At 38.6% G+C, this 575,172-nt stretch overlaps 17 protein-coding genes, 2 long non-coding RNA genes and 5 other non-coding genes across 26 annotated transcripts; 14 read left to right on the forward strand and 10 right to left on the reverse strand.

Moving 5' to 3' along the window:
- The first annotated feature begins 1,069 nt into the window (after window positions 1-1,069).
- Usp7 (Ubiquitin-specific protease 7) lies at window positions 1,070-55,344 on the forward strand. The gene is made up of 34 exons (XM_089248727.1): window positions 1,070-1,791; window positions 12,431-12,535; window positions 13,558-13,660; window positions 14,550-14,648; window positions 16,609-16,682; window positions 20,328-20,392; window positions 20,506-20,594; window positions 22,563-22,671; window positions 23,164-23,294; window positions 23,418-23,472; window positions 26,481-26,561; window positions 27,559-27,649; window positions 29,298-29,490; window positions 30,766-30,919; window positions 31,336-31,480; window positions 32,719-32,788; window positions 33,476-33,607; window positions 34,919-34,982; window positions 35,775-35,876; window positions 36,008-36,107; window positions 37,332-37,424; window positions 37,553-37,620; window positions 37,993-38,147; window positions 38,570-38,669; window positions 40,631-40,698; window positions 40,802-40,910; window positions 42,844-42,921; window positions 43,147-43,250; window positions 43,798-43,966; window positions 44,446-44,493; window positions 48,103-48,174; window positions 50,142-50,241; window positions 52,878-53,052; window positions 53,855-55,344. Exons 1-33 carry the CDS (start codon window positions 1,713-1,715, stop codon window positions 52,994-52,996), a joined length of 3,324 nt encoding a protein of 1,107 aa, XP_089104853.1. The 5' UTR covers window positions 1,070-1,712; the 3' UTR covers window positions 52,997-53,052; window positions 53,855-55,344.
- A 4,184-nt stretch (window positions 55,345-59,528) lies between these two features.
- Window positions 59,529-79,284, forward strand: LOC149070834 (HUWE1-associated protein modifying stress responses). The gene is made up of 4 exons (XM_089248514.1): window positions 59,529-59,911; window positions 68,852-68,923; window positions 71,796-72,119; window positions 76,691-79,284. The coding sequence occupies exons 1-4, from the start codon at window positions 59,713-59,715 to the stop codon at window positions 76,909-76,911; spliced, it is 816 nt and encodes a 271-aa protein (XP_089104640.1). The 5' UTR covers window positions 59,529-59,712; the 3' UTR covers window positions 76,912-79,284.
- Window positions 79,285-84,208: 4,924 nt separating this feature from the next.
- Window positions 84,209-122,351, forward strand: LOC149070835 (BAR/IMD domain-containing adapter protein 2-like). Its single transcript, XM_089248420.1, has 14 exons — window positions 84,209-84,454; window positions 100,594-100,669; window positions 108,830-108,922; window positions 113,863-113,924; window positions 114,237-114,308; window positions 115,985-116,104; window positions 116,364-116,429; window positions 116,524-116,610; window positions 117,178-117,294; window positions 117,398-117,632; window positions 118,089-118,284; window positions 118,856-118,924; window positions 119,052-119,175; window positions 120,326-122,351. The coding sequence occupies exons 1-14, from the start codon at window positions 84,407-84,409 to the stop codon at window positions 120,551-120,553; spliced, it is 1,593 nt and encodes a 530-aa protein (XP_089104546.1). The 5' UTR covers window positions 84,209-84,406; the 3' UTR covers window positions 120,554-122,351.
- Window positions 108,272-108,403, reverse strand: LOC149070836 (U11 spliceosomal RNA). The gene has a single exon (XR_016195015.1). It is a non-coding gene; the product is annotated as a U11 spliceosomal RNA (small nuclear RNA).
- LOC149070837 (U1 spliceosomal RNA) lies at window positions 110,537-110,697 on the reverse strand. Its single transcript, XR_016195003.1, has one exon. It is a non-coding gene; the product is annotated as a U1 spliceosomal RNA (small nuclear RNA).
- A 4,365-nt stretch (window positions 122,352-126,716) lies between the features above and the next one.
- LOC149070838 (U4 spliceosomal RNA) lies at window positions 126,717-126,857 on the forward strand. Its single transcript, XR_016195010.1, has one exon. It is a non-coding gene; the product is annotated as a U4 spliceosomal RNA (small nuclear RNA).
- Window positions 126,858-135,030: 8,173 nt separating this feature from the next.
- On the reverse strand, window positions 135,031-200,944 carry LOC149070839 (pre-mRNA splicing regulator USH1G-like). The gene is made up of 2 exons (XM_089248561.1): window positions 200,578-200,944; window positions 135,031-138,997 (listed from the first exon to the last, which is right to left on the reverse strand). The coding sequence occupies exons 1-2, from the start codon at window positions 200,751-200,753 to the stop codon at window positions 137,665-137,667; spliced, it is 1,509 nt and encodes a 502-aa protein (XP_089104687.1). The 5' UTR covers window positions 200,754-200,944; the 3' UTR covers window positions 135,031-137,664.
- A 4,375-nt stretch (window positions 200,945-205,319) lies between these two features.
- Window positions 205,320-228,643, reverse strand: LOC149070840 (uncharacterized). Its single transcript, XR_016194994.1, has 4 exons — window positions 228,500-228,643; window positions 215,859-216,007; window positions 208,661-210,141; window positions 205,320-205,718 (listed from the first exon to the last, which is right to left on the reverse strand). It is a non-coding gene; the product is annotated as an uncharacterized LOC149070840 (long non-coding RNA).
- Window positions 228,644-230,548: 1,905 nt separating this feature from the next.
- Window positions 230,549-230,622, reverse strand: TRNAS-GGA (transfer RNA serine (anticodon GGA)). The gene has a single exon. It is a non-coding gene; the product is annotated as a tRNA-Ser (tRNA).
- Window positions 230,623-235,452: 4,830 nt separating this feature from the next.
- LOC149070842 (uncharacterized) lies at window positions 235,453-255,787 on the forward strand. Its single transcript, XM_089248445.1, has 7 exons — window positions 235,453-235,591; window positions 243,842-244,326; window positions 247,342-247,571; window positions 247,722-247,813; window positions 249,057-249,328; window positions 254,596-254,823; window positions 254,908-255,787. The coding sequence occupies exons 2-7, from the start codon at window positions 243,880-243,882 to the stop codon at window positions 255,655-255,657; spliced, it is 2,019 nt and encodes a 672-aa protein (XP_089104571.1). The 5' UTR covers window positions 235,453-235,591; window positions 243,842-243,879; the 3' UTR covers window positions 255,658-255,787.
- A 12,625-nt stretch (window positions 255,788-268,412) lies between these two features.
- Window positions 268,413-289,038, reverse strand: ecd (ecdysoneless cell cycle regulator). Its single transcript, XM_089248446.1, has 13 exons — window positions 288,783-289,038; window positions 287,440-287,554; window positions 285,743-285,830; window positions 284,586-284,764; window positions 282,975-283,116; window positions 282,750-282,800; window positions 279,886-280,014; window positions 277,733-277,882; window positions 274,497-274,683; window positions 274,118-274,363; window positions 272,427-272,543; window positions 270,001-270,161; window positions 268,413-269,737 (listed from the first exon to the last, which is right to left on the reverse strand). The coding sequence occupies exons 1-13, from the start codon at window positions 288,982-288,984 to the stop codon at window positions 269,546-269,548; spliced, it is 1,959 nt and encodes a 652-aa protein (XP_089104572.1). The 5' UTR covers window positions 288,985-289,038; the 3' UTR covers window positions 268,413-269,545.
- A 4,173-nt stretch (window positions 289,039-293,211) lies between these two features.
- Window positions 293,212-301,900, reverse strand: vito (nucleolar protein viriato). The gene is made up of 5 exons (XM_089248719.1): window positions 301,556-301,900; window positions 299,052-299,157; window positions 298,052-298,100; window positions 294,069-294,228; window positions 293,212-293,572 (listed from the first exon to the last, which is right to left on the reverse strand). Exons 1-5 carry the CDS (start codon window positions 301,621-301,623, stop codon window positions 293,380-293,382), a joined length of 576 nt encoding a protein of 191 aa, XP_089104845.1. The 5' UTR covers window positions 301,624-301,900; the 3' UTR covers window positions 293,212-293,379.
- Window positions 301,901-306,267: 4,367 nt separating this feature from the next.
- Window positions 306,268-327,908, forward strand: LOC149070845 (growth factor receptor-bound protein 2-like). The gene is made up of 6 exons (XM_089248337.1): window positions 306,268-306,395; window positions 308,454-308,557; window positions 311,365-311,459; window positions 315,478-315,597; window positions 315,772-315,937; window positions 318,386-327,908. Exons 2-6 carry the CDS (start codon window positions 308,480-308,482, stop codon window positions 318,557-318,559), a joined length of 633 nt encoding a protein of 210 aa, XP_089104463.1. The 5' UTR covers window positions 306,268-306,395; window positions 308,454-308,479; the 3' UTR covers window positions 318,560-327,908.
- Window positions 327,909-335,540: 7,632 nt separating this feature from the next.
- On the reverse strand, window positions 335,541-361,530 carry Nprl3 (GATOR complex protein Nprl3). 2 transcript variants are annotated; one of them, XM_089248779.1, is made up of 15 exons: window positions 361,408-361,530; window positions 359,264-359,396; window positions 355,661-355,718; window positions 353,076-353,117; window positions 352,497-352,674; window positions 349,523-349,676; window positions 347,984-348,059; window positions 347,662-347,770; window positions 347,457-347,491; window positions 344,513-344,669; window positions 344,140-344,246; window positions 342,526-342,655; window positions 340,907-341,024; window positions 339,336-339,522; window positions 335,541-336,826 (listed from the first exon to the last, which is right to left on the reverse strand). In XM_089248779.1, the coding sequence occupies exons 2-15, from the start codon at window positions 359,376-359,378 to the stop codon at window positions 336,664-336,666; spliced, it is 1,629 nt and encodes a 542-aa protein (XP_089104905.1). In that variant the 5' UTR covers window positions 359,379-359,396; window positions 361,408-361,530; the 3' UTR covers window positions 335,541-336,663. The 2 variants fall into 2 exon arrangements, with proteins under 2 accessions (XP_089104905.1, XP_089104904.1); XM_089248778.1 differs by lacking the exon at window positions 361,408-361,530 and adding an exon at window positions 360,063-360,157 and having other exon boundaries at window positions 336,011-336,826.
- A 5,254-nt stretch (window positions 361,531-366,784) lies between these two features.
- On the forward strand, window positions 366,785-368,606 carry LOC149070847 (uncharacterized). The gene is made up of 2 exons (XR_016195001.1): window positions 366,785-367,908; window positions 368,225-368,606. It is a non-coding gene; the product is annotated as an uncharacterized LOC149070847 (long non-coding RNA).
- A 4,028-nt stretch (window positions 368,607-372,634) lies between these two features.
- ND-B14 (NADH dehydrogenase (ubiquinone) B14 subunit) lies at window positions 372,635-377,159 on the forward strand. Its single transcript, XM_089248603.1, has 3 exons — window positions 372,635-372,865; window positions 374,115-374,230; window positions 376,913-377,159. Exons 1-3 carry the CDS (start codon window positions 372,739-372,741, stop codon window positions 377,039-377,041), a joined length of 372 nt encoding a protein of 123 aa, XP_089104729.1. The 5' UTR covers window positions 372,635-372,738; the 3' UTR covers window positions 377,042-377,159.
- Window positions 377,160-383,350: 6,191 nt separating this feature from the next.
- LOC149070849 (uncharacterized) lies at window positions 383,351-407,078 on the forward strand. Its single transcript, XM_089248604.1, has 2 exons — window positions 383,351-383,569; window positions 405,676-407,078. The coding sequence occupies exon 2, from the start codon at window positions 405,686-405,688 to the stop codon at window positions 406,229-406,231; it is 546 nt and encodes a 181-aa protein (XP_089104730.1). The 5' UTR covers window positions 383,351-383,569; window positions 405,676-405,685; the 3' UTR covers window positions 406,232-407,078.
- A 3,030-nt stretch (window positions 407,079-410,108) lies between these two features.
- On the forward strand, window positions 410,109-414,580 carry LOC149070850 (mitochondrial import inner membrane translocase subunit Tim29). The gene is made up of 3 exons (XM_089248721.1): window positions 410,109-410,279; window positions 412,317-412,418; window positions 414,063-414,580. Exons 1-3 carry the CDS (start codon window positions 410,162-410,164, stop codon window positions 414,452-414,454), a joined length of 612 nt encoding a protein of 203 aa, XP_089104847.1. The 5' UTR covers window positions 410,109-410,161; the 3' UTR covers window positions 414,455-414,580.
- A 2,508-nt stretch (window positions 414,581-417,088) lies between these two features.
- On the reverse strand, window positions 417,089-420,268 carry LOC149070851 (uncharacterized). The gene is made up of 4 exons (XM_089248674.1): window positions 420,144-420,268; window positions 417,985-418,042; window positions 417,613-417,890; window positions 417,089-417,525 (listed from the first exon to the last, which is right to left on the reverse strand). The coding sequence occupies exons 2-4, from the start codon at window positions 418,037-418,039 to the stop codon at window positions 417,208-417,210; spliced, it is 651 nt and encodes a 216-aa protein (XP_089104800.1). The 5' UTR covers window positions 418,040-418,042; window positions 420,144-420,268; the 3' UTR covers window positions 417,089-417,207.
- Window positions 420,269-426,557: 6,289 nt separating this feature from the next.
- On the forward strand, window positions 426,558-432,213 carry Mettl3 (methyltransferase like 3). The gene is made up of 2 exons (XM_089248475.1): window positions 426,558-426,694; window positions 430,381-432,213. Exon 2 carries the CDS (start codon window positions 430,390-430,392, stop codon window positions 432,055-432,057), a length of 1,668 nt encoding a protein of 555 aa, XP_089104601.1. The 5' UTR covers window positions 426,558-426,694; window positions 430,381-430,389; the 3' UTR covers window positions 432,058-432,213.
- A 7,625-nt stretch (window positions 432,214-439,838) lies between these two features.
- Window positions 439,839-441,159, forward strand: LOC149070853 (uncharacterized). The gene has a single exon (XM_089248815.1). The coding sequence runs from the start codon at window positions 439,839-439,841 to the stop codon at window positions 441,150-441,152; it is 1,314 nt and encodes a 437-aa protein (XP_089104941.1). The 3' UTR covers window positions 441,153-441,159.
- Window positions 441,160-451,141: 9,982 nt separating this feature from the next.
- On the forward strand, window positions 451,142-452,384 carry LOC149070854 (uncharacterized). The gene has a single exon (XM_089248476.1). It carries the CDS (start codon window positions 451,227-451,229, stop codon window positions 452,292-452,294), a length of 1,068 nt encoding a protein of 355 aa, XP_089104602.1. The 5' UTR covers window positions 451,142-451,226; the 3' UTR covers window positions 452,295-452,384.
- Window positions 452,385-458,980: 6,596 nt separating this feature from the next.
- On the reverse strand, window positions 458,981-562,870 carry nonC (serine/threonine-protein kinase Smg1). 2 transcript variants are annotated; one of them, XM_089248745.1, is made up of 75 exons: window positions 562,258-562,855; window positions 559,522-559,664; window positions 558,298-558,356; window positions 556,130-556,207; window positions 553,544-553,625; window positions 552,126-552,173; window positions 550,934-551,059; window positions 550,561-550,731; window positions 548,225-548,275; window positions 544,636-544,730; window positions 541,797-541,881; window positions 539,143-539,215; window positions 538,650-538,906; window positions 537,368-537,607; window positions 532,092-532,222; window positions 531,697-531,888; window positions 529,132-529,244; window positions 528,483-528,585; window positions 527,093-527,194; window positions 524,128-524,328; window positions 523,771-523,988; window positions 522,754-522,798; window positions 522,528-522,646; window positions 521,570-521,734; window positions 520,901-521,055; window positions 519,379-519,628; window positions 518,930-519,060; window positions 516,340-516,549; window positions 515,344-515,500; window positions 514,978-515,119; window positions 513,287-513,542; window positions 510,378-510,509; window positions 508,864-509,045; window positions 508,249-508,408; window positions 507,704-507,764; window positions 507,250-507,333; window positions 506,958-507,152; window positions 505,606-505,744; window positions 502,340-502,513; window positions 500,469-500,793; window positions 497,451-497,562; window positions 495,086-495,256; window positions 494,742-494,968; window positions 492,511-492,609; window positions 491,354-491,510; window positions 489,285-489,374; window positions 488,146-488,246; window positions 487,897-488,050; window positions 485,325-485,444; window positions 483,807-484,075; window positions 483,413-483,586; window positions 481,712-481,811; window positions 480,597-480,737; window positions 480,336-480,440; window positions 479,030-479,115; window positions 478,770-478,905; window positions 478,354-478,450; window positions 476,583-476,684; window positions 476,296-476,414; window positions 475,223-475,294; window positions 474,903-475,082; window positions 472,198-472,285; window positions 471,796-471,950; window positions 471,426-471,647; window positions 470,713-470,960; window positions 468,799-468,961; window positions 467,210-467,386; window positions 466,001-466,125; window positions 465,695-465,773; window positions 465,237-465,359; window positions 463,907-464,005; window positions 461,879-462,146; window positions 461,323-461,493; window positions 461,096-461,202; window positions 458,981-460,764 (listed from the first exon to the last, which is right to left on the reverse strand). In XM_089248745.1, exons 1-75 carry the CDS (start codon window positions 562,736-562,738, stop codon window positions 460,687-460,689), a joined length of 11,046 nt encoding a protein of 3,681 aa, XP_089104871.1. In that variant the 5' UTR covers window positions 562,739-562,855; the 3' UTR covers window positions 458,981-460,686. The 2 variants fall into 2 exon arrangements, with proteins under 2 accessions (XP_089104871.1, XP_089104872.1); XM_089248746.1 differs by lacking the exon at window positions 548,225-548,275 and having other exon boundaries at window positions 562,258-562,870.
- TRNAA-GGC (transfer RNA alanine (anticodon GGC)) lies at window positions 512,241-512,312 on the forward strand. Its single transcript has one exon. It is a non-coding gene; the product is annotated as a tRNA-Ala (tRNA).
- Window positions 562,871-575,172: the final 12,302 nt, after the last annotated feature.

Consider the following 575,172-nt stretch of genomic DNA (forward strand, 5'->3'; position numbering starts at 1 on the left):
ATCTCTCTACTTTGACTTGAAAAGCTGGAAAAAAGCATTTATCGAATACATTCGGATGAATTTTTATTTGTGCGCATTGTTTTGTCCGGTTAACTGTGAGCCTTAATTTTTATCAAGCGAAGGAGGAAGAAATAGTATTCTAGGAACATTTTAAAATACCAATTCTTCATACGCTTTTGATATTCTGCTCTCTTTTCATCTGCAAAGTTTTTATTTATTTGTACAATTGCTCATGATACTGTTAATAAAAAAACATTTTTAACTGGTAATGTGCATCAGAATTCCTTACAATGTTTATAAATATAACACACATCATTCAGTCTGCACCTCAAACTTTTTTTTCGTACGGTATTTTTTGCGAGGGTAGCCGGCACATACGTTCAAATTTATTATCAAAAACAGCTTATTCATTAATTGTAACACCAGTTGCTGCAAGCAAGTTTTTAAATAAGTATGCTGCATATTGAAAAAATATAATTTTTATAAATATAAATTTTAATTTAGATTTAATTTTTAACTGCCTTCAATTTTTAATTAATTTTTATTTTCAATTAAAATGTAATCGTAATTAATTTTAATGTTAATTAATTTTTTAAATGAAAATTAATTGAAAGTTTTAAATAATTTTAATTCTTAATTAATTTTTTATTAGTTTTTTTATTTTAAGTACGTTTGGCACCTGCGGACACTAGTTTGGGTCTCACCGATCGACATCTTCATTGTGAAAAATCGCCCCCCCCAACACATCACCCTGGATCCGCGCCTGGTTCTGAAATACTTTCTTTCTGACCTGTCTTGAAAAATTGTCTTGATCCATAATTGCAGTAAAACATTACGCGAATTTAAAAAAAAAAAACGGAGTTTTTTTGAAATCAGAAACCAATGTCCCGCAAAGCAGGAGGAGATCATATGGTCAGTTGCTACAATCATAATCCGAAGTGCCATCACACCACTGTCGTCTTCACGCGCATCCAACCGATCCCTCCACCAAAGATGTCCAGTCAAGTCACGCGCCCTCTAATCATCACTGCACACAACTAAAAGAGAAAAAAAAAAGGGGGGCACCGGAGAGAAAGAGAGGGGGATATGAATGTCCGCCATCTTGTTTATTTTATTGCGCGCCGCCATTATCATCATCCGAACTTTTATATTTGCAATGTGAACAGTCGGCGGCGGTAATTTTCTTTTTCCACCCCCCCTGCGTCGGTTGGTGCGAACGGTTCACCATCAGCCTCTTAATTTTCCGAATTAATTAATTAATTCTTTTTTTTTCGTCCGGTGGATTTGTTTTTATTATTTAATAATAATAATATATATATATTTTTCCATTTGGATTGTAATGTTGCCGGAATCGAGTCGTCGTCGGTGGAAGTAATTAAGAGGCCTGCCTGCGAGGGCCAGAGAGCAGACGAGAGGGGTCCGATATATCGGTATTAATTATATTATCATCACCACAATTAAATGCCTCTTCTTCTTCCCCTTTCGAGAAAGAAGGGGGGTTCGACACAATAGCAGACATTGGGCGAATAGCGAGCAAGTATTTTAAAGTGAGCGTGTCTGGAAGCAACAAGAATAGCAGCAGTTCGAATAATCCGGCAGTGAAAGCTGTTGCCGCGACTGCAACTGCGAATCCTCCTCCTCCAAGGTCGTCAACAAAAAAGTCCGCCACCACCGTGAAAGACATCATCCCGACTTCTTGTCCGGTTGTTAACATGAACCAATTAAACCAGGGACTACATGATAGTAACAAGGATCACCTCTCCGAGTCCGAAGAGATGGATACCCGAGAAGGTGATGTTACGCACACACACACACCCCACCTCTCTTTTATTATTTGTATTATAACATTATTTCATGTTTTTACTCTCTTTGCACCTTTGATTTCCTATTCATGTCTTAGAGATTTAAACTACTCATTGAATATCTAGTGGTGGTGATACTTGGCGAGTTTACACTTTGCCATAATGTTTGATTGGTGTATTTGGCTGTTAATTTTATGTATAACACAGAGTATTAATAACACAATGTGGGGTTTGGTTATAGGTAGGCCTATGCTTTTGAGTATTCACTTTCACGTAGTTAAATGTGTTTTCATTTATTCCTGTAAAAAGTGCATCGTAAGATTGGTCAGGTGCCAAAATTATACGGGCAGGATTGCCATGGCGACCAAAAAAAGTATTGGCGCCTAAAATTCTGTTTGTAATTTGAGTGATATCCCGGCTACGATGATTCGGTTGATCCAGAATAATGTTTGATAACCGAAATGGCATTTTCCAGGCATTTCTATGTGAAAATTGTTTAATTCGTTCTAGTGACTGCCTATAATTTGAAGATTTTTTTTTTTGAAGCACCAAGCTAACTGAAGACTAAAAGGAATAGATTCAAAATTGGATGAATAAGAATCTACAGGAACAGTCTCACTAATGTTATAATTCTTATACTAATGTACACGAATAACATCAGCTTTGGTCTACTGAAGCTGTTGCCATAACCCACTTGAGTTTGTAGGTGTCGCCCATCCATTTGTGATTTGGACAGCGTGTTAAGGTCAACCAATTGAACCAAAGACTACATGATAGTAACAAGGATCACCTCTCTGAGTTGGAAGAGATGGATACCAGAGAAGGTGATATCACACACCCCTCCCTTCTATATTCGTATTATAACATTGATTTACATATTCTTAGAAAGATATGAAACAATTTAGTAGTGGTGAGTACTTGGTGAGTTTATACTTTACAATATGTTAATCTGTGCATTTGGCTGTTAATTTCATATTAGCACTTGTCATTAATGAGTTTCCACTAATGTAGACAAGCCTATGGTTTTGTTAAAGATGAGTATTCGTTTTCACATGTCTAAATGTGGTTTTATATATGAGTATCTCTAAGAAATGTATCGTATATCGAGAGTTCCAAATCTCAAAATAAAGTCTTCCTCATTTAGGAACAATAGAGGTGAATCTGAGACTAAAAGTGAAGTGTCAAAAAATTGTCACCATGACAAAATGAAGGTGGGAAGGTGGGTGATAGTTTTAGCCCTTTAAATATCTTTAATTTCGTATTCATGTCTAACTAAACAGATTTGAACTATTCATTGAATATCTCTTTAGTCGTGGTGATGTTCAGCGAGTTTACACTTTACAATATGTTGATCTGTGTATTTGGTTGGTAATTTTATATACAATCGAATCCTGTTATAATGAACTCCAAGAGACCGGAGAAATCACGTCATAATAATGAAATTTTATTATAAAGGAATTCCAGATTTTTACATTGTTTCTATGTAAACTTATTTGAGAAATTATAAAAGTTTTCGTTAAAATAAGATTTTTTTTTGCTGTAACTGTATTTGTTAAAACAGGAACTGACTGTATAACATATTGAGGAGTTTGTTTTCACAAGATGTGGTTTTGATTATAAGGTAGGCCTATGCTTTTGTAAAGGGTATTCACTTTCCATGTTTAAATGCATTTTCTTTTTTTTTTTATAAGAAGTGTATCGTGTAATTTCAGCACTTGGTGGTGCCAGATTGTCATGGCGACTAAAAAAGTAATTGGTATTGGCACCTAAGGTTTTCTGTTTGTAATTTGTGACACCTCAGCTAACTACGATGATTCATTTCGGAGTCACGTTCATTACTTAACCGAAATATTTTCCATTGGTTTGTATGTGAAAATCGTTTAGTTTATTCCAGTAACGGTCAAAAATTTGAGGATAATATTTTTTTAAAACACCAAGTGGTGCTTAAAAGAACGAAAAAAGCTAACTTAAAGCTAAAATCAAAAGATTCATAATTGAAGGGGAATCTGCAAGAAGATTCTGTACCCAAGCAACACCAGAAGCTGTTGTTGGAATAATCCAGTAGAGTTTGTAGGTGTGCCCCATTCATATGTGATTTGGTCAGCATGTTAACATGAACCATGAACCATTATAGTCACAAGGATCATATCTGAGTCCCAAGGGATTGATACCTATGGTGATTACACATCCTCCCCTTTTATATTATAACATTGATTTACATGTTCTTGGAGTTGTTTTTACTTTATATATAGTGAAACCTGTATAAAACGGAATTTCAGACAGCTTGCTGTTTTATAAAGGTGCACACAAGAATATATGTAGTGATTTATTTCTATCTAAGGTGACCATATGTCCCGTTTGTTTTTTTCGCTGTCCCGACTTTTTTGCAAATATGCCCCGGTTTTTCACGCATCTCCAATGAAGCCAACTTGAATTTTTATTCTTCAAATCAATGATTTAAATTATCTTTCTCATTAAACAAGAATATTCATCACGCACATTTGTCATATTTGTTTTTTTTAAAAATTCACTCCAATATGAAGTGGAGCTTTATTTCCCCGCGATTGGCCACTTTTCTGTGATTTAAGGTTTAATTTTGGTGACTTTGCTTATGTTCAGTATAATTTTTGGTGATAATTAGCAATGTCCCATATTTTTAAAAAAATATTTAGGTTTGAATTTTGAGAATATCACCTAAATACTACAAACCAAACAAGTATTAAACAAAGACATGCATATTATTGTGAATTTTTTCATGTTTCAAATTGCTGTACGTTTGAAATTTTACATTGCTAGTTTGCTTCTCTTTAGTCTGTATGACCTGCATTTGTATGCTTAAATCCGACACGCGTTTCTTGCAGCAGGTGGCTCTCTCTACACCGAATGAAAAGCTAAAACGTGGTATTGTTAGAATTGCGAATCAGAATTCAGTCTCCCTCCCCTATTCCTCTCCTGAACTAGTTAAAATGGAAATCATCAACGTTTTGTTAAGAAACGGGAGTGTTTTCTGACCAATATCATAATTTTCGTCATAAATGAAATGCTGAATGCGCTTTTACTAAATTTTGGTTAATAAATCTTTCATTCAAACGTAATTTCTTACTTCCAGAAACAATTAAGATACATCCATTGTTTTTCCACGTAAAAGTATTTTCCCCTAACAAAAAGTGGGATCGGTACAACAATTTTTTTCCATTGAAAGGACAAAAAAACTTTCCATTTTAATAGGTCTATTTTTTAAAATCTAAAAATACACTAAATATTCCTTCCGTTTTCCGCATTAGACAGTTTCTGTCCTAAAGATGTTTCCCATGATTGGGAAAAAAAACCCCATTGATTACCTATACAAGATTATTTCTGTGTTCCGTTAAAGACAGGTTTCCGTCTCATATAGTGTTTGTCTTGGACAGGTTTCACTGTCGTTAATTTCCAATTCATGTCTAATTGGACAGATATGAAACAATTCATAATGTTGTTCTTTAAATATCTCTTTAGTAGTAAGATTCAATAAAAAAAAGTTTGCTTTTTTTATCACCAGGTGAAAAGTAACACTTTTTTATCTCGTTTCTTTTTCCTATTAACGTATATACTAAGTTTCAGTGAAATGTGTCCACTACACAATGGCATTGCATAGGTCGGAGGAGTGTCAGTATAATTATACAGACACTACTCCGATGTATGTAGCGCCCATTCTGGTGGATGCATTCCATTGAAACTTGGTATATACATTAATGGGGAAAAAGTGATAAAGTGCCACTTTTTCACCTGGTGGTAAAAATTAAATTTTTTTTATCGAATCTTTTCCCTATGGTCCACATATATCCTATATACCAAGTTTCATCGAAAAATCAGAATAGGCGATATATATATCTGAGTAGTATAAGTTTATTTATAACCACCCTGTATCATAATGAGTATTATAGATCTCAAGTCTCCCCTAGGAACGATAACGGTGAATTTGAAACTAAAACGATGCAAGTACCAAAAATGTCAGAAATCTTGTTGCCATGGCAAAATGGGGAGGGTGGACGATAGCTTCAGCACTGGTCCAAGATGAATCGTTAATTTTTTGTTTTTAAGCTATAAATTTACTTTTTCCATCCCATCTAGTTCTGACCATTGTGGCTATTCAGAGCTGCCACAAAATAGTCATCTTCTAGGTAACTTTTGATACCAAATCGCTACTATGGTTCCAGAAATAGCCACTATTGTACACTTTGTGTCAAAAAAGTTATTTTTTAGGTTACATTTACAACAATATAAGTGCTTTTAGGTTACTTTTGATACCAAATCACTACGATGGTCCCAGATGTGGTCACTGTTTGGCCACTTGTGACACTAAATGGCCTCTCGTGACACTAAATGGCCACTCTTTGGTTACTCTTGACATTAAATGGCCACTCTTTGGTTACTCTTGACATTAAATGGCCACTCTTTGGTTACTCTTGACATTAAATGTCACTCTTTGACTACTTTTAAACCACTTTAAACCTTTTTTGGCCACTTTCAATGCAAAAGTGATTTTTATATAAATGCCACAAAATGGTGACGAATCAGTCCGAATTATTATTTCTTCATTAGAAATTCAAATGATTGATGGAAATTTTTATTATATTTTGAAGCAATTTCCATGCACAATCGCTTAATGTTGATACAGATCATAGTTTCTCAATCTTTTTTGCCTCATTGTCCCCTTCAGAAATTCTCCCCCCCCCCCTATCTAACCCATAGAATCCTATGTTATAGCCATAGCTTCTACCGTTCCTCCCGGAACATTCCAACATCTTCTGGGGGGGGGGGCGTTAATGCCCACATTGGGAATCACTGATACAGATGGGGGTAAAATAACATGATAATGACTTAACAAAGTGGAGACAGTCTGGTACCAAAGACGTAACATGAAAGTATAAAAATATATTTCCCACAAACGACCCTGATAGAGAGGACATTTTAATGTGGGCGAAAAATGTTGGACGCTGAAAACAAATTTTTTTGTCATAAATTTTTTTTTTTGAAAATTGTACTGTCAATTTTATTCATCTCTGGCACATATGTAAGATGCAATGTAAGTAAGTTTTAGTGTAAATTTGAATCGTAGGTGGAGATTGACTTGGTGGGGGCACAATGATGTTCTCGATTCATGTACGCACATATACCTTAGATCAGTCCACTCCAACTTTGAAGCTAGTGTGGGGGGGGGGGGGGAAACAGTGCTCCTTTCCTTTTAGTCTTCAGTTAGTTTTTGTCTTTTTTTCAATAGCGCTGTTTGGTGTTTTAAAAAAAATTATCTTCAAATTATGGGCCGTCACTGGAACGAATTAAATGATTTTCACACATAGAATCTCATAGAAACTGCTGTTTTGGGTAACAGACATGATTCCGGCCTGACTGAATCATTGTAGCCTGGATGTCACTCAAATTCTAAACAGAAAATTTTAGGTGCCAATACTTTTTTTTTTTTGGGTCGCCATGGCAATCTGGCCCTTATAATTTCTGTACTTGACCAATGCAGATGCTTGAGCGATGCACTTCTTAAAGAGAGGAAAACACATTTAACTACATGAAAGCGAATACTCAAAAGCATAGGCCTACCTATAACCAAACCACACATTATGTTATTAAAACTGTTATACATAAGATTAACAGCCAAACACACCAATCAACATTATAGTAGAGTATAAACTTGCCAAGTATCACCACCACTGAAGAGATAATCAATTCCCTGCTCATCTCCGCCCATGATCTGAAATTTTTTTAGTCTCCTTGTTTAACACTTTTTTTTCAAGCTGAGATGGCAACATTTTAATGTTTTGCTACAAACATTTTTTTTCAAAATTATTACATACCATCTGAAACAAATTAAGAGATACCATAAAAGAGGAAATTAAATGGAAAAACTTGAAAAATTTTATAAAGTCTCGGACGTGTTTTGTTCACTTTTTTTTGGGAATGACTCATAAGTAGAGCCTGGATTATATGCACTGAAAAAGTGATAAAATATGTGCTAAAAATATGCACTTGAAAATGCAAAAATAACCACTGAAAATCCCAAAATATGTATTAAACACCACAGAATATGCACTAGAAATCTTGAAAAAGTCAAATTCCGAAATATGTACAAACAATATCCTCTCATATATGTATATCACATATGCTAATAACTTCTACACATTTTCTTATTCAGGTATTTTTAATGCTCAGTTTGTAGCTGCTCCATAACGAAAATACCAGCAACAAAAGAATTTCGACGCTATTTCTAAAAATTTTTTAGACTAAGCTCCATATGACGCAGACTTGTCGTTGTTCTGCCTACGCGACTCCAACTTGTGACATCTAACGCACGCGGACAGACAACCACCAACAGAATTTTGGTCAGTAACTCCAGACGTGCTAAGGATGCTACAATATTAATTCAGACTGATTCTTGGACCACGATTCATCAACTTTTTTATAGTCCCTGTGTGTGCCACAGAATCCAATTAGAAATTTGCTGTCCTGTCTCTCCCGATGCCAACAAAAAACATTCAGCTCTAAATGTGGAAAAACGGTTTTACCTACATTTATATATAAATGCTATTTCCCCTAAATTTCCTGTTTTTTGAATCCGAAAATTTCTAAATATTGCACTTAGAAACGTGGAATGTTTTTGGTTTTTACAAACATTCATTGTTCTAGGAAAAACCCAGTTAGAAAATTGTTCCACATTTCATAAACATTCATTGTTTGTGAAATGTGGAATAATTTTCTAACTGGGTTTTTTAGCACACTGGGATGTTTTAATAACTATATACAATCCCTTGCAACATGAATGACATATCTTGAGCACTACACATTATTCGGAAACTTTTTCTAATTGGATGTATACCTCTAGGATCAACGGTTCGCCAGTAAAGTGCCATATTCCCCCTGTTTGCTATGTACCCTGTGTATATAGTACATATACACTGATTTAATAAAATTCAGGATACACCCATCTTTTTCGGGAATGCTTTGATATCTCCTTGAGATATGAAACGGGTTGTGTCCGGTTCTTCAATGTTATTATTAGAGATGTGAGGTGAGAATATTCTCCCCTGGTGTAAAAATTGGAGAATAATCGAGAATATTTATTTTTCTTCTAAATAATGAAATTTTTTTACTAATTTTGTTTGTATTATAAAATATAAATCAATTTTTTTTCATTGCCTAAAACATTTAAAACAAAGTAATTTTTAGCATAATTGTCCCCCCCCCCCCCAACATCCCCCAAATGACAACTTTTTAGTTCGAGAATATTCTAGTCATGAATGAGAGGTTTTAAAAGTCTGGTCATGAAGATTTTAAAAACCTTTAGATTAAAACCTTAAAAAGTCAATTAAAATTTGATAAATTTTTAGAAATTAGTTCAAAGCGAAGAGTAAAACCAAAGTTGATTGACAAAGAAAGCTATTCCTACACAATCACCTTCATTCTAATAAGATAACAGAACTGGTTTTTTTTTTTCAATGCACATACACTTAAATTCTGTATTACTCATATTTCTTTAAAAGTTGTGCAATTCAGCCATGTTGGTTTAATTTTCTTGCGTTCAAACTTCAATATTGTGGGCTACAAACTGCAATATTCCCGTCGAGGAGAGAGAGACAGGAGCAAAGAATATTCTCCTCAAAGGACTACTATTATAAATTACTAGAGAATATTCTTATCAAAAATAATAAGAATATTATTCTCAAGTTATTTATAGAGTTAATTTATCATAATACATGTTATTACAAATATTCTTGAATACTCTCTGAAAGGACTACTATTATAAATAACTGAAGAATATTCTCATCAAGGAGAATATTCTCTGGAAGAAGGGAAGGACCATTATTTAAGGATTACTACTTGTGAATAATTCTTATTATTTTTGATAAGAGATATTCCCCAGTAATTTATAAAAATAGTCCCTCCAGAGAATATTCTCAACAATATTATATGTATATACTAGCTATAATACCTGGCGCTGCCCAGGTTTTCTTCAATGAGGCTGTTTGGATCACGTGATATCTCCCTCTTTCTTTGAGGGACATGCAAACCGTGTCTAAGGTAACCAATATGGCGACTTCATGAAATAAACAAATTTAGATTCAAAGAGACATAGAAACAAATATAATTTTTTTTCCTTTTTTTTAAGGGACGCTAGGTATTTTGATTAACCCCCCCTGAACTTCAAGTTATCCATCTGCCTGTTTTAGCTTTCAAAAATGTTTAATTGAAGCTGTGGAATTTCTTCGATGTACTTTACGGGCCCATAATTAATTTTAAAACATCCTAAACTATGAATATCAAAAGGCAATACGGAGACATTAATTTTCATGCTTGAGAAGATATAAATAAAAAGTTGAAATCAATGTTATTGCATGAATGTCCAACTCCAAAGTAGGTCCAGCTAATTACTTCATATTTAATCTCCCGGGCTTCATATATCTCCAATCGAACTCAATATTTCAGAAATCTAGAATTCAATACAATTTTTAAAATTGTTGATGTAACAGAAAACCCTACCAAATTTCCACATTTCTACAGTAAAATCTGCAATTTTAACACTGATTTCTATGAGGATCACCCTTTTCCTGATCCTCAAAGCGATGCTGATGATGATTATGACGTCTATTCAAAAAGCCTCATTACTGAGAGTATTGAAAATGTGGCCAACCATTATAAAGGCATAAACTATTGTAAATATACACATACTAACAGGGTTAAAGAAGTGACAAACCGTTGTAAAGGCATACACACGTCTGAAACGCATTGCTAGGGAACCACGGAAACCAAAGTAAACGTTCGGAAAGTGATTGTTGAGGCCCAAAAACCATTGTTGCCTTACAGTTTTTTGCCCATTTGGGGCATTTGCCCTGCTCTGACGAAATTTTAAAGTAGCCTATCGTTCAAGTCGTGTCCCATCGTGGTATATATGCGAAATTTGGTGACGATCGATCCAAAATTGTGGATTTGTATAGAGAACAGACACACACACACACAGAAAATCAATTTTATATATATGGATATAACTATATTATAAATAACAGTAGAATATTCTCATCAAGAATTTATAAGAATATTCTCAAGTTATTTATAATAGTAGTCCTTCCAGAGAATATTCTTTATTAATTTTCTTTCAAAGAGAAATATGAATCAGTGCTCAAAGAGGCGTTTTACTGCTTTAAATATGAAAACTAGGGGAAATAAACAGAACTGTATCCACATAAATGGGGAAAATTCCCTAATCTGGAATCATCTAGGTACTGATGAGTCTGGATTAGAGAGGTTCTATTGTATTTAACTATCCATAAATGGTAAAAAGTTTTAAAGTATCATAATGAAATTTTCCGTGTGGGCCTACAGACAAATTCATCTCTAAAATATCATGCCCTAATCATGTAGGACTTTTTCCCCTTGAATTTAAATTGCACATCTTATCAATTGGTAGGTTTTTTATGAATTTATATAATATAAGAACATCTTGGTTTCTCTTGTTGGTTTTTCGATCATTAGTATCTATATGGATGTAGATGTTTTTTTTCAAAGAGAAAAACTCTATCAAGAGCAGAATTGTCAACTGCTATGGATTGCCCGTAGTTTCAATGGATGGGTCCGAGTTTCTTGCGGTATGTGACACGGTTTAAGCTACGGAAGAAAATCTTAGAATGCGAAAGAAGTAGTAGCCACTTTTGCAAAGATGTGTACAGGAGGTACGAAACGAGTGGACATTCAACCATAAATCATTAGCATTGTAGCATTTTGCTAAAGATTTTCCCCCATTTTCGCTTTTTTTTGCTAAAGGAATTTTTTATCTAGCTTAAACCCTGGTGTGTGTTTTATTTATTTTAATTTTTTTTAAATTGCATCAATCTTTACCATAACGGCGAATTCGTATGCGCACGTGAGCGAGTTCGAGAGAAGACAAACTTGGAGTCGATCAGTTTGTCTGTGCGCGGAAGGCAATCTGTAAAGCTGTCTAGAACCGCCGCTCTACTCGTTGTTCAAACGGTCAAAAACCTTTTTTCCATCCAAACCCCTTTACGCTGTGGCTAAAAAGAGGTTTTTGAGTGGTTCAAAATGGTGGAGTGGACAGGTTTTTCACGGCAATTCTGGACCTGGCTTCATTTGTATAGGGCATGGGGCGAGCTCACAGAACTTGTGTCAGAAAGAATATTTCATTGTAGGTGCCGCAAGAGCTCTGATACGAAGAAAACGGTGATGGAGGGTCTATGGTTGCAAGACGTCTGTAACTTTGCAGAGTGTATGCAGGTTGGGATTGCATTGAATATCCATGAATTATTAAGGGACTCTGCGATCTCAAAGTTGCTTCGGGAGTGGGATCATGTGGCCTGAGCCTTTTAGGTTCCAGTACCAATGAGGTGTTGTATTTAATGAACTTTCAATTAAAATTAAAAAATTAATTTTTTTTTTGAGTGTTTATTTTTTATTGCAGTATATTGATTATGTTGTCTTGGAGGGGGTATCACCCTTCGTCCTATGGCAAAACTGAACATCCATAATGTTGGCATGTCTGCAAGATTTATTAATGTTAGAAATATACGACTGAAATAAGCATTTTATATTTCTAAAAAAACCCCACTGATTTTAAAATTTTGTCATGGCAGATAACGAAACAGTGCAGGCTGAGGGTGGCAGCGATGACCATTATGTGAATGGAGATATTCAAAATGAACCGCAACAGAATCAGGAAGAAGAGATGGATGAAGAAGGTTGCACCTTTTTTTCTATTTAATATGAAATCCTTAAATTTCTTATTTTAAAAATTATGCATAAGTTGCTTGCTTTAACTATTGTTATTCAAATTTTTAATACTGATTAAATCTTATGAGCCATGAGCTTAACTTTCGCTCAGTCATCAGAATTACTGTCTTTAGATCCTGATTAATTTATGTTCTCCTCAGAATCATTTTCCCATACGTGCCTCTATTTTTCTTCTAGAAAGCTTTTGAACAATTTCATGTAAAATGATTAAGCAAAGTAAAGAATGCATTAAGTAAAGAATGAAATACTTGATGTGTGTTTTCATTGCGTATTCACTCTGTGCGAGACTTTCACCATGAAAGTGAATGATCTGGACATTCTAGGAGGTTATCTTTTCCATCTGTATAAGATGGAGAAATGTATAAGTATGAAACACAGAAAAAGCTGACCACATTACATAAGAGGATGCCTTTCAACCCCATTGGGTGGCTGATATAATGTAAAATAAAAAGGTCTTCAGCTATAGTTTTCCTTTAAATTCCCCTTCACCCAATTATGAAGTTGATAAACGAATTATCTTCATTAGCTATAGTATTACTGTATTTCATTAATTTGAACGAGTAAAATTCCTCTAATAATCTGCAAACAAAATAGCCTACCTCACACACACAAGTATTGCTCTACCAAAACACATGGAATATGACCCCCACCCGAATGTTTCAATGGTACACAGCTGCATTTCCCAAAGCAGAATGTTTTACATTGTTCTGCACCCTTGGCTGATTGGAAATGTCCTGTAGAAAAAATTCCCTTATAATAGTCTTCTCTACATTTCTCTTAAAATTCTTCCAGATTGTTTTGCAACGTATGTTGTAGATTTCGTCATATTCTGCTTTGGGGGCTGCATTCAGGCATCGACTATGGATGGGATAAAATTTTATTTTAATTTGGACATCTATGTTTAGTGACTTTAAGAAAATAGTGGAATAAAAAATCTAATTGTATTCATGATGTAAATTTTTTTCTTCAGACGAATCTCGGTCAGAAGCAACGTTTCGATATGTGGTAGCAGAGTTCAGTAAACTGACAGAAACTGTGCTAAGTCCACCAATTTATGTGAGAAATTTGCCATGGTGAGAAAAATTTATGTTTAATATGATTGTTTTTTTTCAAATATCATTGGGTTTTTTTCACCAATCAAGCAGTTCAGTGGTTTAATTCTGTGATGGTTGAATTCCATTTCTTGAATTGTAGGCTACTATACCATATAAAACATTAATACCATTAATACACCAAGTTTTTTTTTTTTGTTCTGTATTTTCTCAGCATTCATATTCCTAAAACAAATCATTGAAGAGGTCTATTTGCATTAGCGACATACAAAGTGTCGTCTACATCAGTCGAGGCTTGTCTTTGCTTCGAGTGATTTGTCTTAGCTCAGTTGAAAAAGTTCTCTCTACTCTAGTCATTTGTTCACACTCTTTGGGATAGTTCAAAATACTATCCCAATATGTTTCGGAAAGGTGAGATGGATCTCTTTGTATGGAGACAGACAGTGAACTGTTGCTTGGGAATTGACAACATGGTGCAATATTTTTCTATGTAGAATGAGAGTAATTTTTTGCTTCCTAAACGAATACGGTCTAAACTACAGTCTAACATAATGCCATCAGCTTGGAATTGTAAGAGTTCAAGCTTTTGGGTGTCAAAAGAGTTTTTCCTCATGTGTGTTTCAGGTTTGTTGGTGCAAATTTATTCTATCGAATTTTGCCAATGAAATGTCAAATTGTTTCTGAAATTGAATAGTGAAGTCTTGTCTCTCTCGTTGACTCTATTTCATTTTAAGTTAATATGTTTTACATACACATAGTGCATTGTCATTAAGTTAATACTTAAAAATTTATCAATTTGTCCAATTTCATACTCTTTCGACTTCTATTTTTCCTATTCAGGTTGAGGTTTCATATATTTGTCAAAATAGTTCTTATAATTGTGATTTGATCAAATAATATTCTTTAACAGGAAAGTGATGATTATGCCAAGAACAAACCAGGGCTCTGATAGACAGCCTACGAAAAGTTTGGGATTTTTTCTCCAGTGTAATGGTGACTCTGAATCCACGTGAGTACTGGTGTTAATTGCTTAAAGACATGCTTTAAATTTCATATTGTTAATTTTTTAAAATTGCAATGTTTACTGTGTGTCAAGGCAGAAGAAATTTTTCAGTGATAAATAATGTGAATGTCTACCTACATTCATTTCAAAATATTATTCATAATTTTATTTTACACCATCTGAAAGAGCCTATGAGATCAGTGGTTTTTAAACTTTTTTCCATCCCCAGTGCAATTTAATCTTCCTGCGCCCTCTTGAATGAGTTTTTTTTTTTAATTTTCCACTAATTGTTAAAATTTTTAACTTGAAAGATCATTGTTAAATTAATTTATTGAAGAAAACATTCACACAGGTATCAATGCAAAGAAATTTAGATTACTGTGCATATTGATTTATAGTAACCACTTTATCGTTGCTTTTTCATTATATTTTGAAATTGAGGTTCATTCTTTGAAGGGGACTACCCGCATGTTGCCATTCAAGTGATTTCTCATTTTATTTTCATCCTCGAAGTGATGAAGCCACATTTTGCAAAGGGAGATGTTAGCAAATGGTAAAAGTGCTTGCAAAGATGGCTTTTCCAGTTTTGGAAATAGTTCAAACTGAGCAAAAAAAAAAATTGCTTCAAATCAGACTCTGAAATTACATTTGAATCGGTGTGATGCTCACATTTCCAACAAGACAATCTTTTACTAAATCCCTATCTTTCATACAATTGAAATTTTTAAAAAATGAATCGCTAACAGATAAATAAATTTTGCAAAAACAGCTGAAAATTACTTAGTTGCCATGCAACACATTTCTGTGAGCAGAAACTTAAAAAATGACATGCCAAAAATGTTGGTATGGCTCGTATTCAAAGAATTTAGAATTTTTATTTTTCCATCAGTTTGATCTTCTTGAATAATTCAGTTAGCATGTTATAATTTTTTTTTTATTCTGTACCCTCCAAAAAAAGTTTTCCTGCACCCTGGGTTAAGAATGCTCTAGATCAAGGGTTGACAAGGGGTTGCCAATAAGGATTAAAATCATCACTGGGCATCTATGTCTTGAATCGACCACATTGCACAGACTTGAATATTTACTCCAGTTAACAAAAAAAAACGTGAAAAAAAAATTTCATTTAATAGGTCTGGAAATTTTGGTCTTATCTTTTGGTCATCAACTAAAGACTGTGAGGAGCATCTTTCTTTCTCTGGCCATTAGATCACTCTGTTATCTTAGCATTTTTATAATTGTTTTTTCCAACAAATCACATTTCCTTGGTATATTCAAGTATTTAGATGTACCTCAAACATGTCCATTAAACTCACAAAATTTGAATAATTTAATCTGAACTCAAGCATATATCCACGTACTCATTTACATTAATTTTCAGGTATAGTTAGCTAGAAGGACAAAACTCATTTCCATGTTATATACTCACCCCATAACAATGTTTTGTATTGTTCTGCAACGAGCCTTCAGCTAACTGGAAATGTTCTGCAGCTAAAACTCTCATGATAGTAGTTTCTAAACGTGTCTTTAAATTCTTCTCGAGATTGTTCTGTGATGTAAATCACAGTTTTGGTTCATTTTGTTTTGGGGGTTTAGTGCCAAATATTAGTATGAAAACAGAGTCCATGTCCTTCACCTTATTGGTACATTGGCTCTTGAACCCAACGAGTACCACAGACTTTTTTCTAGAATAATAATTTCCCTGTTCACATTACTACAATATGAACTACGGGAAATTTCTAGTCATATCTTAACAGGCTATATTTCAATTTTTGATGACTTAAGAGTAATGGCAGTGTTAAAATTAATGTTATGTTAATTATGCTAATGTTATATTATTGTAATCTTTCCAAGCATGGAACAGATCACAGTGATCTGTTATTTATGTGAAGAATTTTCTTTTGCAAAACTAATAATAGAAAAAGTTCAGTGTAGAAAATTTCTTTGCTCTCATCTTGTGTTTTCACAGAACCTGGTCATGCAATGCTGTAGCTGAGTTGAGGCTCATCACTCAGAGAGAAGGCATAGACAATTTTACAAGAAGTGAGTGAGACTTGTATATATTTTTTTAAACTATTTTTTTATTTTTTTTATTTGAACTGTTTGTGCCAAAAAAAAAAACATTTTCCCTTGTAACCAAATCAGGAAAGGGGGAGGAGAGGTAAAGAATGGAAATTTTCCTTTTTATCTTTTCCTTCAAATGAATATTTAATACCTTATTCATAGTTTTCTGATAGCTAATCCTGAAACTGTTAATTTCAGAGATAACTTCCACTTAAGAAAAATATTATCTGTCAACCACCCAAGTCCGTAATTCATTTTCCTTCATTCACCTACAATGAAAAATGAAGTTGTTAATAAAGTAAAAACTTTGCAGCTCTTATTGGAACTGATGTTGCTAAAAAAAGTTCGAAATACAGCTGTAAAGCAGAGGATGACCATAGGGCCTATTGTGTTCAATTCTGAATGTATATCCCATTATAACTAGTTTTAACAATACTACAGGTTTATGTCAATGTTGTGTCATTGAATGAAATCTCGTGAAAATTGTATTGTTTACCGAGTGTAAATTTTCATAAGCTTTCCTGGAATTTCCAGAATTCAACATTTCGTAACTCTGTCAGTTTTTAGCTTTGAAAGAATATTTTTTTATTTTAAATTTCATATGTTAATGCATGCATTTTTTTTTTCATTCTTAAATATGCATAACTTGGGATCCAGGAACCACATAAAAATGGCAATTTTGTAACTTTTTAAAAATTGTTTGTGAACTTAAAATCAGTTCTCTGATTTTCTCTTTACGATTTATAGTTACACGTTAGACTTTCAGTTTAGGAATTAGCCATTATATAGATAAATTATGAAATGCACTAAAGTTCAAGAGTGGACACCACACTTGCATTGACAGCTACCTTTTCACTTATTTTGAGCATTGATTGCTTAAGAAACAGTCCTGCTTAGTACATCACATTTATGTAGAAAAAACTGAAAGCAATATGTTTCATGAAATATGTGCTTAATCAGTCCTGAGAGAAATTTTCTAAAAAAATCTAACGAAAAGATTCCAGAAATCCAAACAGTTTTGCTGAATTTGTTTCATGTACAGGGTGATTCAGAAACTATCGTTCGAATTTGGTGAGAAGGTAGGGAATAGCTTATAAGAACACTATTTTCACTTAGCAAAGTATGGTTGCAAATGTCATGCAGAGGGGAGGTATGTTCAGGAGGTGAATGAAAGGATGATGTGTAAGCAAGTGGTAAATCAAATAGAATTTATTTCTTCATCATTATTACAGCAGGTGCTCATAGTTATGACCATTTGCTAAAATGCAGGACTGACTGCGCCATTGACTGTCAAACATTCTGAAAAATTACTTGCATTTCACAGACATTGCTGGCAAAAACTGATAGCTATGCTGCAAGATTCCACAGGACTTCTTTTTTTTAGGTTGCCAGGCACGAGAAAATCAAGAATGAAATCAATTTCATAAATATTTCTATGTAACAGATTTTTCAGCACCATCTATTACGTAACGCATACATTTGCGACTATACATTCCTATGTGAAATCATGTTCTCAATCTATTCTGTATTGGATCACAACACAATAACATTACAATAAGTGGATATGTTTAATTCACCCTTGTCAACCTTATCTCCTGTTGTATTTTAACAAATCTATTCTTCCCCCATCCAAATTTTGGATTATTTGAATGATAAAATTGTTATCACAAAAATGAGAAACTTTGCCTGGTTTTAATTTATACAAAAATTGCCACGTTTTCAAGACAAATAAATTCAATTGGTCGAATGGTCGACGCGTTTCGGCTCTTCAATGGAGAGCCGATGGATGGGCAATTTTTGTATAAATTAAAGATAAAATTGTTGGTCCCTCCATGTTTGACTGATTAATTCGAGATTTGACTAACACAATTGATTAAAAAAAATTATATACAATATGGCTAACGTTGTTCCGATATTTAAGAAGGGTAGTAGAGAGGTGGTGTCTAATTATCGTCCAGTGAGTTTGACGAGCTCCCTCTCGAAAATTTTGGAAATTATCATCAAAAGGCAGTTTGTGAAGTGGATAGACGAGAATAATGTATTGTCGGATAATCAGCATGGGTTCAGGAAGGGGAAGTCATGTGTAACTAACCTCCTTTGCTTCTATGATTACGTGACTAAGGCTTTGGGTAAGAGCAAAAATGTCGACGTTGTTTACCTTGATTTCCAGAAGGCATTCGATCGGGTCCAACATGGCAAACTCTTGAAGCGTTTACACGAGATTGGAATAGGGGGCAACTTGCTGAATTGGATAGAATCGTGGTTAAGAGATAGGTCGCAACGAGTTATGGTGAACGGGGAATTCTCTGGTTGGACAGACGTCACAAGTGGAGTTCCTCAGGGAAGTGTCCTTGGCCCCATACTTTTTTCACTTTTTATCGACAAACTCGATCAGGGTATCGATGGAATTACTAGCAAATTCGCAGATGATGTGAAGCTAATGGGGGTAATCGGAAATGAAAGCGATAGGGAGTTGCTCCAGACCAACTTAAACAAGATTGCAGCATGGGCAAAGGAATGGAGCATGACGTTTAGCGTAGATAAGTGCATGGTCGCTCATTTTGGTTCGAACAACCCACGGTTCTCTTACGAGTTGAATGGTGTCACTATCCCGGATGCAACTAGAGTCACCGATTTGGGAATTCTCATTGACGAGCGACTTAAGTTTTCTGAACATTGTTCAGCGGTTGTCAAAAAATCGAATAGAATGCTTGGTCTCATTTTCAAAAAGGTCTCTTCGCGTTCTCCTAAAGTCATTCTTCCGCTTTTTCGAGGCTTAGTTCGTCCTGGACTGGAGTATGCTGTAAGGTTTTGGAGACCATACCTACAGAGGGACATAGACTTGGTTGAAGGGGTGCAGAGAAGAGCTACGCGTGTCCTTATTGGCACACGGGGTATGAAGAGAGACTTCATTTTTTGAATATGTTTACATTGGATGAACGCAGGTGTCGAGGAGATATGATCGAAGTGTTCAAAATTTTCAATGGGATGGATAGGATGGACCATGAACTTTTAGTACACCGCCAATCCACTGCTTTTACAAGGGGACACCAGTATCGATTGGTGAGGGACAATGCAAGGTTATGGTGTCGCAGGGAATTTTTCTCCAATAGGGTTGTTAATAAATGGAATAGCTTACCCCCGGAGGTAGTAAATTGTAACACAATTGACACGTTTAAAAAGAAATACGATAAACATGTTGGGGTAAATCGAGAAGCTATCCATTCTTAGAATAAGACAACCATAAGTATTCGTTATGGGCATTGTATAATATTTTATCATGTGTATATATTGTTTGTAATTTGTGTTAATTGCATTTTTAATTGGGTTGCTGTATTTTTGAAACACATGACAACCATATTTTTATGGGCATCTTTTTATCAGCCACCTCGTTGGGCATTTTGCCTGTTGTGGCGTTGTATTTGTATTTGTATAAACCTTTACCTTTGTATTAAACCTTTGCAAGTTCTTTGAATGCTTCAAATCAATTATAAGCAACAAACAAAAGTTTTGCTGATATTATTATTCAGTCACGAATTGAAAGATTTCATTAAAAAATTCTGTTAAAAATAAGGTTTTTTAAAACTGTATTTTTATCCCCCCCCCCCCCCCCCCCCCACAAAGAAATACAACACCTGTTCTACAGCAAAGAAAATGATTGGGGCTTCAGCCATTTCATGCCATGGAATGTAAGTGATCTCGTTATTGATTGACTCGAAAATATAATGGCATCTGTATTGCTTGTTTCTCATGATGAAGAATGTCAGAATATGATTACTTTTTTTTTTCCTTATGTCTCTAGGAAGTTCTTGATCCTGAAAAAGGATACATTAAAGATGATACAATTACACTGGAAGTATTTGTTCAGGCTGATGCACCACATGGTGTGAGGTGAGATTTTGAATAACTAACATGTTTCTTCCATTTTTTCTTATAGGTGAATAATAGTGAAACTGGGGGGGGGGGACACATGTCTGGCTTAAGTGTAGTCCTTTTTCCCTCCCATTGAAATTTCCTTTGCATTTGTAAATTTCAATTCAGGCTGCAGATGGGGTGGAAATGTGATTTGGAAGAGTAAATGAATGTTCATGTGAACTGTTATGCTGTCTTGGAGGAAGGGATGCTTGTGACACTGGTTTTTAATGTTTGACCCATGCGAATCCTATTGACTAGTGTTTTTTTAAATTTTGTCACCCTTGCCCAATTCATGGTTTATCTGCAGCTACTCGGAATAGTTGAATATTTTCACTTTGAAAGAATCACTTCAGGACATAAATAAGCACTTGCTGTGCGATGCCCCTGACAAAGGTTGGCAAAAACCCCCAGTAGCCTCTGTGCATATTTAGGGAAACACTGCTGTAGACGTTTGTTGATGGAGTGTGTCTTGGGTGTTCTTGGCTGATTGAAGAGGGAGTGCCTAGTGATTGTGAAGACTTTTATCTTTACAAAGGTTTTTAACAGCTGGTTGATGCAAAGATATGTTTAGGAAAGAGAGAAAATTCATCTGTCCTGCAGGGAATCAAACTCACGCCCTTTCACTTTCCGGGTGAACACACTAGACTACAGAGGCAATGAATAGCTAAATCTTTCAGTGGAGCTCGCATGCACTGAATGGAAATCTTTCAGTGGAGCTCGCATGCACTAAATGGGGTCGTACATGGACAGTCAGACCTAACTCAGGCTAAAGCTCACAATTGCTGATAATGCTACCAGATGGCAACTTATCCTCGGATAAGTCACCATCTGGTGGCATTGTCAACAATTGTATCCTCGGATAAGCCATCACCTGGTGAACATTACCAGCAATTGTGAGTTTTAGCCTGATTTAGGTCCAACCGTCCCATTCAGTGCATGCGAGCTCCAAGGGAAGGTTTAGATATTTGTTGCATCTGTGTGTGTGTAGTGTAGTGCGTTCACCTGGAAAGTGAAAGTACAGCGTTCGATTCCCCGCAGGGGCAGTTGAATTCTTTCTTTCTAAAATATGTCTTTGCATCAGCCAGCTGTTAAAAACCTTCGTATTGATAGCTGAGTGACGTCATTCTCGGCTTTGTTTCTTTGTTTTCACAAAATTGATCCTATTCTATCTAGGGTGCATCTTTCACTTACAGGAATTAGACTGTGCTTAGCTATTCTGGCATTCTAAGTTGGCACATACTCGACTCCTTTCAGTGACTGCAGAATAAAAATTGTAATGCACAGAAAAGTTTTCTGCAAAATGCAGATTGACTTATGGTTCGTATAAGCTGCAGCATTTTTTCTGAAGGTCTGATAGAACATTAGAAGTTGAATAAAACTTAATTTCTTACATACACTTACCATTCAAGTTTTCTTAAGAATATTGATTAAACATTAGGCGTTAACGTTTGGTGTGGAAAAAATATTTTTCAACTGAAAATGAGAATATAAGAACAGGCGAGATTGCTTATATAAAAATTAATTAAAATCTCTCCTAGTCATAGAAAAATGTTATTAAATAGCCCCTGGTTTTGCATGAGTCGCAAGAGCTGAAAACTTGAGTCTTGAAACTGTATAAACCTCTAGCTTTATTATGGAAATCCATATGAAGAATTAAAGGATGAGAAATATTTGAACAAAATGTTCATTCAGGAGCTCTAATCCAATAGAATTTATTATTATAGTAATCATATTCACAGAGGTGACTGTTAATAGGGGTTTTACTGTGCATTGTATATTTTGTGTAGAATATAGTAATCAAAATAGGGTTTACATTGAGTACCATCCTGAGTTTATTCTTTGTTATTAAATAGTTTCCTGATGCTTAACTTGAAAAATGAATTGTAAATGTGTTTTGATAATAAGCCAAAGAATGTCTGGTTTCTATTTTTTTCTCTTTCATAGTTGGGATTCTAAGAAGCACACTGGTTATGTTGGCTTGAAGAATCAAGGAGCCACATGTTACATGAATTCGTTATTACAGACATTGTTTTTCACTAACAAACTGCGAAAGGTGAGTTTAGTTTAGTCTTATCAAATTTTACAATAAAAAATAACTTGTTTTTTTAAAAACTCGTTTTATATATATATATACGGTCAAACCTCGTTAATGAGTCATTCTTGGGAGAGCAAAAATATGACTTGATATGCGGAGTGACTCATTAAACGGAGTAAGCCATAGCTGTCTCATTTCCTGCCTGAAGATAATAGGGACTTTCAAAAAGTGATCCAGTAAGCAGAGTGACGTGTTAACCGGGTGACACACTAACGAGGTTTGACTGTATAATCGGGCTGAAGCACAATCGTGTTAGAGAGAGACAGAGTTATCTAAGAAAGAGTTTCTGTATTTTGTTTGATTATTTTTGCCACACTAGTCATTTCATGCAAATTAAACTTGGACCTGCAGTTTATAGCCAATTTTTGGATGACTTCAGAATACCCAGAATATTTTATATTTTTTTAAACTGAATTTTTATTGTCTGCCATTGTGTTTTTATTTTCCTAGGCCGTCTACCAGATACCCACAGAAGGCGATGACTCATCAAGAAGTGTTGCTTTAGCTCTGCAGCGAGTTTTCTATGAACTCCAATTTTCTGACAAGCCTGTTGGTACCAAAAAGCTCACTAAATCCTTCGGGTATGCATACATTCATTGAAATTAATATTGTCAAGTGTGTGTTAGTCAGTAAAACTTGATCAAAAATATATTTATTATAAAACGTCATAAAAAATTTTTCTTCCCCACTTATTTTTAATACAGGTGGGAAACATTAGATTCATTTATGCAGCATGATGTTCAAGAACTTTGTCGAGTGGTAAGCCTCCATTATATGGTATAGGATGTATTTTTTTTCGTCTAAAGTTACAGGATAAGTGACCAGACCATTGATGGTTCTTATGAAACATAGAGTCAGTAGTGTGTGACCTATAGGGTGTCAAAATGCATTAGGAACTTTTAGTATGTCCTGGTATATGCCTTATTTTTTGAATGTTATTTTGGTTTTTTCATGTTCTGTTTTGTACAGGTTCCACTGTATTTGGCATTATTTCTGAACGTGCTTGCATCAAGCCTTTTCTGTAGACATTGTTGTTAAGCCTTATAGATATTCAAAAAAATTCATGGCGGAGGGGGAGAATTTAAATTGTCTGAAACAAAATTTGAGACCTTAAATCCTAGCTGTTTGTCATCGCTAGATAATGTATTCAATCAAACTTGATTATGACAAAGTCAAATGATTTGGAAGCGGTATGGGTCCAACAAAGTTTGTCCATGACAAATATTTTTGCCAATTTATAAAAGATTAGGTTGAAATGGGGTTTTGTACATTGAATATGAACTTAGCAACTTTTTTTCTTCCCTAGTGGGGGGGAAAAGCAAGGATAACAAAAATCGTACCCTCTTTTTTGGTGGATGTTTATGCAGTTGGGACCACTTATAACAACATTGGAAAAATACAGCAAAACTATTCATTGTACATGAACTTTGCTGTATCGGTTTTGTTGAGCAAAAAGCATTTCACATGCATGCATGTTATACATTTTTCAGTAATCTGAGCATTCCTAAAATGAATAGATTAAAATAATATATATTTTTTAATAAAGATTAAAAATTTAAAATCTCTCATATTTGAATACATAAAAAATATGTCAATCGTTGCTTTTTTTCTTGATATTTTTTGTAGAACATTTTTTGTTTAAATGATTTTTGCCGAATAATCATGCGAAGTACAGTATAATGCGCCTTTTCTAATAAGAGCATGGACACTGGAAGAATTTTTCCCTTCATTTAAAAAAATAAGACTTCAAATAATCTTTTTTTTTGATACCTCACTTTTTTTCATTTTTGGCTTTCAACTAACTGTATAGGTATAGTTAAAAATTTTTTTTTTTTTTGCACAAAATAGAATTTTGCACTTAGACATTCTCAAAATTAATTTGCACATGATACTACCACAACCAGTGTCTAAATCTAAGTTGAGAATGAAAAATATGCATTTTTAAGATGGTTTGGAAGGAATTTATTCTTAAAATAAATAACCTCAACTTTTTTTTCTAATGAGGATTTCTGAAAACAAAAGATAACAGAGAAAAGTATGAAAAAAAAAGAAGTAAAATAAGATTTTAATAGTACCCTAAACAGTCCTACTAGAATGTCTTCCAGAGCAAGAAAGGGGACATTATCAGTTGCAGAAAGGTAAATTTAAAGATAAGATTTACATGAGGTTACAAAGAAATTTGTGACGATTCCATGTTTGAAAATTTGTCAAATTTGTTATAGGCATACTTTTGCTGCAATTGGTGTTCATTATGAGCAGTCAAAATAGCATTGATGAACAATACGAAATTCATGGGACACGGGAAAAAAACTTCATTGTATGTAAAAATTTGTAATATCTGTGTTTTGTTCTAAGCGTGCACACACACACAAGTTCGACTGTACCTTCTTTCCCATGCACCTATGCAATTTTTCCTCCTTGCTGGTAAAATACTGGCTTTTTATTTCCCAAGGGCTCGCAAAAGAGGTTTTGCACTCAGTCAAAATTAAACATAATTTTCATGCGTGTTAAGTAATTTTTAGTTAAATGAGCCACGTCTCTAACAAGTATATACAGTCCAATCCTGTTATAACAAACTCCAAGAAACCGGAGAAGTCACTTCGTTACAATGAAATTTCGTTATAAGTCAATTCCAGGTTTTTGCATTATTCCTATATCAACTTATCTGGGGTATTAGAAAAGTGTTCGTTGAAACGAGATTTTCGTTTTAACGGTATTAGATTGTATTTAAAATAATTATATAGGGTACATAGCTAACTTCTCTTGCTGCAAATTATTGGCATACTGTTGATCCTAGAGGCATACTCCCAATTTGGAAAAGTATCCAAGTAACCTGTGGAATTAAGATGCATCATTCATATTGCAACCCCAGGGGTGGGGGGGGGGGTGTATAGTTATTAAAATAAAAAGAACTGTTTATTGTCATCCTGTTGTAAAAATTCTACCGCATTTCCCAGCATCAGCTTGCATGCCGGGAAACAACAAGGGAGACCAGAATGTCAGGGGGAATTTGAATAACAGATTCTGGAAAATTCCTAAATATCTTTATTATAAAAATCCATTGAATTGACTGAATGCCTACTGTGATCGTCATTGAATCTCATTTTTCCCGGCATGCCTGAAATGGACCAGACCCTAGCTTTCATAAATTTTGTGTTCCTCGAGTTTAGCGACACTAATTAAAAAGGCGGTAAATATGGTAATTAGAAAGTGTTTGCCTTTTGTCTCTCCTGAGGCCAACAAAAAAAAAGTTCCACATTTCTAAATTCAATATTCGTCAAAGTATTTGAATTCAAAAATCTGAGGAAAGGGGTGAAAGAACAGCATAAGCTAATGGACACCAGCTCATAATGCTGTTCCTTTCCACTTTTGTTCCGATTTTTGAATTCAGATATCTCAGTGAATATTGCACTTAGAAACTGATTTTTTTTTGTTTATCCTCAGGCAACTTTTCGATTGAGATTTTTAAGACGGTGACCAAATGAAAAGTTAATTTTTTTAAAAAATTTTAATAACTATATGACCCCTTGCAATATGAATGACGTATGTGAAGTCTACATGTTTATTTTAATACTTTTCTAATTGGAACTATGTCTCTAGAATCAATGGTTTACCAGTAATTTGTGGCAAAGGGACTTTATATGCACTCTAGTTTGATTTAGGGTGTATACTTTGTTCCTGGTTGTCTCTTCATATTTCAAAATTCTAATTTTCAAACCATTTAATAATTTCAAATGTTTTACAGTCTTTAATTTTGTAAACCGTAGTTATTGGACAACATGGAAAGCAAAATGAAAGGAACTTGTGTTGCAGGAACCATTCCTCAGTTGTTCGAAGGAAAAATGACGGTATGTGAAATCATATTGCTTTTTTTATTTTTTAATTTATCTTAATTTCTTGCTTTTTTGTTTATATTCAGAAAATATTTTTTACTTCTTGAAAAAACATCAGTTTTGGTATAAATGCTCTATTTAAGTTGGGCTCAAGCCTGTCTACGGTACAGAGTGCACTAATACCTTAACTAGCCCTTTTTCTGAAGTCAAATTAGCCTTCACCCAAATGGTTCGAGTTATGCACCTTTTTTTGCCTCTTTTTTTCTCTCGCACAGCTGTGGAGTCATCACTGCTCTGTTTCAGTAGTTTATTTATAATAGTATACCATTTGTGCGTTCCATTGTTCCCAATCTTTATGAATTCAAAGGCCCTCTGTAAGTTATTCGAAGCAATCAGTTGCATTGTTAACTTGCAGTATGTGGGTTTATATTTGAACTTGAACTCATTACAATTAATATGAATATTAATGGATAAGAACTGAATACCATTAATATGAATATTATTGGTATTCAGTTGCGCACAATTGAATCACTTTCATTTTATTAAAATTTAACTTATGACTCTTAAAGTCAGCCTGCAGACCACTTGTTTTTTTTTTTTTGCTGATCAAAGGTTGAGAAACACTGCTATCTCACTACACTAACATAAGAAATACATAGTTTTCTTGTGTTTTAGTAACCAATTACTACACTGGGTTTATTTTGTGGGCCAAATTTAAAGATTCTTGATGCTAGTCAATTAAAAAAGATTTTCCTGCAAATTTACTCAGGTTTAAATTGTTACCCAATAATTGACCTTGTTTTAAATATTAGTTGAATTAATTTTGAAGTTCCATTTTGAAAAAGCGTTAGTTATGGCAAATATTTTTTTTGTTTATCACTCAAATTCTCTTCAGCAGTTCCAGAATAGAAAGTTTTTAACGAATTTAGATTCTAAATCCTTTTTAAAGTTGGAGGAACATCAATTGTTTGTTGATATACTACTCGTTAAATTTGATTTTTCTTCCCTGCAGTCTTTTATACGGTGCAAAAACGTGGATTACACTTCAAAGCGTGTTGAAGCGTTCTATGATATTCAGTTGAATGTAAAGGGCAAGAAGAACAGTAAGTTTTGTAATAATTACAGCTATTTTGTTTTAATTTGCACTTCATTGATATAATTTTAATTTTTTTAGATTATAATTCTGATCTTTAATGCCAGATGTAATAAAAGTGCAAAAATTGATTGTCTAAATGAGAGGCTGTGTAATAGTCAAATCCCATTCAACAGTTTTTATCTCTTTTGTGTGCAGCATCTGCTCATTGAGTCTGAGTTTGGTTTTCTGGCCATATTGATTGACAAAACAGTATCTGAGCTAAGGTGACAGATTACCTCGGATTTTTTAAAACTGAGTATTCAAAAAAACAATAGTAAATAACTTTAGTTGGGGTGGGGGCGACTTCTAAATTTTTTATGCTAAATATGGCGCATAGTAAAAATTAAGAAAGTACAAGGTCTATCCCTGAGCTACCTAGCTGGTTGGAACTGATTCACATCTGATGAAAATCTTTATATATAAAATTGATTTTTCTGTCTGTGTGTGTATGCTCTATACAAATCTGAAATTTTAGATCGATCATCGCCAAATTTTACATATGTACCAAATGGGACCCAACTTGAAGAATAGGCTACTTTAAAAGTTTGTCAGACTTGGGCAAAAAACTGTTGGGCTACAATGGTTTCTGGGCCTCATTGAATCACTTTCGGAATATTTATTTTAGTTACTGTGGTTCCCAAGCAATGTGTTTCAGACATGTATATGCCTTTATAATGGTTTGCCACTTTTTCAATCCTCCGAGTAATAAGGCTTTTTGAATAGACGTCAGAATCATCATCACTTTGAGGGTCAGGCAAAGGATGATCCCCATAGAAATCAGTGTTAAAATTGCCAATTTTACTGTAGAAATGCAGAAATTTAGTGGGGTTTTCCGCCACATCAATAATTTAAAAAATTCAGTAAGTTCAGGGGGGGGGGAATTTGCATCTAGATTTCTTTCATGAATTGTGCAGGAAGTCGCCATATTGGTTAACTTAGACACGGTTTGAATGTCCCTCAAAGAAAAGAGGAAGATATCACGTGATCCAAAAAGCCTCATTGAAGAATACCTGGGCAGCGCCGGGTATGATAGCTAGTGTTCTATATAACTTGTTTTCTTCTGACCTACATATTTGCACTTACTCTTATTTTTTTAGTTCTTGGTTTATTGGATTAGAGCTGTTATAAGACCTGTCTTTATAACAGAGGTACCAGATATGAAAATGATTTTTTGTTTTGTAAATACCAATACTACTAAACCAGACATGTACCTTGTCCATATTCGTCTGTGGAACTTTGTTTTCTATACCTTGTGAAAAATTCTGCCTGGGGAGGCATTGAAAACCCCCTATAGTCCCTGGCAAGTTTTCTACAAACCAAAATTACTGGCATTATTAGGAAAAATGAAACAGAACTCATATTCTTAGCAAAAAAAAAAAAAAAAAATACAGGAAAGAGGTTTTAAGAAGGAATTTTGAAAATTTTCATCTCTCACACACATTGGATTATCCGGAACTTCTAACTTTCAAGATTCTAATTATTGGAATTTACTGTAGCCTCATTCTACCTTAAAAAAATTTTTTTTTGTATTTGAAATTGTTTGAAAATTTTTAGTTTAATAATTTTCATTATCGGTTTTAATCATCATTTTCACTTATTTTTCATTCGATTATTAGTTGTGGAGTCTTTCAAAGATTATTGTGCCACTGAGACTTTGGAAGGCGAGAACAAATATGATGCTGGGCAGTATGGTCTGCAAGAAGCTGAAAAAGGCATACATTTCTCTTCTTTGCCCCCAGTGCTGCACCTGCATTTGTTGCGTTTTCAGTATGATCCTCTAACTGATCAGAACATCAAAATAAATGATAGGTGAGGAAAAATATTCTTTTCAACTGCTTCTCAGCAACACTTGGTGAAAAATTCATATATCTTGTAACTGACAGTATTTTTAATTTTATGTTATGGGAAAAAATCATTTTCCATTCATCGTGCATCTATTTCTTCTGCGTTTTTCTGACTTATAAACAATTTATTCATTCCAATACCAAGGAACTACTACTCAACCGTACGTATTCCTCCAGGAAATTTCTAATGAATCTGTACATACAGGAATGTGTTGAGATTTTACAATACCAAGAAACTGTAAAATCTTCAGGTTTTGGGATAAGCATTCCGGTAATGATTCACATTATCATTAACAAACTCCTGAGCAATGTAAGGGATTTTTGCCCACATTCGAAAAAAAAAAATTCTGATCTCACCAATATGGCATCTATCTTCAAAAAAAATTTTTTTTTCAATCATTATTTGAATTACATATTGTATCCCACCCTCTGAAAAAAATGCAGTGGTAATCCACACTAAGAAATTATGTTTTTAACTGTAATCTATGAATTATATATAGTCAAAATTATGGCCGTATGTATATATCATAGTTGCCAAGTCTCCCGAATTTCTGCTCTCTCTCCTAGACCCCAAAAAATTGTTATATCATCAGAACTTTCACTGATTGCACAAATGCCTAATATGGGGGAGAGGAATGTTATATATTTCTAAAGAATTTCCTGCAAAAAGACTTGCCTCTGTTTTGCTCCCCTAAGTGACATCACATGTGTAAATCAAATTTTCACCATTTCACTAAATCATGAAGAAATGTTTTGTTTTGCCACGTAAGTACAAAAATTTTCAAATAGCCTGTATTGGTTCAGCCTCTTGACAACTTGTTTTTGGACGACTTGTGTGTCCCGTTTTGAATAAGTCTGTTAAGTTTTTTGTTTCAATGGTGGTTTTTCATGTATGCTATTTTGGTTTCAGTATCGTAATCATATTGACAGGTGATTTAATCTATTGTTGGGCGATAATAGGCAGCTTTGTGCTAATTGGCATTAGCTAGCAAGATGTTACATTTTTTGATAGAGGAAAAAAATCCCTATGTTTTTTGCTTTTTTTTTTTCAAATTAAAAATCCATACCTTTTTCAAGAATTCCTTTTAATTTTGTCTTCATATTAAATTTCGGATCCTTACAAAAATCTCCCCAATTTTAACTCTCCAAAGTTGGCAGCTATGATATACTTGTATAATAGTATGTGTAATTAATGATCACTTATCAACAGTGTTGGTATGTTGTAATCAATATCTTACAGGTTCGAATTTGATGAGAAGCTGAATCTAGATGATTTCCTTCGCAGTAATGATGTTACTCCAGCAGTATATACATTGCATGCAGTACTTGTACATAGTGGCGATAATCATGGTGGACATTACGTTGTATTTATCAACCCTAAAGGTGATGGGAAGGTATGTGTTCATAAAGTAATCATAAACATTGATCCTAAGTGTGATTAAATCAATGTCAACTTTTGCTTGCTTCTAGATTTTGGGTTCCGGTAGTGGTATCTGACGTAAATGGTTGAATAATTGTAGTCCAGCCTCAGTAATGTCTTAACTATCCCTCTTTTAACTATCTTTGACTGAATCACTGTCAAAATAATTGCAAGTTCTACAGCTGCTTCACGATGTGAGAAAATTCTGCATGTTTGGGTTGTAGCCATCTGAGTTCAAGAATGAAAACTTGATATAGACTTGCAAAAAATGTTTTTCATTATTATCTTTGACATTATCTGAATCCTTTTTGTTTTATAAAAGGAAAATATTCTATAATTACAAGTCTTTTAATCTTTATTATTGTGAATTATAAATATTTCTAATTTCAGTGGTGTAAATTTGATGACGATGTAGTTTCCAAGTGTTCAAAACAAGAAGCTATCGACCATAACTTTGGTGGGCATGAAGATGATATTAGTGTAAAACACTGTACAAATGCTTATATGTTGGTGTACATACGGGATAGTGCTTTAGGTAAATTTGTCTTTGATGTTTTATACTTGATCTGATTTTCCTTATGTTTTTAATTAAGTTCTAGAAACTTTTTAATTTATGAATTATTTTAGTTTTTCCTTGGGGTAATGCAAACTGATGATTGCTGTTGATGCAGAAAAAAAAACATTGTTTCAGAAACCATATTGTGCATTGATAATGACCATAAATTTTTAACTTTAGCGCAAAAGTAATGGTTTTGTTGTAAGTCAAAAAGTGACTACCTCCAACTCTTGTCATTATACAAATACAACGCCACAACAGGCAAAATGCCCAACAAGGTGGCTGAGAAAAAGATGCCCATAAAAATATGGATGTCATATATTTCAAAAATATAGCAACCCAATTAAAAATGCAATTAACAAAAATTGTAAACAATATATACACATGATAAAATATTATACCATGCCCATAAAGAATACTTATGGGCACTAAGTATGGATAGCTTCTCGATTTACCCCAACATGTTTATCGTATTTCTTTTTAAATGTGTCAATTGTGTTACAATTTACTACCTCCGGGGGGGGGGGGGGGGGTAAGCTATTCCATTTATTAACAACCCTATTAGAGAAAAATTCCCTGCGACACCATAACCTTGCATTGTCCCTCACCAATCGATACTGGTGTCCTCTTGTAAAAGCAGTCAATTGGCGGTGTACTAAAAGTTCCATCCCATTGAAAATTTTGAACACTTATGGAATGTTTAGGTTTTCACAGATATTTTTTACCCATGCGAGTATACACACTTGACATTTTGACTGTGCTCAATGCACATATGCAACTGCAGCAGGGTGCGTCTGGTTCAGGTAATACAATTAAACATCCAAAATGTTGGGCTTAGCATTAAAGGAATTGCTTAACGTTTCACATGCCACTAAGATGAAACATTTGCTAGTGGTTGCTATATCATGGTTGCAATTGAAACATTTGGAAGTTATTTTTTTATACAACCAGTCTGACAGCCTAGGAATTTTATTTCTTGCATTTTACATTGTTTACAGCAGCCCAAGGTAAAATTTTAAATGGTTTACATTTAAGTAAAAAATTAAAGTGTCAACAAAAATTAAGTGTCAATAAACGGTGCTGTAAGATTTATTCATCACGTAAACTTCACACTTTCCAGATGCGCAGGAAAACTTTTTCTGTATTTTTTAAACTTCAAAAACTAATTTGCGGGAATGAGTTTGAAGATTTATTTACTCACTTATTTATGCTTGCAGCTGATGTGTTGCAGCCAGTAACAGAGCAAGACATACCAGAGCAGCTTGTTGAAAGGTTACAAGAGGAAAAGTAAGCAAAGTGTGAATTCTTATTGTTTTTCTGGATAGATGACATAATTTTTTGAATGTATTGTGTGTGTGTGTGTTTATGAGTTGTATTTCAAATGCAAAAAAATTATCTGTTATAAAGATGAAATTATAGAAACCAAATGGCATAAATATCTTAATTACATACATCCCTGTGTTCTTTCCCACCCTAAACATTTTCAAAACTGTATTTGTGCTGGTGTTGACTTTGCATGTGTAGTGCAAATTGTATCATTTTAATTCTGATAAATAATTTCATACTTTCAATCTTGTATAATTTTCTTTCAACTTATAATATCTTATTCCACTCCAATGCAAAAGGATGCAGGTAGAATTTTTGAGTTGTCACGCTTTGCTGTTCGTTCGGTCATGGGCAGATTTTTGAGGTGGGATTATATTTCTTTTGAAATTGGGTCCGTAGGATAAATAGGTTTGGAAATTTCGGATCCACAGCTATCTCCATTGCCTTTTTATCAGTAAAGCCCTTGAATTTGAAACATAAATTTGGTCAGTAAATTTTTTGTTTGTGAATCAATGAAAATGCTTTGCGACTCATTCATTTCTATTTGCAACCACTTTTTAATGCAATATGCTAGTAGACAACTAATTATTGATGATCAACATTTTTGTTATTTATATACATTTTTTCCCCCATTTTGAAATAAAACAGACGGCAAGAGAATTTAAGGCGAAAGGAACGTAATGAAGCTCACTTGTATATGAATGTTCAGGTTGTCACTTCAGATACATTTTGCGGTCATCAAGGAACAGACTTGTATGATCCCGAGAAGGTTTTATACAGGTAAGCGTTTTTATGGTTTTAGTCATATACAATAAAACCTTAATGGTCATCTCTATTTTACAAAAATATGCATTTCGGACCCCCTTATTAACGGCCACCTATTTTCTGCAGAAGAATTTTTTTTTGTCCTGACAGTGTTTGCGAAAGAGAGGTTTTACTACACTTATGGTTTATGTGTAATGCAATTCGTTTTCATATGTAAAAAATAGTTGTATACATAGAAAAAAAATCTAACTGAATAATTAGAGGCATACATAAAAAGGCTGATGGAAAAAAGAAAAGGTGAGATTATTGGTATGTAGCTAGAATACATCCGGCCACGAGCTTTGCAATAATTAATGGGGTAAATGAAAATAATTGTAAATAAATCCTTCATACTGAATTACAGTAAAATCCAGTAGTCCATAGCTGCCAATGCTTCTGATTTACCAGAAAGCCTTCCAATTTTTTTATCCTCAATAAATTCTTCTGGTCGAAAACTAGATCCGTCCACTTTTTTGTCTGTTTATAGAGAAATCCCCAATTTGTTGCTTTGCTTGAATGGAAACTCCCTAAAGAAAATACTTGTTTAGTCCTTGTAATCCTGGGCTGAACATGCTTTGTCAGGAAAATTGAAATTTCAAGTACAGGAAATCTGCAATTGTCACCAAATACGATGCCGAAAGTCAGCAGTTATTGCTGAAGAATCGCTACTGGAAGTCACAGTGGACTAAAATGAATTTTATGAGAAAAATATGTGAAATATGGTATTCATATTTATAGACATTATATAGTCATAATTTTCTTTTATAAGTTGGCAAAATGGTTTTAATCCTTTATTTAGGTAGGCTTGAAAATACAGGAAAAACAGGACATTTTATAACAAGGACAGTGAAAAAATATTGGAATGTCTACAGAAAATGGGCCATATGGTCATCCCATGCAATCCCTAAAAGTCCCCAATTTTTCCTTTTATTTGTATGACATGCTTTCTTCAGTGCCAAATATTTCATAATGTGATAAACTACAGATCTTTCGATTCTGAGAATTGGCACCTATTGTATTCCAATAACATACTTTGGCTGTAATGTCAATAAAACAGTGTTTTTCTAAGAGCAGGTTTTTTTGTACCATGTGCAGCATGAGAATTTGCTTAAAACAAACATGAGTTTTAAGTTTTTAACCAATCCTCGCACTGCACACAGCGCAAAAAATGCTGGTCTTGGGAAAGCACTACTTAAGGGCTGGTGCTGGTTAATGCCAATGAAAAATAATGTTGATAAACTGTTTCTTTTTTCCAAAAAATTTCATACAAAATTTATTCTATTTCAGAACATTCAAAGTCAAGAAATCGCTGTCCATACAACAACTTACAGAATTGATAGCTGAACAAATGGTAAATTTTTTTTATGTCGAATGCAATGTTTTGATATGCAGACATCTGTCAAGGTACTAAAATGTTGTCCCAAAAGTGTTTGTATCACATGCTCCAGCTGCTATTGTCTTCTCATCATACTAAAAATTTTTTCATTACACTGGGAAGTTGAAAGTTTGATTTCTGATTTGGCTTGTGTCTGTGTGTATTTTGAATATTTTTATTGTATCCACACAATACAGCCAAGAAAAAGTTGAAGTTTTGGCATTTGATAATTAAAAAATAATAATGAATACTGTGAATCAACACAGTTTAACGTTTTCATGAAGTTTCAAATCCATAAATTAGTCTGAAAGATGAGGATTGCAATGGATGATATGGGTGCAGTAGATTGTGTTAAAGGTGGGAAGTGACTACTTTTGCATGATTATAACTACTTTACCACACACCAACTATGGGCATATCGCCATACAACAATTCACTACCGATAGAGTTGGGGCATGAAGGTGCCATCTACTGGCAGTTGCCTAGGGCTCGGTAGGTAAAAAACTTGTTATCTATGTTCTTTCCTCGTATCGAATCTGCAGACCTTTTACATTTACCTCCATGGTGAAAGAAGAGCATCTTACCATTGCACCACTCAGGTGCTGCACGATTGTAAAGTGGGAAAAGGATAGACCACATCCCAGATTGCATTATAACATCTGCACTTTTTGTCAAAAATTCTTAAAAGTTATTTTTCAGATAGTGAGGAAAGAAATATATTGAAAGCTATAACTATTTCAGTTGCAAGTATAATACTTTTTTTTTTAGAAATATCCTCCACGAATGATCAGACTTTGGCCAATTGTATACAGAACGAACCAAACATGTCGTCCAATCGTTTTGGATCCAGACGCTGATTATGCTCGTAATGTAAGTACTACATATGTAACTATTGTTAATTATGTATTAATTATTAATATGTGTAAATTTCAGGGAATTAGCTGTTTTCTTTTTAATTCATAAGTGACATTACATGATACTACTCGTTTGATTATTTTCAGATTTTAGATGTTTCTGAAAGCATCAACCCTTGGACGATATTTGTTGAAACAGCTGATCCTGACTCTGGGGCTGAAAGCCTGCCAGAGTTTGATAAAGAATGTTAGTATTGCTTCACGGATCAAGATCATTCATTTAATATTTGTAATTTTAATGCATCATAATTTTCTAATTGAATTTTTTTGCTATTTTGTGAAATTTGGACTTTTTTCTCATCTGCCTAAAAATATTTCTAAATCTACATGTTATGAAGCATTCTTGTATCAATTTATTTTCTTGACAATCATGTTTACATGTATGGTTTATTTTACACATATTTATAAACACAAAGTTGCAGTTTAGTCATTGAACATTTTTCTCCGGGAAAAATATTTTTGTACTGCGATACCTCAGCTAATAAAGTTAATTCTGGAATCACACTTGTTAGCTGAAATATGATTTGCCATAAGTTTCTATGGGAAACCATTCAATTGTTCTAGTAACTGTGTCCAAAAATGTAACAATAAATAAAAAAATCTGACTCGAGGCCTATTCACAATTGGATGAAAGCGAATTTACAGGAAGATGAGGATAGATAGAACTGCTCACAACCCTGGACTGATTCAAAGTAACTTACTTCAGTTAGAAACTTGGGATATGGTTTTATTTAATCTACTGATATAGTCATGTTCATTGCCATCCTACGTGATGTGGTCAGCTCTCTCATGCATGTAGATTAAAAATATTAGCTCCTAGAATTTCCAGACTTTTCAGTTATGATGCTGTCTTTCCATGTACGTTAAAAATATTCAATTCTAGGTTTTTTTTTTTGTTCAATGCATTATCCTCTTAATCTTTCATTTTACATGAAATGGCTCAGAAGCTTTCTGAAATAGAAAAAATCATATCTTATATGATTATGTAGAAGGAAGTAACTTTCTTCTGGAAGTTATGCAACTTAAGGTGGTTAACTTAATCAGGCTCAAGTTACAGTATTTCTGAAGATAAGGAATAGAAATTCAGCTCACAATATGGCTGTGTTATGGTAGCATGTACATCCATATCCACTGAAACATTTGTTGTGAAAAACTGAGAAAAAATCTTTAGCCGAAAAATTTGTAACCTGAACTGTCTTTGTATTTTTTTTAATGGTAGTCAAAATGTGTGAATTTTTTGATTCTTTAGTGCATAGCATTTCATGTATTCATTTAACATGAGGTACCATCATTTTTTATGTTAAACATTTAGCGGTGGTTTTTTGGTTTTTTTTTGGGTGTGAAGATAAATGCTAAAACTATAGTCTAGGTACTGTTTTTTTCCTAGCTAATACTTTTGGTTCTTTTCCAGCTGATGTTCTGCTCTTTTTCAAGCAATACGACCCTAAGTACAAGAGGATGCACTACTGTGGGCATATGTATATGGGTATCAATGCAAAAGCAAGTGAGTGATATGAGATTCTATCTACTTTTATTTATATCAAGACAGAAATGAGACTATATATTGATATTGACATTGTATGTTCATAAACTTCTTATGTGTGGGATAATTTTTTTTCTTCCTTATTTCAGAGGACTTGATTCCTATATTGAATGAAAGGGCCGGGTTCCCTGAAGAAACGGAGCTGCTGTTGTACGAGGTATGTACTGTGCTATAGATCAGCGAGTCTATAGTCTACGTCTGCGAGGTATGCTATAGATCAGTTTCCCAAAGTGGGCAATGAAATGATCCAGAGGAGGGGGGGGGTGAGGTGATAGTAACTACGGGTATAACGTAGGATACAATGGGTTCACTTGAACTGGTGGGCGATGAAAGAAAAACATTTCTGAAGAAAGGGGACGATGGAACAAAAAGTTTGGGAAACTGTTTTAAATATGCTTGCTCATTGCAGATTTTCAATGGAAAACAATGATGTCCCTTATTGTAATCTCTAACTTTCAATAATCTCATTATGTGGAGTGTCTTTTTTTTAAAGTGGTCATGGTTAATGTATGTATATCTCAATGTTAAGGAGGTCAAGCCTAACATGGTGGAAAAGATCAAGGACTTAGATCTACCACTGGAAAAAGTCCTGGAAGAGTTGATGGATGGGGACATTATCGTCTTCCAGAGAGCAGACCTCAACTTTGCTGAATTTGAGCTCCCGACTGTTGAAGAATATTTCACGTAAGTTGACTATAACTTCTATGAGTTATCCTTCTGGTTTTTAAAAATTTACCAAATTTTTATGAGAATTACTACTTTTATTCTCAAATAAGTTGAAAGTTTCATGTTTCTTTAAAAAGAATGTCTTGTTAGTATAATAATGGCTGTGTTTAGGCATGTGATATACACTGTTGCATATCACTGTAGATTTCTAAAAAATTCTATTGGGTTGCATTGGGCATTACCAGCTATGAGTGATGCCGCTCCATTCTACTTTTCCTTGTTTCTAAGTTGAAGAATCGGGGTCCTGCAGTGCGATTGGTGAATTAAATTTTCACGTCTTTTTGAGAAATTATGGATATTTGGTACACCAAATACCCAAAATTTCTCATATTACTGAGCTTTTTTTTTTTTTAATGTGAACACACATTTTTTCCTTCCAGAGATCTTTTCTTCAGAGCCGAGGTGACCTTCTGTGATAAAACCATTCCTACCGACCCTGGCTTCACCATGGAATTGTCATTGAAAATGACATACGAGCAGGTTAGTTCTTGTAAATCATTTTTTTATTTCCATTGCAGTTTATAAGGTTTCATTTTATAGGTTACTAGCTACAGAGTTGCCAACTACTATGGCTATTTTAGTCTGTGCATGGAAGGCAATCTGTAAAGACATGTCTAAACCCGCTGCTCTACTTGGTGCCCAAATAAGCAAAAACCTTATTTCCCGTTGAAATCGTCCCCTCGCTGTGGTCTAAAAACAGGTTTTTGAGTGATTCAGCATGGCGGGTCAGGACGTGACTTCATTTGCATAGTGCATGGTCGAGCTCGCGGAACTTGTGTCAGTAAGAATGTTTTGTTGTAGGTGCTGTAGGAGCTCTGATACGAAGAAAATGGGGAAGGGGGTCTAGGGTTGCTAGACATCCATACAGACGTCCCACAAAAGCGCGGTAGCTCGGTCGATATGATACTCACCTAAAGTACCAAAGGATGTTTAGAGGTGTCGAGAGTTCGATACCCGGTTCGTCCTTGCCAGAAAACTTTCCTGACACAGGGGTACAACAAAAAACGGTGACCATAGCAAAAAATTGCTAATGCAACGCAGGGAGTCTCCCCCCCCCCCCCCATCGAGGGGTTAGTGCACCAACCTCTCAATGAGTATTAAAAAAAACAAGCATGCCGTTCGGAATCGACAAACTGTAGGTCCCAGTCTTAATTAGCCACCATGTGCAGAAAATGACCGTGGTGCAACAAAAATGATCAAATGATCAGACAGCCCACAAGGGCATATGCACCTGGGGATTGCATTGAATATTCATGAATTATTAAGGGGCTCTGCGACCTCGGAACGTTTTGGGAGGTGGGGGACCTGAGCCTTCTAGGTTCCAGTGCCAATAAGATGCTGTATTTAATGAACTTTCAATTAAAATTTTAAAAAAGTTGTTTTTGAGTGATTATTTTTTATTGTACTATAGTTATGTTGTCCTGGGTATAACCCCCCCCCCCCCATGACAAAGCTGAACACTCATTATTATTACTGACGAGCTTTAAGCCAATTTTGACAAGTCTAGCTATAATACTCAGTGCTGCCCGAGCTTTTTTCAATTACTGGGAGGATTGAAAAAGTGACAAACCGTTGTAAAGGTATATGCATGTCTGAGAACGTGCTACTAAGGAACCACGGTAGCTAAAGTAAACATTCTGAAAGTTATTGTTGAGGCCCAGGAACCATTGTTGCCTGACAGTTTTTCACCCATTTACGGCCTTTGCCTTGCTCTGAGAAAGTTTTAAATTAGTCTATCATTCACACAATCCCCAGGCCCTGTTTGATGTATATGTAAAATTTGGGGACGATCGATTTGAAATTGTAAATTTGTATAGAGAATATGCACACACATGCACACAGAAAATCAATTTTATTTATAGATTTTAAAGATTTTGGAGGTCTGCCACTGTCATAAAAATCAAAGCACAATTACAACTGAGACAGATGTACAGCTTTTTTTCTCTCATCCCAATGTATCCAGGAAACACATATTTTCTGAATATTTCACCAAGGCGAACTTTGTCAGTCACAGTGGAGACTTGATGAATTTTTTTAAAGTTCACCTCGGCATAATATCCAGAAAATGTGTTTCTATAATCACAACTGAGACAGGCGTGTGTGACCATTGATTGATTTTTTTTTTTTGTGCCAAATGAAAGTGAAAGCTATCACACATCACAGATGACATCATAACAATCTTGAGGGCAGCGAGGACTGGAATAGTTTAATATTTTTAAAAGGATTTAAAAGTGAAACATCCAATTTTTTAAGACGGATAACATCTGCATAGTACAAAACTATCAAAAGCCAAACAGTGGAAGATTTTTTTAAATGCATATTAGTGAAATGTCCTGCTTTCCAATTTGGCAAATATTGCTTATAAAACATTTTTGATGTGAATATTTTGGTTTTTTAAATAATAAAATTGCTTGAATTCTCTTTTTTTCTTTGTGTTTCAGATTGCTAATGCAGTTGCTCAGAGGCTAAACTGTGATCCTGACCACCTTCAGTTTTTCAAGGCTCAAAAGTTAGTTTTTTTTGTTTAATTTTGAAATTTCATGGATCTTATAGAAAATAATTATTTTCAGAAAAATGCTTATTGAACTTGAAATTTTATTTCATTTTCAAAGCTATCGAGATGGACCAGGCAGCGCTATCAGGTGTACGTTCGATGGCACGCTCAGAGACATGTTGCAGATAGTGAAAACCAGGCAGCCAAAGAAAGTGTATTACCAACTTGTAAGTAAAACATTAGTTATGCGTAATTAGTTTATAATGCTGAATAAATAATGGATTGTGTTATATACAATAGGGCTCTGAGGCAGAGCTGTGAGAAATTGCTTCAGCAGAAAGGCCGCTGTAGTGAGTCATATACCCGGAACTTCGTAAAAGGGCGCATAAAAATTTGGTTTTCGCGTCCCATGGGTTCTTTCCTAGTTCTAAGAAGAAGGAAAAAGTACAGGGAAAGAACCTCCCCAACTTTTTCCTACCCCCCTTCTACCGTCTATCATGATCGTACGACCCTGTAGTTTTACTACCTACTTTGTACAAATGAAGTCTTGTGCTGTATTAATATAACCTGCGGTGTTGTTACGTTTGTGCCCCTGAATGATGAGCTGTATACTAAGTTTTCCAATTTCTGAGAGTTTTTACCCTTGCGGGTTGCATATCGGAAATCATTTCACCAGGAAATCGTTTCGTAATGATTTATATGAATAGGAAATCAAAAGATAAGTGTCAGAATCATTTGCTTTAAATTTAATCGGAGGATATTATCGAAAGAGCCAAGGTTTTGCAAAATGAAAAATTAAGGTGAAGAGAATTTATAGATTGAATTAAATTTTCATGTGTTAAATCTTGGTTTTGATGAGGTTCGTTGCAAACTTTCTCTACTAGTACATAATGAAAGTAAAAGAACATAGTTATAAGCTGGTAAATTAATCTTTTTTTTAATGAACCTTTGAATTGAACATGTTTTTAGAAGTGAAGTATTTGATTCACAGGGGTATCAGAAAATGGTGGGGGCATAAAATTTTTTTTTCGAGAGGGACTCACTTTCACTCAAAAAGGACCCAGATTCTGCCAATAATCTGGGTCCCTGGACGCAGGTAAATTAGAGTACAGCTATATCTCTACTTCAGCAAAATAAATTTTTCATTTATATTCGTCTGAAATAGGGTCTGTGTTTTGCACAATTAAAATTTCATAGAACATTGCATATATGATGAAATCCTTCACACTCGTTAGATATTACAATTTTTTTTCAAAATATTTATGAGACAAGACTAATTAATCATATTTACATACTGTAGCTCCTCATTGAAATATACATGTAAGTAATTTGCAACTTTCATCAAAAACCCCGGTTGGAAATTTAATTTATTTTAGAAGCTAGATAAAGTGCCATCTGTTTTCTTTGTTACATTTTACCATATTCCCCCTGATTAGCTAGCATGCCAGGAAACAGTGAGGGAGACCAGCATGCTGTGAGTACCTGTATTTCCCAGCTTGCTGGGAAATTGGAGTCACATATATTCTGGAAAATTCTCAAATATTTTTATTCTAAAAATCTACTGAATTTGCTTAAATGCATATTGGGATCCTTATCAAATATTGCTTTTCCCGGCATGCCAGGAATGGACGACATTCAGAAAGTTGATGTCCCTTGAGTTTCGCAGCATGCTAGCTAATGTCAGGGAATACAATATGTAACAAAAGGATCGTTGCATATATAATTCGTTTTGCTGTTCATTAGTTTCTGAATTTTTTAAAAAAGACCACTTCAGAAATCAACTTCAAAGAAATATATATTGCATATACACTAATCAAGTCACATCAGTCTGATCACCAGCTAATATTTAAGATAATGGTTTTGTACGATCTTAGCATCAGGCTAGTTGGTCTGTAAAACGCACAATAAGATGCTGGAAGAACGTTACTAGTATCTGGAGGTAAGCAGGTGCAGTAATAGTGGCTGAAATTGTATTTAAAAAAAAACATGAGATTAAGTTGGTCCCAAATAGGCTTAATCAGATCTGGATATTGGCGATGAGAGGAAACATAAGTATTTGGCAGTCTTGGTTTTCTAATTGGCTATTATTAGTGTATTGTCATTCAAACTTAGAGATTATCTGCTAAAATATTTAGTTTTCCCCCATCATTTATTTCCCAGCTGAACATCAAAGTGAACGAGATAGAAAACAAGAAACAGTTCAAGTGCATTTGGGTGAATTCCAAGTTAAGGGAGGAGGTGAGTTTTCAGTTCATCATTGTATTAACGCATGTATATTTTTAGATGTATTCTTGCGTTTTTTAGCTTTATTTTCCCTTCCCATACATTTTATTTGCATTGTGTAATATTCAATAAATACGGTATACTTCATACCTGTATGATTTAATATCAGTGATTGTTTACTATTGAATTTTGAATTTTTAACAAAAATAATCTTTGTGAAATATATTTTCTAAATTCCAGAAGGAGTTGATTTTGTACCCACCAAAGAATGGAGTCGTTTCTGACTTGTTAGATGAAGCAAAGAAGCAGGTAGAATTATCAGAGAACACATCCGGCAGGCTCAGGTAATGCGCACTTCATATACAGATTTATCGTAATTTTTGGTAAAAAGTTTTTACGGAAACTTACCAGCTATATATTTATTGTGCTTCATCTTTGCATGTCTCACAAGATTTTTATTTCCAAACTAAAAAAAAATTGTTAACTTACCATTCAAGCAGGCCCGTCATTTGGAGGGGGGGGTGTCGGGGGACCGTTGCCCCCCCCCCCCCGGCTTTTGAAAATACACTACAAATGGTATATATATACAAATATATATATGCATACCTTGAGTACATATTCTTCGCCCCCCCCCCCCATCCTCTGGAAAAAGTTGAAATGACAGCCCTGCATTCAAGAACTTTTATAATGACAATGTAATGTAATGATAAGATAATTAAACTTTATCCCAAAGTAAAAAATTAATTTAACTTTATTTTAAAAAATTACATTAAAAAAATGCTAAAAATTTGTTAGTCCTTTTTTTTTACTAGATAGAACATTTCAGCCAAACAAACTTTCGAAACATGAGAGTTTGACTTTGCAAATATGTTTGTTTTTTTCCCCATGTAGGCTCCTCGAAGTAGTCAGTTACAAGATATTAACAGTGCAGGCTGAAGAAGCACATCTAGACACATTAGCAAATAACAACACCAAAAGCTACAGGGTGGAAGAGATACCACCAGAGGATTTGGAAATCGACAGTGAGGAGCTCTTGGTACCCGTAGCACATTTCCATAAGGTTGGGAAATAACAAAGAGTATTTTTTTCTTATTTTTATTACGCTTGAGAAATTGGTCAATATGATAGATGTATAACTTAAAAAGGCTGTTCAATCATATGAGATCTTTTGAATGAGAAATGTTTTCTTATACATGTTCATTTAATCAAATGTATCGCTTAAAAATTATGTGTAGTCTATGCTCATTAAAACAACCTCAACCATTTCGTCAAAAACATGAGTTAAATTAGGTGGTTGTTATATCAAAAAGATTATACTATACGAAATGATATTATATACTAAAAGATATTAGAAAATATTTGGAACTTCGATTTTTTTGTACTATTCTGTTCTTACAGAACGATTGCTATAACACATGGTCTTTATAATGAACGTAGACTTTATTAAATTTAATGTAACTGATTTAGAATAAATAATCTGTTTTTGTAGGGAAAAAATTTGTTTTACCTCTCATCACAGGATAAATTTTCTTTTTCCAGGAGGTGTTTTCAACATTTGGTGTCCCGTTTCTTCTTAAAATTAGACAGGTAAATATTCTGAAATTTTTTTTATCTATTCATTACATGATTTCACAAATGGGGGGGGGGGGAAGAATTACTACTTGCTAAATTTCTTAGGATTAAAGAATATTTTTTCCAAAAAGAAAGACATCTATAGCAATCTTTTTTTTTCCAGTTTTACTGGGACTTAGCAACAACCTTTCTTGTTGGGATAAATTTTCAAAATTTTGTGTTGTCAGAGTCTAATTTAGTTATTCGCAGAAGAAAGTGTTTTTTCATTGCTCTTGTGAACTTGCTTTTTAGCATATTATTGGATTTCAACACCTATATCCTATAATTCTTTCATTCTGTGCATGCTGTTGAATCGTCATAAATGTGCATGGCCCCGCAAAAAAAAAAACAACCCCCCACTGTCATTTTGAACTTTAAAAAGTAAGTAACTCCTATACATTAGGGGGTGCAAAGCCACTGTGGTGCTCGAGTGGTCATAATGACGGACTCGCATCACAAGGACCTGAGTTCGAACCCCCACGCCACCACAGTGATGGCTGGCTGGCTGAAGTTGTTTATCTGTGGTTCCCAACTTTGAGGCGCAAATGCAAACAGATCTCCCCATTGAAATGTCGTGCAACAGAAGTCCTACAATGTACAATTATTCAATCATTACACTTAATTCATAGTTAGGAAAATTGATGGCAGCACATTACACATAGCGAGCATTAGATCGAAACAAAGTTTACGTTAAGTTCACAACACTTACAAGCACCTTCCAACATGTACCAATTCATTAGAAGTTCCGCAGAGGAATGTGTATAAGGTACATGTGTGGTGTAGTTGTAGGGGGGTGCACAGCCTCTGATCTATGGACCAAATACAAATCGCAGGGGGTTCCATCCAGCCCACAGAAGGTGTTCCAGTAGTAAATTATCACTATAAATGCCTAAGCTGATCATATTTCCTTCATAAAAATACTGGAAATCTGTATCCTATATAGGATATCGCCAATTACCTCAAAAAAATGTTAAATACAAGTAAAGTTGCTAACTACAGCCAAAAAAAATTGTCAGTAGGAAGTAAAATTACAAATTACAACCGAAAAGGTGCCAAGGGAAAGTAAAGTTGGTGACATAGAACGAAGCAATAAACCTCTTCGCTAATTGTATACAATACAGATGACCGGATATTATTGATCATTGAATAAATGACAACAATGAAATAATCGGATCATTCTTTATAAAATGAACATTTATTCAGTTAAATATTAAAATTTAGTATAACATATTTGCACAATCGGTTATCATAGTTAGTTCACTTTCTCTCAACACATTATATTACTGAAACGATAATTTAGAACGCTCTCACCCCACTTGTCCAGATGACCGGAAATGCACGCTTTTGTTCACATCATCCGTATCATTAATTCTATGTCAATGAAGCCACAGTCAATTTGAAGAGAGTCCACTCTTTCAGTGGATGGTGATTCAAGTGGTGCCAAAACACACCTTTCCACTATCAGTACATCACTGTTGTTGAGAGATCACCTGGTGCACGTTCCACTCTGGATATTTCGGGTGGTTTCCAGTAGCCAAACGAATCCTGGGGGTCTAAACAAAGATTTAGGAGTTGAAGAAATAAGATTTGTGAAAGATCCCAAGTTGTCATGTTACAATTGGAAAGAAAAGTCACGTTCCTCTGTGAGGAATCGAACCACCAACCTCGCATTTTCCGGGCACGTATTCTACCATTAAACTACAGAGGACAGACATTTTCTTTCCTAAGAGCACTGTGTTCCTTTGGGCTGAACCGACTGCACACTAGACAGCCATCAAACCATAGGCGGAGATAGACTTGGAAGTCTGGGGGGGGGGGGGCCAAGATGATGATGATGTCGATTCAGCTATACAATATGCATTAGATCTGTCGACTTCACCTTTGATGCTGCCCCCCCCCCCCGTATTTCCGCCCATGCACCAAACTCAGCAGCATCTCGTAATGAAATTAGCCTCCAGATGATGACATAGAACGAAATGATGAACCTCTTTGCTAATTGTACAAAATACAGATGACTGGATACCAAGCGAAGATTTTATTTCGTACAATTAGTGAAGAGGTTCATTGTTTCGTTCTATGTCACAATCTGGAGGCTAATTGTGTTAATTTTTTTGTGGAGGCTAATTTTAATTATCTCAATTTGTGATTGCCAAATCTTTCCAAAATTAGCTATAAAAAGATGGAGCTGTCACATAAAACACTGGTCATACGGTCACCTTATATACACAAGTTTCTGGCCCGCAAGTGGCAGAAATAGCCCATATCTGGCCCATGGACTGAAAAGGTTGAGCATCACTGCCGTATAGAATAAATCTGGGATGGTCAACAAATCTTGAATGCAGTATAATGATCTTTAAAAAAACTGGTTTATTTGCTTGTTAACAATAACAATTTTCCTGAATCTCCTTGTACAGGGTGTTTATAATTAAACTGACTCGAGCTCTGAGTGACCTATAGCTCGATGTAACAATTGGAATCACACCAAACTTGGTGTCGCAATGACTACATGGAAAAAAGGATTCTGTGGAAAGTTTTAGTTCCAAAAGTCATGGTATAGGAGAAAATTGGGCACTGTTTTAGTCTACGTTGGTGAGAATGAAGCACAGGTGAGAATTCAAAATGCAAATTCATGGCTGAGTAGACAACACCACCATCAGTAATTGAGGCTCTAAAGACATAAACGTGCAAAGACATTCGACGGAACAGTTAAGTTCAACATGCGTCTTGCATTACTTGGTGAAATTGTTTTATCTCCCACCAGTGCAATGCTGTGGCCACTCTCTGAGAATTTAGAAACTGTTTCAACCTATGGAAACACCCTCTATCGACTAATGATGTGAAAAGTTTGAAGAAACCAGGCTCGCATACAGCTCTGCCGGTCAGTGAATGGGAACTGGTGTCAGAACAGACAGTTACAGATGTTGTGACTACAATTGTCTGTGGCACAAAATGGGGGGAGATTGCATTGATTTTACTAGCAGGGACCGAGAATGTTGTGTCGAGGATGCAAAGTGTGGTTCCACGAGAAAGGCTTTCATATTGAAGGTGGTTGATGTCCTCTCTAAGGTGGTGAATATAATGAATAAAGTGTCGTTTCACTGTGATTTTATCTTTATTATTCATTTATCTGGCCTTTCTAACTCCTTTTCACTCTGCACAGTGCCTCTGTTTCCCATTATGTGATGTTTGGAGCTGCATTTTTTTTCATGGAATCCTTCCCATGTTGCCATTAGTGTCCCTAACAAGTTTGGTGTTAAGGTCTTGTTGCTAAATTGAGCTACGGGTGATTCTGAGATGTCATCCCCTCAGGAATCTTTGTAGAGGTTTTATGGGGGTTCGCATGAGATTGCACGAGGGAAACCTCATTGTTTTAACATTTCGTACTGAATTCTGTGAAGGGGTCTTGGCTTACATTTTAATGGCACTCAGGTGTCTACGGAACGAAACATATCACTAATATAGCTCTGGTAGCAGTGCTGGGTTCCATGGAACCACGCACATCAATGTTTTCAATTATAAATATCCAATAGTTATACATAAATTATTCAGTCTCATTTCTTCCATTTTTTAACTTCTGACTTGCAGAAAGAACCCTTCAGCAATGTGAAGGAGAGGATACAGAAAAAACTAGACGTACCAGAGAAAGAATTTGAGAAGGTAAATTCTGAATTTTATTCGGATGGTTTTTTATTATTTCTTGAATCTATCGTAATTTCCTGTGAAGAGAATTATCCTGCAGAAGAGAAAACGCTCACTGAAATCAATACAATGAAGTCTCAACAATCGAAGGTGAATGGGACTGAGATCACTTCGGGTTTACTGAAAACTCTGACTATCCGAAGAGTATTGGGGAATGGCTTTCTAAATGGTGGGGAGCCCTACTTCTATATATTTTGCCCAATGCAGGGCTCCCACTCATCTTATTTTTTTTTTTACTTTTTGGTAAAATGTCTTACTTTATATATTTTTTTCCTACTTTTCTTTTTTATTAAAATCAACAAAATTTGTATAATTGATTTTAATTGAGGAGGGTTAATCGATATAATTCCAAATAATACAAATGTAGTAGATTTGAATTTAATGATTCTGCCAAAGCAAAAATTGTATCGTTTTTAAAGTAATTGGGGGGGGGGGTGTATGTGAACCATTTCGGGGTTTATTAATTTTTCATTTGCTTAGTTTGAGGGTTCAACAAGTATAGTAGCGATTAAAAACTTCTGCCAGGTTAAAAAAAAAATTGTATTTACTTCATGGTCTTGGACAGTAACGTTCATCGTTCAAAATTATGGTGCACATTTTGTGTATAGGTGATGCAACAGTTTGCACAACAAAGCAGTTAGGTGCATAGACCTAGTCTAGGTTTTGTGACTCGGACATTCAATTGTCTTCTGTATTTCTAGAGCATCCAGAGGCATAAAAAATATTTACAATGCTCAGCAAAGAGCTAGAATTGAAAGTGCTTCATTTGTCAAAAACGACATTGAGCGCTAAATTTTAAAACAAATCCTTTAAAAAAAGGGATGGACTACGCAGTAAAACCATCTGGTCCATCTTGACTTATTTATATCTGACTTTTTGCAATTTACACATTTTGCACTGTGCTTTTAGAAGTGGGTTCAAAAGAGCATTATTTTTAAAAAACTTACATCTTCATAATTTGCTGTGCATTGTCGAAGAGAGTGGACAGACTGGACTGTAAAGACTCCCAAAAAAGAATGTAATATATTATATTATTATTAGGAGAGACAGCCTGTGGTTGCTAATACCTTATTTTATCCAAAAATTGTTTTTGTTGCCAAATCATTTCTGTCATTTGGCTTTGGCTCGAGTCAGTCTTACAGGATACTGAAATAGTGAGTACTATGAAAAAAAAAATTGATTTTTAAATTTTTTTTAGGGATTTTTTTTTTTATTATGCCATGATTATGTTGTCTGGGGGGGGGGGGTTCCTCCCTGTCCTACTCTTTTTAATTTTTGAGTGGGAGCCTACCAACGGCTTAATTTGTTACACAACTGCCAAGTTCTATAGACTGATTTAGAGAGGTTGACATGGGTCATAGGAGCCCTGATATTTTTTATTTCTTTGCACTATAAATTAAATTTACTATAGAGCGGTTTGGTAATCCAACAGTTTAGAGATCAAGAGCTCTTTCCAACTAAAGTTACTCGCATTCCTGAGAAAAATAGAACAAAATGAGACGAAACTCGTGCTTGACAAAGAGAGACTTCAAGTTTTGAGACTACTGTAAATCCATTATATAGTTTGGATTTGTGCTATCTGTTCTTAGAACTCTTCCAAAGGGAAGTGGAAATGGGATGAAATATCGGTAAGGCATGCAGCATTTTACGTGGACCATCTTCCTGGAGTAAGGTTACGATGAAGGAGGAGTGAAAATTTGATTTTTGGACAGAGATTTCTTGTCAGATTTCCGAATAAAAAGAATATTTTTGCATTTCCCTCATCATAACTCCCGTTGAGCATTAAAAAATAATTTTTTTTCCCAAGGATATCCAATGTGTTTTATGCACAGGAAATTACAGTATATTGAACTTTCACTAGCAAATAATATGTTTGAAATTGTGTTTATTACCATATTAATTAATTTTTTCCATCTTGATTTCAGTACAAATTTGCTATCGTCGTAATGGGCAGGCCTAACTACATAGCAGAGGATGGAGAGTACCTTGTTAACCTCACTGACTTTTTGCCTCTGCATCATAACAGTGAGTTAGAAATTATTGAAAATTTTCTCATCGTAGAGCATTGTTTTTAGATTTGCAGTAATATATCTCTTATTAAACATGTGCAAGATTAGGAATTGGCTACATTGTTGTAATCTTTGTTTTGAGTAGAATATAGTATTTTTTGTACATTTAATTTTTTTCTGAACGTTTGTAAATTTTTTTTTGACAGGGAACTATTTCACCAGGCAATAAATATTAGGGGTAATCAGATTAATAGTAGGTTAATTATCGATTGCAGTTAAAAATTTCAGTTTAGTTAGCCAACTCTATTTACAGATCAAATTGATTTGAGCCCTTAGCCCAGTGCTTCCTTACCTTACTCATAGTTCAACCCCGGCTCCCCAGAATAGTCCCGTAGATTTAGAAAAAATATTTAGGTGCCAGCAATATTTCCTAGGAGCCAAGCAAGATTTTCCTTCATGAAACAGTCCTAAATCTTTTTTTTCTGACGTTTCCATCACTTAATTGCCTTCTTATGTTTAAATATTCACTACAATGGAAGCAAAAAAATTTTGTGTCATCCTTAGACTCCAATGTAACAATCAAGTGTAGGAAATTTTAGGCGTCAGTACCGATTTTCTACTCGCCATGGCAACCTGGTGCTTGTCAAAGCCCTGAACTAGTGCTCATCAAGAAGTCTTGTGTACGTACTACACAAATTATGAGACACCTTCATTATCGCATGAAAATCTATTAACAATTTTTTTTGTTCGCTCGTCTTGTCAATCATTCGTAAACCAAAGTTCTACTTTATTTTTTTGCTTCTTCCAAATGAGGCTTAGCTGTGCATTATACATACTCAACCCATGGCCCAAATGTGGATCTTAAGACTATCTGACAAGGCCAAACATAACCCTTTCAAACCCTGCATGCACAAATGTGTGGGTTGCTTTTACTCGCTGTAGTTTTTTTTTTCTGTCATGGAGTTAGGCCTTTGCTTGTAGGATTGTGTACATTTCAAGTGAGAAATATAGTGAATATATGAACTTTGGGGGCTTTCATCAGAGAGCAGCACTTTCAGGGGGGTTTCCGAGATGGCTTCCAGGAGAAAGTGCCTGCGAGAAAAGTGTGATTTGCTGCACAAAATTTAACGATAGAATTCTGGAAAAAATTGTTAGTAAAGATGAATACATCCTGCATCATCTTAGCTTAAAAAATTTGAACAAAATGAATTATTTTTTCACTGAAAAAAAATTGAAAGTTAAAAAATTGGTAATTATGTAAGAATATTATGTTATGAATTTTTTTAAATGTCAAAAATGCAAAAACATCTTGAAAATTCCAAAAAAGAATGCTCAGGGGTCTGAAAGGTATAGTAGCAAACCAATTTAAATACCAGACTTTGATGTATTAACCAGTCATCTAGCTATGATGGCATATGGCAGCGGTTCTCAACCGGTGCTCCGGGCCCAATAAAGTAAATCAATAAATTTGACAAACAAACAAAAAAGTGTCCCAAATGGTACCGTCATATAAATAATATACTAAAAAAGGGCTCGAGTTAAACAGGGCTCTGCCATAGAAATTATACACTGAAAAGGGCTAGTCAGAAAAGGTTGAGAACCGCTGGCATATGGCCATACATAACAGTGGTGCCTACGACGCCATATGCCCTCATGCCAATTTTCTGTCTTTTTCGCATGGATATGACAAAATAATTCGTAATACAGCTGCTGCCACCTGCACAGGCGTCCTTCTACTTTATTATTTCGCCACTAGATAGAGTTGAACAATTTAAAGGTGTGGGATTATTACTACTATAGTGAAACCGTCTAAGAGGAACACTGTATGAGATGGAAATCTGTCTTAAACGGATCAAAATATAGTCTGTTCGATGATTAGTGCTTTTATCTGCACCTTTATGAAAGGGAACTCTATGTAATACAGAATATTATTTCAGTTTTTAATCTATTGATGTTCCCTTTCGTACAGGTTTCACTGTATTATCTTGGCCATGCTTTGCAAGGCGGCATCTCCAAGCGTTTTGTTTTGGGTTTCAGATTCTCTTTGGGGAAAAATGGCGGCTCCTTCTTGCTGAGGACTGACGTTACAGAAGAATGCAAAATATTCTGCTTTGGGGGACTACTGGTAGCACATGGAAATATTAATTGGCCAGATGATTGGTTAATGAAAACATGAATATTCAAACTGGTGACAAATCGATAATCCAGGTTCTCTGTGATGTAAAATGTAATTGGAGGGGGAGAAACAATTCAGTCGAAAAATTCACCTAATCAGGGCCACTTCGACAAGTTCCTGGGGTTCTAGGAATGAATATGTTTGGGGACACTTGATCATCTTTCTGTAGAAACTGGCCTTGGCGATACAAGAATTAGGGTAAAATTCAATGATGAAAATCACAAAAATGTAATTAGAAATTCAGTTTTGGAGGCCTTTTTTGTTCAAGGCCCATGCTTCCATCGAGGCCACTGATCCTTTTAATGTCATTTGAAATTTTCATTATTGCCCGCAGATAGTTGAGAAATGAATTCAAATGGCCCAAAAGGTTGATCACCGTTGCTGTACATGAATATGATTAATACTTATTAGTTACTTTGGAAAGATCAATGTTTTCGTCCTTATTCATCTACATAATGTATTGCTTTATTTTTCAGCTGGAGGAGTTCAATCTTCCACACAACCAAGGCCATGGCTAGGCTTAGAGCATATTAACAAAGCCCCGAAACGATCGAGATATAGTTATTTGGAGAAGCCTATCAAGATTCATAACTAGGTGATTTTTTTTTCTCGAGGAAGCAGGATTTCATCCGGGAGTGAAACAAAATTAAGGTGAACTTTGAATGTCGATTTTTGTAAATTTTGATTGTTTGCTTTGCAATGATTTTAAGTATGAACGTGACTTCACTAGTTATATGGGGTGATTTACTCTATACTTTGGATAAAAACTTCTGGGAGGAGTAGGTGACTCAAAGACAAATCGGAATCACATAGCAATGCAGCATTAGAAATGCATTTGTCAAATGATAGAGGGCATTGTTGGAGCAGCCAATAATACATTTGTGCAGAAAAAGTTTGAGGTTTTCGGTCAATATTTGGGCTGGTGTTGTGGGGGGGGGGGCATTTAATAGGGCTATATGTCTTGCCCAGTCATTTGTTAAATGACAGATACATCAGCCACTGCGCCTTCATATGTGATTCCAGCCTATTTCAACCTAATGTTTGAGCACACCTAAATAACACATTTGGACGGTTGTGGATTGGCCGTGGTGGTGGTCCCATTCAGTGACTGGCACTGTTGCCAGACTCTTCCCTTCCTTGGATTTTTTCCTCTGGATCACTTAGTCTGGTGCATGAGACATCGCTAGACTGTGAGGTGGCTCTTGTTGCACTCATCTCCGTAGCTGCTGTGTCAGTCCGAGAGACTACCGTTATGTTTCAAAACGTCTGTTATTGTGACGAATGTGTTTCCCACCCTGGGTTGCTATGTGATTCCTATTTGTCTTTAAGTCACCCTACTGTACCAAACGTTAGTGCCCGCGATAGGTAATCGCCCTGTGTGTTGAGCATGAGCAACATGTTGCACGCTCTTGAAATATTTCTTATGAATGCAATTTTTACGTGTTTTTTACAGGCTTGTTCCAGCAGCAAATTCATAGCAGCTTCCGTTAAAAGCTAAAAGACTGTGTGTGTGCAAGTGACTCGAGAATTGGAGTTTGAAGGAGAAAAAAAAAAAAAAAAGACTTGTTAAAAAAGAAAAGAGGAAATTGATTTTTCTGCCTTGTTTTTCGCTGCTGCTGCCACCTCCTGGCTTATACATAACATTAAGCATTAACCGTTTCTCTCTCTTTTTTTTAATATTTTGTATTATATTTGTGATCGTTTTTCTTTTTTCTTCTCTCCCTTATCTTTTCCCGCTTCCTCTTTAAATAAATAAAAAAGGTGCTCGTTATATATTTTCCCCCCTTTTTAAAAAAAAATTCGGAGACTCAGTTTGCAATTTGATGTGTATATTCAGGGTGTTTTTTTCCTTTTAATTACAAATATGCGATAAGTTACCATTGTCTTTAGTGGGATTTCTTGTTAATGTGAAATGCTTCAAAAAAAAAAAACGGTACCTGTATGAATCACATCGAATAGTCATATGGTATTATTTTTTTCCTCTATTTTTATTTTGTGTTTGTATGAAAGTGTTGAGTGCAACGTAATACAGTGTAATACTGTCTGGCAGTATTTAAGATAAGCTTCTCTTCCCTAATCGATTATTTCATTATTAGTTTTCAGCCGGTTGTGTAATGTATTATTGATGCAGTTGTGACCAGTGATATAGAGCTGTTGGTTTTGTTTCGGAGGTGTTGCTAATTTTTCTGCTTTGATCGATCGCCAGTGTCTATTCTAATGTTGAATCGTTTTCAAAGACAGACGAAGACTATTAATATTCGTCATCAGCCTGGTTCCAACATTTCTAGTTGCAGAAGTTGTCGATCAGGGAGTGTTAAACTGTAAATTTTATAAAGCTTTTAAATTTTGAATTTGGTAACAATATTACACTCGTGAGATCAGTTATGAATATATCTTCGAGGAGAAAAGTTTCGTTAATTTTTTTTTTTTACTTTGAGACCCAAAATAGAATGTAAATGATAGGGGAGAAGTAACGAGAAAAGGGAAAGTATCATTTGTATATAGTTTTTTCTCTCTCTCTTTCGTGTTCCGAGAGAGTTACTGAGTTACTTTATTTTTATTTTTTTCAGGGTTGCTGTAAGTTATCAGTTATATTGTTTAATTTTTTTTTCTCTTTTCGGCAGTGTTTCTATAAATGTTTTTTTTCCTTCTTTATAGTCATGTATTTGCATTGATTTTTTTTTGTTCTCACATGTTGTGTCCAGGAGGTTCGAGAAATATAACGTGTTCTGGAATAGTACAGTTTTGTGTTTTTCTCTCCCCACTGTTAAATCCTCGCTCACTTTGCTATTATATATATAAATTATATATAATGAAGGAAAAGAAAAAAAAAAAAAACAAGGAGTAGCCCTTCCTTATTCTTCTGTGATGTAATAAAATGTTTGAGACAATGTTGTTTTAATAAAAGCTCATTTTTTATGCAAAAAAAATTCAGAGAATGGATTGATCGGAGCTCCTTTTTTTGTGTCGTTGTTTATGCCGTTTTCATGTTTGTGTGGCTAAGGGGTCTTCAACCTTACAGACACGGCGGCCCAAATTGAAACTTCCCGCAAAGCCTTCGGGCTACCAACTCATTTATTTAGTGACATCCTAATACAGGGGGTCTTCAACTTTCAAGTCGCGAGCACTGCCCTATATTTACCATATCAATTGAATCGTTTATTTCAGAAAGGGCACAAGTCACTTTTTTTTTAAATTTATGTTTTTATAGGAATGGACTCAGTAGGCACATTCAATGTTGAAAAGGCACTTCTTTAACTTGAGGAGTTTCATTGCTATGGAGGTTTGAAAATCACTGTTATTTGAGAAAAGGCACATCTTGTGGGTACTTGCCCTTTCTATAGTAAATTCACTGTACCTGGCATTGACACATCGGTTTGGCAGACCACAGAAAGACGTTTGCAGCATGAGTGAGGAGCTTGATGTGTCAAACTTATGTGTCAGAGTGACTCACTAAATGACAATGCAAAGCGAGTTGCTGCGGCATAAAAAAATTTCCACTTTGGGCTCTCAACAAATTTTTTTTATTCTGCCGTAAAAGACGTTACAAAGAAATGTGTAGATGATCCAGACACATGGTATTTGTGTAGACTACGTGAGGAACCTTCCATTGTGAAACATTCCTGTACAGGAAAGTTTTCATTACTGCCATTTCTCTGGGTCAACTGCTTTTGTGTGTAGGATATGAAGACAAAAAAACTTGACCTTTTTTTTTTTTGCTATCCCCTCGTAATAAAGATAATGAGGTATCTTTTATTTGCCGCTACATAAATAATCATATTCCTCAAACAGTAAAATATATCAATGGCTTTTCAGGTATATTAGGTAAAAATATGTAATAGATCATGTGAAGGAGCAGGGACTCGCCTGTGCAAGACATTTTGGTGCCCTCTGGCATTATAAGCCACGTGAGTAAAATTATCTGGGAGAAACTCGCAAATTTTTTTATATACCATGAGTAATATGGTGAGAGATAACATAGGCAGTTTAGTCATTGGAGCTCTTATATTGGGCTTTATATTCACTTCATAAACTTACACATATTTATTGTGTACTATGCGAGTTGTGTTCCAGCTAGGTGAAATGAATCAAATTACAATGGTTTCTGCAAATTATTCCATCCAATATAGTCAGTTTGAAATTTGCAGAAAAAATTTTCTTCTCATTTATTGATTTGGAAGATGGCAACACTTGAACACATAACAAGCGCAGCACTTACATGAATTCTTTTCGTTCCTTTGAAACCAACCGAGTTTACACTTTTCTTCGAAAAGCCGGGGTTTCTTAGGAATAGGTTTTTGGGCCGCGTGAACCGAACTGGATCATTTCGCGTCGGCAGAAACTTGTTACCAGATCCGGGTGGCTATATAGTACAAAATAAAACACTCGTGTGCATGCTATGGTTTGAAGGGAAGGGAAAGAAAACGACAAAAAAAAAATGAAGGGAAGATCTATGGGATGCGCGGCGCAAGACTCATTTGACTCCTCCAGAAGCAGTCTTAACGCATGGGCCCGGGGGCCTCACAAAAATGAGATCCGATTGAAATTTTCTAGAATTTACAAGGTAGGGCCTCGGAAAAAATCACTTGGCCCATGATGCTCTTAAGACGGCACTGCCCCAATCACGCCCGACGAAAAACGCTGTCGTGAGGCGTATTGCTTTTCTTATTGATGAGTGGACCGTACAGCGAGCACGTTGCGCGCGGCACAGAAAACCTGCTCCTAGGTAAACCCGGCTTTATTACTAGTAGTACTAAACCAGACATGCATCTCGTCCATATTCCTCTGCGGAACTCCTAAAGAATGTGTGAGCACGTAGCATGAATCTTCTGTGTAATGCTTGTTATGCGTAGTGCTGCCATCTGCAATAAATTTCTTAAATTATGAGATTTCTTTTAACTCATAGGGAGTGAAGTGTAATGAATGAATAATTGTACCGTTGTAGGGCTGTTGCTCTCTGGCTTTAAATATTACTGGGAGTGAGGCGACAAAAATGGCCCCGGGTGACAGAGTAAATTGTAAATTTTTGTTCCTCCTAGTTGCGGCCCTGCTTAATCCTGGGCCTGGATATTTTGAAACTCGGGTTTCTGAAACAACGAAAGGGGTGTTCAGTTGTGTATCTGTGGTTTTTTTTAAATAAGTTTTCGGTCCACGTTCCTACGTTGCACTATCAGAAAAATTTGGTAAGGCGGGAGACAGACTAGGGATCTAGGAGGTGGGGGGGGGGGGCAAAATGCATGGCTTCCCAGTGTGAGAGAGAGTACTATACTTTTTTTTTCTAATTGCTCCTTGTGAGACGGATAGATAAACGGCGCCCGAGAGCAGGATCCCTGTTCAAAGAGGGCCTAGAAATTATAACAGACATTATTTTAACGTCAATATTTAAAAGAAGTACATACTGTGATGATGGATTTGAATGTGATGGGTGGGGGGGAACTAGCAGACGTCTCAGCCCTCTCTGGTCATCACTTCAAAAGAAGAAACCCTCTTTTTTTACACCCCGCAACACAGAGGAGAAATTCTTTTTTTCTTTTTAGAAAATGTCTTTTAGAGGTAAAAAAGGGGGTGATAGAGGGAGATGACTTTCTCAATTGTCCTTATTTTTTCCATCGCTACTGGACAATAATAAAGAGGAAAGCAAACTGCCTCTCCTCCACACGAAAAAAAAAGCTAGTGTGTGTGTATTGTTATCTTCACGGAAATCGGTATATACTACAGTATGCATTACTCATCGACCAAAATCTTGAATTTTTTTCCCTCATCACTTATATTTCATGTGCATTTTGCACAGTAATCTTTTTTTAATTACCTTAAGGATTATTTTCTATTCATGTTGTGTATCTAAGTTTTCTAACTCATTTCGACGCCCCTATAATTTGGTGCCCTGCGCAATTGCACCGGTTGCACAGCCCTAAGACAGCCACTGACTTGAATGAATGATGGCACAGTTCCAAAACACTTAAGCTGTCCGTGGCCCATTTAGAGATCCCTTAAGTGACACGTGGCACAGTTTCAGAGCACTTAAGCAGCCCCCAGTGTGGTTCTATGTCACTGAAGTTACCCGCGGCACATGTATGGATCACTCAAACTACCCACGACACATTTCTAGAGCACTTAAGCGGCCCGGACACATTTCCAAATCACTTCAAGGATCCGTGGAACATTCAGAGATTACTGAAGTGTCTCTATAGAGGACTTATTAACAGGGGGAATATTAGTTCGGGTGCCCATAAACTATAGGGAAAGGTTTTCCTTGTTTTTGGCACACGCAGTAAAGATGCCATTAAGAATATTATATATTTTTTACAAAGGTAAGTTGTTGTCGTAAGAATCATCAGTCAGCAAATCCGAATCTTCCCCTTCCCCATCGATTCTGACGTAAGACTTGAATGACCCCTTACTTTTTCTCAAAATACCGTATTTTCCACCATAAAGCCGGGTTTTCCTAGGAATAGGTTTGTTGCGCAGCGTGAACCGAATTAGACTATTTCGCGTCGACAGAAACGTGTTACATAATCACGCTACGCGTTTGTGTTTTCCTAGCGAGGCGCATCAGATCAGGTCGGCTATATAAAGTATATGGCTTCGGCATCAGCTACTCTGTCGTCTGCATGCTCCGGTTTGAAGGGAAGGAAAAGAAAACACGCACAAGAGTGAAGAGAATATCGGCAAAACCGCGGCGCACGACGCATTTGACTCCTCCAGAAGCAGTCGGCCAATCACGCCCGACGTACAGCGCTGTCGTCAGGCGTATTGCGCTCTGTAGGAAAACAGTCATGCTGCTTTTCTTACTGGTGAGTGAACGGCGTGTCGCGCTGGGTGAATCACGTTGCGCGCGGCACAGGAAACCTGCGCCTAGGAAAACCCGGCTTTAAGTATGGTCACGGCTTTTTGTTTGTTTTCACCAGAACTGCCAGTTTGATCTCAGAAAACATTCCTTTCAACAATATTTCAAATTTTACTCATAAAATTTTTTTTTAGATAGTTTCAAAACATTTTTTTCTGATAATGATCCGAATATAACTCATTATTATTAATTATATCATCATTTCGACCGATCATCCTGTGTGAGACAGAAATAAAAAAACAACAACTACAACAACAACAAAGCAAACAACCACATATATATAAAAAAAATGCTTATCCCATAGTTATGGGTTGGGCTAAAGGGCTATTCGAAGCTCGCATCCATTACAAGCATCGTGTAAATTATTAGAGATTTTTTTTTTCTTTTCAAATACTATTATATAGAAGCAGAAAATTAAAATAAATTCACCAAACAACAACAACAACTAATTTATCAATTAAACAATGGATGATGAGCTATCTTCCCGAGCAGACGAGATCGAGCCGTGGTTGAGGTTGTCCAATTGGGAGCAGCAATGCGTAGACGAGGCGGAAAAGACTCCAGACATGGACGTAGGATTTCAAAACGACAAAGATCTATGCGTCCAGAAGTTATGGCATTTATTCCAGAGCGCCGCTACGGGCATTGCGCAGTTGTACAAAGGCAAGTACCAGATTGATTGATTGATTGATTGTCGCGTGAGATCGGCCCCAGTCATCATCGTGTTGTTGTTTTCCCCTCTCTCTCTCTTTCTTGAGACCATGCTTTCTTCACATTTCATAATTTGAAATGTATTGGTATTATAATGATGTATTACACAAAAATATGGGGGGGGGGGGAAAGAGAGTAGGTGATCCATGGCACTCAGTTCGGACAAAGACAGCATGCATATGTTTGAGGCCCCCCCACAAGGGGTGGGCTGACAAGGCTCCAGCCCTGGGGCCCCAGGAGGATTTTAATCATTTTTTTGTTTTTTCACGCTATAAATTCATCATAAAGGGGGCCCCCTGTGAAAGATCCCAGCCTAGGCGCCCTGCTTCAGGATGTGGGGGCCATGCTTGTGGCTGTTGTGGATGTGAGCTCGCAAGATTTTGTATCTGCACGTAGGTGCTGGAACGTAGGTAGGCATCGTCAGCTTAGGATGTAGCGAAGGCAGATTTCTACAGCTGTGAATGGAGTAAAGGCAGGCAATTTCAGCCGCGAATGAAGCTGAGGTAGACATCTTTAGCTGCGGATGAGCTAAGACAGCAGCTCTAAATGAAACCGAGGTAGACATCTTCGGTTTGGAATGGAACAGAGGCAGGCATCTTCAGGGGGCAAGTTGAGTTGAGGCAGCCACATTTTCAGTTACGAATGAAGCTAAGGTAGGCATCTTCAGCTTGGAATGGAGCAGAGGCAGGCACCTAAAGCTGTGAATGAGCTGAGACATACCTGCAGCTCCAACGGAAGCCAAGGCAGGAAACAGCTTTGGTATAATCTGTCACTTGACTACTTTTTTTGGAGATTTTTTTTTTTTTTCAGCCCCCAAACAAGTCCGATGGTGGTTTGACAAAAAGTTGCCAAGGCCATAACTGATGCTACCAATACTGGAAAAACACTTCAACGGAAAAAAAACACCAACATGGAAAACATAACAATTACGAAAACCAACAAGCATAATAATACAGTCGAATCCCGTTGTAGCGAACGCCAAGAGACCGGAGGAATCACTTCGTTAAAACAAAATTTCGTTATAAAGGAATTCCGGGTTACCTAGCATTGTTCATATGTAAACTTATTCGGGGGATTAAAAAAGTGTTCGTTAAAACGAGATTTTCGCTATAACGGTATTCGTTAAAACGGGATTCGACTGTATTACTTTCTAGATGAAACACCATAACGTATATATATATCCAAACTCTTTTAAATAAACAATGGCTTTCCTGATGTCCCCAAAGCAGAATGTGCGACGTACGTCACAGAACAACCAGTGCTGTTGCAGAACAATCTGGAAGAATTTTAAGAATAGTGCAGAAAAACGCTATTATGTATATGCAAATTTTTACCGCAGAACATTTTCAGTAAGTCGAGGGCTTGTTGCAGAACATCGCAAAACATTCTGCTTTTGGGCCTGATGTATAATATTATCTGCGTAAAACAATAGGACTTTCTCTTGAATAATAAACTGATTAAGGCATAAAAAGTCTCTGGATCTGTCAATAAAAACACATGGGATTAAAACTCAAGATATAAAGGCTAATATGCAAAAAAGTAAAAAAACTGGAATATTTTAAAGGTACAACCTGAGAGGCAATGATATCTGAAACTAAATAATCCAACACTGTAACCATATAACCTGACAATGGGAGAGGAAATAATCCATGGCAACTGAAGCGTTGAAAAAAAGTGTCAAAATGTAACAGCTGTTTCAAATTTCAAAAGACACGGTCGAACAAATCTAGGAGGGACCTGTTAGTAAACCCCACAGAACTAGCGACACCTCGTCCCCTAAAGCAGATAATGCAGAAATCTATGAAGCATGTCTTATAAACTTATGTCTACACACGTTACAGAACAATCAGTGCCTCTGCAGAACAATTTTGAAGAATTTTAAGAAAAAGTTTAAAAAACACTATTACGGATATTCTTACTATAGAACATTTCCACTCAGCCGTGGGCTCGTTGCAGAACAACGCAAAACATCCGGCTTTGGGACACCTGGATAGAAAAAACAAGAGATACTGAAATCCAACGACATTATGTCAGCCAACTTATTATCAGGAAAAAGTCACCAAGGAAAGTGCGGATTATACCAAAACTGTTCCTGATGCAGATATCTTCAGCTTCAAATTGAGTCGAGACAGACACCTTCAGCTGCAAATGAGGTGAGACAGATATCTGCAGCCCCAAATGAAGCTGAGGCAGATATGTATAGCTCCAAATGAAGATGAGGCAGATATCTTCAGCTGCAAATTGAATTGGGGCAGGCATCTGCGAATTGAGTCGAGGCAGACACATTCAGCTGCGAATGAGGTGAGACAAATATCTGCAGCTCCAAATGAAGCTGAGGAAGATATCTTCAGCTGTAAATGAGCTGAGACATATCTTCAGCTGCAAATGAGCTGAGACATATCTTCAGCTGCAAATGAGCTGAGACATATCTTCAGCTGCGAATGAAGCCGAGGTAGACACCTTCAGCTGTGAATGGAGCAGATCTAGGGCGATGTGTCGGAGAATCAATTTATTGCATCTTACTCTTACCCTGCTTTATTCTTTACTCATCGCATATCTCTTGTATTTTATAGGGGAGACAAATTTTCCCTCATATTATTTGTCTCTTGGAAGGAGATGATGGCCACCCCCTTCGTTCTGGATTTGAGCTTGGGTACACAAACCAATCAAGATTGTGGTGTACCATGCAGTACAATCCCCAGGTTTTATTTTTGCATCCCAATTGATAAATACCAATGTGAAAAGAAATATAATTTTTCACGAAAGATCGTATGTTTGTATTAAGTTTATAAACTACCGACTAAAAAAATATCTTTTTTTCTTGTTAAAGTCATTTCTGATCAGATTTTCATAAAATAATTCAAACAAATCTTTCACGTTAAGAATTCATTCTAAAGATTCACAAGGAAAATAATACCGCTCGTGACCAAACAAAATTCTCTCACCAATAAATCCAGGTAAGTTCGTCACTGCACTTCTTTATCGGTCTATTGATCACAGAAGTCCATCAATTTTAAGAATTCTACAGTTCTCCAGCTATCGTGGGTTCATTAGGAGACTTAGTGTCAGGACCTTATGAAGCAAGGTAGGCGGGAGGATTACCACTGTTGTTTTCATTGTGAAGAGAGTGGTCTCGGCAAAATGAGGAAGACGACCACATTGATTTCTTCACCGTGAATTTAGTCACTGTGAATCAACCGATCTTGTGGTAAGGGCGAGTCCCATGATCGTTGGCTTAGGCTGGACACTGACTTGTATACTGGCAACGATTATGAACCTACCGCAAAGTTTGTTTCTATGTAATGCTTGTTATGTGTAGTGTTGCCATCTGCCATCAGTTTTCTAACTATGTATGAGTGAGAAGTGTAATGATTGAATAAGTGTACCGTTGAAGACCTGTTGCTCTCTGTGGTGAGAGCTGCAGAAGAACTGGTACTCATCCACTTCAAAAGCTTCAAATGGTTAGTTGGATCATTTTCACATGCCTTATGAATTGCATTTAAGAAATTGTGCGGTGCTGATGATGAAGTGTGTGAAGAATATAGAAAATTGCCAAAAATATAGGGATATTTCAGGATATGATACAAGGGGAGGCCAACGCACCGCATGTGACCAATGTTGTTTGAGAAAGAGTTAGAATACTCCGCAAAAACATCGATTGATCAATTCTCCGAAAGATGTAAATTCTGTATGTAAACTCTGTATAATGTTTCTTTTAATTTTGTATTTGTGCAACAACTATATACTTTCATGAATTTGAGCGAAATTCTGACAATATAACATATGTTTATTCACAAACAAAAAACCATTTCAGTTATTGTTAATAATGTATTTTGCAGTTTCAACAGGAACCCCCCTCCCTGATGCGGTCACCCCGTCTTTTACGGTCAAATGTTTTTTGGTTCCACGAGTGTCCGCAAAAGAGGGGGGTTTTACTGTACCTTAGCTGCTGTTTTAGAGAGCGCCATATCCTGCACTAGGTCATTCAATTCTGTGACTAAACTGCTGAGGGAGTTGATGAATTCTCGCTATCGGAGGATGTAGAGTCTTGAGATGTTGAAACCATTTCTGGAAGTTGGATATCACAAACACAGCACATTTGCTGATGTTGCTCAGTGTCTTAATCTTCAGATGAGCCAAAACCATTAAACACAGGAATTGAGAGTTGCTCAGACTGTGGAATCAGTTGATTAGCGGATGCAATATCAGGGTAGGAGACAGGACCGTCATTTCAACTTTTTCCAGGGGGGGGGGACAAAGAGCATGTACTAAAGGTACGCATATATATATATACCATTTGTAGTGTATTTTCAAAAGCCGGGGGAGGGGGGGCAACGGCCCCCCTAAATGACGGGCATGGTAGGAGATCCTGTGCCGATTTTTCTCGCCTACACCCTTTGTGTTGACCAGGCAAAAATCTGTGGTGTTTGGTCAGAACATGATATCTCCAAAAAATGGCTTTTTGATCTGAAAGTAAGTCTTGCCAATTACAACCAATTAGAAGTGAGATAAATGCACAAATATGTGCGTACGCCTAAAAAACATGCTGATTATTTGTATGTATGTTTTATTTTTGATTTTTAAATGGTAATGAAAATACTTATATCTCGAAAATGTGATTTGGAGTTTTTGGAGTTATTATGTTCTGACCACAAACGCCACTGAAATAGCTGTCAGTTACGTGATCTGTGGGTTCCTGCCAAACCATGGGAATTCCATGGGAGTCTTTAGTTTTTCTTTTGCCCAGAATGGACATGTCAGAAGAATATGACATGTCCTTATCGCATCTGAAACTGAAGTGTACTGTGGCTGTCTTCCTGATGCCACACCCTCGTTATAGAAAAGTGCTACCCTCTAGTCTAGTCACAGGAGTAAATTTATAAAACTGTCGACTACAGACTGATAAATTGACACACACTAGTGAATCGGTATAGTAGTATCACTAGTCTACAACAACTAAGCTAGCGAAAGTCGTTAGTCAAGACATTTGGTCATGTTACAGTATATAATGTGAAACTGCAAAAAAAAATTAGAGCTTGTGGAAAGAAAATCAATTTCAGATTCGAAATCATAAAAAAAATACAATAAAACCTTGGTAAGTCATTCCCCTGATAAGTCGTAATTTTTCTTCGGTCTCGTAAAGCTTTCAGAGATAACAATGTTATCAAATGCTCAGTTACTGATTGCTAATTTCGGTCATACTGTGGGAAAAGTTTGAAAAAGAGGAACAGGTGATTTCTACGGTTTCTTTTGAAGAATAAAGCTTGATAAAACAACACTGTGACATGCTTGAAAGTGACCATAAAAGCCTTATATACCCAAACGGAACAGCTTAAAATACGAAAGTGACACTGAGGAAGTACGTTTTTCGACTAAAAAGACAAGTTCTTGGTTAGGGACTGTTTGAGCTGGACTTAATTTTTCCTCGAGTTGAGAAGACTCTCTAATGTCTGCTTTGCCTGCCCAGAGACCTCAAGTCATAATTTGTCTCTGAGTTCGAGATTACCTCATATTTGTACCATGAACTACATGATACACCCAGTTGCTCCCCCCCCCCGGCTTTGGAAAATACACTAAAAATGGTATATATATACAAATATATATATATATATACACACACATTGAGTACATGTGCTTTGCCCCTTCTCCCCCCCCCCCCGAGGAAAAAAAGTTGTAATGACGGCCCTGCACCCAGACTACCATGAACTACTGATAAAAAAAACTGAAATTACCAAAATTAAATGCGTCGTGTACGTATAAAATTAACTTGCTTTTATTCTAACATACTCTAATTAGTGTGAAATTAAAAAATATGAGTATAAAATCGTAGAACTGTGACATGAGCAGAGATATGGGGGGGGGGGGGAGAGGCAGCATCAAAGGTAAAGCCGACTGATCTAATGTTCTTGCATATATATGAATTGACATCATCATCATATGTCCCCCCCCCCCCCAGTCTTTTCAGTCTATCTCCACCTATAGTTTGTCAGCGTATTTGATCAAAACACAGTAAAGTTGAATACTGCCACTGTGGTAGTCCAGTGGTCATAGTGACGGACTCGCATCATGAGGACCCAGGTTCGAATCCCACCATTGCCACAGTGGTGGTCGGCTGAAGTTGGTTTTCCGTGGTTCTCTCCCAACTTCGAGACACAAATGTGAGCTAATTCCCCCCCTTTAAAAAGTCTCTCGCCGCAGAGAGCAACCGGACCTACAATAGTACATTGTTCAATTGTTACATTTCACGCTTAGTTGAAAAAATTGATGAATAACATAACAAACATCACTCAGAAACAAACTTCACTGAAGGTTCATTACATGCACGGATTCCAACATGTACCAGTTCGTTAGAAGTTTCGCAGAGGAATATGGACGAGGTGCATGTCTGGTTTACTGTTAACAGGGGGGGGGGGGGGGGTTGTTCGCTATTATTGGGAAGGTACGATATACAGCAGAACCTCGTTTATATGACTTTCACATTTATACGATGTTTGGATTCTGCCCCAATCGGTTCCCATAAATGCTACTGTGTGATACACAGTTATGCATAATCATCAATCGTCTCTATGAAGAAAGTTTCATTAAATTTCACTACATTTATCACTTTTACCAGCGATTACGCATAATTCCCAAATAAAGTTGGAAAGTCTAATATACAAAAATTTGTAACCTTTCTCTTCTCTTCATTAAACTAATTAATTATTTTTACCTGTACATGATACGTTCACTACTCATATTTTGCAATAAGAATTTAATTAAAACAAGTGTGAAGAAGAAATGAACGTTCAAAATAGAATTATCAGTTATATTGGCTTTCTTCACATGTATCAACATGTACAAACAATACCAACATTACCATTTGGAATCAGCATCCTGGACAATAGTTATGTTCAGCTAATCAAGTAATTACAGTCTGCCCCTTCTTTTTGCGGTTTCCATATTCGAGGTTTTTTTTCCTTTATTGGAAATTTTCTTTTTCGGCAAAGCTCCGGAATCGATATTCGCATGTTGTGTTTATAAAATTTGAGTTTTGTGCATTTAGGATGGCTCTTTTTTCTAGTGCTACTCAATGCTTCGTAAAGACAAAAAAAAGTGAAAACTTTACAAGAAAAATTAGATATATTGACTATGCTTGGCGAAAGTAAGTCAATTGCTGCCGTGGCCCGCCATTATGAAATCAATGAATCTGCGGTGAGATATATCAAGCAAAAGGAATCTAATATTTGATCAGCTGTGGCTGTAGCTGCACCTGTGACAGCGAAAACTTTGCATCGCCTACGAGATCCATGTGTTTCTCGTACAAAAAAAAAAAAAAAATGCTGTTTTCTTTGTTGGTACAAGACTGCTACAAAAAAAGGTATTCCACTTGATTGTAATATTGTAACGGAAAAAGAGAAAACTTTTAACTCGTCTATAAAGGGCTGGTGATTCATCAGAATTTTATGCAAGTAAAGGTTGGTTCCATAGGTTTTCAGAAATGATTCAGATTACACAATGTAAAAATCACTGGCGATCAAGCCTCTGCCGATCAGGAGGCAGCTGTAAGATTGCCAAAGATTTTCCAAAAATCATTGAAGAGAAAGGTATAAAATTTATAGATTGCAAAAGAAAAAATAACAGCGCTTTTTACCTTTTTTTTAAATCTCTTATTACTTATTGTGGTAAAATGTACTGGTACACTTTGATTTATGCTAGTAATTTTTAATTTAGACTAACGGAGCAACTGTTTGAATAAGTAGCTTTTCTTCATAACAGAACTCTCTATTGCACATTAATATTACATGTACGTCAAATTTAATTTTAGTGTTTGAATTCTTCATCAGTAGTTCATAATACAACTACAGAGTAATCTCGAACACTTTTGACTTGGTCGAGGGGGGCCCTGGGCAGGGAAAAGTAAACAGAAGACCTCAACTTGGGAAAGAATGTCAAATTTTTTTTCAAAAAAAGATATTTTGTTTAAATTTCAAGCCCTAAATTAGTAGAGCCAATGCTTTCTATGATTATTTATTATCCGAGCCCGTTGCACTTTGACTTTAACTTGATTAATTTGATTCTTCGATTTACATAATTTTTGATTTCCTTGCACTGTATGTAATCTTTGACGTATCAATAAATTTTGGTTTTGCTGGAGATGCCCCCCCCCCCCCCCCGGGAGGGCTTACGTTGCTTCTTGCAACAGAGCTTGGGTGTCTGACGGTTTGTCCAGTTTCTCCAATGGAGCCCATGCAGAAATGAGATCTAACGTGAACAGTCCCCAACGTTCCAAAAACCTTAGTCGGCAAATAAACTTGCCCAGCGTAACTTTCGTTACTTAAACTGTTCCGTTTGGGTATATAGGATTTTATGGTGACTTTTAAGCATACGGCAATGCTGTTACCAAGTTCTTTTTTTAATGAGAGCCATAAAAATAGTCTGTTCCACTTTCTCAAACTTTTTCATAGTGACGACTTAACCGAAATTAGCGACGAGTAAACGAGGTTTTAAAAACATTGTGGTCTATGAGAGCTGGAAGGGTCTGAAGAAAAATGACTATTTAACTGGAGTGACGACTTAACGAGTTTTTACTGTGCTTGACTAATAGTGTGTTGCCAGGTACCAAAAACAGAAATAAATAAATCAATTGTTTGTTCATTAACATAATATTCTAACATAATTTTCATTCTATTAATTATCCAGTACGGTCGCATGTCAATGTCTGATGTACGTTTTGAGAGAACCACTGTTTTGACTCTACCCTATCTAATTTTTCGATCAACCTCATACCCTCCAGCTCTTTATTTTCAATGTATGTAATATTTTGTAAATACATGATTACTCTGTATAATCATATAATATTAGATTTTTTGTGCGAGCTTTATTAAAGTTTTTTTTTAAATTTCTTTTAATTAGATCGACAGCTCGGCATATCATTATGGGTGCCTTTTCAAAATGCTGCAGCGAATGTAACCGCATTATATAAAGGTAAGTTTATTTTTTAGTTTCTTAAAATTTTTGTTCCCCTCCCCCTTCTTCATAATATATATTTTTTCTTCTCATCGCCCCGACTAAAAAGCCAACTCAGGATCCTATGCTAAATCCCAAAAAACTTTTACCCCCTCCTCCTCAAACCCTTCCACCCCAATGCAGAATATGCCGAAATGTGCAACGTATATCTCGGAACAATCTGTGCTACTGCAGAACAATCTGGAAAAATTTTAAGGAAAAGTGTAGAAAACACTATTGTGGTGGTTTTTAATGTACAGAACATTTCCATTCAGCAGGGTTTGTTGCAGAACAATGCAAAACATTCTGCTTTGGGGCCCTTCCATTGCCGTGGGGGGATATTATCCACTTTGGGAGACGCTGTGCTAGACCGTAGTTTCTCAAACTTTTTCTGTTCATTGTTCTGCTGCTCTTAACAGAAATACAGTCGGCCCTCTGCCCAAAAGCAGAATGTTTTGGACTGGAAATATTCTGCAGTAAAATTCCCCATAATAATAATGTGTTTTCTAAATTTTTCTTAAAATTCCTTCCATCCCAGATTGTTCTGCAGTAGCACTGATTGTTCTGTGACATACGTCGTAGATTTCGGCATATTCGCCTTGGGGGCCCTTTGTGTTCACGGATTTCATATTCGCGATCTCTTTCTCAGATTTTTTGGAAAACACTGTTGAAGTAATAATTCTTGTATTGGAACAAAGTATAAGTTGCACACGTTTTATAAACATTTAAAAAATCAGTCTCACAAAGGTTTTTCTGGTGCTTCTGAAAATATTTATAGAAGACTGTTGTTTCAATGTTTTTTAAACGTGAACTTGCAAGGAAAATTCAAAATATTGACAAAGGTTAGCTTCATTGCTGGGGTTTCCCCGTTACTACAGCATCAATTAGTCTACAGTCAAATATATTAAGAAATAAAAGCATAAAATTCGATCAGCCATTGCTGTAGCTACACCTGCCACTATATAGCCCCAGATCCTCATGTCTCTCATAGAAAGTACTGTTTTGCTGTGGGTGCAATAAATAAGGTATGCAAGTTACGCATATTGCATAACTTACACACTATAGCTGTCATTATTTAATCTGCAAATCCTGAGAATTAGAAGACAAGTTTATTATGGGCAACATAGCTAAGGCTTGGTAATCATTAATATTTGTTTAAATCGGTTTTGATTGCTTCCTAACAGGCTGATCTGTGGTAGGTTTTTCACTTGTAGAAAAATTTGTAAAGGAAGTCGTGTTACTATACTCTAATAAATTGACTGCTACTTCACCAAACACCAACTCTGGCCATATCGCTATATTGCAATTTACTGCCATTAATGAGATGGGTTGGAAATGAAGGCGCTGTCTATCGGTGATTGCCTCAAGTTTGTTAGGGAAAATATCTTATCTACATCAAAGCAGATATAAAGAGCAGATAATGAGATGCCTAAAGACCAAACTTTATATCTGAAGAAAATGAGGCCACTATGTAGCACCTACACATGACTAACAGAACACAATTTCACAAACACTGATTATGCCTATATGATGATAAGACTTCTAGACCCAAAGTTTTTGTTAAATTTAAATTGCTGTTCTTATGAGGCTAAGAGCTAATATTTTACCAAATAAATTCAAGCTATATTTACAATTCTATCATATGGGGGACAGCAATACAAAAAACACTGGAAGAAGGCTTATCAAAAGAGTGTCTTTAACACATTGTTTTTTTATTTTCATGTCCCCCAAGTTATGCATCAATTGAAAGAATATTTTTAAATTTTGTTATCTTAGAAATCATTTTGGCACAGATAGGGCAGCTAAATTAGTTATGTGTTATCGAATGTTAAAAGGCACAGCTGCGCTTGGTTATTAGTGCTCGATTATTACGCAAGTTTAATTTCATTCTGAAATCATATATCTGTTGCTTTTTTCTAATTTTCATGCAACAAATTTTTATCCCATTCTTGTATCTTTCATGCTTTCATAAATCTAATATCTTACCTCAAGACAGTTCAGTTTCAATTGTTTGATAACCTGATATCAGTCATGCAACCCTTTACATATACTGTTTTGAATTTAAAAATTTTATTATATTTAATGTAATTAATAATATAATATAATATAATTTATGTAATATAAAGTTTAATATTTGATTATAGAAGTTACCTCTTTATCAAATTGCAAAGTTTTCACTTTTAGTTATAAATAGGAGGTTTTGGACAGTATGGTAAAAACCACGGTATTTACCATGGTTTTTACCGTACTGTCCAAAACCTTGCCAACCCTGGTTTGAGTAATTTGTGGATTTTTCATATTCGCTGTCACCCTTTGAATGTACATAGTGATAGACTCGCATCGCGAGGACATGGGTTCGAATCACACCGTCACCACAGTGGTGGACAACTGAAGGGTTTCTGTGGTTCCCAATTTCGAGGTGCAAAGGGGAGCTGATCTCCCTGTTAAAAAGTCTTGCCAATGACTTGTATATGACTTAACCATATGTTGACATCCAAAATTGGCAAGATGACTTGACCATATGTTTCCGGGTTAATGGCGATTTCTTTGTCACCATGATTTGACTTGAGAGTAGTAATTACAGGTAATTTAACCTGCTGGTTGGCAATGATTGGAGACTTGGTGCTAATCAGCTTGCATGATGTCACGTTTTTGCAAAGGGAAAATATCCCTACAGTTTTACTTTTATTGGAAAATCCCTAGATTGTTTTTACAAAAATGCCTTTTATATTTAATTTTTGTGCAAAATTTGGAGCCGTACGAAAATCTCCCTAATTCTCATCCTCCGAAATTGGCAACTATGTTTCATTTTTGTTCATTTACAAATACTTGATTTTTTTTCTCCCCTCAGAGAGTACAGAATCTCATAGAAGATTTTACGACATGGGCTTCCAGAGTGGTGTACAACGTAGGAATAAAGAACTGATTTCCTGGGCCAAAAAGAGAAAGCGGCACATCCAAAGAGAAGACCTCATTGCCTACCTCACGGGTCGCACGCCGCCAGCTCAGAAGAACTGGGCTGGACCACGTCCGAGACTGTCTCTGGATGGTGTGCGGTCGCTGTCTCGCATTGCTCACTCTCACAGATTCCCGGCTGTAGATTCGGATGAGTTTAAGGGTAATACAGTGGAAGAACCAAATTTCGATATTTTCAGGGAAGCGCTAGGATTTTCTGGTGAGTTGGATCTGCCATATTCCACCTCATGTAATTTTCAGATGTCACACCATTTTACTAATTGTATATTTCATCATCAAAATTCCCTACTGACATGATGTTCATTGAACTTTTAACTTACTTTGTTTTTACCCTTATGCAGTCGAAAATTTTCTGTTAAGCGAGTTCACATTCATAGACAAAATCACCCCACTGTCTGTACGTAAATCACAGGTTTTTTTTCATAGGCAGTCTGGAACAAATCGCAAGATTGTCTATCGACTTTGTTATCCCTCCACATCCACTACAAAATGTTGCACAACTTGTCTCAAGCTACCAATCCGAGACGATGGACCTGCAATTCTGGTCTTTGAGAAATTGCAGAACATTGCATAGCTGCCAAGTCTCCCGAATTTTTCGGGAATCTCCTGAATTTTAACTTCATCGCTCGACATCCCGAAAAGTTCTTAAATCTCCCGAATTTTTACGAAAATCACAAAAATCCCTAATTGTCCCTTAAAATTCCCTACTTCATTAAAAAAAAATCCCCGCTTATGAAAACAATCCCTAAGGAATTTCTTTTGGGGCATCTTTTTTTTCCCTTTCGAAATGACGTCACACGTCGTAAATGGGGAAATTCCCTTTTTAAGGAAGTTTTACAAACCCTCTGATGGTAACAAGAAAGTTGTTTGTCTTATCGTGCAGGGAAATGACTTAGCAGCCAATAGTCCTGGATAATAATTGAAGATTATAGTCACGCGCATGTTGTCAAAATTTCTTTTGTTATAACGTGCGATATAACAAAACACGAATACTGATAAGCAAAAATATATTTAATCAATTTTAAAGATACTTATTCCGATGAATTTCCTTTCATCAAACGTTCCAGAAGAGGGCCGACTTTTCCTTTTTGTACAAGTTGTGTTACGGACATAAACATCGGTCATGGAAAGACTGCCATCATCACTCGTGAAATGAAAAAAAAAAACCATCAAGCAAGTGTCACAAAAAGTCAGTGTTCTTCAAAAATTGACGGTGTTTTCTTTCATCTTCCGATGATTTTGGGGTCATTCGCTCAGAATGTTTGTTCGCAGCGTTTCTGATTGAACAGAATATTTATTTTTACATCATTGAAGTTTTGGCCTCCAATTTCACTTGTTTTTTGCGTAGGAATTTTATTCCCAAGGGTTTAACTTCCATGTGTGTAAAATCCCTATTTTAATTTGACTTCAGTTTTTGAGTAGGTATTTTATTCCCTACGCTCTAACTTTTATATTTGGAAAATCCCTATTTTATTTGGAAAAATCCCTATTGTATTTATTAGGGAGTGGTTTTAGCATAAAATACGGGTGTGCGCGAAAATCTCCCGAATTTTCATTTTCAAAAGTTGGCAGCTATGACATTGATTTGTTGTGCGACTGTCTTGTACAATTTTATCTGTGAGTGTGGACGTACCTTTAGATTCCCACACATGCTTCTGACACAACTCAAGCCTGAAAGGTAGTAAAACAGTATTAGATTGCCCACAATTGCGATAGGCTGAGGCTGTGTTTATTTTAAAAGAACTAGAACCATGTTGTAAACAGTGCTGTGATACTCGGCAGAATCAAACACAGCCATTTCCAAAATTGTGATCAGGATCCCGTCCAAGCATTGTCCATAACGCTAACACTAGAAAGACCGATGGGGTCTGCGTGGTCCTGCAGGCTATTTCTGCTCACATATGTTAAATGAGAATGAACCAAAGGCTTTTTAAATCATTGAAGCTTGGGAAGCATGGTTTGGTGCATGTATGTAGACTATTCTAGTGTGTTCATACTTGAATTTTTACCTGCCTGCAAAAGCTGCCAGTTGCAGCAGACCATGTTGAATGAGGAAGTGTAAGTTAGTGCCATCAAATTTTTTTTTTTGACAAAAGAGCAGGTAGAACTTGAACAATGATTCTGCATTAAATTTTGCATGAAGCTTGGTGATTCAACCAAGATGAACCAAGTGAAAAAAATCCTCTCGCCGCAGAGCAACAGGCCTACAACGGTATATTATTCAATCATTATACTTCATGCATAGTTAGAAAAATTGATGGCAGATGGCACTACACATAAAAAACATTACACAAAAGTTCACTACTCGTGCACACACACATTTCAACATGTGCCAGTTCGTTAGAAGTTCTGCAGAGGAATATGGATGAAGTGCATGTCTGGTTTAGTAGTAGTGAAAAAAATCCTCAAGATTCAACAGACCTTTCAAGATGGGGAATTGGGCAACCACACCAATAAAAGAGTGACCACTCTTTTATTGGTGTGGTGGCAATCTTTGAGAGTGAAGCATGTTCTGGTAGGCCCGCAACATCCGAAAATGAGATTGTTGACCAAATGAGGACCCTGGAGAGATGCAGGATCACAGAGAACTTGCAGACAACGGAACATTAACATTGGATCCATCCACTAATTAACACGGATTTTGATCATCTTTATCAGTAACTACCTAATTAGTTATTTTCATACATGATTTATCAAGCAGTATCGACAAAAACGTCCGAACAGATATAATTTTCTTGGATTTCTGTAAAGCTTGTAGCAGGGTGCCCCACAATAAACTTCTACTTAAACTCCAAAACCTTGGCCTACGTGTTCAACGGCTTAAATGGGTGAAAACTTTCCTTTTTTACCAACCGTAGTCAGTTTGTCTCCTTCAAGAGCCAGAACTCCCCCAAGTTAAGTCTGGCATGCCCCAGGGTTCGGCTCTCTCGCCATTATTATTATTTATTTATATAAACGATCTTCCTAATTCCACCAATTGCCATATCAGACTCACTTTGCGGACGATTGCATCATCTACCAAACAGTGCACAATGAATCCGACCAAGCATCTCTCCAAAACAATCTTAGCATTATTTTGGAATGGGGCTCGTCTTGGCAATTACCCCTTAATTCTTCAGAAACAGTTTGTATGAAACTTACTCGCAAAACTTCCATTCGATTCTTCTTACTCTATCAATAATTCTCTAATCAACAAGGTTTCCTGTTATAAATATCTGGGTGCAGTTATTTCTGCCAACCTCCTTTGGAACCTCCATGTTGATTACGTCTTTCATAATTGTCCTTAAAAACTCTCTTTTTTCTTCGTCGAAACCTTAAAAACTCCACCCCTCACACCAGACATCTCTGCTTTCAAACCTATATTTTTCCTGTACTCTCATATGCCTATGAAATCTGGGACCGCCATACTCTCTCCAATACAGACAAATTTGAAACTATTCAAAATAAATCCGCCCGCTTCATTTTAAACTGTTGGTCATCCTCCGTCTCTGTTATTGAACTCAAGCGCCAACTCAATAAATAAAAATTCATTCTATTTTAACTGATGATGTAGCCTTGACGATGAGGTGCAATGTCCAATCCATTCTGACAGCCTTCTTTGACTATAGGGGCATGGCACAACCATCACTAAGGAGTACTACTAAGAGGTTCTCTGCATCACAATTGGCAGCTCCATCAAGATGAATGCAGTAGCATTGTTCAAATTTTTCCTGCCATTTTGTCAAAACTGACTTGAAAATGCACTGACTTGCACTTCCTCAATCATCGACAGTCTGCTGGAGACTGGCAGCTTCTGTAGGGGCAGGTAAAAATTCAAGCATGCACACTAGGATTGCCTACATACATGCACCAAACCATGTCTTCATAGTTTCATTGGCTCGCGCACAAAAAATTATGGTCGATTACTTTTTGAGCAAATCTTGTATTTTAGCACACATTTACTGCACAATGCTACCAACATTGTCACAACTGATTTTTGTATGGTCAAAATTCTTCTGATTGTCTCTTTGCTCGTCTAATATGATGTAATCCCCATTTATTAGACTTTTTTTTTGTTTTTAACATTAATTCTTGTCTGCACATGATGGTCAGTGGGTATCTCAGATTTTGTTGTCAAGTATTTTTGCCATTTTGTCTGGTAAATTGTTTGTTCCGCAAAGTAAAGATATCCACATGCTTACAATTGCTGTAGAAATAGCAAGAAGATGCAGATTCACAGAGGAGGAGATTTTTCAGAAGTTGGCGAATATTGCATGAGGAAAACCCAAAAGCAGTGGTGGTGATTATGGTAATTCATGGGAGAATGAAAGCTACCCCAGGCAAAACATTTGTGAAGCAAGCAACAGTATCGATGATGGATGTATGAAGCAGAATGAAATTATACTTCAACAGCGCTTCAACTGATGAAAAATAAAACACTTCTGCAAACAATAAAGGTAAACCATACTGAAGCCACAAATGCAAACTAGAACCATAAATAAAGATCTCAATGATATCCCGTCTATCAGTTGAGGGGAAACTGCTGCAGAATGAAGTGTATCAAATATCATGGGAACTTCCTCGGTTTGTCACATTTTAATGTATCAATGATATGGGGTGGTAGCCACCCAGAAGAACTGTTTGGTTTCAGGTGCAAACGAATCTAACGCATATGAAACTTATTATGTGTTTATCCAATATTTCTTGTGCACTAGTAGACAGTAGATAATTTTGTTTGTTAAAATGCATTATAGTGTTATATAAAATTATGATGCATATTTTCCTTTCCAGCTGGAATAAGACAGCACAACACGGGTTCTCCAACCAGCTATGCACGTATGCACCGGACCCGTCACTGCATTCCGACGGCAACAAATCACAGCGAACTCGGCTCTTTTATAGCCGAGGAATTCACCAGGCACGGAGACTCTCGCAAACGTTCGCCTCCTACTGATGTCATAATGGACTCGCCGACGCATAAACGTAGTAGACTATCTATGCATTATATTTGAATTGAAACCAATGAAGACGACAAAAAAAAGAAAAAAAAAGAAGAGGAAATTCTCCCCTTTTTCTTGTGTGCACGTCTATCAGTAATGTATACATATAATATAAATATTAATGAATTATATAATTAATTTGAATATGTTAATAAAACAAACGAAAACATTTTTTTTTATGACTGCTTCTAAGAATGAGGCGCTAGTGAAACAGTGCAATGCAATCAATCGTTAAAACTTCCGTTAGGCAAATTATTAAATTGCAAAATAAAAAAATTAAATAAATTGAAAAAAACAAAAAAAAACAACTGTTTCGAACTGCGCAGATATGTGCATGTGCCTAGAAGCTGCATGTCGACATGTACGGTGCTCAGTGCCTCCCCCTAGTAACTGTATTTGCGTGTGTGATTTACTACGTGTATGGGGAAAAAATTTGCACCGCTATTTTGTATGTGTATATACCGATATACTTGAATCTTTGTGCTGATGCAGTTAAAGGATGAATTTCGTAGCAATTTTTTTTTCCAATGCCGTAGTGAGTCCAGTCACTTTGTTGTAATGGTGCATATAAATTTCTGTCATTGTGTTACTTTTTTCCCCCCCGATATTTTTTGGCAAGCTTTATTTATGAAATTCATAATCATCTGCATACAGGATTTCTTATGCTCAAGTAATTTCCATGGCAATCATGAAGATAGAACTCTGATTCCCAGCCATCGGTCAAATTTCGGGTTCAGACAATATAACTCTCAATCCAGTCTTTGCGGTAATTTTTTTAAACATATATATATATCCTATTGTAATTTCTTTGCTGTACCCCACCATAATTTATTTTTGCTGTATCCAATAATCCTTTCCTTTTTTTCTTGTATCCTGCCGTAATTTTTTTAACGTATCCTAATTTCTTTGCTGTACTTTACTGTTACTTCTTTTAGCTGTATCCTGCTGTCATTTTTTCCTCTGTATCATGCAGCAACAACTTTTTTACTGTATCCTGTCACTTTTTTTTTGATATATCTAATGTAATTTCTTTTTTGCACCTTGCCGTAATTTATTTTTTGCCGTTTCCTACTTTAATTTCTGTTTTGCTTGTATCCTACTGTCATTTTTTGTGTGCTATATTCTACGTAATTTTTCTTTTGCTGCATCCTATTTCAATTTTTTTGTGTATCCTGTCATAATTTTATTTTCTGTTGTATCCTATGATAATTTCTTTTTTGCTGTATCCTGCCATAATTTCTTTTCTACTGCATCCTACCATAATTTATTTTTCAAAGCACTGGTTTGTAGCTATATTACATATCTAGAATTGGCAAGTTCTTTTTGGACGGGGGGGGGGGGGGTGCTGCTGCTTGATTAGTCTTCTGAGTCTTTGTTCCAGCTTCTCACATGAATATTGCCCTGTTTGTTGAAACAAAGTTCTCTATATTTTTGGTATGGGCATTGACGTTCTTCCTTTACCCTGGAATTTCTTGTGATTTTGTTAGTTACTGAAAAAAAGCAAAAGCTTTATATTTGTGAATTATTTTGGTTTTCCCCTCCCAAGGCTTGCTTTTAGAAACACTGATTTGGAACTGATAACCCGATAATTTTTCATCAGCTGGTCATTTGTTTTTATGGACAGAGCTTCAGCAGTTAGCATCTGTTGTGGCATACATGGAGATTGCTCGATCGCAGCACACAGTTAGCCGTACAATCTAGAGAAACCATTTGTATAAAAACAGAGTCTTTGATTAAGTCTGTGCATCAATCATATAAAAGATATTCATGACTGAATTTCGTACGAATTTTTTTTAAAATGTCTTTTTGAATTCTCGTTTATTTCTCTTTTTTTCCCCCGAAACCCATGGGATATCACAATTCTACAAAAATTAAAAAAAAAGAAATTAAGTTACGAAAACTATTGTTGATTGATTATTGTTATCGTGTGTAAAAAATTGTTTTGTTACCTTATTTATATTTGTGTATGTGTACAATTATTATTGGTTTTGGTTGAAGTAGTTAAGTTATATTTAAGAAATTGAGTTTTAAAATTCTGTGAAAACATTTTTCCCCAAATCAAGACAAAGGGGAAGAAAAAATTTGACTGAAAATTAATTTTTTTTTTTGTTACGTGCTGACCTCGAAAAACCGAACTGTGATTATAGACATTACTGATATCTGTGTGTTTACAGATTTTTTTTTTGTTTAGTTTTTTTCCCTGTTGCAAGGAAAAACAATTGCGATGACGATAATAACTGTACTTGTATATTTCCAGCAATACTCTATCGATTTTGAACTGGCTCAAGAGACAGTTGTGTAATGTCACGGTTTAAATAAAAAAGATTTTTCTTGTGCTGGAAAAAAAAAGGAAATGATATTAGTAAAGCAATGCATTCATATTTAGATTGATTTCTGTTTATTGTTTTTATTTTTTAAGGAAGTGTCGCATGAAAATCTTGAATAGAGGGTGCAAGGGTATGGACAGAAGCGAAGTTAAATAATATAGTTAATAATATAAGTTAATAATATATAACTAAATGCAGCTGAACCTTGTTAAGACAAACTGTTTTATTGCAAATTTTTTTTTGTATGAAGCGAATCAAATACTTCTGTGTGTGAGAGGTCCCATGAGAGGTACAGTTGAAACCCCCCCCCCCCCCAATCAACACCAGGGTTTGATTGTTTTTCAGAACATGATAGCAGAATCTTGATTATTATAGGTAATAGCAAGGAAGAGAAGATTATAGATAACCGTTAACCTCTTGAACCCCGCCAGGAAGAAAAAGAAAATCAAGTTATAGCAAAATTTTTGTTGTTTCCTAATTTCGTCTCAAGGAGAAATGCAGTATTCATTGGTGCTGGTGGACTGAGTGGGGATTTTCTATTAGCACTAGAAGCGTTGAGTATGAACTTTTGATACTATATACAGTACCCAAATGTGCCTCCAGGGAGGGACAAAGTATTCGCGGTTCGACGAATGATGCGCGTGAGAGAGATGTCGAAGCACGTGAGCGTAGGAATCGTGCTGTTGTATTTTGGTTAATCTGGCCATTGCATATTGTGGTGTATTGCGCTGTTGTGGTGCGTAGCGTGGTCTATTAACTGAAACTACGTTTTCTAAAGGTTTCATTAGAGAAGCAGGGGTTCTCAAACTTTTTCCACACTCGCGGCGCCCCTTTCCTATGCTTATCCGCGAGCTCCGCCGGCTCCCCAGAGCTATTTAACCAAGAATATTTTCGAGAAAACTTTGTTACTGACAGGTTGGACCACTGCGGTGCACAGTTTGAGAACCCTTGTATTAGAGTGTAAACAATTGGATTCATCCTCAGGGCTCGATTTCCTCTCATATATGGAGGCATCATCCTAGTTACACATTAACCCTTAGAGCGGCATGGGCGATATATTTCGGCTCTTTGAAGGCCTGTTATTTTAGTCTTGACAATCCCAGATATTTTGTAAAGTGAACTTCTTGATGGAACACTTTTCTTCCATGCCCCTTAGACACCTGAAAATCGGAGGGGACAGTCAGCCTTCTTCATTAAAAAAAAGATGACATTTTATAGGGAGGGATTTCTGCTGTGTCGCTTAAAGGGTTAACCATGCAGTAATTTAAAAGCTCTGGTTTCCCTAGAAGCAGGGACGTACGCAGGATTGATCTTTGAAGCAGGGCCGTCTTAAGAACATCATGGCGTCCCCGGGCCAAGTGATTTTTCTGAGGCCCTACCTGAAAAATTCAACTATTCATTTTTCTGAGGGGGCGGGTGGGCACATCCGTTAAGACGGCCCTGTTTTGAAAGGGGGGGGGGCATAAAAGTTTTCTTCCCAAGAGATTTTGAGTTGCCAACCTTCAGAAAGCATTTTAATCGATTTCTGTTAATGCCTAGGCATTATATGTTAAAATAACGTATAAAAGACATTTCCTTTCGATATTTGGATTTTCTTACAGAAATATTCCCCCCCCCCCCCCCACACTCTCTGCGTACGCTTCTGGCCGAAGTAACGCCTTTTTATACGCTTTGATACTGAAAGCGGAATAAAATGAAGCGATCAGAATTTTTCATTCAGTTGAGTTCTTTTCTCTCAGGAACCGTCCAAAACGGGGATTCTGAAAAAACAGCAGACGACAGGTAGAAGAAGTAGAATCATTCGTTCTGTCCGGTTCCGTGTAAGCAAAGCCGGCAAACTGAACTGAATGTTGAAATGGCAAGTTCAGTTCTTTTTTTTAAGGAACCATCCAAAACAGAGGATCACTGAAAAAACAGCAGACGACAGGTCGAAGAAGTAGAATCATTCGTTCTGTCCGGTTCCGTGTAAGCAAAACCGGCAAACTGAACTGGATGTAGAAATGGCAAGTTCAGCTCTTTTTATAAGGAACCGTCCAAAACAGAGGATCACTGAAAAAACAGCAGACGACAGGTCGAAGGAGTAGAATCATTAGTTCTGTCCGGTTCCGTGTAAGCAAAGCCGGCAAACTGAACTGGATGTTGAAATGGCAAGTTCAGTTCTTTTTTTAAGGAACCGTCCAAAACAGAGGATCACTGAAAAAACAGCAGACGACAGGTCGAAGGAGTAGAATCATTAGTTCTGTCCGGTTCCGTGTAAGCAAAGCCGGCAAACTGAACTGGATGTTGAAATGGCAAGTTCAGTTCTTTTTTTAAGGAACCGTCCAAAACAGAGGATCACTGAAAAAACAGCAGACGACAGGTCGAAGGAGTAGAATCATTAGTTCTGTCCGGTTCCGTGTAAGCAAAGCCGGCAAACTGAACTGGATGTTGAAATGGCAAGTTCAGTTCTTTTTTTAAGGAACCGTCCAAAACAGAGGATCACTGAAAAAACAGCAGACGACAGGTTAAAGAAGTAGAATCATTCGTTCTGTCTGGTTCCGTGTAAGCAAAACCGGCAAACTGAACTGGATGTAGAAATGGCAAGTTCAGCTCTTTTTATAAGGAACCGTCCAAAACAGAGGATCACTGAAAAAACAGCAGACGACAGGTCGAAGGAGTAGAATCATTAGTTCTGTCCGGTTCCGTGTAAGCAAAGCCGGCAAACTGAACTGGATGTTGAAATGGCAAGTTCAGTTCTTTTTTTAAGGAACCGTCCAAAACAGAGGATCACTGAAAAAACAGCAGACGACAGGTTAAAGAAGTAGAATCATTCGTTCTGTCCGGTTCCGTGTAAGCAAAGCCGACAAACTGAACTGGATGTTGAAATGGCAAGCTCAGTTTCATTTTTGGTACGTAAGGAGGTGCCCAAAACAAAGAAGCTCCGAAAAAAAGCGGCAGACGACAGAGCATGGAGGTTTTTTGGTGACGCGTAAAAAATAAAAAGGTTTTCATGTTTTTTAGCGTGACCATACGTCCCATATTTCACGGAACAGTCATGGTTTTTCTGTTTATTTGGCCATCTCGACTTTTTTAAAAGAAAAAATTCCGATTTTTCCCCCGTTTCTTGAACGGAGTGACTTGAATTCGTTACTTTCATTAAAAATGTTGATACAGGCAATTTGTTGAAATTATTTTTAATGAAAAATATTTGTATATTTTGTTTGAATATCACTTTGAGTATTGAAATTATTTTGAATGAAAAATACACGCGCACACACACTTGTATTTTCTTTGAATATTACACGTATTGGCAACGACGCTGCGAGTATCTACTTGACACATCAGTTCGACTTCTCGAAATTGAGTTTTAGGTCTGCTTTTTCTGCTGGCACGAGAGAGGCCTCCCGTGATCTGGTTTGCATTTCGAGCTTATATTACAGTAATATAAGCTTGATGCTGGGTTAGGTAAAGATTGAGGTACAGTTAATAGAGATAAAGCTCTATTAATTTTACCATTATCTAGATAATACATATGTATATAGAGAAACAGCCTTTATCTTTTAAAATAATTAGTGATTATGATATTGGGAAGCCTCATGTATCGTGACAAAAAAAAAAATAATATATATATATATATATATACGTATATATTAATTGAATTTTTTTTTAACTAAGCGTTGCGCAAAAATGGGTTAAGAGCTGCCTGTCATATTGTCAGCATGGCCTAATATTCCTCCTCAACGTTTTTAGCAACATCCATGCCCAGAAGAATACAGTCGGATCCCGTTATAACGAACTCCAGGTGACCGGAGAAATCACTTCGTTATAGCGAAATTTCGTTATAAAGGAATTCCAGGTTTTTGCATTGTTCTTATGTAAATTTATCTGGGGTATTAGAAAAGTGTTCGTTAAAACGAGATTTTCGCTATAACGGTATTCGTTAAAACGGGATTCGACTGTATTTGCTGTCATCAAAGCTAGAGGTGGTCGGGGGGGGGGGGGGGGTCGTTCCTCATTTTTTGGCCACTGGGCAGCACAAATTCAATTTCTGCATTTAATCATTCTCAATTTTCAATCACTTCTGAATTTCAAGAATAGATCATCAAAGAATCAATTCCAGACTTGAAGAAAATTCAGAATTAATGAGAGAAAAAATCCTAGAATTGAGATAAAAATTCAGAAAGGGAAAGAAATCACAGAATTGCGGTAACTGAAGGGGGAAAAAATCCCAGAATCGGTGAAAATTCATAATTGATGAGCGAAAAATCTCAGAATCAATGGAAATCGAGAAGTAATGAAAGAAAAATCCTAGCATTGATGAAAATTCAGAATTAATGAGGGAAAAAACCAAGATTTTCGATGAAAGAAATAATTCCGGAATTGATGAAACAAATTCCAAAATTCCTGCATCAAATCAGTTGAAGCTTAGATACCTTGTTTGTATAGGCGGAGATAGACTTGGAAGTCTGGGGGGGGGGGCACGATGATGATAATGGTAATTCATATATGCCTAAAAACAATAGATCAGTCGACTTTACCTTTGACGCTGGGGGGGGGGGGGGGTCCGCATCTCCGCCCACGCTTGTTTGCTATAAAAAAAAAAGTGGTTTTGATTACGTATATTTTTCACCGTAAGTGCGGGGGTCCCCGAAACCGCGGGGCCCGGTGCGACCGCATCTTCCGCACACTCCCTAAGAGCGGCGCTGTCTTACAAACAAAATCAAAAATTTGGAAATCGATCAAAAAAAATGATAAAAACGTGAAATTGAATCAGACATGCCTATTTTAAGATCGAAAAACTCATTTAAAAAGTTATACTTAAAAAAAAGACTATATTTTACAACAGAAACTCGCTGAAATCATTGTTTCCACCGCCAACAACTTGGCGAATTAATAACCGTAAACGTAAAGGCGCGGACTTCGGAACGCGAATGTTTATCTAGAAAAAACAACAAAAAAGAGCTTTTTTTACGGAGAAAAGAAAGAGCGTGATGTTTCTATCAGTCAGTCAGTCGTTGCTGATGCTTCTTCCTTCGAACAAGTCGCAGGTGCAGCTGCCACTTGTTGTTAAAACAGTCATCAGTTTTCTCTCTCTTTTTTGTTTTACCATTGTTTTTTATTTTATAGTTGGCATTTCGTAATTTTTTAAGGCGTACATTCTCATAGTGTGTATCAAAGACTTACTCATACAATCGGTAAACATGGATACCGCGGATACAACCTCCAGGATGGTAGAAGAGACTTATAAAGTAAGCGGGCGATTTTGAATTTCTCAATTTTTTCTCTCTCTCATTTTCGTTTTCTCATATTACTCAGCAATTCCATAACGATGACGTAATTACCTACTTCGGTTTGATGAATGTTGTTATAGAGAAGTTCAGTACGTCTCGTAAGTATAAAAGCTGGGCGTGTTTCGTGTGAGCAGAGTTAGAAAAGTATTACATGACATGAATGTCGCTCTCCACTTGTTAATACAAGATATACAGAAGACTGGATGTTGTGAAGATATTTATTATTTTAGATGTTAATTTTTTAAGGAAGGAAAAAACTCATCTCTGCCTCTACCGGGAGTCGAACCCGGGTCCCTCGATTGCCGGACGAGTGCTCCGACCACTAAGCTACAGAGGAGATAGAGATTTTCCTCTGATCGGTTCACCGTCCATTGCACGGTTCCGTTTGGCACATATACGCTCTAGCGAAGGAAAATCTCTATCTCCTCTGTAGCTTAGTGGTCAGAGCACTCGTCCGGCAATCGAGGGACCCGGGTTCGACTCCCGGTAGAGGCAGAGATGAGTTTTTTCCTTCCTTAAAAAATTAACATCTAAAATAATAAATATCTTCACAACATCCAGTCTTCTGTATATCTTGTATAGAAAAGTATTGTTTTGAATATGTATATATAGAAAAGTGTGAAATCGAAACTGAGTACTGAGTGCCATGTCCTATCAGTATAGAGGATGAGTATTTTGTGAATAGCGTTGGAGAAAAGTATAGTACTGAATAGGTATAGGAGCTGAGTATTTTGTTGATAGCGTTGGAAAAATGTGGCAGGTCTCATTAGTACAGAGGCTGAGTATTTTGCAAATAGTGTTAGAGAAGTTTGGTATCATCAGTATAAAACGTGAATGTAGCGCGTCTCATCAGTATAAAACCTGAATATAACACGCCTCATCAGTTGGAACCTGAATGTAGCACGTCTCATCAGTATAGAGCCTAAATGTAGCACGTCTCACCAGTATAGAGCCTAAATGTAAATAAAAGCTGAGTATCCTGTGGAAAGTGCTTGAGAAGTAGGCCTACAGCACTAAATAAGTGTAGAAGTATAGAAGCTGAGTATTTCGTGGATATAGCTCTATAGAGAGGTATAGTATAGAATAAATATGGAAGAACTGAAACATGAGTAGAGAAGGTGAGTATTTTGTGGAATAGCGCTAGAGAAGTATAGTACTGTGTTGAATAAGTATAGAAGTGTGTGAAAAAGAAAACGAGTAGAAGCTCAGTGCTTTGTGGATAGCATTGGAGAAGTGTGGCATGTCTGATAAGTAGAGGCTGAGTATTTTGTTAATAGCGTCTTGGAGAAGTACAATACTAAATAGGTATAGAAGTATAAGCTGAGTATTTTGTGGATAGCGTTAGAGAAGTATAAGCACGTCTCAAGAGCGCAGAAGCTGAATATTTTGTGCGTGGGGGAAATATAGAACGTTTCATCAGTATAGAAACTGCAGCACGTCTCATCAGTATAGAAACTGCAGCACGTCTCATCAGTATAGAAACTGCAGCACATCTCGTCAGTATAAAAGCTGAGTATTGTGGATAGCGTTAGAGAAGTATAATATTGAATGAAGTATAGAAAAAAAAAGTGTGAAATAGCAAATGAGTAGAAGCTGAATACTTTGTGGATTGAAGAAGTGTGGCATATCTGATAAGTATAGAGGCTGAGTATTTTGCGAATAGTGCGTTGGAGAAGTACAGTATTAAATAGGTATAGAAGCTGAGTATTTCGCGTGAATAGCATTAGAGGAAGTATAGCACGTCTCAACGATTATTTTTTGTTGCACCACAGTCATTTTCTACAGTCGAGGGATAATTAGACCGGGACCTACTATTTATTGTCGATTTCGACGGCAGTGTTCGACATTTAACCTTTTTTCATTTCATACTCACCAAATACGCCGACATGAAGAAAACATTGGGAGGGCTGAAAGTTGCTGTTCGTCCCGTATATACGGGATTTGGGCACGTATACAGGAGAGGGGGGGATACATTACATTGCCTTTTCCTGAATTATTGTTGGGGGGGGGGCTGACAAATGGTCTCAGCTCCTATGTTCCGGCACCTATGATGCTGACTGAGAGGTTGGTGCACTAACTTCTCGGTGTGGGACTCTCTGCGGTAGCAATATTTTTTTCTTCTGTAGTCATGGTGTCACCGTTGCTGTTTTGTCCCCCGACGCGGAGACAAAGATGAACCGGCTGTATCGATCTTGCGACAACTCTGAATATCATTTGGTACTTTAAGCCGGTATCTGATCGACCTTACGGGCTACCTCGCCCGTATAGCACATCTCACAAGTAGAGAAGCTGAATATTTTTTGTATAGCGTTGAGAAGTGCAGAACGTTTCATCAGTATAGAACCGGTAGCACGTCTCATCAGTAAGAAAGCTGAGCACTTTGTGCGAAGTGTTAGAGAATTAAAGTACTAAACAGGTATAGAAAAGTATAGAAGCTGATAACACTAGCGAAGTGTAAAGTGGGAAATAGAAACTTTTTTAGTAGAAGATGAGTACTTTGTGGATAGCGTTGGAGAAGGTTATTGCTGAATAAGTATAGAACGTGGTGGGGTAAAAATCATCGGATATGGGTAGAGAAGTAGAGAAGTATGGTATTGAATAAGTATAGAAGAGTGAAACAGAAACTGAGTAAAAGCTGAGTAGCCTACTTTGTTGATAACTTTGGAGAAGTGTGGTGGGGGGCGGCACGTCTTATAAGTATAGTGGCTGCGTCTGCGTAGTTCGTGAATAGCGTGAGAGATGGATAAGTTCTAAACATGTATAGAAGCTGAGTATATTGTGGATAGCGCTAGAGAAGTATACTATTGAAATTGGTGTGGAAGAGTGAAATAGAAACTGAATAAAATCTGAGTTCTTCATGGATAGCGTTGGAGACACGTGGCACGCCTTATAAGTGTAGAGGCTGAGTATATTGTGAATAGTACGTTGGAGATGTATACGTAGTACTAAATAGGTATAGAAGAGCATAGAAGCTGAATATTTCCTGGATATATAGCTTTAGAGAAGTACAGCATCTCCCACAAGTGCAAAAGCTGAATATTTTGTGCATAGCGTTAGAGAAGTATAGGATGTCTCATCAGTATAGAACCTGTAGCACGTCTCATCAAAATAAAAGCTGAGTATTTGGTAAGAGGTGTTAGTTTAGTTATTAGAAGTACAGTAGCCTACTAAATGAGTGTAGAAATATAGAAGCTGAATATTTCGTACATAGCGTTAGAGAGGTTAAGTATTGAATAAGTATGGAAGCTGAAACACATAAATATAGAACCTGAAACATGAATAGCGAAGCCAAGGGCGGCTTAAGCGAGGGTGCAAGGGGTACGGCGCACCCGGGCGGCAGGTTGTAAGGGCGGCAGCGTAGAATTTAGTTAAGACCCCAAAAATTTAACACAGTAAAAATTCACATGACATCACGGTTTTGAGTTACACCTCGGCAACGGAAACGTTGAAAAAAAATAGACCTCTGACCGCAATACCAGAAACTAGCTACCGGAGCGGCTCGAGACAAAATCTGCACCCGTGCGGGACTTATTTTTTTCGCCTATTGCCTCCACCCCCCTCCATAAAATACGGGAAATTGAGCTTCGAAATACGGTAAAATACGGGACATTGCCAATTATCGCCAAAAACGATGCCAAAAGTAAGCAAAGTCGCCAACTCATGCTAAAATAAGATAAGTCGCTAATCGCGGAAAACAAGCGCCACTTCAAATTTCGGTGAATTAAAAAACAAACCAGCAACAAATGTTTGAGATGAATATTCTTGTTTGTAGTCGTAATTATCGCAATGCAATTTCTGAGTTAGAAAGATAATTTTAATCGTTTATTTGAAGAATGTCCCGGGAAATACTGCACGTATGGTCATTCTATGTATGCATATAGTCTCGTAGTGGCCAATGAACGTTCCACAAACCAAGCACGTGACTACTAGCGTGTCTTACAAGCATATTAACAAACTTTACATTGATACAAGTAGGGGAGAGAAATTAAGTGCCCCTTGATTGGCCACAGTGAGTGACGAAAGTGGCAATACGTCATCACGCGATGGTGACGTATTACTGTTAACGTCACTCCTTGCGACCAACCACGAGGATCGAATTTTTTCCTTGTTACTCGTACGCATGTAAGGTTTGTTGATATGCGTCCCGGCAGCCGTTAAGGGAAAAGAGTGAGAGAGAGAGAAAGAGAGAGAGCGGAGGCCCACATATTCTTACGTATTTGTCGGCTTTTTATTACTAACGTCAAAATAACGTCGTTGCAATGTTATCGTCTATTTGCGGAGCAATGATAATTCAAATAGAGGTTTTTCTTCAATGTTATCAGGATAATTTACACCAGAGAGATAAAGAGATAATGATAATGATTCCCTCCCCCTGCTTGTTGCATGTATCTAAAAAACAAAAATGGGTCGTCATCCACGGGAATCTTGGATAATAACAGCTGATATTTCAAAAAGAAAGATTTTTTTATAATATCCTCTACTTGAATGTTATCTCTTCCGACTTGGGAGATAAGTTCTAGAATGAATGTCCACATAAGCAAAAAAGAAAATGGACGGATCTTTATACTTTTTCAACTACAGGTCTCGTGGCCAGAGGCGGATTCTCATGGCTTTGCAGCCCGTGGGCTAGATGAACATATTGCCGCCCTTCCCCTATTATAGGCTAATTTTTTTTCCACCACTCAGTTGCACATGTCGCCACCGGGGGAGGGGGGGGGGGGTCGCACTTTATTAAGAAATGACACATTTAGGCAAACGTTTACAATTTTAACAATTGTTAAACACGTTCTACATGATGGCCATCATTTTCGAATACCGTGTGAAATCGCAAGATGGCATGTTGGCTACAACTGACCAAAATGTGTGTGCGGGGGAAATGTTCAGCACGTGGCGTGAAATGCTGCCTTTAAGGTCAGGTAACGTTCTTGGTTTGTCACGACTTACCAGGCGTTTCAAATGCCCCCCAAAGCCAAAAATCGCATAGATTAAGGCCCGGGAGGGCGCGGTAGCCCCGGTCGATAAGATACTCGCCTAATGTACCAAAGGATGTTTAGAGGTGTCGCGAGTTCGATACCCAGTTCGTCCTTGTCAAAAAAACTTTCCTGACGCAGGGGAACAACAGAAACGGCGACATGACCACAGCAAAAACTTGCTACCGCAGGGAGTCCCGCATCGAGGGGTTAGCGCACCAACCTCTCGATGAGTATAAAAAACAAGCCTGCCGTTTGGAATCGGCAATAAATTGTAGGTCCCGGTCTAATTAACCCTCGCGTGCAGAAAATGACCATGGTGCGATAAAAATGATAAAAACTGATCAATGATCAAAAGTCCGGGAATCGGGGAGGCCATAGATTAGGGAAGTGCCAGCTGATGACACGTTCTTCTATAAAATGTGTTTCTATATAAATGTGTTAAAAGAACATTCTTAACACACACTGCAATGCGTGGAGGAGCTCCATCTTGCATAAAGATTGTGTCTGCAAGCAAGGGGCACTGACGCGCTTGCACAGCCGGAATAATTTCGTTCTGCAACAGCAATGTATATCGCTTCCCGATGATCGAACATGTCACTGGACTTGTAGAACGTAACTCCTCGTAGAAGTAGGAACCGAGAAAAAATGATGTAGTAAATCCATACCATACCGTCACTTTTGGTGAATGCAACGGAACCTCTGAGAGCGGATTTTATGGTTCCCGAATTCGGCAGTTGTGAGTATTGACTGTACCATTCAAGTGAAAATGCGCTTCGTCTGTGCAGAGGATATTCCAAGTCCATTCTGAATCGACATCAGCGCGAGCTGGAAACTGCAGTGGGAACCGGATTCGAGCATCATAATCACGTGAAAGCAACCGCTGCACAAGTGAAAGTTCGTGCGGATAATATCGGAGGATATTCTGCATGATCTTATGGACAGTCGAACGTGGTCTATCCAACGCCTGACACTAGTGCTACCACGAGAATTTGAAGTTTTGTCCTCTTCCAACTGAAGCGAAACCTCCCGTATTATGTCTATAGAAACGGGTTTTCTTCCAGGACGAACAGCCGACGATCCTGTTTTTTCAAATTTGGTTATCATATTCCGAAGGTTTTTAATATTCGTTGGACCTTTCCAAGTCCGATATTTCCGTAGAGCGGAATTGCTGTTTTGGTAAAACAATTTGACCAAGAAACCGCCATCTCGTAAATTATCGTCATAACAGCTGCTGCGTGACATCACCATGGGCGGAGATACGGGGGGCGTGTGCCCCTCCCCCCAGTGTCAAAGTTGGAGTCGACTGGTCTAATGTATATATGAATTGACATCATTAGCATCGTGCCTCCCCCCTCCAACAATAATGACCTTGCCCCCCCCCCCCTCCAGACTTCCAAGTCAATCTCCGCCTATGGACATCACATATGTTTACATGTTTACTACAGGTATTCAAAGTGAAACGGCCTCTGGTGGCGACATGTGCAACTAATTTTTTCCACCTGAAACACAAATTCCCATCATCAGTTCCTTCATGTAGTCCTCCACAAAATTTCATGCTTTACTGATGACTGGTTTCGCCCGTAGGCTACTTTAAAATAGGGTCTTATAATTATGGACGCCATGTATTTAGGAAAGAGACCGCCCTTACGGGGAATGGAATCCACGTCCTTTCACTTTTTTCTCTTTCCAAAAATATATCTTCGCATCAGCCAGCTGTTAAAAACCTTCGTATGGATAGCGGAGAGCGACATCATCCTCGGCATAATAATATGTTTTTCATGAGCAGTGTATTACATATTATTAATTATTAGTTTTTTCAACTTCCGTGGTACATGTTTTTATATTAGGTTGCTCTATTTTGGTTATATTTGGCATCCATATTTGTCATGAGCGTCTTTTTCCAGCCACCTCGTTGGGCATTTTGCCTGTTGTGGCCTTTGTGTTTGTATTTGCATTTGTATAATTCCCGAAACTGATGAAAATTTTAGGCTTGAGGAATTGAAAAAAATTGAAAGAAATAATTTGAGCAACAATTGCTAAAAATTCAGAATTTAAGCAAGAAAAAAATGCCAGAATATATATGAAAATTCAGAATTAATGAATTGAAGTAACTCCAGAATATATGAAAATTCAGAATTAATGAAACTAATGTTTCCAGAATTAATGAAACTAATGTTTCCAGAATTAATGAAACTAATGTTTCCAGAATTAATGGAACTAATGTTTCCAGAATTGATGAAAATTCAGAATTAATGAATTTAAGTAACTCCAGAATATATGAAAATTCAGAATTAATGAATTTAAGTAACTCCAGAATATATGAAAGTTCAGAATTAATGAATTTAAGTAACTCCAGAATATATGAAAATTCAGAATTAATGAAACTAATGTCCCCAGAATTGATGAAAATTCAGAAATAATGAATTGAAGTAACTCCAGAATATATGAAAATTCAGAATTAATGAAACTAATGTTTCCAGAATTAATGAAACTAATGTTTCCAGAATTGATGAAAATTCAGAATTAATGAATTTAAGTAACTCCAGAATATATGAAAATTCAGAATTAATGAATTTAAGTAACTCCAGAATATATGAAAATTCAGAATTAATGAAACTAATGTCCCCAGAATTGATGAAAATTCAGAATTAATGAATTTAAGTAACTCCAGAATTGATAAAAATTCAGAATTTAAGCAAGAAAAAAATGCCAGAATATATATGAAAATTCAGAATTAATGAATTGAAGTAACTCCAGAATATATGAAAATTCAGAATTAATGAAACTAATGTCCCCAGAATTGATGAAAATTCAGAATTAATGAATTTAAGTAACTCCAGAATTGATAAAAATTCAGAATTTAAGCAAGAAAAAAAATGCCAGCATATATGAAAATTCAGAATTAATGAATTGAAGTAACTCCAGAATTGATGAATCGAAGTAGCTCCAGAATTGATGAATTGAAGTAACTCCAGAATTGATGAATTGAAGTAACTCCAGAATTGATGAAAATTCAGAATTAATGAAACTAATGTTTCCAGAATTAATGAAACTAATGTTTCCAGAATTGATGAAAATTCAGAATTAATGAATTTAAGTAACTCCAGAATATATGAAAATTCAGAATTAATGAATTTAAGTAACTCCAGAATATATGAAAATTCAGAATTAATGAAACTAATGTCCCCAGAATTGATGAAAATTCAGAATTAATGAATTTAAGTAACTCCAGAATTGATAAAAATTCAGAATTTAAGCAAGAAAAAAAATGCCAGCATATATGAAAATTCAGAATTAATGAATTGAAGTAACTCCAGAATTGATGAATTGAAGTAAATCCAGAATCGATGAATTGAAGTAACTCCAGAATTGATGAATCGAAGTAGCTCCAGAATTGATGAATTGAAGTAACTCCAGAATTGATGAATTGAAGTAACTCCAGAATTGATGAATTGAAGTAACTCCAGAATTGATGAAAATTCAGAATTAATGAAAAGAAGAAGAAAAAAAAAAGAGTTAAAAATTTGGTGGGAGCCTCCAATAATTCAGTGACAGCGGGGTCCCTCAAAGCGTGGGGCCCGTTGCGACCCCACACCTGTCACTCACCCCTAAGGGCCGCTATGCTCGGCAAGTACTGTACTATATGATATTGAAGAAAGTAAACCTGTTCCGGATATATTTTGAAAAAGTAGAACTTCCCATCACACAAAATAGTTTCAATTTTGAAAAGGAACCCTTTTGATTTTCCCTTCCCGATGGAAAGTTGGAAAAAGTAATCCGAGCGTTAAACCATTGGTGCGCGGGGAATTGACACCGTTAAGCAGGCAACGAACCACAACGCTGTGCTAAATGAACTGTGGCGCCAACGCTTGTCCCTTATTCCCCCAAGGTGAATCAAGACGTTGTTTTTCCATTATTACTATTACTTTTTTTCTCGAAGAACGCATCGATGAGAGGTAAACGCCGCCTAAAAGAGAAGGTCGGCGTTCCCAGAGTTCCATGAGTCATGGTATTAGTTCCCACTACTGACATACCGGAGAGTATTTCTGGTGAAAGATCTATCTTGCTGAACTGTAGATACCAGCGTGAAGTCCTGGTAACCGATGCGCCAAGGATAAATGTTTCGTATCACCAAATTGGCGACATTTTTTTTTTCCTTTTTATGTCTTAATATCGTGATGATAGTTTGGAACGGATCAATTGAAAGCTGAACTGCACAGCCCTGGATACCCCAATCCTGGTTATACCAGGTTCTGGAAACATTAGCTTCACTAATTCCGAATTTTCATCGGTTCTGGAAACATTAGCTTCAATAATGCCGAATTTTCATCGGTTCTGGAAACATTAGCTTCAATAATTCCGAATTTTCATCGGTTCTGGAAACATTAGCTTCAATAATTCCGAATTTTCATCGGTTCTGGAAACATTAGCTTCAATAATTCCGAATTTTCATCGGTTCTGGAAACATTAGCTTCAATAATTCCGAATTTTCATCGGTTCTGGAAACATTAGCTTCACTAATTCCAGGGTCGGACAAATCGCAAAAAAAAAAAATCTTGGCACCAGAAAACTTTTCTGCGTCGCCAAAAAAAAATTTACCCAAAGAAAAAAGATCCATATGTTAAAGTGAAAAGATGCTTCTTTTGACTTTTTCGGGGTATAGTGACTCACTTTCATGTTGGCAGATACACTGCTATGAATTCCAAACATTTTGTGATACTCCCTGCCTGAAAACTACACAAAGAAAATTTTAGGCGCCAATTCCAATTGTTTAGTCGTCATATATTTTGTGAAAAAAAAATCGTCTCTCTGTGCTATAATGGTCAGTGCACTTTCTCGGTGTGCAAGAAGTCCTGGATTCGATTCCCGGTGACGAGCATGACACCCCCCCCCCCTCCTCCTCCACCATAAGTTCACTTCGGTGTAATATCCAGATAGCCTACTGATTTCAGATATCTTTGACCGAGAAAAAGCTGAGTTCTTCGACACTCATCGCCAAGTTAATGTTGTTTTTTTCCCTCTAAAAGGGGCTGCTTGCTTCTGAGCTATCTTTGGAATAAAATATTCCTACAATAGAAGTAACAACAATGATGGAGAAGGTTAGGTCACTGTGTGTGTGTGCTCTGTACTTCCAATAACGAATAACAGTGACGGTAAGGGGTCATTCAAGTATTATATCAGCATCGATAGGGGGGAGGGGTTTCCCGATTTGGTGACTTTTGATGACGGGAAGGGGTTTGGATGATGCTTACGTCATCAACCACCTTTTATGAAAATATGAAATATTCTTAATGGCATCTTACTCGGTGCGCCAAAAACGAGAAAATATCTTTCGCTAGTTTGTGGGAACCTGAACACTAACCGTTCTCCCTAATGATAAATCCCTTTCTCTAGAGCCACTTCAGCGATCACTAAATGTTTCACGGATCTTTCAAGTGCTATGGAAATGTATCCGGGCCGCTTAAGTGCTCTGGAACTGTGCAACGCATCACTCAAGTAATCCGTAATTATGCCACGGATTACTTAAGTAATCAGGGAATGTTGCGTGGTAACTTGAGTGATGTAGAACCGCATTATAGAGGGGGGGGGGGGAGGGCGCTTAAGTGCTCTAAAATTGTGCTACATGTCACTCAAGGGATAACTAAATGTGCCACGGATCATTTAAGTGTTCTAGAACTGTGTCGCGGGTTACTTAAGTGATCTTTGAATGTGCCACGGGCCTACTTCAGTCATCTTAAAAATGTGCCACGGGACACTTAAATGCTCTGGAACTGTGCCACGGGTCATTTAAGCGATCTCTAAAAATGTGCCGCTTAGTTCATTTTTACAAAATTGGGTATGAGGGCGGGCCACATTTGGTCCGCGCGTCAAGGGTTTACCATATATGGCTTTAAGGGTGGGTCGCAATGAATTTCTTAACGAGAAATTTTGAGTTCTTACCCTTCGAATAGCATTTAAAATTAACAGAAATCGATCATAATAACATATAAAGGTATTTTCTTTCGAAAAATTTTAATTTTTTTAAAATGTTTTTTACATAAAAAAATATTTTTTCGTCTGGAGGGGGGGGAGGCGCATTACGCCCCCCTCCCGCGTACGTTTTCGATCCTACCAATATGCGCTAGGAGTTGGGGGGGGGGCAGTGCTGACGAAATTTTGCTGACAAGGGGAGTGAGGGGTCAGAGTTTTGCTGACTTTTGCTGACAAGGAGGGGGGGGGGATCAAAAATTGCTAAAAATTTGCTGACGTAATACTTGAACGGCCCCTAACGGTATCCAACCGAAGATAAAGGGTGTATAAAGAAACCAATCTGCACCATGGGCCTTCATTTTTATTACTTCCTTTCCTTTAGTCCTAAAACGAAATGGCGGAATCCAAAGGAGGAATCATCATCGTTTGTTTTTCTGGATCTATTTTTCTTTTGGTTAAATAATTAATGTATATAATCTCTCTCGCGGGACAGAATAATAATAATAAACAAAAAGGAGTAGTGAGATAGTGTTATCGTGGGGGGGAAATATCTTTGGTTTCAATGGCGTCAGCATGTCGACCATTTTTTTGTTTCATCATTGAAATGATGATGTATCATCACTTTTTTTTTTGCGTTCTTTGATCGAGAGTGTGAAGGAATAAATGAAAATAAAACTCTCAAACCAGACGGAATCAGTTTATGTTTTGGCTGTGCCTATGAGCATCCACCAATGAACATTCGCGTCGATTTTGAGGGGGGGGGGGGCAGATCGGGATTTGGAAGGGGGATTGCAAATGAAGTATTTATTTCTGCAAACGGATGTACGCGTGAATGTCTCTGGAATTTTTCGACTTTCGAAAAAACATCCATCGTTTTTTTCCGCAACCACGTGCTTGCAATATCCTCTCGGCCGGCGCTATTTCTGGAGGGGGGGGGGGGGGTGGGGGAATGGTTGCGATCGCGTCTTCGAAGAGCCGAATAATATGGGAAAATTTGTGTCCCGTAAAATATGGCACGATACAACGAACCTCTTTTTACGAAATTGTCGCCTCTCCTGACACGTCGCCCTGGATCAACACCTCCTAGAGATAGAAGGCCTCTGGACTGTTTGCCATAAACGTCATTCAGACTACCTAGCAAGTTTGCTACATTTTGAAAAACACAGCATCCTATTTCGTTTCTTCTCATTTTGGCGTAGAATCTTCCTGTATGGCTCACAAATACCGCATAGTGATTGGATGTGGGGCATAGAAATCGCCAATTCTAAGCCCGATCATTTCTTTTCCGCACAACGATGATATGCGCGAGTAGGGAATGTTTTTCCCTGAATATTCTGGGGGAAAATGGACTACATACTGACGTCACGAGCAGACTGCGGAGGCCTTCTATCTCTAGGAGGTACTGCCTGGATACGTGCTTGTCTCTGCTATTTTCGAAGCTGAAAATGTCTGCCTCGGCTTCACTAGCAAGTGAAAATTTTGCCTCTGCCCCATTCGAAGTTGCAGATATCTGCCTCCTCTCCATCCGAAGCTGAAGATGTCTGCTTCTACTCCATCTGAAGCTAAAGATGCCTGCCCCTGCTTAATTCACATCTGAAGATGCCTGCCTCTGCTTAATTCGCATCTAAAGATGCCTGGCTCCGCTCCATTCGAAGCTGAAGATGTCTGCGTTTGCTTCATTCAAAGCTGAAGATGTCTGCGTTTGCTTCATTCAAAGCTGAAGATGCCTGCCTCTGCTTAATTCGCATCTAAAGATGCCTGGCTCCGCTCCATTCGAAGCTGAAGATGTCTGCGTTTGCTTCATTCAAAGTTGAAGATGCCTGCCTCTGCTTAATTCGCATCTAAAGATGCCTGGCTCCGCTCCATTCGAAGCTGAAGATGTCTGCGTTTGCTTCATTCAAAGCTGAAGATACCTGCCTCCACTCCACCCGAAGCTAAAGATGACTGTCTCTGCTTAATTCACATCTGAAGACGCTTGGCTCCGCTCCATCCGAAGCTGAAGATGTCTGCGTCCGCTCCATTCAAAGCTGAAGATACCTGCCTCCACTCCACCCGAAGCTAAAGATGACTGTCTCTGCTTAATTCGCATCTGAAGATACCTGGCTCCGCTCCATTCGAAGCTGAAGATGTCTGCGTTTGCTTCATTCAAAGCTGAAGATGCCTGCGTCCACTCCACCCGAAGCTAAAGATGACTGTCTCTGCTTAATTCACATCTGAAGATGCTTGGCTCCGCTCCATCCGAAGCTGAAGATGTCTGCGTCCGCTCCATTCAAAGCTGAAGGTACCTGCCTCCACTCCACCCGAAGCTAAAGATGACTGTCTCCGCTTAATTCGCATCTGAAGATGCTTGGCTCCGCTCCATCCGAAGTCGAAGATGTCTACGTCCGCTCCATTCAAAGCTGAAGATATTTGCCTCCACTCCATCCAAAGCTTAAAAGATGTCTGCCTCCACTCCACCCGAAGCTAAATATGCCTGCCTCCACTCCACCCGAAGCTAAAGATGCGTCCCAAAGCTTCATTCGAAGCTGAAGATGTTTGCCTCCACTCCATTGGAGCTGAAGATATTGCCTTCACTCCACTCAAAGCTGAGGATGTGGGCCAATGCTTCATTAGCAGCTGAGGATGTGGGCCAATGCTTCATTAGCAGCTGAGGATGTCTGCCTCCGCTCCATTCGAAGCTGAAGATGTTTGCCTCTGTTCCACTGGAAGCTGAGGATGTTTGCCTCTGTTCCACTGGAAGCTGAGGATGTCTGCCACTGCTTCGTTTGCGGCTGAAGATATCTGCCTTCATTCCGGTGTGTATAAGAGGAGGGAACTATAGCGTTTTCCAACATGGGCTGAGATACGGGGATGCCCTCCCCCCCACCCCATGGTCAAAGGCGTCATTATCTTATGTAAAAATGGACATTAACGCATCTCATTCTAATTATTTCAGCTAAGACACGCGCGCGGTGCAGGATATATTTTTATTTACATAAAAAAATTTTATTATTAAATTTTATGTAATACTTCCTTCTGATGGAAACCCCCAAAGTTCGTATTCATCATGTTTAAAATTCGAAACATCCGCAATAAGTCAGGGCTTGACCAACGGCCCCTTTTTCCTTGGGAGGGGGGGGGGGAATATTGGCTTAACTCTCTGAGGTGAAAAAAAAAATTTCCAGTGAGGAAAAAGCAACCTTTACGTTTTTGTGCGTACAGGGTCTGAAAGGGTTATTTTCACAGTTTCTGTAGCTACAGAATCCGTTAGCAACATTATTTCAAAGAATGATGTAAAATATGATGTAGCGTTAGGTCATAGTTTTTCTCTTCCTTTTTTCAAGGACTCACTTGATATACAGAGAGGAAAGTTTCGCTAATGAATTCTCTGAGAAGGGATCATTACGGAAGTAAACAATAAGGAAACAAGAATAACAACAATCACGTTTATAAGAAACGAAACCACAAGAACACGCTTGTCGTCTGCTTTTTTACTTTTTTTTTTATGGAATTTCCCTTTTTAACCTCCCGTTTCCCATTCAAAAAATTCCGAATAGCTTTCTTCCTTCCCAAGATGATTAATTCAGTCACGTGGTCGTCTTTCTTACCGTACATCGTCGCCGCCGCCATATTGTTGAGAACCGAACATTAATACGTACGTACGTACTTTATCCAACGTGATGTATGTGCAGCTGTTTGGTTGATCGTCACGTGACGCACAACGCCATTTCAGAAACGACGACGCAGCAATGCTCCGAAACACTTTACGCGTCCCTTTTGACGTCGGTTATTATTATTATTTTCTGTTTTCACGGTGCCTTTGATTTTATTTTCCTTTTCACTTGGGAAGAGTTCATTGAAGTGGAAGTTTGTTATTGTTATTATAAGAAGAGAAATAATTTGCGTGCGTAGGAGTGAGATTGAAATCTTGTCGCCATTTTGCCAAACATATTCGGAGTCATCTGCTTTCGGAAAGGAGTGTATTCAAACAGAGTTTCGTGCATTTTCCAATTCAGTTCAATTACGACCATACGCACTGGAACGGAATCTAGAACTCTAGAACGTGGCCACGTGATCCCCCCTCCCCACACCCTTCCCGACCTACGCCAAAGAAAATCGAATGCAGTGAATAAGGAAAGCTTACACTCCATCAATTTATAGATTATGGGATGACCACATTTCATCGAGAGAAATATAAGGATTGCAAATACGGGACAGCATCAGTTTCCGACGAAATTGGCAGTTATCGCAACTCCCGTGCCTTCCCCCCCTACGTAGCTTTAGAGTCCCACAAAAATGGAACAACCTTTTCTGGAAAGCTGATTTAACCCAAACGATTCATGGCTGTGCGTGATGACCATATTTCATCACACATGAAATCAGGATCTAAAATACGGGACAACCCCGTTTGTTAACGAAAGTGTCAAATATTGCAACTCACGTGTTTCCCCCACGTCTTGACTTCACCACGCCTTGGAGTCCTAGAAGAACGGGATAGCCCTTACGAACACCCCCCCCCCACCACTTCCCAACAACTCACGTTTTCTTCGTGCTCCGAAAGTATCACGCGAATCGTATTTCATTCCGTCCCGACTTTTTTGCCGTATCCATCACTGTGGTTGTGCTGCTGCTGCTAATGGAGACAGCAGTTTTCATGGTTGGAGAATGAAGCTCTTATCGCAGCTCGCGGGTTAATCCCAAATAAATCTTCTCCCGATTTTAAGGCACGTGAAAAAAATACCTTTTTACTTAATATCATTTCTTTCCGTCTCTCAAAGCTCTTGAGCACGTATTTCCTGCCGCTGGATCCATTCTTCTTTCTTCTTGTTACTCTTTTTGGTTTTTTTTGGTTCTCCTCTCTTTGCACAGCTTCTTGAATGGAATGTTCTAGACTTTTAATGCGTAGCCCCGTATTGAAGTTTAGAACCGTCTTCTCGTATCGATTCTCAGTGATATTGTAATTGAGAGCAATTATAATTTTTATGTGCGGATAAATGTGCGCGTGTTCGTTGGCGTACGCAAGTGGGGAGGGACGCGGACGTCTATGCGGGGGGGGGGGGTGGTATATTTACTTTTGATATGTACTGTTATCGTGTCTCTTCGAGATGCTGATTTGTGATACATTGCGGCCTGGTTGTTCGTTTTTAATACATAACTTGTGTTTTTTATTTTCAGAAAATTGTCGAAGAGCTCGGCCCATGTATAAAACAGTTGGTCGTGGTCGGAAGGACTTACCTCAAATCTATGCACAGTAAGTAGGCATTTAGGTATTGTTATCTGAGAGTATTGGACTTACGAGCATTGGAATCGCAGGCGGTTTTTTTTAATGGTTTTTCCCGCGTTTCTCCCATTATAGTCTAATTTTCTTGACTTTTCATTACCCGAATTTGCCGCCCTGGGCTATTAGCCCAGTTGGCCCTGCCCCTGTAAATACGTCTCTGTCTCCAAGTCATTCTTTTGGTCAATCACATGCTCACAAGAATATTCACATGCGTGCACACTGTTTTGGTCACTCACATATTTGCAAACTTGGTCACTCACTGACCCGGTCCCTCGATTTTCAAGGTCACGCTTCTGGTTATTGAGACTAGTTAATAACTCCCTCTAGGTCGCTCTTTTGGTCGCTCAACATACCGTTACTAGTTATTCATAGAAAAAAAAACCCCTTATTCTTTAAAAAAAATGTTGTAGCCATTACTCCATGGGCGGAGATACGGGGAGGGGGCAAATCTAATGTATATGTGTATATATACAAATACAAATACAAATACAACGCCACAACAGGCAAACTGCCCAACGAGGTGGCTGACTTAAGAACATCATGGATCCCCGAGCCATTTTTTGGAGGCCCTACCTACTACTGCTACACCACACATGCACCCCGCCCACACCCCACCCCCGCGGAACCCCCAACTAGAATGTGCGTGTACGTGTAGTGAAACCTGACGTGAAGTTTTTTGTTTCTCTGTAATGCTTGTTATGCGTAGTGCTGCCGTCTGCCACCAGTTTTTCTAACTATGAGTGAAGTGTTATGATTGAATGATTTATCGTTGTAGGACTGTTGCTCTCTGTGGCGAGACTTTTTAACGGGGAGATCGGCTCGCATTTGCGCCTTGAAGTTGGGAACCACAGAAAACCAACTTCAGCCGACCACACCATCCACGTATGAATTGACATCATCACCATCGTGTCTCCCCAGCAATAATGACCTTGCCCCCCGACTTCCAGGTCTATCTCCGCCTATGCATTACTCGGATCCAAAAAACCCCCCAAAAAACCAAAAACAATAGGTTTTGTTTAAGAGGGTGTTTGTAGGTTTGTAAGATCAGGCACGCTGGAGATTTTACGATTCCACGTGTATAGTCCGCCGACCACGAGATGAGTTTTCGCTACGTCATGTCACGTCACATCGGATGATTTTATTCAATTTTTTTTTGGTGAAACGATTGCACATCGAGAAAAGTTCACCAGTGACTGAGCTTTCACGATTGGCATGTCCTTCCAGGATAAAATAGAGTCGTTTGACGTGACATGACGTACCGTAGCCAAATCTCATCTCGCGTTAGGAGGACTATACTCCACATAATATTTGTAGTAGGCTACTACTTCTAAACCACACATGCACCAGACCCATATTCCTTTGCGGAACTTGGTGCATGTTGGAATGTGTGTGTACTGTATTGTGAACCTAACGTGAAGTTTGTTCGTGTGTAATGCTTGTCATACTGCTGCCATCAGTTTTTTTCGAACTATGAGTGAAGTGTGATTATTGAAGATAATCGTTTGATTGAAGATCGTTGTTCCATTTTAGTGTGCATAAATGGAATTGCAACATCATTTTTTTCAAAAGGATTCCTAAAATTTCCTGGGGTTTTTAATTAGGAAAACGAACTTCATCTCCTCCCTCTCTCATTTCTCGATTAACATTGTTATATAAAATTTTCCATGGTCACAATTCAACATACTTCTAGCCAAACCATCCTACATCTCTAGAAGACCCCGACCATGGGCGCGGTAGCCCAGGTCGATAAGATACTCGCCTAAAGTACCAAAGGATGTTTAGAGGTGTCGCGAGTTCGATACCCGGTTCGTTCTTGTCAGAGAACTGTCCCTGAAATGAACAACATCAAACGGCGACATGACCGCAGAAAAAATTGCTACCGCAGGGACTCCCCCCATCGAGGAGTTAGTGCACCAACCTCTCGATGAGTATAAAAAAACAAGCTTGTGCCGTTCGGAATCGGCAATAAATTGCATGTACCGGTCTAATTAGCCCTCGTGTGCAGAAAATGACCGTGGGGCGACAAAAGTGATCAAGTGACTCGACCGCATTCCCTTAAAATAAAACCAATTTTTTGCTTCCTCTGGCTGCTTTAAATACAGCTTCTTTCCCCCATACCATTGGCGAATGGAACAAACTCCCAAGCTCTATTGTCGAACCCCCGACTGTCACTAGCTTTTTGTCCAACATCAAACAATATCTTTGTCATTTTCAACCGTATCCTCTTGTATAGGCCCCAGGGCCAACAATATTGTACAGATAAATAAATAAATAAATTTCGGGATTTGTCCTGGCTTCTCCGGCATCATCGTTGTGAGGAAAAGAAATGATCGGGCTCAGAGTTGGCGATTTCTATGCCTCCACATCCAATCACTATTTGTGAGCCAATCAGGAAGATTCTACGCCAAAATAAGAAGAAACGAAAATAGGGTGCTGTGTTTCAAGAAGTGGCAAACTTGCTAGGTAGTCTGAATGACGTTCATGGCAAACAGTGCAGAGGCCTTTCATCTCTAGGAGGTGCTGTCTGGTCACCCTGCACAAACACAGTTGCCATCATTATTTCCCAGAATTGAAAAAAAAAATGGCCAAACAGTGCAGAGGCCTTTCATCTCTAGGAGGTGCTGTCTGGTCACCCTGCACAAACACAGTTGCCATCATTATTTCCCAGAATTGAAAAAAAAAAATGGCCGAAGTGTCCGGATTTGGGAGCTCTCCTACTGTAGTTAAAAAAGATTATTTTTTAGAAATTTTTGTTTCAGCCATCAAAAATTTGGATACATGTGCGTGGGAATCTACTGTTTTTCCTCCCAACTCTCGACTTTGACGATTAAGTTATGTAATCTCTGCGTTTTTCGAGAACCCCCCCATTACACACGAGTGGAGGAGATTAACGCACGAAGAGGAAGCGTAATCGAGCTTTCCTTCAAGGACGCCAAAGTGCTTGATGGTGATCTTTCTGTTTCTTTGAGACGGAAAGGGATTCTCTAATGACTCTTGACAACAGCAATATGCGGAAAAGAAATAATAATCCAATGAAAGATCAACAGAGAGAGACCGGCACGCGTATTTGGCGTCGTAGAGAGAGGTAACGCGCATCAGCAACATTTAATCCGAATTACAGCATAATATCCACGTTATAAAACTGGAGAAGCTTCTCATGCCTCTTTTTTGGAAAGCCTCAAAAGTTGGAGACTAGCATATAAATAACATAATTTCAATGACAATGTCTCGTATACGTGTTGTACGTTGAAGTGTTGTGGTTGAAGGGGTGCAGAGAAGAGCTACGCGTGTCCTTATTGGCACACGGGGCTTGAGTTATGAAGAGAGACTTCATTTTTTGAATATGTTTACATTGGATGAACGCAGGTGTCGAGGAGATATGATAGAAGTGTTCAAAATTTTCAATGGGGACGGATAGGATGGACCATGAACTTTTAGTACAGCATCAAAGGTGAAGTCGACTTATCTAACGCATATATGTACAGATAGGGTGACTATCAGTCTGCACTATATCTTTGGGGTAAAGAAACCGTGTCTGGTGTCGGGGGAACGATTGTGGAACGAATTACCAGGATTTCCATTGTTTCTTATAGGGAAGTCTGATTTGATATGCGAGTGTTTTGGATTGCGAGCACGTTCAAGGAACGAATTATCCTGGTATAAACCGAAGTTCCTGTTGTATTTTCTATCTACAACGAGAAGGAACTTGGCCTTTTTCAGGCTTTTTCCAGATAAAACAGTCCATTTCCTCGTGAATATAAAACATCTTCCCGCTTAAAGAAAGCGGAAATCCTTCCTTTTCATTGTCTACGAATTCCGAATATATTTGAAAAATAAGAGAAAACGCCATCATATTCTCTAATTTCGGACGCTTAAAACAGCATAATTGCATCATTTTCTCCCGTTTTCGCGACTTCTTGGATGTCAAAAAAAGAGTGTCATTGTTAGGGTGACCATACATCCCGCACTTCCCGGGACAATCACGGTTTTCTTTCTTTTTCTTGCCGTCCCGACTTTTGTGGCAAAAGTGTCCCGGTTTTTTCCCGTTTTTTTTACATGACGCCTACTTGGATTTTTATTCTTTATTGAAATCAAAGATTGAAATTATTTTTCATCCCAAAAATTATATTATGATAATTACAACTATAAATAAGAACATTAGTCTCTCCCACATTTGTCTTGTTGAACGTTTTATTTCGTGGAATTCTCATTTTTAAACCACTGCAATTCGCAGTAACGCTTCGTTTCCCGCCATTGCGATTTTTTCGTAATTTCAGCAATATTTGGCAACTTTGTACACTTTTGGCGTTGTTAGTGGTAATAATTGGCGATGTCCCGTATTTGGAATTCCAATTTCCCGTATTTCTCTCTAGGAAATATGGTCAGCCTATGTATAGATGAATTGAGATCATCATCATCGTGGCACCCCCCCCCCCGAGACTTCCAAGTCTATCTCCGCCTGTGGTACCAATATTACATTGTGATGGTACATGAATCTGCTGTTCTTCCAGGGGCGTCGGAAGTTTTTCGAACCTGTGGGTAGCTCGTCTTGAATTTCATGTAAGAAATCTTTTGACTCAATTCTGGCTGCTCGAGCCCATGCTACAGATTTCCGTTTCTGATCGAGCACCCACAGCACTTCCCAGCTCCTCGCTACGATGATACTCGATATAACGACAAATCCCTCAACAACGATATTTTTTTGAAAAACTTGTTTTGGAATTGCCTGTAGAGACTTCAATGTTAAATTCTTCCCGCGATACAACGATATCCTCTATTATATATATAAGATAAATCCCTCTATAACGATATATTTTTTTGAAAATCAACTTAAAACGATAATTTTTTAAACCTCACCAAAATCGTCTTGAATTTATTTTCAACTTAAAGCCACTTGTTTCCATCCATGTTTTGTACTACATGAAAGCATTGTTGAAGTTTTTGCCATTCACACTTTCCGTGTAAGACACATAAGTGCAATGCAGTAAACTTCGTTACAATGCATCTAAATAAGTTTTATAAATCAACCAATCAATTAACAGTTTTTCTCGGCGAACAAATACTTTGAAGCGAATTTTCTGATGGCAACCACAGAATAAATTCGATAGCTAGTGTTTACAACGTTGCCTCTCGATATAACAGTAATTCCCTCCACAACAGTGGTTCTCAAACTTTTTGTCAACAGCGGCTCCCTTGCCCAATTCACGGCTCTCAAGAATAGTTTGGTAGATATTTTCCCGTGAAAAGGAAGCATTTCAAAGTATAAAATAGGCGCATAAATCAATGTCTCCAACTCACCGCGGCGCCCCTGACAAAGGATGGCGACGTCTCTAGAAGCCACGATGCACACTTTGGGAAACACCGCTCTACAACGATATTTTTTCTTGGCCCACAGAGAATCGGTATATCGAGGTTCCGAACTACTAATTTGATTCGAAGTGAAATAGAAACAAAATAGTTTTAGTCAAATCAAAGTGGTGCGGAAGGGCTCTGGTGAATTCGCAACCAATGCTTGTACGTGTTGAAAGCAACTGCTGTATGGATCATACATGCTCATGCTCAACCCATGACCTACAGGCCAAATGTGGAAATGTGGCCCTCGGAGTCATCTGATGGGGTCCATGACCTCAAACCTAATTTTGCAAAAATGATCTAAGTAGCACATTACCAGATCACTTGAGGGAACCGCTGTGCAGTTCTAGCGCAATTAAGCGGCCCGCGGTCCATTTCCAGAACACAGAAGGGATCCACGGAACAATTTCCAGATCACTTAAGTGACCTGCGACGGTGTTGTTCTAGATCACTTAAGTGAACCACAATGCTTTTTCATACCAATGAAGTGTCCCACGATACTTTTTCAGTGGAGTGGCTCGCACTTTCCAAAAGGTTGAGCACCCTCGGTATTGATTTTAGAAGAAAGCACAGCTATATACATAATATAATTTTGTTTCCCTCTTTTTTCACACACTGGCTTCGAGAGTATAATGCTATGTGTGTGTCTGCTTTCATACAAAATTACTAGAGCTGTTATTCGATTAAAATTACTTCAATTAATTTAATTTAATTAAAAACTGATAAATCAAAAATTTTTAATCGATTGATTAATCAAATTATTTTATTGATCAGTTAATAATTAGTAATATAAATTGATTCAGTTGATGATAAAAACGCATTTTATTAATTTCACGTAACTATTCGATAAATGTAAACAATTATAGGAATATATAAATTTAAGAAATCAAAGGCAACCCGCTGGAAGCGATTTAATGTGTCGAACATGTGTGTGAAATCCTAGAATTTCTTCAATTGGATATATTGTCGTTTTGGTAGAAAATTAGCTATTTTACATTGGTCGAGGGTATTAATTTCGAAACTACTCTCGATCTCTATACTGTTGCTTATTTCACTCAGATATTGTAGGAAATATCTAACACCAAAATCAATCCGAAATCGTCACCAGTTTTTGTTGAATTGACTCTCTATGCCAATGGTTCCCAACCTTAATAAGGCCATGCCCCACCAAAGCGTCTCTGAAATCCTGATATCTCCTGTACTTTAGCCAGGGGTCCCCCAAAAATTCCGGTGTGTGTGTGTGTGTGTGAAACTTCATTTCCATAACGACGTTTCTTTCTTTCAAATGTTTCAAAAAGAACCATTTTGTTTTGCCTCCTTGAATTTTAAAACGAGGGATCTTTGCCCCCTTCCCGTCTACTTTTACTTAGTCGAAAGCAGAGGTCCTCGGAGAGACTTCAGGAGGTTTGTGAGCTTGGAATGGAAAACAATTAACTCATTGTTTTTACACACATTGCTGTGCACCGAATATTACTTTTTAAAGGAGTTCGTGGCCTTAATTTTTCTTCGTTTTATTGATACGGGGGGGGGGGGGAACCGTGGAATTTATCTCACTGGCACAAATCATTAAAAAAAAAAAGAACCCTTAGTCAAACCCCTTCCACTGATAGAAAAAAATAAAATAAAGAAGTGAGATCAAAAATGTAATGTACAAACTTTTAATCGGACTGATCTGCTCAACCACAAAAAACAATTGACAAATTAATCGGGCCTACAGCCGGGTTTTCCTAGGAGCAGGTTTCCTGTGCCGCGCGCAACGGGATTCACCCAGCGCGACACGCCGTCCACTCACCAGTAAGAAAAGCAGCATATATGACTGTTTTCCTACAGAGCGCTACACGCCTCACGACAGCGCTTTACGTCGGGCGTGATTGGCCGACTGCTTTCAGAGGAGTGCCGATATTCTCTTCACATTCTTGTGTGTTTTCTTTTCCTTCCGGAGCGTGCAGACGACAGAGTAGCTGATGCCGAAGCCATATACTTTATATAGCTGCCCTAATCTGATGCGCCACGCCGTAGCGTGACTATGTAACACGTTTCTGTCGACGCGAAATAGTCTAATTCGGTTCACGCTGCGCAACAAACCTATTCCTAGAAAACCCCGGCTTACAATACTGATGAATGTTGCCAACCGAAAATAAGAATGGAACACAATTCCTTGAATAGAATTTACTGCGGAGAAAGGATGGTTATACGCATCTTCAACTTGGTTATAATAACAGGGGCGCCAGAGACAGTGGCTACCGGCAGCCCCCACGGCCTAAAAATTTTGTGCCCAGAATCTCTTGCTGGCGATTCTGCACAGTCCTCATTCGAGAACTGAGTGCCATGTAGCAGGCAGACACCCTTTTTTACCAATTTCAGTAACATAAACTACTCAAAGTAATTTACTTTTTGAATATTCTAACTGTTAAATGAATTGCTGAGAATTATAAAATATTGCTATGTATTATAATAAGTTTAATTGAAACGAATTAAAAGTGCAATAAATTATATTTTTTTCATATTTCTGTATTTCGTATTTCTAAATAGTAATACGACTTTGTTCTATATGGCTAAAATACTGAACAAAAGATGGCGCTACAAATAAAACTTAAATGTATTTGCAGCGCCATCTTTAGACCGAATTAGCATCTACATTAATGTATCAAAAGTGGGAACAACTCAAACATTGATTCTAACGAAGTTGCTCACGTCATTTGTGTGGGTAAATAAATAATTTTTGCCAAATTCGTTGAGTTTACTAATTGATCTGTATAATTTATTCTCCGGATATAGGTATGGTCGCTGCCTGCGGGAACTACAATCATGCCTTGTCACGGATAGCATCCATGGCTGACAACAGCACGCTACGAGGCTCCAGCGATATAGGTATTTTCATCTCTAACATAGTCTAACAATTTTTCCTTCCTCTCACAGAATAGGAGAAAGTTACATGGAAAATAGTAATTCAGAGTCGGACTCACGCATAACGAAATGGAGGAAAAAACAGCGAAACGGTTCGTTGTATGCGAACTTCGTTATATCCGTTCCGGCTTAAAAAATTATGCATTTCAGCAAAATGAATCATAGCTTAAAGCGAATGCGCGACGCACATTTTTCAATAACCCGAGCATTCTTAAAATAAACAGAGATTAAACTAATTAAAAAAGGGTCTAAACTAATTAAAATAAAATTTTAACTAATTTTAGTTACAATTTTTGAATAACATTCACACAATGCAAGGCTAATAATGAAGGTTCAAGGGCTCGGTACACTCTTTGCGTGAACAAAAATCCTCTGTTATCATTGTACCTCATAATAACTTTGCCAACACCTTGTGCGCAAACTGGAAATTCAACTGTTCTGATTCCCATCCTCATTGATGGCTAGTATACATTTTTGGATATTCTCAGGAAAACGGCGCCAGCGGTTTCTCAAAAACTTCTGATCCAGCGAGTAAAAAAAGTATATATGACTCAAGTATTGATGCGACATTTTACAAAGAACGTATTGATGCAGTGACGATGAGGGTGTCAATATGGTTCTGTTAAAAATCGATACGTAAGTGAATGATTTTAATTAACAGGAATTATTGATAATTACTTGTTATTAATTGATAATGAAGTGTAAGATTTAGGAAAATATATATATGCCCTCTCCACCGATGAGATTGGATTTTCCTTCAATTTTCATTCGAATAAAACTAATTTAATACGGTATGCAACAAATCTTTGCAATTAAAAACAATTAGTAGGATTTCATGGTCATTAAACGATGTGATTTCAGTGATAATTATATAAATATAACCCTCCGTGATTTTTTTTGTAATTTTCTGAATATTTATTGTTTTCGTATCTTCAAAGAGACCAGAAGAAAATCGTTTCTCTAATATATTTATTCTTTTTTCTGGGTAACGAGCAGAAAATGACGGTTTTCTGAACCTGGAAGATCAAAGGGTTCATCTACGGTGATTGCATGCACTGCCATCTATTAAGTGAGGGATACAAGTGAAAAACCACAAAAAAAAAAAAAAACGTTCTAAAAGTCATCAAAATAATCAATCAATTTACCATCAGCAAGTTTTGTTGGTCCTTGATTGTACAAAAGGAGAGAAACAGAACGTGTGCGCTAACCTCTCAAGTGAAGTTTAAAAACCTGAATCTAACCAATCCTTGTCGATCTCTTATCAAAAAATTGTGATTACAGTTTAAACCAGGGCCAGTCACCATCGCAAAATTTTGAGTCTGGTCTGATTAAAACCAGCTAAGGGGTCCGTGTGAACCGGGCCGCTCGAGGAAGAAAAAAAATAGTTATTAATATTTTTGCAAATATTGCATTAATATATAAATATTGATCAAGAAGTTTTTCGAAATGCATTTGCAAAATGGGACTTTTAGGAGGGCGTTAACAATGCGGTTGTTAGCGGCCCTTTCGAAGAGCAGCGCTTATTACCACAAGCCGTACGTGATTGGCCGATAATAAACTTCTTCTGATTTATTAAGGGGAGGTCAGCGCGAACGCTAACCCCGCTACCAAAAATTATGCGCCCCAAGCAACCGCAATTTGCGGATGTGGCGGGATTCAGCCAACCGGAGTGCAATGGAAGGCCTCGTCCCGGGAGAGCCGCCTTCTTGATCACGGCATCTCCAGCGCCAGGTAAGTATGCTTAACCGCTGTTTGCACAATTACTCGTACAACATTACCTTAAAAATTTTTTGACAGGTGGATATCATCTCGGATGTATTTCTGTACTAAAAGTTTTGATCTCAAACATTATACGCTGATGATTTATTTATAGGAAATTTTTTTTTGTAGTTTTTTTATGTTTTTCTCATTTTCTCACCATCGCTCATGACCGGCTCACTCAATAGATGGCAGTGCATGCAACCGGCCCCTAGATGAACCCTTCGATGTTCGAAAGAAAGACTGCTTCGTGAAAAAAAGATAAGACACTACGGAATGGGGAAGGAGAGGGCTCAGTGATTTCTAATAGAGCCGCGAATAGGGTTTTATTTAACCCAAGGAGTATGGTTTCATCTCTTCCGATGTCACCGATTGTTTCAGATACATATTTCATTGTCGTGTCTCTGAATTCAAATTGTGTCATTTCTTTTCTGACACACAAATCGCAAGAAAATTTGAATTCATTAACGTGCTGGAATGAAACCTACGAATTCTACTAATGGTAAAAAAGGGAAACACCCGCTTAAACGCATAAATGAATTCTGAATATTCTCAAAACCACAAAGCAGACGACACAAATCGTGCGAAAGAATAATTTAGACGTCATTTTCGTATGGTAATCAGAAACAGAAACTTTTTTTTCTTAGGCCGGGATTACACTATCAAAGTTTTACAAAAGTTCGTTTATAAAACTTGAAAAATGCAACCAACAGGCGGATCAGTCGAGTTCGCTCGAATATAACAGATGTGTTTATTGGTTACATTTTTAAAGTTTTATAAAAGAATTTTTATCAAAGTTTTATTGTGTAATACCAGCCTTATGAGATGACGTAATTTCCTTTCTCTAACGCTTCTGACATCTATGTAAAATGAGGAATGAGTGATTTAATCTGACGTAATTTATTCTATCCGCATTCTCCCCCCCCCCCTGACGAGAAGAAAATTTTAGGAGGTCAAGGCCGACTCGAACACGGTCAATTAATTATGGTCCGTGACGGCGGGGAACCTTCATGATTATCAATATTAACTTGCGAATTATTTCACTCGGGTTCAGTTAGCCTTCTTGAAAATGAAGATGATGTGCATTTGTGGTTGGAGCGAAGTTCTGTCAGGTTGGAAACGAGCACAGGGACGGCCCGGGTGGGGTGGGGGGGGGGGAATCAGTCATTCTTGCGTTTTAATCCTTATTCTGGAGTCGTTTACCTCTTCATTAAGGGCGGTATTCACCCCGACATGGTTTAAACCAGTGATTCCCAACGTGGGCGTTAATGCCCCTCTAGGGGGCGATGGAATGTTCCAGGGGGGCTGTAGAAATTACGGGTATAACATAGAATCCTATGTTATACCCGTATAACATATATGGTACAAGTTGGGAAACTATGGTACCATAGTTTCCCAACCTTTTTTGTCCATCGCCCCCTTCTTCAGAATTTTTTTTCTCCCATCGCCCCCCCCCCAACGCAATCTAACCCATAGGATCCTATGGTTAGATTGACCCGTAACTTCTACCCCTCCCCCCCCCCGGAACATTCCATCGCCCCCACGTTGGGAATCACTGGTTTAAACTATGGTCACAATTTTTTGATAAGAGATCCACACGGATTAGTGGAATGCGGGATTTTTAGCCTATCTATGTTGATTGATCTCTTATCAAAAAAATTGTGACCACAGTTTAAACCAAAGTTTCCCAACCTTTTTTTGTCCCATCGCCCCCTTCTTCAGAAATTTTTTTCTCCCAGCGCCCCCCAACGCAATCTAACCCATAGAATCCAATGCTATACCAGTAGCTTCCACCGCTCCCCCTGGAACATTCCATCGCCCCCAGGGGGCGTTAACGCTCACGTTGGGAATCACTGGTATAAACCATGTCGGTGAATACGGCCCTAAGGGACTCTTACATCGTTTAAGTACTTACATAGTTATTTGATTGATATTGTTGCTATTATTATTATTATTAAGCGAGTAATAAAATTTATACAAATACAAAAATACATCGCCACAACAGGCAAACTGCCCAACGAGGTGGCTGACTTAAGAACATCATCATGGATCCCCGAGCCATTTTTTGGAGGCCCTACCCACTACTGCTACACAACACATGCACCCCGCGCACACCCCCCCAGAACCCCCAACGAATCGGTACATGCGGGAATGTGCGTGTACGTGTAGTGCAACCGGACATAAAGTTTGATTCTGTGTAATGCTTGTTATGTGTAGTGCTGCCATCTGCCACCAGTTTTTCTAACTATGAGTGAAGTGTTATGATTGAATGATTTATCGTTGTAGGACTGTTGCTCTCTGTGGCGAGACTTTTTAACGGGGAGATCGCCTCGCATTTGCGCCTTGAAGTTGGGAACCACAGAAAACCAACTTAAGCCGACCACCACTGTGGGGTTCGAACCCGGATCCGCGCATCGCGAGTGCGTCACTATAACCACTCGACCACCACAGCGGCTATGTGGTGGTCGTGTTATATAATGTACATTATGTGTTATATAATGTATCATTGTTTTATAAAATATATTACATAATATCATTATTATGTATTTAGTAATATCATTTTAATTAAAGTACCATGTATTTGGTGAATGCAGCAACAGAAGTGAAAATGTGTCCGTCTGGGCGAGGATTATAAATCTAAGGCTTATTTTCGGGGTAGGCCTTACATGTTAGGAAAATCCTGGAAAATCATGCCTTTTATGAAAAAATCCTATAGAAGGCTTGTGCCCTTCCCTAAACCAACCAAATTTTTAATTTTTTTTAAAAAATATTCCGTAAAAAAAATTGGCTTGCCGTCTGGCAGTCGAGTGGTTAGAGAACTAGCCGCTGACTGTGCAAAAGGCTATGACTGCGCAGGTCTGGGTTTCAACATTAGGCATCTTAGGCCGGGATTACGCTATAAAATTTTGATTAAAGATCTTCCATAAAACTGGAAAAATTCAACCAATAAGCGCATCGGTTACGTTCGAGCAAATGCAATTGGTCATCTTATTGGTTGAATTTTTCGAGTTTTATCAAAGAGCTTTTACAAAACTTGTATAGTGTAATCGCGGCCTTTGAACAACAGACAAACATTGCTTCAATGTGTGTGTGTGTGTGTGTAATGAGCTTTTTTTTTCTTTACACTTATTTTTTCCCTTTAATAGGCTCAGCCCTACATCATATAGTAGACATAAATAAGGAGATCCTAGCGCAACAGTCAAATATCGTAAGTAAAACACGTAGGTTAATTTTACATACATTTGTGTGCTAGAAAACGTTGTGTATTTACTGGGGCCGTAGCCAGAAATTTCTTTCAGAGGGTGTTTCAAGGAGGGGGGGGGGGGACACAACTTGATAGATCTATGACTTTATCATGTCATTCCATGAAAATACCTGTAATTTTCGCCCCAATTTCGGGAAATCAGTGATCGGTAATTTTAGGTCACTAGTTCTTTTCACCTCTCGCCACGGCCCTCGTATTTACCCATATTGTTACTTATAATAAGATAACACTATACTCATCCCTTTCTTGCTTCAGATGAAGAGTTTGGAGTTCGATTTCTTGGCGCCAATGGAAACAGCAGCGGACAAAGATACGAAACTAGTCGAGGTGAAAAATCTATCTTTCATTTGTTTTTTACGCTATAGCGGAACTTCGCTTTACGAGTGTCACTGACGGGGAAAGGGTCCCAAGGTGATATCTTCAGAAAGTTTTCAAAACGTTACCACTGATTCTACTCATATGAATGTCCGCAAAAATATAAAAAATCCTGCGGAATTATTATGGGTCACAAAAAAAAAAAAAAAGCAAATACGCCAATAAAGGCCAAAAATGAATTTCAAAATCCTGCAACCCTACAGTGACGTCATCCAAACAATTTATTTTCTGTGTTGTACCTGATCCTGGAGAGAGGGAAGAAAGAATAAATACGAAAGACAGGAAAAGATAGTGGGGGAAATAATTTTTTTTTTAATAGATATCGCCAAGAAGAGCGAGAGGCGATGAGTAGCCAACTGTTATCATTTTTAATAATTTTTTGTGGCTTTAATAATTGCATTCCGCCGGAATTATTTGGTTTTTATGTGTTTCTGGGAGAGATGAATTCACTTAATATTTTTCATAATTTTTTTTCACCTTGGTACTCTTTCATTGTAAGACGAGCAAAAATTTCAATTTCCTTTTAGAGGCCTTTATGCGATTTATATGGCTTAGAGGGTGGGTCGCAATGAATTTATTAAAGATAAACTTTGAGTTCATAGCCTTCAAATAACATTGAAATTAACAGAAATTGATTATAATAAAACATATAAAGGTATTTTCTTCCGAAATTTCAGATAAGTTTTGATCATAATTAAAGTTTTGATCGTGGGAGGGGGCACGAGCCCCCCTATGCCCCCTCCCCCTGTTACGTCTCTGATCCCACCAATATGCGTCATGATTCAGAGGGGCAGAGCTGATTACGAAATTTTGCTGACAAGGGGGGGGGGAAAGGGGTCAAAAATGGCTGAACATTTTCTTACGTAATACTTGAACGGCCCCTTTTGTCTAACGAATTGCGAATATATTTCAAAAATTAGAGAAAACGCCATCGTATTCTGTAATTTCGGACGCCTAAAACAGCGTAATTGTATCATTTTCTCCCGTTTTCGCGACGTCTTTTGGATATCAAAAGAGTGTCGTTGTTAATGCAGTTCGGGCGAGTTTTTGGATGCTAAAAAAAGTGTGCCGTCGTTCATCCAGTTTGGCGACTTTTTGAATGCCAAATTCGTGCTGAATTCGCCAAACTGGAAACGTGATATCAATGGAATTTTTTTTTCTCCCAAAGTCTCAAAATAGGCTAACACAGTAGTTCGCAAACCTTTGTCACCCACGGTTCCCTTACCCAATTCAGGGCCGTCTTAAGAGTTGATGATTTTTCTGAGGCCCTACCAGGCAAATTTTCGAAAATCTCAACCAGATCCCATTTTCTCTTGAGGCGTTTTGGGGGCCTGGACGTTTCTATATGCACATAAACCAATGTCTCCTGCTCGCTGCGGCGTCCTTAGGAGTCGCGACGCACACTTTATGGAAACACTGGACTAACGGAATCGACGTTATTGGCTACTTTGGCGTGGCCAAGTTTCTTCTCCTGGTGGTGAGTGGATGCGTTTTTTTTCTCCTTCAAAAGTGCTTTTTCTTCACAAATCGAAACAAACTTTGCGGGCAATAACACTTGAGAAAACGCAATTACGATTTCGCTACTTGTTACATTTTGTCTAATTTTGCTAATGTCTGTGTTTTCATAGAAAGAACAGAAACGGTTCCAACAAATGCATCGCCGTCAGAAAGAAGCTTTCGAAAAATGCATCTCGACGCTCAAGAAATCCAGGCGCAAGAAATCGATCAACACAGAGAAGCAACTGGCGGTGAGTTTACACACGACGACGTGGAATTATCAGTAGCAGGGCTGCAACTGGGGGGGGGGGGGAGCAGGCGGTTCTGGTGCCCCGGGCGCTGAACCAGAAGGGGGCTCTGAATTCACCCTTTAACTGTTTCTTCTGCATTACAAGGGGTGCCAAAATACCGGATGGCAAAGTATGTAGTTTCGGCCCTGATCAGTAGTACCTGTATATACAGTTGTGTCAGCCATGTTTTATAGTTTATTCTTTTTCTTTCATTTTCCAGCAAATGAAACTTCTGGAAAGTTCTAAAACCAGGCTCGAAGAGTTCTGCGATCAAAGTCTTCAGGAGGTGAATACGAGTTACACATTCATGTTTCCTCTTTCTATAAAGGCGTTTGACGACCTGTACATTGCTCTCATGTGTGTTTATATCATTATCCTAGGCCATCGTCCAAGAAAGAGTCCTTTACGGCACGGTGCTCGAGAGGCAATGCGCATTGAATAAGCAATGGCTCATCTACCACAACAAGGTAAGCTCCTCATAATCATCCACCCCCTGTTCAAGGTAAGACGATTCCTGGCTATCCGGAGTGCCGCTGTGGTGACAGTGGTGCCGGAGTGCCAGTGGTCATAGCGAACCTCACCACTGTGGTGGTCGGCTGAAGTTGGTGTCCTGCGGTTCCCAACTTCGAGGCGCAAATGCGAGCCGATCTCCCCATTAAAAGTCGTCACAGAGAGAACAACAGGTCTACACAACGATAAATCATTCAGTCATTACACTTCACTCATAGTTAGAAAAACTGGTGGCAGATGGCAGCACTACACATAGCAAGCATTACACAGAAACAAACTTCACACGCCGGGTTTCACTCTACACGTACTCGCACATTCCACCATGTACCAATTCGTTAGAGGTTCCGCAGAGGAATATGGACGAGGTACATGTCTGGTTTAGTAGTAGTAGGGGTTATCCGGAGTGAGCTCCTCCCCTCATGCCTAGAACGTTCTTGTTCTTCCCATAAGTTTCATAATTATAAAATCGTTGGATACTGTCATTACTGTGTACTGATCTGATTTCTTCTTCTTTGCTTTGGAAGGGCTGTGAACTTCTTCAGGACAACATCCTCCACTGGGAGAACCTCTCGAAGACCAGCAGCGTCTTGCCAGACAACTGTTTCCCACTGTTGCCGAAACCGGCCTCCAATAACAACCAGGTACAGAATTACGAACGTGAACCGGTGTCCGTCATTTTGTCTTAAATCAGTCTCTAGTTTTTGAGATGTTTGTTTTGTATGTGATCGCAGTCTTTGTTTCCAGTTGAGCCTGAGCACCATCGAGAGTTTGTACAGGATCGACTCGCCGGTCGACACGCTGGTTCTCCGGAACACCGGTAGGAGTCACGTGGCAGCCATGAGAGACTCGATGATATCGGCGGCACCAAGGCTCGAATCGTCGGACGCCGAAGAGATCTACGTCAGCTCTTTGCTCAGGGCCAAATCTGAACATAACTTGTCCACCATGATGCCATCTTCCCTGCCGGCAACGGCCCCTGGTGAGTTTGAAAAATTGATAGTTTTTTTTCATTTCGATAAAAGTAAACCATTATTAAAACGAGTATCCCAGAAATAGAGTGACCATACATCCCGTATTCCCCGGGACAGTCCCGGTATTTTCTGTTTTTTTTAGCCGTCCCGACTTTTTGGCAAAAATGTCCCGATTTTTCCGGGACGAAAAATGGCGTAAAATCTGCTTACGTAAGGCATTGTGCAAGTACAGTCACACCTCGTTAGTGCGTCTCCCGGTTAACACGTCACTCCGCTTACCGAGTCACTTTTTGGAAGTCCTAATTGTCATCGGGTAGGAATTGGCACGGCTATGGCTTACTCCGCTTACTAAGTCATATTTTTGCTCTCCAAAGAGTGACTCATTAACGAGGTTTGACTGTACAACACAAAAGCTATTGTTTATTTATTCATTCATTCGTTTTTTTGTGTGTGTGTGTTCGCAGCCACTCCGCCACCTCGTTTCAGCAGGATCTTCGAGTACAACGGCGAGGAAGCGACGAAGAACTACGTGCGGGCCCTTTACCCTTACGTGCCAACCGGCAACTACCAGATGAGCCTGGAAGAGGGCGACGTCATCGAGTTCGTCGGTGAAGAGAACGCCACTGGCTGGCAGTTCGGTGACAACCTGAAGACTAAAAAGCGAGTTTCTCTTTTCCTTTGTCTCTATATCAGTGACTCCCTAGCGTGGGCGTTAACGCCCCGTCGGGGGCGGTGGTAGAAGCTACGGGTATAGCATAGGATTCTATGCATTAGATTGCGTTGGGGGGGGGGGGGCGCTAGGAGAAAAAAAAAATTCTGAAGAAGGAGGCGATGGGACAAAAAAGGTTTTGAAACTATGGTCTATATCAGTGTTTCTCAACCGCCAGGCCGCGGCCCAGTACCGGGCCCTGACCTCATTTCAAACTGGGCCGCGAGTGATCAGCGTTTCATTTTTCCTTATTAATTTTCCGTTTGACTGGGCCTTCGGCTCACAATAATGAATGAAACCGGGCCCCGCGGGCACGAAAAGGTTGAGAACCACTGGTCTATATCATGGCATCTATTTTCAAGAGTTTGCCGGGGGAGGCCCGGGTCCACCCCCGAGGGCCGAAATGCTTACGTTGCTATCCAGCAACAGAGGCTGGCTGGGCGTCACGTGGTTTCCTCTAGTCTTACTGTCAGAGCCTTGCCTTTCGAAAACGATCTTAATTTAGTTCGTTTTTTTTTCCAGGTCAGGTTGGTTCCCGTTGTCTTACACAGAACGATTGACTAATGGCCAAAGTTCACCGGAACCGATAAGGTAGGTATCTCTTATTAAGCACTTCCCAATTAATATACTCGAGTTTCCGATCAATTTCTGTAGTTCGATGATTGCTGACTCAACCGTCACACGTTAACTGTCATTGTCCTCGCGATTCTTCCGACAGGAACGGCGGCACGATGGGCAGGAGCAATAACAATTTGACGTCGAAGAGGAGACCGCTCCCACCTCCGCCAACCAACGAGAGGTCGAGTACATTGTCGAGGGCTAGTCCGATCCAAAAGTATCAGGTGAGTTGGAAAAAATAATGTTGTGTGTGTGTGTGTGTGAAACATTCCAGGGGTCGCATATTAATTAATCTTACATTGAGGAAATTAGGATCTCGTGATTGGTTGCGAGTGACGAAGTATGACACATACGTCGCCATTGGCGGAGTTCTTGTCGAAGTTCAAGACGAAGGCAGCAAATTTTTTTCCCCTTTTGCTATTATTATGAAATATAAAATAGGAAAAACGTAGAAGAAAGTATCTGCCACAACTGGAGACAGTGAAATTAACAGTAAGCAATAAATCGCCATTCTGCTTTCACGAAGTACTCCGTCGAAAGCGACGTAATGCTTCTGTCGTCACTCATTGCGACCAATCACGGGGGGATCTAAACTTCTGCCATACTCGTATTAATGTAAGGATTGTTGATATGATTCTCGGCCCGGTCTGCTTAACAACTCCTACCGGAAACATGACATCTTGTGGACAGTGATGACACCCCCAATGCGAGCCTCTACTTCCTTCTTTAAAAGATAATAATCAAAAAATACATTCATCGACTCTGGCTAGTTTCTAACTTCCAATACGGAAGATAGATGGCTGTGTCCTCCGAATCTATAACATACGATTAATACTACACAGGACTTATAGTTCGGCTGACCATATTTCCTCGAGAGAATTACGGGAAATTGGGATTCCGAATACGGGAAAATGCGAGACAGCCAATTATCGCCAAAAACAACGCCAAAAGTGTACAAAGTTGCCAAATATTGCTGAAATTACGAAAAATCGCAATGGCGGGAAACGAAGCGTTACTGCGAATTGCAGTGGATTAAAAATGAATTCCACGAAATAAAACGTTCAACAAGACAAATGTGGGAGAGATTAATGTTCTTATTTATAGTTGTAATTATCATAATATAATTTATGAGATGAAAAATAATTTCATTCTTTGACTTCAATAAAGAATAAAAATTCAAGTACGCTTCGTGTAAAAAACGTGAAAAACTGGGACACTTTTTGCCAAAAAGTCGGGACGGCCAGAGAAACAAAAAATACCGGGACTGTCCTGGGAAATACGGGTCGTATGGTCACCCTTCTCATAGTACGTGCCAACGACCAACGAAAATTCTCAGACACTTTTTTCACCATCCCTTGCTAATTCCCATTCCAGGCAGACGTCATCGAATACGGAACGTTGAAAAGAGGGACGCAGAGGAAGATGCTTCCAGTACCTTCGCCGGTCACTCTGGTGGACGAGAGGAACGGCAAAGTGCCGCAGCTGACGTCATCCCTGCACCGGAGGCAAACAACTCCGGGTTCCAGTGCCTACGACGTCCTCAGGTCCAGGGCGGACACTGCCCAGTTCTTCTCCGGAAACTTGCAGTCCATGCACCTGTGAGGTTCTTCTTTTCTTCTCACCCGCACAAAATAAAGTCTTCTACAGTATTTCTTTTCCAGTGTTATTCTGTGAGGCCAGTATATCTGGCACGCGGGTGTGTGTGTGCGCGCGTGTACGTGTGCTTGGACCTACGAAGGTTTCTTTTTTATACCGCTTACAATGGCGGGAAATTGGCGCGCCGACCGTATCAGAGAGTTTCGTCGAGAAGTTCAAGTCTTGAAACTAAAAAAAAAAATGGTTTTTCACGGCGGATGTCTTTGTCCAAGGACAATCATTTATCGTATGGCGTAAAATATCTTATGGTTTGCTAGTCATCTTTCCTCCATTGAAATTTCAGTCATGATCGACGATCACCCTTCCAAATACTGGCGAGAAGAGACTTAGTTGACGTTGCAATAATGAAATAGAACCGCCTTATATATTTTGTAACATAACGGAGAAGTATTTTCGGATGTATATGGAATAAAAATTACATTGCTTTGGAATCGATATTCATGTGCCATTTTGTTCGTCATGATGATCCTCCGTTTGGACGAAACCACAGTGTCGTCTGCTTCCCGTCGTCTACTATGAAACCGTATTTCATTTTGAAGGTAACCGATGAACTAGAGGCTGAAACAGTAATTCATTATGAGAAACTCCAGTGTTATTTGCTAAAATAAAGGTACAGCGAAACCTCCCGATAACGGACACCCTTGGGACCACTAACGGGGGTTTACCCGTTAATAGATTTTATATAAAATACATTGAAGCACCTTTTGACGTTATTAAGTTTCCGTTAACGACAGGTATCCGCTAACTGGAAATGTCGGCCATAGGATGTGTCCACTAACGGGGAATATCCGTTGTAGGAGACCCCATTGTAGTTCGTTATAAGAAACCACAGTGTTGTCTGCTATAAAAAAAGTACAGTGAAACCTCTCAATAACGGATACCCTTGGGACCGAAATGTTTTCCCGCTAACCGGGAGTGTTCGTCAATGGATTGTAAAACAAATTGAAGCCCCTTGACTATTCAAAAAGGTGTCCGCTAATTGGAAGCGTCTCTTATAGGAGATGTCCGCTTACGGGGAGCATCTGTTATAGGAGGTTCCATTGTAATTCGTTATAGGAAGCCATTTGTAGTCTGCTGTGAAACCATAATGTTTTTAGGGGAGTAATAGATGTGTTTTTTGTGTGTCTGCTGTGAAACAATAATTCGTTATGGGAAACCACAGTGTTGTCCGCTGTGAAACAATAATTCGTTATGGGAAACCACAGTGTTGTCCGCTGTGAAACAATAATTCGTTATGGGAAACCACAGTGTTGTCTGCAATGAAGCAATAATTCGCTATGGGAAACCACAGTGTCGTCTGCTATAAAACCGGGATTTGTTTTAGGGGGTAACAGATGTGTCGTCTGCTGTGGAACAGTAATCCGTTTTGTACTTGGACGGTAATGAAAGTGTCGTCTGCTGTGGAACAGTAATCCGTTTTGTACTTGGACGGTAATGAAAGTGTCGTCTGCTGTGGAACAGTAATCCGTTTTGTACATGGACGGTAGTGAAAGTGTCGTCTGCTGTGGAACAGTAATCCGTTTTGTACTTGGACGATAATGAAAGTGTTGTCTGCTGTGAAACCGGTACGTGGTCTGCCATCGAAATCAACCGGAAAAAAAGGTTAATGTAGTTTCATAACGAGCACGTGTGCCGTCCTACTATATAGTGTTATATCTCTTGTTATGGATATAAATTCATTGTGTTGTGAGTACATGATTTTTCTAATGTAAACGAGATGTTTTTGAAATAAAAATAACAGAATTATATTTTTTCTGTGGGTTTTTTCCTTCTTCGTTGTTACAATACAGTAAACCCCCCCCCCCTTCTATTGTGAAGACGCCGGTGGGGAAGAAAAAAATAGATTCGTCCTTAAAAAGGGATTTTATTGTGGGGGGGGGGGGGGGCTTTGTTTCATTTCATCGAAACAGAGGAGTGGCTGTTAAGAGGGAGTTCCACTGTATAACACATAAAAAATGATTGCCTTCATAATTCTTCATGATTCTGGTTGGTTGTTCAACAGGTAGCTAGTAATAAACAAGTATAGAAAGTTGTATAAAATCAAATCGCAAAAAGGCCTCAATCAGAAGTTTGATCGATCAAGGGTTGATTGATTGTATGACAGAAGGGAGGAGCACCCCCCCCCCCCCATTCCGCTCAGACAGTTCAAACCACCCAGTTTGAGTTACTCTTGAGCACTGTTGAAGATCTTGACAATTTCTTCGGGATTCACGGAGGCGCAGGCATTGGGAAGGAAGTCTGGTCCCGTATATACGGGACTCGAGCACCCACGCAAGGGAGGGAGGGTGCATTACCTTGTTTTTTTTTCCAGAAATTACTGGGGAGAGGGGAAGCTCAAATGGCCTCAGCTCCTTGGTTCCGGTGCTCGTGGGGCTTCATTAGAATACGGATTCATCCTGATCCTCACTTGCAAACATGGATTTACCGCCACAGCGTTTCTAACAATCAATAAAAAAGGCAATATACGACGTATTTTTGGTTACCCAATGAATTAACACCATCTGTAGCAGAAAAACTCCGCACGGAGCTCGTGACGTCACCGAAGAAAGTCATCTCACTTTCATTGGGTATAGCATTGGGTATAGCAGGCCGATGCCCCATGTGTGCGCCATCTTTACCCTTTTTTTCTAGTGTATCTAATGAGTATAAGTGAGACAACTGAAGGATAAGCGTTTTAACGAATACCGTTTTATAGCGGAAATCTCGTTTTAACGAACACTTTTTTCCAATCCCCCGCAGATAGATTTACATAGGAGCAAAGCAAAAAAAAGCTAGAATTCCTCCTTTATAACGAAATTTCGTTTCAACGAAGTGATTTCTCCGGTTCTTTTGGAGTTCGTTATAACGAGATTCGACTGTATTTCACTCTGTTGTAAACGTGTTGTTTATCGATCTACACTCGAACGAAGAAATTTATCTGCATCTAAATGTTATGTTAAAATGACCGTTTTGAAGAGAAGTGTTTTTGTTTACGGAAAATTCACCGACAACAATTCACCGCCATGTAATTCACTTCCGGAAAATTCACCGCCAGGAAAATTCCCCTCCGGAAAATTCACCACCAGAAAATTCACCGTCAGAAAATTCACCGCCATGCAATTCACCACCAGGAAAATTCACCGCCAGGAAAATTCACCTCCGGAAAATTCACCGCCGGAAAATTCGCCGCTAGGAAAATTCACCGACAACAGTTCGATGCGAGTCAGAAAGCGAGGGAGTGAGCGATTGAGTTACCGAGTCAGTGAGTGACGGATTGAGCGAGTGAGTGATTGAGTGAGGGAGTGAATCAATCATTTGTATGACACTACTAGGTTAAAACTAACTAATTCACTCACTCCCTCACTCACTTATTCACTAGGTCAGTCACTTAATCACTCACTCACTCACTAGGTCACTCTCACATCATAGGCGGAGATAAACTTGGAGGTCTGGGGGGGGGGGGGCACGGTCATTATTTCTGGGGGGGGCCCCCACGATGATGATGATGATGATGATGTCAATTCATATATGCATATATACATTAGATCAGTCAACTTCACCTTTGACGCTGGGGAGGGGGAACAATGCCCCCACGCCCCCCCCCGTATCTCCGCCCATGTCTCACATACTCACTAGGTCAGTCACATACTCACTAAGTCACTTACTCAGTCACTCACATACTCATTAGGTCACTCAGTCACTCCTCTCTCACTGACTCAGTAATTCAAAATCGCTCACTCCCACGCTAACTGACTCGCATTGAATTGTTGTCGGTGAATTGTTAGTCGGTGAATTTACCGGCGATGAATTGTTGTCGGTGAATTACTGGCAGTGACACGAAGTGATTTTACATAAACGGTCATTAACCGGGAAAAGACCCGTCTGGGGCAGACTCGGCGTCGAATCAGCACCTGCTAGAGACAGAAGGCCACAGCACTCTGCTTGTGACGTCAGTAAGTAGTCCATTTTTCCCTCAGAAATATTCAGGGAAAAAAAATAAATAAATTCCCTGCCAGTATCATCGTTGTGAGGAAAAGAAATGATCGGGCGCAGAATTGGCGATCTCTATGCCCCCGCCCCCCATCCGATCACTACGCGGCATTTCTGAGCCAACCAGCAAAATTCTACGCCAAAATAAGAAGAAACGAAAATAGGATGCCGTGTTTCAAAATGCGGCAAACTTGCTCGTTTGTCTGCAGGACGGACCCCGCATGTCATTGCGGGACTTATCAAAGGCACTCGAGCTTGCTATTTAGATACTTCCCCCCCGATCATCGCCGAGGTTTATCGAATTTAAGTCGAATAAATGGCAAAATCTGTCAACTTGTCAGTAAAATGGCGATAAAATAACCGCAATGCCAGCTGGACGACCAGTTGCCGAACAACAAGCAACGATTTCCGTAGCTCAACGGGTATAACTAAGGATAAAACAATCTCCCAACAAGAAATACCAGCAAATGAAGGGCTGTGCCACAAACCCCTGATCCTGAAGAAGTCAACTCTGTCAGCTCAATCCTGTTGGGGGAGGGGCGGGGGTGACATGCCCCCCCCCTAACCGTGACGAATATTTATTTCGTGAAATACATTTTCATCCACAGATTTTCCTCAGTCCTCTGCGTGCCCCCCCCCCCCCCACATTCTGGAGTAGGGCCCATATTCTGGGATCTGTAACGGGCCCTCCGACCAGACTTTATGGTGGATTTATAGCGTGAAAAACAATAAAAATAATGAAAATCATCCCGGGCCGCAGGGCTGGAGCCTTGCCAGCCCGCCCACCCCTTGTGGGGGGGCTATGGTCCTCTGTTTCCCCTCTCTTATGCAATTTTAGCGATAATCAGCAAATTTGTCGTAAATTGCAATTTTAGGCTGCAATTAGCGATATTCCATAATTTAGTAGTATTGCCATTTATCGTACCTTCGTCGATGAGGAATGGTTACCCTAAGTATAAAAGTTTTTTGAACCCGTGAAAAGGGCATTATTACTAATAGACAATTAATTGCAATAATTGCACAATTATAGAAAAGCGGGGCTGGATCTTGAATCCTGCGGACTACGTGGCTGCAGAAGGCTCCACTGAAGGGGGTGGGGGATTTGTTATCCGAGGATGTGACGTCACTCTCCGCAAGGGCCGCAACTAGATGCTTCGTCAGCCGCGGCAAGCACGTATTTTGGCGCCCCCTCATAATGTCGAAGGAGAGGTTAAAGAGTGAAATTTTCGCCCCCCCCTCTAATCCTATGCCCGGGGCACCAGACCCGCCTTCACCCCACTAGTAGCGGCCAGGGCCGTCTTTAGAGGGTCATGGGCCCACGGGCCAAGTAATTTTTCTGAGATCCCACCTGGCTAATTCTCGAAAATTTTAACTGGGTCTCATTTTTGTGAGGCCCGCATTCTCTTGAGGCCCCCGGGCCGTGCCCGGGTGGGCCCATGCGTTAAGACGGCTCTGGTAGCGGGCCTGCTCTCCGCTATCCATACAAAGGTTTTTTAACAGCTGGCTGATGCGAAGAAATATTGAGAGCAAATGTACGGTCCCGTTCAGTGCATATGAACTCCAAGGAAAGATTGAGATATTCGTTGCCTCTGTAGTCTAGGACGTTCGGAAGAGGGTTCGATTCTCCCGCAGGGGAAGTGGGGGGGGGGGGGTCCCTTACATTTGAAAAATAACCAGACCAGACTAATGACGCTTTTGCCGGTTCTTGGCTATGCTATCACTCAGCTTGAGAAGTGGCCCAAGAATAAATGCCCGGTACCAGAACGAGAATTAGAATTTTATTGGTAACGCCTGGAACCCTAAAGCGGGCCATCATGGCATACGAACCAATTCATTAGTTTCTCAAAGGCGGTTTGATCGTCTACTTCTTTATGTAAGAAATAGATGGCGCTTCATGTATTTTGAAGCAGCTGCAGACGTGCCATCTAGTGACATAAATTTCATGCAACATAGAAGTGAATGGAAATTTAACAAAACAAACATGTGGAAAAGTCTATGAATACAAATACCAATATGCAATTGATAAATTGAAAAGTAATAATAAATGTCATTAATTCATTTGTAATGTCATACACTTTTTAATAGTTAATATGATATAAAAGTAAAAGTATTTGTATATTTTGAAAATTCCTTAATCGTCAGCTTTGCGCAGAGGCAGTGTCATAGCCAATGAGGTCCTACCGAGGCGTGACTATTGCTAGTTGAAAACTTTTCCCAATACCCCGCCTTGACGACGTGAAATATCGTCGGCAACGGCAATTTTTGGGAACCCCTTCGGGGGTTTATATTATTCAAGTAGACTCGTATCTCGAAGTGTTGGGGTGGTTTCAGGTGAAGGGAAAACTAGGGTATATTAGCTGCGCGTCGTTCAGAAATTTCACGGAAACTTATCTAAATAATAAATATTACAATGAAACCAATCTTTCATAATTGTCAATACGCAATGGCGATTATGAGCAACAACTGGTAAATGTGATTAAGTAAGGTTTACCAACGATGCTTGGATATTATGCATAATCGCCGGTAAAAGTAATAAATTTAGGGAATTTGTCAAACTTACCAAAATGGTCGGCGATTTTACACAATCCGGTTTTTTGCCACAAATGCTCATCATTTTAAAATCTTTGTGTCTCTAATTTTGAAGATGGCGCTAGTATCGCGTTCTTCCATGTGTAGCCTATCATATATTAGTACTCCAATAGGCAGGAATATTTAAAAAAAATAAATCTTTTTTTATTACCGTAACAGTAAGATATTCGAGTTGGTGCTGCCATCTATTTTTAGATAAAGCATTAATAGCTTGGAATATTTTTATTTTACAGGAATTTTTCTTTCGTCCACAAAAGGGGCGATATCGCTCTCTGGGGGGGCCCTCGACGAAGAGGATCTTAGGCCCCTTTCACACGGAGCGGACGCGGGTCCGCATACCCTTTCGGACGAATCGCCCGCATCTTTAGTTCGAAATTCGTGCATAAAAACTGTTTTTTCGCAATTTTTGTAATTATTTTTCTCCTTCACCCCTCAGTGCCCATAGGCAGCCTAGAGGCATTCTTTGGTGGTTTTTATCATTGAGCCTAAAGATGCCTCCATTCCGATCCTCACAAGTAGTCGATGGGAGAAAATATCTTAAAATATTTTCAAAAAATTTTGAAAAAAAATCTGTCTTTTCGGAAAAATATGAAAGAAAATTCCAAAAACACATCCAATGTTCGAAAAATCCAATCCAAAAACATTCGATGTTCCAAAAAAAAAAAATTCAGCAAATATCAAAGAATTTGCAAGTATAAAAAAAGGGAGGGGTTGGGACTTTCAAAATGTCTGTGCTTAGAAATATTCACATCACAATTCTGTCTCAGGCCAGGATTACACTATAAAAGTTTTGTAAAAGCTCTTTGATAAAACGTGAAAAATTCAACCATTAAGATCACCGGTTGCATTTGCTTGAATGCAACCGATGCGCCTATTGGTTGAATTTTTCAACTTTTATAAAAGATCTTTAACAAAACCTTATAGTATAATCCCGGCCTCAAGTACGGATTACACTATAAAAATTTTATAATAATTCTTTTAAAAAAGCAACTAATATATTTATCGGTTGCACTTGCAATTTATTAGTTGCTTTTTTCAAGTTTTATAAAATAACTTTCATAAACCTTTTAGAGTGAAATCCCATCCTTAGATTAGTCACTTCTGAAATATAAAATTTCATTTTTTTAAGTTTACAGACTAAATATTTAGTAAAATATACTTGTAGGTATCGAGGGAACCACCAAAAATATTCAAGCGCTAGGGTCTTCAAACGTCTTAATCCGGCCCTGAGTGAACACCGTACGTGGATAACGTTGTTTATGAAAAGTATTTTTTTTAAACTTTAAAAAAACTAACAGATTAAAAATTTAAAAAAATGACAAATATTTAAAATAATATTTCAGATATTTTTAAATAATTTTAAAAATTTAAAAAGAAAAAAATTAAAATTTTTAAATTAAGTTTAAAAGTTATTAAAGTATGTAGTCAATTAAATATTCGTAATGGCTTATAGTTTTGGTCCCGTCAGTGGCCGTTGTTGGCAGGTTTTATTATATAAAATTGTGAAATATGGACAAAAGGCAGTTAAAGTTGCTATATCTCCATCTCAGAAGGAAACGAAGGGATAGACGTATGTAGGTACATTATATTAATGAGCAGGGACCATCATATGGTGTTTTTAAGGGTATTTATGGCAAATAATTAAAAAAATTCCGTGAAAAATCACCTTCAAAAAGTAGCCAAAGATGCGGACGAATTCGCTCCGCATCCGCATCGTCTGAATAGCTCCGAATAAACCTATTGTCAAAACTTCTATGTGCGGATGCGGAGCCCGCACTTAGGTTTTGACACATGCGGACGACGTCCGGACCCGCATGAACATTTCCTAGGTGCGGAGATTTTTCGGCTCGTCTGAAAGGCGCAGTATATTCCAATTGTTAAAACTTCTTCCGGACCCGCGTCCGCATCCGCTCAGTGTGAAAGGGCCCTTAGAACATTAAGGTTAAAGAACTCTGGTTTGTTAATTACTGTATTATGAAATGTCTCTCGCAGTCAGGGACGCAACTAGGGAAGAGCAGGCAAGTCAGGTGTCCCAAGTGCGGGACTATCAGGGGGTGCAGGCAGGGCCGTCTTAAGAACATCATGGGCCGCCGGGAAAAGCGATATCTCTGAAGCCCCTACCACACAAATTTTGGAAAATTTCAACCGGTTCTAATTTATGTGAGGCACCGGGTGGGCCTCACATAAGTTAAGACGGCACTGGAAGCGGAGGGGGGGGGGGTGAACTTCACCCTGTAACTTCCCCTTCAACATTACAAGGGGGCATCAAAATTGCTTCTTGCCCCGGCTGATCAACCATATATAGTTGCGGCCCTGCTCGCTGTGTGCAGGGCAATCTGATTCCAAGGGCCCATCCAGGACCACAAAGGTGTATTTACAAGAGGCGAGGTATAGTGGGCCATAGTCCTGGGAGTAAGGTGTGTACCTGGGCTGGACAATACGTCCCGTATTTCCCGGGTATTATTATTATTCTTTTTTTTGGGGGGTTTTTTCTGGATGTCCCGACTGTTTTTGCAAAAATGACCTGGTTTTTGAATCTTTGGGAGGGGGGGGGGGGAGACCACCTCATGTGTTTAATCTAGATTTGTGAGTAAACCGTACGTTTCCGACATCCAGCTTCGCTGATTTTTTCTATCTTTCGTTCTTTTTTAATGTATATTCATCCTTTCTTCTATCAAGCCTAATTTATTCACACTGGTTATCTTTCAGTACCAATGAGAACCATTGGAACCATATGAGTAGGCTGACCATATTTCCTTGAGGAAAAACGCGGGGAATTGAGCTTGGAAATATGGGACATTGCTAATTATTGCCAAAAAGTCGCTAACTCATGCTAAAATAAGATAAGTTGCCAATCGCGGAAAACAAGTGCCATTTCAAATTTCAGTGAATTAAAAAGAAAAACAAATGTTTTTGAGATGAGTATTCTTGTTTGTGGTCGTAATTATATATCCGTATATGTAAGGTCGTAATGCAACTTCTGAGTTGGGAAAATAATTTTAATTGTTGATTTGAAGAATAAAGTCAAGTTGGCTTCGTTGAAAATGTGTGAAAAACCGGGACTGTCCCGGGAAATCCGGGACGTATGGTCACCCTACAAATGAGGATTTTTTTTAAATATTTTTTTTTTTTTATGGAAGGGAGGAAAAAAATGAAAGGTCAGATTTTTCATGCAGCCGAATTAGCACAGTCTTTTGTCTCTCTGTCCTACAAAGCCGCATTTCCAACTCTTCCATAGCACAAATGTAGGTGGCGTCACCGAGCCAAATTGAATAATGAAGCGGATAAGGTTACATTTGGTGCTTCTTCAAAGCAAGGTCTTTTCAAAATAGTTGGGGTACTGTTTTGCAGATAATGGTACGCGGCCGTCTTTCCAATAAAAAAAAATGCGAGAAATTTGAACAATAAGGAGTCATTCAAGTATTACGTCAGCATCGAGGGCGGGGGTTTCGGATTTGCTGACTTTTGATGACAAAGGGAGGGGGGGAAACATGGCTGAAAATCTGCTTAAGTAATACTTGAATGGCCCCTAACGTAGCATACGTATAGGTGCTGGTAGAAATATTGCCGCCGATAATTCCTTCACTTGCCTATATCTAGCTCGTAAATTGAAGCAACGGCAACTCACGTATGTCGGAATCATAAGAATAAAATGTGCAGAACTTCCAATTGTTTTTGTAAAAGTAAAACGCACGCACGCACACAGGGCCGCAACTAGGACCACCGTGGAGTCAGTCGACTGATCTAATGTATATTGTATACAGTCAAACCTCGTTAGTGCGTTACCCCGGTTAGCACGCCACTCCGCTTACCGGGTCACTTTTTGGAAATCCCAATTGTCCTCAGGCATGAATTGGCACAGCTATGGCTTACTCCGTTTAACGAGTCACTCCGCTTAATAAGTCATATTTTTGCTCTCCCAAGAGTGACTCATTAACGAGGTTTGACTGTATATGAATTAACATCATCATCGTGCCCCCCCCCCCCCCCACTCCAGACTTCCAAGTCTATCACCGCCCATGTGCTGGATGGATGCCAGGAAAAAAAGCTTTCTGATTTCAATTGAAAAACAATTGGCAGTTTTCAGAGACGATCCCTCAGTCAGCCAAGACGATGATGAACCACCAAAGAGAAACGTTCTATGTGGAATGTGTCCATGTAAAATAGCGGCAAGACAAGAACCTATTCCAAGAAATGTAATGCCCATATATGTACTGAGCATATTGAAATGTATATTGCTAAAAAAATGGACTTCAGAACTTGTTTCAAACGGTATCAACCTGTTTTTTTGTCATTAAAAAAACCGACGTTTTGGTATAAAGCACGGGGGTCATATAAAGAGTATGTAATATACGTATATTGCAATTTTATTAATGAAAAAAATCCATTGCATTAATTGCAATAAATTTCACCAACTGCTGCCTATTCGATTTGTTATACTTTTTTAAACCATTTTCACATATGCTTTGCTGCAGTAAAAATTTGTAAAAATTGAAGAAAATACATTAACACATTCAGTGTGAGTCCATATTGGACCCCACCGGTACTGAATGGTTTAGGAATTCGCCGATAGTCTAAATTTTAAACAGAATTTATTTGAATTTGTTAAGTGGGCAAACTTCTTTTGCACTCAAAAGGATGCAAAGTCTCCTACGTATTTTTTATACTAAAACAACTACGCCTCCTATACATTTTTGTAGTGTAGCAGCTACGCTTCCTATGCAAATTTGATAGTTAACAACCCTCCCACACATGTTCAAAAGCAGGCAAGCTTGTTAAGAATTCTTATACGAGAGCAATCTACCTATGCATTCGGACTCACTCATATGTATGTTCACCTATTCACCTAAATATAGGTGCTGGAATGAAGCCGGCCCCCCCCCCCGTTCTCCATTGTGTCAATATTTCAAGCAAAAACAATGTGTGAGGTACTTCCAAAAAACCCCACACCCCTTGAATTGGGTTTATATAGGACGTCTGGAAACCCTAGAGCTGTCACTCCCAAAGGTTTTCTCGAGTCGGCGTCTCCAATCGATGATGATCGCAGATGTTTCATAATTACAAAGACAATTGCTGTGACACGGTCACGGGAACTACCATTCAAACACGATTACAAGAATACCATCAGTAATAAACGGTGGCGAAAACCATCGAAAAAACACGGTTACGGAAACCATCAATCAAACGCGGTTACAAAAACTGCAATTAAACACGGTTATAAAAAAAAGCCTACAATTAAACTCGGTTACGAAAACCACAATTAAACACGGTTACGAAAACCGTCATTGAAACACGGTTACGAAAACCACAATTAAACACGGTTACGATTCATAAGAGGCCGTTCAAGTATTACGTAAGCAAATTTTAAGCCATTTTTTACCCCCTCCCCCACTTGTCAGCAAAATCTCGTCATCAGCTCTGCCTCTCTGAATCCTAAAGCATATTGGTGGGATCAGAGACGCAACAGGGGGAGGGGGCATAGGGGGCTCGTGCCCCCTCCCACGATCAAAACTTTCTTCTTTTAATGCAAAAAACATTTTTTAATTGAAATTTCGGAAGAAAATACCTTTATATGTTTTATTATAATCAATTTCTGTTAATTTCAATGTTATTTGAAGGTTATGAACTCAAAATTTATCTTTAATAAATTCATCACGACCCACCGTCTAAGCCATATAATGATAAATCGCATAAACGCCCTTGCCCGAGGACCAAATATGGCCCTGGGGGTTATCTGATGTGGCCTGCCCTCCTCAAACCTAATTTTGTAAAAATGAACTAAGCGGCACATTTACAGATAGCTTACGTGTCCCGTGGTACAATTCCAGAGCATTTAAGCGGACCGTGGTACATTTTCTGAATCACTTAAACGATCTCTTGAGTGACATGTGACGTATAGTTTTAGAGTACTTAAGTTGCCCCCAGTGCGTTTCTACATCACTCAAATTACCCGCGGCACATCCTCAGATTATTTAAGTGATTGATCCACGGCATATAATTACGGATCACTTGAGTGATGCGTGGCACAGTTCCGGATCACTTAAGCGGCACGGACACATTTCCAGACCACTTGGATCCGCGAAACATTTAGAGATCACTAAAGTGGCTCTGTAGGGCACTTATCAATAGGGGGGGGGGGGGGGGTTGTTACTTCAAGTGCCTACAAACTATCGAAAGGTTTTCTCGTTTTTGGCGCACCGAGTAAGAGGTCATTACGAATATTTCATAAAGGGTGGTTGATGACGTAAGCATTATCCAAAAAATAAAACCCCTCCCCCTTTTCATCAAAAGTACACAAATCGGACCCCCCCCCCCATCGACGCTGACGTAATACTTGAATGGCCCCTAATTGAGGTCTTGAAGACGTGCAATATAATGAAACCTCATATAATAGAAAATCATCGTTAGAGAGAGCGGATACTTCCTGTCAACGGACAATTCTTGATAATGGACACCTCTTAACGGACAATCCCCACTAGCGGGCACCCGTTGAGGGAAAAAGACATTTTTTTTTTAAAAATCCGCTCTGATGGGCGCTCTCTCTCTCTCCAATGTATTTTATATTGCCCACGGACGGACACAGCGTTGGTGGATAAAAGCTTCTAGCAGTGTCTGTATTGGAGAGGTTCCGCCATATTTCGCTTTTAGTCAATGGTCAAATATCTCGACAACCATTCATTCGACCGATCAGCATCAAATTTTGCAGCCAAACCAAACTGGACCCAACTTGAAAGATATGCTGTTAAAAAAAAAAAAACTCTGAAGAGTCGACAGTTGTCTGGAATCGTAGTAGAGCAGCACCTCCTAGAGATAGAAGGCCTCTGTTGTTGTTTGCAATACACGTCATTCAGACTACCTAGCAAGTTTGCCACATTTTGAAACACAGCATCCTATTTTCGTTTCTTCTTATTTTGGCGTAGAATCTTCCTGATTGGCTCACAAATACTGCATAGTGATTGGATGTGGGGCATAGAAATCGCCAATTCTGAGCCCGATAATTTCTTTTCCGCACAACGATGATACTGGCACGAGCAGGGGAATTTTTCCCCCTGAATATTCTGAGGGGAAAATTGACTACTTACTGACGTCACAAGCAGAGTGCGGAGGCCTTCTATCTCTAGGAGGTGCTGAGTAGAGTCATTGTTTTATGGTGCTCCAACGGTGACTTTTTGAATGGTTTTTTTTTGTGTTAACTTACCATGGTTTTCGAACAAACTTAAAAGGACTAAACATAGCTATAGCGGAGTTTTTTTTTTTTACATTACAGCTTAACAATAGAAAGAGCTCTTGCGGAAAATCCTGTCCAGTGTAAAATAATTAATAGAACAACTGCTTTTTTTGTTTGTGTATAACCACACAGAGCCATCGTAGCCTCAGTTTCTGTCTAATGCTTGTTATGCTGCCATCAATTTCTCTAGCTATGAGTGAATAATTGTTTCGTTATGGGCCTGTTGCTCTCTGTGGTGAGAGACTTTTCAACGGCTCGCATTTACGCCTGAGTTGGGAACCACAGAAAAACCAACGTCAGCCGACCAACACTGTGACAACGGTAGGGTTTGAACCTCGCGATGCGAGTCCGTCACATGACCACTCAACCACCACAGTGGTCAAAAAAAGGGCTAAAAATCTGCGAAGTAATCATAGGCATACACAGAATTTTCCTTGGGGGAGGGGGGACTTTTGCTTGAGCCAATGGACGCAATACTTGAATGGCCCCTAGAGTTTTCCTACAGGAGCGTAAATAGAGGCAAGATCTGAGCTGGGATGGATCAAAGGGAGTGCGAGGAGCGATTGCTATGTGCAGTATAAATGTAAACATTTCCATTTTGAAAATTCTTTGAAAACAGACTCTCACGAACTTTTTTGCAATATTATTTTATTTCTTCACAGAACACCGAAATACGTATAATCGAGACAAAGTATCTTTTTTCCAGGTTCAGTGTAAAAAACTCGCAATCCTTTAAAAAAATAAAATAAACACGAATAGCCTTAAAATTCACAAACGCACGTCCGGGGATGGGGGAAGGCAACGTATTTCTCATTCATTAGCGAATGCCAATTGTTTTCAACGCTCATCCTCGTGGAGTTTGTTATTTTGTGGGATTTTAATGTTCACACATATATATATATTTTTTCAATTTTTTCCGGGAATTGCATTCTGCAGAAAAGTGCAAAGACATTTTACGTCTTTACTGTCAATATGGACTTTTCTTTCGGATATAATTCTTCAGAGACACGAGACACATCCGCACGCTAACGAGTAAATTTTCCAACTCTACAATCTCAACTCGCAGATGTTTATGTTTACGGTAATCACCTGTTGTAGTTAGAAATTTCATTCGTAAATTCATCACGGAATTTAAACGTAGATGCTTTTTCTTTACGGATCTTTTTATGTGTAAAGTGTCTGCGAACTTTGCAAGACGATTAGTGGTAAACACAGATGTTTACGTGTATGCCTCTACTTTATTTTTCTTGCAGACATGGAGTCTACACTCGTAAACACAGATGTTAATGGAACTACTCCTTTCGCACATAGCCGAAATCTTTATTAGTAAAAGCAGATTTTTTTCTTCTTCTCGTGAATGTGTTTCTTTTACGTATCCTTTTCCACGCAGATGTAAACGTGAATTGACTCTACTGCAGACATTCAAAATGATCGTTCGTGAACGCAGATGTTTATGGAACTACCTTTACGAAGGTACGCGGAATCCTCATTCGAAATCGATCGCAGATTTTTTTTCCGGTGAATGCTTTTTTTTTTTACGGATCCTTTTACACAGATGCCAATGTGATTTGGTGCTGCTGACATTTGGGATCGTCATTCGTAAACACAGATGTTTCTCGCATGAATAATGCAATTTTACGAAGATTTTTCCCGCGAATTCTGTTTTACGGATCCTTTCACGCAGGAAAAAGTCTGTGTGAATGGTTCTTTAAGGATCCTTTATTGAAGATCTTAACACGTGAATGCTCTTCTGCCAATCCTTTCAAACAAATTTTTACTTGCATTCTTGTTTACGGATCCTTTAATGCAGATGTTTATGCGAATTGGCCCTCCTACTGACATTCGAAATCGTCATTCGTAAACACAGATTTTTATGGAACTATTTTTTGCGGAAATCTTCATTCGTAAACTCAGATTTTTCTCGTGTGAATTCGATATTCTTTCACATACAAAAATCTGAGAATGCTTCTTTCACGGATCCGCGCAAGCTTCTCCTATCGGATCCTTTCACGTAGATTTTTCTGTGAATGCTTCTTTTACGGATCCTTTTACACAAACTTTTTCGTGAATTCTCTTTTACGAATCGGTTCACGCAGATGTCTGCGAATTACTCCTGCCGTCATTCGGCCATCAGAAATCTTCATTCGTGAACACAGATTTTTCTCATGTGAATGCTCTATTATACGGATCGATACTCGAGGTCGACATGCTCTATTATACGAATCCTTCCACGCAGATTTTTCTGTTAATGATTTTTTTTTACGGTCCCCTTTTCACGGTCCTCTTTTTAGGTCCTCTGTTACGAATTCTTTTTTAAGGAACCTTTCACGCATATGTTAATGGGAATTGGCTCTCCTGCACGCATTTGGAATCTACATCTGTAAGCACGGTAGTTCTCATGAATGCTCTTCTAAGGATTCTTCCGTAAAAATGTCTACGTGAATCGTTGTTTCTTTTGGTTAAGGCCGGGTTTTCCTAGGAGCCGGTTTTCTGTGCAGCGGGTGCAACGTGAATCGCCCAGAGCGACACGCCGTCCACTCACCAGTAAGAGTAGCGGTACGACTGTTTTCCTACAGAGCGCAACATGCCTCACGCCAGCGCTTTACGTCGGGCGTGATTGTCGGACTGCTTCTGGAGGAGTCGAATGCGCCGCGCGGGGTCACCGATCTTCTCTTCACTTTTGTTGTGCTTCCTTTTCCCTTCCTTTCTCTTATTTCTTCCCCTCTTTTATTGTGCAAAATGGTGAAAATACGTGGACGTGCAGGCAACAGAACAGATGATGCGCCACGTTACACAAACGCCTAGCGTAATAAAGTTATACGTTTCTGCCGAAGAAGAACGGCGCTGTAAATGATCCTATCCGTAGGACACACCTGATGATAGGAAAACCCGGATTAACTTTTACGTGATTCAATTCATTTTACGAAAAACACTTGCACAATCAAAATCATTCGCGTTTCATGATTCACACTTCACTTTTGGGACTTTGTCAAGCACGTTTACAAAGACTTGTCAAGCACGTTTACAAAGACTTGTCAAGCACGTTTACAAAGACTTGTCAAGCACGTTTACAAAGACTTGTCAAGCACGTTTACAAAGACTTGTCAAGCACGTTTACAAAGACTTGTCAAGCACGTTTACAAAGACTTGTCAAGCACATTTACAAAGAGTGTTTGTAAATTCGCCAAACTGAGACAAGAGCAAGTCTTCAGTGAATCAGAACGCAAATCCACAACAATGGTGGAAACTCCCTCCAAGTTATTCATTCCTATCAAAGTTTCGAATCGTGCACTGTGCCGGGCTCTTCGAAGGCCCGACGGCGACGTTCCAGAGCCTTTTCCAGCTTCCTCCTGGGCCCCAGTGGCATTCCTAGAGTCTTTAGGTCCTCTTCTGTCAACAGAGATAGAGATTCGAGGTCGATTTTTTCCGCCTGGAACAGGGGTGCGTATTCGGACAGTCCGAGAGCGGATAGGAACAGAGTGACGGGTTCGACGACGTCTTCCTCTTCGTCGACGACATCGACGCCCTTCGTGTCGGAGACCACCATCGACACTTCTCTGGTGGGCCCCTCATCGTCGGCATCGACGTACTCGTCTTCCCACGTTATGTGTCTCCTGACCAGGCTGCTGGCGCTCCCGATGCTGTCGTTGACGCTGTGGTTCTTGGTGGCGGAGGGCGGCCCTCGGGAAACGGAGCGTCTCCCTTCGATAGCCTCGTCCGCCCTCAGGGTCGAGGTGTCCTCGCTGTCCGACGACCCCTGTCGGTGGCGGTAATCTTCGTCGGACGACCCGTTCGTAAGGGTGGTGGGTGTTCTGAACCTGGCCTTGTCGTAGACCGTGGGCGTCGCCTCTCGTAGAGGGAGCTCGTCCCCGATGCCCGAGTCGGTCGTCTGATGGAAGTCGCTGCCCGTGTCCTCGGCCGAATCATCGGAGGAACCGACGCGATCCGTCGCGGCCGAAGTGTCCGGGATCGAAGGATCGCTGTCCGACTTGTTCGACCCGACGCTCACCGTCGTCGAAGACCCGTTGTCGTCGGAGTTCTCCAAACAGAAGTCGACGCCTTTCTTCCGCTGCTGTTGCTGCGGTTCGGACTTCTTGAGGACCGCTGAGCGTGTCTTCTTGTCGGAATTCCCGTGGACGATGTCGGAGAACTTCGGCGCGCATATGTACTTGGAGTCTCTGCGGAACGTGGCGAGTGCGGATCCGGACAGGGCCACGGATCCGTTGTCCTTGCCGTTCTCGGTCAATTTCCTCCTCTGGCGCTCCAGGATCTTCTCCTCTTTCTCGGCCTTGCGGATAGCCTTCATCTGGAGCTTCCGGTAGTTCTTGACGCGTTTCTCGGCGTCCGCTATGCTCTTCTCCTTGAGGCGCTGGACGAGCTTCTTGTTGACGAGGGAGTGCTTCGCCTGCGATTGGTCCAGCAGCCTCAGGCAGTCGTCCCTGTGGTTGAGGACGGAAACGTCCTTGGCCGTGTGGAAGTCGTTATCCAGGGCCCAGAGGTTGACGCCGAAGTTTATGAGGAACGAGACGCAGTTGGTGTGGCCGTTCCCGGCAGCGCAGTGGAGTGGAGTGTTGCCGTAGAAATCGCATCTGTCGGGATCACCCCTGGGGGGAAAAAGAGAAAAAAAACTCATCAGATTATTTTTGAAATTTTCAGCAACGTGCATGTAATCACGCATTTCTAAATAAGGAATGCCGCCGTCCACACATATCTAGAGGTGCGTACATGTGCCCTAAAATATATCTTGCCCAAAAACGCAAGCCTTCTTCCCATTTCCAGGAACATGTAAACCTACCACGCATTTCGTGAAGAACGCAAACCTCCAACGCATTTCTGGAGGGGGGGGGCCTAAACGCCTCCTACGCCCACATCCAGCAGTATACGCTGTCCTCTCCAAAACCTATCTTGAAAAAAGCACAAAGTCAATGCATTTCTCGTACAAAGAAAGCCTCCTGCTCATTTCTAGGAGCACGAACACCTCCTTCGCATTTCTAAAGGTACGCACACCTATCCTAAAACGTGTATTGAAAGCACAAATTCAACACATTGCTTAAAAAGCCTCCGGCGTATATCAAGTAGCACAAACGCCTCCCACGCATATCAACGGGTATGCACACCTCTTCGAAACAACTACGTAATTTAAGCATTTCTAGGAGAACGTAAGCCTCCTACGCATTTCTTGTAGAACGCAAATCTGCGACGCATATCTATCGGTACGTGCGCACACCTCTGCGAAATAACTACCTAATTCAAGCATTTCTAGGAGAACGTAAGTCTCGTACGCGTTCCTAGGAGTACGAACGGGTCCTAAGCAATTTTAGGTGCTGCTCGAGGTATGAAAGGTTGGAGATCATTGGACTATGAGATTGAAAGTTGAGAGATGTGTATATAATGTGCATATAAATATATAACAACTAAAAATCTTGGCCGGTTACGACGACACCAAATGGAGGCCGCATCGCGTCACGTGACTCGATGCCAAGCGCAGAAACGGACATTCGCGGGGCTGCTGAGGATTGACCACTGACCCCACGTTATAACGGGGCGTGTCCATTTCATTTTCTCGTTCCAGACGGCGATGATGATTAAGTGGTTCGCAAACAATATGCGAATGGTATCAACGAGAGCGTTGTTTGCTTCTTTTTTTTCGATCTTCATCATGGGAATGGGGGGGGGGGGGAAAGAGTATTCATTACCCGTGGCCTGATCTTCATTCAGACATTATACAACCTTATAATTGTTTCTCTTCCTTTCTTTTGAGGTCAGTGTTCTTTTAAGAGAGATAACGCCTTTTCTCTCCCCTTTGTGTTTTCGGGCTTGCCTCGGTCTCTTGAGTAACACCTCCGAACTAACAACGAGGTACCCGTGCGGAGAGAGATGTCCAGTGACCAGATTTCAGTGCCGCGAAACCGCGACTTAAGATCGAATCATACTATTCATATCCTCCTGGGATCCGTTTTTTTAAAACCGGACGTCTGCCCGTCCCATTTATTAATCTGCTGTCACGATAGTGACTCTCTCAGTCAGGGATGAGTTCAAGCTCAGGACTGATCCCATTTTTCTTCACAGGGGATCTCCAAGACACATTACTAGGGGTTCCGCACAGGCGGATGGATAGTTTCAGCACAGGAGTTACGGCTGCACTGCGTTCTGGGAAAATGATTCCCCATCCTTTAAAGTCTTGAGTATAATTAATTATAATAATTCCTTTCGGAAATCTGTAGGGGCTTTTGTTTCCCCTTATCTATATGTGCAGGCATGGGCGGAGATACGGGGTGAAGTTGACTGATCTAATGTATATATGCATATATGAATTGACATCATCATCATCGTGCCCCCCCCCTCCAGATTTCCGAGTCTATCTCCGCCTATGTGTGCAGGTGATGAGCAGAAATGCTTCGGAAGCATGCGCACTCGTAGGAATGGTTCGGAAGCGTACGTACATACGTACTCGGAGAAATGTTCGGGAAGTATGCGTACTCGTAGAAATGCGTGGGTGGCGCATCTATTCCTAGAGATGAGTAAGGGATTTTTGTGCCGCTACAAATGTGTAGGAAGCTTTCTTGCCACAAGAAGTGCAAGAGAATAGTTTGTACTGCGAGAAATGCTCGTACTGGTGGAAATGAACAGGAGGCGCTCGTAACAATAGAAATGAGCGGAAGGCTTTCGTACTGCTAGAAATGCACAAGAGGCGCTCGTAACAATAGAAATGAGGGGAAGGCTTTCGCAGCTAGAAGTGCACAAGAGGCGTTCCTAACAATAGAAATGAGCGGAAGGCTCTCTTTCGTACTGCTAGAAATGCACAAGAGGCGCTCGTAACAAAAGAAATGAGGGGAAGGGTTTCGCAGCTAGAAGTGCACAAGAGGCGTTCCTAACAATAGAAATGAGCGGAAGGCTCTCTTTCGTACTGCTAGAAGTGCACGAGAGGCGCTCGTAACAATAGAAATGAGAGCGGAAAGTTTTCGTACTGCCAGAAATGCACAAGAGGCGCTCGTACCACACAAATGCACGGGAGTCTTTTGTACAATAGAAATGCACGGGAGAAGTCAGTAACAATAAAAACTTCTGGGGTTTGCATACACCTAAAAATGCGTATCACCCTTGAATGCTGCGCACTCTTTTTTTTTTGTTATCACTGATTATTTTCCTCGCATAATTTCGACTTGCTCATCACGTACTTCCAGGGCCAAGCACGTCTAGGCCCCGGGAGTCATATTCTTCTTTTGTTCACGTTCAGCATCATGAGGGAGGCACCTGGACCCTGGGTTATATTAACAGATTAACAGTACCTCCCCTCCCTTCCCCTCTCTGAGCCGATTAATGCGCACACAGGGTTTCCCAATAAGACATTCCTTAATCTAACATTCAATGTTGCGACACATCCGAGGTGGGGGGAGGGGGAAGGAGGGACACGAAACATGCTCGCTCAGGGCAACATTGTACATTTTCAAGTTGCAGTCCGTGCCCGACATCTAGCGTGTCCTAGCTTTACACACATTACCGTCACGATTACGAACCGAGGGAAAAGACGACTCTCGAGTCGTTTTAATGCAGTCACGGCCGTACGAACGAAAAAAAAAAAAAGAGAAACAATACGAATTTGCAGCGACGGATGGTTCCGATCTAATAGGCCTTGGCAAGCAGCGGAAGATGACCGTGGTGCCACAGTCACAGAGGTGACACAAGTCGACGGTTCCGATTCACCGGATGCCCTTCGGTGACCCGTTCCCCTCCACATATGTATAAATAAATGAATGTACGGGTATGAGCCGCGTGCGTGTGAAAATTGCAATTTCTCTTCGTAAATCATAATCCGACACGGAATAAATTGAATATCATCAAAATAAATAACGGTTACTCGAGCACACGCACGTGATTGGTCAGAGTTAAATGGACATCGACGGGTAAGTAAATCGTGCTCAATGTGAAAAAAAACCAAAAAGACCAATCTCTCATTGGCTATTCGAAGCATTTCTGAAGCCAGTGGACCGCGTAATTGCGAAGAAAACGACCACACACACAAAAAAACGCGACATTTTGCTTTTTTTGACATTTTTTTTTTGTTTTATTTCTGATTCGTCTTTACGCGTACCCTGCAGCCAATCAGAGCGTGTCCAAGGTCCCACCTGACACTGACTCCACTACGTGCGACTTTCACCGTATACGAAAGAGATCTTTCGTGCAAAAAAAATCGTATTGTTTTTACGAGAAAAATCTTTGCTTGGGAGAATTTACGGGAAGAGTCTTCGCGTATTTTATTACGCCCTCCAATATGTTCTTTCGTTTCTCAAGTCATCCACACAATCCTGGTCTATCGCCATTGAACGTCTTTTTACCCTTTTAGCTCCCAAGAGGAGGCGAGTCACGTGTTTCAGCTATTTACAACTCCTTCGGGGGAGGGGGGAGGAGCGTTTGTTGCGATTTTTGCCGACCACTTTTTCGGGTTTTCTGCAGACAATATTTTCTGCTAGTGGTGGTTTTCGCAGGATAATGTTTCCCTTTCCTGCGATTTCTGCTCATCAATTTTCCTTTTTCTGCGATTTCTGCTTATCGATTTTCATTTTCCTGCGATTTCTGCTTATCGATTTTCATTTTCCTGTGATTTCTGCTTATCGGTTTTCATTTTCCTGCGATTTCTGCTTATCGGTTTTCATTTTCCTGCGATTTCTGCTTATCGATTTTCATTTTCCTGCGATTTCTGCTTATCGATTTTCATTTTCCTGCGATTTCTGCTTATCGATTTTCCTTTTTCTGCGATTTCTGCTTATCGGTTTTCATTTTCCTGTGATTTCTGCTTATCGATTTTCATTTTCCTGCGATTTCTGCTTATCGGTTTTCATTTTCCTGCGATTTCTGCTTATCGATTTTCCTTTTCTTGCGATTTCTGCTTATCGATTTTCATTTTCCTGCGATTTCAGCTTATCGATTTTCATTTTCCTGTGATTTCTGCTTATCGGTTTTCATTTTCCTGCGATTTCTGCTTATCGGTTTTCATTTTCCTGCGATTTCTGCTTATCGATTTTCATTTTCCTGCGATTTCTGCTTATCGATTTTCATTTTCCTGCGATTTCTGCTTATCGATTTTCATTTTCCTGCGATTTCTGCTTATCGGTTTTCATTTTCCTGTGATTTCTGCTTATCGATTTTCATTTTCCTGTGATTTCTGCTTATCGATTTTCATTTTCCTGTGATTTCTGCTTATCGGTTTTCATTTTCCTGCGATTTCTGCTTATCGATTTTCCTTTTTCTGCGATTTCTGCTTATCGGTTTTCATTTTCCTGTGATTTCTGCTTATCGATTTTCATTTTCCTGCGATTTCTGCTTATCGGTTTTCATTTTCCTGCGATTTCTGCTTATCGATTTTCCTTTTCTTGCGATTTCTGCTTATCGATTTTCATTTTCCTGCGATTTCTGCTTATCGATTTTCATTTTCCTGTGATTTCTGCTTATCGGTTTTCATTTTCCTGCGATTTCTGCTTATCGGTTTTCATTTTCCTGCGATTTCTGCTTATCGATTTTCATTTTCCTGCGATTTCTGCTTATCGATTTTCATTTTCCTGCGATTTCTGCTTATCGATTTTCATTTTCCTGCGATTTCTGCTTATCGGTTTTCATTTTCCTGTGATTTCTGCTTATCGATTTTCATTTTCCTGCGATTTCTGCTTATCGGTTTTCATTTTCCTGCGATTTCTGCTTATCGATTTTCCTTTTCTTGCGATTTCTGCTTATCGATTTTCATTTTCCTGCGATTTCAGCTTATCGATTTTCCCTTTTCTGCGATTTCTGCTTATCGATTTTCCTTTTTCTGCGATTTCTGTTTACAATTTTCATTTTCTTGCAATTTCTGCTTATCAATTATTATCGTCTTTACTGGCTGATTTTTGCAGGCCACTGTTTCTTTTTCTGTGATTGTTTTCTGATCACTGTCTTTGTTGGCTGATTTCGCTGTAGCATGCTAGAGATTCCCCAGACGAATTTTCATAAGATGCACAGATATGAGTAGCACTTTTACGTACAGAGGCGTAAGCGGGTTGTGGGGGGGGGGGCTCCTCCAAAGCCGGCCTAAAGTAATGAAAAAATAATAATATTTCGGTGAAAAAATTAAAATATCGAAAGAAAATACAATTTATATCAACCAATTTCTGTAAATTTAAATGATTTTTGAAGGGCAGTAACTCAAACTTCCTTGTGAAGAAAATTTTTGTGTCTCCTCCCAATCCTTTTGTTTTGAGCACCCTCCAAAAGTCAATTCTGCGCATGCTTCTGCTTACGTACACATACGGTACGTGACGGGTCATTCAAGTGAAACACAGAAAGAATATCAGGTACGAATATCCATAGGCGGAGATAGACTTTAAAGTCTGGGGTGGGGGCATGATGATGATGATGATGATGTCAATTCATATATACGCAAATACATTAGATCAGTCGGCTTTACCTTTGACGACCCCCGTATCTCCACCCATGCGCATATCTAGCGTGTGAAAAAGCCCCTTATGTATTTAAAGGGAGGTGAGAAAGCCCCGTCACCCTGTGCATTTCAAAGTGCATACGCCTTCTACTCATTTATAAGGTTTGCAAGTCTCGTACGGAGAGGGTAAGCAAGCCTCCTACGCATTTCAAAGAGTATGCAAGCTTCGTACGCACATATCCAGGAGTAAGCAAATTTATTTTCCATTGGGGGGGGGGGAGATAAGCCTCTGCAGAGTTCGAAGAAGGCTTCCATGCATTTGAAAAAAGGCGAGAAAGACCGTCCCCCCCACACCTGCGCATTTCAAGGTGCAATTTTCATTCTTCTACGCATTTCTGGGAATCCGAAACTCTCGTATGAATAGAGCAACAAAGCTTCCTATGTGTTTCAGGGGCTTCTTACGCTTCGTACGAATTTCTAGGGGGAAGGTAAGAATCTTTCCCTTACACCTTAATGGGATAAACAAGCCTCCTATGCATTCTAAGCGTTACGCAAGCTTCTATGCATGTACTTGCAGAATGGGGGACGGCGGCAAACCGTTCTAATAGATATGTTACGATAAATGTGATAAATGGGGTTATCATACATAATAGCCGGTTATAATGCGTAATTACAAGCATTTTGGTAAGTTTGATAAATTTCCGTAAATTTATCACTTTTACCGGCGATTATGTGTAGTGCAAAAGCGTTGGTGATAGATTTAACAACTGCAGTGAGGCCTCGCTACAACGTTATTCGATGTAACGATAAATCCCTCTATAATTAAATGTTTTCAAGTCTTGTTTGGAAATGTCTATACGCTAATGTTAAACAGCTGCCTCTCGATAGAACGATAATCCCTCTACAACGATATTTTTTTTGGTCCGCAGAGTATCATTATATTGAGGTTTCGCTGTACTAAAAACTTATCAATTTTACCGGCGATTATGCATAATACCCAAGCGTCACGTAGTTGGTAAGTAAACATGATAAATCATACTATATGATAGTGTTACGAAGATTATGTAAATACAGTCGAATCCCGTTTTAACGAGTACCGTTATAGCAAAAATCTTGTTTTAACGAACACTTTTCTTATCCCCCGAGATAAGTTTACATAGGAATAATACAAAAAACCTAGAATTCCTTTATAGCGAGATTTCGTTTTAACGAAGTGATTTCTCCGGTCTCTTGGAGTTCGTTATAACAGAATTCGACGGTAGTCGTCATTTTTCACCTGTAAAGAATCGACAGCGCATTTTGTTGAGAACCTCTCAAAAGTTACAAACTTAGCACGTTTGGCGACGGCTTTAAGTCCGAAATGTCTTGGTGCCAAAGGAAAAATGTGAAGGTAGGTGCAACGCGAAACATCCCGATTCTTCTGGAAGATTAAATTTCTGTCCGTCGGGTGGCGCCACCAATTTGGTACTATGAAATAGAATTCTCTCGAATCTTCTTTTCTCAAAGTTTCTCCCGTGCCTATAAAAAGTGATGCCATCAAAGGATAGGCGTCAGTGTTGTTGGACTTTATCCTCAGTGCCAGAACCTTATTTGCAGTTCGTTGTCTGGTTAGCGTGTTTTATCAAGATCGCTGCTTGTGAATCACTATAAACAGCTGTTTCTGTGAACAAATCTGTGACGTCTTGCGAATTTTTTCATCCTCTGCTTATTTCAAGGACTTGCGAGGCATTATCCGGAACAATAAACTACACATGATAATTCATACATATATTTTGTCGTTATATCGGGGTATGATCGTAAAATTTGTTATCGTTTTATATCGGGGTCCGATTATATTTATCACACACACACTAGACTCATTTAGAAATTTTTCATAATTATCAAATTCACCAATTATACGAAGATATTACGCATAATCACAGATAAAGGCGATGCATATCAAGTATTTATTAAATTTACCAACAACACTTGGTTATAATGCATAATCACCGGTAAAAGTGATAATTATTTTTAGTATTTATGAAATTTGCCAACGACGCTTGGGTATTATACACAATCCCCGGTAAAAGTGATAATTATTTTTAGCATTTTTCATATTTGCCAACGACGCTTGGGTATTACACACAATCCCCTGTAAAAGTGATAATTATTTTTAGTATTTATAAAATTTGCCAACGACGCTTGGGTATTACACACAATCCCCTGTAAAAGTGATAATTATTTTTAGCATTTTTCATATTTGCCAACGACGCTTGGGTATTACACACAATCCCCTGTAAAAGTGATAATTATTTTTAGTATTTATAAAATTTGCCAACGACGCTTGGGTATTACACACAATCCCCTGTAAAAGTGATAATTATTTTTAGCATTTTTCATATTTGCCAACGACGCTTGGGTATTACACACAATCCCCTGTAAAAGTGATAATTATTTTTAGTATTTATAAAATTTGCCAACGACGCTTGGGTATTACACACAATCCCCTGTAAAAGTGATAATTATTTTTAGTATTTATAAAATTTGCCAACGACGCTTGGGTATTACACACAATCCCCTGTAAAAGTGATAATTATTTTTAGTATTTATAAAATTTGCCAACGACGCTTGGGTATTACACACAATCCCCTGTAAAAGTGATAATTATTTTTAGTATTTATAAAATTTGCCAACGACGCTTGGGTATTACACACAATCCCCTGTAAAAGTGATAATTATTTTTAGTATTTATAAAATTTGCCAACGACGCTTGGGTATTACACACAATCCCCTGTAAAAGTGATAATTATTTTTAGCATTTTTCATATTTGCCAACGACGCTTGGGTATTACACACAATCCCCTGTAAAAGTGATAATTATTTTTAGTATTTATAAAATTTGCCAACGACGCTTGGGTATTACACACAATCCCCTGTAAAAGTGATAATTATTTTTAGTATTTATAAAATTTGCCAACGACGCTTGGGTATTACACACAATCCCCTGTAAAAGTGATAATTATTTTTAGTATTTATAAAATTTGCCAACGACGCTTGGGTATTACACACAATCCCCTGTAAAAGTGATAATTATTTTTAGCATTTTTCATATTTGCCAACGACGCTTGGGTATTACACACAATCCCCTGTAAAAGTGATAATTATTTTTAGTATTTATAAAATTTGCCAACGACGCTTGGGTATTACACACAATCCCCTGTAAAAGTGATAATTATTTTTAGTATTTATAAAATTTGCCAACGACGCTTGGGTATTACACACAATCCCCTGTAAAAGTGATAATTATTTTTAGCATTTTTCATATTTGCCAACGACGCTTGGGTATTACACACAATCCCCTGTAAAAGTGATAATTATTTTTAGTATTTATAAAATTTGCCAACGACGCTTGGGTATTACACACAATCCCCTGTAAAAGTGATAATTATTTTTAGCATTTTTCATATTTGCCAACGACGCTTGGGTATTACACACAATCCCCTGTAAAAGTGATAATTATTTTTAGTATTTATAAAATTTGCCAACGACGCTTGGGTATTACACACAATCCCCTGTAAAAGTGATAATTATTTTTAGTATTTATAAAATTTGCCAACGACGCTTGGGTATTACACACAATCCCCTGTAAAAGTGATAATTATTTTTAGTATTTATAAAATTTGCCAACGACGCTTGGGTATTACACACAATCCCCTGTAAAAGTGATAATTATTTTTAGTATTTATAAAATTTGCCAACGACGCTTGGGTATTACACACAATCCCCTGTAAAAGTGATAATTATTTTTAGTATTTATAAAATTTGCCAACGACGCTTGGGTATTACACACAATCCCCTGTAAAAGTGATAATTATTTTTAGCATTTTTCATATTTGCCAACGACGCTTGGGTATTACACACAATCCCCTGTAAAAGTGATAATTATTTTTAGTATTTATAAAATTTGCCAACGACGCTTGGGTATTACACACAATCCCCTGTAAAAGTGATAATTATTTTTAGTATTTATAAAATTTGCCAACGACGCTTGGGTATTACACACAATCCCCTGTAAAAGTGATAATTATTTTTAGTATTTATAAAATTTGCCAACGACGCTTGGGTATTACACACAATCCCCTGTAAAAGTGATAATTATTTTTAGCATTTTTCATATTTGCCAACGACGCTTGGGTATTACACACAATCCCCTGTAAAAGTGATAATTATTTTTAGTATTTATAAAATTTGCCAACGACGCTTGGGTATTACACACAATCCCCTGTAAAAGTGATAATTATTTTTAGTATTTATAAAATTTGCCAACGACGCTTGGGTATTACACACAATCCCCTGTAAAAGTGATAATTATTTTTAGTATTTATAAAATTTGCCAACGACGCTTGGGTATTACACACAATCCCCTGTAAAAGTGATAATTATTTTTAGTATTTATAAAATTTGCCAACGACGCTTGGGTATTACACACAATCCCCTGTAAATGTGATAATTATTTTTAGTATTTATAAAATTTGCCAACGACGCTTGGGTATTACACACAATCCCCTGTAAAAGTGATAATTATTTTTAGCATTTTTCATATTTGCCAACGACGCTTGGGTATTACACACAATCCCCTGTAAAAGTGATAATTATTTTTAGTATTTATAAAATTTGCCAACGACGCTTGGGTATTACACACAATCCCCTGTAAAAGTGATAATTATTTTTAGTATTTATAAAATTTGCCAACGACGCTTGGGTATTACACACAATCCCCTGTAAAAGTGATAATTATTTTTAGTATTTATAAAATTTGCCAACGACGCTTGGGTATTACACACAATCCCCTGTAAAAGTGATAATTATTTTTAGCATTTTTCATATTTGCCAACGACGCTTGGGTATTACACACAATCCCCTGTAAAAGTGATAATTATTTTTAGTATTTATAAAATTTGCCAACGACGCTTGGGTATTACACACAATCCCCTGTAAAAGTGATAATTATTTTTAGTATTTATAAAATTTGCCAACGACGCTTGGGTATTACACACAATCCCCTGTAAAAGTGATAATTATTTTTAGTATTTATAAAATTTGCCAACGACGCTTGGGTATTACACACAATCCCCTGTAAAAGTGATAATTATTTTTAGCATTTTTCATATTTGCCAACGACGCTTGGGTATTACACACAATCCCCTGTAAAAGTGATAATTATTTTTAGTATTTATAAAATTTGCCAACGACGCTTGGGTATTACACACAATCCCCTGTAAAAGTGATAATTATTTTTAGTATTTATAAAATTTGCCAACGACGCTTGGGTATTACACACAATCCCCTGTAAAAGTGATAATTATTTTTAGTATTTATAAAATTTGCCAACGACGCTTGGGTATTACACACAATCCCCTGTAAAAGTGATAATTATTTTTAGTATTTATAAAATTTGCCAACGACGCTTGGGTATTACACACAATCCCCTGTAAAAGTGATAATTATTTTTAGTATTTATAAAATTTGCCAACGACGCTTGGGTATTACACACAATCCCCTGTAAAAGTGATAATTATTTTTAGCATTTTTCATATTTGCCAACGACGCTTGGGTATTACACACAATCCCCTGTAAAAGTGATAATTATTTTTAGTATTTATAAAATTTGCCAACGACGCTTGGGTATTACACACAATCCCCTGTAAAAGTGATAATTATTTTTAGCATTTTTCATATTTGCCAACGACGCTTGGGTATTACACACAATCCCCTGTAAAAGTGATAATTATTTTTAGCATTTTTCATATTTGCCAACGACGCTTGGGTATTACACACAATCCCCTGTAAAAGTGATAATTATTTTTAGTATTTATAAAATTTGCCAACGACGCTTGGGTATTACACACAATCCCCTGTAAAAGTGATAATTATTTTTAGTATTTATAAAATTTGCCAACGACGCTTGGGTATTACACACAATCCCCTGTAAAAGTGATAATTATTTTTAGCATTTTTCATATTTGCCAACGACGCTTGGGTATTACACACAATCCCCTGTAAAAGTGATAATTATTTTTAGTATTTATAAAATTTGCCAACGACGCTTGGGTATTACACACAATCCCCTGTAAAAGTGATAATTATTTTTAGTATTTATGAAATTTGCCAACGACGCTTGGGTATTATACACAATCCCCGGTAAAAGTGATAATTATTTTTAGCATTTTTCATATTTGCCAACGACGCTTGGGTATTACACACAATCCCCTGTAAAAGTGATAATTATTTTTAGTATTTATAAAATTTGCCAACGACGCTTGGGTGTTATACACAATCCCCGGTAACAGTGATAATTATTTTAGTACTAGCTATAATACCCGGCATTGCCCGGGTTTTCTTCAATGATGCTTTTTTGGATCGCGTGATATCTCCCTCTTTCTTTGAGGGACTTGCAAACCGCGTCTAAGTTAACCAATATGGCTACTTCCTGCGTGACTCATGAAAGAAATAAATCTAGATTTAAAGAAACGTAAAAATAAATAAATATATATAGGGTGCTAGGTATTTCGATTTCCCCCTTTGAACTTCAAGTTCTCTGCCTGTTTCTGCTTCAAAAAATGCTTAATTAAAGCTGTGGAATTTTTTCGATGTACTCTAAGGGGCCAATAATTAATTTTACAACAACCTAAACTATATGAATTTAGGCAGTTGAATATCAAAACACAATACGGAGACATATTAATTTTCATGCTTGAGAAGATAGAAATGAAAAGTTGAAATCAATGTTATTCATGGATATCCAACTCGAAAGTAGGTCCGGGGCTAATTACTTCCTATTTAATCTCCTGGGCTTCGTATATCTCTAAGCCAACTCAATATTTATTTCAGAAATCGAGAATTCAATTCAATTTTCAAAATTATTGATGTGACAGAAAACCCCCACCAAATTTCCGCATTTCTACAGTAAAATCTGCAATTTTAGCACTGATTTCTATGAGGATCACCCTTTAACTGACCCTCAAAGCGATGCTGATGATGATTATGATGTCTATTCAAAAATCCTCATTACTGGGGGGGATTGAAAAAGTGACAAACCATTGTAAAGGCATATACACGTCTTAAACGCATTGCTAGTGAACCACGGTAACCAAAGTAAACGTTACGAAAGTAATTGCCGAGGCCAAAAAACCATTGTTGCCCTACGGTTTTTTGCATATTTGGGGCATTTGCCCTGCTCTGACGAAATTTTAAAGTAGCCTATCGTTTAAGACGTGTCCCATTTGGAATATATATGCAAAATTTGGCGACGATTATTGTAGATTTGTATAGAGAACACACACACACACACACACACATCAATTTTATATAGATTTATGAATTGTATATATATATATATAGATTATGAATATTATACACTTGGTTATAATGCATAATCACCGGTAAAAGTGATGTTTTCAGTATTTATCAAATTTGCCAACGACGCTTGAGTATTATACACAATCGCCGGTAAAAGTGATAATTATTTTAGTATTTGTCAAATTTGGCAACGACGCGCTCGATTCATCACATTTACAGTAACAGGTACATGTCCAATCAAAGATTTCCCAATTACTAAAAATATGACTTTTTTAGCATGAAAACGTCGCACACGTTGTTGGCAATTTGTCTGTGGTAGCCGTCATATTTGTAAAAAGAATATTGTTATATTGCACGAGAGCAGCATATGCACACGATATTGGCGAATTTGTGTGGAAATTAAATCTCGAAGCAGGTTGCGAAGAGCAGCAATAAAGTAACGGGACCGGTTCCGAAATGGAACACACAGGCCACGATTTGATTTCTCTTTTATTTTCTGACCCGCAGAGTATAATTATGGTCATAGTAGGAGTGGGAACGGGGAGGGGGTAGAGATATAGATACACATAATCGTCAAACAAAAGGGAAATTCCCAGCCATTTTATGATGGCGGCGGTGGCCTGGCAACTTCCTTTTTCGGCGTATCTAAAAATATACCTACGCAATGCAAGAGAGGAAAAAATGTACAATTAATAAACCACTGGAACGGAATTCAATTGTTGAACTATCATAAGAGGAGAGAACAAGCAACGCCTTATTCAAGATTGTTATCTCATACGGTGGTGATACATATTGTCTGTAACGAGAGAGAGTCTGAAGTGGGGAAAATTTAGAGAGAGATTTAATTGAATAATGATCCCCCAGTATCTGAGAATTCTGTAACATTTTCGTGTCTTGGCTGTTCGAAAGCGTTACAAATGCCAATTTCTCCGGTGATTTTGCCGGGATGGACAGAGAAATCTCGTTGATTCAAACGAGATGACGGCACACCGGAAACGTCCAGCGATGTTGGCGAGATTACGCGATAATCTCCGTGGTTTTGACGAGATGGCACCTTCGGAATGGTGAATTTGGCGAGATTACACATATTAACCGCGATAATTTTGAAGATGCGAAATCTTAAGAAGCATTGTAGAGCGATTTTGAATTCCGTTGGTTCAGCACGTCCTAGAGATAGAAGGCCTCTGCACTGCTTGCCAATAAACGTCGTTCAGACTACATAGCAAGTTTGCCACATTATGAAACGCAGCATCCTATTTCCGTTTCTTCTTATTATTTTGGTGTAGAATCTTCCTGATTGGCTCACAAATACCGCATAGTGATTGAATGTGGGGCATAGAAATCGCCAATTCTGAGCCCGATCATTTCTTTTCCTCACAACGATGATACTGTCACGAGCAGGGAATTCCCCCCCCCCCTTGACCCCCCTCCCTACTGTCAGCAAAACACTGACCCCCCTCCCCCGTCAGCAAAATTTCGTCAGCAGCTTAGAATATTTCATATCTTCAAAAAGGGTGGTCGATGACGTAAGCAACCTTCGAACCCCCCCCCCTCCCCCTTGTCATCAAAAGTCAGCAAATCCGAAACCCCTTCCCCTCCCCCCTCGATGCTGACGTAATACTTGAATGACTCCTAACTCGTAGGAAATTTCCAATATTCGAGGGAAAAATTGGCCAAAATTTGTCAAAGTGGGAAATTTCTTAGCATTTGTGGGAAATTTTGAGAGTTCATCAAACAATAGAGTTTTTTGAAAAAAAAAATCAATAATTAATACAGTGTAATACTTTTCTATTGTAAAATACTTGATTACGTGTTTTCCCCCAGTAGATGGCAGCACATTTTCCAGAACGCGTGGGAAAGATTTAGTCAAAAGGGAAATTTTGCTGGAAGAGATTACCCATCACTGCGTAGGAAGTTTAGGTATCCCTATATTGCGTAGAAAAGATTAGCTGTTCGAATAAATGCATTGATAGTGTGAGTTCCACTAGAAATGCATAAAAGTATCCCTAAAATGGATGTTACATAGTTGCCAACTTTGGAGAATGAGAATTCAGGATGGATCCAAATTCTGTACAAAAAAATAAATTTTAAAAGGGATCTTTTAAAAACATTTTAGGGATTTTTCATGAGCAAAAGGCAACTTTTAGGTACATTTTCCTCGTTGCAAAAACCGTGACACCGTGCAAGCCATCGCCAAGCATGGCCAACCAGTAGGTTAAAGTCCTTGGGTCAAATTACCTGTCATTATTACTCCCAAAAAACAAATCTCCCAAAAACCAAAAAATCTCCGTCGGGCCCGAAACGGGACACATGGATAAAGCAGATACACGCGATCGTGCCAATTTTAGATTTCGAAAGGCTGGATTGAGGATTGCTGATTGGCGAATTTTGTGTTTTCTCCCCAAAGTGAAATATTTTTTTTGTGATTTGACGAAATGGCGGCAATTTACACAACGCTTATGAAGCGGCAGTTTTTTTGTTTTGGTAAATTCTTTGAGAATAATTTCTTCCCCTAAACGTAGGGATTTTTTTTTTTTTTACAATCACGGGCGAAATTCGGGAGATATAAGAATTTTTCGGGACTCCGGAAAATAGAGTAGAAACTCGGGATCCTCCCGGAAAATCCTGGAGACTTGGAAGCTGATGTTTAGATATCCCTAGAAATTGTTGGTTTTGCTTCTAGTTGATCCTAGAAATTGTTGGTTTTGCTTCTAGTTGATCCTAGAAATTGTTGGTTTTGCTTCTAGTTGATCCTAGAAATTGTTGGTTTTGCTTCCAGTTGATCCTAGAAATTGTTGGTTTTGCTTCCAGTTGATCCTAGAAATTGTTGGTTTTGCTTCCAGTTGATCCTAGAAATTGTTGGTTTTGCTTGTAGTTGATCCTAGAAATTGTTGGTTTTGCTTGTAGTTGATCCTAGAAATTGTTGGTTTTGCTTGTAGTTGATCCTAGAAATTGTTGGTTTTGCTTCTAGTTGATCCTAGAAATTGTTGGTTTTGCTTCCAGTTGATCCTAGAAATTGTTGGTTTTGCTTGTAGTTGATCCTAGAAATTGTTGGTTTTGCTTGTAGTTGATCCTAGAAATTGTTGGTTTTGCTTCTAGTTGATCCTAGAAATTGTTGGTTTTGCTTCCAGTTGATCCTAGAAATTGTTGGTTTTGCTTCCAGTTGATCCTAGAAATTGTTGGTTTTGCTTCTAGTTGATCCTAGAAATTGTTGGTTTTGCTTCTAGTTGATCCTAGAAATTGTTGGTTTTGCTTCCAGTTGATCCTAGAAATTGTTGGTTTTGCTTCCAGTTGATCCTAGAAATTGTTGGTTTTGCTTCCAGTTGATCCTAGAAATTGTTGGTTTTGCTTGTAGTTGATCCTAGAAATTGTTGGTTTTGCTTGTAGTTGATCCTAGAAATTGTTGGTTTTGCTTGTAGTTGATCCTAGAAATTGTTGGTTTTGCTTCTAGTTGATCCTAGAAATTGTTGGTTTTGCTTCCAGTTGATCCTAGAAATTGTTGGTTTTGCTTGTAGTTGATCCTAGAAATTGTTGGTTTTGCTTCCAGTTGATCCTAGAAATTGTTGGTTTTGCTTCCAGTTGATCCTAGAAATTGTTGGTTTTGCTTCCAGTTGATCCTAGAAATTGTTGGTTTTGCTTCTAGTTGATCCTAGAAATTGTTGGTTTTGCTTCTAGTCGATCCTAGAAATTGTTGGTTTTGCTTCTAGTCGATCCTAGAAATTGTTGGTTTTGCTTGTAGTTGATCCTAGAAATACGTTGGGGACTTAACGTTCTGCTGGAAATGTGTAAAAAGTTGAGGTATCAATAGGAATGCACAGAAAGTTAAGTTGTTCCAAAAAATGCGTTGTTGGAAAGCTAGGTATTCCTATACATTTGTAAGAAGATTAGTTTTGTTCGTGCTTGAATACATGCATCGGTGATGCGACTTCCACTAGAAATGCGTATAATAGCAATAGATTTAATTTTCCAGCCTTCTGATTGGGTACTCGCCGTTATAGATGAATGAAAATTCAATACTAATATTACTAAAATTTCCCGAAATTGCTAATCCATGACAAAAGAAAGAAACCGACACTGCACTTAGAGATAGCAAAAAAGCTCTCACACAAAAACGCTGTCGATTTGAAAATTCGGCTTATGTTTCATCTCTTAGGCTAAAAAAAATGACCCTTTTAACTTACTCTGGCACATCAAAATTGCTATTATTTCCATCCCGTAAGCTAAGTACCATATGTTGCCGAAGAAAAATGGCGTCCCGACGACAATAACAACAACAATTCCTATTTATAGCGTTCGTTTTGTTTCGAGAAACAAAACATGGATATCTGTTTTCCCATTTCGATTCCGACGCAACCCTATAGTTAAACCTGTGACATTTGACCCACAATCGGGAATAAAAAAACTAAAATGGTCTTAAGCCTAAGCCTATATCATGAAATAGACTCGAACCGTGACCGATTTCGGGGCGTGTGTTGGTTGTTTCGGTGGAACCTCGTGGAAAAAATGGCAACAGTGCCATCGGAGCGGATAAAGATGGCTCTTTCATTATATATATATTTTAGCCGTTTTCTTTAGTATGACTTTTAGTAAATGGATGGCATTAAATAAAGATGTGTATTCTGTATGTATTTACGCTCACACAAATCCAAAGGAATCCATTATATTGATAGGGAAGGCGTACAAGTAAAAAGATCCATCCTTCCATGACAATAACACGAGAAAGGGATGGGGGCGTTTCGAGACCTTGTGTGGAAGAGAGATATCAGGAATCACAGTCTGGTGACGATTTCGGCACCCGGGGGAAAGATTTACATGAGATTAGAATTTGGTTATATACGGAGTGTTTAGGCTTAGGTGTGTATCCAGCTGACGAGTGTGGAAAAAGAAACCGTGGCAGAAACAGCCGTGTTTCGTAGAGCTTTCGGAAATTCTGAGAACTAGTGGGAATTCAAAGTTAAGGGAAGGAATAATTTAAAATTTAATCGAAATTCGGGATTATTGAAGGAACAGACCAGGGGGAGGGGGGTGGCTTGGAGGTTTCGTCCCCCTCCCCCCGAAATGTGAGAAAATGGCCGAAAAAAGGGAAAAAAGACGGCCAAATACATTATTCTATCACTTCGGTCCCCCGAAAGAAAGTGGTCACCCCCTACGAACGAAATTTCTGGCTACGGACCTGGACCAGACACACCCCACTTTCCATCTCAGAGAGATATAGAGGCCGTCCCTGAAGGATGGGTGTATCCGGAAATTTATGAAAATAACAAACAACGATATTTCGTATATAATCGTACCAATGTCTTTTTTACGTAAATAATCGAAAAATATGCCGACATATCTGAGTACTACACGGTATTTGAAAACTTTTCCCAATTGGAAGTATGACTCTAGAATCAATGGCTCGCCAGTAAAATCTCCTGTTTACTATGCACTCTGTATCGCATAGGAATATAGCACCCTTCGGCACACAGCACAGTGGTTGCAAAACGCTGGCTTAGACTGACGATACTCAATTTCGTTTAGTATCTTCTACCACGGACAAAATAACAATGCTGTTAAATTAATACGGATCCGTCCCATTCTCATGCAAAGCGTGTGTTGTGTGCGTGTGTGTGGATAGGTGTTGTATAGCACCCTGTATAACATAGGTGTATAGCACCCTGTATAACATAGGTGTATAGCACCCTGCGGCACACAGCACAGCAGTTGAAAAACGCTGGCTTAGATTGACGATACTCAATTTCGTTTAGTATCTACCACGAACAAAAAAATAACAATGCTCTTAAGTTAATACGGATCCGTCCCATTCTCATGCAAAGCGTGTGTTGTGTGCGTGTGTGGATAGGTGTATGGCACCCTGTATAGCATAGGTGTATAGCATAGGTGTATAGCACCCTGTATAGCATAGGTGTATAGCACCCTGTATAGCATAGGTGTATAGCACCCTGTATAGCATAGGTGTACAGCACCCTGCGGCACACAGCACAGCGGTTGAAAAACGCCGGCTTAGATTGACGATACTCAATTTCGTTTACTGTTAAATTAATACGGATCCGTCCCATTCTCATGGCAAAGCGTGTTTTGTGTGCGTGTGTGTATAGGTGTTGTATAGCACCCTGTATAACATAGGTGTATAGCACCCTGTATAGCATAGGTGTATAGCACCCTGCGGCACACAGCACAGCAGTTGAAAAACGCTGGCTTAGATTGACGATACTCAATTTCGTTTAGTATCTACCACGAACAAAAAAATAACAATGCTCTTAAGTTAATACGGATCCGTCCCATTCTCATGCAAATTGTGTGTGTTGTGTGTGGCACGCGCGTTCATTCTTGGAGCCGTTTTAGGACCATGATCCCAAAAACAATTTAAGGATTATTGTCACGTGCGATCTGGTTGCAAAGTATAAATACGAGCTCTTTTTTCTTCTCAGTAAAGACAGAGAGAGAGAGGCGATAGAAATCGACAATGGCAATCTATCCCCCCCCCCCCCTCTCTGCGGCCATTTACGTAGAAATGAGAACATCACGTGAGATTAGAAAAGGTTGCTTTCTGTCTTTGTTTGTTGATAATTTTATTTTGTCGTGTCCACATCGCGTGTTGACATTCGCAAACGAACGCTTATTTTTAGAGGCAATTATAGAACGGGGGGGGGGGGGGGAATCTGAACCGGCCATTTGTTATTTCTGCGAAACGCGCCTGTTTTAGGACAATTGGAAGCGACCGACGACAGAAAAAAGGGAAAATGGCAACTGTCGCATCGAATGATGCCAGATTTAGGCGAACAAAAAAACAGATCAACTACGAAATCCTGACGCTTATTAATTAACTGGAAGATTTATTACAGACGCTTGAGAAGCGGTTCGGTTCCTTTTCTGTTTTACCAGATCGATTTACGGCTTACGTGATCGATCTTGTTATTTTGATACCGATTATTCTGTTTTTTTTTTGACGTCTCTGTTACCAGCCTATTGACTGGTGTGTCCTCCATTTCGGTGCTCGTTTTTTTCCCCCCCCCACTGATTGTCACATTTCTGTGACCGATTATATATTTTTTTTACTTAAACACTTTACGATCAAGGACGTAATATTGCGTCAAAGCCCAGAGGAATAAATTCAAACGAGCTCTCTTTGTTTTCTTTCCTCTCTCCTCATCACCGCGAAGCTTTGTTGGGGAATTTTTTTTTTTTTTCTTTTTACCTCCGTATATTTCTATAAGGCCTGAGAAAGGAACTCAAATAAATGGGGAATTTCTCAAACATTTATGTTTTGCAGACGACATTGTTACTATCAGCAGTAATCGAGGCGAACTACAGCCGAATCCTGTTTTAACGAATACCGTTATAGTGAAAATCTCGTTTTAACGAAGAGTTTTCTAACCCCCCCCCCCCCCCCAGATAAGTTTACATAGGAACATTATAAATCTGGAATTTCTTTATAACGAAATTTCGTTATTACGAAGTGATTTCTCCGGTTTCCTGGAGTTCGTTATGACGGGATTCGACTGTAGAAGAAATGATACAAGAACTGGCAAAGGCAAATATTCAGGGAGGTTCGAAAATGAATATGCAAGAGACGAAAGTTATGTTCGCGACTCCTTTGCTTTGAACAAGATCTTGCTCAACATCACAGAGATATAAGAAGTAGAAAGCTATGTATACTTGGGACAAGCAATTACCATGAATAACGGAATCATTAATGAAGTAAACAGAAGGATATCAGGATTGGATGGAGTACTTTGGGCAAAAACTGTGCAATTCTGAAGATCCACATGCTATTATGCCTGAAAAGAAGAGTGTTTAATCAGTGCGTGCTCCCAGCACTCAGCACTGACTTATGGAACTGAAGCATGGACACTCACAAGTAAGACGATACAAAGGCTACAGACAACACGAAGGCGTATGGAAAGATGTACGTTAGGCATCACAAGGGGAGAGACAGAAAAGAAATCGGCCGCTGTGGTGGTCGAGTGGTCATAGTGACGGACTCGCCGGGTTCGAATACCCATTGGCACTACAGTGGTGATCGGTTGAGGTCGGTTTTCCGTGGTTCCCAACTTTGAGGCGCGAATGCGAGCCAACCTCCCAGTTGAAAAGTCTCGCCACAGGGAGCAACAGGCGCAAATGTTCAACCATTACGTTTCACTTCTGAAATATAGATGCCAGCACTGAAAAATCAGACACAACACTGTAGATACGCACTCAGACTGTTAGGTACACACGCACACACACTTACACTTCTGGCACCAAGGTAGCAAATTCCCCATGGCGATCGACCCGAGTTGTGCTCGGTTTGAAAGAAAGAAAGAAAACGAATCACTTCGATAAGGAACCACACAAAGGTATATGATATCATGGAAAGAATTGAACATTTAAAATGAAAATGGGCTGGACATATTGCAAGAAGACAGGACAACAGATGGACCACAAGTATTCTAGATTGGTACCCCCGTGGTGTTAAACGTCCGAGAAGGAGTCCCCACGCAAGATGGATTGACGGGATCAAGAAAGTCGCTGGAGGCAAACCAGACATGCACTTCGTCCATATTCCTCTGCGGAACTTATAACGAACTGGTACATGTTGGAATGTGCGTGCCCGTGTTGTGAACCTAACGTAAAGTTTGTTTCTGTGCAATGCTTGTTATGTGTAGTGCTGCCATCTGCCTTCAACTTGTATAAACGTGAGTGAAGTGTAGATTGAAGATTTTATCGTTGTGGGCCTGTTGCTCTCTCCGTCGAGACTTTTTAACGACGGAGATCGGCTCGCATTAGCGTCTCGAAGTTGGGAACCACAGAAAACCAACTTCAGCCGACCACCACTATGGCGACGGTGCGGTTTGACTCCGTTTACTGTTTCAGTTATAGCTTATAATAACTGCATTAATTTCAAAATTAAATTGATTTCATGCATATATAATAAAGTGATTGTGGTTCATCAGTAGATGATAGCTGGTGCAATTATCTTAAGCTGCGAGTGAAGCTGATGCAGGTATTTCAAGCTTTGAATGAAGCTGGTGCATGTATCTTAAGCTGCGAATGAAGCTGGTGCATGTATCTTAACTTGTGAATGAAGCTGATGCAGTTGCGAATGAAGCTGGTGCAATTATCTTAAGCTGCGAGTGAAGCTGATGCAGGTATTTCAAGCTTCGAATGAAGCTGGTGCATGTATCTTAACTTGTGAATGAAGCTGATGCAGGTATCTTAAACTGCGAGTGAAGCTGATGCAGGTATAAATCCGCTTGGGCCTCCATGCTTATTTGCATATTTGGCCCATGCATATTGGCTTACTGTTTCGGGCTCTCGCATGGCTCTTACAGGAATGGGGCTGACAGGGCTGCAGACCTGAGGCACGGGATAGTTACCATATAATATAATTTTTTTTTCATGCTATAAATCTGTTTAATAAATTCACTCTAGCAGGGCTTATGAATAGTCTGGCTTGGGGACTCGCCAAAGATCCCAGCCTAGAAGCACTGCCCCAGGATATGTAGGCAAAGGGGCGGCTATGGGCATTCACATGCTTGCACACACTGTCACTCTTTTGGTCATTCAAGCGCTCTCATACATTCCAAGTCACTCTTTTGGTCACTCACTGACCTGGTCCCTTGCCCTCTAGGTGCCCACTCTTCTAGGTGATTCACACTCTTGACGACTCTTTTGGTTACTCACGTACTTGCACACTCTTTTCTTGGTCGTTCACATACTTAAACGCGTTATAGGTCACTCTTTTGATCACTCCCATGCTTCCAAACTCTTTACCTAGCTAGGCCACCCGTTTCGTCACTCACTAACCTAGTCCCTCGCTCTCTATAGGCAGAGGCGGATTTGAGATTTTACTGTCTGTGGTCTAAACAAATTTTTCCACACGTCTCCCAACCTCCTAATTTTGTAGATCACTCCTTCCCCAAATTTTCCGCCCGCTAAGCCCCCCCCCCCTCCCCACACCTGTAAATACACCACTGGCGATATCCCGTTTTTTTTCCTGTAGGATTCGGGATCTCACTCCCATAATTCTCACTGAAACATGCTCATCCTAGCGAAAACAAAATTCCAGGAAGCATTTTTTTTTTGTCTGCCGCCACGTAGGCCTATCTTCCGCGATCACACTACACACCCTGGAACCAGTACCGCGACAATAGAGTAGATACATAACAATCCCAGTTAACGAACTCCACAGATAAATCCATAAACTGGAGGTACATACTAATAATGGCCATGTAACAACAATAATAATAAATAGCATCAAATTTTCCTTTCACGTACCAAAAAAAAAAACCCCCATCACATTTTAATACTAGTGAATCCATGTTTTTTCGAATACACCCTCCAACAACAGGAAATACGGTCTACTGGCCAGAAAATGGCGTCCGAAATTAGAAAATAAGGGATTGAAGTGAAGAGAAGAGAGGAAAAAAAAAAAAGTGCTCAAATATGGCGTCCACCGGTCATTCTATTTTCAATGTCAAGCCGGAAATGAAACATTCCTATGTTTTATTTTATTTTTTTGTTGTTGTTTCGTGACTATTTTTGTGTGTTATTTATTTGTTTGTTTCTTCTTCCTCCTCTGGAAATGGCTATTGTTCTAGGCCAACCAACGCCTATTCATTCATTCATCGTGAGCCGCCATTGTCGTTAGGATAGAAGAAGAGTCGTCTGCTTTTTTTTGTTTTGGTCTGATGACGCTTCATTTTGCTTGCGCAGCGTGTCCATTTATTCGTGGTAGTAATAATACTAATAATGGCAACAGCTATACTACTACTACTACTACTACTGCAACAACTGCGTCGTTGTGTTTGTTGACTTTTTTATTTACGATGATGGTGGTCGTCTGATGGGGATGGACGGAGAATTTTACTCAGAAACAATAATAATAATAATAATAATAACAACCACTAAAAGCCTTGTTTTTGTGGTTTTTTTTCATGTCTCGACTGTTGCCAGATTTATATTCTAAGTTGCTGCTCCCACTCGCAGGAAATAAAATCGGGGAAAAAATTCTAGGTGTGGGGGACATAGACTTGGAAGTCTGGGGGGGGGGGGCGCCCCACGATGATGATGATGATGTCAATTCATCTATACATATATGCATTAGATCAGTCGACTTCCCCCTATGATGCTGGAGGGGGGGGGGGAGCAGCCCCCCACGACCTCCCCGCATATCCGCCCATGGTGGGGGGGGGGTTAGAATAGGAATAAATATTTATGTATTATATATATATTTGCATACAGTCGAATCCCGTTATAACGAACTCGAAGAGACCGGTGAAATCACTTTGTTATAACGAAATTTTGTTATAAAGGAATTCCAGGTTTTTGCATTGTTCCTATGTAAAATTATCTGGAGATAAGAAAAGTGTTCGTTAAAGCGAGATTTTCGCTATAACGGTATTCGTTAAAACGGGATTCGACTGTATATATTATATTTATAAAACTAATCTTTTAAGACAGTGGTTTTTAAAGATTTATTGATAGGGAATAGAAAAATTGACATTTTTAATCTAAAAAAAATGAAACAAACAATCTCCATCGTTACTTGCCACTTACAGCGGCAGTGACAGGATATATCGCCTAACTTGATGCCTTGTATTTAGGCAATTACGAGTATCTCGCCTCTTTAAAATCCCCTTATTCCGGCAGTGACGAGCCCAGCTATCTCTTTAAGGTAGGTTTTGTTCACAAACATGTTTTTCACCCCCTACTTGTCAAATCAGCTCCAGTGGGTGGAGTCAGCTTTTGTTCGAAGTTTGATAACAGAAGGAAAGAGAGAGAGTGACTGTGTTTTCCCCTTCCCTTCGTGGCAAAGAAGAGACCGGGGCTATTGGCATTAGGGGCAAGTTGACATACAGCTTCTTTTATTCTACCGTAGTGAGTATTGCCACTGTCAAACCACCCGAGGGTGTTTCAGTGTTATGAAAGCTCCCAGACAGAGAAAGGACACCAAGTTTACTGATTTCCTGCCAGGAAAGTATTTCTTTCCATTCAAAGAAAAATCAACATTTAAAAACTACGCCAACTAGCCCCAGGCTCACCCCCCCCTTTACTATGGGAATATACGTACAGTATGAATAATAGAAAAAGCTAGAGTATTTCTCTTCTTTGGTTTATTTTTCTCAGAATCGAGGGGAGGGGGAGCACTATCACCTGCACAAAATCAGGAGAAAAAAAAATCTTTGGAGCCATTCAAGTATTACGTAAGTAGATTTTTAGCCATTTATGACCCCCCCCCCCTGTCAGCAAAATACTGACCCCCCTCCCTTCCCCCCCTTGTCAGCAAAATTTCGTCAGCAGCTTAGAATATTTCATATCTACAAAAATGGTGGTTGATGACGTAAGCAACCTTCAAACCCCTCCCCCCGGTCATCAAAAGTCAGCAAATCCGAAACCCCCTCCCCCCCCGATGCTGACGTAATACTTAAATGACCCCTTTTCAAAAAAAGGTGCCGCATTTTGCAGAGGGTTTAGTGATTTCCACTGCGGCACCGATAATGCGGATCAGGGGAAGTTTAAGAACCACTCAACCCTCCACCCGCGGGCGGTTCCTGAATTTTTCTGTTGGAAATCGCGAGGTATTTTCAACTGCCCCTCCCCCCAGAGTCAAAGGTGGAGTCGACTGATCTAATGTATATATGAATTGACATCATCATCATCTTGCCCCCCCCCCCAGCAATAATGACCGTGCCCCCCATTCTTCCAAGTCAATCTCCGCCTATGCTGCTACCTATAATAGCGTGGCCGGTATTGTCTACACTATTATCGTAACTACACTATACGGGCAACACTATTATCGGAACGTGAAATTTTACGGAAAACGTTAGTAGCGTTGCCTACGGCTAGAGGATTAAGGTTCCATCATTGATGAATGGAATGTTCCCATATTGAACCAAAACTGGTCCATAAGCGGGTACAGACTCTTCGTACCGGGAAGGGGGGGGGGGGGTGAATCACCGAATACGTGAATAGTGAACGGAGGGGTGGGCCGAATGTCCACTTTCAACCTCACGCCTGTGGCAATAATGTAATATTTTCACTGAACGTCCCCTTAACCATTTTCCCTGTATCTACCTATGTACTGGTGTCTCCCCCTTGTCGAAGCATTGACGAATTTCGATCCATCCTGTCCATATCATTGCAAATCTCAAACACTTTAATCCAGCGGTATTCAAAGTGCGCGTCGCAGCTCATAGCAGCGTCGCGACGTCAAGTCGCTCATTAGGGAGAATCCCTGAATTAGTGAGCATTAATTACTTGCATCCGCAGTGATACCATCAAACTCGAAAGTGAACCTCGAGTTGCTAGAAGCAAAGTGTGCACAACTGTTCGCTTCTTAACCCTAAAAGTCATGTGCAATGCTGCGGTCGTACTCAGTACCACCAACTACCTATTACCAGGGTTCCCGACTACTGCTGTATACTATTTTGCTTCTATCCTGTGGAAAAACGAAAAACAGAATGGGACCAAGTACACTTCCTTGAGCAACTCCCGCTACTGACACCCGTCCAATCCAAAAATTCCATTTCTCGTTCTCCGTAACCCTCCCCGTGACCTATTCCAAAACCACAAATCTGTTTCAACAAGCCGCTTCCTATCCTAATTTCATGCGAACGCTTCAAGTTTCGACCATGTTGGACCTGACGAAATGCTCTCTAAAAATCCAAGCACCAAATGCCAACATCTCTTCGCCCCCACCTAAATCCACATGATCCTACGAGCAAAAGACGTTGGTAACGCGCATGCCCTTCCTAAATCCGTGCCGGTTATTCACACACAACGGCACAATAACCTCCATCTCCTTCAACATTCGATATCACGATAAGTCCAGCAAATAAATTAATGCACAAATTCATCTCGAAATCGGTTACTGAATGATGAACTTGGCCGGAATCAACAGATTATGATCAGGACGCGGACCTTTGGGGATCATGATAAGAATCGATTGACCCAAAATATTATGAATCGAATTAAAAAAAACAACACAGAAATAATCGATGTTATTTCAAAACGGGAAATCCCAGATAGAAAACATCTGAGTTGATCAAGCTGACCCTACGTAAGTCTATATTTAGCATGGGAGGGTCTGTATCAGGGGGTGGTCAACGCTGGGTCTTTTTGTGTGGCCCTCGACTAGGTAAAAATACAGTAGAATCCAGACTATCCGGCCTGGGGGTGACCATACGTCCCGTATTTCCCGAGACAGTCCCGGTTTCCTTTCTTTTTTTGGCCGTCCCGACTTTTTAGCGAAGGTGTCCCGGTTTTTCCCGTTTTTTTACACGAAGCTTACTTGGATTTTTATTCTTTATTGAAGAAATTATTTTCCCACTCATAAATTATCAAAGAATGAAATTATTTTCTCACTCATAAATTATATTATGATAATCGCAACTATAAACAAGAACATTAATCTCCAACATTTGTCTTGTTGAACGTTTTATTTCGAGGAATTCATTTTTGATACACTGCGATTTGAAGTAAAGCTTCGTTTCCCGCCATTGCGATTTTTCTGTAATTCCGGCAATATTTGGCAACTTTGTGCACTTTTGGAGTTAATCTCGGCGATGTCCCGTATTTTGGAATTCCAGTTTCCCGTATTTCTCTCGATGAAATATGGTCAGCCTGATCCGGCCTAATGTGGCTTAAGGGCGGGCCGGATAACCGAAAAGCCGGAGTTCTATAAATGCTCACTTCCTACACCACAAAAAGCACAATTTTAAACACCAAGAACCGCTCCTATTCATATTATGAAATATGACTTCTTGGTACGGGTTAGTACTTAATATACATAAATGTATACATAATTTAAATGTTTGTTACCTACTGTACTTGTACATTTTAGAAATTTATTACAGAAAAAAGGAAGATTAAGAATAAAAATATTGTTACGAAAAATTATGTAAATAGTTCTCGTCGTTTTTCGCCTGCAAATAGCCATTATCCTACGTAAAAATTGAAAATTAACGCATTTCTCTGTAAATACCGCCAAATTGTCAACACTCTTAGCGAAGTTTGGCGACAGCTCCGATGATTTGGCGGCGTCATAGCGCCAAGAGACTAGGCCGGAGATAGTCGAGATTCTACTGTATTGTGCATTAAATCGCTTTTTTTTGTCATTATTTGAGCTATCGGTTCCAGACTTTCTGATTAACATATTATTAACATTCACTATTTCCGGGGACGGAATTGATTTACTATAGTCTTTCCCACCCCAAGCTGTTTTTTACGAACACACACACATTAGGCTTATTCTCAAACTCTCTACTCTTAGGCCTCTCTCTGTGACGAAACTTTTTCGAAGTGGATGCCAACTCACGATGGCACTTTGAAAAACTTGAACGGACTAGGCCAGGGGTAGCCAACTTCTCTCTGTTCGAGGGCCAACATAATCGTCAGCTGCACCGTCGCCGGGGCGCAGCGGCGTATTTATTGCTTAGTGGGCTATATAGCCCAGGGTGACAAATTTGAGGAATGAGTGGCTGAGAAAATTGGTAGAATGGGGGGGGGGGGGGGAGGGGGAAAGGCAACAAAATTTGTGTGGCTCACCATAGATTCGCGTCTGCCCAGAGAGTGAGGCACTAGGTGAGTGCTCAAACGATTGGCCTAGAGAGTTTGAAAGCATGTGAGTGACCAAAAGAATGACCTAGAGCGTGTGCAAACATGTGAATGATCGAAAGAGTGACCTTGAAAGCGGGGGGGGGGGGGATCAGGTCAGTGATCGACAAAAAGAATGACCTAGAGAGTGAGTGTGTGAATATGGGACTAAACAAAATAGTGACTAACAGTGTGTGCAAGCTTGTGGATGATCAAAAGAATGTGCAATCTTTTGGATGATCAAAAGAGTGTGCAATCTTTTGGATGATCAAAAGAGTGTGCAACCTTTTGGATGACCAGAAGAGTGTACAAGCTTGTGTGTGAATATGGGACTAAACAAAATGGTGACTAACAGTGTGTGCAAGCTTGTGGATGACCAAAAGAATGTGCAAGCTTTTGGATGACCAAAAGAGTGTGCAAGCTTGTGTGTGAATATGGGACTAAACAAAATAGTGACTAACAGTGTGTGCAAGCTTGTGGATGACCAAAAGAATGTGCAAGCTTTTTGATGACCAAAAGAGTGTACAAGAAAGTGTGTGTGTGAGCATGTGAGTGACGCAGATGTGATTGCGATGACGCATATCTGATACTATGTAAGAGAAGCGTTTTAGCATAGCACGAGTGTATGATGTACAAAATGAACAAGCTGGAAATAACAGCAAATAATCGTATACCAATTTGCGGAACATCCCTTATTATTCAGTTACTTTCATCCAGTTTCGAAATTACAGCTCACGATATTGCTTTATTACAGCTCACAATGTATTTTTCTGAATTTTCATCACATTCAATTAGAATTTCCTTACAAGTCGCATTGCACAGGGTGTCCCGTAGCTGCTAGCACGGCCTTCATCTCATCAACCGTCCATCGTAGAGGTACGATTGAAGCGTTTAAAATGCGGGTAAAATGGTTTTACCGCATTTAACGCTGTTCTTTCCCAAATTTCCCCCGTTTTTCGAATTCTGATATCTCTGTGAATATTGCACTTACAGGGCTCCCACTCGAAAAAATTAGAAAAAGTAGTACCGGGGGAAGGGTACCCCATCTGTCGGTGGTGTCACCCCAGGATCGGTAAGTAAAGAACGTTGTTTCTGACGTTCTATGCCCGGATTCGAAACCGTGGACCTTGACGAATGCCACTGGGTAGCAGCATCAGAATCACCAAACCTAGAATAGGCCTACATACCCAACTGCTTTGTTATGCAAACTGTTGTTTCACCTATGCACACCAATTGTGCACCATAATTTTGAATGATCAATGTTAGTTGCTGTACAAGACCATGAAGTTGTAAATACAAAATTATTTTTTCCCATCCAGACAGAGGTTTTTCTAACGACTACTCTACATGTTGAACCCTCAAACTAAGCAAACGAAAAACTCTGCGGTGTTTTGGTCAGAACAAGCAGGCTGCCGAGGCCTTCTATCTCTAGGAGGTGCTGACCAGACACACACCCCGCTTCCCATCTCAGAGGGATATCGAGGCGTTCCCGAAGGAGGGGTGCACCGCCCACATTTAATCAGTCCGTAATCGTACCAATGTCCTTTTTATAAACTGTCGCAAAATAGTCTTGCCTTATATATGATAGAATCTAGAAATAAATTCATCGAATCTAGAATATACAAATCTCATTGATTAAATAATTATAATAATTATAAGCAATCACGCGGGAATACACAAGGTGTTTCAAAAAGAATGATCCGATTTAAAAAAAAAAATCATAACTATTCAGCTTTTAATCCGTTTTAATCGGATAATATATAGGTGGGAAGAGGGAAATCTCGAGTTTCACGCAGTTGCCGACAGGTAGCGCTATAACGCCACTTCAGTGTTCGTCAAGATGGTGACTGCACAACAGAAATCGTTTTGTGTCCTAACTTTCGCGAATCCGCAACAATCGTTCACCATGCTTTTCGTCGACAATACCCTGGTGTTGAACTTCCTACCGCTCAGAGTATTAGGCGATGGTATAAACAATTCCAAGACATTGTACGATCAAATACACGACCATTATACGATGGTATAAACAATTCTGTGGTGTTTGGTCAGAACATGTGATAACTCCAAAATCACATTTTTGAGATATAGCATTTTCATTGTCATTTGAAAATCAAAAATAAAGCATACACACAAATACAAACGAAAATACCGTACATCAGCATGTTGTTTAGCCGTAGGCACGTATTTGTGCATTTATCTCACTTCTAATTAGTTATAATTAGCAAGACTTACTTTTAGATCAAAAGTAAGGCCGCTGTGGTGGTCGAGTGGTTATAGTGACGGACTCGCGATGCGAGGATCCGTGTTCGAACCCCACCACTGTCGGCTGAAGTTGGTTTTCTGTGGTTCCCAATTTCAAGGAAGGCGCAAATGCGAGCCGATCTCCCCGTTAAAAAATCTCGCTTAGAAGGCGTTGTTACTCCTGGAAATGCCTACAGGAAGAGGCTTGTGCCTACTTGTTTGCACACCCTTAGAAATGCTTAGAAGGTGTGTGTACCTCCTGAAACGTTCGGGGGAGGCTTGCATACCTATAGAAATGCTCGGAGAGGTGGTTTCTTTTCGAAATGTTCAGGAGGTTATGCATACCCGTGGATTGGCCGCTGTGGTTGTCGAGTGGTTATAGTGACGGACTCGCGATGCGAGGATCCGGGTTCGAACCCCACAGTGGTGGTCGGCTGAAGTTGGTTTTTTGTGGTTCCCAACTTCAAGGCGCAAATGCGAACCGATCTCCCCGTTAAAAAGTCTCGCCACAGAGAGCAACAGTCCTACAACGATAAATCATTCAATCATAACACTTCACTCATAGTTACAAAAACTGGTGGCAGATGGCAGCACTACACATAACAAGCATTACAGAGAAACAAAAACTTCACGTCAGGTTTCACTACACGTACACGCACATTCCCGCATGTACCGATTCGTTGGGGGTTCCGCGGGGGGGGGCCTCCAAAAAAATGGCTCGGGGATCCATGATGTTCTTAAGTCAGCCACCTCGTTGGGCAATTTGCCTGTTGTGGCGTTGTATTTGTATAAGCCATTTTTTTTTTAGATGTCATGTTACGACCAAACACCACAGAATTAATAAACCGGATGGTCCATACACATCCCCCCCCCCCCCATCACAAATAGACTTCGCGCACGATAGAATTTCTGCTTTGGCGGAATCATCGATTGCAATCTACAACATTTGTAATATTTGGCAATATATCGATGATTCCCTCCTCAATTGAAATCAATTTAACAAATTTTGTTGATAGGATTTCATAAAAAAAAGTAGGGAAAGTAGGACAAAACCGAGAAAGTAGGACATTTCACCAAAAAGTAGGAAAAGTAGGACGAGGTGGAAGCCCTACACTTAAAAACATGGGATTTTTTTTTTTTCTTTGTTGGCATCAGGAGAGATTGGGCAACAACTTCCTAATCGGAAGTTAGAGCAGGGGAGGGGGGCGTATAAAAATTTAGATTATTTAGTTTGCTACATACAGTATTTTCACTCTCAAAACTGGTACAGGGTAATTTTTGAATGCCTGTTGAGCACTTTTTAATTCGGAATCGTACCTCTACGATGGACGGCTGATGAGATAAAGCCCGTGCTAGCACTAACAAGACACCCCTGCATGTAAGTTTCTGTCCCGCGAGTGGCAGAAACACCGCGTATCTGGCCTGAAAAGATTGTGCATGCAGCTCTCTGGTGTAAGTGTCACACTTACGTTAACTTCTCCACTTGAAAAGAGGGCACCGTTGTTGTTGTTACATTGCTACGCATTAGATACGCTCGTGCTTCATCTCGGTTGTTCCGATTCTCGTGATGGGAACCGAACAAATTACGAACAATGACTGACGGACACGGCGCTGATGATTCGACAACTGTCATCAGGTAAAAATACTTCACGACCGTGGGTATGTATAAACATTACGATGACGAGCTTGACCTCGAAAAACAGTTTGGCGCGATGGGGGAAGGTTTGAGGCTCTTAATGTTTCTGTTGTTTTTGTTTGGTCAGTCGCGGTCCGTGTACGAAGAAAAATGGCCGTAAAAACAGCGCCGAAACGTAGCCATTATCTAAATTCTTGAATCGGATAAGATACCAATGGACGCACCCGGCTGAATATTGACCAATGCGAGTGCCAGTTTTCCTTTCTCAGGTTTTTTTTACTGTGATTGGTGATTGATGAAGAAGACTGTGTGGTGATTGATGTACCCACCTGAAGACGTTTTTTGTACGTACCCACGAATGATACCGTGGTCTGATTCTCAGAGATCATTTTCTTTCCGCCTCCCCACGCCCCATACTCCAATGGTTCGCCAACTTTTGCCCTTCCCCCCGACGCCCCTGCCTAAGTCATCGTATACCCGGGACTCCCAAGAATAATCTAGAAAAGAACCACTTGAAAGCGCTGGACAGACACACTCCAGCTTAACGCGACACCCTAAGAAACCACGATGCACACTTTGAGAAACACTGCCATACTCGATATGGTCACATAAGATGGAAAAAAATATCACTGTTTCTCAAAATTTTTCTGCCCGTGACCCCGTTGGACTATAAATTGTTTTCGTTCCCACCATGTCCTTATTCTTTATTCAGGGGCCCCATCCATCATTCAAAAGCAGGACCCTTCCAACTATTTAATTTTTGTTTCAATAAATTTATAGTGAAATAAAATTTTATATAGTATATAAGGTTGATCGCCGAACCCCTTGGCTGAGATCTCGGTGAACAAACTTCGTGGAACCCCAAAAAAAAAGTGATGTTCTGGGGACACTCGAGCCCCGCCTGGATGGGGGCCCCATGCGTTAAGATGGCTCAAGTTCTATGGGCAGTTCGGCTAGATTCTGAAAACAGTCACACTTTTTTCCCCCACTTTATATTTTTCTTAAAAGCAATTTCTTCACAAATGATTTTTTTTTCAAAGCTCTCTGTGGCCCCAACCACCTATCATGGTTCCCCTTCAACTTGATGTTCATCCGTGACCCCCCATAGAATATCCGAGCATCACAAGAGGGCCACGTGGTCCCAGGTTGAGACACACTGGCGTATATTGTGGCTCATAATCGGGACGATTTGGCAGCACACGTCGAGTCAACATAAAATGACTCGTATTTAACGGAACTGTCCCGAACTTTTTTACCCCGTTCCGACTTTTTCTTAATAAAATGTCCCGTTTTTTTTCAACGAAAATTAATTTGTCACTGTTTTTGAAATCGCAATTGAAGCTGACGTTTCAAACCTCAGTTTCATAATCATTTGTCACTTCCCGTTTTCATCTTAGAGTCATCAAAGAGTCAACGTGGACAAAGAGTCAAAGTTTGTCGAACGCCGTATGCATCATGAAAACTTTTTGTCACACGTGTCATCTTGTACATAAAAATTTGTCCGATACACAGATACCATCTTAAAAATGTATCCGATACACAGATGTCATCTTGCGCATCAGCTTAATTTGACGGACAAAGATGACATCTTGTAAAACAGAATTTATCTCACGTAGATTTCATCTTGTACAACAAAATTTATCGGAACGCAAATGTCATCTTGTGCATCAACGTAATTTGACGGACGCAGATGTCATGCTGAACGACAAAATTCGCTAGATTCCGATGTCATCTTGTGCATTGGCTGAATTCGACGGATCATCTCGTACAACAAAATATGTCGGACGCAGATGCCATCTTGTGCACCATTTTGTCGCATGCAGTTTCCTGAGTGCGGTTTCTCAACGTGAATGCGAGCCGTTCTCTCTCTCTCCCATTTGAAAAAAAGTACATATTTCCGCAGAGAGACCCCGCGCAGGCACAGACCTTCAACACCGATACTTACATAACATAAAAATTCAAGCAGTTAAAATCTTCATCATCACCATCCCGCGTCGGCCTCACGTCAACCACGGGTTGTGTTCAAGTGAGTAGTCTGCGCCACACCAGACTCTACCACTGAAGAAGGGGCTATATTAGCCTCTAAACAGCTAGCTGTTTGGTCTTATTTTCGTATTTTGAGTTATAATTTCTCTCTTATTTACCATCTACACTTCAAAATATGGAAGACAGACGGTGGCACTAGCAAGAACACAAAACAAGCACAACTCAGACTCCATAAATAAGTTGGCTCCACGCATGTACATACACACACACAACACGTTCCAGAATGTACCGATTCGCTAGAAATTTCGCAAAGAAATGGGTACGAGGTGCGTGTACGGTAAAGTAGTAGACGGTCGAATCCCGTTTCAACGAATACCGTTGTAGCGAAAAAATCTCATTTTAGCGAACGCTTTACTAATCCACCAAATAAGTTCACATAGGAACGGTGCAAAAAAAAACCTGGAATTCCTTTATAACGAAATTTCGTTTTAACCAAGCGATTTCTGCGGTCTCTTGGAGTTCGTTATAACGGGATTCGAAGTGCAGTAGTGTTTCCCTGAATCATGTTGAACATTTTTTTTTTCTTCTTATCCAAGTTTTTATTTGGCAAACACATCTCACAATATCCCATAACAAGCTCGACGAAATGTAGCCCTAGTTCGACACAACCAATACGTGACACACAGACACAAATTCAGTGCCAGTGGGGTACCCTCTGGCTATAAAGGCAAAAATTAGTGTATTACCGGGTAGATATGGAAATTCCTTTGAACATTCACATCGGAAAAAGTCAATGTTAGATATAATTAGCTCCGGGTATTAATGACACGAGGAAAACATCCACTCTCATTTCCTAAAACGCGAACTCTACACGACGCCCTATTCGTTCTGTATAAGAGAGGAAACCCGACTTCAAACTGTTCCCTAAATGCTCGAAATTTCCGCGAGTAATTGGTGCAATTTGCATGAATGCGTGCAGATAGTTCCGAAAGGTAAGCGCCTCGCAGTTATCATCAACCTGTATTAATTTTATACCACAAAAATCTAGTAGGTCGACGAAGCCCTACTGCCGAATGGGTAGAGCAACTTGAATCCCTAGCGCGCAATGCCATTATTTACCATTTCCAAGGCCTTTAAATGAGACTGCCGATTGGAAATTTCGATTCAAAACAACGGTTTTCGTTTTATTGCAGGTTGTTAAAGCGAAAGGGCTCTCTCTCTCTCAGGAAACAATGATTGTTATACATATGCTAATGAAGGGCAATCCCAACATCACGAAATGCTGAATAAGTATAATAAACGGTCGAAGAGCTGTGCTTTCCGGATGTTATCGCAGAAATATATTTTCAAGCCAGACCGAAGAGTTCTATTTCTGGAAACAAATACGAATGGATACACACACATACATAATAAAGGCAACATAGTTATTATCACTTGTCACTTTCATATAATAAGACCAAAGCGAGAGAGAGAGAGAGACGTCGCATCTCAAATAATCCGACGTGTTATTCGCTGCGTGAAAGACAACACGGATAATCACATGTTTGTTTGTACAAACACAAGTGACAACGCTCTAGATTTTCTTTGTCTCTTTCTTTTCCTTACATTCCCGGATGCCAGAGAAGATAACGAACGAACTCATGTTGTCGTCGTGTCGCGAGAACGGATACCATTAACTGATATTTTGTAACAGACGTTACATTGGTGAAGTGACGAAGATTCCCCATTCGTTTTTATACGAACACGAGACGACGGCGATTAGATTGAGACGTATCGTGTTACAAGGTCGATTTCGGATGTTTTAGTCGAACGTTTTCATGTTTCTAGAGTTCGGGCATGTACAATTGAGATTGGTGAGGCGGCCAACGCTACGGCCAAATCGGGCGCTTTAAGACGGGTGTTTTCCTAGGAATAGGTTTTTTTTTTGTGTGCGCCTCGTGAGAGAATCGAACTGGATCGTTTCGCGTCGGCAGAAACGTGTTCAAAAGCCAGAGAAAGGAGACACAAACATCACAAACACTAACATTACAATTACGGTGCTGATTAAGAACCAAAAAAACAAGAACCCTTCTTTCTGGTATAATGAACTTGGCAATACAAAAATGCTTAGGAACAGAATGAAACGTTCCCGAGAGAAACAAATAGATTGAAAAGTATTGGTAATAAACATTTAGAGATCTTTAAAGTGGCTCTGTAAAGGCCAGAGGTTCAGGTGCCCACAAACTAAGGTTTTTCGTCGATTTTGGCACGCAGAGTAAGATGCCATTAAGAATATTTCATACTTTTATAAAGGGTTGGTTGAAGACGTAAGCATTATTCAAACATCCCCCCCCCCCATCCACAATCGATGCTTACCTAACACGTGAATGACTTCAAAGCAATTAAAACGACGAATAGAAGGCAAATCGAACCCGAAGAGTAAGAGTTTCAGTATGCATAATTGACTGTGGAGGGATCCAACCGAGTGGACTGATACAGAAATGGAGGATAGCACTTTTTATATATCCACTGGCGAACTCCACTGATGCCACGATGAAACTATATGTGCTACTTTCTTTAGACGACGTGCAGCATGCGACAAACGGATGCGCAAGGCTGATGGCATTTGCGACGATGAATTTCGATGGCGATCGCACTCGATAAATTTAGCTGATGAAAACACACAACACATGAAAACTGAGTGTGAATTAAGATGAAAAATGAGCTGTTTTCAGCTGATGTGTGAAAGAACATCTACGTTCGACGGCGCACGAAATGGCATCTGAATTTGACGCACCAAGAGGACTACTGACTACTCCAGCTGATGCATAAGATGACATCTGCGTCGGTAAATTTGGTGTACATACATGATGACATCTGTACGCGAAAGAATTTTATGACGCTCTGAAATGGCGTCTTTGTTTGCAGTGTTTGATAGCACACAAGATGACATCTGCATCCGATAAATTTCGATGTTTAAGATGATGTGTGTACGGAAAATTTTCTCATGGCGCATTAAAATGGCATCAGCAATTTTTAATGCCACACGAGATGACATCTGCGTCGACAAATTTTTATGGCACACAAGATGACATCCGACAAAATTTGATCACACACAAGGCTAAAACTGTGTCCGACAAATTCAGCTGATGCATAAGATGACATCTGCGTCGGTAAATTTGGTGTACATACATGACGACATCTGTACGCGAAAATTTTTTATGACGCTCTAAAAATGGCATCTTTGTTTGTAGTGCTTGATAGCACATAAGATGACATCTGCATTCGATAAATTTCGATGTAAAAGATGTTGTGAGTACGGAAAATTTTCATGTGCGCATCAAAACGGCATCTGCAGTGTTTGACGCCACACAAGATGACATCTACGTCGACAAATGTTTATGGCATACAAGATGACATCCGCGTCCGACAAATGTTTATGGCATACAAGATGACATCCGCGTCCGACAAATTTTGATGACACACACAAGGCAAAAACTGTGTCCGGCAAATTCGGCTGATGCGTATAAGATGACATCTGAGTACAAATTGTCACGACGCACTCGGGGTGACATCTTTTGTTTGACATCATCAGGTTTGACAATTTTTGATGTACGAAATGCCAACCGCGTCTGCCAAATTCAGTAGATGAAACCAAAATTCTAACATATTCTCTGCTGTAACCATATCCACCAATGATTTTTATTGATCCTATATAAAACCCAAAATGGCTGCAAATGCGAAATTCAAATAAATATTTCACTAATATTTTAATACTGTTTTATATCTTGCAAGTATCTTTTGAGGTATACAGTTGAATCCCGTTATAACGAAATTTTGTTACAAAGGAATTCCAGGCTTCTGCATTTTTTCGATGTAAAATTCTTTGGAGGATTAGAAACGTGTTCGTGAAAACGAGATTTTCGCTACAACGGTATTCGTTAAAACGGGGCTCGACTGTATATCAAGTATCCAGACAGGGCGTAAATTTCACCCTTTAACCCACTCCTTCAACATTATCAAGAAGGCGCCAAAATGCGTGCTTGCCCCGGCTGACCAAACAAACCAAAAAAACCGAAACTGAAAAATATCACCATTACCGCCTAAATTAATTACCACAGAAAAAAAAATAATCGATTTGTCATGACAAAAAGCATTTCCACGTGATTTGACTGAAGTCCAAGTCGGGGAAACGCATCGCGAATCACGAGCCGATTCCGCCAATACCCGCCAGGAACGGCCCTATGTTTCTCTGGTCATTACACCAATTTCCATACAAATAAATAATGCATTGTAATAATTGATTTTTCTCCGCCATGTGTCAATTTTCGTGCAGGCGTGGATACAGAACGATGTGCCAGTGGAGGACGAATTGTGTTAGTTCATTGAATCGTCCCGTATTTTACTGGACATGAAAATTTTCACAACGCCTCTTCGTTCCTATCGCCCCCCCCCCCCCACTTCTCTGGATTCGTGCCTAAGTGAAGGCAGTCATCTTCAGATTCGAATGGAGCAGAGGCAGGCATCTTCAGCTGCGAATGGGCAGACATTTTCAGCTGTGAATGGAATGGAGCATAGGCAGAGATAGACTTGGAAGTCTGGGGGGGGGGGAAGCTGGGGGCACCCCTTCCCCCCCCCCCGTTCCCCCATGTCTCCGCCTATGGAGTGGAGGCAGGCATCTTCAGCTGTGAATGGAGCGTAGGCAGACATCTTAAGCTGTGAATTGAGTGTAGGCAGGCATCTTAAGCTGTGAATGATGGAGTGGAGGCAGACATGTTTAGCTCTGGGGGGGGGGGCAGTCAGGCATCTTCAGATTCGAACGGAGCGAAGACAGGCATCTTAAGCTGTGAATGGAGTGTAGGCAGACATCTTCAGCTGTGAACGGGGTGGAGGCAGGCATCTTAAGCTACGAATGTAGTGGAGGCAGGTATCTTAAGCCGTGAATGGGGTGGGGGGGGAGGGCAGGCGTCCTCAGATTCGAAAGGAGCGAAGACAGACATCTTCAGCTGTGAATCGAAATGGAGGCAGGTATTTTAAGCTGCGAATGGAGCGACGGAAGATATCTTTAGCTTCGAATGGAGCGAAGGCGGATTTCTCCAGCTGCGAACCGAGTGGAGGCAGGCGAATCCAGGGCGCGATGTGTCGGAGAAGCGACTTATTGTGTAGGTCAGTGTTTCTCAACCTTTGGAAGCCCGCGGCCCGGTTGATTTAATTTTTGTGAGGGGGAAGGCTCACGTCATACACACAACAACTACTGATGGAAAAAGAAACCAGAGCGAGCCATATTCACAGCCAAATACCGGGCCGCGATCTGGTGGCTGAGAAACAACTGGTGTAGGTGCGTTGGATCATCCCGTATTTCACGGGACATAAATAATACGGGAGAGAGAAATTTTCTTCTATCTCTTGGGAGGGGCGATCGCCCCCATCGCTCCCCTTCTGGAAAATGAATATCCGGGTCGATACCATCGCGAAATAAATGTCCATTGCAGTCAGTGGTCGTCGATGTGGCAAAAGAAAGGGAGCAAGCAACACACACACGCAAAAGCACTAATTAAATGCCGAGTTTCTCGGTTGCCGTTAAGTGGGAATCATCCTTGAACTATGGTCCGAGCCATCTTGTTGGAAGTGAAGTCGTATTGTGGAACAAGAACAACGGCAACAACCATTATGTCTTTTGTTGGCTTGAAGTGTAACATATTGCGTGGGAGGTGTGGCCGATATGGAAGGATGGCGGCGGGAGAGCTTTTCTCACACACACAGAGAGAGGTCCTGGGACTGCATTGAAGTCGTAAGACTGGTTCTTTGCTGGTAAATTACCATATTGAGGTCTCCTTTTATTTTTTACAGGAAGATGATGATTTACGAGGATTTTTTTCTTTACCTTTTTGGCGAAACTCGTTTTCTACTTTCTTGTATGTACTGAAAACTCCACAGACTGCGTGTCTCCGAAATCCTTGATGATCGTTGAATATCCAGATCAAAACACGGCGGCCCGATTCGCTTACAACGGCGGTCGTTCGATAAAAGAGTTTTTTCTTTTCTTTTAAAGCCTCGTTAAGACGTCACTCGTTCCGACACGTACAGCTTTCACAGATAGGGATGTTATTAAACGCTCGTTTGCTCGTCATCGGAATTTCGGTTAATGCGTCGCTGCGGGAGGAAAAGTTTGAGATTGAGAGGAACGGATGATTACCATGGCCCAGGGCAGGAACTAGAGGGAGGGAACAACAACTGCCCCGGGCGGAAATTTTAGTTGGAAACAACGAAAACAGTCACGAAATCGTCGAATTTTAAAGTTGTAGGGGGCGACAAAAATCCTAGTTACGGCCCTGCTATGGCTCCTTTTTAAAAAACCGAGTTAGCTTAATAGCGTTGTCACATGTTCAAAAGCAATCGTAAAATCTAATTTGGGGGCTTCAAATTCGAGCAAAATATATTTGTTGACACACCAGACATTTTTCCCCCCAAGTCGAGGAAACCTTCTAAGGGGGTCATTCAAGTATTACGCCAGCATCGAGTTGGGGTGGGGGGGAGGTTTCGGATTTGCTAACTATCGATGACAAGGGGGGGGGTTTGAAGGTTGCTTACGTCATCAACCACCCCTTTTTTGAAGATATGAAATATTCTAAGCTGCTGACGAAATTTTGCTGACGGGAGGAGGGGGTAATACATAGTTGCTCTGATTAATTTAAGGGGTTTTGGTGCATGCAACTTATCCATCCGAAAAACGCATTTTCGAATTTTTCAGCATTCAAATACAGGGTGGGCAAAAAGTCCGTACAAACTGTAAAAATTCATAAAAACCGGAAAAATAACCGAAATAAAAAACGGTTTGCAGGGTTAGCATCGCTAGGTCACGGGAGTTTTTTAAGGCGGAGGGGGGGGGGGGGAAACTAAAAACACCGGACGATAGGTGGCGCTGGTATGAGCGACTTCGGTGGGAAATATGCAAATGAGACGGTTATAAGAACTTGCACTCCTAATCCACAACCAGTTCACCGTCGTAAACCGTGTATGTGGACCCGGTGCACTCTGCCGTTGCTGGATTTGTGACTCGCCTGCAATGTGTTATCTCCCCCCCCCCCGGTGGTATACATACTGCTGTAATAAACGATTTGGATTCATTCTGTTCGTTATTTGCGTATCTTTTCTTTGACTTTTTTCAGTGCCACCTATCGGCTCTTTTTTTAACTTTTTTTTTCCTGTGTTAAAAAAAATTCCCTCACAAAAACGAAACATTGAATATTGGGAGCACGAATAAGTCACGTGGGACCGAATACGTAAAGCGGGGGGGGGGGGCGACCCGCGGCACAGTATAAGGCAACGCTCTGTTCGTCAATCAAAGAAATTCTCTCCAACGTTCCAACAAACCCTTTCTAATTAATGATGGTCTTGTAGGCTGCAAAACCTATGTAAAGGTGTGAACATCCATATTTCCGATTGGTTAAAAACCCGAATTTCAACTTTCTTTTTAGCTTGAAATTCTGGTTTTTAACCAATCGGAGACGACGCGGGTTCCCTGAATCGGAAATACGGACGCACTATGTTCACACCTTTAGTGTGGTGGGCCCTCTTAAAATAACAATTATATGATGACTTTCTATATTCAACTCGTTACTGTCTGGTTGGTTCAGGACCAACCACGTGTGGTGGGGTGGGGGGGGGGGAAAGACATGAATTGTATAATACAATTACATTGTACAGTCGACGCTCGTTATAACGACCATTCCATTACAACGACTGTAAGACCAGCCGTGGCCCAGGCACTGTCCCATGAAGGATATAAGCTTTTTACCACGAGGGGTTGCTGGACCACGCTGGAGCATTACAACGACTGGTAGGATAAGTCCTAAATGTTTCAACACAACAACTATCACACACGTTTTACTTTCGATATAACGACCGTCCCAATATAAAGTCCGTTTTCGACGGAACGACAGGGGCCGTTATATCCAGCGCCGACTGTATATCCATGAATTCTTGAGGGCTCTTACAAAGTTTATTGGGGAGGGAGCCCAAGCATGAATCCTCAGGTTCTGGTGTTCGTTGGCACAGAGCGGGCGGAGGGGGGGGGGAAGAATCATGTTCTGGTTAAGAGGAGGAAGAGGTTCTGGTGTCTATGCCCAACATGGTGTAGGTAAGATAAACTTCTACCGACATACGTGCATACCCAATATGCATTGCGACAATCGAATTTATGGGTCAGAAATAAAAACAATTCAGCACTCAAAAGAGTGACAAACTCAACATTTTTTTTACGAAAATAAGAGGATAGCCGAATGCTGCTATTTTGCAAAAACGGTAAGAATGCTTGTGTCCCGTAAAAACGGGACGTATGTTCGTGTTAAAATTCGCATATAAAGTGGCACACGCAACGGAAAGGGTCTTCATTGTGACACGGAAAAAGTTTGGACACCCTTGCTTCACAACATCATGGGGGGGGGGGTTAAGTAGTTATCATTTAGGGTGAGGGGCGAGGAGACCATACCCGAAGGTGGAGAAAACCCGGTTATATATCATTCCATATTACCCTACTATTCCATAATATCTGTACTTCCTATACCCAAAGACTGTCAAACAGTCTATCTTTACCGGATAATCATCGAAATTCAATTTGAATTTTGGCCAAATGGTGAAAAATCACAGCAGTTTCCTTCTCGTCCCGTTCCTCTCCCCACATCGATGTGAAATCCCGATAAGCAAGTGGCCTTAATGTCCAAGAGAAAAGCTCAGTACAATAATAATACGGCACGGGCATCATCTATTACCGTGACTTTACAGGAGGCAACGTGGCCCCGTTACAATTATGGAATCCAAAATATACACGGCATATGCAATCCATCAACGTGTAAGTGTCTGTCTCGAGACTTCTCGGACATCACGCACCGTTAAACGCGGAATCACAACCAATCAGCATCTCAGATTGTTACACGGGTAGCTCTAGTTGTTCCAATGGCAGTAGTCAACACGTGGTAACGCGTTTCCCGAAGAAGGATGTAGATAATATGGACACTCTGGAATGAGAATGGTGCGCGCGCATCCTTTCTTCACTGATTTTTTCCCTCCTTTTTTTTTCATGACATGACTGATTACAACAATGGGTGATAGATCATACACCGGGTATGGGTTTTTGAAATTTTTGCAACAGATAAAACCATGGGCGGAGATACGGGGGGTGGGGGGGTTCCAGAGTCAAACGTGGAGTCGACTGATCTAATGTATATGTGTATAGATGAATTGGCATCATCATCATCGTGCCCCCCCCCCCCAGACTTCCAAGTCAATCACCGCCTATGGATAAAACCATGGAGTGTGATTGGTTTTCACACATTAGGGGCCATTGAAGTATTACGTATAAGCAGATTTTTAGCCATTTTTGACCCCCCCCCCCACTTTTTTTTCACACTTACATGCACTCACCCACTGACATACAACTTTCTTACACCTCTTTATAGGCCTATGTGGGGCCCGTTTGCACTTCCCACTATCGGTGCTGGGAATGGGGGAAAAATTCTGATGCTGGTCTAGTTCCCCCCACTTGTCAGCAAAACACTACCCCCCCCCCCCCATCAGCAAAATTTCGTCAGCAGCTTAGAATATATCATATCTTCAAAAAGGAATGGTTGATGACGTAAGCAACCTTCAAACCCCCCCCCCCTCGATGCTGCAGTAATTCTTGAATGACCCCTCTTAGGAATGCTTTTTTGTTTTGTTTTTGTGAGAGAAATTAGGAATCGGTCAAAGCCGACTACAGGAGGAATGTGGTCATGGAGACACAGCAGTTGGCTTTCGCACACGCTGGGAGGAGGACTTGCAAGCTACAACTGCGGAAATGGTGTATGTACGGTGCACCTATACGACTTCCAGCGGCGTTCGAAACCAACTGCCGTGTCTCCATGACGACATTCCTCCTGTGATCGGCTTTGACCGATCCCCCCCCCCCCTCGAAACACACACCAGAAGCTGAACAAACTGGATACTCCTCAAACCTTTTTAACAATCCTTCTATATTCCTAATTACACAATTCCGAGCCCTCCGCTACCGGATTACCAGCATTTCATTTGGCACGCAGCATCAGGGTTCAAACCCTGATCCTGTGCCTATGACGGTTGCATCCAAGCAAATGCAACCGGTGATCTTATTGGTTGAATTTTTCACGTTTTATCAAAAAGCTTCTACAAAACTTTTATAGTGTAATCACGGCCTAAGATTTGGAAAATGTTTTTGGAATTTTTCTTTCATATTTTTCCGAAAAGACATGAGATATTTTCTCCCATAGACTGTTTTTGAGGATCGAAATGAAGGCATCTTTATACCCATATATTCTATGGAGCTCTAGATCAAACCACCAAAGAATGGCTCTAGGCTGCCTATGCCTAGGTTGCATTGAATCAGGGATGGAGGAAAGAAATAATTACAAAAATTGCGAAAAAATAGTTTTTACGCACGAATTTCAAACTAAAGACGCCCGCATCTTTAGTGATCGTGTGAAAGGGTATGCGGAACCGCATCCGCTCCGTGTGAAAGGGGTCTAACTCCAGCTTCATACTTTTCAAAAAGAATCAACTATTCACAAAAATTGAAACCCATCTTTGCATCCACAGATTGTTTCAAATTTAGTTTCTCAAGTATTACGTCAGAAGGGGGGGGGGGGTTCGGATTTGCTGACTTTTGATGACGGGGGGGTGGTTGAAGGTTGCTTATGTCATCAACCACTCCTTTTTGAAGATAAGAAATATTCTAAGCATCTGACGAAATTTTGCTGACAGGGGGGGAGGGAGTCAGTGTTTTGCTGACTTTTGTTGACAAGAGGGGGGGGGGTCAAAAATGGCTGAAAATCGGCTTAGGCAATACTTGAATGGCCCCTAACCGACTGCAACAACCTTCCGTCAAACATTATTGATTATACAACAGTTTCTGATTTCCTTTGCAACATAAACCGTCTCTTCTGTCAAACTTCACTTCATTCCCTTGTACAGGCCTCGGAGAAGCAATATTGAATGAATAAATAAATAAAGGCCGCATTAGAGCACTTACAAAAGACACCCTGCACATACTGTAAAGTTTCAACGCTTCAACGGTTATCGGGATCCGAATTAAACTCGCTTGTGGGAAAAAAACGCTTAATGTCTTCTGTAAATTGTCTCGACATTAACGAGTTTTTTTCTTATTTGTTTCATCTTGAACATGCGCTTTTCGACGATCATCCGTTTCACACAACAGAAACAAAAACAAAGCGATAGAAAAATTAGGAGGAGGGGGTGGTGAAAAAGAGTTTGGGACCCTCATTAACATCTTTCTCATTTGTTTGTGTTTGCAATAATCGTCTACGCGGTTAGATTTGTTATATAGGAATGGCAAAAAAAAACGCAACCGTTTTTCAGGTTAATCTTCGACCGAGTTAGGGGTCATTCAAGTATTACGTCAGCATCGATGAGGGGGGGGGGGGTTGGATGATGCTTACATCATCAACCACCCCTTTTTGAAAATATGAAATATTCTTAATGGAATCTTACTCGGTGCGTCAAAAACTAGAAAAGCCTTTCGATAGATTCTGGGCACCTGAACTAACATTTTCCCCTAATGTGACAAATCCCTTACAGAGCCTCTTCAGCGATCTATAAATGTTTCACGGATCCTTCAAGCACTCGGGAAATGTGTCCGGGCTGCTTAAGTGCTCTGGAACTGTGCCCACGCATCACTCAACTGATCCGTAATTATCTGTATTTCCAATGGGAATTTTTGTATTGAAAAGCAATATTTCACCTGCCAACCCTGGCGTAAACCCAAATAATGTCAGTCAAATCAATTCACAGCAAAAATGTATGTATGTTCGGCACATCGTATATATATGCTAATAAATTTTTAGAATCCCTCAGGACGTTATTATCTCAACCAAAAAAAAAAATATCCATTCTATAGATTTGATTACGTGCTGCATAAGCTCCACGACTATCTCAATAATGCACTTTATGCATGCATACAACTGCTATATACAAATACAAATACAACGCCACAACAGGCAAATTGCCCAACGAGGTGGCTGACTTAAGAACATCATGGATCCCCGAGCCATTTTTTGGAGGCCCTACGTACTACTACACCACACATGCACCCCGCCCACACCCCCCCCCCCCGCGGAACCCCCAACGAATCGGTACATGCGGGAATGTGCGTGTACGTGTAGTGAAACCTGACGTGAAGTTTTTGTTGTTTCTCTGTAATGCTTGTTATGTGTAGTGCTGCCATCTGCCACCAGTTTTTCTAACTATGAGTGAAGTGTTATGATTGAATGATTTATCGTTGTAGGACTGTTGCTCTCTGTGGCGAGACTTTTTAACGTGGAGATCGGCTCGCATTTGCGCCTTGAAGTTGGGAACCACAGAAAACCAACTTCAGCCGACCACCACTGTGGGGTTCGAACCCGGATCCTCGCATCGCGAGTCCGTCACTATAACGTAAGAATGTTGTACAAAAATTTCGAAAATTTAGTTGTTTTTTTTTTAATTTTTAAAATTTAAGAAAAACAAAAACAGAACTGGAGATTTTGGGGTGTCCGAAAATCCTCATTTGTGTGAACACAAGCCACTGCATTCGCCTAAAAGTTACTGCATGCGCTGCGGTATGCGCCATGTGTGCTGACACATATGTTCCAAAATTGTAACGTAACGTTCAGTAGTAATCGTTTCTCGCACGAAGAAGGGTCCGGTAATGCCTCTGGCGCATACCGCAGCCCATGCAGTAACTTTAGGCGAATGCAGTGGTTTCTCTTCACACAAATGAGGATTTTCGGACACCCCAAAATCTCCAGTTTTGTTTTAAATTTTAAAAAATTAAAAAAAAACAACTAAATTTTCGAAATTTCCGTACAACATTCTTACAGTTTTGCTAATAAACGTACCGTTTACCGCATAAATTCTATTGATCTTTGTTGTAGAGATATTTAATTTTTTGAAATAAGGGCTTATTCGTTATACAATATACAAATACAAACATACGTTACACGACACAAAACACACACATACACATATAATACATACACTACATACACTACGTAGCCCCAAGGGACTATGAAGTCCTTCCACAGCAGGCCTATAGGATTTTTATTACATGGTATTTTCTCCCTCAGCAACAGCTCTTTCCTTCATTAGATGTATTTTAGTATATAATTAATATGCATTGGTGCAATAATTTATTTCAAAGTACTGCATTTTCGATCGTAATAAAGACATTGTAATCTGTATGTAATTTATATTTGAATAAACCCACGCATAGAAGATATCTTTCAAGAAGTTATTACCAACTATGTATATTTAGGTTTATAAATGACTCCTGAATACACGTTTTGAGTTTTTTCATCATTTTTCCACTATGTATGTTCCATTTTAGGTTATCTTGTATAACTATTCCTAAGTATTCATAATACTGAACACTCTACCTATGTATTTCTTCACAATTACATACTGATATAGTTCGAGGTTGGCAGTGAGTGAGTAATTTTATGTGTGTACTGTCATTTATGTATCTTGTTTTCGTGCGCATAAATTTAGTTTTTTGTGTATTTACTTTTAATTTGTGTTTAATTCGCCAGTGATTAATTTTTGTTAGTCTGGTTAAAAGAACGGAGAAGGACCTACCTATCTGTTTCTGTATCCTCAACATATAGAACTGTATCATTATCCAAAAGATATAATGCTACCATTTAGATTTAGTTCACTCAGTTCATTTATGCAAATTAAAAACAGTATCGGCCCTAAGACCGACCCTTGTGGGACGCCGCCTTTTTTTAACTTCTTGAAAATTGCTAATTTTTTTCCCTCTATTGTGACATCTTGTCGTCTAGTGTAGTAGCAGGGGCGTAGCCAGAAATTTCGTTCGGGGGGGGGGGGACCAAAGTGACAGAACAATGGATTTGGCCATCTTTTTCCCCTTTTTCGGTCATTTTCTCACATTTGGGGGGGGGGAAGACCAGACCCCCAAGTCCCCCCACCCTCGCTACGCCCTTGTTTAGTAGTATGATTTAAACCGTTATAAGATATTTCCTCTTATACCGGCTGAATATAATTTCTCTGTTAGAATGTTTAGATCCACATAATCAAATGCTCGTTTTAGGTCCAAAAAAACTATTATCGAATATTTATTTTTATTTATTCCTCTTATATCATACACTTCTCGAATCACCAAGAGGGGGAGGGGTACGTTATAAGCGAACTCGACTGTATATATGCTGGTTACTTTTCGCTTTTTTTTATTCTAAGAAGCATTGCTGAATGTTTCTTGTGGTTACGCGATTTGCAGCTCTCATCATTAAAAGTTTGAAAATGTCAATCAGTAGTTTAGCCCCTGTAATAGTTTGCTACTTCCTTTTTTTTTGCCAGTTGTGTAATTTTTTCCTCCCTTGATTACTAGCAGGTTCAGTGGTGTGTGTATGGAAAAAAAATGCAAATCCGGAAGTCATGTCTTCGTCCCTTGACGTACCTTCTTCCTCGCTTGATGGATGGTCGGACTCTCGTCAGGTTGCGACCTTTCGAAGAAAACACCCCACAAAAGTCAGTTCGGAATAGAAAAACGGGACGGTTTAATGTTACGGCCTGGTCACCTGACTCTCGTAATTAATCGATCACTGCCTCGTTTTGGAGCGGACGAGAATGTTACGAGAGAGAGAGGTGTCAAAAGATCAAATCCTCTAAGTAACTTTTGACCAATGAGAGACCGAAGACGCCATTCCATTTTCTCTTTTAACGCGTGAAGCCATTTTTCATCCAGCGAGTGTTGGATGGTGGTAATTGTATTCAATTTTCACATCACTGTCAGGGGAATGGCGATGATGCACTTCATCATTATTCGGTTGAAACCAACAACCCTTTCCGTGTTTTGCTTTCAATTAATCGTGGGTTTTCCCAGTCTACCGGAAAGGGGGGAAAAGCTTATTTATCTTTTGCTCGCAACAGATTATTGTCAACGCTCTCGCAAATTTTGGGCACTCAAGTGCGGATCCAGGGGGGCGTCCCAAGAGCCAAATAATATATATTAAATTTCTCTGTCCAATAAAGTACGGGATGATCACCCTACACACAATAAGTCGCTTCTCAGACACATCACCTTCGATCCGCCTGGCTACGTTCCATTCGCAGCTGGAGGCGCCTCTTCATTCACAACTTGGAGATGCCTGCCTCCGCTCCATTCGAAGATATCCGTCTCCACTCCATTCAAATCTGAAGATACCCGTCTCCTCTCCATTTGCAGCTAAAGATATCCGTCTCCTCTCCATTCGCAGCTAAAGATATCTTTCTCGACTTTATTCGCAGCTAAAGATATCCGTCTCCTCTCCATTCGCAGCTAAAGATATCTTTCTCGACTTTATTCGCAGCTAAAGATATCTTTCTCGACTTTATTCGCAGCTGAAGATGCCTGCTTCATTCACAACTTGGAGATGTCTGCCTCCGCTCCATTCGAAGATATCCGTCTCCACTCCATTCAAATCTGAAGATATCCGTCTCCACTCCATTCAAATCTGAAGATATCCGTCTCCACTCCATTCAAATCTGAAGATATCCGTCTCCTCTCCATTCGCAGCTAAAGATATCTTTCTCGACTTTATTCGCAGCTAAAGATATCTTTCTCGACTTTATTCGCAGCTGAAGATGCCTGCTTCATTCACAACTTGGAGATGTCTGCCTCCGCTCCATTCGAAGATATCCGTCTCCACTCCATTCAAATCTGAAGATATCCGTCTCCACTCCATTCAAATCTGAAGATATCCGTCTCCTCTCCATTCGCAGCTAAAGATATCTTTCTCGACTTCATTCGCAGCTGAAGATGCCTGCTTCATTCACAACTTGGAGATGCCTGCCTCCGCTCCATTCGAAGATATCCGTCTCCACTCCATTCAAATCTGAAGATATCCGTCTCCTCTCCATTCGCAGCTAAAGATATCTTTCTCGACTTCATTCGCAGCTGAAGATGTCTGCTGTGATCCCTGATGCAGCAAACTCTATCCGAATCGGAAGATGTTTGCCTTCACTTCATTCAAATCTGAAGATGTCTGCCTTCACTTCATTCAAATCTGAAGATGTCTGCCTCTCAACTTCATTCGTAGCTGAAAAAAAAACTGTCTCGGATCCCTTCAACAGCTGAAGATATCTGTCTCGGATTCATTCGCTGCTGCAGATGCATCCGTCGCTCCATTTGAATCTGAAGATGTCTGCCTTTGTTCGCTTCATTCGCAGCTGAAGACGAATCAGAAGACGTCTGCCTGCGCTCAGGCGTGGATCCTTCTGGGTTAGGGAGAAAGAAACGATCTGCCCTCACAAGAACCGAATAATATCGGAAAATTTGTCTGTCCCGTAAAATACATATAATAATTCAAACAATTTGCCCCTCCTCGTCCTAGATCCGCAGCCGTGGGCGCTTCGCTCGGTAGAAGTGTTGTCGCAAATCTGTTTGCTTATCGATTTTGTCGATCTTTTCGCTAGGTGGGGTTAAATGATTTTTAAGAACGTTTGAAGCTCTCGAGTACGCATGAATTCTGCGCATTTTTTAGGGGTACGCAACTATCGCTTCTATAATCATTTCTCGGGATGGGGTTACCAGGCCCATAACATGGAAGGGGCAGGCGGATCCAATGCCCCGGTGCAGAGATGGCGCAAATTCCACCTTTATAGACTCCTCTTTCTAAACAGTATGGGGAGGGGGGGGGGCGCTTCAATTTGCGTGCTTGAACAAGCATCTAGTTGCGACCCTAATGGGGGGTACGCTGCCTTCCTACCCATTTCTAGGAGTACGCACAAGCACACCTACCACATTTGAAGGGCGACACAAATTCTCCTACGTATGTCCGGTGGTACTCACTCCTCGTACGCACATCCGAGAGCAAACAAGCTATTAGCTACGGATTTCGTGGGAGGTATGCAAGTCTCAAAGATAACATATTTCTTCTCGCATTTCTCTACGGAAACTTCTAGTAGAAAGAGGAGGGGGGGGGGGTGGAATTCACGACTTTTATAACCCATTGTAGTGATCGTTTTTTCACGCAGAGAACGAGAGATTTCAGGATCCCCATTTCTATCAAAACTATTTTCCTCGTTATTTAAGAAATAAGACCCCCCCCCTCCCCAACCTTTTTACTCTCACTTTTTTTTCCCTCGAACATGTTTTTGTTCCAATCTTCAAGGTGCGACACGACGCATCATCGAGATTCTGAACACAGAGTGTGTGTGTGTGTGTGTGCTTTAGTATTACACCTGTAATTACGCTGTAAGATGATACAAAATTGCTTTTTTTATATTCTCGTAGAGCTCTTCCTGTTAGATAACCTGTTGCTCGCGGTGGGGGGGGGGGGGGAACCAGAGTCCAGAATGACCTCTTCTCTCGTGTCTGAAACTGAAGATAAAAAGTTGCATCTCCGGAGAAAGTTGATATTCAAATATAAAGGCCACAACACAGGCAAAATACCCTACGAGGTGGCTGAAAAGATTGTGCCCATAAAACAAATATGGATGTCAGATACAGGGTGTTTCAAAAAGAATCGCGCCTGATTTGAATCCTAACGCATATTAGTGGGATCAGAGACGTACATGGGGAGAGGGGGTGGGGACATAAGGGGCTCACGCCCCCCCTCCCACGACCAAAATTTTTTTCTTTAAATTTCAAATTTTTTGAAAATACGTAATACAGGGCGTCCATAATTAAAAGACCCTATTTTAAAGTAGCCTACAGGCGAAACCAGTCATCAGTAAAGGGCGAAATTGTATGGGGGACTTCATAAAGTGATGGGGAATTCGTTTCAGGGGAAAAAAATTAGTTGCACCTGTATAGTTAACGTGTAAATTTATGTGACGTCACTCAGCAGCTGTTATAAAAACCTAGAAACATTCGCGGAGATCTTGTTTCTCAATGTGTTTGCTGCTAACAATGACGATAAGTTTACCAGATCGCGCTTTCTTGGTCAAATTGTTTTACCAAAACAGCAATTCCGCAGTAACTGCTCTACGGAAATATTGGACTTGGAAAGGTCCAATGAATGTTAAAAACCTTCAGCGCATGATAACGAAATTTGAAACCACAGTATCGTTGGCTGTTCGTCCTGGAAGATGATTAAAACCCGCGTTTCTATAGACGCAGTACAGGAGGTTTCGCTTCAGGTGGAAGAGGACAGAGCTTCGAATTCTAACACTACTGTCAGGCGTATAGCACAGGCCACGTTCAATTGTCCGTAAGATCATGCGGAATATCCTCCGATATTATCCGTACAAACTTTCGCTTGTGCAGCGGTTGCTTCCACATGATTATGACGTTCGACTCCAGTTCTCGCTGCAGTTTCTACCTCGCGTTGAGGTCGATTCAGAATGGCCTTGGAATACCCTCTGGACAGACGAAGCGCATTTTCACTTGGACGGTACAGTCAATACTCACAAATACCAAATTTCGGAACCAGAAAATCCGCTCGCTATCTTGGAGGTTCCGTTGCATTCACCAAAAGTGACGGTATGGTGTGGATTTACTGCATCATTTATTCTCGGTCCCTACTTCTACGAGGAGTTACGTTCTACAGGTCCAGTGGCATGTTCGATCACCGGGAAGCGATATGCGTTGCTGTTACAGAACGAAATTGTTCCGGCTCTGCAAGCACGTCACTGCCTTGTAGACGCAATCTTTATGCAAGACGGAGCTCCTCCACACATTGCATAAGAAAAAAAACGTGACAAAAGTCGTGACAATTAAAGAACTTTATCTGACCTTAAAGGTATCATCTCACGCCCCCCACGTGCTGAATATTTTTCCGCACACACTTGGGTCAGTGGTGGAACATGCCATCTTGCGATTTCACATGGTATCTGAAAATGATTTCCACCATGTGGAACATGCTTTGTTGCAGTAACAATAGTAAGAGTGTTTAACGATTGTTAAACGTGTAAACGTTTGCCTAAATGTGTCATTTCTTAATAAAACGCCCTCTGGCGGAGACATGTGCAACTAATACCCCCCCCCCCCCCCGAAACAAATTCCCATCCACTTTATGAAGTCGTCGTCCACAAAATTTCACAATTTTCTGATGGCTGGTTTCACCTGCAGTCTACTTTAAAATAGGGTCTTTTAATTATGGACGCCCTGTAGATGTCGCACTGACAGAAATACTGTTGGACTTGAAATTTTAATACGAAAATTCGAAAAATGCATCCATCAACTGGGCAAGAAACAATCTCGTCAATAGAATATGTTTTTCATTTAGTTGATGCCGAATGACCCTTTGATTGTGCATCGAGTAACCCTGCACCATGCGTGACACTGAGTCGCCACCAGGAATTTACTTTATATGGCGGGGGGGGGGGGTGCCCTCACGAATAAATGAAAACACTTATCTATTCAAGAACAATGTTAATCCATGAAGTTAACTTGGGCTCAATAACCTTTCATGTTACATAAACACAGATTTTTGGATGTTCGTATTTCTTGCTTGTGCGGTTCGTTTGTTAGTTTATTCATTTACTGCTTAATTAATTTTGAGATTGGGTGGAAAAAACAGGTAGGTGATATGAAAATATGCATTATCAATGGTTTTACAAGCGTCAGGAATTTCAGATCTTATACACTCACTTATCTGGAGGATTCGAAAAGTGTTCGTTATATATAAAACAAGATTTTCGCTACAACTAGGCTGACCATATTTTCTTAAGAGAAATACGGGACATCGCCAAAACCAAACAAAGTTGCCAAATATTATTGCCGCCGCTGTGGTGGTCGAGTGGTTATAGTGCCGGACTCGTGATGCGAGGATCCGGGTTCGAACCCCACAGTGGTGGTCGGCTGAAGTTGGTTTTCTGTGGTTCCCAACTTCAAGGCGCAAATGCGAGCCGATCTCCCCGTTAAAAAGTCTCGCCACAGAGAGCAACAGTCCTACAACGGTAAATCATTCAACCATAACACTTCACTCATAGTTAGTAAAACTGGGGGGCAGATGACAGCACTACACATAACAAGCATTACACAGAAACAAACTTTACGTCAGGTTGCACTACACGTACACGCACATTCCCGCATGTACCGATTCGTTGGGGGGTTCCGCGGGGGGGGGGGGGGTGCATGTGTGGTGTAGCAGTAGTAGGTAGGGGCTCGGGGATCCATGATGTTCTTAAGTCAGCCACCTCGTTGGGCAATTTGCCTGTTGTGGCGTTGTATTTGTATTTGAAATCACGGGAAAATCACAATGGCGGGAAATGATGCATTTCTGCAAATTGCAGTAGATTAAAATGTATTTCACGGAAAAAAAAAAAAACGTTTACCAAGGCAAACGTGGGAGATTAATATTCCCATATATAGTTGTAATTATCATAAAATAATTAGGAGTTGAAAAATAATTTCAATCTTTGACTTCAATAAAGAATAAAAATTCAAGTAGGCTTTGTGTGAAATACGGGAAAAACCAGGACACTTTTGCCAAAAAGTCGGGACGGCCAAAAAAAACAAAATACCGGGACTGTCCCGGGAAATACGGGACGTATGGTCACCCTAGCTATAACTGTATTCGATTGTATAATTAAAAAAATATTTGATTTTTTTAAAATCATGACTTTTCATATCCTTGCCCTCCAGCATGGCCCAGCCATATGGTAGCCTGCTTATATCCAGCAAGGAACAGAGCGGAGGCAGTGTTTGCATACCCTCGCCCCAGGCGCATGTCTCTGGCCCCAATATGCATTAGGAGTAGGGAGACAATACGTCCCGTATTTCCCGGGACAGTCCCGGTATTTTCTGTTTTTTTGGTCGTCCCGACTTTTTGGCGAAAGTGTCCCGGTTTTTCCCGTATTTCACACGAAGCTTACTTGAATTTTTATTCTTTATTGAAGTCGAAGATCGAAATTATTTTTCAACTCAAATTATTTAATGATAGGGGAATTCTCATTGACGAGCGACTTAAGTTTTCTGAACATTGTTCAGCGGTTGTCAAAAAATCGAATAGAATGCTTGGTCTCATTTTCAAAAAGGTCTCTTCGCGTTCTCCTAGAGTCATTCTTCCGCTTTTTCGAGGCTTAGTTCGTCCTGGACTGGAGTATGCTGTAAGGTTTTGGAGACCATACCTACAGAGGGACATAGACTTGGTTGAAGGGGTGCAGAGGAGAGCTACGCGTGTCCTTATTGGCACACAGGGCTTGAGTTATGAAGAAAGACTTCATTTTTTGAATATGTTTACATTGGATGAACGCAGGTGTCGAGGAGATATGATCGAAGTGTTCAAAATTTTCAATGGGATGGATAGGATGGACCATGAACTTTTAGTACACCGCCAATCGACTGCTTTTACAAGGGGACACCAGTATCGATTGGTGAGGGACAATGCAAGGTTATGGTGTCGCAGGGAATTTTTCTCCAATAGGGTTGTTAATAAATGGAATAGCTTACCCCCGGAGGTAGTAAATTGTAACACAATTGACACGTTTAAAAAGAAATACGATAAACATGTTGGGGTAAATCGAGAAGCTATCCATTCTTAGAATAAGACAACCATAAGTATTCTTTATGGGCGTTGTATAATATTTTATCATGTGTATATATTGTTTGTAATTTGTGTTAATTGCATTTTTAATTGGGTTGCTGTATTTTTGAAACATATGACAACCCTATTTTTATGGGCATCTTTTTATCAGCCACCTCGTTGGGCATTTTGCCTGTTGTGGCGTTGTATTTGTATAGTTACAACTATATATGGGATATTAATCTCCCGCATTTGCGTTGGTGAACGTTTTTTTTTCGTGGAATACATTTTAATCCACTGCAATTTGCAGTAATGCATCATTTCCCGCCATTGTGATTTTCCTTAATTTCAACAATATTTGGCAACTTTGTTTGGTTTTGGCGTAGTTTTTGCCAATAATTGGCGATGTCCCGTATTTGGAATTCCGATGTCCCGTATTTCTCTCAAGGAAATATGGTCAGCCTAATTTTTTTTTTTTTTTAAGCCGAGCACAACTCAGGTCTATCGCCAATGGCAATTTACTACCTAGTGAGTTGTGCCGGAAGTGTAAGTGTGTGTACCTAACAGTTTGAGTGCGTATCTTGTGTTGTGTATGATTTTTCAGTGCTGCCATCTATATCTCAGAAGTGAAGTGAGTGATGTGTAGTGACTGAATATTTGTAGGACTGTTGCTCTCTGTGGCGAGACTTTTTAACGGGGAGATCGGCTCGCATTTGCAATCAGCCTAATTAGGAGAGAAGGGTAGAGCCATAGCCCACGTAGAGCTGACGAAATTTTGCTGACAAGGGATGTCGAAAATGTCTAAAAATCTGGTGGCGTAATACTTGAACGGCCCCTTTTTGTCGATTTTGGGAACGATGAGCAAAGTAAACACATTCGTGAACAGCCTATTTGGCGGCCATATTCACACCAGTCATCGCAATCAAATCCAAAAGTAACTGTTTGAGAGGCCGCGTTTACAACAGTCTTCAATAGAATTTTAAATACCCAACGGCGCACAGATCCATGATCCCCCAAAAGCAAACAAATCACTGGAAAAAAAAAAAAAATCACACTTCCAAATAATGTGTTACAAGTAGAAAGAAAGAAGTTATCGTCTGATAACTGGTAAAGTTTTCCCCATGATGGTTATCTCGAAGATAACACAACGTGAAAATTGGATTCTTTCTGTGTAATTCCCGAGGATACAGGAAGAAACCATTTTGGATCCGAGCCTCACGTTTTGTAATTACGAAAGCGTTAGCTTGTTTATTTTACCTCCTTTTTGCACACGTTCATCTCTCTCTATACCTTTTATTACTTCTTTCCCGTATTAAAACCATGTTGTGGTTTTTTTAGAGCCTTATTATTCCAAGAAAAAGTGGGTCTTGGAGTAGGAAGAAAAGATGGAGGAGAGAAGAAAGATGGGGCGGAGATGAGAAGTTAGAATTCTAAGGCGTAAGATAAATGAGATTATTTCATTCTTATGAGTATGCATAATACAAAATGAGACAAGAACTTCATTCACAGTTGTTTGCCGTGTGAATGATTCATATTTTGTGAAACGCCAAAAAAACACAGAAACGATGCCAAAGAGCCGCCCAAGTGTCAGTAGGTCTTCGGTTTTGCACCCGGAATATATATTATTATTCTATCCGAATCTCCGGTGGTTTCTGGTAACCATACGTGGTTTTTACTCCCGTGGCTGCGATTGGGAGCAAAGCGCTTTGATTGGGAGCATCATCGGACCAGGTGGCATCGAGCCTCTACGATCGTGTTTACAGTGATAATTTCCAGAGGTACCATGTTCGTAAGGGGCCGTTCAAGTATTACGTAATGATCGATGGGGGGGTTCCCGATTTGCTGACTGTTGATGATCATTCAAACCGAGCACAACTCCGGTCTATCGCCATAAGCAATTTACTATCGATTGAGTTGTGCCGGAAGTATGAGTGTGTATCCCCCCCCCCAAATACCCCGGGCCACGAAAGCGACTGTATACCAAGTGCACAACACACAGAATGCACTCAACCGCCTGACTGTTGATGACAAGGGGTAGGGGGATATCGATAATGTTTACATCAACCACCCCCTTTATGAAAATATGAAACATTTTTAACATCTTACTCGGCGCGCCAAAAACGAGAAAAGCCTCTCGATATTTTGTGGCACTTGAAGTACCATCCACCCCCCCCCCCATTGATAAGTGCCCTACAGAGCCACTTTAGTGATCTCTAAATGTTCCGCGGATTGGAAATGTGTCCGGGCAGCTTAAATGTTCCGGAATTGTACCACGGGACACTTGAACGATCTGTAAGAAAAATGTGCCGCTTAGTTCATTTTTACAAAAATAGGTTTGAGGAGGGCAGGCCGCATCAGATAACCCCCAGGGACATATTTGGTCCGTGGGCCTTTATGTGATTTATCATTATACGGCTTAGAGGGTGGGTCGCAATGAATTTATTAAAGATAAATCTTTAGTTAATAACCTTCAGATAACATTGAAATTAACAGAAGTTGATTCTAACATATATAAAGGTATTGCCCCTTCCGAAATATCAAATTAAGAAAAATATTTTGATCGTGGGGGGGGGGCACGAGCCCGCCACCCGTACGTCTCTGATCCTAACCATATGCGTTAGGATTCAGAGGGCCAGAGCTGATGACGAAATTTTGCTGACGGGGGGGGGGGGGGGTTCAAAAATGACTAAAAATGTGCTGACGTAATACTTGAACAGCCCCTAAGGACATATTCAGTCACGACACATCACTCACTTCACTTCTGAGATATAGATGGCAGCATTGAAAAATCATACACAACACTAGATACGCACTCAGACTGTTAGGTACACACAATTACACTTCCGGCACAACTCACTAGGTAGAAAATTGCCTATGGCGATAGACCTGAGTTGTGCTCGGTAATAATAATTAAAAAAAAAAAGCCCCTAAGGACAATGGTGGATATCGCTATTATGCAGGAGTCGTCAAACACATGGCCCTCGGAGCTTTGTTGTGGTCCACCATTTCCAGAAAACGATTGAAATTATTTAAAAACGGAATAATTCTAGAATTAATCAAGGATATTATTCTACGATAAATGAAATAGTTCTAGAATAAATGAAAGAATTCTGGAAAAAAAATGGAAGAAATAATTTCAGAATTAAGAATTTTTTAATAAATGAAATTAATAATTCCGGGACAAATTGATGAGAATTAAGAAATAATTTTTCCAATTTTTGAAATGAATAATTACAGAATTAGTGAAAAAAAAAAATAACAAACCAATAAGGAGAGAAATAATTTCGAATTTTTTGATAGAAATTATTTCACAATCAATAAAAAGAATAATTACGACATAATTATTGAAAGAAACGTCAAAATATACTGAAAAGGAAAATAATTTCAGAATTACCGAAATGAGTAACAACAGAATCATTTAATGCGATCTCAGGATTATAACTCATTTAATTAATCAAATACTTTTTCAGAATTAGTGTTAAAAATATTTCCAGAACTAATCAAAATTGAAAAATAATTTCAGAATAATTAAAAGTTTTCAAGTATTTTTTTGTCCCTGTTTAACTCGGGAACACACGCAACCCAATTGGCTCTTACTATCAAGAACTCCCTAAATTACATGAATTGGTGGCCCGCCATGTCTGAAAACCTCTGTGCGCCCCCAGCTCCAACGTACTCATCATTCCCTAATCATCCAACCGTCTAATCCGAAACTGTTTACAGCAGTGTTCATTCACACTACAACCATCATAATCAAGATGGTTGGTCATCATAATTCTAGAATCAACGAGAGAGATCTAGAGTAAATGAAATATTTCTAAAATAACCGTCCACGACCGTGAATTCCGAAAGTAGCGGTTCGCAACAGCGTATTATCACATCACAATCAAATCCGAAACTGTTCGTGGCCGTGTTTACTCTTATTAATTAATCTGAAACTTAGAGAGATATAGATGGCTTTTTTTCTCGGCCAGAGATATCAAGGAAACAGTTATTTTCCGGATATTATGCTGAGGTGAGCTCGGAAAGAAAAGTCATCACGTCTCCGCCGGGACTCGAACCCAGGCCCTCTTGCATGCTACCATACACACCACTGGAGACAAATGAATCCGACACATTTCCTGAAGTTAAGAGAGGCTACTAATGCCTCTACTTCAGCGCCTCACGACACAGTGCGTGAAATTAGGAAGGCGGATTCATGTGTCTCCAGTGGTGTAGATGGTAGCATGCTTGCCCGGTATGCGAGCAAGAGGGCCTGGGTTCGAGTCCCGGCGGAGACGTGATGACTTTTCTTTCCGAGCTCACCTCAGCATAATATCCGGAAAAAACTGTTTCCTTAATCTGAAACTTGTTTGCGACTTTATTTCAATTCCCTCACAGCAAAGTTAACGAGGTGTATGTACACAACTTGTATTATCCGGAGAGAAGTAATTTCACTCCTCTTTAAATTTCAAAAACCATCTAACATCTGAAGCGAAAATAGATTTTGATTGACCGGTGAACACTGTACGGTAATAGTGCCCTTCATTCTCAAATCATGAACCAACAATTAAAAACTTCGCGGCTGTGTCAACAACGCAATCAAAACCAAAACTAACGGTTCGCGGTCATGTTCATACCACAAGCATAGAAAAACTAAATTCTCCATAAAATCCAACGGTTCATAACTACCCAAAGGAGCGAGACTCACCCTAGAGAGAAAGAAGAACAAAAAAAGAGAACAGTATATTGCTAAATTTTTTTCCCTCACATGTGCACCCCCCACCTAGAGAATTGGATTTCTTCACTTAGTTTATAGCGAACAAAAAAAAAAAGTCATCTACGGACCCCTGGGCAAGATTGCAGTCAACCTCTCTTGTGGAGCGAGATTCTTATGCTGGGCCGTCGTCAAAGCAATAGGTGCCCTGGAAGTAACAGCATACTTGAGTTCGATAGTACCAATGGTGTGGTGGTAAGATGCTCGTCTACCACCGTGAAGGTTGTGGTCCCGAATACGAGGGAGGATATAGATATTTTCCGTAGGGAACTTGAGGCGACCACCACAATTTTTTTTTTTCTTAATGGTCTCGGACCACCAATGATTTCGAACGCTGTATGCAGTAAGATCAGCCGGGTTCTAAGGGGGGCGTCAAAGGTCATCGACTGATCTAATATATATAAATTGACATCATCGTGCCCTCCAGACTTCCAAGTCTTTTTCCAATTATATTTCATTTTTCAAAGCTCTCTGTGGCTTCCCCAGAACTACAAGGGGAGGGACCATGTAGCTTCAGAATACATACTCGCCCAAGAATGACAGACAGGGCCGCTTCCAGACACTTGATCACCCTGGTCAAAAACTCATTTGGGTCAGTACAGTGTCTGAAGGAGCAGTTGACGGGTGAATTGAGCGTCCTCCATGAAACGACATCGCAGAACTACACCTATTTCTTGAAGTGCGGTCTTGGTGATTTTTTTTTTTTGTCTCCGTAGGGTCCCTTACACGCCCCTGTGCAGTCAAATATTTTCATTTTGCTTAGATAGGAGATTTGTACATACCCTCTGCCGACAATGAGTCTCAAGGCATCCAGGTGCCCATAGTAGGCGGCCCACATGGCCGGTGTCATGCCATCCTCATCCTGGGCGTTCAATTCTTTCCTGTTGCCCTCGTGCAATAGATCCAAGTGACCATCCCTCGCGGCTCGGTGGAAACGGTCATAATCGTGGTACGACATCACTGTGCGTCTGTGAGTGTGCCGACTCTTCACATAATATCCACAAGAGAGAGATTGCCACTGCGCTAATGTTGGTCTCACATGGAAAAAACACTAGCAAAAGTCAAGTTGGTCTCGCACTATCCAATTCCACACACACACAGGGAAAAATTTCCCGAGCAGACGGCACATCCAAAGTTTACCGAGGCTATTCCACAACTGAAGAAACGTAAACAAACCACCTACAACACGCGTTAGATTCGCTTTACCCGCACGCAGTCGTGCTGCCATCTAACGTATACGAATCGAAGTTTTCTCTCGTATACTGCTACCCCCAAAATTATTGAAATTTTGTCAATCCCGGAATTATTCCTCTCATTAAGTTTGAAATGCCATTAATTCAGAAATTATTTCCATTTTTTTTAATTTACAAATTTCATTTCTTAAATTTTTTTCATTAATTCTGAACAAGGGTGTAGCGGGGTGTCCGGTCCCACCCTAGATGTGAGAAAATGACCGGGAAAAGACAGTCAAATCTATCATTGGTACCCGAACGTTTCTGGACGCCCCCGATTCTGAATTTCATTCTTGTTAGAAACGAAGAAAGTTTTAGAAATGATGAAATTCAAAATTAATGGAAGTTTCAGAAATTAGGCCCATCATTTCAACTTTTTTTTTAGGAGGGCAACTAAAATGACGGGCCTGCTGACGTCACGCATGCGCTCAAAATTTGATTGAGACAGCCTAGGGTTTTTCTAGGAGACCCAGGTGAATGGGTACACACACAAAAAGACAAGAATATGCAATTAGGACCCGTTTTCCTAGGAGTAGGTTTTTTTGCGTGCAACGTAAGACGCCTAAGAGCTGGCCGACCTTATAGCATTTCTGGGCCTTCCTGTTGTGGAGAAGTCAGAGGCGTATGTAGCGCGTCCCGCCGATTTTTTCCACATTGTGTTCTCATACAAATCAAACGCTCTAATGGGGATTTGCAGACATCACAAACGTGTTGCGTGGTGAACTTGAGCGTTTCTGCCGATGCGAAATGGTCTCGTTCGGTTCATATGCTTTTCAATATACGGATGAATCTTTATCAAAGCCGGGTTTTCCTAGGAATAGGTTTTTTGCGCCGCGTGAAATGAATTAGACCATTTTGCGCCGGAAGAAACGTGTTACATAATTACACTACACGTTTGTGTTTTCCTAGCGTGGCGCGTTAGATCACACACAGGACGGCTATATATGTCCTTGGCATCAGCTACTCTGTCGTCTGCATGCTCCGGTTTGAAGGGAAGGGAAAGAAAACAAGAGTGTTAAGAGAACATGGGCAAAACGCGCGGGGCACGACGCATTTGACTCCTCCAGAAGCAGTCGGCCAATCACGCCCGACGTAAAGCGCTGTCATGGGCCGCGTCACGCTCTGTAGGGAAATAGTCATACTGATTTTCTTATTGGCGAGTGGACGGCGTGTCGCGCTGAGTGATTCACGTTGCACAGAAAAACCCGGCTTTAAGGGGTCATTAAAGTATTACGTGAGCATCGATTGGGGGAGTCGGTGTTTACGTCATCAACCGACCTTTATAAAAAAAATATGAAATATTCTTAATGGCATCTTACTCGATGCGCCAAAAACGAGAAAACCTTTCACTAGTTTGTGGCACCTCAACTTGCTCCCTTTTGATAAGTCGTCTACAGAGTTCACTTTAGTGATCGCTAGATGTTCCACGGATCCTTCACGGGCTCTGGAACTGTGCATCACTCAAGTAATCTATGATTATGACGCGGATAACTTGAGCGAAGTAGAACTACAATGTGTGGAGAGGAACTGCCACATATCATTCAAAGGATCTCTAAATGTGAGACGGAACTGTCGTGGTTCACTTAAGTGATCTGTGAATGTGCCACGGGCCGCATACTTTTTGATCTGAAAAATGTGCTGCTTGGTTCATTTTTTACAAAATTAGGTTTTGTAACTGGGCCTCATTTGGCCCGCGGATAATGGCCCTAGGCGCGAAAGAAACGTATGCAAATTTTCGTCGCAGTGAATAAAAGGCGTGGACGCCAGCCCTGTGAAGCTATTCCAGCGTGCAACCGGTCTAACAGTTACAACGTACGGGATAATAGCGCCCTTTTGTAATAATGAAAAACCAGACATGTATTCCTCAGGTTACATTTGCATGCACGGTGTTTTTTCTCTCCCGAAGAATTGAAACAGGAATGGCGTTTTGTTTGCGGAGCAGCCGTTTCATGTTAGACCTATGCATTCTTTGATGAAAATGTATTGGTTTTTCCCATCTTTTCTGAATCACCCTGTATAGCCGCCCTGAACTGATGCCCCATGCTAGGAAAACAATCACGCTACGAGTTTGTAACACGTTTCTGCTAACGTGAAACTGCCCAATTCGGTTCACGCGCCGCAAAAAACCTAATCCTAGGAAACCCCGCTTATTGAATTTTATCGACCCTGAACCAGAAGTGAATCCAAAGGGGGAGTCGGAAAAATATGTCTGTCCTGTAAAAAATATATGAATCTATAGGAACTGGTCCAACCTACCCTGAGCTTCCTTTGTAGGGTTCTATGCGGCACCGTCAGAACATGTCTCCGGTCAGATTGGTGTTCTTAGCGCGATCGTCATACTATGAAGAAATAGTCAATATATTTGCCTACTTACTCGCGAAGATCATTGTTCCAGATCCCATCATGTAACCTGTGCGCGGACGGACACGTGGTGAGAAACTCCAGGGTCTATGGGCAGCTGTTAGATTCTGAGAAGTGTCACTTTTTTCCTATCATACTTCACTTTAAAGCTATATTTCTCTCCCCCCCCCCCTTTAATTACTTTACTTGGCTTCCCTTTTACTCCTAGCTTCCTTAGGACCGCGAGGAGGGGGGGGGGTTGGTTTATAAGCATATGGTGTCAGGTTAATAACTGCCATACACTAAAATACGAAGTAAAGCACAATAGGCGTTTAACAAAATTACGCTTGAATTTCCAATACGCATAACAGTACAGCACATCACGCGATTAACAATAATGACCACTACAGCCCCATGCGAGATACAATACGTAATAAAGCGCGATACGCAATGCACAACGTCCCATATCAGAGTGCATACGACGACACCCAGCAATAAACTTGTATCCGGCTCACGAGCCTGAGCCCCACCTCCTTAATATTTACCAGTCTCCGTAGTACTTGTAGAAATATCGGATTTGAGCCCAAGCAACATTATATCCGAATACGCGATTAATAACAATGCCCAGTTACAACCCAATGCGAGATAAAATACGTAATGAACCATGACACCCAACAATATGTAATAGAGTGCAATATACGCGATGCATAATTTTACCGCCCAATATGAGAGTACATAGGCATAAACTTATCAGGCTCACTAGCACGAGTACCTCCCTAATATTTCCATATTACCTGTAGAAATACTGGATTTAAGCCCCTAAACAACGTTATATCCTTATACGCATTACAATACGCGACTGACCACAAGGCCCAATACCCAACAATACGTAGTAAAGCGCAATACGAAAGTGCATAGGCGTAAACTTGTATCTGGCCCACGAGTCTGGTAAATATTGGGGGGGGGGGGTTTCAAAGTCCCCATAGTACTTATAGAAATATGGGATTTAAGCACCTCCAGTATTTTTAAGCCCACGCAACATTATATACGAATACGCATCGCAATACGTGATTAACAATGCCCAATTACAGCCCAATGCGAGATAAAATACGTAATAAATCACGACACCGGTCAATATATAATAGAGCGCAACATACGCGATGCATAAAATTTTACCGCCCAATATGAGAGTGCATAAGCGTAAACTTATCAGGCTCAATAGCCCTTGCCCCCCTCCCCAATATTTGCTGAAGTCTACACATTAGAAGAATTATTGAAGAATATTGGATATGTAGAAATATTGGATTCGAGCCACTCACAACATTATATCCCAATACGCATTACAATACAGCGCAATACGCGACCGACCGCAAGGCCCAATATACCCATTACAATACACGATTAACAACAATGTCAAATGCGAGATAAAAGTGTTATAAACCACGACACCCAACAATACGTAATACGCGATGCCTAAAAAAATCCGCAATACGCGATTGCATAGGCGTAACTTTAGATCAGCCTCCATGGGCTCGATGTCTTCCCCACCTCCCAAATATACGCCAGTCTCCATAGTACCTGTAGATATATTGGATTTGAGCCCCTTCCCCAAAAACTTTATGCACCATAATATACAATACGACTCCACATTCAACTTGAATCTCTCGCATGCACATCATTTCTCTAAACTGCGGATAACACATTCTACCGAATGGTTAGATACAAAAAAACACAGTTAATGTTCATTATTCAACTCCGGGGACTCTTTTATAGGTAAAGTATAATATTAAAAAAGAAATTATAACCGTCCACAGGAAACACTCGTACAAAATCGTTTCACAGCAATTTTTCAGAGCAGAAGAACCCCCATCGTGTACGTTGGATCCTGTTCGTATAGGATAAGAGTAAATTAAAAACTCAAAACTCATAGCGAGGACACGAGAGACAAAGAGTGATGACCAATGCCACCGATTTTCTTGGCGGCTGGTCAGATCCAGTTTTTATGCCACGAAAAACATAAATATCACAGCTAACTGTTTACAAAATTTTGGGGGGTCACAAAACATACCCAAAAGAACGTAATTTCTCAAATCAGAAATTTGTCAGTGGTGATAACAAAAATACGGTGACCACACAATCTTTAAAACACTGGCGAGGTGGTCTTTGTCACTGGCGTATGTGAGTTCAGTCATTACCAGACAGATAACAAAACAGTTACCAGTTCCAGATTACATTCTAAAAGAGGCGGAAGAGTTATAACAGGTGTGATGCATGTCCCAAAAAAGATATCTTGCAGCCAAATGTAAACCATTTAGTTTTGTCTTGAGGATCTTAAACCACAGGTCCTGCTCCTGATTAAAAAAGAAAATAATAATGGACTAGTTCATAATTAATTACGTCTAAAATTAACACAAAAAGGGGGGATCAAAAACATGTCAGTAACTACAGACCGATTCCTTTACTTTGTCTTCTCCAAGGTCATGGAAAAATTAATTAAATCTGGGATAATTAAATATCTCGATAACATTTATTAATTTATTTTTAGCAAGAATCATTTTGGATCCAGAAAGGCGGAAGGTACAGAAGACGCTCTTGCTAATTTTCCTTCAAATGTGTATATTGCAGATAATATGCAAGAGCTTTCACAGTGCAAAGCTTTTGACACTGTGAATCATAATATGCTTCTAACGAAACTTGAGAATAAGCAGGAATTCGGGGGTTTGTTACTTGAATTTTTAAAATCATATCTTATTAACAGAGTTCGAAGTGTAAAAGTAAATTCCGTTTTGAGTTTTAAAAAAGAATTACATTTAGTGTACTTCAAGAATCGGTAATTTGACCGATTTTATTCATATTTACATAAATGACCTGTGTATACAGGGGCAAGGTAAACTGCTTATATCCCGCAAGGGACAGAGCGGGGGCCATGTTTGGTGTTGGTGTGTATACAGGGTGATTATAAAAAAACTATCCCGACATATGGGCCCCTAACTATCATACCATTCACAGAAACTGAATGAAATTTTGGCATAAGGTATTTTGATGTATGCGCTCAAGAATGATATGGAAAACAACAGTGTCACTCTAACAGTTACGGTTACAGTGAGAAAATTTCGAAAATATCAAATGACAACACCAAGTTTTTTGTATTGGAATGTGATCTCCATTGTGAAAAACCCTAAATAGCGTTCGAACGGCAACTGTAGCATGAAAATCACCGGCGGTAGATAGACTAAAAGTGAGGACAACCAATAAGGACAGAGAAGCAGCATGAAATAAAGCATTTTATTGTGTTTCACAAATTTTTCACATGACCTTGTGGAGGACTAATCAGGCTGGGATCGAAGAAACGGTGTGACGAATGAAACGAACATTAATGCTCTGGTGCACCGCAAAGTCCTTTTTCCTTGCCTAGCTCCGGGGATTTTCGTGCTACAGGTGCCATTCCAACGCTATTTAGTGTTTTTCAGTATGGAGATCGCATTCCAATACAAAAAACTTGGTGTTGCCATTTGATATTTTCGAAATTTTCTCACTGTAACCGTAGCTGTTAGAATGACACTGTTGTTTTCCATATCATTCTTGAGCGCATACATCAAAATACCTTATGCCAAAATTTCATTCAGTTTCTGTGAATGGTATGATAGTTAGGGGCCGATATGTCGGGATAGTTTTTTTTATAATCACCCCGTATTTAATGTGTATAATGACCTGTGACTTTAATATGAAAGAAAATAAATCACTGCTTTTGCTGATGATTCTGATCATCGTTACTCTGAAAGCTCTTCAGTTAATTTGAGGAATAACATGCAGAACGATCTTAATTCAATAAATATTCTGGTTTAAAAATAATAAACTTGAATGTGTGGATAAAACGAAATTCATACTATTTGGTTTTAGGACTTTCAATGATTTTGGTGTCCTAAAATTCCCTAGTGTGACAGACGGTTGTGTCATAGATTGTATAATCACAACTGTCAATAGAGTAAGCACCTTTAAGTATCTGGGTGTTTTTTCAGGTTCGAAACTATCTTGGAAAACTATATTAACTATTTCAGTGTAGAATTAAATGCAACATTAATTCCTGATAAAATAAAATTTCCTAACGTTCCCAATCCATTTTTGAAACTATTTTATTTTACGTTAGTAGAATCTAGATTGAATTGTGGAATTAAATTTTGGGAGGCGGGGCACATTTCAGCAATCTTTCTACACTTTTCCTCACCCTTGAAGTCCCTTGCCCATATCATTGAGTAAAAATACTCACGTGATAGGTGATTACTTAATTTTCCTTGCCCCATTTTGCTGGTAAACCAGAACACCATGTTCTCAAAAACCCAATTAGAAAGTTGTTGCCCTGTCTCTCTTGAGGCAACCAAAAAAAAAAGTCTACGTTTCTAAATGCAATTTTAGCAAAGATATTTGAATTCAAAATCGGAGAAAAGTTGTTTCAAAAACAGAATAAACTAATGGAAAACGCTTTACCCCTTTATTTTTATGCTGCTCTTTCCCCACTTTCCTCCGGTTTTTGAACTTGGAAATTGAATTGTACTTAGAAATATGGACATTTTTTTTAGTTGGCTTCAGGAGAGACAAGGCAACAACTTTGTGATTGAGTTTTTGAGGACAAGGTGCCCATATAAATAGATAAATCTTTTTTATTTTAATAATTGCACAACCCCTTGCAGTCCCAATTTAACACATCGGTCCACCCGGGCACGGCCCGTGGGCCCCAAGAGGAGAGGGCCTCACAAAAATGAGAAGTGGTTGAAATTTTCGAGAATTTTCCAGATAGGGCCTCACAAACATCACTTGGCCCGGGAGCCCATGATGCTTCTTAGACGGCCTGACCCCTTGCAACATGAATGACGTATCAGAGTTCCACACGTTTCTGGGAATACTTTTTTTTAATTGGAAGTATGTCTCTAGGATCAACGGTTCACCAGTAAAATGCGGCAAGGAAAATTAAATAATCGCTCTGTATAACATATTTAATCGGTTTCGATAAACAAATCAAGTTAAATTACAAACTTTATAAGCAAATTTCAATCCGATTGAGTCTATTAACTCAACTAAAATTTTTAAGTGTGATTAACAATTGATCGATTAATCGAAACATTCCCAATTTTGCTGTTTCAAAAAGGACTGAGAAGCAACACCATCTAAACTAAGAAAAAAAAAACACACATCAAATTCAAAAACCATCTGAAACTTATACACAAAAAAAACAAAAACAGATTAAACAAAGTCATTCCAAAAAAAAAAGTGATAATCAGCTTGAACAAATACTTACTTAGACAGTTCAAATACCAAAATCATTGAGAATCACAGTAATGAAAGCAAAATGGCATGCTTTCACTTTCAAATCATTGAATATCTTCAATCCTCAGGATTTCCATACCAAAAAGTTTCCATCAGCAGCTCATTGGTATATGACAAAAGAGGAAAAAGAGACACCATGAGACATGACAAAAAAAACCACACGCACAATACATATCACAAGACCAGAACATCATATGCATCCATCCGTTTCACACATAATCAAACATGACAACATGAAAAAACAAACATACACATCACAAGCATCCATCTCTCACACACACAATTAGACAGGACAACACAAAACACATATCACAAGACAAAGACAACACAAGCATCCATCCCTTTCACACACAATTAGACAGGACAACACAAAACACATATCACAAGACAAAGACAACACAATCATCCATCCCTCTCACACACAATCAGACAGGACAACACAAAAACATGTACCACAAGGCAAAGACAACACAAGCATCCATCCCTCATACACACAATCAGACAGGACAACACAAAACCATGTACCACAAGACAAAGACAACAGAAGCATCCATCCCTTTCACACACAATTAGACAGGACAACACAAAACACATATCACAAGACAAAGACAACACAATCATTCATCCCTCTCACACACAATTAGACAGGACAACACAAAAACACATATCACAAGACAAAGACAACACAAGCATCCATCCCTCATACACACAATCAGACAGGACAACACAAAAACATGTACCACAAGACAAAGACAACAGAAGCATCCATCCCTTTCACACACAATTAGACAGGACAACACAAAACACATATCACAAGACAAAGACAACACAATCATCCATCCCTCTCACACACAATCAGACAGGACAACACAAAAACATGTACCACAAGTCAAAGACAACACAAGCATCCATCCCTCTCACACACAATAGACAGGTCAACACAAAAACACGTACAACAAGGCAAAGACAACACAAGCATCCATCCCTTTCACACAAAATTAGACAGGACAACACAAAACACATATCACAAGACAAAGACAACACAATCATTCATCCCTCTCACACACAATTAGACAGGACAACACAAAAACACATATCACAAGACAAAGACAACACAAGCATCCATCCCTCTCACACACAATTAGACAGGACAACACAAAAACACATATCACAAGACAAAGACAACACAAGCATCCATCCCTCTCACACACAAGACAGGACAACACAAAACACATATCACAAGACAAAGACAACACAATCATCCATCCCTCTCACACACAATTAGACAGGACAACACAAAAACACATATCACAAGACAAAGACAACACAATCATCCATCCCTCTCACACATAATTAGACAGGGCATAAGATCATAAATTCAATATGCAACACTTACACATTTCATCTCATCTTTAGGTGAAAATTTACAGCATATTTATGGATTGGAAACGTCTAAAAATAAAATACAATATGTGTTACAGCAGATACTAAATACACGCAATCACATCTGAGTAAGGCTATGGTCATGTGGGTTAGAACCAAGTTGGTAAAAAAACCGGTTTTTTGGTTTTAATAGCATTAACATTAAAAAACATAACATTTCTGAAAAATGATTCAAACTTCTAATAATTAAAATAAAATGCTTATTAATGTAATTAACTAAAATAAAATGTTTATTAATGTAATTAACACAATTCCCTTATTAATTAATCTATAAATATTTCTGACATTTGAACAAAAACCAACATTTGCAATTTAATTATTTTTTGCCTAATGAATTACTTTGTGTTTAAGAATTTTTGAATGTTATTATTAACCACATAATTTAAAAGTGTTTTCTCCAGTTACTTTCTGTATACTTAATTAGGAAGCTATTTCACAAAAACTGATAAAAATTAAGTGAATATAATGTATTTAATGAAGCATTAATAATGCCGATTAACTAGCAATGGTAAAGACAGGGTTGATTATAACTAAAGTTCTGATTTAAAACACGGTGGAAGAGCCATTGTCAGAGAATGACTTGAAAATTTACATGAATATTCCTGAAGCAACGGAATTTTATATGGCAAAGAGGAAAAAAAATACTTAAAAATGGAAAATTAATGACACTGTACTCCTCCAACTCAAATTTGCTTGCAGAATTGGAACGATGGCCATTCAGGACAAAATGATAACTTAATTAGCATTGCACGATTTCATAATTCATTGAAACATCACAAAAATTAAGTATTTAAACAAATAACTACAACTTACTCAAGAAATGTTATATATATTGTCCAACGTAAAATGGCAATGAGGTGAAAGCAAAAAATGCTTGTTCAACAACAGATCAGACTGTCATGGTCATGATGTAGATATGCTTGCAATTCACCAAAGTTTGCAATCCGACCGCGGTCCATAACATTATGAGGTACTCTCTCCCTCACAGCCAGAAGTTGCAAGTCAGGTGAACTGATGGCCGGCCAGGTGTCGTGCCGTCCTGTTATTGTCAAAATGGTTCTTCAGCAACTGCTTTGCTGATATTGCGATGTGCATCTTGATAAAAGTTGTGCTATCCACACACCGATGCTGCTGAACTGTCGAAATGACATGATTGCACCAAAAAGATTATAGTGCTGGCCAAGTACAGCATCATCTACTTACACATTTTGCACTTTTTTTTTGTTTTGCCAAAGAAATTTCCATTGCTTCAGAAGTACTCGTGCAAATTTTCAATTCATTCTGACCAGTAGCTCTTATCGTATAGTTTTGGAATCAAAACTTTAATTTAAATCTCTTTCTGTATATATAGCTGATTATTTTTCATAAAGTTGTTACCACTATAAAGTAGAACCTTGATTAACTGGGCTTAGTGGTGAAAGTAAAAAAAAAACACTATTGAATATTAAGACTGGGTAGTATACAGTATGAGATGTGCTTATGTGCTATTCTTATTTGAAAGAAAAGATATTTTTTTTGAAAAAAAAAAAACTCTTATATCATCTTACACCATTTAAATACATACCATCAGAATATACCCCAAAAATATAAAATGTGGTGAGAATTAAACATATTGGCTAATAATTAACTAATATGATATTTTTCAAGGGAAAAATTATATTTATGTCACTTTCATGTGATTTTTTGAAAAAGAAAACAAAATGGTTTTTTAAAAACCACTTGGGGTCATTCCATGTCAAATCACCCAGCCATGACACCCATAGTCTCAGATTTCAATGATTTTTTTTATTTGTTGCATTTACCATCCTTATTAACCGTGTGAAATATTATTTGCATATCTCTAAAACTTTTTGAGAAAAAAAATACTGAAATTTATCAAAAACTGATGCAGATGACTTTTCCGAGGCTCAATTTTTAAGCGGCATTGTTTGAGAAAATAAATCATAACTTTTTCAATTTTCAGTATATTCAAGTGAAATTTTCACTTAAGTGTTCACAAAAACATACAAAATATGAATAAAAATAATTCATACACTTACATTTGAAATTTACATGCAAAAAAATGATGTAAACTTTGTTTTTGTGGAATTTTTTGTTAGAAAAAATACAATTTTTCAAACGTATTTTTAGACCAGAGGCACAGCAGTTACCACAACAACTTTTATTTTAAATTTCTCCTAAATATATGAAGTAAAATACTGGCGAAAAAAAATAATGGTTTTTTGACCGCTAATATGTTTATTCTGGCTCGCAACACAAAATTCATCGAAATAAGACTGGATCGTTCCGATTTCAAATCATTCAACTAGATACTGAAATGCAACCCATCATTCCAGATTCCAATCATTATTTTTTGTTTATTGCTTCTACCATGCTTGTTGACCATGCAAAGTTTCATGTACATATCTTAAAAACTTTTTGAGAAAAAAAATGTTTTCTAACCTCACGAATGACGTCTCTTAGGGTAACCCCATTCAAGCAATATTATTTGTGAAAATATATCATAACTTTGCAGATTTTCAATACATTCAAATGAAATTTCCACTAAAATGCTCACAAAAAAAATGTAGTTACATCATTTTTTTTTTCATATTCAAAGTTTACATCATTTTTTTGCATGTAAATTTCAAATGTAAGTGTATGAATTATTTTTATTCATATTTTGTATGTTTTTGTGAACACTTTAGTGAAAATTTCACTTGAATATACTGAAAATTGAAAAAGTTATGATTTATTTTCTCAAACAATGCCGCTTAAAAATTGAGCCTCGGAAAAGTCATCTGCATCAATTTTTTAATAAATTTCAATATTTTTTTTCTCAAAAAGTTTTAGAGATATGCAAATAATATTTCACACGGTTAATAAGGATGGTAAATGCAACAAATAAAAAAAAATCATTGAAATCTGAGACTATGGGTGTCATTTTGGCATTTTGCCGGGTGATTTGAAATGGAATGACCCCTTGGTTAAAACCAGCGCTATATAGTATAAGGGCTAATTTTCTCCCCATACCTTCGAAGTAGGGCTTTCCGCCTTGGCTCAATGGGCGTGGTCTCGCAGCTACTCCGTAACGTCACTGTTCAAACACTCTTTTTTTTTAGCAGACGGCATCAACACAGAAAAAGTGCTTAGTTGACCCCGAGTATTTTCTTGCTGCTGTTCGTTGCTTATTTCACTGTTTTAAGTGAGTCATCTCTCGTTCATGGCATTGTTTTAGTGTCACCGATATGCACGGGCGGTATTTTTTTATAATATTTCTTTGAGAACGGTTGATAGCTTCGAAAGAGTTTTTAAATCTGTCCATGGTGAGCACGAGACATTCAACCAACGAAAAGGTGTTATTGAAAAGCTGAAAGAAAAGGAGTTCCCTCATGTAATTCCCACCAGCTATCCGCATTTATTCCATAGGATACGGACTTTCATCAGAAGTTTGAATAGGAATAAAAAATGCATTCGGAAAGAGGTTAAATAAAAGCTAATAAATGGGTTAAATCAAACAAATAGTTGTGGCAAGTAATAAAATTACCAGAAAGTTCAAAAGATAATTGAAATTATCAGACTCGAGTTGGTTTCCAGTCAACCCAATAAAAATTTACAAACGAACATGAATGGATCAACTGAAATGGATTTAAGAAAAATATTCTTATAGCGGAAGTTACCTCATAAGCAAATGCAAAATCTCTTATTTTAAAATGTTTAAATGGTTGAACGAAGAAAGCCAATAAATACACAAATACTAATAGCAATAATCGAAAAGATAATTTTAAAAGAATTTAGTGAAAAAGGCAGTACAACGATTGCAAACCATCATAATTAACAGGATAGCAAAGCTGGGGCACTCAGCTGTGTTTCAGCAGTGACGTTATCGTGTACCGATTCCGGCGCGCCCTGACTTAGCCCTTATTATATAGCCCTATAGTCCGTTTCAGGTTAACTTTGCAGTGAAGGGGAAGCTACGAGGGAACCGCATCACTCGTTGCTATGGGAACGAAAGCCTCTTAACCAATGTATCGATGCGCGGCCTCAGTAAGATAGGGCCGATTCTCGCCAATCTCATTGAGAAAAATATTTTTTACGTGTAACGTAATTGCACAGTTAGATTAGTAATAATTATAGAATTAAAAGAAAACCATTGCCGATACTTTCAGAAAATTAAAGTGAGGTTTTTGAAATCATTTGTTTTGTTTTTTGATTAGAAAGTGTTTTAAAATTTAGAAAAAATAATTATCTTCTATCAGCGTGTCACTTACTCTTCATTAATGCGCCGTAAGTAACACTAAAAATTTTAAAAAACAGTCATATGTTTCTGCAATATTTCCCTTCCCTTAGTTGAAATTTATTTACAAAAAAAATCCAAACAGTATTATGAAAGCAACGTATAATTTTAAAATACTGTATATTAACCATGACTCCCAAAAACTTGGGGAGTTTAAATTTTTTCTTCAATTTATATGGAAAAAATGAATGTTAAATAAAATTAAGAAGATGCAGATTAACTCTGTTTTCACGTGTAAATGCAGGAATAGCACCAAATAATAATAATGATACGGAAAACTTTAGAATTTTTCTACTCACTTTTCTTGCCGAAATTTCCGTCACTCGACCTCCCCCCTTCCCCGAACGGTATACGTCGATGCCACTTGTTTATGCGACAGCTTTAGTCTTTTGTTACGGTTGATGTGCTGCTCATGGTTATTACGGATTATTCTTATGGAGTTTTGTTTACAACGAATATTCAAAAACCAAAAATATAGTATTCAGGAATGGAAGAGCAGAGAACTTTAGCGTGGCTATCTCTGGTGAAAATTAAGGTACAACTGTCACAAAACAGATGAAAGCCCAAACCACTGTGGACCCCCCCCCCCCCACTCATTTATTGTATCTCAAGAGACGCTAAAGGCAAGGGGCATGAGGAGAAACAGGCGGGTGGAAGATGGCGTCCGTTCGTGTGAGTGGAAGTCGCGACTCTGTCAACACTCTCCGTGATCGGAAACTAAAACTATCCCATAAACATGGCAAAAAATAAATAATTAAAAAAAGGAGGACCTATAACCAAAACTTCTGCACCCATAGAGGGCCTCTCACAAGTCACAATAGTATCGGCACTCTCGTGGAAGAGAAACACTTCTTGTAATCTATGAGTGAATATCTGAACTCACTGAAGCCTATTTTTAGGAGAAAATAAAACTGATTGAATATTCGTTTTTATGTAAGCCTACAACTGCATGTAAAACTGAATGAAAAATTGAATCGTTATGGAAAATTCAACCAAATAACGAAAAAAAAAATAATTTATATATACAGTATGTAATTGTGTAACGGAAAAAAACACGACAGTGATATTGGCGGGGAAAATTTCTAGGATATCGCGCCAGAGTGTCGTTGCTATGGATTTTTAATAATGGTAACCAATATTTTTTATAATTTAAAGATTTTAAACAAGTAAACATCGGTTCAAAACGATTTTTTTTCAGTATTTTTTTCAAAATCATAGAAAAAATTGAAATATTCTGTATAAAGGTTCATCTTAAACCTCCGATAAATGAGAACTATATTTTGCGGCGAAGGAATACACTCTCTACCTTTCTCTTCACTGCAAAGTTAACCTGAAACAGACTATAGGTTAGAACCCTAACCACCATCCCCTGCGGCATACAAGGAATAATTAGACAAGGAATTGCATCATACAACCGATTCTAAGAAAATCTTAATTTCTCTTTTCATACCTTTTAATTCTACCTATTGTCAGCAAAGATTCATTTAACCACTTGACGATCAAGGGCGTGATATTACGTCCAAACACCAGTGGAATAAATTCAAACCAGCTCCCTCTGTTTTCTTCCCTCAGTCATCATCGCGAAGCTTTGTTGCAACCCTATGAAAAAAAAGTTATTTTTACCTCCGTGATGCATCCTTTTACTGTATACATTTAAGAGCGAAAGAGAACAAGTAGGTGAGGGTGAAAAAAGAAATCTACTTCGTACCTACTCTTTTATCTGCAAGTATTACAGATATGAGAGAGAAAGTATAGTGTAATAGAGATAAGTACGGGGTGATTATAAAAAAACTATCCCGACATATGGGCCCCTAACTATCATACCATTCACAGAAACTGAATGAAATTTTGGCATAAGGTATTTTGAGGTATGCGCTCAAGAATGATATGGAAAACAACAGTGTCACTCTAACAGTTACGGTTACAGTGAGAAAATTTCGAAAATATCAAATGGCAACACCAAGTTTTTTGTATTGGAATGCGATCTCCATACTGAAAAACACTAAATAGCGTTGGAATGGCACCTGTAGCACGAAAATCCCCGGAGCTAGGCAAGGAAAAAGTAAAAAGGACTTTGCCGTGCACCAGAGCATTAATGTTCGTTTCATTCGTCACACCGTTTCTTCGATCCCAGCAGCCTGATTGGTCCTCCACAAGGTCATGTGGAAAATTTGTGAAACACAATAAAATGCTTTATTTTATGCTGCTTCTCTGCCCTTATTGGTTGTCCTCACTTTTAGCCTATCTACCGCCGGTGATTTTCATGCCACAGTTGCCGTTCGAACGCTATTTAGGGTTTTTCACGATGGAGATCACATTCCAATACAAAAAACTTGGTGTTGCCATTTGTTATTTTCGAAATTTTCTCACTGTAACCGTAACTGTTAGAGTGACACTGTTGTTTTCCATATCATTCTTGAGCGCATGCCTCAAAATACCTTATGCCAAAATTTCATTCAGTTTCTGTGAATGGTATGATAGTTAGGGGCCCATATGTAGGGATAGTTTTTTTTATAACATAGCTGCCAACTTTTGAAAATGAAAATTCGGGAGATTTTCGCGCAAACCCGTATTTTATGCTAAAACCACTCCCTAATAAATACAATAGGGATTTTTCCAAATAAAATAGGGATTCTCCAAACATAAAAGTTAAAGCGTAGGGAATAAAATCCCTACTCAAAAACTGAAGTCAAATTAAAATAGGGATTTTACACACATGGAAGATTTTATTCCCATTACCCTTGGGAATAAAATTCCTACGCAAAAAACAAGTGAAATCGGAGGCCAAAACTTCAATGATGTAAAAATAAATATTGTGTTCAATCAGAAACGATGTGAACAAACATTCTGCGCGAATGACCCCAAAATCATCGGAAGATGAAGGAAAACACCGTCAATTTTTGAAGAACACTGACTTTCTGTGACTTGATGTTTTTTTTTTCATTTCACGAGTGATGATGGCAGTCTTTCCATGACCGATGTCTATGTCCGTAACACAACTTGTACAAAAAGGAAAAGTCGGCCCTCTTCTGGAACGTTTGATGAAAGGAAATTCATCGGAATAAGTATCTTTAAAATTGATTAAATATGTTTTTGCTTATCATTATTCATGCTTTGTTATATCGCACGTACGTAACTTCAACAAAAGAAATTTTGACCATATGCGCGTCACTATAATCTTCAATTATTATCCAGGACTATTGGCTGCTAAGCCATTTCCCTGTACGATAAGACAAACAACTTTCTTGTTACCATCAGAGGGTTTGTAAAACTTCCTTAAAAAGAGAATTTCCCCATTTACGACGTGTGACGTCATTTCGAAAGGGAGAAAAAAGAGGCTTCATGCCCCACAAGAAATTCCTTAGGGATTGTTTTCATAAGCGGGGATTTTTTTTAATGAAGTAGGGAATTTTTAGGGAAAATTAGGGATTTTTGTGATTTTCGTAAAAATTCGGGAGATTTAAGAACTTTTCGGGAGATCGAGCGATGAAGCTAAAATTCGGGAGATTCCCGAAAAATTCGGGAGACTTGGCAGCTATGTTATAATCACCCCGTATATCTCTTATATATCTATTGCACTGTGTTTTTCCTTTGTTTTTTTTCTTACTTTCCTACTTTTTCCTTCCTTTTTCTAACATGCGGTTGGATTAAGAGAAGGTTACCATAGTTATCGCTGATTCGTCAAACTGAGATCATCCGAAATTTCTTGCTTGTAAGCGAAGGGGTGAAGGATTGAAGGGTGTGTGCGTGTGTGTGTGAGATCGCCTCCTAAATTAAATTCACGTATATGTACGTATAATCGACCTCGGCTCTGTTATTCAGTGCTGCTTCTGGATGTGCAAGCAATTTATAATGGGTGTTTGTTGGACCTTCAAGTTTTGTACCAAATATAAAAGGTCAAAAGTAGTATTTTCCTTCTAAACACACTCGGCATATTAGGAAATATGTAGTACTTTAGGATTTATTCAAGTAATAAATTTCTATTTCAATGATTTTTTTTTATATAATTGTCTTAAAAAGTTCACTATTGTTATGGGAAATAAAGGAATGTGTTTACAGAATATACAAATTGTATTTACAAAAAGGGAAAGTGTGATGGTTGTAATCAATCAGATATATAAAATAACTGTGATTCCCCCCCCCCCCCCAAATAGCTTAGACTTTTTTGTATTTTATAAAGCATTTTATTTTCTCTAGTAGCTGGTGAGGGATGCCACTCTTAGCATGACTTTTCTTTTATTGTTTCCTTTCTGTCATTGTTGCTATTTTATCTTTTTATTAACTAGTTGAACTCAATGTTTAAATCTTAAATAATCAAATTTAGAATACCAAGTTGTTGTTAAGAATTCTCAAGTGATGGAGGATAAACGGAAATAAAATATTTGAAATGAGATGCCAAAAATACATTAAGAACAGCCATTAGATTACAGACAATTTTTCACAACTTGAAAGTTTCAGGCTCGTGTAATCACTTCAATAAAAATACATGGACGGCTTCAGACATTATGATCTGAATCTATCAAATTATGGATTTCAATCTATATCCATTAATTATGTCATTTGAACTTTTTGAAATTATGCTTACTTTTTTTAAATGAATATAGCCTATGTTGTTAATTCCTATAAAAATAAATTCTTCCCGATTCTCTTCTGCAGCGTATTTTCTTTACAATTAATTCGCGATAAGTCGAACTCCGAAAGCTCGAGTTTAAGTCGAAGTTTTCACTCAGCCCTAGAAGTTTTTCCATATTTTGGTACTAAAATTTTCCCCTCAACTCGAAGTTCTCTTCCTTTAAGTCGAAGTTTTCGGGAATGAGATAAAAATAGCATTTATTCATTTCAATTTTATTCATAAAAGATATTAATAGAATTTAGCATTTGGCAATATAATTTAACTTTTAGCAATAGAATTTAACTTTTAGCAATAGAATTTAGCGGATTCATTTGTCTGCGTGTAAAGAGTGAATGATTTCCTCATGAAAGAACAAAAAAACAGTCAAAAATCACTGCATTTTAAGACGGAAAATAATCGTGAATAGGCCTATCTACACCTTATTTATAATTCGTTTCTTTTATACGAGTATCATGTATGCGTCTGTTTCCATAATGATGTATGTACATCTATCTATTTTTATGTCTAAATATTTCCATTATATAAATAAATGCCATTAAATCAGAATAACTTATCTTCACGAACTTCATCTCCAGTTGTTTTACTAACACGTTATATTCGTAAATAACGCTATTTTAATGAATCTTTTTTTTTTTCCTAGTCTGAAATCAAGATAAGTCGAAATAACTCGAAGATTTTTGTCGACCGCTGCACATTCGACTTATCGATAGAGATTTGACCGTATAAAGAATTTTTAATTCACATTAACTGATTTTGTTCCTAGCAACATCATGGTTGGAGGCTTAGCCAAGCAACAGTGCTGCCGCCAGATGGTGGACCGTACCGACAGAGAATGCAAAAAAAAAAATTTCAGAAAATTCACAACAGTTTGTCACCAGCGATTGAGCAAGTGTGTGAGTGTGAGTAAGGGAGTGGGTAACCATATGAGTGAGTGACAGTATGAATGACCGAGCGAGTGAGTGAGCGACCTCCAGGGCCGTCATTTCAACTTTTTCCAGGGGGAGGGGCAAAGAACATGTACTCAATGCATGCATATATATATATATATTTGTAGTGTATTTTCAAAAGCCAGGGGGGCAACGGCCCCCCTGACCCTCCCCCCCCAAATGACGGGCCTGAAGCGACCGACCGTATAAGTGAATCACTCACTTGCTCTCAGTCACCAACTCCCTCTCTTCTTCGCTTACTCACTCATTTGCTCACCCATTAACTACCCGATTCCCATGATTAGGCACTCACTTGCTCGCTGATTCGCTCACTATGTCGATTAACTGTCGGTGAATTTTCATTTCAGTAAATTGCGTAGCGGTGAATCGCTGTAGGGGAATTTTTCCGTAGGCGATTCGCTGGCGACGAATTTTCCGCCCACGAAACAAAATTGACCCATTTGCACCCAATTTACAAGTGCAAAACATTTCATGACTTGTCTGTTGACGAAAGAATATACCAAGTAAAAAAAGAAAACAACTGTTTCATCTGTCTGGAAGCACATACAGTGTTCGTCAACACGCATCAAAATTCAATTTTACTCCTCCGAATTTCGTTGAGGAGTGAAAATACTCCTTCAAATTTTACGCAGTTTTCTTTTAATAGCGTTATTTCTCACTGATAAAAACAATCCTCCTTTTATGAAAATGCCCCCTTGAAACTTTGGAGAGGAGTGAAATTATTTCCAAAATTATATTTTTGGATAGCACTGAGCACATAGATAGAGTAGTTGAGCGTAACATAGCAGCGATAAAAAAAAAATGCCCGTATGTGAAGAAAAAAAAAAAAACACCCCATTCATTGAACCATAAATTCAGTGCAAAAGCACAAAAACATAAGCAAAAATTAATCGCTCACTGAGAAAGAAGAAATCGGTGTCAATAAGATAGAATAAAAAAAACAACAGAAGGTGGCAACCGATTCATGTGCTGCATCTTCAAAACAAAAAAGTTGGTAGTTGCTTGCATTCGAGTGAGAAAACGGATGCGTTCTGCTGTCAACATCAATAATGTGCATCCTCTTTGCCTGCTCGCAAAAAAAGTCAGTTTTGTCAGCACGCCAGGTGGCAGATTCTTTTCGACTTCGGAGAGACTAAACATTACGATTACAATAAAAATAAAAAAAGTGACTAACTCATCACCCCACACAATTAGGAAACGCCATTAAAGCGTTTGGATTTGACCCTGCTTCTACCTTCCTAGATACAGTAAAACTTCCCAACAACGACCACTAACGGGACCGTGAAAATGTGGCCGCTATTGGGAATGGCCTTTTCATTTCTGAAGCAACAGCTACAATTTACGAACATGTAAAATCACAATCCATTCTGTAATTGATTACGAGATATATAATTTATTATATTATAATATTAAATAATTTATTAAAATCGATCCCCAGCGCTGATTTGGCATCCTAAAGTTTAGTCCAAATAGTTCTTTGTTCCCATCAACGATCAACTAGACCAGCATTTCTCAACCTATGGTTCGTGGACCCCCTTCCCCCCTCTGGTCCACGACGATGGCACAGGTGGTCCGCAAGCAGATTTGATAACTCGATTCTAATTGAATGAAAAATTATGCATTTATTGCAATTAATATTAATATGCATATATGGGTTCTAGTAAAAATTGTACCTTTATATTTAGGCTCACCATACATCACCAAGGAAAACGCGGGAAATTGCGATCCGAAATACGGGATATCACTAATTGTAGTCAAAAGATGCGATTTACAAGTTAGCTGATTACTGTAAAAATGGGTGAGGGGTGGGGAAGTAAAGGGCAGGCTACAAATCGCAGTAAAATATATATATAACTTTTTTTTGTCTATTGAGTTTTATTTTTAAACACTAATTTCTTACATTAATTAAAACAATATTAATTATAAATTGCAATTTGAAATATTTCGACACACAAAGAGTCTAGAAGAGATAAATATATAATTTTATGGTTGGTACATTTTATCTAAACTATTACCCGTGTTCAATTTACAGAGCAAAATAGAGATGTTTATTAAAAGTATGTGTGATAGGAAATCACAGGCTAGGTTTTTGACCTCAGAAACTTACTCAGTATTAAAAGTCAAAATCTTGTCGATATTATTCCAAGTGAAAATGATAACATAGGAGTATCATACGCAATCATACTCCTACATTTTAGCCATACAATTTAGTATTTTGGTTGCTAGCTACATTCTAATGTTATGCATAATAAGGGTATCGTTTTGTCTTTCTTGCTCTCTGTCACACACAGTGTGATTTAGATAATTTAATAATAACAGAAATCAACCTTACATTTTTGGCATAAAAGAACTTTTAAAAGACCTATCTGTTACGAAATGAGTACAGCATATGGTTTATATCAATACACATATATAAGCAATTGGAGAGATTTTAGAAGATTGAGAATCTCATCTTGAATTGAAGAATATCAAATAGTTCCATAGTTTTTCCTTCAGCATTTATGCTGTGCTCTATTCAAATAGTATATTTTACGAGAAAAAATACATATATCTTGCCCAAAATAATTCTGTAGACAGCAAAATATTATTTTACAATCATATTAAGTATTTATTCTTTGTGTAACATATTGATTGCATGTAATGTTTAAAAAGTCACTATGTGTATTTTCAACGGGAATTTCCACATATTCAAAAGCAATATTTAAGGTTTTTGACGTCAAAGACTGCTATGCGTCAAAAACTTGCCAACCCTGAATATAGGTGATACCAGTTTCCGATTTCACCTCTCCCCAAGTGCCAATGTTGATGAACGTTGGGAAAAACAATGAAATTTGAAGAAAAGAAAATTCAAAGTCGATCTATGCATAGGTAGGTATGTGGAAGGATTTCAAATTTCAAAACAATAAGTGGCTTTGTTCATAGTTCGGACTTGAAACAAAGAATAAAACAATTTCAGAAAAAATAAGAATTCATACGTAATGAAATAAATTGGTCGCCCCCCCCCCATATTCGCGGGGGTTTACGCGGGGTGAAAGCGAATACGAGAAATCCCGAGTAACCGAAACCATAGTTTTTGTCTTGTATATCTGTTTATTGCCGCTGTATGTGGCGGGACAACAATATATGATTGATTGATATCTCGTTTATTGAACAGCCCGAGAAGAGCAGGGTAACGCAGAGGTGTTAAAGAAGGTGTATAAGGGTAACGTAAAAGAGGTTGCAACGATTGTTGGCGATGTTTTCTGAAAGAACATTGTGATTTCTGTTTTGCCGTTTCTTCATATCATCACGTATATTGGAATATGATATGACAAGGCTTTCTCTACCAATTTTTCTACGAGTGAAGAGCGTACCACAGAGGGATCTATGTCACGAAAACAATCTATTGTTGATTTGAACGTGCGAAGCCCTTCCGCTATGTTACTTGTTCATGGTGTGTGTGTGTGAACTTGTCTTCTACTTCTTCATCTGGTACCGCTTCGGTTTCAGGAGCAGTCAACTGCATTAATTCCTCCTCGATCAATACCTCTGAATTGCTATTAGGGTCATTCCATGTGAAATCACCCAGCCATGACACCCATAGTCTCAGATTTCAATGATTTTTTTTTTGTTTCTTGCATTTACCATCCTTATTAACCGTGTGAAATATTATTTGCATATCTCTAAAACTTTTTGAGAAAAAAAATGTTGAAATTTATCAAAAACTGATGCAGATGACTTTTCCGAGGCTCAATTTTTAAGCGGCGTTGTTTGAGAAAATAAATCATAACTTTTTCAATTTTCAATATATTCAAGTGAAATTTTCACTGAAGTGTTCACAAAAACATACAGAATATGAATAAAAATAATTCATACATTTGCATTTGAAATTTACATGCAAAAAAATTAAGTAAACTTTGTTTTTGTGGAATTTTTCGTTAGAAAAAATACAATTTTTCAAACATATTTTTAGACCAGAGGCACAGAAGTTACCAAAACAACTTTTATTTTAAATTTCTCCTAAATATATGAAGTAAAATGCTGGAGAAAAAAAATAATGGTTTTTTGACCGTTAATATGTTTATTCTGGCTCGCAACACAAAATTCATCGAAATAAGACTGGATTGTTCCGATTTCAAATCATTCAACTAGATACTGAAATGCAACCCATCATCCCTGATTCCAATTATTATTTTTTATTTATTGCTTCTGCCATGCTTGTTGACCATGAAAAGTTTCATGTACATATCTCAAAAACATTTTGAGAAAAAAAACCGTTTTCTAACCTCACGAATGACGTCTCTTAGGCTAACCCCATTCAAGCAATATTACTTGTGAAAATATATCATAACTTTGCAGATTTTCAATATATACAAATGAAATTTCCACTAAAATGCTCACAAAAAAATGCAGATTATGAATAGAAAAAATGTAAACCTTAGAGGGGAAAAGTCATTTAAATTTAATTTTTTTATTATTTTTTTTATTTTTAACACAATTTTTTAAACACTTTTTTTTTGGATGCACAGCATGAATTTTCAATTTTTCTAAAATTTAATCCTATTAATATATTAAGAAGACTAGAAAAGTAAACATTATTTTGACAGTTAATACATTTGAGTAACAAAACACAATTGTACTTATATGACTACATTAATTATATTTGTACATTTTGACTTAATATAATGATTCATGCTTAGTAAAAAGAAATTTATATTTTATTTTTCATGTACGCTTATACATTTATTACAGTATTCATTAAATTAAGTTTCATGAGTAGTTAATGCAATAATTCAAAACAATTAATAAATTTTAAAATTCTAGGATTAAATGAATTCATGAACTAATTAGAAATGTTAATGTAATGTGTCAAATGAGAGTTGGTGAAAAAAAAAGGTTTTGGGTGAATAAAATAATTTTTCAATTTAAACCTTCATGTTCAGATTCTTAGAAGTGTTCAAATTCCAAATAATTAATTTCACTTTTAGTTGATCTATAAATATTTCTTATTATGCAACAAAGATGAACTTTTGCAATCTGATATATTTTTGCATAAAGAATTATTTTGTATTTGATAAATCCAGATAATATTAATCATATATATAGATTAATTTTTGAAGTTTTTTAACATGCTTAATTAAAAAGTTATTTTACCACAACGGTGTTAAATTTTTTTAAAAATTACTTTGATTTTTACAGCATATATTTTAATAAACATATATTTAATGTATATGATAAATATGAAATGGTTATACTTGTGTGAAAAAAAATCTACATTATAATATCTAACACAAGCCTCTATATATTTTTCCCAAGAAATAATTTAAAATTGCTGATAAAAAGCCAGAATATGAGGCATTAAATCACAAAGAATGAAATAATTATCAGCTACAACCTAATTGTTGTAGCTGAGGCAGATGGAAGAGAGTAGAATTGAAAACCTAATGTATATAATGCCTGGTGGTGATATATAAGATGTGATGTTTCTTGTTGTGATGATGATTGTAAAAAATAATATAGCTTCTGTGAAGATATGAACTATGGCACACCAGTCTTTGTCCTTCAGAGGGCAGCTGGTGTCTTATTTAATTATAAGACTTGATCATCCCAGCAGGTGATGATAAAGTCACTGCTGCTGCTTCATTGTGAAAACTAAAACAAAAGTGTTAGAACTAAACTGCCCCCCCCCCATCCAATGATGCAAGTCTCAATTATGATCTTGCTGAAGACAGAGAATGTGCTCCATAAAGTAGCCTACTCCAGGGTTAGCAAATTTTTCTTATGATAACACAATTTCCATTTGAGCTAAATATTTTATATCATCATTTTGGAATTCAAAGTAAAATGTCAGAAAAGACACTTGAAATTTATAGTGTTGGAAAAAAAACTCTATCTGACTGTCATAAAAAGTGTTATGCAAAGTGTAAAATCTGTTACCCATTACATCATTGGACATCAATATTGAGGAGTGGAGCAAGTTCTGAACATTTATCTACTGTGTGTTTAAGCATCATAGAGCTTTTTTCTCAAAGTATGAAATATATCTGAAAGCATGCTTTAATCCTTTAAAATGTCATAAGAAAAAAATAAAAGGTTTAAGGATAGTAAACTTGTATTTTTCATTTTTCATGTATAAATGAAATAAACGGTTGTACAAAATCAATTCCAGGGCAAAAAATATGCCATGCCTGTAGAGACAGTGAATATAAACAACAATAAATTAAATGAAGAAACTGAATACTGTGAAGAGATGAACAGTGACAGTAATGTAGAGAAGTAACTTGGAAAAATGTCAATTATTAAATAAGAAGCACTTGAAGAAATAAATTAATCTCTACAGAACATAGAAGAGTCACCAATTAAACTTCATAGGGTAGCTCCACAGTGCAAGTCAAACAATGCCAAAAGAAAAGTTGAATATGCTTGCAACACTTTAAAATCAAATATTTGTAAAGTTTTTGAAGAATCACCAGAAAATGAATCTCAAAGCACACTTAATGAAGATATTAAACAGAAAGCAAATATGAATATTTTGATAAAGTTAATTAGAAACAAGACTCAAATTACCCATCACAAGGGGAAAACTGCAAATTTTAACTCTGGCCCCTGCTTTAAGAAAGGGGAACAAGGGAAAAAATCTGAAGAGTTCAATGTCACTGAATATGCCATGAGAAAAGCAGGAGAGCTTTTGTAAATGGCTTTTGTTAAAAAATTAAATTTCAACGATTTTTTTTGCAATCTAATTTTTTAATGCAAAGGTTTAAATTTTCTTTCCTAGTCATAATCTACATTTTTTTGTGAGCATTTTAGTGGAAATTTCATTTGAATATATTGAAAATCTGCAAAGTTATGATATATTTTCACAAGTAATATTGCTTGAATGGGGTTAGCCTAAGAGACGTCATTCGTGAGGTTAGAAAACGTTTTTTTTTCTCAAAATGTTTTTGAGATATGTACATGAAACTTTTCATGGTCAACAAGCATGGTAGAAGCAATAAATAAAAAATAATAATTGGAATCCGGGATGATGGGTTGCATTTCAGTATCTAGTTGAATGATTTGAAATCGGAACGATCCAGTCTTATTTCGATGAATTTTGTGTTGCGAGCCAGAATAAACATATTAACGGTCAAAAAACCGTTATTTTTTTTCTCCAGTATTTTACTTCATATATTTAGGAGAAATTTAAAATAAAAGTTGTTTTGGTAACTGCTGTGCCTCTGGTCTAAAAATATGTTTGAAAAATTGTATTTTTTCTAACAAAAAATTCCACAAAAACAAAGTTTACTTAATTTTTTTGCATGTAAATTTCAAATGCAGATGTATGAATTATTTTTATTCATATTCTGTATGTTTTTGTGAACACTTCAGTGAAAATTTCACTTCAATATGTTGAAAATTGAAAAAGTTATGATTTATTTTCTCAAACAATGCCGCTTAAAAATTGAGCCTCGGAAAAGTCATCTGCATCAGTTTTTGATAAATTTCAACATTTTTTTTCTCAAAAAGTTTTAGAGATATGCAAATAATATTTCACACGGTTAATAAGGATGGTAAATGCAACAAACAAAAAAAAAGTCATTGAAATCTGAGACTATGGGTGTCATTTTGCCGGGTGATTTGAAATGGAATGACCCATTAATTAGCTGTTCGACTTCTTCTACATTCATATCACTGAACCCTTTTCCACCCACCTGTTTCGCTAACGTGACGATGTCTTTGAATGGTTGTGTCCTGGACTGTGCACATTGTGGCCAGAGGTTAATCCAACCGGAGGTGACTGTTCTTCCTTGGGAGCTGCCATGGCTCTAGTGATGACAGTAATGTCATTAGCGAGCCATCCTAAACATGCACAATTCAAATTTTGTAAACAAAACAAATGAAAGACGATTTTGAGTGTTGCAAAAAAAAAATCCAATAAAGGGGGGAAAAAAACCGCGAATACGGTAATATTACTATGCAACAATACTGTACGATTACTTTCACACAATCACCATTCACGAAGAATTGCAGTACAGTCGAATCCCGTTATAACGGGAATCAGAAAAGTGTCCGTTAAGTAGGCCCGTCAATTGGGGCGGCCCCTGACTTTTGAAAACACACTAAAAATGGTAAATATACATACATACATACACTAGTACATGTTCTTTACCCCCCCCCCCACCCCGGAAAAAATTGAAATGACGTCCCTGCCGTTAGGGGAGGTTTCACTGCAGTATACTATACAACAATACTGTAACCCGTTATAACGAGAATCTCGTTTAAACAGCACTTTTCTAATCCCCCAGGTAAGTTTACATAGGAACAATGCAAAAACCCGCAAATCCTTCATAACGAAATTTCGTTATAACGAAGTGATTTCTCCGGTCTCTTGGAGTTCGTTATAACGGGATCCGACTGTACCATAGTAGAATAAGTAAATAGCCTTTGTGTTGAATAACTTTCGGGAAATTAATAGCGCCATATTCACAGCATAATTTTCATTCTAAATACTTATACTTAACTGATAATAAGAATTATTTCAGAACTCACCCGAAAGAGAAGCAAATTCTCTCAAAATTAATTTTCCTCGCAATAAATCCAATAATTAAAAAATATCCACAACTATATGCACACTTCCGATAAACAACGTATAGAGATCGCGGGAGGCTGTAACGTACGTCAGTCAAGGATGACGTCTGAAGTACAACTGCGCAGTAGAATTGCTCGATCGTCTGCTCTCTCGTATTTGCGCGGGAAATTTTAAGAGCTCTCATTGGCGGGTTGACCTTCTCTCACATTCGGGGGGGGGGGGGGGACTCTTTACTTAATTTGTTTATGCTGCGGGGAAGACAAACGCACAAAAATCGTCTGCTCTGTTGGCATATAGTTTTTTATTGTGAAAAATGTGTCAAGTCCTCTTATTGGTGGATTTTCATTCTTCCGCATCCGGGGACTTGATAAGTTGTTTTAATAACACTGTCAAGGACAGAATCCATAGCGAAATATAACAACATTTTATATACGAAACATTAAAATTTTCAAAATTTTAAATGTACTGTTTAAAAAGCCATTTAAATCATTTTAGAATTCAAATTTCAGTATCATTTTAGTAGGGAAAATGATTAATGAACGAATGATAATGAAATGAGAGAATTAGCATCCTCTTTGAAGTCAGACATGCTCAACCCATAGACCAAGGCCATCTGATGTCGCTCGCGGCTCATGGCAAACCCCCACATCCCGGAGCAGGGCTCCTAGTCAGCGCCGTCTTAACGCATGGGCCCACCAGGGCACGGCCCGGGGGCCTCAAGAGAAGAGGGGCCTCACAAAAATGAAATCCGGTTGAAATCTTTTAGAATTTACAAGGTTGGGCCTCAGAAAAACCACTTGGCCCGGGGGCCCATGATGCTCTTAAGACAGTCCTGCCCCTAGTCATGGGCGGAGATACCCCCCAGCATCAAAAGTGGGCAGATCTAATGTATGGGTATGTATATGAATTGACATCATCATCCTGCCCCCCCCCCAGCAATAATGACCTTGGACCTTGCCCCCCAGACTTCCAAGTCTATCTCCGCCTATGCTCCTAGTCTGGAATCTTTTGTGGGCCCCCCCCCCCCGAGACCAGACTTTCACGGGCCCCATTTATGATGAATTTATAGTGTGGCAAAAGCAAAAAAATGATTAGAATCCTCCCGGGCTACAGGGCTGGAGTCCTGTCGGTCCCACCCTTGTGGGAGGGCCATGCCACGGACTCATACTGGTGGGCGGAGATACGGAGATACCCCCCAATGTCAAAGGTGCAGTTGACTGATCTACGTGTATATATGAATTGACATCATCACATCATCATCGTATTCTTTCCCCAGCAATAATGATCGTATCCCCCCCCCCAGATTTGCAAGTCTATCTCCGCCTATGCCTAATTTTCTAAAAATGAACTGAGTGGCATAGTTACCGTAGAGTGGCCCACGATGCAGTTCCAGATAACGAAGTGGCCCGGCACATTTTACAGATCCCTCAGCTGATCCGCGGCACAGTTCCAGAGCACTTAAGTGACCCGCAGCACATTTATAGTTCATTCAAGTGACCTGCGGAACAGTTCCGGAGCACTTGACTGATATTTACAGATCGCTGGACTAAACTTGATAACCCTTTCCCACTAACGCTCCTGAAGCGACAACTTAAAACAAGCAACCCTCCAGTGGGGGGTGTGGGCTGGGTGCATGTGTGGTGTAGCAGTAGTAGGTAGGGCTCGGGGATCCATGATGTTCTTAAGTCAGCCATCTCGTTGGGCAATCTGCCTGTTGTGGCGTTGTATTTGTATTTGTATTAGCTTAAATGTTACGAAAATAAGGGGGAGAAAAAACAGAAATGGATAAAAACAACTACAAAAATCATATCCACAATGACTGCCACTACTAATGCATGATATAGCATGTACTAACGGGACCCGAACAAGAATTTTTGTGACATTCCCGTTACAATGATGTAAATGTGATAACCACAAGTACAAGGATGACGTCACTCTCCGCTACCATACGAAGGTTTTTAACAACTGGCTGTTGCGAAGATATATTTCGGAAAGAGAGAAAATTCAACTGCCCCTGCGGGGAATCGAACCCACGTCCTTTCACTTTCCGGGTGAACGCCCTAGACCACTAGACTACAGAGGCACCAATTTCTCAATCTTTCCTTGGAGCTCGTGTACACTGAAGGGGACCGTACATGGACGGCCGGACCAGACACAGACCAAGCTCACAACTGCTGACGCTGCCACCAGATGGCGACTTATACAAGGATGACGTCACTCTCCGCTACCATACGGTTTTTAACAACCGGCTGTTGCGAAGATATATTTCGGAAAGAGAGAAAATTCAACTGCCCCAGTTTAGTCTAGTGGTCTAGGGCGTGGGTTCGATTCCCCGCAGGGGCAGTTGAATTTTCCTCTCTCTTTCCGAAATATATCTTCGCAACAGCCAGTTGTTAAAAACCTTCGTATAACCACAAGTGTCCTTCATTCCGCTATTCCAGCTAGGGTGCTAGGCGGGATGACACGAATGGTTTCAGAGTAACCATTACATGTAGTTTATATTTTTTTATATATTCATTTTTTTAAATATAAATATAACCAGCCAGATCGAGTCAGCCAAAACTCCAAGCCCGAAGCTGATCCTTAGCTAAGGCTCTCTCCAGACAATCCCCCATTTAAACCAAGCCCACATTGCTCACCAAAATAGGGTTAGGGTGAGACGACTTGACCTGGCAGTTATATATATATATGTGCATGTGTATTTCTCTTTCCGCTATTCAAATTCTTCATGCATTTCATGTCCACAACACACGTGCGTACTCATATTGTCGTATTCATGTTGCTCACCGAATAAGGTGCTAAGCGAGATGGCACGGCTGATCCCCTAATTGTATATATTCAAATACAAATACCACGCCACAACAGGCAAATTGCCCAACGAGGTGGCTGACTTAAGAACATCATGGATCCCCGAGCCATTTTTTGGAGGCCCTACCTATTACTGCTACACCACACATGCGGAACCCCCAACGAATCGGTACATGCGGGAATGTGCGTGTACGTGTAGTGCAACCTGACGTAAAGTTTTTTTGTTTCTGTGTAATGCTTGTTATGTGTAGTGCTGCCATCTGCCACCAGTTTTTCCAACTATGAGTGAAGTGTTATGATTGAATGATTTATCGTTGTAGGACTGTTGCTCTCTGTGGCGAGACTTTTTAACGGGTAGATCGGCTCGCATTTGCGCCTTGAAGTTGGGAACCACAGAAAACCAACTTCAGCCGACCACCACTGTGGGGTTCGAACCCGGATCCTCGCATCGCGAGTCCGTCACTATAACCACTCGACCACCACAGCTGCCCCACACAATACTTCTAGTTTGTATATTTTCATTAAATCCGCCGGAGCGAGTGAACTCAACCCAATAAAACTGATGCTGGCTTCTAGTCCGCAAGTTATCAAACCCGTCTGCTCACCAATAAGGTGTTAAGCGAGATGACTCGCTCCGATGGATATATATATATATATTTTCTTATTTCACAATAAAGTTCTCATTTCTTTTTCTTTTTGTATCCAGTGTTGTATATAATATGGCTTGTGTAAGATAACAGATGAGATGGCATGGGAGGGGGGGAGCGCTCAATTGCTTTTAAAACATACCTCCATCCTAATATGTGTACATTCATCTTAACTAAACCCCGAAACTTCTCCAACTCCTAATCCCATCTCGTCTGTAATCACCACAAAATTTGTTAATCGCGACAATTGTCCGGGGAAAATATGTTGTAAAAGTTTGTATGGTGTGTGTGTGTGTGTGTGTGTTTTTTTTGACGACACAAAATGAAGGGTTCCAGACTCTGCCATGAAGCTGGGAGATCTCCGCAACGGGATAAGTCCAGTGGCAAAGTTCTGGCGTTCATTCATTCAGATCGCTGGAGTGCCCTGTGACACAGGTCCGAAGCGCTTTTGTGGCACGCGGTGAAGTTCCACATCACCCAAGTTATCCGCGGCACAGTTCCAGATCACTCAAGTGGCCTGCAACACACTTTACAGATCACTTGAGTTATCCACGACATAATTCCTGAGCACTCAAGCTGCCTGTGGGGCAATTTCAGAGCACTTAAGCGGCCACGGCGCATTTTCAAATGATCACTTTGTTGTCAGCGAAATGTTATATCTAACCAATGAAGTGGCCCGCACTCCCTTAGATGTTGACACTCTTGTTTTAAGTTGCTTTCCCTAGAAGCAGGTTTTTGGCACCGTGTGAACAGGATAGGGCTATTTCACGTTCATGCAATTGGCTGTTTGCTCACTCGCTCAGTGATTCCCACGATCATTGACCCACTCTCTCGGTCATCATGAAGTTACTCATTCGCTCACTCACTAACTTATCAGCTTTTAACTGCTGCTCGCGTTCATCTTAATCATTCACTCGCTCACACATTTACTCACCTGTTCAATCACTCGGTCACTCACTCAGTGACTGGTGACGAACTGTTGTCGTGTATTTCCAGATCGGTAATTTTTTTTGTCGGTGAATTGGTGAATTTCCCGCAAATCCGTTAAATCGGGGGGTCCGACTAATGTATAAATGAATTGCTGTAAATACAGTCGAATCCCGTTATAACGGACTCCAAGAGAAATCACTTCGATATAACGAAATTTCGTTATAAAGGAATTCCAGGTTTTTGCATTGTTCCTATGTAAACTTATGTAGGGAGAGTTAGAAAAACGCTCGTTAAAACGAGATTTTCGCTATAACGGTATTCGTTAGAACGGGATTCGACTGTATAAAAAGCATGCATACATTTTTCATCACACGTTAGAAAACACGCAATTAATTGCAGTATGTATGTACGTATATACTTTAAGTATGTACGAAAACAACACACACCGTAAGAAAAAGTGCGAAGAATGTCCACAATAAACGCCGGGTAGAACGCATCTGACTCCTTGAGGAAGCAGTCTTAATTATACGAGCATGACCAAGTGAGCGAATGAATGACGAAGTCAGTGAGCAATTGAGTGAACAAGTGAGTGAATGAGCTCGATTGCTCATTTGCTCACTGGCTTGCTAAATTACTCACTCACGTGGTAACTCCTCACTGAGATGGCCGTTCCCTCACTCATTTGTTCACTGACTTGCTTAATTGCTCATCGCTCACTCATTTGCTCATTCACTCGCTCATTTGCTCAATCACCCACTCATTTGCTCTATCGCTCATTCACCCACTCATTTTCTCTATCGCTCATTCACCCATTCATTTGCTTTATTGCTCATTCGCCCACTTATTTGCTCTTGCTAAATTGCTCATTCAAGCACTCATTCACTCACTCATTTCCTCACTAACTTGCTCAATTGTTCATCGCTCACTCATTTGCTCATTCACTCTCTCATTTGCTCGATTGCTCGTTCACTCATTCATTTGCTCTTGCTCGATTGCTCGTTCACTCACTCATTTGCTCTTGCTCAATTGATCATTCAGTCACTCATGCTCAATTGCTCATCGCTCACGAAAATGGTCGTTCACTCACTCATTTGTTCACTAACTTGCTCAATTGCTCATCGCTCACTCATTCGCTCACAAAAATGGTCGTTCACTCACTCATTTGCTCACTAACTTGCACAATTGCTCATCGCTCATTTGCTCAATCACTCACTCGGTCATGCTTGTGCACAAAGATTGAACATTACAGACCAGAATTTAAGCTTCTCGCTGGTTCCTTGCCCGGTAGGGGCAAACCGCCATCTTAAGGACTGCCCTTTTGGGCTTGTGAAGGGTTATGGAAGACAAGGTTGTGCGTGGGCGTGGTTTGTGAGCGTGCGAACATTGAGCATTCAACACTTGTGTCAAGCTTGCAGTTACGTGTGTAGCCGCCGCAGTGCCGTCTTAACGCATGGGCCCACCCGGACACGGCCCGGAGGCCCCAAGAGAAGAGGGGGGGACCTCACAAAAATGAGATGCGGTTGAAATTTTCTAGGATTAAGATGATACTCTTGTGCCTCGAGCCAAGTGGTTTTTCGGAGGCCCTACTTCGTAAATCCTAGAAAGTGCCTTAAGACAGCATTCTGTCTGTTGGGGGCTCGATCAACCCCGGTAGTTTGTGACATAGGTCCGAGCGATCCCCCCCCCCCCGAACTGATTCAGAAATCAAAATTTTCTCTATAAGAATAAGACAAGAATCCACAATGAGTTCAAAACGCTCCCGACGTCCCTGGTGTTAAGGATACCTCCTTGGTTGGGATTCAGAGGCTGCTAATTTATATCAATTCACTATAGAGGGCCAGACATGACACCCGCTCTGTCACTATAGTAAACAGTCTACTCTGTGGCCCGTCTAAGATCTCAGCCTAGGTGCCCTGCTTTAGGGTGGGGGTTCCACGAATAAATCATTCAGACGGAGAACTACAATTGGGAACCCTCAGAGATTTATGAGTGAGGAATGGCGAAAAAAATGTGGAATTTGACGAAAAAGCCCGAAAACGGGACGTTTTTGTTGAAAGCGGTACGCATAGTCACACCATATGTCGAAACCGAAAGTTAGGTGGACGCAGCGAGCAATAACAATCATTTTTGACTTCCGGCGTCCCTGCTGTACTCTTAAAGACGGGCCCCGAGCCGCCACCACTGCGCTTCATAATTGATACAAGATCGTTTGCGTTTTCTCCATCCATCCCCAAAAACACAAGCTGCTACGAATCTCGTCCGCGAGATGGCGTGGCGATCGCCCGTTCGAACCGCGCGCAGACGACAGAGGGAAAAAAAAGCGGGGATGCACATTCACACACGCCACATAATAATAATAATAACAACAACGATGAGGGAAGCTGAAGAGAAGAGATGTGATCTCTGGTAGCGCGAAAGAGAGAGAAGGAAGGACGCGGATGGTGGTTCATCCATGTTGTTGCAGGCTTCAGTTGGGAAGCTTCTCCGTGACGTCAGACAAGGACGCGAATTTACAAACAACAATCTTTATTTAGAAATTTACCGCGAATTATATCATCTCGTTGAAGTTTTTTGAACGCGGAGGAGGAGGAGGAGGATGATTATCATCCAGTGTTGGAATTATCAAAGGATATGAAACAGCGTAGGAATTTCATTCTCCTTTTACAGGTAAGAAGCCATTGAATTATATCCGCGTCCGGGGTCAATATCGTTAATGACCCGGAAATTATCTAAGGATAATTGAAAAGCGTCCTTGACTATAAGGCTGGGATTATTACACTATAAAATTTCGATAAAAGATCTTTTACAAAACTTGGGTGGGGGGGGGGGGAAACCAACCATTATGCCTACTAGTTACATCCGCTCTCGAATGTAACTGAGATAAGCTTATTGGCTGTATTTTTAAAGATTTATAAAAGAACTTTTATCAAACTTTTATAGTGTAATCCAGGCCTTATTCCTTGGGGAAAGGTTTTTTTTCCCCCTTTTTAATGAGGTAGTTTTTAACGAGAAATTCTTAATTATGGTATGTATCAAGTCAGAGTATCTCAACCTATAGTCCGCGTCGAAAGCATGGGTAGGGGAGGGGTCTTCATCGCGCGGCCCGTCACATGTGGCCCTTGATTGTTTTTCTGCAGTGGCCCGTCGACGACCACAATTTATAGAAATGCCGAGGGGAAAAAAATATTCCAGAAGTGGAACATTGAAGTATAATTTGAAGTTTAACTTTTAGAAAACATTTCAGATCTAATGAGAGAAATAATTCCGGAATTAGGATGAGAAATAATTCCAGAGTTATAATGAGAAATAATTCCACAATTATAATGAGAAATAATTCCACAATTATGATGAGAAATAATTCCACAATTATAATGAGAAATAATTCCACAATCATAAGGAGAAAAAATTCCACAATCATAATGAGAAATAATTCCACAATTATAATGAGAAATTATTTCGTAATTATTGAAAGGAATAATTTTAGAATTAAAATAAAGGAATGACCATAATATAATCAAGATGAAGGAATGACCATAATATAATCACAATGAAGGAATGACCATAATATAATCACAATGAAGGAATGACCATAATATAATCACAATGAAGGAATGACCATAATATAATCACAATGAAGGAATGACCATAATATAATCACAATGAAGGAATGACCATAATATAATCACAATGAAGGAATGACCATAATATAATCACAATGAAGGAATGACAAAAATATTTTCATAATTAATGAAAGAAATAATTCCAGAACTATAATGAGAAATAATTCCAGAACTATAATGAGAAATAATTCCAGAACTATAATGAGAAATAATTCCAGAACTATAATGAGAAATAATTCCACAATTATAATGAGAAATAATTTCGTAATTATTGAAAGGAATAATTTCAGAATTAATGAAGGAATGACCAGAATATATTCTTTTTTTTTGAAAGAAATAATTTAAAAATTATTGAAAAAGGAAATAATTTCATATTCACACTACAGTCTACAAGGTTTTTCCAAACGTGGAAAAATTTAGCTTTTCTTAATTAACTTAAGTAATCACTTAAGTAAGTGATCACTTAAGTAATCTGGGAATGTGTCGCAGGTAACTTGAGTGATGTAGAACCGCACTAGGAGCCGCTTAAGTGCTCTAAAACTGTGCCACATGTCGCTCAAGGCATCTCTAAATGTGTCACGGATCGCTTAACTGTTCTGGAACTGTGTCGCGGATTACTTAAGTGATCTGTGAATGTGCCACGGGTTTACTTCAGTGATCTGAAATGGCCACTTAAATGGTCAGGAATTGTGTCACGGGTCATTTAAGCGATCTGTAAATGTGCCGCTTAGTTCATTTTCACAAAATTAGGTTTGAGAGGGCTGGCTACATCAGATAACCTTCAGATCCACATTTGGTCCGTGGGTTAAGGGTTTGCCATATATGGCTTAGGTTCTCAACCTCTGGGAGCCCGCAGCCCGGTAAATATTTTGCATAAGTGAAAGTCCAGGTCATACACTCAACTAACGAGAAATTAATGGAAAAAATGAAACTGTGAATCTCACTCACGGCCCGGTGTGACTAGTGTCATTGCCCGACACAATAACTCAGGCCGAACACATAGTTAGGTGACCAAGAGGTACGGGAGTGTATAAGCCTCCTACATAGTCTTTCAGCATGATAACAATAACTTAGGCCGAACACATAGAGAGGCGACCAAGAGATACGGGAGTGTATAAGCCTCCTACATAGTCTTTCAACATGATAACAATAACTTAGACCGAACACATAGTTAGGTGACCAAGAGGTACGGGAGTGTATAAGCCTCCTACATAGTCTTTCAGCATGATAACAATAACTTAGGCCGAACACATAGAGAGGCGACAAGAGATACGGGAGTGTATAAGTCCCCTGCATAGTCTTTCAGCCTGATAACAATAACTTAGGCCGAACACATAGAGAGGCGACAAGAGATACGGGAGTGTATAAGTCCCCTGCATAGTCTTTCAGCCTGATAACAATAACTTAGGCCGAACACATAGAGAGGCGACAAGAGATACGGGAGTGTATAAGTCCCCTGCATAGTCTTTCAGCCTGATAACAATAACTTAGGCCGAACACATAGTGAGGCGACATAGAGGTACGGGATTGCATAATAGCGACTAGCGACGAAAACAATTAATATTGTTTTGTTCCACATACTCGAGAGGAAGAGAAAGAGGCGCTCAACGAGGTGCGGGATTCAAACGACGGTGTTTTCCCTCACATTTCTCACAACCCCTCCGGCTATTTTCTCTATCCTCTTCCACCATGCATGCGCGGACGTCTCTTTCCTCCACCCCTATGCATTTTTTTCTTCCTAGTCACATATTCTCGTAACTCGCACCTCTTCTCTCCACTATGAGCGCAGCCTTGCAAGATGGAAAAAACAGTTCAGTTAAACCCATAGCTTCACACAAAATGCGCAAAATAAAACAAAACTAAACTTTCGACGGAAAAGGGCAAAAACAGCATCGGAAGTCCTGATAACTGTAAACGAATTTTTTGTCCCATGTTATGATGATATCGGTTTGTCCCGTTCTATGCAAAAGTGATAACAATATCCGAATGATAATAAGCAATAGCATACATGATTCTAATAAGCGACGCCGACTGTCCTATTCCTCATCAATTTATTCCCCCACCCCCACCCCAACACGGTTATTCAAGTTGTGAGTGATTTGTTCTTGAGAAGCTGAAGGAAAGAGAGGAAAATGTACTTTTCTTTTACGCAAAGGCGGAAATGAAGTGACGAACAAACAGATTTTTCTCTTTATACCCCGTTGACACGCCGCCATTGTGTTTTCCGAAGCTGTTTTATACCAACTGTGTGCTGCGGATATTGAGCAACACGCTTGCGAAATACGTATTTACACACACAAACTCGTGACACAGGTGCCAAGGACGCCGACATGCACACACGCTGCGTAAACAGTCATTAGACGGTGTTTCATTTTGAACAGTTCCTCGCGCGACATAAAATAAAGTGACATTTGCAACTGCGTGGCGAATCTTGCTCATGGAAGGAAGTTGAAAAAAGAGAAAAAAAAAATTGGTTTTTCCCATCAAGTCGACTTTGACCAATTACGAGTCGGTCAACACCCGCCGCTTTCGACGTATGGTTGAGAAACTTGGCGTGCTGTTTGCCTGAAGCAGTTTTATATAAGACTATGACATTTGTTGGGGGTACGCGTGCCCACCTCTACCACTCATTTCTAAGGAGACGCAAGCAGGGCCGTCTTAAGATCATGATGGGGCATACCCTACTTTAAATGCGTGGCAGTCTTGTGTCTCCCTAGAAATGAGTGGTAGGTGTGCATGCGTGCACATTTCTTGAAATGGGCAGGAGACTTGCGCGTTCCCTAGAAATACGAGGCAAGTGTGCGTGCGTACTCTTACAAATGATTTCCAATAAAAATCCGCAGTAGGCTCGTTTTGCTTCTAGACATGCGCACGAGGCTTGCACACCCCTAGAAATGCATGTGATGTGCGCATACCTTACTTAAAATGCGTGGCAGTCTTGTGTCTCCCTAGAAATGAGTGGTAGGTGTGCATGCGTACACATTTCTTGAAATGGGCAGGAGACTTGCGCTTTCCCTAGAAATACGAGGCAAGTATGCGTGCGTACTCTTACAAATGCACATCACATGCATTTCTAGGGGTGTGCAAGCCTCGTGCGCATGTCTAGAAGCAAACGAGCCTACTGCGGATTTTTAGTGGAAAGCATTTGTAAGAGTACGCGCACACTTGCCTCGTATTTCTAGCGCGCAAGTCTCCTACCCATTTCAAGAAATGTGTACGCATGCACACCTATTACTCATTTCTTTGGGGTGAGCAAGCCTGATGAGCATTTTGATGGGACGCAAGCCTCTATTCACGTCTGGAAATAAACTGTATCTACGTTTTATGTGAAACAGCTGCGAAAAGTCTTATTTTCAAATTATTTTTTTGCAATGCAATGTACATTTCAAATAACTTTGTATTATCACACCGAAGTAATGTTCAAACACTCCGACCATAGGCACCAGAAACTGGGGGCTGATACCATTTGAGCCCCCAATCCCATATCTCATGAATATACAATGCAATGCACCATTTCGCCTCCTGAGTACGGGTCCCTTATATACGGAATGAATGGCGATTTTCAGCCCCCCCCCCCAATGTTTCCTTCATGTCGGCACCTTTGACTGGCCAAGGGTGCCGGAAGTGTTTGGAACTTGTGAGTTCTTGTCTTGATCTTGAAGTAGGAAATTTTGATTTCTGAATCATTTCCCTGGGTGCTCATACCCATTTCATAAAGTACCCTGGGCACCCACAGCATCCATGTCTCTGACACCACTGCAAATGTCAATCGACTTTTGTGTGATTTTTTTTTTCAACTCTCAAGTAAAAAGAATGAAATCAGACTTTTAATTAGCCCATTGTATGTAACTTCATGGGTTTACGGAAAATTCACCGCTAGGAAAATTCATCGCCGGAAAATTCACAGCTAGAAAAATTCACCGACAACAGTTCAATGCGAGTCAGAAAGCGAGGGCGTGAGCGATTGAGTAACTGAGTCAGTGAGTGAGGGATTGAGTGAGCGAGCGAGCTACTGAGTCCATGAGCGAGTAAGTGAGGGAGTGAATCAACCATTTGTGACACTAATTCACTCACTCCCTCACTCACATACTCACTAGGGCACTCACTCACATACTCACTAGGGCACTCACTCACATACTCGTTAGGTCACTCACTCACATACTCGTTAGGTCACTTACTCACTCACATACTCGTTAGGTCACTCTCTCACTGACTCAGTAACTCAATCGCTCACTCCCATGCTAACTGACTCGCATCGAACTGTTGTCGGTGAATTGTTAGTGAATTTCCCTAGCGGTGAATTTTTCCGGACACGAACTTCATGTACATGACACACTCATACGGTTCCAGTCAGCGATGAGTAAAAATGTCTTCTTACAACACAAGTGGATCAACATTAACAGACAATGAAGGGGTAATTAAAGGATTGTATTCAGAGGCATATTTCCTGGGTGGGGAGTGGGTATGCGGGCTTTACGAAGGTTTTTTTAACAACTGGCTGCTGCCAAGATAATATATTTATGTGCAAATATATCTTCGCAGCAGCCAGTTGTTAAGAAAAACCTTGGTATGGTAGCGGAGAGTGACGTCATCCTTGTATGCGGGCTTTATCCCAAGATGGCAAGTTCAAGTGAAAGGGCGTAACCAAAATCGAGTAATTGGTGATCAAGAACATGAATTAGAAAGGAAGAAGGGAGGCAAGGTTTGAATAGCCCACAGGTGGGGTAACTATAAATCCCCCCCCCCTACATTTATTAGGATAATTTCATTCTATAAATAAATAATTTCATTCTATAAATTAATAATTTCATTCTATAAATTAATCATTTCATTCTATAAATTAATCATTTCATTCTATAAATTAATAATTTCATTAAAAGTTTTTCTAATGTCGGAACATGAATTATGGGGGAAAAACTTTTTAACGCACTCGCAAACCAACACCATTTCCACGTTCGGTTTTGCAATATTCCATGTTTTTGCCATCACATCACAAATATGTAGACCAAGCACACCAACCTCGTACCAAAAGCTTAGAAAAAGCTAATAGAAACTGTGAAAATATTCAAACAAGCCAGCCAAAGATATGCGACTGATTATAAACATAAGATTAATGGTTATATCATATCTACGCGGCTGACCCATAGTCGTCTTTCTTATCGGTGATTAGATGGTCGTTGTCGGTGCTCATCCTGTGGGCAATATGAAAACTTCATCGAATCGTCATTCATAAGCACTGTACATTTCGACCCTTGATCTGCGACGAATTCCCTTCGCTGGGAGAAATAGAACCTGACAGGAAGCGGAAAGTGCGGCTTATACGGTGAAAATTAAATATTAATTTAATTGAATTATTAATTAATTAAATATGTATTTCAGGTTCTTATGGAGATACTTTTTTTTTTTCAAACCGAGCACAACTCAGATCTATTGCCATAGGCAATTTACTACCTAGTGAGTTGTGCCGGAAGTGTAAGTGCGTGTACCTAACAGTCTGAGTGCGTATCTAGTGTTGTGTATGATTTTTCAGTGCTGCCATCTATATCTCAGAAGTGAAGTGAGTGATGTATAGTGACTGAATATTTGTACTGTTTGTAGGACTGGGTGGCCTTATGGAGATACTGTAATGGTAAATGTTGGTGACTCTCGAGGGGGAGGGGAACTTTCGAGCCCATGGGGGCAGATAGAAATTTACCGTTAAAGATAGGCTCACTGTAATTTGGGGAATATCATACAAACCGAAGTTTTTCCACATGATATTGAAATTTTATCACAACAAAAATCAATTATTTAACATTTCAAATGTTTATAACCGAATTTTCAAATAAAATAAAATTTTTATATGCAGTTAAATTTTTAAATGTAATTGATATTGTAATTTTAATTTCGATGGCCTTTCCGCATTGACAAAAAATAATTATTTTCAGTTAACTGCATGCACACTTTTGTTCATGTTTTTATTTCACGTGTAAGACAAAAACCTACATACAAGCTCGCGTGGAACATGTACAGAGAAGAATCGACGGTTCGACGAATTGATTCTGTGCTGTAATATATAAAATGATGAATTGACACGGCGGCAAACTTGTACCGCGACGAATTGGAGCTGCGACAAATTTGTACCGCGAGAAATTGGAGCTGCGACAAATTTGTACCGCGATGAATTGGAGCTGCGACAAATTTGTACCGCAACGAATTGACACTGCGACAAACTTGTACAACTACGAATTGGAGCTGCGACAAATTTGTACCGCGACGAATTGGAGCTGCGACAAATTTGTACCGCAACGAATTGACACTGCGAAAAACTTGTACAACTACGAATTGGAGCTGCGACAAATTTGTATCGCGAGAAATTGGAGCTGCGACAAATTTGTACCGCGACGAATTGGAGCTGCGACAAATTTGTAACGCGACGAATTGGAGCTGCGACAAATTTGTACCGCGAGAAATTGGAGCTGCGACAAATTTGTACCGCGATGAATTGGAGCTGCGACAAATTTGTACCGCAACGAATTGACACTGCGACAAACTTGTACAACTACGAATTGGAGCTGCGACAAATTTGTACCGCGACGAATTGGAGCTGCGACAAATTTGTACCGCAACGAATTGACACTGCGAAAAACTTGTACAACTACGAATTGGAGCTGCGACAAATTTGTATCGCGAGAAATTGGAGCTGCGACAAATTTGTACCGCGACGAATTGGAGCTGCGACAAATTTGTAACGCGACGAATTGGAGCTGCGACAAATTTGTACCGCAATGAATTGGAGCTGCGACAAATTTGTAACGCGACGAATTGGAGCTGCGACAAATTTGTACCTCGAGAAATTTGGAGCTGTGACAAACTTGTACCGCAACGAATTGACACTGCGACAAACTTGTACCGCGACGAATTAGTACCGCTACAAATTGAGGCGCGACGAGTTGAGCTCGACAAGTTTAGTGCGACAAATTGACCGGCTACGTATATCTTGCACGCGTTCTTCGTAACTTTTAGGTGTAAGCAACGCGCCTAGGCATTTCAAGGGGGACGCAATCGTTTACGCATGTATAGTAATAAACAAGCTTCCTTCGCATTTCGAATGGGAAGGCAAGCCTCCTACATATTTCGAAAGCTTCCTACGCAATTTTTAGGGGATTAATGTTTTTATAGCTTTTTAAATAGTACGAGAGCCCGCTGCTCATTTCAAGGGGGTACACAAAGCATGAAAAATTGGAAATCACTGGTTCAAAAAGTGAATATAATAGCGAAATATTATATATTATTTTCCCCCTATGCTCTCTTACAGGACAGCGTCGCTATGGGAAGGTAGAGGATTGAAAGGAGATGCCCAAGGTCCTTCCCAGAAGATTCCGTATACTCGTAGTGGCCGTCGCCTTGCTGACAACGCTGTTTTTCTTCTTCGCCTCGCAGACTCTGAACTCTCCTAATGCAGACATCTTGGCACACCCGTTCTTCCGCTACAACCTCAGCGCCGAGGAACCCGACGATCCTTTCCAGACGTGCGTCATCCCCAAGTTCCACCCTTTCCACCCTTCGATATGGAGCTACCTACCGGTCAACAGGCCGATAAAATGCGCCGATCGCAATCCCAGCATCACTTACGTCGACGAGCTGGGCTGGCTGAGGATCAACACGACCGGCCTGTCGCGATCCGGCTACAGGATCGGCAGCGCCGGCAACTTCTTGGATAGGCTGTCGTGCACGTGGCGTCCGATCTTCAGGGGAGGAGCGGACGGGATGGACGATGACCACGTCAACTACGGAAGGGAAGTGAGTACCTCAATTTTTTACAATTCTGTCCAATAAGAAAGGTATGCATCGTGTAGATCAGTGGCTATTATCTACACTTCCTTGTACCAACCGGAATGGGCAGAACTCTTGCTCGTCCCCTGGACACGTGCAGGGTGTCCGCTTACACCTTGGAATATGCAAGAGTGCGTATCTCTAGAAAGGCGTAAAAAGCTTGTCTACTAACTCCCTAATATATGTACAGGGTGTTCTGTTATTGGACCGACAAACTCAGAGGGTTGCTCCTAGGCATCAAGAGGAACAAAAATTGCAATGGAACGTGGTGCCACAAATCACGTTGAGAGGGTGAAAATCGCAAAAAACGCATGCAGGTTTCGACGTCACGCTGGAACGGCAAAAAGTTCAATAATAACTACAGAAAGATATATTTGATTAATTATTACAAGATTTATTGGAAGTGGCGGCCGCTGACGTCATTGCACAGTCCTACAACGACGTAAAAACGATTCCCGGACGCGCACTCGAAGGTACCAGGTATGTTCTTGATGTCTGCCGCAGCGACGACAATCCGCGCTATGAGATCCTCCAGTGTGTCCACAGGCGTCGCATAAACGACTGATTTAAGGTGACTCCATAGGAAAAAAAAGTCACACGGATTGATATCCTACGAACCTGGAGGCCAAGCAACGGGTCCCACGCGTCAAATCCACCTCCTTGGGTATGTAACAGGTGCGGACAACGCTTCATCGAATATTGCTGTTGGTACATCCGCTGTGCTAAGCGCCCATTGCCATCTGCTTGACCACCACCAAACCAGAACATGGCTCCCACTCTGTCCCAAGAGAAGGATATAAGCGGTTAACGAAGCCACGCTGGAGAAAACGAGAAGGAGGGGGGAAAAAATAATAATGATAAAAAATGAATAAATAAACAAAACTGCAGCATTTCTTGCAGACAAACGCGCAAAGACATCCGCCACACCAGCGAGGAACCCAAGTCAAAAACAAAAAAGAACATCGCAACGGGAATACAGCATTATAAGTAGGCTGACCATATTTTCTTGAGAGAAATACGGGACATCATGATTCCAAATACGGGACATCGCCAATTATCACCAAAAACGACGCCAAAACCAAACAAAGTTGCCAAATATTGTTGAAATTACGGAAAAATCACAATGGCGGGAAATGTTGCATTACTGCGAATTGCAGTGGATTAAAATGTATTCCACGAAAAAAAAACGTTTACCAAGGCAAATGTGGGAGATTAATATCCCATATATAGTTGAATTAAATCCCATTAAATAATTTGAGTTGAAAAATAATTTCAATCTTCGACTTCAATAAAGAATAAAAATTCAAGTAGGCTTCGTGTGAAATACGGGAAAAACCGGGGACACTTTTGCCAAAAAGTCGGGACGGCCAAAAAAAAGAGAAAATACCGGGACTGTCCCGGGAAATACGGGACGTATGGTCACCCTAATTATAAGGATCCACATGGATCAACACACAATTAAACATACATAGCAGAAATCAGTGAAAATCACGATGAACAACACTATCCAATAGAGAAAAGATAATGCAATGGATATACAACATTATAAGTACCCGCATGGATCGCAGCAAAATTAAACATATATATTACAGAAATCTGCTTGCCCGTAAATCATATAACGCATATTAACGTATTCCTCGTTCCAGCGCATGCGTTTCCGCGACGCTGCTTACGTCAGATAAGGTGAACGAACCCACGAAACGCATTCAGCGATCAACTGACAATTCACCTTTCGTCTCCTCTGGACTCAGGGCCTGCATGCGTTATTCGCGATTTTCACCCTCTCAGTGTGGTTTGCGACACTATGTTCCATTGAAATTTTTGTTCCTCTTGGTGTCTACTAACAACCCTCTGAGTTTGTCGGTCCATTAACAGAACACCCTGCATATACGAAGCTCGCTGTTTTGCAGTTTCTTATGAGTGGTGACAAATTTGAATTCTACGCATTTTAAAGCGTGCACACACGCAATGCACGCCTTGAAATGCGTAGAAGGCTTCCTCATTCCCCCCCCCCCGAATACATTTCTAAGGGGTATGTAAGCCTCCTAAACATTTCAAGAGGTAACCATCCCCCTCCAAGCATTTCTATGTGTAGGCAGGCATCCTGTAAGCATTTTTCCAAGGGGCAAACTCCACCTACTAAGTATTTCTTAAAAGGGTGTGCAAGCTTTCTAAGAGCTTCCCATGGGGTACTCACGCCTTTCAAGCATTTTCAAGGGTATGCAAGCATCTTATAAGAATTTCTGGGGGTATAACCCCCCTATCCAGGAGTGTCGGAAGTGTTTTAATTCTGCAGGAAGTGCAGACTTAATGCATGGGCCCACCCGGTCCCTCAAAAGAAGAGGGCCCTCACAAAAATGAGATCTGATTAAAATTTTCTGGAATTCACCAAGTATGGTAAAAACATAGTAACAACGCCATCTAAGGGAATCCGGGTCTTCTAAGCATTGCCAAGTGTAATCATGCCCTCCGAGCATTTCTAAGGGTATGCAAGCCTGCTAAGCATTTCAAAGGGTACCCACGCCCTTCAGGCATTTCCAAGGGTATGGAGGAAGCCTTCTGTAAGCATAGGTGTCAGAAGTGTTTTAGACCTGTGCATGCTCAGCTTGAGCTTCATGTAAGAAATTCCCGATTGTACATTAATTCTGAGGGTGCTCAAACTTGTTCTACAAAATACTGTGGGTGCTCGACAGCCACAGCACCCCCGGCCCCCACACCTCTGCATGTAAGCATCGCCAGGTGTAATCACGCCCCCTGTGCATTTTTAGGGGGGAGGAAGCCTGCTAAGTATTTCAAAGGTAACCACGCCTCCTAAGCATTTCTATAGCTATGCAAACCTTCAAAACATTTCAGGTTGATATCAGTGTAGAGTTTCGTGGGTACTACCGTTACGGTGGTCTATGTGTGTCCGTACCAGACATTTGATCAAATTATGCCAATGATGATCCCGAATTTATATCGTGCTGCTGTTTGTTCCCGCAGATGCCTCTGGACGTGGAAGGTGCGGATATATCCGCGCACGAGTACGTCAGCGTCAACTGCCACAACTTCGCCGGAGTGTCGGCGTACAGTAACGTTCACGCCCACGTCGCAAACATCACTGCCCCACACCGTCCAACGCCAAAGAACCACAGCTACGTCAACGTACTCGTGATAGGTATCGACTCCATGTCGAGGCAAGCCTTCATGAGGCTCATGCCCAAGACGTACAGGTAAGGATCCCCAAAAATAAAAGTTGGCCCTAAACTGGGTCGACTTTCTGGTTAGCATTGCTTGGCGCGAAAGTTGTTTTCCATCGCCAAAATAAGTTTCTTTTTGACGATTGAAGGCCAATGGCTTTTTGTATTGTTTTTCTTCGGCAGGTTTTTAACGGAGAAGATGTCGTCATTGGTGTTTACCGGAATGAACAAAGTCGGAGACAACACGTTTCCGAACCTGATTGCGCTCCTCACTGGTAAGTGGACGTGACATAACCCGTTTGGCCCCTGATCCTGTAAATACACATCGGTCTCTTGGTCAGTCCCGTGCTTGAACACTTTCTTGGTTATTTTTAGGTCCCTCGCTCTCCAGGTCACTCTCACGCTTACACACTCTCAAGGCCTCTCCAATGCTTTCATCACTCTGATGCTTGCGCACTTCCTTGGTCACTCTTTAGGTCATTCACTGAGCTTGGCCCCACGCTTTCCAGTCCACTCTTATGCTTGCACATTTTATATGTCACTCTTTTGGTCGCTCACTGAGCCGGTTCTTGATACTCAAAATCAATTTTTTTTGGTTTTCACATGCTTGCATATAGGTTTGGTCATTCACGTGATTGCACACGCTCTGTCACTCTTTTCGTCACTCATGCTTGCACACGCTCTGTCACTCTTTTCGTCACTCACATACTTGCACACTCTAGATCATTCTTTTCATTACTCATATGCTTGCACACTTCCTTGGTCACTCTTCAGGCCGTTCACTCCCTCTCTCTCTCTCTCTCTGACCTGGTCCCCTTACTCTCTGGGTCACTCTTTTGTTTACTTCTATGCCTATACCCTCTTCAGACCATTCCTTTGGTGTCTCTTACGTTCACACACTCACCAAGTCACTATTTTGGTCCCTTGCTCTGTAGGTTACTCTTTTAGCCTCTTCTATGCTCATAGTGACGCTCTAGGTCACTGTTTTGGTCGCTCACTGTGATTTGGTTCTTCGTACTCCCAGTTAGTCTGTTAGCTATTCGCAAGTTTACACACTGTTTTTGTCACTTACATACTTGAACACTGTCTAGGTCACTTACATACTTGAACACTGTCTAGGTCACTTACATACTTGAACACTGTCTAGGTCACTTACATACTTGAGCACTGTCTAGGTCACTTACATACTTGAACACTGTCTAGGTGACTCACATACTTGAGTCTAGGTCACTCACATACTTGAGTCTAGGTCACTCACATACTTGAGTCTAGGTCACTCACATACTTGAGTCTAGGTCACTCATTTATCTGGTCTCTCGCTCTCTAGACAAAGGCGGGCCAAAGAGTTTTGCCACATTTCTCCCATTCCGGTAATTTTCTTGAGCACTCGGTTCTCAAACTTGCCGCCCTGGGCTCTCGCCCGCTATGCCTTCCCCCCTTCCCGTAAATACGCTTTTCACCATTCACATGTTTCACCATTCAGTTAATCACAATCAATCGCTATTGTCTTCTTTTCAGGTCTGCCCGCGTACGGTCCGGATCTCCCGGACTACTCGCAGGGGTTCGACGATTGGCCACTGATCTGGCGGGATTTTTCCGAAGCTGGTTACGTCACTGCCTGGGCGGAGGACTTCCCGGATTTCGGGCTTTTCAACTACCTCGCCAAGGGTTTCAAGAAGCCCCCGACGCATCACTACCTCAGACCATTCTGGCTGGCCGTGAAGGAGTCGCCGACGCTGAGATTCAGCTCTCCAATGTGCTTTGGAACCGTTCCGAAACACCAGCTACAGGTAACTCCCCTCCCTTAAGTTACTCAAATACCATATGGGGCGTTAGATAAGTAAGGTGAGAGGCTGTATGAAATGGCATTAAGAGGCCGCGCTTTCAGAATATTACAATTATGTGTCGCTTTTGCAGGGTTAATTAGCATCGCTAGCTCTCACGGGAATTTTTTTAAGACGGGGAAAAAACACTAAAAAAGTCAAATAGATGGCGCTGGTACGAGCGACTTCGGTGGAATTATGCAAATGAGACGGTTATAAGCCTCCTAGTCCACAATCAGGTCACCATTGTAAACCGTGTATGTGAACCTGCTGCACCTGCAATGTGTTATTCCCTGTGGTGGTGGTCATGTGGAACACGTACTGCCGTAATAAACGATTTGGAGGCGTTCTTTTCGTTATTTGCGTTTCTTTTCTTTTTGACTTGCGTACTTCAGCGCCACCTATCTGCTGTTTTTAAGTTATTTTTTCCTGTCTTAAAAAAAAAATTCCCGTGACCTAACGATGCTAACACTGCAAACCGTTTTTTATTTGTTATTTTTTCCGGTTTTTATGAATTTTTAAAGTTTTTTTATACGAATTTTTTGCCCACCCTGTATTTTCTTGGCGTTGTTCTAAGTTAGGATCGCAGCGGTTACTTTGGTTTCAAACCCCACCGTCGCCACAGCGGTGGTCGGCTGACAGATGTGCACACCATTCCAGTGACCGAATCGTGAACAGAATGAGACTTTGCACTAACCTCCCTCATCTCACGACTATATAGTATAAGGGGTTTGTTTAATCTCTTTGTGAACGCGTTCGCCCAGGGCCATCTACAACAGAAGGCCTCCGCGCGGAGCTCTGGCTCAGATGCATGGGTGGAGATATGGGGGGAGGGCGTGGGGGCATTGCCCCCCCCCCAGAGTCAAACGTGGAGTCGGCTGATCTAATGTATATATGTATAGATGAACTGACATCATCATCATCGTGCCCCTCCCAGCAATAATGACCTTGCCGCCCCCCCCCCAGACTTTCAAGTCAATCTCCCCCTATGCTCAGATGGGCGTGGTCTCGCAGCTGCAGCGTGACGTCACTGATCAAGCACTTTTTAGCAGACGACAAGCACCACAGATCATTTTATCTAACGTCTGGTAATGGTGGCCTGGAATTCAGGACCCCCTCCCCATTCTTTGGGGGTCTTGTGGCAGGATGTGGGGGGCTATGGTCGTTATAAAAGCTTATGAGACCTTATTTTATAACAGACTATCTGATACCCGGTGGCGTTGCCCGCCCCGTAAAAAATTTATATACGTATATATAGCTTATTAATTCTTAATCAAAACAATTCCTGCATCAAGTAAGAAAAAATTACTTTTATTTTTAAATAGTTTAATTAAAAATTTCAGGCAATCGCTTGTGGATACACAATATTTTTTTGTTTTTCCATCTGGTGTGTAGATAGATGTACAAATTTTTGGGATTTCCAACACGCGAACAGGCGACGAAAAGCTGTCCGTGTGAAAAACAGGGCTGAAGTAGGTTGATACCTGCCACTGCTAACGACTGGCCTTGCGCTTTGTTGATTGTCATGGCAAAAGCTAAACGAATCTGGAACTGTAATTGCTTGAAAGTGAATGACATTTCTTTAGTGATAATTGGGATACGTGGAATGAAAACGTGTCTTCTCCTTTGGCACATCCAGTTAGAATCGGTGTTCGATGATGTAATTGTGCAATTTTTTTCACGCAGAGTCTGTTGCCATAGCAGAGTCTCGGTGTCTCCAAATTTCTTAAAAGCATTATAGGTGCTCCGACTTTGAGGGTCAAGTTGTATGGTGGCACACCGGAATATCCAAAGAGTTCAGAAATTCTGCAGGATACAGAACTGTCTGCTCTGTGACAGTGTCAACCAATTTGTAAGATGTGGAGTCTCCCGGAATAATTTTTAGGATTTTTTCGTTGATCTTGTTCACACTGTCATTTTTCGATGCCAGAACCGCTCTCTCACAAACCCACTCATGGTGTCGGTGATTTCGTTGAATGTTTGGGAAGACTTTGTCTGCAAGTTCTTGAACTGAGTTTAACAACTGGCAAAATCCATTTGGGAACGTAATGAGTCCAGTTCTTGGGTCTCTACGGGAATTCTTCCATTGCCAAGTTTGATCAACTGACGTGAAAATGATAGCAGTGCTGAGTCATTTTTCAGTTGAACTCGCATGTTGGTGGATAATGATAATTTTTTAGCTTCGTGCCAGAGTGTTGATGATTTGAGACAAGCATTGAGTTCATCAGCTGGCGTTAAACATTTTTATTCCCAATTTTGTCGTCGTAGTTGTCCTCGGTTGTTAGTGACGTCAGATGTCCAGCTTGTGCAGCGAATATTATTCAAACGCCGTTTAAGCATTTTTTAGCTTGAAACTATACCTCTACGATGGGCGGTTGATGAGATAAAGGCCGCATTAGCACTTACAGGATACCCTGTATATAGGCTAGCAGAAATACCCTTCGCTCTTCCCAGGTTTTCTTCAATTACTGGGAGGATTGGAAAAGTTACAAACCGTTATAAAGGCATAAACTGTTATAATGGCAGAATTAAAGGTGTGACAAACCATTGTGTAAAGGCATACACGTCTGAGACGCATTGTTGGAAACCAAGGTAACCAAAGTAAACGTTCCGAAAGTGATTGTTGAGGCCCCAAAACCATTGTTGCCCGACAGTTTTTCGCCCATTTCGGGCATTTGCCCAGCTCTGACGAACTTTTAAAGTAGCCTACGGTTCAATCCCGGTCCTGTTTGGTATATATTTGCAAAATCTGGCGACGATCGGTCTAAAACTAGATTTGTATAAGGAACAGACATACATACAGACAGACAGGCATACTTTCACATTTATATATAAGATAGTGAGAAATCCTCATCAAAATTCTAGTTTCGTTTCTGAGCTAATTTACGCCGTACGATTTTCCTGGGCCAGATATGTATGCTGCTACCAATTATAACACGAAACAAATTATGAACAACTTGCTGCGTTGCCACTTTTTTTTTTTTTTTCTTGCGGGCCCGTACATTTAAATATTTCGTAATGTTCCACGGGCTGTAGCAGTTCCAATTTGTGACGAGAAAGTCAACCACATTATTTCGTTTCTTTACTGCAACTTGTCGATATCCTGTTTTTGCCAAGACAATTTCGGTTCTTTTTTTTTATCCGTGCTTACGTCGCTAGCCATGGACATCAACATCCAGCAGCAGGAAGCCCCTGGACTGGGATCTTTAATGGGCCCCCCTCCCCTCCCAGGCTAGACTTTCTCATGGGATCTATAGTGTCTGTCATAATGAGGCTAAACTTAATCAAAAATGAGCTTTGGTACGCTTGCTGTGCTTTGGAACCATATTTTGAAAACTTTACCCTTCATGTCTTCGTGATAATCGTCAGACTTTTTCGGCTCACCGCCTTCGATGAAACCAATAATACTTCCCCCCCCCCCCCAACAAGCTGATCAAACAGAAATTGCAAATTCGTTAGAAATGCGTGTACTCACCACGATAAGTGATTCCCCCCCTCCCCCCCGTCCAGTGTATGTCAAAGCGCGTGGGTGAGAAAAAAAGAAAATCTCGTTAACAGCAACAAATCCCTGTTGTTGGTTAATAGGAGTCCCAAGCAGCTGCAAAGAAATGAATTTGCAAATGGCTCTACCAAACAAGATGGACACGCACATTTCATTTTAAGACAACACACATTAAAGAAGAAAGCTCCTTTCTTTGGCAAGAATTCACGAAGAAGAGCATATCAAATTTGTTTCTGAATAATAATGGCATTAATAATAAAAATGATACTTCTCCGTTGAGAAAAAGGGAGGGTAATGATGGAGTCAGAAAGTGTGTCGTATCCTGTCAACACCCACCCCGAAGACATGCTTTGACCGATCTTTAAGGAATATTTCAAAGTAGAATATCGATTATCTCTCCGAACACGTCGGGACCGAAGGGGGATTCGGAAAATCGATTTCGAAACCAATTAGATAAGGGGCCGTTCAAGTATTACGTCATCATCGATGGGGGGGGGGGGGTTCCGATTTGCTGACTTTTGATGACAAGGGGGGGAAGGGGTTGTGTGGATATAATGCTTACGTCATCAACCACCCTTTATGAAAATATGAGTTGGATTCAGAGGGGCAGAGCTGATGACGAAAATTTGCTGACAAGGGGGGAGAGAGGGGAGGCCAGCGTTTTGCTGACTTTTACTTTATGACGGGGGGGGGAGGGGGGTCAAAAATGGCTGAATATTTGCTTACGTTATACTTGAACGGCCTACGTTATACTTTAACGCAAAGGAATAAATAGAATTTAAGATGAATTCGTCGGACGAAAAGAAGAAAAAAAGACAGCTCTCTTAAATCTCTGCTCCTATTCGCGCCAATCGTTTATAACTACATACGCTGTACCCGGATCTGCCCCCTACTTACATCCATTGGCGTACGCAGGGGGGGGGGGGGGACCCACCCCCCAAGCCAAGATTATAGTGTTATTTTGCAGGGAAAAAAATCGGAAACCCCCCCCCCCCTCTAGAAAATTCTGCGTACGCCTATCACGGGTACGGTATGGTATGTAAAAGTGAATTATTCTGTTTGGAAGTGAATTATTTATTGTACAATATTGAACGAAGCTATATGGAGCTGGGGAGATACGATGATTCAAGTTTCAAGAAAATACCAACTGTTGAACATCATTGGCTATAGAAAACTGAAAATGAGTTGGGTTCGGGGTTGACCGAGTTGTTCGAAAGATTGATGTTCGGATAAACGAGGTTCTACTATAAATACCGAATAAATATTTAAAAAATATATAGAAATTATGAGGTATTTTTTATGATACACGAGGGGCAAACGATCGGAGGACTATATTTTTGGCGGTGGTGTTGTACTGTATAAGTCAGTGGTTCTCAACCTTTTCCAGCCTCTGCGGCCCGGTTTCATTCATTTTTGTGAGTCGAAGGCCCAGTCAAACACACGTCCAAACAAAATGAATGAAGAAAAATACGAAGCGGATAATCACTCGTGGCCCGGTATGAATGATATCAGGGCCCAGTAGTGGGCCGCGGCCCGGCGGTTGAGGAAACACTGCTGTAAGAGAGAGGTGGAATGTTCTTCAACCAAAATCATTTTGAGTATCATTTGTAGAAGGAACAAACTTTAAACACTTTATTTACCTTACTTATCAAACGACGCTCGTATACACTGCTTCATGTATAAAGAGTATACGTTTCTCCTGTTCCCCCCCCCCCCATTATGTATTTTCCAGCTGGAATATACGAAGCGGTTCGTCAGCAGGTACGGTTCCAAGCTGCCTTATTTCGCATTCTCGTTCCTGGCTGAGCTCAGCCACGAATACTTGTCCCCTGTGCCTTCGGGAGACTCCGACTTCGAGCGTTTCTTCCGATTCCTTCTGGACGACGGGCACCTGAACAACACGTTCCTGATAATCATGTCCGATCACGGGCACAGGTTCGACGCCATAAGGTCGACGCGGGTAAGTAAAGTTTCAACTCAATCCCCCCCCCCCTAATGGTGTATTCAAAGGGGGAGTCCTGATTGATGTGTTTTCATCCGTTAGGTCGGTCGAATAGAGGAGCGACTGCCTTTCTTCGCCATCCGCATGCCGGAGACGCTGGCCGCATCTGTCGACTTGAAGCATCTCCTGAAGAACCGCGGTCGCCTCGTCACCCCGTACGACACGCACGCAACCCTGATGGATGTCCTGCATCACGTGAACAGAGGTACCGCCCTGGGGACCTATAGGACCGACATCGGCCGGGGTCTGACGCTTTTCGGACGGATACCGGCGAACAGAACCTGCGAGGGGGCGGGGATACCCCTGCACTACTGCGTATGCGAACCGGAGACGCCGATCTCGATCGACGACTCGAAAGTGAGGGCCTCCGTGAGGGTCCTTTTCCACCACATCAACAACCTGCTGAGGACGGTGCGGGAGTTCTGCTCCGAGCTGCTCCCGGGAAAGGTGGTCAGCGCGCAGCTGCTGGACGAGGCGGGCGGCAAGGACTTGGTCGAGCCGTCGTCTAGGAGGCACAGGATCCGGGTCACCGTCACGGCCCAGCCCAGCAACGCCATCTTCGAGGCGACTCTCGAGGTCGTGACGCCAAAACTCGGCGGTCCGACGAAAAACCCCAGGGGGACCACAGGACCGCACGAAGTTAGGGTCATCGGTGACGTCAGCAGAATCAACAAGTACGGCGACCAGTCGTCCTGCATCAGGCACGACATCCTCCGGAAGTATTGCTACTGTCAGAAGCCGCCGGGGCGATGGGTCAACGGTGACGTCATTGCCAGCTGGAATAAGTTCTGATGAGGATGATGGTAATAGTTCCCCCAGTGTAGTTATTCCATCCATGATTCTTTTTTAGTCTTCTAGAAATATCTATATACTAATCAATCAACACCACACTAGAGATATCTCTAGTGTATCCAAGCGGGGATCCGAGAGAGGGGGGGGAGCGGTCACCCCCACCCAAGAGCCCAGCAATATGGGGAAAATTTGTCTGTCCCGTAAAATACGAGGTGATCCGATGCACCTACACAAAAAAGCCGAGTACACACTGGACCGATATCTATTTGCAGCTAAGATATCTGCCTCGGATTCATTCACAGGTGGAGATGTCTGGCTTGGCTTCATTCACAGGTGGAGATGTCTGGCTTGGCTTCATTCACAGGTGGAGATGTCTGGCTTGGCTTCATTCACAGGTGGAGATGTCTGGCTTGGCTTCATTCGCAGCTGAAGATGCCTGACTTCGCACCGTTCATAACTGAAGATATCTGCCTCGGCTCTATTCGCAGCTGAAAATGTCTGCCTCGGCTCCATTCGCAGATGTTTGGCTTGGCTTCATTCACAGCTGAAGATGCCTGCCTCCGCACCGATCATAACTGAAGATATCTGTCTCGGCTCTATTCGCAGCTGAAAATGTCTGCCTCGGCTCTATTCGCAGCTGAAAATGTCTGCCTCGGCTTCATTCATAGCTAAAGAGATCTGCCTCGGCTCTATTCGCAGCTGAAAATGTCTGCCTCGGCTTCATTCATAGCTAAAGATATCTGCCTCGGCTCTATTCGCAGCTGAAAATGTTTGCCTCGACTCTATTCGCAACTGAAAATGTCTGCCTCGACTCTATTCGCAACTGAAAATGTCTGCCTTGGCTTCATTCGTAACTAAAGAAATCTGCCTCGGCTCTACTCGCAGATGTCAGCCTCCGCTCCATTCACAGCTGAAGATAACTGCCTCGGTTCCATTCACAGCTGAAGATAACTGCCTCGGTTCCATTCACAGCTGAAGATAACTGCCTCGGTTCCATTCGCAGATGTCTGGCTTGGCTTCATTCACAGCTAAAGATAACTGCCTCGGTTCCATTCACAGCTGAAGATAACTGCCTCGGTTCCATTCGCAGATGTCTGGCTTGGCTTCATTCACAGCTAAAGATAACTGCCTCGGTTCCATTCACAGCTGAAGATAACTGCCTCGGTTCCATTCACAGCTGAAGATAACTGCCTCGGTTCCATTCGCAGATGTCTGGCTTGGCTTCATTCACAGCTGAAGATGCCTGATTCCGCACCGATCATAACTGAAGATATCTGCCTCGGCTCTATTCGCAGCTGAAAATGTCTGCCTCGGCTTCATTTGAATCTGAAGAGATCTGCCTTGGCTCTACTCGCAGATGTCTGCCTCCGCTCCATTCACAGCTCAAGATAACTGCCTCGGCTTCATTCCCAGATGTCTGGCTTGGCTTCATTCACAGCTGAAGATGCTTGACTCCGCACCGTTCATAACTGAAGATATCTGCCTCGGCTCTATTCGCAGCTGAAAATGTCTGCCTCGGCTTCATTTGAATCTCTGGCTCGGCTTCATTTGAATCTCTGCCTCGGCTCTACTCGCAAATGTCTGCCTCGGCTTCATTTGAATCTGAAGAGATCTGCCTCGGCTCTACTCGCAGATGTCTGCCACGGGTCTACTCGCAGATGTCTGCCACGGGTCTACTCGCAGATGTCTGCCTCGGCTTCATTCGTAGCTAAAGAGATCTGCCTCGGCTCTACTCGCAGATGTCTGCCTTCGCTCCATTCAAAGTTGAAGATATCTGCCTTTGCTTAGGTGCAGGTCCGGGGAGGGGGGGGGGGTTATGGTTACGACCGCTCCTCCCAAGAGCACAATAAAATGGAAAAATGTGTGTGTTTCGTAAAATAACGAGACGATCAAACGAATTGGCACCCTTCCCGTCACACCATTCTGGATTCACTCCCGAGTCTATCTCTAGTGTGGTGTTGAATCAGTCTGCAGATTATGGACCGGATAAAGAAAAACCCTCCAAATTACGGATCCAAAAAAAAGAAAGCAACACCGGCACCAAATTTTCCCAGAGGATAGTATTTTTCAGCATTACACAAAATGTCTAAATGTCTTCGCGTTGAGACCAATAATGGCTCATGATCTGCAGTTACGGCCTCCGTAAAGTACAACAATCGCTCAATTTATATACGTTGTTGTAGAAAAAAATTTTTAGACATTCCAATTAATTGTTACCACGAGTGCGAGAGTATTTTTTTATTATTATTGTAATAATAATCTTAGCAAAACCAAAAAAAAACATTTCCTTGCAATCGTTACCTTGGACCACACCAAAAAGGGTTTTAGAACAAAATATCAAAGAGTCTAACGAACCCCCCCCCCCTTTTATCTAAGTGTTGTTTTTCCTAAAAAAATTAGTGTTAGCGTGGTTTTTCGATGTCTTTTATTATCAAGGTTGCAGGGGGGGGGGGACACCCGCCCCATCCCCCTCCCAGAGCCAAGATGTTAATCTTCCGCAATATAATTAGCCTACTAGAGGTCGGGGTCATGGCCACTGTTGCCCCCCCCCCCCCCCCCCGCGTAGCTTACGGGCACCTGATTTTGGACGCAATGGTGTTATAGATGTTCGTTCGTTCCAAAAAATTATGCAATTTTAAATGTCACAAATTCGCATTTTTATACCATGTCCACATAAGGGGCCGTTCAAGTATTACGTCAGCAAATTTTCAGCCATTTTGACCCCCCCCCCCTCGTCAGCACTGCCCCTCCTAACGTATATTGGTGGGATCAGAAACGTACGCGAGAGGGGGGCATAAGGAGCTCTTGGCCCCCCCCCCCCCCCGACGAAAAAAATTAAAATTTCGAAAGAAAATACCTATTATTAGAATCAATTTTTGTTAATTTCAATGCTATTTAAAGGGTAAGTACTCAAAATTTCACTTTAAGAAATTCACTGCGACCCATCCTTTAAGCCATATATGGCAGACCATTGACCCGCGGACCAAATGTGGCCCTGAAGGTTATCCGATGTGGCTCGCCCCCCCCCCCCCAAACCTAATTTTGTAAAAATGAAATAAGCGGCACATTTACAGATAGCTTAAATGACCCGTGGCACAATTCCAGAGCATTTAAGTGTCCCGTGGCACGTTTTCAAATCACTGAAGTACGCCTCAAAGATCAGTTTCACATTCAAAGATCACTTAAATAACTCGCAACGCAGTTCCAGAACACTTAAACGATCCGTGGCACATTTAGAGATCTCTCGAGTGACATGGGACAGAGTTTTAGAGCACTTGAGTGCCCCCCCCCCCCAGTGCGGTTCTAAATCACTCAAGTTACCCGCGGAACATTCCCAGATTACTCAAGTGATCCGCGGCATAATTACGGATGGATCACTTGAGTGATGCGTGGTACAGTTCCAGAGCAGTTGAAGGATCCTTGATACATTTAGAGATCGCTAAAGTGGCTCTGTAGGGACTTATCAATAGGGAGAATGTTAGTTCAGGTGCCCAATAACTATCGAAAGGTTTTTCCCGTTTTTTTGGCGGACCGAGTGAGATGCCATTAAGAATATTTCATGTCTTCATGAAGGGTGGTTGATGACGTAAGCATCATCTTCCCCCTTGTCATGAAAATTCAGCAAATTGGAAACCCCATCGATGCTGACGTAATACTTGAATGACCCCTAAATAGAGTTGCCAGATTCTGAAAATCAATACACCTAAATACTGTTTACCTCAATGAGTTGCATACTTAAATGATGAACACACCCCTATATAGCCAAAAGTCTGTGCCCCCTTAGGAGTTTAAACATTTCCTCGAATTTTCAGTACAAATCGCTCTGAAATTCCGGCCATACACTGAAGTGCCAAAAGTCATGGGATACCTGTCGATATTGCTGCACTTCGCCGGGTAAAAGGAGGTCCCACACGATATTAAGAGATATCCCATGACTTCTCGGTGCTGAAGTGCCAAAAGTTTGGGGGGGGGGGGAATTTGTTATTGTTAGTAGACATCCATGCCCGAACCCAGACCTGCACAGTCACAGGCTAGCTCCCCCCTAACCACTGGACTGCCAGGCGGCAATATCTTGGCGAATACTGCACTTGAAAACATTGAAGTTTTTCGTTTGGCCTCAAGAGATACAGGGCCACTTTCTAACTGGAAGTTAGAGGACAAGGGGACCGTATAAAAATTTACATTTTATTTTTGTGACACACTGTATTTCTCACTCTCAAAACTGGTACAGGGTCAGTTTTGAACCCGTTTTAAGCATTTTTATAAATTGAAACCCTACGGTAGAGGGTTGATGAGATAAGGGCCGCATAAGCACTTTACAAATACAGTCGAATCCCGTTTTAACGAATACCGATACAACGAAAATCTCGCTTTAACGAACACTTTTATAATCCTCCAGATAAGCTTACATAGGAACAATGCATAATAAACCTGGAATTCCTTTATAACGAAATTTCGTTATAGCGAAGTGATTTCTCCGGTCCCTCTTGGAGTTCGTTATAACGAGATTCGACGGTATAAGATCTTTCTTGACTTGCTTGCCTCTGTCTGCAATGGGTGGCGCCACTGAAACAGGACACCTGGCACTGTCAGACCAGACACGACCCGGGCTCTGTCCCTTCCGGGACGTAAGTAAACCCTTTACCCGCGTGGGTTGGACAAAATTTTTTTTTTTTTTGGTAACCCTACTGGCAACTCTATGTGTATAGCATACGAGTACACACTACGCATAACATAGTGTCATCCATATTACATATCTATAGCGTCACATATATATACCGACCAGCGCAGAGATTATGAATCTTCTGTCAGAAAGCACAAAACTAGTTTTTCTGTCCTCGTATATCTTAGGCCGGGATTACACTATAAAAGTTTTATAAAAGTACTTTTTTTTATAAAACTTTTATCGTGTGATCCCGGCCTATAACGTAAGTTGCAAAATTCTCGCCAAAGAGAGATCTTCGTTGAATAATTAGCTCACGAGGCTGTGATACCTACACACTATTCACAACACTTTTTTGTTTCCAATCTTAGTACGTGTCTGGCCAATTGAAATTTGAGTAGATGTGACAATGCATTATATTGGCTGGGAAACAGCGTTGAACTGTGTATTCTTATATCAATGTTTATGTATGTTTAATAAAATCGAGTTGAAAATGGGAGTATCGTTAAAAGTGAATAATATGCTCTATAAACCACACGCTACTACTTGACCGGACGTGCACCTCGTGCACATTCTTCTACGGAATTTCTAACGAATCGGCGCATGCCGGAATGTGTGTTCTCAGTGCATATGCTTCGCCCTAACGTATTTATGTTGAGGCATAACGTGTTCATGCTGCCATCTGGATTACATTTCCTGAAGTAAAGATGAAAATGCTTGAATTGACGTTTTGTCAGTATCGCGTTGTAGCAGCACTTCCTAGAGATAGAAGGCCTCTGCGCTGTTTGCCACAAACGTCATTCAGACTAACTAGCGAGGTTGCCACATTTTGAAACACAGCATCCTATTTCGTTTCCTTCTTATTTTGGCGTAGAATCTTCCTGGTTGGATCGCAAATACCGCATAGTGATTGGATGTGGGGCATAGAAATCGCCAATTCTGAGCCCGATCATTTCTTTTCCTCGCAGCGATGATACCGGCACGAACAGGGAATTCTCCCCCCCCCCCCTGAATATATTCAGAGGGAAAAATTAACTACTTACTGACGTCACAAGCAGGCCTTTTATCTCTACAAGGTGCTGGTTGTAGCCCTGCCTGCTCTCTGCGGAGAGACTTTTTCAAATGGGAGACCGGCTCGCACACACACACACATTCGAAGCTAGAAAACCGCAAAAAACCAACTTCAGCCGACCACTACTGTGCAGTCAATGGGGTTCGAACCTGCCTCCTGAGGACGAGAGTCCAGCACAATGCCCACACGACCGCACAGCGGCGATAGATCATACTCCAATTACCGGATACGCTTGTGTGGTAGAGTTTTGAGACAACCTGTGCAGTGGTCTTCAACCTTTTCCCAGTCGCGAGCACTGTCTCTTGACTGGGCTCTTCTTTTGACGGTCACCCATCATCAAAAAGAAGAGCACCCTTACGGTAAGTCTGACATGAGAATGTATGAAATAGGGTCATTTCAATCCTCGAACACGATTTGTATTAGGTGTTTAATTGGAACGTTGATCAAGTGCTCGCGAGCGCGAAATCGGACACGAGCATCGAGCGCTCTGGGTGTTTCGGGGAGCACCGTGGTTGAAGATGCCTGCTCTGGCTCAAAGCTGGACGAGAAGATATCTCGGCAACGAGATAAGTCTGGTGACAGAGTTCCTGCATTCATATCGTTTTTTTTATAAAGTATAACAATAAGCATTGAAGCATTTTTGGCTGTGAATTTGCCAATCACAGCCAAAAAAATTGCCACTGAAGTTGCCAATCACAGCCAAAAAAATTGCCACTGTGAATTTGCCAATCACAGCCAAAAAATTGCCACTGAAGTTGCCAATCACAGCCAAAAAAATTGCCAATGGTTTGTGAAGTTGCCAATAACAGCCAAAAAAATTGACAATGGTCTGTGAATTTGCCAATCACAGCCAAAAAAATTGCCACTGAAGTTGCCAATCACAGCCAAAAAATTGCCAAAGGTCTGTGAAGTTGCCAGTTCCAGCCAAAAAAAAAAAATTGCCAAAGGTGTTAATTTACAAATCGTGAAAATAATCCCCACATTCTCGATTTAAAAAATTCACGTAAGCCTCGTTGAAAAATTGAGGGGGGAAAACGGGACATAAAAATACGGGTCACCCCCATCTATAACTTTCAGGCCCGCGAGAGCCAGAATTGCCGTATATCTGGCCCGTAGACTGTGTGCATCCCTTTCCTAACCCATAACATGTTCTTTCATTAGATCGGATATAGCGAACCCCGAATATTCAGTCCCGTGCAGTTTGTTTTAACCGGGGATTCGGTTATATGCATAGAAGTAGCAGTATATAAAAGAATTAGCATATCCAGTTAAATGAGTTGCGAAACTAAGCCAGTTTTAATGAAGCAGTTTCAAAATACAACTTGTGTGACATGTTGTCCAAATGTTTGATCCAATGAAACCATGAATACAATATTAAATCTTCCGGCATTTACCAGGTGAAACTGTTCTTAGATATATATATATACATGTTACTATATACTTCCGAAGTTGGCCAATTCGCTACGGGGCCAGCCCAGTTTACCCGGCCAATGTCCGAAACTCGGACTTTCGCCAGGTTTTAGCCTGCCCTTATATATCGATCCCCCTATATCCGATCACTAAGATATCGATGTTCAGATTCCTTTAGATCGTTAGGGTTGCCATAGCTAACCATAATCATTATGGTAAACTATGGCTAATTATAAATTGCCATAATTATCGCAAAAAAAAAAAATATGCTAGGTCCGTCCGCGGCGGACGACTCTGAATCATGGGGGATGTATATGTATCGATATATAGGGGCCGGCAAAAGCCCGGATTTCGAACATTGGCCGGGTCAACTGGGCTGGCCCCGTAGCGAATTGGCCAACTTCGGGCTTTGGCAGTACATATAAAAGCTGCACCGATGCACCATCTCGACACTCAAAGAGTGTATCAATATTGATATATCGGGGGGTCTGTCCAGCCAAAATTTGGGTCCCTTTTGTAGACCTTAGGCCGGGATTACGCTATGTTTCCTAAAAGTTCTTTTATAAAATTTGAAAAATTCAACCAATAAGATTATCGACTGCATTTACTCGAATGCAACCTATGAGATTTATTGGTTGGATCTTTCAAGTTTTATAAAAGGGATTTTACCAAAATTTTATAGTGTAATCCCGGCCTCTCATAAAATTCCGTATCCAAAAAACGGACCCTTCACAAAATTACGGGCCCGAAAAGCGGTACCCTTCACATGATTCCGGATCCGAAAAGGACCCTTCACAAAATTACGGGCCCGAAAAGCGGAACCCTTCGCATAATTCCGGATCCAAAAAAGGGACTCTTCACAAAATACGGATCCTTCATGAAATTCCGGATCCGAAAAGGGACCCTTCACAAAATTCCGGATCCGAAAAGCGACTTCACAAAATTACGGGCCCGAAAAGCGGAACCCTTCACATAATTCCGGATCCGAAAAGGGACCCTTCACGAAATTCCGGATCCTAAAAACTGACCCTTCACAAAATTATGGGCCCGAAAAGCGGAACCCTTCGCATAATTCCGGATCCAAAAAAGGGACTCTTCACAAAAATACGGATCCGAAAAACAGGCCCTTCACAAAATTACGGATCCTTCATGAAATTCCGGATCCGAAAAATGGACCCTTCAGAAAATTACGGATCCGAAAAAACGGACCCTTCACAAAATTCCGGAGCCGAAAAATGGCCACAAAGCAGAAATCCCTTCACAAAACAAAAATTAATGAAACCATAAATCTGACATTCCATTTATTTTGTGATAGAGCGAGAGAAAGATTATCTGGATTATTTCACCTCCCACAAAACTTATTTTCACAAAAACAGGACCCCGCAAAAAAAAAAAAAAAATCTGGACAGACCCCCTGCATATGAATGCATGCATGTCCTTATTGTGAAGAAATATGGTTGGGCGTGTCAATACCTTAAAAAAAAAAAATTGTGACACACATACACACAAAGAAAAGCTTTGAATTTGAAACATTATCGTGTCAATTGTTCGAAGCATAACTACAGTATATCAATCAATACATAACTTTGATATTTCAAAAAATAGTTTTTAGAAAATTTTGTTCGTGTATCGTTGGTTTTGAGATGTTTCGTCAAATTCGAATGAATACAAGGTAATAGAATGAGAGGCAAGCATGAAAGTGTGTCAAAAGACATAAAAAACACAGAACACGCTAGTATTGGTCACACGGAGCGAGTGAAAAGTCAAGAAAACTTCGAAAATTGATTAAGCGAGACTAATATGCTATTGCTTGTATAGATATTTCTCGTTTTGTGAATTCCTTATTGCAAAACAAAAAGCATTTGGTTGTTTCTTTGTAACTGATTATTTTTCTATCAAAAAGAATAAATTTCCCTTCCAGACAATACAATTATGCGGCCAAATACAACTTCATGTGATAATTTTCTATTAACAAAACAAACAAGGCTTTTCGTGGCTATTGTGTAATGCAAAATTCATAGTTTTCGGGGTTTTTTAGACCGAAACATGATAAAAAGTATTTTTCTACAACTTCTGACATTTCATTCGTAGGAGTGGGGAACATTTTCAAGGAATCTTTACCATTCTCTAAATTTTTTGTCTCTTGATGACGGTTACCCGGGAAACCAAGCACTGTTGATCTTCATTCTCGCTTCTTTCCCATTGAAGCAGTTCCTGTGCTTATGAATCTCGATTGCTCTGCTAAAAATGTGAGGGTAGTATTTTATGTTGCTTTTCGGGGTGTTCACGGAGAGAAATATTGTGATCATTTGCGTATGAATACAGTATTGAACAGACCCCCTACAATTTTGTTTATGCTCCACCAATATGTGGCCGATATAAATCTTTTTTTGCAGTGCTTGTATACACTTCTCCACAACTGCGTACGTTATGACACACTTAAACTGTTTTTTGTTCATCACGCTGATCTTTGGCTGACCCAAGACACTCACTGGCTTTTTGGTTTGCTTAAAGATGGTCAAATTTGCTCAGATGCCATCCGATTCTGTCCGTGATTCATGGAATAATCGACGAAACCAATAATAGATGAACCAACGAAGCGGTGCAACTAAAGCAGGGAAAATATTTAAATAGTAGCATCTTCCCCAGCCGTTACATAAGATTCCTTAAAAATGTTTACCACTCGTGTGAGCAAAACATTGAAAAGTACAGACTTTCTATCACATCGGCCTAAAAACCATGAATTTTGAAATTTTCTATTGGTTTTTTTTTAAACAGTTTTTACAGACTTTTTGCTCATTTACACCAAATTGACTAGCACCCAAAAAAATGCAAATAAGACATAAAAACACAAACAACAAAGCACACATAATCACAGGAAAACCAAAATTTAGGCGGATACAACAGCCAAGGAGATCATTCTGGAATCGAAAGTGACAATTTTTAAGTAACATCAAGGGAAAAAACTTATATCACATGATCTAAATAGCGCTCACCAATCGTTGACAGCCTTTCTCGACATAGCTTGTTCACATATCCATTCTGTCACCTATGGCTGAATGCACACCCTCGAAGGATTCCCTATCAAGAATTTAATTATCAGTCTTGCCGGAGAACCCTAAACAGTGATTCTTATTTTCAAACACCTCCACTGACCACTTTGGCATTTTTAAGTGCATATTTTGCCACTTTTTAATGCATATAATCCGGGCTCTACTTATCGGTATATGGATAAATATAATTATTACACGAATGATTTATGATCTCGATTTCTTTCAGATACTTACAATATATCTATGATCCCCAACCGAGATACATTATAATAAACTTTTCATAAACATTTCAGTTTTCAATAATCAACATTGTATTTACATTACATTTCAAGTTGATATAGAGAACAGATTTCAGTGCAGTAAAAAACAATAAATACAACTTTCCTAGATGGAAATTAATCCTGCTCGAGATTATAGTAGTTCTCGGAGTGAGTGCTGCCGGCCAAGTATACAGTGAGAGTTTTGACTAATCTGCCAAACGAAAGTGGATCATAGACAAACGTAAAACACCCTAGCAACATCCTGTCCTATCTCTAACCGTTTTCAGGTCAGGGGTGAATAGAAGAGAAAGGCGTCAAATACGAAAAAAACCCAAATTTTTGAGGATACTTAAGCGGAGTTGATACATTTAGGAACATGGTGAAAAACTCTGTGTCTAATAGAAATATCATTAAAAAATACTATTTAATCATTGATTCATTTCAAATTTTTTTACATGTGTTTTCGATTGTATGCCCTATAACATGCTGGCGTAAAGTTTTCTTGGATACTTAATTTTTTGTATATTTTCAAAAAAGTGCATTAAAAAAGTGCTTACGCGCATGATAAAATACCATGACATCAATGTAATTGAATAAGAATTGATTCAAAATAAAGGAAACTGTTCAGTTCATGGAATGAAAGCCATCTATCGGCTGTTTTGAGTAATCCCCCGTCTTAAAAAAATTCTTGTGACCTAGCGATGCTAACCCTTCAAACCGTTTTTTATTTCGATTATTTTTCCGATTTTTATTCATTTTTAAAAAGTTTCTACTGACTTCCCCCCCCCCCAGTATATAGTAGAAGATACATCACATGTGGGGGGGGGGGGATGTCACAAATAATTGTATAGAAATACAAGAAGAAAGTAAAAAGAACAACTTTGTAGGGTTACAACAAAGCTTCGTGATGATTGCGGAGAGAGGAAAACTGAGAACGCTTGTTTGTTTATTCCACTGGCATTTGGACCCAATATTACATCCTTGATCGTAAAAGGGTTAAATAAGATTGAGTCAATGAAATCTCAACCTCTTCCTTCATTCCATCAACTGAACAGACAGACAGACAGACATGACCGCTGACCGCCCAGAGAGACCATCTTGGGATGGTTTGCGCTCTTTCCCAAAGGGATGGGCGGTCTCAGAGACATGAACTGAACAGTTTCCTTTATTTTGAATCAATTCTTTTTCAATTACATTGATGTCGTGGTATTTTATCGTACGCGTAAGCACGTTTTTAATGCTTTTTTTTTTAACTTACAAAAAATTAAGTATCCAAGATATGCAAAACTTTATATCAGCATAGGATAGGACATAAAATCAAAAACGTGTGAAAAACTTGAAATAAATCAATGGTTAAAATACTATTTATAATGATATTTCTATTAGAACCAAGTTTTTCACCATGTTAAAAAGGGGTGCCACTCCCCCTTAAAAACCTACCAAATCCCACACGCACCTCGTCCATATTTCTCTGCGGAACTTCTAATGAACTTGGCACATGTCAGAATGTGTGTGTGCGTCAGGCATCTTCAACCCATTACTCGTGAGCACCACAGTGCTCCCCCGAAGCACCAAGAGCACTCGATGCTTGTATCCAATTTCGTGCTCGCAAGCACTTGATCAACTTTATAATTAAACACCTTGTACAAATTGCATTCAAGGACTGAAATCACCCTGATTTCACGCATTCGTATGCCAAACTTGCCGTCAGTCGTGCTCTACTTTTTTATGATGGATACAAACAGAGCTCGCGACTACAAAAAGGTTGAAGACCTCTGGTGTAAGTGTTATGAAACCTGACGTAAAGTTTGTTTCTGTGTAATGTTTGTTGTCTGTGGTGCCACCATCTGCCGTCAGTTTTTCTAACTATGAGTGAAGTGTAATGATTGAATAACTGTATCATTGCAGGCCTGTTGCTCTCTGTGGCGAGACTTTTCAACAGGGAGATTGGCTACCACCACTGTGGAGTTTGAACTCGGGTCCTTGTGATAAGAGTCCATCACTATGACCACTCGACCACCACAGCGAGCTCCTTAAAGACCTACCCACAAACTAAGCACATATCTGGGAAGAGCAGAAAAAAATGCTACAAGGTGACACCATTTTCATCAGAATATCTGGATTCAATGGTGAACAACAAGTACCGAGAGATTTGCAAAGTGCAAAATCGAATTGTCATCAAAATCTGAACCACCAATTCTGCAAACACCTTTCTAGCTAAAATTGGTCAAATTCATAAAAAAATGTTTCCATTCCGCCAGCCTTCGAAAAAGTCCAAAATAAATGATAACAGAGTTCTAGTTCAGGAGAAATTTAATCTTTTGATTGTGATACATCACTGAAATCGGACGAACATTCTGTAACAGATTTTTGGCTGAAAATTCGATTTTGCACTCGAACAATCTCTCAGCACTTTTAGTAACAATCGCTCAACTTCATTAAATGCAGATATTCTGAGGAAGGTGGTGTTACCTTATATAGGATTTTTCCTGCGAAATCAAATTTTCACCAAAATCTATAACTGCCAATGCTGAATGTTCGTCAAATGTCTATTTTGACAAATGCGCCAATAATTGATGAGAAAACATGAAGCGTCTTAAATTTACAAAGAGATTTCAGGCAATAAAGTGCTTCCCACATCATGACGGAGGTTCGTTATATATATCAGCTCTTTCCCATATATTTCCATATATATCAGCACAATAATGGTACTCGCTCATGAGGCATGGGCGATCGCATCATAGTTTGAAGATTATCTGATAAGAGTGCGTTATTGGTCTGCTTTATTAGTGTAATGAGTTAGAGAATTAGTTTCTGCGAGATCCATTAGTATAAAAATCATAATTGCTTTACAAGAAGAATGGGGGGGGGGGGGGACATCACACATTTTTCGAAACTTAGTTGAAGGATTGTTTCAAAAGGTAATGCTGTAACAACAGCAGGGGGGAAGAGTCCAACATCCTGGCATATTCGAAATCAATAAAGAATGTATCTCGGGTGACTTTTGGCAACACATTTCATTTTTTTTAATGAATTTATTCCCACGAAAACCTGGCAAAATAGTTATGGTTCAAAAATATGACAATGAAAATTTCTTCGAAACATTCCATTGGTGGAATAAAATAAGAAAAATAAGTATACTGAGCAAACAAATCAGATACACGCGTTCGAAAAAAAATCATATATAACGTTAACACATTAGCACCAAAACAGAATGTGACATGCATCAATCAAAATACACAGATGCAAGAAAAAAAAACTTACAAAGATACGATGAAAATATGCACATCAATGGCGATAAGAACTTGCAATTTTTATATCACAGAAAACATGTCCGTAAAGCATATTTACACTCAATGTGCGTGTGTAGTAACACATATAGGGGCTTGCAAACACAATTAACCGAGAATACTTAGTAGAATTGAGCCAATCATGTATCTGTGTCCTGAGGTAGAGTGACACCCATGGCGCTAAAAAGGTTGCTGGCGGGGCCGGGCAATCCACTCTGGCTGCTATACGATTCGAGTATGTTTTTCAGTGCAGTCAAGTCTACGTCCACTGGTCGGAAATCATCGTCTTCATCGTTTATGTCCAGAGATTCATCTCCATTAGGTTCTTCAGCCTGAAAAGTGATTTTTTAGAAGGTAATTAAAATGTAATAGCAATTTTCTACCTGTGTGGCTTGAAGGAGTATGCAGCCGAAAAATCAAAATGGCAATAGTCAATCATACAAAAGAGATACCCATTGAGTCTTAAGCTATCAGGTTTAACTTTTAGAAAACAAGAGTTTGCCCAGAATCGCTGCCTCAATCAACATTCATCAAAAGCAAACTATTAAAAACTTCAAATAGGAAGCATTTTACCAACACATATTCATGAACATACCGATTCTATTTCTCCATTACCCTCAGGAATAGGTTGCTTCCGTTCGAAACTTTTGCCGACTTGCGTCTTAGCCAGTTCACGATCCATCTGCTCCATATATGTCCACATTTCATCCATGACTTTTTTAGCGTCTTCCTTAGATGAGGATTTGCCATCACGTTCTAGAGTTCAAGAAAGGAAATAATTGACTTAAATTTTTTATAACCATACTCCAAACTTAACTGCAAACGTCTGTTTGCAGTTTGGTGTGAAGGGGAAGTTACAAGAGAATCGCATCACTCATTTCTATGGCAATGAAAGCCTCTCAACTAATGTATCAATGCGTGGCTTTGATAAGGTATGGCCGATTCTTGCTAAGCTGAACATGGGAAAAAAATTATTTTAGCATTTAACGAAAAATCTATATATATATAAAATTGATTTCTTGTCTGTGTGTATGTTCTCTATACAAATCCACAATTTTAGATCGATCGTCAAATCGGACTCGACTTGAACGATAGGCTATTCTAAATGTTTGTCAGAGCAGGAAAAATGCCCCAAATGGGCAAAAAACTGTCAAACAACAATGGTTTTTTGGGTCTCAACAATCACTTTCGGAACATTTACTTTCCTTACCACAGTTCCCTAGCAATGAATGAACGTCAGGGTCTCTGCCACCGGACTTATCCTGTTGCTGAGATCTCTTCCAGCCCAGCTTCATGGCAGTCTGGAAGAAAGTGAGCGCACCTAACAGTCTGAGTGTGTGCTAGTGTTGTGTCTGATATTTCAGTGCTGCCATCTATACTTCAAATTGTGAGTGAAGTGTAATTATTAAATATTTGTAACGTTGTAGGCCTGTTGCTCTCCGTGGCGAGACTTTTTAACGGGAAGATTGGCTCGCATTCGCGCCTTAAAGTTGGAAACCACAAAAAGTCAACTTCAGCCGACCACCACTGTGGTGCCGGTGGGGTTCGAACCCGGATCCTCGCGATGCGAGTCCGTCACTATGACCACTCGACCACCACAGCAGCGCAGTTCCCTAGCAATGCGTTTCAGACGTGTATATGCCTTTACAATGGTTTGTCCCTTCTTTAACGCTGCCAGTACATGTATGATAGTTTATGCCTTTGCAATGGTTTGCCACATTTTCAATATACTCTCAGTAATGAGACTTTTTGAATAGATGTCATAATCATTATCAGCATCACTTTGAAGGTCAGGAAAAGGATGATCCCCATAGAAATCAGTGTTAAAATTGCTGATTTTACTGTAGAGATGCAGAAATTTAGCAGGGTTTTCCTGCCACAATAATTTAAAAAATTGTACTGAATCCTCGATTTTTGAAATATTGAGTTTGCTTAGAGATACGAAGCCCATGAGATTAAATATGAAGTAATTAGCCGGACCTACTTTTGAGTTGGATATTCACACAATAACATTGATTTCAACCGTTTATTTACATCTTCTCAAGCATGAAAATTAATGGCTCTGTATTGTCTTTTGATATTCAACTGCATAAATTCATATGGTTTAGGATGCTTTAAAATTAATTATGGACCCGTAAAAAGTATATCGAAAAAAATCCCACAGCTTTAATTAAGCGTTTATGAGAGCTGAAACAAGCAGATGGACAACTTGAAGTTCGGGGGGGGGGGGGGTGTCAAAATAACTAGCGCCCCTTAAAAAAGGAAAAAAAATATATTAGTTTCTATGTTTCTTTAAATCTAGATTTGTTTATTTCATGAAGTCGCGCAGGAAGTCGCCATATTGGTTAACTTAGGCAGGGTTTGTATGTCCCTCAAAGAAAGAGGGAGATATCACGTGATCCAAACAGCCTCATTGAAGAAAACCCGGGCAGCGCCAGGTATTATAGCTAGTATGTTATATAAATTTTTCAGTATTGGAAAGAGAAAACATTACTGATACTTTCAGAAGTTAAGGTATGGCTTTTGAAATACAAAAATAATTTTATGAATATATTATGCACTAAGGACAAAACACTAGCATCAGTGAAGTCTCTTCGAGGCTGAAATAAGAGTTCTAGCATGCTGTGGCATCCAACCAAAGAGAATTTGAAAATGTTACGTAAACCCCTTGTCAGGATGCCTATATCCGAGTCCACAGTTTATTAATTCTGGCTGCTCAGTGGCAATAACACGCTACCTGTCAATACAGACGATGTATCTTTCACATGTTCCAGAAGATCCATCTGGTGAATATGCAGGCCAGGATATAATTGCACAATTCCTCGGCTTGTCTGCTCGTTGTGTGGCAGTTTGGGAGTGGGGGGGGGGGGGGGGTTTGGTTCTGCTAGGCCCGGATATATGCTGTCTGGGTGTTTCAATTTAAAATCATATGAGTATATTATAAGAATTGCTCCTCTCTTTAACCCGTCATAAGCAATATCAATTTAACCCAAGTCTTTGATTAAAAAAAGTAGTACACACTCTTAGCAACTCTTTCATCGCTTTCATCATACTCATCATCGTCATCATTATCATCATCTGAATAGCCACTCATGGATGAACTAGATGCATCATCGTCAGAGTTTGGCACACGGAAATCTATGAAAATAGAACATGTAACATAACACTAAGCATATAACATCTATTTCACAAAAATCTTCAAATGGAATTTGGCATTGAAAAAAGGACCATAAACATTTTAGGGGTTATTCAAGTATTACGTCAGCATTGAGGGGGGGGGGGGAGGGGGTTTTGGATTAAATGACTTTCGATGACAAGGAAGGGAGGAGGGTTTGAAGGTTGCTTACGTCATCAACCACCCTTTTTGAAGATATGAAATATTCTAAGCTGCTGACGAAATTTTGCTGACAAGAGGGGGGGGTCAAAAATGACTAAAAATCTGCTTACATAATATTTTAATGGCCCCTTAAGGAAAATTACAGTCGTGCCCCGATTCAATGCAACCATTACTTTTGCAGAATTCTGGGGCTATAACAAGTTTGGCATTATATGAATCAACAGTTGAACCAGCGTAATCCTTATCAATAGAAGATTACTGACAATTTACAGAGCTAAGTGAGGTTGGCACAAAATCGAAGTGCGCTATAACAGGGTTCCACTGTGCATATTGAGTGGTACCTAATATAACGACCATCACTTCAAGCAGACATCATCCATCAATGGGCATGTTTATGGATTGGATTGAATTTTGATTTTTTTTTCTGATGCAAGGACCAATTAGGTCAAGCTGCACCAAAACAAATGACCAACTTTTCCAAATATGATAAAACTTTTTCATGTCATGTCGGGAAAATTATAATACAGCAATGAACAGAATGTAAAAACAATGATGTAGAATGCAAAAAATAAAAAAATTACATTTTGTCGTAAAAACCAATGGCTTTGATAAATTTAGAAATGCAAGATACATCGAAATGGTCAGACAAAATATCACTAAGTGATAGGTGATTCTGACCAAAAGTGGTCGTAAAATGCCTATGATGATATGAACGAGTAACATGAGCAATAGTCAATGAACCTCGACAATGCTGCCACCCGGATTGACTTTCTCTCTATAAAAGAATGAATGAATAAGGAGACTCCTATGTATAACCAGGGTGAGCAATACTTCCTACTTTTAAATGGTCCTACAGTTCTAACACCAATGGCTGATTGTGGGCTTGATAGCATGTAATTCATTATATACTTGGTTATTCCATTGATTCTGTGGTGATGTATCACTTTTCTGAGAATTGAGAAGTGGTCACTGGCAGGGACGAACACGTTGATGAATCCGCAAAATTATGGATTATATGCATAAAACTCCCTGTTAAAAGACAAAATTATTGGTCCCCTGGGATTTCTGATAGAGAGGTTGCACTGTTTATGTATCTTATATACTCGCGTATGAGCAGATTTTTTTTTTGTTCAAAAATTGCTCCGAAATTGGAAGGGGAATCGACTTATATATGGATGGCCTCCTCCAGTTTTTGCAGAGAAAACCCTTGATCTGCATTTTAGTTCTAGTGTCAAGTGGTCCTAAAGTGTGTGTGTGTGTAGGGGGGAGTCGACTTGTACTTATGTACGGTATATACAAGCATGTAAGATTAAACTCTGAATGTTATTATGGAAGCTGAAAGCATATTTGATTTCACTGCACAAATGTATCTCACCTAATATATTACTGACAGCATCGCAGAAAGTATCAGGATCTAAATGAACCTTCTGTTTCTTTTTCATATTTTCACGTGGTAACTCTGCTCCTTCCATGTCAGATGTATGTGACAGAAATGTCTTCAACGTGCTTGTGATTTGTTTACCCACGTCTGATGAGGACTTTGATGATGACGAATTTCTATTTGCTATTTGTTCAAATGTTGATTCTAGTTGTTCCGGAGTGATTTCCATCCATGAATCATCTTTTAAAAAAATTATAAAAATTAGGATTTCTTTCATCATAATGCATTAGAGAATTTTAAGGTGATCGGCGATTCACAATAAAAGTTAAATAATATGCACTACAGCGTCTGTAGTGCCATAATTCGAACCCACCATCAGGAAGTGACAAAAGCCTTTCTGCTTCCTTCATCTCCTCATAATTTACGGTCAGTCTTTCCAAGAGTTTGAGTATTTTCACACCGGGTGATTTGCTACAATCGCCAGTCTTGAGCGAACTGAGGTAGAAGCTTTTCGCTCGAGCAAGTAACTGCTGATACAATCTCGATCCTTCCAGTTCATCCTACCGAAAAAAAATTGAGAAAATTTTAGCATCCAAGTTCACATGGAAAAAAAAAGCATGCAGAGTTTTATCCATAACAGTATTGTGAACAACAAGCAATATCTCTGGGATACATTGAAATACATGGATATACACAAAATATCGTGTGGGACGAATTTCCATGTTTCTGGGAATGTCATTCAATTAATCTGTGTAGACACTAATAGAATGATGACCTTATCATACAGCAAGTTTATTATGACATATAGGTGCCGATTCCCACATTCGATAAATCTCTAGTTTGTCATGTGATGAAATATTCACTGCTGGAGAAAACATGTAGTAAAAATAAAAGGGAAAAATGGGGATTTTTTCTGAGATTGCATATGATGACCATGTGACTCATTTTATGGGACATTGCCATATTTTCTCGTAATTTTGGATACATGACCTTTTCTTTTAATGAAGATTTCCCAGTTTTTTTCAATGAAGCCTTTTTGAATTTTTGTTCTTCACTGAAATCAATGATTAAAATTATTTTGGCCAACTTAATTGTGACTAAATATGAATATTCCGTACTTCACATACTAAATTTTGAACGCTTTTTCATAGAATTCATTATCATCTACTGTTTATAAATTTGCAGTGGAGCTCTAACTCCCACTATCTATGATTTTAACAATGATTGGCAACTTTTCTTACTTTTAGCATCATATTTAAGGCCAATTAATGATTTCCCATATTTGAAATGGCAATTTCCCACATTTTTGTCAATGAAACATGATCAGTCTAGGATCAGAAAGACCGAGGGTTTTTTTATAGGGATTTTTCATTTTTTGCAAAGAACGATTTGAGGATTTATCTATAAAGCTATGAAAAATCAAGGGAATCTGGTTTGCAATTGGAAGAATTTAATAAGGCTACACAATCTGAAGCACAAGCACCTATGTTTTGGTGATGGAATAGAGAAATAGATGGCAAAAGAGAAAACAACTTCTACAGCAGATGTTGTGATCAAAGAATTCCGAGATGCTAGTGGCATAATGCTTATGTAAACTGAAGAGCCAAAAAAACTGGTACAGGCATGCGTATGCAAATAAAGAGATATGGAACCAATCAGAGTATGGCGCTGTGGTCAGCAACGCCTATATAACACAACAAGTGTCTGGCATAGTTGCTAGATCGGTTACTGCTGCTACAATGGCAGGTTATCGAGATTTAAGTGAGTTTGAACGAGGTGTTATAGTCGGCGCACGAGAGATGGGACATAGCATCTCCGAGGTAGCGATAAAATTTGGATTTTTACGTACGACCATTTCATGAGTGTACCGTGAATATCGGGAATCCAGTAAAAAATATGGAAGCAGATAGAATATCTGATTCCATAGCTTAGATGGTGGAGCACTCGTCCGGCAAGCAAGAGACCAGGGTTCGATTCCCTGTGGGGGCAGTGATGAATTTTCTTTCTTGTATCTTCACAAATAACCAGTGTTTCGATGAATCTTGTATTGACAAGTGGAGAGGACATTTCTATATGCACTATAAATCTCTGATGTGGCCCGTGACCGCAACGCGATTTTGTAAAAATGAACCAAGGGCCTTTTGTTTCCAGATAACTTGTGACCTGCAGCGCATTCAAAGATCCCTCGACTGGTCCGCAGTACAGTTTCATATCACATAAACATGCGCAACACATTCCCCGATCAGTTATGTGACCAGCAACCCATTCACTGATCACTTGACTGACCTGCAGCATATTTATCTACCACTAAAGTGACCTGTGATGCAGTTTTACATCACTTAAGCAGCTCATGGCACATTTAAAGATCACTAAAGCAACTGCAGCCCATTTACAGATCTTTGAACTGACCTGCGGCATATTTACAAATTACATGGCTGACCCGCAGCACAGTTACAGATCACTTGAGGGGCCTGCAACATATCAAATATCAACATTACAGATCAAGTGACCTGCAGTGCAGTTTTACATCAATTAAACAGCACACGACACATTTGCATATCACTAGAGTGGCCCATGGTGCATTTACAGCTCCTTTAAGTGGCCCATGACATATTTACAGATCACTGAAGTGACCTGGGCCCCAGTTCCAGAGCATGTAAATGACCTGCAATGCAGTTCCACACCACTTAAGTTACCCATGGCACAGTTCCACATCACTCAAGCAGCCCGTGGCACATTTGCAGATCACTTAAGTTGCCCATTACACGTTTTCAAATTAATGAAGTGGCCCGCACTCTCCTAAAGGTTGAGTACCCTTGTTTAAAAGAGTTGGGAAGGATTAGAAAAAATTCAATCATCATTGGATACTCAATTTCCTCTGTTTAGAGTATATATGTGTTACAGCCAAAGCCCGATTGGCAAACACACACCGAGGCAAGCCACTTCGCGAATTAGCAAATTTTATTAAATATTGACCCGGTCAATGTCCAAAATTAGGACATTGGCTGGTGATCCCTGGCCAAAGTCTGATAACAACAGATATGATTCGAGATCATCGTCAGGTAAGTGTATTTTTTAGTGATAATTATGTCCATGTTAGTTATGGCAACCCATCAAACCACAGTTACGATGCAGTAATAACTTTTTCCTCCAAAATTTGGCAGAAAAAACTATAAAAGTTTATATAATTATTTCTATCGTTTTTCTCCCAAATTTCACTTTTTTCTCTCTCGTCACATGGAGCTAATCCAATACAGCTGCTATGTACAGACATGTATCACACGTTGGGGATTTAAAGAAAAATGGATTTGGCTCCTACCAAGCCATCTGACATCAGCACGTCAAGCTTTGGCCAGCCCCGTTGCGAATTGCCCATACTTCAGGCTTTGGCGGTAACATATATCTCCATCCCTCTCATAGTCTCCTCTGTTTCTACAGGAGACTATGTTAAAGGATTAAAAATGTTTTGTGACTTTCACTCCAACTTCTCAAATAATCATCGTACAAAGTACATATATTTTGTTTTAGAGAATCAATTATGAACAGTTTTTTTTATTGCACTTCAGATTTGATTGATCGTACTGCAAAAGAATAAATTAGTATACATACCCGAAAAAAACCATTTGCTTTGAGACTCTTTGCAAATCGCTGCCATTTTCTGTCATTGTTAAAGTCTATATCTATGACATCATTTCCATCAGAGTCTTCTTCAAGTTTGGATTTTTGTGCGCTTGAGACTAGAATTTCGAATCCGCATGCCTAGGAAAGAATTAAAAAAAGAACTTTTATTACATTGATGAAGACAATAAAACTGAACAACAATGAAATTGTGTCCGACATGAAAATATAACAATTCTGAATGATTTTGACCTGCTGAATACAAATACAGTCAAACCTCTCATTCTCAAAAACTCTATATCTTGAAAAATGAAAAAAGAAACCCTTGCATTTAACTGTACTAAACTAATGCATTTTCACCTGTCTTGAACTGATTTTCGAAAAACTCTCTATCTTTGAAGGTCAAGCCCAATGAGAGTAAAAAGAAAACACAGAAATTCCTTTTCTTTCGTGCAAATCTGGCTCTTCTCCGGAGGTGAAAGAAACCAATAAGAAAGGATTAATTGTATTATAGCCATCTTTTCAATCATAAGAGGGTACTATGATTGACAGGGGAGTGGAGGCCATGCAGATGGCTTGGTCAGCATGGCAAAAAGTCAGCAAACAGGCAATTCAAAATTGCTTCAAGAAAGCTGCGGGTTTGGAATCATTTTCATCTCAGTGATGAAGGATCAGATCTGGTGGTTCACTTGAATTTCAAAGATTCTCAGAACAAATGCTGCATATGTTGTAACATTCCCTAACATTCCGATATGAAATGTCGGAACATTAGGGCATTACTATAAAAAACATTAGAAATTTCATTCTCAGATTTTGTGGAAATGAACAGTTCAGTACAAACTTGCAGCATCTTGACTGATACCGAAACTATTGCTGAATGCATGGCCGACACGTGTAATGAATATACAACAGAAGATGCTCCAGAGGAATTAGAAAAAAAGTCACAGTGGAAAAGCTAAACACATGCCATAAAAAAGCTGCGCCATTTTCTGGAGCAAACCGAGAATTTAGGGCTTATAATATTTGAGGCTCTCAAAGAACAAATAGTATTGATCAATCTAAGCTTACAGATTATTTTAAGTCATGTGAATAAAATTGAACAAAAAAAAAAAAGAGAACATATTTTAATGTATCTGCATACACTGATTGAGCACTGATCGCGTAACCAATAATTTCAAGAGTATGTAGTAAAACATAATATGGTATTTTTCAGTTTTTGTCAATGGAAGTTTTACTTTTGGCGTGTTTTTCTTTCCTACTAAAAAGAAAAATCTATTTTCTGCAAACTCTCTATCTCGAAATTTTCTTCCGTCCCGTCAGTTTCGAGATAGAGAGGTTTGACTGTATCACTATGAAAAAATTTTATTGGCTTTTGTTTTTGAGATATTATTACGTAAAGTGTGAAAAAAGTGCTTTATGAGAGGTATCGGTGGACAACCATGAAAGTGCGTCTGACATGAGAATGCATAATTCTGAATGACTTTGATTTGATAAGCACAAATATCACCATTAGAGATAGTTCTCTATCTGCCTTCTTTTTTTGGAGATATTACCACGCAAAAGTGTTAAGGAAAAAGTACTATACAAGCAGTGTCTGTGGACAATAATGAAACTTCTGACATGAAAATACACAATTCTGAATGATTTTGAATATCACTATGGGAAAAGTTCTATCGTTGTGTCGTTGTGTTTTAATATTGTGTCTCTACATATTTGCGAAGTTTCTATATACTTCAGTTGTTTGCTGTTGTTTTCATACTTATCATGTTGTCCATTGTGTTTCACTGTATTTTTATTTTGTACTACTATATATATATATGTTAAACGCGCAATTAAAAGACAAACCGGAGACAATCCAGCTTTTTTTAAAGCCAGATTTGTGTTCAGCACATCAAATTACATAGAAATTGACTGTCTGTGTATTCAGGATGCAGAAAAACTTTAGAAGTAGCATAATTAACCAACGATTATGCTTTTTTTAACATTTTTCATAAGCAGTTAAATTATAAATCTGCTTTTGTGCACAAAATAAATAAAAATCATAAAGATACGATAGTCTGCAATGAAGGGAAATTTTTGAACTGCATCATTCAGATTTAAATTTTACTTATTGATAAAAATTGAAGCTAAGACATAAATCTTACCAATTTCATTCCAAGGCTGTGAGCTTTGTATTGTTGATCGTTGATGCTCGGCAAGTTCCAACCTGTACGCTTGTCTGGCTCGTACTGTTGACTGACTAGTTGAGCATACAGGCATCTAGTAAAAACAACCTGAAAGAAACCAAAGATATACTGTATACACTCTTGCGTGAGCTGACATCTAAAAAGTAGACATTTTGGAAAAAAAATGTATTTTTCCAAGACATAAAAGTGACAGTGAAAAAGATTAAAACCACGAAAAAAATTTTCCTTGTGCCCATTTATTTGGCTGGTGCAATTTACAAGGCCGCAACAACATTTCTCTATTGCACTAGTTCTCAATCTTTTGTCACCCACAGCTCCTTTGTCCAATTTATGGTTCATCTGCGGCTCCCCAATACAGTTTGGTAGATAGTTTCCCATGTAAAATTACAACTTCAAAGAATATATAAATGGCATACAAATCAATACCTCTAGCTCGCAGCAACACTCCTGACAAAGGTTGGTGACACACACTTTGAGAAACACTGCTCTATTGTATCAATGGCTGCTGTATGGGCCAAGAAGGCAGGATTTGCACAATCTTCTAAGTCTGCTGGCCAGAGATAGCTACAGTTTTGTGGGCCGCAAACTGATGTACTTATTTTTTTGCGTGTATTGAAATTTTTTTCCAGGAACAAGCTTTACGTATACTTCACGGGGGGATTATTCACTGAATATATATATATATACATTGTTCCGGACACTTTGTCGTCCTTACAGGGCCTTCGGATGTGTAAAAACTCACAAGGAGGAAGATTTCAGAACAAAGAAACAGTTTTATTTACAGCAACTAGAATCTGTACTAACTAAGCTACAGCAGCCATTTAAACACACATATTCGCAACTTAACTGCACTCAACTAATTTCTAAGTCATTATTCTTGTGCAAGTTTGCTCTTCTATTCAAACAATCACATGCCACACCTACCTTACATGCGTGAACAAGCCTTTTCAAAAATTTCTTTCTTTGTAACAAAATAAAGTATTAACCCCCTTTTGCGGACACTCATGGGGCAAAAAAAAAAATTGTCTGTAAAAGGGGGAGAAGTGACTGCATATGAGGAGGTTCTCACAAAAAATTATGACAATATAAGATGCGTTTAAAGGCATGAAAGTATATATATATAATTATTGCACAGATGCGCAATTAAAATTACAACAGAAATATTATACAGAATTTACATCTCTTGAAAAAACTGATCAATCGATGTTTGGTAGGTTTTGCCAAGTAATCTAACTCCTTCAAAAATTGGATGCATGCTGCCTCGGGCCAGCTATTGCCCACCCCTGGTACATATCACTGGCTGAATATCTCTCAATAATGTTTAGCAATTTTTTACTCCATTCTTCACACACTTCATCACTGACATCAGCAGATTCCCCTACAATTCCGTGACTCACACAAAAGCTATGCAACCAATCATACACAACCATGTCTATGAAAGTTCTTCTGCCTTTGGAGATTTATTTTTTTCTAGCTTGATTTCGATTTCTCACCCATTCTTTGTTTCCTTTGCTTTAAAATGGAGCATGTCTGTATCCTCCCGACATTGAATTCATTTTCAAAAACACAAACTCCAATTTTACCTTTTTCACTGTTTTTGATGACATTAATTTTTACTCTTTGGAATCTCTTCTCTCAATGATAGAGACGATTACTAGAGCTGGCCATTTTAAACAGTGTGAAATAACAAAATACAGGGTGTTTCAAAAAGAATCACCCGATTTGAAATGTATATATTACAAAAAATATTGGACATAGACACTTAAGATTAATTTTATATTACATGGCTAATCATAAAGTTTTTTTTTACAAACCAAATCAAAGGTGCTCAATATGTCCACCGTGGGATGCACGGCATATGTCTATACTATACAGTAGTCAAATTCATCCCAAACTTTTGCAAGCATGTTTCCATCCACTGCGAGTGGATTTTTGTGGATTACATGCGAAACTCTGTCTGATGTGCTCCACATTTTCGTCTGACATGCGGGAATGGCAATGCAGGGGATTTCCCTTTACACAGACAACCCATGCCTCAGAATTGTTTATACCAACGCTTAATGCTCTGAGCGATAGGAAGTTCATCACCAGGGTATTGCCGACAAAAAGCATGATGAACAGATGTCATGGACTCACACTTTGCAAAGCTTAGAAAGCAAAACGATTTCTGTTGTGCAGTCACCATCTTGACAAACCCTGAAGTGGCGGCCGAAGAAAGAGTGTTAGCGCTACCTGTCTGCAACTGCGTGAAACTTGAGATTTCCCTCTTTCTACCCATACATTATTTGATCAAAGCAGATTAAAAATTGAATAGTTATGATTTTTTTTTAAAAATTGAATGATTCTTTTTGAAACACCCTATATATGAAAGAAAACTGACATCGGAATTTCCAAGCATTAACAAACTTAAAGCCAGAATTTCAATTAAAAGTAGACAAAAAGCAGATGAAATATTAGAACTTATGCTGCCATCTAGAGAGCATTAATTTGAAGCAAATTTATAATTATTGGTGTCCGTACAGAAGTTTTAGTCAAGCGGAACAAATGATGAAAATTGAGCACGTGACCTTATCTGAAGGTGGCTCGAATACATTAGGGGACGGGCTCAAAATACATTATTTAAATACGCTTTTTTGCTGGGATATTTTTATTTGGTCGTAAAACAAGAATGATCACATCAGAGGGGGAGTAACCATTAAGAGGGATTTATTTATAGGCAGGAAATTGTGGTACTTTTAAAAGTGGTGAACTCAGTTTTCATTTGAAGTGAGTGAAAAAACTTTTATTAAAGTTTCCAGGCAGATAACATCGAAAGTACAAACCTCTGTCATAACTCTTGTTTCTGGTGCAAAAAACCTCATCGCTCTGCATGCCTGTGAAAATTAAAAAAAGTCATATACATATATTTCAAAAACTGTCCGCACAAAAGAATTTATGGCAGGCAGCCGAACATTTTAAAATTAAGAAAAAAAAAAAAAAGTTTCAGCGAATCCCTGCAGCCACGTCTAGATACAATCATATCACACAATATGGTACTCAATTCATACCTTCATATCCAGTGGATCCCTCAGGTAAAATGCCCTGACAGCTGCAGATAATAAGGTGGCATCCTCTTTCAAGACAGCGGCCACAGCTGCTGGGACATAGCAGTGCGCCCTATGGTGGAAATTCTCGATCTTTTCTGGATACCTGAAAAGCATTTTAAAATCACTTAGGAGTAACAAACTTTAAAAAGATTTACAATTCCATCAGGATTTGAAATCGATGAATGAATTTCTTGAATTGGGGGGGGGGGTGGACCACAAATTATAGGAAGTTATGTAAGATGTATCGTAATCAAAGATCTTTTTATGAATCTCAGGAAACCATATTATTATTATCAAGCTTCTCTAAGCGGATAGCATTAAGATCAGAGACATATACAGGAGCTGGCATAGGTAGACTGCATCAACTCCCCCATAAATAAATAAATGTGATTCCCAAGGAAGGTATCAACATGATTCATCCATGGAATTTGTTAGTGTTAGCAGACATTCATGCCCGAACCGGGATTCGAACCCACACCTGCACAGTCAGAAGCTAGCTCCGTAACCACTGGACTGCCAGGCAGCGTGATAAAAAGTTAAAAATATTTTTGAACATGGTGGATCCCTCTTATAATGTTTCAGGAAAAATGTAAGTGGGGTAAAACCTATGCTCGAGGGCCACATTTAGCTCACGATGTTAAACCTAATTCTGTAAAATGTAGTTACACATAACTTTAGTGGCCCGTGACGTATTTCAATATCACTTGAGTAGCCTGTGATGTAATTCGACATCACTTAAGTGGCCCTCAGCACATTTCCAAATCACTTTAGCAACCCACCCCACAGTTTCAGATCACCTAAGTGACCCATGGGATATTTACAGATTATCATGGTGCAGTTTCAGATCATGAGTGTCCTGCCGCACATTCCCAGATCATTTAAGTGACCTGCAGCATATTTACAAATCACTTATGCCCAGTTCCAGATCACTTAAGAGAACCATGGCACAATTACAGACCACTGCGATACAGTTCCAGAGCACTTAATTGACCCGCGACACACTTGCAGATCTGCAACGTTGTTCCTGATCGCTTAATCAAGTGGCCTGCGACACATTTTCGAATCAATGAAATGGCCTGTACTCTCCTGAACACTGAACACCCTTGCGCTAAAAGGTAGATCTTGATAAGTATTAGTAATAATTGGACAATGAAAATAAGTCATACTATCTATGCGAGAAAAAGTTCTAAGAGAGAACATTATAAGCGGGATCTACTGTAATCAACTTTTTATAAATTTAAATATCAGAACACCTTTATATGCAAAAGTTTTTGATATCCGTTAATTTGAGAAGCTGAATTTCAACTCAGCTAAATCATTAGCTGAGATTTCTACAGAAGATATCTCTTCTTCGACTTAATCTATAGGTTTGGCTGTATTTGCATCGTCTGAATGCCGATTCTCCCTCTGAGAGAGAAAGGGCTTTATATGATACTTCAACTAGACACACAGTGAGTTGAATACTAAAAATACAGTATAATGCAGACGGACACGTTCAAATAATCAGTTTTGCGGCAAAAATAATTCATGGCAAAATATCAAGGGATTTCACATTAACACATAAAATATTACCCTTCAATCCTATTTCTTATACATTGCTGTATTTCCGAAGAGGCGACGGTGACAGATGAGTGCTGCTTGACGGCAGAAATGGCATCTGACAGCGATAGGGTGTCACTTGGTATCAGAGCAACTTCCGATGGATTTTGAGCGATTGGTACTATGTGCAGGGAACCCTGAAAAATGAATACCTGAAAAAAAAACCAGATAATTTTTGTTATTTAACCACATTTCCCCGTGAATAATCTGCAGATTGTAAGTTCAAAAACATTTGAATTTTTCACTGTTGACAATACACTGTTATGTCTATTCCAGGGGTGCAAAACCTTTTCAGTCAGTGGGCCAGATATGCAGTATTTTTGCCGCTTGCACGCCAGAAACTCACTTATGTTACTGTCAAAACCCAGTTGACCCAGCCAATGTCCGAAATTCAGGCTTTCCCCAGCCCTTATATGTCTATCCCTATATATGTATATGGTCAACCTACATATATATGCAACTGACATTCATTAATTCAATAGTTTAAAATATTTCGAAGCAATATCTTGAGCAAAGTGTTTTGCTGCCAGAGATTTTATGCGATATCTTTTTTTTTAAGCATGGGGATATCTCAGGTATTAGTGATGTGTCCTGTTTTGAACATTGTCTCGTAGCTCAACGGTTTTTTTGCTCCACTCATTTTCGCCTCAGTGCAACATGGCTTACGGGGGAATTTAGTTGGGGGGGGGGGGACAAAAATTGTGATGAACGAAATCCACATTTTTTTTCAAGCATTTGAAAAAGATTAATATTTTCTTTTCAAGGACTTACAATAAGTTTTCATGTACTCGAAAAATCATTGCAGTCCTTGAAAATGGCACTTGAAAGACTTGAAAATTAACTTTTTTTTTTTTAAAGGACTGCACGAACCCTGTCGAAAAGCCGAATCGGCACTGTCTGTTTGCTGAATTTTATCACTTCATCCCCCTCCTTCTGAAAATGAAATTTTTTTATGATTTCATGCAATGCTCATAATTTACAGTATAAGAATGTGAATACGAATCAGTATATTATATTGGCGGTATAAGAATTTTTCAGGAGTCCGGGAGATGGGGGTAAAAATTTTGGAAAAATCCAGGAGACTTGGCAGCTATGACATAGTAATATGCCCAAAAAAAGAAAACACTCACCCTATTCACGCTGGTTTCTGGATTGATCCATTTCGGTAGGTAATCTGCGGCCTCAATGAGCAAGAAGTCACCATCATTATCTTCTACCCTTTAGGATATTGATTACAAAAACACGGGTGAATAATTTCATAAAAATACTGAATAAATATGCAGCAATGTATGAGGGAAGTTCCGAAAGTAAGTTTTGCATAAAGGTATCTAAAAAAAAAAAAACGACTGTAATGGCTAAAAAACTTCTGGAGGACTTTTTTTTATGTTGGAAAGCACACTATTTCCCAACACCATTGTAACGCGACAGACCTACGGCAGGTGTAAGTGGGCTGCCCACATTTAACATAAGTGCTTATTTCATTTTATCAAATGAAATATTTTTCTTCGCACCTTAATACCAAGAATCCTCTAGTATCAGTCCTGAGATTGCCTGAAATGGTGTTGCTCACTCAACGGTGGACACACACACACGGGTGATTTGTTTACATCGAAGCAACATGGCGATGCTGTTCCCACATCGTGATTCTGAAATAATGGAAAGAATCCGCTGGATATGAAAATATGACACGTGGTCAGAGGTGTATTTACGATTTTGCTGGCTGTGGTCTACACGAATTTTGACGCTCTTCCCTCATTCTGGTTCAATTTTCTTGATTACTCATTCAACGAATTCACTGCCCTGTACTATAACCCACTTTGCCTGCTCCTCCTCCCCCCCCCCCCCCGGCCTGTAAATATGCCTCTGTCCCTATTTGGTCACTCACATGCTTGCATACTCACGGTCTCTCTAGGTCATGCTTTTGCTCACTTACCTGCTTTTACAAACTCTCAAGATCACTCAATGACCTGGTCTCTCGCTCTCTGGGCAGAGGCAGATCCATGGTTATAAGAATTTTGCCACCCTTCTCCCAATATTTACTCATTTTCTTGGCCACTCATTTCTAAAACTTGCCACCCCTCTGAACTCACTTCCCTGCCCCCATAAATACGCCACTGCGTGTGGTCAGTGGCAATTTCCCAAGAAGCTGCCGACATATAAATTACTCACATTTCTCTCACAACTTTACTATCTAATCACCTGTTTGAGGAATTAGGATCTCTGAATTATGGGCTGGCTCACCCTTTGCCGATATTTTTCCTACTTGCCGCTTCATCATTGATGTAAGGCTCACGAAAGATATGGAACGGTCACTCCGGGCACTGAGGAGTTTGGTAGATTTCCAGACCATGGCTTGGACAGACTAGCCTCGTAGGACAGTATCTCATGAACCCACAGATCACAGAAGTAACAAAATGCATGGTTATAATTATTCTTTGAAATCTTAATTTCTAAATTTGAACAAATGAATGAACACCAGAACTTTGTCACTGGACCTATCCCGTTGTTGAGATCTCTTCCAGCCCAGCTTCGTGGCAGAGTCTAGAACATCTAAATTTGAACGGTAAGTTCTTTAAAATAATTCATAAAAAAAAATTACGAATAATCACTTTTGAGTTCGATTCTCGACTCTCATCGTGTTGGACTCTCGCGATCCCGTGAGGATGTGACTTCATTCATCACACTACCAACAAGTGGAAGAATTGTGCCTCCCATAATAATAAAGTATCATACAGTTTTCAAGCTTTTCCAACACCTAATAGCTCTATTTAAAATGGTGTAAGAACATTATACAATTGACACTGGTCACGATAAAACTCTGACTTACTTTATCACAAGACCTGGATCTTCTTTAGACAACAAGAACAATAAATAGACGACAAACCATTCATCCTCGATGTTATCCCCGAAACTTGTAACCCCGTACAAATGAGCAGGAGCATCTGGAAGAGAGGGGGGAAGAAAAATCATAATTTCAAGCGGAAAATAGATTTTTTTAAATCAAATTTTTACCTCAGATCCTAGACGGTGCATCGGAAGGGGTGAATTGTACAAGTTCACATATTTTATGGGACATACAAATTTCCCCCATGTTACTCAGCTCTTGAGAGGGACGACCAGACCATACTTATTGTCTCCCCCTCCCCGCCTTCAGGATCTCTGTCTCTAAGCGAAGGCAGATACCTTTAGCTGCGAATAAAGCTGAGACAGATATCTTCAGCTGCAAATAAAGTGAAGGCAGGTATCTTCAGATTCAAAACAAACGAAAGCAGACATCTCCAGCTGCGAATGGAAAGGGGCAGGAATCTTCAGATTCAAATACAGCGAAGGGAAACATATTCTGAATGGAGTGGGGGGGGGGGACAGGCATCTTCAATTGCAAATAGAATGGAGGCAGGAATCTTCAGCTGCACATGAAGCCAAAGCAGATATCTTCAGTTGTGAATAGAGTGAAGGCAGGCATCTTCAGCTGTGAATGGGAAAGGACAGGCAAATCAAGCCAAATAGAGTAGAGGCAGGCATCTTCAGCTGTGAATGGGAAAGGACAGGCAAATCAAGCCAAATAGAGTAGAGGCAGGCATCTTCAGATTCTAATAGAGCGGAAACAGACATCTTCAGCTGCAAATGTAGCAGCGGAAGATATCTTCGACTTCGAATGGAGTTGAGGCAAACGGATCCTGATCGATGCATCACAGAAGCAACTTATTATGTAGGTATATTGGTTCATCGCATATTTGCCTTGGAAGGGAAAAAATCTTTCCCATATTATTTGGCTCTTGGGAGGGAGTGATTGCCATCCCATCCCCCAGATTGCTCTTGCCTTGGGAATTCTTTGGTGAGCTTGTAGAAGAAAACAATCAATTTGTTGGACTTTTTACAATGCTATATACTGAATATTACTTTATAGAAAGGTTCGGGGGGGGGGTGGCTTTAAATTTATTGGAACAGCGGGTCCATGGACTGTCATCTCGTTGGGGCAACGGGTTCATTGATAGAGTTGGGTTTAGGTCGGTTGACGAGAAGAAAATATTGGGGGCCCCCTTAAAATTAGCGGGGGAGTGTAAAGCTGGTGTTTTGTGGGGCCCTTCAGAAGTTGGAACCTGAAAGATCCATCTCTGTCCATGGGAACACAAAAGGTTAAGAACCCCAGCAGTAAGTAGAGATACTCACCTGGCGAATGGACCACGGGGGCCAAGTTGAACGAATCTTGTTGCCAAATATACCGAGAGAGGAGGTCACTCAACTTGGAAATATAGTTTTCGGCGTAAAGATCTAACTGTTCTTGCCCAGCGTGGTTCTTGTTTTTCGTCCTGACCGACGGGAAGAGGTAATATTTAACGGAATCTTCGGAGACAGAAAAATTGGCCGCCATATTGTTTACAAAGGTTGACAATAACTTCTGGAAAGGAATGGTGTTTCAAAATACCACGAATGGTGTTTTCGTTCCACGATTGTCTTTTTTTTTTTAACCTCAAAAAAGTTAGGTACTACTTTCTAATTTCCTCATTACCAATAGAAATTATGATGTAATTGAAATATAATATTAAAAATTCTGAAAAATATTTCACTTCTCTGAGTCAACAACACTGACCATTATTATAAGTCACGATTGATGTGACTAAACGTCCCGTACATTTCGTCACATATTCATCCCATATTCCACAGATATTTTCCGAATATCCTCAAAACTAGGGTGACCATACGTCCCGTATTTCCCGGGACAGTCCCGGTATTTTCTGTATTTTTGGTCGTCCCGACTTTTTCGCAATAGTGTCCCGGTTTTTCCCGTATTTTACACGACGCTTACTTGAATTTTTATTCTTTATTGAAGTCAAAGATTGAAATTATTTTTCAACTAATAAACTATATTATGATAATTACAACTATAAATGAGAATATTTATCTCCCACATTTGTCTTGTTGAACGTTTTTTTCGTGAAATTCATTTTAATCCACTGCAATTTGCAGTAACGTTTCATTTCCCGCCATTGTGATTTTATCGTAATTTTAACAATATTTGGCAACTTTGCTCGGTTTTGGCGATAATTGGCGATGTCCCGTATTTTCCCGTATTTGGAATCTCAATGTCCCGTATTTCTCTTGAGAAAATATGGTCAGCCTACTCAAAACCTTTTTTTTTTCACTTTCATTAAAACGCTGAAAAATTTATATCCCTTTTTAAGCTGGGTTTTCCTAGGATTAAAATTTCTGCGCAGTGTGCAGCGTGGAAACGCTGATTGGTTAAAAACTTGAAATTCAGGTTTTTTTTGACCAATCTGAGTTTTCACGCCGCACGTACTGTAGAAACCTGCTTCTAGGAAAACCTGGCTTTATTCGAACTTTCAAACTTCATGCGTATCTACAGAAAAGAGTAGAACAGCTATAGCCTGTGGAGCTGCAAGTTGTGGAGGGATGCAGAATATTTAATTCAGCTCAGTTCTTTAAGGCTCAATTACATTGGGCGAGTTTACTAGCTACTGCGCGCTGCTACTAAACTCGCTCTGTGTAATAACGTTAGCAAGAAAAATCGCCGCTCACTCTGCTAGTGCGAGAAAAGTTGAAGGGTAGGCTACTTTTCTCGCTACTCGCCGGCGTTTTTGTTATCTCTTGGGTGCAATATGGGTGTGGCTACTTTTTTTCCCTCTCGCTTTGGCCAATACCTCCTAGACACTAAGCTATCTAGGAGGTATTGCTTTGGCTCGCCACAAAAGAGAAAGACGACAATGCGCAAAAAGGAAGGGAAAGAAAAAGAGTTGCTAGCTCATCTAGTGAGCGATTTTACTCATGGAGGAAAGAATAACAGGAGGTGACATCAGCCACGAAAATTGAAGCCGTTCTGGCAACCCTATGGGCTGACAAGTAAGCCCAAACAAACCGCTCTTTTCCCTATACCGAGCACAGCTCACAAACTGGACTGGAAAAAAGTTCAGCTCTTTTCTCGGCACATAAAGAGACTTCTAAAACAGAAGAAGTTTCTACAGTTGCTGCTCACTGTATGTCAGACTCAAAAACGACATATGCGATGATGATGAAGCTCGTTTGAAGGAAACTGAATTTTTCATTCAATTCCGATCCTTGCGAGCAAAGCTGATAAACTGAACTGGAACACAGTTCAATTCTTTTTCTCAAAACAAAGTCCCTTGGAAAAAGCAAATAACAGATGAAGATTAATTTTCCACTCTTTTTTATCTATTTTTCTATAGTATTGGTGCTGCCATCTATTTCCGAGTTAATAATGGGGTGATGAACCCACTGAGCTATAAGTAAAAAGTTTTACTTATAGCTCAGTGGATGAACCTCAGGTCAAGGCACTGAGATCCGGTCCTTGCGAGTAAGCCCGATAAACTGAACTGAAAGCAAGTTCAGTTCGTATTCGGTCGTATAAGGAGTCGTCAAAAACAAAGACTCTCGAAAGAAACAGACTTCAGGTGAAGGAATCTTTGATTTAATATTGTTGGTGCTGCTATCTATTTTCGCAATAAAAAATCACTCATGCGGTGATGATAACGTTTTGTTTTTTTTAAACCCTCAACAACCAGACGATATATCTCGTCCAAAAAACACAGATAAAAAATTAATACGCTCTTTTTTCGTAATTTTGTGAAGCTTCACTATAAACCCTTCTACGGAAGTTGTTTTATTCTCCTTCCTGTTGTTTCGAAACTCCTGTTTAATTATTTTCTTTCACTCGCATATGCCCCCTCTTAACGGACACCCCTCAGATGTGGTTACCCTCTCGTTTACGGCCAAATTATTTCACTGTGTATAATAAAAATATGCTTTTCAAACCCCTGATTAACAGTCACTTCTTCTACGGACAAAGTTTTTTGTCCCATTGGTGTTCGTAAAAGAAGTTTTACTAGTATATGTTGGAATCTTCTACTTCTCGAATTCGATGTCCAGCCGGGTTTTCCTGGGAAAAGTTTTTCCACGGTGCGTGCAGCGTGAAATCGCTGATTGGTTAAAAACCTGAAATTTACGTTTTTTAACCAATCAGCGTTTTTAAGTTGCACACGGTGCAGGTAACCTGCTCCTAGGAAAACCCGGCTTAAATAAGAACGATGGAATAGAGAGAGTTGTTGGATTTTACGCTCAATGAGAGAACTCTGATCTGGTTAGCATATATCTCTGCTTGTAAATACATGTAAAAATTACTTTTCTGTAAATAAATTTGTAACGTCCTGCAAAGTGTTTCCATCCTCTGCTTATTTCAAGGACTTGTGAAAAATTATCCGAAACAGTATATTTCTGCCATATTTATAACAGAGGGCAAAAGTGAACTCTATACTCTGCACTAATCTTCCCCACCCCCAAATTCTAACATGCGAACGAGGAAACAAGTTTTTTTTTCAGTTTTTTCTAGCACTAATACTTCAAAAATTCAGATCATTCAAATTTGTTGCCATAAGATTGTACGTGAAAGGGTTAAATCGTAATTACAAGGCTGATGACAGTTTGTAATGATTGCGATCCTATTTAACATTTGTGGAACAAAAAAGGTTTTTTTTAGGCAATTCAATCACTGTATTGCTCACATCTCTGTAAATGAATCAGTTTATTTTATGTATTAATTAATTGTATTATTTGTATAATAATTAACAAAATTACCAATAATAAAAAAATAATGAAATTATAACTAAAATACTTTTCTTTGTTTCTATTTTATAGAATGCCCATAGTTTCCATGCTTGTCTTGAAAAGACTAGTGTCAGAAAACTCCCACTTTGCAAAATGATAGAGAATGTAGATATTTCTTAGAGAAAATTATAGTTTTAGGGGGGAACCACATCTCTCTCTCTCTCTCTCTCTGATCACCTTAACAGTTTCAATCGTCTCATCAAATAACAATCTGTAGTTACGGTAACATCCCATTTCCTAATGGAATTTAAAATATAGACTGATATTTGATATTATAACAATCCCCCATGAAGTGGAAGTGAAGCACCTGCAATTTATAGAACAATCTGATATTATCGTACAAAAATGTAGTTTTTTATTTTTTAAGCACTTTCGTTTGTTGCAATAGTGCGTGGACCAACAAAAGGGATCGTAGCGGCTGATCTCCATGAAATCTTAGAAATTTGATTGAAAAAAAAACCAAAAAAACAAGAGCTGCACGATCGAATCACATGGTTGAGCTCATCTTTCACTAGTTCATCACAAAAAAAAATCCTGGCACTAGTAACTGTTTACAGTAATAAAAGCATGACAAACTCATTAATCTGTTAATACGGTCGATACTCATTATAGCGAGTGGTCGTTATGTATGAGAACATATGGAACTTACCTTAATGTTCACTATAACAAGCATCAATGGAAACTGGTTGAGAATATAAATTTATAACTCTGTCTGGTTGAGAGATGAAAATTTCATCTCTTTTATATTAAAAGAGATGAAATTTTTAGATTTTGTTTTCTCTGCACCTGGTTTTCGGAAGTTGACACATAGAACTCCCATCCCCTAGCGGTTTGTGTGTTCCAGAACAAAGACAATAAAATAATGCAGTGAGTGAATATGTTATGTAGAAAAGGCAGATCTTTGATTTCCGAAAAGTGTTTGCCCAATGAGTCTCGATTGAAAACCACAATCTTTTCCTTTTTTTCAAACAGATAAGCTATTTTTTTTTATTTAAAACCCTCTATAAATTTACAAACATGAACCACAAAGTATTAAGATAACATGTGAAATACTATCATTACTTTGAGTTGTAAGCAAGGTCTTAATGAATCGAATGTCTCCCATTTAAAAAAAAATATTTAAAAAATTTCATTTCGTGTGTTTCTTTTTCTTCTGCCGATTCTTTTTCGTCTTTTTCAGACTCTGAATCAACTTCTTTTTCTTCCTCCTCGCTTCTTTCTTGTCCTTCTTCTTCTGGAGCATCTTAGATGCGGCAGATGTAGAACTGTTCTTCAGAGCTTTGTGCCGCTGCTCTTTCATCTTCTTCAGTTTGTCTAGAACACTGTGGTAAATACAATGATTATCATCAAAAGCGAATGTAACAGAGATGATTTTTTTTCTTCTTATGTTATTTGTAATAAAACCATGATTATTTTAAGCAGGTTTTCCACAGCTTGATCTTACTTTAATGTTGCAGTAACATATACTGTAAGACCAGACATGGCGCAGGCTCTATCCCGTAGGGGATGTAAGCCTGATACTCTAAAGGGTTCCGCCACGTTGGGGGATTAACATATACAGGTGCTTTATTTACAAAAGCTGTTCAATAAACAACAAAACAGATTTATTTTTCATCAAAATCATCTCCTGTTAGGGTAAAAACATAATGGCAGCAGGTTTCCGATTCTGCAAGTGGCACCATCATGGATTGGTTAAAAAACCTTAAGTTCTGGTTTTTAACCATGACGCGAAGACTGTCAGAATCGGAAAATCTGCCAGCGCTATGGTGGCACCTTTAAGGAACATGGATGTTCAAATGAAGTTCATTTCACACTCACCGTTCAGATCCATCATCCGCGTCCTTTACGTCACTAGTTGGAGAATCCTCTGCAACATTAGCTGGAAGACTGCGAAGGGGATCAAGGTCCTGCACCTCACTGATTGTGACAGTGTGATCGGGGAGATCATAAGTTTTCGAATCTAGAAGATGCTCGATTTCTATAAAAGGATAGAAAATTAATCCATTAATTTTCTTAAAGATTTTTAAAAATGTAAAACAGTTGCGTCTTCTTATAACATGCATTGTCACATTATGCCTTCTACTAGACAAACTGTCAGAACCTTAACTACCATTAGAACCTAGATAACGTGAAATTACATCGGAATCTGGAAATTTGGCCTTCAACATTTCACCCTGATGTTTTGTCCCCGATGCATTTCGCCTGCCTCGACCATATGAGTGACCATATAAGTGGGTGAGTAACCATATGAGTGAGTGTGAGTGATTGTATGGTTGAGTGAATAACCATATGAATGATCAAGTGAGTGACTGTCACTCACTTGGTGACTTATATAGTCACTCACTTATTACTCACTTGGTCATTCATACAATCCCAGGGGGGGGGGGGGCGAAATTTCATTTCCAGGGGCAAAGTTTCCATAAAATCATTACGGATTACATCACATTCTTCAACGAGTTATACATGATATAACAAGGGGTTACGGTACCAGCAAGGTATTAAAGAAGCACAGTGTAATGCCTCGATAACAGAGTTCATAATATCTAATCCGTACTAAGAGTATCCATCTTGTTTCATGGCTGACTCAGCAACGAAGTCTGATATAGAATTTCAGTAATGCAAGAAAACTTTCAGGCTGATCTTCATCAATTTTTGATTGACAAAGTCAATAGTATTTAGCAAACACTTTCGATAGTTTAGGGCACCTTGTTCAACACGGAGAGTGGGTAGTTGGGGCCCGCATAGAGCCAATGTGTTAGGATGCCACAGCATTCTTTTTCATAGCACAGTTAATTTTCCCATAAGCATGGTCTGCATGCCAACTAGGTGACTTTTTTTTTCCACCAAAATTAGCAACCCGAGTGCTAAATTCGTATTTGCTAGTTTTAGCAACTCTTTATCAACCACATTAATAAACTGCATATTTCGTTGAATCAATTTCTTGTAATTTTTTTTCATAGTTTTCTGCATTTCCCACAAGTTTCACACAATTAATTATTGCACATTATCGCAAATTAGATTGATTCATGTAGTAAACAGATTTTTTATGTGTTCTTCGTTGGTCATCTGGCTGCGACTGCTGGGCACAAAAAATTGCCTGAAAGAATATTCCACCCTCTGGTCTTGTTATGTGTTAAGACTCAATTACATTAAGCGAGTTTAGTAGCTATTTTTCGGTGAGTGAAATAGCTGGAGAGCAAACTGGTTTCAATCAGTGCAGCAAATTTCACAATTACACAGGACTTTTTACAACCATATCACTACTGGGAGATAACAAAAAAACCGCCGGAGACCTGCAAGAAAGGTAGCCCACCCTTCAACTTTACCTGCACTAGCAAAGCAAGCGGTGAGTTTACTTGATAATGTTATTTCACAGAGCGACTTCAGTAGCAGCGAGTAAAACCGCAAGCGAGTAAGCTCATACATAGCAATTGAGCCGAGCAAGTAGAAAATTTTAAAAAGTGGAGAGCCGCTGCTCTGTTGTGCCATTTTGAAAATACTCCAGCCTTTAATATGGAAAATAGGTAAAAACAATAACATAAAATGAATCAAAAACCTGCTCATCCCCAAAGCAGGATAATACCGAAAACTATGACATACTTTGCAGAGCAGAAACATGTGACACACTATAAAAAACTATTATGAATATTACCGAAGGGGGGAAAAAACTATGCTCACAAAACAAAAATACAGCTGAATATACAGGGTGTTCTGTAAGTGGTATTACCGCCTTTATCTCATGAACCACTAGTCGTAGAGGTATGATTTAAATTTAAAAAAACGTTCAAAATGTGTTTGAGAATCACTCCATCCAAGTTTTGAGAGTGTGGAAATACAGTGTCATAAAATATACAATCTAAGTTTCTATCCACCCCACTCCTGTTCTCTAACTTCCAATCAGAAAATGGTTTTTCTGAGCAAAAAAAAAAAAAAAAACCACCATGTTTTTAAAACTCTCAGTGGCAATCCCGAGATTTCTGGTCAAACTTGCATCTGCTATACTTAAGCCAATGCAAAATATCTTGGCTTCTAAGAACGTGTTGAATTTGTTCTTACAGTAAAACATGTTCTCCTTCCCCCCCCCCACCCCCCCACAATCAATCAATTGCCAGTGGGAAGAGTCAACTCTTGTTCAAAGTCAGATAAAAGAAGCAGCGACACAAAGAGACCCCATCCAGTTTCTTTCAGCACTATAGAAAGCACAATATAGGGTGATTCAGAAAAGATGGAGGGGGGGGGGGGGAACTTCAAGAGATGATAGTACACACCAATACAAACAATTTTCATCAAAGAATGCATGGTCTAACATGAAACGCAAACGTGTTAGCACATTTCGAAACCGCAGCTCCGCATACGTTAAATTGGCATTCCTGTTGAAATTTATCGGGAGGAAAAAGAACACACCATGCATGCAAATGTAACCTGGGTAAGAACAAGAAACCGATGCGAATCTGTGTCACAGAGAATAAAAGGCACTGACACCAGCCCTGTGAAGTTGTTCCAGCGCACAACCGTTCTAACAGGAATTATGGCGCACTTTAGTAATACTGGAAAAAGCAGAAATGCATTTCAGTATGAAAATACTTAGCATATTTCCCCAGGTTACATTTGCATGCATGGTGTTCTTTTTTTCTCCTGATAAATTTAAACAGGAATGCAGTTTTAACGTTTATGGAGTGGCCGTTTCAAAACGAGCTAGAGCACTTGCGTTTCATGTTAGACCATGTGCATTCTTTGATGACAATTGTTTCTATTGGTGTGTACTATCACCTCTTAGAGTCCCCCTCCCTCATTTTTACTGAATCACCCTGTATATGCTCTGTATAAATAATACAAAACGAGATTTGTTTCCAAAAAAAGAAAGTATTTATCTTATTGGAAAGCCATGCACGACATGGCAGGTTTTTTTCTATCATAGTGAAGGTAATAAAGGCAATGGGCAGAGTAAATGTTTTTGTTGGGGGGGGGGGGGGGAAGAAGCAATTGTCAGCTCACAATCAGGAAGAAAAAACTGTTCTTGAAAATGTGTGGCAATTTGTGAAGGTTTCGCAAATTTCAAACATGGCAATTATAATGCCAACCAGCGAAATTTTAAAAACGGCTTAAAGGGTTTAACGATGATAATCGCCGAGATGTTTGAATTCAAAAATCCGGAAAAGGAGGTTGGTAAAGAACAGCATAAATGAGGGGACATAATTATGGTGACCATACATCCCGTATTTCCCGGGACAGTCCTAGTTTTTCTGTTTTATTTTTGTTCTCCCAACTTTTTTGCAAAAATGTCCTGGTTTTTCAACATAGCCAACTTGACTTTCTATTCTTCAAATCAACTACATTACGATAAGTACGACTACAAATAAGGATATTTATTTGTCGTCTTCGTTTTTTTTAAAAATTCACCACAATTCGAAGTGGCCGCTCCATTTTCCTCGATTGGTGACTTTTCTGTGATTTTTAGCACAAGTTGGCGACTTTGCTTACTTTTGCCACCATTTTTTGGCGATTATTGACAATGTCCCATATTTCGAAGCCCAATTTCACGTATTTTTCTAGAGCAAATATGGTAAAAACATAGGGGGGGGGGGGTACAGGAAAGACAGGGCAACAACATTTGAAGTTAGAGGACAGGGAAGGGAGGGGGCCGTATAAAAATTCAGATATTTCCACTCTCAAAACTGACAGAGTGATTTTTGAATACATTTTGAGCATTTTTAAACTAAAACCTCTACAACGAATGGTCGATGAGATAACGGCCACATCAGCACTTGCAGGACACTCTGCATTTACCAAACGACACGTACCTGGCACTGTTCTTTGGGACTTCAGCGCTTCATATAAAGCATCTTTTTGCTGTGGAGCGAAAATGAAACAGATAATATTAAGTATGCCAACGAAATAATTTTGCATGCGATAAAAATAAAATCAATAACATTGACTTGATGTTGTTTTTTCTCTACAATTGTACCAGAAGAGAACCCAAGCACCACTATGCAGCGTACAGGTTGCATAGGGGAAGATAGACTTGGAAGTCTGAGGGGCGGGGGAAGCGGTTCTCATTGCTGGGGGGCACGATGATGCGCTGTGGGGCAATGCCCCCTCCTCAGTATCTCCGCCCACGACAGGTCACACATTGGCTTTTGCGATGCCATTCATTTTATTACGACAGAAACCATTGTGAAGAATCTCAGTGAATAGCGCACTTAGAAACGTGGAACTTCTTTTTTTGTCATCAGGAGAGACCAGGAAACAACTTTCGAATTGGGTTTTTTAGGATGGGGGGGGGGGGTCAGTATAAAAAGGTTAATTTTCTTATTTAAATAACTGTACAACTCCTTGCATCACAAATGACCTGAGTTTTACATGTTATTTGGATACTTTTTGTAGTTGGAATTATGCCTCTAGTATGAGCAGTTCGCCAGTAAAATGTCATATGTGCTGCTACCTACACGCCCTGTACATACTATATTGCTTTAATCCATTCATTTTATAAGAACGCTCAGATTACTGAAGAATGCGTATCATGCATGTAAGATTTATTTCGCTTAAAAATAGCAAAGTTTGCGTGTAATGAATAGACACCCCGTCTATTCATTCCCGTCAGAATTTTCCCTGACTTCCTTATAAGCAGCTCTGAGACTGTATCAAGTGGTCATTATATCGAGAGGAGAACATATAGGATAGTCATCATACAAAAACATTTGGGACTTATTCTGTATACAGCAGGAATATGGTTGCTATAACCCAGGGTAATTATAACGAGCATCGACTAAGTAATAAGGGAATAATAACTAAACGGCAGACCTGTTGTTTAATCTTCTTTCTCTCTTCCTTCATCATCTTCACGAGTTCCTCCTTGGCCTTCAGCTGCCTCTCTTTCTTCCTCTTATGGAACCCGAGAAGAAAAGATCTGGTGAAATGGAACAAAAACCACCAGTGAAATATAACGCAAGTATTATGATGCAAGCTCTACAAGAAAATCACCGAAATAAAATGAAACTAAAGATTTTAATAAAAAGGATTTCCCCCTTCTGATCCACAATGAGAAAAGAATTCAAGAAGACAAGTAAACCCTAGCATGGATTTAAACTACTACTACTAAACCAGACATGCACCTCATTCATATTCCTCTGCGGAACTTCTAACGAATTGGTACGTGTTGGAATATGCGTGCCTGTGTTGCGAACCTAACATGAAGTATGTTCATGCGTAACACTTATGTGTGGTGTTGCCATCAAGTTTTCTAACCATGAGTGAAGTGTAATGATTGAACATTTTATCATTGTAGGCCTGTTGCTTTCTGTGGCGAGACTCTTTTAACGGGGAGATTGGCTTGCATTCATGCCTCGAAGTCGGGAACCACAGGAAACCAACTTCAGCAAGGATTTAAACTGCAGTTCATCAAGCTTTCCAGCACATAAGCTGCAATAGACTTGAAGGGCTGGGGTGGGGAGAGTAGCCAGAAATTTCGTTCAGGGGGGACCCAAGTGATAGAACAATAGATTTGGTCAACTTTTTATCCCTTTTCCGGTCATTTTCTCACATTTTGGGGGGGGGGGGAGACCATACCCTTAAGTCCCCCCTCTCGCTACGCCCTTGGGGGGCATGTAGATTGTGATACCTGTACATCATCCTACCCTGACGCTACTATTACTTTACTGCACACCAACAACGGCCATATTGCCATACAGCAATTTACTACAGATCGAGTTGGGTTGGAAAACTCTCTTTAGAGAAAGTCATGTTACGCTCGGACAGGGCAGACTTCCAACTAGAGTATATAGAGGAACGATCTATCAGTGGTCGCCTCAGGTTCAGTAGGGAGAAAAGAACTTATCATCATCTATGTTCTTTTCTGGGATCAAACCTGAAGACCTGACGGTAGCTTTCATGGTGTAGTAGACAAGCATCTTACCACTGCACCATTCGGACTTCTAGCCTGGGATCTTTGGCAACCACCCAGACAGACTTTCTATGGGCCCTCTCCATAGTGAATGTTTTATGTGTGAAAAGACAAACAAAAAATCATAAAGCTTGTCCCATCAGTCTCACCAGACATACCGTGTGAGTTCCATGTCACTCATTTATACAAGTATATAACCCATATATCTTTTAGATTTTCTGTCTTGTATCATGTTGAGGGAGTGCTTGACTTGTGAGGAAGGGGGGCTACTCATCCAGCCCGAACATTAGCTGGAATTTCTTTCAATGCAACCACGTCCTTTGGGACACTGAGCTGAAATCAGTCCAGTGACAGAGCCTGGTTGTGTTCATTTTATCCTGTTTACCTTCACCCCTTCCCTGTCAGTTTCACCCTTTCGGGGGGGGGGGACATGCTTAAAAAAAGATCTAATTTTTATCCCTTTTTTCAATGTTTTTTTTTCTTTTCTAGCCCATTGGCACTTCCCTTTCGGGTCACGATGGCCAGCCATTTTCTTCCGGGAGGTATTTTTTCCTTTCTACCTGCTATTGTTATTATTTCCTACAGCTTCTAGGTTGCCATTTCTTTCTTTTTTGTGTGTTGGTTATCGTCTGAATATGAGGTTGCTAGTACTAATAGGCTCGCTAGTAATATAGAGCACAGTAATATGTCACGAGTAATATAGAGCACAGTAATATGTCACTAGTAATATAGAGCACAGCATCTGGAACAATTGAGTACATTAGCATTTGGAGCATTTGTTTTGTTTTCGCACATACAGTTTACCCGGTACATTACGTTCACTTTTCCTTGCTGGTATGTCTTGTCTTGGATGTTTTTGCAAGCCGTTATAGCTTTAATCCCATAATCATGTTTTCGTTGAACCCAGAGAGCTTTTTTTTTTCGCCCTGACCATTGCATTATTTAAGAAAAAGTCATTATTAAGTTTTCATTATTTTCAATCCCGCATCTGATCTACGGTAGTATATTTTTAATATCAATCCCCTTATTTAGCAGAAACGTTTCATCTAGTCTAAGAATGTTTTGTTTTTGTCATTATCGTTAATTTTTTCCGTTTCTAACAGCCATAGTATTATCCTTTTTTGGCGATGTGTTGGCGATTTTTTTCCTTCTTTGGAAAGAAAGACGTGCGAAAGCATGAATCCGAACACTCTTGGCGCCTTTTCATCATGCTTTCGGACGTTTTTCTCGCCAAAGAAAAAAAATTGCCAACACATCGACAAAAGTTAGGGGGGGGGGAGAAGGGATGATATTATAGCTGTTCCTCTACATTTTTATTTGAATCATATATTGGAAAATATGTATACTGTGTTATAAAATTAGTTTATATTGGATTTCATATACTACATATAAAAAAAACTCGTACTTTCTTTCCTCTTCATTGAAAACTAAATGCGTTTTTTCCCTTTTCTTTCCGATTTTCTTCTTCCTCATGATGTATTATAAAGGATTTTTCTAAAAGGGAAGAATCGACTCACGGGAAAACTAAAACACAACCACGTGTGAACTTGTTTACAACTTTGTTCAAGGAACAATGTCTAGTTGTCTGTTACTGGGTTTCACTGAATACTCTGTTACAAACGCCTAGTCAGGAAAAAAATGTTTTTGTTTCGTTGGAGATGAGTGTTATTTCTTCACATAAATGGTAACTATAGCAGACAGTTTGAGACAGTGTGATGGCAAACTCTCCCCCCCCCAGCAAAATTTCTCTCAAAAAAATTTTACTTTTGAATAAATTTTCCCCACGCATTCCGAAAAATGTGCTGCCATCTAGCGGGGAAAATACGTTACCAAGTATTTTAAGATGAAAAAAATTAATATGCAGTGTGCAATACTTTTCTTTTTTTTTTTCCGAAAAATTCTATTGTTTGATGAACTCTCAAAATTTCCTGCCTAAATTTCGACCTAAAAGATACTGGCTGCTATGGGACTATCTGGAGATAAGAGATGGCGTGCTGTACCGCAAATGGGAATCGGAGGACCGCAAAACGTTCAGATGGCAACTCATTCTACCAAGAGCCCGTATGAAAGAGGTTTTGAGAGTTTAACGGAAGCATTGGCGTAAGCAAAACAGTGCCGTCTTAGCGCATGGGCTCACCCGGGCACGGCCCGGTGGCCTCAAGAGTGAAGGGGCCGCATAGAAATCAGATCTGATTAAAATTTACTTTAATTTACCAGGTAGGGCCTCAAAAAAACCCCTTGGCCCGCGGGCCCATGATGCTTTTAAGACGGCCCTGACGCAAAGGGGGGTTTTCGTCCCCTCCCTTGAGCCAAGGCTATAGTGTTATTTTACAGGAAAAAACGTAAACCCCCCCCCCCCAGAAGGAAAAAAACCTGAAACACCCTCCCCTCCCCTCTCGAGAAAATTCTGTGTACTCCTATGCACGGAAGCCCTACCGGTGGACATTTCGGCATCATCAAGACGTTCCAGAAGGTCCTTGAACGGTTCTGTTGGGACAAGTCCAGGAAAGGTGTGGATAAATGGTGCAAGAACTGCAACGACTGCGCCGCTCGCAAAGGACCTCCGAAGCGCACCCGAGCACGCCTCCAACGTTACAACGTCGGTGCTTTAATATTATTTATTATTGAACATTAATTATTATATATTATGAACAACATTAAATATGAATTAAGTCGCCGGACCTACTTTTGAGTTGGATTTCCTTGCAATAACATTGATTTCAACTTTTTATTTATATATATTGAACTGCATGAATTCATATAGTTTAGGATATTTTAAAATTAGTTATGGGCCCGTAAAGAGTACATCGAAAAAATTCGATGAAATACGTCAGCATCGATGGAAGGGGGGGTTTCCAATTTGCTGACTTTTGATGACAAGCGGGGGGGGGGGGGGGGTTTGGATGATGCAAACGTCATCAACCACCCTTTATGAAAATATGAAATATTCTTAATGGCATTATTCCACTCGGTGCGCCAAAAACGAGAAAAACTTGAAGTAACATTCCCCTATTGATAATTGCCCTACAGAGCAACTTTGGTGATCTCTGAATGTTTCACGGATCCTTCAAGTGCTTTGGAAATGTGTCCGGGCCGCTTAAGTGCTCTGGAACTGTGCCACGCATCGCTCAAAGTGATCCGTAATTATACCATGGATCACTTAAGTAAATTGGGAATGTTTCGCGGGTAACTTCAGTGATGTAGAACCGCATTGGGACGCCACTTAAGTGCTCTAAAATTGTGTCACATGCCGCTCAAGGGATCTCTAAACGTGCCACGAATCGTCCAAGTGTTCTGGAACTGTGCGCGGGTTATTTAAGTGGTCTTTGAATGCGCCACGGGCCTACTTCAGTGATCTGAAAATGTGCCACGGGCCACTTAAATGCTTTGGAATTGTGCAGCGGGTCATTTAAGCGATTTGTGAAAATGTGCCGCTTCGTTCATTTTTAAAAAATTAGGTTTGAGGGGGCAAGCCACATCAGATAACCTTCAGGAACACATTTGGTCCGCGGGTCAAGGATTTATCATTATATGGCTTAAAGGGTGGGTCGCAATGAATTTTTTAAAGAGAAATTTTGAGTTCTTACCCTTAAAATAGCATTGAAATTACAAAAAATCGATTATAATAACATATAAGGTATTTTCTTTCACATTTTTTTTTAAATATTTTTTTAAAGAAATTTTTTTTTTTCGTCCGGGGTGGGGGTGCCCCTATGCCCCCCCCCTCGTACATTTGTGATTTCACCAATATGCGTTAGGAGGTAGGGGGTAGTGATGACGAAATTTTGCTGACAAGGGGGGAAGGGGGTCAAAAATGGCTAAAAATTTGCTTACGTAATACTTGTACGTCCCCTAACCCTATCTGAGGCCACATAATCCGTATTTTCACTTATTTGTTCGATCATCCCATATTGCCCGAATTCTTTTGTGGAAAGAAATAGTTATTTTATTATAAAAAAAGCGATTATTTTGCAAATGTACGAATTTTGTTACCAATATTTTCGTCTCATAAAAAAAGTTTATGCTAAAAATAACAAAGAACTCTCTCTCTCTCTCTCTCGCTCACGATCCCCCGTTATTTTCTTATGGTATAAATAGGAGTTTAAAACAATAAATGAAAAAAATAATTCCAGCAGCGATGAGATAATTCCAAAATTTATGTAAGAGATAATTTCAGCATTAATGAAAGATATAATAATAAAATTCGTGAAGGATAATTCATGAATGAAGGAAAGAAACAATTCCAGAATTAATGAGATATAATTTCTGAATCAATGAAAGAAATAATTCCAGCATTAATAAAAGAAATAATTTCAGCGTTAATGAAAGCAATAATTTCAGCAATAATGAAAGAAACAAATCCATAATTGATGAACGCAATTATTCCAGAAGTAATGAAAGAAAGATAATTAATTAAGGAAATAATTCCAGAATTAATGACAGAAAATTCAAGAAATAATGAAAGAAAATTCAAGAAATAATGAAGGAAAATTCAAGAAATAATGAAGGAAAATTCAAGAAATAATGAAGGAAAATTTCAGAATTAATGAAGGAAAATCCAGAATTGATGAAAGAAATTATTCCACAACTAATAAAAGAAATTATTCCACAATTAATGAAACAAATGATTCCAGTATTAATGAAATAAATAATTTAATCTTTTTTCACCTTTAGAAGAGTTCTCTATCCTTTTTTTTAATCTTTAAAAAGCAATATTTAGAGGCCGAACGGGCAAATTGCCAGGCGGGAACTTTGTTTTCACCGGGTCACGTGATTTCCTTGCATTTGATGTCGCTGCCGTCGCGGTGCCTGGATGCTCTTCCAGTAATATAAGCACGATGCAAGTTTCAGAATCTCTGTCGTCTGCTTCTCTCCAGGCTACTTGTTTTGGACGTCTCCTTGTGTCCTGATATAATTACCGAACTGGCAGTTTGAACTTCCAGTTCTGTTTGTGAGCTTAGCTTGTAGGGAACCGACTTCTTGTCTGTCGTCTGCTCATTAAAAGGTATTTTGTTTTGGACGTCTCCTTATGCTCAAATAAAATAACCGAACTTTCAGTTTGAATTTCCAGTTCAGTTTATGAGCTTTGTTTATAAGGAACTGAGCGGAGTAAAGAATATAGTTTTTTTACTTAAACTTCATCATCACCACATGAGTCACTTTTAAATTTGAGATTAGATGGCAGCACATTACTATAAAGTGGAGTGTGGGAAAATTCCCCTTTTAGGATCTTACCTGTCGTCTGCTGGTATGGAGGTCATTTGTTTTGGATTTTTGGATATCTCCTTGGGTCTTGAAAATATTACTGAACGGGAAGTTTGAACTTTCAGGTCAGTTTATAAGCTTTGTTTATAAAAGCGGTTCTCAACTTGTGCTCCACGGAGCCCTTAGGGCTCCTTGTGCCCTCCTTAGAGGAGAAATATAGTTCTTATATTTCTTCTCGTTGGTGCACTCTCTAGGGGCTCTGCGGCCGCTCGAGGAAAATAAAAAAAAACAATAAAATTAAAAAAAATATTTATAAATATTTTTAAATAGTAAAAATGAATCAGTAACTTTAATGAATAATTAAAAAATTGACCTACGGGGCTCCGCCATAGAATTTTTTACCTAAGACGGCCCTGCTCCGATTTGAAGAAAACACAACAGAAATGAAGAGATTTGCGAAACGCGCGGCGTACGACGCATTTGGCTCCGCCGGGCACGGCCAGGGGGGCCTCACAAAAATGGGATCTGGTTTAGATTTTCGAAAATTTGCCTGGTAGGGCCTCAGAAAAATCATTTGGCCCGGGGCCCATGATGCTCTTAAGACGGCCCTGCCAATAAGGTCAGACGTAAAGCGCTGTCGTGAGCTCTGTAGGAGAACAGTCGTATTGCTTTTCTTATTGGTGAGTGGATGGCGTGTCGCGCTGGGCGAATCACGTTGCGCGCGGCACAGGAAACCTGCTCCTAGGAAAACCCGGCTGAGAGAAAAAAAAAAGGTTTCGATTTCCTGCAATTTTGCTGAAAATATATGGTCAGTACCGGTTAACCCCTAACTCTTCTTAATTTACCGTTAATTTAACTTTTCATGAACTGGCAACGATGAAAGACGTAAATATTGCGTTAATAGATTTCACGCTGAATAATAATAAAGTCAAGTCAAGTCAATAAATTTCATGATTTTTATTTTTCTCTCTAGAAAAAAAAAGGGGGAAATTATTGCCCTGTGATGTAGCAAGAGTGACTTCGAATTCACTGAAAAGGCAGTGAGTAGATCATGAATTCATTGCGATTCTTCAAACAAAATTATAAACAAAGTATCCATATTAAACTACACGTACAAACAATCCCAATTACGAGGGAAATAAACCTCCCAGGAAAGGAATTTTATTTTACTGCCTTAGGCAATGATGTTTCGATATTTTAAATGACCCAGATGTTGTTATTGATATTGGAAATTAATCGGGTAGTCATGATATCGTTGGGATATTTTAACTTTTCCCTTTTTTTAAATTTCGTTTAATTGAAAGGGATAAAAATTAAAGTAATGGGAAAAAATTCCCTCCAGGCTAAAAATGCAATTACACATTCTCACTGAATTAATTGAGATCAATGGCACTTGCAGCGTTTCTTTGTTGACCACGTAGGGAAATTCTTGATAGTTTAGTGATTGGAAAGTGAGTTGAGTCGATTTATTGGCGTTTTAATTTGATTATATATGTTAGTATGGGTCATCAGTTTAAGATCTGTGTCTATTTTCATATTAAGTATATGTTAAAGGGGGTCCTTGTCCTGGGATATTTTAATAGGGGGTGCTCAGTGCCATCTTAAGGCATTGGCCTGGCGGGGGGGGGGGGGCTCGAGAGAAGAAGGGCCTGATAAAAATATGATCTGGTTGAAATTTTCTTCTAGTGGGGCTACAGAAAAATCACTTGGCTGATGGGGGAGGGGCCCATGATGATCTTAAGACAGCCCGGAGGCACAGGTTAAAAAAATGAATGTACAGTTTGGGGGGGGGGGAGGATGATCACTCCCAAGAGCTGAATAATATAGGGGTAAATTTGTCTGTCCCGTAAAATACTGATGATTCCATTCACCTATACAATAAATAAGTCACTTCGCTCTCTCTAACTATACTGCCCTGTATCTGCCTGCCTCTACTCCATTCGCAGCTTAAGCTGTGTGCATTTGCTCCATTTACAGCTTGAGATGTCTGCTTCGGTTTCTTTTCAGCTGAAGATGCCTGCATCCACTCCATTTGCAGCTTAAGATGTCTGCATTTGCTCCGTTTGCAGATTAAGATGTCTACCTCCCACAAAACAGAATGTTTTGCATTGTTCTGCAATGAACCCTAGACTGACTGGAAATGTGCGGTAAAAATACCCATATAATAGTGTTTTCTACTCTTTACTTAAAATTTTTTAGAGATGGTTCTGCAGCAGCATTAAGTGTATTCTGCTTTGGGGACTAACTCTGCTCCATTCTCAACTTAAGAGATGTCTGTCTTCTCTTCATTTGTGGCTGAAAATATGTGCCTCCGATCCATTCACAGCTTAAGATGTCTACTTCAGCTTCATTTGCGGGTGAAGATGTCTGCTGCCGTTGCTCCATTTGCAGCTGAAGATAATATGTTTTGGCTTCTTTTGCATCTGAAGATGCCTGCTTTAACTCCATTTGCAGCTGAAGATGTCTGTCTTCGCTCCATTCGAAACTGACAAACATATGCTTAGGCTTCATTCACATCTGGCAATGCCTGCTTACACTCTATTTGTAGCTGAAGATGTCTGTCTTCATTCAGAAGGTCAGATCCTTCTGCCTTCAACAGTTGCCAGTCCTGCACTCAAGCCATTAACAGTGCATGTTCACTGTGCACTGTCTTCGTTCACTGAGGCATTTTGCGAACTCCAACTCCCTCTGACACTAAAAAATTAATAATACCATATTTCTCTTCTTTAATCACAAACATTCCGCAGACACAGATGAGGAAAAAACCCCACAGATTACCCGTTGAACGATACTGTTAGCGGACCATCAACACATATCACATGATTCCACGTGACTACCTTGGACAAGTCCATTCCCCCACTAATGGGTTGCCTTCTTTACCTTCGCTCTACCTCCACAAAAAAGTGTTGCTACAATCACACAAAAACATACCAAATTATAACCACTGTTCCACTTTTATTCGATCCACCCTTATATATCTAAAATGCCTTAAAGGCAGGCATATTTAAAATGTGACAGAATTCAACCTAAGCTAATCTTTTGCTTTTGCCAAAGATGTGACCTCCCAAGTCTAAACCAATTCAATTTTCTAACTACAGGTCAAGAAAAACATTGAACTCCGAGGATGGAAGCAGTAGCGAAACACGATTTCAATGCCACTGCAGAAGACGAGCTTAGTTTTCGAAAGGGTCAGGTTTTGAAAGTACGTCAGAACAAACTGATTTTTTATTTATTTTTTTCATTAAAATTATTTACATGTCTAATGCATGATATATACTATATATATGTTCAGCCTATGGCCCAAAGGGCCAAATGAGGCCTTTGAAGTCATTGCAAGTGACCCGTGACCTCAAACTTAATTTCGTAAAAATGAACTAATCAGCACACCTACAGATCCCTTGAGTGTCCAGTGACATATTAAGTGACCTGCAACACAGTTTCAGTGTGCTTAGGCAGACTTTGGTACAATTCCACGTTACACGTGTCCCACATTGCATTTACTGATCATGATCACTTAAGTGACCTGTGGCACAGCTACAGAGCACTAGGTCATTAGAGACCATTTATTTTTGTATCAGTGAATTTGAGTGGGCCACACATCCACTGAAGAACAGCATCCTGGGCATCTGGCTTAAGCCTCCACCCTGTAAATCATTGGAAAATACCACGATACCATGAAAGATCGCAGATTGAGTGTGCTGGAAATAGCTGATGTTGTGGGCATTTTAATAAAGCAGGTTCACAATGTGCTTCATGAGAAATTGAAAATTTAAACGCTTTGTGCGAGACGGGTCCGGTATTTCTGAAGATTGATCAAAAGCAAATGAATGCAAAAGGAAATTCGTTGATATTGGCTCATAATCCTGAAGATTTTCTGGGTCGATTTTTGACCGTGGGGGAAACATGGATTCACCAGGGTCAAAACAACTAGAGATGGGACGAATATTTGGCTGTTATTCGGTATTCAGCCTAATATCTGTAAATCTAAGCACAACAAACTAATTTTAAAGAATGTTAATTTGAATTTTTAGCATAAATTAAAAATTTATAGATTCAATTTACATTTTTAATTGGGGGTTCTCCTATATTTTAGAAGTATATGACATCCATATTTGTTATGGGCATCTCTTTCCTCAGCCACCTCATTTGGCATTTTGCCTGTTGTGGCCTTGCGTTTGTATTTGTATTTTATTGTACGATGTAGGGTTATGTCTGTGAATTTCGTGGATAAGTAAAACATTAACTGAAATTCCTTGCAATTTCAACAAAAATTAATGAGAATTTCTAACTGACATAGGGTTCGGAAAACCGGAAGCAAATTTTCAACTAATGTAAGAAATAATTCCAAAACTGATGAAAATTAGGACCTAATGATGGAAATAGTCACTAAACTAATGAAAAATTTGGGACTGATGAATAAGAAAATATTTCTTAAAAATATATAGGCACGTATGAAAATTCAGAATCAATGAAAGGAATCATTCCAGAACTAATGAAAGAAATAATTGTAGAAATAATGAAAAGAATAATTCCCCAGAACTATTGGAAGAAATAATGAAAGAAATAATTCCAGAACTAATGATAGGAATAATTCTGTTACTAACTAAAAATAATTCTGTTACTAACTAAAAATAATTCTGTTACTAATGAAAAGAATAATTCCAGAACTAATGAAAAGAATAATTCCAGAACTAATGAAAAGAATAATTCCAGAACTAATGAAAAGAATAATTCCAGAACTAATGAAAAGAATAATTCACAAACTACTGAAAGGAATAAATATCCAAAACTAATGAAAGGAATAATTTAAGAACTAATGAAAGAAATAATTTCAGAACTAATGAAAGAAATTCTTCCAGAGCTAATGAAGAGAATAATTCCAGAACTATTGGAAGAAATCATTCTAGAAATAATGAAAGAAATGATTTCAGAACCAATGAAAGGAATAATTCCAGAACCAGTGAAAGCAATAATTCCAGAACTAATGAAAGGAATAGTTCCAGAACTAAAATGAAAGGAATAATTCCAGAACTAATCAAAGAAATATGGTGGATAACAGACTTTGATATAACGGACCAAGAAAAAATATCCTTAAGAGACGTTATCATATCAAGAGGCAGTAAGCGGAGTTTCATATTAGACTTTATACATTTCCAAACAAGACTTGGAAAATTATTGTTCTAGAGAGATTTTTGTGGTTATTTCGAGTGTCGTCGTAGTGACGTTTCACTGTACTTTCAGAATTGATAAAGATTCAAAATTTATGAAATAAATAATTCAATAATTAATGAAAGCATTCAATAATTTGTGCGCCCCCCCCCCCCCCACCTGTTTGATTCGGGGGCTGTGGCCCATAGCTATAATTGATAAATATGTTTTTCACTTCTATTACTATGAGTGCTGGTCTTCTCAGAGTATGGGGGGCCTGGTGCGACCACACACTCAAGGGTGGCTACAAACATGATGGAGGCTCACAATTCGACATTTATTCATTGCCCATCTAATATAGTGAAACTGTATGAAACGGAAGGTCAAGAGACTGAAATAATATTCCATTTTAGACGGATTTCCATTTTATAGTTTCAAATCCAAGCACCAATCATTGAACAGACTGTATTTTGAGTCTGTTTAAGACAAGTTTCCTTCTCGTACAGTGTCCGTCTTAGACAGGTTTCGTTGTGTATTGAAAGACTGTATTATTAAGTCTTATTTATTATTGATGGGTTTTATAATAAATTTCATAAAAATATAGAATAAGAAATTGGCATGAACAACAGGAATGGACAGAAGTGCAGACCAAAGATGAATGACATCCCGAGAATTTTGCGCATGCTTAGTCTAAAAAAAAAACTCTATATATTCCCGACATTAGCTGGTGTGCTAGTATGCTTGGAATACCTGTATTTTAAATCGTGAAGGGAAATTTGAGTCAGAGATTCTGAAAAATTCTTAAATACCTTTATTACTCTCTCTCTGTGACATATAGGGTTTTATTTAATATCTTTTCAGATTCTAAACATGGAAGATTCCGACTGGTACAGAGCAGAGCTGGAATCTAAAGAAGGATTCATTCCTAGCAACTATATTGAAATGAGGAATCATGAGTAAGAACATTTCATTCCCTATTGACGTTAAATGTTGTCACATTTGTGTGTCACTTTATGTTATGAACCCACCTTAATGCTGAATTTATGGCCCCAAATGATTTCACATGTAGCCGAATTTCCTCCATACAAACAGAGTTTTTCATTAAAAAATTTCAACTTTATGTGCGTGTGTTAAAGTAGTGTTGATCCACCGGAATCTCCACTTATTATAAGCCGAAATTGCTTGGCATTCGTTTCTATGATTCACCGTTATCCCAAAATTTTGATTTTTTTCCCCGATCCCATTGCCAACCGTGCATGTAATTGATTAAATAATTAATCGACATTCAACAAAATTGGACTTCAACTTGGGCTGGGTAAAATTTTGTGTACCAGACACTACATTTTCCTCCAACTTCTGTGCACATGTTTTACCGAAGAGTGAAAATATTTCCACTATTAAAATGTATGGTTGTTTTAGTTTGAGCTATATGGAGTTTGAAACCAAACCAAGGAATTATTGCGGAACCATTATTGCGGAATACATATGGAGACCCTGTTCAACAGGCTTCAAAACTGTAGAGAAATATGTCCTTTCCCCTTGTTAATACAAGATTTCTCGAAAGGCTGGTTGTATTTGAAATTCAACTCTGCCTCTCATGGGGGACTACTATTAAACCACACACGCACCTCATCCATATTCCTCTGCGGAACTTCTAGCCCCCACTGGGACTCAAAACTGTCCTTTAACAGGAGTTGTCTGCTAAAGGGGAGTGTTAGAAGATTCCGCTGTAGGTTAATAGATGTCGAATACCACAACCATGCACGCGAGTCTAGTTTTTCGAATAACAGTGCCAAGAGTGTGGTTTTATCATCGGGTAAACTTTGTTTTGACAAAAATGACGGCCCAAACCATGTGTTTTGGTGTTATTTGACTACTTTGTATAGCAGTGTTCCCGAAGTGGGCAATATCGCCCCCTGGTGGAAGATGGAATGGTCGGGGGGGGGGGGGTTAATAGAAGCTACGGGTATAACATAAGATTCTATGGTCTCACACTTGAGTTGGGGGGGGGGCGATGAGAGGAAAACATTTTCTGAAGAAGAGGTCGATGAAACAAAAAGTTTGGAAAACTATGGTGTAAAAGAAAGCAAATAAAAAATTTGTTGGGAAATATGATTGTTTGTTAATTGAAAACTGATAGACTAATATAGATGAGGAGTAGAAAAAAATGGAGTCCTGATGATTCGGCAAGTTCAGTTCGATAATACACTATATGGCCATAAGTCATGGGGAGACACTTTGGAGTACAGAGATTTTTTTCGAATTTCTAGAAAAATATTTGATAAAAATTGTTCTGAAATTTTGGTCATGTAAAGCCTATGCGTGTGTACTCACAATTTCCAGTGATAATTTAGTGACTTGTGCATTAAGGGGGACCGACAAAACATCAATTAAAAAAAGAGAACTTTTTGACCAACCTTGTATCAGAAAACGCTGTGAATAATTTTTTTAACTTCAACAACATATTGTTACAAACTATAGATGATAGATGGCGCGATTTGATTCAATGGCTCTCAGAAATATCCAAATCTGTTAACAGCAGGTGATACCAGTTTCGGTATTGCGCAAAGGTGTGCAATTGGCGAAGAACTGGAAAGAATCTTCCAGAGGGTTACGCCCTCTCCACACAGTGGCGCCACAAACCTGGTACTATGAAATAGAAATTTGTGGAATGTTCTTTTTCTCGAAGTTTCCACTAGAGCTATAAATAGGGACGATTCAAGATTAGAGACTTGATGAAAAATCAGTTGTGATGGAACTTTGCGAGAAAGTTGTTAGCTCTCTGACTAGCTTGGAAATACGTGTGAATTGCTATTCTGTAAATAAATCTATGTTTGTCCGTCGAACCGCTTCTTGTTTTGCAATCTCGAAGTCTTGTGGAAAATTATCTGGCACAATATTTTACCTGCTACTTCAAATGTTTGTAAGCATTTTCATGAAAACTGCGCTTATTTTCACAAAGATATGAACATTTCTCCTAAAATTTCTAATTTTAATCACACTTGTTTTTGCTTATAACAAGCTGAGTTTTCAATAAAATTTCACAAAACTTACAGAAAATAATTTGACGACGTTAAAGTGACACATTACATTGAAATTTGGAATGAAACTGTTTGATATCTCGTGGGATTTGAGCATTTGAAGGAAATTATTTTCAAGTACACATGCACAAAAGATATCAATTTCATTTTTTTAACCTCACTCTATCACCTATATCTTTCTGAATTTTCATGACATTCGACTGTAATCAACATTCCACTTTTAATTTTCACAGAAGTTGCTCTATACACACCCAATCACGCTTGTAACGTTCCCACTTATAATGTTTTCCTGCTTAGTACTACTCATTTTTTCGTGGTCTCAACCCTAAGTCATTCTCATGTAAAATTTCCCATTTAAAGCATTTTCCCACTTACAACGTTTTCCATGATGGTTTTTGAAAAACGTTATAGGTGGGATCCACAGTAGTTGGCAACCAAATTGTAAAAAATGAAAATTGATATCTTTCTTGCATTCATACATAAAAATTATTTCTTTCAAATGCGCATGTGTCATGGGATATCAAATAGTTTCAATCTGAATTTTTGTATACTGAGTCACTTTTATGTTGTAAAATTTCCTGTAAGTTTCGTAAAATTCAATTGAAAATTCTACTTGTTATAAGCGAAAAACCATGCTATAGAAATTAGCATTTTCAGAAAAAACATCTGTATCTTTGGGAAAATACGTGCAATTTTCACAAAAATGCATACAAACATTGGAAATAGCAGGTGAAATATTTTGTCGAAGTTAAAAATCATTTGCAACTTTTTCTGATACAGGGTCGATCGAAAACCATTTTTTTTTTCTTATTTGATACTTCATTGGTCCCATAAATGCATTCGCGATTAAATTATCACTGGAAATTGTAAGTACATGCATGAGACTTTACACTACCAAAATTTCAGAACAATTCGTCTAATATTTTTCTAGAAATTAAAAAAAAAAAATCGCTGAATTCAGTGTTCCATGACTTATGGCTATATAGTGTAGTTTCCCCCTCTCTATCTTTAGTTGATGATATTCAGTAAGAACTCGTGGACCACTCTTTACAGTCGTGAGGACCCAGGTTTGATTCATGCAAATGGTTTTGGTGGTGGTGAGCGGAAATCCATTTTCTGTGGCGAGTACAAATAGCTCAAGAATATTTAAACCATTCCCCCTCCCAAAAAAAAAACAACAAACCATACAAGCAGTAATCTGGAAATTTTTGTTTCTAAATTTTTAAAAGAGAGGGCAGCATTTCATCAACAAATGATGCATATTTCTCCAAACAATATTGTTTGCTTTCAATACTTTCTGGCATGCACCAATTCATTAAAAGTCTCCTAGAGGAATGTGATGATGTGCACATTTAGCAGGGCTGTAGTGTGCCTTTTCAGGGCCCCAAGGCACACTTTTCCTTGGGCCTTTCTTGAAAAGGTTATTAGTATGCAAAATAAGTGTAAATAGTTTAGTGGTAATATGTGGCTTGGGGCAGTGCCCCCATTGCTTAGCCTGGTTACGGCCCATGACATTTAGTTTAATGGTACCAGTAAAAGCTCATAGTAGCTGGTTAGGTTTTTATGGCCATTGTTCAATGAAAGGAAATCTCTTAGAATAATGGTCCATCACAAGTTTGAGCCTGTAAGTCAGCATTTCTTCAACAATAGTGGTTAGCATCATTGCGGAAACATGGAGTTGAAAGAAAACCCTTAATTTATAGACCAGCTTAAGTGTAGTCACCTATATATATATATATATATATATATATAACTGTTTGATTTAGTCGGTTTCATCATTTAATGATGCCCACTGCTGGTGATGGAGAAATGTTAAGTCAATAGAGCCTCTGTCAGCCTGAGAGACTCATTCGAAAGCACATTGCGGTGGTATTTTTATTTTTTTTATTTTTGTGAACTAGTCTGGATTGTTGTTCATGATCTGTATTTACAGCTGGTATTACGGTCGGATATCAAGAGCCGATGCAGAGAAGCTGCTGTTGACAAAGCACGAAGGTGCATTCCTCATTAGGGTCAGTGAAAGTTCTCCAGGAGATTTCTCTTTGTCTGTAAAGTAAGTAGAATTGCAAAAATATATGTTGCATAGATCAGGTGTTTGGGATAGCTATTAGTTGCTTTTGTGTTGTAATGTGATTTGTACATTGTCCACATGCATCATCCTTTAACAGATTCATACCAAAAGTGTTTGATCTGTTTTTTTTTTCCATTCTAAATTTTCTCGATTCAGGTGTGGAAATGGGATCCAACACTTCAAGGTGCTGAGAGACGCACAAGGGAAATTCTTCCTTTGGGTCAAGAAGTTCACCTCGTTGAATGAATTGATCGACTATCATCGCTCTGCCACTGTCAGCCGTTCTCACGATGTCAAACTGAAAGACATTCAGAAAGAAGAGGTATTATTTTAGTTGTGTTTCGTCAGTTAGCTAAACAGGCAATACCTAAATACAATAAAAATAGCTGTGTGAGTTGACCTTCAGACACTACAGCAGGGTCAGTAGAGCATTGATTGGCATTATAAGGGGGTCTGCAATGTCAAAAGGTTGGGAAGCACTGGTCCTGAAAGGCCTTTTGATCTTATTGAAATGATCACTGATGTGCCAGGAAAACTGGTACAGATGAGCATTTGCAAATAAAGGAGAAATACCGTCAATCAATTTAAGGCAATGCAGTCAGCAGCTCTTGTATTAAACAGGTAGCTAGAAGCTGTTTGATTGGTTTCTGCTGCTAAAATGGCAGGCTCTCACGATTTAAGTGACTTTGAACGGGGCTTATATATAATAGTATGCTCTTGTGAGATTTGCCACAGCATTTCCAAGGTAGAGATGAAATTTGGATTTTTGTGCGCAACCATCACAAGAGCATATCGTGAGTGTAAAAAATCCAGAAAAGCATCAAATCTTAGATAAAGATGTGCAACGTTTATCTTGCATTTCCCGGTTCATTATTAAATTAAATCAAGTGTGATCATTGAATGGATAACAACAATGAAAGGAATTCGTCATTCATTAAATAATAAACATTTATTCTGTTAACTATTAGAATTTATCACAACATTTTTACAAGAAATTATCACAGTTAGCTTTCTGTCTCAAAACATTATATCGAAACAATAAAAGAACCCTCTCACCACTTTGTCCAGAAATTCATGTGCTAGTCCACATCGTCCACAAACCAGTCCAAGATATCACAATTAAGCATTGGTCACTCATGCACCACGATTGGAGAAAACCCCAGAGCCGGGTTCACACAGGTTTGAGTCCTGAAGTGTCCATTGTAACCACAGGCCAGCCACTGCGCAGGAGACAGCAGAAGGCAGACGTTGAGAGAAGCCCAGTAGGCAGCCGGTCTGGCTACCGATCAATCCACACAACCGACGAGACCATAACAACTTTTGACCATCACATGAGACGAGACAGGTGCCGAAGCACACCTTTCTAGAATTAGTACTTTGTTATAATTGAGAGACCACCTGGCGTATGCCTTAGAATAAGTAACTGTTTCGAAGACGCAGGAATCAGCTGGACGTGAGCATCTTTCTGTGCATTTGGTATTTATATGAGAGCTTTCCCATAATGCCTCATGACAGAACTAATCACAAGGTCGAGGGTGCGATACTGAACTTGTATCTAATTTACATATCTTCATGAGAGAGAAAGAAATAATATTGTAAAAAAATATGTCACAGAATCTGACAACAAATACAAGAAATTGGAGATCTGGCCAGGATCCACAACTCTTAGGCCTATTGCACATTGTATAACTCATGATATTATTAACCGTGAGGTGGTCCGAGGACTCACAGACGGCGTGAAGGTAAAAATTATTGCACATTTATATTTATATAACACTTTGCAAAACATTTACATTATATTGCACAATTAATTAATTTCTCAACACAACAATTCAACGTTTGAGCTTGACGATGATTCCCCCCCCCCCGCGCGCGGACCCCCCGCCGGCGATCCACAGGACTTCCCATTGTATATCGGCAACTAGCGGGCCCCTCGTGTTACAGATGCTGAGGACCTGGACCACCGACGACTGACAAGAAACATTTCATGAGATATATGTGCAACATTGCTTCAAATCACTACAGATTTTATTGTCGAAGGTAACAACAAGTGTCATATGACTGCAAGGCACAAAACTATGCACCTTGCTAGCACAGCCATTGGACCATTGACAACTGGAAACACATTGTCTGTTCTGACAAGCCGTATTTTCAGTTGTATCAGGCTGATGGACGTATATGGGGATGGAGAAAATCCCCATAAAACCATGGCCTCCGCATGTCAAATGTAACAATGCCATTATGTAAACATCCTTTTCGATCACTTGCATCCATTCCATGTCCTGTTTGCATTCTGACGGGCTCAAACAATTCCAACAGGACAATGCAACACCACACAAGTCTGAAGTTGCTACCGAGTGGTTCCAGGAGCTCTCTCCTGACTTAAGCATCCTCCGTAGGCCACCTTAATCCCCAGACATGAGCATTATTGAGCACATATAGGTGTAACATGCTGTACAAAATCACCTCATACCATTATAGAATTTTGGACTGCTCTGAGAGAATCATGGTGTGAATTGCGTTTATGATACCTTCACGCATTAGTGGAGCCCATGTTACTCCGTGTTGCAGCAGTTCTGAGTGCTCAAGGGAGGGACCTCATCGATATTTGGTGGGGTGTATCAGTTTTTCTGGTAATTCAGTATATATCAAGGCTCTACCGAGTACTAAACAGTATTTTCTAAGAAGATATAAACAAACATTTCTTGTTACCATGAAAATCTTTCCGAGGGTCAGCTGTATTGCCAATTAATTCTTTTCTCTCTTCCAGCATCGGGTGCAAGCAATGTACGACTTCAAGCCGCAGGAACAAGGGGAGCTGGAACTGAGGCGAGGCGACATCATCACTGTAACGAACAAAGCCGACAAGAATTGGTGGGAAGGCAAAATCGGCAACAAGAAAGGAATTTTCCCGGCTACCTATGTAGCACCTTACAAGAGATGAATCAGCAGTTTTTTTCCTTTCCTTCCATGCCCACCAATGAACATAGTGAAGAAATCGACTGAGGAACAAATTTTGCATCAACTCGTTTGCCGACATCTCTCCCTCTCTATCACTGTCTGTGCCAATCGCTCTTTTTTTATATACTTAGTGTGCATGCTGAGGAGTACTTTACTGTGTAATATCGTGCCTGAAAAACTGTAGGAAATCTTTGTTGTGATTCGTTGACGTCTCAGAAGAAGAAAAAAATATATGTATATATATATATGAATCATTCATTAGATTGGTTGCCGAAAACAAAAATTACATAATATATATATATATATATATATATATATATACAAACATCGCTTATACATCTATCATAAAATTAATTCGGAAGTAATATTTTTGCCATACGTTGGTTGCCATAACTTCGAAAATTTGTACATAAGAAGAAATACTTAGCGGTTACGAATTACTTTGATCGTTTACTCATTCAAAATCTTGGTAGATCGTTGAATTATTACTGTTATCACGAGAAATATGTATATTTGTAATTTGTGAAAGTTTAGGTTTTTTCAAGTGTGGATGTATTAAAATGCTCGAGACATCTTAGAACAGGGGTGCGCAACCTCTGACCATGGGCCAGATACAGGCCTGCCAAGGTATTCCAGTAGAAAAATGTCAATACATTGGAGGCATCGCGAGTTATCACCAAACAATTGTCAAATCCGAGTAAAAATGCCAATTTTAACAAAAAAGAATTGTCAAAGGCAAGTAAAGTTGCCAATTGTAGCCAAAACTAATTTCAATAAAAAAGAAGCAAAAAAGGAATTGTCTAAGGCAAGTGAAGTTGCCAGTTACAGCAAAAGAAAATTGTTGAAATTGCTGAAAAATCACCAATGATGGGAAATACGTCGCAATGGATTAAAATATAATTAACCAAAAAAAAAAAATTCACCTGTTTCACAAATATGTGATATGTGAATATATTTATATGACTATAAATAATTACTATAGTCATAATTATAATATAATTCATAAGTTATGAAAATAATCTTGATTCTAGTAAGCTTCGTTAAAAATACGAGACGTTTTATAAAAAATAAACTGGGATGTGGCCAAGATTATCGGGAAAGACTCGTAAAATACATGTCATATCGTTACACTATATAAACCAGTTTCTGGCCCGCAATTAACAGAAATACTGCATATCTGGCCCAGATCAAAAAGGTTATGCACCCATGTCATAGAACATGTTTAAGAATATAACAGCGTTAAGCAGATGTATATTTAATGAAAAATGTATTCAAGATTTCATTTTTGAAATGTAAGTCCAAAAAAGTAGAGATATTCATAGCGTGGAATTAGAGAACACGATAAACAAAAGAATGTGAGATAGATAAATCCTCGATTACCAAAATCGACCCAGGAATGAGCATGTGAGTATTAGGAACATTCAAATGAAAGCCAATGTTTAAAGCAGTGGTGATTGGTCAGTTGACTGTTGAAAGCTCTTTTACGCTGGCAGTTATGGCATCTCGAGGTTTCTTGCGATGATCCTATTGTTCAAAAAAAAAATCATGAAAACGTTTCATGAATTTTTTTTTTGGAAAATGTGAAAGTAAAATATGCAGGTCTACTCGTTGTTGAAGGGGTTTTTCCTTTCTAAGGCAGCCGCTTTTGACATAGTCTTCATTGGAAGTTTCAAGCAATATAAACCGAATAAAATTACCTGGAGAAATCGTGGATGGAATAATTTGGTTAATCGAGGTTTTAATGGTGAATGAAATTCCTTCTCGTTACAGTATTACGGCTGATTTGTTCCATTCTGTTTCCACATGTTCGTATGCGACATTCCAATGTGGTCGTTATTTTATAATGGGCTATGTTAATTTTCTTAATAGGTTTTTTTTCTCACTTGTTAGATAATAATCATTTTATAAATTTTTATTTTTTCTTAGTGTTGCCATACTTGATTACAAAAATATTATTACTGAAATATTTTATTATTTTTCTTGCAACTTTTTTTGATAGAAAGTTGTTGACGTCGTGTTGTGCACCTCATTTGTTGTGTTTGGGTCCAATGAATGGAAATTTTTTTGTAATTTGTCGAGAAATCGCTCGTACTAAATGATCCCGATAGAGACGATGTCAAGGAACACACACATTCTTAAATTCATCGCTGCTATTAATTTTTTTTTTACATGTACAGTTAAGTCATAGTGGTCAATTCAAACTACCGTATCATTTCAATTTGATGACACATACAAGGTTTGCTCAAAAAGTATCCGACCATTTCTCATTTGTGAACCAGTGAAGATAGAGAAGATGTGGTTTCGTGCACGTACGTAGGTGATCTTAGTGGGCATGATGGTTTTTCCTGCTGGCAGACCGCCGATGAGTGTGGAAGTGTAAGTAAGCGCTTTCACATTTTCGTTTTTTTTTTTTTTTTGGTGAAATGGGAGAAAAAACTTAACAATGCTACTGGATTTATTGTGATGGAGCTGCCAATTGAGATGCAGAATCTCTTGGAAGTACTCCTTGACAAAAGTTGTGTGGTGCATACTCGTGATGAACCACATCACTGGAGTCAAAGAAGATGGTTAGCATGACTTGGAGATTGCATCTCCTGATGACCAAATTGTCCGTCGGGATGAATGAATCCAGTGCTGATGCTTGACTCATTTGCAAGTTCTCTGATCATGATTTCATATCACCAGAGCTCTCACTTGGTCAATAACAATCTCATTTCCGGATGTTGATGGCCCATCAGAGGGTGCTTCACTTTCCATTGATGTGCAGTGATCTTTGAAGCTGTTGTATTATACCCACAAAATTTAATGCAGTAGCATTGTTTAAGTTTTTACTGCCATTTTGTCAAAAACAAAAATGTGACAGTGCTTACTTACACTTCCTCATTCACCTGCAGTCTGCTGTGACTGGCAGCTTCTGTGGGCACGGGAAAAAAATTCAAGCATGCGCACTAGAATTGCCTACATACGGGCACCAAACTACGCCTCTTTAGCAAGCACAAAAAATTATGGTTGGATACTTTTCGAACAAGCCTTGTATATAAGTTAGTATCGCTCCATGCATGATTTCTTTTAATCATTAATATGGATATCATGTTCATATTTACTCACCCTCGTTTTTAAATGTTGAGCACATGTATATACAGGGTGGGCAAAAAGTCTGTAGAAACTTTGAAAACCAGAAAAGTAACCAAAATAAAAAACGGTTTGCATTGCTAGGTCACGGGAATCTTTTTAAGACCGGAAAAAGAAATATCAAAAACATCCGATAGATGGCGCTGGTAAGAGCAACTTTGGTGGAAATATGCAAATGAGACAGTTATAAGAACTTGCGCTCCTGATCCACAATCAGTTCACCATTGTAAACCGCATATGTGAACAAGGATGCTGAGTGCAAAGGATAAAGCTTTGTTGGGGAAGTTGTTATCCCGGTGGTGGTGGTCATGTGAAATACACACTGCTGTAATAAATGATTTGGAGGCATTCTGTTCATTATTTGCATATCTTTTGACTTGTGTACATCAGCGCTACCTATCGGCTGTTTTTTTTTTTAAGGTTTTTTCCGTCGCAAAAATTCCAGTGACCTAGCAATGCTAACCCTGCAAACCATTTTTTATTTCGGTTATTTTTCTGATTTTTATGAATTTGTAAAGTTTCTACACAGACTTTTTGTCCACCCTGTATATATCTGTTAAATCATATAATTTCAGGAGTATATCATTTAGTTTGATTTCTTGCATTTCGGATTATTTATATGAGCATTTCTCAGCATTTTACACCTGGAATAATATCAATGTTTATATACCTCTACATTGAACACGTTTTGTATTCAAGAACCAATCAGTGTTATCCATTATTATTTCTCATGAAACCGACCTCTAGTGATGTCTCGTTGATCATGCTGAGGAACACTGATCTTTAGTAGTTCATTTCATACAACAGCCACTCCTTGACTTACGAATAGGGTCTGTGTTCTGAGTATTGACTAAGTTTGAATCGAGTCAATTTGGTGCCAATTCTCTAATTAAGGATCAGAAATTAGGGAGAAGTTCCGAGACTTATTTTATTACAGGAGCATGAATACTGATAGAACCTGTTTATTTGGTGTTTCCTTCGAAGCAACTACTCTGTGCATTTTTGCCATTGTTCATGGAAAAACTGATATTTAATTCATGTGTGAACTTTAATTATGTGAGGATTGCAGGTTTTTTTTGTCAAATCCTCCAGTGATGCCTTCGTTACTGCTCTGAGAATCATTGCCCCCTTAAGCAAATTCCTTATCTGCAGAAGAAAGTCACATCGGACAAGATCAGGGTGAATTAGCTTGTTGTAGAAGTATCGGAATGTGATGCTTTGACAGGTAATCTGACACCAGGTGGGACCTGCGAGCCAGTTCAGTGTCTTGATGGAGCACCCACAACTTGGTCTTCCAAAGATCTGGTCACTTGCGTCTTACCGAATCATGCAGATGTTTGAGGACTCACGGGTCCTTCCTGGTGTCTGATTTTTTACCTGTCAAAACATCACACTCTGATACTTTCACAACCAACTTATTCCCCCTGATCTTTTGTCCCTTGTGCCTTTCTCTTTGGATAAAGAATTTGCTCAAGGGGCAATGATTCTCAGGTTCTGAGAAAGTGCAGCAAATAGCGACGAAGGCACTGGAGGACATGACAAAAAAAGGCTTACAATCTGCATTTGCACCTTTCAATTCACGTTATATATTTATATGAACAATGGCAAAAATTCATTATTGCACAAGGTAGTTACTTCAAAGGAGATGCCAAATAAACGGGTTCTACCTGTACTCATTCTTCCGTAATATAAAATAAGTCTCGAAACTTTTTGAACGTAGTAGTGTAAGTCGGAGAGTGGCTGTACATTTTCATATCCAGCATTGATATCTATTGGTCAACCGAATACATGGTTATATTGAAGATTAAACCATCGACAAAAATCTGGGTTTATTTTTCTTCTGAAGAAAAAAAAATCAAATTATTGAATCAAAAATTGTTGTCGTGAGCAATATGCCATATACATATATATATTTACAGAGAAATTGTAAAATTAGTTTTATTGTCTTGTGTGTTTTGATGTGCGTGTACTAATGTATATATACAGCGAAAATGTATGCTTCGCACACTAGTTGAATTTCTTCACTCTCACATATTCAAGTTATTAATGGTCTTTTTTTCTTTTCCTGGAAGATTAATCGTGCAGGATTGATTTTAAGTTGGAAAAACTTCTGAAATATTGTCATTTAATTTTTACCGAATGAATCTACTTTGTGTATGTATGAGGTCTGATCATAAAATTTTCGAAACTATGTTTAATTTTTTTTTTTTTTTTGAAACTAAAACGTGGGATGGGATGATGTATCACATGGCTATTGAGAGAACTTTCATGTGAGCATTGAAGTGCACACGTTTGTAAACACGAAGGGGATCATATTCAACATTCCCTCATGACAGGACGAGGGTGATTTTATTTTAAATTTTCTCATTAACTGAGAGGAAGGATGCTTGCATTCATGTCACAAAAAAATTTTCAGTGAAAGTCCTTGAATATTCTTATGACATGAAGATGATTCATTGTAAATTATTTTGTGATGTGAAGGCAACCAATTTCATTTACTCTCACATCATGAAGGTGGCCCTTTGATTCGTGACATGAATGTTACCTTCTTTGATTGTCTTATGACATGAAGACAACCCATTTAACTCTGTTGTGAGTCGGAGGTTAGTGTGAGTATTCTTATGACATGAAGGTGATTCATTGTAGATTAGTTTGTGACATAAAAAAGACAGACCATTTAATGCTCTTTCATGACATGGAGGGAGGAAACCCATTCCACTTTTACTTGCAACATGAAGGTTAATTCTTTCATGGCATGAATGTTGCCTTCATTAGTTGTCTCGTGACATAAAGATAACCCATTTAACATTTAGTTGCGACTCGAAGGCAAGTCATTGATCACCACCCAATATATGTAGATTATTTTTTGATATGAAGACAATTTAATAATGAACTGTTTCTTTTGACAAGGAAAACCCATATAAAACTTCCTCTTCCCAATATAAAGGTTATCCATTCATTCTTTCATGGCATGAAGGTGATCCATTTAACATTGATGATGTGAAGGCAAGCCATTGAATATTCTCATGACATGAAGGAGGTAACTTATTGAAGACTATTTTGTTATTGAGAGGTTTGTCAGTGCAATGTTCTCTAGTGACATGAAAGTTACTCATTGGTACTCTGATGATATGAAGACAATCCATTTAATGTTCTGTTGCGACACAGAGGCTAGTCGTTTGATATTCTTATCATATAAAGATGACTCATTGTAGATTCTTTTGTCGTATGAAGGCAATTCATTTAGCATTCTCTCATGACATGAAGGAAATCTGCTGGTTCCTTCATGATGCAAAGGTGATCTATTTACCATTCATGATGTGAAGGCAAGCTATAAGATATTAGGGCAACTCCATTTAACGTTCTGTTGTGACATGAAGGTAACTCATTGATTATTTCATGACATGGAGGTTCTCATGATGCAAAAGCAATCCATTTTGTTTTTGCTCATGGCGTGAAGACAATTCATCTAAAATTTTCTCATTCACCTGAAATAACCAACCTATAGTCTTCTAATATGAAAACAACTCATTTAATGCTCTCTCGTGTCAATGACATAACCTGTTTTTTTTTATGGCATGAAGGTTACCTATTGGTTCTTTGATGGCATGAAAGACAACCTGCTTAATATTCTGTTGGACACAAAGGCTGGTCCTTGAATAGTTTTCTGATGTGAAGATGACCTATTGTAGATTATTTTGTGATAAGAGGGAAACCCATTGACGACATGAAAGTAATCCGTCTAACATTCATGATATGAAGGCAAGCCATTGAATGTTTTCATGATGTGAACACCAAAACATACACATTGTCTCATGACATGAAGGTAAATTATTGAAGGTTCTCATGGCACAAAAGCTATAGATAGCTACTGATTATCTCATGGGTGATATTTACCTTCACGTTACGGTTCTCTCACTTGCTGTATGCAATCCCACTCGTTATCTTTGGAATAGTTTACTAGAAAGAAAATAAAGCACACACACAAGGTAACCAAACAAAATTCTTGTTTTTTGAGGACAGAAAATGTCACACATACCAGTCACCATTCCCATCAGCATCCAACATCACATTTCCAGCTGCATAACACTGTCATTATGAAATATGGGAGTCTTAGACTGCTTCATTTGCAAAAGATTCCGTGAAAGAGGCTTTTGTTCTCAAAACAGAAGATGTTACAATCTGTTGGTTAGTCTGCGGGAATGCAGTAGATGATATGTGTCTTCCTTCCGAGTCACTGTAACATATTCATGACCTGGAATCACAGTGGAGGAGCACTGCACCTTTGCTATCAAAGGATGATAGCTTCTATTTGCTGCTGCCGTTGATTTGTCTAACCCTGGGCTTCATGCATTCTGCAGCTTGATTTAGCTATTGATAAAACCTGACAAGCTGCTTCGATGCCCCAACGCTGCTTGAGCCATGACTGTGCAGCTGTCCTATATTCATGACCTGGAATCACCACGGAGGAGCACTACACCCTTGCTATCAAAGGATGATAGCTTCTATTTGTTGCTGGTGTATGACCCGCTGGATCGAATTGAATGCTCTCCCAATGCAGTGCAGTCGCGGGCCATGACTGTGCAGCTGTCCTATATTGGTCAAGGCGGGTGTCCCAACTCCAATCCTGATTCGCAACACACTTGTTTCAGTACCAGTGATCACTTCTTCGTGCTGGAAGCAGCAGGAATGTTGGTTACCTTGTACATTAATTAATAATTCAAAAAGATCTTATATTGTATATATGTAATAAAACGCATTTAACATTTGCAAACTCATATACTGTTGTTGGCAACATATTTTCTAGGAAACGCAAACAGGGACCTCATTTAACACTGCCTTCAAGAATGTTTTAAAGAATTCGGGTAAAAAATGCAAACGCTGTAGTGGGAATTGCGGGTTGTACTGTTACATTATGAATGTATTTTATTTGTTTAATATACGAACATGTGTTTCTTTATTGATCGATATGCTAGTCTCGTACAGGATAGCGTTTTAATATTGTTTTGCGCTTTTTTTTTTGGATCTTGTCAATTAGCGATGGCTTACAATGAATACATATATTTTTTTTAGATGCAATGTATCTACAATATAGTCATATATAATGTCATCATGTTTTTTTTTTATTTATAGATATTTCGTGTTTATTTAGGGAAATATATTTTTCGCCATTCTACAGTTTTAAGACGACTCTCATTGTATGAATCACGTGGATCAAGCAGACATGAATATTTTATTATAGCATGTGAATATTACGAGGATATTATTTGTTTTTTTAATGTGCAATGAAACACTTGTACAATGAGCGAAATAATTGTAACCATAGGTGTACGCAGAATTTTCTCAAGGGGGGGGGGATTCATTTCTTTTTTTCTTAAGGGAGGTTTACATTTTTTCCTGCAAAATAACACTATAATCTCGGCTTGAGGGGGGGGGGGGTTAGAACCCCAAAGCCCCTTTTGCGTACGCCAATGACTATAACCCACATGCCATTTATGTTTTAAAGAACAACTATTTAGGAAAAATGAGCTATTTAACACTAGAACGACAGGAATTTCGAACCACCTAGAACAGCAGATAGCAGCCATTTTTACCACGATAGGAAGAAATAAACATTAATTATTTTTCTTCACCAAAACAGTATCTATTCAATCTTTTCTATATTATTTTTGAAATAAACCCTTGTTCATGTACCTTTTTTTTCTTTGAATTTTCGAAAGAAGGGCTCGTTTTATGATAAAGACTAATTCAGTGTTTTGTTTCTTCAAAAATGAGGTTTGGCCATGTTCATCCAAATCTAGGGCTATTTGAGCCTCCAAATGATTGCTGATAAAACAGTGTAATGCACCCTCCTGCGTACGCACTTGAGTCTCATATATACGGGACAACCAGCAACTTTCAGCCCCCTCTGATGTTTTTTCATGTCGATACCAGTGGGTTTCACTGATTTTTTTTTTGAGATTTTTTAATTCTTGGCAGTCTACTCTGACAAGGTTTGCAGTATAATATGCTTGAGACTTTTGCTAAGAGATTGCAAGTGCGAAATGAAAAAAACCATGAATAGCCACCAAAAATCCCGAACAATGTAAAATACATACGTAAAACAGCTTCTCGATGCCGATTCCATTGTGCACTGAATGAATTCATTTTGCCGAACATCAATGACATTTATTATTACAGTAATAAAATTTCATAATTTCCTTTGTCCACGATTTCAATTTTTGTGTGTGCTTAAAGAGATATATTTTCTCTGTTCGCTAACTGTAGGATTATTAAATGAATAATGTACGACAACAAGATTTTTCAAAAGTGTACCTTTGAATGGTACAAAATGTGTACTGGAGAAAAGCAAATATTATGAGAGAACATCTGTTTCCTCAATATTAATTGTTCGCATAAGACTGTCCATTAACGCATGGGTTTTTTGCAATCATATTAGTTAAATGTCTGACCGCTACCGTTGTTATAGGCCAGGGTGGGGGTCTTTAACCTTTCTGTAGTTTGCGAGTACTGCTTATGCTTATCATTGAACAGAGCATCTCTTGTGGAAATGGTGTTCAACCTTTAGAAGAGTGCAGGCCACTTCATTGGTTTGAAAACGTTTTGCGGCTGCTAAATTGATCTGGAGCTGTGTCATGGGCCACGTGTAGGGGCACTGCAGGTCACTTGAGTGATCTGTAAATTTGCTGCAGGTCCCTTGCTTAAATGATCTGGAGATTTGTCATAGGCTGCTTGTGCAATCTGGAACTGCACCGTGGATCACCTAAGTGATATATAATTGTGCACTTAGTCCATTTTCACAAAATTAGGGCTCAAGGTCACCACATCATGTCACTGAGGGCCACATGGTGGTCATGCACGCCTTACGGCAACGTTTACACACGTATGCTTGAAAATCAGCATTTAATCGTAATTCTTGAATGACATTTTTACACGGTATTTGATTGAAGAGCTGATCAAGTAAGTTCTCGCGAGTATGAAATCCAGCGTAAGCATTGAGCGCTCTTTGGTGCTCACGAGCAACAGTTTGACGATGTCCGTTCTAGGTTGAACTTCATTTTAGCCCAATATAAACCCTAGAATATTCATACTTTAGAAATTGAGGAGCCTCCACAAGATGAAAAAGTCCTGAAATTTCTCAACAACCTAAGGGATAAAACCGTTCGGGTGTAATCGCATGTCGAAGTAGCTTTTGCAGTCAAAATGACCGCTTCCGTCGTTCTAATGTTGATAAAACTGGCAAAAATTATTTCAATTTCCGAATGGTCAAACAGTCAAAATTATTCAATTTTTAGTCATTTCGCAAATGTTGATAAGTTTTTGAACAAAAAAAACCCATTTTGTTAGTGTTCTTTTTTAAATTTCTGATTGTGTTTTGTACCGATTTTTACAACTCTATTTTGATACATTAGTTTTAGCGGGAGGGAGGGTTATAATTGGAGACCTCCCGTGGTTTTTTTTTTGTTTATATTATGTTGGAATAGATTATTATATATATACACACACATATGTAATATAGTGTTATCGTCATAAGAGCAACTTGAAGACTGTTGCAGCCATAATAATATAGAGTTGGGATGCCAGAGAACAGCTATGTTATCGTATTACTATTATTATAATTATTGTTATATCATCAGATTATTTGATCGCTATTGTAATTTTTCTAATTTGTTATTTTGTAATAAAAAAAAATGTGTGAAAAAAATTTTAGTGTGATTTTTTTTTTTTTCGTAGTGATTGATGGGATTTAAATCATATATGCAAAGGTGAGAACTTTGCGCCAAAATTAACATCTTGCGCCATCCTGCTCCAATAGTGCATTTCCGTATTTTTCTGCGCCAAATAGCGAATTTTGATTCAGTGTGTCCGGAATTTTGGAAAGGACGCCAAAAATTTTTTTGTTCATGCTTGCCGCGAAACGATTCTTTCCGAGAAGAGCGTGTTTTATTCCAACTGCACTTAAACTACCGCCTTATTTAAACTAACGGCTCCCCTCCATCGCGGAACCCCGATAATATCCGTGTTGGTTTAAAGCGCAAATGCGAGTCAGTTTAAGTTTTCAAAAAAAAAATGGCCACTGGAAGCAACAGAAATTACTGTAGTCGATCGTCATTGAGTCACACAAATCCTGATGTTTCATGAAAATATTTTCATTCCAGGAGTAAAAAGAACATGTTAGTCGAATTACGAATGCTAATTTAGAAACTTCGCGGAATAACGAGTGTCAGATCGCCAATATAGCCAAATAACGAGTGTCAGATCGCTAAATAATCAGTGCTGAATCGCCAAACATCGTATTGATTTTAAGGAAACAGTTATTTTCCGGATATTATGCTGAGGTGAGCTCGGAAAGAAAAGTCATCACGTCTCCGCCGGGACTCGAATCCAGGCCCTCTTGCATACCGGGCAAGCATGCTACCATCTACACCACTGGAGACGTGACCCTGCCTTCCTTATTTCACGCACTGTGAAGACGTGATGACTTTTCTTTCCGAGTTCACCTCAGCATAATATCCGGAAAATAACTGTTTCCTTGATATCTCGGGCTGAGAAAAAGCCATCTATCTCTCTCTAAATCGTGCTCATTCTTCAGAAATTCTCTCCCATTTTGCAACAATTTCTTTCTGAGTATAAAAAAAATTGAAAACTTAGATTTTTAGCCCATTTGAAGTGCTGCTGTTCATGTTCCAGACAGCAAATAGTGCCCTCAGCAAGCAAAAATCATCTTAAATAGACTGGTGTGAACAATTTTATGACAGGGCCCCCCCCCCCCACCCTCTTTCAAACACGGTGTCAAAAGCCTGAAACACCAAAAAACAAGCTGATGAAAAGATGTTTGATAACAGAAGACAGTGCAGTTGTTTTATCTTGAAAAGGGAGTGGGGGTTAACAAAAATATTCTTAATTTCACTGCTCCAATTTATAAATATCTGCTCCGAATCCTGAATTTTGCTGCTCCAAAACTGCTCAGAATCCTGAATTTTGCTGCTCCAAAAAGGACTTTGTCACTTTCCAACCTGAATCATGACAACTTTTTCTTTTTATATCTAGGGCAGGCATCTTCAACCCGTTGTTCGCGAGCACAGCGGTGCTCCCTGGAACACTCGAAGTTCTCGATGCTCGTGTCCGATTTTGTACTCGCGAGCACTTGCTCAACTCTACAATTAAGCACACCTTGTACAAATTGCATTCAAGGACTGAAATCACCCTATTTCATGCATTCGTATGTCAAACTTGCCGTCAGGGTTGCTCTTTTTTTTTGATGATGGGTACAAGCAGTGCTCGTGAGTAGGAAAAAGGTTGAAGACCTCTGATCTAGGGTGATGAATCGGGAGGAGAAACTTATTGTGGAGTAAAAATTCATGAAGGATGATCATGGGTTTCAGTTTTACTAGGGCGGGGGCAGTGTCATCTTAACGTATGGGCCTACCCGGACACGCCTCAGAAAAATCACTTGGCCAGTGGGTCCACCATGCACTTAAGATGGCCCTGGGTGGGTAGCTTGAAATTCCCTGCCACCCATTGCTGTGCCCCCATTCAGCTTCGTTCGCAGTTGAAGATGTCTGCCTTCGATCTAGTGCAGATCCTGAAGACGGGATGGGAACGACCGCCGCCCCCCTCCATGAGCAGAATAATGTGGGAAAATTTCTCTCTCCTGTAAAATACGGGACGATCAAACAAACTTACACTTTTCACCTCCGATAACGCTTCGCACCTCACATCAAATCATCCTGCATCCGCTCCTGACCTACATAATAAGTCACTTCTCCGACACATCAACCCTGGATCCGCATTCGCAGCTGAAGATGTCTGGCTCGACTCCATTCACAGCTGAAGATGTCTGGTTCGACTCCATTCACAGCTGAAGATGTCTGCTGTTGCTCAGGCATAGATCCAGAGTGGGAGATGATAGGAACGACCATCCCTAAGAGTAAAATAATATGGGAAAATTTGTCTGTCCCATGAAATACAGGACGTTCAAATGAACTTACACAATTCGCCTCCCCCATCTCTTTGTCCTGGATCCACTCTTGCATGGACAGTCAGACCTAATTCAGGCTAAAGCTCACACGATTGCCGACACTGCAACGGCAGAGCGGTGAATTTTCTTTTCTGAATTCATCTTCGCATCAACCAGCTGTTGAAACCTTCCTATCCTACTTAACTGCTACAGGACTTTTTTTCCCCTTCTTTTTAGCATTGCGTGTTTTTCTCATTGGATTTTCGCAGGTGGGAAGATCAAAATACACACATACACGAGACAAATTAAAAATGATTTCCTTTCATTTATTAAAATAAATATTAGCCTCTCTCTCAACGCAATTTAAATAAATCTTCGTAAAAAATAATTATGGACAACATACACGAGAAGCTTTGCACCCATCCAGTAGGTTCAGCGACTGATTATCATTATGATAATTTTTTTTCTTTTTTTTTTACAGATTGGTCACATTCAAATTAAATCATCAAAAGAAATATGTACAGTACATATATATATATAAAAAAACATGATTTATAATGCTCATAAAAATGACACGTGTGCATGTATCAGTCCGCTAATTACAATGGTGTGCAAAATTAAGTGATGAAAGAACTGAATAAATATCATAATTATTAGGCAAAAATGATGCAGACGTGGTTATCGATGCAAATAATGGCTGTGACGCAGACAGAAGCCTTGTAGAAGTATGTGGAATATGCAAATTAGGCTACTGGTAAGCAGACGTGTATTTATAGGGGGCTTCTGGTGCTATAGCCCAGGGCGGTGAATTTGAGAAATTAGCGGTAAAAGAAATTGACAGAATATGTAAAATGAGGACAGTCCACAGGTGGCATAAACCCGCCTTTGAATAAAAAGAGAGGGACCATGTTTGTGAGTGACCAAAAGAGTGATCTAGAGAATTTGCATGAATACGTGAGTGATCACTGAAGAGTGACCTGAAGAGTTTGCACGCATGTGAGTGATCAAAAGAGTGACTTCAGAAAGGAAAGAATTGGGTCAGTGAGTAACCAAGTGACACAAAGAGTTTGCAAGCATGTGAGTGACCTAGAGAGCAAGGACGAGGTCAGTGAGTGACCAAGAAAGTGACCTGGAGTGTTCGCAGGCATGTGAACAACGTAGAAAGTTTGCAAGCATGTCAGCGACCAAAAGAGTTGCATATAGAGCGAGGCACCGGGTCAGTGAGAGACCTAAAGAGTTTGCAAGCATGTGAGCGACCTAGGAGTATGTTTTTGTCAAACACATCCGTGACCAAAAGAGAGATACAGAGCAAGGCACCAGGTCAGTGAAGGACTGAAAAATAGTGACTTAAACAGTTTGTAAGTATGTGAATGACCAAAAGTGTGATCGAGAGTGTTTATAAAAGCCTGTGTGAATGAACAAAAGAGTGACCTAGAGAATTTGCAAGCATGTTAGTCACCAAAAGAATGACGTACAGCACATGGCAGATCAAAAGAGTAATCTTGAGCATGTGAATGATCAAAAGAGTGACTTAAGATGGGGTAGAGGCATGGCTCCCACATCCTGAAGCATGACTCAGGCTAGGATCTTTGGTGGGCCCCTCCATAGTTAATTTATAGCATGGAACAAATGATAATCATCTGGGGCAGACAGCAGCCCACCCATGTGGGCCAGCGGGTGGAGGCTAAGTGGGCTATAGCCCAAGGCAGCAAATTCGAGGAATGAGCGATAAAAAAAAAAAATTAGGTGAGAAAGGCGGAGAAATGATAAATATACCTCTACTGTTAGGTAGAATGAAGGGGTAAAGTCTCAGTCGGGTGGGTTTCAGGACATAGACAATCCACAGAACATGTTATTTCTACAATCAAGAAACAATTTTGCGACTCACAGAGAACCTCGAGGTAGATCATGGCATCAGAAGACCACTGTATAAGCTTAGTAGAAAATGGCAGGCAATGGCTGGGCAAATCTATTTGGATCCCAGAGCAGACAGCCGAAAGCACTGCTTTACTGGTGTAGTATCGTATATTATATACGACAGAGTTCCCTATGAGAGGGACGGCTGATGTTTGCCCATGTGTTCCCCCATTATCTACAGAGAATCTTTTTTAGACAGATCATCGTTTAGATTTGCACACCAATGTATATGATCCCTGAAACCAAAAAACAATAGTGACTGGTTCAATTTAAACACGGATATGCATAGGAAATAAATTGACTAGCAACAGAAAAACACGCACAAAAGCGAATTATTCATTATATACGATAAATATCACAGCAATGATTCAAGATATATATATATATATCTAGCAATTACATGGAAAAATTTGCTATACGATGCGGTATAGGGTTACCAGATTCAAAGACATGAAGGAGGAAACCTGCGTGCTCACCCATGTTCAATGACGCTTTTCGTAATTTCCACAACAGATGGTGCAACTATACTAACAAAAAAAAAACCGGTCAAAATAGATGTTGCAGTTGCTTTCAGGGCTGTTTTTCGGATCAATCTGGGGAAAGTTAAGCTGCGGTGAATAGCATCCGCTCTGCTCAGAGGCAACTTATATATGTTACTGCCTTTTCCCAATTTGGCAGAGAGTTTTGGCCACAGTCCGATTTTCAGAAATTATTAGGACTTTGGCCAGCCAATTCGAGTGGCAGAGATCCCTGACACAACTCCATTTATTTTCATTGCTGGTGTGGGATACACCAGCTGTATTGGACTAGCTCTACGTGACGAGAGAAAGTTGAGAGAAAAATTTATATAATAGTATAAACATAGTTTTTTTCCTGTCAAATTTGTCAAAAAAAGGTTACTGCATCATTATTGCGGTTTGAATGGTTGCCATAGCTAATGTGGAGATGATTATCACTGAAAAATACGCCAACTTGGCGATGACCCATGAATCATATCTTCTGTTATCAGACTTTGGCCACCTCGTGCACTGGCTGGCCAAAGTCTGAAATTCGAACATTAGCAAAATCAATTTACAATGATACTGGCCAATTTCGGTCTTCAGCAGTAACCTACATATTCTGGGAATTTCGATGCCATTTGGGCCAAAGCATGTGAAAAAAAGTCACAAAAACTCACATATCGATGAAGAGACATATGTTTCAATTTGAAAACAAAAAATTCCCAGCAAAATAAAAGAATAATTTTAAAATCTGCAGAGGACAAAAGGATGGGTTTTCCGAAACGTAGGAGGACGCTTGAAATGACATCAAAAGGGAGGACATCTGGTTACCCTAATGCAATAGATTCTATACATAAGACATACAGGTACATTATAACAAACTTGCACGTTTAAAAATATATATCATTCATGCGACATGAACTACCTCTCAATAATTATTAGTATACATTAGGGCGCTTTTATTATGTATATATAGTTTTTAGTTTACATAATTGCACTTTTAATTGGGTTGGTTGCTGCATTTTGGTTGCACAGTCACATTTCTGAGATACAGCGCATTGTCATCCTTGTAAAGACAGCCGACAGTTCCGCAGAACTGCATCATAATGGGAATGATGTGATAATCTAGAATGGTATAACAAGCCTATTACTACCTTCATCTCATGGTGGTACAAACAACTAGAGGTACGTAACTACAACCATCCCAGCAAAGAAGAAAGAAAGAAAACGCCAGTGTACAGACAATTATTGGTAGACAGATTCATGACATTTCCTCATTCATTTATTTGCTTGACTTCCAACTCGATGAAAATCATTCCAACTTTCTGAGCATTTTTTATGGAAATAAGTGTGTGTGACTTACTACTACTACTTAACTGTACGTGCAACTCGTACACATTCCTCTGCGGAATTCCTAACGAATCCGTACATGCTGGAATGCGTGTTCATGGTGTATGTTTGTGTGTGGCCCTAACGTATTTATGTTTATGGAGTTGTGCTTGCTCTGTTTTCTCTGCTGGTGATGCCATCTGTCTTCAATATTAATTCAAAGGGAGTTACATACTGCCGATACTCTATAAAATGAAGGATACCAATGACATTATTTGGTCGATTCGCCTGTTGGTCATATCGCTGCTTTGATGGTAGAGCCAACTGAGAATATACAGACATTGCTGAAGTAGAAAAGCCACTACACGCAATACGGCTTTCATTCCAATATGAAGTTCCGAAATCTATCACGATCATAGAAAGAATGCTTTTTCTTGTACTTTCCAAGTTGCTGGAATGAGAACACATTTCCATTAGACAGAGCTTGATTGTCAGGAATATGCAAAAGACTTTCTTCATATTTATGCGTTTAAACTCTGTCACCTTGCTCATTAAAAAGGGGGGAGGAAAACAGATTCTTGACTCATTTTTTTTTGTGAAGATATGTAACATGCGGAATTAGTGTCTTGAGTGGCAGCAGAACAAATTACAGAAGAAAATCTCGACAACCCCCATAATGGACATCCGACTCTAATGCCCAATATGTATAAGCTGATTTCTCCTCAATGTTAGTTTAATGGTTAAACTACAACCAAGTTATTGTAGTCTGAAGAGGATGGCGTCTTCCTCGATTCTTGGTGCTTTAATGTGCATCAGAAGCACACTGGCATCACATGTGACATTCAGTAATGATAATGAAAGACCTATTAACCAGAATTGTGTCTCTTCTTGAAAGGCTTCCTAATTCTAATTGAATATTTTGTGAGGTTGACTGACACACCGTGGGAAATTACAGCCCGAAAGTTATTTATACATTGCAAGTTATGTATAAACTCTTATAATTAATTCATGAAAATAGAATGTTAAATGCAGAGTTTGAAAGTAAATATGGCAACATCACTGTCTGAATAGCCCTTTGCCACCTTCTCTTGCGACAAATACGATCAGTTACAAAAAAAACGTTTTAGAACAGATGCACCAAAGAGTCTCTAGGGAAAAGGGGAAAAAAAAGTCCAACACGTTTGTGATGAAACATAAAACTGTGAAAAAGCAGCAGCGCTGGCGTGCGGATGCAAATGTATACTTGATTCAGGTGTAATTGTAGAAGGCTGCAGCAGCTGGATCTTCATACTGGTACGTGATCAAGATCTTACGGAATTTCTCTATGAGAGTCAGCAGATGCGACCTCCTGATGTTTTCGCAGTACATGATCTCTTCGAGATGGTTGCGGCCTCTAAAGTAAGGGCACAGCCTGCAAAAAGTAGAATCGATCTGTAAGTGTAGTAAAATCTCAAGTAGTTGCCTGACGTCAAATATGACGTAATTATTTGGTCATTTTTTCAGAATGACGTCAATTTAAAAAAAGCACGCCATTTTAAAGTCATGTATAATACAGAAATATTCAAGGATAAAAAATAAAAGACAAAATAACTATATATAGGCATTACTCAACGCTATCAAAAATTAGTACATCACTGCATGTAAAGTCATGTTAAAATAGCATCATGTTAAAATAGATAAGTACTGCTCCGATAGCATGTTTGATAAAGGCCTGATGCGCGATTCTGAGGTACAGGCCCCTTCCAGTCAGGGTTCGAATCCAGGTTGCACAGCTAGCACATCACACTTTCTTTGCATTTCACCTCACATACAGCACCATCTATCTTCTGAAAGGTTAACTATTTGGTTATGGTAATTTTGATGTTTTCAAAGTGGATGTAGCAACCATTTTTATCAAGTCAATTACGAGAGGTTTTACGACTTACCAAAAACGTCATTACTGATGTCAGGTTGTGTGTGTATAACATGTGTTGCCCTGAGAAAACATTTCGGTGTTATTTTCATGAATCTGCCCTGGATGGCCATAGGTCGCTTGGGAGATCATACCCTTGTGTTCAGTTTGCATGTAGTTTACATGTTGTGCTGTTTTAGTTATGCCATTTTATTTATACAAAGAGAAGGCTTTTCTCATTCTAAAAAAAAACCACTTGCGATGATGAATCCTCGAGTTCAGCATTTCAGGGCCACAACTAGGAGGGAGCAGGTGGATCTTCCTTTCTTTCAAACAAAGCACAACCCCCAGTCTATCGCCATAGACAATTTACTACCGAGTGGGCTGTGCCAGAAGTGTGTGTGTGTACCTAAATCTGAGTGCGTATCCAGTGTTGTGACTGATTTTTCAGTGCTGCCATCTATATTTCAGAAATGAAGTGAGTGCAGTGTAATGATTGAATATTTGTACCGTTTGTAGGCCTGTTGCTCTCTGTGGTGAGACGTTTTGATGGGGAGATTGGCTTGAATTCTTGCTTCAAAGTTGGGAACCCCTCACATTGGGGGGGAGGGGGTTCTTCAAGATGCGAGTCTGCACTATGAGCACTTGACCGCAACAGCAGGTGGATCTGGTGCCACAAGTGTCGAACCAGGGGAGTGCAAAATTGTCCCTGTCGACAAGCATCTAGTTGCAGCCCTCACTTGAGGATTTCAGAGACACTTGTTGTAGACCCTTTGTGTTATATAAATACAGATGCCACAACAGGCTGGTGCCCCAAGCATCAGACCGGGGAGGGGGGGGGGATGCAAAATTTAGCCCTTCAACATTACAAGAGAAGGGGGGGGGGAAACCAGTTGGCTAAATGAAAATAAACAACTTCTATTGAAAATACCAGTGTAATTTATAAATTACAATCCTGAATTTTATTAAACAAACTCCAAAATTTCGGAAAAAGCAAATACGTGCGTGGTACCCATAAGAATTTGGTTACCATCAACTAAGAATGAACAGCTTCGCAATTTTCTTCCAATGAATGTACCATTCATTTTTAAACATGTCCGTTGTAGATGGTGAAACGATTTAACAATGAGATGCAACATGCCCATACACCTTCCTGGGCGTAAAGATGCAGATAACGGTCTTTAAATATCATTTGCCAATATTTTTTGAAATATTTCCTGAATCACAAATATTTTTTACGGTTTATTATGTTGGCGATTGCAGCCAATCTGTTGTTGCCAAAATCTAACTGAAAATACAGATTTCGATTGAACGTTTATTGTGATGAAAAAATTATTAAAATTTTCTAGTTCTATGATGATTGGTTTCGGCAGTTCGGTAGGCACGGGAATTAGTTCTTTTATACAGCTAGTGTGCTGTAATCTTCTCTTGTTCTATATTTGTCATTCCATTAAGGAACAGTTAGACCAAGTGTCTCAGGGCAAGTTTCCAGTTGAAATCAAATACATTCTGGCACCATGATGCTTTAACCTCAAGAATAATGAGTTAATTCATCCATCCCGATGCCAAATGGCTTGATAGTGGAGATCCATAAATCGGTCGGCTACTGATCTGGTATGAGGTTATCACTCCGGGGAGACACAGAATCTTTGAGTGAATTTGGTGGCATACCTGGGTGCCGATCGCATTGCCCGCTTTTCATCAGACACAAGAAAAAATATTTGCAATTATGTGGATTATCCACCTTCATCAGCATGTTGTGTGAGTGTCTTCTAATACCATTATTTACACGCAGATTCTCGGGTACCTTTGATCAGTGAGGCATGTATGGCAATCAGCATGGAAAGGTTGACATGCTAAACATGGATTCCCTGACATAGCACATCTATCGATGCAGGAAGGAGGACTTTCCAGACTCCCAAAAGGTTTGTCATTGGTTGGCGAGATAATTTAGAATTGTGAGATATTTTGCTGAAGACTCTAATACTACGGTCAAGCAACGGTCAAGTAGTAAAAACTGGTGGCTCACCTAAGGAAATTCTTGATGTCATCATTGTTGTTCGAGGCAGATTCTTTGAGGATACAGCTCCGTTCCTGCGGAGTCAATTTATAAAGGAAGTAATAATCCTGTTCCCTCAACGAAAGATCCTCTTCAGATCCACTTTTCGAATGGTTTGGCGACAAGCTTGAGCTCAAGAGTGACTCTTCACTGGGAGCTGCAATCCAAGAAGAAACAAAAAACAAACTACAATTCATGGTTTCTCAAGAACATTTCAAATTATTTGAAGGGAGTTGATGGTAGCATTGAGTAAAAAAATGGTTTGAAAAATAATATAAACTTCAATGGGAGTGCAAGGCACTAAAAAGGATTTCTGCCGCCCGGGACAAACATGATTTTGCTGCCCTGCAACACACTTTAAAGATTGATAATTTTATAACAATGTTCTTCGTTCCCACCTAAAACTGCACCGCCCCCCTCAATTTTTCCATCCGGAGTGGCTGCCACCCATCCCCCAGTTCCAGCCCTGCACAAGCGAGAGAATCAACCACAGGGGATGCAAAGGAAGGGGAGGTTCATACCTCCGCAGGGGATGCAAAGCCACTTGGTTATTTTCCAGTTTTCATATTCATCAGATTTCATTGTCACAAATAAGGAGTTCCGCAAATATCCAGAGTTCAATTTTTGTTATTTTGATTACAGGTATCTTAAAATGCTAACAACATTGAGCACCACATTTTTCCCATCTGAATTTCATTGAGATGATGAAATGCGATGCTCGTCAGGAGAAAAGACGGTACAAAAATTGTACCTTTTTTCAATGTATTCAATGGGGGTGGGGGGTGGGGAAGGGGTTCCTACCTCCTTTCCCATAATCATTTGAATGGTTAATGAAAGAAAACTATGATGCCACAAACAGGTTTTTAAAGATTTTTTTACTTATTGGGGGTAAAATACATGCTTTTATTAATCCACATAAATGGCACTTTATGTTACAGAATCCGACACTCAATTTCTTAGCGAATGTAGGTTTTTGCAGATTTTCAACCATTGCAAACAGATTTTGGCAGTTCCAGAGGCAACCACAGATAGATGAGTCCTTCCATCAATATGCTCTCGTTGGGAGTCCCTTTCAGTCTAAACATGAAAACGGAAATATAACATGACTTTCTCTAAAGAGAAAGATTTCTGGACCAACTTGATTGGTAGTAAATTTCTGAATGGGGATAAGACTTGAGTTGGTCTTCAGTGCAAAAAAGAAAAACAGGTTTTAGCAGTTGGGTGACCAGTTAATGGAAGACATTCTATCATTGATTTCATATAAGATGTTTGCTGAATTTAGTACCTGCTGAAGCGAAATAAAATAATCACTTTTTGAGAGAGGGTAAGTAATATAAATTTCTGGTCACAGGACTGGATTCGTCGGGAGAATCCCCATCCTCACTCAGAGAGAGTAAGGTTCTAATGTTAAATCAAAAATTAACGCGAGAAGACGTTACAAACAAATAAAATTGTTCACAAAATTTACATCAAGTCATAAAAGTTAAATCATACATACATAATATAGTGTGTGATGGTATTATTTTTTAAAAAAAGCTTACCATTTGAAGTGCCAAGCGTTGAAGAAGAATATTCAGTAGGTAAAAAAGCAACGTAAGTATGAAGTTGCACAAGCAACCTATGCTGCAGCATCCAGATGACCATCTGAACCTGCTGCGTCTGCAAGAACAAAAAGAAAGAATGCATGAAGGATACATTTCAGCATATTGACACATTGAATTTATTTTTTTATAAAGAGTACGCCACACAAACACAGATGGAAAAGCTACAGTATGCATTATACATAGTCTGTTCAAAAAGTATACGACCTAAAATGTTTACGTATACCAATGAAACTAGGGAGGTAAGGTTTGGTACACTATGCAGGCGGTCCTAGAGTGAATGCTTGAATTTTTACCTGCCTGCAGCACCTTCTAGTTGCCAACATACCGCTGATGGACGAGGAAGTGCAGGTAAGCCGTTGTATCAACGGTTGTATCAATCAATTGGTTCAGACACAAAATGGCAGAAAAACTTGAACAATGCTACTGCATTAAATTTTGGGTGAACCTAGGCAATTCTCAATTAGAAACAAACCACAAGATTCAGCAGGTCCTCAGAGACAAAGCAATGAAAACCACACAAATAAAGGGGTGACACAACCACTTAAAACATGGGAACACATCAGTGGAAAGTGAAGAACGCTCTGGTAGGTCCTAAACATCCAGAAATGAGATTGTCATTGACCACGTGAGGTGATGCAGGATCGTCAAATCACGATCAGAGAACTTGCAGACAAGGCAAGCATTACCATTGGATCCCTTCATTCTAGTTTGACAGATGATTTTGGCTTCAGGAGAATCTCAGCTAAGTTCATGCTGAAGCTGCTAATGATCGAGCAAACGCAATTTCGCTTGGAGAGCGCAAAGGATGACATGTTGGAGACTGAACAGTGATCCCAACTTCCAGCGCAGTAATGACTAATAACGAAACCTAGGTTTATGGGTATGACCCAGAAACTGTCATCACAATGGAAGCATTCAACATCCCAGATGCAAAAAAAAGAAAGACGGGACCACAGCAATGCCAAAGTCATGCTGACTGTTTTCTTTAACTCCAGTGGCATGATTCATCATGAGTACGCACCACAGGACACAACTATCACCAAAAAGTACTACCAAAAGGTTCTTGCATAACCTTCATAATGCTGTGGGGTGTATACATTCGGACCTGTCGGCAGCTCCATCATGATAACGTACCCGCTCATTCTTCATATTCCTGGTATAGTGTTTCCTGGCCAAACACAACACCCTTGCTTTGTCAGGCTCCCTGCTCTCCTGACATGGCTGTGTATGACTTCTGGCTCTTCCCCAAGCTGAAAATGTCTCTGAAAGGGACCAGATTTTGGTACAGAGAAAACGTTAAGCAGAATGCGACAGACCAGCTGCTCCCCATCTTGAAAGAGGCGTTTCAGCGCTGCTTTAACAGTTGCAGAACCATTGTGAGAAGTGTGTAGCAGTCCAGGGGGGGGGGGGGGATTACTTTGAAGGAGATCATGGTAAAATTGTTATATCAATAAAAAACAAGTATATTTTATGAATGCAGGTCCGATACTTTTTGAACACACCTCTGGTATTGTAGGGTAAGGTGGATAAGCAAAGAAGTGATATGTTAGGCTTACTTGCTGCTGCGGGTGATTCGTGGGATTTGATAAATTACTGAGGGTCGTGGGTAATGAAAACTGGCTCAGAACGGACAGCAAATTCATTCCCGGGAAGTTTTCTGAAAACATCTGGACAAGATCAGAGCTTCTGTTGGAGGAGAAAAAGAAATGGCTTAGCTTCATGGGGGCTAATTAAAATTATAAAATGATTATTAAAAATATGAGAGGGATCAGTTCACTGCCCACACACATAACTATGAATGAATTTGAAATACGAGATCTGTCCAAAACATAATAAATATGAACTACTGGTGTCTACAAGGGTGGATCAAATGGAAATGGAAGCATTGCTTACAGTATTATTTTATTTCTGCTTTAGGCCAAAGCCTGTGAGCAAACAAACAAAAAGTTATATTAAACAACAGAAAAGAGGGGGTGAGAATGAATTGAGATACAGTCGAATCCTATTATATATAACAAACTCCAAGAGACTGGAGAAATTCCTTTACTATAAAGAAATTTCGTTATAAAGGAATTCCAGGGTCTTGCATTGTTCCTACGGAAACTTATGAGGGGGAAAAAATTCGTTAAAACAAGATTTTCACTATAATGGTTATTCGTTGAAATGGGATTCGACTATATATACACATTGAAAACACTGGTGAAAAGAACATCTAATCATGAAATATATACATTACTGCCAAAACCCAAAGTTTGGCAGTTCACGAACTGGCAGTTAGCTCTGCCAATGTCCAAAATTCAGCCTTTCATCAGCCCCTATATGCTGATATATCCCTGTGTATCCCTATGAGGGTCGATCCCTTCGGAGTCATCGCCAATTTGGCATTTTTTTTGTGTGCAATAATCATGGTAATTTATAATTAGCCATAGCTAATCATAATAATTATGGTCAGCTATGGCAACCCTACCGATCAAAGGATTCTGAATAGATATCTTAGTGACTCATATATAGGGTTCGACATATAGGCCACTACAATGCAAAGGGTACAGGTATAATTATACCCGTATCCTTTTCATTGTATTGGTCAGATAGGATAATTGGATGGATTATTATATTATTTATAGGATGGGTGGGTAAAACTGTTGAGTTTGATGCAGAACCTGGAAACTGTTTTAAAGTATTCGAGACATGTGATTGCCACTTCCATAAAGCAAACAGATTATGAAAGTAAGAATGACATGGAATAGTGGACAATGATAATAGGTGAACCAGTTTATTGAATTTTAAGCCAAATTGTGAGAAGGCAATGTTCTGTGGGACGAGGATGTCTTTGAAAACGAATCGGCTTGGTTTCCTGGTGAGTTATCTGTGACAAGAGATTTCTTTGACCACCTGCTTATATCTCTTCGTTGAGACAGAGCAACGGATCATGTTCTGGTTAGGAGGACATGATAAGAGATCATATGAAGGACATCGTCTCCTATACATAGGAGCATCTCACCTACGAGATCTTAAAACCAAGTTTGAAAGCCCTCGTTTATCTCTCTCAGAAATATCTAGACTCTTCTTTTTACATCAGTCGTTTAAAAACTTAGAAAATCGAACAGTTATAAAGCGACACGTGAATCACAAAGAAAGAAAAGGCTTCGAAAATTGCCAAATATACTTACGCATTGGTGGGTGCCTTCATAGATATTGCATACACGTTACTATCACAGAGAGGGTATATGATGATGGCTTTGCACCAAAACACCAAATGACCAACCAGTTGGAATACCTAGGGAATAAAGAGAAAATAATCAAATCTCACTTTGCTCAATGGTATTGTTGTTAAGCCCTTACTATCATTAAAAATTGAACATATTTGAGGGTAAAAATAATTATGATGTTGAAATAAGCAATGCAAATCGGAACAAACAGAAAACAAGCTCGCATTCCGAATGCTAAAAAATTGGTCTATCACTTGGAGAGCAAAACATGTTGATAGAGTTCGTGCCAAAACTTTATTTAAGCAAAAAATAATAATAAATATGACATTCTTACATGTGTCAGTATGATGTCCGCATCAGCCGCCAACTGCTGCAAATTTTTCAGTGGACTGGATACTTTTATTAAGCGAAGGAGAGCTGGAGGAGTATCCTCTGGAAAACTGTTTAGAAGCTCGTTTATGTTGACTATTAAAAGTATCCCATGATATGGCCTGTATCGAAAAACAGCGAGAAATGAGACAAGATCCCCCTTCTTTCACGCAAATATTTTCACATCAAACGAAATATTGATGATTTGCATTTGTCATTAGTCTTTATAAATCTGTATGCTGGATGTCATGTACATTTTTGTTTTACTGTACTTTCGTTACACTACACATAGGTACAGGACACTTAAGTCCTATTACAATAAATTCCAGAGATATTCACTTTATGAAAGCATCATATCACATTTTGTTTAGAGGGCGTTCTGAGTGGAAGCTGTACACCTCTATGTGTACTTTTAAAGGGTACAGCACCATCTGGACAAATTGTCTTGGTTACGAGGTTTCTGATATAGTAGAATCTGAACTATCTGAACTATCTAATGATGCCAGAGCTACGGTCCTGGCCCAGTGTGGAAATGCGTGCCCAGACCTTACTTGGGACAATTTCGAACTTTGCACTGAAAAATCAACCATTCAATGAAACGTTAAAGTTGAAAAAAAAAATATATATATATATTTACATTCTGAAGGGTGTCTAGGCTCTTTGTACTGATAATTTGAAATTTTTAGGACCTAAAAAATAAAATGGTATTTGTCCCAAGTATGAACACTTGATGGTTACCTTGGATATTTCAAATAAAGTGGTCCTAAATGTTCTACAAAAGATGAAACAAGGGGGTTCTGGTACAACTAGACTGAAGAAGAGAACACTTTTCTAGCAATAAAACGCCTTCTGGAATCATAGAAAATGTCAAGAGCCATATATCACCATTCCCTAGTTATGAGAGCCATTACAAAAGAAAGAAAACCGTTAAAAAATAATTAGGATGGAAGGAATTGCATTATTAGAGTTATTGGTTGGGAGAGCCAAAAGTTTCACATGCATTCGTACATAGTTTGTTTCCCCCAATTACAAGGTATAGTTGCACTCATAGCCAAGAGCAGATAAAATTTCTATTGGCTCAGGGTGGCAATCAATATAAGCCTAGTTAATGAATTTTTAGAATACGAGTCTCTGTTTCCATGCATGAAGTTTAGCTGCATATTGCTTGAAGTCTGTATTCAAGACATCAATAATATGCTCAAAGTGGTTTCACACTGCCTTGAAAAAAAAACATTATGCAGGGTCATTCAAAAAACAGATGGACCAAACTTTATGAGATGGTATTACACACCACACCAAACCAAACGCTCATAGCCACAGTTTACCAGGTTGGAAGTGAAACAAAAAACTGCTACAGGGCACTAAATCATTGGGAAGTGGCAGCTCAGGTCACTCTTAAGAGCCATTCTTGTTTATTCATGTCATTTTGTAGCATGTTGCTCTTGCATTTTCAACTTGCGTTCATATACGTCTTTACATTTCATTTTTAACCTGGTAAACTATGACAATAAATGTTTGGTTTTTTGTGTACTACCATTTTTGAATCCCCCCCCCCCTCCCACCATGTTTATATACAGGGTGTCCTGTAAGTCCTAATTGGACTTTTATCTCATCAACCACTCGCTGTAGAGGTGTAGTTCTAATTTGAAAGTCAAACCATACCTCTCTGATGAAAGTTGATGAGATAAAGGCAGAAGTAGGACTTACAGAGAGGCACCCTGTTTATTTCAGACTGCCAGCAGACAGAGAAATATTGAAATTTAAATAATTATGGCACTTTTCACCAGAGTATGCCAATTTAAATCAGCTTGATTTAAATCTAAATTTAAATCACTTGATTTTTTAAAAAAATCAGCGATTTAAATCACAAAATTTGAATTTTGTTTTTCGTTCACATAAATTCAATGATATTGAAGTAAATGAACCTGGTACGGTTTGCATGTTACTGATATGTGATAAAGTTTGTGATTGGGGGGGGGGGGGGGGAGTATAGACGATCTTTTTGGGGGTAACTATAGACTTGAACTTAATCCCTAGATACAGTGCAGAAATAAAACTGCTCTATTTCTAGAATTTGTGCATGGAAAACATTGAAGGAAACATTAGGGAGCTAAACTGCACTATATTCAATGCATTGCAATGTGGCACTAGGGTTCCCCATGATTAAAAAACAAAGGAATAATTTTTTGTACACAGCCTTGCCCTAACTGCTGATTCAAAATAATAGTAGATGTTGTACCAACATAGATATCATTTGGCTTTCGACTTTACTTTTTGTATTAGAATTTTGAGTTTGCTCATTTTTTTTTACAAAAAATCATTAAATCTGTGAAAAAATGAAAATGTGCAAACTATTAAGCAACATCATGCAAGTCGGAAACACATCCTTTCATTGTGCAAGAAAAACAATTTTGCCAATAGAATTTGTTTTATTTAGTTGATGATGAATGGCCCTTTCGTTGTGTGCATCGAGTGAATTGAGATGTCTGCACCAGATGTGTGATACTGAGATGCCACCATTCATTCACTTTAATCGGGGGTGGGGGTGTGAATCATGAATAAAAACACTTTTTTCTACAAAAAAAAATGTTAATCCATAAAGTTAATTTGCGCTCAATGACCTTCCATGTTACATAAACACAGATTTTTGGTTTTTGTATTGTTTGCTTATAGTTTGTTTATTTGTTTATTCATTAACGCTTAATTAAATTTGAGCGATTAGGAGAAGAAAAAAGCAATTAGGTGATATGAAAATGTACATTCTTAATGATCAACAAGATTTGCTTCAATTAATAAGCAGTCAATTAATTTTAATCAAAAATTTTTGATTTTTTCATACTCTGCTTTTCAATCAGTCATATTATCACCACCACCACCAACAACAACAGCAACAAGCATTCAGTACTCACCTCAAAGCATTCAGGCTAGCCATTATTGACTCAGGCTACACACATAAAAACAAAAGAATAAAAGAAAAAAATTTAGGGGGAAGAATGTTAAAAAAAAAATTCAAAATGGGAGAAAAACAACAGTTTTACCATTCAAATGCTACAGTTTAAAAAAATTAAATAATTAAATCTCTATACAAATGAGGAAGAAAGAGGAGAAACTCACGCCTATATTGAGTCTTGGATCGTGAAGGTAGTGGCACTTCCAAGGTAGAACGAATGAAACTTCTACGAACGAATTGATCGTCAAATACACCATGCCAGTATTTCTCAGACTGGATGAGGGGGAAAAAAACAAGAAATATCAATATTCAAATATGGGGAATCACCAATATTTTTTTATACTGACTGATGAAATGTTTTGATTCCAGAATATTCAACTCAAATATTATCAAAAGGGGGGGGGGGAGGAGCACATGGCAGCGCTATTTTATTACAGAATAAGGAGAAGTTGGAAATATTGGAAATCCACAAAAACGTATACTCACTCATCATAAACTTTTCTTAAAGTAACTGCAAGCTGGCTTTTGGAAAGAATCAAATTGTATGGAGACTCTTCGCAATCTGGAAATGAGGAAAAACATTTGTATGATTATTACATATCCAATACTATTCCAACTTCCGAACACTACCTCCACTGTGTTATCATATGGACAGAACTTAAGCTCTTGCGATGCGAAGCCGTCACAATGCCTACATTATTTGCACAGCAGTTCACACTTACAAACAGAGCAACACGAACATCACCAGAGAACTGATCAAGATACTCTATGTTTTCCCAACCAATACGACTCCAATAGGTATCACTATTGTGCACAAAATAAGTTGTTTGAATAAAAATTGCGCGGTTTTCAGCAATCAGTATCCTATGTTTTTGTTGTACTGCCTACTATTGTATTGCATTACTTGTCATATTGCCTATCATCTTGCTCCCAGTGTGTACCCCAGCTCAGGCTTTCACTACACCCAAAAATTCTGAACGTACTCATTTCTTCGGGACAAAATTAGCTGTCAATTGCCTCAATAGAGATAACTGAGTTATGGATAAAAAGAAGGAAAGTCATTAAAATGAACGGAACCAACCATAAAATTTCATTATGTGACCAATCTCAATAAGCTATTAGATATGCAGCCAATCCCTACACTATGGCAGGAGAAAATAATAAATCAGAATCAACAACCACTTACAAGGTTTGTTCAAAAAGTATCCAACCATATTTTTTTGTGCGTGAACCAATGAAGAGCTAGGAAGGCGTAGTTTGGTACCCATATGTAAGAAATCCTAGTGCGCATGCTTGAATTTTTGCCTGCCTGCAGAAGCTGTCAATCGCAGACAGACAGCTGATGAGTGAAGAAGTGTAAGTGAGCGCACCATCACGTTTTTGGTTTTGAAAAACAGCAGGAAAAACTAACGACACTGCATTAATCTTGATGAAGCTGTCAATTGCGATGCAGAACGTCCTGGTAACACTCCTTGGTGATGGATGTGCCATGCAGTGCCTACTCGTGATGAACCATGCCAGTGGAGTCAAAGACGGTCGGCATGATGTTGACATTGCATGGCCTGAAAACCAAATTGTAAGCCACAATGGAATGAACGAATACAATGCTAATTGTCTAGTCTGCAAATTCTCTGATCAGTATTAGATGATCCTGCACCACCAGACTCCTCGCTTGTTCAATAACGATCTCATTTCTGGATGTTGATGACTTACCAGAACTCTCCATTGATGTTCTGACATCTCATATAAGTGGTTGTACCACTCCTTTATCGGTGTGGTGTACATTTCTTCATCTCAAAAGATCCACTGAATCTTGCAGATTGTTTCTACTCAAGAATCACCAAGAATCCCACAAAATTTAATGCAGTATTGTTGTTTTTCCAGACACTTTAATCAAAAACGGAAATGTGACAGTGTTCACTTACACTTCCTCATTCATTGGAAGTCTGCCGGCGAGTGGCAGCTTCTGCAAGCAGGTAAAAATTCAAGCACGCACATTAGTGTCATAAAAGTATTTAGTTTTACCTTCGGGAAGAGATGCTACTTCCTCATGAGCAACTTGCATGGATTTCACTTGCAACGTCAGATAATCAACTCTGTTCTCTTCGTGCAAAATGGCAACTGATAACCTACGACTTAAATCGTGATAGCTGTTCACGACGGAATGACTTGCACATGCCTAATTTAAACAAATAAATAAAACTCATTTTCGCATGACATATGTAATGCTTTAAAAAGGCTAATGAAAGCTAGATACACCAAATGCAATACACGTGAAATCGATATGCCATTCAAAAGAGAGAAAAAAATTTTGATTAATGGTTCAGAGTTTGCGACACATTTACTAGTGAAAGGATGCCAACCTTCCGGACAGTGTGAGCCCCTTCTGTTTTAAAACATGTTCAGGGCTACTTGAGTGATATGTAGCACATTTACAGATCACTTAAGTGACCTGGAAATATGATGCAGGCCCTTTAACACTAGAAAGACGGATCGCAAGAGTATACCTAGAAAGACGGGATGGGGCCAAAATGACCCCCAACAGTTTTTTTTGCAATTTTCTGATACCTTAATGTTTCAAATCACGGTATATCATTTTTAAAACATAAATAGAGTTATAACACAAAAAACAAAGGGCGAAACCACTGGCCTGTTAATATATTTTGTTTTTATCTAGCACTCAAAACATTCTGTACAAATCACCTCTCTCGATGCACATTTGCCGCACACTGGTTTTTTGCATTGCGTACAAGATTGAAGTGTTTTATTGAGTGAGCAGTTCCTTCTCAATTGGCATTTCTATCGTTTTTTGTCTCCATCAATAGGTGTTTTGTATATTATCGCACTTTGAATTGTAGTTTTCAAGTTGAAATACTCAGCACGGAGTTCTTCACATAACTGCAATATGCAAGTTCTCAGACTGATTTTTTTTCCTGTCACTTGTTTGTACAAAATCGAAGCATTTATCACTGACATATCCAAAATGTTAGAAAATACATGCATTGGCCAGCGACGACTTCCAGTCTCGGTAATGTATAATCTCACCATGTGATCCACGATGTCGACTCCATATTTAGTTTCGTTATTATAGGTAACTGTTTCTGGGGTCTTTTTTTCGACAAGGTACCATTTCTCACGATTTTACGTTTCTTATTTCTCAATGGCATTCTATTTTGTACCAACTGATGCACCATTGGAGAAATAATTTTATTTTGATTTAAATCTTCGTCATCAGAACCGCTACTTGCTTCACAGTTCGGCATAGGGTAGATCTCATGCTCTTCTGCACTTCCATCATCACTGCTTCTAGAGTTTCTCTCATCTAATCTTTGCAACTCCTGGAGTATTTCTTCTTCAGTAAATATAAGTTTTCTCGCCATTTCTAAACTGTTTGAAACAATCATGTGCAATCAAATTTTCTACATCAAAGGACAAACAATTTATCGGATAATATGGAAAGAATGCTTGACAAGAACCAAAAATTACACACCTGATGACGGACACTGGCAGATAAGAATGGGAGGAAAAGAAAGGTCAAATGGAAAAAAAGACTTTCAGAAGGATTATAACCTACTTAAAAATCAATTGTGACGATGATTGTAGTATATACCGCATAATGTGCTAGGATATAAGGAAGGGTCAAAATGAATCCCTCCCGTCTTTCTAGGTATTATTCGCTCATATCTTCGTTGTTAAAAAAGATAACGAAAAAAAACTTTGGTATACAATAAGAACATGCTAATTCAGGAAAAGTCAAGGAATTTCAGGTGGTTCGGTTTATTCTTAGCAGAGATATGCAAGCTTAAACACTGTGCAGGGTCATAATGACCCCCGTCCGTCTTTCTAGTGTTAAGTGATCTGGAAATGTGCCAGGGAGACTTTTAACTGATTTGAAGATGTGCCGCAGGTCACTTAAGTGGTCTGTAAATGTGACAGCTGGTTCATTTTTACAAAATTAGATTTGAGGTCATGGACCACATCAGATGACTTTAAGGACCACAGGCCATGAGTTGAGTATGTTTGTACCAGTGCGGCAAAAACGTTCAGGAACTTTTCTATTAGAAAAGAGCCAGTATAGGTAACACCCATTTAAGGAGGGATTCAGGAGCACGGTAGCCCAGGTTGGTAAGATACTCGCCTAAAGTTCCAAAGGATATTTAGAGGTGTCACGGGTTCATCCTTGTCAGAAACTTTCATGACATGGGTACAACAGAAACTACAACATGGCCACAGAGAAAGATTGCTACAGTAGGGAATCCCACATTGAGAGGGTTAACGCACCAACCTCTTGGTGAGTATGCAAAAAAAACTGCTGTTCAAAATCTGCAATAAATTGTAGGTCCCGGTCTAATTAGCCCTTGTGTGGAGAAAATGACTAAGGTGTGATAAAAATGATCAAATGGAGTGATTCAAAATGATGACTATTGTCTTAAATTTTTGTCACATTCATTTTAGTCCACTGTTATTTGCAGCATAATTTCATTTCCCGTGATTAGTGATCTTTCAGCTATTTCAGCAATAACTAGGCAACTTTCTCTTACTTTTGGCACATATTTTGAGACAATTGATGATTTCCTACACTTGAAGTCACAAAATTCCCCCATATTTTTCCTGAGGAAACATGGTTAGCCTGGAATTGCAAGAACTGAAAAAGTATTTTCTTTGGGGATTTTTCATTCATGCAAAACATAACTCGAGGATTTTTAGGGAATTTTCTACAAAGATACAAAAGAGTGGAAGAATCTGGTTTCTGACACAAAAATTGTAATGAAACTGAAAAATCTGAAGCATTGCACTTATGATGCATGCATAGTCTCAAAATATTAAAGCGTTGAATGGTCAGGCAAAGCTGTATATGTCATGGCATCAATTCGAAGTTTAGTGTCACCGCAAGGCGACTACCAGTAGCCAGCCATTTTATATGAAGCCAATAAGCTTCAGACATGGAACATAACATATATATATTTAAGAACGAGACACAAAATCAAACATCACTCACTTTCAAGGCAAAAACCACGTGAAACATGGTCAAAGTCGATTGCTTCTCTCTCGTGGACGTTAGTTTAAGATACGTAGGATGACCAACGAATCTGACATTTTCTATCTTCAGCTCGAACTGCTTGCCACACAGTTCTTGCTTCACAGCGAACAAGTTAGATAACACTTTGTCATCAAAGCTTTCCAGGGGTGGGGGGGGGGGGGGGGAAAGAGAAATTATACAAAATAAAAACCGTTTCAAAAAAATCATCATAATGATCATTAAAATTAATTGATATATAGCCGACATTTGATTTCATAAACCTCCAATTTGAAAACTTCAATTTTTTTACTAACTAATCTTCCGATCCCGAATAATATACAGTGTTTATCTTTTTGAATTTTCAGTGTTATATCTTTTGATTTCACAAAAAAATTTTCATGTCTGTGAAAAAAAAACGAGCGCCAACTATAGTTTAAATTTAACTTAAAATAATGCCCTTTTTTCCCCCTTCAGAAGATACAGATGAGATGATTCGTTGGATATGATATAATGCAGTATTGTTTTATCATTTACCAGAAAATCAAAAAAAATTCTCACCCGAATAAACCTGGATCATCCCACTCTACGCTATTCGCCAACCTGTAACAAAAATGACATGCGTAAATTTTAAAAATTACAACTATTTTGAAGAAATGCCTTTTACCAAACCCACACCCATAGTGCTACACAGTTCTGACCCCATGCAAAAACCGGTTTCGAGGGGTGGTTGGCACAACACGGACAATTTTAATGGTTGATTTTACATAGCCATATCCCAAAACTGGTTTTTGTGCAGCTCAGAATCATTTAGCATTGCAGCATGGGCAGAGATGGGGGGAGGGCAGCATTGGCACTTGCATATGAACATATGCATATGTGTGAATTGACATCATCGTGCCCCCGACTTTTGGTGTTTGAATAAAGTAAATCTTAGATGAATAGTCATATGAATATCATACCAACCCCAAACAATTTATTTACCTTGAAGCCGATTGGCTCCCGTAGACACATGTGGCAGGGAATCTCGCCATAAATGCTGATTGTGTGCTGTTAGCATTGCATTTCCCATTAATTTCTTCAATAACGTTTTTTAGATTGTTCTCGACTCCGGTCATTAACTCTCTATATGGTTAACTGACAGCTTTGCTGTTTCAATAGCTAAAATTATAAGTCAGATTGATTGTCCCTGCTGTTCCCCGGCTGGTGCAGATGTGAATGTTTTTAATGACAAATCCTAAAACGTCTCTAATAAGTCTTGTAGCACGGGAATGGTGAATGGCTGCCACTGCAACATGAACTTTGGGGTGATCAACACCGACGAGAGGTTATTTCGGTGGACTGACAACTGTTTGCTGATTGTGACGTCTTCATCTACTGACGTTGATTTGGCTGGAATATACATATCGTAAAGGTTCATCGATCACTTTGTAATCTACTACTGGGTGCTGTCTGCTCATGATCAGACTTTATCATCAAGGTATCATTCTTCAATTCGCTGCCTCAACATGTTTGGTTCTGCATCGTGTACACAACCAGAACACAAAGCTTATTGATGGAGGAAACGTGATACTCAACCATGGGCAGAGATACGTGGGGGGAGGGGGCATTGCCCTCCCAGCGTCAAAGGTGAAGTCGACTGATCTAATGTATATATGAATTGACATCATCATCTTGCCCCCAGCAATAATGACTGTGGCACCCCCCCCCCCGCCAGATTTCCAATTCTATCTCCGCCTATGCACTCAACGTAGTGCAGACTTCCATTTCATGGGTGAGATCCAATCATTTTGATTGACTCCAATTATTGAATTAGTGAAAAATCATAATAATGAAAAATAATGCCAAAAAATTGTCTTTAACCAAAAATTAGTTGAAAATTTTAACTGTAAATGTGTAACTAAATGTAATGTGTGTTTAACTGTAAAACGTGTTGAAACTATTTATTGCAATGAAGTAATTGAAGTGAAAAAAAAAACTCGTTTGTTTTCCTTGTCTGCCCCAAAGGGATATTTCGAATCAGGCACTAACTGTGAGGGACGTTAGAACTACGTGTCTATGTGAAGAAGTTTATATTATTTAAATGAGCTTTTTCAACTAACTATAAGTAGTCCGCAATTTTGGTAATTCAGCGCACCCTGATCTGATACATGCCTGATTAGTGGGAGTCAACTTACTGAATCTGAATATTTTAAAAATAATAATAAACCAAATGCCTATTTTATACAAAAAATTGGCACGCTTTTGAGACATATTTTAATTGGTCGATGTGTTTCGGCTCTACAATGGAGAGCCGTCATCAGGACCCCTCGTGGTCAAAAATCACACAAGGGAATCGCTTAGAGGGTGATGTTTATGTTTGGTCATCTGGAGAGTTCCTTCTCTGTATTTGCTGAAGCTGAGTGGTCTTTGGATGCGAATTGGGGTGCCATCTATTGCAAAGTGTTAAAAATTCTGTCTCGACTAAGGTTAATAAAGCCTGTCCAAGCTGATGAAATAGGTGGCGTGTTCCTTCCATCATTAACGAGGAATCTGGTATCTACTTCAACCCATGCAAGAATTGTGAAAAAGGATATATTGGCCATACTAGGAGAAATCTTAATATTCGAGTTCTCAAACACTGAAAGCATGCTGAGAAGGGACAGACAAATAGCTCTGTTATTGCCCAACACTGTTGGCAACTTTCACATAACTTTGATTTTGAGAAAGCAACACACAATTCCGAACTGAATTTTCTAGAGGGATTCTTAATCAGAACTTGCCAGGATTTCCTCATTAATGATGGAAGAAGCACGCCATTTATTTCATCAGCTTGGACAGGCTATATTAACCTCAGTCAAGACAGAATTTTCAACTCTTTGCAACAGATGGCACCCCAATTTGCCTCTGCAAATACAAAGGCAAACTCCCCAAACAACCAAACATAAACATCACCCACTCAATGACTCACTTGTGTGATTTCTGACCACAAGGTCCTGATGACAGCTCTCCATTGTAGAGCTGAAACACGTCGATCAATCAACCAATTAAAATTTGTCTTAAAAGCGTGTAAATTTTTTGAATAAATTAAAACCAGGCAAAGGTCTAATTTTTGTGATAACAAATGCCTATTGATGACGACATTCAGACCAAAAACAAAAACTCACTCTGAGCCGCCGAAACCATTTTTCTCATCCTTCAACGCATGGGGAACTTTCTTATTACCTAGAAAATAAATACACAATGTATCTGAACTGAACTTTCAAACTTTGGCCAGTAACGAGACATGCAAAATACAAAAACTGTACTTTCAAAGGGTAAGGAAAAAAACAGTCAAAAAGGCAAAATATAATGAGCAACCAAAATACTCAACAACATGCATGAACAACTGTAATGCTTGTCATCAATGGGAGCTAGAGCTATAGTAACATGGGTGGGGCGATTCACAGACTAAAAAAAAAAATCTATAGTTCGTCACGTGACGAAACATTTTGCTGAAAAAGAACGAGGGGAGAAATAAGGATATTTTTTTGTGTTTGGGGTTATTGTAGCATTTTTCAGTAATATCGGTCTCATCCAAGTTTTTTTTAAAAATAAAGATATCTGGTCTTTCCAACGAAGCCTACTTGAATTTTTGTTCTTAATTGAAATCTACGATTGAAACTATTTTGCCAGCTTATAAAATATATTATGATGATTACGACTACAGTAGAGTCTTGATAATTAGTCTCCGGGTAATTTGACGAGATGGGAATTCCTTTTAACTCCTCTTCAAAACCTGTTTCTCGTCAAAACAGTTCCTTTTATGTCATTTTCCCCTCAAATGTGAATCCAATCTGAAACAGGTCTTGATCACTAGAATAAGGTCTTTAGTGGATATGCAGGCAGTCTTCCCCCTCCACTATAGTAAATTTACACTATAGGCTAGTGTAAATAAAATAACGTTCATATTGTGGCTCCTGTCAGCCTCCTTTATGCAGAGTCCAGGGGTGTCGGAAGTGTTTTGAACCTATGGGTGCCGGTCTTGAGATTCATGTAGGAAATTTCGATTTTTGAATCAATTCTGTGGGTGCTCGGACCTGTTCTACAAACTTCCGTGGGTGCTCGAGCACCCACAGCACCCCCGGCTCCGACGCCACTGGCAGAGTCCATGGGTCTCAGCAAGTTATGAAATGAACTAGAACAGGCATCTTCAACACTCGTTGCTTGAAAGCACCATGATGCTCCCCTGAAGTATCCAGAGTGTTTTATTTCATGCTCGTGAGCACTTGGTCAACATCCCCATTAAACACCTTGGAGGAATTGTGCGTTCAACGATTGAAATCATTGACATTGTATGCATTCATGCATGTTATACTCGCTTTTAGGGTACTCTTTCTTCGATGAAGCGTACAGGCAGTGCTCACGACAGAAAAAAGGTTGGAAACCTCTGACCTACACAATTGAATTAAGGCCAAAACAGGTTGGAGTGAGTACCCTCCCAACTTAAAAAAATGTTTTCTATTATAGTCCTCCACGCACGAGATGCAAATCGGCTACATCACATCAGCTGATTCTGTTCTTTTCTTTTAGGTAAAGCGACTGTGCATAGAGAATCGCTCATTAGAAATTGTGGTCTCTCATTTGGGATCTTTAGAGCTATTTGGCCTCCTATAAATTTGACTAAAATGCCATGGGGAGGGGGCACTCAACGACATTGGCAATTGCAGTTTTTTGTTATACGAACATCGAGTGCTTGAACACACACAGTATTCTGTAAAAGAGATCAAGCTTCTATCTATTTAAAAATCAGATTTTTTCATACATCGAGCTGAAGCCCAACACCCATAGGTATAAAACATTTCTGATGTCCTTAGCGGGAAAGTAGCTTATACTATGATCCTGCAGGGGACAGGACCATGGATAGATGGACCTAATTCAACTGTTGTATTTTCGCGTTCTTTTTTCTAATTTCAAAACATTTCATAAAGTCAAGGCGTTCAGGCAAATTATGTTTTTCTATTTCAGAGGAAGTTAGCGCCCTCTATTGGTGCAATAGAGAATAAAAAATGAAATAATTAAATGCAGATCAAGACACTTTGAGGCCAGTACCCATCTCCTCTACGAGTCTCAATTATAGATATATGTATTTGCTGTAATTTCAAAATGTTCTATCTGAGAAAAACATTATTTATGTAGCGATAAATATGCAGAGTGATCTTATAATTAAAGCCCCTGTACTCTCTCGGAGTAGTTTTTCCCCGAAAAACTGCTTATCCGACTACAGCCAGATTTTTGGGATATCTTAATGAGACCATGGGAAGAGAGATTTTTTGAATAAAAAAAAAGTTCAATTTTCAACCACCAGGTAAGAAAGCGGCACTTTTTTTAATTGCATTTTCTTTTCCCTTCCCCCCATGTATATAGCAAGTTTCAATGGAATACGTCCTCCAGAACGAGTGCTACATAGGTCGGAGTAGTGCCGATATACTGAAACTACTCAGGTCCATGTAGCGACTGTTCTGGAAGACATATTCTGTTGAAACTTCATATAGAAGCTATACAGACCATGGGAAAATGTAAAATGCAATAAAAAAGCGCTACTTTTTCACCTGGTGGTTGAAAATTGAACTTTTTTTGTAAATCTCATAAATCTCTCTCCCATGGTCTCATTAAGATATCCCAAAAACATCTGGCTGTATTCGGATAAACAGTTTTAAGGAAAAACTACTTCGAGAGAGTACGGGAACTTCAATTATAACCACCCTGTATATTTTCAATTGTCGTGTGAAATGTAATATCTGAGTAAGCAGGGGAAAAAGTATTTCAAATTGCAAAAAAAGTTATCGATGAAATGAAGTTATTAATGATATAATTGAGCTTACAAAAGAAAACAAATTTCAAAATGTACGAAGAATTTTTTTTACACGAGGTTCAAAGCACACGTTTTCTAGAGTGAAACAACACTGATGGAAAAGGCACATTAAGAGGGATTTATCGTTGTATTGAGTATCGCTGTAGCAAAGTTTCATGGTACTTATATTATAGAAGCATAAGAGTACTTGAGTTCCCTCTCCACCACCCAGGAATTCATGAGCATTTTACATTATATACGTCGGACACCTCTTTCATGGTGTACGCCAGGGGTAGCCAACAGCTGGCCTGTGAAGTGATTTTGTGCGGCCTGCGACAAGGTAAAAGTACAGTGAAAAAATTAAATTTGTGATCAATATTTGAACTATCGGTTCCATCAGCAGATTTCTTGATTAACAAACTGCTTACAAACTTATTTCTAGTGATAAAATTGATTTAATAACGAATTAATTCAATTAATGATGGAACGGCTTATACATCAAAGTGGTGGCCTGCAATGCTGTAGCTGACCATTATGTTGGCCCGTGAACAGAAAGAACTTGGCCACCCCTGGTATATGCCATTCAATCCTATATATGGGAAGTCCAACAATCATCACCCAATCCTAACATTTTACTCATTTTGGCGCCGCTGTGCAGAACTAGCAAGAAAATATTTTTGTGCATCACATTGTATAAGTTGGTAATTTTACACTGAAATGTCCACCAAATGAAGTTTTCGAAATGTCTCTATTTGGCCCCGGATTTCATTAACAGGGCTCATATTATGTCCCCGTTTTTAACAAAAAAAATTCTGGTATTTTTCCAGGTTTAGCAAGTATTTCATCTGAACACCCCAGTTCAAGGCAGCTTGAAATTCCCGTCATTACAGTGTTAAACTGAAAAGTAAAGACACTTGACGTCGCAGTGTTAACGTACATCTTCCTAATCTGTCTCTGTCTTCGGGACCAGGGAACGGGTATCGGAAGAGTAGGGTATCACCTTTGCTACCAGACTTTACCAGAAACACTCCAAGTGGATCGGTATCAGCCATATATTTCCAGCCGATTACCTATGGGGGGAATAAAAAGAGGAAAAAATAAATACATAAAACGACAAAATTAAATAAAAACAATTATTAAATAAAATCATGACAAAATTCCAAATTAATCGACAAAAGTGGGAGGGGACTACACATTGAAAAGATGTTATTGGGCTACGCAGTTTTTTTTCTATTTCGACATGGAATCGTTTATTAAGCAAAACAATAAAAATTATGATTTGTTGACATCAGATCATGGTTTCCAAAAAAGCGTGCCAAGAGATCCTTCGGGAGTCCTTAAGATATCTTGGGGGGGGGGGGGAGATTATATTGAACTGGAAAAGATGACGAGTCCTTATAGGGCTACTTAATCGAAAATGTGTTTTGCTCGCCACTTAAGTAATCTGTAAATGTGCCACTGAGCACTGGTTGAGCTATAAATGTGCTGCAGGTCATTTAAGTAGCCGCTGTAATGGTCGAGTGCTCATGATGACAGACTCCCGCAAGATCCCGGGTTCAAACCCCACCGTCGCCACAGTAATGGTCGGCTGAAGTTTGTTTTCTGTGGTTCCCAACTACAAGGCGCGAATGCGAGCTGATTTCCCCTTTAAAAAGTCTTGCCACAGCGGGCAACAGACCTACAAACAATACAAATGTAATTCAATCATGTACGCGAACATATGTAATTCAACTCACTTCACTTCTGGAATATAGATGGCGGCACTGAAAAATCAAACACGACATATGCACTCAGACTGTTAGGTACACACACAGTTACACTTCCGGCACAACTCACTAGGTAGGAAATCGCTCATAGATGGCGATAGACCTGAGTTGTACTCAGTTTGAAAGAAAGAAAAAAAGGTCATTTAAGTGATCGGTTAATGTGGCACTAAGCGTTTGAGTGTTCGCTCAACGGGCTGCTGAATACTTGAGTGATCGTCGGTGCGCTGCAGATCATTTAAGGTTAGTTTACATGAGAGCATAGGTGGAGATACAGGGGGGACTCAAAGGTGAAGTTCACTGATCTAGTACATATATGTATAGATGAATTGCCATCATCATCATCATCATCATCGTGGCCCCCCCCCCCCCACAGACTTCCAAGTCTATCTCCGCCTATGCATGAGAGTGCTCAAGTTCTTTAGGGGCGGGAGTAATGAATAAACATGCCAAGTCTTTGGAAAGACTTTCTGGACATTAATGCCAAGATAAACTTCAGAAAGAAAAGATGCATAGTCGGAATAAACACTGGCAAGTAAATTAATCAATATACCGCAGAGACCAGGGCTGCAACTAGATACTTTGTCACCCGGGTTGAGCTGGAATTTTGGCGCCACTTGCATGCAGAGGAAATAGTTAAATGATCAATTCGGCGCCCCTCCTGGTTCAGCGCATGGGCCCCCACCACCTAGTTGCAGTCTTGAAAGAGAGATACTAACTTCTCTTGCCTTAGCAATAGGCCACCTTTGCTTATAGAGAGGAAGGTGACACTGAATTTCTCTCTCTCTCTAGACCAGGTCCCTACTGCCACTAAAAAATTGATGTTAGCACCATAAGGATGGAGTTATTCCAAATATAGGTACATTACTGATGTAAGTACAGCCGGTCTTGAGTCGCTGTAGTTTCACCAGAAAGCTGTGTGGCTTTTGACCTATAGGTTTATTGGGAAGATTGAAGTTTTGTCGCTTGTCTCATAAATCATCGCAACCTGTCATCCTGTTAGTGTTACGAGAGAGCTCAGCACAGTGGCATCTTAACACACTGGTCCACCCGGGCATAGCCCTTAACTACTGAGCACATCGCTTGCTTGGTGGTGCATCTGCACTCTATCTGTGTCTCCAGGGTGGGGCTCCTCATGTCCACTGTGCACTCTCAGTGGCCACGGATCTAAATCATATCCCGCACTGGCTCTCATCGGTTGAAGTATGGGGAAGCGGCATTACTGGAAAGTAAGAGACAAGCTTATGCCGAAATTATTGTTTTATTGCCACTAATTACTTTACTGTATTTTTTGCACCAATTTAGAAAGATAACTTACAATATTATAACTAACAATTGTTAATTATTAATGACTACATAGTCATTACACAGTAAAAAGATGTGAAAATGATGCGCATGTGATGAGCGGATCTGTGCATTGTAATATGATGCGAAGACGCCATGCAGGTTTGCAATAACTAACAAATGCCATGGGGGGTAGAGTGCAGAGACCGGTCCCCCTTATATCGCCAAGTACAAAACTTCGCCAAGCGTACCATAGCGGATCCACGTCAGTAGACACAGGCGGCTAAACGGTTCTTCAACCACGGTTTGCTTACAGCTGACCATATAAAAATGCGGGACATGCGTTTAAGCAAATACGGGACAAAAAAATTATTTAATAGCAAATACACGGCTAAATGATTCTGTACTCATTCATTTGGGTAGGGGGGGGGCGTTAAAGTATTTAATAGCAAATACACGGAACAAAAAAAAATAGTCCCGTATTTCTGCGCTAAATGATTCTGTACTCATTCATTTGGGTAGGGGGGGGGGCGTTAAAGTATTTAATAGCAAATACACGGAACAAAAAAAATAGTCCCGTATTTCTGCGCTAAATGATTCTGTACTCATTCATTTGGGTAGGGGGGGGCGTTAAAGTATTTAATAGCAAATACACGGAACAAAAAAAATAGTCCCGTATTTCTGCGCTAAATGATTCTGTACTCATTCATTTGGGTAGGGGGGGGCGTTAAAGTATTTAATAGCAAATACACGGAACAAAAAAAATAGTCCCGTATTTCTGCGCTAAATGATTCTGTACTCATTCATTTGGGTAGGGGGGGGGCGTTAAAGTATTTAATAGCAAATACACGGAACAAAAAAAAATAGTCCCGTATTTCTGCGCTAAATGATTCTGTACTCATTCATTTGGGTAGGGGGGGGGGGCGTTAAAGTATTTAATAGCAAATACACGGAACAAAAAAAATAGTCCCGTATTTCTGCGCTAAATGATTCTGTACTCATTCATTTGGGTAGGGGGGGGCGTTAAAGTATTTAATAGCAAATACACGGAACAAAAAAAATAGTCCCGTATTTCTGCGCTAAATGATTCTGTACTCATTCATTTGGGTAGGGGGGGGGGCGTTAAAGTATTTAATAGCAAATACACGGAACAAAAAAAATAGTCCCGTATTTCTGCGCTAAATGATTCTGTACTCATTCATTTGGGTAGGGGGGGGGCGTTAAAGTATTTAATAGCAAATACACGGAACAAAAAAAAATAGTCCCGTATTTCTGCGCTAAATGATTCTGTACTCATTCATTTGGGTAGGGGGGGGGCGTTAAAGTATTTAATAGCAAATACACGGAACAAAAAAAATAGTCCCGTATTTCTGCGCTAAATGATTCTGTACTCATTCATTTGGGTAGGGGGGGGCGTTAAAGTATTTAATAGCAAATACACGGAACAAAAAAAATAGTCCCGTATTTCTGCGCTAAATGATTCTGTACTCATTCATTTGGGTAGGGGGGGGGGCGTTAAAGTATTTAATAGCAAATACACGGAACAAAAAAAAATAGTCCCGTATTTCTGCGCTAAATGATTCTGTACTCATTCATTTGGGTAGGGGGGGGCGTTAAAGTATTTAATAGCAAATACACGGAACAAAAAAATAGTCCCGTATTTCTGCGCTAAATGATTCTGTACTCATTCATTTGGGTAGGGGGGGGGCGTTAAAGTATTTAATAGCAAATACACGGAACAAAAAAAATAGTCCCGTATTTCTGCGCTAAATGATTCTGTACTCATTCATTTGGGTAGGGGGGGGGGCGTTAAAGTATTTAATAGCAAATACACGGAACAAAAAAAATAGTCCCGTATTTCTGCGCTAAATGATTCTGTACTCATTCATTTGGGTAGGGGGGGGGGCGTTAAAGTATTTAATAGCAAATACACGGAACAAAAAAAATAGTCCCGTATTTCTGCGCTAAATGATTCTGTACTCATTCATTTGGGTAGGGGGGGGGGCGTTAAAGTATTTAATAGCAAATACACGGAACAAAAAAAATAGTCCCGTATTTCTGCGCTAAATGATTCTGTACTCATTCATTTGGGTAGGGGGGGGGGCGTTAAAGTATTTAATAGCAAATACACGGAACAAAAAAAATAGTCCCGTATTTCTGCGCTAAATGATTCTGTACTCATTCATTTGGGTAGGGGGGGGCGTACGTCAGCAAAACTGAGACAACCCCCCCCCCTCCTCACCCATGAAATATACCTCTGAATATAATCTTATATTGTCTGTTAATGTTAATTCACTTGTATTGTAAGAAGAAATTTTTACTAATTGCTGACTGGAGCCGTATGAGTGTCATGCACATGAAGTTACATACAATGGGCTAATTAAAAGTCTGATTTCATTCTTCTTAGTGGAGAGTTGTTAATTTAGAGTTGAAAAAAATATCAAAAATCGATTGACAGTTGCAGTGGTGTCAGAGACAGAGATACTGTTGGTGGGCAGGGTACTTTATGGAATGGGTATGAGCACCCAGAGAAATGATTCAGAAATCAATCAAAATTTCCTACTTCAAGATCAAGACAAGAACCCACAAGTTCCAAAACTTCCAGCATCCTTGGCCAGTCAAAGGTGCCGACATGAAGGAAACATTGATGAGGGGGGGGGCGAAAATCGCCATTCATTCCGTTTATAAGGGACCCAAACCCGTAATCAGGAAGCGAAATGGTGCATTACATTGTATACTCATGAGTTATTGGAGTGGGGGGGGGGGGGGCGGCTCAAATGGTATCAGCCCCTAGTTTCTGTCGCCTATGGTCGGAGTGTTTGAATATTATTTCAATGTGATAATACAAAGTGATTTGAAATGTGCATCGCATTGTAAAAATATAATTTGAAAATAAGACTTTTCGCAGCTGTTACACATAAAACTTACATTGTCTTAAAAATTTCCTTAAAGATATATTCTCTGCATGGATGCATTTAATAGTGAATTACGGAAATCGTGCTGGGACGGCCACATTGATCGCAATTTATTATCTCGATGTGCACCCCCCAACGCCCCTCGCTGCAAGAAATGGAAATCCCTACAGAAAGCGGGAAGCGCGGCCTATACAAAGGAAACTAAGTTTTCAAAATTTATTTGATCCCAATTTATTATTTGGGTGAGCTCCCCAACGCCCCTCACTGCAAGGAATGGAAATCCCGACAGAAATGCGGCTTATATGGTGAAAATTAAATTTTATAAATTTATTGGATCCCAATTTAGTATCTTGATGTACGTTCCAATGTCCAAAAAAAATTTGTTCCATTTTCTACGCCTAAAGCAACTACCCTATTTATAAGATCACAACAAACATATGAATTATAAAGCAATTCAAATTTTTCGCGGCAAATTGACGATACAGTGACGGCAAATTTGTACCACGACGAGTTTGTAGCACGACGAATTGACGCTGCGACAAATTGAATGCGACGAATTGTCCTGCGACAAGTTGAACTTGACAAATTGACCTAGACCCGGGGATTTCATACATGGCCGTCTCACGTAATAGGTCCCTGAACAAATATGAGGTTCTGGGTTAGTTCCTGCTTGGCCGGAAGTAACTTACGATCTGATGTGATGATTTCTAATGTAAGTTTATATGTACAGTTGCATAGGCGTAAACTTGTATCCGGCCCATGGGCCCGAACAACAACTAAATTATAATATTGATTAAAAAAAAGGAAACAAAAATTAAGGATACTTTTTCAAAGGTTCAGGAGCCTCTCGACTAGAACCAAGAACCTCGACTCCTCAAGAACTTCAAAAGATTATGTTGATTTTGTAGTTAATTTTTTATTGTATATTATGATCTCTTATATTATGATTTCCGAAAGACTGAAGATAAATGTACTTTTTTTGGTTAACCCTTTTTTTTTTCATGATTCCGATTGCGCTATTCAAAAAATGTTGCACTGCAAAGAATTATTGACTTTCGAAGTTGACCACAGACACAACGTGGCGCCAGAAATTCTGACACTTGTCTTAGTGCGGTGGGGCTTAATCCCTTTGGGAGTGTTCCCGTAAAGAAAGGGGAGAGGCCCTGGCCCATCCTTGTTATGCCCATCCTTGTTATGCCCATCCAACAAAGACAGTGAGGTTTAAGGAAAAACGGAGATATACGTTCAGAGCAGGCCTTTTTTTAACATGTTAACTGAGGGGGGGAGGGATTTTGCCCCGCTAGCCTTTCCATTTCCCCCACCAGTTAAGATAAAAAAAATGACCACTTGTGGGGCAAAGCCCGTTTCTTGTTTTCCTGCAGTAGCTTCAGCTTCAAACGAAGAAGGGAGTGAAAGAAAAAACTAGCACTAAAAAGATTCCGCCATTTGTGAGATCGATGTTTTCCTTTTTTTCAAAAAGGAAATAGCTACGTTCAACTGGAAAGATAAGTTTTCCAGGGACTGACTTCTCTGGAATAGGTCTTTTGCTCTCATAAAAAGACAAAGAACAGATGGGGGCTGGCGTTGGCCAAGGATATGACCATTCACTGATTGTTTTGTTGACGCGCATTAAAGTGAAACGATTTAGTTATATAACCCTGGGAGTAGAAAGGACCTAAAGTTACCGGGTTGTCATCAGATGCCGGGGTTAAAAAATTCTATTTTAGAGCAATATAGATAGATAAAGATCAGTGTTGTAGCGCAAAACCATTCAGATTCAGACATTACGTGGTCCCCAGATCAGAAGAGAGGGGAAATGAAGAGAAGAAAATAAATACAGTGGGGAGAGAACCCCGTTTATACGACTTTCGAGAGACGGAATCACACATACACGGCAGTTCTTTAACCCAGTGGTTCTCAACCGGGGGCCCTAGGATATTCCAGAGGGGGCCACTGATGAAAATCTTGCAAAAGGGGAGCCACGGCTACTGATACGGGGGCCACGAAGAAATTTGTGACATTAAATTTTTTTAGTCACTCTGACTAAAAAAATTGAATTTCAAACAAAATGTGCATAGAATATCTCTTTCGTAATTTTTCCCTATTCGAGTAACATTAACATGAGGAAGAAGGAAATAAAAAAAGTGGTTCATGTAATCTCGGTGGTTTTACGACTTGGGGGTGACAGTAGGCCCTGACACATTGTAAGGGGCGGCAGCGTAGACTTTACTTAAGACAACAAAAATGTCCGATTTTTTTTGGGGGAAATGCAGTCAAACCCAAAGCGTATTAAAGACCCTTTATTAATACACTTTGGTCAAACCCCATTAGACCGGAACTCCAAGAGACCCGAGAAATCACTTCGTAATAACGAAATTTCGTTACAAAGGAATTCCAGATTTTTATATTGTTCCTACCTATCCGAGGTATTAGAAAAGTTTTCGTTAAAACGATATTTTTCCCGTTGTAATGGTATTTTTGGAATCGAAACTTCTTAATTGTAATCACCCTATATATAGCTGATTATTTTTCATAAATTTGTTACTAGTATAGAGTAGAACCTTGATTAACTGGGCTTAACCATGAAAGTATAAAAAAAAATGTTGAACAGTAAGCATGGGTGATATACAGTATGAGATGTGCTACTTCATATGAGAAAGAAAATTCAAATATCTGTGAGGTAATGTAACAGATGTATGATACAATCCTTATTAATGAATTCGGTAAAGATCGAGCATCAGAATTTAGACAAAGGTTAATGTGTTAAATGTGGTAAGAATGAGAAATTTCGGCTTCTGTATAACTTTAAATAACTCAGATACTTAATGGGGAAAAAAAAATATATCTATATATATTCTGGCCACTGTTATGAGACTTTTTGAAAAAAACCACTTATACCATCTTATGCCATTTAAAGATATACCATCGAAATGTTCCCAAAGAATATAAAATGTGGTAAAAATGAAAAATTTTCGCTAATAATGAACCAATATGATATTTCTCAAGAAAAATATTATATTTAGGCCACTTTTATTTCATTTTTGGAAAAAAACCACTTGGTTAAAACCAAGGTTTAAACCAGACAACCCTGGCATTGGGCATTGTAATTCACACATTTTGCACGTCGCTTTTTCAAGTGGTCTCGGAAAAGCATTACCCTTTGCAAAAACTTTGTTATGTGCCGTGTGCATTGTCGAAGAGAGTCGATACACTGGACATGTTGCAAAGGTTTTGTTATTACCATTCACAGGCACACTCACATTCACAATTACAGATATGTGTATTTTTTTTCCCTCCAGATTTTTTTATATACTAATTCTTTTCTTTTTAAGAAATATAAAAGTGTTCATTCACTGGGACATGTAAAACCAAATATTTTTTGGCGTTATCACCTCATAATGATAACTTTCAACCAACTTTCAGTTTGGGAATATTCTCAGAATAATCTGTGTTGGTCATGGTAAGAGGTTTTAGAAGTTTGGTTACGAAGAATGTAGAAGCCTTAACATTATAACCTTAAGATACTATTCCACAATCGGATAACTCCCACTTTAAATTTATTTGCAGTTTATTTCGAAGATTTGAAAAGGCTTGAAAGAGAAATGTGAATTCTTAATCAGGTACGCACAGACAGTAACAAACATACATTTGCTTCGGGAGGCATAATGTCTATCACAAATCATATTTTTAACCCACTTGCAAGTTTGTGGTGTTCGGTCAGAACATAACTCCAAAATTACATTTTTGAGATATAAGCATTTTCATTGTCATTTAAAAGTCAGGAATGAATGCACACACAAGTGCAAATGATAATATCATTCGTCAGCATGTTGTTTAGAAATTTTTTGGACATATCATGTTTTGCCCAACAGAATTATATATATCTCACTAGGTTTCATGAATGTGCTAATTAATGTTCACGATTTTTTTTTTCAGGATGATCTTCATTTGAAACTTGGTGTAAGTTCAATAGAGACTTTTGTGATAGTGCTGTCAAAAACCTACAGAATTAAAAGCCAGCTGAAGTTGGTTTTCTGCGGTTTCCCAGCTTCAAGACGCGAATGCGAGCTGGTCTTTCATTTGAAAAAGTCTCTCCGCAGAGAGCGATTACAACATATTAATATTAACAAAATCAATTATGTATAGTAATTAAATATTACAAGACATACAGAAAACTGGATGTTGTCATAAATTAAATATTAATTATTATAATCGAGTTATAACAATTCAATTAAACAACCGCTGTATCTCCTGATTGTTGTATATTATACACTTGCTATGGTTTTACTTTAAAAATAAAGTTTCGTTTAATCAAAGATATACTGGTTCAATCATCTGTGTGTTTGTTCTTTCTGTAATATTATGATTCTCATTTTTAGAGGATATTTCGTTAACAGGTTTTGAACATTTCAGGGAGAAATAATTGAATGTTTTAATAGTTAAAACTAGTAATGAATTAATTAAATCATGAAATTAAATAATAAAATAATAATGAATTAATTAAATGATGAAATTAAATAATGAAACAGTAATGAAATAATTAAATTAAATAATGAAATGTTTTTCCACCGTAAAATTTATTTATCTTCGGGGGGGGGGGGAATGTTATCTCAGTTTTGCTGACGTAATACTTTAACGGCCCCTTACCCAAATAAATGAGTACAGAATCAATCATTTAGCGCAAAACAAAAATATGGGATATTTTTTTTTAATACTTTAACGGCCCCTTACCCAAACAAATGAGTACAGAATCAATCATTTCACATTCACAAAAATATGGGATAACTTTTTTTAATACTTTAACGGCCCCTTACCCAAATAAATGAGTACAGAATCATTTAGCGCAAAAATACGGGATAATTGTTTTTTGTCCCGTATTTGATAAATATTTATATGTCCCGCATTTTCTTTGAGTAAATATGGTCAGATTATTTATTAGGGAACCGTGGTTGCAGAACCGTTTGACCGCGTGTGCCTAATGAAGTCACTCCGCCGCATTTGGCGACGAATTAAGGGGGACCGGACACTGCACTTCTACCCGTGAATGAGTATGTGTAAGCTGGCTTTATCCCTTTTTCTTCAGACACTTCTCGAAAGGGGGCTTTATGACACTTCCTTGGCCATGAAATCTTCGTTTGTTTACAATTCTTAACGCTTCAATCAATCTCATTGTAACAATGAAGCATACTTTTCCTTTTCTTCTGATCACCTATTTTTTTTTTCTTTTCAATTATGAAATCAAGCCTCATATTACATCAAATAAATAAGCATCGAATTCATTTTTTTTGAATTATTATATTTTGAAATTAATTTTAATTTTCATTCATGGTTTTCACCAGCATTGAATCGCATTGTACGGACCATATTCATCATCTTAAATAGGGACATTCATTTCGCCAAAAAAAGCTGCCAAAAGCCAGGTTTTCTTAGGAATAGGTTGTTTTTTTTGCGCGGTGTGAACCGAATTAGACGATTTCGCGCCGGCAGAAACGTGTTACATAATTGCGCTACGCGTTTGTGTTTTCCTAGCGTGGCTCATCAGATCAGGGCGGCTATATTATAGTCACTGAGTCTGACTCATGCTCCGGTTTGAAGGGAAGAGAAAGAAAACACACAAGAGCAGTGGCGGATCATGATTTTGGGAGGCCCCAGGCGCAACCTGATCTGGAGGCCCCCCTATCAGGGGCGGATTAAAGGTAGGTACTGTCAACCCCCCCCCCCCCTTCCCCCCCCGAGAGCAGAAAAATTAAATGGAAAAAAAAATGTTTTCTACGTTTTTGACTGAGTAACAAACCAAGAAAATAAATTTGCTTAAAAAAGGGGGGAAATTCAGAATTTTTTCCAAAAAAAATCAGAACCGTCCTGAAAAATTGAACACATTGTCACAACCACCGCCCCCACCCACAAATTTGCGTTTATCCACCACTGCACCCTTTTGGCCCTAATAAGAACGAGATGGTTCACTAAAATTTACAATATTATGAAAATCATAACTTTTTTTTTATTTTTGCATCACCAAAACCATAAACACAAAAATAAGATAAGGAAATATAATGATATTCTCTGGTACTAGATGAAAAATAATCACACTCCCATTAAAAAAAAAAGTCACAGTAAAATTCTGCATCATATTTTTAGTAATCTAAGATGTCCGCCCTGGTGCCTTCAGCCACACGGCAAAAATGGAGATCCGTCATCGTTTTAGTAATTTAATATTACTGATTAATAAAGATTTGATAATATCTCAAATATAATATATTTGATTTGATATAAAGATACTGATAATATTTAATAGAAAAACATTTCTTCAATAGAGGGAAGAAATTATATCAGAGTAAATATAAGAATTATATTTTTAATGGAAGAAATTAGTTCAGAATGAATTAAAATTATTGTCAATGAAAGAAATTATTTAAAAAATTTTTTTTAGAAATTATTATTTTTTATTTGTTTATTCTATTTTATTTTTACTATTATTATATTATTATTTTCTCTTTCAGCCACCTCGTTGGGCACTCTGCCTGTTGTGGCCTTTGCCTTTGTATTATTTGTATTCAGAGTGAATAAAAATCTATATTATGCCCCCCCCCCCCCGTTTCGTTTAATAACGAAAAATGCCACAGTATAACATTGTGGCCCGCGTACTTTATAAAATGTTTCAATATGGCCTGCTATGCCTCAAAGGTTGAAGACCCCTGCAGTACACTCTCGCTAATCCGGTACGTATTAGACCACGGTGTGCCAGATTTTACCGAAATTGCTGGATTAACTTTGAAGAAACCCATTGAAATAATATATGAAATTTCGTGCAAAGACATAGTCAGGACTTGATCAGCAATTAAGAAATATTAGAACGTGTTAAGGGGTTAGGGCATCAGGAGAAAAGTGACACCACACCACCTAAATATCCTGGACTACTGGACGTGCTGGATTAGAGCACGACCGAATTCTCGAGAGACTACTGTAGTTGAATTGAAATGCTCAAGTAAAAATTTATCAGATAATTTATATATTTTTAGTTTTGCTTACCGTTATTTTTGAAGACTCTGCAATCTATATCCTAAAGGAAATCTTGAGGATCGGCATGGAAATTTTTTTCATTACAATAACACACATTACAATTACATTAACAATAAACACTTTTCGGTCTGACACAAAGATGTTGTCTACCCAAGCCTCCTTGACCAATCCAAAAATGTAGCTCTTTTTTTTAGAAAGAAGGAAAAGAAACCCCCTTGATTTTTTTCAGCCGGGGAGGGAGTGTTAAAAGAGAAACAGAAAAATCACGTGATTCAGAATGCATGTCATTCAGCATTCATTTCAAACCCCACTTTTTTTTTTTGTCATATGGTCGTATGGTTACAGTCATAGATTGCAAATGTATATGTTGTTTGAACCAGCTTATAGTATTTCATTCAAACAAGTGGGAGACAAAATCACAATAAGAGCTCTACTACATTCATTTTAATTAGTACGAGTGTCTCTTCCTGTCGATGTCGCCGCTTGCCGATAGCCATCTTGTCATCCATTATACTGTATACAAAAGCTTACACCAAAGCTGTCGTATTATTGGCGCCTATAAAAGCATTTAATACTGTGGAATGAGACATCTGTTTATGCCTTCACTCCAATTTTCATTTCGGACAGACATTAGGACCTGCTGTTCTCACCCCTCCTCCTGCTTGTGCGCTTAGGGAAATACTGTTTGAAAATGACCCTCCCTGAATGATCGCTTTACAATGTCTCTTCTTTCTTTGTCGGGGAAGAACTGGCCCTTGAGAGCTGCGTCTTGTAAATTGTTCTTTTCTTTCAGTTCCCGTTTTTCTTCCATAACTCTTATACGTACAGTATACATTAAAAAAAAAAAATTGCGGTTAAAAAAAAAAAAGGTAGAGCAGATACTGTACTTAGTTCAAGAGATTTGTTGATGCGCATGTAAATTCATATGTAGGATGAAGCACACAACTATTTGGAGGCCCCCCGCTCTGCCGAGGCCCCAGGCGCGCGCCTCATGCGCCTGTGCGGTAATCCGCCACTGCACAAGAGTGAAGAGAATATCGGCAAAACTGCGGCGCATTTGACTCCTCCAGAAGCAGTCAGCCAATAACGTAAGACGTAAAGCGCTGTAGTGAGCCGTATTGCGCTCTGTAAGAAAACAGTCATACTGTTTTTCTTATTGGTGAGTGGACGGCGTGTCGCGCTGGGTGATTCACGTTGCGCGCGACACAGGAAATCTGCTCCTAGGAAAACCCGGCTAAACAGTAGAAAACTGAAAAGCACGGGACATATGGTCATAGAAATTCACAAGTCATTGAGTCTTCGAAACAGCCATCACCACCATCATCATCGACGAGGACCTTAGAGTAAACAACCTTGTAAAAAGTAAACAGAAGTCGTCCGTCTGTAATTTCATCCCGAAGAACTTACGAACCCGATTGATCGACGCGGTCATGTCTGCCCGATCGGCCATAGCACTAACAACGAAAGTCAAACCCATAGTTTCGACGAATAGGCAAGAGGCGAGGAGACGAGTCCTCCATCTCTACAAGGCTTGGCATCAACAGTTGTTGCCTATTAGTGAGCATTAAAATTTATTAGTTTGTAAGGCTTGGCTGGCATCAGCAGTTGTTGTGTATAGCAAAACTTCCGTGTGGGGGGGGGGGGTACATATTAAGTTGGCGAATGTATTAGTGAGCATTAAAATTTATTTGTATACAAGTCTTGGCATCACAACAATTGTTGGCGATTAGTAAGCTATAAAATTAATTTAAATCTGTATTTTTTCCTTCAACTGAATTTAATAATATGATTTAATTTGCTGTAAATAGGGGCCCGACTTTAACTCACGGGGGGGGGGGAACTAGCATTAAGGCTCCCCCCAAAGACTTCGTTCCTTGTTAAAGAATTTGTCAGTTACTGCATGTTTATTTTTACTGCAAGAAAAGAATATTGCGTCAACGAGCTTAGTATCATGCTCAAGGTGTGCGGAAAAAATAATGCTTTAACAAGCCAAGTATTGCGACAAAGGCGTGTGGAAACAATATTGTGTCAACAAACCTGGTATCACTCAGAACGTGTGCAAAAAGAACATCGTGGCAACAAGCCCAGTATCATGCGCAAGGTGTGTGGAAAGAATAATGCATCAACAAGCCTAGTATCACCCTGAAAAATATCGCTCCAACAAGCCTAGTATCATGCTCCCCAAAGCAGAATATGCCGAAATGTGCGACATACGGCGCAGAACAATCTTGAAAATTGAATTTTAAGAAAAATGCTATTACGTATATGCAAATTTTTACCGCAGAACATTTTCAGTCAGCTGAAGGCTCGTTGCAGAACATCGCAAAACATTCTGCTTCTGGGATCATGCTCAAGGCGTGCAGAGCAAATATCACTCCAACATGCCTAGTATGCTCAAGGCGTACAGAACAAATATCACTTCAACAAGCCAAGTATCACCCTGAGCGAATATCATGCCAGCAAGCCTAGCATCATGTGGAAGGTGTGCGGAAAGAATATCGTGCCAAGCTTAGTATCACCCTAAAAGAATATCATGCCAATAAGCCTACCAGGTTGAAGGCATGTGGAAAGAATATCGTGCCAACAAGCCTAGTATCCACTCATCTGTACTTCGTACAATTAGTGGAGAGGTTCATCGTTTCGTTCTATGTTGCCATTTGGAGGCGGATTTTGGCGAGATGGATGTTGATTAACAAAATGTTTTGAATAAATGATAGTTAATTGAGGCTCTACCATTTATTAGTATTTAAAATCACACAGTGTATATAAAATTGTCATAAAGTTTTTTTTTCCCCTTGGTTTTCAGTCAAGATCCATAATCTGCCGATATCGTTGCTCGAAGGTAAAGCTAAAATCAAGGAAATGTTCCTGAAAAATAAGGACGTAGATGATATTAGAGTCATCGATATGCTTGTCATAAAGGTATAATGAAGCTTTTCTACTACTTCTAAAAATTGTATTAGTACAATTTTGACTCTTGTTATAATAAATACTATTCCGTTGCAACTACTGTTGTAGTAAGTCCCAAATTTTTAAAATAACAACTATCCTATGTGCCAGGGGAGTGCATAACCTTTGAAGACCGGGCACACTCCGCTCATCTCAGAGAGATATCTATTGTAGCGTTCCCGAAGGATAGGTGTGTCCAGAAAGTTTTATTAAAAACAACATAACATGACCACCTCAGACGAAGACAGCAAAATAAAATAATTTACATAAAAATTGATCGTCAACTCCTGAAGTCATATAACAAATAAATAAAATCTAAACTATCAACGCCAATGGGCAATCAAAATTATAAACGGGATTATAAGATGGTGGTGTATAGCTGTCCATCCCATAAGAGTATAGTAATCGTCAATTGATCGAATGATTGCAGATAATCTTGGAATATAAAATTTCGAATCACGGTGAATTAGTCGCAGATCATCATCGCCTAGGCCGCAAGTCGTTACCAGAATCGTCACTGGGTGAACTAAGATCAGCACAATTCACTATATAGCTGAGTAAATAACACTTAATTCGTCCTTGCCATCAATGACTTGATTCATCTCATTGCAGGTGAACTTGCTTCTGTTTTCCATTTATCGGTTACTTTTGTTGACGCCAACGTGGTCGAAGATCAGATTTCCTCGTAAGATCAATCACTGGGGCTCTTGCCGGTTTGAACTCATCATCGCTCCCACTACTCAGACGCGCACTTCCAGTTTTCTTAGTATGTATGCGGTGTTGTAAGTTGATATCAAGAAACAATATAATCAACCGCACCCGAGCAATGCTCATAGGGCTCTTCAAAACTCTTCTTTTGAAACACAGTAGACCGTTTTTGGGAATAGCACCAAAATGAAATTTTTTTTGGGCAAGATGTCAGTAATGCCATAAAGATCCAATCTCAACACAAGCACACATGGCGTTGTCCGACTTCTTGAAACGTTCTAGATAAGTCGGTAATGGGCCGTGCTCAGTTATCATAATCACTTTCTCTCTAGATTAAGTGGTACTATTCCAACGGACACGTTTCTTTATCTTATAGGCATCTTTATGTGCATTCTTGTCCCATAGCTGTTGCCACTTTTGGAACCGGTCACTTTTTAGCGCCTGTTTGATGTGACTGCATGGTAGCAAGAGTTGTTCTTCCGTTGGGAGATTAAGAACATCTTTGGCCAATCTGTCCGCAATTTCATTCCCGCTATTCCTGCATGGCTTTTGACCCTTTGGGGGTGCATAACCTCCAGCCCGCCAATGTGTTTAATCCGGCGGGCGAAAGATGTTCTGGTAGAAAAATATTAATATATGCAACACGATGAATGTCTAGGCCAACCATATTTCCAGTAAAAACACAGGGTATCAGGATCCGTACATGATCGCGATCCACCAATTATTGCGAATAAATTGTCAAGGGCATGTAAAAGGGCAAATCGCAGCCAAAAAATTGTTGAAGGCAAGTGAAGTTGCTGATTACAGCCAAAAAAATTGTAAAGGGAAAGTGAAATTGGTACAGTGATGCAGGTATTGTCATATAGTAGCCATTAAAAAATTAAGTACATTTCCATAGTCCAAGACCCCGTGGACCTTGACGGTAACCTTCCCAGCAGGAGATGAGCATCTTACCACTGCACCACTCGGGCTTGGCTTTCACAAACTGGCTTCCTCATTCTTTCGAAATCACCCTATTGTAATTTGTTCTTGAATAAGACCTGTTTCCCAGAAGTCATCTGGATGCACTTGTGATGCTCGCCCATTGAGCAAGGTTGGTGATACCCCCACTGAGATAGGAAGGTTCTACCAGTCATCAGTGGATGCGTATGGCTTCATGTTCAAGCACAGTGATGTATTTACGGGGGAGGGGCTTAGCATTGGTGGGGGGGGGGGGCTATAGCCCAGGACTGCAAATTTGGGGAGTAATTGTCCAAGAAAATTAGTAGAATGGGAGAAGCACGGCAAAATTTGTATAACATTCAATAAATCCACATCTGTCCAGACAGCTAGGGGCTAGGTCACTGAGTGACTAAGAAAGTGACCCAGAGAGTTCGTAAGTACATGAGTGAGCAAACGAGAGATTTAGAACGTTAGCAAGCATGTGAATGAACTACAGAGCAAGGGACCAGGTCAGTGAGTGACCGAGAGTATGTGCAAGCATAAAAACGACCTAGAGCATATATAAAGGTGTAAATGATTTAAAGAGTGACCTAGAGCGTGTGCATGTGAGTGACCAAAATAATATGAATGACCAAAAGAGTTTTAAAGAGTGTGTGAGCACTGGAGTGACCAAAATAGTGACTCAGAAACACGAATTTACTATTTACTTGCAGGAGTGGAGGGAGGCCAGGCGGGTGATAGCACAGGGTGGCAAATTCGAGAAAAGAGTAGTCAAGAAAATTAGACTAGCATGGGAGAAGGGCGGCAAAATTTGTGTGGCCCACAGGTGGTGAAACCATAAATGCACATCTGTTCAAGCTGTCACACCAACAGGTTTTTTTTTCAAGTATCGAGGAAAATGTATATGTTGTGTTATCGCTGCATCATCTGGTTCGTAGTTTTAAATTTCATTGTGTGATGATCTATTAAGCTTCACAAATCATGTTGATTTGAATTTCTGTCTAGGGCCAGATGGAATTGGTTGAAACGATAAACGTCTGGAAGCAGAAGAACCACGTCATGACTTATTTCGGAACAACCGTAGAGCGGAAACCGAAAGATTTCCTCGAAAGATTTTTCGCCGGTAGAGATTGACTTATCAGACTTTTAGTTCCCTTTGAAATATGCACACATGGTACTGAGAAAAAGAAACGGAAATTAGAATGTCACTTTTACGTATATGTACAGAACAATTAAAAGTTGAGATATGCAACGCTCATGTTTATATTATAGAACAATCGTATTTGATTATTTCAAATTATAGTCTATGCTTGTTTTTACGAACTTGAATGGATGTGAAAACTAGTTTGTAAATAGGAAAGACGTTTAAATTAATATTATATTGTTTTGGACCAGAAGATTAGTTAGTTAAAAATGTGCAGTTCGTAAAATCGAGCGCAGACTGTATTTAGATTGACTTCCACATAATCAGTTTCCTTTATATTGATGACTGTCGCAGATAAGTTGCAGAATCATGAACGAGATGCATGTGTGGTTTAGTAGTAGTGTTTTGTGTGCAGTTATAGTGCTGCCGTGTGTATTATGACTTGCGAGTGATTGTAATGCTTGCATATTTGCACAGTTGTAGGCAATGCTGCTGTTTTTGTTTTTGGTTGCTGCCATGGTTGTAGGATTTGTTGTGAGGCTTTCAACGGTCAGATTGACTCACATTTGCGTCTAAAGCTGGAAAATGGCAGAAAACCAACTAAAGTCAACCACCACCCTGCCACTGGTAGGATTGAAACCTAAGTAGTCATGATGGAAGTCCCTCATGATGCACTCATGACCACGCTATGATAAGGACTGGAATATCTCTTTGCATGGGGCACATGATCTTAAGATGATCCTGCCCCCCCCCCTCCCCTGACATCCTGGAGCCGGTTCAGAAATCACTCTGTACCGGTACACAGTGTGTCACAAAAAAATCTAAATTTTTACTTGGACACCCTATCCTAAAAAAACGTAATTAAAAAGTTGTCACGTCCTTGTCTCATCTGAGGCCAGCAAAAAATTTCCATGTTTCTAAGTGCAATTGGACAGTGGAAGTGAGAGGACGGGGACCATACATTTAGATTTTTTTTTAGTGACACTGTATTTTCCCTCTCAAAACTTGCGTACAGGGTGATTTTTGAACATATTTTGAGCATTTTTAAACTAGAACTATACCTCTACGATGGTGAAGGGTTGATGAGATAAAGGCTGCAGTAAGACTTACAGGAGACCCTGTATAGATAGGGTGACCATACGTCCCGTATTTACCGGAACCGTCCCGGGTTTTTTGGGTGTCCCGTTTTTTACACGAAGCTTACTTGAATTTTTTTTCTTTATTGAAGTCAAAGAATGAAATTATTTTCCCACTCATAAATCATATTATAATAATTACAATTATAAATAAGAATGTTAATCTCTCACATTTGTCTTGGTGAACGTTTTATTTCGTGGAATTCATTTAAATCCGCTGCAATTTGCAGTAATGCTTTATTTCCCACCATTTTGATTTTTTTTAGTCATTTCTCCAATATTTAGCAACTTTATTTACTTTTGGCGATAATTGGCAATGTCCCGTATTTGGAGTCCCAATTTCCCCTATTTCTTTCGAGGAAATATGGTCAGCTTATATATAGATGTCGTTTTCTGAAAAATTTCTTTCTCAATGCATTACGGGCCGAGGAAACAAAAATGGCATTATAGTTTAAGACGTAAATAAGTAATTGTATCGTCTTAAAAACCTTTTATTACACTGCCATTTTGACAAATAAGGTTCATAATTATTTCGAACAGCGATGCCATCCATCGAGAAGAAATATAAGTCTATTTATATTTCTCCTCTAAGGTGCCATCACAATCGTCTCGTCTGCTTTTTCCAAGTTCCTTTGATTTGTGTGTCTCCTTACGTGCCGGAAAAAAGAACTGAACTTGCTTTTCAGTTCAATTTATGGGCGTGACTTGAAGGAACTGCACTGAATGAAACCACCTGCTTCTTTTTGACCCTGAAAAATAAGATTCCATTCTAGTTTTTACTTTTTTAAATAAATGTCTTCAAATATTCCAGAATATTAGTGCCCCCTAAAATCGTTCTTTCATCCACATGCATACATAAATCTACTCTGTAATATAAAAATTATAAATTCCAAAATTCAAACATTTCTGCTTCACAATCTTATGCAACGATTCTGTTCACTTGTCGTCTGCTTCTGTTTTCCTTTGTTTTTGGACGTGTTGTCCCGCTTAAAGCCGGGTTTTCCTAGGAGCAGGTTTTCTGTGCCACGCGCAACGTGAATCATCTAGCGCGACACGCCGTCCACTCACCAATAAGAAAAGCAGCATGACTGTTTTCCTACAGAGCGCAATACGCCTCACGACAGCGCTTTACGTCGGGCGAGATTGGCCGACTGCTCCTGGAGGAGTCAAAATGCGTCGTGCGCCGCGCGTTTCACAGATCTTTTCATTTTTGTTTGTGGTTTCTTTCCCTTCCCTTCAAACCGGAGCATGCAGACAACAGAGTAGCTGATATGTCACGGCCATACGCGGCCAGTTCTGTTCACGCGGCGCAAAAAGCAACTCCTGGTTTTCTACGGTGCGTGCTGCGTGAAAACGCTGATTGGTTAAAAATCTGAAATTCAGGTTTTATATCTCCTCCGCAGAAATCCTACACCTAGGAAAACACGGCTTTAGGCTACTCTCATAGTGGGGCGAAGAGGTACTAGTTACAAAAATTGCTACTAGGAAGAAAAAAAATCTCATATTGATGAAGGAAGAGACGTCCGCACATAGTAGAGTAGAATAAAGAAAATGACCGGAGAGGGATTCTGAAATGTAAGGGTGTGATGATGATTATCCGTTCACAGAAGCTCTTCTTTTTTTTCTTAAAGAGGGGAGAGAGGAAAAAAAGGGGAGAAAACGGACCAATTAACCGATAGCGAAAATCGGCAGATCGAGGTGAAAACAAACTTGTTTGTTCAAGTTGCGCACCTAGTTGAGCGGCTTCTTTCTCTTCCTTCTCGAGTATGTCCGATGTAGAACAAAACAATACAAGTATTTTCGTCGCTAATCTCTATGATACACTTCCATACTTCTTGGTCGCCCCACTATGGGCGCGACCTTACGCGTCGAATAAAGAACTAAACTTGTTATCCAGTTTAGTTTGTGGGCACGCTCGTAAGAAACTGAACTGAATGGAAAACTTTGCTCCCTTGTCCGGAACAGGTGCTCGAAGCATTCATGCCCGATTTTTGTAATTCTGGTTATACTTTCTCCTCATATATCGTGGTATTTTAAGGAAACCGACAAATTTTCAAACTTTTTCAAATTACAGCATCGTATCTATTCGAGGTATATGAGATACAGAGTTGAAACTCAGAACGTGTTGTAACACATACACTCCTCTTCAAAACAGTACTTGGTTCTCTCGGATCGACTCTTTGAGATATGATCCCGTTTATGGGGCGCGCGACGAATTCGTAAGCTCGAAAACCGCGTGTTCACTTCGTGCGTGAGCAGTTCGCGACATACGGGTTCCACAAATGTCCGAGAGGTGTATTGTTGCAAATTTCCATTCTTCTTTAAAGCGAGACAAAGATGGCGGCACCGTGTCTATTTTTAGTCGAGTTACTGAAGTTTGAAATTACTTCTCGACAGAAACAATCGCTCATTCGGTCACGATTGAGCGATTAATATTGAGCACGGCCGTATTCACCAACACAGTTTAAACTACAATTGCAGATTAAAGGATAAGCGATCGACACGGATTGGTTAAAATCCTAAATTTAACGAATCGGTTTCGATCTTCGATCCTACCACCTGCGATTGTAGTTTAAGCAGTGTTGGGGCCCCTTTTTGGGCCCAGAATGACACATTTAGGACCTATCTGGGACTCCCTTCCAAGTGGGCCCTGTGCGAGTGCACCTGTTGCACCCACCTAGTTACGGCACTGTCTATAGACAGCGCGTTCATAATTAAAAGACCCTATTTTAAAGTAGCCCACAGGCGAAACCAGTCATTAGAGAAGTGTGAAATTTTGTGAGGTGAAGTGATGATAATTTGTTTCAGAGGGAAAAGAAAATAAGTTGCACATAACCCCACCAGAGGGTGTTTCACTTTGAATACCTGTAGTAAACATGTAAATTTATGTGATGTCACGCAGCAGCTGTGGTAAACCTAGAAACATTCGTGGAGATCTTGTTTCTCAATGTGTTTGCTGCTCACAATGACGATAAGCTCGCGAGATCGCGCTTTCTTGGTAAAATTGGTTTACCAAAACAGCAATTCCGCAGTAACTGCTCTACGGAAATATCGGACTTGGAAAGGTCCAATGAATGTTAAAAACCTTCTGAGTATGATACCAAATTTGAAACTACAAGATGGTTGGGTGTTCGTCCTGGAAGACGAAGGAAACCCGTTTCTATAGACGCAGTACAGGAGGTTTCGCTTCAGGTGGAAGAGGACAGAGCTTCAAATATTAGAGTCAGGCGTGTAACACAGGCGTTGTATAGGCCACGTTCAACTGTCCATAAGCTTATGCGGAATATCCTCCGATATTATCCGTACAAACTTTCACTTGTGCAGCGGTTGCTCCCACGTGATTATGACGCTCGACTCCGGTTCTCACCGCAGTTTCTAGCTCGCGTTGAAGTCGATTCAGAATGGTCTTGGAATATCCTCTGGACAGACGAAACACATTTTACAGAAGAACGTGTCATCAGCCGGCACTTCCCTAATCTATGGCCTCCCCGATCTCCGGACCTTAATGCATGCGATTTTTGGCTTTGGGGCCATTTGAAACGTCTGGTGAGTCGTGACAAACCAAGAACTTTACCTGACCTTAAAGGCAGCATTTCACGCCAAGTGCTGAACATTTCCCCGCACCCACTTCGGTCAGTTGTGGAACATGACATCTTACGATTTCACATGGTATCTCAAAATGATGGCCATCGTGTGGAACATATTTTGTTGCAGTAACAATTGTTAAAATTGTAAACGTTTGTCTAAATGTGTCATTTCTTAATAAAATGTCCTCTGGTGGCGACATGTTCTTCCCCCAACACGACACAACTGTTTTTCCCCCAAACAAATATCCATCACTTCATGAAGTCCTGCACAAAATTTCACAATTTTCTGATGACTGGTTTCGCCTGTAGTCTACTTTAAAATGGCGCCTTTTAATTATATAGACACCCTGTATATAAAATTTATTTTCTCTGTGTGTGTGTTTGTGTGTATCTTCTCTATACAAATCTTCAATTTTAGATCTATCGCCGTCAAATTTTACATGTATACCAATCCGGGCCCGACTTGAACGATAGGTTACTTTAAAAGTTCGTCGGAGCTGGGCAAATGCCCGAAATGGGCAAAAAAACTGTTTGATAACAATTAGAAAAGTTTTCATTAAAACGAGATTTTTTTTTTCGTTATAACGGTATTCGTTAAAACGTGATTGCTTGCTTGTACATGTAAGAGAGAAAGAGAACATATAGAGTGAGGGTGAAAATAGAAATCTACTGCATGCTTCTCTTATCTGCTTATCAATCATACTGTGTTCTTTTTTCCTGTTTTTTTAATTCCCTTTCTTCAATTTTCCTTTACCTTTTCTTCTTTTTTCTAACGTGCAAGGTCACCAGATTTATCGCCGATTCGTCAAATAAAGATCATCTAATTTTTTTTTTGGCATAGGCTTGTACAAGAGACTCGAGTATTTATTGTGTTTCAGTTATAACGAATATCAGATATTTCGACTGTTTTTCAAGTTTCCGTCCGACTTAGTTATATCCAGGCTCGACTGTATGTCTCTCTGCTGGAGGAAAGACAAAATTGGTTACGAGCGACAACTTCGCTACAACCCCTCATGGTAAGCTTCATGATGATTAAGGGCAACTTGGTCCCAAAATGATCGAACGTGTCGTCTGCTCGCGTCAATGAATTTTCCCATCCAATAAAAAAAAAAAAAGGGAAATATTTTTTTAACGAAATCGAATAAATTAACATCACGATATTTCAAGGTTTTTCTTTTTATCCTGATTTCTATACTTTATTACTTTTTTTTTTGTTTCTTTTTATTGGATGGGGAAAACTCTCGCGAGCAGACGACACGTTCGATCATTTTGGGATAAGTTACATTTAATCATCATGAAGCTTATCATGAGAGCTTGTCACGAAGTTATCGTTCGTAACCAATTTTGTTTTTCCCCTTCCAGAGAGAGAAACACATTATATTTGGAAGAAAAAAAAAGACCCTCACCGCCACTGCTTGCACGAGAGACCATGGCGTAACATGTGGTAGGAAACATAGTGAGAATGAGGAGGGGTGGAGAAAATAAAAGAGAAATGGCACAGAGAGTGCGTTCACGTCGTTTGTTTACGTCACACACTCGGGAACGAAGTCAGGACGAGAAAACTCTCTGGCATATTAATCCGAAAACGATCCTAGATGCAACAGCGTGTGCTGTATCTGTCGTCTGCTTTCTGGGGAAAAAAAACCCCCCATTTTTCAGTGTGTTGGAAACCCTTCAGCATGTTTCTCAACTGTTCTCTTATTAGTTATGGATCCTGGATTTAACAATGATGGTTCGTTTTAAATTATTGGTGAACATTTTGGACGGTAATTGTATTTAAGAAGTAAAAAAAAAGGTAAGCTGAGAAAGTGTTTCGTTTTCGATTTTTCCTTAATTGGGGGGAGGGGGTTTGCTTTCCAATGGGAAAATACCTCTCTTTCAAGAAACATTTCAAACTTTTCTATTCACTTTAGGCAGCGTTAGAATTAAAAAATAAAAGTCACTGGTCCCTGGTCCGCAGACATCAAGACTACTTCTCCAAATACCAACTCTGGCCATATCGCTGCATTGCGATTAACTGTCATTACTGGGTTGGAAATGAAGGTGCTATCTATCAATGGTTGCCATCAAGACTGGTCCGCTAAATGAAATCTGTTCTAAATAATAATAATAATTTTCCCAAATACATTAGCATTTAGAAGAGTGACATACCACCAACGGGTGCAAAACGCCATAACAAAAATCCACTGCGGACTGGTGATTCTCCCGTAGGAGATTTTTCCGCGATCAATGTATCACCACGGGGAGAAGGGTGCAAAGTTTTTCGCTACTGTGGTCTCCCGGACCGCCACAATTTTTTTTTTCTCGGTGGTCCGATTGTTTAATCAGTAGTCTCGGACAAGAGGACCACCAATGATTTCGAGCACTGCTTTAGACCTTTCAACTTTTATAGTGTAATCCCGGAGCCAAGGATCTTCGGCATTACAAAATAGATTTACAAGCTTTATTTCTATTAACTGATTGATTAGATGATTCGGAAAAGCATCCCATGGATTTTACAGACTGTTTCCATTTGCCGATTCGTTAGCTGATCAACGAAATCGTAACGTAAATTCAGGTTGCTTCTATTCTCTGATTCTTTAGAAGATCCTAGGATTATCTCATAGATTTGCAGGAAATTTCTATTTACTGATTCGTTAACTGATCAATGAAATCATTGTGTAGAGATTTTCAGCTAGTATAATATATTTTTACAGGTTTTGTTTCCATTTACTTATTTGTTAGCTGATTCTCTAGCAACATCATTCCGTAGATGTTGTTTTCGTTCACCGATTCTTAAGAAGATCCTAGAATCATTTTAGAGGTTTATCGGTTGTTTCTGTTTTTCCATTCGTTAGGTGATCGGCGAAATCATTCCGTAGATTTACAGGTTGTCTCTATCTACTGATTTGTCTTTATCATCGATCTTCTGCATCACATCATAGATTTACGAGTTGTTTGTATTTACTGTTCCGTTAACTGATCTCGGCATGATGTTAGGAATTTCTCGAATTGTTTCCATTCGTTTGTTGATTAGTGAAATCATTCTGTAGATTTACAGGTTGTTTCCATTCGTTAGTTGATCAGTGAAATCATTCTGTAGACTTACAGGTTGTTTCCGTTTAGTGATTCGTGAGCTGATCTGCGGCATCACAAAATTAATTTACAGGTTTTGTTTCTATTACCCGATTCACTAATTCATTAGACATTAGATGATCCAGGAAAAGCATTCCGTAGATTGTTTCTTTTTGCTGATTTGTTAACTGATCAGCGAAATCACTGTGTAGATTTTTAGATTGCTTCCGTTTACCAATTCGTAGGTTGATCTTGCTGCGTCTCAGACTAATGCTCTCGATATTATAGCTAGTATCATTTATATTTTTACAGGTTTTTGTTTCCTGACAGGTTTGTTAGCTGACTAGCAAAATCATTCTGTAGATTTATAGGTTGTTTTCGTTCGCTGATTCTTAAGATCCTAGAATCATCTTAAATTTACAGGTTGTTTCTGTTTACTCATTCGTTAGGTGATAATAGAAAATCAATATGTAGATTTATTAGTTGTTTCCGTTTACTGATTCGTGAGCTGATCTTGACATCATGTTAGGAATTTAACAGAGTTGTTTCCATTTGCTGATTCGTTAGTTGATCGGTGAAATCATCGGTTGAAATAGACTTACAAGTTGTTTCCGTTTACTGCTTCATGAGCTGATCTTCGGCATTGCATTATAGATTTACGGGTTGTTTCTATTAACTGATTCATTAAGCCGGGCTTTCCTAGGACTAGAATTTCTGCGCCATGTGCAGCGTGAAAACGCTGATTGGTTAAAAACTTGAAATTCAGGTTTTTTTGACCAATCAGAGTTTTCACGCTGCATGCACTGTAAAAACCTGCTTCTATGAATCCTGCTTCAATCAAACCTGCTTCTTTAGATCTTAGATCATAGTGGTTCTGATTAGTGATGGTGAAATTGAATTTTTCAATTCTTAAAAAAATATGAATCATACCAATATATTTCGACATCTCATCTCTTGTCTTTCGCTTGCAAAAGTATGTCACGCGAAATTTGCGTTGTGTAAAAGCTTCTTTTCTCGATTAGCGATCGCACTTGTTTTCCATTTCGGTTGAAAATTAAAAAATACCATTATTTAGCCAAATTATTTCGCGATTTGTGTTTACATTTGTACCTCGTGCTATTAGCATGTGTTGCTTAGATTTGGTAAAAGATTCCAAGGGATTAATTAATAATGTAATTAATTACGGAAAAAACTGAATATTTTAAGATAAAAAAACGCGTTATCCAAAGGGGTTGCGGAAAGGTAAATGGGATTGCACTGGGGGGCGCGAGAAGGAAAAAGGTTAAGAACCATTGTATATTAGACGATCGACAAACGCATTCCATAGATTTAACACTAGAACGAGAAGCGGAGGCGGTCATTTTGACTGCGAAGCTACTTTGAGATGCGAATTAAACTCAAGCAGTTTATCTGATGTTGAAATTTCATGACTTCTCTCATCTTGGTAAGGGCTCTTAAATTCTTGAAATACAAATGGTCTAGGTTTCTCAGTTTAGTGATAACATGAAGTTCTACCTAGAACGAGGGTAGCGGTAAAATAATGACCGCTATGGAGATATTTAAGTAATATGATCGCAAAAAAATTATGAAATGGACAGGCTCCTTATGCGAACATTAATATTGAGATGGGGGGGGGGGGGGGTAATTGATGCTATATCGTGGTATTCGATTTTTTCTACAGTACCCATTTATACCATTCGAAGGTACACTTTTGAAAAAGCTCGGCGTTTTACGTTATTAAATTCATTTAGCGTTTCTATGGATCTTTGCATTTTTAATGTATTTGCATCCACTGGTACAATATCGCAGGGCGAAAAGGAATCTTCATTTCTCACAATTTTATGCATAGATTAATTGGAGAGGCCAATGTGATAGTTTGGGGAAAAGTGTTCCTTGCATCCTTTGGCCTTTTAAATCGTGTTCATGAACGTCTAAATAGCACATCATACCTAAACATCATTTCTGATCAAGTACAGCGACATCTCTCTTTTGCGGTCATCGGCGGGACAAGAAAATTCGTCCGTAAAAGAGAGGGTGACCGTTAATCAGGGGTTTCAAATGTATACTTTTATTACACTAGGGAAAATTATTATTAGGCCGTTAATGAGGGGTGTCCGGTAATAGGAATTTGAATGTATATCCTGTTATGTTCATAGTTCATCCTAATGACGATGGCTATTTTCAACAAGATAATGCGTCCTGCCATAGTGATGGTATTGCACAGGATTGGCTTGAGGAACATGAAGGAAACATTATTTTGCTTAGGTAACTTTTACAATCCCCAGATCTCAATCCCATTGAGCATTTGTGGGATAAGGTTGCAAGAGAGTCACCAGACATCTAGATACACAATCATCCTATCTCACACTATTGGAAAGCTCCACTAATTAAGCATGGGTCTCAGATTTCACACAGGACCTATCAGCCATCTCATAGAGTCCATGCCAAGAAGAATCAACGCTGTGTTAACCTCTTTACGATCACGAGCGTAATATTACGCCCAAACAACAGTGGAATAAATTCAAACAAGTATACACATGTGAGAGCGAAAGAGAACAAGTAGGGGAGTGTGAAAAAAGAGGATTCTAAAAATAAAAACTCTTATCTATTATACTTTTTCCTTTAATATATTTCTTTTCTTTCCACCCTTCTTCCTTTCCCAACTTGCCTGATGATTAGGACAAGGTTACCATATTTATCACCGATTCGTTAAATAGAGATACCCCAAATTTCTTGCCAAAACCTCGTGCAAGAAGTGGTTAAAGGCAAAAGGTAGCCAAACATAATATTGATGAAATGGTCATAATAAAGTGACTACTCTAATGAGTGACCAAACTTAAACGTCATTGGAGCATGGGCAAATGAATGGAGCATAACGTTTATCGTTGACAAATGCGTGGTCACTCATTTTGGTTCGAACAACCCACGTTTTTCTTATGAGTTGAATGGCGTCACTATCCCGGATGCAACTAGGGTCACCGATTTGGGAATTCTTATTGACGAGCGCGGCTTTGGTTTTTTTTCTGAACATTGTTCAGCGGTGGTCAAAAATCGAATAGAATGCTCGGTTTCATTTTGGTTAGCCATGGCAACCCTAACGATCAAAGAAATCTGAATATCTATATCTTAGTGATCCGTATGTAGGGATATACAGGGATCGACTTCGGCCAAAGCCTAGCGAAAGCCCGAAATTCGGACACTGGCCGGATTAACTGGGATGGCCAGTTCGCGTGAATTGGCCAACTTCAGGCTTTGGCAATGACATATGTAGTCTTTAGTTTTTATGATTGCATTTTTGATTGGGGGGGGGGTTGCTGTATTATAGAAATATATGATATCCATATTTGTAATGGGTATCTATTTGTCAGCCACCTCGTTGGGGGCATTTTGCCTGTTGTGACCTTTTATTTGTGCCGGGTGTATATTTTTAACTATGATTCTCGTGTAAACTGTCTCACCATTTGTGTGTGAACTTGAAAAATACATCGGATCTCGGTAGCTATTATCGATTTAAAAAATATGAATGTACTGTATAAGGACGAAAATAAATGGCCGAAAATGGCGATGACGTGCCTGCCCTTGTCCTTCACCGTGTTATAAAACAATAATAATACTAACCCCATCGAGACATTTAATGAGTGTAATTATTATTTCCACATCCGTTAAATGGAATTATTCAATCACTTTCCTTCCACCTGATTGGTGTTGCCGGTGCGATGCCAACAGTCGACGCCTTCACGGGAACCAATTGGGACAACTTGTCACCATAGTAACGACGCACGCGGTACGTACACACACACAGCGAAAACAGGTGTTTGTAATGACCCCTCTTATTTTTAAACAAATGGGGAGGGGAAAAAAAAGCGTTTTAGCGTTAATCAATTAACGTCTTTCGTGACCCGTTTGTTGATTGCAACGGATATATCCGTTCATTTTTCTTTCATTTTTGCTTTATCTTGCGTGTTCGGTTTCGATTTATCTTTGACGCATAATAAGGGGGGAGGGGGATGCATACATCTCAGTTAAAGATAGCGCACGACGTCGAGATCGATTCGTAGAGAATTATTTCGGTGATAGATATCTGTGGAAATAGAATGGTCAAAAAAGAAAATATTTCGGGAATTTGGTTGGTTGGCTTATTTATCTATTTATGTGCCAGGGGTTCTTTTAAGCCGCGCGAACCAAGAAAACAAGGTCAGCTTCACAACCCACGGGCACTTTCTGTTTTTCGAAAAGTGGATTTGTATGACTCATCTAGGAAGTCACGGCGAATCTGTGGGGGAACTCGGTCAAAGCCGATCACGGAGTCAAGGTCGTCAATAATGCAGAGTTGGTTAATTTTCGAACGCACTCGTAAATGGCCGCGATTGTCGTTGTCGGAAGAATATTTTTTCTATTGCCTTTTATCATTTTATTTTATTGTCTTTAATCTCTGCCCGTATACATTTATAAATTAAATATACTGTATTTTATACAAGATGTCGTCACTCTTCCTTTCATGATCCTCCTCGCCCCCGCCCCGCCCCCCATAATTGGTGACTCGAGCGTGATTCAGTCGTGAGTCTAAAGCCTGGTTTTTGTTTTCCTAGGAGTAGCATATAGTTTCCCAAACTCTTTGTTCCAGCGCCCCCTTCTGCAGAAACTTTTTTTCTCTCATCGCCCACCTACTCAAGCGAACCCATAGGATCGTATGTTAAACCAGTAGGTTTTATTGCCCCCCCACCCCCGCGGAAACATTCCATCGCTTGCCAGGGGACAATATTGCAAACTTGGGGAAACACACTGGAGTAGAATTTCTACGCCGTGTGCAACGTGAAGGAGGGGGATGGGTTAATAACCTGAAATTCAGGTTTTTTTTCTATGCTGCGCAACCAATATTATTTTTGCTTTTTTATTCGTCGCTAATCTCATAATGGAAACCAACTAGCTGTACATTGTTGACGACCTTGACTCAGATCGGCTTTGACCGAGTCCCCACAGGTCCTCGGCTACATCTGCGGCGATGACCCGTCCTTCACTTTCTTTCTTTCAAACCGAGCACATTTCCGGTGTACCGATTGAGTTGTGCCGGAAGTGAGAGTGTGTGTACCCAATACTTGTGGGACTCCCTGCGGTAGCAATCATTTTCTGTGGTCATGTTGCCGTTCCTGTTGTACCCCCGTGTCAGGAGAGTTTCTGACAAGGACGGACCGGGTATCGAACTCGCGACACCTCCAAACTTCTTTTGGTACTTGTATTTGGCGTGTATCTTATCGATCTGGACTACCGCGCTTTACGATCAGCAGACTTCCAACGACAGCGACCAGCCTTTCATGACCACCCGCTGCGGTAGACAGGTCAGGTTCAGGTTGCCCCCATGCAAGTAGTTCTCTTTCTATCGCGTAGTTCGCTCGCGATTTATGGGGAAACTGCTTATTTTCCGAAAGTAGCGGAAGAAGCGACACAATAAGTGCATTTATAACAGGACTGTAAGTGAATTTGTGCGACTCGTCTAGGAAGCCCCCCCCCCCCTGCGAAGCGATTAGAATTTAAATTGATAAATTTTTCTACTGATTAGCCGCCAGTCTTGTTGCGGGCGTGTCTTTTCTAACAAAATCCAAGTCTTTCTCAGTTACCTTCACAAGCGATAACGAAAGACGGAAAAATTCAATCATTTCCACATTGACAACGTGCTTGAAAGAAAAAACAAAAAATGGTTACGGCTTAACGATATAACTCGAAAGTACTGTTATGCTCTGTGTACGTTTACACTGAAGTGGGCTCACGCACACGAGCGTTTGCAAATAAAGGAGAAACGTAACCAATCAACGTAACTCGATGCAGTTAGCATCGCCTATATAAGATAACAGGTAACTAGGGAAGCTGTTATAGATCGGTTTCTGCTGCTAAAATATGGCAGGTTATCACGCTTTAGGGTGCGATTATAATGTACGCGTGCACTATAATCGCGACTTTGAGCGTGGCTCAATAGTCGGCGCTCGTGAGATGGGTAGCAACATTTCCGAGGTAGAGATGAAATTTCGATTTTTGCACGTAAAGCCGGGTTTTCGTAGGAGCAAGTTTCTACAGCCCGTGCAGCGTGACAACACTGATTGGTCAAAATATCGGAAAAAAAACCTGAATTTCAGGTTTTCAACCAATCGGCGTTTTCGCGCTGCACACGACGCAGAAATTCTACTCCTAGGAAAACCCGGCTTAACTACGTACTATGAATACGCTAAAGTGTATAATTCAGTTACTTCATAGAATAGCTAGTTATTTCATTAAATAACTGGATCAAATCATTTTGAAATGTATAATGGAACAATAACTCTATACTTTAACTAGTTATTCTACGAAATAGCTAGTTAGGGGCCGTTCAAGTATTACGTAAGCAAATTTTTAGCCATTTTTGACCCTCCCCCTACCCTTGTCGCCAAAAATTCGTCATCAGCTCTGCCCCTCTGAATCCTATCACCATATTGGTGGGATCAGAGACGTACACAGGAGGGGGGGCATTAGGGGACTCGTGCCCCCCCCCCCCTCCCCGACGATCAAAATTTTTTTTTTTTTTTGTTGAATTGAAATTTCGGAAGAAAATACCTTTCAAACCGAGCACAACTCAGGTCTATTGCCATAGGCAATTTACTACCTAGTGAGTTGTGCCGGAATTATGTGTGTACCTAACAGTCTGAGTGCGTATCTAGTGTTGTGTATGATTTTTCAGTGCTGCCATCTATATCTCAGAAGTGAAGTGAGTGATGTGTAGTGACTGAATATTTGTACTGTTTGTAGACCTGTTGCTCTCTGTGGCAAGACTTTTTAACGGGGAGATCGGCTCGCATTTGCGCCTCGAAGTTGGGAACCACAGAAAACCAACTTCAGCCGACCACCACTGTGGCGACGATGGGGCTCGAACCCGGATCCCCGCGATGCGAGTCCGTCACTATGACCACTCGACCACCACAGCGGCTATTTGAAGGCTATGAACTCAAAAAATTCATCTTTGATAAATTCATTGCGACCCACGCTCTAAGCCATATAATGGTAAATCGCATAAAGGCCCTTGGCCCGCGGACCAAATATGGCCCTGGTTATGACCATAAACAAAAATGATCTGTCTGTTTTGACGCGGCCTGCCCTCCTCAAACTTAATTTTGTAAAAATGAACTAAGCGGCACATTTACAGATCGCTTAAGTGTCCCGTGGTACATACAATTCCAGAGCATTTTTCAGATCACTTAAATGACCAGGGACACAGTTCCAGAAAACTTAAGCGCTCCGTGACACATTTAGAGATTCCTTTTTTTGACGTGTGACGTAGCTTTAGAGCATTTAAGCGGCCTCCAGTGCGGTTCTACATCACTCAAGTTACCCGCGGCACATTTTCAGATTATTTAAGTGATCTGCGGAGTATAATTACGCATCACTTGAGTGATTGCGTTCCAGATTGCTTGGAGCCACGAAACATTTAGAGATCACTAAATTGGTTCTGTAGTGCACTTATCAATGGGAGGGGGGGGGGGAAATGTTACTTCAAGTGCCCACAAACTATCGAAAAGTTATTAAAAGGTTATGCCATTAAAAATACTTTTACAAAGGGTGGTTGATGACGTAAGCATTATCCAAACGCCCCCCCCCCTTCCCCTTGTCATCAAAAGTCAGCAAATCGGAACTCCCCCCCCCCATCGATGTTGACGTAATACTTGAAAAAAATGGCCCCTTATTCTATAAAATAACTAATGATAGTAATGATACGACAGCCAATAAGTGAGCAAGGAATGACCGAGTGAGTTAGTCAGTAAATGATACACTAGTTGGTAATCGGTAAATATGACGTATTTGTCTTAGGCCGGTATTACAATATAAAATTTTGATAAAAGTTCTTTCATCAAACTCGAAAAATGCAACCAATAAGCGCATCGGTTACATTCGAGCAAACGCAACCAGTAATCTTATTGGCTGCATTTTTCGAGTTTGATAAAAGAACTTTTATCAAAAATTTATAGTGTAATCCCGGCCGCTGAAATATGCAGGGTATGTAAGGGTGTGAATATTATAGTATATGCGTCCGTATTTCCGATTCTGGAAAAACCCGCGTAGTCTCCGATTGGTTAAAAACCCGAATTTCAACTTTTCTTTCAGCTTGAAATTCGGGTTTATAACCGATCGGAGACAAAAGCAGGTTTTTCTAGAATCGGAAATAGGACGCACTATGTTCACACCCTTAAACACCATGGTTGTATAATAAAAGGAATATATATAACCTAAATTTTTTTTTTTTTTATAAAAACTAGGTGCCCACATGCTTTGGCTAATGAAATTATCCGGAAACGGGAAAAGAAATCTCAAATGGTCGCGAGAGGGTCGGCGAGTGACAGAGTGATCGATCACTCTCAACACAACAGAGCTCGCTCGCTTGTTCATTCACTTATGTCGAACTGTTGTCGCCGAATTTTCCCATCGAAAAAGAAACACATCCTCCCCCCCCCCCACCCCCGTCCCAACGATAGGCATGGCAGCACACCAAGCCTATCGTTTCGTGTGTTGTTCGCTTTATTTGTACATCGCAGTCCATACCTTGATGTCAGCGTGTGGCTCTCGTTCGAATACTAAACACACACACACGCACGCACCCACCGAAGAATAAAAGGAAAATATAATATGCTTGAAGCACGACATTTCTGACGTGACATCCGAAAGAGAAATGATCGAGGAGGGAAAAAAACACGTCGTTTGTCGCTCAAAAATCGATCTTCGCTCGACAAGATCGTTTCGGATCAAGTCTTTAATGAGCGCGGGGGAGAGGTGACGGGCTAGGAATCACAGTGAAAAATCCACAGCATGACATTGAGAGCGCTGATTAACTTCACACTCTGCTTGGACCCCATCAATATTCGGTCATCCCATGAAGCCATAAAACCACACTCGCGTCAAGGCTGGCCGCAATACGTTTCAAGGTTATGCGCAAGTAGTGTGACAGCTCCACCATCGGCAATGATCGTCAAGTGTTGGGGAGACTACTACTAAACCACACATGTACCTCGTCCATATTCCTCTGCGGAACCTCTAACGAATTGGTACATGCGGGAATGTGTGTGTGCGTGTAGTGACGTGAAGTTTGTTTCTATGTAATGCTTGTTATTTGTAGTGCTGCCATCTGCCACCAGTTTTTCTAACTGTGAGTGAACTATTGGGGAGGCTCGAAGGGATTGGAAGGCGCTGGTCGAGTACCTTCCAGACGGAGGTGCCGGATCTTCCAATCTGTCTGGCCACACATTCGTCGAAGGACGCCAACAGTCAGGACACGGAGAGTGTTCTGGAAAAACCGGTTCTGTTCTTGTTCTTGGCAAATATTCGCCAAGGAATATTAGGGCCGAGTTGGGGAATTGTGTAGCCAGCCTATGCCACTGCCGCTTCTTTGCATCAGGGGAAGGCAAATATTGGAAGTAAATATTTGCGAATGACTATTGGGCCAGGCTTGACATGGGCGTGGGTCTGGCTTAAGTCAAGGATAGCCAATAGATGACCCGCGGGTCGAATGAGGTCATTTTGTTTTGCGGACCACGGCTAGGTATATAAACGTACTGTGTATTAACCTCTTTAACGGACGTAATATTGCGTCCAAACGCCAGTGGAATAAATTCGAAGAAGTTCTCTGTGCTTTCTTCACCATCGCGAAGTTTTATAGTAACCCTATCAACTGAAGTTGCTCTTTCTTTCCATCCTTTCCTTCTATACTCCTGTGAATGATTTTTTTTCCACGCGTATAATGCATCTTACTACTACATGCATGTGAGAGCAAAAGAGAGAACATGTAGGGTGATGGTGAAAAGAGGGGAAACTCTAAAAAGAAAACCTCTCTTATCTATCTTATCTATTATACTTTTCCCCCTTTATACTTTTCTCCTTTCCCTTTCTTTCTTCTAACGTGCGGTTAGGTTAGGACGAGGTCACCACATTTATCGCCGATTCGATCGTGTTCGATCTTTAGGAGAGTGCGGGCCACTTGATTGGTTTTGAAAACGTGTTGTGGGCCAATTAAGTGATCTGTATATGTTCCACGGGTCACTAAAGTGATGATCTGGGAATGCAGAGTGGGTCACTTAAGTGATCTGGGAATGTACAGCGGGCCACTTAGGTTATGCAGAAATGTGGTGTGGGCCACTTGAGTGATGTGGAACTGCACTGTAGACCACTTGAGTGATATGGAACTGCACTGTAGACCACTTGAGTGATGTGGAACTGCACTGTAGACCACTTGAGTGATGTGGAACTGTACTGTAGACCACTTGAGTGAGCTGAAAGCACAACCAGATAAACAATCACTATATACATCCGTTTATGAGGACGTGGAGGACTCGGAGCAAAAGTTTAACGACTTTCTTTTTTGTCAGTGTTTAAACCTTATGGCGGAGACAAATCTGTGACTTTTCCGGGTTATTTTAATGGTGCTCTTATAGGGCAAAGTGTTTCTCCAGGTTCGACACTGCTGCGGCTGACTATTACGTTGGCCTATCCTTATAATTACAAGTAACGTCACGTCCTTTCGGGTTATAAGACCGTCAGCTCACAGAATGACCTATCTTGCTGACCATAAATCTATGAGAAGAGAGCGGGACATCCAGCCGATTTGTGCTTATCAGTATAAGTCAGATTGCTATATCGATCTGCAATGCCGGTGTTTCTACCAAAGCCACTGTTTTTTGCAGATCTTATATATAAATGTGAAAGTTTGTACGTCTGTTCTTTATACAAATCTAGAATTTTAAACCGATCGTCGTCAAATTTGGCATATATATGATCTTGGGTTTCTTCCCAAGAACTATTATCAACTGGAACAACCTACCATCAAATATTGTAGATTGTACTACGATTTCCGAATTCTCTTGTTCCATCAATCATCACTTTCGTCATATATAAATTCCGCATCCTCTTGTATAGACCTCGGCCAATCTCAATATTGAATAAATAAATGAATATACCAAACATGGCCCGGATTGATCCGTAGGCTGCTTTAAACGTTCGTCAGAACAGGGCACACCCTGGCACGAAGTAAAAATAATTATCATTATCCACCAACATGCGAGTTCAATTGCAAAATGACTCAGCGCTGCTATAATTTTCACATCAGTTGATCAAACTTGGCAATGGAAGAACTCCCGTAGACCCAAGCACTGGACTGATAACGTTCCCAAATGGATTTTGCCAGTTGTTAAACCCAGTTCAAGAACTTGCAGACAAAGTCTTCCCAAACATTCAACAAAATCACCGAAACCATGAGTGGCTTTGCGAGAGAGCGATTCTGGCATCGAAAAATGACAGTGTGAACAAGATCAACGAAAAAATCCTAAAAATTATTCCGGGAGACTCCACATCTTACAAATCGGTTGACACTGTCACAGACACAGAGCAGACAGTTCTGTATCCTGCAGAATTTCTGAACTCTTTGGATATTCCGGGTGTGCCACCACACAACTTGACCCTCAAAGTCGGAGCACCTATAATGCTTTTAAGAAATTTGGAGACACCGAGACTCCGCAATGGCAACAGACTCTGCGTGAAGAAATTGCAAAATTGCATCATTGAAGCAATTGGATGTGCCAAAGGAGAAGACGTCTTCATTCCACGTAAATCCCAATTATCACTGAAGAAACGCCATTCACTTTCAAGCGATTACAGTTCCCGATTCGTTTTTGCCATGACAATCAACAAAGCGCAAGGCCAGTCGTTAACAGTGGCAGGTATCTGAATTTCGTTTCCTGTGGTTCCCAACTTCGAGGCGCAAATGCGAGCCGATCTCCCCATTAAAAAAAGTCTCGCCACAGAGAGCAACACGCCTACAACGATAAATTATTCAATCATTACACTTCACTCACGGTTAGAAAAACTGGTGGCAGATGGCAGCACGACACATAACAAGCATTAAACAGAAACAAACTTCACGTCAGGTTTCACTACACGTACACACACACATTCCCGCATGTACCAATTCGTTAGAGGTTCCGCAGAGGAATATGGACGAGGTGCATGTGTGGTTTAGTAGTAGTAGTGGCAGGTATAAGCTTTTCGTCGCCTGTTCGCGTGAACTCTTTGGATATTCCGGGTGTGCCACCACGCAATTTGACCCTCAAAGTCGGAGCACCTATAATGCTTATAAGAAATTTGGAGACACCGAGACTCTGCAATGGCAACAGACTCTGCGTGAAAAAATTGCACAATTACATCATCGAACACCGATTCTAACTGGATGTGCCAAAGGAGAAGACACGTTTTCGTTCCACGTATCCCAATTATCACTGAAGAAATGTCATTCACTTTCAAGCAATTACAGTTCCCGATTCGTTTTTGCCATGACAATCAACAAAGCGCAAGGCCAGTCGTTACCAGTGGCAGGTATCAACCTGCTTGAGCCCTGTTTTTGACACGGACAGCTTTTCGTCGCCTGTTCGCGTGCTGGTAATCCCAGAAATTTGTACATCTATCTACACACCAGAAGAAAAAACCAAAAATATTGCTTATCCACAAGCGATTGCCTTAAGTTTTTACTTGAAATATTTAAAAATAAAAGTAATTTTTTCTTACTCGATGCAGAAAATGTTTTTGATTAAAAAGAAATAATTAACAAGCTATACGTATATAAATTTTTTACGGGACGGGCAACGTCGCCGGGTATCAGCTAGTACATTTATAATCGTAACTTTTGCGGAATTCCATTAAAAAGATATTCCTGAATTTTTATCGTTTCAAAAGCGAGTACATAATATTATGTATGTATCTATACGTGTAACACTGTTCAACGAAGGAGAAGAAGGAATGTTACCCCCCAGGTCCTTTGGCATGATTCGATTTTTCCTCACTTTTCCGCTTTTTTCCACCCTTTTATTATTATTTCATTTTTAAATAAATAAACACACATTTTTCCCCCCATACGCGCAGACGCAACAGACGTATTTCAAGCGCAGGAAAAATAAAACAAAACAAAAATGTTTCTTATTGCTCTCAACGGAACACGCGAAGAGCCAAGCAGGCTTCAAAATACGTAAAAAGAGTGTTAAACTTATACGCTTTAATATTCTTTTATGTACCTTTTTCCGTTTTTATATTTTAGCCCTTTCACAACCAACGAACTGAAAACAAACACCGCTGGGAGTGTCGAAGGATTTGCCGCGCCAGAATGGAGCTCTGCCATCTTGGCCCAAGTCCAAATAAACTCGCGTTTTTGCTGCTCCAGAGTGAAGGGAATCGCTCGGGGGATTTGGGAGCTTTTTCTTTATTGTGCCTTGAATTTATGCTCTCGACTTCTTTCTGACTCTGAAAAAGAAACCGTCTTAGAATGTTTAGAACATTATTTGAAGAGTCGACCATTGCCGAACGATTTGCTTAAGAATGTGTCGCGTCTGTCTCTGATCCCCACTTTTGCAATGGCAACTTCTTGGCTGTTTCAACCACGTGTCGTCGATTATATTATTTAGAGAAGCGTGCACCTTCTTACAGTCGATGGTTGCTCGAATTGCTGCTGCTAGGTTCGAGCCTTCGATGCTATTTTGCATTGGAATCTTCTCGTTCGGAATGCTGTTGTTAAAAGCTTTTGTATTGTTTGGTAATTGTGACATGCGTGGCTCCTCGAATTTTCCTGTACAGAGACTTTTGAATGATAAGCGCGCTTGGCATCGGACTTTCAGAGAGCATTTCGAGATGGTTTGTTCACACACTAGAGTCGATCAGGCAAGGGACGCAGCAAGTCAAAAATGTTTGGTATTGCTCGAGTAATGAACATAATGTTCACTTGGATGTGTATGAAGACCATGCGTCACACATTCAACAAAAATGCCCCATTTTTGGTATATCTCCCAAACTGAGAGGGTATGAGCTATATTTGAATGATGATTGGTGTTGCTTTAGCAACATGCGCATATATGTTACGGCGTCCCTGCAATCAGGTCAGAACCGTGCTTTAGGGTGTGCAATAGCTGCGGTCGCACCAGGCCACGCGTTTTGGGGGACTCCGCACTTATGGTAATAATAATTTCATAAATTCTGAATTATCCTCAATTCTGGAATAATTTCGTTCATAAATTCTGAATTGTCCTCAATTCTGGAATAATTTCGTTCATAAATTCTGAATTGTCCTCAATTCTGGAATAATTTCGTTCATAAATTCTGAATTGTCCTCAATTCTGGAATAATTTCGTTCATAAATTCTGAATTGCCCTCAATTCTGGAATAATTTCGATCATAAATTCGGAATTGCCCTCAATTCTGGATTAATTTCGATCATAAATTCGGAATTGCCCGCAATTCTGGATTAATTTCGATCATAAATTCTGAATTGCCCTCAATTCTGGAATAATTTCGTTCATAAATTCGGAATTGCCCTCAATTCTGGATTAATTTCGATCATAAATTCTGAATTGCCCTCAATTCTGGATTAATTTCGATCATAAATTCGGAATTGCCCTCAATTCTGGAATAATTTCGTTCATAAATTCTGAATTACCCTCAATTCTGGAATAATTTCGTTCATAAATTCTGAATTACCCTCAATTCTGGAATAATTTCGTTCATAAATTCTGAATTGTCCTCAATTCTGGAATAATTTCGTTCATAAATTCTGAATTACCCTCAATTCTGGAATAATTTCGTTCATAAATTCTGAATTACCCTCAATTCTGGAATAATTTCGTTCATAAATTCTGAATTGTCCTCAATTCTGGAATAATTTCGTTCATAAATTCTGAATTACCCTCAATTCTGGAATAATTTCGTTCATAAATTCTGAATTATCCTCAATTCTGGAATAATTTCGTTCATAAATTCTGAATTACCCTCAATTCTGGAATAATTTCGTTCATAAATTCTGAATTATCCTCAATTCTGGAATAATTTCGTTCATAAATTCTGAATTACCCTCAATTCTGGAATAATTTCGTTCATAAATTCTGAATTATCCTCAATTCTGGAATAATTTCGTTCATAAATTCTGAATTATCCTCAATTCTGGAATAATTTCGTTCATAAATTCTGAATTTTCGTCAATTCTAGAAAAATCTGCATTTATATCTACGAAAAAGTAATTCTGAAATTCGGAACTTTTATACAGAGAAAGAAATGATTCCGGAATTTTCAGCATTTTCCTACAGAAAAAAAGATAATTCTGGAATTATTATTTTTAAACAAATTCGGAATTTAACAATTCAGAACTTTCATCAATTCAGAAGAGTGCATTCTCTTAAAGTCGATAATTCTTCGAATTTCTGCTGTTAAGTTCGAGCCTTCGGTGCTATTGTTCCGGATAATGTCTGTCACAAGAGCACTCGAGATGCATTTACAGAACAGCTATTTACACGTATTCGAACTATGGGCAGTTTGTTGAGATTTTGATTTCTTGCACGTGAGAGGAGTCGCTCTCTGGTGAGCGTGTTTCAACAAAACGCTGCTTTTGAATACGTGTAAATAGCTGTTCTGTAAAATAAATCTGCGTTGTCCTTGAAATTGGCTTCGTGCTTTGCCATCTCGAATGCTTCTGAGAGACATTATCCGGAACAATAGCATCCAAGGCTCGAACCTAACAGCAGAAATTCGAGGTATTCATTCCTTCTGTGTGGCATTCTGTATTTTCATCCCTTCCGGAATTCTGTATTTTCATCCCTTCCGGAAGTCTGTATTTTCATCCCTTCCGGAATTCTGTATTTTCATTCATTCCAGAATTCTGTATTTCATTCATTCCGGAATTCTGTATTTTCATCCCTTCTAGAATTCTGTATTTTCATCCCTTCTAGAATTCTGTATGTTCATTCATTCCAGAATTCTGTATTTCATTCCTTCCGGAATTCTGTATTTTCCATCCCTTCTGAAATTCTGTATTTTCCTCTGTACTCCTTTACTCCTCTCCTTTACTCTGTACTCCTGGCATTATTCCTTTCATTTATCCTGGACTTTCATGGATGCTCGAATTATGTCTGTCAATTACCTTCCTTAGTTTCGATGTGGATGAAGTTTTGGATGCCCACTCCCTTCTACCAAGAATATGTAAAATCGAGGGGGCACCGAAATTATTAAAACGCCTCTGGCCCCACAACTATTTTCGCCCCGGGACCCCGTCTGTTAAGATAGGCCCTCTGCAACAACAACATTCACCAAAAAGATCATCTTTCTTTTCATATGTTTTGCGGTCAGAGGCGGATTCATTTCTTCGTCGCTTGTGGGCTACACAAATTTGGCCGCACACACACTTCTCCCATTCTACTCTAATTTCCTTAACTAGTCATTCCTCACATTTTCCGCCCTAGGGTACAGCCCACTTGCCCTTCCCCCATTAATACGCCTTTGTTTGCAGTACAATAGACGAGTGAGCAAATATTTGCGTTCGAGTAGCGCACTGGTAAGATGCTCGTCTTCCACCATGAAGGTTACCTGTCAAGGTTCACGGGTTCGAACCTGGGGCAGCACATGAGAAACAAGTACTTAACGAGCCTGGGGCGACCACCGATAGATGACGCCTTCATTTTCCACCTAACTTCACTGGTTGGAAATCACCACATGGAAATATATGACCGGAGTTAGTGTGCGGTAAAGTAGTGAGTAAACATTTGACGCTCGATGCGCTACAGACAATGTTCATTCCATGCAACAAAAACCTCTGTTTTCTGGCTTGAACTCTGAGACCGGCTCAGAGTTGGAAAACCACAGATGACTATTGAAATAACTTTATTCACTGATTACCACTCTTTCACTAATAAGTAAATTTCACCTTTCATGGGAAGGTGTCACCCTCACATCAAGTTTCCCGACACGTGGGTGAAGTTTGTTTTCTGTTGTTTCCAACTTCGAAGCGCAAATTCGAGAGAGCCGATCTATCCGTTAAAAGTATCGCTACAGGGAGCAACGGGCCTACAGCGGTACAATTATTCGATCATTACACTTAGTTAATAAAATTGTAAGGTCAAACAGCCGACCACTTGGCACTGGGCCACCAACGAGGTTCGAACCTGGAAGTGAATGCGTACTATATTGTAGAAAGCAACTATGTTAGCTAAAAATATACCAAATTCAGCGTCAGATAGCTGTTTCGGGGCCACTATAGCCCCTTCGCCAATGGAAAAAAAAGGAAATGAATTGACCTGTTATAGCGCATGTGACTCGCTTAAATGAAATCACCTTGTCGGATCGAGGCCGACCAGTGATGTGATGATGGCACAGGGAAAGATAGCGAAGACAATGGAACGATTACGATTATTTTATCTAACATCGTTGGCTTTTTTGCTTTCTACATTGTGCTAAAAAGGTAATTCCATTATGCGTACTATATTGTTGAAAGAAATCTGTTTCCTATTTAGCTTTAGTTTCTGTCATTCAAAGAGAAATCATCGTTTATCTTTTCCATATGGCTAATTCTATACTCGGATCAATCTTCTTTTGTCTAAAAACACCCGAGATCGTTATATCTCCGCCAACGGAGCGTGTACACATTTATACAGACAGACTCTTGGCGAGAATCAGCAGATTCGCTCTTCGAGAAAGAAAAGAAACGATTCAAGTAGAACCTCTCAGATGATACAACACACGATGTGGAAGATAAGAAAGTAAATTTTGGCTACTGGTTTCCAGTTTGAGAAAGAGAAAGGGGCTGTTGGGTGTGCATGTGTCTGTCTGTGATCTTGGCTCTAAACAACGACGAAAATGAACTGGAGAGAAAACAATAAGATGTGGGTTTTTTTCCTATTGTTCTTTGGCGAGAAGGAGATAAAAGCAATGACGTCATTTTTGCGTCTTCTTTGTTCCCCCCATCATCCCCCCCCCACACACACACACACCGTGGTTTAACACCTGTTGGTTGCAGAAGTTGCCAAAAATGTTTGAATGCTAATTGCATGATGTGAAGAAGAAAATCAGCACAACGATCGCAGTTTCGGTTGTTGCCGCCCAACAACTTGATGATGTCAAACGTCACATGATGTTAGGGCCGGTTTCGGTGTCACCGTTCTGGAGTTGCCGAATTGCAGCTATAATTACTTCCAGCTCATTTTATATCAAAAATGTGAAATTATTGAAAATATTTAGCAGTGGGGATGTGGAGTCCGATCCAATATTTCAACAAGCATTATTGAGTCAATAGAAAATATTGGGGGGGGGGGGGGCTCGGGCTAATGGATTTCTCACACAAGTCCACGTTTATATGTGCAACCAATTTACGACACACTTCCACCGTTGATCATCAGCAGGACTATATAATAAGGGCGGTTTCATGACGCTTCGGAGTCGGTACACGCTGACGTCATTGCAAATACAGTGTATATGTAAAATGTTTGAGAAATTATTATTATTATTATTGGAAGGAAAACCCGAGGCTATATTTTACTGGTGAACCGTTGATCCCAGAAGCATACTTTCAGCTCGAAAAAGTATTCAAATAACGCGCAGACCTCAGATAAATACACTGAAGTGCCAAAAGTCATGAGATACCTCTTAATATTGTGTGGGACATCCTTTCACCGGTGAAGTGCAGCAATATCAAGAGGTATCCCATGACTTTTGGCACTTCAATCATATTGTTCCGGATAATGTCGCTCGCAAGCACTCGAGATGGCAAAGTGCGGAACAATTTCACAGACAACACAGATTTATTGTGCAGAACAGCTGCTACACGTATTCGCAACCAGCCGTTTCGACGCGCTAGAGAGAGAGAGAGAGAAAGAGCGACCTACAAATAAGACTCATCTTTCAGCTAAAATTCAACAAACTGCTCCTAGTTCCGCGGAGGCAGTGCCACTAAATAAGTAAACCAAACCTTCTAGAATAATCTCGACGACTCTTGCGCGTGATCTTTACGCTTCTGTTGGCGCAATGACATCGTCAAATCACCGATGTCGCCAGACTGGCCAAGTTTGTCGTCAATTCGGCGAGATTTACAGAGAAATGCATTAATGATTACTTACAGGAGAAAAATGACGTAATAAACGGCAAATAATGACTATTTACATAATTTTCGTAACGATATCGCGAGGGGTCGTAAAGTTATTAAAATCCAAAAAACTTACTTTTTATACGGACGCCCGTCTTCGAAAACCCAACTAGAAAGTTGTTGGCCTGTCTCTTCTGGAGAGGCCAACAAAAATATAATTCCTCGTTCCTAAGTGCATACTTTCATGGACATCTTTTCAGGGCAATTTGCCTGTTGTGGCCTTTGTGTCCGTATATTTGTAATGTTCACTGAGATTTTAATTGGCAAAGAACAGCATGAGCATAAATAGGGGAAAGAAGCATTAGGTTTTGCTGTTCTAGCTAGCGACCGAGTGGGTGGCAAATTTTCACGTCATATTTGACGTCAGGCGACTACATGGACCAAGCACCACCTCTGACCATATCACTTGTATTGCAATTTGCTGCCATTAATGAGATGGGTTGGAAATGAAAGCGCTGTCTATCGGTGGTCGCCTCAAGCTCGTTAGGGAAAATATCTTGTCTATTGTCCACCCTGGGGTTTGAACCTGGAACCGTGACAGCAGCCTTCACGGTGGTGGACGAGCATCATACCACCACCACCACTCCACTCGGGCGCCTGGGAAAAATTCACTACTACTACTACTTAACGCAACATGCACCTCGTATACATTCCTCTGCGAAATTTCTAACGAATCGGCACATGATCGGCTTGACCCTAACGTATTTATGTTGTCGAGTTGTACTCTTGTTTCGTGTTCCTTCTGCCATCTGGCTTCCATTTTCTGAAGTAAAGATGGAAATGCTTGAATTTTCATGTTTTGTCAGTATCGTGTTGTAGGCCTGCCTGCTCTCTGCGGAGATACTTTTTCAAATGGGACATTTACTGGGGTGGCGGGTTTTTTTTTTTGTTAGTGTAGTGGTGTCATCTGTTGAAGAAATTATCAAGGGTTATAAGGGTGTTATCAAGGGTGCGCGCAAATGTCCTCCTTTCTCAGTTTTCGAATCTGGTCACTCCTAAATGTGCGAGATATGAGTACTTAATGCAGTGTGCTGCCATTTATGTTTCAAATTGTTAGTAAATTTCGTAACCATTGGGGGGGGGGGGGCGGCGGCTCTGCTCTTATTGTTGCTGTAACGAAACTTCTTTAAAGCGACATCTTAATTCGGCACTTGCCGCCCATTACCCATTTTCTCGACCACTCATTCCTGCCAGACTGAAATCTGCCGCTTCATTCTGGCTACCCCCGACTTTCTTCATTTAAAAAAACCGAGAAAATGCGGGGAATTGGGCTCCTAAATAAGGGGAATTGGGATCCTAAATAAGGGAATTGGGATCCTTTATTCGGAGAAATACGGGGAATTGGGATCCTCTATACGCAAAAATGCGGGAAACTGGATCCGTAATAAGGGTAAAATTGTATCCTAAATACCGGAAATTGGGATTCTTAACACTAAAAATTGGGTGCTGAACAGAGAAATTGGGATTTTTAAACATGGGGAAGTTGGGATCCTAAATACGAAAAAACGCGGCACTTCGCAGTTTGACACCAGAAAACTGCGCAGTTATTGTGTAGCCCTTCACAGGGCTACTGTGAATCTGCGTGAGCTTCAAAATACGTTTAAACATTTCCTTTGAAGTTGTTGACACTTTTGCAAAAATGATCATTTTCAGGATGCAGTGGTACCTCTCGATAGCGGACACCTGTGGGACCAAAAATTTTGTCTGTAAACTGAGGATGTACGTTAATGGGTAGTAAAATATGTATTGAAGCCCGTTGGCGGAATAAGAAAAAAGTGTCCATTAACGGTATGTAACCGCTAACGGAGAGTGTCCGTTATGAGAGAGGTTCCACTTTGTAAATATTCATGTGTGGGTTTTATACGTAGAATAATAATGATATCCGTGCTATAATTTCCACACAGGCTGAAAATCATGCTGCTGCTTCGCTACCAACGCCAGAGGGCCCAAGAGGCGGACGAAGGTGCAGGGATCCACTCCGAACCCGACGTCAGGCGCAAGTTCAACGACCGGGACCTGAAAGGCGACAGCCACAGGGCGGCGACGAGGAGCACGCTCATATGCATATTCGTGTGCGGCACGATCCTCCTGATCCTTGGATTGACCCTCCTGCTCTCCGGGTTGCTGATCCCCAAGCTCAAGAAAGATCCGACCCCGTGGCTCGTGATAGGTCCGACCTGCATCGTGCTGGGCATTCTCGTCCTCCTTCTCTCCGTCGAGATAATCCTGAAACTGCGCAAGATAGCGTCCGCCGAGGGATCCTCGGACAGCCGCGACTCCGAATCAGCGAAGCAATCCGTTTGGGCCGGCGGGCCGGACTCGAACGGCTCCGCGGACGACGTGCTGAAGGTCAACGACGGCGACGTCATAAGCAGGATACCGGTCGTGATCCAGCCGCCGACCCCGCTGAGGCAGCTGGATCCGGCAGCTCTGCCGCAGACTGTCGTCGACAGGCGGTGACACGCGCCTCAAAGTCCTTCTTCGCCGTAGTCCGATGACGGATGGAATATAGCCAACACCATCTATAGAGCAGAAGGCCTAAACGCGAAGCTCGTGACGTCACTGAAGAAGGCCATCTCAGCTATATCCATTGGCTATAGCAGGCCGACGCGTGTGCCATCTTTACCCTAAGATCTCCTAAGTCAGAAGGAGGAGAGAACGCAATTTAAGGAGAGGGGTCACGTTTTAATTTAGTTAGCCAATAGGCCGTTTTGTGTTGCAGGGTCTCAGGCTGAGACCCTCCTCTCGTGCTGGGCTGGACTGCCCTTGCGGCATCCGATTACGAGATAATGGCGCATATCATTCGGGATGGGAAGAGTAAGTAATAAGCGCTTACTCTTTTTGTAGTTTAGTCACTTTCTTCAGTGACGTCACGAGCTTCGCTCGGAGGCATTCCGCTACAGATAGTGTTGATATAGTCGGGTCGACACACACACGTGGCTTCAATCCGCTGCAAAACTGGTTTGGGGGGGGGGGGGAAAGGAGTGTGGCTACGCGAAAATCGACCATTCAAATCGCTCTCGCTGTGATAGCCACGACCGCGAGTCGAAGCTGCGTTGCGCTGCTGGTGTGGATCCGGCTTAACGTGTTTTTTTGTTGTTGCTGTTTTTGTCGAGGCGAGGGACCACAGGACTACTTGTGTTTTTCAGGTGGGGGGGGGGGGAGTGCCTCAGAATGACATGTAAATATGCGAAATGTGTGTCTTCATATTTATTTTTGTTTTTCTTACCGATAACTTCATGTTGCACATAATCACCGGAGAATTTATTCGCTGTAATTGGTATAAAATATGAATGTGTTTTACATGAATGTATGTGTGGATTGGCTTTTCTTCTCTTTTCAACTCAAAAACATCAATAATTTCTGTTTAAAAACTAACCGAATTTAGCCGGTTATTGCTGAACAAATACAGGGTGTTTCAAAAAGAATCACCCGATTTGAAATTCGTGTATTACGAAAAAATATTGAAGATATAGACGCTCAAGATTAATGTTTTTATTACATGGCTAATCGTAAAAAGTTTTTTTACGAACCAAATTAAAGGTGTTCAATGTCAGTTTCGTTTTCGATGATTGATTGGCCACAAGCACACTGCCACTTTTATATATAACTAGCTGTATTACCCGGCGTTGCTCGGGGTTTTCTTCAATGAAGCTTTTTGGAGATCACGTGATATCTCCTTCTTTCTTTGAGGGACATGCAAGCCGTGTCTAAGTTAACCAATATGGCGACTTCCTGCGCGACTCATGAAATAAACAAATCTAGATTTAAGGAAACGTAGAAATGAATATATATTTTTTTTCCTCTTTTAAGAGCGCTCTAGGTATTTCGATTCCCCCCCCCCCCTGACCTTCAAGTTATCCATCTGCCTGTTTCAGCTTACAAAAATACTTAGTTAAAGCTATGGAATTTCTTCAATATTTTATACGGGCCCATAATTAATTTTAAATATCCTAACCCACATGAATTTATGCACTTGAATAATTAAAAGACAATACGGAGGCATTAATTTTCATGCTTGAGAAGACATAAATAAAAAGTTGAAATCAATGTTATTGCATGGATATCCAACTCGAAAGTAGGTCCGGTTAATTAATTCATATTTTATCTCCTGGGCTTCGTATATCTCTAAGCCCAGAAACTTAATATTTCAAAAATCGAGTATTTAATAAATTTTTAAAATTATTGATGTGTCAGAAAACCCCACCAAATTTCCGCATTTCTACATTAAAATCGGCAATTTTAACACTGATTTCTATGAGGATCATCCTTTTCCTGACCCTCAAAGCGATGCTGATGATGATTATGACGTCATTCAAAAAACCTCATTACTGGGAGAATTGAAAATGTGGCAAACCATTATAAAGGCATAAATATTATACATATACTGACAGCGTTGAAGAAGTGACAAACCATTGTAAAGGCATGTACACGTCTTAAACGCATTGCTAGGGAACCGCGGTAACCAAAGTAAACGTTCGGAAAGTGATTGTTGAGGCCCAAAAACCATTGTTGCCCTACGGTTTTTTGCCCATTTGGGGCATTTGCCCTGCTCTGACGAAATTTTAAATTAGCCTATCGTTCAAGTCGGGTCCCATTTAGCATATATGCAAAATTTGGTGACGATCGATCTAAAATTGTAGATACATACACACAGACAGACAGAAAATCAATTTTATGGATATACTTGGTTTAATCATAATTTTTCACAATAAATATTATACTATTAACACGTCCTTCTCGCTTACAGCGAGCCTTTGAAATTACTTTCTGAGTTCACAGAAGCCACTCTCTAACTATATATAACTGAAAACACACTAAACTTCTTTTCTCTTCTCCGCTCGAGGGCCTTTCTCACGCTTTCTAATCCCATCATGCCTCTTTCCGATGGGGGAAAACCTTACATTACCCCCTTCCTAAGTAAGCGTTTTACAGCATTTCATTTCGAAGGGGATTATCTTGTACGATAATTAGTCTCTTTTGAAATAATCCAAATTTCTCTCTATGTCGAACTCATAGGCGGAGATAGACTTGGAAGTCTGGGGCAAAATGATGATGATGATGTCAATTCATCTATTCATATATGCATTAGATCAGTCGACTTCACCTTTGATGCTGGAGGGGGGGGGGCAATGACCTCCTGCCACCGTATCTCCGCCCATCCTCGAACTACGTCGACAAATGTATGTCGACCATTCCTACGTCGAACGGTATCGAAATCTCTACGTCGTTCCATATCGGTGTGTTACTGTGCCTTCGAAATTTCTGCCTGCAAAACAATCTGGCCAGAATACCTTCCAAACTGAATTCATGGTTCTGTAAGTCCTTTGCTGCCGAGCTTTATCAATAAGCACCATGAGCAATGTGGGCAGTGAGTGCCGTCTTTAACCCCAGTAGCACACCGATATAGAACGACATACAGATTTCGATACCGTTCGACGTAGAAATGGCATACATTTGTCGACTTGAGAAATTTGTCGATAGAGAAATTTGGATTATTTAAAAAGAAACTAATTATCATACAAGATATCCTTTTTCAAAGCAAAATGCTTTTTTGCCCTTTCAAAATTGAATACAACTGAGGTCTATCCACATGAGCAATTTACTACCTATAGTGCAGGAAGTGTGAGTGTGTGTACCTAACAGTCTGACTGCGCATCTAGTGTTGTCTGATTTTTCAGTGCTGCCATCTATGTTTCAAGAGTGAAGTGAATGATGTGTAATGGTTGAATACTTGCATCGTTTGTAGGCCTTTTGCTCTCTGTGGCGAGACTTTTCAACGGGGGAAACGAAATGCTGTAAAAATTAGAATAAAACTATTTTAGCGAAAAAAAAAGATATTTTGGTGTTTAAATTGAGTGAATACATTTTTACTATATCGTTCAATATCGGATACGTAAAAATTTTCGACCTCTTTTCGACGTTAGACCAGTGTCGGCACGACATCCTAACGATATCGTCGTGCTACTGGGGTAGGCTAATCTGGGGGTGGCCTAGGCTTGCTCAAAATTAGATCTGGTTAAAATTTGCTGCCACTTTTCCCGGGAGTAGAGCCGCTACTAGATGCTAGGCAAGCACGCATTTTGGCACCCCCCCCCCCCATAATGTCGAAGGAGAGGTCAAAGAGTGATTTTTGGCGATAATTGTCGATGTCCCGTATTTACCGTACTTTCTCGAGAAAATATGGTCCGCTCATTACAAACCCAAATGAGCTTCCGTGAAAAGAAGTGAACAACACGAATTTTTTTTTAAATGCCATGTGAATTATCAATAATATGGTCAACAAATCACCACAGGGATGTAGGATTTATCTCTCGAATTATGGCAACACGGCAGGCCTTGTTTACATTTTTTTTTCTAAGGTGGCCCGTTGCTGCCCTGTTTACAAAGATGAATTTGTTTCGTCAAAGGGTCCGCTCTCTCGCACCGAAGAACCCGAAGGTTTTGAGTTTCTTGCAGAGCGTCAAGAAGCCCGATGATTGGAAGAACGAGAGATTCAAGAGATGGGGTGAGTGGACAGAAATATATTGAATCACTTTGCGAGTAACCAAGAAATCGGTGACGGAATCGGCCTCACGGTGGGTGTTAATACCGTCACCGATTGCAGAAATATATTGAATCACTTTGCGAGTAACCAAAAAATCGGTGACGGAATGGGCCTCACGGTGGGTGCTAATACTGTCACCGATTGCAGAAATATTGAATCACTTTGCGAGGACGAAGAAATCGGTGACGGGATCGGCCTCACGGTGGGTGCTAATATCGTGACCGATTGCAGAAATACTGAACCACTGTAGGAGTACGAAGAAATCAGTGACAAAAATAAGAGCTATAGTATAATCCCTTCTGCCGTTTTTTTTTTTGTCGGCACCAAACTGGTCCGGTGGCCTGACGCCGCGGAACTGATGCTACGGTCGCCAAAAAGAAAACAAAAATCGCCAATGTAGAAAACAATTTTTTACAATGACAGAAACTAACAAGCGTAATAATAACGATAGAAATTTTCTAGATAATAGTCAGCCAACCACTCGTGCTGCCTCTGCACGGGTTGACAAGTTCATTTGTTACATCATTAGGGCTACATAACAAGTTTGCCACATTTTGAACCACAGCATCCTATTTTGTTTCTTATTTTGGCGGAGAATCTTCCTGATTGGCTCGCAAATACTGCATAGTGATTGGATGTGATGCATAGAATCATAGGCGGACATTGACTTGGTAGTCTGGGGGGGGCAAGGTCATTATTGCTGGGGGGGGGGGGGCTCCGTATCTCCGCACATGCATAGAATTAGCCAATTCTGAGCCCGATCATTTCTTTTCTGCACAACGATGATACTACTTAACCAAACATCAACTCTGGCCATATCGCTATATTGCAATTTACTGCCATTAGTGAGATGAGTTGGAAGTGAAGGTGCTGTCTATCGGTGGTCGCCTCGAGTTCGTTAGGGAAAATATCTTACCTATATCCTCCCTTGGGTTTGGATTAGGGACCCTGACAACAACCTTCACGATGGTAGACGAGCATCTTACCACCATGCCACTCGGGCACACAACGATGATACTGGCATAGGCAGGGAATTTTTTCCCTGAATATTCTGAGGGAAAATAGACTACTTTCTGACGTTACGAGCAGTGTGTGGAGCCCTTCTATCTCTAGGAGGTGCTGGACCAGGGCAGGCTCAATGTCCGGGGCGATACGTCAGAGGCAAATTTTACAGATCCCACATTGACAAGACCTCGAATATTCAGTGTATAGTTGTTATTGAAAAGTGATAGAGAATGTCAGCGTTTATAATGAAGTTCATACCTTTTGTGCTGTTTTGCCGCGTTCCGGACTTTTTGAAGCAGATGTTTCGTCCACTTCTCTCTCTCTGTGGTGAACATCTTCAGTGCAGTTTTCGAAAAGCAAGGAGATGAAACGACCTCTTTGGATGACCGTTATTCATTGATGCTTTTGCTGAAGGATCAATCTCGCTGGGCGGGGAGCTGGCTGCTCTGGTGCCTCGGGCGCAGCGAACTCACCCTTCAACTGCAAAAGGGGTTCCTAAAGGGGATATTTTCCCTAACTTTTTCAGGTGCGAGGGGTGCCAAAATGTTGGTTTGCCCCGTGTGACAAAGTATCTAGTTGCTGGCCTGCAATCTTGTCATTGTCATGAAGAGCAAATGACGTGTCTGTTAATTGAGACGTGGCAGCTTCTGATTGAATTTTTAAGACTCCGATTCCCACCCACCCAATCAGAAGCCGCTGCGTTCCTATCAACATCGACTCACAATGATGTGATCTATCCTTCTGTGTCTCCAGAAAAAGTTCAGCGGATAATGGTCATCCAAGGAGGTTGTTCCGTCTCCTCGCTTGTTGGAAAACTGCTCTGAACTTAGCCGTAGCGAATGAAACGTCTGCTTCAAAGAAGCCTGGAACATGGCAAATACAGCACGAAAGGCATGAACTTCATTCTAGTCGCTATATTAATTGCTGGCAGAAAGTGATTTTTTATTTTTAATGAATTTGAACCGCAGTTTTGACATTTATCTTTCGCTGTAGGAAATTTCTGGTACTATGCATTTCTGGATTACAAAACTGTCGCAGCTGATGTTGTTGGAGGAGCTAAGAAGAGACCTCTCAAAGCTGCCATCGTTACATCGGGTGAGTAAACTGTTTCCACATTGTTAATGTGGACTCTACACAGATTTGCATCTTGTATACTATGATAGTTTATCGCAGGGCATGACAAATCGTAACAAGATCTAGGTGCCAGAACAATTTTTTCAGGTGCGGAATATTTTTCCCCCACAAAAAAAAAATTATTGACTTTTCCAGGACGGGGTGAGATTGACTTCTGTATTCGCAGCTAGCTACGCTGATATAAATGCCAGAATTTTCGTATTTTGTCCTCAGATTCTAATTTAGTAACTGCACGGGAAATTTTAGATGCCAATAACCAATTTCTTAGTCGACAACCTGGGATTTGTCAATCGCTGGTGAATGCTACTGGGTGTGAAACACTTTTCGAGCAGAGCGAAGCTGTGTATAACAGGGCATTGTGACAAATTTGGGGAAAAAAATCTAGGCGTCAGCCGAATATTTTAGCAGCCAAGCATATCTTTTTTTCTAGAAAAAAATAATCCAAAATATTGGGGTTTTTTCCCAATTTTTCCTCGGACATAGTACAAGAGTTGACAAACCCCAGGTCTCCATGGCGACTAAAAAATGTATTTATTTATACAATATTGTTGGCCTTGCTAGGGCTTATACTAGAGAATAGGTTGAATGCGACGCAGATATTGTTCAATATTGCACAAGAAACTGGTGATCATGGGAGAATCAACCATAGAGCTAAGGCGTTTGTTCCAGTGACTCTATGGTATGAGGAAAGAAGCAGTGTCTCTGCTGCTGTGGAGATATGTACAGGGGTTTTCCCAACCCCCTGGTGTCAAAAACAGAGCCAAGTGATCTAATGTATATGGGCGTATACAAACTGACATCATTATCATCATGCAAGCACCCCCCACCCCAGCAATCATCATCGTGTTTCCCCCTCCAGACTTTCATGTCTATCTGTGCCTATATAAGCTGCATTTAAAGGAGTTGGTAGAAGCAAAAACAGGTTGTATTTTATGGGGATGGCCGAGTAGTAGTTAAACTCTAAAAATTTCAACTACCAATACTGATTTTTTTTAATTGTCGCAGCGACCTGGGATTTGTCAATCCCTGGTTTATCGTTACTTTTTTTAAAGATAAAGCCTCCACGGTGGTAGATGAGCACATCTTACCACTGTCCCACTTATGCCCCCCCTGACAAAGGCTGAATTGAAAGAGATGTTGGCAACGAGATAAGTCTGGTAGCAGAGTTCTGGCATTCATTCAGGATACTATTGCCATTCCCTGAAAAAAAAGTTTTGAATTTGATTCTTACCTTTGTATACAGGATTTTGATTCACTACCATGCATACTAACTTCTGGGCGGATGAGTAGGTTACTCAAAGACAGATCAGAATCACATACGAATGCAGGGTCAGAAACGCACACTGAACCCCCAACAATGTTTTCTATCCCATGACGAATGTTTCTAACCCAGCTGTATTGTTATGTGATAAATCTGATCCGTCTTTGAGATACCTATTCCTCCGGGAAATTTGTACGTATGGTATCGAATCATGCTATTCTAAATTATAAGGTTTTTGCCAACAACGAGAAAGGACCGGAACCCTTTTTCGAAGTATTTGGTTTTGCTCTTTGTGAGTTATTAATAGATTACAATTTTTTTTTTCAATATTATTATTCTTTCAGGTTTAGCGTTTCTGTATGGAGCGATAAAGAACAACCCTGAAGAAGACTCTTTCCACAACTCTGTGGTCCGTTACACCAACGACTTGATTTTCGTCAACTCATCCATCCGAAATCCATTCTCGGAATCGCAAGTGAAGTTCCTTTCAAAATGTGAAAACGAAGGTCTGTTGAGGCACATAAATTTGATACTGTTTTCGCTCATCGTACTCGAAGACTATAATCCAGAGTGTCAGGTGTACGCCGCACGATGCACTTATCTGAGGCCAAAGTATTTGACGTTCTACGAGAGAATAGTCGATATCGGGATCTATGGCGTGTGGCTGAACTTGTGGTATAGGATGAGGGACTACGATGTGAATCATTCGGAGTGGGAAGCGAAATCAACTAGTTGATAGGAGAACACACATATTAGCCTTGCTTTTTTTTAGTGGACACTTGTAAATCTTTGTATAGTGAGGAATGTTGTTAGCCGTTTATTGCATCTTGTTGTTACACTAAAATAAATTCATTCCGATGACTTTCTGGTTATTTACTTTTAGCTATTTTTTTTATTTGCAATAGTCTTTATCACTAAGTTCTTGAGACAGCCGTTGTTGAGCGTTCAGATGATGCATCGTGTACTCTTGTAATAGCAGTGGTATGTATGGGCCCCGCATCCTGGAGCAGGACTCCTAGACCGGGATCTTTAGTGGGCTCCTAAGCCAGACTTTTCACATGCCCTTTTATAGTACATTTATTGCAGAAAACAATAAAAAATGATGTCAATTGTCTTTGTCCTGAAGCTGGAGCCCTGTCCTTTGTGGGGGGGGGGGGGGGGGCATGGCAGTGTGGGTTTGCTTCAGAAATATTTGTCATTTCATCCATATTTTTTGATATCACTCTAGCCTAGGGGTCTTCAACCTCTCAGACATTGCGGGCCAAATTGAACTTTCCATGAAGCCCTCGGGCCACCAAGTCCTGCAGTGGTATTATCAGTTATTAAGCATTGTTCCCCAAATTACTGAACGCTTTTACTTGCTCTGAATTGATTTCCATAAAATTTTTATTTATTTTCAAATAAAATTTTAAATTCATTATTTTAATCAATTATTTCTTTCACTAAATCTGACATTTGTCCCAATAATCCTGAAATTACTTTTCATTAATTATGAAATCATTTCTTTCCGAAATCTTGATTTTCTCATGAATTATTTATTATTTTTAACAGTGCTGAAATTACTCTTGATATTTCTGAGATTACTTTTGGCAGTTCCGCAATTGCTGTTGGCATACTCTTGATCATTCTGAAATTACTCTTGACTGTTCTGAAATTACTCTGGGCCGTTCTGAAATCACTCTTGATATTTCTGAGATTACTTTTGGCAGTTCCGCAATTGCTCTTGGCATACTCTTGACAATTCTGAGATTACTCTCGACAGTTCTGAAATTACTTTTGATATTTCTGAGATTACTTCTGGCAGTTCCAAAATTACTCTTGACAGTTCTGAAATTACTCGTGACAATTCTGAAATCACTCTTGACCTTTCTGAAATTACTCATAACAATTCCGAAATTACTCTTGGCCATTCTGAAATTACTATTGACAATTCTGAGATTACTCTCGACAGTTCTGAAATTTCTCTTGACCATCGTGAAATTATTCTCAATAACTCTGTAACTATTTTTTCATTAATTATAAATTTTGAAATTATTATGTTACAATAATTTAAAAATTATTTCATCGAGGGTTTTTTTAGCATTTCTGTAATTATGTATGCTTTTTTGGATGCTGAATTCGACCTCTTGAAGCCTATATGCAATCATAGGCTTCAAAAACCTTTGGCTCAGCCCCCCATAAGGGTGGGGCTGATGGCCCGAGACAATTGCCATCATTTTTTGTTTTATTCATGCTATAATTCAGCTTATAAATTCACTTTAGAAGGGCCCTGTGAAAAGTTAAGCTTGGGGGTCCGCCGAAGATGCTGACCTAGGGGCCCTGCCCCTCCGAATTGGTTACAACCAGGGTCGTATTTACGGGAGTGGGGGGGGGGGGCTTAGCGGGCTATAATCCAGGGCGGCAAGTTCAGAGGAGCGGCGAATTTGAGGAATTATTGGCCAAGAAAATTAGTAGGATGGGAGAAGGGAAGCAAAATTTGTATAACCCCCTCAATAGCGATCATACGGGTGTAGTGTTCTGTTTGTGCGCCTCCCAGTTAAAACCTTGTAACAATACGGTATTTAAGGCTCAAGAGCCAAAGAAGGAATGAGCCTCAGGAGAACGAAAATCGCGAGAATTGAGGTGGACATTCGAAAATAAAAAATATGGAGAAGTGTGTGTAAAAACGATCGAGTAGGATCGTCATCTTCAATGCTTATACGTTCTTATTCTAATTTTTTTATATTAATAAATTCCCGTTTAAGTTTGTCGTGATGAGTGCTCACTATTCGGAGAACCTACGAACACACTACAACGGACTTTTTTTTTTTTTACGAATAGGGATTTGTTTTCCCCAGCTCACTCTTCACTAACTTCATGTCTCACAATTGGCAATTTTTCGACGATATTAGCAATAATTGATAATTTTACCTACCTCTGCTTTGTTTTTTGTGTGGCAATAATTAGCAATTTTTAAGTGATATAGCAACAATTGATAACTTAGTGTGCCTTTGGCATCATTTTGGACAATGATTTTCGATTTCCCCTAATTTCCTCGGGGAAATATGGTCAGCCTATTTATAAAGGCATATTTTAAGTGTTTTTAGGGCACAAATTCGTTTTTTTATGGAGCATATTCTATCGGTTTTTAGGTGATAAAAATCCTATCCTAATAATGAATTGGTGTAAGTGTAGTTTTTGTTTGTGCATTTGCTGCTCGCCACGGCAAAACTTCTTCCAGCTGGGAAACGTGGACACCGACAATGAATCGGAAATTGATGAACTCGAACCCAGGGGATGGCCCTCAGGCATAAAGCCCTGTATAACCGAAAAACTGAGAAACAAAATCGAATGGAACGTTTAATTCAAATAATCGATTCCACCGTGCAAGTAAAACATATATTCTTTATTCTTGATACTTTGTCTGTCATCGACAGACTGAAGAAAACGGAGGTTCTTGGATTGGTTGGAAGGAATGTGACCAAGTGATCATCGGACTCACGCTTCGATTTACGAGAGGGTCACTTCCCAGAGTTGTCTCTGGATGGCCTCTTCGAGGGGGCCCTGTATGGACTTCTTCATCGCCCATTCCAGTACACCCGACATCATGGTCGTTATCTCTCCCAGAGCCCATGACAGGAGTCCCATCCCCGTCATTTCGACCTTGACGTTCTTGAAGCGCTGGATCTTGAACTCTTCCATGTTCGGGTGGGAACCTTTCTCCTTGTTGATCACCAGGCGGAACTTGACGAGGAAGTCTTTCGAGGTGACGAGGACCAGGCCTTCGTGTTTCTTGCCCGCGATCTCTTTCTCCCACGTGTACCGGGCCTGCAAACAAAAAAAAGAAAGCGTACGAGTTAAAGTCTCCTAACAGCTGGTACTCGTTTCCGGGGAATCCGAGAAACCGCTAATCACCTTCATCTCGTCGGTGGTGATCTCTCCGGTGATGATGGCCGTCTGGTCGTCGTCTTTGCATTCGACTTTGACCGGACCAGACCTGTATATCTCGTTCATTCCCCAGACGCGACCTTCGCTGAGGTCCACGAAAGCCCTCCTGGGTGGGAGCCTCATCGGTTCGGGGATCGATTCCCTCGATTTGTTCAGGATCTTGTCGAGGTACTCGTCGACGTCTTCCTCTATGCACACCGCCCATCCCTCTTTACTCCGCCTGCGGTCTGCATCACCCAGGGTGACTAGGAAAAGGAACAAAACGAGATACATGAGAACAGGAAGCTGAACCGAAATCTATTCGAAAAATATTTGTTGGAAAAATTAACACACACATACCAACAACAAGCAGAATCGTGGTGATTCCGATGATGAAAGTTCCTTGGGTCTTCATGTTCTGGAAAAGAAACGAAAATCAGGTGTTTACGGGTCCAATCGATATCATTCATGGTTAGGGAATTCAAAGTACGTCCCTAGCAGAGCGGATCTAGAGCTCGCTGTTTTGTGATTCCCCCACCTTTTCCACATTGATGTTAATAGGGTGACCATACATCCCGTATTTTCCGGGACTGACCAACACCTAGAGCAAGAACACCTTCTGCTCTAGAAGGTATTGGACTGACGGTTTTCTCTTTGTCCCGACTTTGTCACAAATGTGAAAAGTTTCTTGGTTCAGCCTATAATTAACTGGTAATAACCCATTAAAAATTGATGACGTCACTTTCGAACCATGCCAAATTCACCGAAGTCGGCATTTTTAAGCTGGTAGCAATGCTGCCACCCTGAGCGTAATCAAGATCTGGTGATAAATTTTCCATTATAGTGGGGCGAAGGTAACACGTAACAACAAGGTTAACATCACTCTTCACGAAGAGGGGAAAAGCACCAATCGTAGAAGAAAATAATTGAACTTGGCTTCTATAACGGGGTTGAATATTTCAGTTCATTTTCAATTAGCGGTAACCCGCTACATGGGGGAATTATTATTTTTTTTCGTTGGATGTTTGGCGCGTAACTGGCCGTTAGAAAACTGATACGTCACAAAATTTCGAAGCGTTATAACTCCCTTAATATTCGTCCGATCGTATAATTTTTAAAATCCTTTTCTATATTAGTTTTTCACAAGGAATCACGCGTGTAATTTTATTGGGCGGTTGATAATGTATTCACCCTGCATATACAGGTTAGTAAGGAAAGTCGCTAAGCCCCATTTTACTGGCGAACCGTTGATCATGGAGCAGAGATCTTCAACCTATTTTTCCACTCGCGAGCACTGCCTGTACCCATCATCAAAAGCAGAGCACCTTTACGGGAAGTTTAACTTACGAATACATGAAAACAGGATGATTTCAGTCCTTGAATGCAATTAGTACAAGGTGTTTAGTTGGAAAGGTTATCAAGTGCACGCGAGCAAGAAATCGCACACGAGCATCGAGCACTCTAGGTCTCGAGTAACGGGTTGAAGATGCCTGTACCAGAGGCATACTTCCGATTAGGAAAAGTACCAAAATAACGTGTAGACCTTAGACACGCTTATTCATATGAGGCGTTTTGGGTCACGTGATATTTCTCTCTTTATTGAGGGACATACAAGTAGCCAATATGGCTATCTACAAAAGTGGATTTTTGTTTTGTTGTTGTTGACCTCGGAAGACACAGGGCAACAACTTTCTAATTGTGATTTTGACTGTCCATGTAAAAAGTTAGTTTTTTTTATTGTAATAGCTATACTTACCCTCAATGACTATAAAATGTCAATTATTTAATAACTGTAACTACCCTTGCAAGATGAATGACGTATCTGAGGTCTACGAGTTATTTGGATACTTTTTCCTAAAGTATTCCTCTAGGATCAAGGGTTCGTCAGTAAAATGTGGCTTAGCGACTTTCTTTACTACCCTGTGTATTGTACACCCACGCTGAGTTGGCCTGTGGCTACGTCATGAAACGTTACGATGGGCGATTCCATTCATCTTCTTTCGGTGAAAAGTTCGCAGGCAAAAGGAGCAGGTTGGTATTCTCCGTTGGCGTCTTATGCGCTATTTTAACGATTTTTTCCCCTCCCCCAGTTTCCTCTCCTTGGAAAATGAACCCTCCCTTCGCGCGTCAAGGTCAGAGGTCAACTAAGTATGCGCCAAAGCTGGCTAAAGCTTGCTTTATGCTAATGCTTTATTCTGCAAAGCTGCTTTGGTATGCGCATACAATATATATCGGTCATTACTTTCTAGCTCTTCCTCCCCCCACTACCACCATGCAAATGAGTAAAGGTTATCAAAGCAAGTGATAGTCGTTCAAAGCATTGGACAATCCTCTTCCCGAATCAAGAAACAAAAAAATAAATCGGGCCCCATACGGATCACCCTGAAAAATAAGTAATAGCATTCACTTATTGTGAAATATAACAACAACAAAAAACGGGACGGCATCTTTTTCCCTGACGAGTGTAAGGTGAGATGTGAGCAGAGTATATTTATAGAAACGCGCAATGTGTGACTTACCCTGCAGCAGATTTGCGAAATCTTTTGAAATGCGATTCTCACGCACTTAATAATTTCCGTCCTGTACTGAAACCGTCAAAACTGGAAAAGGAAAACGACGCGATCTGTGTTGTGGGAATCGAAACAGTTTATCGACAGATGGCGGACACAGAAAAAAAAAAGCTGATAATATTTCTTCGAGATAAAACACGTGAGAGCCAAAAAATGAATTAATAGATTAATGTAAACTCGTGACATTTAATTTTATTGGAGCGAATTCTTGAATTGAGCAAAAGTATCGATCTCGATATCGGCAACTCAAGGCTCTCTAAACAGCATCGGGCGAAAAGATACTCTGGGGTACCAGCAGCCCCTCTTTTTTACTGTTGGGTGGTTGGGGGGGGGGGCGCCCAGGCAACACCATACTAAAGATATTTCTAGTCTGGTATATTACCCCAGGCCGCCCCCCAGTGACCTTGTTCAACAATCTTCTTCCACTCCACGTACGCAATGAGGGTAAAGATATTCATGAATTCTATGAGGTTTTTAGGATCACGTGATATTTTCCCTTTTTTTTTGAGGGACACACAAGGTATCCAATATGGCGACTTCCTGTGCGATTTTATGAAAGAAACAAATCTCAATTAAAGAAACACAGAAATGAATCGTTTTTTCTTCTTTTTAATGGGAGCTAGAAATTTCGAATTTTCTTTTTAACTTCAAGTTATTTTCTCCCGCACATGGTACGTGCACTACATACACATATTTCGCAATAAATTGAATTGAAAAGAGTGTGAAGAAGAGAGATAAAAACGTTCTTAACAACATTATCAGTTATGTTGGCGCTTTCTTCACCCGTACCAACATGCGCAAACGAAACTAACAGTACCATTCGGAATCACACCATCCCCTGGACCATAGTTATGTTCAGTTTTAAATCAAGCAATTAATTGGCGATTTATCATATTTACCAATACGAGCTAGTAATTATACATAATCACCGTTGAATATGATAAATTCTCGATTTATGAACAAAAATTCACAAATTACAGTTTCGAGGGGAAAAAAAATTAGGAGTTTGACTGATTTTTACTGTCCGCTAACGGGGGGAGTGAAATACATTAAAGCCCTATTCTAAGGTACCGGGAATCAGAAAAGTGTCCGTTGATGAAAGGATGTCCGTTAATTCCGTTAGTTCCGTTAACATTGGTTCTAGGGGCCCCTTATGGAACGAATAATATGAATATTACAAAGAGATATTAAATGCTGTACATAGACACACCGCGAACGGCGGCATCCCTGAGCGAAGATCCAGGATTTTGGGCATTATCGTCAGATGACGGAGCCAACAAAGAAAGTGGGGGGGGGGGCGGGGGGGTATCCGGAAGATAGGTAAATTTAGGGTACTTTACCGAACTGTCCCTCGGAGGATGAAGACCTCAGCTCGTTCTCGGGTGGAATGCGAATTCTCTCAGGAAGACTGAAGGCAGGTGTCACTCACTGGAGCGGTACGGACGGATCCAAGGTGGTGGCTGACAGGTCGCTCATAGATGAAGTGCCGAATTTCCGGTCTTCACTGGTGACATCTAGAAACTAGGGCTCGGCACTGGTTGTTGATCCATGCTGATGTCCCGGTGGAAGATGACCAAACAAAAAACTTCTTCAGGAGAGGTGAATAAGGTGTAAGGCAGTCGGAATACTGGGTCACTCACTGGTGCTATACGGGTAGACCCAAGGTGGTGGCTGGCTGATACCGTTCGTCGGGATGTGTCACGTTTTCAGTCGTTTACCGGTAATGTCTGGAACTGGAGCTCGGCATCTTGATAGGTAGTGAGACCACGGCCCCGTCGCTGACCCATGGCGATACCAGCTTTCGCAACTTCCTCCCGGATGGTTGAGGGAGGAGAGCTTTTCTTCAGTCGTGGACAGGAGGATTGTCCGGACTCCTTGATTTTATCCCCCGTCGAACGAGACCAATCGCTGCGTCGACGAACAGAGTTAAGTGGGACAAAAGAGGAATTTAATTTTCTTAAGTGTTAATCATTGGGGGGTTCCTAATTAATGCAATCAATTAGTGTGGGAGGTGTTTCAGGTGGGGGGTCACATACTGGATGATATGGGAAAATTCAGGTGTGACGTGAGGATTTGACAATTTCAAAATATATAAAAAATAATACAATTTTCAGCCTCGCTGAAACATATAATAATTAATAAGAGTAATTAGTGACTCTGTAGTGTTTGTTTTTACGTGTGGGCGACACATGAATAGGGAGTATTTATGTGTGTGTGTGTGTGTATGAAGAATGAGTATAATAAATAATAATCACAAAAATAATAACACTACACCTTCCATTTTTCCCATTCTCCATAACACTATGTCTCTGATGTGGCCAGGGCCTGATTTCCACCTGGACAAGGGCGCTTTGGTTCAGGACCCCTTTATTTCGGTGTGTAAGAGGGGGCAGGGGCGTAGCCAGAAATTTCGTTTTGGGGGGGGGGGCCAAAGTGATAGAACAATAGATTTAGCCATCTCTTTTTTCATTTTTCGGTCATTTTCTCACATTTCGGGGGGAGGGGGGGGGGCCAGACCCCCAAGTCCTCCCCCCCTCGCTACGCCCTTGTATGTGGGGGAGTGCAAAATATAATAAATGTATTCACCGACTAACTAAACATCTTTGATCCTTGTCATAAAGAGTCCCCCCCCCCCTGGTGTCATGTCATGCCCTGAGTGCATGTCCATCTTAACAGCATTACGCGGCAGGTCTCCGTGCGAAGTGATATTCTGGTGCTCCTTCTTATATATATATATATATGTATATGCATAGTAACTATATACTTGATAACCTGGGTAACCTGGGACAAGCGCGTAGTTCGGCGTCCCTGTGTGATGTTGAAAAAATGGTTAAAAAGTGAATTCGTGGCGTCCTGGGCGCTAGGTCACACGGGGCAGCCGTTGTGGTTTTTGAGTGGTCATAGTGACGGACTCACATAGCGAGAACCTGGGCTGGAACCACCCCCCCCCCTCCACCGGCACCACAGTAGTGGTTGGCTGAAGTTAGTTTTCTGTGGTTCCCAACTTCGAGTCGATCTTCCCGTTATAAGCAAAAGCCCTACAACGCTACAAATATTCAATCATTTCACTTCACTCACAATTCAAAATATAGATGGCAGTACTAAAAATTCACACACACACGCACAACACCATCTACGCGCTCAGACTCTGTTAGGTACACACACACTCACACTTCTGGCACAACTCACTAGGCAGTAAAATACTCATGGCGATAGACCGGAGTTGTGCTCGGTTTGAAAGAAAGAAGGCGTCCGGGAACACCAGAGCCACCTGCTCCTCCCCCTCCCCGATTACTCCACTATGTTACTCTACTGTAATTTATATACATACTCTCTAAAATCATAGCACCAAATGCCATTGTAACGAGACCTCCTGGCCCATCTCGAATATGGCGTTGGTAAAATTGGAGTCATTCGGAACGGTATATAAAAAGCTGATTCGTCTGCTACCAGAGTTGCTAGTGGTTTTCCCGCCAAATTGGGCTGGTTTGATAGAAGTTCGGCGGCAAATATTTGGCTTTGGTGGGTGACGGTTTTCGCCAACAGTGTTCGTGGTTGAATATATCTATATCTTTCTTTCATATCAGCGTTGGTTCCAAACCGTTATCAGACCCGCGTACCGGTAAATTAAAATTAATTAATTAATTTTTTGGTTCCAATTACTTTCCTCACTATTTACAGCGAAACCTCAATACAACGATACTCTACTCGAAAAGAAAAAAAAAATATTGTTGTAGGGGGATTATATCTCGTTATACAGTATCGATAGGTAGCAGTTTAACATTAGAGTGATGGACGCCGGAACCTAGCTAGTTCAGCCCCTCCAATAAATTTTGTGAGTGGGGAGGGGCTGAGCCCCACCTCAAATAATTAATGAATATACAATGCCACGCACACCTCCTGCGTGCAGACTCAAGTCCCGTAAAAACGGGACGACCAGCAACTAACGGCCCCTCTCGATGTTTTCTTCATGTCGTCATGTCTGGTGAATTCTAAAAAAATTTTTACCAGATCTCATTGTTATGAGAAGCCATTTTCTCTTGAGGCCCTCGGATGGGCCCATGCATTAAGACGGCACTAGTCGGCACCTACGCTGAAGTGACAAAAGTCATGGGATACCTCTCAACATTGCTGCACTTGGCTGGGTAAAAGGTGGTCCCACACGATATTAAGAGCTACCCCATGACTGGAGTGCTGAAGTGCCAAAAATCATGGGGTACCTCTTGATATCGTGTGGGACCTACTTTTACCAGGCGAAGTGCAGCAATATTAAGATGTATCCATGATCATGCCAAAAGTCTACTTTTGGCACTTTTGTTCCATTGCCCCCCTTCTTCAAAAATTTCTTATCATCGCCCCCCCCCCCACCCCACTCAAGTCAATCCATAGGATCCTATACTAAACCCTAAGCTTCTACCGCCCTCCTGGACCCTTCCAGAGTATAGACATTTTCAAACAAGACTTGAAAAATATCGTCGTAGAGGGATTTATCGTTATATCGAGTATCGGTGTAGGGAGGTTTCACTATATGACAATTAACTGAAATCACATTAATTAACCAACTAAAAACCACCAACCAAATATAGAGACCTTAGTCCGTAAAATATTTGCTATCGAGGACCATCTATTAGAGGTCATTCAAGTATTACGTCAGAATCGATGGGGGGGGGGGAACGGTTTCCGATTTGATGACGGGGGGAGGGTGAATGATGCTTACGTCATCAACCACCCTTTATGAAAACGGGAAGTATTCTTAATGGCATCCTGAACTGTGGTTTGTGGGCACCTGAACTAACATTCTCCCTATTGATGAGTCCACTAGAGAGCCACTTTAGTGATCTCTGAACGTTTCGTGGATCCTTCAAGTGATCTAGAAATGTGTTTGGGCCACTTAAGTACTCTCGAACTGTGCCACGCATCATTAAAGTGATCCGTAATTATGCCCGCGGATCACTTATGTAATCTGGGAATGCGCCGGGGGTAACTGGAGTGATGTAGAAGCCGCTCTGGGGGTCGCTTAAGTGCTCTGGAACTGCGTCAACTGTCACTTAAGTGATCTCTGAATGTGCCGCTTAGTTCATTTTTACAAAATTAGGTTTGAGGGGGTAGGCCACATCAGATAACCCCCGGGGCCAATATTTAGTCCGCGGGACAAGGGTTTACCATGTATGACTTAGAGCATACTTCCCCACTTTTTTTTATCCCATCGCCCCCTTATTCAGAAATTTTTTTCTCCCAGCGTTCCCCAACGCAATCAAACCCATAAAATCCTATGCTATACCCGTAGCTTCTACCGCCCCCTGGAACATTCCATCGCCACCCCCCCCCCCACGTGGGCGGGAATCACTGGCTTAGAGGTTGAGTCGCAATGAATTTCTTAAAAAGAATTTTCGAGTTCTTAGCTTTCAAATAGCATTGAAATTAACAGAAATTGATTATAACAACATATAACGGTATTTTTCTTGATTTAAAAAAATATATTTTTTGCATAAAAAAATTATCTTTTTATCGTTTGGGGGGGGGGGCAGGAGCCCCCTTATGTCCCCCTCCCCGCGTACAGTCTCTGATCCCACCAACATGTGATAGGAAGGGACAGAAATGACGAAATTTTGCTGACAAGGGGGGGGCCAAAAATGGCTGAAAAATTGCTGACGTAATACTTGAACAGCCCCTTACCTATTTTAGAGTACGGTCCAACTCTAGTTCAGATGTTAATTTGTAGATAGCAGCACAAGAGTTCAAATATTTCGGGCTACTTTTCGGCTGTTTTTGAAGGTGATTTTGTCTGGAAAATTTTTAAGGATTTGGCAACTCTGTCCGGGAAGCAAGTTTGTGACGTCGCATGACAAGGCTGACCATATTTCCTCGAGAGAAATACGGGATATTGAGATTCCAAATACGGGAAAATACGGGACATCGCCAATTATCGCCAAAAATGAGCAAAGTTGCCCAATATTGTTAAAATTACGGAAAAATCACAATGGTGGGAAATGAAGCGTTACTGCAAATTGCAGTGCATTAAAATGAATTTCACGAGAAAAGCGTTCACCAAGGCAAATGTGGGAGATAAATATTCTCATTTATGGTTGTAATTATCATAATATAGTTTATTAGTTGAAAAATAATTTCAATCTTTGACTTCAATAAGGAATAAAAATTCAAGTAGGCTTCGTGTAAAATACGGGAAAAACCGGGACACTTTTGCCAAAAAGTCAGGACGGCCAAAAATACAGAAAATACCGGGACTGTCCCGGGGAATACGGGACGTATGGTCACCATAAGCATGACTCATTTTTCATTCTTTTATGATTTTTTTTTTCGTAAAAAGATCTGGCAACACCCCTTCCATGTCAACAAAAAATATCTGTCGGCACTCGGATCAGACGAGATTTGGCTTCCGTATTAAGCTTCTCTTGAATGTGCTCGTAATCCTTGGCGGAATGAAATAAATTCTTGCATTTCCGAAGCCATTTTCTCTCTAAGAAGTTCCACAACGCAAGGTAGGATGTTTGAATCAGTGAAGGAAAACAAAAAATATGTCACCGAAACAATTGAAAGAGTTTTTTTTTTCCCTCAGCTCAAGAAAAGAGGCTTCATCAGTGACATCAAAGAAAGAGGCTTCCTGGACGTCAGTGCCGAGATGAGCTTCGGAAAGAAACGTTGCTTGTCTCCGCCGGGAACCAAACCCAGGTCACCGTGCAGTCCGGACAGCAAGATGACCTGAGTTTGGTTCCCGGCGGAGACAAGCAAAGTTCCTTTCCGAAGCTCATCTCGGCACTGACGTCCAGGAAGCCTCTTTAATGAAAACAGTTGCTCCCTATATTTGGTAGCTACTGGTTTGTTTTTTTTTTTGAAGGCAGACAGGATTTGGTACTATTTGTAGGGCAAGCGCGGATCCAGAGCTGAGTGATCGCCCCTCCCAAGAGCCAAATGCTATGGAGGAAATTTGTTTGTCCCGTAAAATGCTGGACAATTCAATGCGCCTACATAGTAAGTCGCTTCTCTGACACATCACCCTATTTGAAGCTGAAGATATCTGCCTCTGTTCTGTTTGCAGCGGGAGATTTCTTCCTCCCCTCCATTTACAGCGGAATATGTCTGCCTCGGCTCATTCGGAACTGAAAGGTACCTGCCTCAGCTCATTTGCAGCTGAAGATACTTGCCTCGGTTCATTTGCAGCTGAAGATACCTGCCTCGGGTCAGTCAGAGCTGAAGATGCATGCCCTCACTCCATTCAAATCTGAAAATGCTCGCCTCGGCTTCGTTCGCAGCTGAAGATGCCTGTCTTTGCGCAGAAATGTGTCTATGGGTTTATGTATGACAGAACAAGAGAACGGACGTCACTGCTGTGTGTCTAATCTGAGAGTGCACATGTATTAGTTACAAAGATGTGGATGTTCAACAATTATTGAATCAAGTTAGGGTTCCGCCAGCAGTTTCTGTTAGCCCAGTTGTGGAAGTGTGTGTGCCCTCAGGGTTACCTGATGTGGCCAGCCACCTCAAACCTAATTTTGTAAAAATGAACTAAGCAACACATTTACCACAGATTACCACTTGAGTGACCTGCTGCACAGTTCCAGAACACTTAAGCGGTCCGCGGCACATTTAGGGATCCCTTGAGTAACATGTGGCACAGTTTTGGAGCACTTAAGCAGCGTGCAGTGCAGTTCCACATCACTCAAATCACCCGCACCAAAGGTTTACAAAGGTTGGCTGATGATATAAACATCATCCGATCCCCCTCTCCCCCATCGGCGCTGATGTAATACTTGAATGACCCTTCATCATATGACTTGATTTATTGTATGAGTGAGGTGACATTTGTTTCTAGAGGTAGAGAGGGCAGGCGGCTCCTCACCTTCTGCGGGATGGACTTTTCCTAGGTAATTACTCAGAAGCATGTGATATGTACTGGCAGTCGGCCAACAATATCGTCGGGCAAGCAATTGGTTGTTTTTTTTATTTTTTTCATCTGTGTCTGCTGAGTGCTGCTAATGAAGAAAAGCAACAGGGTGTTATTCGTTGTGTTTAGTGGCAGAAGGAGTTAAAGTTCACAAAATGCATCAATGCGAGCGAAGGCAGTGTACACTGAACATGCACTTGCACAAGCGATTCCACTGTGCACTCACATACCTGTGGTGGACAGGCGCGGATCTATGGAAGGGGAGGGTGATCACCTCCCAAGCAAAATGTTGTAACTTATGAAATTTTCGAAACTTCTCTATGATAATATTATATCCAATCAATCCGTTGAAAATTACCTGTATCAACAGTTATGATTAAATAACAAGTTCGAGAAAACATTGAAAAAATGGGAAAGACCCAAACTTTTTTTTCAGAGAAGTCCGGAAGAAGGAAAAACCCTGGGACGTAATGGTCCCTCTAATTCACAGAGACTGATTTTTAGCAACTTGTAAAATCATCCCTACAAACAGCGAACACTAGATCTGTCCACAGTGGCAAAGTTTCTCTGCAATGAATGGAACAGAAAATCACTCCCACCTTCTTGGTGATGTTTTTCATGGTACGTCGTTTGCTTGGGATGATTATCTGGTAGGCTCCTTTCACCCAAAGTGTCCATGATGGCGAGGTGACCTTGACGAGGTCGCATATTATCATCATTCACATTCCCCGTCCCTCTGGGAAGCACTTGTGGCAGTCCTGTACACGAGTCGAAACAGTGGAGTGTTCAGCTTACACCGCCTTCGTTCGCCAATCCACTTCGCGAACTTCAACCTCCTTCTGCCTCTACGAAACAAAAAACGTCACATTGCTCTTCTTTACTCCCAAATATTCCACAGATGTAGATGAAAGAAACAGACCGATTGCTTGTTGGACGACCGCCAGTACGTCATCACATGCTTCTGAGTGACTGCCTTGGGCAAGTTCATTTCCCCCAAGTAGGGGGTTGTAAGGCAACAAGTAGGTAGTAGGGAAGTTACTTTCCTTACCTCTGTACTTGTATACACCTATATTGGCTTAATTGTACAAAAGTAAACCAAATTATAACCACTGTTCCGTTTTCATTCGATCCACCGTTACACTATTCAAGTTGTGGGTGGCCGAATCTTATGAAATCACTCCTTGTTTAGAAATTGATCCATTAACATAGCTGCCAAGTCTCCCGAATTTTTCGGGAATCTCCCGAATTTTACCTTCATCGCTCGACATCCCGAAAAGTTCTTAAATCTCCCGAATTTTTACGAAAATCACAAAAATCCCTAATTGTCCCTTAAAATTCCCTACTTCATTAAAAAAAAATCCCCGCTTATGAAAACAATCCCTAAGGAATTTCTTGTGGGGCATCTTTTTTTTCCTTTCGAAATGACGTCACACGTCGTAAATGGGGAAATTCCCTTTTTAAGGAAGTTTTACAAACCCTCTGATGGTAACAAGAAAGTTGTTTGTCTTATCGTGCAGGGAAATGACTTAGCAGCCAATAGTCCTGGATAATAATTGAAGATTATAGTCACGCGCATGTGGTCAAAATTTCTTTTGTTATAACGTGCGATATAACAAAACACGAATACTGATAAGCAAAAACATATTTAATCTATTTTAAAGATACTTATTCCGATGAATTTCCTTTCATCAAACGTTCCAGAAGAGGGCCGACTTTTCCTTTTTGTACAAGTTGTGTTATGGACATAAACATCGGGCATGGAAAGACTACCATCATCACTCGTGAAATTAAAAAAAAAACATCAAGCAAGTGTCACAAAAAGTCAGTGTTCTTCAAAAATTGACGGTGTTTTCCTTCATCTTCCAATGATTTTGGGGTCATTCGCGCCGAATGTTTGTTCACAGCGTTTCTGATTGAACACAATATTTATTTTTACATCATTGAAGTTTTGACCTCCAATTTCACTTGTTTTTTGCGTAGGAATTTTATTCCCAAGGGTTTAACTTCCATGTGTGTAAAATCCCTATTTTAATTTGACTTCAGTTTTTGAGTAGGGATTTTATTCCCTACGCTCTAACTTTTATATTTGGAAAATCCCTATTTTATTTGGAAAAATCCCTATTGTATTTATTAGGGAGTGGTTTTAGCATAAAATACGGGTGTGCGCGAAAATCTCCAGAATTTTCATTTTCAAAAGTTGGCAGCTATGCATTAAAAAAAATGAATTCTTACATAAATGTATCGATATAAAGAACTAATCATTTCTCATTAAATTGTTCATAGGTGCGCAAGATGTCAGACACGTGGAATGATATTCAAGCGTTCAAGTCCAGGCAGAGCAGCCTGAGGGAAAGGCTGCAGCGACGCAAGAAGGAGAGGGAAGGCCTCGTGCTCGGGATCACGAACGATGCCCCGGGAGCCGGCAGCCCCCGGAGCGACAGTCCCGTTCCGAACCAGGCACCGAAAGAAGAAGTCGCAGGGACTCCCGATAATTCGACGGACCCGGATGTAGAGGAGAAGCTCCTGTGGTGCTTGTGCGATGCGATCAACATACCAACCAATTCCAGGACCCTGGCATCGAAGATCACGAAAGACCTGGGGAGGGACGTCGCTCACACGTGCGTGGAGAACTTGTTGCAGAAATTCGCGATTCAGGAACTCATCTCCGTTTCCGAGAGCTTCACTCCAGAGGGGGCGAAGTGCCTTCTCGTGTCCTCGGCTGAACATACGAAACTTCAGGCTGTGGTGAATGATTCGTTCCCTCAGAATAAGGTAGCCACAGGATTGCAGAACCCTTCCAAGAGGAAACATTCACCCGTCGATGACTGCAAATCTGATAAAGTCGTACTTTTGAAACGGGAGAAGAAGGATGTTGTGAGGCACAAGAAGAGCAGCGACGATTCTCTTGAGAGCTTGTTGACTCTGGAATCCGCCCGCGAGAAAGAGTCCAAGAAAAAAGGGGAAGAGATCCTGGAACTTCTCTGTAAGCCGACCGCCAAAGAAAGGTCGTTGGTGGAACAGTTCCGTTCACAGGGTGGCGCTCAGGTCCAAGAGTTCTGCCCGCATGGCACGAAGGAGGAGTGCACCAAAGACCTCAGCAGGAGGAAACCCTGCAGCAAGCTCCACTTCCGCAAAATCATCCAGAAGCACACGGACGAGTCCCTTGGCGACTGCTCGTTCCTGAACACGTGTTTCCACATGGACACATGCAAGTACGTTCACTACGAAGTCGATTATTCCTCCGCCATTTACTCTTCGAAACCCATGAAAATCGAAAAGAGTGACTCCAAGATCCCCCACGACGGTAACTTGCCCGTCCTATTCCCGCCCCAGTGGATACAGTGCGATCTGCGTTATTTCGACATGACAATACTCGGGAAGTTCTCCGTGGTCATGGCGGACCCACCATGGGATATCCACATGGAATTGCCCTATGGGACCATGTCAGACGACGAGATGAGGCACCTGAACATCCCGAGCCTGCAGGATGACGGGCTTATCTTCCTGTGGGTGACCGGACGCGCCATGGAACTGGGCAGGGAGTGTCTCCAGCTCTGGGGCTACGAGAGGTGTGATGAGATAATATGGGTGAAGACGAATCAGCTCCAGCGCATAATACGTACAGGGCGGACAGGCCACTGGCTCAATCACGGCAAGGAGCACTGCCTCGTCGGCGTGAAGGGAGATGCCAAGGGGATCAATCGAGGTCTGGACTGCGACGTGATTGTTGCTGAGGTCCGCGCCACAAGCCATAAACCAGACGAGATATACGGGATCATCGAGAGATTATCTCCCGGCACAAGAAAAATTGAGCTGTTTGGCCGGCCACACAACATTCAGCCGAACTGGATTACCCTCGGAAACCAAGTGGAAGGCGTTCGTCTTTTGGATCCAGTGCTCATCGACAGCTTCCGAAAGTTGTATCCCGATGGGAACTGCATGAAGAAGCCAGAATGCTAAAAAAAGCTGTGACTCACTAGAGATTGTTGTTGTTGTACTGGCTCTGAAAGTCCATAGTATGTGCGGCTGAGTTCAATTTATACCGATAGCTATAACGGTAGCTATAGCTAAACGTTATGTCTGATCGTAGATAAATTTGTATATCTACCCACTCTATTTAGTAGTTTGTTTTTTTCGTGGGGGGAAAATATCGTTCTGTTCAAACTTCTGGGTCTAGTCACTTCATTCACATCCTCTGTGACAGTGGGCCCAAGCCGCTGTGATCTTTGTGGCTTTGACCTTCATTCATTGGGAACCGACCAGCAGCCCCAACATAACCCAAACCCAAATGTAGCAATCACATGGAAGTTTGTTGGAAAACAAAACTTGATTCTCCCTCTATGCACCACATAAAAATTACAGAGGAACTTCCTAACTCAGGGGTTCTTGACCTATGAGTCGCGACCCAAACTTGGGTCTCACAGGCTTCCAAGATGGGTCGCTAAAACCCGGTTTAACACAGCCAGAGATTCTCGAGCTATAGGTCCCAACCCAAACTGATTCGGGGGGGGGGGGGGCTTCGGAGATGAATAGTAGAAATCCATTGAAAGCCAGGATCTCTGGGGCTACGGATCAGCGACTGAAACTTCATTATTATGAACTCCGGGATTTAAACAGGTTGGGAACCACTTCGTCATAGCTTAAATACACAGTACCCTGTGAATGAAAAATCCAGTTCTGGGGGGGGCAGCCCTGCATTGAATAACAAGAATAACTGTCTACCATCTAACCCTACTGTGGAGCCCCAGTATCTCTTTTGGAAAATGATGCGTGTGTGTGTGAGCGTGTAGCATGGGACAATCGTGCTATTTCATTCAATGGGCATTGACTAGTGGAGTGAATCATATTTTGGCCTTCCCCAGCAGGGTCTAACCTCATGAGTATGTATTCCACAACTAGGCCATGTCCAATTGACGTATTTGGTTAGCGTTGTGTAATTTGCTTTATAGTGTTTTATTGCATATGCTGTTGAAGTATGTTACACCATGGGTGGAGATATGGGGAGATCATTTGTAGCCGTAGATATCTGTCTTGACTCATTTGCAGCTTAAGATGTTTGCTTTCGTTTCATTTGAATCTGAAGTTGTCTGGCTCTGGTTCATTCACAGCTGAAGGTGTCTGCCTTTGCTTCATTCATAGCTGTCTTGATTTATTCACAACCGAAGATGTCTGCCTCTTCTTCATTCGTTGTTGAACATGTTTGCCTTCACTTTGTGTATCCAGGGAAGAAGATGGGAATGACCGCTATCCTAAGAGCAGAATAATATGGAAAAATTTGTCCATCCCGTAAAATATGGGATGGTCAAATGATTTGCCCATCACATCATCCGGGATCCGCTCCTTATCAAACATAATATTATTCAATTAACACCCACCTGAGGACCCCTCTAGGTTACAAATACTAAAGAAACTTCTGCGTTGTTCCATGGTCATAATAAAAGCTTCTACATCATTCAGCAGCATTTTCGGTTTCTTTTCTGTCAAAATGTGTTATTTTTCAAACTTTTGAACACAAAAAAGAAAGCGAACATATCTTTAAGGGGCCCTATTTTGATATGGGGGTCGGGGAGTTCTATGTTACTGGGATAAAAGAACTTTTAGTCAAATATATATTGTTCAAACCTTGATGCCTCCACTAGCCCCCAACAAAAATCTAGATGCTCAATCAAGGGTGCTCAATATTTCGAAGAGTGTGGTCCACTTCACTGGTTTGAAAACGGCGCGGGCCACTCAAATGATCTGGGAATGTGCCACGGACCACTTAAGTGATCTGAAACAAAATCCCATGTCACTCAAGTAATTTGTAAATGTGCCACGGACCAATCAAGTGATCTGAAACGGCCACCCACATCACTCAAGTGATCTGTAGATGTGTAGCGGGCCACTTAAATGGTTTGGGATTGTGCCACGGGTCACTTAACTGATCTGTAAGTATACCGCGGCGCTTCAGGTCACTTGATTTGCAAATCTGCCGCTGGTCACTTGTGGTGCCTGGGAATGAGCCGGGGGAGGGGGGGGTGTCCACCTATATATTAAGGAAACTGGCTATGTGCGGCTAAGCTCATTTTTACAAAATTAGGTTATGTGGTCGTGGGCCACATCGAATGACTTCGAGGACCACGGGTTGATCATGTATGCCTAGGCTGACCATATTTCCTCGAGAGAAATACGGACATTGGGATTCCAAATACGGGACATCGCCAAAACCACACAAAGTTGCCAAATATTGTTGAAATTACGGATAAATCACAATGGCGGGAAATGATGCATTACTGCAAATTGCAGTGGATCAAAATGTATTCCACGAAAAAAAACGTTCACCAAGACGAATGTGGGAGATTAGTATTATCATATATAGATGTAATTATCATAAAATAATTTATGAGTTGAAAAATAATGTCAATCTTTGACTTCAATAAAGAATAAAAATTCAACTAGGCTTCGTGTAAAATCGGGACACTTTTGCCGAAAAGTCGAGGCGGCCATAAAAACAGAAAATACCGGGAAATACGGGACGTATGGTCACCATACGGTATGCCCCAAAGCGCTTGAAGAGGTGCTTTGGTATGCCCTATATCTTCATATAACTGGTTAATTTCAATGCGGCTCGATATGTCCTGCTCTTATTTGAAAAAATGGTCACCGTTCGATAAATGAAACCACGAGCGACGCGCTTTAATTTCCCGCCCAAATGACCGAAGATGCAGACGACTTTGCGAAACAACCACTACTACGAAGGCAACGTGGCGGATAATCGTAGTTTATAATCGTGACGTCTCATTACCAAGTTCGCGCGGTTTAATTTGTTGTTCAACTGGATTAAATTTCAATGGCGCTTTGGGTGAGTTGAGACAAATGTATTTACAAAGTATTCGTGAATAATGCGTTTTGTTTTTTAGGGGGGGGGGGGCTGACAGGGCTCGGGACGATTCTCATTTTTTTTTTGTTTTTTCACGCCATAAATTCACTATAACGGGGCCCGCCAAAGGTCCCATCCTAGGGGCCCCGTTCCAGGATGGGGAGGTTTTGCCCCCCCCCCCTCCATTCAAGTACATGGGGGAAGGGGAGAGGACTGTTTTCCTACAGAGCGCAATACGCTTCACGACGGCGCTTTACTTTTGGGCGTGATTGGCTGACTGCTTCTGGAGGAGTCAAATGCGTCGTGCGCCGCGCGTTTTGCCGATGTTCTCTTCACACACACACAACTTCCCGTCTGTTTTCAGCGTAGCTGATACCAAGGCCATATACTGATATACTATAATATAGCCGTCCTGATCTGATGCGCCACGCTAGGAAAACACAAACGCGTAGCGTGGTTATGTAACACGTTTCTGTCGGCGCGAAATTGTCTAATTCGGTTCACGCGGCGCAAGAAACCTTTTCCTAGTAGAAGCAGGTTTCCTGTACTGCGCGCAACGTGATTCTCCCAGCGCGACACGCCGTCCACTCACTAACAGGGGCGTCGGAAGTGTTTTGAACCTGTGGGTGCCGGTCTTGAGATTCATGTAGGAAATTTCGATTTTTGAATCAATTCTGTGGGTGCTCGGACCCGTTCTACAAACTTCCGTGGGTGCTCGAGCACCCCCGGCTCCGACGCCACTGCTCACTAATAAGAAAAGTAATACGGCTGTTTTCCTACAGAGCGCTATTCGGCTCACGCCAGCTTCTGCAGCAGTCAAATGCGTCGTGCGTTTTGCCGATTTTCTCTTCAAAAAAAACAAATCTTGTGTTTTCTTTCCCTTCAAACCGGAGCATGCAGACGACACAGTAGCTGATGCCAATGCCATATACTACAATATAGCCGTCCTGATCTGATGCGCCACGCTAGGAAAACACAAACGCATAGCGTGATTATGTAACGCGGCGCGAAACACCTATTCCTAGGAAAACCCGGCTTATGCGATAGGGTATAAATATGAAATTGGAAAATGATCTATGATTTCTGAAAGCAGTCAAACTCGGTTATAACGACATCGAAGATTTCTTGAAATTTTGTCGTTATAACCGAGATGTCGTCAGGGCCGTCTTAAGAGCATCATGAGCCAAGTGATTTTTCTGAGGCCCTACTTGGCGAATTCTCGAAAGTTTGAACTGGTTCTCATTTTTGTGAGGCCCATGCATTAAGACGGCACTGGGTGTCGTTACAACCAAGTCTTGACTACAACACCTTGACTAAAAATAGATGGTGTGCAAATGCAGTTGTTATTTCAATATGTGATGAAGAGTGACCATATCAGATCGAGGAAGACACGGGACATTCGGATTATAAATACGGGACAACTCAATCGGTTGTAAATTTCCGAGAGTAAACAGGAATTCACTTTGAGCTGGGGAAGGGGTGCCCCTCAGAACATCACTGCCCAACGGGCCCCATAGTGCTGTTTAGGTTCAGATCGGGACTTGCAATTTAAGTCACGGGCGCGAAGAACGAGCTGAATAAAAGTCCTAAAACAGGGATGCATGACTTTTTGCCCGTGGGTGAAATGCAGCCCACCAAGAGGTTCCATCCCGCGGCGGAAGGTGTTCTGGTGGAAGAGTATTACACTTATTGCGATAAATGCTTCTCCTTACTATATTTCCTTTACAAAAATACGGGAAATCGCGATTTATACGGATTATCACCTACGATCGCCAAAAAAATTGTCAAAGTCAAGATAAGTCGCCAACTAGGGTCCGAAAATTTCCAAGTCAAATAAAGTTGCTAATTATTATCAGAACAATGTCAAAGGCAAGTAAAGTCACCAGTTACAGCCAAGAAATTTTCAAAGGCAAATAAAGTCATCAATCACAGCCAAAAAAATTGTCAAAAGCAAGTAAAGTACCAATTACGACCTGAAAATTTGTAAATGACGAGTAAATTTGCCAATTACAGCCAAGCAATTTTCAAAGGTAAGCAAAGTTGGTGATCACAGCAAAAAAATTTTCAAAGGCAAGAAGTAAAAAGTCGCCAAATACCGCCCGAAAATTGCTCTTTCTGACTCACGGTTATTATCACGGGTCTGTGGTAAACACATGAGCCTATCCGGGCACTCGCCCCGGGGGGATTTCAAAAGAAGATGGGGCGTCACGAAAATTAGATCTGGTAAAAAATTTCAGGAATAACTAATTGAATTTGCCAAGTAGGGTCTCAGAAATAAAATACATGTCTGGGGGAGGGGGCCCCATGATGCTCTTAAGACGGCCCTGGATAAGAACCTCCAGAAAATTTCAAAATACTTGTCTACTTTCACATGTACCTAAACAAGCACGTGTTCCATAGGGATGGGTCCCTGATTTTCCCCCTTGCTTGGAATGCCTGTAATCTAGGTCACGTACACGCACATCTGTGTGTGAGAGTATTCGGAGAAAAACATAACCATTCATGTTGTTTGTCTCTAGTTTTGCCTATAGTTTATTTTTTGCCTCTCGGAGCCGTAACTTTCGTTGTTTCATCTCATGAAAATACTTAAAATTCTGCGTGACAATATTTTAACTAATAAACAATAAAAATATATTAAATCCAACATGTATAGGTACTGAAAGGCACATTTATAGAGGAAAAACAGACATTTTATTGCGAATTTTTTTCCCAAATGAAACATGAAATGACACGTTCGGAAATGAACCCACATAGCCACTTTTTGTAATGAAAGATAAGGCTTTGGCTGAAGAGATACCGCAGGTCAACACAGTTTCAAATATTCGGAGTTTGTTAAAGGGAACCATGTCCATCAGTGCCACGTTCCTGTTCATCACTCAACACAATTTCAAGATTCAAATATGATTTCTTCAAATCCTCTTTATCCCATGTTCGCAGATTTGATATGGAAATTGGAAGCTTTTGCTGTGGTTCTCCATAAGCTGGAACCTTTCTTTCAGTGATGTGATCGCTTTGTCCAGCACAACATTGAAAAAGCTTACTTTGAAAGATCTTTTCCCAGCTTCAATAGGTTCGTCCCCACTTTCATAAGAGAATTGCTTTTTTATGTTCCTTGGGCGCAGAGACCACGACATGAAGAAAACATTGTGTGGGGGGTTAATGTTGCTGGTGGTCCCGTATATGTGGGACTAAAGTGTGCACACGGGAAAGAGAGCGCGCTTTGCATTGTTTTTCCAGAAAGTATTGGGGGGAAGCTCAAATTACCTCAGCCCCTAGCTTCCGGTGCTTGTGCTTGGGCGCACTTTGCGTCTGTAACAACACCATTAACTACATCATCAGACCTTATGTTTTCAAGCAACCCTTGGACACTTTTGATGAGATTCATTGAACTTGGTAAATGACAGGTACATTCTGTAACATTTTAATAACACCGTTTATTTGAAATGCCAGGTGACTAAACAGCAAAGGAACTTAAAACTCTGCAGTTTTCGAGCAATTCCCAAAGCAGTGTTTTTGCCAGCATCATAAATTTTCTAGTGTACTTGACTGTCTTTGATAGTGAGACTTGACTGTCTTTCCTCAACTATATTTCTACCTCTTTATTATAGGAAATCTACAGAAGAATTTCTCATATACGGATGTTTCCGCCCCGCTCTTTTGTCGATAGTGTGTTTAGAGTAAGTTTTTAGCCGTTTTACCCATCTTTCTTTCTCTGATCCTTTCAGTCATCCATCGTTTTCTTCTCTGTACTTTCCTAAAACAAAACCGTCTAGGCGCCATAAAAATTTATATGAAGTAACAATGCACCACAAGGATACAACAATAATTAACGAATAACCTGCATATGCTCATGAATGTCTGTTTCTTTCAAAGGTGACAGTAGTATCAATAGCCTGAAAATGTACCTGGTATGTCTTACAAGAACATAAACATCTGAAAATTATTTTCGGTTAAAATAACTGTGGTCATTTAACAATAATCGGCTAGTTTGCTATGGGATCCCGGAGTGACATTAGATTCCGGAAAATACTCGGGTTCATTTTAAGTGCGGGATCCCGGAAGCGAAACCCTAGCGGGAAGTGATTATGGCCGTGGCGTTAGCGCTAGTCCGCCAGTTGATGGACGAGTCCATTTTTGTGTGGGAAGGGGTGTCCGTTTAATTAAGGAGTTCTACGTTTAACGCTCTCGGCTCAGTTCACGTTTGGCGCCAAATGGACCGTTATATCGCCAATTCGCTAAGATTCGACCTTGCTGTCATTATTGCTGTATTGTGTAGTAGTACTTTTTCTGAAAATATTCACCCTTGAAACAAAACCTAAAAAATCGCCCCCCCCCCCCTTCAGTTTGCGACCGTGTAATTCGCAGGATTCAAGATCCGACCCTGGTTACATTCCATATTCGCCGACCTCTTTCATTGAACTTTTTGTGGCTCCATATATGATTGTTCTTTTCTACCGCGTTTGCTTGAGTTTTGGTTACTTATTTTCTTTGCCATTCCGCCTGAGAATGTCTATTGCTTCATTTCATGACTTATGTAAATGCCAACAAAAAAAAAAAAAGAATAAAACATTTGTTTTTATGAGTGTTTTTGCTTATGTTGCTTGACTTTTGAGCAGTAGTGTTAGTCATGAATGGTTTTTCTTTTTCCCTCTACGCAGGTACCTGATGCAGAATCTTCATCAGTGTATTTTCCCTCTCGTAAAGGGAAGTGATTACCCGTAATAAGATGATCCATCCGAAAACACAAGAAGAGGCGAGGCTGTTATAAAGTTTCACGATTGAACTTTTTTTTCTGGCTCAAATTTCTGAAGTCTCAATTAAGTTCGAATTAAAATTTGCGGCTACTCAGTCTCAACAAGAACAAACCGGGATTCTCTTCATGATGGAAACACATCCTTGGAATGGTTCGGATGAAAATGACTTTGGTGGAGTTTCAAATGCCACAACGTTGTCCTCTTCCGATTCAGTCATGAATTTTCTCTACGAGAAAAATGCAAGATCCGTTAATATAAAGAAACCTCAAGAAACAATTATGCAAAATAGTGATCCAAAACACCTAAAATCAATCAGAAATAAAAGTCCTAAGCACACTAAAGAAAAGCCACACAAATGTGTTTTTTGCGGTAAAGCTTTTCTTTACATGTGTTTCTTGAATCAGCATTTAAGAGTTCACACTGAGGAAAAGCCATTTGAATGTGAAATTTGCCGTAAAAAGTTCGGAGTTAGATCAGTTCTTTCTAATCACAGAAGAATTCACACTGGTGAAAAACCCTACAGATGTGGAGTTTGCGACAAAACATTTTCTCAGAAGAGTAGCTTGAACTGCCATAAAATCATTCACACTGGTGAGAAAGCCCATGAATGTGACGTTTGCGCTAAAAGATTTACATTCAGAACTTGTGTGGAAAGTCATAGGAAGATTCATACTGGTGAAAAAAGTTATGAATGTGAATTTTGCGAGAAAAGGTTTTCATTAAAGAACAACTTGATCAGTCACAGAAGAATTCACACGGGTGAAAAACCCTACAGATGTGAAGTTTGCAACAAAAGATTTTCACAGAAGAGTGGCCTAAACAGCCACAGAAGAATTCACACGGGTGAAAAACCCTACAGATGTGAAGTTTGCAACAAAAGATTTTCACATAAGTGTGGCCTAAACAGCCACAGAAGAATTCACACGGGTGAAAAACCCTACAGATGTGAAGTTTGCAACAAAAGATTTTCACAGAAGAGTAACCTAAACAGTCATGAAATAATTCACACCGGTGAGAAAGCCCATGAATGTGACGTTTGCCGGAGAAGATTCACATTCAGAATTGGTCTGGAAATTCATAAAAAGATTCACACCGGTGAAAAAAATTACAAATGTGAATTCTGCGAGAAAAGGTTTTCATTGAAGAAGACATTGATTAATCACAGAAGAATTCACACGGAGGAAAAACCATATGAATGTGAATTTTGCTACAAAACATTTGCATGGAAGAGTAGCCTAAATACTCATAGAAGAATTCACACAGGTGAAAAACCCTACGGATGTAAATTTTGCGGTGAAGCATTTTCACGGAAGAGCAGCCTGAACAGACATGAAACAATTCACGTTGTTGAAAAACCTCACAACAGGAAAACGTTTTCGCAAACTGGTATCTCGATTAGTGACACAAAAATTCACACTGGTGAAAACCTTTTTGAACTGTGACGTGTGCCAAAATATTCACCGTAAGGTGAGATCTGACCAGCCACGAGAAGGTTCACGTTGAGGAAAAACTCTTCGGGTGTGACGTTTGCGATGAAAAATTCTCCTATGCATCTTCTTTGGATATGCACTCTGAGTCATTCACGAAGGATTACATTTCACTGGGCACAATACTAGGACTCGTACCAGAAATTAAAAAAGTGTAACCTCTTTTTGGTTAATCGAAGCAAGAACTTTCTTTTCTTTTTGATGGTCACGAAAATTTATTACACGAGTCACGTGATCCATTCATTTCTGCTAAATTCTTATTAACCTTCTGTATATAATGTGAGGAAATGCACATAAATTTTTTTTTTTTTTTCTGGAATTTTCTAATTGAAATAAACTTGCTAACCAAAATTTAGTTACTTTATTTACCTATACATCTAACTATAGTTAAAATATTAAGTGCTTGTACTCATTTTTGAATTCTGGGGATACTCTCAGAAAGATTTTTCTATTACAGTCTACAAACACATTTCTCAAACCGAGTACAACCAATATCTTCTAAAGCAGAAGCTTGCTCTCTAGCAGGTGTTGATACAACTCAGGTCCATCGCCATGGGCAATCTACTACCTAGAGAGTTGTATTAGAATTTTTTTTTTAGCGCTGCCATCTATATATATCGGAGTGAAGAGTAATAACCGAATACTTGTACTATTTGTAGGCTTGTTGCTCTCTGTGGCGAGACTTTTTAATGAGGAGATCGGCTCTCATTTGTGCCTCGAAGTTAGGAAGCACTGTGGTGAGTCTCGAACACGGGTCCGTCACTATGACCACTCGGCTACCACAGCGGCAGTCTACAAACACTAAAGAAACATAAAACCGACAAATATTTTTTTTTAGCTGTTTTTGAAGCTGCAGGTTTGAAGAGGTTCATATACGCGTACACAGAATTTTCTCAAGGGGGGGGGGGGCTACGTTTTTTCTTGTAAAATAACACTATAATCTCGGCTTGGGGGGGGGGGTTTGGGGTTCTAACCCCCCCCCCCCCCTTGCGTACGCCAATGAAGAGGTTATAATCAGTGCCACAGGACCCATTGGGGGGGGGGGGGAACAGAATGGGCCTAAATGCAAATTCTTGCACAGGAATGGCTAGTTACGGCACTGTTTATAATAATGTCTCAGGAACTATAAGCTCTTCTTTTTTTTATATATACCGGCCTAACCCTCTAGTGGCAACAGTGATGTCACGGCTCATTTGCTTGAAACTGTTAGGTGGTCATAATAAAGTGGGCACTCGGTGTATAAGACGCATTGGCATAAAAGAAAATCTTGGTTTAATTTCGGAGAAAGATCACATCCCTTTTAACATCCTGCTAATAGATCACTCAAGTGAGAGAGAGAGATAGATAGATATATTTCAATAATTAATAGCAGGCAATGTGTCGGGGGAAGCCATTTATTGAATAATTTCGGGGGCGATTTATTGTGTAATTTCGTTGAATCATTCCGTATTTCACAGGCAAATTTCGCATATATTCGGCTCTTAAGAAGGTCATCGCTCCCATTTGAACTCCCCTCCCCCTTCTCCCATGGATCCGCGCCTGATGATGGAGATGTACACCCATGTTTAAGCTAACCAAACCATGTTTTATCCTCCTCCTAACCAGACCACAGCCCATCGCTCTGTCTCAATGAGAAGATTTTAATAGGTACCATATTTTAGCCAAAAAATGCGGTAAATTAAGATCCAAAATACGGGAAATCGATGCTGAAAGTGAGCAAAATTGCCAATGGTAAGTATGTAATGAAGCACTAATGCAAATCGCAGTGCATTTGAACGAAATCTACAAAAAAAAAAAGGAAGAAAAAAACATTTAACATGACAAATTTATAAGACGAATATACCATACTTTATACGTTGGGAAAATAATTTTAGCCTTAATTTCAATGAAGAATAAATATGCAAGCAGGCTTCGCGTTGAAAACACTGAAAAAAAAAAACAAAAAAAAAACAGGACAATTTCACAAAAAAAAGTCGGGATAGCAACAAGGGAAAACGGGTTGTATGGTCACTCTCCCCTAAAGGTTTAGCTGGTGCTGATAACAACTACTACTAATGAAAGGCGACCTATAAACGGCATGGCGGGTACTCATATGTCGTTCTCTATTGTTTGCGCTTTGATTTGTTGCGGAAATTTTGATTAGAGGTGTCTTGCAAAGATCATCGAAGTCTCTTGAACTGCGTTTAAACTGTTCTAGGTGAGTTGATATGTTCTGTGTGTCGAAGTTATTCGTTGGCGTGAAGTATCAGTTATACGCCAAATTTAACAATCATTTGGCTCTTTGGCAATCCTAAATATCACCATTATGTTTCGGGTGGCCATACGTCCCGTATTTACCGGGACAGTCCCGGTTTTTCTGTTTCTCTCGCTGTTTTTCCGGACATTTTCTTTGCAAAAATGTCTCGGTTTTCCACGTACTTTTAACGAAGCAAACTTGACTCTTCTGTTTCAAATCAACGATTAAAATTATTTTCCTAACTCAGGAATTACGTTACGACTAACTTTGGCAACTTTTCTGTGATTTTAGCATGTGTTGGCGACTTTGCTTAATTTTGGCATCATTTGTAGCGATTATTGACGATGTCCTGTATTTCGAAGCCCAATATTTTATTCCCGTATTTCGAAGCCCACGTATTTTTCTCGAGCAAATGTGGTCGGCCTAATTATGATGCATTATTAAAAGGGTATTTGTTCAAATAACCTTTATTCATTTAATTAAAACAACCTACAAAACTTGTTTATGATTTTACGTAATTAAAGTTGAACTTAAATATTAACTTAAAACTGTCAAATATTAACTTAAACCTGTCAGAAATAGGGTGACCATACGTCCCGTATTTCGAGGGATAGTCCTAGTTTTTCCTGTTTTTTAAACGGAGTTCAATTCAGTTCTAAGGGCCGGACTTGGGCAAGTGTGAAGGGTGCAGCCACATTGGGCCGCTAAAGTTTAGGGTTCGCAAACAGAATAAAATCACACGTTGGTTACACTGAGTTACATTTCGACTTCTTAACAAAGCTTACACTTCCGTCCAAGACAGGTAACCCACAGATCTAGGGTTTTAACAGATGCTCAAGCCAGGTCATTACCTCATAAGTTCGGGCCGTGGGCGAATATGATTTTTTGGAGCTCTTTATATGTAGTTTTTTCAGAGGCGTCGGGAGGTCCCGTGCCTATAATCATATCTCGACAAGGACGGAGCTGACAGGACTCCAGCCCTGGGGCCCGGGGAAATTCTCATCAATTTTTGCTTTTTCACCCTATTAATTAATTATAGAAGGGCCCGTGAAGAGTCTCATCGTTGCCTCCTCAAAACATCAGGAGGCCCTTCTCCAGAATGTGTGGGGGGGGGCATGCCTATAATGCAAAAAACAATCAATTTCGAGGCCCTGGGCACGTGTCCGTTGGTCCATGAGTGAAACAGGCCCTGCCCAAGCCCAGAGTGCACGTAGGTTTGATGCCTGATCACTGGACTAGAAAGGGCGTTTGAGTTCTCACCTTTAAAGATGTATTTAAAACTACAAAAAAGAGGAGGGTGGCGGCAATAAAAATCTTTCTACTGTACCCGGGCTGGAGGACGACCTCTTATATAACTTATATAAGAGATCGTGGCTGGAGCCCTGTAAACCCTACTATTTGTGTGTGGGGGGGGGGGGTGATTATACAGTGTAGTGGTTCTTAATCTTCAAATGCCCGGGGGGGGGGCACACTCAGTTTTTATCGTTGGTTCATGGGGCCCCCAAATTTATTGCCAGGGGTTTTTTTTTTCAAACCTAGACATAATGCGTAGTGAGTTTGATAGTCTTGGGTGCTAATGTTAACCTGGATTTTGCGTCCGGGCGCTGAGGACACTAGAGGATCAGGGAAAAATCGTTTTAGTGAGCCGCAAAGCTGTTTTCGCACCGGGCCGTAAAATATATATTAGGCCCGTCCCTGTCAGTACTTCCATCAAAAACGTTGATGCAAATAATTATTATAACTCATTAACTAACTCTCAACTTTTTTTTTTGAATATTACACGTTTTGTATAACAATTCGAGTGTCTTACTAACAAATCAGTTCGAGTTCCAGAAATTGAGTTTTAGTTCTGCTTCCGCTATTGCACGAGGGGGAGGCCTCATATTAGCTCACAGGGGTCTGTCCAGCCGGAATTTGGGTCCGGAAAACGGACCCTTCACAAAATTCCGGGGCTAAAAAACGGATCCTTCACAAAATTCTGGGGCTAAAAAACGGACCCTTCACAAAATTCCGGGGCTAAAAAACGGACCCTTCACAAAATTCCGGGGCTAAAAAAAAGGATGTTTCACAAAATTTGGAGGATAATAAACGGATCCATCACAAAATTCCAGAAAACGAACCCTTCATGAAAATTACGTCGTAAAAAACGAACTTTTGCGACTGCTGTGCGACAAAATTCTTATCAGTTATGACCCTAGTTGTAATAGAAAGCCATTGATCTTTTTTTTTAAGCATGTATTGTTGGCCCAACACCACCACCCCCTCCCCCATAGATGAGTAATCTTATCTATAGAAGTTGTTGGTTGGATACCGGAAAACATGACCTTGAAAAGGCGATCGGAGAAAGAGCGTGACCTTGAGAGGGCTTTCCTTGTTTCTAGTCTTCTGGTTAGGACATCCCGCTGGTTGACCACGGATTGACCGCGTCCGATATTTTATCGCGCAACCTATGCCATTATACAAACGCTTTAGCCCCGCACTTCTCCTCAAATGGTCTTTGAATCACAACAACAATCATCAACAATTGTAGAATTGGATTTTTTGTGCACGTTTTTTTTCCTGTATTGCGCTTTCATTTTTGAAAATTTAATATGAAGCGTGGTCGACCACCAACAGGTGGAAATTCAAGGAATAGTGATTACTACATTAAAAAAATACGGCCAACTGACGTTAGGGGATGCAGCTCCATAACATCGTTTTTTAAACGAGGATCTGAAAACGTCACCAAAAAGACGTCAGATACAGATAATTCCAATTGTGCTAACCCGGAAAAAATTACTGAAACATTGCTTCCTTCATCGGTTTCGAACCACGCTGTCGAAACCTTGGAAACGGCGCGATACATTACCGATTTATCGGAGGCGCCTAAAGACATTACCGATTTATCAGAAGCGCTGAAAGACATTTCGGATTCTTCGAAAGACATTGCCGATTCGTCGGAAGACAATTCCGTTTCTTCGAAAGACATTACCGATTCGTCGAAAGCGGTGGAAGACATTGCTGATTTATCGGAAGCGCTGAAAGATGCTACGAATTCGTCGGTAGAGCCGGATTTTAAGAAAATTTCATCTACAGAAGCTAGAAAAATGGGTCTAAAAGTACCGAATTTGTTGAACATCGCACGTTTTGAGAAGCTTCACAGTTGGCTATGTTACAGCATTTCTGCATCTGGCTTTCTTTGCAAAATATGTTCTACATTTTTTGATAAGGGACCCTGGATTGACCAAGGGGGTGCAATTTGATGATCACCCAACACGATGTGTCAACAAGCATATATATAGCCAGAAACACAAACAAGCTGTGAGTGCATCAAAAACTAGGAAAATGATAATAAAAATGAAATAAAATAGGAAAATGAGGTTGCTGTTTAATTAGTATTACTTTCACTGCTATTTTGAACGTTTTCACAAAAATAAGGTACATTTTCACAAAAATAAGGTGCATTTTCACAAAAACAGGACCCTGTGCAAAAAGTCTGGACAGACCCCTGGCTCACTATTAACTTCACCTTTATCTAAATATCGTAGGGCAGTGGTTCTCAAACTTCTGGAACCAGAACTAGCTCCCCTGCTAGTTCATGGTTCATCTCCAGGGGGGTTATATCCCCATAATACTTTAGTTGATATATTCAATTATATACCTCAAAGCAGAATATGCCGAAATCTGCGACATAGAACAATCATAACGACATCTGGAAGAATTTTAAGAAAAGTGTAATGAAGAAACACTATTATATGGGAATTTTTACTGCACGGCATTTCCAGTCAGCCGAGGGCTCGTTGGAGAACGATGAAAAAAATTCTGCTTAGAAACGTTGACCCCCCCCCCCCTCTACCCCGAGAAAATTCTGCGTACGCCTATAAACTTCAAAGCATAAATACGCAAGCAAATGAATATTCTTCCAGCTCACCACGACGCCCTGTTGAAGGTTGACGACACTTCTATACTTCGTTCCTTCTAACTTCTGTCCCAATGTCAACAAAAGCACGTGTACTCAAAATGATTGGCTGAAGAACATTCCTCCTCTCCGCCAAAAATATAGTCCTTCGATCGTTTGCCCCTCGCATCGTAAAATAACTCATATTTTTTGCTTACTTCGTATTCTTTCGAAGTTATCAGGAAGACGGGAATTTCTTTTTTAAAGATCGGTCAAAGCATGATGTCTTGAATGAAATGTGCGCTTCTATCTTGTTTGGTAGAGCCATTTGAAAATTTATTTCCTTGCAGCTGCTCGGGACTCCTGTTATAAACAACGAGGATTCGTTGCTGTTAACAAGATTTTCTTTTTCTCTCACCGACGCTCTTTGACATATACTGGATGGGTCACTTATCGTGGTGAATATACGCATTTCCAAAGAACTCGCAGTTCTGTTTGAGCAGCTTGTCGGGGGGGGGGGCATTAATATTGGTTTTCGTCGAAGGCTGTTAACCGGAAAAGTCTGAGGATTGTCACGAAGACGGTAAAGTTTTAAAGATCTGGTTCGAAAGCGTACTGCTCATTTTTGATTCAGTTAGCCTCATTGTGACAGACACTATAGATCCACTATGGAGTGGCCCGTGAGAAAGTCTGGGGGAGGGGGGGGGGAATTAAAGATCCCTGTCCAGGGGCCCCCCGCTGCTGGATGTTGGGGTCACGGCTCGCAATGTACGCGTGTATAAAAAACCGGAATTGTCCCAGCAGAAACAGGATATCGACCACAGATTGAAATAAAGAAATGAAATGCTGGGTGACTCTCTCGTCAAATTGAAACTGCTACATCTCGTGGGAAATTACGAATTATTTAAATATACAGGCCCGCAAGAAAAATAAAAAGTGGCAACACAATGGTAAGCTGTTCATAATTTGTTTTATGTTACAATTGGTAGCATGTCCGGCCCAGGAAAATCGTACGGCGTAAATTAGCTCAGAAACGAAATTGTAGAATTTTGAAATAAAAAGAAGAAAAAAAATGAGGATTTCTCTCGGTTTATCTACCATAAAATAAAGTTTCACAAGCTTTTATAACGACCATGGCCCCCAGATACTGCCGCAAGACCCTTCTCAAAAGCCCTTCTATAGTAAACTTGTAGCATGAAAAAACAGAATACGGCAAGAATTGTCCCAGGCCCCCCGGACTGGAGCCCTGCCATCCAAACTCTTGAGGAGAGTGTCATGATAACAACAGAATGTGTTATCAATTTTTTTCTTTTTTTAGAAATATATACCTCTTTCTGTTTTAATTAGTGTTATCAATTGTTTTTATTTCAACGAAATTTGGAAAACGGATTTTATGTCAGGAAAATTCTTACGTAACGAATTCACAATCTCACGTTTGAGGTAAAAAACGCACGTTTCCTCAACACGTAATCAAGGAGCTGGTAAAATCACAACCAATAGAGATAAAGGATGCGGAGTGATATCAAAAACTGGCACAGCAGTTTATTTGCATCCGGATCCAAGATATCGAGAACGGACTTAAGAAGCCGCGACGCACACTTTGAGAAACACTGTTGTACTAAAAGAGCCTTTAGTTTTTTTTAAGATTAACACAACCATATTGTGTTCCAGAAATTTTTCAAGCGTCCGAAAATGTAAAAAGAACTTATATGCAGTTTCAAGGATGGATTCTCCATCATTGATTCCAGCAGCGATGAAGTTGATATTTTATTATAATTATAAATAGTTATCATCCTACACTATTATTAGAAAAATAAGGGTACATAATAGAAGAAAAATAAGGGTACACCCTTGAGCAGGGCCCCTAGGCTGAAATTTTTAGCGGGTCCCGCACAAGACTTTTCACAGGCCCTTCTATAGTGAATAAAGAGGGTCTCATTATGAAAACATTTAAGCATATGCATTTCACCCAAAAACAGATAAAAGCAAAAAAAACAAGCAGTGAAATGCACTTATTGAAAAGTCGCAAAAAATTATCAAAAATAGCAACTCATTGCCTCTCACGCTTCTTGACGGGGTATCAATATATCCCCCGCCACACACATTTATCCCATATATAAACTGAAGAGCCAAAAAAACTGGTACAGGCATGCATATGCAATTAAAGAGATATGGAACCAATCAGAGTGAGTACGGCGCTGCGGTCGGCAACGCCTATGTAACATAACAAGTGTCTGGCATAGTTTTTAGATCGGTTACTGCTGCTACAATGGCAGGTTATCGAGATTTAAGTGAGTTTGAACGTGGTGTTATAGTCGGCGCACGAGAGATGGGAACGACATAGCATCTCCGAGGTAGCGATGAAATTTGGATTTTCCACGTACGACCATTTCACGAGTGTGCCGTGAATATCGGGAATCCGGTAAAAAATTAAATCTACGACATCGAAAAAGATCATGCCAGAACGGGACCAACGACGACTGACGAGAATCATTAACGTGACAGACGTGCAACCTTTCCGCAAATTGCTGCAGATTTCAATGCTGGGCCATCAACAAGTGTCAGCGTGCGAACCATTCAACGAAACATCATCGATATGGGCTTTCGGAGCCGAAGGCCCACTCGTGTACCCTTGATGACTGCACGACACAAAGCTTTACGCCTCGCCTGGGCCCGACAACACCGACATTGGACTGTTGAGGACTGGAAACACGTTGCCTGGTCTGACGAGTCTCGGTTCCAATTGCTTCGAGCTGATGGATGTGTACGGAGACAACCTCATGAATCCATGAACCCTACATGTCAACAGGGGACTGTTCGAGCTGGTGGAGGCTCTGTGATGGTATGGGGCGTGTGCAGTTGGCGTGATATGGGACCCCTGATACGTCTAGATACGACTCCGACAGGTACGTAAGCATCCTGTCTGATCACCTGCACCCATTCATGTCCATTGTGCATTCCGACGGACTTGGACAATTTCAGCAGGACAATGCGACACCCCACACGTCCAGAATTGCTACGAAGTGGCTCCAGGAACACTCTTCTGACTTTAGACACTTCCGCTGGCCACCAAAATCCCCAGACATGAACATTATTGAACATATCTGGGATGCCTTGCAACGTGCTGTTCAGAAGAGATCTCCACCCCCCTCTTACTCCTACGAATTTATGGACAGCCCTGCACGATTCATGGTGTCAATTACCTCCAGCACTACTTCAGACATTAGTCGAGTCCATGCCACGTCGTGTTGCGGCACTTCTGCCTGCTCGCGGGGACCCTACACGATATTAGGCAGGTGTACCAGTTTTTTTTGGCTCTTCAGTGTATATACAAGAGCGATCCATTATAATTCCACCGGATATTTATATATTTCTTGAGCACATTTAAATGAGTATAATCAGTGGGGTAGTTTTTTTTTCAAAACTTTTGAAGACTTTACCTTTGGACCCTTTCCTTGGGAGTTTAAGGAAAAAACAGAAGAAACAGTTGTATAGAGATGATAAAACGAATAATTCTCCTGTTATGAATGTTTTTTTTTTTCATTTACACAGGTACTACATTCAGGATCTTCGTCAGCGTTTGGTTTCCCTGGGGAGATAATAAGGAGAAATGAATACCCGTAACAATAGGATTCATCTTAATACAGGAACGAGGCGATGACGGTTATGAAGTAAGTTTCGCGATTGTTCGTGTTAAGTCTTCAAATCAGAATTCACTATTCGGCTTCAACGAAAACTAACCAGAGATCAATCACTACAAGATGGTAACACGTCTTTGCAATGATTCGGATGGAAACGACTTCAGTGGAGTTTCATATGTGGCGACGTTGTCTTCGTGCGAATCTCATGTGAATATTGTAGACGGCGGAGACGAGAATCTGTTATTGTAAAGAAACGTCGAGAAATACAATTAAACATGAGTGACTTGAAACACCGGAAATCAACAGAAGATGGAAGTTCCATTCGCACTGGAGAAAAACCTCACAAATGTGTTTTTTGCGGTAAAGCTTTTCGTTACAAGTGTTTTCTAAATCAGCATTTGAGAGTTCACACTAGGGAAAAGCCATTTGAATGTGACATTTGCCTTAAGAAATTTGCAGTTAGATCAGTTCTTTCCCATCACAGAAGCGTTCACACTGGCGGAAAATTATACGAATGCAGTATCTGCAACAAACTGTTTTCTAGTAAGGGCAACTTGATCACACACAAAAGAATCCATTCTGGTGAAAAACCCTACGGATGCGAACTTTGCAACAAAACTTTTTCACAGAAGAGTGGCCTGAACTATCACAGAGTGATTCACACTGGTGAAAAAGCCTTTGAATGTGACATTTGTGCTAAAAGTTTTGCGTTTAAAACTCTTCTGGGCATTCATAAAAGGATTCACAATAGAGAAAAACCCTACGGATGCGAATTTTGTAACAAAACCTTTTCCCAAAAGAGTGGCTTGAACAATCATAAAACAATTCATTCAGGTGAAAAACCTTACGTATGCGAATTTTGCAACAAACTGTTTTCGCAGAAGAGTAACTTGATCACCCACAGAAGGATACATACTGGTGAAAAACCATATGGATGCGAACTTTGCAACAAAACTTTTTCACAGCAGAGTGGCCTGAACTATCACAGAGTGATTCACCTTGGTGAAAAAGCCTATCAATGTGACATTTGTGCTAAAAGATTTGCATTTAAAACTCTTCTAGGCATTCATAAAAGGATTCACAATGGAGAAAAACCATACGAATGTGAATTTTGCAAGAAAAGGTTTTCACTGAAGAACAGCTTGATCACCCACAAAAGGATCCACTCTGGTGAAAAACCCTACGGATGCGAATTTTGCAGCAAAACTTATTCACAGATGAGTGGCCTGATCAATCACAAAACAATTCACACTGGGGGAAAAACCCTACGGATGCGAATTTTGCAACAAAACCTTTTCACAAAAGAGTGGCCTGATCAATCACAAAAAAGTTCACACTGGTGAAAAGGCATATGAGTGTGGCGTTTGCAACAAAACTTTTTCGCAGAAGAGTAACTTGATAACTCACGAAAGGATCCACACAGGAGAAAAACCCTACGGATGCGAATTTTGTAACAAAACTTTTTCCCAAAAGAGTGGCTTGAACAATCATAAAACAATTCACTCAGGTGAAAAACCTTACGTATGCGAATTTTGCAACAAACTATTTTCGCAGAAGAGTAACTTGATCACCCACAGAAGGATACACACAGGTGAAAAACCATATGGATGCGAATTTTGCAACAGAAGTTTTTCACAGAAGAGTGGCCTGATCAATCACAAAACAATTCACACTGGTGAAAATGCCCACGAGTGTGATGTTTGCGCCAAAAGATTTGCATTTAATAGCGGTCTAAACATTCACAAAAGAATTCACACTGGTGAGAGACTCTATGAATGTGACATCTGCTCCAAAATGTTTACAGTTAGGTCAAGTCTGATCAGCCACAAGAACGTTCACGTTGGCGAAAAACCCTTTGAGTGTGACGTTTGCGATCAAAAATTCTCCTATGCGTCTTCTTTGGAGATCCACAAGAGGATTCATTCGAGGTCATTCACGACGGATTATATTTCACTAGGCATAATACTAGGACTCATACCGGAAATAAAAAATCTGTGACATGTTCGGTTAATCGCGACAACCTATTCCCGTGTCATTTAAAAACATGTTCTGTTCTTTCTGGTCGTCACGGAGTTTCATTAGAAAATTTACGCGACTAATTCATTTTCGTTGTAATTCTATTGTCCTGTGTGTATTGTGAGGAAATTATTTATTCCAATTAACCAATCAACTGTACAATTAACTTTTTCGATTGCTACCGACCGTGCTTTCCCCCTTTTTTCTGAGATGTGCGTGCTTTTTTTCCCCTTTCTTGGAAGTTTGAAGCTGTTATAATAATTTTTTTGATTGAATTTTTATGAAAACATCAAAACTGAGTTTATTGTGTTCTTTGCCGTACATTTAAAATCGTCATAAGAAAATAATAAGAGTAATTACTAATTAGTGTTGTAAATAGAAATATTGAATTCTTAATTATGTAAATGCAATGACAGCATGAATTGCTCAAGTTCAAAATAAATGCAGGAAAATATTTCTCTGTAATTCATGTTAAAAGCGATGTATTAAAATTAGGTAAATAGAATATTTTCTTCTTGAATATCATTAATTATAAGGTATAAAATATTTAAAAAAATGTTTTCGATGTCTTACTGTAGTATTAAGATTGTGTGTATTCCAAAACACGGAACCGGGCATAAACCAACACCACAATCAGGGTAACGATTTGGGGGGGTTTGTTATTTGGTTTCTTTTCGTTTGATAGCTTTAGAGCGCACGACATAAGAGAGCTTTCTTGTTATCATCAGTCAGTCATCATCATAGTCAAAACAAAAATAACCAAAAGGCTAAAAATTAATTTTAATGGAGACAACACTTCAGCTTAGGGCCGCCTTAAGAGGCCCGGGCCAAGTGATTTTTCTGAGGCCCTACCTGGCCAATTCTCGAAAAATTCAACTAATTCTCGTTTTTCTGAGGCCCCCGGGCCCATGCGTTGAGACGGCACTGCTGCAGATGGAGTGAAGGCAGGCCTCTTCAGATTCGGATGGAGTGAAGATAGACGTCTTCAAATACAACGCCACAACAGGCAAAATGCCCAACGAGGTGGCTGAGAAGAAGATGCCTATAACAAATATGGACGTCATATATTTCAAAAAATAGCAACTCGAGTAAAAACACAATTACAAACAATATATATACGTGATGAAATATTATACAATGCCCCATAAGAACACTTACGGTTGTCTTATTCTAAGTATGGATAGCTTTTCGATTTACCCTAGCATATTTTTTTTTGAACGTGTCAATTGTGTTACAATTTACTACCTCCGGGGGTAAGCTATTATTCCATTTATTAACAACCCTATTAGAGAAAAATTCCCTGCGACACCATAACCTCGCATTGGCCCTAACCAATCGATACTGGTGTCCCCTTGTAAAAATTGACGGTGTACCGTCCTATCCATCCCGATGAAAATTTTGAACACTTCGATCATGTCTCCCCCACACCTGTGTTCATCCAATGTAAACATATTCGAAAAATGAAGTCTCTCTTCATAACTCAAGCCCCAGCATCGCCCAGCCGCAAGGTAGCCTGCTTATATCCCACAAGGGACAGAGCGCGGTGGCCATGTTTGATGTTTGCATAACTCGAACCTCGTGTGCCAATAAGGGCACGCGTAGCTCTTCTCTGCACCCCTTCAACCAAGTCAATGTCCCTCTGTAGGTATGGTCTCCAAAACCTTACAGCATACTCCAGTCCAGGACAAACTAAGCCTCGGAAAAGCGGAAGAATTACTTTAGGAGAACGCGAAGAGACCTTTTTGAAAATGAGACCAAGCATTCTATTCGATTTCTTGACCACCGCTGAACAATGTTCAGAAAACCTAAGCCGCTCGTCCATGAGAATTCCCAAATCGGTGACCCTAGTTGCATCCGGGATAGTGACGCCATTCAACTCGTAAGAGAAACGTGGGTTGTTCGAACCATAATGACCGATCATTCATTTTGTCCATGCTGAAATCCTGTTTAAGTTGGTCTGGAGCAACTTCCTATCGCTTTGATTCCCGATTTCCGCCCCCCCCCCATCAGCTTCACGTTATCTGCGAATTTACCCTTCTTAAATATCGGAACAACATTAGCAAGTTTCCAATCCCTCGGGACGATACCCTCAGCAACACTACTCCTGTATATCTGTGCGACTGGCCCCAACAATTCATTAGCACATTCCCTGACGACCCTGGGATAGATATCGTCTGGTCCTGGTGCTTTGCTTGCACATAAATTTTTTAGAAGATTTAGGACCTCCACCTCCTCCACTTGAATATCGTTGAGGATTTTATTACCACATGCAACACCCGTATATATTGAATATCATTAGCTCCATTAAAAACCGACGCAAAAAAGTAATTGAAAACATTACACATGCCTACATTGCTCTCTAACCTAGACCCCCCCCCCCTATCGACAGGGGGCCAACTGTCCCCTTACATCCATTATTGACGTATCTAAAAAGTGATTTCGGGTCAGAACCAATGTTATCTGCCAACCTAGATTCAACTTCCTTTTTAATATCCCTTATCACTTTTTTCAGCGCTCTTCTTTTATCAGTAAACAATGATATGTCACCTCGTCCACTTTTATATTCATTGAATGCTGTTTCCTTTTCAAGATAAAGGTTACGCACGCTATCCGTGAACCATAGAGGGTGCGATGTACAAACACGCTTTTTTCGAACAAAATGTATGACGTCATGCAAAACAGAGGACAGCTTCATACTAAATTCTTTCCATTGACTTACCACCCTGAGTGATTCCAACTGGTCTTTGAAAACTTCCGCTAACCTTCCTTCCAAAACATCCAAGTTAGTTCTCCGAAAACAAGGAATCAGTCTTTTGTTATCAACCTTGCCCGAAGAAAAGTTACAGTGAAAACTGACGACACAATGGAAGAAAACTCGTCCCCCACCGAAACATGTTTAACAAGATCCTCAGAACTATTAAGAACCAAATCTAAAATAGCAGTACCCCTAGTGGCTTCTGATACATACTGATACAAAAAAATTATCGATCACCAACTTCAGAAAGTCCCTTTCATATTGATCTCCAGCTGAAACATTCTCCCAATCTATACCCGGGTAATTGAAATCCCCAAGTATTACAACTCTCTTACGCTGATGCAATTTGGCGATGTAGTCACCAAATTGCGTAGTGTGGCGATGTCACCGATCCCTATTCGGTGGATTGTAGCAAACCCCAACAATAAGTTTATGACGTCTTTTGTTCTCAAGCTCAACCCATATAATTTCAATATCACTTCTCCGCAGGTTACACTCTCTAGCCTTCAAACATGATTTTATATCAACACTCTACTCTCTTTCCTATCAGATGTATTTCTCAGAAAGTATCGTATCCTGAGATGTGTAAGAAAGATTCACATCCCCATCTTTCGCCCAAGATTCTGTAATGGCCCTCAACAACTATCATAGTTTCTAAAAAATCTTTCTTATTACCCAAGCTCCTGGCATTTATTAGCACACATTTTAATTTGCCCGGTGATTTAGTGTCAATCGAGAAGCCATCCAAGTCAGAGGTGGGCAATTCCCCGTCAGTACTGTTGTGATTATCATTAACTAACCCGCATTCCCGACTACATGGTCTCGGAGTAAAAACCTGACCTAAGCCTATCGTAAACCTCCCACCACCCCGCCTATTTAGATGGATCCCCTCCCAACGAAACCGCCTATCGGAAAATGCGGGAAGCTCCAAGAACGGGACCCCAAGTGAGGAGCAAATGTCCTTCAGGCATAAATTGAAGAATAAAGAGAATGTGAATAGAACAGAGCCATATAAAACATTCAGCTGCGATTGAGCCGAGATCCGTCAGGCGGATTCAGAACGATGAGTCGGATTATCTCGAATTTTATGAGATAGGCAAATTTTCCCCATATTATTCGGTTCTTGGGAGGGGCGATCGCCACGTTGTGTCCAGAAACTCCTCCATAACAAAGCCCTCCAAACGGGGGATTTCAAAAAAAAAAAACCAGTCTGAAGAAAGTGACCACGAAGGTCATGACGGATATAGCCACCACCGGTATCCATAGAATGACCATACGTCCCGTATTTGCTGAGACAGTCCCGGTTTTTTCTGGCTGCCCCTACTTTTTTGCAGAAATGTCCCGGTTTTTCACGTTTTTTCAACGAAGCCAACTTGACTTTTACTCTTCAAATCAACAATTAAAATTACCTTTTCAACTATGAAACCATGCAGTGACCATGCTAATGACGCAAAGATTTCAGCATTTTTAACTTCACGTCCTGATTCTATAGAACTTCTCTTACTCTTAAATATGCCATTTTTGTATTGATCATATTGGTTGGGAATGATGATTTGTTTTATTAATGCGTGGGTCTCACCCGGACACAACCCGAGGACCTCGTGAGAAGTAGATCTGTTTACAATTTGTGAGAGTCAGTATGCACATCATGGCCCCACAAGGGGTGGGCTGACAAGGCTCCAGCCCTGGGCGATTTTCATTTTTTTGCTTTTTCACGCTATAAATTCATCATAAAGGGGGCCCGCAAACGATCCCAGCCTAGGGGCCCTGCTCTAGGATGTGAGGGCCATGATGCACATCGGTAGACAGGAATTTTTAGCTGGTTGAGAGGACCCCTCAGAAAAATCAGTTTGTCTAAGGGCCCCCCACGATGCTCTTAAAATGGCTCAAGCTAACTTTATAGAAATTGCACGAGATCTCATTCCAAAAACTCAGCATTAACGTGATCTCTAGTTTGCTATATTATCAGGTTTTTTTTTGTATTTGTGCCATCCTTTTTGACGAATATCTTCAACTATAGAATCAATCGAAAATTTTCTGCCGGATGCTGGGAAAAAACTCTCAACTTTTTGTGGTGCTCCTTTTCTCTTGATGCTCTAAGCACATGCTTATTTTGCTTAATCCGGCCCTGGACCGAAGTAAAGTATAGGGGGGGGGGGGAAATAGAGTTTCGGGCAGAATTTGAACTCGCGAACCTTTCGATTCTGTGTCGTCCTACCAACTGCTCAACGGTTGCTGCGAGCCATTCGTGTTGGCTGTACCGTTTTCCGGGGACAATCTTGTTTTTTTGTTAGTACGTGTTTCAATTTCCATAATGAATGAAGTCAAATTATTTTTCGATATTTAGTTAGAAAAACAGTTTTTTTTTATGAGTTTTCAAACTCCCACATGGTTTTTAGCTTTGAATCCTGCGAAGGCTGTCATCAGCAGAGCCGCAAGTTAGGACGTGGACTGTACATAGTGAAGCTGTTGGCGATAAATCTGAATAATCTTTATCAGACACATAGACGATAAATGTGTTAGCCCTGTTCTACGTTTAAAAAAAGGAATAAGGGTGGAAGAGGAAGAGTACAGATATATATATCGGATAAGAGTACAGGTACAGCACCTTGTTTTTTTTCGCCCTCACCTATAAACTTGTTTTTTAGTTCTTTTTACACTTGTTCTCGTCCTCACTATGTACAGTATATGTATAATACAAGGATCATAGTTCTGAGAAAAATAAGCTATATGTGTGTGTATGAAGGGGGATGTTGTGGAGAACGGGGGGGGGGGGAGCTCAGGAGAGCCACCTTCGTTATCTCAGCTGCACATTGTTATTGTCTCATCTACATATCACGATGGTGGTCGGACAACTGGAGGGGAGAACACACAACTTTGCTTTATGGGGTTACAATAAACCTTCGCGATGAGGGAAAAAGAATTGAAAAATGCTAGAGATTATAATTTTCAGTGAGGAAAGAGAAAATTATCTATTTGAAAATTTCTTATATAGGACTGATAGCTCGAAAATGCCCAAAACATGAGACGTCATAAAAATCCGAGCCCTAATTATTAGGTATTTCTTATCATTAGTATTCTGACGTAATTGAAAACGTTGGTTGATTGGTCATCTCACACATAAAGGGTTAATCTTTTACTATCAAGAACAATCTATCATTTGTAAATGAATTCAAAATCGAAACAATAATGTAGATTTCCATGTAGAAACATTCGACACAAATACTCATTTCACCAATCAACGAGTCGAGCCAAAAATAAGTGTTCTTTCTTCTTTAATTCAATTTCAGATTTAAAAAAACCCTGTGCACAAACATCTCAATCAGTTCTAAAACAAAACTCATTTGACGTACTTCAAGAAAAAACACGTTTATAACAATTTTAAAAAAATGAAGAAAAAAAAAATTCAACAGCATTTTATCAACTTGTCTCTTAGACAAAAGCACGTTACAAATCATCCAGATGTATTCCAGCGTCATTTAATACATTCGTTCTAGCAAAATTTCAAACAACGACCGTACTTCACATCAATTTCATACCCCAAAAATATGTTAAAACTACAGATATGCATAGAAAAATTGAGAAAGAGAGTATGCTTGACAATAATGAAAAAAAAAAAAAAACAATATAATCCAGACTCGGAAAGTTAAAAAGATAAAGTGGAAAATATTGGTGAATATCGAAAAGAAAAATATGCATATACAATGGTACGAGAGAATACACAAGCAAAAACTCAAAAGCAACGACAAAGACAAGAAATCACGCAAATAGATAGAAAACTTGCGACTTTCACAACAGTTCCGTTTGGAAAAACAACTCTTCATTCATAACTTTGTTTACTTCCATACTTTTTTTTTTTTGCGCAAAGCTGGTAAAAGTTTTCACTCGTTTATATTTTTCATCTTCTTTGAAAACTGAACACAGTTTGTTACTTTTTTTTTTTTCTTCTGCAAACAGTTTCGCTACAATGTTGTTGTTATGGTGCTGCTCCGATCTGATTAACACAGAAAGACAGAATACCCATTCATTTAATAATCAGTAGTGTGCAAGATAACAAAAAAGAAGCGTACTTAGTTGCTACATATCATGATTGAACGGAAAATTAACATCATAATCCAACAAATGCCTTCTCGAAGGCATTTTAAATAGCGATAAATAAAATTACAAATTTTTCATGCAATGCACGAACTTCAAGTTGAATCGGAAGCAGAAATATTCCATTTAATGCACTGAATGAATATAAAGATGCTTTCTATACCATTTTTTTTCCTGTGCAAAAAAATTGAATTATTGACAAAATACACATCTAATTCAAATTAAAAGAAACACCTCTTCTTAATTTGTAGCAATAAACACAAACATGAAAGAAACATAAAATAGAAAGCAATGAAAGTATTCTGTCAAACTGTGTGTCGCACAATCCTAATATTTTTTAAATATATCATGATCGTCTCTCCTCTCCACATAATGAGATATTTTTCCTTTTTGAAACACTTCATCGAGATATGGCAACGGAACAGCACAAGATGTCCATAATGACGATCGTTTAGCGATAAGTGTATATTATTTATGATGACATATTTTCCTTTTTTTTTTAAAAGGTTTTCCCCCAACAGGACTGACGACGATCGTCTTGCGACTTCTAGATGTTGTGTATGTCTTAATTTGTAGATGACTGATGAGACTCGCTTTTTTTTTATTATGTATTTTTATTTAGCTGGCTGTTCCTCTGCAGCGGACGATATTTATTTCATCAGCAAAAAGTAGCGAGACAAGTAGACTTTGGACGAACGGCGCCAACCTGGACACATTTTCTTTATTTTGGTTTAAACTTTTTTTTTTTCTTGGGGGAGGGAGGGATTTTTTTTTTCGGGGAGTCGAAAGGATTCTGACCTCCCCTTTTAATTTTGGTAAAGCAGAAATTATGAGACGCGACCTCGCACAGGAGGTTTACGACAGCACGTTCAAACCCAGGGAGTCCATCCTTCATAAAGAACGGCGAGGTTCTCCATGTTGGTGGCCTCTCTTACGATGAAATCGACCTGAAAAAAAATTTACAAATTATAATTAGACTAAAATGTGATTAAAAAATAAAGTGAATATGAATCAAGAGAAAACTGATATGCAAAAGAGTGGAGTTTTAATTATTTTAACCATGTATTTTTTTAAATTATTTCACTCGTGTTTTGTCATTATCGAACATTTATTGCATATCCGAAATGGCACATCACCCACTCTTAGGAATACAGCCACAGGTTGGGAACCACAGCTCCAAGATAAAGGCTTTACATAAGATGCTTCAGCACACACTGAATCATCATTTAGTGATTCCGATAAAACAGGTAAGCTTCAATAATAGTTTGTAATTCATACCTGCTCTGGGATGGTAGCTTTCCTATTTGGATCAGGGTCTCTGCCATCTAATTTCATTTTCACACGCTTCCATACGTTGGTGGCATAGGTGTTACGCTCCTGGATGGCTGTGGATGAAAGGATAGAACACACGAAACTTAACTATCATCAGTGAAAAGGATAAATTACAGCCGATTATTAAATTACCAATCAGTTGTACAACTAAACAAAAACAATGCCAAAATAACCTTTTCCTGTACGAGGGTCACGGGTTACACTTTTCTTCTTAATTCTGCTTCGTTTTGGTGTCCTTGGGAATGCACCGCTGTGATGCATAGGAGAGACATTGGCACTTCCACTCCCATCTGGTGGGTTGAGAACAAGTCCATACTTCAGGTTGGAATCACTCTTCCTTCTCTCTGTGGATTTAAAAAAAAATTCATTGGATAAATCTTTACAGGTCAATTGAATAAGTAGGCCTTCATCGACCAAGACACATCACCGGATTAAGGTAGATCGGTCACAAATACAGTTTATTGACGCATGCCAGGTAAGGCCCTAAAATTGAGGATTTGAAAATATTTTGATATAACTATTTCATTGAAGTTTGATTTTTTATACATTTTCTGGGATCATTTTTACTAACCAAAGATCGTGCCATCTGAGGAGACTCAAAACTTTGTTACCTACCAGTTAATCCAGGTTCCACTGAACTCAACACAATCACGAAAGAAATTTGAATTCTGCAGTACGATGCATGATAAATGAAACTAACACTCTGCAACACTATAATCAGATACATACTTTGATTCTCTGCCTGAGAGCCTTGAGAACGAGTGCTGATGCTTCCGGCCAGCGTGAGCAATTGGTTGTACACTTCGGACACTGACACGCAGATGTGAGGTATCTGCATCTTTATCTCCTTCAGCCGATTGACTCCGATGTCTCTGCTGTTGGAAAGGAGCTCATTGACGACTGTGAGGATCTGTTCTGAGAACTCTTTGAAAAGAGCTATGTAACTGTGCACCGGTGCTCTATGTTTAGCATCGGGTCTGTATTCTTGTTCTTCATGCTACAGGCAAAAGAAAATATAATTTAAATGAGACACAGAAATGCATTAGTGAATGAAGAACAAAGTTAATTCTCTGCATAGGGAGAACAAAACTATTTCATATTGACTATCCCACTGCCACAAAATACAAACAAACAAATGGAGCTACAGTCGATGTTCTTCATTACGAATTAGAACAGACTCCACAGCATGAAGTTCTTTACAATGCACATTAGTGACATAGCTGACAACTTTGGGAATTGATATGCATTCAAGAACACAAATATAAAAAGGACTTTTAAAAACAAAATAGGGATTTTTCAGAAAACAAAATTGTAGTGATTTTTCCCCTTTGGAAACATGAGATACTATGTTAAGGCATGTTCACATTCACACATTCAGTAATTTGTAAAGTGGTGTGAATGATTCTTCAACTCTGAAATAGACCACTGGGAATCGGTTTTTCCAACAAACACAAAGGATGTTTGTGTACCCATGAATCAATTAGAACCACTGCAGGAGGGGGGGGGGGAACCGCTAATGTATACTTTTTGAGTGTTTTTAGCCATCAACAATTATCACACAACAGTAGGTTAAATCACTAGTCATCAAATGACGCTGAAATAAAATCATGCTAACAAAAGAACCATCAGAGGGCTCAAAAACTGGACATACAGACTTAGTAGAATGTATATAGAGAGAGAGTCATCCCAATTACACAAAATAATCTAGCTGAATCAAGTGTTGAGAGGCTGAGCTGATGTTCAATGTTTGGTGATTTTTGTCTTTTCCCCCAGCCAAAATGAAACATTTCTTTGTAATTTGATTCAATGGCGACAATTTAAATTACTCATATAGTGTAATTTTTTTCAGGGTGAGGGGAAACAAGCAGCAAACGTTTTTCAGGATTTACTGTTTAGGAATATCCCCCCCCCCCCCACCAAAAGTAAGGATTTTTTCCCTTCAAAATTCAGGGAAAAATAAAAATTTGTGAGTACGGAAGAGGAGAGAAATTCTGATGAAGAATTTCAAGAGACTTGGCAGGTACGGCAAATGGAACTTAATTCTCTGGGTTGAAGTGACGATGCTGCTTCAAGTAGTGCTGGAAGGCAACAAGATGGGTCCGGTGGCAGAACTCTGGCATCCATGCATTGAGGTGGAGCTAAAATGTTTTCATTATCCATTGCCACAAAACTCAAAGAGTGAAGTTAGAATTACAACTTTTCAGGACATATTAATGAATCCTAATCGACAGGCTAGTTCAACAACTCAAAAATTGCATTTTTGAGTATAATTGCATACAATCGAGCAGCATATATCCATATTAATTGATGTAATTCTCTAAAGCAGTGTTTCTCAACTGCTAGGCCGAGGCCCAGTACCGAGCTCTGACACTAATCACACCGGGCAGTGAGTGATTCACACCTTCATTTTTCCCACTGATTTCTCGCTAGTTTTGTGTATGACTGGGCCTTTCTCTTACAAAAAAGAGATTTACCAGACCGCGGGCTTACAAAGGTTGAGAACCACTGCTGTAATGAACAATCAAAAAGATCATTAGAAAAGCCCTAAAGCAGATTATTTTACATTGTAGCTCTCAGCTGACTAATTTCTCAACAGTAAAAATTTACATAATAGTGTTTTCTGAAATGTACTGATTTTCCATAGATTAAATATAGAAAATATTGTCCTGAGACTTGACACCACTTCCGCAAAAGATTCGCGTCAAATTATGAGGTGCCACTGCATCTCAAATAAACAGTGAAGATACAAATACATACCTTAGTCAAATTGCGTAGAATCTGCCGCACTTCTGTCATCAGTTTGTGATGGGCAGACAGCAAATCATGCACATGCTTAACATGGCTGTGCAATGATTCCTGAAATACAATATATTTAAATGTCAGTACATTAGACTGGCCACATATCGTTTAATGTCATATTGATATTATGTCACAGGGTGGACAAAAACTAACTTTGCCAATACAGGCAGGCCTACATGACCCCAGCGGTAGCAAAAATAAACGAATGCAAATTAAATTTGAGACATGGGTGTTTCAGAGTATGTGCTCGAGAATGAGAACAAACAAAAAAACACTAGCTCTTGCAGTAATGGAATTTTAAGAGATTTAGAGCACAGTTCAAATAAAAACAATTCTTGTTTCGGATTCATGTTTTCCTGTCTGCCACCCTTGAAGTGAGTATTCGTCGTCTATCTAGCAATCCCTCCTAAGTTTGTCAAACACTTGTGAGTGAAAGATAGCTAAGTTTCTTGTTACTGCTACATATCCAGGTGTGGAGGTACTGCCTCTCCCAAGACAGAAACATAGATTTCCAGCATTAAACATAAACTGTTTAAACGGCCTTCCATAAAGCATTGGTATAATTTTATTATTGACTTTATCCAGCAAGAATCGGTGCTGGGGCTATGGACATCTCCTGAAAAGGTGTCAAAAGAATGAGATCGCGAGAAAATGTGGCAAGACTGAACATCGGGCAAAGAATAGTCCAAATGCACTGATTTACACGAATTGTGTCTTAAGTGATAGTACACGCTGTACTAGCAATCAAATGGCACACTTTTCTACTAGTGGGGCATGCAGTGATCAGAGGAAAATTAACAGACAAAGCCCAAATATCAACTACCTTTACAAGCTTATTAAGCTTCATGAACTGGCAGGAGGTAGTCTCGTTTGAAATCACCCAATGTCTCTAAGAACCCCAGGTTCCACTAACTGGCGGGATCTATGGTCTCCACATTGCCTTCAAATTCTGTGGGATTTCACAAACGGGCATGAGACAGGAGAGTCGATTGATGTTCATACTGTTGAGAAATTGAATACTGTCCATGAACAATTAGAAGGGTGTATTGCATATAACTACGAGAAGTATTAGGACGTGAGACCTGCTATAGTGTAATAATAATAACAGGATGCAACAAAATGTTGCGCTCGACACATATTGGATGTTGATAATGTATCGCGAATGAGCGAATAAGGCATCAATTGTAAATAATTGGGGGTGAGAAATATCTATATGCAGGATGTTCTAATGTTGCATTAGCTGCCGGGGTGATAGGATGGGTATGGGGGAGTGTGTATTCATGCCTACCCAGCAAGAATGAGAGAAAGCCTTCCTTTGCTCCAGTTCTTCTCGAGCGTTACTCAACGATGTCGAAACTTTCTCCATAACGTTTCCTATCCAAGCTGGAGTGATTGCATTGTCTGTGAGAGGCTGTAAAAAAAACATTCATTCAATCTAGCGATACATACATGGCCATCACATAAGATTATTCAAAACTTGGCAGCATAAAAACTATGATAACGCTACAGCTCACTATCAGTTTTATTCACAAAAGAATTTTTTTTGCTGCATGCGACAATGCATGAATCTCATCTTACTAAATATGACCAAGGAACTGTAAAAAATTCCAATTAATAACTACAATAAGTATTAAAAATATAAACCTACAACCACTCTAAAGATCTAAGAGCTTCCGAACACTCACATTGACTAATGAAATACAATGCAGAGAAACCATTTGAAAAATGAAGACGCAAAAAACTAACCTCTAATTCTAACAAATGCTCTTCGGCCGCACAAACTTGACTATTACAATTTTCAGCAAGCAAACACGATTCTTTACAGCTATAATTTCAAGCACAGAAATTATAAAAATCAACAATACATCACATAAAAAAGAAATTACTTTTAACCTAACGATTAGGACAAAAGCTATTAATAACGCAGTATTTATTGTACAGTTCAAAAACTTTTTTTCAAATTTAAAAAAAATCCTTCCGCTGCAAATTTTCAAGGGAGAGTGTATAGAAAATCACAAGAGAATTTCAGTAAGCCTATCAATTCACTATTACCTGGCAATCAGAGTCAAGAAGGCATTATCTGATGACAAAGCTTCTGTGGTGCGGGTCCTGAGGGCTTCGAAATGAAGAATGGCATTGCAGATATTCGCCAGGTCTCGAGCGAACTGATTGGCATTCTGAAATATGGAAATAAAATGACTGATAAACATTACAGGTGGTCGGAAAAGAAACTATATCCAGTTTTCACCTTACAAAATTTAAGATTCAATCTTGCCAGTCATCAACATCGTCAAAGAATATCAGCATGCATCCCATAAAATATATCTCCCCATAAATAAAACAAACTAAAAATTTCTGAACTGAAGGCACAGTGAACTCTCATTACAGCATACCAGTTTTATTTAACTCGTTAGTTTGGGCAATTATTTTTTCTTAAATTTCTCTATGATTCATTAATACAAATACAAGGCCACAACAGGCGAAATGTCCAATGAGGTGGCAGAAAAAAGATGCCAGTAATGTTAAGAATATCATTCAGTACAAACATCTCATCAGATAACATGAACAAGATTTATGCGAAAAGAATATTTTCCATACTGTAGGATGGCTCTATCAACTCACGGACAGACACTATATTGTTTTCTCATAAAATCAATTAGGGTTAATTTCACGTTAATCAGGTTCCGCTCTCATTAACAGCATTAATATATATAAAAACATATACTGATACTTCGATACTCAGATATTTTTCCTCAAAGTGGACTCATCCTAGTTTTGTTACACTATATTGCGCCATTAAAATAATGTACTTTGTTTAGAGTGGAGAAAAAACTGCATCCTTTGGGTGACAGCAGTAATGAGAATCTCATCAAGACTTGCATCGCAAGAACCTAGGTCTGATCCCTGCAGGTGCAAAATTATGATCTGCTGAAGTTGGTTTTCTGCAGTTTTTTCTAACCTCAAGGCATTAATGTGAGCTGGTCTACTATTTAAAGAAGTCTCTCTGCAGAGAGAGCAGTCAAACCTCTAACATGATACTTACAAACATGAAACACATATAACTCATAAACATATTTGGGTCACACAAAAACATATAAAATGTTTACCGATACATGCCATTTGTTACAAAATCACCTGGGAAATGTTTCCGAGGTGCATGACGTACAGTTCGATGGCACCAGTAATGATAATTCACCATATTACAAAAAATAATACCCAAAACACTTTCAATATAATTATTAGTTGAAATGGTAAACTCACTGATACTGCAGCAGTTCTGCTACTGATAGCTGTTTCAAATTCTTCTTGCACAGTCGCGAGGGAGGGATTCGCTCCGATGGCCCACTTAAGACGCTGTTCTATGCTCGACGTCAGGTTCAAATATCTCTCGTGACAGATACCAATGGTAGTCTCATATCCAACTAAAACTGGTACGATCTGTAAGAAAAAAATTCTTAACTCAAAGTTTAGATAATTCAATAACAAAAATCATGAGTGTTGGGCATAATAATTAAGCCACACTTCAAAAAGTGGCAGAGAAAAAAAAAAAAAAAAACTAGTAAGCGCATCATGAAAATTAAATGCCAAGCTTATTGTTTTGACCTTGAATAATTAATACATAGAATCAAAAGTTTGCAAACTGAAAAAATTAAGAAAAAATATTTGAGCCATTAATATATATTTATTTAGTTTTTGGATAAAGATATTGACCAATATGTGTGTTCATTTTGGCTGGAATGGCATGGTGGTAAGATGCTCGTCTACCAAGGTTGCCGCCAGGTTCCAAGCTTGAACTGGGGGAAGAATGCAGATAACAAGATATTTTCCCTCAAGTGCTTGAGGGGATCACCGATAGATGGCACTTTCCATTACCCAACCAACTCGTTAACGGCAATAAATTGCAGTATAGCAGGAGTTGGTGTGTGGGGAAGTATGTTAATTTTACAAACATTAGCTGCCAATCTCAGAGATTGATACAGCAGAGCCTCGATAATCTTAGGTGAACAGGAGAAACTACCTTAGATTACTGAAAACTTGAATAATCAATAATAATAATAACAAAAAATAATAGAAATTAGCTTTTAGGGGGGTGGGGACCTGAGACTTATGTATTCATACTTTCTCTCTTTTTATTCTTGCCTTTTTTGTTCTTAATTCAATGGTTCTCTTTTTCCACCCACGGCATCCTCAAAGCACTGAACGGGCACAAATCACTACATCAGGGGGTCTGCAATGTATGTCCTACAGCAGTAGTTCCCAAAGTGTGGGTCATGCTAATGAGCTGGGGAGGAGGGTGCAAGAGGTTCTTCAAAATGAAAACGTCCAAATAAGGAATTTATATTTTTCCCTACGTAAGTAAAAATATGTCAAAACTAAAAAATGCTTGAACTCTCTTTCAGTCGAACAACCCCTTAAACTCATATCATATAATGTAATTTTATCAAATACTACATGTGTACAATAATCAATATAGATCAAGTTGATATATATATATGGGAAGGGGGAATCAGAAAAAATAACATGAAATTTTTAAGTGTTTTTAAAAATTAAAGACACGGAAGATGTGATGAGTAGTATGCGGATGTATAGAGGAAATGTTAACATTTCAGATTATGAACAATTAATAACATGCATAGTTTATGGAGCTCTTTCCATGAAGAAGTGATGTCATTGAAAATATTGGAAGGGCTTGAAAATACGAGAAAGGGGGAAGGAAGGAGTTAAAAATATTTTGGGGAGTACACTGGATACTCACTGTAATAGAAAATATTTCTGTAGTTAGTCATAGTGCTAATTCAAAGATTTTCAAAACATTTCTAATTACAGCAATGAGAGATACGTCATCATACCTTTCGCATATCGGACATTACAGATGCTCTGGATGGTATTGTGAAGTTCTGTCCTATGTTTCCCAGTACAAGAAGATCTTCGTTAAGCCACTGAAATCTGGCCAACTGCAATTGCATGTGCTCGATGCTATTCTTGCAAACCACAATGTTCTGTTCCAAACGTCTGGAAAGATTAAATAAAAATATGTTGAAATTAAGGATGAATGCGACAAATGATAAAAAGAAATGAAATAAGTAATGATAACAACCATTAACACAAAATGCAAAGTTATTAAGGTAATTTGAAAGCCATAGAAAAACAAGCAAAGCAAACTTTGGCAAACACCAAAGTAAGCATTTCTTTATGAAGGCGAGCTTTGCAATATGTTATCACTAGGGCTAATATTTTTTTGCTGATCGGTTAATTCAGGTTTTTTAACCTATCAGCAACAACATCCCATCTTGAGGCCATACAAATGCAAGCCCTAGTCATCACCTACACAGGATTAGCTCTGAAGACATATGCATATGATATTCAGGGCTCCCACTCAAAAAATGAGAAAAAGTAGGAAAACGTAGGACTGAAAAGTAGGACGGGGGAGGGTAACCCCCTCAGACAACATAATCATAGCATAATGGAAAAAAATCTATAAAAAATGTTTTTGCGAAAAATAATTTAAAAAAAAAAATTTAATTCTGAATTAACTTTTTTTTTGTAGCACTATTTCAGTATCCTGTAAGATTGACTCAAGCCAAAGCAAAATGACAAATGACTTGGTTACACAACCAATTTTTGGCCAAAACAGTGTGCTAGCAACCACAGATAATTCTTTTCTGTCTGTCTCTCATAATATATTAAATTTTTTGGAGTCTTCCAAAGTGCAGAGTTTGTCAACTCTCTTTGACAATGCACAGCAAATTTTGAAGACGTACATTTTTTAAGAATGACGCTCCTTTGAGACCACTTTCAAAAGTATAATGCAAAATATGTAAATTACAAGATCTGATGTAAATAAGGCAAGGTGAACCAGGTAGTTTTACTGTGTTGTCCATCATTTTTTAAAGGGAGGTGTTCACATTTTACTGTTCAATGCCAGTGTAATCATTTTTGACAAATGAACACTTTCATTTCTAGCTCTTTGCTGAGCATTGTGAATATTGTTTATAAATATACAGAAAAATACTTAAAAATACAGAAGACAACTGAATGCTATTGGGTAGCATCAGAATCACCAAACCTAGGACAAGCCTATGTATCCAACTGCTTTGTAATGCAAACTGATGTTTCCTTTATTTGCACCATAATTTTGAATGATGAACGTTAGTAACTGTCCAAGACAATGAAGTAATAAATACAAAATTATTTTTTCCATCCAGACGGAAGTTTTTCATGACTATTATACTTGTTGAACCCTCAAATTAAGCAAATGAAAAATTAATCAACCAAATGGTCTACATACATCCCCCAAATAACTTTAAAAACAATGCAATTTCTGCTTTGGCAGAATCATTAATTGCATTCTCCAACATTTGTAATATTTGGCAATATATTAATGATTTCCTGCTCAATTGAAATCAATTACACAAATTTTGCCAATAGGATTTGGTAAAAAAGTAGGACAAAAACTAGAAAGTAGGACAAAAGTAGGACATTTTACCAAAAAGTAGGACGAGTAGGAGCCCTGGATATTGCATCATTTCTGGAAAGGGAAACATATTCCAACTCGAGCTCAGATATCTGACAAAATGTAACAAAACAACTGCCATTGTGCAATTGTTCTAACAGGAGAAGCATGATCATTTACGGAAATGATTCTCAACCTGTGGGATTCATCTCTGAGGAGGGAGGGGAGTCGAAACAAGAGGGGAAAAAAATTAAAAATTATCCAATTCCACAATTCCGAAAATAAATAGGAAGTACCAAGTCCTACTAACCTGAATGTATCAAATTTCCGCCAGGCACCTTCATAGTTTCCGGTCTGTTCACTGACAGCAGATATTTGGGACTGCAGATAGTTTTCAGCTACACAGATGTCCACCGCTTTCTTCCCTATGTCTTCTATGGAAATCTTATTCTCCACACCAACGTCTCGCAGGTCTATCTCTGCATTCAAGTTGAAACCCAAGTGGCTTAGCAAGAGGCATATTGTGTACCCTAGTGCTTGGGATGGTAAACCCAAAACCTGCTCGTGAAATAAAAAAGTAAAGGTATTTTAAAAAATACCTGCGAGAACAATTGTACTTTAATTTCCTCACATGTGAATTTTTTTTTCATTCATTCAAGAAAATATTTGTCTGTTAATAAACCCAGATGCTAAAATTAGTTTCTGGGAATTAATTTCACAACCCTGATGAGGATTACACGCCAATACAGTACACTCCTATCATTCTTTCAAAAATAGACATTATATCAGGTAGCCATTATATATATATATATATATATATATATATATATATATATATATGAAAAAAAAAAGAAAACATTTAGGACTCGACAAACCAGTCGTCGTAACAGAATGGTCGTTATAATGAGCATTGGCCATATAAAAATAAATTATTTCTGAATAAGTACTAAGGAAAAATCAGTCTTCATAAGAGGCCAGTATGCTTGAGGAGAGAGAGATAAAGTTTGTGACAAAATGCCTTACCATGCGTCTCACATATTCTGCAGTGAAAACTTTCACAGGCTTCACCAGATGATATTCGGACACGAGATAGATATCATTGCAGCTTTTGTCAGGGCGACTCGAGAACTGCAGCATTGAGACATAATCCTGGCAGAGGTGGAAGAATTGCTGCATCACCATGAGCTTCCTCAAGAAATAAATGTCTTTCATAATGCTCCTCGTAGCGTGATTGTGGACGAATGGCTGAATCAAAGAAAAAAAACTAGCATTTAATATCAGGTACGCGATTGAGTTATCAACTTATGTGAACCCATTCTTCATGAGAAAAAAGAACGAATTAAAAGCAGTTCTGCAATTCCCACAAAATTTTAACTAATCAAAACCAACTTACAGCAAAGGCCACAGTGTCTCTGAAGACATCGAGCTTCTTCCAAGATTGAGGGATAGACTGACTATCAAGAAACGACAACAAGACATCCAGTTCCGCATCTACTTTTGTGAAGAGACCGTTGAATCCCATCAACAACATCTGTCCCTGGTTCAAATCTGAAAGATAAAATGACAGTTCAAATGGTTAAGCTATAGGGAGACGTTAATCACACCAATAGCCTATAAAATGACAGTTTTTATACACAAAGCTGAATCTGAATACCGTCATTATCATAAAATTATTAAGTAATGCCTAATAAAATCAAATGTTCAAAAAAAAATAAAATGCTAAACATCACTGAAACATGAAGGATTTGAAAATTGACTAGACTCAAAAAGTGTCTATAAAAGTGGAAAACTGTACCAGAAATCTGAGGCTCCACTTTCTTCATCAATGACTCAAATTCATTTTTCAGCTTCTTCACGATGTCATTGACCCAGTCTTCTGCTACCTGGAATTACCAAAAGCATTCAATACACATTCAATGCTAAGACTATTCAAACTGAATGGTCGAGCTGTAACATAATTAGGGATCCTCTGGGTTGGGCCTATCTCTATAATTGGTTTATGTCAGCACAAGTTTATATTTTTATAATTAAATCTGTAAAAAAAAAAGATCTCCAACTCTATTTGGTTCGTGCCACTTCTACAGCAATATCCATTTTTAACATTGTTCTTAGGGTTAGTGAAATAAGTGATCCTAGCCAATTCGTCATTTTGTTATCATAGTCAACACTGCATTTTCATCACATTCTGAAAATATCAATCTCAGTTAAACCTCGATGTAATGCCACCACTTTTTTTTTGTGTGACACTATAATGAGTTTGACATTATATCAAATCAAAAATTAATCTGTATAATCTCTATATATGAAAGATTTGTTCACTAAAAGTTTCTGGCGCTAAGTGGGTTTGACATGACATCAGGGGTGCTATAGAGGATATACTGTAAAACTGTATATGCAAATTAGTCAAAAAGATTCTCATTGGTTGTTCACTAAAACTAGTTTTTTTTAGATGGCTAGTCCCCAAAGTTGGACTGCGCTACTGTTATACTTTCATGTATACCGATGTTCTCTCACGCTTCTTCCCAGTTTAGCTGCTCATTTCATAAGATGTCAATGAATTTCCACCAACTTCTACATCTCACTTGTGCAAGGCACAATGCCAGTTGGGCCAATTTGGCATCTACTAATCTGATTGAAACCTCAAGGAATAATCATCAGTTGTTTGAGCTTACTCATGCTGATTCTATGGGCTTGCTTTCCCCTACAATAGTCTTCCTTTGACAGGCGACTTCCTCAACTGTTGCGACTTCTGGTTTTCCTATCGACTGGATCACCTGTCCCAGGCATGGGAATCATCTCTCTTCAACGCTTCACCCTCCTATTGTCATTAAACGGGTTCTTCCACTGGAGTGAATGCATTTCTTCTCATACCGGGTGTATTGTTCCTCTGTGTGTATAACAGACCTCTGTTGGCAGTGCAAGGTTCCATAGAACCACACACCCTTAAGGCTAAGTCCTCTGTGTATGGTCGTTGTTTCGAAAAATACTCAAGAGCTCACCATCACTGTATGACTCTGTAGGTACAGATGTTAGCTTCATTAGAACTCGTTCATGAGTATGACCTTTTTTTGCCAGACTTGATTTTGACTATTTATTTAGTTAATTTAATTTATTAAGTTATTTAGAAGTTAGCACTTTAACAGTTGATAAAATAAATTTTTTTGTTCATGGAAAGTTGTGGTCGTAATAATTTGTTTCTGAGCTTTCAGTATCATTACACCTTGCATGGATGGGGGATCCGGGTTATATACACCTTTGACTCAAAGTAAGTTGATGCAGACCCATTCCACGAGCTTATCTTTTTGGTATGTATGTACGAGACAGAGAAGCGAGCTGACCCCATCACAGAGGGAAATACCTATGAGCCTGGCTGCGTTGTATATGTAGTGTAAAACAAAAAGACTTTTAGCTTTCTACCTTCCTATAAAGCCAATTTAGGCCATGAGAACTATATTTTTATGTGCATATTATTACATTAACATAAAGGATGTCTTAGAACCAGGTTTTACAAACTTCTAGGAAGGGTAGGGTACGTAGGGTATGCCTAGATGATTCAAAATCTCACATAACAATGCTGTGTTAAAAATGCTTTCCTGATGTGGTAGATGACATTTTACAGGAGTGGCAGTTCCCAGAATATGGTGCATTGGCATGATTGATCGCCAGAGCTATCATGCCTCTATCACTTCTTCTGCCACCCCACCCCCGGACTGAGAACACATCAAGACAGTAGTGCATCATATCTCCAGTTGACAGTACCAAGAAGCTGGTTGCATGCATTGCAGGGAAGTCCCAGACATGTTCGAAACATAGCAGAATGTTCAGAATTCCATGCATTTGGAGACATTTGCACCACTTTGAATGCCTTCTTCGACTCCCGTTACTTTTGTTGATGTACATTTATTATTAAAATGCCAATTCACTCCCGGTGCTTTCTGTGTACGCTACCACATCAGGAAAGCATTTCCAATCATGCGTTGATGTGTCATTCAGAGTCGGCCCAACCCTTTCTAGAAGTTCGTAAACCAAGCAATATTAATAAAGTAGTATTATTAAAAAGTAGTATTAATTTCTAATCCTGCATATATTTAAAAAAAAAATTTCTCCACTGATTTTTTTTAATTGGTTTTCCTTCTTTATTTTATTTTTCCTTTCAGTCAAGATATTGGGCATTTGCTGGCTATGGCTTCAGATTTTTGTACTTGTAAATTTTCCTTGTGAAGCCGCTCGTCTTATCGTCAGTCAGATTTTTTTTCATAGCACTTCTACCATTTTATAAAACTTAATTTCTAATTTCAAACGGCATTCAAAACCAATTAAAGAATTTCCATAGGAATCTACTGGAAAATGTGTTTCGGCTAAGGAATGCAATTCCGGAACAAATTATTTTTATTAGCTTTGGTGTCACTGCATACCACTCCAATAGCCTCATTATTTATGATGCTAAAGAAAAGAAATGATTAATCTGCACAGTTGGTACATCAAGCATTATAATCTTGCCTGTGTTTCCAAAATGATATTTCTGTTGTTTGTTTCTAGTTCAGCAATTAAACGATCCAATGGCACTCCGCAGCGAGCAATGATCCTATCTAGCTTTGCAATCATATCCTTGACAGTTGGTTCATTTGAGCTAATGATCGCCTCGTGAAGAATAATATTCTGGAAGTTCAGACTCAGGTCCTGCATGGGAGAAAATGTTTAATTAGATTTGACAATCTGATATGAATGGAATAACAAGAAAATTAAATTGGAACTGAAAAAAAATACTGCTTATTTAATATTAAAAACTAATGAACAGGAAGCTAGAAAAAAAGAATTACCTCGAGTGAATTGAATACGCAATACGATAGACAAACTCCATTGAACTTTACTTTTGCTTCGTGATCTGATGCCTATAGTAAATAGAAACATTGAATATACAACAAGGCAGTTTATCAATTATTTCTCTATTTGGCACAACATAAAGAAAGGTTCAAGCTGATTACTCCAAACCAAACAAAGAGAAGAGGGGGAGGGGTTACAGCTAAAGTGATTGTGACAAAATACAATGCAATATTGTGCAGAAGACAGAAACAATACGAAAGGTGTTAGCACATCAAAAAAAAAAAAAAAGGCTCCAACAAGCACATTTTATATGGCAAGGATGCTCAGCTTTTTTGGGGCTACTTCATTGGTTTGAAAACATGACGTGTGCTATTTATATTTAAGTGAGCTGTGAATGTACAGCAGGCTGTTTAAATGATTGGAATTGTTCAGTGGCCACTTAAGTAATCTGGAAATGTGCCAAAGGACATTTAAGCGATGTAGAAATGTGCAGCTGACTACTTGATTGAAATGTGAATATGCCACAGGCCACTTAAGTGATCTGGTAATATGTGCCACTTAGCTCATTTTTACAAAACTAAATTTGAGGTTGTGGCCCACACCAGATGGCTCCAAGGGTCAAATTTGGCTCACAGGCCATGGTTGAGTGTATGCTATACAGACCATTTTTTGTACTTCTGACAAGCATTGCTGTATAGTGCAGGTTGATTTATCGACATGTACTCTACATGGAAAAAACTGCTCAACCACTAAAACTTTGTGTGTTGTCATACACACTTCTGTACTGTTCTAAGCAAAATATTGCAGAGTACTATGAGACAGTCAACGTGGATTCTCGTTGCTCATTTGAAAAGTCTATACAGTTTTCATCATTTCCATGTATTTTGCATTAAGAAAAAAGAAAAATTAAGACCTGTCTTATTGGTTCTCAATTTGAGCTATGTACAAAAAATATGACGACCATTCAATTTCATATTTAGCAACCTTGTGAACACAGTTTTTCTATTTTCCTGATACATGTTTCAAAATTGTAATTCACTTTGCATAACTATTCTTGAACTTTACTTACCGGCCAACTATTCAACAGCAGTTTCACAAATTCAGTGATGTTAGCACACATGCCACACATTTCATCCAAAAACCAATCACCACCCCAAGACGTTAGGTCGACTAACGAATCTCCAGCAGCTGCAAAAGACAGTGACAATGATTATTCAGCAATCCTTAGAAATTTTGAAGTTACAAATAACTGGAACTAAAATTTTTCTAGGATGCATAATAATACGATGCATTAAAATTACATGATGTACATTGCAGTATTATCGAAACTAAATTTCATCACAGGGAATCACTAACCTGATGCAGATTTTTCCATCATGATGAGCCTTTTGTATATTCCACAGAAAAAATTCACAAAGATGCATAAAAGGCTCATGTGACGCTGTTGACTTCCTTCACCTTTAATGGGGAAAAGTAAAAAAACATCACAATTTTAGGAATCTGTCAAAAAAAAAAAAAAATCAGCAGCAATTGAATGACTTTTAATAAACAGATACAGCAAAACTGGAAAATCCAGTCAGATCAAACCTTTTTTCCTGCAACAAAATGCTGGCCAGCTACCAGCATAAAGGATGTGCAACATATACCACCCCCCCTCCAATTTTACAACAATATAACTCTTTCTACAGTAAGACCTTAGTATAACTTTCAACATTTTTAACATCAAACCTACGTGTTTTTGAAGTTATCCCTTCTAGCATAATTAGCAATAAGTTGCATTTACACGTTAAGTCACCCCGCTTATAAGGTCATTTTTTATTAGATCCCCAGGGGTGATGTTATACTGACTGTATTTTCAGTTGTAATTGAAGAAATAATGATTTGAAGTTTCAAAACTTTTCTATGATAGAAACAAGGCGGTATTCCAAGTAATAATAGCAAATAGAGTTAGTTTATAGAATTTTTTCTTCAAAATATTCAAATTTAATTCAGAAGAAAAAGTGTTTGATAATGATATGATGACTTTGTGGAACATACACAGCTTGAATTACAGATCAAATTGTTTTGAAACAGCAGCTGGCAGAGCAATGTACCGTTAAAAATATGCAACCTGAAGAGTGCTTATATAAATTTATTCCCATTTTAATTTTTCATTACTTTGGACGCTAAACATAACAGAGCATCAAAGTACATTAACTGAATATGGCAGGGCTAAAACTTCTGCCAAATTGACGACATAGTCGTGAAGGTTCCCAGAACGAAAGTGCATGAGACTGTTGAGAATATAGGAGCATCTCAGGAGAATGGAAAAATGAGAAATTGGAAATGAAAAAGCTGTGCATAAGGTGATTATTATGATTAACAGCAATCAAAAATGAATATAAAAAAATATTCAAATAGAAACATTATTGGCTCATAATTCCAAAGACTTTTTGCATAGTTTTTTATTTACTAAGCATGAAATGTGCGCACACATGAGTCAAAACAACAGTCAAAGCATTGGATGGAATATGGTGAAGATCGCGAGAATATTTTCCTGCTAGAAAAGTAATGCCAATGGTTCTTTTGGGGGCATTCTTGTAGCATTGTCAATATAAACTACTTCAAAATGGCCAGAGAATAGATAGAGAGTGTTATGCCAGACTTCTGGAAAATTTGAAAGAACATGGGATGATGAAACAGCTGAGATTTGCATGAAAAAAATCTAGTTACACCACAATGCTGCCTTATTTCACCAATCCGCCATTGTAATAGCCTAACTGTTTCAAGGCTTTGCACCAATATGTCCATCATATTATTCTAATTTTGGCTTCATGACTCTTGTATGCTATCAAACTCAAAAATTTTCTTTATAGGAAAAACATTTTCATAACACGCAAAAGCTATTGCGAACTACTTTGAAGGGTTAGAGAGAACATGCATTTTTGACTGACGAAAAAAATCAAAACATTGTTGGAGAAAGTTTAGTTTATAGAATTTGAGTGAGATGTTAAAATAAAACCGTCTCCAAAAATAGATTAACACTTTTTACACACCTCACTTATCAAACCACACTTCTTATATTCCCAATCATTCATAAAACTGTTCAAATCTCCTCTGTAAAAGTAAAAAATAAATTACTGTTCACCTGTCAAGTAACGAACTACATCAAGTCTTAGCTCTTCAAGATAAGCTTCAAAAGCAGTTTTGTCCTGAAATCCTTCTATAGCTTGTCGGTCAAACAACTGCAATAATAATAGTAAACCACTTCAACAAAAAGGCACACTGAACGATATTGGTGAAAGACAAAACTAGAAAACATATAATCAAATACTGATGTGATAGCTTAGGTTTTAGATGCACGTGTGTATCTTCATTGCGATATAGTATAAATTGTTGTACTACTAGATAGTTTCAGGTACAAACTGCTCATAGTTAATAAATCCATGTGAAAGGGGGGAAAAAACTGAGAAAAAGAGGTTCACGAAAACACTTTTCAGTTGTAATAGTCATCCACATAATTAAACTTGATTTTTCGAATCATTCTAAAATGAAATGACTTACAGTACGTATTTTCCCATTCAAATCATTGATAGCTTCTTGAAGCTTGAAATTCAGAGCAACAGCTGACTGGATTGTGGTAACTGATGAGCTCTCGATGCTGAATTGCGTATGGAATTCAGTTACAATCTCTTGACACCTGACACCAAACAAAAAAACCATCAAAATTTATAAGGTAACCACTTAAAAAAACATTCTCCACGTCAAAAAGAAAAAAAAATTATTTGAGCTTTTATGGCAAACTACAAGGAAAAAAAGATTACCTGGAAACAGTGAAGTTGGACAGCAAGCTCTCTAGCCACTCTTTCCATTTATAGAACCTACCATGTTCACTGAACGATGGTCCGAACTATAGTGAAAAAAAAAATTAACTTGTTTTTCCCTCCTTCTATACATCATTACCTGCAATTTAAGATCAGGCTTGACAGAAAGAAAATATTTACATGCCAGTCAAATATATTTTTCAAAAGAAATGGTTGAAAACAATGTACAGTATTTTCTTTGGCCTTTTTTAAGATTTAGCTTCCTCTTTTCAAATTGGTACACACACTGACACGAGTTCTGAAATTTTTTGTTGTCCTCAGATTCCAATTAAGTAATTGTGAATAGAAGATTTTAGGCACAGATTCAAATTTTTTAGTTGCCATGGCAGAGATAGACTTGAAAGTCTGGGCTTGATGATGTCAATACATGCATACATTAGATCAGTCAGCTCTACATTTGGGACTCGGGAGGTATCGCTGTATCCCCGCCCGTGATGGGGACCTGGAACGTTAGATTCATCAAGCCATGACACTGAGACTCTCTAGAAAAAATCACCAATTTGGTGACACATTGTCATTTTATAAAATCGTTTTTTTATGAACCTTCAGTGCACAAAATCATTTTCAAAAATAATAGGCCACCACTCTATCCTAAGCAACAACTCTCGCTTATGATATTTTAAAATTAATTAAATCTATTTTTTTGGAATTTAATTTTGCATTCATTATGAGAGCAGATCCAATATAAACACAACTTATACGATACATCAAGAAATGCCTAAAAATCTAAGAGCTTAGGTTAGTGTTCTGTATTTTTGCCTGAAAAAATACAGCAGAACACTAACCTACACTCTAAGATTTTTGAACCAATTTCTGCCGATAAAACCAACAATTAAAATGGAAATTAGACATTTCAGCAGCCATACTAGACCACATATTTGTCTAAACGCACTTATCCATTAATGTTGCCCAATGTGATGAACAGAGCAGTGAAAATGCCTTCTTAAAAAATAATAGTTGTAGCCTCGTAGGGTTGAAACTACTATTTTTATTTTCAAGAAGGGACTGAAAATTTACATCTGGGGGGAAAAAAATCTGGCTTACAACAAAATATACACTGCGTGGGCGACATCACAACAACTTTGTTCAAACCACTCTCGAACACGACTGCCACGAGAGCGAATCTCGGGCGTGCCACCTATATTCACAAATACGGTCGGCCTCGACGGTCACATAGTTTAAAAAAAATTATTGAATTTTTTTTATAGAAAATACTGCAAAAACCTGGAGAACTTGAAAAAATTACCTGCTTTATGATTGTTGCATAGCTTCGAAGTACATCGACACAGTTTCTGATAGCCATTCGCTGCTGTTGCAAAACACTCTTGAGTTCAGTTTCCAGATGTTCACACTAAAATGCAGAACAGAATGTTTGAATTTTAGAGAATGATTTTGCACATAAATATTTGAATTCCTTAACATGTGTTGGAAAGACGTCATTTCGATTTCATATATATGCTGTCACAGAAACAAAATTGTTTAAGACACAAAAAGCAAACCAAGTCACCTGTTGCACCAGTTGACCTTGACCAGCAGATTGCAAAAACTCAATGACAGGTGCCACGGATAACGTATCAGCTATTGGAGTATTTGCAGCTTCCACTATCCACTTCGAAAGCTCTGCACCACAAACACCAGACAAGGCTTCCTAGTAAACGAGTTCAAACCATCATGTATGTGCATATAAAACTCACTGTTAACAGTTTTGGCATGACATTATTCAAATAACTGGTGTTGGTGTTCGACAAAGGGACAGCCATTTAAGAAAATAATTTTTTCCCGCTGACTAAATAACTAAACTTAAATCAGTGTTACTCCGTAACTAATTTAGTTAGTAGTCTATTAGATAAAGGTTTAGTTATCCAGGGCTAAAGAAGCACATGGTAGATTTCACTAAGCATTTTTTCCCCTCCAACGCCAACACTGAACTTACCTAATTTTTTATTTTTGATTAATTACACTCATTTGGGCATTTTGCCTGTTGTGGCATTGTATTTGTAAATAACTTTTTGTGATCATAACTCCATTACTAGGGATGGGATGAACAGTGATTTGGCCAAATGTCAATTTTCTTATAATTCATCACAATCTATATACATAATTGATTTTCTGTGTTCTTCATAAAAATCTACAATTTTAGGCAGATCTTTGCCAAATTTTGCATATATATGAAACAGGATCGGAATTAAGAAATAGGCTACTTTTATTAATTCATCATAATTTTGAATGACGAATGTTACTGTCCAAGAAAATGAGGTAATAAATACAAAATTCCTTTTTTTTCAACCAGGCATAAGTTTTTAATGACTACTCTACTTGTTGAACCCTCAAACTAAGAATGTAAAATTTCTGCTTCGGCAGAGTCATTAATTGTGATCTACTACATTTCAAGTATTTGGCATTATATCAATGATTCCTTCCTCAATTAAAATCAATTTAACAAATTTTGTTGATAGGATTTAGTAGGAAAAGTAGGATAAAACTGAGAAAATGGGACATTTTACCAAAAAGTAGGAAAATTAGAACGACTGGGAACCCTGTGAATAGCAAACCGGATACTCGTCCCATCTCTATTTGTTAAATGTAGAAAAAAACTGCAACAGAATAAAAATGAATCCTAACCGTATGAAGGTTATGCCACTTTTTACATTCTGCAAGCTTCTCTTGCACAGCATCCTGTGCTACTTTTAAAGCACCTTTCACCATCTTGATTTCCTCATACCTATTAAAAAAAGGAAAAAAGTGATGTTGAGAATTAAAAACAACACCATATGTGCTCATGCAAAAGAAAGGGAAGGGGAAGATATAAAGTCAACACTCATTATAATGACCATTCACTGCCACAGATGACAAAATGAAGAAAAAAATTGAGAAGCTGTCAATCATTCCATGTATACGGGACTCAAGCCTTTACGCAAGAGATGGAGTGGTGCGTTGCATTCTATATTCATTAATTATTGGGAGCTCAAACAGCCTCAGCCACTAGGTTCTGACGCCAGTTCCATTACAAAAACTGGTCTCAAATGTTCCCTATACAATGACTATATCCTGTTTCCCTTTTAATATAAGGTCATTACCCTCTGCTATAACATCTATTTTTGACAGAATGATGGGGTCATTAAAATGAGAATTGGTTGTAAATGAGAGTTATATGTAATTAGAATAAGCAAGAAACTTCCGAAAATTTCCCTTTAAATTTATATATATATATATATATTTATTTATTTATTTATTTATTTATTTCCCTGCAAAGCCAATGTTTTGATAGGATTTATTTATTGAGCACACTAAGAATAAGATAAAAATCATGCACCGATTAGAAGATAAAATAATCAAAGACATCATCATAAAATCAGTAGTTATAAAAATTATCTAGAGAAATATTATTTGTAAACATTTTTGGGAGAGACAAAGATACAGCGGGACCTCTCAATAGCATATACAGATGGAACCAAAACTTTTGTCTGCTAATGGGGGAGGTTGCATTAACGCAGAGGTGTCCAATCTGTGGCATGCGAATGCTTTCCAAAAACTGAACAAATTCTACACAATTTATCAATCAAAGAAATTCTCTCCAACTTCTAAACAATCACTTTCCTATGAACGATGGTCTTGTAGGCTGCCAAATCTATATTTATTATGGTAGGCACTCTTAAAATAATTATGTGATGACTTCTTATTTAATGCGTTTCTGTTCAGTTTTCATCTGTGGGCATAAGTGATGAATGTCCTTATGGGTACAAGATACGAGAATCGTCAGCATGGGGTGACATGCATTGTATAATACAATTACATTGTAAACCACAAATTCTTGGGGGTGGGTAAACCTTATTACAAATTACAAGGTTTATTGGGGCAAGTGGGTCTCTCTTAGATTCCAGTACCTATGCCCTCCATGGTGTGTAGGTAAGATGAGCTTCTATCGATTTTTGTTCATACACAATCTCCATTATGGTAATTAAATTTACGACAATTTTACAAAAGTAAAAACAATTCAGAACTTATAAACAAAAAAAGGACGTATAGTAGGGTCTGCCTGTTAAAATTTCTAGAATGGCAGGGACATGAAAAATAAGCTTCATTGTGGTACGGCTTGGGAAAAGGTTGGCCAACCCTGCGTTAATGTATAGCAAAAGAACTGTCTCATGGGCTGTAAACCTGTCCCTCTACCAGAAAGTGTTGATTACAGCAGGTTCAAGTCGAATTAATCTAGATTATGTTAAATTTCCAAAAGTGATTCTGATAGGAACAAAAAATTATGTGTTTTATAATGGGCGAAGGATACTGCACAATTGTAATGAATTATTCTTATCTATTTCTCACCTTTGCGGCAGAGTGTATAAATGATGAGTTGTACTAGATTGTGCCTCTTCAAGCAATGCTTTTTCAATACAACATTCTTGCAATCGACTTTCTGCAGCTTGAAGCGTTAGCTGGCCATTTTCTAAATCCTCCAACAAGTTTTCCAATTTTGGCAAAGCATCGAGGAGATCATTCCTAAAAGTGAAAATCAAATAGAAATATATTTAAGATCAAACGTTATATTTATTGTATAAAATCATTAAAAAAACAATTTTGGACTCAATAGTTTAAAGCAGCATTTTTTGACTGTCCCTCCCAGCCAAGGTTATCTATATGTTATTTATCAAATGTCGTTAACGTTCAAACAAATTAGCTGAGAGAAAATGCATTGAGAAATTCACAGGTTTTTGCAAACCTATTTTTAGTCCAATCGCCTTTCATTTCCGTAACTCTTATGCAAAGCATAGACCAGGCTATTTCATTTTCCATCTCCTGCCTAGTTTGTTTTATGTCGTTCGCCCAAACTTGACGGCCACCATACATGGCTCCTGTGTAGCCGCCTTCATTCCCAGGTGTCCAGTCTACCAGGGGGTCATAAACAAATGCTTCCAGAAGAGTCAACAATGTCTCCCTGCCTTTACGAAGTACCTTTAGGGCATGCTCGCATGAAACTTTGAAAATTCCCTGCAAATACACATAAAAATGTTATACAAAGCCTGATAAAATATTGTCAGCCTGAAAATTTAAGCTTCAATTATATTCTTTCATATAACTAAATATAATAGTTACATAATATACATATGAAATGTACATGATTCAATTTTTCAGTTAAACACACAAGTACTGTTATCAAAAATAACAACATAAATTTTACATATTAAAATGACAGTCTCACTCCGTACAAAAACAAATATGAAAGGGATTTTTGAATGACAAAGTAGGGATTTTCATAAATGAAAGTAAAATTGTAGGGATTTTCATAAATAAAAGTAAAATTGTACGGATTTTTATAAATGAAAGTAAAATTGTAGGGATTATTTGTCCTTTGTTAAAAAAAAGTGACATCATGCTAGCCATCACCAAATAATGCAGAATTTCCAATCATCACCCAACAGTAGGTTAAATTACCTGTCGTTATTATACTCAAATTAAATCATGCCAAAAAAAAAAAAATCAGCATTGGTTCCAAAAAAAAAAACAAAAAAAAACAGGACATAGGCAATAGAACATAAGGTCATCTCAGATACCTTATATTGAAAGATATGTACAAATAATATGGCAATTAATATGCAAAGTAGATGTACAAGTAGAATAGCAATCACTTATGAAGTTGCAACCATTTACACTTGATTTATTCTCTCTAAAATTAATTTTTGCACTGGAGCTTCACATTTTCCACTACATGAAATTTTGGAAAGCAGGGGAAAAAATAGATAACATAACATTCAGCTTAGATTATGGCAAATAGCTCAGCCACAGTCGAACAGTACAGCGAATAAGAGGCAGATGATAGTCAATTCATTACGAGTGTTATGCATCACGAGAACAAAAAGAATAATTTTCATATAGGTATTTTTTTTTCAGCGTTAATAGCAGTTAAACTAGTGTTTTGACAAGAGGAGATTGTTTTTGATTGATTACAGACCATTCCAGGTTGTGGTGTTGTAAACAATATTTTGATGTCATGAATACATGCACAAACTCATATCATAATTACAGCATTTATATAAAAGGAAATGTTTTATTCATTTCAGAGCTAATCAAGAAGCGCTTAAGTAACAATTTAAAACAACCATATCAATTATAAGTTGTATTTAACTGAAAAGATGGCGATTCCAATTTAGATTGTGATTGTTTGTTGTGGTCTCTGCCATTTCTGTATATGAATACAGTTATTATAATCACAGACTTTCAACAAGTATAACTTGTTTACCTCTCTCCCGGTCACACCTAAAGCAGTTTCGATATTAGGCGTCATCCTGAAAGGCACTTTCTCAGGAACTCGTAAATTTTTACCCTTCTCAAAGCACACATTGTAATCTATATGAACAACCTGCAAATGATAAAATATTATGAAAAGTAAATCATTACTTATTTTTTGGTCAAGAAAATTCAAGTGAAAAAATTTCACTCAAATTATAATGCTGATAAAACTGCACAATGAATTTTAATAAATATGCTTCGAAATAAATAAGAGTTCTGGTTAAACTCTGTCAGAGGAAGCTCTGTTCAATCAACAAAAACACAAAAGACAAAACTATACACTACTTATTTTCTGTTTGATTTTGATAGAAAGTGATGATATTGCTTTATAAAGATAAAATTTTCATTACAAGAGCGAAATAAAATGGAGCAAGCTCTTTCCCTTTTTTTATGGCAAAAAAATATCTGAAATACACTCAAAACTATATTAAAAATGTTATTATGCTGAAATAGCAGCCAACTTTTGAGAGTGGGATTTACAGAGGTTTTCAGGCAGATCCAAATTTTGTACAAAAATAAATATAAAATGGATTTTTTAATTGTAGTTAAAAATTAATAAAAGTAAAAACTAAGGATTTTTCCCTTTGCAAAAATGTGACATCGTGCAAGCCATCACAGATTAGCACCAAATTCCTCAATCATTGCCATACAAGAGGCTAAATTATCTGTCACTACTCTCAAATAAAATCATAAAAAATTGCCATCTGGGACGAATGGTAAAAGCAGGTACAAGTGATCTTGTAAAAAAAAGTTTGGAAAAAATCTTGCCAATTTTGGATGGCGAATGGGCCAAATTGACACTTTAGCAACTTCTGTCTTTTTTTCATCTGAAAATGAAATTTTATTATTATTATTTGAGGCAACGGCGACAATTTCAATTATGCTTGTGACATCAATCCAGGGATTACAACAAAAATTAGTCTTTTTTTACCACGTAAATAGTTATAAATTTTTTTCTCCAAAAAGGAGAGATTTTTGGCAAGCATGGTAGAAATTTGGGAGATTTAAGATCTTTTTAAAAGTCAAGGAGATAGAGTAGAAATTCAGGAACCTGACTGGAAAATCCAGGAGACTTAATAGCAATGTGTTGATTTGATTTTGGGCTGCACCACTCAAAGCTATCCTAGGTTGTATTACTGTAACTCCAATTTTTTTCACAGTCACAGCTCCCACTCCGAATAACATTCCTGATCTACAACACTTCAAAGACAATTCTAAATGCAGAAACATTCATGTTACATAAGGTTGATAATGGATTGATGTTCAAGATTGCCAACAAATTTTATTGGAAGAGAACCTCTCGAAATAAAAGGCTGTCATCAATATGAGCCCATTTTTCTCAACACTTATCAAACACAGCAGTTGGCATTACCAGGTGGCATCTAATATGCATAACTGACTGCTAAATTTGAAAATTTATTTCTAGCTAGAAATTAAAATTTTTTCAACAGTTGACATACCAATTATTTAGTTTGTACTTATGTTTTTTTTTTTTTTTACCTGTCGTGCGCTGCTTGCTTTGATTGTCTGTAGCGAATATTAAATTGGCATCCCATGAGTAGCATCTTCATGTCCTCTGGCAAGGGCAATCAGATTGCTTTACACTTCTTGCCCAAGAACTTAACAATGCCACATGGAATATCAATTTAATATTCACCATGACCAATTAGAATAATCAGCTTCCAACAGGTTGAAAAAGCATAAGTGCAAGCTACGATTATTGGTTGGCCATTGAAAAGTCTCAATCTTCTCCTACTTAGAAATAAATCTTTGTATTTAGTAACCAGATATACAACTTAGACACCTCCTGATGATTGCAACTGCTGGTGTTAGAGGATTGTTGAGAAAGACGAGCTCATACAGGCCTTTTGCTTTGAGCGCTACTATTCTAGTTCAGCAGCTGCAAAAACCATTATCCATTGCACCCCAATTTGAACATTTTTGCATCAACCATCACAAATCTCTAAAAAAAATTTTGGAAGTATTTTTGAATAATTCAAAATAGCTTCAAATTAACAGAAAACATACAAGAACATTTTTTCTAAAATATTTTACAGAAGTTTGTGATTTTTTTAACTGGACTTTTTTCTTTGTTTCTCTAATATATTTTTAAATTTACTTTCTATTTTCTCTGATGATTATTATTTTTTGAAATAAAGGCTGCATTAGGTATTGTCTATTAGTTCGAATTAAAATGAACATGTCAAATAATTGAAATTGTTCTTCGTATAAATGAAATATTTCAATATTGAAAGCTATATATAGAGATTATCGTGACCGTAGTCAAACGTCTCATAAATGTCAAATTTTGTCATAAACACTATGTGTGTCTATATAAAATCAAAGACAGGTTGAGAAGAATACTTTAATTAAAATCAGTTATCTAGCATCCAACATCCAGGATGCAGCGGTTCCAACTGAGTTGTTTTTCATTTACTTATCATATATTTTTGAGAATGATTATAGTATGTAAAACAACTGACTAAAAAAAAACAAAAAAACAGTTAAAACAAAATACTAACTTCACCAGTAGTGAGATCAACCAGAACGTTGTCCAAGTGACGATCACCCAATCCAATGATATAACCAATGACAGACATAACTGCAGTCGAATGATTATAAGTCTGTGTCACATTCCACCATTCCAAAGCACTAGTACAATGGCACCAAAGCTCTCTAGAAAAAATTGTTTGTTTGTCAACATCTTCAGGACATGAAACATTGAAATTGAATAACATAGAAATTAAACATATCAACAGACTGAAACTGACTTTTCAAGCAAATCGCTGGGTGTTTCATCCATGAGCTCCTTTAGCACATTCAAAAGAACACTGACAGGCCATTCTTTTCTATTTTCCAGGTTAACTATCCCCTGAAATTTGAAGAGTAAAAACATCTTAAAAGGGAGGTTTGAAATAAAGGAAGGACAAAGAAGAGAACAAAAATCATACAAGTTTACATGATAATTAAATTTTGCTGAAATATTTGGTTACTGTGAAGAAGGAATCCACTTGTAATATAGTTGAATCCAGATTTAATGAATCGGATGAAACTGAAAATTTTTATCCATTAAATAGAGGAAATCGTTGGATTGTGGTCAAACTGATCAGGAAGAAACGCACTCGATGTAGCAAATTTTAAGATGGTAATAGAAAGTTAACATATTCACTTACGTGTTGTGTTGCTGTTACAGCTTATTTCTGACGATGATTGAAAAAAAAAATCAACTTAAGAATAAAATCAAGATACATAAAAAGTTGCTTGATAGAAACTTTTTTTTGCTTAATAATTTAGTATTCCAACATTCTTGTCAAATGGAAAAACACTTTCTTTCCAGATGACCTGCTATTCTTAGCTCATCAAGAGCACAAACATAAGTAACTTTATTTTTCTATGAAATCTAAATACAAAGACAGCACAATGGTATTCATGTACACCAGTTTCCTAAATTTTTTTGTTCCATCATCCCATTCCCCCCCCCCCAAACTCAAGCCCACCCACAGAATCCTATACTAAACCCATAGCTTCCAATGTCTCCAAGACCATTTCATTGGCCAGCTCCAGGTATTTTTCCCACTTTGGGAAACACTGGTGTACACCGATGGGTCACAGAAACATTCTAAGGAACAAAATATCTCTTAAAAAAAGCTGAAGGTGAAACGCCGGAAAGCAAAATCTTTGGATCATGGTTTTGGGTGACGAGAAATAAAAGAAAAAAAGTGTAGTTCGAAAATAATTCCTTACATTGAGGATTTTTATTTGTGAAATAGGGGTTTGACTTTTGCAAAACTTTAGAAAAATATGTTAAATAAAGAAATTCATTGAATCAAAGTTTGTAAATATATTCGGACCCAGACATAGCAAAGATAGAAATTTTATATCATTAAAATATCTCACAAAAACTACTTACATTTTCTTTTAGTAAAGGAGTCAGTTTGTTATAATATATTTCCGAAGGTCTCATAACAGCTGGAGTGTTGCTCATGCCAGAAATTGCACCCTAGAAAGAAAAAAACAACTAAATATATGGATAACATTTTTAATATTGTACTAATGTTTGCATATGTAATATGATGATGCTGAAAGCTGATTAATAAAGGGTATCGATTAACTAATCACATTGCTATGAGTGGATATTAATCAAGATGACAACTTCATTGCTTCACTCTACAAACATTAATGAAAATCATTGGAAGCATTTTCATTACAGTTCAACAACTACTTTTCATATTTACAAGATAGTAACATTGCTTACTTGCTGTAGCTGTTTAATGTAGCATTTAGATGAAAGATGGACACAAAAATGATAAAATCTGAATATTCTACTTCACTGTAATAAACCATTGTTTTTCAATATACTTGAATGGTTACAGGAATAGCATAAAATAATCAATTACGAAAAGTTCAAAATGGATTTGGAATCGCAGTGAAACTCCTCTAAGACGGCTACTGGCGCTCCGTGAAAAATGTCTGTCTGCAGAGGTGACTGTTGAGTAGAGGTTGAATGATAAGAAAAAATATTTAAGGGTGGGGGGGGGGGAACAATCCAAATAACGATTTCCAATGTCACAAAAAAAATATTTATGCTGAATTTATTTACGACAAAAGAAAGGGTGCACATGCAGTCAAACCTTGCTACAATGATAAATCCCTCTACAGCAGTATTTTTTCAAATCTTGTTTGAAAAATCACCTACGGTCTGTAATGTTAAACTTCTCTTGATACAACGGTATCCTTCACTATGATAAACCGCTCTATAGCAATATTTTCGATGATTTTCGGAAAGCTCTACATTATGTTTATTAATTTTTCGCTCAAAATATCCTTCAATATATTTTTAAACTCATCTCACACATTTCAGTTTGTCCGAGAATGTCTGATAATATCAGTACTGGGCATTACCTAATCAGAAAATATGTTCCGTACCGCTACTTTACACCAAAGTATATTGCGATAAACCCCTTCACAGGAGCAATACTTTTATTAGCTAATCAATTAAAATAATAGGGTGCTGAAAAGTGAATTTTTTGGTGATACTAACAACACCAATTTAGAGAAAATGTCAACAGTAGCATAAATTTGATGCCATGTGATGTTGCCTCACTATATAACGGTAATTCCTCTACCACAATATTTTCTCTTGGTCCAGTATTGTTATGTACATAGAGGTTTTACTGTATTTTATGCAGGACTTCAAATGCCAGATCATCCCATCAATTCCTTAATGTATTATCAGGAATCTGTTCTTTCCTTATAGCCAGTACTGTACTTGTTCTTTCCTCACATTTCTTTTACTCCCTCATAGGTTATCACAGGTTATTTGTCTTGTGTACCCTACCACTATGGGAGCAAAGTTTTAAACAGTCTTATCAGCTAGGAGGAAACCATGTAGCATTAGCCTTTGCCATCCTATTCACAAATGTTTCCAACCTGATAGTGTGTCTTACATGAAGAGAAAATCTGATCGATCCAAAAAAGTATTTATGCTGAGGTATAAAGATTCTAAGAATATACAAAGAGAACTATCAACTCTGAATGTACTTGGAAAAAAAAAAAGATTTTTTCAACTCTTATGTATAAGGAAGTGGCTGTGGACAGGTTGGCAGCTGACTGGGGGAAATTTTTGCATTATGTCTTGGAGCCTATTGTCTGTTCTGAGAAAAACTTGCAGTGAAAGGAAGTTAGCGGCAGAAAATAGGTGGCTACGGAAGTCTTACTGTATATGTGCAGACAATAAATCAGTTCCTTTTCCACATTCAACTTAATCCTCTTACTGAAATAATTTTTTAATAGTTTGATTAAAATTAGTTTTTCATTAAGAAAATAATAAAAAATAAACACATTTACATGACATTTACTATAAGAGTCAATATTGTGAATATGAATTCCATTCCTGAATATTAATGAAAACAGGTATTGTATCACAGTATTATTTTTAAAAAAATTATTATTAGCGTAATACACTGATTTTAATATTACCTGCCCCTTCAAACTTACTGCAACAGCCTCTCTCTGCTGCCACTTCTTATACAAGCTAAAAAGAGCAGTGGCGCCATCAACCCACTGAATGAGACCTGAACGTGGTCCTAAAGGTGTCACAGAGTAATGTCTGGCATTGTAGATCTCTTTGCCATGTCTAGATGGAATGAAAGAAAAAAATATTTCAATACATATTCATTGCTGTTCATGCAAATGCAAAATGTCATACATCAAAATTCTCTCTCTCTCTTTTTTTTATGTCACTAAAAGCTTCAAATGTTTCCCAGTGTCCTGTAAAAATTCTGAATTTTGACATGACATTTTTCACAACTGCAATGACACAACTACTCTTAAGTGGCAAATATACATCCTTAAAACTTTAATGTACAGTAATAATCTGATGTTTCCTTTGAAATCATCTAAATTATTATTTTTTTGTCGAAAAAGAGACACTTTAAGCAAAGCTTGAAATGTTTTGACATAACATCTTTAGAAAGAAAATACAGGGTGTTTCAAAAAGAATCATCTGATTTAAAAAAAATCGTAACTATTCAACTTTTAATCTGTTTTGATCGAATAATATATAGGTAGAAAGAGGGAAATCTTGAGTTTCTCACGCAGTTGCTGACAGGTAGCACTAACGCTCTTCCTTTGGCTGCCACTTCAGTGTTTGCAAGAATGCCTTTTCCCACAGTCAGAAACCGATTCGGATGACTTCATTTTCCAGCAGGATAGAGCACCATCACACTGGAGCTTGGACGTTCGAGAATTTTTGAACAATCACTTTCCTAAACGATGGATCGGTGGTACGGGACCTGACGATTCAGTTAAACATCACTGGCCTCCAAGATCACCAGACCTCAGAGTGTGCGATTTCTTTTTGAGGGGGGTTTATAAAAGACTACGTTTATGTGTCTCCCCTTCCAGCTACATTAGCTGAACTGAAGATATGCATAACAGCAGCAGTGGATGCAAACGTGCATGCAAAAGTTTAGGATGAATTTGACTACAAGACTATACACAATATGGACTTGTGTGTATAATTCCAGTTGCTCAGTTTCATAAAATATCAATATAGATACAGTTCAATACAGTATAGATCAATACAGTTTCATAAAATATCAATATAGAACTTTGATTATCAGGGAGAAAAATACCTTTTGTTCTTTGCAAACATATTGTTCACAATTGATAAGAACTGCATAATTCTTTCATCAAGGTGAAGATCTTCTAAGCCTTTGAATAAGTATCCATACCTGGAGAAAATTTGAATTTCAAAATGCATTTTGTGTATATGAATTTAAATGGTGGATGACATATTGTAGAAATTTAAATCCACACAAAATTCTTTTGAAACTATTTATTATTACTAAATAAAAAATTATAAACACCAGGGGAAAATAGTAAAAACTCAATTAGTAAAAAATTCTCTCAAATGATTCATTTTAGTGCTCAAGTAAATTAGAATTATATTAGAAATTTACGATGCTCCACATGAAATCTCAAATAAATTTATTGTAAGTTACTGTAGTAAAGTTGCAGCTCATGTACAAAGCTTTTAGCTTGTAGCTTTTTTATTTAAAAAAAGTTAATTCTTATCGCTTGTGGCGCTCAAACATGCCAGCCTACATAACTTTTTTTTTTTCTGGCCTTCTACTTTGATTGACTCTAATGAATTTTTAGGAAAATTTTTACTCCAAGATAATGCTTAATCAGTAGTGCAATTGACGCTCAATTTTACGAACCTCCATTTCACAAGTTTATCTTCTGGTCCCAAACAATATACTCCTACTTAAAAGGTTCTTTCTAATTTATAAAATTTTGATTTCAGGAATTATTTTCTCATGTCTGCATGGATTCATAAAAATGAACATTGACTGTATTATAAAATTCTCAAAGACAAAAACAAAAGGCAACTTAAACGTATAAAATTGAGTATGCAGCTATTTCTACAAAAACTTTTTTCACCATTCATTCCTCTGGATACAGCTTTTATATTCCAATGGCTCATTCGCAAGAAATTAAAGTACATATTTTTGTTGTATTTATTGTGGTTTATCAATCGTGTTAATTGCACATAGACTACACAGCTCTATGATATAAAGAAAGTTTACTTGAAAATCTAGGTGAAGAGCAGATTAGTACTGCTGTCACCGTTCCGAAAAAACAAACTTGATTGTTCTCTAGGCGATTACAGATTTTCCCCACATACACACATAGCTAGCGGGACCTACATTTACATTAAGCACACTCCAAAAGGGGGGGGGGAAGTGTGGGGTTAGGGGTGCATCAGGGGACATTCCTATATAAGGATGATGCACTCTCCACTATCTATACGAAGGTTTTTAACAGCTGGCTGATGCGAAGATGAATTTAGGAAACAAAAAAAATTCAACTACCCTTGCGAGAAATCAAAGCTATTCTTCTCACTTGCTGGGTGAGTGCTGTAGAGCAGTAGACTACAAGATTGAGATTCATTTTGTAGTCTAGTGCACTCACCTAGCAAGTGAGGAGACATGGGTTAAATTTTCCGCAAGGGCAGCTGAATTTTATTTCTGTCATAAACTCACCTTCGTATCAACCAGCTGTTAAAACATTTTGCATTGATAGCTGAGAGTGACGTCATCCCTGAATAAGTCACCATTTGGTTTCAGTATCAACAATTCAATTGAGACCTTTGGCCTGAATTAAAACCGACCGTCCATGAACAGCCCCATTTGGAGCGCACAAGGTCTAAAGAAAGATTGAGATTCATTGCCTTTGTAGTCTAGTTCGCTCACCCAGCAAGTGAAAAGACATGGGTCAGATTCCCCGCCAGGGCAGTTGAATTTTCTTTCTTTCCTAAATTCATCTCTTCACATCAGCCAGCAGTTAAAAACCTTTTCAACATTCCTATAGAATATGCTACATAGATATGAAATTTTTTGAAATTTATTTGCATCTGGAAAAATACATATATCTGAGAGTGCCCCTTATCACTGAGCACAAAATGATCTGCTTGTATCATATGTAAAACAGTTTTCTTATCGATACTGGGCGATACCAGCCAAATGCAGTGGAACTTGTAACAAACATCAAGAGACTGAAATAATATTCCATTTCATGAAGGTGCACATCAAAGCCCACTAATCTCTCTCTCTCTCAATGGGAGTATCCTTTGATTCCATTCAAAACTGGTTTCCATCACGTACAGTGAAATTAAAGGAGAGAAGTGGATTCAAAAAGAGGATGTAAACGGGTTAAGTAAGCATGATGCAATGCAACAATACATGAAATACTTATACAATCAGTTCAACAAAAATTTTTCTTTGTAAAATGTTCTGAAGCACAATAATGGAGCACAAAGGGTGGAGGGAAAAAGGCAGTAGGAGAAAAGTTTTGAACATACTTGCACCCATCGGATCCAATGAAGGCCAATTTCTTTGGTTTAGTTTTTGTGGGCAGGACAGATACCACTCCACAAACTGACTGTATGGTAACTATATCAGAACCCTTTTTCTTGATACCAGGCATTGGTATCACAGTAGAACTGAGTGAAGAAAGAACCGGGCTGATGTCAGACATCTGAATAGGTGTGCGAGTTTGCCTAAGTTTCTGTTGAAAAAGCTGGTGAAGCTGAAAAAAAAATAATTTTTTTTACTTAATGCAGCAAAAAACAACCATATCAGCTGTCATCAATTTCAAAGGAGCCACACCACTGATTCATTATTCACATAAAAAAAGGATATTTACCTTCCTGAATGCTAACCAGCTTTCTTGTGGTTGACGAGGATCAGCAGGGTTCTTGATTTTGTTTATGGTGTACTCGATCTGCTTGTCAAAAGTCTTCTGAAACCATTGCTCATTTGGCGTCTCTGCAATATGACCTGTTATATGCTGGAGCTGTTCTAGAATGAATATTGTCTGGAAAAAAAAAGAACCAGGACATTGAATAAAAATAGATTCCATAATGCAGTTCTACACAAGGTAATGATGGGCTAAAAGTTAATTAATTTTCTGTTTGTCAAAAAGAAAAAAAATTTACGATGAATTTCATGCAAAACTCAATGTAAATTTAAACATTGTTTAGAATTCTAAGCAATTTTGTTGATCGCTGAAAAAATCTAGAATTATAGGTTAAAAAGAAGCACTTGATCAGACTTGAAGAGATTAAGAGCAAGTATTCAGAGCCATCAAAGTATCTGGCTGAAATCGCATAACTAAATGCTATTTGCAAACGTGGTTAGACTTTCTAATGCAAATATCAATAGCACCCCCACCTCCACTAACAAGATATAAATATCCTAACACTGCAATACATAGCTGCTAAACTAGGAGAATGAGAAAGATCTGAATAATTACAGAAGTCTCCACCCCCACACATGAACAAGATCGGCAATACATTAGGGTCTCTTCTTGATACTGAACCTGCTTCACAACTTTTTCCTGGGGGGGGGGGGTGAAAAAAGTTGTACCTTAAATCCACATTTTTGGTGGTCAAAAGGTCAGGATTGACCTTTAATAAATCCACCTTTTTGGTGGATTTAAGGAGGTTCATACTTGCATGGCACTAGGAGGAAGTCTGTAGCGTCGAACGAGTTTTAGCGATTTTCCCCTATTGCAGGTAAAATATCAGATTTTTTTTATTGCCCATGTAAACAGACAAAAAAAAAAGTGTTCTCGTAAAGTGTACAAAAGTAAAGTGTTCTGGACTCTGCCACGAAGTTAGGCTGGAAGAGATCTTGGCAATGAGATAAGTCCAGCAGCAAAGTTTGGGCGTTCATTCATTCATGTTGATCTCTGTGGCGAGACTTTTTAATAGAGAAATTAGCTCACTTTTGCGTCGTGGAGTGCTTAACTAACCTGATGCGTGTGATACTCTTCTGTTCCAAACACAAAAGCAACAGACTTTTTCTTCTAAAAAAATATTGTTTTATTCTTACAATTACAATAGAAATTCTGTGGGCATTCAAGACTTTCAGGATTCTGGCAGACAAAGTAGAAATTTTGAAATCTCCCAGAAAATTAATGAAAGTTAGCAGCTACAGAAATTAGATCATTTGAAAATTTATATTTAATTCGTTTCAACAGGAATTAAAGAATCTGTAATTTCTGCAAATTGTGCAAATTTCTCTTGTAAATAAAGTACAATGTCCAAATTCTTTTGTACAATGTGAAATGGATAATTTGGGCCAAAATACACATTTTCCTGTAACTTCTGCCAAGTTAGCGTCAAACTTCGAGAGATTGGTGACAACAGATATTTTGATGTCATGATATGGGGATATTTATAGAGAAGCATAGAGTAAAAGTGGTAAATGCTGTAGGTACCAAAAGAAAAAATGTTGGAAATCACAAAAACCGTTTTTGTAGTCCGTAGGAACGTTCACACATGGCACCTCTTTACACGCTCTTATGAACTACTTAGAGAACTACCAGACATCTTTCACATTGAAAACATTATAAAGAATTGCTCACTTGACACTTTAACGTGAAAAACAGTGTTTTAATTAATTTTTTTTTGGCACTTTTATTGTTTTCCACTTTTACACTTTAAGTACAGGAGGGGTGAGAATTTACCCCCCCCCCCATGTTCTGGAAACTTCCTCATGTAAATAAATAGGCAGCTTGACAGATGGGGAAGAAAGAGAAACATCTTACATGTGTGTTTTCTGTGTATTTAGAATATTACTGAGTGTATTTGAATCGCTGCTTGAATTAGCGTAAATTATTGGTACTGTAAATAAATTTTTGACATCCTGTATTTTATGTTAGTGCCTTTACTCATGAGGACTTGAGGAGACATAATCCAGACCAAAAAGTGTCTTATAATGATCTGCAATAAATATTGAGAAACATTCCTTGTGTTGCCCCCCACTATGTTAAATAGTAAAGGGGATTTTGCTAAGTAGCACTTTAAGTAGATAGCTTTGTTACATAACATTTAAACAAAGCTATTAAAGTGAGATAGATGGCTTTTTTCTCAGCCCAAGATATCAAGGAAACATTTATTTTTCTGGATATTGTGCTGAGGTGAACCCGGAAAGAAAAGTCATCCAGAAAAATAAATGTTTCCTTAAAGCTATGAAAAGTACCAGAATCACAATAGAAAACTTACAGGCTTCATGTACACATTATACTTTTCTTGAATAACTTCTTTCTTTTCTTCTTTGCTAAGATTAGTATTGCTCATCACTTTTGAAATCTCTTTTTCCAAATTCGAGATTCTTCTGTAAATATTTCACAAATAAAGTGGCAATGTCAAAAAAACACTCAAGTTGCATTTAACATTGAATTGGGCTCTAGTAATTTTTATTCTCATAACACAGTGTTTTCGACATTTTTTTCTCTCGTGGCGCACTTGAAACCACAGTTGAACTTCCATTCAATGGCAAAAGTAAAATTTATACAGGGTGGGCAAAAAGCCCCTAGAAACTTTAAAAATTCATAAAAACTGGAAAAATAACTGAAATAAAAAACAGTTTGCAGGGTTAGCATCGCTAGTTCATGGGAATTTTTCTAATGGTTTCTACGTGTACTCACGTGAATTAGATGTCGCCCAGATGTGACAGTTATGGGTATTAACGTCGCCATGAAGTGAAAAATGAGCTTCATCTGTCTACAAGATGTTAAAGACCTAGGTGGGATTCTGTTTGATTTTGGAGAAAGCCCACCTCGCAAATGCTTCCCTCTGTACGGTATCTGCTGGTAAAAGTTCATGACATGACTTCAAATCTGCATGGGCACAGATCAAGGATTCTATAAAGAATATTGCGTACCGAGGTTGGTGGTAAGCCCAAGTGTCTGACAGCTTCACGAGCACTACTGGTCCCTGCAGCTGATTCAGACACTAACGCTTCCATTTCGGCTGCAACACATAGCGAACATTGCCTTCCTTAAACATGGTCATCCGGCTCTAACACGATCCTCCAGCATTCTAGTTTCCTCAAACCGCTGAACAAGCATTATGAGGCCTGTGGCTGTTACAGGCGCTTTTCCTGTCCTCACATTGTTCTGAACTCAGAATTTACAAAAGGCAATGGTCGCTGATTCCTGGTTCATGTAAAACAACTTCACCAACAAATCTTTATCCTTCGCACTCAGCATCCTTGTTCACATACATGGTTTACAATGGTGAACTAGTTGTGGATTAGGAGTGCAAGTTCTTATAACCGCCTCATTTGCATATTTCCATAAAAGTTGCTCGTACCAGTGCCACCTATTGGCTATTTTTGAGTTATTCCCCCCCCCATCTTAAAAAAATTCCAGCAACCTAGTGTTGCTAACCCTGCAAAACCATTTTTATTTCTGTTATTTTTCCGGTTTTTATTCATTTTTAAATTTTTTATGAACTTTTTTCCCACCCTGTATTTCAAAAGTACAATTTGAGTTTGTAGATTTTCAATTTCAATTACTGCTTTAATTAAAATTGGATTAATTAATTAGTACATACAAATATTTTACTGATATTTGTTATCAAAGGACATAAGTAAGTTGACTCTTGACTCAAAATTATATATATGTATAAAATTCCTGTAACAAAACTTAGATATTTGAGCGTGATGTTTTTGTACACTATTTTGCTTCTTTGCGAGGTCAAATTTCAGACAGGCACAGTCTCAAAGCTTTTTCCAAGGATTCAAGATATGATCGGTTTTTATTTTTGATATTGTTTATTGCCAAAAAACTGGATTTGCATGCATCTGACATTAAGAATGGAAAAAGTATTGTGCTTTTTCGTTACACATATGTTGAAACCTCAGACAAGTTTTCAGAATTGAAACAATTATTGATGAAATCAAAAATATCTGTCACTGGATCGATTACTACCACTGGATTACTTGTGGTTTGGGAACACAAATTTACTGAATGCTAAAAGTTAGGTTTTTCAGTGATATCAGTAGATTTGTCAAACTGAATTGCTTACTTGTTTAGTCTTTCTAAATGAGATATTATTTGAAAATCTACAATTTTTCTCAAATAATGTGCTGAGATTATCTCTCAGCATTATCAACATTTTATTATCTCAGAACAAAATGTTTTTCAAATTTTTCTTCATATTTTACTCCAAATATTTTATAATTAGAGAAGATTAATAAAATAACATTCTTTTTAATGAAATTTCATTTTCTTGGCTATGATTTCTATGAATGGGTATCTCGTGGATTTTATGCTGGCTTATTATGCCAAACATCTTATTACTTGTACAAAATCAAATACTATAATTGTCTTAGTTTTGATCTGCATGGTTATTGTCATAAAACTTGAATTATCTGTGTACTTCATTTACAAAATAATTTAGTTAATTTATTTTTAATTTTTTCACAGCACACCCATGATCCTCTCATGGCACTCTAGTTAAAAAACCCTACCATAACCAACGAGAGCGGCAAATAAAAGTTTTTAATTTTAAAATTCATTTCCACACCTAATATTTGTCATCATCACAGGAAGAGATATCTAACAATCAAGCACATGGATCTAGCAATCGATCAATATGCTCTCCCTGACTTGTAGTCCCCATCAGGAGTAGACTGACACTTCTTCAATAGTTTCCTCAGTGGACTGAATGATAACTTATCTGATAGATTCAGAAGCCAAAGATAAAAATGAAGGTAATCTCCTACTTATGATTTTGATTAAGTCGCTAACTGATTGGCTGTTTGGGTCATTTCAGACTTTCATTCTTTAAAAATGCATGGGTGCCATGATGGTGTAGACTTTAATTGAAATTCCTCTACTTCTAGGATTCTTATTACATATGTATATTAAACTACGAACATATTCAGAATTTGTTATCCACCTTGAGGTCTTCCTTGTTTCCTTTACAAAATATGTCATTCATATACGACTTTAACATGAACCACACAATACTTTTCTTCTTCCTTGGTAAATTACCTTTTATTTTTCTTTATTTTTGAAGTGGAGTCGTGGTGGAACTCCCACAAAAGAAGAAACAGTGTCTTTTACTTTTATATAACCTATTCTTTCAAACATCACATCATAGAATGCATGTGCTATCCTAGTCGCCTCGCAGTATATGGACTTTTATGTTTATGTTAAAGACAATTTTATCTGAAAAATGTATTTACAACCTGTTAATATAGCTACAAAATTTAAAATGATTTAATAATACCTGCTAACTTCACTGTGATGAAGATTCAGCGTGCCGAGCCACAGTTCATCCCACAGCAGAGTTATACGATAAAGTTCATGAACTAAGTTTTTCACTTCAGATATTGTCCTCCCATCCTGTCTTCCGAGGGTTTCAACAAGAGCAGCAAAACAATTCTGCATGATTGCATTCTTTTGGTGATCCTCTTCTGTATCTTCCTCATCAGAAAGGGAACCTGGTATGGTGTTCTGTAACACTGAATGGTCTTGGGACTGACTGCTTGTTCTCTCTAACTCTACAGTTGCACCATCTTCCAGCTGTTCCGAGAAGTATGCCCCAAAAAGATCTGTGTAAAAAAAAAATTATGCTTCATAATATTGTGTTTATCTCTGAAATTTATTTTTGATTTCACAAATATTAGGAGTCTTCTTCATTAAATGCAACCAATTACTTATTAAAGGGAGTTCAGAGCAGGGGTGGACAAAAATCTACCTGCCCAGTAGGACGTGTAACTTAAAATAATACATGCTGCAAATCAGTATAATGCTAGCATTGGGCATGTGGTTGAGAATACATGCTTAGTCAAAATTTTTACATGCCCTGGTCACGTCGGGTGATAGATTTGTCTAGCTCTGGTTTTGTGATGTAGCACATAACAGTGACATTATTTCTCTCAAATTGCTGGAACCATGATTGTTGATGTTGATAGGAATTCTATGCAAAAACCTTAGAGATAAAGGATATAAAAGGGACTTTTGTCATTAAAAAAGTAAGGATTTGTTCTTAAATTAACATACTCATAAGAAATTTTTCCCTAGAATCTCAAGTTTAAAAACTAAAAATTCTGGTGATGATCTAAAACTGCATCAAAAGAAATGCAGTGATACCCTAACATATATCATTAATGCATTTCCAGACTGGCAACGAAAGATGAGGTAAACATTTTTGATAGTAATACCCCCCCCCCCCCACACTCTTCAGGAAGAGAAGCGAGCTAATAAATCTGCAGATTTTTTCAAATTCTTTTTCATCTATTCATATTTTTTTATGCAACTCTTTCGGGGAAAACATTTCTCTCTACATAATGTGAGGTTTGACATAAGTCGAAGTATTACTGTATTGAAGAATTATACGCAAAAAATTAGTGTCAGATAAGGGAAAAAATTAACTGAATCAGCTATAACTGCCAGTAATTGGCTAAAAAAAGTCATTATGTCAGCCATTGTCGATTATCATCCAACAGTGGGCCAAATTGCCTCTTGAATCTAATTAACCAAAAAAAAAAAGCACCAGGCCAAAGGAAGGGAACGGGGATATTATCAGTGGTTAAAGTTTTCATCGGGATGGATAGGTTGGACCATAGAGTTATTAATACACTGCCAATCAATTGCTCTTTGATGACAAGGGGATAGTGTCGCTTAGTAAGGGACAACTCCAGGTTGTGGTGTTGCAGGGAGTTTTTCTTTAATAGGGCTGTCAATAAATAGAATAGCTTACCTCCAGAGAGATCGTGAATTCTAACACAATTGACATGTTCAAAAAGGAGTACGATAAACATAGTGGAATAAATCGAGAAGCTATGCATACCATAACGTGGGCAGTGTATTATGTAGTATTAATTATTAGTTGTTTCTTTCGTGATACATGTTTTTATAATGAATAACTGTATTTTGGTTATATTTGACATCCAAGTTTTTCATGGGCATCTTCTTTTAGTCACCTCATTGGGCAATTTGCCTGTTGCGACCTTCGTGTTTGTGTATGTATTTGTACATGAACTTTTTGGGAGTTCAGGAGACCAGACAGAAATTAGGGAAACCTGCCAGAAAATATGAGAGACCCGGCAGCAATGCTTCTCTCACTGTTCAAAACGTATTGTAAGCCTTACTTACTTGATGCTTCCTCTGGTAGATGAGGTCCAGCTTTGAGAGTGAGAGAACCGACAACAGCTGGAAACACTATGAGATGAGGAGAATCCTGTGCCACCCTGCACAGAAGATCTGATATACTCTGTCGCACATAAGGCTCTGGATGATTGAGGCGGGAGAAAAGTTGAGGAATAATACCTACAGAACAAATTATATCAATATTTCTATTTCCATCTGACTTACAGTAATGTACCGCCATATAATATATAGTACAGAAAATTACAAATTGTTTTCTTTTTACTAAAACTGAACGGGATAAAAGAACTAAAAAGAAAACTTGCAACTGTATCACTTTTTTTTAATTTAAATAAAAAATAAAATGAAAACAAACATTAGGTATTACCTTGCGACACTGGATAAAAATAATTACAGCTAAATATTGTCTTACCTGCAGCGGCCGACAAAATACTTTACTACAAAATACTTACAAAATACGTTATCATTAGTTCAACTTAACAGATATTTTGATTCCAGAGTGGAAAGAATAAAAAAGAAAGATTAAAATAAAATAACAGTGCTATTTATGAATATCGTACCAGGCATGTCAAACTATTGGAGATGAAGAAATTCATAAATAAAGTCATTCAAATGCATTCATATTTAATTATTGAATGATAATATTTGAAATGAACTAGAAGTATGTATTGTTATTACGGAAACAGATGCATACATGATACTGATACAAATGAAACAAATAATAAATAAAGTGTATACAGGATTTTTTTCCGTCAAAAAGTGCAGTGATTTTTGACTATTTTTTGCCCTTCTTTCGTGAAAAAGTCATTCATGTTTTAACAGCAGACAAACAAATTGCCTAAATTTGATTGCTAAATGCTAAATTCTAGTTCTATTGCTAAATTCTATTACATGATATTTAAAAAAATTTTCTCATTACCAAAAATTTTGAACTTGAAGGAAGAAAACTTAAAAAAGTGTTTATTTTTAAAATTAGGGCTGGAAATCTATTAAAATTTTTAATCGACTAATCGGCAGATTAATCAAATTTGAATCGAATATTTTTGTGACCAAATAATATTAATAGATGCTATAAAAATATATTTTATTCATTTCACTCACCTATTCAGTAGACATAAACAAAGGTTAATTAATGAAGGTTACATTAAAAAGGCTGCCCGCTTCAAGAAATTTAATATGCTGAACATAATTAATACATAATACATTTCTTCACTTCAATCTTGTCGTTTTTTGAAGGGAGAAAAAAATCAGTTATTTTTGGTTATTATTCACTGATTTCGAAACTACTTTCGATTATACTGTTACTTGTTTTCCTAGAAAATCCTCTCGAATGGTACTTGTGAGGAGATGAGCTGATGCATCCAAGAATACGAAAAATAGTGGAGTGGAAAAATAGTTAATAGTGGAGACAATAATGTTCTGCATAGAACATGATTTTTAATGATATCTAATCGGTTTTTCCAAAACAAATCGAGTTAATTCATAAACTTTTATTAAAAATTTTAATACAAATTTAGATCAAGTTGATTATCTCAACTGAAATTTTAAACTGTGATTAATAATTGATCGATTAACCGACCCGATTAATTTGACCAGCCCTAATTAAAATATTATTTAAACCCCATATTATTTTTTAACATTATTTTAAAAATTTTATTTTTAAATTATTATTTATTTTTCATTTATTTAAAAAAGTGGTTAAAATATTTTAACACTAAAATATGGGAAAAGTTACGGGACTGAGTGAAACTTAAAATGATATTCAAGTTATCGGTTCAACAATCGGCTGCATTTGAAAGGATAGCAACAAATTAAATTGATTAATGTAATTAGGACAATAAATAAATATTAACTCAATAGAACGAAATTGAAAATCTGTCTTCGTTGAATGAGTACAAGTCTTGTTATTGACATTTTTGCATTCTTTTCACTTATTCTTGGTGACACTCTTAGTACTGGTGCTGCCCGTGCTTTTAAGATGTTGGTGTCAACCTGCTGAGTTGATCTAAGGCTGGGATTACACTATAAAAGTTCAATAAAAATTCTTTTATAAAACTTGAAAAATGCAACCAATAATAACATTGGTTACATTCACGCAAATGCAACCAATAGTTTTATTGGTTGTATTTTTAAGTTTTGTAAAATATCTTTTATCAAACTTTTATAGTGTAATTCTGGTCATAGGCTGGGATTCTTTTGTAAAACTTGGAAAATGCAACCATAAAGCCTGTCGATTACATTTGAGAAAATTTGATTGATAAGCATATTGGTTGTATTTGTCAAGTTTTATAGAAGAAGTTTTATAAACTTTATAGTGTGTGTATATATATATATATATATATATATATATATAAAATACTGGATTTAGATTTACTTTATTCACAATCCCCCCCCCCTCATAAGCATTCGCCATGTTTTTGAGTTTCTGGATGAATCCTTCCTTCTCTGAATACTTCTTGCCCACCATACTTTGATGTTCAGGTCAGAAAATGATACAACTATTTAACCATACATGTTCCTCAAACATTCTTCTCGGGAATTTCTAACAAATTGGTACATGCCGGAGCACATATTTATGCTGTCAGAGTTATGGGTGCTTCAGGCACTACTGAGGCTGCAATCTGTCTCTGAACTGACCTTTACATGCTTGTGCACTAAAACAAAATCAGAAAGGTTTATGTTGTCCTGAAACTCCAATTTAGTAATCTAAATAGGGAATTTTAGGCAACAATACCATATTTTTAGTCGCTATGGCTATGGCTATGTACCGCCTGGGATTTATAAAACCTTGTGGTCTGGCATATGTGGTGATGGTAAAAAGGTTTTGTTCATATTCAATTTGACAATTTCAAGACAGTTATTACTTGTAAAGTTCCATCTAACCAAGCTTTGGAGAAACACACAATCAACAAACATGGAAGAAACTTCATAAATTTAATTCGTCAAAAGGTTAAACCAGTGTTTCTCAAAGTGTGTGTGTCGCGTATTGCCGGCCTTTGTCAGGGGCCACCTGACAAGCTGGAAATATTGATGTGTATTGCCTATTTATGCTTTGAAGTGGTTATTTTATGAATGAACAATATCTATTAAACTAGTTTGGGGAGCTGCAGGTGAACCAATAGGCAAGAGAGCTAAGAGTGACTAAAGTTTAAGAACCGCTTGGGTTAAATGGTATCCATGTCAATTCACTGTAGCTTTTAATATATGTGCAACTTAAAATTCATATTTGAATGCAGAAAAGCTAAAATACAAACCTCTCCAAGGGGCAGTTGGTGTGTTTGCCAAACCATCCTCTAGCACTTCCCTCAATTCAGAGGCATGCTTGACGACCAACCTCAACAACCTGAGCGTCGCTGTGACATTGTCATCTTCTGTTCTGTCTCTTGCATGATGCTGTTGAGTATAATTAAATAAAAGAAACTAATGGAAAACACAGTCAAAAAGGGTGTGATGACAATTATATATTAAAGCTGGAATATTGAAAAACCTTCTAGATCAACTTCACACATCATCATGTGATCATCATAGTCGGATGAATATTTCATTGAAGCTTGACAGAGAGACATCATTTTAACAGAAGAAAAATAGTTTCACCCTCTGAACACAATCTACCACTTCACTGTACACTAACTCTGGTCATATTGCCATATGAAAATTTTCTACCAATGGAGTGGGATGGAAAATGAAGGGTGCCCCAAGCTCGGTAGGTAAAGAACTTGTTTTCTATGTTCTCTTCCCAAATTGAACTCGTGGATCCTGCCTGTAACATTCATTGTGGAAGATGAGAATCCCACCACTGCACCACTTGGATGCTCTGAACACAATCTGGCAGCTTTTTTGGGTAGAGTCAGAGAAATGCAGATATTACAATCTTGCACACCCCAAAACAGAATATGCCGAAATCTGTGACGTACATCACAGAACAATCAGTGCTACTACAGAACAATCTGGAAGAATTTTAAGGAAAAAGTGTAAAAAACACTTTTACTGGAGCTATATAGATGTAAAATGGTGAATTCTTACGAACAAGAAATACAAATTTTACTTAAATATTAAGGTTAGGTGCTTTTTAATTTCTATTGATTTCAATGCTATTTGACAATATGGATGATAGAGAAAAAAGAAAAATAAACAACATTGTGACAGTTTTCCTGGGGGGATATATATATATATATTAGGTTGAGCTATTCAGTGGGAGGTCAGGATTGTGTACGGGATGTCACACCATATAATTTATCACAAGATAAGCAATTTTCACTAGACAAATGAGGAGATTTAGGAGCATCTGATTGCCAGTTGGCACATCAAAAAGACTTGTGCCACATGTCAATGGAATGTCAAATAGCGCAACTGCCAGGTGCATTTATTTATTACACCCTTTCCACTGAGGAACCCAAGTACTTGCCATGTAGGCACATCTTAAGATTTGTTTTTCTCAAACTGATAAATATAAGAGAATAAAATTCCTTTTTTTTTAAATTATACATGTGTCATTGTGACACATGTATAATGTGTCTAGGGCAACTGCCCAGACCACAGACATTGGCCATAACATGTACACCAATATTACTAAAAAGATATTTATCAGACAATAATGAAATCTTACCATCCCATTCAACTGAAGGTATTGAAGATAACTCTGAGCAGCTATTTTATAGTAATAATACATTCGGCTGGAAGCCTTCTGCCAAATTTCGACAAGGCCTTCGACAACTTTCTCGAAGTTTGGCACCAACAACAGGAAGGGACAGCTGCTCAACAATAATCTGTGCGTCTTCTCTGCCCCATTTTCTGAATAATCCTGAAAGTAAAAAGAAATTAAAGATAACTAATATACTGAATTTAAAAAATAAAAAATAAATTCCTTCGGACGAGAAAAGTCACAGCAAGTTCCTTACACTATCTTGGCTGCCCCATTCACCTGAAGAGCAATGCAAGCTTGTTATGATACTCAGAATTATATCAAGCTCTTCTTTAGAAACCTGAAAATTATAAAACTGATATATTAATGTTCCGATAATCATGTTTATTTACGATGAAATATCACAAAAAAAATTTAGCCTTTTATTTATGTAAGAGAAGAGGGCAAAAAAAAAAAACTTTTTTAGAAAAATTATTGTATAAGACAAACTTTTTTATACTATTACTAGGCAAGCCTATTCATCGTCTTAAAATCTGGCAGGTAAACAAAGTGGCATTAGTTACATTCAACAATTATTATTATGTCGGTGAAAAAAAATTCCCATTAAATGATTAAACTTTGACAGTTATTGCAAAAACCAAACATTAATTTTGAAATTGAAATATACCTATTAGTAGATTCTACACATAATGAGAAAAGTAAAAACTCACATTTGGCACGAGAGACTGAAGTTTTATTTCTTCCTCCGGGAGCAGAGTCATACTTGAATTGCTGAAGAACATATAAAAAGTAATATAGCCCCACAATATTGAATATAGACACCAAAAGTTTATTCAATACTTCAAATCTTGATCACAAATGAAATTTCATTGAATGAAAAAACAACAGTTGTTTTTGGGCAGTGCTAGACAAATCGAGGGAAAACAATTTAGGCACTACCAAGGTATCTCAGTAGCCACGAGCATGGTTTTTTTCCCTCAAGCATACCAGTCCTCAATATATTATTTATTAGATTTTTAAAAGACTTGGTGATCCCTTACCATGTTGGACACACTGCCATGAAATAAGAAAGTTTTGCATCATCTTTAGATTCTAATATGGCAATTGCGCAGAAAAATTTTGGTACCAATATTGATTTTTTAGTTGCTACGATGATCTACTTCATAGTCATAATAACATCATTTGGAAATATTCAACTTAATCTAAAGCATAGACTTGTCAATCAATACATACAATAATGACTTCTCACATTTACCTGGCATTATCAATAACTTTACGACCCCATCTGTAACACCATGAAGCAAAAACACACCAGGATTTTGCTAAAGATGGACACTGGCACACACTAAGTAACAGCAGTCGTCCAATGAGAAAATCTGTCTCGCCAACAACATTTTCTCTCTCTAAGCACATTCCTAGAAAAAAATGAATCGCCTATTATAAATATACATAGGTGAATAATCAAATAATAAAAAGTTATTGAAAAAAAAACCACCATGATAATGTTTCTACAGGTTATGGAAAATTAGCAATTACATCATTTCCCAATGCATTAATTTGATCTTCGCAACATTTTCTTGAATTCCATGCAATCAAGTTCATGGATTGAATACTACAGCCATGTAACTTGAAAATCAGATATAAGTGCACAAAATGAAGTGAATTAATATATAACCAAATCAAAAAAGCAATTTGCAAACCCTCTCTGAACAGAGATATTTTTGTGGGTTTCATAGTTTCATTTTTAGTTTTATGAGTTTGTCTATAATGCAAAAATATGTCTTTTGTTCAAATACAATTTCCTCAAAACACATATAGAACTGAATTACCTAGTTCTGGTATTGACAAATTAATTTAAGGAAATCTTTACCTTTCAAGAACCCATTGATGGGAACAGACATATTCCTTGAGAGTTTTTCTATTTCCAGCACAGCAGTCAATGCAAGCGACCAATTATTTCCGAGAATGGATGAGTCTTGACTACCATCTTGAAATATTTCCAACAGATTCCGAGTATCTTGTTGAAGGTACTTCACAACATTCAGAAGTGATCTATATGGAACATTACATTTAACATTTTCAATTCAACATTTCAGAATACATTAAAAAACTCAATTTTTAAACCTTAAATTCAACTACAGCGTAATCTTCACAGCCTTCTGTTAAGTGCCCAATTTTTCTTGAAACAAACACTGAGCTTCATAGACAATGATATAATATGTTAAGGTAATTTCCTGTAGAAAATAAATTATTGATAGCTGAAAAAATATATTCCTAAGAATTTAGGGCAGTGGTTCTCAACCTTTGGAAGCCCCCAGCCTGGTTTCATTAATTTTTGTAAATGGAAGGCTCAGTCAAATGCACAAGTAATGGAAAATGAATGGGGAGAAAAAAGAAATGGCAAATCACTCGCAGCCTGGTATGAATGATATCAAAACCCAGTGGTTGAGAAACACTGCTCTAGGGCTCTAAATCTTTCTCTATGGTTACATTAAGAAAGCTTGACTTAAAATTATGAAATGAAATTATAAAAAGAAAAAAATGATGTTGGCTATGCCCTCAATATGGCTGCAAGATTGGATATAGACATAAGTGCCAAAAATTAGAGGCTCAAGCTATTTACCACCAATAAACTTTGTGCCTCTAATAATTCATGAATTCGTAATGCAATGAAACTTCTTCATTCATGTATATGCTTTCAAATCACCAGGACAGTTGGCAACCCAGATACTCTCCTCCCCGCAATGTTTCCTTATCAACATCTTCAAGGACACGTTAGTAAACGACATGAATCTATGCGCACAATTCCATCACTATGGCTGATTCTAATTTTTTAGGAAATGGAAAATTACAGTGCTGTGTGGCAACTATGTAGCCACCAAGTAGACAGCCAAATAGAAACTCTCCAATTAGAGGATCGGGATGGTGGCCAAGTGCAATAGAATACAATGAAAGTAATGGGTGTTTCATTTTTGCTGATACCTTTCAAAATGGCACCCACATGTGCCGGAACATATCTGGATCTTTAAATTATTTGTCTCAAAAACATTCTATGAAATGTTAATTTATTAATTCTACTAAACCCTTCTTTTGCCTTAAAATGAGGAATACTGACTTACACTATTGTAACTTTAACCCGTCCAATTTATGGTACATTCTATAAGTCATGTTCCTAAATGGGACATTTTAGTATGGAGAAAACTTGCTGTCTTTCTTATACAGACTCATGAAAATGAAAAGTTCATCAACATATTTTTAAACTGATTGAAGAATTAAAGTATAAATAACATGCAGACCAGAGAAACAAAACTATATTTTATGAATAGACAAAAGGTAAATAATTGAAAAAAGTAAGAAAGAAAATACATAATGTCAAATGCTCACCTTGAATTCATCTCTTTTAGGGTTTTTGTTTTATCAAATTTAAAGTCCAACTCAGCATCTTCATTTATTTTGACAGCAACTGATAAGCAACTTTGTAAAAGAAAATCACAAGCAGTTTCGGTTTCGCCAGCACTTGAATGAAAGAATAAAATTTGAAAACAATTGGAACATTATTAGCTTGAGAAATGAGTATTTTTTTAAAATCTGCACATAAAGATTGGCAAGATTTCCTAAATATTATTTCAATTGATATATTTAATTACAAAATGGTCTGGTGGATACGTACGAGACTGCTAAATACTGTATCTAGTCAACCCAGTCCATAGATATATATACAGCACTATCACAATAGTATATTACAATGGATAGGGCTCGGATTTTTGAGACAAGTCATATTTGGCATTTTCGAGCTATTGGTCATATTTTAAGCATTTTTAATGGTTCGTCATTTTTCAATCCTCCCAGTAATTGAAAACCTGGGCAGCACTGTGTATTATAGCTAGTTTATTATAAATCGGATCATATCACAATAAACTTCATGATGTGGATAGAGTCTCCTTCGTCAGCAATCTTTTCAACCGCCTTGACCCATGGGACTCAGCCCTGGGGGTTGCACATGTAAAAGATTTATAGGTCATAAAAATCTAAAAAATCCTAATAATGACACTGCAACACATATTGACAACACACCTATAATGACAATATTGCAACACATTCATAATTATAGTTATTTTCCAGTAGCATAACATTCTATTGCTTTCATTATATATAATACAGGTCTCGGGCACGGTAGCCCAGGTAGATAAGATACTCACCTAAAGTACTAAAGGATGTTTAGAGGAGTTGCGAGTTTGATACCCGGTTCGTCCTTGTCAGAAAACTTTCCTGACACAGGGGGTACAACAAAAAAATGATGACTTGACTGCAGCTAGAAATTGCTACCGAAGGGAGTCCCCCATCAAGGGGTTAGCGCACCAACCTCCCGATGAGTATCAAAAACAAGCTTGCTGTTGGGAATCGGCAATAAATTGTAGGTCCCAGTCTAATTAGCCCTTGTGAGCAGAAAATGACCGCGGTGGGACAAAAATGATCAATAATCAATAATACAGGGCTCTCACTAAAAAAATTAGAAAAAGTGTGACACAAAAGTAAGAGGGTGGGTATGCCTCTTAGACAACATGATAAAAAAAAATCCCTCAAAAAATTTAGCACTATTTCAGTATCTTACAAGATTGACTGTAGCCAAAGCAAAATGACAGAAACTACTTGATAACAAAAACAATTTTTTGCCAAAACAGTGTACTAGCAATCATGGGTAATTCTTTTCTGTCTCTTCTTACGCTCTCTTTTGCTGTCTTCGACAGTCGAGTCTGTCAACTCTCTTCAACAATGCACAGCAAATTATGAAGATGTAAGTTATGACATGAATGTCGCTCTCCACTTGTTAATACAAGATATACGGAAGACTGGATGTTGTGAAGATATTTATTATTTCAGATGTTTATTTTTTAAGGAAGGAAAAAACTCATCTCTGCCTCCACCGGGAGTCGAACCCGGGTCCCTCGATTGCCGGACGAGTGCTCTGGCCACTAAGCTACAGAGGAGATAGAGATTTTCCTTCGCTAGAGCGTATATATGCCGAACGGAACCGTGCAATGGACGGTGAAACATCTGAAATAATAAATATCTTCACAACATCCAGTCTTCCGTATATCTTGTATTAACAAGTGGAGAGCGACATTCATGTCATATATATAGCCCTCTGGTGGCTCGTCGTCAATGAGCTATTAGCTGATCGGTTTCACCGTCCATTGCACGGTTCCGTTCGGCATATATACGCTCTAGCGAAGGAAAATCTCTATCTCCTCTGTAGCTTAGTGGTCAGAGCACTCGTCCGGCAATCGAGGGACCCGGGTTCGATTCCCGGTGGAGGCAGAGATGAGTTTTTTCCTTCCTTAAAAAATAAACATCTGAAATAATAAATATCTTCACAACATCCAGTCTTCCGTATATCTTGTAAGATGTAAGTTTTTTAATACTGTTTCTTTTTCGAGACCGCTTTCAAAAGCACAGTGTAAATTTTAAAAAAAGTGTAAAATGTGTAAATTACAAGATCCAATGTAAATAAGTCAAGGTGAACCAGATGGTTTACTGCACTGTCCATTCTTTTTTTCAAAGGGATTAGTTTAAGTTTTACTGTTCAGTGCCAGTGTAATCGTTTTTGGCAATATGAAGCAGTTTTATTTCCAGCTCTTTGCCGAGCATTGTAAATATTGTTTATGCCTCTGCATGCCCTAAAAATACAGAAGACAACTGAATGCTATTGAGTAGCATCAGAATCACAAAACCAAGAATAGGACTGCGTATCCAACTACTTCGTAATGCAAACTGTTGTTTCACCCATACACAAAATGTGCACCATAATTTTGAATGATGAATGTTAGTTACTATATAACGAATAGTCCAAGACCATGAAGTAGTAAATACAAATTATTTTTCCCATCCAGACAGAAGTTTATAATGACTACTCTACTTTGTTGAACCCTCAAGCTAAGAAAAAGAAAAAATGACCAAATAAACCAAATGGTCATCATATATCCCTAAATAACCTTAAAAATGATACTGCTTTGGCTGAATCACTGATTGCAATCTACAACATTTATAATATTCAGCAATATATCGATAATTTCCTGCTCAATTAAAACCAATTAGACAAATTTTGTTGATAGAATTTGGTAAAAAAGTAGGAAAAGTAAGACAAAAATGAGAAAGTAGGATGAAAGAAGGACATTTTACCAAAACAGCACAAAAAGTAAGAGCACTGAAAATAAAAATTATCATAGACAAGTACAAAACAAAATTTTTCCAACATCTCTCACTATATGAAAATCAACACGATTTACAATTACCCATGGATAAGTTTACAGCCCTCTCTCATCATTTTCACAATTTTCTTGCTTGGTCTGATATCAAGAGATTTCTGCAATACTTTAGTGATTTTAGCAACATCGGTAATGCTGGAATGGGAAGCCAGGTCCATTTTGAGACTTTTGTCTTCTCCAATAAGGTGAGATGAGCAATTCCACAACAGCTTATGGGCTAATTTAAGATTCTGGTGCTTTCTCGCCAGGCGTGCAGACACCAATAGTAGATCAACCAAGCAATCTGAAAAGCACAAGAAAATACCCAAAAGAATGTCTTAAACCAATATCATAATTCAAATTTAGTACAATGAACACCATTTATTAGAATCATGGATAATGTTATCATTCAGGTATTGTTATCACTTTTGCAAAAGTACAAATATGGAAAAATATCATAACATGGGCAAATTTTTTTTTATAGTTATCAGGACATCAGTTTATTTTACCAATATCTTTTCATCAAAGGTTTTTCTATTTTAGCATGTTTTGAAGCTAAGGTTGAACCAGAGTCATATTTTCTCTTATAAATTATCATTATCACCCTGCACGTCTATGTAGGTCAGAAGGTGTACGGCCCCCTTCCCTGTTGACAAAAAAAAATTTCTGTACTTAGTTCACAAATTGGGCCATAATAGCTGCTATGATCCATGTACATGTAGTGCATTTTTGGGGATCCTTGGATAAGGGATCATAAGGGAAATAACTTTTTCATAAGGGATCTATGGAATGTACAGTACATTTACAAAAGAATTGCAATTCGTTATAAACATTGGATATCTAACTCCTCACAATTTAGGAATTAAAAAACTGAATTCGAGTTTAGAGGGAAAAATATCATTCCAGAACAATATGGGGGAAAAAAAAGCTATGATCTAATATATTGAAACCAGTTATGTGAGGAAGGAAAATAGAGTTATCCCATTTCCATACATCCTGTTTGACCAAACAGAACATCCCAGGTTTGAACTGTGATTCCCAACTTAAAGACATGAATGCCCCCCCAGGAATGGCAAAGTGAGCCCATGTATTAGGATGATCCTCTACATGAAAAGCATTTCCAAAAAAAAAGTATCAATCCACACAACACGATAATTGTACGAGTTTGTGGTCACTCCCTTGTTCACTATGCATTTGCTCTGTGATCCCCCTTCCCCAGTTTAAGAAGCCTGCATCCAGTTATGAGGGGTGGGGTGTCAACTCAAACACTAGTATATACGGTAATGGATCCCCTCCCCCATTTCTTAACAATAAAAAGATTATACATGCAAATTAAAGAGAACATTTCCAACTATATTTCATTCATTTTTTTCAACTATCTCTTTAAAACTTTCGCTCAACCTTTATATCCACCTCATCAGAGAAACAGTAACAAACCAAATTAATTCTATTGGCTCATGCGATCAGTCCTTGTGTTTCAATAATAACTTATCTTTACCACGTTTTCAGATTTTTTACGTCCAGATAAATTTGATAGGATGACAACATTGCTCCATCTTTGTAGAAATACTAATACGTTAAGAAGCTATCTGTGTTGATATTTTAGCCAGTTGGTTACTTGATAAATATTATTAAAGTGTGAAGCACACAATTAAAGATTTTTTTATCCAATGAAATTTTTTTATTCATCGAGTACCAAAAAAATTAGTTTCCACAGAATATCGATCCAAAATACTTGCCATTGTTAGATTGATCATTGACCGAATCCTTGGATGTAATGTGGGAATGAACATATTTCCAAGCAAGAGCTGATGTCAAAGTAGAGCAACAATAGTTTGCTGGATCAAGCTTTACGTCTTCGTGAATCAGAGAATGAGGAACCTTGAAAAAGTGAACAGCAGCAAAAAGAGTTTACTTACATCATACAGGAGATGAAAAATACAAAGCATTAATGCATGAAGTCCATAAATCCTAATTTAGCATTCTCAGAATAAAATCACAAAATCATTCATGTATTTGACCATAAATTCTGAGTTTATGAAGAAACTAAAAGTACTAAAAAATGGTAATCATGGATTAAAATGATGAAAAATGCTTTCACATACTTTATCAACTTTTGTTATGACAGACTCCACAGCACAAATAGTGGAAAAAAAAGAGCCGTGCAATGGATGTATGAGAGGAGGCCAATCAAGTACTGAAACTTTTATGAGCTCCAAGGCTCTTGATTTAGCTTCGATGAGGTTATACTTCAATTCTTCTCTGAAATTATAAAGTGGTCAACATAAATATTTTAAAGTATTAGAAATTATGCAAAAATAATAAGTCCTTATTTATTGTTTTGGATGTGTACAAACTTAAAATTTTATAAATATAATAGACATAGTAACTTCTATATCTATTGCTAATAATAATTATCATAGAATTTTACCTAAATAATGCAGTAAGACTTACACAAAACACTATATGCTCTCCAGGTTTTTGAAACCTTATGCTGCGAAAATCCTATACAACAATAATCATCTATACAAAGTGATTGACATTGTTTGTCTATAAAGGACTAACTCTGTAACACCGTTGACTTTAGAAATATACTTCCAATTATAATAAGTTTGCAAATGACATGCTATTTCTTTAAATGACATAATTTTTTAAGGGATCGGACACGCAAAAAATAAAAACATTAACTTTTTATACAGTCACTTAAAACGCAATTAAAAAGTTGTTGCCCTGTCTCTCCCGAGGCCAAAAAAAAAAATCCATGTTTCTGATAGTGTCATATTCGCCGAGATATTTCGGTTCAAAAATTGGAGAAGTTGAAAAAAACAGCATGAACTGATGGATAATACTCTTTTTCCTTCTTTATGCGATTTTTTTCAAGTTGTCTCTGAATGCACAACATGAATGACGTATATGTACATCTGAGTTCTACACGTTATCTAAATACTTTTTCTAATTAGAAGTATATGCCTCCAGGATCAATGGTTTGCCAGCAAAGTTCAGCAAGAGGAACTATGGAATCGAATCGCCTTGTATATGCCCCATAAATACAAAATCAGAATTCAAGAAACAATGAAATTTTATTAAGAACAAAAACTTACTCTTCCTCTATGGATAGCTTTTTCTCTTTCTCATACTGCACAACAGCTGACAGTAAATATTTCTCGATGCTATGTACTTTGTCATACACATCCCAATTAGAGATCTGAAAGGATTTCAGGTTCATCTGTTTTGTGTTGATGCTATTGAAGTCTGAATTCGATTTTCCTGAGTCTAGGCCTATGAATTCTTCTTCAAACACAGAGAGAGCCCTGCCAAAAATTTTATTTATCACTGAATAATGATGCTTCCAAAAGTTCAAATGACTGTTTGATCTAAAAATCTAATATATATACTTTAAATTACTGTGTTTGCTAGCAAATCAGATAAATTTTGTTTTCCTACAGAAAATGGGTCTCAAGAACAGTACATCTTACACACCAGTACTGAGTGTGATTGAGTGCACAAAATACGTAGAAACAAAAGAGGCCGCACCGTATACCCCAGATAACACAATAGGGTCTCGGATTACTAAAGCATTAATTAACCCAGTTTATCCAAGGTACTTTTTTATAAATTCATTTCAAGAATTATGGGTAGCAACACAATGCCATGAATGTCTTTCATCGCACTAAAGTAGTTTACAGAGTGAGACACCATGTAATGAGAGTTGTAGAGGTACAGACTTACAGTGTTTCTCTAAAGTCAGTGATGGAATGGATCGAGGGGAACGGTAGAAGCTACAAATATAACATGGGATTTAATGAGTTGGCTCAGCTAACAGATGATAGCCTACAATTTTTTCATTCCGAGAAGTAGGTCTATGAGGAAAAAAAGAGATTTTTGACTGGACAAGCATTTTAAACCTGTTGCTCCATCATTTGTATCAGTTTTTGTACAGTTGTTTCTCATGTCCTAATGTATTCTGCCCCCCCCCCCACCAACTTCTCTACATATTTTGTCTTGTATCACTCACATGTGCATATATAACTTTCTTTTTAGAACCACACCTCCACAACATAAAAACAAGCAACCATACTTTATACAAAGTACAAAAGACTGGATACGGAGCAGAGATGAAGATGCATCTGACATCCTCTTTTATATCCAGTCTTTTGTACTCTCGATGATCAGCAGAGAGCGTCAATGTTTCTCTTCAACCATACTTTGTACAACCAACTTATCCACCTGGTCTGGTACACTGTGCTAAAGTAACTTTGTTGACAGAGCCTGGTTGCGATAGGTTTACCTCTTTGACAACCCCCCCCCCCCCTCATAGCTCCATCAAGGGCACCAAGATGCTCTTGAAGCATTTAAAGAGTGCCCAATGGCAGACGACATTGAAAGACTACATATTATTATCTAAAAATTGATCTTTGAAATGTAGCTTTAAATACATCACTGTACTTCATATAACTTCCCTCAAAGCAGAATGCTTTGCATTCTTCTGCAACAAGTCCTCAGCTGACTTGAAATGTTCATGATCTGCAGTAAAAATTTTCAGTGTTTTATACACAGAAGTTTTTTTCTCAAAATTCTCTCTTACTGAGATTGTCCTGTAACATAGGTCACAATTAGTGGCGTTTTTCTGTTCTTGGATAACTTAATACTGTATCCATACAATTGCTATTGTATTGAATTTTATGTAATTAAAAAAAATATCTTTTACATGAAAATTATTTTCACAATTTACAGTTCAGTTTTATTTTATTTAACCTCAAAATTCTGTAAGGTCTGTATTATCTGAGGTTTCAGTTATACGGGAAAAGTCCAAACAATATTAGCTCGGATAATGGCATGCTATTGTATTTTTTCAATCCCAAAAATTCAAGGTATAATTTATAAGTTGTAATTTAGTAATAACTAATATTAACCAAATTAAAATATTACATATGTATTATGTATGTATTTGGGGGGGGGGGGTCAATTGCCCCCGACCCAGCTTTTACAAAAATTTAAAAAATACAGTAGAATTTGACAAACAAGCTAAAATTGAAGATACTTCTCAAAAATTGTGATAACGGTATATGTTCTTTGCCCCCCAGAAAAAGTTTAAATGCCAGTTCTGTGCTCTGTGCATGCAATTAGAAAAGGATTATGTGCGGTGCAGCATGACACAAAAGTCTGTTCTTAATTCTGAATTTCAAGCAGAAAAACTCACATAAAGAGATGCAATGAAATTCATTGAAGCTATTCCCAGCTGACTTTTCATAATTCATTAAAATAATTATGAAAATAATTTGTAATTCATTCATTTAATAATATATAAATAATTTTCAAGATAATTTAATTTCTTTTTCATTTATTCATTGAAAAATTAGTAATAAAAATGAATGAAGTTTAACGAAGGAAATTTACAATGATTACTGAATCTACAAATGCAAAAAATAAGCAATACGAACAAATTCAATGGACAACTTTTTAACCAACCAATGATTGATCACAGTCCAACAGATGATCCTGTGATGATTCACAGCCAGCTACCTCTTACAGAGGTGAACTATGACGGAATAAAACTTAATGGACAGGAACTTTATGTTCCATATACACAATTGAATTTTTTGCTAGAATAAGGTTTTTAATTTTAAGCTTAATTGCCAATTAAAGAAAAAAATCATCAGAAGCAAAATATATAACGGATTATGAACATACTTAAGATAGGAAAGGTTTTCGGACACGCTGGGCACAGTAACACCATTTTGAATAAATCTCAGTTTTTCTTGAGCACTCATCCACTTAGAGACATCAGACCAACAACCTAAGTTTACATAGCAGTCTGTAATCTGCGGGTAAAAAAACAACAACTTATTCACAAAGTGAAAAAACAAATACCAACTAAAAAAATAAAAAAGGTCAGCTTATTTTATACATATATTATTCGAGACAAAAAAAATATTGCAAAAAAACTAAATCGATTAGAAAATGAAGTAACAGTAAGATAAACAAGGAGAATTAAGACTGAAATCATTTTGAACTTTTAATCTTCAGAAAGAACCATGTTAAAACGGGAATAAATAATAAGAGTCACAGCCTAAAAATTGTATTAAAATTTGGCTACTAAAAGGAGAATATCCTAAATTGAAGGGAGGAAAACACAGCACCTGATTCACAAGGAAGGACTGCAAGTGATGATCACTATCAAATTGAGAAACATCTTTCAAGCTTAACTGATCAAGAACCTTCACAATGTCCTCACTGTTCATATCAAGCCCTAAACTCCACGATGTACCATTCCGCAACTTTGTGTCATTGTTCTTGACCAAATCCTTCAGCATTTTTGACTTTGATGGACTGTGGCCATTTTTCAAAGAATGCAGAACACAGTAGTATTCATTAGCTGCAGTCTCAAACCTGAAAATGTATATATTATTGCAAAAATAAATCACATCTTCAAACAGATCATTATTTAAATTTCGTCTTATATCCAAACAGGAAAACACTTTTCAGGTATACTGAAAGGAAAAATCACAAAAAACTTATCTTGTCAAAAAAAGTTTGGCATTTAGTATGCTAAATTAATACAAATTAATTCACAAATACATTCATTTATAATGAACTAGCTGTTACCCGCAGCTTCGCTAGAGTGGGGAGGGGGGATTTGACAATCTTCCTTAACACCTCTTTAGGGGTTTAATTTTGAAAAATCCCTTCTTGATGCAAGTCTCTACATTATAAAAGAAAACTACCGGCCAAATTTCATGTTTATAGCTTCAGTGGATTTGGCTCGGTGATGTTGCCCAGTATAATATTTGGACTCCCTTAGGGGTTGAATTTTGAAAAATTCAACCCCTACGGGGGTATGTGTGACCTCTTAGCTTAGTGCGAGTCTCTACATTATAAAATAAAATGATTTTGGCTCGAAGATGATGAATATCAGTCAGTCAGTGAATTTGTCAGTCAATGAATCAGGACATGTTATTCTATAAACTAAAAAAACTTAACTAAACTTAGATATATAATTGCACTAAGTATTTTCAATGCATTACAATGCGACACAAGGGTTCGCCTGATTAAAAAACAAATTATTAGAAATTATTTTTTATGTAGAGCCTTGAATTCTATGCCCTAATTGCTGATTCAAAATAATAATAGATATTGTACCAACATAAATATTGCTAACCTTTAGTTTAGACTTCTTTACTTTTAGTATTAAAATTTTGAGTTTGTTTATTTTTTTACCAAAACTCATTAAATCTGTGAAATAATAAAAATATGTGAATTATTAAGCAACATCATGCAAGTTGGAAGAGAGAAATATCATGAAAATACATCCACCAATTATGCAAAAAAACAACCTTGTCAATATATTTGTTTACTTAATTGACGCTGAATGACCCTTTGGTTGTCACATCGAGTGAATTATCATATGTGTGATACTGAGTTGCCACCAGGCATTCACTTTAATAGTGGGGGGGGGGGGAGAGCCCTCATGAATAAATAAAAGCACTTTTCTCTACAAGAAAAATGTTAACACATGAAGTTAATTTGGGCTCAACAACCTTTCATGTTACATAAAAGCAGAATTTTAGTGTTCATATTTTTTGCTTGCAGTTCGTTTACAGTTTACTCATTAATGCTGAGTTAAATTTGAGAAATTAGAAGAAAAAAAGCAGATCAACTCACTTTCCAGAAGCATGATCAATAGTGGCTTTTATCCATGTAAGTTTTTGATTCAGTTTTTCTTTGCACCATACATATAGACCCAAAAGAGCTTCTGGACTATGGAGTTCAATTAGAGCTTTTGTAATGCAAAACAGAACGTTTTCATACTCAGAAACCTGTGATAAGAAAGTAAACAAGGCAAAAGTTAATTAGGTCATCATTCAATCATACAATGACAGCAAGTAAAAATTCATGAACTTCAATGATCAGAAAGTCAGTTTCTTTATTGGGTACTTCATTTCTTTCCTAGTCTGTAGGGACAACTCCAGGATTGTGTGACTAGTGTAACCAATAAGGCACAGCTATAGGAGGGCATGCCAAATCAGGCGTAAAGCAAAAAAAATAAGATTGCAAGAAAAATTTGGAAAAAAATTATTTGTGAGAAATTCAAACCATGAATGTATTAGATGGAGTGATTCATAGAAAAAAAAAACTGATTTTTGATGAATTTCATTTTGCTGGAACCCAGCTGCGAGTTTATTTGGATATTTTGTAGCTTAGAATTATTTGTGTCTCAACACTATGCCACTGTCAATTCAGTCATCACATTTTTTTTTTCACCTGCTTACAATCTTATTGCAACAGATTTTTCTTATGATGATACAGACATACAGTATACCAGTACATTACCTCAGTTTTCCCAGCTGCTTTCATTTCCAGAAGTAACTCGTACCCATTCCTCAGAGCCACAGCAGGTTGACCAGCATTCAGAGCGACTAAGCAGACAGTCATACGCACACGACTCAGCCATTCAAGACAAGTGGCTTTATTAGTACGAAAGAAAGTCCTCACAATCTGGAAAAAGGTAGAAAGATAGAACATTTCGTTAAACATCATTTTTACATTTATTAAACACCTCTTCCTGCTGAACTGATTTTTGCTTATAATACTCTTGTTACTATAGATCAAACCTATTTTTAATGTCTTTACTGAACTACAACAAAATAAAAGTCTATTTCATGTCCTAATACAAGAATAATACTTTGCTAATTTGGTATTAGGAAAGTAAAAATTATCTGCACTTTTGCAACACGTTTTAGTCATGTTTCTTGGGCATGCACACTCAAGAAACTACTACTTGTATCAAATTATTGAAGTTTAATTCCAATAGCATTTTTCTAGCTTCTGTTTAAAAGGTGGTGGTTTGTTAATAGTGTTTGTTAAAGAGGAAAAAACAACTGATTCACTTTCTCTTGTTGGAAAGTGTATAAGCCAAAAAAATTAAAGTTGCCAGTATAGTGAAATTACTTTACTGCATAAAAATTCGTGAGAATTATTTAAGAGTGGCCGGACTAGTATGATGCACAGAGCAGAAAAAGTAAAAACAACTTTTTGAATTGGCTTATAATTATAAATAATTTCACTTATATTCAGATTATACAGGAAAAACAAATGATAAAAAAACTACTAATTTTTCACAAACAAGCATGTTTAATGAAAGTAAACCAAGAGAATGAGAAGAAAGCTTAAAAGTGTGTGGATATGACTTGTTTCTGATGGACGCTTAATCATAAAAAAGCAGAAAAATTCATGAAGAAAAGCTTAAACGTGCAATTATTTGTTACATTAAAAATCACATTACACGTACCTTAGGTGCAGCGGGTAACGCGTAGGCACATCCTTCATAAGCATTGTACATCAATTTCTCCAAATGCTCCATTAGAGCCAGCAACAAATTGATTCTGAGCAGTTTATTTTCCTTATCTCCTATACACAAGTTGAGAACAAAAATTTTAAAAGTAAGAAAATAATTTTGATTGAAAGTGATTGAAACTTATTTTATGCGAAGGATTTTTGAATGATAACTAACTTACCACTTGATTCATGTTTCAAAGACTTTAAACATGACTTGAGCGCACCTAGAATTGAAAATAGGGTGTTTTGGTACATCAACATATAAGGTTTATATATTGCAGTGCATGCAGCTTGATGTGATCACATCAGAACTCTAGGTTTCTGAAAACACTAACCAATTGTGAATTATTAATCTATATCTGAAAGAAAACTTGAAGCATGTGTTTTGTCAACCATGTGCCTTGTGTGAAAAAAGGGACAGTTTTTCTTAGCACAAACTAGTTGGTAAATTTTCAGTTATTCCTTCAACTTTTTTTTGGAAAAATATGTCATACAGTGAGAATCAAACTATAAGCCATATTCCTGATAACAATAAAAAAAAATTTCAGATTTTATGAAATATGTCCAGTTCTTACTTCAAGAAAATGATGACAATACTTGAATGATAGCAATTATCCATGTTCCAATAAGTGTCATCTAACCATCTATGTTATAATTTTTTGGTCAATAAGTTCTATCAGAGTTTCACAAAGCTTATGCACAGCATACATTATAGTATAATCAAGGTTGGTATAACACAAGTGTGCTCAACCTTTAGGAGAGTGCAAGCCCCTTCACTGATTTGAAAATGTGTCCCAAGCCACTGAAATTAAATGATCTAGAACTGTGCCCTGAGCCACCTGAGTGGTCTGTGAATGTGTCACAAACCATTTGAGTGTACTGTAATTTTGCTGGGGTCACTTACATGATCTGTAGATGTGCTGTAGGCCACTTAAGTGATGTGGAACTGCACAGCAGCAACTTAAATGTGCTGCTTAGTTCTTTTTACAAAATTAGGTTTGAGTGGCCTGTGGGCTATGGGTTGAGCATGTATGGTGTAATGTTTAAATGCTGTTTGCCATCTTGATAAGATATTACTGGATTAACAACTGAAATTAAGTTATGCTAACTAATTCTTCGCGATAACAATTCTAAAATGAAATCACAAATTTGACTCAAATGCAAAATAAAGCATTAAATGACTCTAAAAAAAGTACCTTCTATAGCCATGAACGTTTCTTGTGGTTTACCCAAGGGTGTTCGTAGTTTGCACATTACACACATTTGTGCCACCTCCCACGTTGCCCAGAACCATAGTACAGATTTAGATCTTTCTATATACGGGGAAAGCACACTCTCGACTATCTTATCTGGCTTGGTGAGGTCTACAGATGGCGGAGAACTGAAAAACAAATGGAGCAGCCAGTCCTCGTTCCTGAAATCAAACAGGCAAACTAAATGACAAGATCGCTTTTGTTGAATTAACACCAAGTCTATTATATAACTTCAATATATAAGAGTAGTGAAAATGAGAAAACAAATTTTTGAAATTTTTATCCAAAAGTACAACTTACTGAGGTTCTAAGCCTTGCAAGATGAAAGATGTTATGGTCTTGAACTGCTGACTCGCTGGAACTCCGTGGTGTGGCTTTGTCATATGTAAGTGACATGCTGACCACAAATCACACACCCTCACGTGAGATTTACTGAAGCACATGCCATTCTTGGGAGTTGTCTCTAATGTGCTCAATTTCATGGCACTGACAGGATACACACTTGAAGAAATATACAGTCGCGCGTTATTAGGATCTCATTGATCGTAGTGTGTATGACAAATTTTATTGATTTCAAATGAATATAAAATTTCATATATTATAATAATTCAAAATTCCACTCGCAAGAATAAAATTTTAAGAAAAAAAATTCTCATTTTTATTTATTCTATAAAAATAATATGCTGTCAAGCCCGTTTATAACAAAATTTAATATTATGAAGTATTGGTTATAACAATTTTCCATCCTGGTGAACCTGCAATACCAAATAGTGTTAAAAATATCACTTAAAACAAATAGACATATTTAGCTCTGTGAATATCGGATAAAATGAAGTTTTCAGTGAGAATGAAACTTTTTTGAAGTTCCATAAAATAAAAACTTCTCTTTCAGAAACAAAACCAGATTGTGAAGTAATAGTATACTATTCAGGCTATATGGGTGCATTCTGTCAGCGGCATCTATAGTTAGATGACCTCTAGAACTCTCTGGTTCCGTTAATTCTCAGAACCTCTTGAAATAAGAGGGATCAGCATAACCACAGTTTTGTTTACATCAATATTTCTCAGTTTTTGTAAAACCTCAGGACCATAAAACTGTGTTTAACAGTTCATTCAAGGTTTTACTATAGTTCTTTTTATTATTAGTAGATGGCGCTGTGGAACACGTGAAAAGATTAAGAGCGAGAGCCATAGGTGCCAATTTAGACTTGAAAAATCTGTAATTTATACCGATGACACATTCCACATAAAAGAAAACGTGCCAAACAAATAAATGGAAAAAACCAGGGATTTTTTTTCAAATTGCATTCTTACTTGAAATCCTCATTCTCATATTTTTCCTGAAAAAACACTGGAAATTGCAAGAACTGGAAGAGTATTTTCTTTAGGGATTTTCCATTCAAGCCCAATTTGAGGACTTTTAGGGATTTTTCTATGAAGATGCAAAAAGTCGGAAGAATTAGATTTACGACCTGAAGATTTTAATAAGGCTGAAAAATCGGAAGCATTGGCACGTATGGAGAGCGATTGCAACAGTGAGTTGTCGTGAGAAGTTGGAGGGAAACACCACATTTTTTGTTATGTCTGTCTGTGATCGTCTTGTATTTTTTTTGCGCGTAATAAATGTTTAGAAAATGAATGCTGTGTGTGATTTTTCTCTGTGAAGAACCCACATATATTTCTCTAAAAAAACCAGAGTATTGATCATGTATTGGTTATAATGAAACATCAATATTAAAACTGTTTTTCCCGTTCACGTGCAACTTTGTTATAGCTGGGCTCAACTGTACTCACATACCTATAATTATTGAAAATAAATAGCAACAGACCTAAATGTATACCAGAATGAGAGAAGTGACGAATTATCACTCTCTTCACCACAATTTTTTTTAATCACTTTTATCTGAATTTTTTATCTCTAAAGAAAACAGATAAATGAATTTTAAAATACAGTAAGAACTTCAATTATCTGAGGGCAGATTATCCGGGATGCAAATTAACAGAGTACAGAAATTAAAGAGCTGAACATGAAATTATTGATTGGGGGATAAGAACTGATATCAGAAAATAGGGCTAATAATACTCTTTTTTTTTTAAGTGTAGAAGGAGGTATTATTATTCAAGTTGTGAATTTTTGGATTATCCAAAGTCGTTTTGCTTGAAGAGCCATCTTTAACAATGAAAAACAAACTAGAAGCAAAACATTGTCTGAAGCACAAAATTTTATTGCTCAACTGGAAGTCATGACTTGCAACTTAAAATGTACTTTGGAAAAAAGTGGGCATTTAGGAATGAACACATCACCTCGATGAATGTGATCAGATGTTTGATTTATTAGCAAATACAAATATACACTGTTCAAATTTATGGGATAAAATAGTGAAACAAAGGGAAAATATCCCATTTGTCGACCTGGAAATCAGGCCTGTTTGTATGGTAACTAAGTAATTGCATAAATAAGGTTTCTTATCGTGTATTTCGGCTTTTTAAAATTTAAATTGCAGTTTTTGACATGAATAGCATGAAAATGTCAATTTAATGTGACAAAATGAATAAATATAAATTTTATTTGAGCTATTTTACAATTATGATGACGTTACAACTTATTTCCTGGTTTTCTTAATATTCGGTTCTTTCAACTTATTTTCTTATCCTGGTGGTTTAATCATGGGTTTGCTTTATATGTGCTATATATACTAGCTTTCATAATTCTGAAAAATAAATATCACACAAAGATCTTTCTTTCTTTCAAAGACCTAGACCCAGTTTGACAGAGCTCATGACCCCAAAAGGTTGATCACCACTAGCTGAAAGTTTACCAATTCTAAACGACGAAGCGAAAGCATCTGCGCACAACCAAACTAGTTGCTGAATCCAGTTGAACAGATTTTAATATAGTTAAACACTTGTTTGCTGAGGAGAATGCATCGGGATTTACCAAATCGGGAAAAAAATAAGCACAAACCTATTAAGAGCCAAGCACGTTTTTGTTTTTTTTCAAAAAGTGCCCACAATATTTCTTCAACTTTCCAGGGACTGGGTGACTTCTTTCGGTGTTGATAGATATACTGACATAAATTTCAGAAATTTTATGTTATGAGCTTTGGTTCAGTAGTATCACGCGGAAATTTTAGATGCTGATACCAATTTTTTAACCACTTGACCTGGTGCTTTATATTTACAAACCTAGCAAAAATATAGATTTAAAATCAATTACTCATTTTTAATGAGTTTTTATCTATACCACATAAATAAAGCATGTTACCTGGTAATTGTTGTGATTGGCAGAAGAACCAACAGCGATGAGTACAGATCTTGGATTTCTGTGTCAAATGAATTGAGTCTCAGCACACATAACTCAAAACAACTAAAGACGAAGAAAAAAAACAGGTTGAGTTATGTAATAAAAAAAAAAACAATCTGCAAAAGAACAGATGAATATATAGAGGTTTTGAATATATCTGCTCACAAATATAAATAATATATTATTACATATTATTTATATAAAACTGCCATATAAATAATGTACTAAAAAGGGCTCGAGTTAAACAGGGCTTCACCATAGAAATTATACACTGAAAAGGACTCGAGTTAAACAGGGCTTCGCCATAGAAATTATACACTGAAAAGGGCTCCGTGAGTCAGAAAAGGTTGAAAACCACTGCTCTAAAGTATATGCAAGCTCAAATGTGTGATTGAAACAAATGGTTGAAAGATTTTGCATGCAAAAGCACATGCAAATTTTACAGTCTTTTCTCATATGAGTGGGCTACTTCACCAAACTAACTCTTGCTATATTGCAATTTACTGCCATTAACAAGTTGATATGGTGGGCTGGTAACTGGCACATTTCTGGAAAGTATGTATATGTCTTAAACCAATGTCCTGTAAAGACAGCTACACCCACGTCTTTTTTCTATGAGATCTCATAACTGCTTTTTGAATTTAAAATTCTAACTTAGTCCAATTTTTCAAAAATATTGTAGGAGTAGATGGAAAGAGATATGCCATATTTTAATGTCAAACATTGTTTTTATTTACTCCCACATCACCTCTGGAAATGATCTCAAATATTTCTTTAAAGCCAGACATTTTGAAACAGAAGGGATTAAAATATTCCTAAAAAATAGTACTGACTTACCACAGATTTTATTGCTTTTACAAATACTGTGGTGGTTAAAATTTCTTCCCACATCTCTACAAGCCATAGAAAAACATCCCATGAACCCCCAAAAGTTTAGCAAGTTAATTCTATGAAACCTATGATACAGGATTATTTTTCGAATGCTCTGTACTCCTTTGTTTTCAGAAATGTGTTTTTGAATTCCTTATAACAGATTTTTTGTTTCATAATATCGGAATTTGCAATAAATTGTTCCTACCTTTAAAAATTTAAAAAGTTTTAGTTACACCAAGATTTTTACTATAACAGTATTCGTTGAAACAGGATTTGATTGTATTACTCATTTCATGATTCTTTCTGAACTTTGAAACTCTTGAAACTTTCTGAAAATTTTGTAAATACCTTTGAAATATAAACCTTAAAATATATACCTTGCATTCTTGAGTGGTGTCACTTAAGTAAAAAGTCTCTAGATGCATGATTTTAATTATTCACAATTTTTAGAATCTTGTAAAAATACGAAAAGACTCACCTTTCTAAAACGTGTTCAGGCAAAGAAGGACCAACTATCCTGATGATTTTCTGTAGAGCCAAGCAACAAATTTTACTGATGACAGTGGACTCCTCTGAATACACTGTTTCAAATGAAAGTAAATGAAATCATAATGATGATTTAAAATTTGATGATTATTTAACTCTCATTATACCACACTTACTTGTATGATATAACTAAAAACTCCATCCCAAACTTTACTTACATGTATAAATCTTATTAAATTTTCACAGCAGTTCTAAAAAAAAGGCACAAAATACCTAAATGCACATTATAAGAAGATGCAGTGTAACAAGGGGCTACTGTGTCAGAGAATTTTTTCTAACCAGTGAGGATTATTATGACTCCTATCATTACAGCACATACACCTTGAAACAGGCTGAAACTAGAGGACAGCAGAGAGGGGCACTTGCCTTGAACGGCAATATTGAGAATAAAAGGCTGCAAAATAATTTTACTGTATAGTAATTGTGCAAGATATCCATTTGGGAATATTATTGGAGTCATTGTTTTCTGTATTTGAGTTATCAGCGCCAAAAAGTATGGAGGAAGATGAGTAAAAACCAGATATAGAATTAGAGATCAGAAAAAAAAAATTCAATGCTATATACATATATATATTTTATACCTGTTTTTATAACTACATTCAAGAGCTGCTTGAAGCTTTCTCTGTCCACCAGGTGAATGAGATGATATTCAAAGCTTTCCATAAGCTCAAGTGTCCACTGAACTGCAAGCATCCTACAAAAAAAAAAATGTTATAGCAATGCGAAATTAAATACTCGTGTTTTCAAACAAGATGTTTACAAAGAATACAGAAAACCATCGCTAAAAATGAAGTCTGAGCTTTCAGACTTCATCATCAAAATAAAATAAATAAATGCAGTACAAGGAAAGATATGAGATCACGAGCAATACTAAAACCATCTTTGGTTTTACGAGAGGTGTTAGAAAAGTGAAGATACAATGACTAATATTTATTCAAAACATTTTTGTTTTACAAAATGCACATTTGAGGAAATTCACAAGAGATTAATCATTTCGTGAAGAAAAACCCTAAGATGGCGAAACCTTGATATGATACAATGCTGTTGTTGGCATTTCTCTTGAATTAAAATTGCTAGTGCTCCCATAAATGCATTTATAAGTATTTATTCTCAACAAAAAATATAATTGATAAGTAATAAATCTCTTTGGGGTCGATGAGTAAAATTCATTCAATTTTTTCAACCTGTACAAAGACTTTACAAATTTTTGTACCAAGGTCTTACTTTTGCTGATGTTTTACGAATCTGGAGTTAAATTTGGTAATACAGACGTGCCAACTTTTGGAATCCAGAAATCCAGAGATTCTCCAGAGTCCACCCCCCTGGCACTTATCGACTCGATCAAAAAAAATTTCACAAAAAAAAATTTCAAAATTTGTTTTAAAAATCCTTTAAGAAAAAGTTCTGTTCTTCCCGTCAAGGCAGGTTCTGCATTTCCTACGAGCAGAATATAATGCCATGTCAGTCTTTCCATACAGAATAGAGAAATCACATCGATACACTGTTCATAAAATGTGTTTCTTTTCGTGGATGCTATCAGTGATTGATAATTTTGGGTATATGAACTCTTAAAAGCTTTATATTTAGCTTTATATAGCTTAAAGTTTAATATTTTCTTTCTGAAGACATTTAATCAGAAAAAACAATTTCAAAATACAAAGCTGCTGACGAAAAAACTACTGCGGTAGACAGCCGTGTAGGCACTGTAACTGTTAATAGAATACAATGACGATTATACAGGAATTTCGGCAACTAAGGTCATGCTCCTGATAAATGATTGCCGATAAACGCTATGTAAACAGTCGTCTTTGCCAGTTGCTTATGCTTAAATGCGGTCACCAAGACTTTTTAGAGCTGCTCAATGGAAATGATCATGTCTGTCCTCTATGGGTGTTTTCCCCAATTACGACGGCAATTATTGACGTGACGGCAACGTGAAAGCTCGCGTAAAATCTAAGTGTTTCTTTCCGTGGATGCTATCAGTGATTGATAACCTTGGGTATATGAACTCTTAAATGCTTTATATAGCTTAAAAATTTATATTTTCTCTCTGAAGACATCTAATCAGAGGAAACAATTTAAAAACTTCAAAATACAAAGCTCCTGACGAAAAAAACTGGTGTTTACCGTACGGCTGCTAATGGAATACAATAATGATTATACAGGAATTTCGGCAACCAAGGTCATGCCCCTGATAAATGATTGCCGATAAACGCTACGTAAACAAAGTCACGTCTTTGCCAGTTGCTTAAATGCAGTCACCAAGACTTTTTTATGGCTGCTCGATGGAAATGACCACGGCTGTCCTTTATGGGTGTTTTCCCTGAATGAATGAATGAACGCCAGGGTCTCTGCCACCGGACTTATCCCGTTGCCGAGATCTCTTCCAGCCCAGCGTCGTGGCAAAGTTTGGAACAAAGTGAGTGTGTACACCTAACAGTCTGAGTGTGTAGTTAGTGTTGTGTATGATTTTTCAGTGCTGCCATCTATACTTCAAATTGTGAGTGAAGTGTAATGATTGAATATTTGTAATGTTGTAGGCTTGTTGCTCTCTGTGGCAAGACTTTTTAACAGGGAGATCGGCTCGCATTCGCGCCTTAAAGTTGGGAACCACAGAAAACTGGGTGTTTCCCTAACGACGATGGCAGCCATTGATGTCACGACAATGTGAAAGCTCACGTAAAATCTCATTTTCTGCCAAAATCCGGAGAGCAGAAGGAAGGATGAAAAATCCAGAGAATTGGCAGGTCTGCCAATATAACAAGGTTAACATCACTTCACACAAAAAGGAAACAGCGGCAATCGTGAAAGAAAATTGCTGAACCTGGCTTCTAATGGGATTGCATCAGTTCATTTTCAATTAGCAAATTAGCAGCAACCAACCGCGTGGGGGAATTTTTTTTTCATTGGGTGTGTGGCATGTAACTGACCATTAGAAAACTGTCACGTAAAAAAATTTCAAAACATAATAATTCCCTAAATATTTGTCCGATTCAAAAACAGAAAACACTTTTCTGCATTACTTTTTCACGAGGAATTACGTGTGTAATTATTGGGCAGTCGATAGTATCCACCCTGTATAAATAAAATAGAACTTTTAAAAAATAAATTAAGACTGTTACAAACATTACTTGGAAAAAACTTACCTGCTATCATGACTAGTTTCTGAGCAGTTCAGCAAATCAGCAAGAAGAACCAATATCCCTTCTAAATTCTTGCTATTTTGAGTGGGAGCTAAAACACTGGTCAGAATGGGTGAGTTGTGACCAGAAGAAGGTCGGGAACTGCGAGACTGATTCTGATTGATGAGGGGACTATTTCCAACAAAATGCTTGTGCCTGAAGAAATGGACAAGTTGATAAAAGTAATCACAGCAAATAAAAAATGATTCATATCTCCATTCATTTAATGAAATGATGCTCATGGAAACAATAAAAATGAGTATCAAATAATTAAGACTGATTTTGAGAAATACTAAAATCAGATTGAACTTTGTGACAAATGAGGTAATTGAGTTAAATTCATAAATAAGCATACATACCTTTGGCAATGAGAATACAAAGTGAATAATATGGCATACTGCGCAGCAGGACAATTTTTGGCAATTGATGGAGAAACCGGTCGTAACTTATCAGTGAGCAATTCAAAATAACTAGGCTTCAGTGCCCACATCTGTAGAGACACATAAAAATGTTTTATTAGGTTAAAAAATGTTTTTTTAAAGAATGTTATATTAAAAAATATTTTTTTAACCTAACACACACACACAAAACGTCATTCCAAGTGATGGAATGAGGTATAAAAAATATGGCATCAGCCAACATGCGATGAAACTTGAGGGAAAACAGCTTTTTGACTCTTATAGCCTAGTTCTTTCCACAGAATGGCGAAAAAGAAAAGGAGATTCAATGAGGATCCCAGAATACATCCAAAAGAACTGAACTGAAATTTTATTGATATGTGCACATATGTACCAATCAGGGTTGGCAATACAAAGAGAAAAATGCAAACAACAAAATAACTGTTCGGAGAAATAAATGATTGTCGCATACAGAGGGAAAAATAATACATATTTAGTATAACAAACAACAATCATTGTGAAGAAAATAGTAAAATAAAAGGTAATGATGGTAATATAAAGGTAAGCAACACTGACAGAACAAAATGTGCAAAAAAGGGAAGGGTTAGATCAGGTACAGAGAGTTTCAGAACATATAAGTCGTCCAGTTACAAAACTCGTTAAGCGGCAAGATTTTTTTTACAGAAAGTGAAAAAGAAACTTTTTTAGAATGTATTTTTTGATCTACGTTTGTTGAAATGTTATGCTGTTAAATTTTTAAATTTCAAGCAGTCAGCTCAAAAAATATAATCTGCAAAAGTTTCTTTCTCACTTTCTGTAAGAGAATCTGCTTGGGGTTTAATAAGTTTTGCAACTGGACGACTCGACTCGTATGTAAGGAAACGAAAGAAGAGAAGAAAAAAACTAGAATAAGTAAAATAAAAGTAAAAAAAAAGAAATAAATACAGGTAAAGAATTTATATGGTAGGCCAGAGACTTTCTTTTAGGGCAGCATTTCTCAATGTTCAGTCTGCCGACTAGAGAGGTGGTTCGCAGGCAGACTGGGTAATTTATTTTATACGGCTAGAAGTGATCATGCTTTATTGAGAAAAATACAGGAAATTGGGATCTCCCAATACAGCATAATATGGGACAGGACACCAGCAATTGTCACCAAAAAAACTGTTACCATAAGTCATTGACTAATTATCGCTGGAATTGCCAAGAAATTACAATACATGACAAATGAAGTTTTACCGGAAACTGTAGCAAGTAGTAAAATAAGGGGAATTTTTTTTTCTTGTGTTATATGTATTTTATTCCAGCATTGCATGTCCTGTAAAACACGAGACATATGATCATCCTATTCATGCTATAAGTTAGCGGTCTGGGACAGTATTTCACACATTTTACTGGTCCTTGAGGATTACAAAGGTTGAGAAACACTATTTTAGAGGTATACATTGAATAAGTCTTATGATCTTTGATACATATTCGGTGAAGTAATGAGCAAAGAAGCAAATTTTTTGAGGGGTTCCTAAAGAAAAGGGACAAAGTTGTTCCTTGAGTCTAACTTGGGTATAAATTTTGACAGATATTTGAGTCTTTGGGGAGCAAAAAAGTCTCACCCAGGAAGATGTGAAGGAGACCATTTCTGCTGTTACTATAGTTGCGTAAGAAGCATGGTACATGTGGTGAAAATCTGAACAAATATCCACTTTTGGATTACAAGATAGATTGGTATAAATGCAATATATATGCAAATATATTGTCTGGCCATATATTGTCTACTTGAGAGTGGGGTGTTGTGCAAAATATATGGTTGGGTTAGGGTACCGAAGTCAAAGTTATATGTATATGAGTATTTAGAGGAGGATGTTAAAGAGGTCATGTCATACTGCAATCAGTGCCATCTTAACACATGGGCACGGTCAGGGGCCTTAAGAGAAGAAGGGCCTTGGAAAAATGAGAAGTAGTTGAATTTTTCTAGAATTTTCCAGGTAGGGCCTCAGAAAAATGACTTGGCCCAGGGGCCCATGATGTTCTTAAGACGGCCCTGCCTGCAATGTGTGATTGATGAAAGTCAATAAGAGAATTGGTTTATAAAAGTGTGAGAGTAAAGCATGACAAATTAAAGATATTGGGTTATTCTAAGTGACTGAAAGTTGATTTGACGAGTCATCACTTAGACAGACATGAAATTCTATAACAAGTACTGAATAAATAAGTGAATCAGAACAAAAGAATAATGGTTTTTATTGTACGGAAAATGTTCTTGCTATGATAATAAAAGTTAGACATTTATTTATTTGTTCTAAGGTGTATGGCACATTTCAGACCTGTGGGTGCTCGGCTACAGCTTTATATCATTATTTTATATCAGATTTTTATTTATAAAATAATTCTTGGGTTGTGAAAACCCCATGCTACAGAACAATGTGGGTGCTTGAGCACTTCCAGCATCCCTGCTTTTAACACCATTGTGAAGGTGACCATCTACATATGTAAATAAACTGAAAGAGTCTCTTGGTCAATCATCCGTCCCATTCAGTTCATCAAAAAAAAAAGTACATAGTCAGTTACAAGGCAGGAGGAAAAGGTGCACCACCCCAACCCTTATAATTGACTAAACACTTATTTGGATTTTGGAAGTTGATTTTTTTTCCCTTTCGATTTTTGGTACCGTAGATGAAAACTTACCAAGATCTCCATCATTACCAACATCCAATGTTCACGAATATTCCGAGTATGGCCGGAATGCTAGAATGAGTGCACACTATCAAATGATATACTATTTTTAAACTAATGTTGATGAATAACAAGAGACCCCAAAAATACATACTTAAATTCAGGCTGAATTAAATATAGGTTGATATAACGAGTGATTTACAACTGATTGTCAAAGAGCTAATGCTAAAGACTTACAATTGGCCAGAAATTTGTTTTTGGTTAATTGCGAGTTGAAAATTAGAACGCTTTCACTATAACATCAAACAAATTCACGAAAATGCTAGTCTTTCCTTTTCAAGAATTAAACTAAGGATGGCACTTATCACAGCACATGCTCTTCGTAAGCATTACTCAGAGGTAATGATTGTCAAAGATTAGACAAAGCGAAGCCAAAATTTAGGCTTTTCCCATTTATTATACACAAGATATGTGACTATTTTACTTGACTTTTGTTTCTCCTAGTGACTAAGTGACCATGGTCACTGAATGGAACTTAGATTATAAAGTTATTTCCAATCAGTTAACAACTTATGCTTAAATTTTTTTTCTGATTAGCAGAGAAGTATTTATGAGCCTATAAAGCCATGGAAGTGAGCAGCGGACAAAATAATTACAGACGTGCCAACTATTTTGGAATCCAGAAATTCCCCCGAGGGGGGGGGGGGGGAATCAATCAAAAAAAGTAAAAAAAATTTTTTCTCCAAAACAAATTTTTTTGATCAACTAAGAAAAAGTTTTATTCCCCTCCCCCAAGGCAGGTTCTGCATTGCCCCTGAGCAGAATATAATTCCATGTCAGTCTTTCCATGCATAATAGAGAAATCATATCTACATACTGTTCATAAAACATGAGTGTTTCCTTTTGTGGATGCTGTCAGTGATTGATAATCTTGGGTAAATGAACTCTTAAAGGCTTTATATAGCTTAAAAATTTATATTTTTTCTTTCAAGACATATTTATTCAGAGAAAATAATTTAAAAACTTAAAAATACAAAGCTGCTGATGAAAAAAACTTGTGTTTACTGTACGGCTGCTAATGTAATACAATAACGATTATACAGAAATTTCAGCAACCAAGGTCATACCCCTGATAAATGATTGCCGATAAACGCTACGTAAACAAACTCACGTCTTTGCCAGTTGCTTAAATGCAGTCACTAAGACTTTTTTACGGCTGCTCGATGGAAATGACCATGACTGTCTTCTATGGGTGTTTTCCCTCACGACGACGGCAGTCATTGACGTTCTGACAACGCGAAAGCTCGCGTAAAATCTACTTTTCTGCCAAAATCCGGAGAAATTTTAACAAATACGGAGAGCAGGAGGAAGGAATAAAAATCCAGAGTCTCCTGCCTAAATACGTAGAGTTGGCAGGTCTGTAATTAAGAATTTAAATTGTTTGGTTAAATCACTTTGAGAATACAAAATTCTATGCAAAAATGTCTAAGAAAATCCACTGCAGACTAAAAATCAATTAAAATTGAGACTAAAAAATAAATTTTACGACTGGAGAATTCTATTCACGTGCTAATATTAGAACAAAATTATCTAGAACAGCGTTTCTCAACCTGGGGCCATATGGCTTCCTTCGCAGTCCCGAGACATTCTAAGGGAGCCACGGATGAAATTAGAGTTGAAGAGCAGCTATGACCAGCTGCTAAGAGAGCCACAAAGAGCCGTAAAAAAATTGTCATAGCTTTTAAGTGAAATATGAGATATGTGAATACTTTCAGAATGAAGTAGAACTGTTCATAGGACCACGACCCCCCTCTTAATGAATGGGGGCCCACCCGGACACAGACCAGGGATCTTGAGTGTGTAGGAGGTACAATAATAAGATCTGATTTTATGTTTTTCAAAAATGAGTATGTAAATAGGTATGTAGGCACTCTCAGCTAGATAGGGGCCTCTGATGCTGTCAAAATGTTCCCTGCATCGAATCTGAGCCATCTTAATGAGTGGACCAATCCTGGCATAGCCCTGAGCCTGATGTCAATGTGGAGGCTCACATGGTATGACCTGGTACCATGGTTTACGAAATTACGCAAATATTTAGGCTGATACTTCCAGCTAAGTAAGGAAGCCCTGAACGTCATTTTGCCCAAGGGCCCATAATGTTGAGATGGCACTGCATAGATCCCTTACACGAGACCTCACTGAATCAGAAGTCAATTAATGAAATTTTTGTTTGCTATGAATTCGCTAAAAAATCAATTCAATAAGTAAGAGAAGGGTCTCTCTCTTCAGATGGGGAGGAGTCCTGGATAACACAAGGGGGCTTTCAAAGGAGCCACAGGAAAAAAAGGTGAAGAAACACTGATCTAAAAGACATTTTAATGCAGGTAAAGCAGCAATTTATACCATGACAGAGAAAAAAAAATTGAAATCCACTTATAACGATGTCCATTATAACAAAAACTTTCCTTGTAATTGTAAGCTTCGCTAGACAAACTTATACTGTACATGCAGTTTAATTTCATCATTCTAAATATATGCAACAAATCAGAAATAATATGGCAGTTACTCACCCGAATGATTGAATGTTTGGCATTTCCTATTTCAACCACGGCTGTCAAACCTGAGAGTAGAATCACTTGAGCATTTTGAAAACTAGAGAAGCTTTCATTTTTTGTATTTACATCATAGTTTGACAACACAGAAAATGCGTCGGTCATATCTGCAACTATACAACTATAAAATTCTTCAACTGCCTGTACATTCTTGACATCCAGAACAGCATGATATAATAACATCATATGCTGTTGAACCTAATTTGTACACAAATGGACGATAAAATAAATGAAATGAATTAAAAGCACACATAAATCAAAAAAATACATTAAGAAAACCAGTCTATGAATAGAATTAAATGAGTATTTATACATGTGTATCCTGAAGCGTAATTATGGTTTTGTCATCAGTAGGCTAAACAAATTTTGCTGCTTTTCTTCCATTCTAGTACAATTTTTTCGACCACTAATCCCTCAAATTTGTTACCCCTCTGAACCTGTCGCATGGGCTATAATAAGCTTAGCTCTCCCTCTGTATCTATACCCTGCCATTCTCTTTTGTGTGTAATTACTCATACTTTCACCCTCTCTAGGTGAGTGGTTCTCAATCTTGGGAAATCCATGGCCTAGTTGATGTCTTTTTGTGAATGGAATGCCCAATTATATATGAATGATTAGAAATAAATTGGGGAAATACAATGGCGAATCACTCATGGCCTAGTTTGACTGATGTCAGAGCTCTGCCTTTGGCTGTGGCCCAGCAATTAAGAAATACTGCTCTACATCACCATGCTTGCATACACTCCATCCAGATCACTGTTTTGGTTGCCCGCTGACCTGGTTCTTCACACTCTATGTCACTCATTTGGTCACTCCCATGATTACACATTCTATAGGTCACTCTTTTGGTTGCTCACTGACATGATTTCTTGCTTGCTAGGTCACTCTTCTGGTCATCCCCATACTCGTACACTCTTTTGGTCACTCACATGCTTGCACATTCTGCTGGTCACACTCTGTCACATACTGTAGTCCCTTGCTCTCTGGGTCACTCTTTTGATTGCTCACGAACCTTGTTCCTTCATATCTACAAGAAGCAGACTTACGGTTTTGCCACTTGTTGGCTATATAAATTTTGCCACCTTTTCCCCCTTCTGTGCTTTAATTTTTTTTTTAATTCTTTCCGTTTTTTTCACCTTGAGCTATGTCCCGCTTAGGCCCTCCCCATAAATGTGTCTGTGTGTGTATCAATCTCAGCACAAAGTTCTGAATAGGGATACAGGATGTAAACAAATCTCACCTTTGGTGAAATGGAAAAGCGCAGCTGCCTGGTTAGAGATTCTTTTTTGAACAGGCCACTGACAAACTCTACAGGAAGACGGGTATCCATAATCTTGACGAAATGAATCATCATTTGTAGCAATGACAAGGTGTGTTTTTCACATGAAAATGTTGCGTCTTGACACTGCTGGACATCTATGTACTGAACCAGTATATCCAACAGTTCCGATGAGCATGTCCCAAGTTGAGCAAAGAATAAACATACACAATCATTGGCTACAAGAAAACATATATTCAAACATTAAAATTTAGTGAAAAGCAGATCACACAAATACTTTTGAAAATACAATTTGTGTTTGTTTAAAAGAAATTTCTATTTCCGATTTTGAACATAATAAAGCTTACTTTCACTAAATTAATCATGTGTTTACATGAACACCATATGAAATATTTTAGCATATTAAAATAGTCAACCAAAGATAATGAAAAAAATTATGAGATAAAAGAAGTACCTAATGTCATCAAGTCGTAGTAATAAGTATATTCTGATGTCATTATGATGCAATTCAGGAAGTTCTTCAGCATCTAATTGGAAGACAAGTAAACCCATAAAAGACCCATAAGTGTTTGAACTGACAAGTAATGCTTATTTACGAGGCGTGATCAAAATTAAGAGCCAATTAGTAACAAAATAAAAACAATTGAAAAAAAAATTACCAATGTTTTTATAGTTTGAAAAACTTACATCTTTACTTTATTTTCCATGCCTAATCACCATGTCATTCCATGAAAATGACACTTTTGATATTGTGAAGAAACTTCTTAAAACCGTCTGCATCAAATTCTGCCGATTGGGATTTGAAACAGTTTTGCAATGAGATTTTAAACTCCTCCACTTCCTCAAAATGTGAGCATTTTAGGCATCCATCACATACACAGTTTCTGATGGTTTAGAGTTTCAGTCCCGATTCTCAATAACATTGTTGCAGAAACTTCTGGTAATTCTAGAGACAGATTGCTTTTCATAAAGCAACGATTTTCTTTCATTTTTGCATTCACATGCTCAATGAGATCGTCAGTTCGTACACTAGGTCTGCCACTCCTTTGCTCATAGTGAATATTTGAACGACCTTCCTTAACCAGCCATCTGGCTATGATGGCATATGCAGCCATACTTGAAGTTGGTACCTACAACAGCATATAATGTCATATGCAGATTTTTGGTCTTTCTTGCATGGATATGACGGAATAATTTGTAATACAATTGCTGCCACCTCCACAAGCATCCTTATACTTTATTATCTCGCCACTAGATGGGAGTTGAACAATTATATTTTAAGTTCTCTGATTATTATTACTATTATCTTCGTCAGACTGCATCGCTGAGCGCTTTTTTTCCTTTGATTTCCAATTCCCTTGCAAAGATGCACCTGTTTTACGTACACGCATATTTTTTAGCGCAGGTTCAGCTGTTATGGATCCACATAAATCTGTTAGCAGCATTTCTTACAGTCACAGGACATATTTTGAATTTAACCTCCCATCACTTTTAGGGTATCATATTACACATCACATGGGTTATTTGACACTTTCTACCACATAAAAAAAAATTCACTTTTTTTGTTCGTGACTTTTCAGTTAAACAAGTTGTGCTTAGTTGATCTTTGCGCATCGCATTTATATTTTGAAAAATATTTAAAAATATATATTTTGATAGTGCCAAACTTCCATAAAAAGGGTAAAAAGTGTGTGCATCTTCATAAAAAAGGGCACTGCGGATGACACAAGAAAAAATTAATTGGCCAGGTGAATGATTAAACTCATGACACCCAGTCTTCAGTTCGATTTTTTTTGTTTCTAAATTTACTGTTTCAAAAGCATTTTTCGGAATTCCTTTTCCCTCCTGGTTCCAATTTCTGTGATCAGTGATGAATAAAATCAATTATTTTTCAAAATTCAGTTGGCTGTGTTGTTTTACTACAAGATTGGAAGTGTAGGGAGGTGAATGTTACTTCTGATATACAGTGCGATTCAGAAAGAACCATCCAATTTCAAAATGATTCTTCGCTTGAAATGGATCATTAATAATATTATTCATAATACATAGACATTTCCTCTTTTATATCAGCATATTACTTATCATTGTTTTTTTTGAAAAATACCAATAAATTTTTGAATTGGACGATCTTGAACAAGTATTAACTCTTGATATTTATTACAAATAGAATTTGATGAAATTACATTATATGATACATGGTAAGTGGCTTAGTTGAGTGAAGGTGTTTTTTGTTTTGAGAAATTTTTATCTAAGTTACAAAAAATGAAAATAAATTGTGAATTTGAACTTTTTATTTTGGAGAATCTCCTGTGACCTTCCACCCTCAGGATTTAGGTACCCACACTTTGGATACCACTGATTTTAATGATGGAAGTGTGCCAAATGAAACTCAAAAAGTTGCCCATTTATGCTATATCTGTACATGAGAAATAAAGTCTACCAGCTATAGATATTTTCTTTTGGCAGCACTCATTTCAAAAACTACTTTATGCATTGTGTGTGAAGTGACCAGATTTCAGACTCAAGTCATAACATACATAAACTATTTTTTTTAAACATAATCGGATCATAAAACCAACTTTCCCATTCTAAAAGTTGAAAAAAAAATTGTGTCACTGCTATATTGTATAACAGCCTCATTGTGGTGGCGGCTATCATGCATCAAATATCAAAACAGAATAGATCGTTGATAAATGTTGAGAACAGAAAACACGAAATAATCACTAGCAGCTAAATCTACAGGATAAATGACTCCACATACTCAATTTAATTTTGAGAGTCCTCGCCATATGCAATGAACAGTGAATTCTCACTTCAAGCCAAAATATAGATTTTGGAGAAAAAAAAACCAACCTAACCTGGATTTCTTACTTCACAGTTACAAATACCAAAAAGCTTTCAAAAATAAACAGCTGGCACTATCTGCTCACCTTGCATGTAAAAATTTACCCGAAGCTTCACTTTTTAATTGTAATTGATACACAATTACCATTTCTTTGTAATTGATAGAACTTTTTTTCTTTATCCACACTCACCAAATATCAAAAAATTTCTTCTAATTTACTACTATAAAGTAAGCATCCCTACCATATTCTCTAATATACTCACATCTAACATAAAACTTCTGGTTAGTGGAAAAGATCCATCAGGTGATACAGAGTTCTCAACGCTTCTCAAAACAGTTATGAGCACTCTAAAAAGAATGGGAGAAAAAAATTATATGTAAGTATGGAAACAAATTTCAATACGGCCATATTTTTATAAGCTCATAAATAAATGTACTAGAAATGTGATAAAAGGTGTATAAAATGTGATAGAAAAAACACAAAAGAGGTATGAAAACTATGCAATATTGATGAAAGTTTAAAATTTTCAATTTCAGATAGATATCTGCAGTAAAACATTGGACTGTTAGTAACTCAGTTTATGCGTGTTTTACATGACAAAAAACGATTTTCAACAAATTTTGACTTGATGATCCACCAATGTTTTGCAAATATGAGCTTAAATCGTGAAAAAACTTTACAGATTATAGTTTAATAAAAGTGGGGATTCACAATACAAGTAATATTGTGCACTAAAACATCCTATATGATGATCCGTCTATAAAAGACTTTGCCTACTTTGCACATTAGAGTTGTCAGTCGATCGTCAAGTGATTATCACAATTAAGACAACAGTTCTATTTCTCTCACTGTGGCCAAGGCCATCCTAATGAGTTCTGGAGCCAGGCTCAAGCATTTTTGGAAGCTTCCTTCATTACTTCAATGAAAGACAAAATTAAAAAAATATGTACTGTATGTACATGCGTATTAATGGAAACCTTCAAGAGTTTAGAGCCCTTGTTTGGCTTATGAGCAACATGGAGACATGGAGAAAATAGTGAACTCGCTCAATTTTACAAGCTATTTTCTAGCTGCAAGTAATCTAGTTTCAACTAGCCAGAGAGTTTCAATAGAGCATCTCATTTCCCTTTTTTGTTTTATTGTCATCTTTCTCTTCCGTTGCAAGCCAAAGCAAGAAGACAGAAAATAGCCACACACATATTGCACGTGAGAGACAACAAAAACGTGGGCAAGCAGCAAGAGTAGCTCACCCTTGAATTTCACTCTCACCAGCAGAACAAGTGGCAAGTTTACTAGATAAAGTTAGAGTGTGACTTTGGTAGCAGCAATTAAAACCGCAAGTGAAGAGCTAGTAAACTTGACCACTGTAATTGAGCCTTTAGAAAGATCAATGACTCCAGGAGTGGTATTTATAGCACATTGCCGCCTGGCAGTTGAGTGGTTAGGAAGCTAACCTCTGACTGTGCAGGTCTGAGTACTAATCCCAGTTCGGGCATGGATGTCTATTAACACCAACAAATTTGCTGGGCAGATCATACAGTTCTCTTGGGAATATAAGTGAGGATCACATTATGAAACAAAAAAAGCCCCCATGAAATACTGTTTCCATCATCTTGTTGTGTGTTAATGGAAGTGGAAATCTGAACGTGAATATCCAGCTTTTGTATCATTCTAAAAAATCCATGTGCCTTCATACAAAATATAAAGTAAAACAAAACATTGTATTCCCCACATTAACCGATATGCTAGGAAACAGCGAAGGAGACCAGCATGCCGGGAGTACCCTCATTTCCTTGAATATTCAAATCAGTCACGTTCGGAAAATTCTTAAATAACGTATTTATAATTATATTCTTAAAATCTAATTAAATTAGCTGAATACATACAGGGATTATTTTTTCAGTATGCCGGGAATGGACCAGATCTTAACATTTACAAATCTGGTGACCCTCTAGTTTTACGACATGGTGGCTAATGTGGAGGAATATGATAACATAAAATGAATTAACTTGCACTTTGTCTTTGGAAAGAATTGTGATTGGTGTGACGGAGTATGCCTTAGAACAAATTATTTGAGTTTTCATTATTTCTTATGAAGAAGTTTTACTCAATATAAGAGTGTTTTGGATTAAGAGCACATTTATGGGAATGGATTATGCCCGTAAATCAAAGTTCCATGTAGTTGTATATGTATTTTGTCAACTAATCCGAGTATTCACATAAGTGCTTGAAGATCATAAGGCATGTAGTTTGAAAGAGAGAGAAAATGATTTTCAATATTTAAGAGCCTGTTAATCCAGATTCAATCTATTTGTCGCTCTGCATAGTTCCTGCTGCCATCGATTTTGCTAATCTTGCACCATCTTTCTAGTCTTCAATTAGTGTGTGAGGCCACATTCAATAACTAAATATTTTATAAACTACCCTGAAATATTACTCCATGTAATCTTCACCCCGATGCAATTCAAGAGATACAATGCATTACCTTTGTCCTTTGATTTAGTGAATGCTGCTTCTCCATACCAAAGTCGCTTATTCCATAAATTTAATTTCTGGTTTGAAGGGCTTTTTTTTTCTAGTACATATGCACAGGTTGCAATAATGGTGTAATACACCTAGGATGGCGAAAAGCCTAGTGCCATAGTGCTGTTCAAGGCTTGCTTTTATAGTTTGCTTCAAATGGGCTAGTAGCTATCCATATGCACAGACATTCCATTGACAGTCACTCGTCATGAAACTTTTGTGGAGACAGTCATTATAACACACTTAGGGAAAAACACATTTTGAAATGTTTTCATGTAGTTTGAATATAAGCATTGGATTCAATATTGTGCAATCTTTGATTTAGACTTTTTCCACCCTTCAACAATGAGAAAACTACCTCAAACAAAGGATGAAGAAAAAAAAGTGTTTGGTTCATTCAACATGTTGCTCACCCTCGCAATTTTCCGGCTTGCTGGATTATGTGCAGGAATACTAATAAGCTGGATACATCATGCAAATTTAGTGTGTTGAATTGATATGTTAAAAAAAAGTACAGTAAAGATATTTGTCAATGGTCATACATCAAAATGCAAAATTAAAAATTGCAGATAATTTACCTAACAAGACTGCGAATTTTTGATATATTTTCAGAGGGTGAAGACTGAAGATTTTCATCGCTGTAACTGCTCAAACTACAAAATTTTACTATTTCCTGAAAGTCAGAGTAAAAAACCCTATTATTTCAATTCACTTTATTAAAAATTTAAAAAAAATCACTATATACCGTTTTTTTTTCTTAACTTTGCACTATTTTCAATTCTTACAACAAAAATGAGTTATAGAACATGCACAAATGCACTAGAACCTCATTAATCCAAACCATTTCAACATAGAAACCTGCCTAATTCAAACAGGAAAAAAACCACCTGAAAGAATGTGAGAAAGCTTATGAATTTAACAACAGAAAGAGGCATCTTAATCGCAATACAATCATAACACTTTAAACACCCCTCTACTTAATGAGTAGTTGGTGGCACGATATCACAATCAGACCACAAAGTTTGACAATATTGCCAACTCCAAAGATAATTTCCTCATCGATGAAAAATTTCTCCCCGTCCATCACAACAATGACAGTTTCTACTTTCTCACACTAAGTGTCACAGCAAATTTCTGAAAAATGTGCCTGCTCCATCAACTTCTAGTCTTTATTAAAAGTAATTGTCAGGTCTGCAAATCATCTGTCAGGTAACATTATTCACTAACAGAAAAACTGTCAGGTGCATATAATTTCAGTTAATGAAGCAAATCCACGAAGTCCTGGAATAACATTTTCTAGGACTGGATGCAAGCCTAAACATATTCTATACATTTATCAAAGACCAGTGGTTGGCACCATTAGGAGATTTGCTATTTTTATTTCCTTCTCATAAACTGTGCACATCCAAGTCTATGCCTGCAGAGGCAATTTACAACCATTTTACTTTTACCTCTAAAGTGGTGTTCATTTATGTGTTCAGGTATTGCTGCCCATCCTCTGAAGATACAACTGGTAATAAATGAATATTCTCATGTATTCAATTAAATGTTGTAAAGCCTGTTACTCCCTGTGGTGAGACATGTCAACCACTGGTATGAGAGAAATATAGTCAATTCTCAGACTCGCGACAGAGGCAAAAACTTACCGCATATACTTGTGTATAAGCCAAGTTTTCTTGTGGGAAAATTCGTTCCTAAAGTGGAGGGGGGGGGGGTCGGCTTACACTCGGGGTCAGTTTTTGACGAGAAAATATCGACCCCCGCAATCAATAGTTATTTTTATAACTATAGATGGCGCTAATAATTAGTAGTGATAGATGGCATTGCAAATCATCAGAGTGATTTTTGTAGCTATAGATAGATGGCGGTTGTGTTAGTACTTTTCGGGTTAAATCCATGTGGTAATTTTTTTCTCAGGCAGTACAAGTGTGTGTCGTGATTACCCACAGAAAAATCATTGATCTAGTGTTGTATCAGTAAGTGTCAACGATCAAAAATGGAGAAAGCTAAAAGATTTGCGTATGATGCGTCTTTCAAACTGAAAGTTATCGAATTCGCCGAAGAAAACAATAACTGTGCTGCAGCTCGGACATACAACGTCAATGAGAAACAAGTGAAAGAATGGCGGAAAATGAAAGAGAAAATTTCAGCCATGCGGAAGACAAAAAAGGCTCTTCGAGGAAAAGTATCTGTGTTCCCTAAACTTGAAAAGGAATGGGTGCTACACCTCAGACTGAAAGGTACAATCGTGACAAGGACAGCCATTCGTCTGAAAGCATCGAAACTAGCTGAGAGTGTTAAATTCAAACACACAAGTCCAGAAAAGTTCTATGCATCCTCAGGTTGGTGTACTCGTTTCATGAACCGTTTCGACCTGTGCTTACGCCAGCGAACAAAGATCGCACAAAAACTCCCAGAAGAATTGGAAAGCAGAATTGAATCTTTCCAGAAGTTCATAATTGAACTGCGAAAAAGGCATGGATTTGAACTGTCACAAATCGGTAATATGGACTAAACCCCGGGTTACTTTCGATTTTCCAAGCAATAGAACTGTTGATGAACTCGAAAAAAAAAACCCATCTTTGTTAGAACAACTGGGCACGAAAAAACACGATTTACGGTCGTGCTATTGTGCATGGCCGATGGAAAGAAATTGCCTCCAGTTGTGATTTTCAAAAGGAAGAAAATTCCTTCGAACATGAAGTTCCCACCAAGAATGATCATGAAAGCCCAGGAAAAGGGCTGGATGGATGAAAAAGGCATTCTACAATGGATCCAGGAAATATAGAACAAAAGACCCGGAGCAGTGTTCGAGAAACCGGCATTATTGGTATGTGATATGTTCAAATCCCACAGAACCGATAATGTCAAAGCCGAGGCAAAGAAATCGAAAACATCATTGGCTTTAATACCAGGTGGGCTAACGTCGATTTTAGAGCCTTTAGATGTGAGCATTAACAAGCCTTTCAAAAACTATTTGAGACATTTGTGGATCGAATGGATGAGTTCCGATGATAAAGAAACTACAAAAAAGTGGTGCCTTGAAGAAACCTGACACTGGCCTAGTGTGCCAATGGGTACATGAGGCGTGGAATTCTGTTTCCACTGAAATTATTATCCGATCCTTCAAAAAGTGTTGCATCAGCAATGCGATGGACGGAACTGAAGATGATATCCTGTTTGAAAGTGACAATAGCGATGACAGCCCAGATGAAGATGAAAACGAAGATGCCGCACCCTATGATGATCTGATGGATTACGATGAGCTTGGAGACGCAGAAGAAATGGCTTAAAAGGTTTGAATCATTTTCTATTGTTAATTTGTGTAAGCTATTCATTTTGCTTGAAAATATAAGAATTTTTTTTCTCTGAAATACACGGATTTTTTGGGGTCAGCTTATACATGGGTTTTCAATTTATTGCGGTTTTGATGGTCCTGAAGTGGAAGGGGGGGGGGGGTTGGCTTATACACGAGTATATACTGTAATTAGCCTCTTAGACCCTGGCATATAAGAACCCATATGAACCACAAGGGACTCCTAGCCTGCCAGGGTCTTCTTTAAGCCATTGATAGAGTTTGAGACTTGTGCCTATAATTGGAATTCTTCTATTTGGTATCTAGAAGGGCACTCGTAATGAAATTTCAAACTCATAATTTTCAGACATTATACAGCGATAAAGTTGACATACTACTAAAAGTTTACCATGGTTAAGTTTGCTTTTATACCAACAACACAGCTAAAAAATTTGTGGCTCTCTTCAAAAGCTCTCGAGAGTACTCCAGATTCCTTATAAAATTCAATAGTAAATATCTTGCCCCATTTATACAAAAAAAAAAAATTGACAGAAAATTTCTTTTCAATTTTGACAAATAATTAATTCAGGATTATCCAAATTAATCATTCACTTAAGAAAGTGGGAGGAGGAAGGGTTGGAAGAGTCAACAGGTTCTTTACAGGCGAATAGCAGCAGTGTTAGAATACAAAGGTTAATGCGAGCATAACCTTTACAAGGAATCACTATATAGAACATTAAAAAACAAATTTAAACAAATTTTCATCACAGATTGAAAACAGACATAAAATACTGACCTAAAAAAAACCACACATCCGCACAAAGTAAAAAAAAATATGTATGCATAGAAGTGCATGCAGTATTATTTATTACCTTAATATGTGGAGTTGGTTTTTTTTCTTCACTTTTATTCCTGGGTAAGCCCTATCAGAAAACGAAGAGAGAAGAAAGTAGCACAGACAAGTGAAGAGATAGCACAGCTTTTAAGTTTCTTTGATTCTTAGATGAAATAAAGAAGTTGAGCGAAGTAAAAGAGAAGAAATCGATAAATCTATAACAACAAAACAAACACTTGCACAAAACAGTGACCATTCTAAGCCCATCAAATCGGTAACTCTAATTTTTAGCACTCAAATGTTTAACATCCATCCCTATTATTATTCAGACACTATTTACAGATACAAAACAGCAAAAAGTGAGATCAGGGTATATCCCTGTGTGTTATGCAAATCATTATGTATGACAGAAGCAATAAGAAAGGATAGATAAAGAAAATCAGCTCAAGATTTTTACAATATTACACAGAGTGAACACTTAAATTCGTTTTAGCTCAAATAACTCGTGAACTACTGGTAAAAGAAACATAATTTCACTTAAGAAAAATATTCAAATTTCCAAATGTCATTCTGATATCTGATGCCCATTTTAGGTATGTCATTTATTTTACTAGAGGTCGTATGAGTAAGGAGATGCAAAAATTTAGTTTTTTTTACATGGTTCCCCTGTTGTCTAACTTACGATTAAAGTCTTTGGCCACTCTCCACCGAGTCAAAAATAAAAAATAAAATAAATATCCATCTTACCATGATATTGATATTGAAAGTTAAACAGACATCTTAGAATTTAGGTAAATTTAATAAACCATAACCTAAATTTTCTTTTTTTAAATTCCTATGCTATTTTTTTTTCTTCTCAAGTTTGACCCTTAATATATGCTGTTCTTCCCATCATTTTATAAGCAATTTTTCGATTCAAATATTTCAGCTGCATTAACAGGGTTCCCAACAAAATCTGCTTGAACAATTTTCCTGACAAAAAAAAATCAAAAATTTCCCTGACTTTCCCCTAACCAAAACTCTGGAAGAAAGAAATATAATTCACAATCTTGACCTTTCAAATTTTTGTTCCACAAGTTTGTTTTTTTTCGCTTTACAGAACTTTTCCCAGACTTTCCAGGTCACTGGGAACCCTGATTTCGAAACATGCAATTCATTTTGTTGGGCTCAGGAGACACAGGGCAACAAATTTTATTTTTTTTTATCTCAGTATACAAGGTGTCTAGTAAGTGTTAATGTGGCTTTTATCAACTCAATTGTCTATCGTAGAGGTATAGTTACAATTTAAAAAATACTCAAAAGGCAAATACTATCAATCACCCTGTACCAGTTTTGAGAGTGAAAATACAGTGTGTAACAAAATAAAAATAAAAAAATAAATTTTCTTTTTTATTTTTTGTCTCCATGTCCTTTAACTCTCAATTGGAAAGTTGTTACACTGTCTCTTCTGAGACCAACAGAAAACTCCAAGTCTCTAAGTGCAATATTCTCTGAGATATTCAAATTCAAAAGCAGAGAAACGTTGGGGAAGGACAGCATAAATGAGGGAAAGGAGTGTTGTCCATTAGTTTTTGCTGTTCTTTCACAACTTTTCTCCGATTTTTGAGTTCAAATATCTTAGTGAATATTGCAGTTAATTAAAAACATGGAATCTTTTCTGTTGGTCTCAAGAGATACAAAGAAATAACTCTCTAATTGGAAGTTAGAGGACAAAGGGACTGTACAAAAATTTAGATTTTTTATTTTGTGACATGCTGTATTTCTACTCTTAAAACAGGTACAGGGTGATTTTTAAATGCCTCTTGAGCATATTTTTAAATTGGAATATTGCCTTTACCACGGAAGATTAATGAGATAAAGGCTGCATTAGCACTTACAGGACATTCTGTATATACTCTCCCTTGTAAAAGAAATGACATCTCTAAAATGGGCACGTTTATTGCATATTTTTCCCCAATTAAAAGTATGTTTGTATATAACCAACGGTTAACAAGTTATTTGAGTGGAAACAGACAAGTTTTCACCATGCATAGTCCTTAAAACCACTGAAACAAAATGCAAGTTGGGGAGGATGAAGGTTTAAGGTATTTTTTCACTAAAATATTTAAAAGCCTCCCAATTAACTAGTGATTAGGCTTTTGCTTCATATTTCATGAAAAAAAATTAAAATATAATTACAGCATCATATTACATAACCAAATTTACTGAATCAAAGTAGGAGAATCCAATTTCTCTATATTATGGAAACTAAGCATTTTTATTAACACTGGCACAAAAGTTGCCAATAAACTTATCAAAACAACAAAACAGAAAACAATGGTTACTTACTACTCACAAAAAAAAATTATTATATTGACACATATACAAACTCACTTCTGCATACGACTCCATATCTTCCAAGAACTGACCAAGTAAGGTAACAGTGAATGTGATATCATAAAGCCAAAACTGCTGGAAGTTGATCAATGCTTTTGAAATGTACTCGATGACAGACTGTTGCTGAGTCGTGTCAATGTGCCATCCGATGAGGATATCTACGGTGTCCTACAGTGTCAAACAAAAGTCAAATTAGCTAAATGTTAAAATTTCAATACCCTTAATTAAAATCATAAATTCTGATGAAAACAATTAGCATTCATTCTTAATTTCATACATCATTTTACAATTTACTACATAACTTTATCTTAATATTCTTTGGGGAAAAAAAACTTATCTTCATAATCTTAGAGAAGTAAGGAATACTTACGCTGAAATGTCGAGAGAAAACATCAGGATAGCCATTTGATATTTCGAGGATTATGTCAACTATGCCAACAAGTAGCTCTGGAACATCTGCTATCTCTAGCACCGACTGAATATTTGTCATCACAAACTAAAAAAAAAAATTAATGTGTTCAGTTGAAATGAAAATCAAATTAAGCAATAATCATATTATCAACATAGCTTTTTAAATACTGATATGTACAATAAAAGTCTACTATAACGAGTACAGCTTAAATGAGTGATTTGCAAGTAGTTGAAGACACAAAAAATATTTGATTGTGACGATTGGAAAAATAGGAAGCATTCTCTATAACATCAAAAGAATTATCAAAAATTATAGTTTTTCTTTCTTTCTCTTCAAGAATCGTATGTGATGACTCTTATCATGGCACATGCTTTTCATAAAAATTTTTTACTTGGAAGTACTTCAAACAAAGAATGGGCACATATCAGTTTAGGTTCCATTCACTCCTTGATGCATCTGAAACCTATTAAGATCAGAATCTGATCTGCACATGAGAAGTGTGTATGAATCAGTCAGTACAGGAAAGAAAAATTTTTGAACTGAGAAACAGAGGCATCGACATGAACAGAACATTTAGGGGGCCAAAAATTGCCATTCAATTTGTATATACTGGACTCAAATCCGAACACAGGAGGTGGAATGGTGAGCAACATTGTGTATTCATGAATTATTGAAGGGAGGGCCTCATATAGCCTTCCGTGCATACCCTTCCCCCCATCATCTTAGGTTCCGGAGCTTCTGCTGAGGAATGAGATGAATCTGTTAGAATGGAGATGGGCTGTGATGATATCTCATTTCTGGTGAAAAGGCTAAAGTAAAATGTATAAACTACAATAGTATAAGATATTTTTAAAGCATAAAAAAAACGGCCTGATGAGCATCCTTTGTTTCCATTTCTAATTTCTGGTGGATTCATTGGTGTTTTTGTAAGAGAAAAATAACAATTTTTTGCCAAACACAAGTGGTACAATGTACAAATACACCTAATCAAGTAACTTTTTGACCACTTAATGAAAAACTTCAGTAAGTTTTGAAGTCGTAAATTGTATTTTAAAAAATGTAGAGCAATTTATCGGTATACTGAGCAGCATTTTAGCAAGATTAAAATGTATATTATACATAATACACAAAATTTATTTTAACAACTTACTGACATAAGATCCGCTAAACCTCTCTTCTCCTTGTCATTTTTCATCATCTGTAATAGGATACATATACAATATTACATGGATTCTTTTGAACATTTGTTAATTTTTCCACATCCTAATCATCAATAAAAATACTTTAAAAAAAACACACCTTTCTTTCTCATTGAAAAATAAGAATAATTAACATGAACACCATCACTGGAAAAAACCATTCTTAACAAATTTTTGGATCTAGTTTCTATTTTTCATTTATTTGTTGTTTGAATGGATCTGAACTATACTTTAATGAATTTTTTAAACAAAAACTATGAGATTTTAAACAAATTCAAAGTTTTTAATTTAATATTTTGTGCATAAGTAGATTTTTTTTTGTTCAAAAATTCATTCCTATATTGGTGGGATCGGCTTATGCATGAGTATACGAAGTTCGTTCAAAAAGTATTTCACCTTAATTTTTTGTGTGTGGTTTGGTGCACGTATGTAGGCAATCCTGGTGTGCGTGCTTGAATTTTTTCCTTACTGCAGAAGCTGCCAATCTCTAGCAGACTGTCGATGATTGAGGAAGTGTGACTCGTCGTTTTTGACAAAATGGCAGGAAAAAATATAACAACGTTCCTAGATTAATCATGATAGAGCTGCTAATTGTGACGCAGAACCTCTTGATGGTACTTTTTGGTGATAGTTGTGATGAACCCTACCACTGGAGTCAAAGAAGACGGTCAACATGACTTTGCATCACCTGAAGACCAAATCGGCAGCGAAAATGGAATGAATGGATCCAATGCTAATGCTTGCCTTGTCTGCAAGTTCTCTGATCGTGATTCAGAATTAATGATCCTGCATCACCAGAATCCTCACCTGGTCAATAAAAATTTCATTTCTGAGTTTTCAGGGCCTACCAGAACATGCTCCACTCTCCACCAATGTGCCGCCATCTTTGAAGCAGCTGTACCACTCCTTTATCAGTGTGGTGCCTATTTCTTTATCTTTGAAGGTCTGTTGAATCTTGCAGATTGTCTTCATTGAGAATCAAAAAACTTCACACAAAATTTAACGCAGTTACATTTTTCCTGCCATTTTATCAAAAAAGAAAATGCGACAAGGCTCACTTGCACTTCCTCATTCAATGGCAGTCTGTAGGTGACTGGCAGCTTCTGCAGGAAGGTGAAAATTCAAGCATGCACACTAGGATCACCTGCATACATGCCCTAAACTTTGCTGCCCTACCTTTATTGGTTTATGCATGAAAAATTATGATCAGATACTTTTTGTACAAACCTGGTATATAATAATTTTGTTTTTGAGTGGTGGTTGCACAACTCTGTGAAATGGCAGTTAGCTGCCATTGAAAATACAAACAAAAGAAAATACTAGATATACAAAAAAAAACCCTCGAAATATACATAATTTATCTTCTTACCTCATACAATGAACTCAGCACCAGTACATGAATATCTCCACTCTTTGAAAGGTTATACAAATCGAACATCCACTTCAAAACACTGTCCATGACAATGAAGACAAAAAAAACCTTATATTAAATACCACTTGGAAAATATTTTTATCATTCATTAGAACTGAACATTAGCATTGTTATATTGACAATATAATGTAAGTTTGAATTCTGCAGTCTAAGCTTTTGATTTTATAAATTTTTAAATAATTATGCTTGCGTAATAGGATCAATTAATTCAAAATCATGCTCAGAAAGCCTGCATTAAAAAAGAAATCAACAAGAAATTGAAAAAATCATTATATTAGGAAATATTAATGAGGAAATTACATTAACCCCTTATAAAGGATTTAATATATCTCAGTTTCGACAGGCACAACTGTAAGAATTTTTTTAAATACGTATTTTGATTAGACACTTTTTAAATAATGTTTTGAGGAAAACAAGTTTTTCAATTAACAAGAGTGATTTTAAATTGACGTGCATTTCAATTGACAAGAAAAAATTACCAGTAAATTACCATCACATTACCTGTGAAGTTTTGGTTTTCCCCTATTTAAAGTTTATAGAACTGAAATCATTAGATTTCAGATTAAACAACCCATTTCGTTTCAATTCAATATTAATATAATTTCTTGATTCCTATAGTTTCTCACACACTGAAATGTTTAATTCTCATTTACACTGAAAGTGTAGCACTGTCATCTGTTGACCATAAAGGGGACAAAGTGAGTCAAATGCCAATGCAAAACAATGCACGAAGGATAACTTAAATAACATAAAATTCTCTGTATGATCTAAGACTAAGATGAACTGAGGATATATTGACATAGGCCTACTCAAAGTTCAGAAGGGGAACACAAGTTTTTACGATTTACACAATTATTTCCATAAGAGAGCTGTGAAAGTTGAAAGTTTAAAACCAAAAGTTTAAAATTATAAATTGCAGGGCTACCACTTAAAATATTAGGAAAAGTAAGATTTGGGGGGGGGGGTACACTACATAAACATAATCATAGCATTAACCCATTGGCATCAGTTGGTAAGAAAATTTACCATTCAACATTACAATTTTTTTTTCTTTGCCAATAAATGGTGGGAGTGACTCCACTCAAAGGTTTTTTTCCCCTTTCTAAGAATCAAAATAGTCTTTAATGGGTTAAAAATAAAATATTTCAGTATCCTATAAGATTGACTTAAGCCAAAGCAAATGACAGAAATGACTTGGTAACAAAAACAATTTTTGGCCAAAACAGTGCACTAGCAACTACAGATAATTCTTTTCTGTCTTTTCCCACAATATATATATCACATACTTTTTCAGAGTCTTCCTCAATGCACAGTAAGTTATTAAGACAATTTACATTTTTTTTTTAAGAATGATACTTCTTCACACCGCTTCCAAAAGCACAGTAAAATGTGTAAATTACAAGGTACAATGTAAAATTTTAAAGAGATTTGTTTACATTTTACTGCTCAATGCCAGCAAGATCGTTTTTGACACGTGAAGCACTTTCATGTCTAGCTCTTTGCAGAGCATTGTTTATGCCTCTGCATTGTTGTTTCACCTGTACACAAAATGTGCACTAAATAAGTTTGAATGATGAATGCTAGTTACTGAACAATGAATAGTCCAAGAACATGCAGTAGTAAATGAAAAATTCCTTTTTTCATCCAGGCAGAAGTTTTCCATGACTACTCAAGTTCTTGAACCCTCAAACTAAGCAAAATAAAAATTAATAAACCAAATGGGTCCCCATACACCCCCCCCCCCACAAATAACCTTAAAAACAATACAATTTCTGCTTTGGCAGAATCATTAATTACAATCTACTACATCTGAATTATTTGGCAATATATCTATGATATTCTCTTCAATGTAAAACAATAACAAAAACATTACACTATAAAAGTTTCAGAAAAGTTTGTTTATAAAACTTGAAAAATGCAATCAATAAACGGATTAACTGAGTTTGTAAGCTAAGTTCGAATGTAACAGATGTTATATTTTTCAAGTTTTATAAAATAATTTTTACCAAACTTTTATAGTGTAATACCAGCCTTACATGAATTTTGTTGATAGGATTTGGTAAAAAAAAGTATGAAAAGTAGGACAAAACAAAAGAATATTTTACCAAAAAGTAGGAAAAGTGAGACAAATGGGAGCCCTGAAATTGTTAATGAACATTCCCATTGCAACTACCAAGTAATGTTACACCCTGAAAAATTGGTCACTAAAGTAAGCATAAGAATTGAATAATGATTATTTGGCCTTAATGACATTCTCGTTTAACCCATTTGCAACTGAAAGGGGAAATTGAATTATCATCTAAATTGTGCCTCTTTATCAATGAAAGTAAAATAATCCACAAGCACAGTATGCAAAAACTTCTTTATCAATGCATGGCAATATAAGATAGGCAGCGAATCCAGAGGGAGGATCCAAATGTGTTAATGAAAACATTCATTAAAATTAGAGTATTGGAATATGAATCTATGAAATGATTAGCTAATACTAAATTACATATTTATTTTATATAATTTTTTTCTTACTTCTTGGATTCGTTACCAACAGCAAATCCCAACATGGCGAGACTAGAAATTATATCTTGTTTATACTCAAGGTAATATCTGAAAATATAAATAACATGACATTATCAGTGATATGTTCCAAACTAATCTCATCATGGAAGTGCAGGTAAACTTTGCCTAACAATACTCAGAAAAATCCACAACGAAAAAGGCACTTGCAAGAAAAAATCAAAACTCCTTATGAATTTTGACATGCTATGGGTGTCGTCTTCAGAGGATACAAAATGTCCCATTGGCCGAGGATCCCACTTGCATTGATTACCAAATCTTAACTCTGTCACTGAGTGGAAAGAAAAAATATACGTCGAGTAAAACATCATGACCGGAATGGAGCTGAGCGCCCGAGCACAAGTCTTCTATAACATCCTGATCAGCTGCTTGGGAAATGAAGCTCTTCAGTCTGGTCAGGACGATTGACTTGGATGGACATTTTTTTTTCTTTCCGCTGAGCAGCCGAGAGTTAAGATTTGGTAATCAATTCAATTGGGATCCTCAGTCAGAGTGATATTTTGTATCCTTCAAAGACAACACCTATAGCATGTTGAAATGCATAAGGTGTTTTGATTCTTCCTTGCATGTGCCTTTTTCGTTGGGGATTTTTCTGAGTAATCTCATCGTTTCTATCAAATTTGTTATTTGTTACATATTTATTTTAAAATTTAGACAAAAAATTAAGTGCAAAGTCATTGCCTGCCGTAAATGCAAAAAGTTTAGAGACAGAGATGTAATAGTGGTTCCATGACTTGCAAGTCCCCCCCCCCCCGACAATTTTTTTACGATGCCTAAAATGGCAATGGAGGAAAAAATAACTTTATAACATCTGCGAGGACCTTGAAATATGACACGGAGGTCCAAAGCAGTGATTTTTTCACTTATATGAGTAGAGGGAACCCAAAATAATCTTATTATATCAAAGAACGTGTCATCCCTGAAATGCTGCAATCATATGTGCCTGATTTAGGACACTGTGAACAGGAATAGACTAATACGATTAAATACTCGACGTTTGGGTTTAACCCAAACATCGATTATTTAATCGTATTATCAAACCCAAAAGGTAATCCATTTCTAGGAATAGACTAGCTTTACTAGCTTTTTGTCCAATGCTTAAATACAGACCAGGTAACGGTCAAATCACTAAACAAGTGTAAACACTGTCAGCTTCAGAACAGTGGATCCTCCTGTACTAATAGGTGTGATGTGGACTGAACAAAACTTCTACAGCTCCAGAAGAATCTGCGTAATGCAGGGATTCTAAAACTTTTTCTATACCCACAGCATCCCCTATCAATACTTATATGTGGCTTTCCAGAGCAATTTAACAAAGCGTCACTTCAAAAAACTTACATCACGGCCTCTGCTCAGTGACATCCCTGAAGAAGGCTGGTAGCACACAGTTTGAGAACCCCTGGTCTGAAGTAATAGTCTGTTACCACTACTTCTTTACCACACAAGAACTCTGGTCCTATCACCATACAGCAATTTACTACTGAATAAGTCATGCTGGAAATGAAGGTGCCATCTATCTGTGGTTGCCTCGGGCTCAGTAGGGAAAAGAAGTTATTTTTGTTCTTCCCCAGGATTGAACTCGCAGAGCTGACTGCAACCTCCATGATGGTAGACGAGTATCATCTCGCCACTGCACCATTCAGGGGCATAGTCTGTGATTACCACAAAAGCTAGGATGTGCGCTTGGGTCTATGCTTATATTGCCCTCTAAGCTAATATGGTAAAATGCTCCCAAGCCCACAAAAATCACTATATACAATATTAATATTTCTTTGGTGGAATCTTGATATATCGTCACACCATGCAGAGGAAAAAAAAAAGTTGGGGGGGGGGGGAATGTTGGAATGTGTTGGTCTGAGCAATTCAATCTCATGGAGAATCTCACATGACGGAGAAATGCTTTATTCCCATTTGTAAAGAATGCAAGCACTGAAAACAAGAGATTATCATCTATTGATAAAATCTTAATCTTGCCACGGGTGACAGAGATAAAAAAGATATGCAAACATTGAGATATGAATTTTGCGAGACACTTTTGTAATCTCTTCTAGGGAGATGCACATGAGTCCGACAAGAACTGGTATTAATTTTAAAAATAAGAGGAAGGAATATGGTCTTACCCTCCTTGCAGTAAATCATCAATTGTGGAGATGGTTTCGTCAAGATTCGTAATTACCACCTGAAGTAGATTGAGAAAAACATAGATGGAGCTATAACATTACATTATAAAATACTGAAATTATGTATGGCAGATAATGAAATACCTTTCCCATAGATGAGAAAATCAGTTTCAATGTACAAATTAGAACTGATTTCATGGCAAAAACAGATCGGCATAAAGATAATGTTCAAGAAGCCCCACAGCGAATTTTCCCATATTTCCCTACACCAACATTGGCCATTGGCCTCTTTTCTAAGAATCACAGAGTCAAGTATCCCTAAAGCCATTCTTGGACATTCATCTCTCAATAGGCTCCCCCTCAAGAAAACAAAATGCCTGCATTTGCTAATTTACACTTCCAACTGAGAAGGTAGATGACACTCTTGCATGCATCAATATTCAAGCTTGTTCTGAAATAATAAGCATTTGGATGAGTACACCCTACAGATATCATCGCTGAAGAGTAAATGCAGGAATAAAAGAAACCCTACCAGGTGATATCTCTGTAATCAATATACTTGTAACCTTAATTTCTTCTGGGACTGGTCCAATTAAACAGGTCGGTGAACTGATAAACTGACACAATCACAGTTAAAAGATTTAGTTGAGTTGAATTATTATTATTAATAGTTTGAATTATTAAGTTTCAATATAATTCCAAAATTATTTTTATTTTTTCATAGATTATTTTCTTTAAAAAGTTCCGAAATGATTTTTTTCGTTGGGGTATGTATTTTGAAGCATTTCTGTGAAATTTGTGATTAGATGCCATTTTTGTATGCCAACTTTTACGTCTGAAAACCCCCAAAAAAACTGTTCGGGCCTTGTACTCTGTTTCTTCCTAGACTGCGGGCAAAACCAAAAAATTATAATTTTTTTTTCCATGCCTTTATCCATTTTCTAAAAATGGTCTATGGGCCACAGTAAAAAGCTCGGGGGGCCAAAAGTGGCCAGTGGGCCATTTGTTGAAGACCCCTGACATATCATATCGGTTGAGTATGAACGTGGCCTAACACTATCATGGGATGAGACAATTCAAATTTCTGAGTATGAGCAAAATGGTTGGTGGGCTATGTGTTGAAAACCCCTGATATACCATATCAGTTGAGTATGTACCTGGCCTAACACGTTCATGGGATGTGACAATTCAAATCTTCATGCGTGAATCAACAAACGAGCATACCTTCAGGTTTTCAGGCTGAGCAAAGATGTCTTTCAGTTGGCGAACCATACTAGCTTGCCTTTCCCTATCTTCATCTCGCTGCAGTCTCATGAGGAAGCTCACGTACCTCGAGTTGTCATAGATACGGCTGCTGACTATATGATCTAATCGTCAAACAAAAAGAGACAGATAAAATTAACAAATGTTTTCCATTCACGTATACAATGGCAAATGCTATACATTGTTACAGCACGTAACATATATACATCACAATACCATAATTTACACACATACAATAATTTTGCCGATATATGAGCACCTAGTGGCTGCAAAAATCAACCAATGCAAATGAAATTCGAGATATGGGTGTTTCAAACTGTACGCTCGAGAATGAAGAGAAAAACAAACCCTCCCCCCAGCCCTTGTAGTTAGTCACAGCAATAAAATTTTGAAAAATTCAAATGACGAACACTCACTTCCATGCATTGCTAATTGATCGGCACAGTGAACAGAGGCAGATTTATGGTTCAACCGCCTGTGGGCTGCACAGGGCGGCAATTCTCCCATTCCCATCTAATTTTTTTGACCCACTCTACCCATGTCTTTGAGTCACTCACATGCTAGCACATTTTCTTGGTCACTCACTCACTGAGTTGGTCCCTCTCTCTTTATCACTCTTACGGTCATCCGCATGTTTGCACACTGATTTGATCACTCATATGCTTACACATGATCTGTCACTCTTTTGATCACTCATATGCTTACACATGATCTGTCACTCTTTTGATCACTCATATGCTTACACATGATCTGTCACTCTTTTGATCACTCATATGCTTACACATGATCTGTCACTCTTTTGATCACTCATATGCTTACACATGATCTGTCACTCTTTTGATCACTCAGATGCTTGCAAACACTTTTGGTCATTCACTGACATGAATCCGTTGCCCTCGAGGTCACTCTTCCAGTCATTCACCGGAGTGATACCTCGCTTTGTTGATCGCTCACATGCTTGCAAACTCTATAGGTTGCTCATTGATCTGGTTCCTCGTTTTCTATGTCACTCGCTGATGTAGCTACCCCCCCCCCTCCCATACTCTCTATGCAGAGGTGGATTTATGGTTTTACCACTAAAGTGAGTTAGGCGATAAAAAAAGTTACCAAATTGTGGTAAACCGTATATTGGGAATTTACCTAGCCGAGTTCATCGAGGGCGCAATTGGCCGTCAGAAGGTCAGTTGCTCAAATCCTGACAGCAAATCCTTTCGACATCTTACTTTCCTCTTCACTTTTCAGATGATTGCCTACTTATTTTCCTTTGTTTTTCACTTGTATTCAATAAAAAAATTTGGCATCCAGTCATCCTCAGAGGGCTCGCATGGCCCCTATAAGGGCAGGGCTGACAGGAGTCCAACCCAAGGGGCCCACAGCACAATCCACATAATTTTTTTTAACCCTATAAATTCAATATAGACTTGCCAAAGATACCAGCCTAGGGGACCATAGGGCGAGCCTTCACGGCAATCAATTCATTTTTAATAGCTCGTATTTGGGGGTGAAAGATCACGATGAGCTTACTGCACAAGGTGGTGATCAGTGAGAAAAGCATGCACAGGCTAGATCTGACCTACTTCCCCCCCCCAAGCCATCACGAAAAAAATTAAAGCGAGATCGCATGTGGCCTTTATAATATAGATGCAATAATTATTGCTTCATTCATTTTCAAAACGAAGGCAAGCCCACAGATTTTACAGAATTTGCCGCAAATCAAATAAACATCTGATGTCTTGTCTCTAAAAGATCTGGCAAGGAGAGCGACGTCACTACAAGTCTTCTGTCATACAACACTGAATAAATATCTCGTTCTATATATATCTGCCTTTTCTTAAAAAAATCATCACAATAAAACACTGTAAACATGAAAATGCTTTATACTGGAAATCTACATGAGAATCTCCATGACGGACATGAAAACTGTATCTAACATGGGAGGGAAACAAATCAACATTAAAGAAATGTGAGAATGAATCTACAGTGGAGCCTGCTTATAACATTTTTTTTCTTCACAATCACAGAAAAGCAGTGTAAACGGAAAAACACTTTAAACAGGGAAATTTTGATGGATGTCCAATGATGGACATGCAAACTGTACCCAGGGGAACAAACATGGCGATTTCCCCAAAAAAACAAATATAGATATAGATTAAAGAAATCTACAGTGGATCCTGCTTATAGTTACTTCCTTTAGGCACCCGAGTGGTACAGTGTTAAGATGCTCGTCTTCCACTATGAAGGTTACCATTAAGGTATATGGGTTCGAATCCGAGCATAGAATGTGAGAAGCAAGTTCTTTAACTACCGAGCCTGGGGTGACCATTGTTGGATGGAGCCTTCATTTCCCACTCAACTTCGCTGGTTAGAAATTGTCATATGGCGATATATGACTGGAGTTGGTGTGCGGTAACGTAGTTTTTCCCTTTAAAAAACCTATCACAGAAAAGCATAGTAAGTGGGAAACGGCGATGACAAACATGCAAACCACGCGTATTCAAGAAAACAGATCAAGATTTTAAAGATACGGGGGGGAATGAATCTACAGTGGATCCCGCTTAGAATGTTTTTCAAAAAAATCTTTTTACGGGTGCGGGGGGGAAGCTTTGAACACACAAAATCTCAATGAGTATTAGTTAGAGCGGGGAAACGATTTAAACGGGATCCACTGCACTCGATTGATCACGTACGCATCATTACCTGGCCTCTTCGGGGCGTACTCCCTGTCTCTGTAACTGGGCATGGGACTACGGTAATAGGATCCAAAGCTAGACCTCTGCGAGTTATCGGACCTGTAGCCGCTGTTCACATTATCGGGGTGTGATAACCCGCGTCCTGGAGACGTCTCTGGTGTCGCTGCGGACGACGACGACGACGTCTTGCTGTACCTCGAAGGGTACTTGCTTCCACCTCCTCCACGTGAGTGCGGCTCGTTCCGACGGAAAACCATGCTGTTGTTGTTGTTATTATTATTACTTCGTCCATCACCACCGCGGACTTTGTTGTTGTTGTCGGGATTGTTGCTATCCTTGAAGCGGTAATTGGCGGACGCTGCGACGCGCCGTGGGAGGGGTTCGTCTTCGCAGCAGCGGCGGTGGTGGTGGCGATCCTCATCGAAATTTCGGTTCTTTTTGTCTCCTTTGGTGTCCCGGGATCGGTTGTAGGAGGATCTCTGATTCATCACCAGCAACCACTATGAGATGACAAGACGACACCAATAACAGCTGAACCTAAGCGCGACCATCAAGTAAGAACATCTGTATATCGCCATAACATCAGTTTATACTGTGGGGGAAAAAAAAAACACACGGTCCTCAGATTGCCTAGATCACGGTTAAGCAACACTCTCTCATAACAACCCCCTGGGCGAACACACAAGATAGAAGTGAATGATTGATCGTCTGGTAATAGCGGTGACCATAACACCCGTTTTAGGTAACGCTGACCTTTTTTTTCACCTCTGACCATATTTTCTTGAGAAACGATGAGGAAAGTTTGGTTTCACCCATACGTCCCGTATTTTCCGGAACATATCAGTGTTTCCACATGGGGGGGGTTGTAGCTGTCCCGTTCTTTCTTTCTTTGAAAATGCAGATCAAAATGGATAAATTGTAGATATAAAATTATAAAAATGAACCATTCTTTTTTTTTCAATTAAGCTTGCTGAGACCACTGAGCTATAAAGCACAGTGGCTGAGACTGATTCAGCGGCTGACCAGGATTCTTCCTGGAAAAAAAATACGGAAAATCACCTATTAGGGGGTCATTCAAGTATTACTTCAGCATCGAGGGGGAAGGTTCGGATTTGCTAACTTTTGATGACAAGGGGGGAATGTTTGAAGGTTGCTTACATCATCAACCACCCCTTTTTTAAGATATGAAATAGTCTGAGCTGCTGTCGAAATTCTGCTGACGGGGGGGGGGGGGGGGGGCAAAAATGGCTGAAAATCTGCTTACGTGATACTTGAATGGCCCCTAAATGATGCCAAAAATAAGCAAAGTCGCCAAGCATTACAGCACATCAGAGAAGAAGGGGAAAAAAAGTAGAAGAAAAGGAAGAAAAAAAAACGAAAGGAAAACAAACAGATAATTTGATAAGAGAGTATATGTATGAAGAGTAGATTTCTCTCCCTCTCCCTTTTTCACCCTCACCTTATAATAAATATGTTCTCTTTGTTTTCTTTTCTCTCTTCTCATTATCGGGAAGCTTTGTTGTAACCCTATGACGAAAAGTTGTTTTTTTTTTATCCTTGTTTACTTCTGTAATCCTATTAAATAATTTTTTCCACATGTGGTGTATTCTTCTGCTATATTCATACAGTAGATGCTATATTCATGCATCAAATGTGGACAGAAATCACTAATATTACTATAGAAATAAACGAAGGTAAAAAGAACAACTTTTTCCATAGGGTTGCAACAAAGCTTCGTGGTGACGAGTGACGAGGGGAGAGAAAAGAAAACAGAGGACTTGTCCCACTGGTGATTGGACGCAATATTACGCCCTTGATCGTAAAGTTGTTGAAGCTGATATGAATTCTATAAAAATAAACGATTTTTTCCACAGATTTCTTTGGAAAACCGTTTTATTATTTACAAGTTTATTTCGTTACAGAATTTGAAACTAAGCAGGGTGACCATACGTCCCGTATTTCGCGGGACAGTCCCGGTATTTTCTGTATTTTACACGAAGCCTACTTTAATTTTTATTCTTTATTGAAGTCAAAAATTGAAATTATTTTTCAACTAATAAATTATATTATGATAATTACAACTATAAATGAAAATATCAATCTCCCATATTTGTCTTGGTGAACTTTTTTTCCGTGAAACTCATTTTAATCCACTGCAATTTGCACTGACACTTCATTTCCCGCGATTTTGATTTTTCCGCAATTTCAACAATATTTGGCAACTTTGTTCGGTTTTGGCGATAATTGGCGATATCCCGTATTTCTCTCGAGGAAATATTATATTATGATATATATATATATAATATATAATGACATAAACTAACAATATCTTCACATGTATTCTCCTCATCCCGTAAATCTGTTACGAGTAACGTTTCATCTAGCAGATCTCTTGTTTCAATTAAATTTTTTGCGGTTGATATATATATATATATATATAGGCTAAATTTTGCACATTTCTTGAAGTCAAAAGCATATTTTCACTTACATCAAACTCAGGAGGTTAATGCTGAGATTAATTCCATAACACCCCATTCTATTCTATGTTTCCCATGAATATCTATGGAAAATCGTTTAATTCGTTCCCAAAATTTGTAGTTAAGTTATGTAAAACACAAGCTGTACTGCTACGGTTGAGGCTATACTTTTGAATGAAATTACCGCCTAGCTATGGTTCCCAACTTTAAGGTGCGAATGCAAGCTGATCTCCCCATTAAAAAGTCTCGCCGCACAGAGCAAAAGGCTTACAACGGTGAAATCATCAAACATTACACTTTACTCATAGTTAGAAAAATATGTAATAGATGGCAGCACTATAACAAGCATTACACAGAAACAAGCTTATCGTTAGGTTCAGAACACGGACAAGCACATTCCAACATGTACCAATTCGTTAGAAGTTCCGCAGAGGAATATGGACGAGGTACATGTGTGGCTCAGTAATAGTAGTATGATGCCTAGTGTTTGAAAAATACATGGTGTTTGAAAAAGAATCATCCGATTAAAAAAAAAATCATAACTATTCGGCTTTTAAAGCGTTTTGATCAAATAATATATAGGTAGAAAGAGGGAAATTCCGAGTTTCACGCAGTCCCGACAGGTAGCGCTAAGGAAGAGCTAACGCTCTTCTTTCGGCCGGCCGCTACTTCAGAAATCGTTTTGCTTTCTAAGCTTCGCGAATTGTGAGTCCGTAACAACTGTTTGTCGTGCTTTTCGTCGACAATACCCCTGGTGTTGAACTTCCTACCGCTCAGAGCATTAGGCGATGGTATAAACAATTCCGAGACAGGGGTTGTCTGTGTAAAGGGAAATTCCCAGGCCGTCCCCACATGTCAGACGAAAATGGAGGGCATCCGACAGAGTTTCGCACGTAGTCCGCAGAAATCCACTCGCAGTGGATGCGAACATGCTCGCAAAAGTTTGGGACGAATTTGACTACCGTATAGACATATGCCGTGCATCCCAAGGTGGACATGTTGAGCACCTTTAATTTGGTTTGTGAAAAAACTTTATGATTAGCAATTGTAATAGAAAATTAATGTTAACTGTCTGTGTGCAATATTTTTCGTAATATACGCATTTCAAATCGGGTGATCTTTTTGAAACACCCTGTACAATCCGTCGTGAATGACCTCGAGTGAATTCTCCTGTGGATCTTCAAAGAAGAAGCATAGGGGAATTATTGCTTTCTGCAATAATGTCACACTCAAAGAGCTTTTCGCCGGCGTGAATCTTTTTGTGTTTAGTCAAACCTGACCTATCTGTCAATGCTTTTGCGCAGAAGGCACATTCATAGAGTTTTTCGCCAGTGTGAACTCTTCTGTGATTAACCAAGGTACTCTTCCGTGAAAATGTTCCGTTGCAAACTACACATCTGTAGGGCTTTTCACCTGTGTGAACTCTTCTGCGTCTCATCGAGCTACTCATTCGTGCAAATGATTTATCATGCAATTCGCATTCGTAGGGTTTTTCACCCGTGTGAATTCGTTTGTGAACGATCAAGTTACTCTCCCGTGAAAATATTTCACTGCAGTGTTCACATCCATAAATTTTTTTCGCCAGTGTGAATTGTTTTATGACTGTTCAGGCCACTCTTTAGGGAAAAAGTATTGTTGCGAACTTCACATCTTGTAGGATTTTTCATCAACGTGAATTCTTTTGATTGAATTTTCATGAATTCTAGGCATTAAGCAAAATAAGCACGTGCTTAGGGCATGAGTACAAAAGGGGGCACCAGAAAAAGATATCAAATGCTATTTTTTTTCAATATCGATCATCCGATAGAAGATCCTAAAATTTTAAGAATATTTGATTGTGTAGTTGAAGATCATTATCACAAGGGATGGTACAAAAGATGTGAAACTAATAATATTGCAAATAGATTTTACATTATTGCTGAATTTTTCGATTAGCTGTTCACAATTTTCATAAAGTACGCCCAGGGCTGTCTTAACATTATCATACGCCCACATACAAAGCGATTTTTCTGAAGAAGGCACTACTACCTAGCTAAAATTTCCTACCTACCTATTTGCGTATTTACTCTTGAAAATCGGAAACAGATCTAATTGTCACTTGACACCCCGGTGCCAGAATTGCCCAGATGGGCCCATGCAGTAAACCAAGTTCTACAGAATGAGGACATGATTTTTGGGGGTCATTAGTGAATCAACTGTGTAATTTGATCTATAGAAGTAAAAGAAATGCTACCAGTTGTAAATTACATACTTTAGAATGCATCTAAAAGAAAAAAAACCCAATGTAACGGTGGTTCATCAGAAATAAAATATCTACTGGCAGAGCCGCAACTGGATACTTGATTAGCCGGGGCAACAACTCATTTAGGTACCCCCCCCCCGTAATGCTGAAGGATAGGTTAAATTTGCCCCCCCCCCTTTTGTGATGCGCTCAGACCCGCCTGCTCCCCCTCACTAATTGCGGCATTGCCTATTGGTGATATTATGGTCATTCTAAGATTCAGTGGTTTCTTCTTGGAGTGTTGTCACAGCCTTTATCTCATCAACCGTTCGTCGTAGTGGTATGGTTCTAATTTTAAAAATTCTCAAAATGTTGCCAGAAATCACACTGTACGAGTTTTGGGGATGAAAATACAGTGTATACACAAAATAAAAAAAATGAAAATTTTTATACGATCCCCCCCCCACCCCCGTCCTCTAACTTTCAATTAGACACTTGTTGCTCTTCTTTCTCTTCTGAGCCCAACAAACAAATTACATGTTTTTAACTGCATTATTCCCTGAGATATTTAAACTCAGAAATCGGAGACAGGTCCAGGCTTAGGAGAATTTTGCGGCTCAATGCAAAAAAAAAAAATTTATGTAGTTGCTCCCCGACTTACAAACTTTTCTAGTTACGAACACAAATCTTGAAGGGGAAATTTTTTTCCAGAAAGAACGAATTTTATTACACTAGTTTTTTCATTATTTCAGGAACGCGTTGATAGTCTGGATCGTAATCAAACACGATCCATTGAGAGGGAATGGCATTTAACTTAAATTTGCAAAATTCATAAACTATTAATAATAATTAGCACATGGTCAACCTGCCGTATTGTGGCTCGAACCGTATTGAACAGACATAAATTTTGTCATACTTTTAAAGCGCTTCGTCATCTCTTTATCAAATATACGTTGCAATTCGATAACTTCGATCATTTTTCGAATTTTTTATTGTTTTTTTTCGTTTAATTAATGTAAATTAATAGAAGTAAAGCAATTAAGTACTGGGATTCCATGACCCCCCCCCCCCAACGGTGGGGCTGACTGGCAGGATCGTCTTAATAGCATCACAGGCCCCCCCGAGCCGAGGGATTTTTTGGAGGCCCTACATGAAAAATTCTCGAAAAATTCAACTACGTCTCGTTTTTCTGAGGCGCCTCTTCTCTTGATGACCTTCGGGCACGGCCCGGGGTGGGGGAAGCATGCGTTAAGACGGCACTGCCTAAGGTTCGCACCAGGCGTCCTCCTATTTCAGTTTTGAATCTGGTAACCCTATCCGAAGAATCACATAATCCGTGTTTTCACTTATTTGTTCGATCACCCATATTGTCCATAGGTTTTTGTGGAAAGAAATAATTATTTTTTCTACATAAAATCGATTATTGCAAATGTACGAATTTTGTTTACGAAATTTTCGTCTCACAGGCCCCCCCGAGCCGAGGGATTTTTTGGAGGCCCTACCTGAAAAATTCAACTACGTCTCGTTTTTCTGAGGTGCCTCTTCTCTTGAGGCCCTTTGGGCACGGCCCGGGGAGGAGGGCATGCGTTAAGACGGGACTGCCTAAGGTTTGCACCAGGCGTCCTCCTTTTCAGTTTTGAATCTGGTAACCCTATCCGAAGAATCACATAATCCGTGTTTTCACTTATTTGTTCGATCATCCATATTGTCCATAGGTTTTTGTGGAAAGAAATAATTATTTTTTCTATACATAAAATCGATTATTGCTAATGCAAGAATTTTGTTGCTGAAATTTTCGTCTCATAAAAAAATTTTATGCCAAAAAATAACAAAACTCTCTCTCTTTTTTCATCATAGCACGAGTTGCTTGAAATTTCGAGATTAGATGGCAGCACCAACAGTATATAAATCAAGCCTCCATAGAGCACTGAGCCATAAGTAAAGTTCACTTCACTGAGCTATAAGTAAACTTACTTATAGCTTACTTTACTTATAGCTCAGTGGCATAGAGCTTACATTACTGGAGAGAGTATGACGTCAGCAGTCTCCACCTCGGCAGTGCCAACACCTTCTAGAGCAGGGGGTCTATTACGTCTCTAGAAAGTGGTTTGGGTCTGCTGTAGAAGGTGTTGGCTGAGAACTGTCCTCCAACATCTTTCGTCGGAACATCACGTGACTCGGTGAAAACAATCACGATCCCCCGTTATTTTCCATAAATAGGAGTTTAAAACAATAAATGAAACAATAATTTCAGCATCTATGAGATAATTCCAAAATTAATGAAAGCGATAATTTCAGCATTAATGAAAGAAAATATTCTAGAATTACTGTAAGAGATAATGTCAGCATTGTTAAAAGTGATAATTCTAAAATTAATGAAAGAATGAATGAAAGAGATATAATTATAAAGTTAATGAAAGAATGAATGAAAGAGATATAATTATAAAGTTAATGAAAGTATTAATGAAAAAGATATAATAATAAAATTAATGAAAGATAACTCTAGAATGAACGAAAGAGATAATTCCAAAATTAATGAAATATAAATTCAGAATCAAAGAAATAATTCCAGCATTAATAAAAGAAATAATTTCAGCATTAATGAAAGAAATAATTTCAGCATTAATGAAAGAAACAATCCAGAATTGATGAAAGCAATTATTCCAGAAGTAATGAAAGAAAAAATAATTAATAAGGGAAATAATTCCAGCAGTAATGAAAGAAATAATAGTTAATAAAGGAAATAACTCCAGAATTAATGAAAGAAATAATAATTAATAAAGGAAATAACTCCAGAATTAATGAAACAAAATTCCAGAAATAATGGAGGAAAATTCCGGAATAATATATTAATGAAGGAAAATTTCAGAATTAATGAAAGAAAATTTCAAAATTAATGAAGGAAAATCTAGAATAGATGAAAAATTCAAGAATTAATGAAAGAAAAATTCAAGAATTAATGAAGGAAATGATTCCAGTATTAATGAAAAATAAATAATTTAACCTTTTTTCATCCTTAGATATGAGTTCTCTATCTTTTTTTCATTCTTTAAAACCCAATATTCAGACACCGACATTTCTATGGGCAAATTGCCAGGCGGGAACTGTTTTCACCGGGTCACGTGATTTCCTTACATTTGATGTCGCTGCCGTCGCAGCGGCTGGATGCTCCCTCGAGTGATATGAGCTCGATGCAAGCCTCAATCTCTGTCGTCTGCTTCTCTCCAGACTACTTGTTTTGGACGTCTCCTTGTGTCCTGATAAAATTACTGAACTGGCAGTTCGAACTTCCAGTTCTGTTTGTGAGCTTAGCTTGTAGGGAACCGAACAAACCGACTTCTTGTCTGTCGTCTGCTCATTAAGAGGTTCTTTGTTTTAGACGTCTCCTTATACGCTCAAATGAAATAACCGAACTTTCAGTTTAAATTTCCAGTTCAGTTTATGAGCTTTGTTTATAAGGAACTGAGCGGAATAAAGAATATAGTTTTTTTAACTTTAAACTTCATCATCACCACATGAGTCGCTTTGAAATTTGGCGTTAGATGGCAGCACATTACTATAAAGTGTAGTGTGGAAAAATTCACTTTTTACGACCTTACCTGTCGTCTGCTTGTGTGGAGGTCCTTTGTTTTAGATATCACCTTGGGTCTTTTGAAAAAATTACTGAACTGGAAGTTTGATCTTTCGGGTCAGTTTATAAGCTTTGTTTATAAGGAGCAAAGCTGAATGAGAAGAATTTAGTTTTTTATACCTGAGCTTCGTCATCACCACACGGGCGTAGCCAGAAATTTCGTTCGGGGGGGGGGGCAAAGCCATAGAACAATCGATTTGGCCATCTTTTTCAATTTTTTCGGTAATTTTCCCACATTTCGGGGGGGGGGGGACCAGACCCCCAAGTCCCCCCCCCCCCCGCTACACCCTTGTCACCACATAAGACACTTCTGGTTTTGAAAGTACCAACAATATTTTTAAAAATGAATGTCTTAAAGTATTCTAGAGTATTAAATTAATTTTAATTCCCATAAAACTGTTAGTGCCATTGCGAATTCGCTGCATATTAGCGGACTGCTATTAGTAACGTTTCGAGTCGCCCGGTATATACGGAACTCATTACTTCCTAGATACAATATCTATAGGACGAACTGGCCTAGCGGGAAGACTGGATGCATTTATCGCACCCACATCCTGCAGCAGGGATCGCTAGGCTGGGATCTTTGTTCGGAGCCTTAGAGGCCAGATTTTTCACTGGTCCCTCGATAAAAAATTTATAGTATGAAAAAAAAAAAAAAAATTATAAGAAACTAGGCTGAAGCCTTTCAGCCCCCCACAGAAGCCGTGCGTCCTGTGCAGCCACATGGGGCACCTCTCTAGGAAAGGGTGCCAAATCCGAGTTGGAATGTAAAAAAAAATTTGTTCAGCTGAGAAACGTCATCGGGGGCACCAAAAATAGATCCCGCATGGGCAGAGATTCCTTTCCCTTTTCTGCCCCTAGCCATTTGTACATCAAGGCCACCTTAAGACCATCGTAGATCCGGTGCCGCAACTAGAGGTTTGATTAGCTGTGTCAAGCAAGCAATTTGGCACCCTCTTGTAATGTTGAAAACAATTCAGAAAAGAAACCCTAATCTGTGTTCTAGGTAACTAGGGACGGTTCTTTGGCCGCACGACCTGTGCGGCTGTATGGGGCACCTCCAGGAGCGGATCCAGGTCGATATGTCGGGAGAAGCGAATTGTGTAAGTTCGTTGGATCGTCCTGTATTTTACGGGACAGGAAAATTTTCCAATATTATTCGGTTCTTACCTATCGCCCCCACCCCTGCATCCGTTCCTGAGCAAGGGCAGACATCTTCAGCTGCTGCAAATGGAGCAGAGGCGAATATCTTCAGTTGCGGATTTGTGGCAGAGGCAGAAATATTCAGCTCCGAAATGAGTGGAGGCAGAAATTCCTTCATTCTGCTCCGATACATATTTCATTGAATATTTCATTCCGCTCCTGAAAATTTCATTCAGCTCCGAATGGAACGGAGGTACAGGCATCTTTAGCTGCGAATAAAGCCGTGACAGACATCTTCAGCTGCGAATAAAGCCGTGACAGACATCTTCAGCTGCGAATAAAGCCGTGGCAGACATCTTCAGCTGCGAATAAAGCCGTGGCAGACATCTTCAGCTACGAATGGAGTAAAGGCAGGCGGATCCAGAGCGATGTGTCGGAGAAGCGACTTCCTGTGTAAGTACATTGGATCATCCGTATTTCCACGGGACAGACAATTCCTCATATTATTCGGCTCTTGGGAGGGACGATCGCTCCCGCCTGGATCCGCACTTGGGTACTGCTCTAAGAGGAGTGAGAAATTCGAGTTGAAAAAGTGAGAAGCTTTGTCGGCAAAAAAACCGTGGGCAGGGGACACCAAAAATAATTTCCGCACAAGTACAGATTTCTTCTCGAGCCACCCCTGTTCTTAACGCATTTGGTGCATCCTTCAACCTCCAGAAGCAGGGCCGCTGTGTCAGATTTTTTTACAGGATATTCATTACTCTGTAGTGAATTTATAAAAAACCATGGATCCCATATCCTACAGCATGGCACGCCTCCAGGCCGAACTTTTCATGCCCCCCCCCCCGGTAGTAAGTTTATAATGAGGGAAAATACTCAAAAAATGATAATTATCGTCCCGTGTCTGCTCCCCCTCTAGTTGCGGCCCTCGGGAGCAGCGTGTCTTGTGACCAGGGCGTCGGATTAGAAAGGGTGGACACCAAAATGCACGCTTGCCCCGACTGACTAAGCATCTAGTTGCAGTCCTGCCTACTCAAGTGGGAAGATAGGGGTGGGCAAGTGGGTCCGGTGCCAGAGAGGGCACCAAACATTACAAAGGGCGCCAAAATGTGATCTTTCCCGGCTAACCAAGCATAGACCCAGTTGCGACCCTGCTTGTGGGAAGGAGACTATAAGGGGGGAGGGTTCACCCAGGGACGTATCGTGCCTTCTCAGGGGCCCCGGGGCAGACTCTCTTGGGGCCTCTTGAAGTAATTTATTATCATACAAAATAAGTGTATATTTTTTGTAAGCCCCCCCCCCCCGTTTGCTCGAGGCAGGACTCTGGTTGCTCCAACCTTTTTACTGGCCAGGGTCCATCCGGAGGGGGCTCAAAATAATAGGATTTGGTGAATGTTTTTTTCGGAGCATCTTTCATACAAATGATTAGGGTGAGCATTTCCAACCAGAAGGGAAGAGACGCGGATATATCACTTTGTTCGGGTGCCAGGGCCATCTTAAGAGCACCATGGGCCCCCGGGCCAAAATTTCAACTATATTTCCTATTTGTGAGGCCCCTTTTCTCTTGAGGCCCCATGGGCCGTGCCGTGGCGGCACTGCTGACGGGGCTCTAGCCCTGGGATCCGGGACAATAACCATAATTTTTTTTTCACGCAACAAATTCATTACAGAAGGACCCGTAAACAGTCTGACTTGGGGCCCGCTAAAGATCTCAGCCTAGGGGCCCTGCTCCAGGATGTGGGGAGGGGGAATGTGAAATTCACAAAAATAAAGGAAAAACCATTCTGAAACACACGTTAGAACTACATTTGAAAATGTAGATTAATTCAAAATTACTACAGCATATTCCGCTTAACACGTTCCCGCTTAAAAAGTTTTCTCGCTTAGTACGACTTATTTTCGTAATCTCCTAACTTTTACTAACACTTATTGAAATTCCCCGTTTAAAACGTTTTCCCACAAAAAACGTAACAACCCTAGCTGTGCAATCAGCCTAAACCTCAGATATAATTTATTTAATAGTAGGCAATGAACTACCGGGGCTGTGTAAGCAACGTAGCCTACATCCTAAATGTTCGGAAATTTGTGGTCTTAAACGTTCTATTCTTGAACAGGGTCGGTTCTGGACATTTTTCAAGTCTAAGCGAATGATGTTTTGGTGATAAAAAAAAATCACCCCTTTCAGTTGGCGCTTTTTTGCGGCCGCGTAGTTCGCAGGATTCAAGATCCGGCTCTATTAAAGTCAGTAAAAAATTGTCAGAATTTAGAATTTACACATTGCATATCCGTCTTCCGGAATATATGAGAGAAGGATTCAGATGGTAATGTTTTTCGACTGGAAAACTCCCAAGCCTCCTTAGGGAAACATGACAGTTCATAGGTTTCCAGGAAGGCATGCAATTAACACTCCAGAGGACAGTCGAAGTTACCTCGCTCCGGGGTAGTCATCATCTATAGATAGATATCCACGCTACCGTCGACTATGGAACATCAATAGTGGAAGCATCGCCGAATGAAACTACAAACATTCACCTTGTGCTCACTATTGGTACCTGCGGACCAGGTGGTAACTCCAACGAGAGGGGGAGGTTTTCAAGGGGAAAAAATTTGCTAGATATCTTTTCTAGTTTCCATTTTCGTTTGATGCTCTAAGCATGTTCTTTTTGGTTAATATAGCCTTGTTATTCTTTATCAGCAGAACGAAAGGCCAAACCTTTTTAAGGGATAAAGAATGCGACCACCTGCGTAGCATACTCTTTTTTTCTTTTAGAAATAAGCTATTGCCATACCTAATAGCGCTAAAAATAATATTGTTGGGGCTTTAAACTGAAAGCCTACTTTCATAATCAATAATAGTTTATTGGGAAAAAATTAAATTTTAATCAAAAATTTCCAAAGCATCTGCCGAGAAACGGAAATGTTCCTTTTGAAAAAATTGCGGCCCCTGAAATTTTGTTTTTATTTTTTATTCTCCCAGTCTGAGTCGATTCCACCCACAATAAATTGTCTTGTTCCTCATGAGAATGCCAAATCCTTCAGGGCCAACTTAAATTAGCCAATTAACTCCTTTTGGTACCGAGTATTCGGCTATGACTCTGACTGTGATCATCCTCTGTTCTCCTATACAGTCTTGTATTGCTGCCGCTGTGGTGGTCGAGTGGTCGAAGTGACGGACTCGTATAGCCGGGTTCGAGTCCCACCGTCGCCACAGTGGTGGTCGGCTGAAGTTGGTTTTCTGTGGTTCCTAACTTCGAGGCGCAAATGCGAGCCGATCTCCCCGTTAAAAAGTCTCGCCACAGGGAGCAACAGTCCTACAAACAGTACAAATATTCAGTCACTACACATCACTCGCTTCACTTTTGAGATATAGATGGCAGCACTGAAAAATCATACGCAACACTAGATACGCACTCAGACTATTAGGTACACACATAATTCCGGCACAACTCA

The sequence above is a fragment of the Pholcus phalangioides genome, unplaced genomic scaffold, assembly GCF_987345545.1.
Source record: "Pholcus phalangioides strain wild (caught in Gottingen) unplaced genomic scaffold, Ppha-v1.0 ptg000020l_1, whole genome shotgun sequence".
In the NCBI taxonomy this organism is placed as follows: Eukaryota; Metazoa; Arthropoda; class Arachnida; order Araneae; family Pholcidae; genus Pholcus; species Pholcus phalangioides.

What these genes read in the sequence shown, in the direction of transcription:
- LOC149070849 (XM_089248604.1), top strand. Translation starts at nt 405,686, where the DNA reads ATGCTGCTGCTTCGCTACCAACGCCAGAGGGCCCAAGAGGCGGACGAA.
- LOC149070842 (XM_089248445.1), top strand. Translation starts at nt 243,880, where the DNA reads ATGCCCAAGGTCCTTCCCAGAAGATTCCGTATACTCGTAGTGGCCGTC. An exon ending in ACGTCAACTACGGAAGGGAA is followed by an intron (nt 244,327 to 247,341) that starts GTGAGTACCTCA and finishes TTGTTCCCGCAG; the next exon opens with ATGCCTCTGGACGTGGAAGG. An exon ending in CCTGATTGCGCTCCTCACTG is followed by an intron (nt 247,814 to 249,056) that starts GTAAGTGGACGT and finishes TCTTCTTTTCAG; the next exon opens with GTCTGCCCGCGTACGGTCCG.
- LOC149070854 (XM_089248476.1), top strand. Translation starts at nt 451,227, where the DNA reads ATGAGTGACTTGAAACACCGGAAATCAACAGAAGATGGAAGTTCCATT.
- ecd (XM_089248446.1), bottom strand. Translation starts at nt 288,984, where the DNA reads ATGGCGGCCAATTTTTCTGTCTCCGAAGATTCCGTTAAATATTACCTC. An exon ending in AAGCAAATGGTTTTTTTCGG is followed by an intron (nt 274,684 to 277,732) that starts GTATGTATACTA and finishes TTTTTTCGGTAG; the next exon opens with GATGAACTGGAAGGATCGAG. An exon ending in CGATGAAAGAGTTGCTAAGA is followed by an intron (nt 270,162 to 272,426) that starts GTGTGTACTACT and finishes CTTGAACTCTAG; the next exon opens with AACGTGATGGCAAATCCTCA.
- LOC149070853 (XM_089248815.1), top strand. Translation starts at nt 439,839, where the DNA reads ATGGAAACACATCCTTGGAATGGTTCGGATGAAAATGACTTTGGTGGA.
- LOC149070835 (XM_089248420.1), top strand. Translation starts at nt 84,407, where the DNA reads ATGGATACCGCGGATACAACCTCCAGGATGGTAGAAGAGACTTATAAA. An exon ending in TGGTAGAAGAGACTTATAAA is followed by an intron (nt 84,455 to 100,593) that starts GTAAGCGGGCGA and finishes TTTTATTTTCAG; the next exon opens with AAAATTGTCGAAGAGCTCGG. An exon ending in TTACCTCAAATCTATGCACA is followed by an intron (nt 100,670 to 108,829) that starts GTAAGTAGGCAT and finishes CTCCGGATATAG; the next exon opens with GTATGGTCGCTGCCTGCGGG.
- Usp7 (XM_089248727.1), top strand. Translation starts at nt 1,713, where the DNA reads ATGAACCAATTAAACCAGGGACTACATGATAGTAACAAGGATCACCTC. An exon ending in AGAGATGGATACCCGAGAAG is followed by an intron (nt 1,792 to 12,430) that starts GTGATGTTACGC and finishes TTGTCATGGCAG; the next exon opens with ATAACGAAACAGTGCAGGCT. An exon ending in CATAGACAATTTTACAAGAA is followed by an intron (nt 16,683 to 20,327) that starts GTGAGTGAGACT and finishes CCCCCCACAAAG; the next exon opens with AAATACAACACCTGTTCTAC.
- vito (XM_089248719.1), bottom strand. Translation starts at nt 301,623, where the DNA reads ATGAGGAAGAAGAAAATCGGAAAGAAAAGGGAAAAAACGCATTTAGTT. An exon ending in TTCAATGAAGAGGAAAGAAA is followed by an intron (nt 299,158 to 301,555) that starts GTACGAGTTTTT and finishes CCATTTCACCAG; the next exon opens with ATCTTTTCTTCTCGGGTTCC. An exon ending in GTCCCAAAGAACAGTGCCAG is followed by an intron (nt 294,229 to 298,051) that starts GTACGTGTCGTT and finishes ATCCTTTTATAG; the next exon opens with AAATCGAGCATCTTCTAGAT.
- Mettl3 (XM_089248475.1), top strand. Translation starts at nt 430,390, where the DNA reads ATGTCAGACACGTGGAATGATATTCAAGCGTTCAAGTCCAGGCAGAGC.
- Nprl3 (XM_089248778.1), bottom strand. Translation starts at nt 360,110, where the DNA reads ATGTCGTGTTTGATTTTTCAGTGCCGCCATCTATATTCCAGAAGTGAA. An exon ending in GCTAGCCTGAATGCTTTGAG is followed by an intron (nt 344,670 to 347,456) that starts GTGAGTACTGAA and finishes TTTTCGATACAG; the next exon opens with GCCATATCATGGGATACTTT. An exon ending in AACGCTTGGCACTTCAAATG is followed by an intron (nt 339,523 to 340,906) that starts GTAAGCTTTTTT and finishes CTTGGATTGCAG; the next exon opens with CTCCCAGTGAAGAGTCACTC.
- LOC149070845 (XM_089248337.1), top strand. Translation starts at nt 308,480, where the DNA reads ATGGAAGCAGTAGCGAAACACGATTTCAATGCCACTGCAGAAGACGAG. An exon ending in GAAAGGGTCAGGTTTTGAAA is followed by an intron (nt 308,558 to 311,364) that starts GTACGTCAGAAC and finishes ATATCTTTTCAG; the next exon opens with ATTCTAAACATGGAAGATTC. An exon ending in ATTGAAATGAGGAATCATGA is followed by an intron (nt 311,460 to 315,477) that starts GTAAGAACATTT and finishes CTGTATTTACAG; the next exon opens with CTGGTATTACGGTCGGATAT.
- LOC149070834 (XM_089248514.1), top strand. Translation starts at nt 59,713, where the DNA reads ATGGATGATGAGCTATCTTCCCGAGCAGACGAGATCGAGCCGTGGTTG. An exon ending in TGTAACCGCATTATATAAAG is followed by an intron (nt 68,924 to 71,795) that starts GTAAGTTTATTT and finishes TTCTCCCCTCAG; the next exon opens with AGAGTACAGAATCTCATAGA. An exon ending in GGAAGCGCTAGGATTTTCTG is followed by an intron (nt 72,120 to 76,690) that starts GTGAGTTGGATC and finishes TTTCCTTTCCAG; the next exon opens with CTGGAATAAGACAGCACAAC.
- ND-B14 (XM_089248603.1), top strand. Translation starts at nt 372,739, where the DNA reads ATGTCTGCCCGATCGGCCATAGCACTAACAACGAAAGTCAAACCCATA. An exon ending in TCAACAGTTGTTGCCTATTA is followed by an intron (nt 372,866 to 374,114) that starts GTGAGCATTAAA and finishes CTTGGTTTTCAG; the next exon opens with TCAAGATCCATAATCTGCCG. An exon ending in TCGATATGCTTGTCATAAAG is followed by an intron (nt 374,231 to 376,912) that starts GTATAATGAAGC and finishes ATTTCTGTCTAG; the next exon opens with GGCCAGATGGAATTGGTTGA.
- LOC149070839 (XM_089248561.1), bottom strand. Translation starts at nt 200,753, where the DNA reads ATGTCGTACCACGATTATGACCGTTTCCACCGAGCCGCGAGGGATGGT. An exon ending in AGACTCATTGTCGGCAGAGG is followed by an intron (nt 138,998 to 200,577) that starts GTATGTACAAAT and finishes TTTTCCCCCCAG; the next exon opens with GGGTGATCCCGACAGATGCG.
- LOC149070851 (XM_089248674.1), bottom strand. Translation starts at nt 418,039, where the DNA reads ATGAAGACCCAAGGAACTTTCATCATCGGAATCACCACGATTCTGCTT. An exon ending in CACGATTCTGCTTGTTGTTG is followed by an intron (nt 417,891 to 417,984) that starts GTATGTGTGTGT and finishes TCCTTTTCCTAG; the next exon opens with TCACCCTGGGTGATGCAGAC. An exon ending in TCACCACCGACGAGATGAAG is followed by an intron (nt 417,526 to 417,612) that starts GTGATTAGCGGT and finishes TTTTGTTTGCAG; the next exon opens with GCCCGGTACACGTGGGAGAA.
- LOC149070850 (XM_089248721.1), top strand. Translation starts at nt 410,162, where the DNA reads ATGAATTTGTTTCGTCAAAGGGTCCGCTCTCTCGCACCGAAGAACCCG. An exon ending in CGAGAGATTCAAGAGATGGG is followed by an intron (nt 410,280 to 412,316) that starts GTGAGTGGACAG and finishes CTTTCGCTGTAG; the next exon opens with GAAATTTCTGGTACTATGCA. An exon ending in AGCTGCCATCGTTACATCGG is followed by an intron (nt 412,419 to 414,062) that starts GTGAGTAAACTG and finishes TTATTCTTTCAG; the next exon opens with GTTTAGCGTTTCTGTATGGA.
- nonC (XM_089248745.1), bottom strand. Translation starts at nt 562,738, where the DNA reads ATGAATCAGAGATCCTCCTACAACCGATCCCGGGACACCAAAGGAGAC. An exon ending in ATATGGAGTCGTATGCAGAA is followed by an intron (nt 548,276 to 550,560) that starts GTGAGTTTGTAT and finishes GTTTTCTGATAG; the next exon opens with GGCTTACCCAGGAATAAAAG. An exon ending in TTGTATTCTCATTGCCAAAG is followed by an intron (nt 531,889 to 532,091) that starts GTATGTATGCTT and finishes CCATTTCTTCAG; the next exon opens with GCACAAGCATTTTGTTGGAA.